General features: G+C 44.1%; 5 protein-coding genes, 2 long non-coding RNA genes, 3 other non-coding genes and 3 pseudogenes across 44 annotated transcripts; 7 read left to right on the forward strand and 6 right to left on the reverse strand.

Annotated features, from left to right (window-relative positions):
• The first annotated feature begins 28,874 nt into the window (after positions 1-28,874).
• On the forward strand, positions 28,875-30,927 carry LOC102146189 (cysteine and histidine-rich domain-containing protein 1-like; annotated as a pseudogene).
• A 15,404-nt stretch (positions 30,928-46,331) lies between these two features.
• LOC141408352 (uncharacterized) lies at positions 46,332-56,734 on the forward strand. 2 transcript variants are annotated; one of them, XR_012422443.1, is made up of 2 exons: positions 46,332-47,391; positions 55,880-56,734. It is a non-coding gene; the product is annotated as an uncharacterized lncRNA (long non-coding RNA). The 2 variants fall into 2 exon arrangements; XR_012422442.1 differs by having other exon boundaries at positions 46,332-47,039.
• Positions 47,032-47,124, reverse strand: TRNAI-UAU (transfer RNA isoleucine (anticodon UAU)). The gene is given in 2 exon segments: positions 47,032-47,067; positions 47,087-47,124. It is a non-coding gene; the product is annotated as a tRNA-Ile (tRNA).
• A 4,478-nt stretch (positions 56,735-61,212) lies between the features above and the next one.
• LOC123568393 (uncharacterized) lies at positions 61,213-66,490 on the reverse strand. 2 transcript variants are annotated; one of them, XR_012422444.1, is made up of 5 exons: positions 66,415-66,490; positions 65,908-66,075; positions 63,560-63,728; positions 63,109-63,230; positions 61,213-62,143 (listed from the first exon to the last, which is right to left on the reverse strand). It is a non-coding gene; the product is annotated as an uncharacterized lncRNA (long non-coding RNA). The 2 variants fall into 2 exon arrangements; XR_010580486.2 differs by lacking the exon at positions 63,560-63,728.
• Positions 65,701-89,190, forward strand: HAAO (3-hydroxyanthranilate 3,4-dioxygenase). 10 transcript variants are annotated; one of them, XM_065527142.1, is made up of 11 exons: positions 65,701-65,839; positions 69,329-69,449; positions 74,058-74,141; positions 74,516-74,622; positions 85,698-85,787; positions 86,093-86,136; positions 86,428-86,573; positions 88,347-88,415; positions 88,598-88,680; positions 88,761-88,869; positions 89,003-89,190. In XM_065527142.1, the coding sequence occupies exons 1-10, from the start codon at positions 65,718-65,720 to the stop codon at positions 88,837-88,839; spliced, it is 945 nt and encodes a 314-aa protein (XP_065383214.1). In that variant the 5' UTR covers positions 65,701-65,717; the 3' UTR covers positions 88,840-88,869; positions 89,003-89,190. The 10 variants fall into 10 exon arrangements, with proteins under 10 accessions (XP_065383214.1, XP_005576069.2, XP_065383213.1 ...); XM_005576012.4 differs by having other exon boundaries at positions 69,371-69,449; XM_065527141.1 differs by having other exon boundaries at positions 88,761-89,190.
• A 2,690-nt stretch (positions 89,191-91,880) lies between these two features.
• Positions 91,881-93,526, forward strand: OXER1 (oxoeicosanoid receptor 1). Its single transcript, XM_005576013.5, has one exon. The coding sequence runs from the start codon at positions 91,944-91,946 to the stop codon at positions 93,096-93,098; it is 1,155 nt and encodes a 384-aa protein (XP_005576070.3). The 5' UTR covers positions 91,881-91,943; the 3' UTR covers positions 93,099-93,526.
• Positions 93,527-99,040: 5,514 nt separating this feature from the next.
• On the reverse strand, positions 99,041-366,829 carry MTA3 (metastasis associated 1 family member 3). 17 transcript variants are annotated; one of them, XM_074011899.1, is made up of 18 exons: positions 286,619-286,676; positions 285,965-286,085; positions 284,883-284,950; positions 276,038-276,131; positions 247,206-247,332; positions 215,130-215,193; positions 210,661-210,778; positions 198,065-198,167; positions 194,509-194,608; positions 171,672-171,860; positions 157,382-157,456; positions 155,418-155,476; positions 149,287-149,408; positions 145,734-145,885; positions 144,682-144,904; positions 134,071-134,157; positions 129,846-129,992; positions 99,041-102,617 (listed from the first exon to the last, which is right to left on the reverse strand). In XM_074011899.1, the coding sequence occupies exons 4-18, from the start codon at positions 276,057-276,059 to the stop codon at positions 102,592-102,594; spliced, it is 1,614 nt and encodes a 537-aa protein (XP_073868000.1). In that variant the 5' UTR covers positions 276,060-276,131; positions 284,883-284,950; positions 285,965-286,085; positions 286,619-286,676; the 3' UTR covers positions 99,041-102,591. The 17 variants fall into 17 exon arrangements, 16 of the variants coding, with proteins under 16 accessions (XP_073868000.1, XP_065383209.1, XP_073867999.1 ...); XM_065527137.1 differs by having other exon boundaries at positions 149,287-149,411; XR_012422441.1 differs by lacking the exon at positions 285,965-286,085 and having other exon boundaries at positions 149,287-149,972.
• LOC123568467 (U6 spliceosomal RNA) lies at positions 140,868-140,975 on the reverse strand. Its single transcript, XR_006691844.2, has one exon. It is a non-coding gene; the product is annotated as a U6 spliceosomal RNA (small nuclear RNA).
• A 132-nt stretch (positions 366,830-366,961) lies between the features above and the next one.
• On the forward strand, positions 366,962-423,929 carry KCNG3 (potassium voltage-gated channel modifier subfamily G member 3). 2 transcript variants are annotated; one of them, XM_005576014.5, is made up of 2 exons: positions 366,962-368,112; positions 421,359-423,929. In XM_005576014.5, the coding sequence occupies exons 1-2, from the start codon at positions 367,448-367,450 to the stop codon at positions 422,002-422,004; spliced, it is 1,311 nt and encodes a 436-aa protein (XP_005576071.1). In that variant the 5' UTR covers positions 366,962-367,447; the 3' UTR covers positions 422,005-423,929. The 2 variants fall into 2 exon arrangements, with proteins under 2 accessions (XP_005576071.1, XP_005576072.1); XM_005576015.5 differs by having other exon boundaries at positions 366,962-368,079.
• Positions 394,530-395,109, reverse strand: LOC102116272 (small ribosomal subunit protein uS15-like; annotated as a pseudogene).
• On the forward strand, positions 400,906-402,140 carry LOC141408351 (non-selective voltage-gated ion channel VDAC1-like; annotated as a pseudogene).
• A 1,497-nt stretch (positions 423,930-425,426) lies between the features above and the next one.
• On the reverse strand, positions 425,427-425,486 carry LOC123568519 (small nucleolar RNA SNORD75). Its single transcript, XR_006691891.1, has one exon. It is a non-coding gene; the product is annotated as a small nucleolar RNA SNORD75 (small nucleolar RNA).
• An 81,224-nt stretch (positions 425,487-506,710) lies between these two features.
• On the forward strand, positions 506,711-535,894 carry COX7A2L (cytochrome c oxidase subunit 7A2 like). 7 transcript variants are annotated; one of them, XR_010580488.2, is made up of 4 exons: positions 506,711-506,943; positions 516,999-517,130; positions 529,453-529,626; positions 534,496-535,894. XR_010580488.2 is itself a non-coding variant. In XM_045369436.2 (3 exons), exons 1-3 carry the CDS (start codon positions 506,767-506,769, stop codon positions 519,126-519,128), a joined length of 450 nt encoding a protein of 149 aa, XP_045225371.1. In that variant the 5' UTR covers positions 506,711-506,766; the 3' UTR covers positions 519,129-519,848. The 7 variants fall into 7 exon arrangements, 2 of the variants coding, with proteins under 2 accessions (XP_045225371.1, XP_005576078.1); XR_012422453.1 differs by having other exon boundaries at positions 506,711-506,838; XR_010580487.2 differs by lacking the exon at positions 534,496-535,894 and adding an exon at positions 531,419-534,180.
• Positions 535,895-537,970: the final 2,076 nt, after the last annotated feature.

The raw sequence follows: 537,970 nt of genomic DNA on the forward strand, positions 1-537,970 counted from the left end.
GAAAGATTTCACAAAGTTAGCAGCAAATCAAAGTCCTGGGAGCCCTGAAACTGACATAGTAGAGATGTAGGGCACCTGCCCTTTGCAATTCTGGGAGCATTGGCTGCATTCCAATCACTTACACACTTTTCCAACATGTCTTTGCCTCTGAGCACTAGTTCCTACTGCATTTGTTCAGTGGGCAGAAAGTGTCCCTGCCCTATGTTTACAGCCTAGAATCTACCCCTTTCCTTCACTCCTCTGCCACGAGACCACTCACACAAGGCCGGTGTGTGGCCAGGCCAGAGGGCTTTGCCACAGGCCTAACCAGTGTCTCCCCACTGAGGAAGGCCAGGCAGCCCTCCCCAGTGGATGCAGGCCTTTGTGAGGAGTTTCCGTGGGCTGGGCTGCCAATCTGGGGGGCCTTGAGCTGTGTCCACGTTCACATTTCTTCACTCAACAATCATAGGCCCCACTCCGTGCCAGGCTCCGGGCCCAGCCAGGCCAGGCTATGTGCACACACACACCACACTGTCACACACCCAGGCTGAACAGGGTCCCCCACTCTCTTGCAAGAACTGGACAGAACTCACACTTGTGTTCACACCCAGCTGGGCCACACTGGCATTCACACGCTCGCCTGGACTGGCTAAGTTCCTGCGCAAGGGGTTTCTGCCTCTGCCCACAGGATGACCCCCACACCAGCGACAGATGCCACTTTTTGTGTCAGGGAAGAAGATACCCCGAGGTCCACTGGAGAGGCCGGGCCACTCTGGGTAGGGTGTGAATGGGGGCTGGGACCCAGGCTAGCATAGGGCCTGGCTTCTGTCCCCCAGGTCCCTCTGGGCCAGTTGGCCTGTGGGCAGGGAGCTGTCTTAGGCTGACACAGCTCCCTGCCCACAGGTCAGGGAAATCCAAACAGAGAAAGGAGGCCTCAAGAATGTCCCAAATGAGAAATGGATTCAGTTCTGCCTGCTTTCCTCCCCAGGCCTCAGCCATTTCCCCACTCAAAGCCTCTCCCAGCCAACACCCCTCCTCCAGCCTCTTCCGCTCTCATGGCCTCTGTCCCACCTGCCATGATCCCACCTGATCATGTGGCCAGCCTCTCATCCTAAACGCCTACTTCATCAGGTAACTCCTCTTTCAAGAACCTTTGAGAGCTCCCCTTACCCCCGCCCCAGCGCCCCATTGCCTAAGGATGACCTCTGGCTGGCACTCAAACCCCTCAGGATGACCTGGAGCTGACTTTCCCGCCTTAGCCGCCTCTTTTCCCTTCCCAAGCTCCCTCTGGACCTGGGTCCACACCGTCATTCCATAGAGGCATTGCTCTTTTCCAGCTCTGCATCTTTAGCAAAACTTTCCTGAACCTCCTCTCCTCTTCCTTCTCCCGGAATGTCCTCTTTTCCTCCAGATCCTCCCCATCTGGCAGGGCCCAGCTAAACCTCCACCTCTTCCAAGAAGCCTTCCCTGATGACACAGCCCCCATGGAACGCTCCTCGATGCCTCCTCTCTGTACTCTGCTTTTCCTCCCACGACACCTCATCTCCTGCCGGGGACTTTGCTCTCCGCTGCCTGGGCCGTCTCCTCTTCCCTGCTTGTCCTCCCCTGAGCACAGAGCTGGACACACAGGCCCCAGCTCCCAGAGGAAGGTACGGTGGGCCTCCCTCGCCCCAGCCTACTCCAGCCACACAGTTTGTGTGATTGTCTTTCCCTGCATTCTGTAGGTCCCCAGCCAGCCCAGCTCCCACCCCCACGCCGCCCCCGGTGCAGAGGCAGCTGCTGCCCCAGGAGTACTGAGGCTCCCAGTCAGGCTGGGGCCTGCTCCGCTGGGCGGGAACCTTGCACATTCCTTCAGAATTAAACAAGGGCCCGCTCGTTCCAGGCTCCCCAGGATGAGGATCATCCGGTTTGCTTTTTCCCTCTCCAGGCAGCAAGGCCCACTTGGTTCCAAAGGAAAGTTCTCCGGGCAATGACCTCAACAGCCGCAGGGAAGGGTGAAGGGTCACATCTGTGGCCATTTGGAGACCCGGGTCAAGGCCTGAGACTCTGCCCTGGGACCCCTCATGCCTGGTGTTCATTCCGCCATCCATCTCCCATACTCACACACGTGCATAGGCACAACACACACACACGCAGACACACACACACGTAAACACACATGCACAAATGTAAGTGTGTACCCACACAGACATAAATGTGTGTATACACACAACAGACACATGTAAACACACAAAGACATGCACACAAGTGTAAATACAGACACACGCAGACACACATGCAAAGCACACACATACATACACAAGCACACTTGCAAACACACGCATGCACACACATTCCCCCCTGCTGCCCTTGACTGACCCTGAGGTGGGCTGGGTGGCCTGGCCACAGTGACAGGGCTGAGTCTCTGACAAGAAGCCCCCCCTCCTCTCCCCAGAGCAGTTCGGGAAGAGGGCAGAGCTGTGATTTGAAGCATGGCAGATCGTTTTTCACAGTTCACCTTCAAACAACCTCGGCCCAAGAGACAGAGTACTTTTTAGCAAAGACAAAAAAAAAAAAGATTTCCCATCACACTGCCCCCAGCCCACGGCTGTGTGTAGTGAGAGAAACAGCCAAGTGGAGTGGGAGGGAGGGTGCAAGGTCAGGCTGAGCTGCCACATACCCCTGGGCTTCTGGAATAGGCCACAGCGGCCATGTCTGCTGGGTGGATAGCAATGTGGGAGGGCTTCAAAGCATCTCCCAAAAAAATGTGCTCAACGCTTGGCTCCAGTGGCACCCCCTAAATCTCTCCTTGCTCTGCGGATCCCTCTCCCTCTGCCTCCACTTCTCCTAACCTCCCTTGCAGTAGCTGGCCCATGAGTGTGAGGACATCAGGGACCCAGGCGGTCCCGTGCACAGGACAATGAGACAGGCAATGAGATAGCGCTCTCCAGCAGACAGAGATGGGGCCTCGTGGGACAGTCTCAGGTGGTCACGCCATATCTAGAGGTCCACAGGGCTCCCAGTTCCTGGATGGTGGGAACAGAGATGGTTTAAGACCACTCCCATATTTCCTCCAGAGACTGGGCAGGCTTTGAGAGTAGATTCTAGCAATGTTTGAAGAAACAAGAGAAGCCATAGTCCCATGCTCCAGCCCAGTCTACGAGGTTGTTGCAGTCACCTTCCTAAGACTTGGTCCACGAAACTAAGTCACATGATCCTGGTCAGATTCACTGAGCGTGGCAAAATGCATCACATGGCCTGCTCCACACCAGCCCAAGCCCTGGACAGTCACGTGGCCTGGCCATGGCCAGTCCAATAACATGGCACAGAAAAAGATGCTGCCTTTCCAAGGTACTTTATTTCCATTGGTCGGGAAGTTATAATATACTGACAGTGTTAGAATAAGTACTTCACTGCCATCTGCAGAAAATATGACATAAGAGATACAGAAATTGCCCACCTTTGGAGACAATGAAATCATGTTAAAAAAAATGAAGATTTCCAAATAATAAAGCATCCATGATCCAAGCAGCGCCCCCTCGCCGTGCCCTTGTGCTGTCTGCGGCAGCCTTGCATGAGGCCTCCATCATCCCTGCTCTGGGCTGAACCATGTCCCCCTAAGAGCCATATTGTTGAAGTCCTAATCCCAGCACATCAGAATGAAACTGTATTTGGAAATAGGGCCATTAAAAAGGTATTAAGTTAAAATGGGGTTGTTAGGGGCTGGGCACACTAACTCACACCTGTAATCCCAGCACTCTGGGAGGCCAAAGTAGGATGATCACTTAAGCCCAAGAGTTCAAGACTAGCCTGAGCAACATAGCAAGACCCCTGTCTCTACAAAAATAAATAAATAGCCGGGTGTGGTGATGCACACACACCTGTGGTCCCAGCTACTCGAGAAACTAACATGAAGGGATCGCTTGAACCCAGGAGTTCAAGGCTGCAGTGAGCCATGCTTGTGCCACTGTACTCCAGCCTGGGCAACAGAGTGAGACCCTGTCTCAAAAAAAAAAAAAAAAAAAGGGTGGGGGGCTTGTTAGGGTGGACCCTAATCCAGTCTGCTTGGTATCCTTATAAGGGGAGCAGCTCAGGACACACAGAGAGACAACAGGGGCATGCCTGCACAAGCTGTGAAGAGGCAATGAGAGGGTGGCTATCCGCAAGCCGAGGAGAGATGCCTCTGAGAAAACAGAGCCTGCTGGCACCTTGATCTTGGACGTCCAGCCTCCAGGACTGTGAGAAAATAAATGTGTGTTGCAGTACTCGCTCTGGCAGACCAAGCTGGCTAACACAGCCCTTCCCCAGCCAGCTACTATACTGGTCCCATGCCCCCATACCCAGGACAGGCCTTTGCCTCCCTCAAAATAAAACTCAGTGTCGGCTGGGTGCGGTGGCTCACGCCTGTAATCCCAGGGAGGGTGAGGCAGGCAGACAACCTGAGGTCAGGAGTTTGAGACCAGCCTGGCCAACATGGTGAAACCCTGTCTCTACCAAAAATACAAAAAAATTAGCTGGGTGTGGTGGCATGCACCTGTAGTCCCAGCTACTCAGGAGGCTGAGGAAGGAGAATCCCTTGAACTTGGGAGGTGAAAGTTGCAGTGAGCCAAGATCACACCAGTGTACTCCAGCCTGGGTGACAGAGTGAGGCTCCATCTAGAACAAAAAAAAAAAAAAAAAAAAAAAAAAACTATAACAAAAACAAAACAAAACTCCGTGCAATGGGGACTGTCAGATGGCCTTGAAAATGCAGACCAGTGGTTCCTGCCCTATACACATGAATGTCACCTCTTCAATTCAGGCGAGCACTAGGGCAGGGTTCAGCACCCCCAGGCCACAGTCCCCCAACACCCCTCACCCAGGTCCCTCCTGGGCAATGCTGCATCCCCCACCCAACACCAGACAAAGCCCCATGAAGGAGCTGTTCTGTGGCTCACAGATGGGCCGTGTGGAGCAACGCTGGCTGCCCTCTGCCTCCGCCAGGCAGGCCATGCACACCAAGCCCTCTGCATGAACCATCCAAGCCCCCACGACAGGTAGAAGGAGAGCCCTGGAGAGGCTGGGGCTGAGGAAAGCCATGTCCTCCCTCCCCTCCATTCAAACAGGGAAGACATCCCGGAGCAGAGGGGGGTCAGAGTTTCCATAAAGGGAGGGTGTTAGGGGCTCGGCAGGCACCGTCAGGGCTGACTTCTCCACTGGCCCAGCAGGCACAGCACCCAAGTCCATGAGTCTGTCAGGGGCCCATGACAATATTTTCATATGCAAAAAAATCAGAAGAAAAAAAGAATATTATAATGATGAATATGTAATAAAGAATCCAGCCTGGCTTATACCCACCTTTATGCCCACACAGTCGTGAAGTATGATTTTTCATATTTTTCTTGGATAGGGGGATGGGGGTGGAAGCGCTTGGGGCCAGGAAAGTCACAGTGTGCCCTGGGAGCTGTGGGTGTTGTGGGTATCGAGGGCTGGGCTCACCTGGCGTGGGGGCTCACTGCCTCTCTCCTTCCCAGGGTTCTAAAACCGAAGCCTCTCAGGATGGCCGCCAGCAAGTCCCAGAACCTCATTCTTCCCTTCTCAAAGCTGCTACAACAACCACCTTACATCCATGTGACAAACTCATCCTGGAGGCCACTGGATGAAACAAGGGGCTCAGAGCAGAGAGGAAGAGGGACCCCTTGAGCCCGGATGAGTGCAGGGGCTGGAGCTGGGCAGAGTGTCCCTGCTTTGTGCTAGAGATGGGCTGAGCAGTGCCTCTTCCTCAGACCTGTGTCCATTCCCAGCTCACAAAGCCTTCCACCCAGGCCAGGTTCAAATTAGCCTGCCTGTCCTCACTCAGCTGGTTGTAATTGCAGTCCCTTGTGCTAGGGTTTCACTTTCAATGTTGATTTATGGGAAACACAAGGTTGCCTGAAATCCACTTGAATTCCTCCTCAGTGAAGCAATGGTCCTGGGAGGGTGGGAAGGGCCCTTGCATCCCAAAGGGGATGGGGGAGGAGGAGCAGGGCTCATCCACACAACTGGAGCTGTCTCCGCAGAAGGGAATGCGCCCAGTGACCTGAGCCACTCTCTGGTGGGCTACGAGGAGCTCTCCTTGGAGAAAGGTTATGTTCACCCAGTGGAATTCTATGCAACGTTGAAAACAAGTGAGCCAGACTTACACACGTCAACACACATGGATCTCACCAACATGTTGAAAGAAAAAAAAACTTAATTGCAGAAGAATACATACTAGAATGCCACTTATTTATACAGTTTCAAAGCATAGAAAACAGCCCTGTAAATATTTCAAGAAAACTTGCATATGTGGTTAAAAAAAATTAAAGAAATTCATAAGAAATACCAAATATAGGATAGTGGCTCCTTCTTTGGGGCGCAGGGTGCACAGTGGAAGGGAGGTGTATTAGGGAGCTGCACCCAGGGGTTCCACCTGGATTTGCTGGTTTTGTTTCTGAAACTAATTTGTGGTTTCATGGGTGTTCATTAGATCACTATGTGTTTTGGCATGTCTGCTTTTTATTTATTTTGTTTTTAGTTATTTTGGTTTTGTCTTGTTTGGTTGGTTGTTTTTTGATTTTTGTTTTGGTCGCATGTTAATCAGGGGCAGAGCTGGAACTCTGAGCTCCTTCCATGCCACTGGGAGCCCCAGTGACCCTGGGACCTACGTAACTGCCCCTGTGTGACCTGGGCCTGGTGATCACTGCCAGGTTGGCCTTGCAGAGCTAGACTGAGCCTTAGAACACCTTCTGGGGCACAGCTGGGGGAGTAGGCCCTGCACCCCCCTCCACCTGGAAGCTAGACATTGGAGAGAAGCTGAAGCCACCGTCACAATGCTGAGTCTCAGGCCAAAGACTGCGCTCCCCCTCCACCCAACCTGGGAAAATGAGGCAAAACTGGAGACTTCAAGATCATCCCCCGCCAAACCCAATGATTTTGCAGTATTCCCTCTCACTGGCAGAGGCACCCCAGCCCTCCACTGGTTCATACCAGAACCCCTGAAGCCACCCTTGACACTCCCTCTCCCTCATCCACACATTCAATCCCATCACCCACCTGAGAGAAAGCACCTGGCTGGGATGCCCACTGCCTCCCTTTCCCGCCCCTACATCCCAGAGGCCAGGCTCACAAGGGCCTTGATAGGACACGCCCAGTGAAAACACTGGGGTCTGTGTCCCTCCCTGGAGAAAAAGCAGGAAATGAAAACATTTTTCAACCTTTCACCACAGGGTGTGAGTCCTCACAGCACCTGATACATGGATTCCGAAGTCAGTTCAGGGCTGAGGGCCGGAAGTCACAATGCACATCTCCAAATATCAAGTATAACAGCTCGACCAGCAGTGGTGGCTCACGCCTATCATCCCAACGCTTTGGGAGTCCAAGGCGGGAGGATTGCTTGAGCCAGGAGTTAGAGACCAGCCTGTGCAACATGGTGAAACCCTGTCTCTACAAAAAATAAAATAATTAGCCAGATGTGGTGGTGTGCGCCTGTAGCCCCAGCTACTGAAGGAGGCTGAGTAGGGATGATCATATGAGCCCAGGAGGTTGAGCCTATAATGGCATCATTGCACTCCAGGCTGGGTGACAGAACAGGACCATCTCTCAAAAAAAAAAAAAAAAAAAAAAAAAGGAAAGAATGACAGCTATATCACCGCTCCCAGCAGCAGAGGGACAAGGTGGCCACAGCTAGCCAACAGGCATGTTTTGCTTGGCCCATGCCGTGCTTGAAATTGGAATTTGCTGCCAACATGTAACATTAGGAGGGTTCACATAAAAATCCAGAATTGAAAACAGACAAACTGACTTCACCAGCCGGCATTCTCCCACTGCACCTCCCTTCCAGCAACAAAGGGAGACCCTCCCCAAGACTCCCCGCCCTGTGACTCAGCGCCATTTGGTGTCTTTCCTCAGTCCTACCTCTCTTACTACACTGCCACCCTGGTCCCTGTAGGCACTGAAGTTTGTGAGTCCTCATTTTATTTAGTTATTGAGGGACAGGGTCTCAGTCTGTCCCCCAGGCTGGAGCACAGTGGTACAATCACAGCTCACTGCAGCTTTGAACTCCCAGGCTCAAATGATCCTCCTGCCTCAGTCTCCCAAATAACTGAGACTACAAGCTCATACCACCATGCCCAGCTACATTTTTTACTTTTGTAGAGACAGGGTCTCGCCATGTTGCCCAGGCTAGTCTCAAACTCCTGGACTCAAGTTATCTTCCTGCTTCGGCCTCCCAAAGTGATGGGATTATAGGCGTGAGCCACTGTGCCTGGTCCGACTCCTCATTTTGGAAGCTGAGGAACAGTTTTGCTAGTGGAAAATATGGTTCCATGCTCTGTGTGTTCAGCAGGACCACGCTTTCCCAGCCTACAGTAGACAAGGTGGGAGATAAGGGCCAAGAATTAGGAAAGAGGGCTGGAGTGCGGCAGCCAACCAAGGCTGCGGCAGGAGCAGATGGCCATGTGCTGGGACTTACTGTCAAGTGGGTGGGAGAGGCCAGGTCAGAATCGCCCTAGAGCTGAGCTGGTGAAGATGTGGAGGTGATAGCTGAGCCCGGTGGGGGCTGTGGGTGGGATTCAATCCTTGCAGTGTGAGGGCTCAGCTTGTTTCTCTTTAGATTCTAAAGTAAGATACTTCTCAGAGCACATGGTCACCCCCCTCGGTCCTTCTTCCCCCACCCACAGACACTGAGCTTTCCAAACGTCTGGGCCTTCCAACCCACACCAGGGGTCTAAGCCTGCCCCCAAAGATTTCCAACACAGAAGTGGCTGCGAGGCTCACTCACTGCAGGGAAGGCCACCGGCCTGGAGACAACTTCATTTGCAAGGAAGAGTTTAAAATCCCAGGATGCCAGGAAAGAAGGAAGAAACTGGAAGCAGAAGGAAGGGAGGGTTCTGGAGGCAGGGGCCAAGGAAACACACCCCCTGGGGCCCTGAAGGCAGGGCAGGGAGGCCTGTCTTACGGACCAGGCATTCCAAGTCGATGATCAAGAGGACAAATCCTGACTTTTCAGAGGCCTCCCGCCACTGCCCAGCTTGAATGTCCTTATCTGGAAACTAGAGCACAGAACTGATTGACATCCTTCAGCTCCCCCGGCCCCATATACACACAGCCAAGCCAGCACATCAACAAGCCCTTAAGTCCAGTTCACTCAGTCACAGGGAGACAGGAAGATAACCATGAATGTCACCTGGCCAGAGAAACCATGAGCCAGATGGACGGCTCCCCTCAGCCTCTCAGCATCATAGCCAGGCTATGGATGTCAGACAAAATCACTGTCACGACAGCCCAGGTCCATGAAAAAAAGCTTTCAGATAAAACACAATTGTCTGTTTCTGTATGTGTACGCAAATATCGACATACTTATCATTTGGCAGTCACCAAAGATTTAATGAAATCTTACTGGAGAAAAACTCGAGATTGAGAAAGCTTAACATTTTCCTGCAAACTGGGACAAGGCAGCCATGATCTGGTCTGAGCTGTGAGATGACGCCACGTCTCAGTATAAGTGCCGAGTTCTCTCAGGCATGTGGCTGGGAACCACTGTCCTAAGATGCCATTACTCCTGCTGGGCCATTTAGGTGTAACAAGAAAGACATCTGTCATCAAGGCTGGCACCTCCACATCAGTTGGACTCAGGCATGCAGGAGCTGCTGTTCCCACAGTGGGAGGGGTCTGCATGGAGCCTCTGACCCTCCTGCCCAGCCCAGGTTGGGTCAGTGACTGGTCAGAGTCACAGTGACAATCTATGGGAAGAGGTGGAGGCCCTTCCCCAGCGTAAGTGGGTGCCATCTTTTCCTTCTGGCTGACCCCAAGCACCCAGCCTGACTCCTGATCCCCGCTACATGGCCACCATCTCCCCACCTCACCCCACTTCTCGGTTCCTTTTCCCTGAAACCCAGGTGTGCAGCAGGAGATGACCTCTATAGCTGCCTCCTTTCTCACTGCCCGAACAAGCCACAGTCCATCCTGTGCACAACAAAGATGCACTGCCAATACTGGAAAAGGAAAACAGAGTGAGTAGGAGAAAATTCACCAATGTGGGGAGGGCCTGGGTTGTAGACAGTCTGCCTCCAGTTTTATAGTTTTTGTCCTTGACCACAAGAGCTGATGCTCCTTTGGCCCTGAAGCCAAGTATCCTTCCTTTTCACCTTTACACTCGCCCTCCTCCTCCCTTCATCCCTCCTCCAGACTCTTTCCTGCCAACAACCCCCTCTCCCAACTTTGATTTATCTCAACCAGAGGGAGTGCAAAGTTAGATCTAGCCCAGCTCTCAACACCCTCTTAAAATATGAGCCACACACACCCTGGTAGATTCTTACATTCAGAGGCAAACACTCAAAACCACACAGTCCAGGACAGACTGATGGACATGCAAAGACACACATTCACATACTCAGAGACAACAGCAGACATGCTGCCAGACACCTCAACACACACTCTCACACTCAGGACAAAGGGACCCATGCCAGAAGCACGGGCAGGCACACATCCCAAAAGCCTGCCCTGCTCCCTGAGCTGCTTGGAGCTTCTTTTGAGGAGAAACACCCTGCCCTAAAGAGAAGGTCCCTGACAGGGCTGGTTTTTTTTTTTTTTTTTTTTTTTCAGCGCACTGGATAAATTGCTTTTGTGCAAAAATAAACACAAGTGAACTGCATTAGCTGAGCGAGTGACACATTAGTTACAGATGCAGGGCCTGTCAGAACATTGAGGAAACAGCTTTTATTGGGGAAGGGCTGAGAGACTCATAAATAACCGGCTGGCAATCTCACATAAACATTTGTGCATTCACATAAACACCGCCTACCACAAATGCTGGCCTGACCGCCAGCACGGACCAGAAGAGCCCTTCCTGCCTGTCCTCAGACAATAACAAGGCAGGCAGGCCAGGGTCACAAGCCCCTTTTCTCCCAGAGTTCCCAACTCCTTGGACTCACGCTCTGTGCTCGGTGGGGTGGAGGGAGAGATCCAAGTTCTAAATCCTAAACATCTGCCAGAGAAAGAGGGTTGATGCCAAGCCTCGATGGGACAACTGGTCTGTTTTCCTCCCACTACAGAGAACTCACATTTACCCGACCCAGAGAGAAAGAACAGGAAATGTCACTGCACGGGGGGCTGGGCTGTCAAATAAAGCCAAGAAAAGATTTGCAAAGAGCTTGGAAATGCCTCCTTGATGCAGCTCCAGGGGTTCCCATCAGAATCATAGGAAAGTGGGGTGAGCACAGCATCACCCTCAGCGCCCAGGACAAAGACTATGAAAGGTGGTTCCAGCCCTGTCTACCCATTCAGGCACAGAGGACCTGGGCTTCCTCCCATCGGCTCCTGAAGATGCCTTTGCCCTGAGTCCTGGCGTTCTCTCCTCTGAGTTGAACACTTCAGAGCCACGTCCAGCTCATCTCTCAAAGAAGGGTAAAGCAGGCCGGGTGCAGTGGCTCACTCCTATAATCCCAGCACTTTCAGAGGCCAAGGTGGGAGGATCGCTTGAGCCCAGGAGGTGGAGGCTGCAGTGAGCCACGTTTGCACCACTGCACTCCAGCCTGGGTGACAGAGCGAGACTCTATCTCTAAAAGAAGTGGGGCATGCCCACAATTGTGTCCTTGCTACATTTTTTTCCTGGGGTGCCTGCCAACCCAACAAGCGCCCTGGCACCCTCACACTCCACCTCTCCCAAGCAAAGCCCACCCTTCAGAAAAGTTCCGACGCACTTGCGTGCCCTGAGGTCTGAGTAATAGAGAAACGACCACACGTGTTTCATTCTTCTCCCATGCCCTCCTCTATTACAAATGCATCATCCCAAAGGACAAGGTATGACATGGTAGGATTTAAAGCAAATGGCTAACACTCAAGGGTTTTGTGGGATTTTTGAATCAATCTTTTTAGGGAAGAGAGTGTAGAAAGGGGAATGTTCCCTGGGCCCAAGATCCCACTACAAGGATTAACTCCTAAACCAGCTCTGTCCGCTTTCAGCTCAGTAACTGTCAGCTGATCCTCCCCTTTCCCCCATAAAAGACCCAAATCCCTAGACTGAATGGCTCTTCCTTTTACTCATCACATTCCCCGAGCCCGTCCCACCCATCCTCCAGCCTGATTTCCCTCACTGCTCCTTATGTACCTGAGGGTGACCCATGTGTTACAGTTCCATGCTTTCCCTTAAGCGATCCCTTTTCTGAGAAGACCTTTTCCTCCTGCAGGTCCAGATCCAAGCCATCCTTCCAAGTTCCATTCTAAAGCCACTTTCTCCAGCAAGACTCATCTCTCCCTCTTTGGAACTTGGGGAGAACTTTTCAGTACCTAACTGATGACTTTCCTTCTTGTTCTAAGTTATCCGTATTTATTTGTTTATCTGGCCTATATCCCCTTTGAGATTCCAAACCCTCAGGTCTGTGGTCCTATGACTCTTTCAAGTTTCTCTTCCTCCCAAACGTTTCTTCAAGGCCTGGGCGATGGTAGGTACGTGGAATAAGTGGAGGATGTTGGTGGTGGTGTCTGGATCCATGCCTGTGATCGTGGTGGGATGTGGTGGTGGGGTTGAATTGCAAGGAGGAAGATGGTGGTAGTAATGGAAACTGGCCAACGAATCTTCCCCTAGACAATCTCCCTTTGGCTACACTTTGCAGTTGAACAACTTTGCTTTGGAAAAGAAATTAAGATGCCAGTCATGGACAGCCAGCCAAGCACCACAGCTCTATTGGATCACCCTCAGCCGTCTAGGCCCTTTCTTCCCATCCACAAATGGAATGCTTTCTGAGGAAACACACAACACAGTGCTAGATAGAAATATTGAAGGCTCTTTTGCCAGGGCGCCCCTCTGGAGAGAACACAGTGTAGCCATAATTTATTGTGTTCACTATTTTCACTTCTAATCTTACTTTTATGGACGTTATTTCATGGGCTGCAGCTTAAACGCAGATGGAAAAGATTCTGGCTTTGTAACAAGAGATGGTTTCTGGTGGGCCAGCCCACGACTGCTTGTGTGAGCAAACACACATCATCATGTCCTTAGGTGGGGCTGGGAGATGCCTTTATTATGTGTTGGGACTTTGATCCAACAATTCTGGCTTCATCTTTCCCCAAGGCTAGGGCCCCAGATACTCCCAGGGGAGGAAGTGACAAACGCCATAGTGGGCGAGGGGGAGGAGGGACAGGCCAGCCTTTGAAATGCATTTCTGCTTTGGGCTGGATCTGCCATTCTTGAGACTTCAGAGGGCTTTGACCCAGGGACTTGGACCTTGACCCCAAAGGGCAAAATTGAAAGGAAGAAGATACTATTATACATGTGAGATAGATATATATATATATATATATATATATATATATATATATATATATGTGTGTGTGTGTGTGTGTGTGTGTGTATAGTTAATGACTCTGTGCTGTATGATTTGCATTGTCTTTTTTGGGGAGCAAGGGCAAGAGCTAGTTAGAAAACTGAGCTCACCCTGTCTCTAATGTCTTGTGAGCTGCTCTCCTCTCTCTACAATATATCACGGTAGTTTCATGTCAACACACATTCTTAAGAACATGATTGAGGCCAGGTGCGGTGGCTCGCATCTACAATCCTAGCACTTTGGGAGGCCGAGGTGTGAAGATCATTTGAGGCCAGGAGTTCAAGACCCCCATCGCTACAAAAAAGTAAAAAATTAGCCAGGCATGGTGGTGTGCACCTGTAGTCCCAGCTACTTAGGAGGTCAAGGCTGGAGGATTGCTTGAACCCGCAAGTTCAAGGCTGCAGTGAGCTACGATCACACCACTGCACTCCAGCCTGAATGACAGAGCAAGATCCTATCTCGAAAAAAAAAGGGAACATGATCAGACTTATGGTGTTCAGAGTCTGGTGTGTCAAGGTTTGTCTAACGGACCTCATTTAGGCTGGGGAGAAAGAGAGCACAGGAGGGAGAGAAGGGGAAAGAGATATGGAGGGAAAGGGAGAGAGGGAGAGACAGAGGAGGTTGAGCCTCATAGGAAAGGCCCCAGCCCACCAGGTATCTCTTGGCCCCAGGTGTGACCCACACACATCCCTAGGCTCCACGGACCCTGAGCCAAGGCCAGCCTCACGCGGACAGCCAGCCAGGCCTCCAGGAGCTGCAGCCAGCAGCCTTCCCAGCCCCTCCTCCCTTTCCTCCCAGGGTTGGTTTCCAGCTGACTCTAAGAAGCCTTGGGAGGGTAGATCGGGAAACACGGGCAGACTCTGGGCTGCAAGGAGCAGCGGCCATCTTCAGCTAGGAGGGTCCGTGGAAAGTGAGTGGGGGGAGGGGAGCACCCAGGAGGGGACTCTGTGGGGACTTGCGGAGGGTAATCTGTCCTGCATGTCCAGCTTCCAGGGATTCCACATGGAGGAGCTGCTGTGTGAAGCGAAATGTCTATGAGAGGCTGGCCTTGGGGGTCTCCGCCACTGTGAGCCTGGCAGCAGAGCTCCATGGGAGAAAGAGGACCCTCCCGGTTGCTTGGCAGAGGTGGTTTCTTTGGTTTTTTTATTTTTTTATTTTTTTATTTTTATTTTTTTTTTTTTTGAGACGGAGTCTCACTCTGTCACCCAGGCTGGAGTGCAGTGGCCGGATCTCAGCTCACTGCAAGCTCCGCCTCCCGGGTTCACGCCATTCTCCTGCCTCAGCCTCCCGAGTAGTTCGGACTACAGGCGCCCGCCACCGCGCCTGGCTAGTTTTTTGTATTTTTTAGTAGAGACGGGGTTTCACCGTGTTAGCCAGGATGGTCTCGATCTCCTGACCTTGTGATCCGCCCGTCTCGGCCTCCCAAAGTGCTGGGATTACAGGCTTGAGCCACCGCGCCCGGCCGGTTTTTATTTTTATTTTGCACCGTTGCAGTGGTAAGATCCCAGGGGAGCCATCCTTGGGGGGTCCTTGAGAATTTAAATAGACCCAAGGAAGTGGTCTTCTATTCCCAGAAAGCCTTCTGCCCTTACCAGGCTCTACTGGTGAGATGTGACACTCAACGCTGGGGGCGGAGAGAGGGATTGAGAGCTCTGAAACATGAGTGGGGGCAGGGGGGGTCTGCTCCAGGCTGCTGACGCTTCAGGAAGATCGTGTCCAGCACCTGAGCTGCTTGAGAAATCCGGCACAGGCACCCAGCACAATAGACTCAGGAACTACATTTCAGAAAAGGTGATAACCAGGCCTGGAGGACACACTCTTGTCTGGCTGTCCCCAGTCCTTGAGGGGATTACACACATACACAACCCCCCACCCCCCTGCAGGAGTCCTGTTGGAGCCATCTGTCAATCCCAGGGCTCCCCAGCTCCCACCCCTGAAAACAAGTTTGAGCCCTGGATCTCTGCCCTAGGCCTTCCCAGCTGTGGAAGCCAATATAGTCCCTTTTTGTGCAAGCCTGTTTGATTTGGTCTTCTGTCACTTGCAGCTGAAAATGTCCCATCTAATATACCAGGCTAATAACTAACTACGAAATAGGCTCCAAACCAAGGAACAAAGTCAGAGTGAAAATGTGTTTTCCAAGGGTCAGAATTCCATAGTTCTCTGAAAGAGAAACATAAAAGACCTCTGCCAGATCTGGACAGGCCGGCTAGAAGCAGTACTGCCCTTAGACATAGGCAGGAGAGGCCTCTGCACACACACACACACACACACACACATTAAAGAACACATGGAAATCTCTGTCCTTGTCCCTCAAGATCCAGCACTCAGCACTAGTGCAGTGTGATCTCTAACCCCAAAACATCCACTCTCATGAGCAACACCATTCAGGCCCCAGGGAAACGCCTTACATCTTTTGTGTTATGTCCTTGATAAAAAAAGACTGTATCTACACGCTGTGAAAATGTGTGGGCTATGCTGCTGTTCACGCCAGAGACAGACACTGCCCTGGCTCTGGAGTACAGCGAGGAGTGGATGGTGTGCGCACTAAGGTAAGAGAAAAGGCATTGACCAAACCCTTCCTCTCACACAGCAAGACTGCAAGAGAAGTGGCAGATCCCAGTGGTGGCAAGCATGCACTTTCTTGCTTTTCTTTGTGGTTGCAGAGGTACTCACACGTTAGCACAGTATTTGCTATAGTTGCACATGGCAGCTGAGGGGCATTTTCCAATATGAATAATTCATAATTCGCCTACATTTGCACATATGTAGGTCAAGATATAACATGCATGAAGCATGACACTGATGCTTTACATTGGCAACTAGACAGACATGGAACAATGCTACAATTGTAAATGAGTTTATTTTTGTAAAAATGTTTAGTAAGACTTCATTACATTTTCAAGACTTCAATTTAAAGTTTAGCTTTACTTAAACTTCTCATTTAAATGTTGCATGTATTAGATAAAGTTGATCAGTTATACTATTAGTTATGTTTGCCTTTTAATTTTAATAGATAATTTTGAAGATTTTAAGAAAAAATAATTTTTAAAACTTACAAGAGGAGTAATTTTAAGCTTTGATCTTTTACAATTTAATTTACATTTTTATTAAAATAAGTGCAATGTTGTACTATTTTGGTTATCTATTGTTGCATAACAAACCCCAAAACTTAGTGCTTTAAAATCAATTGGCCAGGCATGGTGGCTCACTCCTATAATCCCAGCACTTTGGGAGGCTGAGGCAGGAGGATCACTTGAGGCCAGGAGTTCAAGACCAGCCTGGGCAACATACAGAGACTCCCATCTCCACACAAAAGAAGCTCTTAATTAAAAACAATTATTTTTAATAAAATAAAATATTTTTAGCCCTCAGGCAGGGTTACCTGGACTTAGTGGTCATTTATGGAAACAGGTCTCTCATGTGGTCACAGTCAAATGACAGCAGGGTCTAGAGCAAGCTTGTTCAACCTGTGGCCTGTGGGCTGCATGAGACCCTGGACGGCTTTGAATGCAGGCCAACACAAATTCATAAACTTCCTTTTTTTTTTTTTTGAGATGGAGCTTCGCTCTTGTTGCCCAGGCTGGAATGCAATGGCGCGATCTCGGCTCTCCTCAACCTCTGCCTCCCGGGTTCAAGTGATTCTCCTGTCTAAGCCTCCCAAGTAGCTAGGATTATAGGCACCCGTCACCACCCCCAGCTAATTTTTGTATTTGTAGTAGAGACAGGGTTTCACCATGTTGGCCAGGCTGGTCTTGAACTCCTGACCTCAGGTCATCCACCCGCCTCAGCCTCTCACAATGCTGGAGTTACAGGAATGAGCCACCATGCCAGGCCTGTAAATTTTCTAAAAACATTATGAGATTGTGTGTGTGCGTGTGATTCTTGTTTTTAGCTCATCGGCTATTGTTAGTATATTTTATGTGTGGCCCAAGACAGTCCTTCTTCTTCCAATGTGGCCCAGGGAAGCCAAAAGACTGGACACCCTTGGTCTAGAGTCAAACGTTGGCTCAACTGGACTGCACATCCAAGATGGCAGCACCTTCTTTCACCTATCTCGGGCCTCAGCTGGGATGGCTGGAACGAGTGGAATCTGGCTGAATCTATTGCTTTCTCCATGTGGCCTTTCCATGTGGCTATCTTGGCTTCCTTATAGTATGACAGTCTCAGAGGAATCGGATTTCTAAGATGATAGCTGGCTTACCCCAAAGCAAGCTTTCTTTTTTTTTTTTTTTTTTTTTTGAGACGGAGTCTCGCTCTGTCGCCCAGGCTGGAGTGCAGTGGCGCAATCTCGGCTCACTGCAAGCTCCGCCTCCCGGGTTCACGCCATTCTCCTGCCTCAGCCTCCCGAGTAGCTGGGACTACAGGCGCCCGCCCCTGCGCCCGGCTAATTTTTTCTATTTTTAGTAGAGACGGGGTTTCACCATGGTCTCGATCTCCTGACCTTGTGATCCGCCCACCTCGGCCTCCCAAAGTGCTGGGATTACAGGCGTGAGCCACCACGCCCGGCCCCCAAAGCAAGCTTTCTAAGAGACCCGGCTGAAAGTCAAAAAGCTTCCCAGGACCTATCCTCAGAAGTCATGCAGCCTCACTGTCACTGCTTTCTGTTGGTCAAAAGCGAGTCACAGAGACAACCCGGATTTAAGAGAGGGGACTACACAAGGTTGGGCATACCAGGGGGGTGAACACGGTGGGGCTATCTTGGAAGACTAGCTGCCACAATGTCTGCCGTCTGAATGAATCACATACCTCCCATGAGCAAAATACACTCACCTTCCAAGACCATTAAGGTATCAACCATGAAGCCTTTAGGTTCAGGCTCCAAATCCAGGACCTCAACCTCTAACTTCGGTCCAGGTGCAAATAAGGCCCTCAGGTGTGGTTCTTTAGAGAGGGTTCCTTTTGCCCTGAAGATCTGTGAGCTAAAGAGACAAGTTATCTTCCCCCATAGCCAACATACAGCAACAAGGTGGGCACAGGATAATGGCAACAGACACTCCCATTCAAAAAGGAGTAGAAATTTGCACAGCGCAATTCCGAAATCAAGTCAAGCACATGTCACCAGTGGCTTTATTAGACCTGGTTCTGCTCTCAGGGAGGGGCTGTCCCTAGCTGTTGGCTTCACACTCAATTATCCTTCCTTCTCCATAAGAAATGACCAGGGCAGCTGGGCACAGTGGCTCATGCCTGTAATCCCAGCACTTTGGGAGGGTGAGGTGGGTGGATCACTTGAGGTCAGGAGTTCGAGACCAGCCTAGCCAACATGGTGAAACCCCGTCTCTACTAAAAATACAAAAATTAGCCAGGTGTGACTGCATACATATGTAATCCCAGCTACTCAGGAGGCTGAGGCAGGAGAATCACTTGAACCCAGGAGGTGGAGGTTGCAGTGAGCCAAAATCGTGAGACTCCGTCTCAAAAAAACAACAACAAAAAAGAAAGAAATGACCAGGGTCTGCTGCATTTTGAACTGTCTCTGACCCTTTCCACCCAACTTGATACAATTCTTTCAAAAACTTGTGGGTTTCTTAAATATCAAATGATAATTTACTCCTTTAGACAATAGCCACACCCCCATTGCTCCCCCAGGAGGCCTTTCTCTACTTTAAGCCACTTGTGAGGTTACTGTGGGATTCTTAGAAGTCCTGTTGTCTAGTAAAGAGGATCTAAGATGTATACCCTGAAGATTCGTTGCTGGGCGTGGCGGTGTGTACTTGTGGTCCGAGCTGCTCAAGAGGACTCTTTGTACCTGAGAGTCGGAGGCCAGCCTGAACAACATTGCAAGACCCTGTCTCAAGGGGGGAAAAAAATTCTCAGAAGCCCTATTGTCTATCCAAAGGGTCTGCAGAAATAATGCCCTTAAATTTTTCTGAGGTTTTAGTAAAGGGTTTTACAGCCACACCCTTGATTTCACATTTAACCAAGGCCACAATTTACGGGTAGTACCCTAAATTTTATCTTTGCTCTGAGACCATTTCTTATTTTGAGAGCCTTTTACTGGCTGGAACAACAGTCCTGGGCTCTTTGTATTTCCACAATTATGCCCAAAACCTAAATAGTTCCTTCTTTAGTTCATCTCTATCTCTTCCTACTTTATTGACTTATTCATTTATTTTGAGACAGAGCCTCCCTCTGTCACCCAGGCTGGAGTGCAGTTGTGCGATCTCAGCTCACTGCAACCTCCACCTCCTGGGTTCAAGTGATTTTCCTGCCTCAGTCTCCTGAGTAGCTGGGATTATAGGCGCGTGCCACCACACCCAGCTAATTTTTTATATTTTTGCTAGGGATGGGGTTTCACCATGTTGGCCAGGCTGGTCTCCAACTCCTGACCTCAAGTGATCTGCCCACCTCAGCCTCTCAAAGTGCTGGGATTACAGGCGTGAGCCACCACACCCAGCCTCTTCCTATTTTATCAGAGTCAGGTGAAAGAAGCTAATTATTAAATATCACTTTCAAAAGCTCCACCTGGAAATCGCCCTCGCCAGATCCCCAAGTTCATTGGGTGCCCTTTTCTACGTCCACATCATTGCAGGTGAGGGACTCACTCAACCCTTCTGCCAGTGCCTCTCCCAGGCCTTTTGTTCTCCAGCCTCCAATACATTTCCTCACTCTGTCTCAAGATTTCAGTACACCACAGGTTTTAGGTTTTTCTTACAACACACCACTTCCAGCACTGTGGTCCTAGCCTTCCAAAGAAGGCCCCAGTGAACAAGACCTCCTGGTATTTATGCCTTGTGTGGTCCTCCCACAGCAAATCTGGGCTGGCCTGTGACTCATCTAACAAATACAATGCAGTGGAAGTAGTTGCATAACTTTTGGATGGACCCTTTAGGAGGGCTGGCAGCTTTCTCTTCCTCCCTTTTAAATGACTCATTTCTGTGAGTCCTGAGCACCAGCCATGTAAGAAGTCCAGCTACCCCCTTGGAGTGACCAGAAACTCTACTGGAGAGAGAAGGCCAGAAATTACATACAGAGGGAGAAAGGAGCAGATGTCCCTGCCTCCCAGCTGAGCCTCCTAATGATCCAGGCCTCATCCACCACTCAACCACAGCCGCACGAGAATTCCCAAGCACGGGCAGCAGAAAAGCTGCTCAGCTAAACCCAGCCAAGCCACAGAAACACGCGATAATCAAATGTTGGTGGTTCTCAGCCCCTAAGTTTTGGGGCAGTTTGTTATGTAGCACAGATGACTGAAACAACTCTGACACAAGCTCATTTTCTCTTTTACCCTGTAGGTCAGCACTGTCACTGGAATACAAATGATGAGTTTGCTATTATAAAAACATGATTACTAATTTTGCTGAAGTTAAGGCAAAGAAATGAATTCTAGAGAGTAAATATACACTAACTTATGAACTGTAATAAATGTCTATTCCTCACCTAAACATCACTGGCTTATCCACAGAATTTAAGAGGGGGACCATACAAGGTTGGGCATACTAGGGGTGTGAACACGGGGGGTCTATCTTGAAAGACTAGCTGCCATAATGTCTGCCCTCTGCTTCCCGTGAATCACATACCTCCCACGTGCAAAATACACTCACCGTCCAAGACCATTAAGGTATCAGCCATGAAGCCTTCAGGCTCAGAATCCAAATCCAGGACCTCAACCTCTAACTTAGGTCCAGGTGCAAATAAGGCCCCTCAGGTGTGGTTCTTTAGAGAGGGTTCCTTTTGCCCTGAAGATCTGTGACCTAGAGAGACAAGTTATCTTCCCCCATAGCCAACATACAGCAACAAGGCAGGCACAGGATAACGGCAACAGACACTCCCATTCTATTGGGAATCCCCTGAGGGGCTTCATTATAACTACATTCAGTTGTCTTCAATATTGTGCAGACTTGCAGTCATATAAAAATTATAATTCGGCCAGGCGCGGTGGCTCACACCCATAATCCCAACACTTTGGGAGGCCGAGGCGGGCAGATCACGAGGTCAAGAGGTCGAGACCATCCTGGCCAACATGGTGAAACCCCATTTCTACTAAAAATACAAAAATTAGCTGGATGTGGGGGTGCACGTCTGTAATCCAGCTACTCAGGAGGCTGAGGCAGGAGAATCACTTGAACTTGGGAGGCGGAAGTTGCAGTGAGCCAAGATGGTGCCACTGCACTCCAGCCTGGGCAACAAAGCAAGACTCCATCTCAAAAAAAAAAAAATTATAACTCATGTTCATGTGTATTTTCAACATGCTCATTTTGAAGGTGAATTTGTCAAGGTTGAAGGATAGAACATATTTTATTTAAGTTTGTCAGCTTGATTTATAACTTTAACTCTCCATACATACAGCCTGTGGGCCTCCATTTAGACTCCTCTTTAGGGGTGGATGTCAGTAGAATGAGTGTCTGACCAAGACAAGGGCTGGAAGAACTGCAGCAGCCAGAAGAGAAGATGGGCACTTACCAGGACCAGAAGGAACACCTGGGCAAGCACATCAGCGACGCGCAGAGGAGCAGGGCTGGGGCGGGGTACTGGGAGTCCCGCCCGTCATCTGTGGGGCAGCTCACTCTAGCTTCTCCCGGTGCTCCCTAAGCCTGGCCTCAGGTCAAAGTCCACATGCAGCCCAGTGTCCACTCAGCCAGAGGCCATCGTAAGCCATCAAGGTGACCCCCGGGGCTGCAAGCTTTGGCTGCACCTCCTTGCCCTCTCCTTTGTGCACAGACCTGTCCCCCAGGCCCCAGGAAGCCCAGAGGACTTCCCAGTTGGGCCCACCTCAAAGCCTCCAGCGAGGGACACCTGGCCCTGGGATTAAGGTGAGGAACAACAACTAGAATTAGGAAAGCACAAAGAAATTAAGATGAACCATCCACAGGCACTGGCACAGTGGCTCACACCAGTAATGCCAGTACTTTAGGGAACCGAGATAAGGCGATTACTTGAGCCTAAGGAGTTCAAGACCAGCCTGGGCAACATAGTGAGACTCCCCATCTCTATTTAAAAAAAATTTTTTTTTTTAGAGAGTCTCACTCTGTCACCCAGGCTGGAGTGCAGTGGCACAATCTCTGCTCCCTGCAACCTCTGCCTCCAGGTTCAAGAGATTCTCCTGCCTCAGCCTCCTAAATAGCTGGTATTACAGGCACGCACCATCATACCTGGCTAATTTTTGTATTTTTAGTAGAGAGAGGGTTTCACCATGTTGGTCAGGCTGGTCTCGAACTCCTGACCTTGTGATCCGCCCGCCTCGGCCTCCCAAAGTGCTGGGGTTACAGGCGTGAGCCTCCACACCCCATCAAAAAAATTTTTTTAAGCCAGTTGAGGTGGTGCACATCTGTGGTTCCAGCTACTTGGGAGGTTGAAGCAGGAGGATGGCTCAAGCCCAGAAGATCCAGGCTACAGTAACCAGTGATCATGCCACCGTAGTCCAGCCTGGGCAACAGAGCAAGACCTTTTCTCAAAAAAATAATAATAATAATAAAAATAAAAATAAATCCATCCACAGGCACTATCCAGCACTCACAGAGAACAAGCAGGTGGGGAAATGACCAGGGGTCCTGAAACCCTCAGACAAGGCCAAAACTTGATTTAGCCACTAGCGGTAAAGACAGAGCTGGCCTCCCCCACAAGTCCTTCAAAAGAGTGGGGGCTATTAACCTGACACCTGGACAGGTACAGAATCAGAGCTGTTTGGAAGCCCACTCACCAAGAGAAAACACTATCACATTCGACCAGTTAATCTGAACGCTAGGAGTTTCTGCAGGGCTCAGACAGAGCCTCTGGCTCCGCATGGGTGTGCAAGGATCCCATGTCAGTCTTGTGACCATGGAAGTGCATCTGCTTATAGGTGGGAGATTTCTTTATGCCTGGGTGAAGGTCTGTGACTGAGCCTGTGTGGAAGGCAGTGGGTGTCTGTGAGCAGAATCGCCACTGGTTGCATGTGCAGGCTCCCAGGCCTGACTGCCTGGCCTTGAATCCCAAGTCTACCAATCACTAGCTTTGTGACCTTGAGTTGACCTCTATGTGACTCAATTGACCTCTATGTGGTGGTAAATAACCATACCTGTCTCATGCAGTTGTGGCAAGGATGAAATTACATAATCCTTTCTATAGTGTTAGAACAATGCCCGTGACATAGTAAATTTCCAATAGGTGTTAGCTATAATTATGATGTGTGACTGTGTATATCTGCATCTGCAAGTGTAAATTCAAGTGTATCTAGTAAAGGTTTAGGGGTGTCTTTGTCTTTGTTTATGAAGATACACTCATCTAGGTATCTGTGTCTGTTTCTGTGTGTCCAGTGATAAGAACAACTGGCATCTACTGAGTGCCTTCTATGTCAGGCAGTAAGTTCTACAGGTATTCACATGGAAACATACACATACGTGGATATAAATGGCAAGCACACATCCAGCCTGATTTACTATATCATAGGCATTGTTCTAACACTATAAATAGGATTAAGTTTGGGAGGCCGAGGTGGACATGTTACCGGGGGGTCCTTGCTCCCAGAGCTCCCAAGATGGTGGCGGGCCGCTTCCAAAATGTCTGCGGGCTGCTTCCAAGATGGCGGCAAGCCTCACGTTCTCTGACCTGGGGTTCTTGGCCTCACGGATTCCAAGGAATGGAATCTTGGGCCATGCAGTGAGTGTTATAGCTCTATTAGAAGCCATGGGTTACGGAAGAGAACCGTGGAACCCAGTGAGGAGTGTTCAGCTCGATTAGGACGAACCGAGGCACTTAGCCCTGCAGGAACAATGGCAAGCCTTTAGCCCAATCGGGAGCGGCAATGGGCGCCTCACTGGATCAGGAGCACAGCGGACACCCTGCCAGATCTGGAGGGATGGAAGTCAATGGCGGGTCTGCGACAGTGGCAAACAGCAGTGGTGGACGCTGAGCAAAAGCTCAACTTGTGCCATAACAAACACCGACCAGAAGAGAGTGCAGTTGCAAGATTTAATAGAGTGAAAACAGAGCTCCTATACAAAGGGAGGGGACCCAAAGAGGATAGCCTGCTGCCTGCTCCAGTGCCTGGGTTTATATCCTGATCACTATCCCTCCCGCTGTGCTCTCAGATGATAGATGATTGACTATTTCTTTATCTCCTGTTTTTCCCTAATTAGCATTTTAGTGAGCTCTCTTTACTACCTGATTGGTCAGTGTGAGCTAAGTTGCAAGCCCTGAGTGTAAAGGTGGATGCGGTCACCTTCCCAGCTGGGCTTAGGATTCTTAGTCGGCCTAGGAAATCCAGCTAGTCCTGTCTCTCAGACAGATCACCTGAGGTCAGGGGTTCGAGACCAGCCTGGCCAACACGGCGAAACCCTGTCTCTACTAAAAATACAAAAATTAGCTGGACATGGTGGCAGGCATCTATAATCCCAGCTACTTGGGAAGCTGAGGCAGGAGAATTACTTGAACCAGGGAGACGGAGGTTGCAGTGAGCCGAGATCGTGCCACTGCACTCCAGCGTGGGTGACAGAGCCTAACTTCGTCTCAGAAAAAATGATTAAGTAATTTCATCCTTGCAACAACTACATGAGGTAGGTATGGTTATTTACCCCACATGGTATGAGGTAGGTATGGATATTTACCCCACCCCACCCCCATATCCAGACGCATGTGCCAGTGAGTACCTGTAAGTCTGGTCATCTGCCTCAGCCCTGCCCAGTAAGACTCCCTTCCTGAGGGAGTAACGTGAGGGAAAGCAGTGAATGAAACCCACCACCAGCCCCTTGCTGGTTCCCTATTGGCTTGAATTGCCCATGTTACATTTCCTCCCGTAGGAAAGAACAAATGAGGAGCCTGGACAAAAGCCCACCAATGACAGCCTTCCTTTCATCCTATGACTTGGTCTTGCCTTGGCCCTGGGCTAAGAGCCTCCTTTTGAGAGTCCTTGAGCTCTGCAGGGGTTCCTACTAGGCCAGGCCATTACATAGGGGTGTTATTTTTTTTCTTCTCTTTTTTTTTTTTTTTTTTTTTTTTGCTGAGTGGCATCTGCTTCTGACTCATGGCATATCCTCTCTGGGAAGGACAGAGCCTAACATCAGCAAGATAGTGAGTTCTCCTTGTGGATGAACCCCCCATGTTTTATGTGTTATGTCTTCTCTGGTTGCATTAGCCAATGTTGGTAACATTTGAAGCTTAAAAGGATGATATTTGAAAAATTTTGGGCCAGGCACGATGACTCACACCTGTAATCCCGGCACTTTGGGAAGCTGAGGCAAGGGGATTGCTTGAGGAGTTCAAGACCAGCCTGGGCAGCACAGCAAGACCCCATCTATTAAAAAAAAATTAGGCCGGGCACGGTGGCTCAAGCCTGTAATCCCAGCACTTTGGGAGGCCGAGACGGGCGAATCACGAGGTCAGGAGATCGAGACCATCCTGGCTAACACGGTGAAACCCCGTCTCTACTAAAAATACAAAAAAAACTAGCCGGGTGCGGTGGCGGGCGCCTGTAGTCCCAGCTACTCAGGAGGGTGAGGCAGGAGAATGGCGTGAACCCGGGAGGCGGAGCTTGCAGTGAGCCAAGATCCGGCCACCGCACTCCAGCCTGGGTGACAGAGCAAGACTCCACCTCAAAAAAAAAAAAATTAGAAAAGTTAGCCAGGTGTGGTGGCACACACCTGTAGTCCCAGCAACTCAGAGGCTGAGGTAGGAGGAGCACTTGAGTCCACGCATTCGAGGTTACAGTGAGCTATGATCGCACCCCTGTACTCCAGCCTGGGCAATAGAATGATACCCTGTCTCTTAAAAAATAATAATAATTCTGTTGCCCGGCTGGAGTGTAGTGCTTTTCTCTTTTGCCTTGATGGGTACATGATCTTCATCTTCATTGGCCTGAGGCATGCATCTCTGCTTAAAGAGAAACCGGGATTAATGTTTGATATAGACAGAATGCACAGAAGAAAAAATGTGGTGATGTTTGGCATTTGACATGCAAAATAGGATTATGCTGCAGATCAAAAGTCTTCTAAAGCAGGCTCTTCTCTTGAGAGCATGTTTCCTGGATTCTCTCATCCCTCTCCTTGGGTGTGGCCCTGGAGTTTTATGTAATGGATGACTGAGCAAGAAGAGGAAGAGTGTTGGTCCCCTCCTTCCTGCCCAGGGGATGGTACGAAGGGGATTAGAAGGATAACAAACAAGCAGAGCCAAGCACTGGCCCACTCACCCCTCCCCGAGAGAAAGAAGCCCTTGTCCCCAACTCACACTGGAACTCTGGGAAGAAGTGGCATCCCAGGCAGCTGCAAACTAACCCGGCCTCTGCCTCCAGCACCAGGGCTCCCCGGTAAGGGAGAGGCACCACTGAAGGTCAGCTTTCAAAGCCAACTTCCATTCCTGTGAGCCCGCAGCCCTGCCGGGGCCACGGTGGCACAGCTAGGAGGAGGGGCCCAGGTGCCGGAGGGCGGGCCAGCCAGGGGCGCCACAGGGGCTCTAGTCAGATCAGGAGGGACTGCAGCATGAGTTTCATAAACTCAGCTTCTAGTATGATCAGTGTCCCCAGAAGGGGACCTTGCTGGGTCCAGAGGACACCACAGCCCAGGATCCCAACTCATGCCTCCTACCAGATGCCAGACAAGCTGCCCTTGTCTGTCTACAACACCCCAACAGCACCACACTGGGAGAAGCTGGGGAAAGCAGTCTGAGAACTAAGCATTTTATCCAAGAGAAATTAATAAGATCACTTAACAAGACCGGCTAAACTCTCTGGCCCCAGGTGGTTTAAATCAAGTTGAAAATTTCATTGCTTTTCTCACTTATCATCAGGCAGGGGTTGGAAGAAAAGCCAGATTCATTATAGACTCATAAATAAGGAAATTACCTTTTTTCTGCACAAATAAATTACAGAGTGAATTAAGTTTTCAACCCTGTTGCACACACAAAAATAGAGGAGTTCCTGCTGTCCCACTGCAATGCCGGCTGACTTTTCCAACCAAAGACAAGGGCCCAAGCCTTCTGGATCCCCAGTTCCCTCCTCCAGGTGGTGGGGAACACAGCTGTGGCAGAGAGAGGTAAGGTCCCCCTTGAGCCTGAGTGGTCACATTAGCCCTCTTGGGCTCACGCTCCAGGTCCTGCCCTCCTGGCTTACCTGTGTGTTTTGTTTTTTTTTTTTTTTGAGGGGAGGAATGAGGTTTTCATTCTCTTTCCAGGCCCTTCCCATTCAGGGCATTTCAGATCCCTCCTTCTCCTGACCCCTGAATTGAATTGGGTGAAGAATGGTCCCCTGCCCTACACGCTGCATGTCTGGGAGAGGCCGGAGGTGGAGCCGGCACATGCAAAAGCAATGCTGCCACCTGCTGGCGCCACGAAGAGACACAGCCCAGGTGGGCAACCAAACCCCATTAGGCCTGGAGGAACTGCACCAGGATGTCTTGCAGCTGAATGGTTTCTTTTTCCAATGCAGCTTCTCACCTCTTCCTTCATTTAGTCATCCAGTATGCTGGCTGGAACAAGAACATCATCCCATTTTATGGACGAGACAACTGACACCCACGAAAGGGCAGAATGCTGATGAGCTCACATGTGTGGGGATGGCTTGAAGGCAACCCTTAGTCTCCTGCCTCCCAGCCAACAGCTGTGTCCCCTCCTCAGTGCTCAGATGAGGTGTCCCAAAAGTCGAGGGACCCCTATGAACAAGGTTTACAGGGCCATCCCCAACATCCAGGGAGGCAGAGTGAGGGAGGAGGGCACCAGGCAGTAATGCCCACTCTGCAGCTGGCTCAAGGCCTGATACACGTGTACAGCAACTCCGTTTCCCAAGGGTTCACATACCTTCCGCACAGATTTTGTATTTTTTGTAGAGAAGTGGGTTTGTCCTGTTGCCCAGGCTGGTCTCGAACCCCTCGGCACAAGTGTGATGTTGCTTTTCGATAAGGATCTGGAAGAGCCGAGTCCTGGCCTAGGCCCGTAAATGAGTCGTAACCTACAAAACAGACGGTGAAAGAGGCAAGAATCATTTTCCCAAATGGCAACTGCAGGCGGAGTATGTGGGGGGACCTCACAGAGATGTGTGGTCAGCAGGTGTGTGATGACCGGGACGCATCCTCTCCCGCTGGGTGCTCAGCACCCAACTCTCTCATTTGCTCCTGGCTCTTCCAGCCCAGGCCTTCACTTGGCAGAAACAGCCTGGAGGACAGAAAAAGTGTCTCCTCTCTGCCCGAGACCCCTCCCACCCGCACAGACCATGGGGGAGCAGCTCTTCCCTTTTCCCGGCGTAGGAGATGACTGGGCGGGTGGGATATCCCATTATTCCTCGGCAGCGGTCCATGTCCCTCCTGACAGCGGTCAGCGGTCACCCTCACTATCAGGACTCTGCATTGTCCCAAGCCTCCTCCTCTCCAGACCTCCTTCGCACCTCTCCCCTCTCTTCTTGTCCTGGTAGGGTCCAGGAAAGGCTGAAAGCTACAGATAGGCCCCACGATGCCCCGCAGGCTGCGGATGAAATCGCCGTCGGAGGCTGGTCCTCTGGCCGGCCCTGCCTGGCTCTGGAGCAAAGTGAGACTTCTATGGCAGAGCCGCAGCGCCACCGTGTGGTAGAAATCCGTCTGCAGGGCCAGAAACGGCGGCTCAGAGCGGGCCCACAGAAATCCTTACAATAAATAGTTCATGTCGAGGCCGGTGCCAGCGACACGGTTTGGGTCTTGCCTGTGACGGTGGGAAAAGAAAATGGCCTTGCTGTGCTACAACCGGGGCTGCGGTCAGCCCTTCGATCCTGGACCAATTCCGATGACGCTTGCACATGCCACCCAGGTGTTCCAATCTTTCACGATGCATTAAAGGGTTGGTCTTGATGTAAGAGAAGAACAACTGATTTGTCTGATTTCTTAAGCATTGTAGGCTGTGCAAAAGGTAGACATAATAGTGAGAAGCCGCCTGAGCCAGTCAAACCTGAAGTCAAGACTACTGAAAAGAAAGAACTACTTGAACTGAAACCCAAATTTCAGGAACACATCATTCAAGCCCCAAAGCCAATAGAAGCAATAAAAAGGCCAAGCCCAGATGAACCAATGACAAATTTGGAATTAAAAATACCTGCCTCCCCAAAACAAGCACCTGATAAACTTAAACTGTCATCAGGAAACGAAGAAGATAAGAAAAGGCCGGGCGCGGTGGCTCACACCTGTAATCCCAGCACTTTGGGAGGCCGAGGAGGGCAGATCACGAGGTCAAGAGATCGAGACCATTCTGGCCAACATGGTGAAACCCCGTCTCTACTAAAAGTACAAAAATTAGCCGGGCGAGGTGGCGGGCGCCTGTAGTCCCAGCTACTCAAGAGGCTGAGGCAGGAGAATGGCGTGAACCCAGGAGGCGGAGGTTGCAATGAGCCGAGAGGGCGCCACTGCACTCCAGCCTGGCAACAGAGCAGACTCCGTCTGAAAAGGAAGAAAGAAGGAGAAGGAGAAGCGGCTGGGTGCGGTGGCTCACGCCTGTAATCCCAGCATAATCCCAGCTCTTTGGGAGGCAGAGGCAGGCAGATCACGAGGTCAGGAGATCCAGAATCTCCTGGCCAACATGGTGAAACCCCATCTCTATTAAAAATACAAAATATTTGCCGGGCATGGTGGTGCACACCAGTAGTCCCAGCTACTTGGGAGGCTGAGGCAGGGGAATTGCTTGAACCTGGGAGGCAGAGGTTGCAGTGAGCCAAGATTGCACCACTGCACTCCAGCCTGGCGACAGAGTAAGACTCCGTCAAAAAAAAAAGAAAGAACGAAAGAAAAGAAAGAAGAAGACTGATGAAATTAAGATTGGGATTTCATGTAAGAATGGAGGGTGTTCAAAGATATATCGGGGTCTAGAGAGTCTAGAAGAAGTCTGTGTGTATCATTCTGGAGTACCTATTTTCCACGAGGGAATGAAATACTGGAGCTGTTGTAGAAGAAAAACTTCTGATTTTAATACATTCTTAGCCCAAGAGGGCTGTACAACAGGGAAACATATGTGGGCTAAAAAGGATGCTGGGGAAAATGTTGTTCCATGTAGACATGACTGGCATCAGACTGAAGGTGAAGTTACCATTTCAGTATATGCTAAAAATTCACTTCCAGAACTTAGTCGAGTAGAAGTACATAGCACATTGTTAAATGTGCACATTGGATTTGAAGGAGAGAAGGAATTTCATCAAAATGTGAAATTACGGGATGTGACTGATGTGAAGCGAATTTATGTAACTATGACTGCAACAAAGATTGAGATCACTATAAGAAAAGCTGAACCTATGCAGTGGGCAAGCCTTGAACTGCCTGCAGTCAAAAAGCAGCAAAAACAAAAAGACAACACAACAGATTGGGCGGGACATGGGAGGAAGGCTATTACGTATTTCAGAAATCTTAATACTGTGTGAAGTGGTGGCTTGCTGCTGTCATCTTTTGTTTTGTTGTTGTGTTACTCAATCTGGCATTTCAGGGTTAACATTAGGTTCTTAAAAATGCCAAAGTCAGTTTATCTTTTTGAACCTCTCATCTTTCTTTTGTGTTATGTAAGATTGATTATTCATTTCTCCTTACTGGTAGGAACCATAGTTGTGTCCCGTACTTGAAGAAGCTAGAAAATAGCCCACAACCATAATTGCAGTATTTCTTCATATTTCTCTGTTAAGCAGAGAAATATTAAGGAACATGATTTTTACGTCTTTCTATTATTCCATAATTAGTAAAGGAAGATGAAATGTCAATTTTTAATCAGTTTTTTCATGGATTTGTGTTTTTACATTATTTGAAAATATTTAAGAAAGAGGAAGTTCTGCAGTTTTTTCTATGTGGGATGATTACTTTTTTAAGGAGGATTAATTTTGAGGCAGTGTAGTTAGTAAAGGGGAATATATAAATTGTTTAACAAATTAGAATTTGTTTACAATAATTGAATTTTTAAATTATGTCAAAACTTACATTACTTGCCAAGCAGTATGATGTAAGAGTATAGGAAACATAAATAAGAATACAGAGGTATCAATTTGGTTAAAATTCACCATTTTATAAGACTAAGCAATAATCTTAAAAATCTCTTTCCTGAATATTTAAATGTGTTTGTATGGTGTTATGACTAAATTGTTACTGATTTAGAGATTAAACCCTCTTAAAAACCTTTAATTAGTTACATATAGAAAGAAATTATAGGCCGGGCATGGTGGCTCATGCCTGTAATCCCAGCACTTTGTGAGGCCAAGGTGGGTGGATCACGAGTTCAGGAGTTCGAGACCATCCTGACCAACATGGTGAAACCCCATGTCTATTAAAAATACAAAATTTAGCCAGGCGTGGTGGCATGTGCATGTAGTCCCAGCTACTCGAGAGGATGAGGCAGGGGAATTGTTTGAACCTGGGAGGAAGAGCTTGCACTGAGCCGAGATCGCGCCACTGCACTCCAGCCTGGGTGACAGATCGAGACTCCATCTTAAAAAAAAAAAAAAAAAGAGAAATTACATATATCTTGCCTCCTTGATGAAAAACTATATAAAATTATAGACTTAAAAGGTTTGTGGAAATACATTAGGATATCAGAAAACTAAATGCATGGACTTGCTTTATGACTATCTATGACATGTTAAATAAAATAGTTTAATTCTTTTTTTAAAAAAAAGGTAGTTCACTGTCTAGTCACTGGGGTCTTCCCTAGATCCCAAGAGAGCCCCATCCCCCTGGACTGAGGGACATCTGTCAAGATAAGGTCCCAGCCACATCTCTGCCCCCCATCCTCCGCCTCAGCAAAACACATAGAAAGGGCCGGGTTTCTGAGTCAGGTGGATTTTGTTGCTCCCATCTCCTCCGTTTTGCAGATGTCTGAGCTTGGGCAAGTACAGAACCATTATCCAGCCTCAGTGGCTTGTCTCTAAAATGGGAGTCAAAAAAGGCTTCTGAGGAATAAATTAGGTAATAAAAAATGTAGAGCAGCAGACAGTTCATTGCAGGTGTCTAAGAAACAATGGTTTCCTTACCCTTCTATCTGGGCTTAGAGGCTGAGAAACCTAGACTGGCTCAAAGGCAAGGCCAAGAAGGCAGCCAAAAACCAATGCCTAGGATAAGAAACCCCCTCAGCTCCTGCAAAAAACCATTCTTCACTACTTCATCAGCTACCCCTTGCCTCTCTGAACATCTTCCATTAGAGCAACAAACCAACCTGGTTTGCCAGGCACTGAGGAATGTTCTGGAAGTTGAGGCCTTCAGGGCTAAAACTGGACAAAATGGTCACCCAGTCCTTGTGTTGCCTCACAGTCTAGCTCCAGGACTTCATCAGTAGAGTTGATAGAATCTCTAGGGCCGTAACCCAGGAACGTGCTTTGTAACAAGCTCCCCAGATGATTCTTATAAACACCAATGTCTGCGAGCCACGGCTCCAACACTCTCAGGCTGTGGTTTCTCATTGGCATGTAGTGAGAGCATTACTCTTCAGCCCATCAGGATGCCACCTGAGGCAGGGCACGCACGTGCTTGGGGATGAGACCTTGGAAAGACTGAAAAGAATTTTCTAAACACCAGGCTTCAGCCCTGAATCTGCAAAGCACACCCGAAGCACCTGGACACGTGCCCTCTTCTCAGCTTTAGAGTATGTGCCTGTGTGCTGCTTCTCCACTTTCTGCCATTCATTCATTAAATATTTGTTGAGTACCTACTAGCTTGGCCCAGTAGGAACTGATATCCTAATGATGCAAGATAAGCAATTAACACTTGTATAAAAGTGTAATAAATTTAGATCATAGTAAATATAATGAGAAAGAGACAAACAGAATAATTTGGTAGGGAGAGACTATGTTCAAAGGCATCTCTAAGAAGGTGATATTTGACTGAGCCCTGATGGTTGAGCAGCTAGCCATCCTAAGATGCCGGGGAAACTGTTCCTGGGGAAGGAATGGCCATTGCAGAAGCCCCAAGGCAGAAACAAGAACTAGGAAGACAAGAGCCGCTGGAGCATAGCAAGCTGGGACAGAGTGAGGGGAGCTGAAGCTGACGAGGTGGGCAGCAGCCAGTGCAGACACGTGGGGCCATCTGGACCACTGTAGGCCTTTGTATTTTATTCTGCATGCAGTGGAAAGCCATAGATGGAGTGGAAAGCCATAGGTGGCATTAAGCAAGGAAATGACAGAGTCTGACTTGTGTCATTAAAGGTTAATTTGGGCTTCCGTATGGGGAAAGGATTGAAGAGGGACAAGAAGTGGAAGTTGGAAGCCAGTTAAGAGGCTCCTGCAATCGTCTAAGTGGGACATAACAGAAACTGCAGATGGGGAGAAGGGCAAGGATTCAGGAAACAGATTGGAGGAAGACACAGGGCTTGCTGATGGATTAGATGTAGGAGGAGTTAGAAGGGTACAATCAAAGCTGTCTCCCAAGTTTTTCAGTTAGAATTGGGTGAATGGATGAAAGGACCATTTTGTGGAATGGGAAGGACTAGGGGAAGCGCATGTTTGGAAGAGGAAAAAAGCCAAAGTTGTGTTTTGAATATGTTAACTTTGAGTCCTCATAGTGGAAATGGCAGGTGTGCTGATGGAGGGGCCAGGCTTTGTACAAAAGCACAGGGAAGGACATGCTGACTTTATCCCTGGGCCAGTTTAACAGATTGAAAGATTACAATAATTTTTGGTTTAGCCTCTTCCTTCTAAAGAAAATTCTCATCAAGAAATTTGAAAATTACCACAAAAAATAAGAAGCAAGAAACTCATTCATATCACCAGAGAAAATCACTTCACTAGAGGAAGATATGAATGAAAGAAAGAAGAAAGGAAAGACCACAAAACAACCAGAAAACAAATAAGAAAATGGCAGAGGTAGGTCCTTATGAAGAATAACATTGAATGTAAATAAACTAAACTCTCCAGTCAAAAGACACAGACTGGCTGAACGGGTAAAAAAAAACAAGACCCATTGATCTGTTGCCTACAAGAAACATACTTCACCTGTAAAGACATATGGAGACTGAAAATAAAGGGATGGAAAAAGGTATTTCATGCCAATGGAAACAAAAAAGAGCAGGAGTCACTGTAGTTATATCAGACAAAATAGATTTCAAGACAAAAACTGTAAGAAGAGGCAAAGAAGGTCATTATATAATGAGAAAGGGGTCAATTCAGCAAAAGGATATAGCAATTTTAAACATATATGTACCCAACACTGGGGCACCCAGATATATAAAAGAAATATTATTAGAGCTAAAGAGAGAGATAGGACCCAATACAATAATAGTTGGAGACTTCAACACACAACTTTTAGCATTAAACAGATCTTCCAAACAAAACCTCAACAAAGAAACATCAAACTTTATCTGTACTATAGACCTAATGGCTCTAAAAGATATTTACACTACATTTCATCCAAGAGCCACAGAATACACATTATTTTCCTCGGCACATGAATCATTGTCAAGGATAGACTATATGCTAAGTCACAAAACAAGTCTTAAAACATTCAAAAAATTGAAATAACATCAAGCATCTTCTCTGACCACAATAGAATAAAACTAGAAATTAATAACAAGAGGAATTTTGGAAACTATACAAATACATGGAAATTAAACAATATGCTCCTGAATGACCAGTGGGTCAATGAAGAAATTAAAAAGAAAATTGAAAAATTTCTTGAAACAAATGATAATGTAAACACAGTATATCAAAACCTATGGGATACAGCAAAAGCAGTACTAGCAGGGAAGTTTATAGCTGTAAGTGCCCACATCAAAAAAGAGGAAAAAATTCAAATCAACAATCTAATAATGCATCTTAAAGAACTAGGAAAGCAAGAGTAAACAAACCAAAAATTATTACATAGAAAGAAATCATCAAGATTAGAGCAGAAATAAATTAAATTGAAATTTAAAAAATACAAAAGATCAATGAAACAGAAAGTTTGTTTTTTTGAAAAGTTAAACAAAATTGACAAACCTTTAGCCAGACTATGAAAAAAAGAGAGATGATCCAAATAAATAAAATCAGAAATTAAAAAGAGACATTACTACTGTTTTTGTGATACCACAAAAACTCAAAGGGTCATTAGTGGCTACTATGAGCAACTATATGCCAATAAATTGGAAAATTTAGAAGAAATAGACAAATTCCTAGATGTGTACAACCTACCAAGATTGAACCAGGAAGAAATCAAAAACCTGAACAGACCAGTAACAACTAATGAGATTGAAGCCATAATAAAAAGTCTCCCAGAAAAGAAAAGCACAGGACTTGATGGCTTCACTGCTGAATTCTAACAAACATTTAAAAGACTACTACCAATCCTACCCAAACTATTCCAAAAAACAGAGGAGGAGGGAATACTTCCAAACTCATTCTGTGAGGCAAGAATTACCCTGATACCAAACCCAGACAAAGACATATCAAAAAGAGAAAACTACAGGGCAGTACCTCTGATGAATATTGATGCAAAAATCCTCGACAAAATACTAGCAAACCAAATTCAACAATATATTAGAAAGATAATTCTTCGCAACTAGTGGGATTTATCCCTGGGAAGCAAGGATGGTTCAACACAAAACATCAATCAATGTGATACATCATATCAACAGAAGGAAAGACAAAAACCATATGATTATTTCAACTGATGCTGAAAAAGCATTGGATAAAATTCAACATCCCTTCATAATAAAAACCCTCAAAAAAACGGGATAGGCCGGGCGCGGTGGCTCACGCCTGTAATCCCAGCACTTTCGGAGGCCGAGACGGGTGGATCACGAGGTCAAGAGATCGATACCATCCTGGCTAACACAGTGAAACCCCATCTCTACTAAAAATATAAAAACAATTAGCCAGGTGTGGTGGTGGGCCCCTGTGGTCCCAGCTACTCGGGAGGCTGAGGCAGGAGGATGGCGTGAACCTGGGTGGCAGAGCTTGCAGTGAGCCAAGATCAAGCCACTGCACTCCAACCTGGGGGACAGAGTGAGACTCCATCTCAAAAAAAAAAAAACAAAAAAAAAAAAACTGGGGATAGAATGAACACACCTCAACATAATAAAAGCCATGTATGATAGACACATGGCTAGTACCATACTGAATGTGGGAAAACCGAAAGTCTTTTCTCTAAGATCTGGAACATGGCAAGGATGCCCACTGTTACCACTGTTATTCAACATATTACTGGAGGTCCTAGCTAGAGAAATCAGGCAAGAGAAAGAAATAAAGGGCATCCAAAATGGAAAGGAAGAAGTCAAATTATCCTTTTTTGCAGATGATATGATCTTAGATTTGGGAAAACCTAAAGATTCCACAAGAAAACTATTAGAACTGATAAAAAAAATTCAGTACATTTGCAGAATACAAAATCAACATACAAAATTCAGTAGCATTTCTGTATGTCAACAGTGAACAATGTGAAAAAGAAATTGTTAAAGTAATCCCATTTACAATAGCCACACATAACATTAAATACCTAGGAATTAACCAAAGGAATGAAAGATCTCTATAATGAAACTATAAAACACTAATGAAAGAAATTGAAGAGGACACCAGAAATGGAAAAATATTCCATGTTCACGGATTGGAAGGATTAATATTGTTAAATGTCCATACTACCCAAAGCAATCTCCCAGCCAATGCAAGACTCTCTTCTCCCAGCTTCTGCTCCATCACTTTTTTCTTGGTAGAGATGGGGTCTCACTATGTTGCCCAGGCTGGTCTTGAGCTGGTCTTGAGCTCCTGGGCTGAAGCAATCCTCCAACTTCAGCCTCCCAAAGTGCTGGTACCACAGGCATGAGCCTCAATCACTCAGCCTCAATCACTTTTAAATCTGGGAAATGCACTCCATTGGTCAACCCATCCTATTTCTCAACAGTGCTAATTACTTTAAAAATAAGTTTGCCTCCTTGTGGTCATCACCCACGGGCTCTAGTTCTAAGCTCATATTCTTTTCTCTTTTTTTTTTTTTTTTTTTTTGAGACTGAGTCTCACTCTGTTGCCCAGGCTGTAGTGCAATGGCATGATCTCAGCTCACTGCAACCTCCACCTCCCAGGTTCAAGCAATTCTCCTGCCTCAGCCTCCTGAGTAGCTGGGATTATAGGTGCGCACCACCACACCCAGCTAATTTTTGTATTTTTAGTAGAGACGGGGTTTCACCGTGTTGGCCAGGCTGGTCTCAAACTCCTGACCTCCTGATCCACCTGCCTCGGCCTCCCAAAGTGCTGGGATTACAGGCATGAGCCACCGTGCCTGGCCTCATGTTCTTTTCTCTAGGGCAACACTGTCTGTGACTATTTCTTCTTTCACAAATATTTGAAAGCAGCTCAGAAATCCATCCTCAGTCCTCTCTTTTCCAGGATCCATGTTCCTTGGAGTTTCAACCGCAGTCACCATGGATGACCTATTGTTATAAGAAACGGAGGGGCATCTAGTCCCCTAGATCACTAAGGTCAAAAGTTGTTGTGCCAAAGATTTACTGGGGAAAGACCGAGAACCAAAATAAGGAAGCAAAGCTCCTTACCCCACCAGGCTTTCCCAGAGCTTAGACTCTACCCCAACTGCCTGCCTGTACCCCCTGGGGGGGACTCAACCAGCAGGGAGAATCCAGGCAATTAAAGGTAATTCAGTTTTACAGTTCAAGTTAAAAAGAAGAAGAAAATAGATAAGATAAAAATAAATGTAAAGAAAAAAAGAAGATTAAAAGGAAATGAGTGAAAAGACCTTAGTCTTAGACAGAGGAATAGGCAGAATGAAATTTTCAAAGGGAAAGAATATACTCATTAACAAAAGAGTTTTTATCAGCACCATAGGAAAAGTAAAACTAAAATCTCAAAAAAATAAAAATGAAAAAATTGTAAAAAGAGGTTTTTGGTTTTTGTTTGTTTGTTTGTTTTGAGAGCCTCACTCTGTCACCCAGGCTGGAGTGCAGTGGTGCACCTCCCAAGTGGCTAGGATTACAGGCACCCACCCACTAGCTAATTTTTTTGTATTTTTAGTAGAGATGGGGTTTCACCATGTTGGCCAGGCTGGTCTCAAACTCCTGACCTCAAGTGATCCACCCACCTCAGCCTCCCAAAGTGGCATGAGCCACCATGCCCAGCCAAAAGCTAATTCTTTGAGAAGATAAATGAAAGTAAAAAACCCCTAACCAAACTGATTTTTTTAAAAAGAGAGAGCGAGAGAGAAAAGACGCAAATTACCTATATTAGGAATTAGAGAAGGGACATCACTACAGATCTTACAGATAATTTAGAAAGATAAGGAGAGGGACTATTGTGAAAATTTTATGCCAATAAATGTAAGAAATCAAATGAAATAGACTTTTTGAAAGACACAAAGTACTTAAGTATACTCAAGAATTAATAGATAACCTCAATAGCTTTACACATATTAAACTCTTAAACTTACAGGATTTTCAAAACAAAAAACCTTCTCACAAGGAAAACTGTAGGCCCACAGAACTTCACCGTGAATTCACAAAATATTTAATAAAGAAATAGGGCCAGGCCTTGTGGCTCACCCTTGTAATCCCAGCACTTTGGGAGGCCAAGGAGGGAGGATCATTTGAGCCCAGGAGTTTGAGAACAGCCTGGGCAACATGGCAAAACCCTGCCTCTGCAAAAATTACAAAAAATAACCAGGCGTGGTGGCATGTGCCTGTAGTCCCAGCTACTTGGAAGGCTGACATGGGAGGATCACTTGAGTCCAGGAAGTTGAGGCTGCAGTGGGCCATAATTGCACCACTGCACTACAGCCTGGACAACAGAGTGAGACCCTGTCTCAAAAAAAAAAAAAAAACAAAAACAAAAAACTACAAAACATTGCTTAAAGAAATTGAAGGCCTAAATAAATTGAGAGGTATGCTGTGTTTATGGAATCAGAAGACACACTTTTAAGAAGGTAATTCTGAAATCGTTGAATGTATTGATCAATACATTGAACACATACATTTACATTTTTTGAGACCTGTCTTAAAAAGAAAAAACTATGAAACATTGCTTAAAGAAATGGAAGGCCTAAATAAATGGAGAGATATTCTGTGTTTATGGAATCAGAAGACTTTTTTTTTTTTTTTGGAGACAGAGTCTCACTCTATCCCCCAGGCTGGAGTGCAGTGGTGTGATTTCAGCTCACTGCAACCTCTGCTGCCTCCCAGGTTCAAGCAATTCTCATGCTTCAGCCTCCCAAGTAGCTGGGATTACAAGCATCCGCCACCACACCCAGCTAATTTTTGTATTTTTAGTAGAGATGGGGTTTCACCATGTTGGCCAGGCTGGTCTCGAACTCCTGACCTCAGGTGATCTGCAGAAGACATATTTTGAAGAAGGTAATTCTCAAATTGTTGAATGTATTGATCAATACATTTAACAGAATTTCTATCAAATCCAAGCAGACTTTTTCATAGAAATTGGTAAACTGAATCTAAAATTTATATGAAAATGTAAAGGACCTGTAATGGCCAAAACCATTTTGAAAGAGAAGAACAAAACTGGAGAATTTATAGGCCAGGCACGGTGGCTCACGCCTGTAATCCCAGCACTTTGGGAGGCTGAGGCGGGAGGATCATGAGGTCAGCAGATCGAGACCATCCTGGCTAACACGGTGAAACCCTGTCTCTATTAAAATACAAAAAATTAGCCGGTTGTGGTGGTGGGCGCCTGTAGTCCCAGCTACTTGGGAGGTTGAGGCAGGAGAATGACGTGAACCCAGGAGGTGGAGCTTGCAGTGAGCCAAGATTGCACCACTGCACTCCAGCATGGGTGACAGAGCAAGGCTCTGTCTCAAAAAAAAAAAAAAAAAAATTGGAGAATTTATAATACCTAGTTTCCAAACTTACTCTAAATGTACAGTAATCAGCACAGTGTAGTGTTGGCATGACACTATACTGACAGGTCAATAGAACAGAATGAAAGTACAGCAACAGAGCAACACATTTATGGACAGCTTATTTTTGATAAGATACCAAGGCAATTCAATCAGGAAAGAATAAGCTTTTCAACAAATTGTGCCATAATTTAGATACCCACATATCCCACCCCCTCTCAAAATAAGACCCTTACCTCACACCATACACAAAAATTAAGTCAACTCAAAATGGAGCATAAACCTAAATGTAAGAACTAAGTCATGGACTAAAATCTTGGTGACCTTGAGTTAGACAAAGGTTACTTAGATGTAGCACCAAAAGTACAATCAAGCACCAAAAGTACAATCAATAATGGGTAAAGAAATCAATGAATTGAACTTCATCAAAATGTTAAGATTTTGCTCTTTAATAGACATTAAAAAATGAAAACCCAAGCCACAAACTGGAAGAAATTACAAATTATATATCCACAGGCCAAGCACAGTGGCTCACACCTGAAATCCCAGCACTTTGGGAGGCCGAGGTGGATGGATCACCTGAGGTCAGGAGTTGAAGACCAGTCTGGCCAACATGGTGAACCTTGTCTCTACTAAAAATACAAAAATTAGCTGGGCATGATGGTGTGCACCTGTAGTCTCAGCTACTCAGGGGGCTGAGGCAGGAGAATCAGTTGAACCTGGGAGGCGGAGATTGCAGTGAGCTGAGATTGCACCACTGCACTCCAGCCTGGGTGACAGAGCAAGACTCTGTCTCAAAAAATATACATATTATATATCCAACAAGGGAACTATATCTAGATTATACAGAAAAGCTCTACAACCCAATAATGAAAAGAGAAGCAACTCAATAAAAAGCAGACAGAAGCCCAGAGTGGTGGCTCGCACCTATGGTCCCAGCTACTGGGGAGGCTGTGACAAGAGGATTGCTTGAATCCAGGAGTTTGAGGCTGTGATATCACGCCACCGCACTCTAGGCTGGGGGACAGAACAAGACCCCATCTCAAAAACAAAACAAAACAAAAACAAAAAAATACTTCACCAAAGAGGATATATTAATGTCTAATAAGCATATGAAAAGCTATTCAACATTATTAATGCAGTTCATTGTACATAAACTATAACTCAAAAAAAGCTTTAAAATGTAAAACTTATTGGTTATCTTTAGAAATTATTAGGGAATCAAAAAGAGAAAGAATCAAGCAATTATCTAGTCTTTCTTATGTGAATTGTGCTTCCATAGTCATAAATGCAGAAGGAATAATAGAAAAGCGCCATTGGGGAATCCTCAATAAAAATAATAGGTTTAGACCAAGATAATCAATGGCTGCTAAAACATTAGGTTAGAGGCTGGTGAAGGATTTTTTAATGGATGGATTCAGCCGACCATGCTGATGAAGGATTAGAGGCTGATGAAGGATTTTATAATGGATGGATTTTGCTGACCATGCTGAAATCATCAATCAAAAGTAATATTTCTAAATGTGGGACAACCAGACATTATGTACTTTCTTTTGTAATGCAATAGCACACAGTACCATCTAGAATATATTTTAGGGGGAAAATAATCTGAATACTGTAAAGCTTCTAGATATAATTGCCTTGAGGGATTGAAGAACATGGGGCTGAAGAAAACCTTGAGCACATAATTAGCCAAAATCTGTGGGAAATTCTAAAGGTCAACAAAGAAATGTCATAAAAGGGGGTGGAAAGAGAGGGAGTTGGAATAGATTAAAAGAGACTTAAAGGATACACCAATCAAATGCCAAGTACGCCCCATGTTTGGATCTTGATTCAAACAAACCAACTGTAAAAATATTTTTGAGAGATATGGGTAGCAATTTGAATGCAGATGATATATGAGATGAAGCTAAGTAATTATTATTACTCTTGTTGGGTGTAATAATCATACTGTGGTTATGCTTTTTTAAAAAAGTGATTAGCTGTTGGGTATATATGCTGAAGTGTTGACAGGTTAAATTAAACCATATCTAGGATTTCCTTCAAAATATTCCAGGGGTAAGGGGTGAATGTTGTGGGAAGGATATAGATGAAACAATGTTGACAATTCTTTAAAGCGGAAACATGGGGGTTAACTATACTGTTCTCTCTACTTTTGTGTATGTTTGAAATTTTCCATAATAAAGAATTGGGCTTTGGTTTTGTTTTGTTGAATTTAAATGAGCTTGTTTCTACAGATCACAGCCCTCTGGCTGTGTTCTGACCTACTGAGAGTTCAACAGGACCCCCTCCTTTTACCCATATGGAGGCCACACACTCAATATCTGTAGGTTACAAATGACTGAAATGAGTCTGGGATAAAGAAAACAGCAAAGCAAGCCAGTAAATCATGGCAGCTGGCACCTACCTCTGTGTTGGAGACTAATAGAGAGTGACAGGGACCGTGGCAAACCAAAAGCCACATACACATCCAAGTTGGGCAGTCAGTCTTGCTATGTAGGAATAAAGGCCCCAGATGGCTGGGCTTCTGACTTGTTTTTTTTTTTTTTTTTTTTTTGAGACAAGGTCTCACTCTGTCTCCCAGGCTGGAATACAGTGGTGTGATCTCGGCTCACTGCAACCTCCGCCTCCCAGGTTCAAGAGATTCTCCTGCCTCAGCTCCCCCCAGTAGCTGGGACTACAGGCACGGCTAATTTTTGTATTTTTAGTAGAGATGGGGTTTCGCCATGTTGGCCAGGCTGGTCTTGAACTCCTGACCTCAGGTGATCCACCCACCTCCATCTCCCAAAGTGCTGGGATTACAGGCGTGAGGCACCGCACCCAGCCCTGACTTTTCATTAGAAACTGAAAATCTCAGCATTTCTGTGAAATCTCCGAATATGTAGGCAAATGATTTTTTTTTAATGTCAGTACTTTGCAAGTTAGTGCTGGAAGGCCAAACAAAATCTGTCTGCAGGCTAGATTTGTTCCACAGATGGCTGTTTTGTGATCCCTGACACTACACCATGTAATGCATTATATAGTAATGCATTAATAATCGGTTGACATTCTTAGCAGTTGGGTCACACTGCTGGCACGACCAAGGTTGCACACATCCGAGATCCCCAGATCTTTTACATGCAAACAGCTGTCAAGCCAGGCATCCTCACACATGGCACTTTGAACTGAACATAGACTTACAATTATCTCTATGAAAATTGCATCTTGTCATTTGTCAGAAACATTTGTCTCTGGATTGGCTCCACTCTTCTTCCAAATTCTACTGAATGTGCACTCCTTTCAGGCTGTGTCACCCCTAGCTCTGATGAGCTTGTCTTCATCCAAGCATTCTACAAAGCCAAGGTCAGCCTGGGTTACATCAGGTTTCTCTCCTGCTGGGGCCTGGGGCTGTTCAGTTGTCACTTCAAGCTTCCTTCCCAGTTTGGTCACTTCGTACTTACCCACTTCCTTCTTGAAGCCACTACACAGTATAGTCAGGCCTAAGCCAGTGATCTGATGCTAATCAAAATGTCATAATACTTTGTGGTTTTTAAAGCATTTTCCTGTATTCTGACTTGATTTTTTTTTTAATTGAGACAGAATCACTCAGGCTGGAGTGCAGTGGTGTAATCTCAGCTCACTGCAGCCTCTACCTCTTGGGCTCAGGTGAGCCTCCCACCTCAGCCTCCCAAGTAGCTGAGACTACAGGTGTGCCTCACCACACTGGGTTAATTTATGTATTTTTTGTAGAGACAGGGTTCCCCATGTTACCCAGGCTGGTCTTGAACTCCTGGGCTCAAGCAATCCTTCTGCCTCAGCCTTCCAAAGTGTTGGAATTACGGTGTGAGCCACCATGCCCTGCTGACTTGATTTTTATCACCCACCACAACCTTAAAAAATTCTATCAACATCACTTTAAGACATTGGACCAGGCCAGGCGCGGTGGCTCAAGCCTGTAATCCCAGCACTTTGGGAGGCCGAGACGGGTGGATCACGAGGTCAGGAGATCGAGACCATCCTGGCTAACATGGTGAAACCCCGTCTCTACTAAAAAATACAAAAAACTAGCCGGGCGATGTGGCGGACACCTGTAGTCCCAGCTACTCGGGAGGCTGAGGCAGGAGAATGGCATGAACCCGGGAGGTGGAGCTTGCAGTGAGCTGAGATGTGGCCACTGCACTCCAGCCTGGGCGACAGAGCGAGACTCCATCTCAAAAAAAAAAAAAAAAAGACATTGGACCACAAATAGGTTCACAGTATGTTTGTTGTTTATGGCCTAATCAATTTCTTAGCTGAAGATTTCTAAATTAAGGAAAGAACAACTAGTTTAGCTTCCTTCCAACTCTACCATCTTAACAGAGGAACAGTTGCCAAAGCCACTGCCATTCCAGCAGTAACCAGCAGGGACAGAAACAATATTGAAGAATGTTCTAACCATAACAGTTGTTGGAAAATGGAATAGGTTGCCTTGAGAGGAACTGAAATTGTGATGCTTGTAGTTTTCAAATAGGAGCTGGGGTTTTGTGGAAGGAATTTCTCTGTGATAGGAGGTTGACAGAATGATCTCTCATTCATTTATTGTTGTCTGTTTGGGATCTTGCTTTGAGCTGAGCTCTGAGAAGTACCTAAGAGACTCCTGGTGGTCAGTGAGTTACCTGTGAAGGTTAGAAACCTGCACTTACCGAGTCTGATCACTTTTCTGCTTTGTGCATTTTAAAATTAATCACCTCTTACAAAGCAGTTTTTGGCAAATTTCCTTTTGAAAATGCCAACCCTTTCTCCATTATTAAAAAATGGAAAGAATCGATACGATGGACTATTAGTCACAAAAAGACATGAAGCAGTGATATATGGTACAATATGGATGAATCTTGAAAACATTATAAAGTGAAAAAGCCAATTACAAAAGACCACATGCTGTATAATTCCATTCGTAGGAAAGTCCAGACTAGGGAAATCTACAGAGACAAAAGGTGGCTTTGTGATTGCTTAGGGCTGGTAGGGGAACAGGATGGAAGGTGGGAGGGTGAGAACTAGTCTTGAGGTGATGAAAATGTTTGAAAATGTTTGAAAATTGACTGTGGTGATGATTGTACTTACCTGTGAACATACTAAAATCCATTGAACTGTACACTCTAAAATGGACGAGTTGTATGGTACAGGAATTATATCCCATTAAAGCTATTGGGTTGTTTTGTTTTTGTTTTTGTTTGTTTAAGAAAGTAAGCAATTTGTTGGTTTTTGTTTTTTTTTGTTTTTTGTTTTTTTTTTTTGAAACGGAGTCTCGCTCTGTCGCCCAGACTGGAGTGCAGTGGCACGATCTCGGCTCACAGAAACCTCCGCCTCCCGGGTTCAAGCAATTCTCCTGCCTGAGCCTCCCAAGTAGCTGGGATTACAGGCACACGCCGCCACGCCTGGCTAATTTTTTGTATTTTTAGTAGAGGCGGGATTTCACAGTGTTAGCCAGGATGGTCTCCTGACCTCGTGATCCGCCTACCTTGGCCTCCCAGAGTGCTGGGATTACAGGCGTGAGCCACTGCGCGAGGCCGCAAGGTGTTTTTGTTGTTGTTTTTGTTTTTAGACAGGTCTGGCCCAGGCTGGAGTGCAGGGGTGCCATCTCAGCTCACCACAACCTCCGTCTCTCGAATTCAAGAGATCTTCCCACCTCAGCCTCCCGAGTAGCTGGGATTACAGGTATGTGCCACCATACCCGGCTAATTCTTCTATTTTTAGTAGATACGGGGTTTCACCCTGATGGCCAGGCTGGTCTTAAACTCCTGGGTCATAACAACAACAACAAAAAATTCCGCCCACCTTGGCCTCCCAAAGAGCCAGGATTACAGGCGTGAGCCACCGCACCTATATTATTATTATTATTATTATTATTATTATTATTATTATCAAATGGATAGAGATTTTATTTGTTTCCAAGCTGGGCTGCATTTCTACAGGGCACCCACCCCATGCCTCTGAGGATGTCTGTGAGCCAGAGGCGACCTCCCCGGGGTTGGCGAGGAACCCGGCGCCAGGACGAGTGGAAGTGGGCGGCCCTTCCCACATTCCAGTTGGCACAAGGTTCCTGTTCTGCATCTGGGGGCTGGGTGGGTGAGAGCAACCGAAGCCTGGGCTAGCGGAGGAGATAGACGAGAGCTCCCTCCTCCATCCACTTCTCTGAACGTTTTAGGTCTTGCTTTTTACCACTCGCGGGGTAATATTTGCATCCAAAATCTAGCAACGATCCCGTCCATGAAAACAGCTGAAAATCTCCCCTTTGAAAGAACACGTCCGGGAGTCTTTCCAACCCTTAACTAAGCTTGTGCCCGCTTTGCCCACCCCCCTGGGGATGTGGAGCAGGGCGCATCCGCCCACAACTTGGCCTATTTCCCGGCCCCCGGGAGGACTTCTGAACCAGGATCTGTGACGTGCCACTAGGAGAAGGGGCACAGGATGGGTAGGGGAACTCTCCGAGCACATTCCCCAAACTGCAAATCTGCCCAGGGACGGCCGGGCGCCTGGGTTGAGAAGGGCCCGCAGTCTATTGGTCTCTGCAGACAGAAGCGAGGGGGAAGAACTCATCACGAGTTACAAGGGCGGAAAACAGCCGCCCCAGATCTCTCCACAGCTCCACGGACGCCCCGCGCTGGGCCTCTGGCCCTAACTCCTGGGAGTGGTCGGCGGTGCTTGGGGCCCGCCAGGGGGCGAGAGGCAGGGGCCCAGCCCTGGGCCTCATCTCGGCACCGAGAGCTCCGGCTCGCACTGTAGAGTGAAGTGCCCAGAATATTCGATCCCCACGGCCAGCTAGGGACCCCGCCACAATGGAGCGCCTCGCCACCTCCATCCGCCCTCCCGTGGTCCGGGACTAGGTGCAGTTGCAGGACCCGCCTAAGAAGTGCACTAGAAGGACGCAGTCGGTGGATGTCCGGGTTCGAGCGGCTGGATGTCGCGCGTTGGCAACAAGTAGCTCGGAAAACAGGCATTGAGAGTCCACTGCGAGCTGCTTTCTGCTTGCGGCCAATGGAGACGTGCGACACAGCAATTAGAGACAAGAAGGAAAAAGTCTAAAGAAAGACTAACTCCTTCCTTCTGGCAAGGAGATACACAAAAGGGGTTGCAGACATCCAAAAGGGTCGTGCTCCAGGTGAGGCTCGAACTCACAACCTCGGCATTGCTCTGCATGTACTGCTATATAAGTACCGCGCGCTAACCGATTGCGCCACTGGAGCTCCGCTGAGCGGGCCTCGCGATGGCTCTATCAGGGCGCACTGGCGCCCGCGGCGGGCCTCGACGGAGCATGCGCGTTCGCGGCGCGAGCCCAGGCCCGAGCCTTCTGCGACTTCGCGCCGAACTCCCGGCTGTACCCCGGCGGAGCAAGCAGGGGAAGCCTGCGAGTGTTGCCCTCGGGACAGGAGCCGCCTAGCCTGGCCGTGACGGGAGGGCCACGGGGGCCCTGCAAAGAGCGCGGCGCGCAGCCCCGGGCCTCGCCGTAGGAGGTGCGGCCCCAGCGCCTGCGGCCGGAAAACCCCCTCTATGGGCTTCGCGTCCCAGAGCCGGCCCGCGAGGGGCAGGGCCCAGGCCCGGGGAGCGGCAGGCGGTCCTCGCCGCGGTGGTGACGCGAGCCGGGGGTGGGGCTGGGGATGTGGATGAGCCGGGCGACTTTGCTCCCGCGCCCCGGGGAGGCCCGACCCGACTCCCCGCGGGGCCCCCGGAAGGAGCGCGTCCGGAGCCCCCCGGTGGCGGCTGTCAGGGGGCGCCCCGGCTGGGCGAGGCCAGGGGCCGGGGACGGCGCGCGGCTGTGGCTTGGCGCCTGGTCTGACTCGCCAGGTTCCCGCGGCCCTTGGGCCCTCCAGGCAGGAGGCGGGGACCCGAAACCTGGCCAGGCCACCCCAAGCGGAGGACGCGGACATAGCTCGGGCTTTGGAGAAGTTGCAGCCCAAACCCTGCGTGTTTTGTTGGGCCACAAAATGATGTTAAAACTAATTTCCAGTATTTAAAGTGAGGAGATCTCATACAAATATCTAGATATCCATTTAAAAGCAAAATCTAACCATTTCACCCAAGGCTGAGTTGTGACTGTTCTGGGCCGTAGGCACTTTTGTCTTCGTAAGCTCCTGTTCTCCATTTAAAAAAAAAAGTTTTGAAAAATTATATTTTACCACTGTGATGATATAAAAATGAATGTAATTCAAACTGAATTTATTGCTATATTATTACTATTTTTTCATTTATTACTATATTTGTTTTCTTCTCATTTCAAAAGAAATTAACATTTAAATGTTTTTTTCTGGTCTAGGCACTGTGCCTGTTGTACCTAATTGATAAGCCTGCCAGGAACCTGGTCCTCTGGGGAAGGTAGCAGGCACCTCCCGAGTGCCAGCAGCCTCCCGAGTGCCCACCACCCCCCGTCTCTTCCTTCAGGCTTGTCTCACTCATCTTGATGGTCTCTGAGCACCTGTTGGCATGTTGATCACCTGTTTGGTGACTTCCGCTCTCCTAGGAGAGCGCCGAGCAAACAACAGAATGATTATTGCAATAATGGGGGAAACTGCATGAGCAAGCGATGGACAGAATGAAGGTCATTTGTGTAGTCAAATGACTTGGCCACAGTAACAGGTTGTGTTAGGGCCACAAATGTCAAGCAGTGGGATGGTACTGGACTGTAGAAGGCCTTGAAACTCAAGCAGAAGAGTTAAAGTGATCAGCTAGACCGGGAGGAGGTAGCAAGAGATTCTGTGTAAGGCAGGGGGCCTCCCGAAGGAGTTTTTAGGAAGGTCTCCCTAGAAAGAAGCCAGGGGAGGCTGTTTCCAGATAGTATTGTAAGCTGGGAGACACGCATGGAGACTCAGGAACTCAGAACAGGGATGGTCATCTCCGCAAGATCCCATCCCGCACCAGGCAGGTGGTGGGATGCTGGGCTCTTTACAGCATGCCAGGATTGGGCTCCTTGGAGCTTTTGTGGGTGAGGCCAGGGTAAATCAAGGCCACAGAGAGTGATCTGTTAAATAAGTTCTTCCTGACAGCTGGAACAGGATGAAAAGGTAAATGCATGGTTTGTGCAGGGTGGGGATGATTTTTTCCCCTCTAAACTGAAAGGGGTTAATTCTTGGTAAACAAGTAAATTGTGGACCCATACACAGCGTCTTCTCAAATCCCGTAGCGTTTGCACAATCTGCCCTTCCTCCGGAGTCTCTCAGGCAGAGCCCACCTGGTGAACCACGAGCAGCAGAGTTGACTCTCGGTGGTCCAGCGTCCCTTCCCACTAGCCCCATTCATGTATCTACTCCTTTACTGGTTCCGCAGAAACTGATTCCCCAACAGTATGTAAGGGGAAAGCAGCATCTCATAAAGGGAACCTAAATTGCTTAGCCCCCAAGAATATTGGTTTTCTAATGAGGAGCCTAGTGCGGGTAAGGCTGCACCTGGTGAAGGGGGCAGGGTCAGAAACTCCGCTGCTGGAAATCCTTTCCAGCAAGGAAAAGTCTCCTGGGACCTGAAAGGCACTTAACCTGACCCGGACTGCCTCTAAAGAACAATGAACTAGGAGTCTTCGCTGTGGTCCTCTTAAGTTTGTAAGAGACTGTAATAAGTCTCTTACTCTCTCCGGGCCTCAATTTGCTCATCTATGAATTGAAGAATGTAGACTAGATAAGAGCTCTCCAGCCTGGCTTGACTGGTAGAGGACCCCTTTTACCATGTATACTCTTGCCAACACCTAGAAATTATTTTATCATGCAATGATTTGTGTATGATGTGTAATAGAGAAGGGATTGTTAAATAAAACTTATTTTAGATCCATGTATAACTTTAAAACAGTAATATCGGCTGGGCGCTTTGGCTCACGCCTGTAATCCCAGCCCTTTGGGAGGCTGAGGCAGGTGAATCACTTGAGGCCAGGAATTTGAGACCAGCCTGGCCAACATGGCGAAACTTCGTGTGGGTTGCAGTAAGCTGAGATCACACCACTGCACTTCAGCCTGGGCGACAGAGAGAGACCCTGTCTCAGTAAATAAATAAATACAGCAGTAATATCTATATTATTAACAGACGAGTTTCAACCTTTTCACATTTTCCAAGTAATGCAGAATGTTTAAAGTAATTATGTAAGGGGAAAGCATGCTTTGTTAACAAATATCTTTTAAAATAACATATATCTGGTATTGGGACAAATGTATATTAAAATGTATGAAACTTAATGACTCATTGTAGCATCAAAAATAGACAAAAACTGCTTTCCTAAATGAATGTTTGGAATTTATGCCTTTTGCATTTTTTTAAAAAAACTGGTTTATTTTTATTTCATTTTTTGTGTCTAAATGATGAGATAAAACAGAAGGGTTCAGACTGCTGTATGCAAGTGACATTCTGCAAATAGCATGATGTGGGTATGGCTGGTCTTTATTTCTAATAATGAGAGGCCAAATCAGATCTAATGGTCACTATATTTTCTCTTTATGACTTTGGTTTCAGATATACAAGAGACACTGTGAGGAGCCATATAAACAGTTTGATGAGCTGAATGCAATGTGTAGGTCTAGTGAATGAAAATCGTCTTGGTTCAAAATTGTAGAATTCTCATTTGATGGTCCTCATTTACTTTATTCCATCAAACGTTTTATATTTTCTATTTTTAGCCAGCATTTCATTATGGATATATATTAAGCAGCATATGACTTTTAAAAATATTGCTGTAGAGTAGTCAAAGCCCACATGAGAAGCCACCCAAGCAGCTGCCGTATGAACGCATATCTGGTGTTCAAGGAATGAATGCTTCATGTACCGGTGAGCACGCATTCGGAGGCTTCCAAAGTGATTCCATTTTAATGGGTAGCAGGGGATCTTAAAGGATTATTTTAATTGTTATTTTTCCAAATGGAAAAGTAAAAGACGCCACTGCCACATGCAGCACTGTGGACCTTTCTGAATGCCTTTCAGAACCCCCTCCATTTGTCAGTGTCTGATGTCCCGTCCTGTCCTGATAGTCCATGATGCTCAACAGCACCCCGTGGGAAAATGACCCCTTATTTTCCCTTAGGAGGAGAAAGAGGTGTAGGTCTCAAGGCCCACACTCTAGGGAAGTATGATGCAGATTTGAACCAATTACACATAGAGTGGAACATACGATAATTTGAGGGATCCCATCAAATTACCCTGATTGACACCAAAATGAAGAAGTGGTGACAGCCTGTCAGATGAGAAAAATTTTAAAGATTGGTAATGTCCAGTGTTGATGAGAGTGTGGGGAAATGGATACTCTATAGTTGGTTTTGTTTTAAGATAGTTCATCAGAATCTGTCAGTGTTTTAAATGGATGTATCTTTTGACCTAGCAGTTTCTATAGGATTCTCTCTTACAGATACACCCATACTTGTGAACAAATATGCCATATTTCATCAAATCTAAAACACCCTAAATTGTAACATGTGCTATTATTTTATGTACCATTAAGAAAACAAAACCTACCGTTTTAACTATGACACAGTCCTTTCATATCACTTAGAATTGCATTTTATACTCATTAAGATCGCTCCTAGCCGGGCGCAGTGGCTCACGCCCCTAATTCCAGCAGTTTGGGAGGCCAAGGCAGGCAGATCACGAGGTCAGGAGATCGAGACCATCCTGCCTAACATGGTGAAACCCCGTCTCTACTAAAAATACAAAAAATTAGCTGGACGTGATGGTGGGTGCCTATAATCCCAGCTACTCAGGAGGCTGATTGAATGGTGTGAACCTGGGAGGCAGAGGTTGCAGTGAGCCAAGATCGTGCCACTGCACTCCAGCCTGGGAGACAGAGCGAGATTCCATCTCAAAGAAAATATATATATATATCTCCTATGACTCAATGTATTTTCAATCATATTTTCCTCTGGAGAGCCATTGCTTTCTGCCCACCTTTTCAGCCTCATAGTTTCTGTCACTGACAAACACTTCAAGGAGGACAGCAGCTCAGGGTGCTGAGCTCACCTGAATGCACTTCTCCATGAAATTTTGGCCCCTTAGCCCTTAGACTGTTGCCTTGGTGGCTCATTGCTGCATTCAGACAGATTGGGGGTAGGGTGGGGTATTTACAGAATTTCTAGCTACTAGCAGTGGGAAGGTTAGTTTGATGGAAGCTGATGCATCTATAGATAATGTGACCACATAATTTATCCTCCAAACAGGGACATTTCTGAGAGTCAAAAGGAGCACTATTAATAATACTGGACCAACAAGCATGAATTGTGCTGTCCCGGACAATCTGGAACATATGGTCACCCTAATCCTAGCTCCCTTTTGTATTCCTATAAATATATAAACCATAATTAGGAAAAACTCCTTGTTAAATGTCTCTATAAGAACACGGATGGGGTGTGTACCAGTCCATTTCATACCGCTCTGCTCCCAATTCGCCCTTCTTGGCCCTGCCTTGTGATCCTGGAGCTGGACCCTGAAAGTATTTGTCTTGTCAGCTGGTGCCACTGTTGGGTCTTGTCAGTAGAAAGTGCTAGAGGAACACTAGAAGGTACTTCTCTTCCTAGCTCAGTGCTTTTCTTCTGGCTCCTACAGCACAGCTGTCAGTGGGCGGCTTCCCGGTGAGATTTTGCCAACACCCAACAGTGTCTCCTGCTTGCCATCCTCAGCCTGCAGCACCTCAGCAAACTCCTCCAGCATCCACAGGCCCCGTTGCCACCCTCACCAGTGAGCCCTGAATCTCAGCCTTGGATGGGAGGGAGAGTTTGTTGCTTCCTTGGGTTCCCTATGTCAGCCCTAAAGGTAGTGGCTGCTCCTTTTGTTATTCCTGAATTAACTAGAGTTCCATTTACCCTTCTTAGTAATTAATCCTCCTTTACTAGTTAATAATTTTTTACATTAATATTTCCCTATTCAAACTACTGGTGTGTCTGAATCCTGACTGATACAGGATGCATTAATTATTTCTTTTCACTTGTTGGAGAACAACAGCCTTCAAAGAACATGGAGAACATGGTGGTTGGTGGGTAAAAAAATACACTTACATAGTGCTTATCATATGCTAGGCACCACTCCAAGAACTTGACACCCTATGAAGCAATTTCATCTTCACAGCAACCCTATGAAGGAAGTAGCATTCTCGTTTCCTTTCACTGATGAGGAACGTGCAGCACAGTGAGGCTGTGCAATTTACCAAAACAAGTGGTAAAGCTAAGATTCAAATACAGATTGTGCAACTGAAGAGTCCATGCCCTCAAACGGTATGGAGTAGATGGCTCATTTTGCCACCTGGAGAACAGTGAGCATGTCTGGCCTTGACAACTCTGTGCCTCTCGGGGTGACCCTCAAGAGAGGCACAGAGCTCTTGTCAGGCTCACAGAAGCCTGCGTGATGGTGGCCAAAGCATTCCAACTTGAAATATGGGAAAGACGAGTTAGAACTCTGACCCCTAGAGAGGTGAAAACCACGACCCAGGCATGCTGGGCGCCGCTGTGCCTAGATTCCCCGCTGCTGAGGAATGGGGAGGGTTCCTCTCTCAATCCTGGCAAGGGATGGACCCAAACCTATTGGACCAGATAGAGGTCTTGGAGGCCACAGCACAGATTATGATGGAGACTTTCCTGTGAGAGGAGAAAGGAAGAGTTTCAACAGAGCCCGCCAGGGAGCTCTGGGGTTTCAGTAACACTCAACGTGTTCCTTAGGTCAAAATTTTTGGGCAAGTAGGAAAGTCCACCTTGTGGGAAAGAGGAAAGACAAGAAACTGGAGTAAAACAACCTAAGTCCATGTTTCTGCTCAACCAACTGGTTGAGTGACTTCAATAGTTGTCCATTGATCATATATACCACAGTTGACTGAGCCATTCTCCTACTGATGGACATCCTAGGCTCTTTCCTGTGTGGGACTTTTACAAGCTTCTAGGAGCATATGTGTACAAGTATTTTTATTTTTATTTATCTTGGATAAATACAGAAATGGAATTGCTGGGTCATAATGTATGTTTATGTATAGTTTCTTTGTTTTTAGCATTTTTATTGTGGTAAATTACACATAACATAAAATTTACCATTTTAACTATTTTTACATTGTACAATCCAGTGGCACTTAGTACATTACCACGCCCGGCTAATTTTTGTATATCTCCTGACCTCAAGTGATGATTCACCCACTTCAGCCTCCTAAAGTGCTGGGATTACAGGCGTAAGCCACTGCGCCTGGCTTTTTTTTTTTTTTTTTTTTTTTTGTGGTAAAATATACAGAACATAAAATTTACCATTTTAACCCTTTTTAAGTGTGTGATTCAGTGGCATTAAATACATTTACATTGTTGTACAACCATCTCTACGATTGATCCCGCAACTTTTTTCTCATCTCAACCGAAACCCCATACCGGTTGAACAGTAACTCTCCATTCCCTCCTCCCTTGAGCCCAATGACCACTATTTTACCTTCTAGCTCTACAAATTTGACTACTCTAAATATTCATAAAAGTGGAATCATACAATATTTGTCCTTTTGTGTATGGTTTATTTCACTTAGCGTAATATTTTTAAGGTTTATTTGTGTTGTAACGTCTATCAAAACATTTCGTCTTAAAGCTGAATAATATTTCATTATATGCGATACTACGTTTGCTTTATACATTCATCTGTCAATAGACGCTGGTTGTTTTCATCTTTTAGTTATTGTGAATAATGTTGCTACTAACATCAGTGTACAAATATGTGTTTGAGTCCCTGCTTTCAGTTCTCTTGGGTGTATATCTAAAAGTGGAATTCCTGGAAGATATAGTTAATTCTATGTTCAATTTTTTGATAAGCCACCATACTGTTTTCCACAGCAGCTGTGCCATTTTTACATTCTCACTAGCAATACACAAGAGTTCCACATCTTCACCACCACTTGCCATTTTATGTTTTGGTTTGTTGTTGTTGCTGCTGTTTTTATAATAGCCATCCTAATGAAATGAAGCACTCTGTCACTGTAGTTTTGATGTGCGCTTCCCTAATCATGAGTGATGTGAGCATCTTTTTATGGGTTTATCAGCCATTTATATATCTCCTTTGGAGGAATGTCTATCAGGTCCTTTGCCTATTTTTAAAATCCTGTTGCTTGTTTTTTTGTTGTTGAGTTTGGGGAGTTGTTTTATATTCTGGATATTAACCCATTATCAGATACATGGTTTGCAAATATTTTCTCCCATTTTGTAGCTTGCCTTTTCACTCTCTTGATGGTGTCCTTTGATGCACAAACGTTTTTAATTTTGATAAAGGTCCTATGTTTGGTGGTTGTTTGGGGCTATGTTTTTGAGACAGGGTCTATCTCTGTTGCCCAGATTGGAGTGCAATGATGCGATCATAGCTCACTGCAACCTCAGGCTCTTGGGCTCATGCAATCCTCCTGTCTCAGCCTCCCCAGTAGATGGGACTATAGGCACACGCCACCACTGTCAGCTAATTTTTTTTTTTTTAATTAGAAATGAGGTCTTGCCTGTTTCCCAGGCTTGTCATGAACTACTGACCTCAAGGGATCTTCCCACCTCAACCTCCCAAAACACCGGGATTACAGACATGAGCCCCAGAACCCGGTCCCTATGTTTAGTTTTATAAGAAACTACGGAACTGTTTTTCCAAATTAGTTGTGCCACTTTATATTCCCACCAGTAATGTTGAGAATTCCAGTAGCTTTACATCCTCACCAATGCTTCATATTGTCAGTCTTTAATTTTAGCCATTCTACCGGGTGTGTAATAGTATCTCATTGTGTATTTAATTTGCATGTTAATTTGCATTGTATATTTAATTTGAGCATGTCATTAATTGCCAAACTAATGATGTTGAGCAATGTTTTGTGTGTGCTTATTGGTCATCTGTGTATCTTTATAAAATGGTTGTTCAAACCTTTTGCCCATTGTTTTGTTGTTTTTTGTTTGTCTTCTTTTTTGTTTTTGAGTTTTGGTCTTTTTTAAAAATTAGGTAGTAGGAGTGGCTAAAGGCCTTTGGTAAGTCATTGATTTTCTGTTTCTTTATCTGTAGGTAGCAAGTATGAGTTCCTCCATGACATGTGGGCTACAAAAAATGCCAAGCTTGGCCACTGCTCACAGTACCTGGGACTGGTAAGAATCCATGCATGCCTTCTCCCATCTAAGACATGCGGGATCCATGCCAGGAAGAATGAGGCACATGCCAGAGGATATGGGGGCTGGGAGGAGGGCATTAACACAGAGTGATTTGAAATGAGGTAGCATTCAATGGCCCCTGGCAAAAAGGAGAAAGAAGACGAGGGAGCTGAAAAATGTCTTCATGGGGAAGGAGGGAGGGAAGACAGGGAGGGAAGGGGAAGGGTGGTCCAACTAGCCCTGGAGCAGGGGAAAATGGAAATGTAGCAGATCTATAAGCTAAACTGAAGTCTCAGCACAGAGCTGGTCTATGAATTTCTCCCAGAGGGACCTTCTCTCTGTAGGGTAAAAGGGAGCATAAACTTCCAGTTCTGTTTGCAGAGAGCCCTGAGGAACTGACACTGACCACACCCAGATGAGAGGCCTTCTCCTCAGCTGCCAAATTCTGCCCAGTGCTGCCTAGCAGGGTCTTAGCTAGGGTAGCTGGCTCCATCCCAGGGCCAACAGCCAATTTCGATTACATTAAGGAGGTAGCGTATTGGAGGACCAACAAGTTTTCTTATTTGATACCCTGATCTTAGAACCTAACCCTCCCAGAGATGCAAATCACAACCATGAACAAATGTATTATGACAGAGAATTAAGCTTATAAAGATATATCAGTCAGGGGACAGAAACTATACCAATTATTTAACAGAGACAATGTAATACAGAGAACTGTTAACTAGGTTTACGGTTATTAACTAGATAACTGAAAAGTCAAAAAAACAAATCTGCCGTATCACGTAAGTGAGCAACTGCAAGAAGCAGCTACCCACTGTTGGGCTGAGAGAACAAAGGAAGAAGTTGAACCACGAAAGCTTAGAAGTTGGAGGAAGAGCCCTCTGCATAACTGAAACTCAGACTTCTGAGGAAGGGCTCCAGCATCTGCACTGGCATCTCTGCTGTGGTCACTTTAAAGCTGGTTCTGCAGGTGTTGGGAAAACTGCAGGGTGGATTTGGAAACTGCTAAGGAAGGCAGGGCTCAGCAGCTCACGCCTGTAATCCCAACACTCTGAGAGGCCAAGGTAGGAAGATCGCTTGAGCCTAGGATTTTGAGACCTGCTTGGGCAGCATATTGAGGCCCTATCTCTACAAAAAATTTAAAAATGAGTCCAGTGTGGTGGTGTGCACCTGTAGTCCCAGCTGCTTGGGAAGCTGAGGCAGGAGGATCGCTTGAGCTCAGGAGTTCAAGGTTGCAGTGAGCTGTCATCACACCACTGCACTCCAGCCTGGAGCAACAGAGTGAGACAGCTCCAGAGTGAGACCCCCATCCCTACTACTACTACTATTGCTACTACTACTACTACTAATAATAATAATAGTGCCAAGCTTGTGAAACCTAGTCCAAATGGAAAGTGATAGGTACTCAACTCTATCCCTCAGTGGGTGTGAATAAGGACACTTCCAGCCTCATTCCTTGGCCACTCAAGGAACCAGCCTCGGGATGAAGCTGACGCTATGGGTAGCAGATGGGAGGGATGGAAAGAACCAGGGTCCATGATGGCGCTGCTGAGTCACAGACTCACTCTCCTCTGGGTGTCCAGTTGTGTAAGCCTTCTGTCTTTCTGTTGATTACAGCATTGTTTAACTAAGGCCTCTGCTACTTTGCAGCCAAGAGCATCTTGATAGATTAGGAAAGCAAAAAAGAGGATTAAAAAAGAAACCAGGAAAAGGGATGTGTGGTAGATTAAATAATCCTTCTTGGTTCTTTCCAAAAATCTCCTGTCCTAATTCCTGGAATCTGTGAGTATGTCTCCTTACAAAACCAAAGGGGATGTTGCAGATGTGATTAAGTAGTTCAATGAAAATATTATCCTGGATTATCTGGGTGGGCCCGATGTAATCACAAGGATTAGTTACAGAGGAAATGTGACAACAAAAACAGAGGATGAAATGATGTGTCTCAATGAAGAAGGAAGGCACCCTGTGAGCCAAGAAATGCAGGTGGCTTCTAGAAGGTGGAAAAGGCAAGAGAACAGATTTTCTTCTAGAGTTCTCAGAAATAATGCAACTCCGACAACACCTTGATTTAGCCCATAAGACTCATTCAGACTTCTGACCTTCAAAACTATAAGACAATACATTTGTGTTGTTTTAAGGCACTAAGTTTGTGATTTTTTCAATTTATTTTATTTTATTTTATTTTATTTGTAGAGACAGTATCTGGCTATATAGCCCAGGCTGGTCTCAAACTCCAGGCCTCAAATCATCCTTCCTCCCTGGCCTCCCGAAGTGCTGGGATTATAGGTTCGAGCCACTGTGCTGGGCCTGTGGTAATTTATTATAGCAGCTACAGGAAACTAACACAGCATGGTAATTAGAAAACCCAAAAGAAGATGCCAAGAATAAGTACAAATGTAGCAATAATTAAATAGATATGAAAGAGTTGAATCCAATGACTACTAAACATGTAACATACAGATTAGATTTTTCTAAACTCCAGGTAGGTGCCCTTCATGAAAGGTATATCTAAAACAAAATGATGCAGGGAAACTATACACCTGTTGTCTGTTATCTATTGCAGTGTAGCAAACCACCCTCAAAACTTAATGACTTAGGGCCAGCCGCGGTGGCTCACGCCTATAATCCCAGCACTTTGGGAGGCCAAGGCGGGTGGATCATTTGAGGTCAGGCGTTTGAGACCAGCCTGGCCAACATGGTGACATCCTGTCTCTACTAAAAATACAAAATTAGCCGGGCGTGGTGTCATGCGCCTGTAATCCCAGTTACTCAGGAGGCTGAGGCAGGAGAATCACTTGAACCCAGGAGGTAGAGGTTGCAGTGAGCCAAGATTGTGCCCACTGCACTTCAGCCTGGGTGACAGAGTGAGTCTGTCTCAAAAAAACAAAATCTTAATGACTTAGGAAGGTGGCTTTAGTGGCCGCATGAACTGCCAGCACGAACCTGACTGCCAAGGAACAAGAGTGCAAAGCTAAGAAACTGAGGCATTTTGAAGAGTTTGAAGACACCTGTCTTCCTTATCTGACCCCCAAAGACGATGAATTCTATCAGCAGTGGCAGATGAAATATCCTAAACTAGGCTGGGCGTGGTGGCTCACGCCTGTAATCCCAGCACTTTGGGAGGCCGAAGCAGGTGGATCACCTGAGGTCAGGTGTTCGAGATCAGCTTGGCCAACATGGTGAAACCTCGTCTCTACTAAAAATGCAAAAATTAGCCAGGTGTAGTGGTAGGCACCTGTAATCCCAGCTACTTGGGAGGCTGAGGCAGGAGAATTGCTTGAACCTGGGAGGCGGAGGTTGCAATGAGCCGAGATAGCACCACTGCACTCCAGCCAGGGCAACGGAGCAAGACTGTCTCAAAAAAAGAGAAAAATATCCTAAACTAATTCTCCAAGAAGCCGGCAGTGTATCTGGGGAGCTCCATAAAGAGGCTCAAGAGGCCGGCCATGGTGGCTCACTCCTGTAATCCCGGCACTTTGGGAGGCCAAGGCGGGCGGATCACGAGGTCAGGAGATCAAGACCATCCTGGCTAACACAGTGAAACCCCGTCTCTACTAAAAATGTTTTTCAAAAAAATAGCCGGGCGTGGTGGCGGGCGCCTGTAGTCCCAGCTACTCGGGAGGCTGAGGCTGGAGAATGGCATGAACCCGGGAGGCAGAGCTTGCAGTGAGCTGAGATCGCGCCACTGCACTCCAGCCTGGGTGACAGAGCGAGACTCTGTCTCAAAAAAAAAAAAAAAAAAAAAAGAGGCTCAAGAAGCTTTTCTCACCCTGCACAAGCATGGCTGCTTATTTTGGGACCTGGTTAGGATCCGAGGCAAAGATTCGCTCATTCCAGTATCTGCCATCCTCATTGGTAATCCAGGCTGCACCTACAAGTACCTGAACACTAGGTTCTTTATGGTACCATGGCCAGTGAAAGGGTCTAATATAAAATACACCAAGGGTCGGGTGCAGTAACTCATGCCCTGTAATCCCAGCACTTTGGGAGACTGAGGTGGGCAGATCACTTGAGGCCAGGAGTTCCAGACCAGCCTGGCCAACATGGTGAAACCCTGTCTCCACTAAAAAAAAAAAAAAAAAAAAAAAATACAAAAATTAGAAATTAGCGTGATAGCATGCACCTGCAGTCCCAGCTACTCGGGAGGCTGAGGCAGGAGGATCGCTTGAACCCAGGAGGCAGAGGCTGCAGTGAGCCAAGATCGTGCCACTGCACTCCAGCCTGGGCAACAAAATGAGACTCTGTCTCAAAAAATAAAATAAAATACACCGAGGCTGAAATAGCTGCTGCTTGTCAGACCTCCCTCAGGGTCGATGACTACCTGCAGATAGAAATAATCTAGGCTTTGGAAGGACTTGCTGCCAAAGAGAAAGCTAATGAGGATGCTGTGCCAGTGTGTTTGGCTGCAGATTTCCCCAGTGGTGGCGTGGGGTCATCCTGTGATGGACAAGATGAAGTGGACATAAAGAGCAGAGCAGCATACGACGTAACTTTGCTGAATTGATGGATCCTCTGAAAATCCCACACCTGAAAGAGAAACCTTATTCTGGCATGCGGAAAATGGCAGTGAGCTGGCATCATGCTGAAAATCTGGTGGGGAGGCCCCGAAGAGGAAAGTGAGGACGGCTCTCATCTTGAAGGCGGAGATCCTGATACTTGGCATGTTGGTGTTAAGATCTCATGGGATGTAGAGACACCTGGTTTGGCAACACCCCAAGGAGATTGCTACTTCATGCTTGGTAATCTTTGGAGAACCAAAATTATATTGCTGCTCTAGTGTCTACATTTAGATTATTGGGTATATATTTTGAATATGTCTTATGAACTAAACTTTTGGAGCATTTTATATTAATAGTGAAACTTCTTTATGAGAACATGTAACTAGGTTTTTCATTTTTGAGATACTGCTAAATTTTAAAAAGTTGCTTTTCTTTTTATTCTAAGTAGTTGTGGAGTTCCTCAAATATGCTACACAATTTTCAGCATTCTTCATGAAAGCTATTAAAGCATCCAAGTCAACTTATTAGTATAACTTGAAAAAATGCTTCCCTGTCTATATACGTTTTTAGTAGTGAGAGAGTTTTGTCTAGTTTTGAATTTAGTTTCTTCTCAAGAACAGCTGACCTGACAACGGGGCCTGTCTCTCAACTTGTCATTTAGTTCTTTGAGAAGCAGTATCTCAGCTGTGGTTAGGCTAACTTAAGCTGTAGAGTTTGTGGGGCTTTGTTTTTTTCTTCTTGCTGTAAGTTTTTATTTTGTTTTTGGACTTTCTACTTGTTTTCCAATATGCAATGTGCAAATAGTATCCTTTTTTACTCAAAGTTTCTTGGGGTTTATTCTTTACTTAGCTCTAGTTCCTGATTCTTTGGGGTTTACTTCACTCCTATCTACCTGGAGAAATCTACTCATATGTTAGTTCTGGAGCCCGGAAGAACCAGGGCTGACGCCCAGTGTTTATAGTAAGAGTTAATTCCCAATTTGGTATTTGTAGAGAGTCCATTGTGTTCCAGGTACTGTGTAAGGTTCCAGGGGAGATATCAGAGGTGGGTAAATATTGGTCCTTGCCTTTGGGGAATTCAGAGTACCGAATAGCTCTTTAGGCCATTCTCTCATTAAGCATTTTCCAAATTTTAGCTCACTGCACATCAGCTTCAAGGTTTTGGTCAAATCCACGTACTACTTGTATAATTATTTACATACTATTTCTGCCTAGATAAACTAACTTTTTTATCTTAGAAAAAACTGAATGGCTTAAAGTAACAAGTAAGACAGCTGGACACGTCTCTGCATGTCTCCCCTGGGGTCACTCATGCAGCTACAGTCATCTCAGATGGTCTTACATGGCTGGTGCAGGCTGTTGGTCAACCTTGCCCTCCACATGGTCTCTCATCCTCCAGGACACTAACCCAGGCTTCTGCACATGGTGGGAGCAGCGTTCCAGGTGATGAGATCAGCAGCTGGGAGACCTGGTGAGGACTAGACTCAGATGTCCCATAGCATTAGTTCTGCTGCCTTCTGTATTCACAAGTCACAATGCCAACCATGATTCAACATATGAGGAAGTGGAATTCACATCTTATTAGAACAGTGGCAAAGTCACATGGCAAGGGGTATGGATTCAGGAAGGGAAGGAGTTATTGTGTCATCTTTTTGGTCAACTTACTATATCTGGAAAATACTAACACAAAGTGGGTATAGGAATATTAGTATCAAACTTGAAGTCAAGGTGAAAAGAAACTAAGAGGAAATATTTCTTAGAGGTAAAAGAAACACTACAACAAGAAGATAAAATACTCGTGAGCATGTTTTCATCTAATGACATACATTCAGAATATGTAAAGCAAAAGCTGTTAAAGAATAAGGAGAGGCTAGGCACAGTGGCTCGCAACTGTGATCCCAGCACTTTGTGATTACAGGGAGGATTGCTTGAGCCCAGGAGTCCGAGACCAGCCTGGGCAACACGGTGAAACCCCATCTCTACCAAAAAAAAAAAAAAAAAAATACAAAAAGTAGCCAGGTGTGGTGATGTGAGCCTGTAGTCCCAGCTATAGTGAGGACAGGCAGGAGGATCACATGAGCCCAGAGAGGTTGAGGCTAAGATCGCACCACTGCACTCCAGCCTAGGCACAGAGTAGACCCAGTCTCAAAAAAAAAGGAGAAATTAACCCAAAAAAAATCACAGCGTTACACTTTAACATATCTCTCTTGGAAACTAAAATATTAAGCACTTTTAAAAATAAAGATCAAGACTATTTGAGTAAATAAAGATCAGTAAATTTGAGTAAATAAAAAATAAAGATCAACACAATAGCTTGACCTAATATAAATATTCAGAACTACATTCTAAGCAGAATATACACATTCACAAAAATTGACCATAAGCTAAGCTGCAAAGGAAATCTTAACACATCTCCCCACCCAAAAATAATACAACACAGACCATCTTCTCTTACCACAATGCAATACAATTAGAAATGAAAAACAAAAGCCAGGCACGGTGGCTCACGCCTGTAATCCCAGCACTTTGTGGGAGGCCGAGGCGGGTGGATCACGAGGTCAGGAGATCGAGACCATCCTGGCTAACACAGTGAAACCCCGTCTCTACTAAAAATACAAAAATTAGCCGGGTGTGGTGGTGGGTACCTGTAGTCCCAGCTACTCAGGAGGTTGAGACAGGAGAATGGCCTGAACCTGGGAGGCAGATCTTACAGTGAGCCGAGTTCGCACCACTGCACTCCAGCCTGGACCACAGAGCGAGACTCGGTCTGAAAAAAAAAAAAAAGAAATGAAAAACAAAATAATAGCCAAACAAAAAACAAACCAGTCTAGATACTTTTAAACAGACTTGTAAATAACTCAAGTTAAAGGGGTAGCAGGACCAGAACCTAGATTTCCAAATAACCAGTGCAGTTCATGATCTAGCCCTTTTGTTCATATAAAGCTATTTGTTTTAAAATAGTTGCTGAATTCTATGAAAGGGTGAGAAAGTGGGAAAGACAGAAAGGCAGAAACAAAACAAGGTGGGCCAGGAAAGGGATTCACTGGAGCAACTAGTTCAGTGTATGGAAGAATTGAAGGGTCAGGTCATTATTACCAGCCAGGTTCAGCAAAGCCTGGAAGGATCTGCTGGTCTCAGTGACCTGGGCAGGCAAACACCACCCAGGGGAGGCCAGGGCAAGACACCAGCAAGCAGGCCAGATCCTTTGAGCTTGGATCCCAGGGTAGATTCTATTTGCTTCTGATCCTTTAGTGCAGATGAACTCCTGTGTGCAGAGGAGAGAGGTGGATCCTAGAGGCAGGTAAATTCCAGAAACTACAAGGGGTCCAACAGTCAGTATTCAGAAGGATTCCAGATGGTTCCAATTCAACAATGCCAGAATACTCACAACATGGCAACTGTCCGTTTTCTGAACATTGGAGTCCAATGGTGCCTGAGCCAAGAGGCCTGCCAATTCGGTAGACCGGCCATGGTATTTGCACTACACAGCACAAATCAGAGGGCATATTTGATAGTGATAACATAGCAGTCATTTAGCTTGTGTAGAGGGTTACTCGGGATATTTCAGACCCCCAAAATTCTACTTGTGGCATTAATTATTCACATTATTTGATCACATCAGTTAAAATACAGAGTACCTATCATTCTTTCCTTTGCACTATGGTAACAGAACAGCTGTTGGGCTGAAATCAATTTTTCTCCTTTTTGTGTGAATTCGTTGATGCCTTCATCCACCCACTCACCCCATCCCTCCATTTAACTAACACTCAAAGCAAACTTAACACATCTCAGATCCTCAGTGCTTCATGTGTCATTGTTTACGTCTCCTCTGATTACTTATAGGTGAGAAAAATAAAGAAGGTGGTGTGAGTTATTTGGGTGCAAAACGATATTCTAGAAGGAAATGCTCAGCTAAAACTGTGCTAGATAAATAACTTTTAAAAAAGAGAGAGAAAAATGAAAGAAAAAACAAAAAAAGAGCGGCAGAGAGGAAATGAGAAGGTCTCAGGGGGAAATTCGGCTTCCTATCTGTCTGGGTTTTGATTTTGAGTTGCACCAGAGGAGTCTTTATGTCTGGGATGCTGAGAAAGCCAGCCCACGCCAGGCGGGCTGTGAGGGCAGGATTTGGAGGCGTTTCGTTTCTTAAACTCTATAGTCTGGATTCTGGTGTCAGGGGCCTGAGCCCTTTTCCTCCTCCCCTACCTCCCAGCTCCCACTCTACTTCCTCCAATCTTCCTAAGAATTCTGAGTCCTGCAGAAAGGCAGGCTTCTCCATCCTCCACACCCGCGCAGGTTTCTCTTTCCTCACACCTGCACGTCCACGCCCAGCGCCCTAGCCCCTCACACCCAGGATAACTGTTAGAGTCTCTCATACAGGGACATCATTAACACCTCCAGATTCCCGAGGGCTAGGACACTGAGGCCAGTGTCCACATCTGCCAAATTCCTCCCATAGCTGCGTGCGAGCTGAGTATATTCCTAAGACACCTAAGGAATTCAGCACGGGGCTCGGGGTCCACTGCGACACTGAACGGAGGACAGCGGCCGCTCTGCTGGGCCTCGGGTGGGGAGGGGTCGCGGTCCTGCCCTGAGCCTGGACTCCGCAGCTCGGCGCCTGCACCGCTCCCCTCGCCGAGCCCGCGGCGGAGTCTGCCGGCCCCAGGCAGCGGGTCTGGGGCTCACCCTGAATCGGGGCCTGCGGGGACCACCGTGCGGCTTCCCGCTGGGTGCGCGCGGCAGCCCTGAGTGGCCGGGCAGTCATTCCCCTTTTCCAGATGGGAAAGCCAAATCTTGAGCCCAGAGCCAGCACCGTGTTCTCAGGCGCTGGGACTTCCAACCCGCGATCTCCCCACTGTAGTATTTCTGGGGACCTTCCCTGGGGTTCCCCCCGGGGCGTAGAGGGAAGGAACGTCTGGGGACAAGCGCCCAGGAAGGGTCTGGATTCTGTGTCCTCCGCCGGGAGCAGGCCCCACCGCAGGCGCGAGTGTGTGGGGCGCCCCCGGGACGGTGGCGGAGACCGAGCCCCTGCCCCGCGGAGAAGCAGGGGGCACGGGCCGCCGTTCCCCCAGCGCTGCGGCCGCCGCACTCGCCAGGGTCTGGGGTGGCGCGGAGGGCGGCGGGCTCACACCAAAGTCCACCAGGGGCCAAAGTCTGCCGGCCCCAAGCTCCCACCGCGGGGTCGCGGGGGTTTGCTCCGCCTCGTGAGCTTGGGATTCTGGTTAAAAAAGCGACTGGGCGGAGCCAGGGGCCTCCGATGGCGGGAGGACAGTGCTGCGAGGAGGCGCCCGGGACAGTCATGGAGCGCCGCGTGGGAGTGAGGGCCTGGGTGGAGGAGAACCGGGGCTCCTTCCAGCCCCCCGTCTGCAACAAGCTCATGTGAGTCCGGCACCCCCATGGCCTCCCGCTGCCCTTGCTTCCTCCCCCTCCTCCATCTGCGCCCTCACCTTGCAGCTCCGAGTTCCTGGACCCAAAAGCCTGCAGAAGTGCGGCTTCAATCTCTTGGTTCTTGGGGGAAGATGGAGACAGGCTGTTCCGGTTCCACCACATCAGTCTGTTCCTCTTTCTGGTGACTGTGGTCTTGACTTCTGAAGAAGGCTGAGCTGGGTCTGAGGCTGTGGGAGATGAGATGACAAGGTGCACCCCTCCTTCCGGGGCTGAGAAACAATACTCCAACCCAAGTAACACTGTGCATTTTGGGAAAACTCAAAAGTGTGGGGAGGGTGGTTTTCAAGGCCCCAGAATTGCACTAGAATGTAGGCCTGGGGGCAGCCAAATCATACACCCCAACCCTGTGCCAGAAGCCACAGGCAAAGGGGAAGGCAGAGAATCCGCTCCTTTGGGAAGATCTTGATTTCTTGCTCTTTCCAGAGCCCCTCTTTGCAGGTGTGCACGAATACACACACACACACACACACACACATACACACCACAGCAGACCCTCCCTAGGCTACCTCTGCCAGTAGCCTCTGCCTGCAGCACCCAACAGGGTTGGCCGTCCAGCTGCCATCTTTTTCAGGCAGACCTCTCAGGCCCTCCCCTGTGGCACGGTCACCTCCCTCACCCCCCCAGTTCCATGGCAGGGCCTCATATGCCGGCTAGATCAAGGTTCACATTCCTCATTTTTGCTGTGTCCACACGACATGGTCAGTAGGGTGGCACCTCAAACCAAACAGCAGGCCCAGGACTATGCCGAGTGTTTTTACATCATCTCATCTCATTCTCACGGTAGCGCCATGAGGGGGGATTTTCGTAAGTAATTTTCTAGTGTCACAGAGCACCTGTGGGATAGGCTCCAGACAACCCATGGAGCAGTTCGACTCCAGAGTCCACGCTCACTCTTGGTTACCATGCGATACCACATGGCCAACAGTCAATAGCTCCCCAAAGATCTCTTCGACCACTGTTGTTGCCCACCCCAATCAAAGATGTAGCATCGTCTTTGCCTCCTTCCACCACTTCATCCCCGTCTGTGGTCGCTCCCTCTCCGTCCTCCCATCGCTCCCTGAGGTCTCACGTCCATCTGCCCAGGACTCTCGCTAGCATTCGGTGGTTTGATGGCCTCATTGGTATTCTTGCTTCTGCTGCACCACACCCACCTCCACCTTCGTCTTCACAAGGCGATCTCCTCTTGTGTGTGTCTGTGTCCAAATTTTCGTCTTTTAAAAGAACACCAGACATATTGCATCAGGGGCTCACCCTACTCCAGGATGACCTCATCCTAACCTAACTACATCTCAAGGACCCTATTTCCAAATAAGGTCACATTCTGCAGTACTGGGTGTTAGGACTTCAACATATAAATTTGACCGGGGGGGTTCCTATTCAGCCCATAATACCCCTAAGCAAGGTGAGAAGCTGCTTGAGGGTTCTGGGCAGAGGAGGGGCAGGTCTGGTTTGTGCATCCTGACTGATGGGTTGAAAGAGTTCTTGAGTGGAGTTGTTTAAGAATTGTCTGTGTATATCTAAATTACACCTCAGTGAAGTTGATTTTAAAAAACAACTTTCCAGGTTCCCCAGCACCCCTTAGACCAAGACCAGACTCCACGGCTGGTCCACCCTCCTGGTCCAGCCTTCTCAACATCGTTTCCCAAGGTCACCCCCAGTGCTTCTAGTCTCAGAGCCTCTGCACCCAGCTCTCCCATGCATACCCTTCCCCAGTCAAGTTCCTTGTAGCTTCTCTCCCTTCCTTGAAGCTCTATGCAGCTTTAAGTTCTTTAAGCATGGACTGTTCATGACAGCCTCCTCCTGCCCTGCGACCTCATCCACCTTTTCAAACATCAGGTCGACACGTGTGTTTCTGGCTTATTGGGCCCGGCCTCCCAAAAGGGAAGCAAAAGGAAAGAGACTGGCCCTTCCGTCTTGTCTCCATGCCTCCCAGCTGGGCTGGAAAGCAGCCCACAGGAGAGGACACTCAGAAAGGACCTGCCAGTCTAGTCTGGGGGCTCAGACCTCCCCCATAGCCCCTCCCCTGCCATCCACACCATTATCATCCATGCAGGCAGCCTCTAGAATGCTGTGCCCTGTGTGTACAAATGGTCCCAGACCCGGCACCTCCCCTCCCAGAGGAAAGCCCTCACCCCTGCCCTCTGTGGCAGGGCCACCTAAGAAAACCCGGAAGCCGCACCCAGACACATTCTGCTGCTGATTCATCCACCTGCTGTGCAGGTGGGGCGGGCTGTTCTCAGGAGGTGCTGAGGTATTTTTCCCACAAAAAGGTAACACCACACCAACAGCAGAAAGACTGAGGAGTTTGGGCACCCTTTTGTTCTAAACAGCTGACTAGATGCCCCACAGACCCAGTGCCCGCGTGGGAGTCAAGGAGCCTGGGACCTGGCTCGGGTTCGGTCGTCCCCTGGCTATGTGACCCTCTCTTGGCGGGCTAAATTGGCTGTAAAATGAGAGGGCTGTATTGAGTTTATTTATTTATTTATTTATTTATTTATTTAAGACAGAGTCTCCCTCTGTTACCCAGGCTGGAGTGCAGTAGCGCGATCTCAGCTCACTGCAACCTCCACCTCTCAGGTTCAAGCGATTCTCGTGCCTCAGCCTCCCAGGTAGCTGGGATTACAGGTGCCCACTGCCAGCCCTGGCTAATTTTTGTATTTGTAGTAGAGACGGGGTTTCACCATTTTGGCCAGGCTAGTGGCCTCAAGCAATCCACCCACCTCTGCCTCTCAAAGTGCTGGGATTATAGGCATGAGCCACCATGCCCGGCCGGGTTTCTTTATTTTATCAAATACTTAAATAGTGCTTACTACATGCTAAGCATCATTCTGAGAGCTTCCAAATATTCATGTATTCTGTTTAAACTCTGTGAGGTAAGAACTGTTCCTCTATTTTACAGATAAGGTTAGTAATGTGCCCCAGGGCCTATACTTGTAAATACATGCCACACTGACTTGACACTGCCTGAGGCCCCTGCTAGACGTTATAGTCTCCTGCACCCACGAAGCCATGCCTCCAGCCAGGGCAGAGTGCAGGATCCCGTAGTCAGACAGCACGGGTGAGTGGCAGGTCAAGGTCGTTTTGCCCCTACACTGCCTCATCCTGGGAAGGGGCCTCCAATTTGCTACTCTCCTGTAATTTGAGATCTTGATCACAGCCCAGGATCCTGGTTGATAAAGCCATAGATTCACCACCATGTCATTCCCCTTGTTGGGTCAGAGGATGTGGGGGGACACACAAACAGGGACAGTCACACAGACACCATCCCAGACACATAGACGCTTAGATGCACGCAGGCATGAACTGGGGATGAGAGTTGGGGGACAGGGACAGTGAGGCCAAAACAGTCCTGCTCCTTCTCCCAGGGGCCCTCAGGCTCCCTCCTGGCCCCCAAAGGACCCCTGCTCTCTTCACTCGTAGGAGATGGTTTAGAACGTCTCCCCTACTTTGCGCGCATTGCAGGCACCAGGAGCAGCTCAAAGTCATGTTCGTTGGAGGCCCCAATACCAGGAAGGACTATCACATCGAAGAGGGTGAAGAGGTAGGTTTAACTGGTCTCCCTAGATCTAGGCCTGTGTGCAAGGAGCCTGGCCCTGGGGGGAGGGGGCGCTTCCCACTCGAGGCCCAGAGATGATGGACTGGAGAGGGGTGGACATGTGGCTGATGAGTGGAGGGGGCACAGCTGAAATCATAGGGCATGACTGCTCCCTCCAAGCTGGTGGGCAGGCAGTGACACCTCCACAGCCAGCACCTTTGCTGGGGGAACCCCGGGAAACAGCCCACACCCTGCGGGTGACAGAGGCTTTAGCTGTGGGGCATCCTCCCCTTGGATATAGGGTCTGGCCATGTTCGGGGGGATGTCCTGGTCCCCTCCCCACAAACTTGACAGATTCAATTGGTCTCCAAAATAAGATCCTCCCCTGCAGACAGGGGCAAAGTGCAAAAATAGCGTGAGTGAGGCCTGGGCTGAGTGGGTGGCGGAGGGAGTGGGAGGGGCTGAGGGAGGAGGAGCTAGTGGCTAAGGGGTAGGCATGGTAGGGTGTGTCTGGAGCTGAAGGAGGAGTTGGGGCTGGGTGGCCCTCCCTTAACTAGAGGTTGCAAAACCCATTCGTGGCTTGTGGCTGGGGCAGGTGGGAGGGGGAATTTGCCTTGAATCACCTTTTGCACCTTGAAGTTTGGACTGTGCTTCTCTACTACCTACCCCAAAATAAATAAACAAAAGCAAAATTTAAAGAGAAAGGTGTGTCCCCTTCAGAAGAGACACAGAATCTCCTCTGGTGGGAAAGGATCAGTAGAGGGCTCCCCGTCCTCTCAGGGAGCCTGATTCTGGGGGTTCAAGATCCAGAGTCCAGCTTGATCAACAGCCTCTGTCCCCACTGAGGGCATCCAGGCCACAGCCAGGGACTGTAGTGAGCATGGGAGAATCACTTGTTCAACAAATATTTGTTGAGCACCTCATGTGTGCACTGGGACACGCAAGGCTGTGCGGAGGAATGATGGGCCCCGGGCCAGCAGAACCAGCCAACCCTTCACCTCTCACGCTCCAGGGGCCCTGCACCTCTCCTGGCCACCCCCTTCTCACAAACACACCTCACTGGAGACCGTTTCCTTGGTGGAAAAAGTCAATAGGAAAATCTAAAACTATACTGAGGAGGTGGGTAGACCTGGCGTGGCTATGGTATGGGAGGCACAGCTGACTGTGGAGTCTTCCAGAGACTTCGGCCTTCTCTGTCAGCCCTGTTCACAGCACCCACCTCTCCTGTCTCCCTCTGTCTTTGCTTCCCTTCTCCCCCCCTGCTGCCTCTGCCCCATGCCCATCCCATGGTTTCTCCAAGCTCAGTTGGCTGGGTGTCCCCTGAGGGGCCTGGCCAGCAGCGCATTCCCTGACTCAGATGGCAGCTGAGCGATGAGGAGGCCTGGCCAGCACAGGTGTCCTCACTCTGAAGGGACACCCAGGTGTCTGGGAGGAATCTGGCTGGAGGTGGGCTTGTGACAGGGCTTGGTCCCACCCTGCTGAGGTTTTGGTGGCAGGGTGGTGCAGCACTTGCGCAGCCTCAGGGCTAAGGGTCAGCCTCCTCTCTGTCCCTGCTTATCCTCACCCAGCTGGAGCCTGGGAAAACTCCAGGCTGTGCTATGGAAGCAGTGTAACTCAGGGTCCGGGCTCCTCCTGAATAGTGAGAAAAGGGGAGTCGCTCAGACCTAGGTTCAAATCACACCTCTTACCAAACCCCATTTTCCTCCTCGCCGAGCTCTGCCTCTGCAATAGCGGTCAGGGTACCTCCAGCTCCCTGACCCAGCTCCCCAGTCCCCAGCGCGACCTACCACCTATACTCCACCTACCTCACTCCTGTCTTGGAGTGTGCAGGTGCAGGGGGGCCAGAAGCAGATGAACTTGCATTGGGGGAATTCTCTGCTGCTTACTAACCCCGGGATCTTGGACAGAGCACATCACATCACCAATCCAAGCCTGTTTCCATAAGCATATGGGGACAATGGCCCCTGTCTGATGGAAGAATTCAATGTGCATAGAGTATGAGCACAGAGCCTGGTGCAGAGTTGGTGCTTGATATGCATGGTTCCTCTACACCTCTCGCCTGGCCTGCCTGAAAGGCCTTTCCAGGTCAGAAAGCCAGATTCTATTCATTAGCTGCCTGAGCCAGTACAGTTAATCTTCTAGCCTGCCCCAGGCCCCCAAACATCATTTACTTCCAAACTGAGCATAATTCCTTTAGGATTGCCCACAGCTGTTCGGGATTTTCTGCTGTTCAGTGATCTGTACCTCTGCTCCAGGCCAGGCCTGCCCCTCATCACAGGGAAGGCCTCTGAGCAGGGAACAAGAGCAAGAAAATAGAGAAAATACCGTGTAGCCTGCCTTGTAAGGGTTTATATCTGGCCCAGAGGGTCACTCCAGACTCCCCTCTCCCAACTTTTCCTGCCAACTTTTCCTTTGCCCCTCCTCCCCTCCCTCACTGTGAAAGGACCCTAGACACACACACACACACACACACACACACACACACACACTCTCACACTCTCACACAGGCTTCCTCCCAGCTTGGAGAGTGAGGGAGGAGAGCATACTGAAATGCTCCCTAGAAGAGAACCTGGTAGGTTTCTTATTATTTGTATGAAATAATGTGTATGGGATTTCTGTTTGTTCGTGTTTGTTTTTGTTTTTTAGAGATGGGGTCTCACTCTGTCACCCAGGCTGGAGTACAGTGGTGCAGTCATAGCTCACTGCAGCCACGACTTCGGGGAAGCAATCCTCCCACCTCAGCCTCCCAAGTCCCTGGGACTACAGGCAGACATCACCATACTTAGCTAATTTTTTCTAGTTTTTGTAGAGATGGGGTGTCACCATGTTGCCCAGAATGGTCTCCACTCCTGGCCTCAAGTGATCCTCCCATCTCCCAAAGTGCTGGGATTACAGGCATAAGCCACCACATCCGGCCTAAGGGTTGTTTTTAATAAGGAAAGTAAATATTGTTCCTTGTAGAAAATATGAGAAATATAGACAGAAAAATCCTTACCTCATTCATAATCCCACCACGCAGAGGGCCGCTGTGAACAGGCTGCCTCTGTTATATGTGTATTGCTACAAACTAAAACCCTGCTGGGTATAGTTTTGAATCTTTAACATAACTTTAGCATTTTCCATTTTCCCTTTTTATTAACAGCTATTCAAAAACATAGTTTTTAATGGCTGCATAATGTTCCATATTTTGAATCTACCATCAAATATTTACATTTCCCCATAATTATATTAGCATTACTTTTGTCATTCTTACCATCGTCAATACTAATAGCTAGAGGCTCATTGAGCACTTACTATGTGCTGAGCACATATGTGTAAAGCATCCCTGGCATCTTCACACCTCCATTTTGAGTAGATAACTGTCATTTTGTAGATGAGGAAACCAAGGTACAGAAAGGCTAACTGAATTGACCAAGGGCACAGAGCACCCTGGCAGAGCTGAGGGCTTTTAACTATGCACTGCATTAAAAACAGCCTTGAACGTACACCACTAGGCAGGTATGTCTCTGATGAACTGAGGTCTCATTCCTGAGGTGGAATTACTGAGGTCAAGGTTGTACGGTAACCAGCTATCTGGATTCACCCAGAACTTTCCCAGTTTTAGCACTGAGGGTCCTGCATCCCAAGAAACCCCACAGTCCCTCCAGGGGTGTAAACTGCCAAGGCACTTCACGCCCATGGCCAAGTTGCCCTTCAGAAGGGTGGTGACTATTTGTGCCTAGTGGCAGACTGCAGAGCCACATCTCTCTAGGTCCCTCCAGGTCAGCTTGGTTTCTCTGAGTAGACGCTGTTGATAACATTCCTTCAGCTATTTGGCTGGGGCTTTTAACACTAGGCAATGTGTGACGGGTGGGGAGAAAACCGGTCTGCCTCCTCCTCTTCCTCCCAATTCCATGGGGTGATCTCAGTAAATTAGGGACTTAGGATGAAATCGGAAAAATGCAGTAGGAGCCCCCGCCCCCCCGGCCCGGGAGCGTACAAGAGGCACATACTCCCATCCCCCACAGCACCTAACTCATCCCAGGCTGCCAGCAACCTCCACAGCCCCACCTGCTGCCAAGGCGTCACCCTGGCCAGAGGCTCCAGAGCCACATACAGCCTTGGGTCCAAGCTGCGGCTCCGGCTGGAGAGTAACCAGCTATGTGACCTTAGGCCAGCTGCTTTACCCTCTGAGCCTTGGTTTTCTTTCTTTGTTTTCTGCTGAATGGGGTTAATGATACCTTTGGAGGCTTTGCTGTGAGGTTTCTGGTGGGAAAGTGCCTGGCACAGCTCCTGGCACACAGTAAATGGGTGGGTCCCCTACCTGACTGCTGTCTCATTCACTTCCCCAGTGAGCATTTCATCCAGCTCCTGCCCGCCAGCCAGGTAACCACCGTTGCATCCTGGGTACTCTGATCATCACTTGCATGTCCAAGACATGATCCCGTGTGTCCCCAGCACTCCATGGTATGCACCGGGGAGACGGGCCTCGGGACAGAAGTGACAGAGCTGCCCATCAACTCCGAGGCCTTCAGAAAGTTCTCAGGTTTCCCAGTCAGAATTCAGGGCCTGGGCAGTGGCCAAGGACCTGGAAGAGAAAGTGGGGAGGGTCCAAGCCTCTCTCCTGTCCCACAGGTATTTTACCAGCTGGAGGGAGACATGGTTCTCCGAGTCCTGGAGCAAGGCAAACACCGGGATGTGGTCATTCGGCAGGGAGAGGTGAGGCCAGATCCCAGCAGGGTGGGGAAGAGAAAGGCAGCCACAGCTGGAATCCTGGCCCTGGCTGAGGTCTTATCTTCCCTACCTTTTCCTGCTCTCCCACACCCCAGCTGCCAACCTGCCCCTTCCCTTCCCCATCCTCCCTCTTCCAGGCCACCCCATCCTCCCTCTTCCAGGCTGCTCCATCCTCAGCACAGTCCAACATTCCCTCTGGTTCCCAGGTGTAGAGGCTGGGCAGAGAAGAGGGCCCAGGGTGGACAAGCAGTACCACTCTGCTGCCCAGGGGTCAGCTGCGGGTGCCCAGGATGTTGGGGGCGCTAAGGTCTCCGTGAGGGACAGTGGCCTCACTGCGCACCTTATCTCTACCACTGCAGATATTCCTCCTGCCTGCCAGGGTGCCCCACTCACCACAGAGGTTTGCCAACACCGTGGGGCTGGTGGTTGAGCGAAGGCGGCTGGAGACCGAGCTAGATGGTCTTAGGTAAATTCTGTCTGGGGGGCTGGGGCAGAGAAAGGGCAAACAGCAAAGGAGCACAGCTCCAAACTGCAGCTGAAAGGATCCTAGATAGACTCAAGAAAGCATGTCCTGGCCACTGAGTGGGCAGGAGGGCTTCACAGCAGAGGCAGTGGAGATCCTGTCTTTGTTGGCTGATGGTGGAGAGATAGGGTGGGGTGGATTCTGTTCTCTGTGACCCCCTGGAAGCCCACTCAGCCTGATGACCTTTGGCTGGAATCAGAATCTGTGCTTTCTGCATGAGGTTGTGAACCCTGAAAATTCGAGACAGGTCTCAGTTAATTTAAAAGTTTATTCTGCCAAGGTTGAGGACATGTGCCCATGACACAGCCTCAGGAGGTCCTGACAACATGTACCCAAAGTGGTCAGAGCACAGCTTGGTTTTATACATTTTAGGGAGACATGAGACACCAATCAACATATGTAAGATAAACATTGGTTCCATCTGGAAAGGTGAGACAACTGGAAGCAAAGGTGAGAAGACTGAAAGTGGGAAGGGGGCTTCCAGGTCACAGGTAGATAAGAGACAAATGGTTACATTATTTTGAGTTTCTGATTAGCCTCTTCAAAGAAGGCAATCAGATATGCATTTGTGAGCAGAGGGGTGATTTTGTGTAGAATGGGGGGCCGGTTTGTCCTAAGCAGTTCCTACCTTGACATTTCCCTTTACCTAGTGATTTTGGGGGCCCAAGATATTTTCCTTTCACATTTCCCCCTTTTCTTTTTAAAAATCTTTTGGAGAAAGCATTTTAGAAGAAATTGAGTCTCTGGTCCCAGGTTTTGTCTGATCTCTCATGGCTAGGATGGTTTATTCCTAGACGGGTAGATCCCAAGTTATTAGGGAAGTTCAGTTTTAGAAAGTTGTTAAGTCTCATGTCTTACAAGGAGAAAATATGGGGAGGAAGGAAGAAAAACAACAACCAACGAAAGAGCAATCCTGGAAAATCGATATAGGCCACATTGCTCTGAAGTTCACACATCAGTAGGCAGGTATGAGAGTGGTTTAGGTATGTAAATAGGTTGCTGATATTTTCTTCTGAAGTTTAAGTTGTCTGGCTTCAGTTTTCAGGGCTTTAAGAAAGCACAACTCACCTTTCAGTGACTCCAAGTTAGGAAAAACAAACAAAAAAAGAGTAAAAAAATTGAAAACATTATTTTGAAAACTTGTAGTCAAGAAAAATTAGAATTCAGTCCAAATCGTAGAAAAATAATAAAAATTGAGAAACATTAGGCAAGACTAGAATCTAACAACAGGTATACTATAGTTTTCAAAACATAATTTTTCTCTCTCCAGTTTCCCATTTTAAAGACAAATCATGGTAGGACTGATTTGCTTTATTATACTTGGCCTAATTATTTGTATACAGTGCAGCAAGAATAATTTTTTTTTTTGAGACAGAGTTTTGCTCTTGTTGCCCAGGCTAGAGTGCAATGGCACGATCTCAGCTCACTGCAACCCCTACCCCCTGAATTCAAGTGATTCTCCTGCCTTAGCCTCCTGAGTAGCTGGGATTACAGGCACCCGCCACCACACTTGGCTAATGTTTTGTATTTTTAGTAGTGATGGGGTTTCACCATGTTGGCCAGGCTGGTCTTGAACTCCTGACCTCAGGTGACCCATCTGCCTCGGCCTCCCAAAGTACTAGGATTACAGGCTTGAGCCACCACACCTGGCCAAGAATAATTATTTTTTACATAGGCTTTTAAATTGACTTTGATGGAACTTTTTTCCATAGAAGGAATCTCAGATAAGAGCTATTTTTAAAGCCAAGCCTAGCCATGGATATGTGCTATTAAATACCTATGAGTTGGGTGATCTTCTTGAGGTTCCAAGGTAAACTTGGGGCTTTTGGGCCTGTCACCAGAGACAGGGCCTTTACTTATCAGAGGTCAGGAACCCTATACAGGGAAGGTATGAGGCCAGTTTCCCTAAGGGGTCTTTATTGGTTCCATAAACCAAGCTTCATTCCTTAAAGGAAAGCACACCATTCCAGTCAAAGCCTTAATAAAATAACCAGTTTCTCCAATTACGTCCTGTTGCAAAATGAAAACAGATTCTTACTGCACTTATGCACATAACTGTATTGCCGTAAGTTAAGAATACTCACAAATAGCTTCCAAATTCTGGAGAAATCAGGTAGAGAGAAAAAAATATGCTCCAAATTTTGTTCATGGGAGTATAATAAATTGTTTAAAACTGTCAATAGCTCAAAAAAAAAGTTTCCTTGACTCTGAAAAAACAAAACAAAGGATCAGCAACATTTAAAGCAAAAGTAAAAAAGATTGCTTTAGTCTTCTATGAGTTCAGTTTACATAGTTTACTCCTGTTATGCTTGATATTCATGAACATTTCAGCCCTCCATAAGAGTCCTGAAAGTTTTTCTTCTCTATTCTAATGTCACTATCTCCAAAGTTATCAGAAACCTGCATTTAAGAACACCTGTGTTCTCTGGACACGGGGGCTCACGCCTGTAATCCCAGCACTTTGGGAGTCCGAGGCAGGCGGATAACAAGGTCAAGAGATCAATACCATTCTGGCCAACATGTTGAAAACCCGTCTCTACTAAAAGTACAAAAATTAGCTGGGTGTGGTGGTGTGCACCTGTACTCCCAGCTACTCGGGAGGCTGAGGCAGGAGAATTGCTTGAACCCAGGAGGCAGAGGTTGCAGTGAGCCGAGATTGTGCCACTGCACTCCAGTCTGGCAACAGAGTGAGACTCCATCAAAAAACAAAAACAAAAACAAAAAAACGAGCACCTGAGTTCTAGAGCTGATTTTAAAGCCACCTCCTAAAGAGAACCAAAACAGGACCATTGTCTGTGAATGACAAAAAGTTTTAAGGCAGCCATAGTCAAAGACACAGTTGGCAAGGAAATTTGTTACTTCTGTGGCACACAATAATTTAATACAATTATGATTATTACTGATTATGTGCACTAAGTTTTATCAGGATTATAGGAGTTTCCCATAATTTTGGAATGCATACCAATAATATATTTATACAAATACAGCCCAAAGAAAACCAAACACCATTTCATATTTGACAATGCTTTTTTATACCAAATAACTATGTCAGTTTTGGACATTAGGGAACCCAATATCTTAACAGATTAATTAGGTCAGAAAAAGATATAATTTATCATTTGATTTTGGAAAGTTTGTCAAATATCAAAGGTTTAAAACTCTTGATATCACAATATAGGATCATTCATTTAACCAAAGTAATAACTCGAGGATTTCAAAGAAATGAAAACCTTCATTCTTTGAGAAGAGACTTACTGTTCCAAACAATAAGCTCTAATAAAAATAGCATGAAGCCAGGCATGGTGGCTCACACTTGTAATCCCAGCACTTTGGGAGGCTGAGGCAGGGGGATCACAAGGTCAGGAGTTCGAGACCAGGCTGACCAACATGGTGAAATCCTGTCTCTACCAAAAATACAAAAATTAGCTGGGCATGGTGGTGTGCACCTGTAATCTCAGCTACTTAGGAGGCTGAGGCAGGAGAACTACTTGAACCCAGGAGACGGAGTTTGCAGTGAGCCAAGGTCGCGCCACTGCACTCCAGCCTGGGCGACAGTGAGACTGTGTCTCAAAACAAACAAACAAAAAAATAGCATGAACCCAATTAACTATAGTTTTAAAAATTATATCTTGACGGTAAGATATAATTTCCATAAACCTTTCATAACCTTTACTTAGGAGTCAGTTAATGCTTCAAGAAAACTTTTTAAATCTGACACAGGGGCCCATATGCTGGTCTTGCATCAGTGTACCTTTGACATTAATGACTAATTTATAGATAAACTGAACTTATTTATTTATTTATTTGAGATGGAATTTGCTATTGTTGCCCAGGCTAGAGTGCAATGGTGTGATCTTGGCTAACTGCAACCTCCACCTCCTAGGTTAAAGTGATTCTCCTGCCTCAGTCTCCCAAGTAGCTGGGATTACAGACATGTGCCACCATGCCTGGCTAATTTTGTATTTTTAGTAGAGACGAGCTGTCACCATGTTGGTCAAGCTGGTCTCAAACTCCTGACCTCACTTGATCCACCCACCCTGGCCTCCCAAAGTGCTGGAATTACAGGCATGAGCCACCACCGCACCTGGCAAGAAACTGAACTTATTTTATCTCTCAAAATTGGTCCTTACAATCTCCCATGCCCATCTCTTCCATGATAGTCCCTGGGCCTTAAGGAGTTGAATAGTTTTAATTTCTGTCCCTGTGTTTCAGGAATGCAGTTTATTTTGATTGGCATCTTCTACTGGGCCTGAAGATGGGGCTTTAATTGATGTCAGTGTCTAAAATTTAGCAGGACTTGGTCGGGCACGGTGACTCACACCTGTAATCCCAGCACTTTGGGAGGCTGAGGTGGGCGAATCATGAGGTCAGGAGTTTGAGACCAGCCTGGCCAACATGGCAAAATGCCATCTCTACTAAAACTACAAAAAATTAGCTGGGCATGGTGACAGGCACCTGTAATCCCAGCTACTCAGGAGGCTGAGGCAGAAGAATTGCTTGAACCCAGGAGGTGGAGGGTTGCAGTAAGCCAAGATCACGCCACTGTACTCTAGCCTGGGCAACAGTGCGAGACTCCGGTCAAAAAAAAAAAAAAATTAGCAGGACCTGGTGTCCTTTTTAGACCCAGGAGTCAAAGCCCTGTAACTTAATGTCACAAGGACATTAAAAGCACGTACAGAGAGATACACAAATGTAATAACCTTAACTTTTGAAAAAATTTAATCTCATTTTTTTTTCCTAAGCAACCCAAACTTAATAATAATGTGACAACTTGATCATATAAAAGTTTTTGGGTTTTTTAAAAAAATAAGTCCTCTTATTGTGACTTACACAGACCATTCATGCTATGCTTGGACTTTCTGGTTTGTCCTGAACATCCCTCCTTCTTCAACAACCAGTCATTTTACTCTACAACTAAATTTACTGTACGAGAGTCTTTCTCATATGAAATTATTTCTCTTTAAGCTTTCTTACCACAAAAAAACTTCTTTGTTTTTATAACTTTCTTTACATCTCTTTTATTTCCTGGTTCCTTTTCTCTTGTTTTATACATGACCTATAAATAAGCCTTAAATTAGACAAAATGGTTCACTTTTTTTTAAAAGGACGCACCTTTTTTTAGAAAGAATGTTTTCCTAAAAATATATTTTTATTGGAAAGTACCCAAATAATGAAATGTCTACTATTTAATTTAACTTTAGATTCTAAATTATGACAAGGTTGTCTACAAGTATTTATCCTATTGCATTTACATAATTATTTTATTTTAATCATTTACTTAGATTATTTGTAAAAATTGTGATAGTCATTATTTAAAGTTATAGAACCACCATTGCAAAATTAGAACTGAGACAGTGAAAATGATTTGACCTAAATGATTCCATCTTGCTTCTAACCTCCAAGCTCTCCTTGTTCATTTCTGGGTATAGGCTGAACTAACTTTGAGAGGAATTTAGTTTAGTTAATTAGAGCCCCTTTTTATATTTTCAGCAGTGAAACATTGTGTATACAACACATACATAGATGTTTTAGGCATGCTAATAGAAGTACATCTTATAGATTCATAACAACTTTTTTTTTCTATCTTAGACTTTCAGATTCTTTTTTCTTTTTTCTTTTTTTTTGTTTTTTTGTGATAGAGACTTGCGCTATCACCCGACCTGGAGTGCAGTGGCACAATCTTGGCTCACCGCGACCTCCGCCTCTCAAGTTCAAGTGATACGCCTGCTTCAGCCTCCCAAGTAGCTGGGATTACAGGTGCCCACAACCACGCCCAGCTAATTTTTTGTATTTTTAGTAGAGACAGGATTTCACCATATTGGCCAGGCTGGTATCAAACCCCTGACCTTAGGTGATCAACCCACCTCGGCCTCCCAAAGCGCTAGGATTAAGGTGTGAGCCACCATGCCCAGCCAGACTTTCAGATTCTTGATAACCTGTTTTACAACCACAGGCAGTTGTCAGCTAAATAGCCTTAAAGTTGCATATTAAAGGAAACAACTCACCAGATGCAGTGGCTCACGCCTGTAATCCCAACACTTTGGGAAGCCGAGGTGGGTGGATCACGAGGTCAGGAGTTCAATACCAACCTGGCCAAGATGGTGAAACCCCATCTCTACTAAAAATACAAAAAAATTATCCGGGCATGGTGGAGAATGCCTGCAATCCCAGCTATTCAGGAGGCTGAGGCAGAGAATTGCTTGAACCCAAGAGGCAGAGGCTGCAGTGAGCCAAGATCACGCCACTGCACGCCAGCCTGGGTGACAGAGTGAGAATCCGTTTCAATTAAAAAAAAAAAAAAGGAAACAACTCAGGTGAAAAATCAAATAGCAAAATTTACATCATAAGGTACAGAGAGAATAAGTCTGATAGTGCTAGAGGGAGATTAAAGATGGATGCTGGCTGGGCATGGTGGTTCATGCCTATAACCCCAGCACTTTGGGAGGCAGAGGCAGGCAGATCATCTGAGGTCGGGAGTTTGAGACCAGCCTGACCAACACGGAGAAACCCCATCTCTACTAAAAATACAAAATTAGCCAGGCATGGTGGCACATACCTGTAATCCCAGCTACTAGGGAAGCTGAGCAGGAGAATCGCTTGAACCCGGGAGGCAGAGGTTGCAGTGAGCCGAGATCATGCCATTGTATTCCAGCCTGGGCAACAAGAGCGAAACTCTGTCAAAAAAAAAAAAAAGATGGATGCCAAGTCAAACATAAAATTATAGAAATCTATCATAGGATTGTATAAGGAGACCAATTTTATTTAGATTGGGACTACCTATCTTTTAACTGGATCTCTGAGCTCTGAGCAAAGCCCACACTGAATCCTGGGTCTCCAAAAAGGGAGAATTATTATGAGCTTAGACCACATGATGCTTTTACAGTGCACTTAAAAAAAGGTTTTTTTAAACAAAGACATTTCTAAGTGTCTAAACCACACTCTTCCACACTTGATCTTAGTCAAAGGCCCAGAAGCAATAAAACCACACTCTTCCTTAAAAACTCAAGAGTAAGAGTAACCTGAGTTACAATAACTATTTTAGTAAAAAAAAAAAAAAAAAAAAAAAAATCCAGATAACAATATAAAAGTAAGCAGTTTAAGAGTTGAGACCAATATATCTTTTTACATTCTTGATAAGGAAAAACAGGTTTCTCCCCTAAAAGGAGTCTAGTGCCTTCTTCATTTTCTTTAAGAAACCGCAGGCTACTATAAACTATTTTAGGTCCCTCATGCAGCAGAGGGTGCAAGAGAAAGGAGAGACAGCAGAAGTAAATGAAGAAAACAGAATTCGGTCAACTAGAAGAAAAAAACTTTTGCTCAAGAAAAAAGACAAAGTCCTAGGAGAAAAACAAAAACAAAAACATGAAGGTTAAAACACACACACACACACACACACACACCCCTTGGATGTTAGCTTTTAATTAAGCTGATTTTTAACCATTGAGCTCTTTTAAAAAAATCTTTTTAAATCTCATTACTGTATTTCAGCAGGAAAACAAATGCTGCTGTTTCAGAAGTACAGCCATTGCTCTTTCAGTTTTGCCTGGTTAGCAAAAGGTGGCCTTGTTATGTAAATCAAGCCCCTTAGCAGTCAAAATAAAAAATCTTTCATCTTTTTTTTTCTCCTTTTGCTGGCCTTTTTTCTCCCCCCACCAGACCAGCTTTTTTTTTTTTTTTTTTTTTTTTCCATGACACAGTCTTGCTCTATCACCCAGGCTGAAGTGCAGTGGTGCAATCTCGGCTCACTGCAACCTCCACCTCCCGGGTTCAAGCAATTCTCCTGCCTCAGCCTCCTGAATAGCTGGGATTACAGGTGCGTGCCACTGCGCCCAGCTAATTTTTGTATTATTAGTAAAGACGGGGTTTCACCATGCTGGCCAGGCTGGTCTGGAATTCCTGACTTCATATTCTGCCTGCCTCTGCCTCCCAAAGTGCTGGGATCACAGGTGTGAGCCACTGTGCCCGGCTCTTTGTGTGTGTGTGTGTTGGGGGTGAGCCAAGATCACGCCACTGCATTCCAGCCTGGGCGACAGAGCGACACTCCGTCTCAAAAAAAAAAAAGTATGGGGGGCAGGTTTGCCCTAAGCAGTTCTCAGCTTGACATTTCCCTTTAGTTTAGTGATTTCAGGGACCCAAGATATTTTCCTTTCACACGGTCTTCTGGGAGGGGTGGGATGTGGAAAGCGGGCCAGAGGGGTTCCAAAGTCACACCCACCTCCCCCAGTGCAGCCAGAACTGCTGCTTCCCCCCAGAGTTTAGAGTCACGGCCAGTGCCTCCCTCAGCTAGTTTCTCTACCCCAGCTCATTCCACAACACACACTGACATCTGGATGGCACTTGCTATGTGCCAGATGCCTGGCTAAGGACTTTGCATGTATTTATTCATTGAGTCTTCCCAACGATCCTATGGGGGAGGTGCTGTTATCATTACAAAGAAGTTAAAGTTGTTAACGCGTTACTTGCTAGATCTGGCATTATAGAGAAATACAGAGTTAGGGCCAGGACAGTATAAAGAGAAGTGGGAGTCAACACCAAAGAGGGGAAGAACACAGGCCCTGCTGTCGACATTCTGATTCCACAGCCAGGGTTCTCATTTGGTTCTGACCAGTCATCCAGTTCCTTTCCTCTGAAAGGAGGAAGTAACCTATTGCTCAGGGAAATAGAGATTTTCCAGAAGCTCAACAGTGTTTTGTTTGGTTGGTTTTGTTTCTCTCTTTTTTTTTTTTTTTTTTTTTTGATAAGGGGACTCACTCTGTCACCCACGCTGGAATGCAGTGGTGTTATCATTGTTTGTTGTATTTTTTAACTAAAAAAAATTTCAAGTTTCCCGTCAGGTTACCAGGATCAGGATACTATGGCCCACATGTCTTGTATAATAGGCATTTTAAAAATACTTGTTGTTTTTCTGATTATCAAAGTCATACACATTCATTCTCAAAATCTGGAAAAGTACAGGAATGTGAAGTGAACAAAATTAAAATTACTTGTTACTAAAAGGATAAATTTGATGGTATGTGAATTATATCTCAAGAAAACAAAATAATAAAAAAGGGAAAACAAAAAAATTGTCATGTCACCAATGAAACCTAAACTTCTGTCTTGTCTTATTTCTATGCATAGCTATATCTTTTTTTACCTAAAAGAAACTCATGAGTATTTCTTTTTTTTTTTGGAGATGGAGACTCACTCTGTCGCCAGACTGGAGTGCAATGGCACAATCTCGGCTCATTGCAACCTCCGCCTCCCGGGTTCAAGCAATTCTCCTGCCTCAGCCTCCTGAGTAGCTGGGATTACAAACATGCACCACCACGTCTGGCTAATTTTTGTATTTTTAGTAGAGACGAGGTTTCACTGTGTTGGTCAGGCTGGTCTCGAACTGCCAACCTCAGGTGATCCACCCACCTCGGCCTCCCAAAGTGCTGGGATTACAGTTGTGAGCCACCACATTCAGCCAAGTATTTCTTACACTATTAAATCTTTTCAAAAAACACAATGGCTACATAATCATTCACTGTGTAACAGTCTGTTGTAGAGACAGACATGGTCTTATCTTCTAGAAAAAATCTGTCCCAAGGGACTTTAATATAGGGAGTCTGATGGAGAGGATGGTGTCCTCAATATCATTTTATAGCAAATTCAATAACACATTTCATCTGGCTGCTTTTGACCTTTAATAAAAGCCAGGGATTCAACATTAAAATGCCACTCCAAAGGCAGTTCCCGGAGGGCACTACCATCCAGTTATGAAGCTTTCCGGGGCCAGGATAGGATTTAGGCTGCCAGGTGGGTGGATGCACTGTGTGTCTGTAAAGCATCTCCCATCAGCAGGACCACATCCCTTTTAAGAGCAGACAGAGCTGGCCTGGGCCCAGGAGCTGGGTTTGGGCATTAGGCATTCAGTCAACAGGCGTTCCTGGCACCCACCATGTGCAGCACACACAGGGACCTGGGGCCCATCCCAGCCTGCCAGGCGCTCCTCAGGCCAGGGGAGGAGCTCACTGAGCCAGGCTGGGGGCTGGGGTGGGCTGTAGGGGTCTACTGAAGGCTATACATACATGTATGTGGGCCTTACCCCAGAAAAGAGTTCAAAGCTTTGCTCCAACTCTCAAAGGCAATCATGACGCTGACAGGAGAAGAACCCCTTAACTGGGGGACATCTTCTGCGTGTTGGCTTCTTCTTTTTTTTTTTTTTTTTTTACTTATTTACTTTTGAGACAGAGTCTTGTTCTGTCACCCAGGCTGGAATGCAGCAGTGCAATCTCAGCTCACTGCAACCTCCGCTTCCCGGTTCAAGTAATTCTCCTGCCTCGGCCTCCCAAGTAGCTGGGATTACAGGCCCCTGCCACCATGCCTGGCTATTTTTTGTATTTATTTATTTATTTATTTATTTATTTATTTATTTATTTTAAAGTAGAGACAGGGTTTCACCATGTTGGCCAGGCTGGTCTTGAACTCCTGACCTCAAGTGATCTACCCATCTCAGCCTCCCAAAGTGCTGGGATTACAGGCATGAGCCACTGCGCTCAGCCATGTTGGTTTCTTAAGTGTCCGTGCACTCTGGCCTACAGCACTGCAGGCCAGCAGAGTGTCCAGCCACTGGCCCTGGTTTCAGGCTCAGCCTTAGCTTCCTCTTTGGGAAAAAAGAAAGCACTGCGATTAGAAGCTCTCTAAGTTTCTAAGATTGTCTTGAGACTGGCCTGCTTCCACCACTTACAGGCTGTGTAATCCTTGCCAGATTGCTCAGCTTCTCTGAGCCTCAGACTTCTATCTGCTTTGTCGAGTTTCGGGAACTAGTTTGGGTCTAGTTTTGGGAACCGGACAGAGCCGTGTGAATTCTGGGGATAGTACCCCTCTCGGGGCGCACGTGTGCTTCTGAAGAGCAAGGTGTTAAGTGACCAATGACCACTAGGGTGTGCTAACACGGGTGGAGCAGACAGCAGCAGAGCCAGGCCTGAGTGGGGCTGCCCTGAAGCCACCCAGATGGGGACAGCAGGGTTGCCTGTCCTCTGCCCTGGCAGGTACTATGTGGGCGACACCATGGACGTTCTGTTTGAGAAGTGGTTCTACTGCAAGGACCTCGGCACGCAGTTGGCCCCCATCATCCAGGAGTGAGCGCCCAGCCCAGCCCCTGCCTCTTGCTTTCCTGGGGCTCTGCATCAGCACCTGATGGCCTGGGAGAAAGTCTCCCCTCCCAGGGTGGGGAGCCTGGCCCAGAGAGCCCAGTGCCGCTGGGGGGAGGGAGGAGCAGCAGCACGGGGCTGGGAGGGAAAGGATGGCAAACACACAGCTGTGTGAGGGCCCTATGAGTGTGTGTGGCTCCTGCACCTGACCGTGAGTATGGTGTACGTGTGTGTCGCTGGTCACTCCAATGGGAGTGCTCGCCACTCCTGCTCCTCCCTGTTCGTCCCTGCAGGTTCTTCAGCTCTGAGCAGTACAGAACAGGAAAGCCCATCCCTGGTGAGGCCGCTGGGAACTGCCCTTCTCCTTCCCTCCCTCCTCTTCCAAAATAGGATGGGTTTTGGTCCAGGGGACCGGGGAGTCTCTTTGTGAATATTCTGCCCAGTTCTCAAGGTACTGAGAAGACGGCAGCCAATGGTACCCCCTATATGGCTGCTTGATCACTGAGCCGGATCCAGAGCCTGTTCCGGCAATTGAGACCTGGGGCCCCTGGGAACTCAGCCCACTGGGGCTGGGTGGGCTGGGTCCTGGGTCCTGAGGACACCGACTGTAGTCATGCTGTGGGTGCAGACCAGCTTCTCAAGGAGCCACCATTCCCTCTGAGCACACGATCCATCATGGAGCCCATGTCCCTGGAGGCCTGGCTGGACAGCCACCGCAGGGACCTGCAGGCAGGCGCGCCACTCAGCCTGTTTGGGGACACCTATGAGACCCAGGTAATGCAGTCCTGGGACATCCGGGGCATCCTCCCAGCAGCCCTGGAAAATGGGAACCAGTCTCTCACTGCCTCTCTCTCTCTTTCACACACACACTCACACACACACACACACACACACGCCACATTTCAGAGGTTGTAGACATGAGCATAGGCCTTTGTGCTCCCACCCTGACGCAGAGGGCGATGGCTTTGCTGCGGGCGAAGTCTGTGGAGGCTATATGGTCCCAAGCAATTTTAAGAACTGAATTCACTTTCAGAGTTGGAGGCTCCCGCACTCACTGGCAGCTTCCTGGGGGTCTGCAGTTTTCCCCTCGCTAGGAATTCCTGAGCCTTCAGCCAGTCACAGCCTTGGAAGCCAAAAGGGAGAGAGTTGTTTGGGAGTGAGGGTTGGGTGGAGAGAGGGATTCAAACAAGGCTGACTTTCTTTCATTCCGCATTTATTAAATGCCTGTTATGTTTCAGGCTTTAGTGGGAGAGTAGGATAGACGTGCTACCTTAAAGAATGTATAGTTTGTTAAAGAGATGGACAAGTTAATCAACAATTGCCACAATCACGTGATAAAGTATCTGATAGAAAAGCTATAGGAAGCTATAGAAGGATAAAGGAGGAATCTAGGCTGAAAGGGAAGTCAAGGAAGGCTTCCCGGAGGAGGTGATGTGCACATTGCATTTTAAAGCTAGTGTAGGAGTTTGTAAAAGAAAGAAAGGGAGGTGGAGAGAGCATTGTAGGTGAGGGAGAAGCATGAGCATGAGCTGTTTGAGGCTTGAAACAGCCTGGCACTGGGAGTAGCTGAAGTTAGCCAGAGGCAGGGCTGGGGAGTGGGGGTACAAGTGTGACTGGTGGACTGTGGAGCAGCAGGCAGGGCCCAGGTCCTGGTAGGTCTGCTGCGTTAGGCAAGGTGGGAGGACTTGTCCTAAAGACAACAGCGCTCCATCCAAGTATTGAAGCAGGGAGTGACAGGCCAGAGTGGTGTTTCTGTACCATGTGTGGGGACGAGGCTGGGAGGGCAAGAGTGGTGCAGGGAGACCTGTGTTCACCTGTGCTTTACGGCTTGCCACTGGCACGTCCCGTGGGCTTTGAATGAGTCAGTCTGTGCAGGGATGCTCATGGCCACAGGCTTCCTGTAGAGGCCCGGCCTGCTGCTCCTGGGTACCAGGGACGTCCTGAGCTTACACAGGGCTGCGAGAACATGCGCACATGTCACAGCAGTGCCACTCAGCCCTGCACCCCACCTCTGCCATACGCTGCTCTTACCTGCTTCAGTTTACATTAATGAATATGCGCCCTCTCCGGGGCAGCAGGAGCATGGCCCTGCACAGCAGCTGCGTGCTTCCAGGCTGGTGCATGTCAGAGAGGCCTCAGCCTCACCCTCCTGGTCCCTCCCGCCTCCTGAGGCCAAACTCAAAACCTCTCTCGGAGAAAGGGAGGTCGCACCCTCTGGGAAGCTGATGTAAATGTGTCTCTGGTGTGCCCTGGTGGGCATGCCTTCGCATGAGCACACATCAGAGGGACCATGGGTGCACTGCACGTGAAAGGCAGGCATGTTTGATCCCAAATACATGCCTGCCTTTGGCAGTGGCGGGCACAGGGAGGCCTGCAGCCCAGGCAGCCCTCCTCTCCAAGTCCTGGTCTCTGCTCAGCACATGGTGATGGGGCTGTTTTATGGGCCTCAACCCTGCTCCAAGCAAGCCTGGTGTCTGGGGGCAGGTTCAAGACCATCTCCCATGTGGGGGAAGAGGCACCAGAAGTTTCTGTTTCACCTCCCACCAGGTGACCGCCTATGGGCAAGGCAGCAGCGAAGACCTGAGACAGAATGTGGACGTGTGGCTGTGGCAGCTGGCAAGTGGGGCCCAGGGACAGGGTCACAGAACCCCCTGCCGGAGGGCATCAGCCCACTTCTGGGACTGGGACTCCCACACGGGGCCCACTCTTGGGGCCTTGGTGCCCAGGCAGACTCAGACATTCACCCAGGTGTTGAGGCCCAACAGTCTCCATTTGATTCTCCTGCTCCTCTTCTCCAGGAGGGCTCCTCGGTGGTGACAATGGGGGGACGGCACCTGAGCCTGGCCCCTGATGACAGCCTCCTGGTGCTAGCTGGGACCTCGTGAGTACACGGGGAGGCTTTTCCCTGGGATCCTCAGGGTCCAGCTCTGTGTGAGCCCTGCTCATCTGTGTTGTCCACAGGTATGCCTGGGAGCGAACACAAGGCTCTGTGGCCCTGTCTGTGACCCAGGACCCTGCCTGCAAGAAGCCCCTGTGGTGACCCTGTTGCCATGGCCTGAAGCAGCCACAGGTGTGCCCTGCAAGCACCCTCGAGTGCCATCCCTGCCAAACAACTCTCCCAGCCCCACTGCTTCCCTGTGTACTGCTGCTGTGTCCCCCACAGACCTGGACATTGTCGTCACCCACCCTCCTGCCTTTCTCAGCCCAGATGCCACGCCCCTGAGCGGGCAGCAACTCCCCGTCTTCTCCGGCAGCCTCAGCCTACTGCCTTGCCAGTCTTGCCAGGTGGTCTACTCCTGGCCCAGCTCCTGACCATTCCTCTGTCCCTGCAGACTCAGTGCAGCACTTCCCCGCCAAGAAGGCCCTCAATAAAGGCTTCCTGGTGAACGCACACCTGTGGGTCTGCTGCTGGCAGTCATCGCTGGCGTTCCCATGTGGCCCCCAGGACCATGTGGTGTGTCTGGGGCATCAGGGCACCAGGTGACCATGGACGTGTTGGAGGGTCTGTTACTGGGCATCCTGTTTGTGGATGGGCATTCCTCACTGTGTGTGTGACTTGATCCACGCATGTCCATGCCTGGTCCTGGGAGCACAGCCAATGTCATCTCTCCACTTCCTTCTCTGTTCTCATTAATTCTTTTTACCTTTTTTTTTTTTTTTTTTTTTTTTTTTTTTGGAGATAGGATCTCACTCTGTCACCCAGGCTGGAGTGCAGTGGTGCGATCACAGCTCACTGCAGCCTTGACCCTCCTGGCTCAAGTGGTTCTCCCACCTCAGCCTTCTGAGTAGCTGGGACTACAGGCATGCGCCACCACACCCTGCTAATTTTTTTTAGTTTTTCTTTTTTGTAGAGATGGGGGTTTCGCCATGTTGCCCAGGCTGTCTTTTTACATAACTTTAAAACACTAGCATCTGCTGAGTTTTTTTCCAATAACAGAAGTCATCTGTGCTAACTATAGAAAACCCAGAAATACACAAAACCCCCCACCCAGAACTAACCACTGTTAATACCTAAAGACTGTGAGCAGCCTGGGGAGGGGCAGGTAGTTGTACCAAGAGCTCAGCAGTGTCGGTGGGGGGTCTGGCCTTGTGCCCCCTGCCCTCCCCTGTCATGCACAGGTGCCATGTTCAAAGACTCCAGAGGGCCCCCTGAGCCTGCTGTGGGCGTCTAGGGATGCTGGAGGCCTCAGAGGCACCAGTGGGCAGAGACAAGAACGTGGAACCTGCAGCGGGCACAGTTCAGTTTCCTGGGACTTCCGTGAGAAGTCAATGAGGGCATGCACATGAGAGTGACAGATCTGGACAGAACGGGTCCCTGTGTGGACTCAAAGCTTCCTCTAGAAAAGAACACTTGAGCCCTGTCTCCCGCAGCCCCAGCCCAGTGGCTCACTGCCTTCCTACACTCCACTGGGAGCAGAGAAAGACCTGCCTTGGCTGAAAAGGCTACTGGCCCTGAGAGACATCGGGACCTTCACCCACCTCTTCACCCCTAAGGGCTTTCCTCTCCCGCAAGCAAAGAAAAAACACCATCAGCCTCCTCCAAACACAAATGGTCCAGGACAGGTGCGGGCAGAGGCTCCGCGCGGCTCGTTCCTGGCCTGTAGCAATGCACTGCTCCGTGCAGGACCTGAGAAGAGGACACAGAATGTTCCAGGGAGGCCCCAGGTCAGAACACAGGTAGCCATGAGGAGAACAGTTTACTCTCGTACACAGGGCAAGCCTAATCTAGAGAGAAAGTCAGGAAAATTAGATCTGTTTTTGTGAACACTTGCTCTGTCCCAAGGAATCCCCTGGAAGTTTTTACATAAACGATATCATTTTATCCTCACAACTCTCCAAGAAGGTGGTAGAGCCTGATTTTACAGATCAGGCTCAGAGAGGTTTGGAAGTAGGGCAACTCTGTTTCTAACCCAGGCCTGTTTGCATATGAAGCTTAGGCTGGGCCTCACCACCCTGCTTCTCCCAGGGATGTCTGTCCTCAGCCTCGACCAAATTGGAGCCCAGGACAGCCAAGAGAGGCCAGGGGCCACTGTGTCTAAGACACAGAGGCCAGGCTACACATGGCAGACTGCTGACCCCAGCCAGTTAGCAGTGATGTGGTCAGGCGCTGGAGCCTAGAACCACCGCCTCCCTTGGCCCTGCTGTCCCGGGTAATCAGGAGCCTGAAGCCCTCATCTCCACCCACAGGACCAGCCCGTGGGTTCATGAGAATACTTCACCATGGGACAGCTGGACTTGTACCTTGTATGGAGCTAGCGCCAGCCTCCCACTCCCCATTCCACAGTCAATGCTAATGGGGGCAGGGAGAGGGGTGGACAAGGAGCCATGGGGAGGCACAGAGAGGGGAAATCAAGATTGTTCTGTTTGCGGGAGATGCCCCCAGGTCCCCATGCCATGGCAGTAGAAATTTGGCAGGGGCATCCCCTATGGGGCTTACTTCACCATGTACCCAGACTTGGAACCATCACAGACTTCGGAACCATCAGGAATCTGGGAGCAACTGAAAGCTGAACTGCAGTGGGCTTTCAGACACACAGCAGGCGGGCAGAGCACAAGTAAGACTGGCTCCCTCCAGGCCACCAGCAGGGCGGTGGAAGTCTTCACTGACTCCCTGCCCACCTCTCCCGGGACAATGTCCTGTTGGCTCCACGGTCCCTGAAGCCAGAGCTGGTGGGGGCAGGGAGGCAGCCACCAGCCTCTATATGTAGTGGAGGAGGGGGCGTTCAGGGAGGGCTGTATGATCCTGAGAGCCACAGAACACAGGGCTGCAAATACTCTCCCGCACCTCACCCGACTGGACTTTCCTCCCACTTCAGGGTGTCTCTGGGCTTCCATCTTGCCCCTGCTGAGCCCTGCTTCTTCCTCTACCAGCAGCACAACCCGCAGGCTGGGCTCAGAGACCTCGTGTGGTCACTCAGTGCCCCGAGGGGGAGGGAAGGAGGGAGGGCTGCAGGGTTCCCCTTGGCCTACACACAGGAACACAGGGTGTTTCTCAGTGGCTGAGAGAATACTGATGAAACCCCCCGGATGTTGTGTCACCGTGGTGGCCGGCTGATAGTGCCAATCATCCCACTTTGTCCTGGCCACTCCTGCAGGGGTAGAAGACTCTAGAACCTTCTCTCAGGTCCTTGGCTCAAGCAGCCCATGGAACTTCATAACCTGAGTTCTCCCTCTCCCTCTCCCTCCTCCTCTGTCCTCCCTCCCTCCTTCCCTCCCTCACCCTCCTCCGCTCCCTCTGCCTTTACCACTGTGGGGGGGTCCTCTGGAGGGCCCTGCCACCCCACCTCTTCCTCGCTGGTGTCTGCTTTCCTGGCACCGATCCTGGCCCTGGAGTTTGTCCTGGGCCTGGTGGGGAACAGCTTGGCCTTCTTCATCTTCTGTGTCCACACGCGGCCCTGGACCTCCAACACGGTGTTCCTGGTCAGCCTGGTGGCCGCTGACTTCCTCCTGATCAGCAACCTGCCCCTCCGCGTGGACTACTACCTCCTCCATGAGAACTGGCGCTTTGGGGCTCCTGCCTGCAAAATCAACCTTTTCATGCTGTCCACCAACCGCACGGCCAGCGTCGTCTTCCTCACAGCCATCGCGCTCAACCGCTACCTGAAGGTGGTGCAGCCCCACCACGCGCTGAGCCGTGCTTCCGTGGGGGCAGCTGCCCGGGTGGCCGGGGGACTCTGGGTGGGCATCCTGCTCCTTAACGGGCACCTGCTCCTGAGCACCTTCTCTGGCCCCTCCTGCCTCAGCTACAGGGTGGGCACAAAGCCCTCGGCTTCACTCCGCTGGCACCAGGCGCTGTACCTGCTGGAGTTCTTCCTGCCACTAACGCTCATCCTCTTCGCCATCGTGAGCATCGGGCTCACCATCCGGAGTCGTGGCCTGGGCGGGCAGGCAGGTCCGCAGAGGGCCATGCGCGTGCTGGCCGTGGTGGTGGCCGTCTACACCATCTGCTTCTTGCCCAGCATCATCTTTGGCATGGCTTCCATGGTGGCCTTCTGGCTGTCTGCCTGCCGCTCCCTGGACGTCTGCACACAGCTCTTCCACGGCTCCCTGGCCTTCACCTACCTCAACAGCGTCCTGGACCCTGTGCTCTACTGCTTCTCTAGCCCCAACTTCCTCCACCAGAGCCGGGCCTTGCTGGGCCTCACGAGGGGCCGGCAGGGCCCAGTGAGTGACGAGAGCTCCTACCAACCCTCCAGGCAGTGGCGCCACCGGGAGGCCTCTAGGAAGGCGGAGGCCATAGGGAAGCTGGAAGTGCAGGCCGAGGTCTCTCTGGAAAAGGAAGGCTCCTCCCAGGGCTGAGGGCCAGCTGCAGGACTGCAGTGCTGTGGGGGTAAGGGCTGCCGCACTCTGGCCTGGAGGGACAAGGCCAGCACACGGTGCCTCAAGCAACTGGACAAGGGATGGCAGCAGGCCAGGGTCCAGGCCAAAGCACTGGCAGGACTCAGGTGGGTGACAGGCAGAGAAACCCGCCTGGGCCTCTCAGTTGTGTCCAGGATGGCGTTCCCAGAATGCAGGGGAGAGCAGGATGCCAGGTGGAGGAGACAGGCAGGGCGCTGTGGGCATGCCAGCTCAGACAGGGGCCTGTGCAGCTGCAGGGGCCAGAGGCCAATCACTGTCACAGCAGAGTCGCCTTAGAAATTGGACAGCTGCATGTTCTGTGCTCTCCAGTTTGTCCCTTCCAATATGAATAAACTTCCCTTCTAAATATATTTATTTGCAAGACCAAATACATGTCTTTAATTCTAACCTGGGACTGTCAGTAGGCGTCAAAGTGAGTGCCCCAAGGCGAAGGGAAACTTGGGAGAGAGTGGGGAAGCCATCCCGCAGCCCCGTCCCAGGGGGCTCTGTCCTTCCCAGAACTTCTGGGATGCCCTGGCATGCCCTGAAAAGCAGAACTGCTTTCCTGGGTGAGGGCCTCAGGCCACCAGGGCTCCAGGCCCTCAGGTACAGTTTGATGCTGAGGACCTAACATCCCTCCCCAGTTCCCTTAATCCACTTAGCCCAACCCTCTCATATCATGGACAGGATGCACCCCAGCTACTAAAGTCGTCAGGAATAGAAGTGAAAGCCCCGGAGTGTTGCACACAGACCAGGAGGGTGGTGTCAAGGGTCCGTGTGGATGCTGGGGAGGGAGCCAGAGAAAAAGTATCAGGCAGAGGGAGGCGGGTCTGGGAAGGATGGGCAGGTGAGTACCGGACCCCACCTCCACCGTGTATCTCCAGCCCACTCCCCTGTTCTGAAAATCTACCTGCTGCACTCAGAAACCTACCGAGGTACTGGGGTGCCACCTGGGCCCCCTCCAGGGTTGCTCTTCTGTCTCTCGGCTCCCCATGGGGCCCCTCTTGCCCCCTCAACTCCTATTGCTCCCTTTTACTCCCTGGAGCCACGCCTAGGGGCTTCTCCACGCCCTCTGTGAGCCGCCTCAGCCTGAGTCAGGTCTTTTAAGAAAGGCCCGCACACTCCTGGAGGGGTGGGGACTGAGCGGTTCCTTTGGGCAGATCCCCACCTGGGGTGCCAACACTTGCTGCCAGCTCAACACCAGGCACCTTTCCTCTGGTACCATCTCTGCCTCCGAATGTGCCCACCTGGGCTCAGGGCAGCTCCACGGGCCATTTCCTCAATCTCCTCTTCCCTGGACCCTTCTCCTACCAACTCCTCCGTCAAGTCCTCCCACCTCCCCCAGCACCTGCACTCACTTCTTCATGACCTGATGGAAGGGAAATGGGCAGATACTCCCATGGTTCACAGGCATGTCTGTAGTCCTGTCTTTTCCCATCAAGGGAGGGAGCAGAGGCCGCCCTTGAGGAGTTTCTGGGTAGATGCTGGTCGCAGGGTTCAGGCCCGCACTCCTAACCTGCCCTGGATTCTCCTTGCCCCCCATCTTGACCCTGAGGACTGCTCCTCTGCTGATGTTGGGGCACACCACCCTTCCCTGCCTCTCCATCCTTTGCAAGGCCTTCTGTAAAGGGGGCTGGGTGCTCCCTCATGAAGCAGGCTTCAGGCTGCCCCCATATGGAGGTAGGACTGACTCCCTGGTCCTAACCATGGCCGCAGCCCACTGTACCCTTCTCTGGACTTAGTTCTCCATCTGTGAATAGGAATAGTGATCCTGGCCCTTGCCCAGCTCCAGGGGCTGGGGATGGGAGTAACTATATGCCCAGAGCACTTGGTGAGGAAGGCAGTTATGTGGAGCAGGGAGGGCAGAAGGAAGAGGAGTGGGAAGAGAAAGAAAACTGTGTTTAAGTGCAGGGTTTCCTAGAGATGTAGTAGTACCTGTGGTGGTATAACGGGAGCTGGGGACAGGCTGAGACCCCATTTCCTACATTTGGGTTCTAAATGGCATTTTGGTCTCAGGGACAGGCTGCACTATCCAGTGTGAATTTTGGGCAGCGTCTTCCACCTTTTTTTCTGTTCTTTCTCCTAACATAAACTGCCACGCTAACAGAGGATCAGATGGCATGCATTACATTCCTCCAGGGACTCCTGAGCAGGGGGGCAAGCAGGCAGGGCTAGGTGATGGGCAAGCAGGCAGGGCTGGGTCACAGGCCAGCAGTCACTAACTTGCCAGTGTTTACTGGGCACCTGCTATGGGCCAGACACTAAGCTACAAAAGCAGACAATTGTACTCTCACCTTGAGCCTCCCAGGCTAAGCCGGGGAGAGACGGACCTGCAAATGGAACCAGTGCAATGCAACCCAGGGAAGGTCAGGGTCTTTTAGGTGGTGATGCACCCTGAGAGCAGAGGCTTGAAGAGCTGACTCTGCCTGGGCTGTCAGGTAAGTGATGCACATAAGCTGGATCTTAGAGGATGAGGAAGGAGAGAAGAGAAAGGCGTCCCTGGTACTGGAAGAGCATGGCCAGGGCATGCAGCTGTGAGAAGACTCAGTGTGCAGGGGCGTGGGGAGGAGATCACTGAGGCAAGAGAGGAGGAGGCCTACCACAGAGCTAGAGGACAGGCAGGAAAGGGAGAGGACCAGACCCAGAAGGGCCCTGGTGCCAAGTCCGGGAGTCTGGGTTGATCCTGCAGACAGTATGGCAGGAGAGGGGTGTTAAGTGGAAGATGATGATTGGTTTGCATTTTCTTCAGTTACTCTTGGCAATAACATGAGAGTAGGGGATGTGGGAGATGACGTATGTAGGAAATGTCTGTATTCCAAGCAAAGGCCTGAAGAAAGGCAGCAGCAGAGACCACAGAGGGTCCGGATGGGGAGGCTGTGTGGGTGACACACTGAGAATGCAGGTGGTGGAGCAGGTTTGGAGGTAAAACAAGTTGTAGGGGCTTGGAAGACACCCAGGCAAACATGTACAGTAGCACCCTTCGGACTGGAGATAGGAGCAAGGATCTTCCACTCACCAGGGCTCTGGGAAAGAATGTGGTCATCTGTTGAGAATGAAGAGAATCAAGAACCATCCTTTAAAAAATCCCTGCAAGTAAGGGAAGCATGTAGGAAAACCCAGTGAAATGCTCAGAAAACAAACAAACACACAAAAAACCTTTAAGCAGGAAAAAAAACAGGACTGCAGAAGAAAAGAAGTCAAGGCAATCTTCACCCAAGTAAAGAGATTGCCCACTAAAAAGAACAGAATCAAGCCATCTTTTATGAAGGTAAAAGCCAAACATAAAATACCCAGACAGTCTGCAAAGTGCCTCCTGCAAGAACAGAGCATCATGCAGGAACAGAGCATTTTCAAAAGTGTTTCCTAATTACATATTGAAGAGAGTTGATCTGAAAACCAGTGTCCATGTCTGACACTGTCTGGTCAATTAACACTGGATGGACAACCTGGATTAACAATGCACTGTCTGGGTCTGTTTTTTAAAAGCTTTTCAAAAAGTGATAGGTTGTCATTGTATGAAATTTAATCATATGCAAAACATGTTCTCTATCATTTATGGATTCATACATATGCATTAATGGTATAAAATCATGTATGGGATGATAAACACTAAATTAAAGAGAGTACTTACTTCTGAGATGGAGGAAAATGGGAAGGGGCACACAGGTGACTTACTACTAGATCTGAAATTATCTTTGTAAAAACTGAAAAACGACGATGAGTGACATCTGCATGTTACTTAGCATTGCTTTGGGTAGAGAATAAAGGGATCAGTGTTAACGAAGGAAGAAAATTCATATGGCTACAACAGTTTCAAATGCTCAAGAAAGCTCAAAGAGGATGACTTAAGAATAGCACTGGATTTAACAATTAGAAGGTCGTTAAATGTGACTTTATTGAGAGCAATTTCAGTGAGTGGATGGGGGTGGGGGCAGAATGGAAGCCATAAAGTGCTATAATGGGTTGAGGAATTAATGAGATTTGAAGTAATGGAGACAACTCTTCCCCTTTCAACAAATGTGCCAGTAAAAGGAGAGAAGATAATAGCTTTAGATGAAACTAAGCAGAGGACAGATGTTTTGGTGGTTTGACTGTTCTGTTATTTGGTGGATTGGATGAAGAGATTTTAAATACAGGAGGAGAAGGGAGAAAAGAAAAATATTGGGGAGGAGGGGAATGATGTTGGGGACTGGTATGTACCAGGCCTTCTTCTAAGCATTTTACACATATTAATTTTTTTAGTCCTGATGAAGGAGATTGCATTATTATCCAATTTTACAGATGGAAACACTGAGGCACAAAGAGGTTGAATAATTTGCCCAAGGTCATCCAGCTAGTAAGTGGCAGTCTGGCCTGAGTCAGGACACTATTGCAAGGCCCTAAGGGGGCAGAAGGATGAATCCAGCTCATGGGTGGCAGGAGGGTCTGTCCCCAGAAGATAGAAGGCTGCCTCCTTGAGCTGGAGCAATGGCACTATTTCAGTAGGTCTTGGGACAGAGGGAATAAAGCTGAAGAGATTCTTAGAAGCTGCAGCTCTCAGGGGATAAGAGCTTAAAAAGTGGCAAAGGATTGGAAGAGTTGGTTCTGGAAAGAAGAAAACAAGCTCCCAAAGAACATAGAAAAGGGTCACTAAGCAAGTGGATCAAAGGGGCCTGGTGAGTTGAGCACCCTGACGAGTTAAGCTGTGAGGTCGTGAATAGGTGGTGTGGTTCCTCCAGCAACCTCTGCACCCAGGAGCAGAATCAGAAGAAACCGAGGGTAAAACTTATCCAGGGAGGGGCAGAAGAAACCTTCTAGGAAGGCTGATGATAAAAACCCAGTCCTGGTATGGAGCTTAAGGTCAGCCCCCTTGAGAGATATGGCATGCAACACTCCAAGCTACAGAGGAGCTTCCAGAAAAAGGGAGGTGATATTTGATTTTGCATTAAAAGCCTTAATTAAACAAACAAACAAACACTAAGAAGGCCAGGCGCAGTGGCTCATGCCTGTAATCCCAGCACCTTGGGAGGCCAAGGAGGGCAAATCACCTGAGGTCAGGAGTTCGAGACCAGCCTGGCTAACATGGTGAAACCCCCATCTCCACTAAAAATACAAAAATTAGCCGGGCATGGTGGCACGTGCCTATAGCCCCAGTTACTTGGGAGGCTGAGACACGAGAATCGCTTAAACCCAGAAGGTGGAGGTTGCAGTGAGTTGAGATCACATCATTGCACTCCAGTCTGGGTGACAGAGCAAGACCATGTCTGAAAAAAAGAAAAAGAAAAAAATAAGCTTAGTGTCTCCTTTTAAGAAAATACTTCAGAAAGCCCAGTAAACAAGAGTCACAAATATATGCACTTCACAAACACAGGCTGGAGGGGTCCCAAGGGAGCCAAGCTTCACCCCCCCACCCCCATAATGACCTTGGCACAGCAGCTGAGACAGTCTACACAGCCAGCCAGCCAAAGAGCAAACCCTCTGCTGGGGCACAGCGGCCTTCCTCAGCGCACCACCCGAACACCCCAGCACCCAGCCGCACAACCCAGCACTGGCCACAGCAGGGCACGAGTCACACTGCAGGGTAGTTCACAAGAAAAAGGCTGCCTATTGCACCTCATACCTCCAGGCCTGGGGGCACAGGATCAAAGGCCTCCTACTGGGATGACCTGGCCTCCTGAAACTTCCATGTCCCTAGGATGTGGCTTATGAGACAGCAGAAGAAGATGCAGACCCTGGGGAAAGGCCTCTGAGAGTCTCAGTGCAGCCGGGGCACAGCAGACCAACTGGCCTGGCCTGTTACCTCCCGGGGGCCCTCGGAGCTCAAGGTTCTGAAACAAGGACCACCTGATGCTGGGCCTAGGGGTACACACACACAGTCTTACACCTGAGTCACCATCCTAGTAAAGAACAGCGTAAAACCAGGCAAAATTTCCAGGAATTTATTGGAAACACAATACAAATTAGTTAGTAGATGGCATCTTCTTACAGACAGACAGTCCACACTGCGATATCATGCTCAGAATGAATTATCCTGGGGAAACACTCATGAGCATGGGTGTGTGCTCTGGGTTAGCTTCCGTGGCAGGGAAAATCAGAGACACGGTGCAGAGGAACAGGAGGGGTGGACAGAAAACTGGGACATGGCCTTCCTGGGGGGAATGGTGAGGAGGGGCTGCTAACTGGGTAAATTCCCCCAAAGGAAAACAGGGACAACAGTAAAGAATAAAGGCTTCCCCCTCCCTCCCCAAAACCGTTTCCTCCATGGCAGAGTAAAACAGAATCTCCAAACACCCACGGGGCAGCTACTCCGCCTCCCCTCGCCAGGGACTTAGGACAGCAGTGGGGCACGAACACCAGGCTCAGACATGACACCGAGTGCACCGAGGCCACGCACAGCCCCACCTGCTTGCCCTCAGTCCGCTGTTCTGCTCTGCTCTGAGTGGCAGGGGACTGACCTGGTGGGTTGCCTGTCCCAGGCTCCCGGGGCAGCTGCTTCCAACTGGGCTTCACTATTGTGAGGCACTTGCAGGACTCTGGAGGCCAAGAGGAGGGGAGAGGCCGGGGCCCCCTCTCTCCGCCTGGGGAAATGTTTCTGACAAGAACCATGGCTTCTCAAGGCTCCAGCTCCCACCAGACAGGTCCGCGGTATGGCAGGTCCCCCAGTGGCCTTGGCCCCAGGATCTGGTGACGCGTCCTCCCATGGCGCCCAGCCAGTTTCAGGATGGGGGCAGCTTGCTGTTGCTGTTCCCACCTCTGGGTTGCCCCTCACTCCCCTGTTTTGCCTCTCAGCTTTTCTTGTTTTGTGTTAAACAAATCTCTGGATGAAAACCCCCATTTGAAATCCATTTTCCTGGGTGGGCCCTGAGCGATGGAAACTGGGCTGTGCACAAGGGGAATTGTGAAGGGCAGGCTGAAACCTTCCGACAACACCCTCCAGCCGGCCCTCCTCTCTTGTGCACCTTTAAGAAGTGAAGGGTGGGCAGGCGATGACTGAGCCAGAGGGGGAGATGCCCTGCAGAGCCTGTGTCCTCACCCCAGGGGCATGTCTGCTGGGGGCTGAGCAGACAGTCTCTGCACGTCCACCCATGTGCTCACTGAACCACAGTGACATGCCACTGACACACAGCAGCGACACCGTGGCCCCAGAAAGGGAGGGGGTGGTTGGGAAACCCTCTCAGCACCAAATGCTGAGCAAAGGCATGGACTAGAGGCGCCTCGGCATCTTTCCTCCACTGCCTGGGGGAGTCTGTCAGAACGAGGGGGCAGTTTCCAGAGACAAAGGGAGAGCTTGAAGTCTCAGTCAATATAACCCTCCTAGGATGATGGGACTGCAGAACCATGAACTTTACTTACAAGAGGAAGGAAAAGCCTGCTTGGCACATGTAGCTCGAACAAGCTGTGCTCTTCCCAAAGCCAAATTTCAACTGGGTAGACAGGAGGGGCCTCCCTTCTCCTGCTTCAGACCTGGCTGACTCCTGTCTCCAAATCTCTTGGGCCTGGGTGAGAGGGCCTCTCCCAAAAGGCAGAGAAAATGAAGCTGACAGCTGAGTCATGGGTAGCTAATTGTTTCCAGAATCTGCAGTCATCACTTAACAGGGGTTCAGAAAGAAAGTGAAAGGGTGAGGGAAGCATTTCCCTTTCTGGGTCCAAGTACAACAATAAATCCAGAGCAGGGCACAGACAGACAACTTTCCTGTGTCTTTTTCTTTAGGGAAGAAACATCCCACATGATGCGGCACTTGGAGAGCAAAGACCTCCTCCCAGGTCTCTGGTGAAGGGACCCGTCAGTGGGAACCCTGAGAACACCTGCCTGCCACCTCCACCCATCTCACCAAACGCTTCTGACACAGGGCCCACCCTCGGGGCCCCAAGCCAAGACCCAGTACAGCTCCAAGAGTGGGTGGTGGTAGAAACATCCCATGATCGCCCTTGCAGAAGCCTGAGATGAGAACCAACTCCTCCTCAGAAAAGAAGCTGAGATGTCTGCAAAACCGCCCTCCACCTCAAACACCACGCTCTCTCTGCCAAGCGGAGCCCAGCCTCCGAGGACACAGACATCTAGAGCATCATTACCCTTACTGTGTTACCTCGTTCTTCCCAGGGAGTCAATTCAATTGTAGCCACTGTGTCTTGCAACAACTTGGCTATGTGGGCCTCTCATACCTGCTATCCAGCTGTCTCCCAGTCACCCCAGAGATGGCTGGGAGGTCAGACTCCAGTTGTCTTTCATAGGACTGTGACCCTGTGCCCCATGGCCTATGCCTGCAAACAGAGGGCAGGGGAGTTGCCAGCCTCACATCTGCCCAGGGAGCTCATCGGGCGCTGCGCTGTTCCTATCCTTGCAGTTGCCAGCACAGAGCAGCTGAGTGGCCAACTGTGATGCCACCGAGGGCTGGTGCTGAGGGCAGGTGGGAAACGCCAAGAGCTCAAGCCAGAGGAGCAGACAGGTCCCTGGGGCCTAGGTCACATGTGCTCACAGGATTTGGGCTGGAGGGGTGGGGTCATGGGGTTGGCCATACAGACTCATACCCACAGTTCTCTCACTCCACGCCCCTGGGCCAAACAGAGTCTGTCTGCTTAAAATGAAACTAGGTCATTTGTGGCCTGCTGAAGGACCCACCTGGCAGCAGTTCTTCATCAGCTGGTGTGGCTGCAAGGGAACAGGGCAGTAAGCAAACGGCTCGTCACAGTGATACACACGCTTGGCACTTTTAACACCTGCTCTTGCTGGAGCTGTCTGGGACCAAGCAGAGCCGGGCAGAACACCAGCTTCTCTCCAACTACAAAACACAGATGATGAGTTTACAGGCTTATCTTTTGTCAGAACCTCAGGCAACTCTGTTCCTTGGAGGAGTAGGAGGGAGGGTCACATATAGGAATGCTGGGGGCAAACAGCAGATTCCCCCATTTCAAAAAAAAAAAAAAAGTATGAAGCCTATGGAGAAAAAGCTGAGTGACGGTAACAGCAAGGACAGGGAAATGCCATGAACCTCATAAACACTGGCACATTTCTTAAGAAAAATCCACTCAGAAAGATGCCATGGCCCTCCTGTACATATTTAGTAACTATACAGCATAAGACCGAGCTGAGCGGACACATGCAGGGTGACAGCGGCTCTGAGCTCGCAGCAGCCCCACTGCCAAGTGACCGCTGTTGCTGGGAGGGGTGCAGGGCGCTGCAGAAGGGAGGAGGTGGAGGGGTTCCCTCAGCCCCTCACTTCTCAGCAGGTCTCGCTCTGTAACAGCGAGGTCTCTGACAAGAAAGCGAAGTGCTGCTGATCCACACGTGGAGACACAGGATTTGGAACGTGCACTCCCACAGTTCCTTCCCCGCCCCATTGCGTCTCCATGGATGCACGCAGAGGTCTCCCACTGAAATGTACTGGGAGTGGGGCTGCCTCCTTCCCAGGCACGACTGTGAACATCAGCAGGACAGTGCAGCAAGTCTTGGATTGTAGAATGAATCAGGGAAAGCTCAGTCTGACACACAGCACGTGAGTTCTAGAAAAGGGAAGAAACAGGGTGAAGGTTAAACAAGTCCTGATGGTGGAGGCAAGATGAAAGGGAGGATGGACTCAGCCCTCCCAACATCACAACCTTCAGGGAAAGGAGGTTCAGCAGTAGGTCAAAGAAAATCTCATGACTAGGCCAGGTGTGGTGGCTCACACCCATAATCCCAGCACTTTGGGAGGCCGAGGCCGGTGGATGGCTTGAGGCCAGAAGTTCAAGACAGTCTGGACAACATAGCAACGCTCTGTCTCTACAAAAATAAAAATAAAAAATTAGCTGGGTGTGGTGGTGCATGCCAGCTACTCAGGAGGTCAGCTACTGACCAGTAGTCCCAGCTACTCCAGAGGCTGAGGTGGGAGGAATGCTTGAGCTCACAAAGCCAAGGCTGCAGTGAGCTGTGATCGCACCACTGCACTCCAGCCCAGGTGACAGAGCAAGACCCTGTCTGGGAAAAAAAAAAAAAAAAAAAAAAAAAGGCTCACAATGTAGTTTAACGCTGGATCAAAGGGAAAGTTTAATTAAAGCCAATAAAATATATAATTGATACTGAAGGATGGAAAGATCTTAAAAGCTGGGTTTTGAATAGGCGGGTTTAGTGGTCACTGGAAAGGTGCTACAGTACACCAGGCAAGAGAAGAGACTCATGGAACTTCCCTGACGGATACTAAGGAATGGGGAACAGAGTTGGCTGGGAGGAGGCACGATCTCATCTGAGCTCATCATAATTAATCATAATGATGTGGGCACCCAGAGGCTATGAACACATTTCTTGTAGGAGGGGAGTGAACCTCACTCTCCCACAGTGTCAGGAACTATTCCTATGCCCCTCACTCCCACCCCCTCCACTTCCCCGAAAACCTTCAACTCTGACCATCTGGAGACTACAGTAGAAACAAGTAAATGAAAAAGCAGAAGTGGCCTGCAAACCACATCACCACTGTGTTGTATTACTCAGAAAGTTGTGAAAGCTTTTACTTAGTTATTAGGAAAGTGGCTAGGAGGGGTTGTTTGCTGAGAAGAGGTAAGATGCTCAGATATTCTCTGCCCCAGGCACACCACCCTGCAGCCAGGAAATGACCCAGCAATGCTCACCTTCACAGCCTCAGGGCATGCCGAGGAAGGGCTGCAGGATGCAGCAGAGCTGTGCTTTCACTTCATGAGCTTTTCTAGGATAGGGAAGATATATGTACCCAACTTGGTATTTGATATGAGCTCAGCAAATATGTGTTAAATAAAGGCCCAGATAAATTCAGTTTAGGAATCAGGCTAACCTTGCTTTATTGAACACACTGTAGGTTATGTAACTGTCTTATTTAACCTTCAGCAGAATCTTGGGAGTGTCAGAGACGTTAAGAACTTGCTCAAGGTCATAGTAAGTAAGCTGAGGAGTCAAGGTTTGACTTTATATCTTAATATGGGTCAAGTTTTTCCTACTACACCAAGCTGCTCATTCTCCATCCAGCCTAGTGTTCTGCTAACAGCCCAGTAAGAGCATCCTGACCTCCTCAGTGTCTAAATGGAAGGTTATGTATGTGTCAGCGTCTCCTAGGAGCTACTCTCTCTTTTTGTATTTAGTGGAGCAGGAGCTCTGTCATTCATCTGTCTAAACCCTTATGGAATTAAATCACCTATCAAAAGAGCTGCTTTTAATAGTTTCCCAAGTTTCTAGCCCGCCATGGAAAATTGTGCTTTTATTTGTGCCAATCTTGCCTGCTGCAGTTTCAGAGACAACCCTCTTCTCCTAGCGTCTCAGGTTCTGGTGCCCAGGCTCCAATCTGCCTTCTCCACCCTGGCTGTGTTTTCAGTTGAGACAGGCCACCTCTCTGTATTCTAGGCTGAAGAATCCCAGTACTCACCACCTGCCCTTATAAGGTTATCACTTCACTCTCCTCTGCTCAGAGCTTCCCCAGATCCTCTGCATTTCCTTGAAGCAGGAACAAGAGCCAGATACAGAGACTCAGCACAGTAGCACAGGCAGAGAGCCCCAGGAAAGGTCTGTATCAATTCTCAGTCTCCTTCCTAGACCATGATGTAGCCCAAATCATTTCTCTTTTTGTTTATTTATTCTCAAATGTGTTAACCTATATTTGCCACTGTGGTATGTACTCACCCTGACTGACAGGCACTTATTTGGTTTTTTGGGGTTTTTTTTTTTGCAAAATTTTCCCTAATGGTTTGACTACTCAGAAGTACTTGAAGTCCATGGACTTGGAGATTCTGCACTTGAATCAACCAGTCCAATGAAAACAGCCTAGCCAGCTAGTTGCTGCCTTCTGAGTTAGTTTCCTTCCCTTCTGAAAATCAGAGAAGAAACCATCATCAGAATTTTAGAGGCTAGAAAGCAGATAAATGAGTGAAAACAGACTATGCACTCAAGACAGACAGACTTGAAGTTTCAGTGTGGAAGGCTGAGGACCCAATTTGTCCAGAGAACCCCAAAGGGCTCATGAAATGATACCGGGTACCTCTGGAAGTGGGGGAGGGGACTGAAGCAAGGAAGAGGAGTTAAAGGCTCTTTGAGAAGCAGCTGGATCGCAAGAAGCTCTCCCGACTCCGCACCACCAGGCAACTGGCTATGTCCCACCAGTAGGGACATTTATTCTCTGAAGAGGACAAAAACAAGTTTCAGGCCTAGGGGGCACTAGGTACCATGCACAGCTAAGGACAAGGCTACAACTCTAACATAGAGAGATCAAGTGAACCTATATCCACTGAATGGTGAGCCTCCAGCCTTCTTCCCATGAAGCTCTCAGAATGCAGGTGACAAACCTTTATCCTCTGGGGAACAGATAGGAAGAAACTCCTCTGGGGAATCTGACAAGCCCATGATAAAATACGTAAAGAAACTGACATTTATGGTCCAAACACCAGGCCAACCTGATCACCCTACAGTGAACTGCACTACAGGTTCTGCCAAGAACAGGCACAGAGGTTTCACTCTGATTTTTAGTCTCCTACTTTTAAACATTATTTGACAACAAAGGTCACCAGGGGAAAAGAAAAAAAAAAAAAAAACCCTCTAACACAAGTGTTGGAGACCAAATAACAAATAATCAACAGAAGAATACAAATTGGAAGAAACAGAGAGAAGAAATAGAGAAGAAAACTTAAAAAACAAAAAACACAGCCGGGCGCGGTGGCTCACGCCTGTAATCCCAGCACTTTGGGAGGCCAAGGCAGGCAGACCACGAGGTCAAGAAATCAAGACCAGCCTGGCCAACATAGTGAAACCTCGTCTCTACTAAAAATACAAAAATTAGCTAGGTGTGGTGGCACATGCCTGTAATCCCAGCTACTCAGGAGGCTGAGGCCGGGGAATCACTTGAACCCAGGAGGCGGAGGTTGCAGTGAGCCAAGATTGTGCCACTGCACTCCAGCCTGGTGACAGAGTGAGACTCTATCTCAAAATAAATAAATAAATAAATAAAATAAAAATAAAAAGCCACTATCATTAATATCCTCAGAGAAGAAAAGATCTGTGAAAGATATGTATCTATGAAACATAAATAGTATGTTATTTTTTCTTAACTGAGAGAAACAGGAGGGGGAAGCACATAGAAGGATTGAGGAGTTCTGCTTCCTATCATGGTAGGCTAATTTGCCTAATCCTCCAGCCAGTAACAGTGTTAAACTCTGGACAAAATATAAGGAACAACTGTTTGAGGCCAGGTGTGGTGACTCATGCCTGTAATCCCAGCACTTTGGGAGGCTGAGGTGGGAGGATCACTTGAGGTCAGGAGTTCAAGACCAGCCTGGCTAACACGACGAAACCCCGTCTCTACTAAAAGTACAAAAATCAGCCAGGCATGGTGATGGCCACCCAAAATTCTAGCTACTTGGGAGGCTGAGGCAGGAGAATTGTTTGAACCCAGGAGGCGGAGGTTGCAGTGAGCCGAGATCATGCCACTGCACTCCAGCACGGGTGACAGCGCGAGACTCTGTCTCAAAAATACAATACAATAAATTTTAAAAAAAAGAACAACTGTTTGAAAGTACTAGAGAGCAACCAAAATCAGGTAAAAATTGGAGGGGCTCTGAACCTAGAAAAAAGTGAGACATGGTAAGAAAAAGTGAGACAAGGTGAAAGCCACTCTTAAGTGTCTTTGCCTGTGAGCATGTTCGTGCAGTACGAGATGAATATATTTCAGGCAGAAAGCTACAGTCTACTGGGCTGAGGAACCAGAAGTCAGAGTTTCAAGCAGCCAATACAGCTGGAAACCGAGGGAAGAGATCTTACAGAGGAAGGAGACACAGAAGGGGGAGCCCTCAAATCTACATACAAACTCCCCTCACATTACTTGCTTATTTCTGAACTATGCAAGTGCAGGGTGAGATTCCCAGGAGTCCAATGGAAAACATCAGCTGGAAGGCTCAAAGAGCCGAGCAGTGACTTCAGGAGCTGTCCAGTGCTGCGAAGACAGAATTTGGAGTTCAAATTCTGTGAAGTTAAAGGGGCCTGGTAAACAACTTGGTCGTTCCACTGAAATTCCATGGGAATAAGGACAAAATTGAAATAGGTGAGGCTTAATAAAGCTTTAAACCAAACCTCCAATGTAAGTCCTTTCTACAACAAAATTTACCACTCTGCAAAGGAAAATAACAGAATCCTGAGTCTTTATAACTTATCATTCACACTGACCCAGTATGCATTTAAAAATGATTGGACATAGCCAAGTGCAGTGGCTCATGCCTGTAATCCCAGCACTTTGGGAGGCCGAGGTGGGTGGATCACCTGAGGTCAAGAGTTCGAGACCAGCCTGGCCAACATGGTGAGACCCCCATCTCTACTAAAAACACAAAATTAGCCGGGCATGGTGGCACATGCCTGTAATCCCAGCTACTCAGGAGGCAAGGCTGGAAAATCGCTTGAACCTCGGAGGCAGAGGCTGCAGTGAGCTGAGATTGCGCTATTGCACTCCAGCCTGGGCAACAAGAACGAAACTCTGTCTCAATTAAAAAAAAAAACAGATTAGACATGAGAAACAAGAAAATGCAACCCATAATCAAAAGAGAAAACAGTCCCTAGATTAATGGATAATTCAGATGTTAGAATTCGTAGCTATGGACTTAAAATATTTACTATAAATATGCTAAAGAATCTATAGAAAAAGACAGGCATAACAGGTGACAAGGTAGGGAATTTTAGAAGTATAAAATAACTAAATGGAAATCTGAAAACTGAAAAATACAAAATCTAAAATGAAAAATGTGTTGGATGGGACTAATAGCAGCTTTGATACTGTAGAAGAAGTAATCAGTCAACTTGATGACAGAACTCTAAAAATCATCCAAAATGACAGAGTACACACTGTATGACTGCATTTATATATAATTCTAGAAAACAGGCCAGGCACGGTGGCTCACGCCTGTAATCCCAGCACTTTGGGAGACCAAGGCAGGTAGATCACGAGGTCAGGAGATGGAGACCATCCTGGTCAATACGGTGAAACCTTGTCTCTACTAAAATACAAAAAAAAAAAAAATTAACTGGGTGTGGTGGCACATGCCTGTAGTTCCAGATGCTTGAGAGGCCGAGGCTGGGGAATCGCTTGAACCTGGGAGGCAGAGTTTGCAGTGAGCTGAGATCGCGCCACTTCACTCCAGCCTGGCGACAGATGGAAACTCCGTCTCAACAAAACAAAACCTAATTCTAGAAAATGTAAATGAACCTATAGTGGCAAAAAACACATCAGTGGTCACCTGGGGGTGAGGTGGGGGAGATGGGGAGGGCAGGTGGGAGGATTATAATGGGGTGCAAGAAAACTGTTGAGGGTGATGATTAAGTTTATTATTTTGATTGTGGTGATGGTTTCCTGCTGTATACGTTTCAAAACTTATTGTTTATTTTAATAATATACAGTTTACCAAATGACAATGATATCTTAATAAAGCTATTAAAATGGTAATGAAAAATGGCTTTGTAGGTAGGATATAAACAAGCTCTGTGGGAGTTACATAATAACTGGTTACATGTTGGTCAAAGAGAGAGATTCTGTTTTCTGAGGCCTGCTCTTGAGGCTTTAAGTGCCCCAACAGTGTAACAAGCACTATGGGAGTTATCAGTCAGGAATTTCCCTTGTGCTTGTTAGACTGTTGGGGCCCCTCAGAGCTTCAAGAGCAGGCCTCAGAAAGCAGAATCTCTCTCCCTGACCTTCTCCTGCCCCCCTTTCACCTGCTCCTTTTTCTCCCCAAGGCAGACCTTAGAAACCAAAAACATATGCTAGTCTTCCACACCCCCACCCCCGTGCCTTTCTGTCTTGGAGCTCTGACCTACCTTGTCTTATGTTGGCCAAAAGACCCTCATTTCAGAAGGGATCCTGCCCCCCAGAGGAAGGAATGCTATACAGAGAGGTCAAGAAGAATTTGAATAGAAGGCCAGGTGCAGTGGCTCATGCCTGTAATCCCAGCCCTTTGGGAGGCTGACGCAGGCAGATCACCTGAGGTCAGGAGTTTCAGACCAGCCTGGCCAACACGGTGAGATCCCGTCTCTACTAAAAATACAAAAATTAGCTGGGCATGATGGCACACACCTGTGGTCCTAGCTACACGGGAGGCTGACAGGAGAATCGCTTGAACCTGGGAGACAGAGGTTGCAGTCACCTGAGATCATGCCACTGCACTCCAGCCTAGGTGAGAGAGTGAGACTCCATCTCAAAAAAAAAAAAAAGAAGAACCTGAACAGACAAGACTTGCTGCGTGTCCCCCCTCAGTCCATTTGTATTAGATCATACCATTTTTGTCCAATCGCATTTCTACATGGTTGTTAATCGTGTCTACCCAATGAAGGCCCAAGTGGGCAGAGTTTGGAGAACTGCTGGAGAGCTGAATGTGTGGAGATTCTGGGAGGGTGGTGTGCCTGGAGAGGGCATGGAAGGTGCATACCTCTTCTCACATGCCTTACCCTATGCATCTCTGCATCTGTATTTGTCATAATATCCTTCATAATAGATGGGTAAACATATTTCTCCTGTTCTAGGATCTACTCTAGCACATTAATTGAACCCAAGGAGGGGGTTGTAGAATTCCTGATCTGTAGCCAGCCGGTCAGAATCACAGGAAAAACAGCCTGGGGCTTGTGACCGGCACTGGAAGTCAGGTGGCAGTCTTATGGAACTGGGGGAGCCCTCAGTCTATAGGTTCTGACACTCTCCAGGTAGACAGTGTCAGAATTGAATTGAAGGACACCTAGCTTATGTCTGCTGCAAAACTGATTGCTTGCTTGGTGTGTGGGGGAAAATCCCCACACATTTGGTCACAGAAGTCTTCTGTGTCAATTGTTGTTCAGTGAGAGGACAGAAAATAAGCAACTGCTCTGAGTGTGTTTTTCCCCTTAATAGGATTTTTAAAATCTGTGCTCTAACAACATCTGCTGGCTTTAGAGATGCTGTAAGAATCATTCTATTTCAAGTTTAATAAAACCAGAAAAAAGTTTGTTAAAAAACCTAAAAGCCACGGAAAAATAGAGAAAACTGGTGTCACCATATTAAAATCAGACAAAGATTTCAAGACAAGGAGTATTAACAGAGATAAAGAGGACCATTTCAAAAGGACATAAAAATCCTAAATATAAATATACCCAATAACAGAATTTTTCAATACCTGAAGCAGGAGTTGACAAACTAAAGGGATAAACAGATACATCTGGTTGGCATATAAAGTTAAGAAAGTCTCAGCTGGGTGCAGTGGCTCACGTCTGTAATCCCAGTACTTTGGGAGGCCAAGGCAGGAGAATGGCTTAAGTCTGGGAAATCGAGACCAGCTTGGGCAACACAGCGAGATCCCCTACCCCCATCTCTGTAAAAATAAATTTTAAAAACTATTTTTAAAAAAGGTTGAGAAAGTCTCCTAGAAAGTAGAATAAAAAGACAGAGATGATAGGCTAGAGAGAAACAATAAGAAAATCAGAGGGCCAGTCCAGGAGATCCAAAAAATATCCTACCCTTTTTTTCCTGCTGAATGTTCAGTGCCAGATGACTTAAATGTGGTCAGCCCTATTTTCCCAAACACTTCCTCTTGGTCTTGCTCACTGGCTGTCCTAGAGGGGCTCACTCAGTTAAGCTGGAATCAGTACATTACAGAAAGGGTCTTCTTAGGTCTCTTCTTTGGGAATCTCCATCTAACAAAGTTAACTTCAAGTCTGCACCTTGGTTTCACATTAATCACTTTTCATACTCATTTATATGTCATCACTTTTCATATTCACTTATATGTAAATAGTTGCTGATAAAAATAAATATCTGGCTGATAGAGGAAAAATGCATAGATTATAACTCAGATGTTTTCTGAGCTTAAAGAGTGCTCAGTCATTTGAAAGGGAAAAGAGAAAACAGTGAAATAAAATAACAGTGAGCAGGGCTGAGAAGCTTTAAATGAACCCAGTGGAGGTTTCCAAATCAACTAGACTGTGACAAATTCTTCCATTTCCATTGCCCTGGGGGCTCTGCAGATTCACAAGGCTTCTCCTCACTTCTTCAAGAGGACCTGAACAGATTGCTCAGGGGGATGCCTAAATCAATCGGTTTCTGGGATTGTTCTTTACTTCCCTAGGGTGTCAAGAGACATTACCGTACTGATATCCCAATGGCTTTCTCAGACAGTTGTGCCCGATCTTTTGATGGATGAGTCAAACCTTTTCTAAGTCAAGTCCTCTTCTCAGATACCTAATCCCCTCCCTCTGCTGTCTCCTTCCCTTTCTTTTCGCAAACCTCTACTCCTCCTCCCAAAACATGTGAGACCTAGCTCTCAAGTCAGAGCTACACTTTCCTTCTCAGAGGTCACCTTCTATGGGTCACTGAGAATGGGGGAAGGGGAACAGAGGGTCAGGTTAGTTAGTTTACCTGCAGGTAAACAGAGACAATTATTGAGGAGGCAGTGAACCATGGACTGCTGTCACTCTTCTAGGACCTCCATACTGCTGAGAGGGTCTCAAGTCTAAGCCTCTTAGGGAGTCACACACTAGTGCTTCCCTCAGAGACATGATAGAAGTACTCTCTGGGAGAAGCTGTGATATTAGTAAACCCAGGAATGGTCCCAGGGGTGGCTAATTTGGCATCCTTCTAGAATATTCTAAAACACCAAGTTGTTGACTACTTATGCCTAATGCAATTGGATCTGTCTTCCTCATGGCTTCAGAGGTGGAGTGATCGTCTGCTGCCCTCAGACAATGTTTCAGTAGTCCCAAAACCCTCTCAATACATAAGGTACTCCGCTATATTGCTTCCCATTCAGTAACCCTGGGGGCATAATCGTCCTTTATGAAATATTTTTTTGAATCTTAAAGGTTTTAAAAATATATTTAACCAGGTTATGACACTACCCTTTGAGACAAGGAGAGCAGAGATTAGTCTAGGGACACTTGAGTTCTTCCAGAGACAATGTTTTAAAAGATTTTTTAAAAACTGCAGTCTTTTGAAATGGCATGAGTTTTTGACAGAAGGCAGCCTGGGCCTAAGCATGCCTAAGAGTGCCATCAGCTGTCCCTGGCAGTCTATTTTTATTGGAATTTGTGAAGACAGCAGATGCATTCCCAGAGCTCACTCACTGGTACAATGGCTCTCACCACCACCCATTTCCCAGGGTTGGGATGCCAACAGTTAGAATTGTTGAATCACTGATTTCAGACTCAAGTTGTCAGAAGGACAATCTTCACACTCCAGATCATAATATTGTACTTACAGAGGCATCTACATTAGATACCCTCTTCATGGAAGTCTCAAAAATTATATACTCAATGCAGAAAATAAATAAGAAATATAAACAGATCTACAGTGTACTCACGTGCCCTAGGGGAAATAAGCCAGAGGACAGCAAATTCAGAAGGGCTTTATTGTACAATTCATCACTTTCCTTGGCTCAGATGCCTTGACTCTGTCACACTGAAAACTCACCTCTCTTCTGAGCCTGTTGCTGACATGCTGAGTCCTGCTTCAGTACCCCTGGAACCAAAATCTATGTCATCTTGGAAAAAGGTTAAGAACACCTCCAACCGATGGTCTCTATCACTTCAGAAGAAGTCTTTCTCAAGGTCCCCATCTGATAAAGACTGAGATAGCAGGCAGTCGCCTTGTCCCTGTGCATTGGAATGGAAGATCTGCAGACTGAACAAAGCTCAAGTAGCTGTCACTGTGGGAAGAACCAAGGGTATCTTCTTAAGGGTCAGGAGAGGATGAGAGGCCTGTACAGCCATCCGCCTTTCTTCTCTCCAGGATTCTTTCTGATTCAGCCTTCACTCTGAATAAGATTCTACTGTCTCAAGGTCAGGATGTTCTATCTCCTCTGCTATAGGGTCTCTGATAGAGGAGCCCACAGGGAGCTAAGTGAGTCTTTCCTATAAACCTACATTCCTGCCTTTAATGCTCCTCAAAATAACTTAATCCAAGGGCAGTTCTTCTTTATAGATACTGGGGCCCTCTAATGTACAAATATCCATTGGAATATAACCATCTACCTTCAAGCAAATCCGTAAGTCATATTTTGAAAATCATACTTTTAGGTAAGAAATAAATATAGTTATAAGGAAGGTACTGAAACATTATTTATATACAGCTCTCAGGACTATAAAAATGGTTGATATCTTAGAAATTTTCTAAATAAAACTTTAATAGAAGCTATTCTTTAAGGCAGAGATAGAATCTTAACACTTGATGAATACCTACTATGAGTCAGAGACTATGCTGGGAAGAGGATATAATTTGATTTAAATACATTTCACCTTTAGGTGATTCTGTGAATTTTCTCTTCTTTCTTTTTTTCCCTTCTCTCTCTAACATTAATAATACAGCCCCTATGCCCCAACTTCCAGAAAAATATAGTTCCTATACCCCCCAACTTTCATATTTGGTATATCAGCAGACGAGCTTTACACAGGCAGAAAATGACGGTGAAGGGGTTTTATTAAAAAGTGATGGCTTCAGCCAGGTACGGTGACTCATGCCTGTAATCCTAGCACTTTGGGAGGCTCAGGCGGGCAGATCACCTAAGGTCAGGAATTTGAGACACACCTGGCCAACATGGTGAAAGGCCATCTCTACTAAAAATACAAAAATTAGCTGGGTGTGGTGACGGATGCCTGTAATCCCAGCTACTCTGGAGGCTGAGGCAGGAGAATCGCTTGAAACCGGAGGCAAAGGTTGCAGTGAGCTGAGATCGCACCACTGCACTCCAGCCTGGGAAACAGGGCGAGTCTCCATATCAAAAAAAAAGAAAGAAAGTGATGGCTTTATGGTCTGAGCAAAGAAAAATACCCCACTGTATTTCTCTATACATTCACAAACATATACCCATTTCCTATATAAAGAAAATATGAACATCTCCTATGTACAGGAATATGTAGTTTTATTAAGCTTTGCTTTACTGAACTTTACAGATTCTGTGCTTTTTTAAAAATTGAAGCTTTGTGGCAACTCTGCATTGAACAAGTCTACTGATACCATTTTTCCAGCAGCACATGCTTACTTAATGTCTCTGTGTCACATTTTGGTAATTCTTACAATACTTCAAGCTTTTTCTTTATTATATCTGTTATGTTGATCTGTAATCAGTGATCTTTGATGTCACTATTGTAATTGTTTTGGGCCACAAGCCACGTCCATATAAGATAGTAAACTTAATCAATAAATGTGTGTGTGCTTTCTTGAGGGGAGCTCTGAAAAAACTTTTTTAAAATAAAAAAGTAAATGCTGTGTGTCCTCTGACTGCTCCAGCGACTGTCCTTTCCCTGTCTTTTTCCCTCTCCTTGAGCATCTCTATTCTCTGAGACACGACAATATTGAAATTAGGCCAATAAATAACCCTACAATGGCTTGTAAGTGTTCAAGCGAAAAGAAGGGTCGCACATCTCTCAATTTAAATCAAAAGCCAGAAATGATGAGCCTTCATGAGGAAGGCGTATTGAAAGCCAAGAGAGGTTGCAAGCCAGGCCTCTTGCACCAAACAGTTAACCAAGTAGTGAACGCAACCTGGAAAAGTTCTTGAAGGAAATTAAGAGTGCTACTCCAGTGAACACATTAATGATACCAAAGTGAAACAATCTTACTGCTGATAAGGAGAAAGTGGCCTGAATAGAAGAACAACAGAAGGAACAACATTCCCTTAACCCAAAGCCTAATCCAGAGCAGGACCCTAACTCTCTTCAATTCTATGAAGACTGAGAGAGGTGAGGAAGCTGGAGAAAAAAAGTTTGAAGCTAGCAGAGGTTGGTACATGGGGTTTAAGGAAAAAAGCCATCACCATAAACATAAAAGTGCAAGTAAAGCAGCAAGTGCTGATGTAGAAGCTGCAGCAAGTTATCCAGATCTAGCTAAGATCACTGATGAAGGCAGCTACGCTAAACAACAGATTTTCAATGTAGACAAAACAGCCTTATACTGAATATGCCATCTAGGACTTTCATAGCTAGAGAGGAGAAGCCAATGCCTTCAAAGCTTCAAAGGAACTACTGACTCTCTCGTTAGAGGCTAATGCAGCTGATGACTTTATAAGCTGAAGCCAGTGCTCATTTACTATTCCAAAAGTCATAGAGCCCTTAAGAATTATGCTTAATCTATTCTGCCTATGCTTTATAAATAGAACAACAAAGCCTAAATGATAGCACCTCTGTTTACAGCATGGTTTACTGAATATTTTAACCTTGCTGTTGAGACCTACTGCTTAGGAAAAAAAAATCAAAATATGGCTGCTCATTAACAAGGCACCTGGTCACCCAAGAGCTCTGATGGAGATGTACAAGGAGATGAATGTTGTTTTCATGTCTGCTAGCACAACATCTATCATCCATTCTGGGATGGATGAACAGATGGATGAATGAATGGATTCATTCCTTCATCCATTCATTCAAGATAGAGTCCTGCTTTGTCATCCAGGCTGGAGTGCAGTGACATGGCTCACTGTAGCCTCGATCTCCTGGGCTCAAGTGATCTTCCCACCTCAGCCTCCCGAGTAGCTGGCATTACAGCCCATGTGCTACCATGACTGGCAAATTTTTGTATTTTTTGTAGAGACAGGGTTTCCCTATGTTGTCCCAGCTGGTCTTGAACTCCTGGACTCAAGCAATCCACCTGTCTTGGCCTCCCAAAGTGCTGGGACTACAGGTGTAAGCCACCACACCCAGCCAAGGAGTAAGTTTAACTTTCAAGTCTTATTTAGGAAATACCTTTTGTAAGGCTATGCCTGCCATAGTGATTCCTCTGATGGATCTGGGCAAAGTCAACTGAAAACCTGCTAGAAAGGACTCGCCTTTATACATGCCATTAGAACATCAGAAATTCATGGGAGGAGGCCAAAATATCAATACTAACAGGAGTTTAGAAGAAATTGATTCCAACCCTCATGGATAACTTTGAAAGGTTCAGGACTTCAGTGGAGGATGTAACTGCAGATATGGTGGACATAGCAGGAGAATTAGAATGAGAAGTGGCACCTGAAGATGTGGCTGAATTGCTACAATCTCATGATCAAACTTGAACAGATGAGTAGTTGCTTCTTAGGGATGAACAATGAAAGTTGTTTCTTGAGATGGAAACTACTCCTGGTGAACATGCTGTGAACATTGTTGAGATGAAAATAAAGGATTTAGAATATTACATAAACTTAGTTGGTAAAGCAGTAGCAGAGTTTGAGAGAATTGACTCTAATTTTGAAAGAAGTTCTATTGTGGGTAAAATACTATCAAAGAGCATCACATGCCACAAAGAAATCTTTCGTGAAAGGAAGAGTCCATTTGATGTGGCAACTGTCAATGTGGTCTTATTTTAAGAAATTGTCACAGCCACCCTAAGCTTCAGCAACCACCATCCTGATCAACAGTGGCGATCAACATTGAGGCAAGACCTCCCAGCAGCAAAAAGATTACGACTCACGAAGGCTCAGATGATCATTAGCTTTTTTTTTTTTAGCAACAAAGTATTTTTTAAATTAAGGTATATACATTGTTATTTTATACATAATGCTATTGCAGACTTAGTAGACTATAGTACAGTGTAAATACAACCATTGTTTGTTTGTTTGTTTGTTTTGAGACAAGGTCTCACTCTGTTGCCCAGGCTTAGGTACAGTGGTGTGATCTTGGCTCACTGCAGCTCTGACCTTCCAGTCTCAATCGACCCTCCCACCTCAGCCTCCCGAGTAGCTGGGACTACGGGCACATGCCACCATGATTGGCTAATTTTTGTATTTTTTGTAGGGAAAAGGTTTCAGCATGTTGCCCAGGCTGATCTCAAACTCCTGGGCTCAAGCAATCTGCCATCTTGGCCTCCCAAAGTGTTGGTATTAGAGATATGTGCCATCACACCCAGCCAACATAACTTTATATGCACATGTGACTTGCTTTATTGTGATATTAGCTTTATTGCAGTGGTCTTGAACTGAACTCACAGTATCTCTGAGGTATGCCTGTAAATGCTGTACTCGATATACAAATCTGGGCCTGTATTCATCTAGTGGAAAAAACACTACATTTGGAGTTTAGATCCCATCTCTGCTACTTTCTAGCAATGTGACTTTGGGCAATTTCTTTAACCTTCTTGAGCTTCTACTTTTTCCACTCCTAAAATGTAGGTTGTAACATTTACCTCATAAAGTGTTTGGAAAATCAAGTGATATAAAGTACATGAAAAGAGGGAGGTAGAACAAGATGATCAAACAGAAGCCTTCAGCAATTGTCCCTGCTGAAGGAACACCAAATTGAAGAACTACACAAAAACGCACCTTCATAAGAGCCAAAAATCAGGTAAGTGATCACAGTACCTGATTTTAACATCATATTAAGAAAACAGGCACTGAAGAGGGAAGGGAAGAGGGAGGGAGAACACAGTGATTGTGAAGCTTTGCATTGGAACTCAGTGCTGCCCTGACACACTGGAAAGCAATACGAGGCAGAACTCAGCTGGTGCCCACAGAAGGAGCATTTAGGCCAGCCCTAGCCAGAGGGGAATAGCTCATCCCAGCAGTCGGAACCTGAGTTCTGGCAAGCCCTTCCACTGTAGGTTACAGTGCTCTGGGTTCCTAAATAAACTTGAAAGGCAGTCTAGGCCACAGGGACTGCAATTCCTGGGCAAATCCTGGTGCTGTGCTGGTTTTGGAGCCAGTGGACTTGGGGAGCATACCATCTAGTGAGATACCAGGCAGGGCTGTTAAGGGAATGCTTGCACCACACTTCCCCCAACCTCAGGCAGCACAGCTCGCAGCTCTTGCAGAGACTCCTTCCTCCTGCTTAGGAGAGAAAAGGATAGAGTGAAGAGGACTTTCTCTTGCAACTTGGATACCGGCTCAGCCACAGTAGTATGGGGCACCAGACACAGCCGTGAGGCCCCCATTGTAGGCCCTATCTCCCAGATGACATTTGAAAACACACTCCAAGCAGGAAGAAAACCCACTGCCTTGAAGAGAAGGACCTAGTCCTGGCAGGATTCACCAGCTGCTGACTAAAAAGCCCTTGGGCCCTGAATAATCAGCAGTGGTATCCAGGCAGTACTTGCTGTGTGCTTGGATGAGACTCAGAGACATGCTGGCTTCAGATGTGACCCAGCACATTCCCAGCTGGATGGCTATGAGGAGAGACTCTTTCTGCTTGAGGAAAGAAGAGAGAGGAATAAGAAGACTTTGTTTTACAACTTGGGTATCAGCTTGGCCCACTGGGGTAGAATACCAGGTATTCTAACCTTAGATTCCTAAGGTTCCTGACTCCAGGCCCTGGCTCCCAGTTGGCATCTCTGGACCTACTTGGGGCCACAGTGAACTCACTGCCCTGAAGGAAAGACGTCTGGCTGGATTTGCCACCTGCTGATTGGAGAGTCCTTGGGCCTTGAGTGAACACAGGTGGTAGCCAGGCAGTGATCACCATAGGCCTTGGGTGAGCCCCAGTGCTGTATTGGCTTCAGGTCTGACACAGAGCAGTCCCAGTGATAGGGGCCACAGGGGTGCTTGTGTCATCATCCTTTCTCCAGCTCCAGGCAGCTCAGCACAGAGACAGAGTGTCCATTTGCTTGAGTGAAAGTAAAAGAAGAGTCTCCACTTAGTAATCCAGGGAATTCTCCCAGATCTTACCCAAGACAACCAAGGCAAGAGACACAGCATCACTGGGCTGGAGGTGCCCCCTAATGCAGGTGTGGCTGCAATGACCAAAGACTTAGATCGCAACACCCAAATCCCTTCTAATAGTTGGAAAGCCTTCTCAAGAAGGATGGGGACAAACAAGCCCAAACTGTGAAGACTACAACAAATACCTAACTCTTCAATGCCCAGACACTGAAGTATATCCACAAACATCAAGACCACCCATGAAAACGTGACCTCACCAAACAAACAAACTAAGACACCAGTGACCAATCCCAGAGAGACAGAGATATGTGTCCTTTCAGACAGAGAATTCAAAATAGCTGTTTTGAGGAGGCACAACAGAATTCAATAATAGAATAAAATTAAGAAAGATGTTGAAATAATTTAAAAGAATCCCATCAGATAAAATTAAGAAAGAGATTGAAATAATTAAAAAGAATCAAGCAGAAATTCTGGAGCGAAAAATGCAATTGACATACTGAAGAATACATCTGAGTCTCTTAATGAATTGATCAAGCAGAAGAAAGAATTAGTGAGCTTGAAGACAGGCTATTTGAAATACACAGTCAGAGGAGACAAGAGAAAAAAGAATAAAAAGCAATGAAGCACACTTAAAAGATCTAGAAAATAGCCTCAAAGGGGCAAATCTAGAAGTTATTGTTCTTAAAGAGGAAGTAGAGGGACAGACTGAAGTAGAAAGATTATTCAAAGGGATAACAGAAAACTTCTCAAACCTAGAGAAAGATATTAATATTTAAGTACAAGGAGGTTATAGGACATCAAGCACATTTAACCCAAAGAAGACTACCTCAAGACATTTAATAATCAAACTCCAAAGGTCAAGGATTTTAAAAAGATGCTAAAAGTAGCAAGAGAAAAGGAACAAATATCATACAAAGGAGATCCAATATATCTGGCAGCAGACTTCTTAGTGTAAACCTTACAGGCCAGAAGAAAGTGTCACAATATGTTTAAAGTGCTAAAAGAAAAAAAAACCTTTTATTTTAGAAGAGTATATCCAGCAAAAATATCCTTCAAGCATGAAGGAGAAATAAATATTTTTCCCAGACAAACAAAAGCTAAAGAATTTCATCAACACTAGACCTGTCCTACAAGAAACGCTAAAGGGAGTTCTTCAATCTGAAAGAAAAAGACATTAATGGCCGGGCGCGGTGGCTCAAGCCTGTAATCCCAGCACTTTGGGAGGCCGAGACGGGCGGATCACGAGGTCAGGAGATCGAGACCATCCTGGCTAACATGGTGAAACCCTGTCTCTACTAAAAAAAATACAAAAAACTAGCCGGGCGAGGTGGCGGGCGCCTGTAGTCCCAGCTACTTGGGAGGCTGAGGCAGGAGAATGGCGCAAACCCGGGAGGCGGAGCTTGCAGTGAGCTGAGATCCGGCCACTGCACTCCAGCCTGGGCAACAGAGCGAGACTCCGTCTCAAAAAAAAAAAAAAAAAAAAAGACATTAATGAGCAATAAGAAATGATCTGAAGGTACAAAGCTTACTGGTAATAGTAAGCACACAGAAAAACATACAATATTGTAACAGTGTAATTGTCTGTAAACTACTCATATCTTGACTAGAAAGACTAAAATATGAAGCTATCAAAAACAATAACTACAACAACTTTTCAAGAGACAGGCAGTATAAGATATAAATAGAAACAACAAAAAGTTAAAAAGCAGGGGATGAAGTTAAAGTGCAGAGAGTTTCCATTAGTTTTCTCTTTGCCTAATTGTTTGTTTGTTTATACAATCAGTGTCAAGTTGGCATCAGTTTAAAATAACAGGTTATAAGATATTTTTTGCAAGCCTTATGGTAACCAGAAATCAAAAAACATACAACAGATACACAAAAAATAAAAAGCAGAAAATTAAAATATAACACCAGAGGAAAAAAAAACATACAACAGATACACAAAAAATAAAAAGCAGGAAATTAAAATATAACACCAGAGAAAATCACCTTCACTAAAAGGAAGACAGGAAGGAAGAAGGAAGAGAAGACCACAAAATAACCAGAAAACAAATAACAAAATGGCAGGATTAAGTCATTGCTTATCAACAATAACACTGAATGTAAATGGATTAAACTCTCCAACCAAAAGACACAGAGTGGTTGGATTAAAAACAACAATAACAAAAAAATAAAAATAAAAATAAAAACAAGGTCCCATGATCTGTTGCCTACAAGAAACACACTTTACCTATAAAGACACACAAAGAATCAAAGTAAAGGGATGGAAAAATATATATATTCCATGTAAATGGACACCAAAAAAGAGCAGGAGTAGCTATACCTACATCAGACAAAATAGATTTAAAGACAAAAATTATAAAAAGAGACAAAGAAGGTCATTTTTATAATGATAAATGGGTCAATTCAGTAAGAGGGAATAATTATAAATATATAGGCACCAAGCACTGGAGCACCCAGATATATACAGCAAATATTATTTGCACTACAGAGAGAGAGAGAGAGAGAGACCACAAAACAATAATAGCTGGAGACTTCAACACCTCACTTTCAGCAATGAACACATCATCCAGACAGAAAGTCAGTAAAGAAACCTAGGACTTAATCTGCACTGTAGACCAAACAAACCTAATAAATATTTACAGAACATTTCATCCAAAGGCTAAAGGATACATATTCTTATCCTTAGCACATGGATCATAGGACAGACCATATGTTAGGCCACAAAAACAATCTTTAAAAATTTATATAAAATAAAATTATATCAAGTATCTTCTCTGATCACAATAAAATAAAAGTAGAACTCAGTAATGACAGGAATTTTGGAAACTATACAAACACATGGAAATTAAACAATATGCTCCTGGGCCAGGTGCAGTGACTCATACCTGTAGTCCCAGTACTTTGGAAAACCTGAGTCAGGAGGATTGCTTCAGCCCAGGAGTTCAAGAGCAGCCTGGGCAACATAGTGAGACCCTGTCTCTACAAAACAACAACAATAACAAAAACAAACAAGCAAAAACACAATATGCTCCTGAATGACCAGTGGGTCAATGAAAACATTAAGAAGGGAATTTTAAAATTTCTCAAAACAAATGATAATGGAAATACAACATACCAAAACCGATGGGATATAGCAAAGGTAAACTAAGAGGAAAGTTTATAGCAAAAAGAGCCTTGATATGGTTTGGCTGTGTCCCCACCCAAATCTCAACTTGAATTGTATCTCCCAGAATTCCCACGTGTTGTGGGAGTGACCCAGAGAGAGGTAATTGAATCATGGGGGCCAGTCTTTCCTGTACTATTCTCATGATAGTGAATAAGTCTCATAAGATCTGATGGGTTTATTAGGGGTTTCTGCTTTTGCTTCTTCCTCATTTTCTCTTGCTGCCACCATGTAAGAAGTGCCTTTGGCCTCCTGCCATGATTCTGAGACGTCCCCAGCCATATGGAACTGTAAGTCCAATTAAACCTCTTTTCCTTCCCAGTCTCGGATATGTCTTTATCAGCAGTGTGAAAACAGACTAATACAAGCCTACATCAAAAAAGTAGAAACACTTCATATAACCTAACCAGTGCATCTTAAAGAACTAGGAAAGCAAGAGCAAACTAAACCCAAAATTAGTAGAAGAAAGGAAATAATAAAGATCAGAGCAGAAATAAGTTAAATCAAAATGAACAAAACAATACAAAAGGTCAATTGAACAAAAAGGTGATTTTTTGAAATTATAAATAAAATCAATAAACCTTTAGCCAGACTAAGAGAAAAAGAGAGAAGACACAAATAAAATCAGAGATGAAAAAGGAGACATTACAGCTGATACCACAGAAATTCAGAGGATCATTAGAGACTATCATAAGCAATTAAATGCCAACAAATTGGAGAAATGGACACATTTCTAGACACATACAACCTACCAAGACTGAATCATCAAGAAATCTAAAACCTGAACAGACCAATAACAAGTAATGAGATCAAGGCCATAATAAAAAGTCTCCCAGCAAAGAAAAAAAGGCCAGGACCCTATGGCTTCACTGCTAAATTTTATAAAACATTTAAAGAAGAACTAAACCCTATCCCACTGAAACTACTCCACAAAATAAAGGAGAAAGTAATATTTCCAAATTCATTCTGCAAGGCCAGTACTACCCTGATAGCAAAACCAGAAAAAGACATATCAAAAAAAGCTACAAGTCAATGTCCTGATGAACACTGATGCAAAAAGTCTCAACAAAATACTAGCAAATTGAATTCAACAATACATTTAACAAGTTTATCCATCATGACGAAGTGGGATTTATCCCAGGAATGCAAGCATGCAAATCAATCACAAATCAATCAGTGTAACATATCACATCAACTGAAAGACAAAAACCATATGATTATTTTAATTGAGGCTGGAAAGCATTTGATAAAATTCAACATCCCTTCATGATAAAAATCCTCAAAAAACCAGGAATACAAGGAACATACTTCAACACAATAAAAGCCATATATAACAGATCCATAGCTAGTGTCATACTGAACAGGGAAAAACTGAAACCTTTCCTCTAAGATTTAAAACAAGACAAGGATGCCCCCTTCCACCACTGTTATTTAACATAGTACTGGAAGTCCTAGCTACAGCAATAAAACAAGAAAAAAAATAAAGTCATCCAAATTGGAAAATAAGGAGTCAAATTATCCTTGTTTGCAGATGATATGATCTTATATTTGGAAAAACCTAAAGACTCCACAAGAAAGCTACTAGAACAGACAAATTGAGTAAAGTTGCAGGATACAAAATCAACATACAAAAATCAGTAGTATTTCTATATGACAACAGTAAACTATCTGAAAAAGAAGTGAAAGATCTCTACAATGAAAACTATAAAACACTGATGCAAGAAATTGAAGAGGGCACCAAAAAATGCAAAGATATCCCATATTCATGGATTGGAAGAATTGATATTGTTAAAACGTCCATACTAACTCAAAGCAATCTACGGATTCAATGCAATGCCTATCAAAATACCAATGATGTTCTTTGCAAAAATAGAAACAACAGTCCTAAAATGTATATGGAATCACAAAGGACCCAGTATAGCCAAAGCCATCCTGAACAAAAAGAACAAAACTGGAAAAATCACTTTATCTGACTTCCAATTATACTACAGAGCTATGGTAACCAAAACAGCATAGTACTGGCATAAAAACAGACACACAGACCAATGGAACAGAATAGAGAACCCAGAAACAAATCTATACATCTACAGTAGAAACTCATTTTAAACTCATTTAAAACAATGGTGCCAAGAACATACATTGGAGAAAACATAGTCTCTTCAATAAATGGCACTGGGAAAATTGGATAGCCATATGCAGAAGAATAAAACTAGACTCCTCTTTCTTGCCATATACAAAAATCAAATCAAAATAAATTATGTACTTCAATCTAAGACCTCAAACTGTGAAACTAATAAAAGAAAACACTGGGGAAACTTTCTAGGACATTGATCTGGGCAAATATGTATTAAGTAATATCCACAGGCACAGGCAACCAAAGCAAAAATAAACAAATGAGATCATATCAAGTTAAAAAGCTTTTGCACAACAAAGGAAACAGTCAACAAAGTGAAGACACAATGCACGGAATGGGAGAAAATATCTGCTATCCATCTGACAAGGGATTAATAACTAGAATATACAAGGAGCTCAAACAACTCAATAGGAAAACAATCAAATAATCTGATTAAAAATGGGCAAAAGATGTAAAAAGATATTTCTCAAAAGAAGACATACAAATGGCAAACAGACATTTGCAAAGGTGTTCAACATCACCGATCATCAAAGAAATGCAAATCAAAACTACAATGAGATATCATTTAGCCCCAGTTAAAATAGCTCTTATCCAAAAGACACGCAATAACGAATGCTGGCAAAGATGTGGAGAAAAGTGAACCCTTATACACTGTTGGTAGGAACCCTCATACATTGTTGGTGGGAATGTAAATTAGTACAACTACTATGAGAACAGTTTGGAGGATCCTCAAAAAACTAAAAATAGAACTACCATATGATCCAGCAATCCTGCTGTTATATACCAAAAGAAAAGAAATCAGCATATGGAAGAGATATCTGCACTCCCGTGTTTACAGAAGTACTATTCACAGTAGCCAAGATTTGGAAGCAACCTAAGTGTCCATCAACAGACAAATTGATAAAGAAACTGTGGTACATATACACAATGGAGTACTATTCAGACAAAAAAGAATGAAATCCTGTCATTTGCAACAACACGGATGAAGCTGGAGGACGTTACATTAAGTGAAATAAGACATGCACAGAAAGACAAACTGTGCATTCTCACTTACTTGTACTAAAAATTAAAATAATTGAACTCATGGAGATAGACAGTAGAATGGTGGTTATCAGAAGCTAGCAAGGATAGTGGTGGGGGGTATGATAATGGGTACGAAAATATAGTTAGAATGAATAAGATGTATTTGATAGCTAACAGGGTGACTACAGCAACAATAATTTATTGTACATTTAAAAATAACTAAAAGAGTAAAATTGCACTGTCTGAGACACAAAGAAAGAATAACTGCTTTAGGTGATGGATAACCCATTTACCCTCATGTGATTATTAAGCATTACATGCCTGTATCAAAATATTTCATGTATCCCATAAATACACACATCTACTATGTATCCACAAAAAATTAAAAATAAAAAAATAAAGTACATGAAAATTTTCAATCATAAGATCAATTCTGTAAGGCAAATGTCATCTGTATTCTACAGATCTATAGAGGAGAAAACTCATACAAAAAAAACCATGTGAATCACCCAAGGTCACACAAGAAGCAATCAGAGGAGTAAGGAATTAATCCTATCTGATTCCAAACACTCAGATTCCCCTTTTTCCCCCCATGGCACAGACAAGTTCTGTCTCCCCTGCTGCCCTCTCTTCGGGGTTTTCTGACATGGAAAGGTTTTCCAGTAATGGCTCTTCTATCCCTGCTGGCCTAGGCCCTCACCTACTCACAGCCACTTGGAGTTAACCAAGTAGGGCAAACATAGTAGGTGATACCTGGTTTGCTAGCAGTAAAAATGTCCACAGTGGAGGAAATGGAGGAGATGGGACTGGAAACCACAATGACAGCATACGGCACACTGCTGGACCAACATCCTACGGAGAAAGGTTGAAGTATAGAGAGACTGGCAAGGCACCGTGCAGATCTCTAATTTTGAACCTTTATTCTTTCTATCATTACTGACTCCCTGCACTGAGCACTGAGGCTTCTTGTGTATGCAGATTTCTTTCTTTCTTTCCTTTTTTTTTTTTTTTTTAAGAGACAGGATCTCACTCTGTAACCCAGGCTGGAGTGCAGTGATACAATCATAGCTCACTGCAGCCTCGACCTCCGGGCTCAAGCAATCCTTCTGCCTCAGCCCTGCCCGCAAGTAGCTAGAACTGTAGATGCATGCCACTACACCCAGCTAATTTAAAACAAAATTTTTTTTAGAGTTGGGGTCTCACTATGTTGCCTAGGCTGGTCTCAAATTCTGGGCTCAAGTGAGCCTCCCGCTTCGGCCTCCAGAGTAGCTGGGATTACCAGTGCGAGCCACCACTCCCCCTATGTATATATATTTCATCTTCACCTTTGGAGTTTAGGTTCTATTAGATTGGTCACAGGGCCTGTGTGTGGCCCTGGAGTTTCCTTAATAGAGCATACAGAGTTCTGACTATCTGCACCCAGTCCATACCAAGGCCTTTCTTTAAAAGGTCTCTATCAGGGCCAGGAAAGACAGTGATTTTCGGAGAGGAAATAAGAAGCTGTCCCTCTTTTTTTTTTTAATGCCAAGCAAAATCCTTTCTGCTAGCCCAAATTCACAGACTCCTTTCCCATCATCAAGAACCTGCAATGCAAAGGTAGAGGGTGAGTGGAGGAGGCAAGCCACTGAAGTGGGCAGGCAGCCCTAAAACTAAGAGGCCTAAACATCTCAGCAGCCCCAGGTTTTGTTTCCAATTCAATTTCTTCTGCCCATAACATTCTGTTTGGTATGCTCATCTGTCTGACACGCTGATAATTAAGTAGCAATGCTAATTGATTTTATTATTGGATCACACAGAACAAGGCTTTCCCATGAGTTTGTATCTATCTATTTCAGTATATGATGGTAATAACTATCTCATGAAAATTATTAGTAGAACATTATTTCCAGTACTTTGAGTTCATCTTGGAAACTCTGATTAATCAGGATCCTATACCCTGTGGAAATAGGAAACAGGCCCATTATCCCAATGAAAAGGTCCATTTGTAAGCAAGAACTTTCTAACACGTGTGCCTCTGTTACACCCTGGTTTCTCAGCTCCATGCTGCTGGGGCTGGGGGGTACTCTACAAGCACACTTCTCCTTTGCTGTCTGGCTCTGTGTCACACCAGCAGGGCGCTAGAGGGATCCTGCAATGCTGGAGCAGGGAGGTAGGACCTGCTCAGTCCTGTTCCTGTCAGTGTGCCTCCAGGTAGGTGCAGCAGCTTGTCCCAGAACCACCTCATCCCACCTCCTGAGAGGTACCTGCACTGGCAGGGCAGTGCCCTCTCCTCCAGGTTGGGTTCTGGCTCTGAGGCCCTCCTTGTGCTTCTGGGTTGTGATAAGCCCAGCTTCTTCCTTGTGCTCTCCCAACCCTGAGAATGGTGGCTGTTTCCTCTGCCCCCGCCCCATGTTCTCTGTTGATTTATTCTGCCCTCCAATATCCATCATATTGATTTCTTTTAGGAAATTAGCTGTTGAAATAACTTACGTAGTTTCTACTTTGCTGATAGAACCTAATACAGCACATTTGAGAGCCACGATTTCATTCATAACAGTGGTTAAACGGGAAGATTCTGAAATCAGTCACATCTGAGTGGGAATCTCAATTCGTCTCTGTAGTGCCTGGTAACTTTGGAAAATTTAATTCACTTCTCTAGGTCTCATTTTTCTCAATCATTTCCATTTATACAATTAATAAATATTGAGAATCTACTAAGTACCAGGTACTATGCTAAGCACAGAGATACAATGATGTACAAAACAAATTCCCTAACCTCCCAGAACTTCCTGTCATGTGAGTTAAATGAGAGAACTCAGTAAGGGAGTTAACACAGTGCCAGGCACATGTCATCAGCCTTCCTCTCCATCCCATGACAAGAGAGCAAATACAAATGGGTCTTAAAAAAGGAAGTGTTTCAGCAGCTAAGTCTCTTCAGAAGATAAGATGGGTCTTTCCCCCAAAAGGGCTGAAGGTCCCTGTGAAACCAAGGATTCATTGTGTGCCCTGCTATTCTGTTCAGAGCAGAGAAGTAATGACTCTGTGGCAGCACTCTTTCAGAGGGAAATGAAACAAAGCAGCCCTAGAGAGGGAACACTACAACGTAACATTTTAAATAAATTCCAGAAAAACAGGTGTGTGATACTGAGGAAAGGGCAACAGAAGAGGTATTGCAGGCCAGGACTGGGATCCAGAATGACCACAGAGTGTGAGTGAAAGAAGACACCAGAAACCTGCTATGCTAACGTCGGTCACAGTGACAGTCGTGTGTGTGTGTGTGTGTGTGTGTGTGTGTGTGTGTGTGTGTGTGTGCGCGCGCGCGTGTATGTGTGTGTTTGTGTGATGGGGTCTCTGTCATCCTGGCTGGAGTGCAGTGGCATGATCAGAGCTCACTGTAGCCTCGACCTCCTGGGCTCAAGCGATCCTCCTAGTAGCTGGGACTACAGACATGCGCCACTAGATAATTTTTAAACTTTTTGTAGAGACCAGCCTGGACAACACAGAGAGACCCTGTCTCTACAAAAAGGATCCTCCTGCCTCAGCCTCCCAACGTGTTGGGATTACAGACATAAGCCACCGGACCTGGCCCACAATGACAGTCTTTTTACCGAAAAGAATATATACGTGTGTGTGTGTGTGTGTGTGTTTCAGGACTTACTTTATACTTTCTATAGCAAGATTATATGCCTAGAAAGGCCAGGGAGGTGGTATAATGGAAAAGAGAGATTCTAGATTACATTCAAGCCTGAATCTAAAGGTTGTGGGCAAGAAAAGGCTGAAAAGAAATACATCCAATCTTCACATTTTGACACACTCCTTCCGCTGTCTAGACATCAGGCATATTGTGTCAAGGATGGCCAATGTTCTCATTAGCAAGGAAGTGTTTCTGTAAGACTTCTGGGTAGTTAAATTATTGAAAACCGTATCTTAACACATTGATAACCTATAAATGCAAACTCAATTCCTCGCCCTCACTGTTTTACACATTTTTGACATTATTATGAACATCAAAAGTCAAAACGGAGAAAAACAACCATAGGAAATTATTATTAGAAGGTTTATTCCACATCCTTGCTCTGGGGCCTCATAAATAATTTACTGTCACATAAGGAATTTAGAGTTCCAGAGGCATGAAAAGCCTGGAGAGAGTTTTATTCATAAATAAATGCCAACATTTAAACAATAAAGACAGTTTCAAAGTCCAGAACTACTGAAATGAACAATATATACTGCCTGGATGATTTATTATGGTTGTGTTTATAGTCCAAATGGGAAGATAATTCAATTCCACCTGGAGAGTCATTATATGGCCAAGCCCAAGAGAAGTACTTTGGATAAGAGGTGATATTTCTATTTTCCATTTCAAGCAAATTATTATTTCTGTATTTAGGACATCACCCAGGCAATTCCTTTCATGACATGTAGCACTCTTGAGCAATTAAAAACATTTATAAGGTAAAAGAAGTGACAAATGCCAAATTCAGAATGACCCATGGAACACTGAAGAACCCCCAGAGAACACTGATGTCTCAGACATAAGGCAAAATAATCCCTTCTGCTCAAGAAAACTTAAATGAGCAGTGAGTACGCATCACAACAAGAACATTATTACCCAGCAGAAGCAATCTGCTAAATACAGATTTCATCTCCAAAAACGCCTTCTAACAGGAGATGGGAGCAAATAGGTACCTCCTGATGGGATGGAGAACAATCCCTTGGCAAAATGTGGCATATGGTCATATTCCCCCTTATTCCTCAACCACATACTTCAATCATGGAGCACAAGAACATGTTTATAATATATTCTTGGATGTGGCAGACACATGCCTGAGTGTGGAGGCACTCTGTCAGAACAGCCTCCAGAATTCCTGGGCTTACATACCATCCAGACCATTGTGATGACTATAGTTTCTTTTCCCCAGAATGCTCAGAGATGTGTGATTTGGAGTTGTTAGCATCCGCTTGGTAGTTGGGGTTTGCAGGCTTGGTGTAGATCGAATTACATTAGGTTTCTTTGCAGGATGGATCTCTGTGGGGGGAAAAAGGTTTCTCAATTCAGAACATGATACTAAAAATCTATGTGCACTTACATTGGCTAATAGGCACACATCTTATTACTTAATGAGCTGAGAGTCAGTTCCTCCTGAGCCAGCCAAGGACTTGCATAATGAGTCAGCTTCAAGTGGTGTTGCCATGGCTTTGCTTATCAAGTAAGCTGGTTTTTCCCCTGCTGGCTGGAGCTCTGAGCCTCGGGTTGTGAATACAAGCAAAAACAAAACAAAAAGCCACTTCAGAAGGTCACATACAACATGTGATTTACTAAGGGAATAAGGCATCTGACTCCTCAAGATATTAGACATCAAAAGGCTATCTGGAGAGGTAGCCTTGGGGCGAGGAGGGTAAAAAACCTCTGTGCTCTGTCAAACCAGTCACCATGTCAGGTATGTGAGCTTTCTGAAAAACAGGATTCCTCCTCTGGCTCTGTAACCAGACAGAGTATGGGACCAGGATCAATTACTCGCAGCCTAGAACATTTTGATATAGATGAAACTTGAAACCAAAGTCCAATAGTCAAGAGGTAGATGAAATGCTTTATCTAAGGATATATCACAAAACTGGCATATGCACATTTAACAAAAGTATATTGTTGTTAGCCATACAGCCCAGAACTACTTGCTCTTATTGTGGATGGACAGAAACCGTAACACTGTAGGAACTGGATTTAAGAACCTCAGTTTACTACTAAAGCTGGGCAGCCTTTTTCTAAAGCTTAACCAGCTCACCGATTCTCAGAGTCATCATGCAGCTGGCCAACTACACACAAGCCATCCTGTCTTCTCACCCTTTCACTGAAGGTAAGGGCTGAGATATCGCCCTTATTTACTGGAATTTAGGAAAAGCCGTTGGAATTGTTAGACTTACTACATCTCTGGTCAAAGTCCCCACATTTGCCAAAATTTAGAAATGGCTTGAATACTGCCACCCAAAAAAGTGATTTTTTTTTTCTCCAACATGACATGACAAGTTTGCCAGCCTTGCGTTTCATTTAACCTCCACAGCCTATGCTCCATCCACACCAGACAAGCTGCTTTCAAGTCCTTGGACTCACTGAAACCTTTGTTCATCTGGTTCTCTTGGCCTTATGAGGGAAGAGAATATGCTTTTCCTATTTTTCTTTTCTTTTTTTTTTTTTGAGACGGAGTCTCGCTCTGTCGCCCAGGCTGGAGTGCAGTGGCGCAATCTCAGCTCACTGCAAGCTCCGCCTCCCGGGTTCACGCCATTCTCCTGCCTCAGCCTCCCGAGTAGCTGGGACTACAGGCGCCCGCCACATCGCCCAGCTAGTTTTTTGTATTTTTTAGTAGAGACGGGGTTTCCATCTCTTCTCGTCTCGAGACCATCGAGATAGATGGTCTCGATCTCCTGACCTCCTGATCTGCCCGTCTCGGCCTCCCAAAGTGCTAGGATTACAGGCTTGAGCCACCGCGCCCGGCCTTTTCCTATTTTTCTATTTGAATTCTAAGTATCTTTTAAGTCTGAAATTAACTATTACTTTCTTCAGGTAGGCTGCCCTAACACTCATTAGAAAAAATTCCCTGGTTGGCCAGGTGCAGTGGCTCACTCTGGTAATCCCAGTACTTTGGGAGGCCAAGGTAGGCAGACTGCATGAGTCCAGAGGTTCGAGACCAGCCTGAGCAACATGGTGAAACCCCATCTCTACAAAAATTTTTAAAAATTAGCGAGGTGTGGTGGTGCACACCTGTAGTCCCAGTCATTCAGGAGGCTGAAGTGGGAGGATCACCTGAGCCTGAGAGGTGGACGTTGCAGTGAGCCGAGATGGAGACATTGTACTTCAGCCTGGGTGACAGAGTGAGACTCTATCTCAAATAAAAAAAAAAAAAGAAAAAAGAAAAAAAGAAAAAAACAGTCCTTCCTCCAAGTGCCCAACACATATTACCTGTAATTCTTTTATAGGATCTAATCCTTTGTTTTATTCTTCTTACCTGCTTGCTTTCCCCACTACACTAAGAATTTTGAGGGCAAGGTCTTACCCATCTTGGTGTTTCCCAAATCACTTAGTACAGTGTTTTCAACATATAAATACTCATAAATATATTGTGTAGGGATGTGGTTCAGCTAGTAAGAACAGCACAGTGTGGGCCTATCTGGCAGATATAGAGACCAATTTACCCACAGTAGGAGCACACAATTATTCATGGAAAGGCTAATAATGTTATATTCTTTTTTCTTTTGTTTTTTTTTTTTTTTTGAGACAGGGTCTCAACTGGTCGCTTGGGCTGGAGTGTGGTGGCACAATCTCAACTCACTGTAACCTCTGCCTCCTGGGCTCAAGCGATTGATCCTCCCACCTCAGCCTCCTGAGTAGTTGGGACCACAGGCATGCACCACCATGCCTGCCTAATATTTGTATTTTTGGTAGAGACAGGGTTTTGCTATGTTGCCCAGGCTCAAACTCTTGGAATCAAGCAATCTGCCTGCCTCTCAAAGTGCTGAGATTACAGGCATGAGCCACCATGCCTGGCCTATTCTATTTTTTTGTGATCAGAAACTTTCCCATGCAAGGTGGGAAGGGGCATCTAGGAGTCAGTTCTGCCAGGGAATACAGACAGCACTCTTCAAGGACATTACCACCATTACCTAGGTCATGCCTACAATAACCATGTGACATTTTCAGGGGATATCAAAACAACTCTTTAACCCCTGAAAAATAAAGCAAGAAATGGCTGGGTGCGGTGGCTCATGCCTGTAATCCCAGCACATTGGGAGGCTGAGGCAGGTGGATCATGAGGTCAGGAGATCAAGACCATCCTAACAAGGTGAAACCTCGTCTCTACTAAAAATACAAAAATTAGCTGGGTGTGGTGGTGGGTGCCTGTAGTCCCAGCTATTCAGGAGGCTGAGGCAGCAGAATGGTGTGAACCCAGGAGGTGGAGCTTGCAGTGACCGAGATTGCACCACTGCACTCCAGCCTGGGCAACAGAGTGAGATTCCGTCTCAAAAAAAAAAAAAAAAAAGAAAGAAAGAAAGAAGGAAAGAAAGAAAGCAAGAAATAAGATAGTAGAGTAATATCAAAGAAGAAGCTTTGAGCCTCTGACTCCTGGAACATTCGGGTAAGGACTAGATAATATACCAAATTCAATTGATTTTTAAAAGAGTTGATGTCTGCAGTCTGAACATTTCTTAATTATAAATCTTTCTGTCAAAGCAACTCTGAGTACATATTTCACTTTACTGAAAAAGAACTATAAGCAGCACAAAAACAAGCCATTCTTGCTTCTAGGTATGTGGAAAACCATTATTTTGTAAGTTCTCTTAAAACTTTGTTTAAACAAAAAGATTATTGCATAGTAATTTTTTATACTATTCTTAATTGTGATATTTCAACATAAAAATGGAGCCATCATCTTTGGAGATTGCCAAGTCAGACGGCATGATAAAAACCAGAAAGCAATACAAATGCCTCCTCTTCAAAGTCGCCTTAAGCACACCAAACTATAAATATTTTAGGCTTGGCACAGTGGCTCACATCTGTAATCCCAGCACTTTGGGAAGTCAAGGCAGGAAGATTGCTTGAGGCCAGGAGTTTGAGACTAGCTTGGGCAACATAGCGAGACCCTGTCTCTACAAAAAACAAATAAAATAAAAAATTAAAACCAATAATTATTTTAAGTTATAAACCAGTTTGATCTCATTTTAATAAGTAAATAAATTCTCTATTTAAAAAGAGGTGAGGTGAGTTAGAAACAGGGGAAGGATCTGAAGAAGAATCTTAAGACTATTCATCGTAAGTACTAATTGAATGCTTTTTATTTTCTTTTTCACTTATTTATGAATGAATATACATTACATTTTTATTTGATGGCTTTTTGGAAAAAGTAAACATATACCATAACTCTGTGTGTGTGTGTGTTGTGTGTGTTGGTAATAAAAGTTTCTGAAACAAAATAAACTGACTATATAGATAAAGGTATCCAATTCCAGCTATTTGAAGGGCCTGAATTAGTTTAGGTATGTCATTTAGAACGGCCAAATACCTATAATATTCAGAAATTGCTCTTTGAAATTTTCCTCTATTAGAAAATACCCACCTAAATACCCAATGATACATGCCAAAGGTTTCCTAGTGCTTTTGCTTTTCAGTGGACTTCCGGATAGTTCAGCATGTCTGTCTGCATCTGAGGAGAGAAAGAAACATGGAGATAACCAATGAAACAGATTTCTCTAGCCAGACTACACGCACCACAGAAATAAAGGTACAAGTAGAAAACAATACAAAATAGCCACCAGATTCCCACATAATTTCCTTTTGGGCCTGAGAAAATGGTTTCTAGTTCTGGTTCCCAATTTCTAAATGGGATTTATATAAAATAACATGTAATTTTTAGTAGTAGTATTTTGAGACGGAGTCTCGCTCTGCCACCCAGGCTGGAGTGCAACAGCGTGGTCTCAGCTCACTGCAACCTCCACCTCCCGGGTTCAAGCAATTCTCCTGCCTCAGCCTTTTGAGTAGCTGGGATTACAGGTAAGCATCACCATGAGGGGCTAATTTTTGTGTTTTTAGTAGAGACAGGGTTTCACCATGTTGGTCAGGCTGGTCTCGAACTTCTAACCTTGTGATCTGCCCACCTGCTCACGCCTGTAATCCCAGCACTTTGGGAGGCCAAGGTGGGTGGATCACTTGAGGTTGGGAGTTCGAGACCAGCCTGACTAACATGGAGAAACCCCGTCTCTACTAAAACACAAAATTAGCTGGGCATGGTGGCACATGCCTGTAATCCCAGCTACTTGGGAGGCTGAGGCAGGAGAATTGCTTGAACCCAGGAGGTGGACGTTGCGGTGAGCCAAGATCGCGCCACTGCACTCCAGCCTGGGCAACAAGAGCGAAACTCCATCTCAATAATAATAATAATAACAATTTACAAGCAAGAGATACAGACAGCACTCTTCAACGACATTACCACCATTATCTAGGTCATGCCTACAATAACCATGTGATGTTTTCATGGGCTACCAAAACAACTCATTAACCCCTGAGAAATAAAGCAAAAGAAAAAAAAGGTACCAGAGCAATATAGAAAACACGCACTTTAAAGCCCCACATGGGTATAGCTAATGCACATCCAACACACTCACGCTTTTTTATTGCGTGTGCCCATCTCAGAAATATGCTTCATTTCTAGCCATGGCATTTCTGTATTATAGCAGAAATAATGGCTGTAAAGTGCAAGGTGGAATCAGTCTTAATGTAAGATTGATTTGACATGGAAGATAAATGACAGCTGCTAAAGGCAACAAACTTGGCCATCTCTGACCTAGGTGGGCCATACTTGGCCATCCCATCCCCACGTGAAGGCTTAACTCATCTTGGCGAAACTCAATTGTTAGACTAGGAATTTGCAAGAGTAATAATGGGCCATTTGGTTTTATCACTGGTTTTCTACCCCTGATCAAGCTATGTCATTGGTGCTGAGATTTAAAAGGCTACCTGTGTGCAGAGTATTTCATCCAATAGTCAGAATAATAAGAAACTGTGAGGATGGGTATTAGCTAATCAAAGTTTTCATGATGCTCATTATACCCTATTGTAAGACACTTTCAGACAAAGAAAATTAAAGCATACAATACAAACATTCTGTGTTTTAATTAGTTGTCATTTGGAAGAGCAGATGTGCAAGACAAAGGGACAAAACGTGTACTGAAATACTTTAATATTGTCATAAATATTAACAGAATCACTTAAACTTGTTTGATTCTACTGTTTATGCCTTTTCCCCACCTTCAAATATTTGACAAAAATGTCCTACAGGTTTTCTGATTTACTGAAGAATTTTTCCTTTTGCAAACGGAGACATTTCTGGGCATACACATACGGAATTTCCTTTGATATCCATAGGAATTATTTGCTCTACTAGAGTTAAAATGTGCAAGTCTGGAACTTCAAATAATTTTAAATAAAAATTAAGTTTTTATGAGCTCTAGCCCTTTCACAAAACAAACTGTCTGGAAAATTATTAAACAGAAGATGGCAAAAGAGCATTAAAAAAAAATTCTCGTTGTGGTTAAAAAAAAACACAATGAGATACCATCTCACACTAGTGAGAATGGCTATCATTAAAAAGTCAAAAAATAACAGATGATGGCAGAGAAAACAGAGGTTGCGGAGAAAAAGAAATGCTATACACAGTTGATGGGAGTGTAAATTAGTTCAACCATGTGGAAAACAGTGTGGTGATTCCTCAAAGAGCTGAAAACAGAACTATCACCCAACCCAAAGGAATATAAATCATTCTATCATAAAGACACATGCATCTATATGTTCATTGCAACACTACTCACAATAGTGAAGACATGGAATCAACCTAAATATCCATCAATGATAGACTGAATAAAGAAAATGTGGTACATGTACACCATGGAACACTATGCAGCCAGAAAAAAAGAATGATATCATGTCCTTTGCAGGAACATGGATGGAGCTGGAGGTCACTATCCTTAGCAAACTAATACAGTAACAGAAAACCAAATACTGCATGTTCGTACTTATAAGTCGGAGCTAAATGATGAGAACTTCTGGACGCACAGAGGGGAGCAACAGACACTGGGGCCTATTGGAGGGTGGAGGGTGAGAGGAGGAAGAGGATCAGGAAGAATAACTAATGGGTACTAGGCTTAATAATTGGATGACGAAATAATCTGTACAACAAACTCCCTTGACACAAGTTTACCTATATAACAAACCTGCACATGTACCCCTGAACTTAAACGTTAAAAAATAAGTTCAAAAACATTAAAATAGACAAAGCACATACTGCAGAGAGCCTAAAACAATCAGGAATCTGAATATATAGCCCCTAGATATCGGCTAATTATTATGCAACCACTGACAAGTATAAATGATCCAATTTCTTTTCTTCCTATTCAGTTGATTTCCATGAGAAAAAATAAATTACTAAGCTATGAAGCTTTTCACCTAATGTAGAATAATAGTGAAGATACAGGTGGAAATATAATGAACATATTGTGGAAGAGTAATCTAAATAAACACTAGAAAGCAACCCAAACCCTGTAAGGATCAAATGCCTGCCAAACCACTGAGTTAACACTACATAATTTCTTGCTAATACTACTGATTCACCTGAAATTCAAGCTATATTTGGGATGAGGACAAGACAAATTTTTCTTTCTTCTCTATTAATAAAATAAAGCTGGAATGAGTCATCTTGGTTATTTCCTCAATGTCTTGACAAAGGCAATCACCGTATTACTAGTAATAAGATTTGCTTTTTATTCCAGTCTATACGGCCCAAAGGAAAACTGCCAGTATGGCAGCAATTGATAGACATTGATGGCTCTTATCAACAAATCCATCAGAGAGGTCATCAACACAATTCCCAAAGACGTTTCATTTTAAACTATATTTGCTTCTAATTTCTCATTAAAAATAGTAGGATTAATTATGTGATGTTCCAAGTGACAATTTGCATTACAGGGTATCTCTGAGCGGGAGATCAAAGCTTTTTAGAAAGATCCATATTTCACTAATCCTCATTATATTTTATAGAAAGTTCCAGCTACTCAAGAGGAGGAGGAGGGAGGATCCCTTGAGTTAAGAGGCTATAGTGAGCCATGATCACACCACTGCACTCCAGGCTGGGTGACAGAACAAGACCCTGTCTCAAAAGAAAAAAAAAAAAGTAGTTGGTGGCAAGAATTATGTCTCAACTGTGAAAAAATTACAGTGAAAAGATTCTAGGACTGCCTTAGTCACTCTTCAACATAAGAAAAGTTGTAGCCATTCAGTAGGAAAAATACGGTTGGCCCTGAGGAAATAGCCATAAGCAGGATTGTCTGACCCACACTTAAGTTGGTTAGAAGGAATGCCGGGCTGCACTCAATGCCAGGCCAACAGTGGTGCCACTTGTCAGCCAGTCCTTGCTCCCAAACTACTCACCTAACTCCACTTCAACATGGAGATACACATTTGAACTGCACAGATAATGAAAGCAATCTGAGAAATGCCCAAAGAACCCAGAAGGAATCAAAACCTGTCCAGAGAGAACATCTGTATCTCACTCAGGTCACTTGACTGGTCACAAGGAATACGTCTTTAGTTTCCTAGAGCAGGGGTCCCCAAGCCCCAGGCCTCAGACCAGTACTAGTGGTAGCAAGTCAGCAACCGGTTGGGACAACAGGTGAGCAATACTGCCTGAGCTCCGCCTCCTGTCAGGTCAGCAGCATTAGATTCTCACAGGAGCGCAAACCCTATTGTGAACCACCACTCGAGGGATCTAGGTTGCCTTCTCCTTATGAGATTCTAACTAATGCCTGATGATCGAAGTCGGAACAGTTTCATCCCAAAACCATCCCCGCCCCCACCACCCAGTTTGTGAAAAAATTGTCTTCCATGAAACCGGTCCCTGGTGCCAAAAAGGTTGGGGACCACTGTCCTAGAGGATCATCTATATTTCCTTGGGGTTAACCTAGAAATACATTATTATGCTGGGTGCGGTGGCTCATGCCTGTAATCCCAGCAGTTTGGGAGGCCAAGGTGGGCGGATCACCTGAGGTTGGGAGTTCGAGACCAGCCTGACCAACATAGAGAAACCTTGTCTCTACTAAAAATACAGAAGTAGCTGGCCATTGTGGCGCAGGGCATGCCTGTAATCCCAGCTACTTGGGAGGCTGAGGCAGGAGAATGGCTTGAACCTGGGAGCAGGAGTCTGAGGGGAGCGGAGATCTTGCCATTGCACTCCAACCTGGGCCACAAGAGCAAAACTCCGTCTCAAAAAAAGAAAAGAAAAGAAATACACTATTACTTTTGTTGAAAATCATGCTTATTTTTCTGTAATGTTTTGGAAATACTGGGGGCAGTGAGATAGAAACCCTGCAATATACACACAGAATTCACAAAAATATCCCACATGTGCATTCAAGACCCCTGTCAAGATAAAACTATCAGTAGAGTTTGCTTCTAGAACTGGAAAGGTATTTTTAAAGAAGCCACAAAACCGATTAATTTTTTTTATAAATTCAAGTATTAATATGTCTTTTTTTAAAAAAAATCTGCTTGGCAAATACATCATAAACAAAGTCAAAGAGAAAACGGGGAACTATTTGTATCACATATCACAGATTAAAAACTAACTTTGTTAAAATATAAAAAGTTCCCACAAGTCAGTAATACCACCAATAGAAAACTGGCCAGGGGAAAAACAGTTGACAGAAAAGGAGATAAATGGTTTTCAAATACAAGCAAAGATTTCTATCTCATCCAAAACGAGAAATGCAAGCTAACATAACATGTCATCTGTCAACTAGTCACGGGTTTCAAAGATGGGTAACACTGCCAGCAAAGTTCTAGAGAAATAGGAATTGTCTAGACGTTGTGAGTGGGACTGTGAATTGCAGTTTTTCTAACGGCAATAAAACTACACCAAAATTCAAAATGTATGCTCCTTGGTCCCAACTTTAACTTTTAGGGAGCTATCTTGTAAGGCACATTCCCATTTTATCCATCAGTATGAAATGATATCTGCATAAGGACATTTGTTGCAACATTATTATTATTATTTTTTTTTTTTTTTGAGACGGAGTCTCGCTTAGTCGCCCAGGCTGGAGTGCAGTGGCCGGATCTCAGCTCACTGCAAGCTCCGCCTCCCGGGTTCACGCCATTCTCCTGCCTCAGCCTCCCGAGTAGCTGGGACTACAGGCGCCCGCCGCCTCGCCCGGCTAATTTTTTGCATTTTTTTTAGTAGAGACGGGGTTTCACCGTGTTAGCCAGGATGGTCTCGATCTCCTGACCTCGTGATCCGCCCGCCTCGGCCTCCCAAAGTGCTGGGATTACAGGCGTGAGCCACCGCGCCCGGCTGTTGCAACATTATTTATGATAGAAAATGACTGAAAATAACTTAAAAGCTTTTAATAGGGAACTAGGTATAGTACAACAAAATAGATTATGCAGCTGACACAAAAAGGAGGCAGTTCTTAATGCAGTGGCATGGTATGTTAAGTAAAAAGCAAGGGACAGAGCAGTATAGACAGTATGTTAACATACAGAAACAAAGAATAAACCTACTTAGATTCTTAATAGATGCACAGAATACTTCTGGATGCTTAAGGCAACAATGATAATGGTTATCACTGAATGGGGTAAAACAGGAATGAGAAACGTGATGAGATTTGTAACCACTTTTGTACCTTTCAAAAAAAATGTTCAGTATCCATTCAAAACCAAATTTTTATTAAAAATAAACTCGTCTTACACCACAAGGCACAGACTAAAAAAAATTTTAAACTCTCTACCAAAAATACCAAAAGAAGCAAACCAACTATTCTCTCAAGTTTCAAGCTTAAAATTTCAGGAATGCTTATACAATCATTAACTTTAGCTGAGAAATCTCTAGAAAAATCTCATAAAACAAATTTTTCATGAAATGGGGTCTTCAGATACCCCCAAAGTCGAATTAGCATCTTCAAACAGAAAAATAGCTTCAGGCTCCTCCCAAATAACCTCATGCGGGGGAACACTGTGGCCCATTCAAGTCTGGTGTGTTATCAGCCCAAACCACTTCACTCTCTCTGCAAGCCACCAAGGTGCCAGGCAAATCATCCAGATTTACTTTTCCAGGCACTTTAGTTTCATCTTTGGAATGTTGCTAGTTAACCTACTTCTATTTAACCTCAGTCTGTGAGGATCCTGAGTCTCAAGTGGCGATAATCCTATGCCTATCAGGTGTTTGGATAATTCTGTAGATCTTTGGTGAAGTCTCTGAAATAATGTCTGATGGCAATAGCAGAGGAACGTCATTCTCCCACACATAGCTTTTTTACTAGAGGGAAGGTTCTCAAGGGGGAAAAAAATAGAATATAGCTTTTTTTTTTTAAATAAAATATGGAACACTTCACTAATTTGTGTGGTCATCCATGCTCAGGGCCATGATAATCTTCTCTGTATCATTCCAATTTTTAGTATATATGCTGCTGAAGTGAGCACGATGTCCAAACTTGGTATTTTATACCCTTGCTGTTGGGCCACAAATCTTAAGAACACAGTAGGTTTCTTTATGCAATGAAGGATTTTGGTCTACCAATCCATTTTTAATAAGCACTATCTACATGGTAGAACTGGCTCAAGTATTTTACTAATGTTAGTAACTTTTGGCATGGATTTATATATTCACATATAAAGATCTATTATTAAAATAATATTTAGGTATTTGGGGAAATTGGTTTAAAAAATACATTTTTCATAGTGAGGCCCCATCTCTAAAAAAAAAAAAATTAATTAACCAGGTATGGTGGGCCACACTAGTCCCACCTACTCAGAAGGCAAGAGGATCACTTGGGCCCCAGAGTTCAAGGCTGCACTGAGCTATGATGGTGCCACTGCACTCCAGAGCCTGGGCAACAGAGCAAGACCCTGTCTCTTAAAAAAAAAAAAAAAAATCCTATGTATGGATGAGGAGTGGTAAATCTTCCCACCCCTTTCCCTCAGCCTCCCAGTTTCCCTTCCCTCAGATGTCATTACTATTTACATATTCTTTGAGATATTTTATGAATCTGCAAAGCCCTTTTCTGTTTTTACTGTATGCTTTAATCCAGGTTTAAAAAGCTCCCATTTCTTCACTTTTATGCAGTGTCATCCCATAAACTGACTATGACACTGGCTGTGATGGTGCTGCCATGGCCAGAGACAATTGAAGAGCTCAACATCTACAGTGCTTGGAAGAGTCTCAAGCCCACAGGGAAGAATTACTTTCCCAAAATAATAAATTATTCTAAAATGCATTAATGAGAACTCTTGATCCATCAATATTTTGAGAATAACAATCTTCTGCCTTATCTGAAAGTACATTCACACTGCATCACAGTGATTCTTAACTTCCTGCAGGGTGGAGGAGAGCCTAACACTGCCTTTGAGAAACTAAGGAAAACTTACTGGAAAACACACACACACACACACACACACACACACACAGTCCTATACACTCCCAGTAGACACACACACACACACACACACACACACACACACACACACACACTGTCCTATACACTCCCAGTAGACCACAGACATGGTTGCCTACGGACATCAGGTTATTAATACCTAATCACCCTAACAAGCCAAGATCAAGACATCTGCTGAAGAGGTTGTAACAAGGTAAGTACAAGAACAGAAGAGATGATAGCATAATCAATTAGATGTTAGGAAAAGTTCATTAATTGCTTGTCTGAAAAAAAAAAATGAGTAGATGGCTGCTGAAACACTCATTTTAAATCTTAAGGTAAAACTATTTGAGAATCTGATTATGTAAAACTCAATGACTGGTGAAGCTAAATACAAAACAAAATAACATATGCTCTCTGAATTTCATCCAGATAAATGACTGCTCTTTTATTATTACTATAATCTATATGCTTATAGAAATAAAATACAGATAACTTAATTATGATCCCTTTTAGCAGCATGGCCCATCAGTTGAGAAAAAAATTAGAATGAGATAAAAGAAAAATATACTTCATTGAAGAATAAGCAAAACAAAGATAATGTGCAAATTAACTGAAAATTAACACACGAGCCCTGGGGAAACAGAGCTTCCTCAGCAGCCAACTGAGTTGGTGATGGTTTCTCTTCTACTCCTAGGACAAAGATGATACTGGATCCCTACCCATTTTAATGGAAAAGTCTCATTCATTTTCATTCTTAAATGTTTCACTTTTTAATTATTTTTTTATGCAGAGTCTCACTGCGTCTCCCAGGCTGAAGTGGTGGCGTGATCTCGGCTCACTGCAACATCTGCCTCCCAGGTTCAAGTGATTATCTTGCCTCAGCCTTCCAAGCAGCTGGGATTACAGGCACGTGCCACCATGCCTGGCTAATTTTTGAATTTTTAGTAGAGATGGGGTTTCACCATGTTGGCCAGGCTGGTCTCGAACTCCTGACCTCAGGTGATCTGCCCACTTAGGCCTCCCAAAGTGCTGGGATTACAGGCGCGAGCCACCATGCCTGGCCTTCACCATTCTTTTTATTTAAAAAATTATATAAAAATGTGTTTTAAATGAGCTGAACAATTTAGAATATAAATATTTCCAATTCCCCAAATGGGAAAGTGTTAACGTAAGTCCATGAGGTCTCAAATGTTAGCACAAAACGTAAATAAGCCTAAACTCTCAAATATACATGAATCTAATATAGTAGTTTCCCCTCCGTGGGACTCTGACATTGTTACCATTTTTTCTTTTTTTTTTTTTTTTTTTGAGACGAAGTTTCGCTCTTGTTGCCCAGGCTGGAGTGCAATGGTGCTATATCAGCTCACTGCAACCTCTACCTCCTGGTTTCAAGCAATTATCCTGCCTCAGCCTCCCAAGTAGCTGGGATTACAGGCGCCCGCTACCACGCCTGGCTAATTTTTGTATATTTAGTAGAGACAGAGTTTCACCATGTTGACCAGGCTGGTCTTGAACTCCTGACCTCAGGTGATCCACCCGCCTTGGCCTCCCAAAGTACTGGGATCACAAGCATGAGCCACCGCACCCAGCCCTCAATTCCCTTTACAAAGCATTTTTCTTCTTATAGAGCTATTACTTAAGTTTTAAAGCCTTTCAACTATTCTGCTAAAAATTACCTTTAGGAACAAAAAATGATTTTTTTAGTCATCGTTCCTTTTATTGATATCCTCTTTAAATCAAAGGGGAGCTTTTCATAATAAGAGATTTCTTAGAATAGCTTTAAGATTTCCTAACTGTTAAGCCAAACAGCAAGTTTTCTCATCTCTTAAGGAACAAAAGCTACACAGCTCTAACATGCTAGCCTGGAATGTGACTCCAGAGCGAACATATTAATTATACACATATTGTCAGAGACATGGTAATGACAAAACAATCTACAATTCATGGATACATAGGATCTCTGTGCTAACAAAAATAAAAATAAAAAAGATAAGCAAGACCAAATGTGTTGAAAATAAAAGTTATGTAAATGTTATGTGGTGATATATATGATACACGATCATGAAATGGAAACCAAACTGGACAAACAGCCTGCTCAACCATATGTTTAGATGCTAGCTTAAGAAAACGAAATGTGTAATTTCAGAAAATTCACGCAAAAATCAGTTTAAAGTTTACTTATAATTTGCTAGACCTTCTAATAAATATAGTATTTGTTATGAAGCACTGGTGAATTTCCATAATGTTGTATGACAATTGTAAAAGGTTCATGGGAAAAACAAGATTTACAAAGACATACGGTCTCTAATTAGTGTAAATTGGCAAATTTTATTTAAACCTAATGAATCCATAAGACTGGACTGTACTGTCTCAATTATGGAGTCTCATTATAACAGCATCCTTAGGGGTTACATTGTGGCACTACCTAAGAGGTAAAAGTGCTTCAACAGGGCTCTGTAGGCAACTCCATCACAAAACCCCACCGAATAGGATCACCTCCCACCAATCTTTTGCTAAGCACTACTCTCTGGTAAAGAGTACAGAAGTTTCAATGTTTTGATTTTTTTTTTCAGGTTGGCATGATACAAATGGCAGCACACAAAAACAATGTTAAAAAAATAAACCAAATAAAAGGCTGTACACAAGAACTTATGTTTATTGCAAACAAACAAACAAAAAAAAAAGGAAAGAGAAGAAAAGAGAAAATGGTCAGAAGCACAACATATAAGGTTAAGAATTTAAAAGCATCTTACATTCTGCCCTAATGGCAGCATAATTAATAGCAACAAACGGCCGTCTTGCTGCCTGCCGTAGCCGGAGGGTATTTTTGCAGACCTGGCGAGCAAATTTTGTGAAATATGTAGTATGAAGGAAGAAAGCTTGGCGGGTCTTCACTGCAGACTTTGGACTCCCAGTATTTCTAACTGGCATTCCCTGCATGGCCTGGCGGGATACGTGACTTCTAACACGAGGGTCCTGCAAAATCAGAAAACAACAAACACTCAAAGAAATGAACTTGCCCAAACGCATTACTGTTTGCATCACGCTCAAAAGAAAAGTGCAACTTTTAAATCTTTCATGAAGCATCTATAATATCACTTGGTGCACTACCTCTAAAAGAATTAAAGTGTGCACTTTTGGGAAAGAGGTGGGGAATAGAGAAGGGAACTGTGGAGAACACTGTACTATTGTACAGGAATCCATAATAACATTAACAATAGGTAGTAAGAAACTGCCAAGGGGGTTAACTACACTTTTTTTTTTTTTTTTTTTAAATTAAGGAGTCCTGAAAGCCTGTCAGCACTGAAAAAGAGTCGTCACCCACTGGTAAACACAGATGGTTGGCATCTTCAATCTATGAGGATTTTACCAAAATCACATTTAAACTGTTGTTCACCTCAAGATTCAGTCCATACTTCTTATCCCTCCAAAATAGTCACAGGGAGAAAAAATGCTCAATTTGCATTTATGACTTTATGTAGTAAGACATGCCTTCAACAGAATGTAAAGGTTACACAAACTGTTTTCAAAAGCAATTAAACATTTAATTTGTAAGCTCTCTACTTATGCTAACATCTCCCACATTCATTGTTTTTTTTGTCTGAGACCATTATTCTGAATACCTGATAAAATTTAATTTCTCCCTGCTTCTCTCCACACCTACCCTGAATATTGTAGTGCTATGTTTACCTACAAAGGTAGCTTTCTTCATTTTTAAATTATCCTATACTGTACTTCTGTTTCCAAGGAATAATCAAGCCACTTAAAAACATGACATTTTTCAACACTAAAAAGACTACTGTACCTCTGTAGTTGGGCTAGGAGATAACTTCTCTTCTTCTGACTGGGTGGGCATTTTCAAGCCTCCATATTTTTTCCAATAAAGCCAACAAATTGCACATAATCTACACTGCATATTAGGTGGGCCCCAGGAATACCACTGGTGAGACTGTGTAGCTAAAGCAGAAGAAAAACAAGAAAAATAAGAAAAATGCTATTTAATTTGTAACATCAACACAAAATAATCAAATATTTAAAAAATACTTGTCATGCTTAGTTTACAATGTTATTGTTCCCAGCTTACAAGTCAAACATAATAGTATATTTGTGTTTTTTTTAATACTCAGAATTCATTAAACCAACTTATTTCTATCATTATATAAAGTGCTTGTGGCCCTGTTAAAGCTATTAAGTGAAGTATCCTGTATTATGCATTTTGCTGCCGAGGGAGTTTTTGTTTTACTGATTAAAAATACTCTATTGTGTATGTTTCTGGAAATAGGTTCTCAAAAATATACTATTAGTAGTATTTTAAAAATCTGGGGCTGGGTGTGGTGGCTCTCGCCTGTAATCCCAGCACTTTGGGAGGCTGAGGCAGGTGGACCACGAGGTCAGGAGATCAAGACTATCCTGGCTAACATGGAAAACCCGTCTCTACTGAAAATCCAAAAAAAATTAGCCGGGCGTGGTGGCACGCACCTGTAGTCCTAGTTACTCAGGAGGCTGAGGCAGGAGAACTGCCTGAACCTGGGAGGCAGAGGTTGCAGTGAGCTGAGATCATGCCACTGCACTCCAGCCTGGGCAACAGAGTGAGGCTCCATCTCAAAAGAAAAAAAGAAAAGAAAAAAAAAGAAAAAATATATATATAAAAATATAAATCCAGGTTTCCAAACCCAGGGTTGAGACACCACTCCAGGGATTATTTAAGGTACTCAGGGAGGTCCCATTGATAAAGTCAGGAATCTAATAAAAACAGGTATCTGTCAGCCAGGTGTGGTGGTGAACTCCTGTAGTCCCAGCCACTACAGAGGCTGAGGCAGCAGGACTGCTTGAGCCTGGGAGGTTGAGGCCACTGTGATTCCACCACTGCATTCCAGCCTGGGTGACAGAGGGAAGTGGGGAGGAGGAGGGGTTTGGGGAGGGGGAGACAGAGGGAGAAGGGGAGGAGAGAAGAAAGAAACAGGTATCTGTTTCACACTACTTTATTTTAATCAATAGGCAAATCCTTATTTTAAAATCTCCATTTATGGACAGAATCCCTTTCAAGACTCTAAATCCATATGAAGCGAGCATGGGCAGCTGACATCACAGCATGCTTGAGGCCTAAAACTCAGATGATTTAACAGCTAGCTGAACACTGCAAGCTTGTGTTAGTTTTTGTTTTGTAGTTTAAATTACTGACATGTGACATTTAAAATATACACATGATAGATCTGAAGTTTAAGAGAAAACACTGAGGTTGAGATATTAACTGGGTGCATAAAAAATTGCAATTCTGTAGGTCTGCCTTGAAATATTATTTCTCTGACCTGTAAGTTACCTTTATCAGACTGTTCAAATGTTCAAACAGCACATCAAGATATCAACTAACACTTCACAAACCAATGTGAAAAAGAGAAAATACAGAGACCATTATATTCATGTTTATTGGGAATAACACTGTACACCCATCATGTATTATTTTTGGAGGATTATTATTTTAGGCTTTTATTTGTGTAAATATTTTAGGCCTGTTTTAGGCTTTTATTTATACAAATAAATATTTTATACAAATGAAAGCCTAAAAGCCTTTCCTCCTATAATTTAGAACTAATAAGTCATTAAGACACAAATTTTAAAAATCTTAAAACATTAAGCTATGAATCTATTTTGAATTCTAAATATAAAATTTCACTTAAAACATATGTTTTACGTAAACTAATCAATCCATGCACATCATTTTAATAACTGTCAATAAATGCCTTTCTCCTTAAATAACTCAAATTCAATTGGAAAGTAGGTATCATTTAATAAATAGAAAACATCAAGTTCTACCTCTCTATAAGGATAAATCTTATATTAAGATACATTTTATCATGGAGATTAGTAATACATGAGTCTAAAGTAAGTATTATAAAATAAAAATAGCTTACTCATCATGCACACACAAAAATAACAGAATAATCATTTAAGGGGATATACGTGAGTGTGAAAGGGGTTTGCAAGTTATTTATTTATTTATTTATTTATTTATTTTTCTGGAGACGAAGTTTCACTCTGTCACCCAGGTTGGAGTGCAATGGCGCAATCTCAGCTCACTGCAACCTCTGCCTCCCGGGTTCAAGCTATTCTCCTGTCTCAGCCTCCTGAGTAGCTGGGATTACAGGTGCACACCACCATGCCCGGCTAATTTTTTGTATTTTTAGTAGAGATGGGGTTTCATCACATTGGCCAGGCTGGTCTCGAACTCCTGACCTCAGGTGAATCATCTGCCTTGGCTTCGCAAAGTGCTGGGAGCCACAGCGCCCTGCCTGCAAGTTAAAATTAAGCCACTACCATTTGTCTGTAGGATTCTTTTTATTTTCATTTAAATATACACGAACTTCGAAATCCAAGAAATCCCAATTCAAGGTATTTATGATGCTATCCATGTAAAAGCCTGACTAAAGAATTTTTTTCCACAAATTGTTTCCCTTTGTGCTCCCATGGTCAAAAAAATTGTTAAACACATCCCTATGTACCATTTCTATGAATTCAGCAACTTGGCTCACACCTTCCTTGGGATCAGTGGACGTAACTGTACTCATAGCTGTCCCTCATTTCTATGTCCTTCCTGGAGACAGTAGGCTACATGTACTCTCAAAGAGCTACTAAGAACCCAAAATGGGGCACCAAGTAGGTTTTCAGTAAACATTAGTTTCCTTCCCTCTCCCATCCCAGGCTACCTTAACTGGAAGGAAACAGATGATAATATCACCAATGCCCCATTAAGGTATCGTATCCTTGCTTGAGATTTAAAAGAAACACATAAAGTCTATCAACTACCTAACAGTTCACTTCACCAACCCCATTTAACACCATGGGCAAATAAAATACTGCCAGCATAGATAAATACAGTGGGATCCTGAGGTCAAAAGCAAGTATCATAGAATAGCATTTCCCAAACTGGTGCGCTGAGGGAACAGCAGCTTATCCACACAGAGGCCTTTCCTACAGAATTACTTGGAGCTTTAATGTGTCAGAGTATACGGAGAAACTCCAAAAGGGGATTTGGTATGCATCGTGGGACCACAGCTTCTGCAAAGCTGATATGACTCTAAACACAACTCAGCAAACACTGCTATGAAATAATCAACAAACCATAAGAGTACATCAAAGGAACTCCAATGCCTAACTTGAGTGTGTGGTATGTAATAAGGATTCAACAAACAGTCCCTCTGTTCCAAGCCAAAGGTAAGGAGGGGCATCTGCTCATTTGGAGGAGACACACTTCTGCTTTCCAAGGTGCACTGTACTGACCTCAGGCAAATCCCAGACGCTCACACCCCATGAGTCGTAACAGTTCCTGATGCTTAACTGACCTGCTGGAGAAAACTTACCATAGCAGCTCTCACAGGCTCTCCCTAAAAGAGGATTCTGAGGCTGGAACGTGGTCCCCACAGCTCCATTCACAGCACCAGGCTTCCCATTACTAGTGGATATTTGGTTGGGATTTGGTTTGCTGCTTTCAATGAAATTAAAATAAGGTGATAAAATGATTTGTACAATAAGGCAAAAAGCTCTATATCATTACTGATTTACCTTCACTACTTAATAAACATAAACAAACATTTTAAAATGTGTGGTGAAGAAGAAATAAACTGGTAAAAGCAAGGTGTTAAAATGAACTCACACTACTCATCTTTATAAAACAAGTCTATGTAAAAAGGAATCGCTTACGCCTGACATTCATGAAGTAAATACTGTCCCATCTCTTTTCTGATCCGAATACAATTTTCTTAAAACATCCTCTGACACTTTTGAAAGAGACAAGTTACCGTTTATAAAGTCTCCCAAGAAAATAATTATTTGGATCAAACAAATTAACTGAAAGGCAACATGGCTGTTGTCACTGTCCAGTTTCTGCTGCTGGTGTGGGGGCTGCTGGCTACTGCACTCCAGCTCTCCAGGGAGATGCACAAAAGCCACACGCTTAGCAGATGCTGCGGGGTCAACAGGGTCCATCTCCAGGTTACTTAGGACTTCAGGAGCTTCTGGCCACTCATGATGACCACTCTTATTACATCTGAAATTTTATAAGGAATATTACATAGCATTTGAAATTTTAAAAACCAGTAAAGGTATTTGGAGGTTTTCCTTTTTAAGAGAGTATTTTTTTAAGAGGAGAAGAGAGAGACGGGAGGATGACTTGAAGCCAGGAGTTCGGAGACCAGCCTGGGCAACACAGTGAGACTCTGTCTCTACAAAAACAAAAACAAACATTACCCAGGCATAGTGGCATGTGCCTGCAGTCCCAGCTATTCAGAAGGCTGGCGTGGGAGCATCAATCACTTGAGCCCAGGAGTTAGAGGCTACAATGAGCCATGATCATGCCACTGTACTCCACTGCAGCCTGGGCAACAGAGGAAGACCCTTTCTTTTGGGGAGCAGGGAGGGGAAGAGACATCTACCATAAGTCGATATGCAAATTTCACAAAGACCAAGTCAACAGAACCATTAATTCCTTAGAAACACGTAGCCCAGATTATCTTGGTATTTCCCAGGCAAACAAGGCTAACTTTTCCCCATGTACGGTAGGCTAACTCTCCCACTGCTTATAAGCTGTGCCCAAGAACACTGCACAGATATACATAGTACGTTCTCAATAAATTCATAATTCCTTTAACGTATTCAGTGCCTAATAAATAAAAGTCTCTGACCTCAAGGTGCTTTCATTCTAAATGACTTTTTGTGTTTATTTGCTAGACAGAAAATAAGCAAAATGAATTAGTAAATTATTTATCGAAAATGAATGCTGAATGGCTAAATGCAGATTATATGCTGTCTTCCCGTATCTACTGACGCAACGAGACCTCACAACTATCAAGACAGCTGAAGTCAAAGTTGACTCAAGGTTTCCCACTTTCCACAATTCCATTCACCTGTTAAAGCCTGGTTTGTAAAGCTGGTCTGGCCTGACAGCAAAGACCCTAAGATTTCCTTTTGGTATTGTTATTACAACTATCAGGTGACACTCCCACCACTGCTACCAGAAGAAATCAGTTAACCACTGTGTGCACTGAGGTCTCTATTCTATAAAATAGGACTATTATTTACACTTCTAACCTGTGTCAGCAATGTATGTTAAAGACAAATTGGTTTGTTTGTTTGTTTGTTTGAGACGAAGTCTCGCTCTTGTCACCCAGACTGGAGTGCAATGGTGTGATCCTGGCTCACTGCAGCCTCCACCCCCAGGTTCAAGCGATTCTCCTGCCTCAGCCTCCTGAGTAGCTGGGACTACAGGCACCTGCCACCAATCCTGGCTAATTTTTATATTTTTAGTAGAGACGGTGTTTCACCATGTTGGCCAGGCTGGTCTCAAACTCCTGGCCTCAGGTGATCCGCCCGCCTCAGCCTCCCAAAGTGCTGGGATTACAGGCATGAGCCACCATGCCTGGCCTATTTATTTTTTTTGAGATGGCGTTTTACTCTTTCACCCAGGCTGGAATGAAGTGGCACGATCTCGGCTCACTGCAACCTCCGCCCCCCACAGGTTCAAGCAATTCTCCTGCCTCAGCCTCCCAAGTAGTTGGAATTACGGGCTCCCGCCACCATGCTCAGCTAATTTTTGTATTTTTAGTAGAGACGGGGTTTCACCTTGTTGGCCAGGCTGGTCTCAAACTCCTGACCTCAGGTGATCCACCCACCTCGGTCTCTCAAAGTGCTGGGATTACAGGTGTGAGTCACTGTGCCCAGCCAACAAATTGGTTTTTAAAAGACATTTTTCTTTTTTTTGAGGCAGGGTCTCACTTTGTCACCCAGGCTGGTATGTAGTGGTGTGATCACCACTTACTGCAGTGTTGACCTCCTGGGCTCAGGTGATACTCCCACCTCACCCTCCCAAGTAGCTGGGACTGCAGGTGTGTGCCACCATGCCTGGCTCTTTTCTTTTTTTTTTTTTTTTTTTGGTAGATACAGGGACTCTATGTTGCTCAGGCTGGTCTTGAATTTCTGGGTTCAAGGGATCACCCCACCTCAACAGGTGTGAGCCACCATGCCTGACCTTTATTTTATTTTATTTTTGAGGCAGGGTCACCCAGGCTGGAGTGCAGTGACATTACCATGGCTCACTGCAGCCTCAACCTCTCAGGCTCAGGTGATCCTCCCACCTTAGCCTCCCAAGTAGCTGGGACTACTGTCACACACCACCATGCCTGGTTATAAAATACATTTTTAAAAATGTATTATTTATTATCTGTCTATCTACTTAATTTTTTTAGAGACAGGATCTCACTCTGTTGCCCAGACTACAGTGACATGATCACAACTCACTGCAGCATCAAACCCCTGGGCTCAAACAATCCCCCCACCTCAGCCTTCCAAGTAACTGGGCCTACAGGCATTTGCCTCCATGTCTGGGTAATTTTAAAATTTTTTTGTAGAGATGAGGTCTCACTACTTTGTGGAGACTGATCTCAAACTCGTGGCCTCAAGCGATCTTCCTGCCTTAGCCTCCCAACCTGTTGGGTTTACAGGCATGAGCCATTGTACCTGGCCCTAAAACATATTAACATATTTTAAATCAGATAGAAGGTGTTTCTCTTCTTATAGTTTTCAGGTGAAACTACACTAAGTGAAAAGTGGCGATTTAGAATGACTAGCATTTTCAATAATATACAATATTCCTTTTTTTAAAAATCTACTATATATAGATAGAACTGATTTCCCCTTAGGGTCAAATGACTGGACAGAGGTTTCCCAGAAATATGAAAATTTCTGATATTTAACCCAGGGCTAAATATGTGTGTTGAAAAAGAGCTAACACAAATGTACAGTTAAGCTGCCTTAAAAAAGAATGAGAGCAAAGTTCATTGCTCAACTGAATCTAGAACGTTATTTGATTGAATACATCACTTGTCTTAATGATAATCACAAAAGGAAAACAAGGTGCCAAGACTGCATACAGACATGTGAATCACAAAAAATATGTTCTGCAAAACCAGGTACCTACAGATTAATTCCCAGGGGACAAATGATTGAGGTCATTGTGACAATCTGTGACTGTAAGCAAACATTTTTAACATTTTAAAAGACACATTATATGAAATTGCCCTTTCTTTTATCTAATGCTCAAATCTCCCCTCACTCCCCTCATCTGTGTTCCAGATTCCAGCCCTCCTGCCCTCTAGAGAACACTGTACACTCGCTCTCTCATCTGCTTGTACCTCCTTGGCTCATATGCAGCAGTGCTCACCATGCCAATAAGATCACCAATGATCTCCATGTTATTAAATTCCTTGGCTATTTCCCACCAGCATCCAACACTGTTAAATCTCTTTCCCCCTCCTTGAAACATACTCCTCTTTTAGCTTCTGTGATACCATACTCACCTAGCTATCCTTGTTTAGCTTATCATATTCTATCTGATCTATAAATACTGGATTTATTCAAGGCTAAGTCAAGGCCCTTTTCTTATTGCTCTCCCTCAGAAATCTTATCTATGGTTTCAAATATAATTATTGTATGCTGATGAAGCTCAAATATGTATCTCTAGTCCAGACTTTTCCACACTGAGTTTAAGACCAATACATCCAGTATTTGGTGACAGCATATTGAACAACTCTTTTCCGATAAACTCAGAATAACCTAACCTGATTCTCTGCCAGTTTCTGAGCTTAACAAATAGCATGGTAACCCACTTTACTGTGCCAGAAACCTAGGATTCACACTAGACACCCCCTACCTGCCATAAAAGTCAGCCACCTCCAAATATCACACCATTTCCAGAGCTACTACTCCAGGTCAAGCTAGTGTTATCTTTCCTCTCCAAGAACTTCATAACTAGTCCCCCTGCATCTACTCTTAGTCCTCTTCTTCAAACCATTTCCCAACATATAGCAGGTGATCTTAAAGTGCTAACCTGACCATGACTCTTCATTGTTTAAAATCAATTTCCACTATTCATGAGAACTCCCAGGTAACATAGGGAGACACTGTCTCTACAAAAAAATCAATTAGTCGGGTGTGGTGGTGCATGCCTGTAGTCCCAGCTACTTGGGGGTGCTGAGGTGGGAGGATCACTTGAGCCTGGGAGGTTGATGCTGCCGTGAGCCATGATTGCACCGTTGCACTTAAACCAAGGTGACAGAGCAAGACGACCCCATCTCACAAAACAAAACAAAAATAAAGCAAAATTTTATTCACAAAAACAAGCAGTAGGTCAGATTTGGCTTGAGACTATAGTTTATTGATCCCTGACTTAGATTACATTGACTCCAAGGTCAAAGTAAAGCCAAATGGAAACAATTATCTGGGTTACTTGGTCAAAACTAGTTAAATGTATTATTTCAAGGTGGCAGCACTTTGAAGTATAAGAAAGCTGGTATGCTTGCTTTTGAAAATCTAAGACACACGAGTATTTTATTTGAGGAGTGGCTCTTTTATAAATTCATCATATAAAATATATGATTTAGAAGGAATTAGAAAACCACTCTGCAGATGGGCTATTACAATTCTTAATAAAAATTACAGACTCTAAAAATTACATGTTCTTAAAATCAAACCAGAGTTATCTGCCTTGAGGTAAAAGATCAATATGAAAGATCACCACTCATTGTCTATGAGGCCTCCTATATGTATATAAAAACATGTATTATACAAAATATCAAAATTCCGGAAACAAAAGGCTAGTTATTAAGCAACTGTAAATAGGTTGAAGAGGGAGAAAAGGCTTGGAGCAGCACATAGAATTGTGCAATAAATTTCATTTTAATCCTAAAAGAATCTAGGATAGAACAATATACACGTGGTGCTTCATAAACCAATTCTTCCTGAACAAATGAATAAGCAAACTGAAAATCTCAACAGAAGAATACAGCAATTTATATTTCTTTTAAATTTTTTGCAGAAACAAGGTCCCCCAAAGTGGTGGGATTATAGGCATGAGCTACCACGCCCAGCCTCATTTAAAACAAAGCAAATGGAAAAAAAAATGGCATTCATTTTGGGACGACAATGATTTCTGAATTCAAAGTATAATAATGATAGAACACTAGACACACAAAAAAATAAAAACCTCTCCATTATTTATCATACATTTACCAAGTATGGTTCTAATTGCCATTAGAACCAAGAAAACAATGTAAAAATCCTCAAATAAACAACAAACCTCCGAAGAGCAGTATGCATTACCCAAACAAAATCTATAGTTTGAAAAGCTGCTAGCTTTCTGAAACACATTTGCTTCAAATAATACAGCGTTTCATAGGTTTTCTGACACTTTCCCTGCAGCTTTGATTTGATAAAGGTATAGTATATAGTACATTTCTTCCTCTATTCTTTAGGTTAGACTATTTCAGGTTTCTCTCACTGGTTCCTTTTTATTGTACTGGTATAATAGTAAGTCTCATGCTTTGTAGAAGAAGGAAGATACACAAAAGTTCAAATTTTGCTGAAATTGAACAAAATGACATATTCTGCAATGACAAAATTAAGACCATAACAAATATTTTAAAAGATTTCAATTACTTACTAAGTTGGGATATATACTTGTTTCAGTTTACTCTCAGCTTCTGCTGCTTTTAGACGTTTCTAATTCAAAAGATGAATAAAACATTTTACATGCAATGCCTAATTATTACTATTGTTCATTGTCTTAAAAATTCACAAGAAAATATGTATTAAAGTGTAATTCAAAAATTACAATTTTAAGATAAGCTTTTCTTTCATATGCATATTCTTAAACTGCAATAATGTCTAAGAAAAGTCACTAGGTTCTGTGGTACAATACCATTTTAGGCATAGATTTTAAAAAATAAAGCAATGAGCAACTCCATTTTCCATTCCTCTATGAGTGAATAAACAGGAACTTTAAAAAGTAACCATTTTTACTTTTCAAATTTAGTTTCTACTTTACTACTTATCTGCCTTTCTAGAAGAAAACACACACACATACTCTCTCTCTCTCTCTGCTTTTAGAAAAATATTCAGAGATTATTTGTTTTCAAAATCCAGGCAAGAGGAGTGACTGTGGCTATTCTAAGTAGAACTAAATAAACATTTATTCTCAAATGTTGGGAGATACGCATTAAACTTTAAACCTCAGCTGAACTTATTTTACTGGAAACAATTAGGAGCCACATGTAGGGAAAGGAATGGGAAGGAGATTATATAATCAAATCCAGACACTGACCAACATGATAGTGTAGGCAAATAGAGAAGCAAAATAACATATGGTTGATGTCCAAAAATTAGACAAACCAGAATATAAGGCTATCTTCTATTTTCCCAATGAGGAGAAAACAGAAATACTTAGGGGGACAACTTGAAACTTTTAGAACAGGGTTGAAATTTTTGGAAAGAATATTATCTACTTTTCAACCATCCTTGATACCATCATCTCCATCTTTAGAGACTCTTTTTTCATTTAATAACACAGGTTTCCAGACTACATGGTCTTGATCTATACCTAAGTTGTTCATAATAAGCACTTTCTGAATTATATTATATTTTTCAACAAGCCTTGGGTATCTATTCACTATTCGTGACCTCAACAATTCACCATGGTACTTTTTGTTTTCAATTTTTCATTTATTTTTAGAGACGGGGTCTTGTTATGTTGCCCAGGCTGGACATGAACTCCTGGGCTGAGCAATCCTCCTGTCTTGGTCTCCCAAAATGCTGGGAATATAGGTGCACACCACCACACCCAGCTCACTATGATATTTTAAAAGTGAGTCATAAAATTTTTTTATAGCATCTAATACTTGCCACTATATAACCTACATATATAGGAAAAATAATGTCTGTGTTAAATATATTTGCTTCTTTATCAGTTCTAATATGTGCCTATACAAATATAACACAAGTATTGGCTGATGTCACTTTGGGAAAATGTACCATTCCCCAGAGGTAATATTATTTTAAAAATAAGTAACTGAGAGTTACCTGAATTTAGGATATTTGAGAAGGACTCAAAAATTAAATTAAAGAAAAAGTTTATGTACAGTACCAAAACACCACACTAGTAAGACTACTACAGTTATGGTCAAGGATTTCGGGGGTATAGCCACACAAATGTCATGTAAAGAAGTTTCAGAAGATCTTTAAAAATATATCTAATTATATGGCTGATGACATTGGTCTAAATTCTCAATTCTTCATAAAAATAACTTGTTCAAGAGGTTTGTGTTAGCATCACATCTTTGATCAGTGCCATGAACTACAAAGAGATGAAGTACCAGTCAAATGCAAGAAAAATAATGCCCCTCTAGTGGTATCTCTCCAAAATATTTATCGTAATTCATGCTGAAATCAAGGAAATATTAAGATTAAAATCTTAAATAATATCCTAAAGATATGAAATCGTATAGTTTAAAGTAGTCTGGAAAAAGTAAGGTAAACAAATTTAAAATTAGTACATTGCTAAAAAATATTAAAATATAAACAAAGTTAATTTTAATGCAACCACATTGGTAGCAATAGGAAAAAAATTACCTGTTGCACATATCTGTCAGTAGTTTTCCACATGTAATAATATTCAATGATGCTAGTCAATGATTTCCAAGGAAGCTGAAAAAAAAAATCAATATATCATCTATGTTAACATGCAATAAAATGAGATGAAAATAAGCTACTATAGAAAGTACTTTCCTTTAAAAACCACTTTTTTTTTTTTTTTTTTTTTGAGACAGACTGTCACTTTGTTGCCCAGGTAGTGCAGTGGCCCAATCTCAGCTCACAGCAACCTCCGCTTCCTGGGTTCAGGCAATTCTGCCTCAGCCTCCCAAGTAGCTGGGATTAGAAAGAAGCACATGCCACCATGCCCGGCTAATTTTTTGTATTTTTAGTAGAGACAAGGTTTCACCATGTTGGCCAGGCTGGTCTCCAACTCCTAACCTCAGGTGATCTGCCTACCTCGGCCTCCCAAAGTGCTGGGATTACAGGTGCGAGCCATCACACCTGATCCTTAAAAACCACTTCTTTAAAATAATGAAGCAAATATCCATATGGAAGATTCATTCTAGAATATTTGAGAAATTTAAAATTAATCCTTAGGAAACGGTACCCCAAACAAGTCATATTCAGTAAGAGACTCTAACACAATACATTCCATTTCTCATTCCATTTATAAATTTTACTAAAAAATATAAACATCATAACTGATAACATTTCTTTCTCTTTTTATTTAAGAGACAGGGTCACCCAGGCTGCAGTGCAGTGGCATGATCATAGCTCATTGCAGTCTCAACCTCCCAGGGTCTAGTGGTCCTCCTGCCTCAGCCTCCTCAGCTGGGACTATAGGTGTGACACCATGCCCGGCTAATTTTTTATTATTTTCTGTAGAGTTGGGGGTCTCCCTGTGTTGCCCAGGCTGGTCTCGAACTCCTAGGCTCAAGCAATCCTTCCATCTCAGCCTCCCAAAGTCCTAGGATCACAGATGAGCCACCGTGACCAGCCCTAATAACATTTCATGACTTACTCAGGAAAGTTCTCAAGCTACAGGTGAGGCTGCAGCACTATTTTAGAAACGGTATTTAAATAGCTTTAGCCTGAGTTACTTCAGCTTCCAAAGATGGCAGCTACGACTGTGTGTCATTTGGTCTCTGCATATCCTTGAAAGAAGCATTGAGGAGGGTAGGAGAGACAGTCTTTCTTTTTTTTTTTTGGCGTTTCACTTTGTCGCCCAGGCTGGAGTACAGGGGCACGATATCGGCTCACTGCAAGCTCTGCCTCCCAGGTTCACACCATTCTCCTGCCTCAGCCTCCCAAGCAGCTGGGACTACAGGCGCCCGCCAACCCGCCCCGCTAATTTTTTTGTTTTTTAGTAGAGACAGGGTTTCACCATGTTAGCCAGGATGGTCTCGATCTCCTGACCTCGTGATCTGCCCGCCTCGGCCTCCCAAAGTGCTGGGATTACAGGCATGAGTCACTGCACCCTGCTGAAAGAAGTGATGAGGAGGGCAGGACAGACAGTCTTGAATCGCTGATGCCACCCCCCTCCCATCCCCTGGCAGAGGCCTTGCAGTGCCAGAGTCTGTGCATATGGGGGAAGAACATCACAGTGACTAGGGGACTTTACATTGAACTTAGTGCTGCCCTGTGACAGCAGAGAATAAACCCATGCTGGGGTCAGCCAGTACCTGTGCAAGGAGGGAGAATCTGTACCAGACCTAGCCAGAAGATAATCACCCATCCCATAGGTTGGAACTTGAGTTTCTCAACAAGCCTGGTGACCATGGGCTGAAGTGCTCTGAGGACCTAGGTAAACTTGGAAGACAGTCTAGCTACACAAGGACTTCAACTCCTAAACAATTCCTAGGGCTGGGCTGGACTCAGAGCCAGAGGACTTAGGGTGGCACGTGACCTAGGGAGACACCCAGGGTGGCTAAAGGAGTGATTGCACCACCTCTCCCCCAAACCCAGGCAGTACAGCTCAGGGGCAAAAACATCTCCTTCCTTCTGCTTAAGCGATGGAAAGTGAAGAGTAAAGAGGACTTTGTCTTGCATCTTGGATACCTGCTCAGCCGCAGCAGGATAGGGCCCCAGGCAGAGTCGTGAGGCCTCCATTGCAGGTCCTAGCTCCTAGACACGTTTCTAGACACCATCTGGACAAAACGGAACCTGCCACCTTAAAGGAAGGACCCAGTCCCTGCAAGATTCATCAGCTGCTGACTAAAGAGCCCATGGGCCCCGAGTAACCAGCAGCAATGCCCAGGTAGTACACCATGGGCCTTGGGCTCTGAGATGTGCTGACTACAGGTGTGACCCAGCACATTCCCAGCTATAGGTGGCTATGGTAAAAGGCTTCTTCTGTTTAAGAAGATAGACAAGTAAAGGGATGTTGTTGTTTTGCACCTTAGGTACCGCTCAGCCACAGTGGGGTAGAGGAATAAGCAGGCTCTTGGGGTCCCCGGAGAAATGAGGTTCAGGCCTCAGCTCCTGAACCGCATTTCTGGACCTGTCTTGGGCCAGAGAGAAGCCCAGTTCCCTGAAGGGTGATCCCAGGCCAGGCAGCATTCCCCACCAGCTGACTGAAATGAAGAGCCCTTGGGCTTTAAGTGTACACTGGAGGTGGCCTGGCAGAACTACCCCCCACCCCCAATCGTGGCTGGGTGGTGGTATCCACAGGGAGGCCCCTCTGCCTGTGGAAAGGGGAAGGAAAAGCAGGATTGATTTTATATTGTGGTTTGAGTCCCAGCTTAGTCACAGTAGAACAGAACATCAGATAAATTTCTAAGGTTTCTGACTCCAATCTCTGGTTCTCAGACAGCATCTCTGGACTCACCGGGGCTTGGAGGAACTCACTGTCCTGAAGGGAAGGACACAAACCTGTCTCACTTTGGCACCTGCTGATAGTAGAGCCCTAGGGCCTTGAGTTAGCATAGGTGGTAGCAAGTGAGCAGTTATGGCAGGCATGACCCAGCTCAGTCCCAGTGGTGGTAGCCACAAGAGTGCCTGCATCACCACACCCCAGTTCCAGGTAGCTCAGGGGAGCGGGGGGGAGGGGGAGTGGGGGAGTGGGGGAGGGGAGGGGATGGGGGAGTGGGGGAGGGGAGGGGATGGAGGAGTGGGGGAGGGGAGGGGATGGGCGAGTGGGGGAGGGGGAGAGGGAGAGGGAGAGACACTGTTTCTTTGAGAGAAAGGGAAAAGAACAAGAGTCTGTATGGTAATCCAGAGAATTCTGGATCTAATCCGAGACCACCAAGCGAGTACTTTGCGTCTGCAAAAACCACAGTGATATTGGGCTTGGGGCCCAAGTCCTTTAGAAAGTCTTTTTAAGAAGGATGGACACAAACAAGCCCAGACTGTGAAGACTACAATAAATACCTAACTTTTCAATGCTCAAACACTAACGAACATCTACAAGCATCAAGATCATCCGGGAAAACATGACCTCACCAAACAAACTAAATAAGTCAGGAGGGACCAGTGCTGGAAAAACAGAGACATGTGACCTTTCAGATAGAGAATTCAAAATAGCTGGCTGGGCACAGTGGCTCATGCCTGTAATCCCAGCACTTTGGGAGGCCACGGCAGGAGGATCACATAAGGCCAGGAGTTCGAGACCAGCCTGGTCAACGTGGCGAAACCCTGTCTCTACTAAAAATACAAAAAAAATTAGCCAGGCATAGTGATGCATGTCTATAATCGCAGCTACTTGGGGGGCTGAGGCACGAGAATTGCTTGAACCCGGGAGGCAGAGGTTGCAGTGAGCCAAGATCATGCCATTGCACTCCAGCCTGGGTAACAGAACAGGACTCTCTCTGTCTCCAAAAAAAAAAAAGAATTCAAGATAGCCGTTTTGAGGAAACTCAAAGAAATTCAAGATAACAGAGAGAAGGAATTCAGAATTCTGTCAGACAAATTTAACAAAGAGATTGAAATAAAAAGAATCAAGCAGAAATTCTTGAGTTAAAAATGCAATTAACATGCTGAAAAAATGCATCAGAGTCATTTAATAGTGGAACTAATTAAGCAGAAGAAAGAATTATTGAGCCTGAAGACAGGTTATTTGAAAATACCCACTCAGAGGAGAGAAAAAAGCAAAGAATAAAACCAATGAAGCCCGCCTACAGGATCTAGAAAATAGCCTTGAAAGAGCAAATCTAAGAGTTACTGGCCTTAAAGAAGAGGTAGAGAAAGAGAGGCAAGAAGATTATTCAAAGGGATAATATCAGAGAACTTCCCAAACCTGGAGAAAAATATCAACATCAATATTCAATAAGGTTATAATCAAACTCCCAAAGGTCAAAGATAAGGAAAGAACCTCAAAAGCAACAAGACAGCAAAAACAAGTAACTTATAACGGAGCTCCTATACATTTGGCAGCAGACTTCTCAATGGAAACCTTACAGGCCAGGAGAGAGTGGCATGACATATTTAAAGTGCGGAAGGAAAAGACCTTTACCCAAGAATAGTATATCCAGTGAAAATATCCTTCAAACGTGATGGAGAAATAAAGACTTCCTAACAAACAAAAGCTGAAGGATTTCATCAACACTAGACCTGTCCAATTAGAAATGCTAAAGGGAGTTCTTTCATCAGAAAAAAAACCAGATGTCGGTGAGCAAAAGGAAATCATCTGACGGTACAAAACCCACTGGTAATAGTAAGTACACAGAAAAACACATCGAGTATTGTAACACTGTAATTGTGGTATGTAAACTACACTTAAGTCTTAAGTAGAAAGCCTGAATGATGAACCAATCAAAAATAATAACTACAACTTTCCAAGACATAGTACAATAAGACACAGAATCAACAAAAAGTTAAAAAGAGGAATGAAGTTAAAATGCAGTTTTCTAACTATTAGGTTTCAGTGCGTGTGTGTGTGTGTGTGTGTGTGTGTGTGTGTGTGTGTGTGAGATGTTCCAAGAGGTGATTATTACATATTGCACACCTGTATCAAAATATTTCATAGGCTGTGGTGTCGTGGCTCATGCCTGTAATCCTAGCACTTTGGGAGGCTGAGGCAGGCAGATCACAAGGTCAGGAGATCGAGCCCATCCTGGCCAACATGGTGAAACCCGGTCTCTACTAAAAATACAAAAATTAGCTGGGGCTGGTGGCGGTCGCCTATAATCCCAGCACTTTGGGAGCCCAAGACGGGCGGGCTGCTTGAAGCCAGGAGTTTAAGACCAGCCTGGCCAACAGTGAAACCCCGTCTCTATTGAAAATAAAAAAATTAGCTGGGCATGGTGGCGCGTGCCTGTAGTCCCAGCTACTCGGGAGGCTGAGGCAGGAGAATCACCTGAACCCGGGAGGTGGAGGTTGCGGTGAGCAGAGATTGCACCACTGCACTCCAGCCTGGGTAACAGAGTGAGACTTTGTCTCAAAAAAAGAAAATAAACTAATTAAATTAAATAAAAATACAAAAATTAGCTGGGGCTGGTGGCGTGTGCCTCTAGTCTCAGCTACTCGGGAGGCTGAGGCAGGAGAATCGCCTGAACCCGGGAGTCAGAGGTTGCAGTGAGCCAAGACTGCGCCACTGCATTCCAGCTTGGCAACAGAGAGAGACTCCGTCTCCAAAAAAAAATTTTAATTAAAAAATTTCATGTACCCCATAATTACACACACCTACTATGAGCCAGCAAAAACTAAAAATAAAAATTTTTAAAAGAAAAGAAAAATGTTTAAAAAGAAAATGGCTAAGAATTATTCAAACTTAATGGAAAACAAAAAAAACAGTTCTAGGATGCTCAGAGAATTATAAATAGAATAATTACAAAGAAAAACACACTCAGGCACATTGTGGAAGTAAAAATGCTAAAAACCAAAAGTAGACAGAAAATTTTGAAGACAAAGAAAAAGAAACATCACATCATAGGAACTTCTCATCAGAAACTAGGTACATCAGATAGAGAGACAACTTTACAGCACTGAAAAAGAAAAGGAAAAAAGTGAATTATATAAAATGTGAAATATGTTTTAAGGAACAGCAGAGTTTTTCAAGCAAAGCTGAATTCACCGTTGTACTGCCATTAAGTGCTTATATTGGAGGAAAGGTTTCAAATAAATGATGTAAGCTTCAATCTTTTTTTTTATTTGTTTGTTTGTTTAATTGAGATAGGGTAGTGCTATCCTGTTCAGGCTGGAGTGCAGTAGCTATTCACAGGCATGATCACAGCATGCTGCAGCCTCAAAATCCCAGGCTCGAGTGATCCTCTTGCTTCAGCTTCCCAAGGCCCAAGTAGCTGGGACTACAGGGTGTGTTACCACATCTGTAGCCCTAAGCTTCAATCATAAGATACTAGGAAAAGAAAAAGCAATTAAGTCCAAAGCAATATAAAGGAAAGAAGTAATAAAGATACAAGCAGAAATCAATGAAATAGAAAATAGAGCAAAGTCAATCAAACCAAAAGCTGGGTTTTCTTTGTTTGTTTGTTCGTTTTTTGCAAAGTTCAACAACACTGATAAACTCCTAGCCAGACTGATCAGGAAAAAAGATTAAAAAAACACACAAATTATCAGTATCAGGAACGAGACAGTAGATGTAACTACAAATCCATGCTACAGACCATAAAAGCATAACATGAGAATACTCTAAACTCCTATTATAAACATCTTTATAATAGTAAACTAGACAACTTAAGATAAAAGGGAGAAATACTTTGGAAGACAAACTACCAAAATCACTCAAGAAGAAAGAGGTAACAATACAAGACCTGTATCTATTAAAGAAAATGACTTCACAGTTTTAAAACCTTCCAAAAGGAGATGACTTCACTAGTGAACTCAACCAAACATTTAAGGAATAAGTTTACACAAACACTTCCAGAAAACAGAAAAGAGAATACTTCCCAACTCATGCTAAGTAGCCATCATTAGCCTGAAATAAAACCAAAAATATTACAATAAAAGGAAATGAAAAGTTCTGTATTAATCATTAACATAGATTCAAAACAACATGCTCCACATAATAAACATATATTAAGTCTTAGTTTGTCAATTCAAAAAGATAAATTTCAAAAACACAGATGCAAACATGCTTAACAAAATACTGGGAAATCAAATTCAGCATTTTATTAAAACAATGTCTCATGACCAAGTGGAACTGATAGCCAGGAACACTGGTTGTTTTCAACAATCATAAGTTAATCTATGTTATTCACCATTATCAAAAGAGATAAACATCCTATAATCACAACTGATGCATAAAACACATCTTACAAAATTTGACATCATTCATGATTTTTTAAAAAAACTCTCAGAAAATAAGAATAGAAAGGAATTTGCTCGTCATTAAAAGACACATACAAAAATAAAACAAATTACAGTTGATCTCACATGTAATAGTGAAAAAATGAATGAATTTCCCCTAAGATCCCCTAACATCAGAAAAGGATGTTGCTCTTACCATTTCTTTTGAACACTACATTGGAAATACTAGCCAGTGCAATAAGGCAAAAATAAATAAAAATAAAAGGCATACAGATGGGAAATAAAAACAAAAACTGCCCTTTATGTGCAGATAGCATAACTATCTATGTAGAAAGTCTCAAAGAATCTACCAAAAAAAAACCGACTATAACTACTGCAAGAGATTCACAAGGCTGCAGAGTACAAGGTGAATATATAAAAGCTGCATATTAGGACAGAATGTTACAAAAAAAAAACTTGAATTCAAAATACATAACAAACTCTCAAAATCAACAAACAAAAAAAGCCCTCTTTTAAAATAAGCAGAAGATTTTGAAAACCATTTCACATCAAGGACATATGATGGGCAATGATACACATGAAAAGATGCTTATCATTAGTCTTCACGGAAAACACAAATTAAAACCAAAATGAAATGCTACTACAAACCTATTATAATGGCTTTTTAAAAAATGACAATAATGTGTCAGGTGCAGTGGCTCATGCCTGTAATCCCAGCAACTTGGGAGGTCAAGGAAAGAGGATCACTTGAGCCCAGGAGTTGGAGACCAGCCTGGGCAGCATGGTGAGACCGCATCTATATAAAAAAATAATAATTTAAAAAAAGTTAGCTAGACATGGTAGTACAACATGCCTGTAGTCCCAGTTATGTGCAAGGTTGAGGCCAGGAGGATCACTTGGGCCCAGGAGTTTGAGGCTGCAGTGAGCTATGATCATGCCACATCTGTTTTAGTGGTCCTGTTTCTCTAACTAAATCCTGACTGATAAGCGAACTGTTTTCCAAAGTGGCTGTATCAATTGCATTCAAACTAGCAAAATATGACAGCACAACCTGGAGCCTACAAGGATGGGAAAAACCCTTGTAAGTAGTGACTGCCTTTGACCCTGATGGTATGCATGCTCTGCAGAAACTAAGGCTTTCTTCATGGTGCTAAACACACACACACCTTGCCCTGGAGTCAGAGATGACGAAGGGGGATTCTAGGGAAGACAGAGCAACTGCAGTCCCAACATTGCCTCATGCCAACAAAGTGGGCCAGCAGATAAACGAGAACACATATGAGCTACAAAAATGGCTGGTGCTTCACTTCTGTTCTCCAAATCCTGCACTAGAATTTCTCATGGCCCACCCTAAAGGGCAACATACCGGGAAGGGAATTCTGGAAAACGTGGTTCAGTCTGGCTACACTGATATGTTATAAAGCTAACAAAGGTAATTTCTTATAAAGTTAGACATACAGTTATCATGTAAGACCCAGCAACCCCATGGCTCATATTTCCCAAGAGAAACAAAAACTTACATTCACTAAAACTAGCATACAAAATGTTTACAGCAACTTTATCCATAATCATCAAAAATCAGAAACAATTCAAATGCCCTTCAACAGGTGAATGAATAAACTGATTGTGGTACATTCACACAATGGAATAGGTAATGAAAATGAACTACTGATATATGCAGCAACACTGATGAATACCAGATGCATTATGTTAAGTAAAATAAACCAAATTAAAACGTTACATACTACTAAATGATTCTACTTACACAGTGTTCAGAAAAAGGCAAAACTATAGGGATGGAGCATACATCAGTGGTTGCCAGGGTTAGGGCTAGGGTATCGTTGACTATAAAAGGGGAGACTTGACGGAAGAGGTGATGGAACTGTATTGTGTCTTGATTGTGGTGATGAGTTTTGTTCGTTTGTGGAGACAGAGTCTCACTCTATCACCCAGGCTGGAGTGCAGTGGCACGATCTTGGCTCACTGCAACCTCTGCCTCCCGGGTTTAAGCAATTCTTGTGCCTCAGCCTCCCAAGTAGCTGGGACTACAGGCATGTGCCACCAGGCCCGGCTAATTTTTGTATTTTTTTGTAGAGATGGGGTTTTGCCATATTAGCCAGCCTGGTCTCAAACTCCTGGCCTCAAGTGATCTGCCCATCTCAGCCTCCCTAAGTGCTTAGATTACAGGTGTGAGCCACCATGCCCAGCCTTTTTTTTTTTTTTTTTTTTTTTTTTGAGATGAAGTTTTGCTCTATCACCCAGGCTGGAGTGCAGTGGCGTGATCTCAGCTCACTGCAACCTTCACCTCCTGGGTTCAAGTGATTCTCCTGCCTCAGACTATCGAGTAGCTGGCATTACAGGCCTGCACTACCATGCCCAGCTAATTTTTTTGTATTTTTAGTAGAGATGGGGTTTCACCATGTTGGCCAGGCTGGTCTCGAACTCATGACCTCAGGTGATCCAACCACCTCGGCCTCCCAAAGTGTTGGGATTAGAGGCATGAGCCACTGCGCCCAGACTATTCTTTTTTTTTTTAAGAGACAGAGTCTCACTATGTTGCCCAGGCTGGTCTTGAGCTCCTGGGCTCAAGCGATCTTCCTGCCTCAGACTCCCAAAGTGCTGAGATTTCAGGTGTGACCCACCACACCCAGCCTGTGGTGATGGTTATGGGAGTATGCATTAATAAAAACTCACAGAACTTTAACTGTAAAAAACTGTAAAGGAGTGAATTTTACTGCGTATAAATTTTGAAATAAGTTAAATTAAGCTTTGGAATAAAGCTATCACTAAACACTAAATATAAAAATATCTATACCCAAATATGTGCCTTCTACACAATTTGTTCTTAAATGTACAAATACACAATAATATATTCATTCGGCCGGGCGCGGTGGCTCAAGTCTGTAATCCCAGCACTTTGGGAGGCCGAGGTGGGCGGATCACGAGGTCAGGAGATCGAGACCATCCTGGCTAACCCAGTGAAACGCCGTCTCTACTAAAAAATACAAAAAACTAGCCGGGCGAGGTGGCAGGCGCCTGTAGTCCCAGCTGCTCGGGAGGCTGAGGTAGGAGAATGGCATAAACCCAGGAGACGGAGCTTGCAGTGAACTGAGATCCGGCCACTGCAATCCAGCCTAGGCGACAGAGCGAGGCTCCATCTCAAAAAAAAAAAAAAAAAAAATTAAAAAATTAAATAATATATTCATTCACTTGGGAAAACTAAGACACTGGAAGCAGAAAATAATCAATGATCACTTTTGGGTAGTGGGATGAAATCACTTTAAAAAACTCACCATTATGACACAGTTGCTCAGTGCTCAGGTAAAGGTCTAGTATTTAAGCAGAGGAGGCCCAGGAGACTTTTTGTTGCATACACTACCTGACATTTTCTAAAAGGACACTTCTTAAAACTTCATGTCATAAGAAATACATTGCCCCAACAACATCATGTACCTGTGATGGCATTATAGGAAATAACATTATTTGCATTTTATTTTCTACTAAGTTTATATATTACTTTTTTAAGTATGGAGAAAAAGAGGGGATGATAAGTTTAAAAACACTACCTACCACAAAAAGCACAAAACCCTTTGAGCAGTTTAACACTCTGACATTCTATCCTGTTTCTTTTACTTGACACAAGTAACCAATTCCAGTCTCCAAAATACAAGAAATCTAATCCGGACTGGCCCTCCAACAACCACCACCTAGGGGGCAGTCTCCAGGGTTAAAATCCACATTTCCCAGACTCCCTTGCATCTAAGATTCTGGGTATAATTTAGGTTGCACCATAGATGCACTGGCAAGACAGACAGATTTGGTACTAAAGGCACCCTGCTGGTGGGGTTTGAGGGAGAGACAGCACATTGGAGCCACAGGCAGAATGGTAGCTTCCTACTACCTAATGGTTTCTCATCACAGCAGGGATGGCAGTATCCTTAGCTGGCCCATTCTAAAGTGTGACTGTCAAAGTCATAATCTTGGAGGCCCAATCTGATGTGTATTTCTTCATCTTCCCTAGTACTTAATGTTTCAATAAGCTTTCTATTCAAACAAGCTAGGGTAAAACGAAAGAAAAACTAATATATACCATGCTACAAATCTGTAATTTTGTTAGACCATAAAGGCAACAAAAAAATCATCTAACAGTATTATTACTGTTATACTCATTTTCATTGTTAATTTTATCTGATACTGATGCCAGCCTCTATGTTCAAGTATACTGCACTAACCTATGGTTCACAGAGTTATCTTCTAGTCCTGTGTTAAGTGCCTAGGAGTGCTGTAAGTTTCACAGCTCAGTGTTTACCTTGCTATCTGCTCTTTTCTCTCTTTACCTATTAGAGACCCAGAGGAAATGCCAGTTAACTCCATCAAGCCTCTCCCACTTTGGCACACTGAATCCTTTTTAATATTCCTATATACTTGTTTATGTACTGACAGAAATAATTAATTATATTTTACTTGGGGGTATATTTCAATCTCTTGATTTTAACTATGAATTAATTCCTTGAAGCAAGGACCACATTCAATTTTTGTTGCATGCCTAGTGCCTTTTTGCAGGCCTGGCATGTTACTCGTACTCAGTAAATACCACTAGAACATAGAATAAGGTATTACATTCGGCGCAGGGAAAAGTATTTTCACTTTCGGTGTTTCTCACCTCCAACTCCTTTATCAGATCTGCAGGTTTTATTTATCTTTTTTTTCATTATTATACTTTAAGTTCTAGGGTACATGTGCACAACATGCAGGTTTGTTACATACGTATACATGTGCCACGTTGGTGTGCTGCACCCATTAACTTGTCATTTACATTAGGTATATCTCCTAATGCTATCCCTCCCCCCTCCCCCCACCCCACAACAGGCCCCGATGTGTGATGTTCCCCTTCCTGTGTCCAAGGGATCTCATTGTTCAATTCCCACCTATGAGTGAGAACATGCGGTGTTTGGTTTTCTGTTCTTGAGATAGTTTGCTGAGAATGATGGTTTCCAGCTGCATCCATATCCCTACAAAGGACAAGAACTCATCCTTTTTTATGGCTGCTTTATCTTTTTTGAATTTTCATTCAGCCTCACAGTGTAGACTTGATTCACTAGGTTTTATTCTTTGTAATTTCTATGTAGCTGTAGCTCTATTATAACTGTTATATTAATAACATTGCACTATTATGTTATTCTGACCATCTGAAGCTAAAAACCAATGCATTTTAAATTTTCAGCTGCGCATCCTACAAATTTAAATCATGGCATGTAACAAGTTAAGTATGAGTGAAGTTTTGCCAGAAGAACAAATTATCAGTGACACTAACAGTTTTAATTACCATGTCTGGGATTTAATTTATCAACCCATATTGGTAAGTAATAACTTTGTGTCAAACAATTCAGTAAAGATGCAGCAACATAAAAGGCAGGCTACTGACTCACATCAAAAATGTAATAGTCTATAAAGATTCTATTTTTTGTAATTTAAAATAAAGGATGACTTCATAGAAAGCTATTTATGAAAATCTCAAATGGAAATTTCACCATTTCAAAGAAACCGTAAGTTTAATTAAAGACAATAAGTCCATAAACACAAAGACAAAACACAGTACATACTATAGTAGACAAGATGACCTGGTATTTACCCCACTGCATGGGGTAAATAAGTGAGGTGATAAATGTGTTAATTGTGGTAATCATTTCACAACGTATATGTATATCAAATCATCATACTGTATACCTTGAAAATATGTATTTTCTACTTGTCAATTATACCTCAGTAAAGCTGAGAGAAAAAAAATTTTAATAATAAAAAATATGCATAGGATACTCAGGGGTCCCCAATCCCTGGGCCACGAACTGGTTAGGAATTGGGCTGCACAGGAGGTGAGTGGAAAAGCCAGCGAAGCTTCATCTGTATTTATAGCCACTCCCCATTACTCCTATTGGCCCCTGAGCTCTGCCCCATCAGATCAGCAGCGGCATTAGATTCTCATAGGAGTGCAAACCCTATTGTGAACTGTGCATGCGAGGGATCTAGGTAGCATACTTCTTATGAGAATCTAATACCTGATGATCTGTCACTGTCTCCCATCACCCCCAGATGGGACTGTCTAGTTGCAGGAAAACAAGCTCAGAGGTCTCACTGATTCTCCATTATGGTGAGTCATATAATTATTTCATTATATATGACAATGTAATAATAATAGAAATGTGCACTTGCACAATAAACGTAATGGACCTGAATCATCCTGAAAGCTCCCTCCACTCCCAGTCCATGGAAAAACCGTCTTCCACAAAACTGGTCCTTGGTGCGAAAAATGTTGGGGATCATTGCTCTGTATCATTAAGAATCAAAGATCAAAAGCCCATAAAATAAATTCTCCTACTGTGCTTGGCAGAGGTCATTTCATTAAGGGTCCGCATCAAATTCAGGCTCAACAATTAGTAAGACAACTAGAAAAATACAGAAAGCTTAAAGCAGAACAACTAGTCTAAAAGCAGATATCAGATTGTTTAGTGCAAATGGTGAGAAGAGCTGACCATATTTTAACTCGGAACTCAGAGAGAGGTAAATAGTATAAATTAATATTGCCAAGGTTTACACCAAGAACACAGGACTTGCTGAGAGTGTGGGGATTTTTTTGTTTTGTTTTGTTTTTGAGATGGAGTCTTGCTCTGTCACCCAGGCTGCAGTGTAGTGGTACAATCTCGGCTCACTGAAACCTCCACCTCCCTGGTTCAAGAGATTCTCCTTTCTCAGCCTCTTGAGTAGCTCGGGCTACAGGCGTGCGCCACCACGCCTGGTGAATTTTTTATATTTTCAGTAGAGATGGGGTTTCACCATATTGGCCAGGTTGGTCTCGAACTCCTGACCTCGTGATCCACCCACCTCGGCCTCCCAAAGTCCTGGGATTACAGACGTGAGCCACCATACTCGGCCTGATATTGTGGGTCTTAATACAACTAGTCCTCCGAATAATTATCAATTTCTCCCTTTACAAGACTAGCCTTCATTTTACTTTGAGCAGATAAAAGTTACAAACTTGCTAAATGAATACTGTAAGGTTTACCAGATTTCTAAAACAGAATATTCCCATCTCAACATTTTATTTTACTCATAATTTTCTACTTACAAAATCTTGCCGTATGTCATTGAAGTCTTTGCCATATTTTTCCAGTGCCTCTTCAAATAAGCTAGCTTCAGAGGCTGACCATTCCTCCATTTCATCTCTGCATAAAACAGGTCCTCCGAGTGGTACTAAGACACTAATGGCACTGCTCAAATCATAGCTGTGTCTATACAATGTATCCATAGCGTGAAACTAAAGAAACAAAATGAACAGAAAATATCAACCAGAAATGCAAACATGCTACATTATGTAAGAATAGAAACACTAAAATATATGATGTACTTAATTAACGATATACTTATTTTTAACAAATTTTAAACAGATTACTAAATAATTATTTAAGATATCATTTATTGCTTTAGAAAATGCAGACTTGTACCCTTATTTGGGGGGAGGGGAGCACCGGGTCTCCCTCTATTCTCAGGCTAGAGTGCGGCAGCAGCCTCCACCTTCTGGGCTCAAGCAATCCTCCTGCCTCAGCCTCCTGAGTAACTAGGACCACAGGCATATGCCACTACGCCTGGTTAGTTTTTTATTTTATATAGAGACGGGGGTCTCGCTATGTTGCCCAGGCTAGTCTTGAACTCCTGGGCTCAAGTGATCCTCCCACTATAGCCTCCCAAAACGCTAGGATTAAGTCTCTTTTATTTTTATTTATTTACCTTTTTTTTTTTTTTTTTTTTTTTTTTTGAGATAGGCTCTTGCTCTGTCACCCATGCTGGAGTGCAGTGGCATGGTCATGGCTCACTGTAACCTTGAAAGTCTAGCCGGTCCACACATGGTGGCTCACACCTGTAATCCCAGCACTTCAAGAAGCCAAGGTGGGAGGATCACTTGAGCCCCCAAGTTTTAAGACCAGTGTGGGCAACATAGTGAGACCCTGTCTCTACAAAAATAAACATTTAGCCAAGCCTGGTTGTGCATGCCTATAGTCCCAACTACTCGGGAGGCTGGGGTGGGAGGATTGCTTAAGCCCAGGAGGTTGAGGCTGCAGTGAGCTGTGACTTATGCCACTGCACTCCAGCCTGGACAACAGAGTGACAGCCTACTTCAAAAAATAAAAATTAATAAAAATATCAAAGTCACTTCAGCTCTTGTGCAAGGTATACAGCACAGCCATCCTTGACCAGGGAAACATATACAGATTATGTATCAGAGAGTGAGAAAAAAATATTCTCAGGTTGGATTAAGGAATCATGTACTAAGATGGAAAGAAAACAATGGAACACAGTATGATGTTTAAGACAAAATTATAAACATGCTGCACAGAAAAAGCAAAACAAAACAAAGTTACATATTCATGTTAATATGGTAACTTGGTTGAGGTTGTAGAAGACAAAGAATAGATGGCCAGGCTTGCTTGGAACAGCAAGGCCACTGTGGGTTTCTTATATATTTCAAGGGAGAGTGATTTGAAGCACAATTTGAAAGGAGAAAAGATAGAAGACACAATCACTGTAACGTTGAACTCCTGGGCTCAAGGTTACTTTTGCAAAAGTAACTTAGGTCTAGCTTACTTAAAAAGCATTTTCTGGCCAGACACAGTGGCTCACGCCTATAATCCCAACACTTTGGGAGGCCAAGGTGGGCAGAACGCTGGCACCCAGGACTTCAAGACCAGCCTGGGCAGCACAGTGAAACCCCATCACAAAAAAAAAAAAAAAAAGAAAAAACAGGCATGGTGGCACATTGCCTGTAATCCCAGCTACTCAGGAGTCAGAGATGAGAAAATCACTTGAGCCCAGGAAGGTCGAGGCTGCAATGAGCTGAGATCGTGCCACTGCACCCCAGCTGGGCAACAGAATGATGCCCTATTTTTTAAAAAAGAAGGCATTTTCCTCCAATCAGAACAATAACTAGGTTCTAAAACTTCAAGTTTTGAAAAACCTTTTATTTTCCTACTGGAAAGAGAGTCATTCATAGCATGTACATACATGTACTTATATGTATAACAGGAAAACTGAAAACCAGCACAATCAGCTCTGCCTATGTTGCAGATTAGCACATAGGTGCTGCAAAGTGATCTAATTCTTGCCCAAATGAGAACTAGTTCTGTTTTTCTCCCCACCTCTCAACCCCACCCAGACCTTCTAACACATGAACTTCAAGTCTTGCACCTTTTACACAATGTATCTCTTGCTATTTATTAAAAATTTCACAAATGGGGATAGCTTCACTTCTATGCAACAATAGAACTCTTAAAAATTTAGCTTTTGGCATAAGTTGTGCATCTCCAAGCCCGCTACCAGTCAAGGTCTCAGTGCCAGCTATGCCACTGCAGCTGTCACTATGGCCCATGAGAACACTGCTAACTCCAAGATCAAGCAGTTCTGGAGGTGCTTAGGGCTCCGGGATGCTGAATGAAGGTGCTCGTAGCCTTAGAAAAGAACCAGAGAAACCTAATACTGCTTTGGTTTTTTAAAGCATCACTTAGGAGTTGCTACCCCAGAAAATCCAGAAATAGAACTGCTTTCCCTAGAATTGACAGAAATGAAAGATAAATATGAACCACCTCAGGTGAAGTGTGCAGGACAGAATTCTTCTCAGTTGAAAAGACACTAAAAACTGGTTTTGTATAACTTGAATAGTTTGTATACTATATAATCTTTTCTAGATAGATGCTACAGAATTCTTTTAATATGTTACATTCACCTATCACACTTTACTATTATAAACACACTTAGAATCATCTATAAATACTCAATATAAATTGTTTTGAATCTTAAAGCAGAAGAATCCAAAGTGAGAAAAAAAAAAAAAAAAAACTAAACACATCCATCTAATTCATTACCCTAAAAGATATTCTGTTTATTAGTCTGATGAGGAATTATGGTGCTGTTTGTATTTTTGCCAATGAAGTTTAGCACAGAGGTAATCCTTGGTGTAGCTTAAAAAATGAGCACAGGTACAGTCATTCTTTAAAATGAAGAGGGCACTGTTGTTTATATTTTCTGTAGGCAGCTGGAGAGATCTGTGTGTCACAAGATGCTTCTGCATGGGTTCCCATTAATTTTCTGTTCCTGTTTATATAATGTGGAACAAATAACTCTGATTTGCCACCATTGTGCCTTAGGTAACTGTGTGTGCCAGTCAGAAATCTGACACCACGTTTTCCTTCTAGGCTATCATGCCCTATCCGATCATCTTTCCTTGCTTCGCTCTATGCTTTAGTGAAGCCTAGTTGCACATTGGCCTTTCTGTGCTGTTTTCAATTCGCTTAATGACAGCAGTTACACCAATTGTAACTTATATAACTTTAAACAGAATCACACTGTTCCCTGCCTTACTTAGTTGCTTAGTTGAGCACAGAACAAAGGCAACATAAAATCTGGGGTTCACACACAAGTTGGGATGAGAAGGGGAGTGAGCCATAATATCATAGAAAATTATACTTTCTAAGTATAATCGCAGTGATGTTTCTCTCAAAGTAGTTTTCTAGCCTTGAATTCATTTTACCTTCATTATTCCTGTGAAGTAGGTAGGGCAAGTACAAGGGGAAGTTGGGTGCTGAATTTTTAGGTCAAAGACTGATATTAATACAACGTATTTGCTAACTGTAGAACCTGGGGCAACACATCAGTTAACTGCTGAGACTCACTTTCCTTGTTTGTTAAATGAGAAAAATATCCATGCTGCCTACCTCAGAGGCCTATGAGGGTCAAATGAGAATGTATGTGAAAGATCTTTTCTTATTTGTATTTTTTTAAAAATACCTTTTAAGTGATCCCTCATTATCTGGTAGGAGACTGTAGGAGAGCTCAAATATCAACTAATATCTATTAAAGTGAAAACATTATTAGCAAAAGTATGCACTAATATGTATATATATGTACGTATACACACACACACAGTGATGTTATTAACCAAGATAATAATAAGTATATAGATTATGAATTTGTTCACAGAGTAACAGCAGTATTTAGAACATGTAAACATGTTTAGGTACAGTAAATAAATGCTTTAACAAGGGTTGACATCTCACTTAAAATCAATCATTGGTGCTGGATGCAGTGGCTCACACCTGTAATCCCAGCACTTTGGGAGGTCAATGCAGGCAGATCACCTGAGGTCAGGAGTTTGAGACCAGCCTGGCCAATAGGGTGAAACTCCGTCTCTACAAAAATTAGCTGGGTGTGGTGGCAGTCACCTGTCATCCCAGCTACTAAGGCCGCCCCTGAGGCAGGGGAATCACTTGAACCCAGGAGGCAGAAGTAGCAGTGAGCTGAGATCATGCACTCCAGTCTGGGCGACAGAGTGAGACTCCGTCAAAAAGAAAAAAAAAAAAAAATCATTGGATTCCACAAAATAAAACTAGGGATTTCATGATCAATTTCCTAGTTATAATCACAGCAAAGGCCACTGGCCACACGTAGTCTTTTGTTGCAAGTGTCACAACCATGGAACAACTGACTTCCAACTTTCAAGTGAACTTCCTCTCACTCTTCTGCAGCAGAGGTTGGGGAAAAAAAAAAAAGAATTGAACTTGGTTCTTCAGCTTTTGCTCTGCAAATTTCAGAATCAGCTAAATTCTGTAGCTAACCTCACTAGACAGACTGTGCAGTTTAGCTGTAGTATGTACTTTTACACACTTCTACATCAACTCTGAAAATAATGTAGTAGACCCCATTATTCATGATTTTACTTTCCAAGGTTTCAGTTACCCATAGTCAAGTACAGTCTGAAAATAGATGAATATAGTACAATAAGATGTTTGTGTGTGTGAAAGAGAGACAGAGAGGGAGCACACTGTATTAGTCTGTTTTCACACTGCTGATCAAGACATACCTGAGACTGGGCAATTTACAAAATAAAGAGGTTTAATGGACTTACAGTTCCACACGGCTGGGGAGGCCTCACAATCGTGGTGGAAGGCAAGGAGGAGCAAGTCACATCTTATGTGGATGGCAGCAGGCAAAAAGCAAGAGGTTGTGCAGGGAAACTCCCATTTTTAAAACCATCAGGACCAAGTACGGTGGCTCACACCTGTAATCTCAGCACTTTGGCAGGCCAAGGTAGGTGGATTGCCTGAGCTCAGGAGTTTGAGACCACCCTGGACAACATGGTGAAGCCCCGTCTCTACTAAAATACAAAAAATTAGCCAGGGATGGTGGCACGTGCCTGTAATCCCAGCTACTCAGGAGGCTGAGGCAGGAGAATCACTTGAACCTGGGAGGCGGAGGTTGCAATGGGTTGAGATTGCGCCACTGCACTCCAGTCTGGGCGACAGAGCAAGACTCCATCTCAAAAAAAATAAAATAGCCAGGCACAGTAGCTCACGCCTGTAATCCCAGCACTTTGGAAGGCCGAGGCAGGCAGATCACGAGGTCACGAGATCGAGACCATCCTGGCTAACATGGTGAAACCCTGTCTCTACTAAAAATACAAAAAATTAGCCAGGTGTGGTGGTGGGCACCTGTAGTCCCAGCTACTCTGGAGGCTGAGGCAGGAGAATGGCGTGAACTCGGGAGGTGGAGTTTGCAGTGAGCCGAGATGGCGCCACTGCACTCCAGTCTGGGTGACAGAGCAAGACTCCGTTTCAAAAAAAAAAAAAAAAAAATGACAAAACTGAAAGATTAAAAGATATTTAAAAATGCTAACATTCCTCAAAATGAAAATAATGTATCTTTTTCTTTTGAGACAGGGCCTCACTCTGTTGCTCAGGTTGGAGTGCAGTGGCATGATCTCAGCTCACCGTAACATCTGCCTCCTGGGCTCAGGTGATCCTCCCACCTCAACTTCCCAAATAGCTGGGACTACAGGTACATGCCACAATGCCCAGCTAATTTTTGTATTTTCAGTAGAGACAGAGTTTTGCCCTGTTGCCCAGGCTGGTCTCTAACTCTTGGGCTCAAGCGATCTGCCTGCCTTGGCCTCCCAAAATGCTGGGATTACAAGCATGAGCCACCGCACCCAGCCAAAAGAAATTTTTATAATTAACAGGGGCCCTGAAACCAGTCACAGAATTAAGTGCATTTTTCTCAGGTGATACTACACCAACCACTCAAATCGTGAATGGATTTTCAGTTTTGTGTTCATGTTAAATGAATGAAATTGCTTTTCTTACGAGTACTTTTTAAAATGATGATGGGCTGTTACCTAATAAGGCTTCAAAGAACCGAAGTAGTATATTAGCCTTCACCAAGTGATTACGACAAAAAGTGATTATATTCGTTGTTTCAAAGATTCTACTCTTTAGTGTTCAGTTTGTGTTCCTGAACACTGAAGGAACCATTTGCTTTCAGAGGAGGAGCTCCTGTACTGTCTCAAATCAAATGAGAAAGAATACATTAGAATTACTGCTGACCAGAAGCTATGAAACCTCCAAAGCGCACATTTATACCACAGACCAAAGGAGAGTACAGTAAAGGTCACAATGTGTAGAAAGTAAACACTCATCAGGTGTGTACACTCTGGAGTTACTAGGAAATAATTCCTTTGAAACTGATCAACTTCATAAAGGAAACCAGAGGATCATATTATGTGCCAGAAGTCCACACAAACCCCATCTTTCTGATACACACAGAAGTTTCTTTTGAATGGACTTTATGTAGTCTAATCTTACCCTTAAGAGCTTTACATGAATACAGTTTCTGTAACAGAAGAGACAAAATCCAGTAGAAAAGATGTAGGGTAAATAAAGAAAACAAGCTAAGAAAAGACACAGTCACATAACACAGGACCAAAGACTTGTGGTTATATTATCAGTAAGGTAATACAAATTTGAAATGCCAGAGAAGTTTGAAAAAATGAACAATAAATTGATTGTGAGAGAAGGCGGAATAATGATTTCCTAACTGGAGAAGAGCAGAAGGGAAGCTGTTGAGACACTGGTAATGTTCTTTACCATCTAGTGATGGTTATACGAATATATACACAGGTAAAAATGTTTAAGCTGTGTAACAAACTGTAGGGCACTCTATATATGTTACCATATGTACACCTCAATTTAAAATAAGAAAAAGAATTTTGAGGCTGGGTGTGGTGGCTCACACCTGTTAATCCCTGCACTTTAGGAGGCCAAGGCAGGCGGATCACGAGGTCAGGAGTTTGAGATCAGCCTGGCCAACAGAGTGAAAGTCCATCTCTACTAAAAATACAAAAATTAGCCGGGTGTGGTGGCACGCACCTGCAGTCCCAGCTGCTCAGGAGGCTGAGGCAGGAGACTCGCTTGAACTCGGGAGGCGGAGGTTGCAGCGAGCAGAGACCATGCCATTGCACTCCCGTCTGGGTGACAGAGTGAGACTTTGTCTCCAAAAAAACAGAAAAGAAAAGAAAAGAAATAGTTGGCCAGGTACATTAGCTCAGGCATGTAATCCCAGAGCTTTTGAGAGGCCTTGGGAAGCCAAGGCAGGAGCTCAAGACCAGTCTCAGCATTAATTTTTTAATTTTAAAATTTAATTAATTAAAAAATTTTAATTAGCTGAGCACAGAGTTGAGTGCCTATATTTAAAAAAAAAAAGAAAAAGAAAACTAGGCCAGGTGCAGTAGCTCACGCCTCTAATCCCAGCACTTTGGGAGGCCAAGGCAGGCAGATCATGAAGAGATCAAGACCATCCTGGCCAACATGGTGAAACCACGTGTCTACTAAAAATACAAAAATTAGCTGGGTGTGAAGGCGCGTGCCTGTAGTCCCAGCTACTCGGGAGGCTGAGGCAGGAGAATTGCCTGAAACCAGGAAGTAGAGGTTGCAGTGAGCTGAGATCGGGCCACTGCACTCCAGCCTGGTGACAGAGTGAGACTCCATCTCAAACAAACAAACAAACAACAAAAAAAAAAACAAGCAGAAGAAAACTAAACTAAAAGTCTTCCCTCCAGATTAAATACTTTGCAAAGATACCATGTTTTCAATAGAGATACCAATACACATTGCACGATCCATTCAAATCTAAATTGTAAAAATCATAAGAAACCCAGCACAAGCTGTTCTCTCTGCCAAAAAGCAGTGAAGGTGTTGTCACATTTCATCTCATTCATAACAGATGGAGATGACAAAAAGCAGTATTTTAGGAGGAAGACTGACAAGGAAATCTTGGCAGTGGAATTCTCATCTTTTGTTAAGCAGAACCACACGATGGGTAGATTGGACTATTGTTCAGCAAACATTCACTCCCTACCCCACACCGCCACAGGAGAGTATTCTTCCATTCCACTGAGGTTGGGCTTGGCCATGTGACTTGCTTGGCAAACAGGATGTTAGGATATGTGACATAACCGAGCCTTGACAAGTGTTTGCACATTTGGCCTTGCCCCCTTGTGCTACTGAGTTTTGTCCATGGAGGATGAGAAATACGTGGAGCAGATCTGGACCCAACCTATAGCTTGGCACCTACATCAGAGCCCAGTCTAGCTCAGCAGAATCCCAGACAATCTGCAGATGAGTGTATCAGAAATTAATGCTTGTTGTTATAAGCCACCGAAATTTGGGCAGTGTAATAGATGTGTTTTCCTCTTTGAGAATAAAGAACTTAATTCACCCAGTTGCCAGAAGTGTTGTGAACAAGACAGTCCTCAGCTGCTGATCTTTTTTGGAATTATTTCAATTCAAGAACAATTCATCGTGAAAGCCCACCCACCCTTCCTGGAGCAACCTGCATCCAATAATGCAGGGCTGTAAAGGCCCAGCTTTTCACCCTGATTTGGGATGCCACAAATTAGCTGGAGTCAGCTGAGGCTGAAGTGGACTGTATCCACCTCCTCCCACTAGCCAATCCTGCCTCCTTCCCTCTTATTCCACAAGTGTTGATCCCAACGGTAATCCCTAATAAATTTCCCGCATAAAAACTGCTATCAGAATCTGCTTCCAGAGAACCCAACTGTAAATGTTAAAGAACCAACTTTAATACTGTAAAATGCAGTATTATGACAACAGCTAACTGATACACATATACTATATTCAATACTAACTACAAATGCTCTGCAACTTACGGCTATGTCCCAACAAACTCATCATAGGTTGAAAATATCGTAAGTCAAAAATGCATTTAATACCCTGAAAAACTCATTGTAAAAAACAAAACAAAACAAAACAAAAATTGTTAAGTTGAACATCCTAAGTCAAGGACCATTTGTATTGATTTGTTCAGTTACAATTTCACAAAAACTTCACATATATACCTCCTACAGGAATTACAACATTCAGAATATCACATCTATTTAAAAATTAACGACCACATGGTTTTTTTCCAAGCAGAGGAAGATTATAATAAACTCTCATGAGTAAGTTTTTCATATGCAGGTCTGGTGCAGGGGCCCACACTTGTAATCCCAGCACTTTGGGAGGTCAAGCGGGGGGTGGATCACTTGAGGCAGGAGTTCAAGCCCAGCCTGGCCAACATGGCAAAACACCATTTCTGCTAAAAATACAAAAATTAGTTGGGCATGATGGTGTGTGCCTGTAATCCCAGCTACTTGGGAGGCTGAGGCAGGAGAATCGCTTGAACCCGGGAGGCAGAGGTTGCAGTGAGCTGAGATTGCACCACTGCACTCCAGCCTGGGTGACAGGGCCAAACTCCGTCTCAAAAAAAAAAAAAAAAAAAAAGTTTTTTATATGTAAAAAAGTGTGCCATCCACTTTCAATTTTTGCTTTAATGCATAGATGTAACAAAATCTTCATCCAACAAACTTGCTAAGACTTAGCTGGCATTCACTCAAATCAACCTGACACCCTGAGTCATGTTCTTGTGTGTACCTTTTGATCACTTTTTTTTTTTTTTTTTTTTTTTTTTGGAGATGGAGTCTTGCTCTGTGGCCCAGCTAGAGTTCAGTGGCGCAATCTCAGCCCACTTCAATCTCCACCTCCCAGGCTCAAGAGATTCTCGTGCCTCAGCCTCCTAAGTAGCTGGGATTACAGGCACCCACCACCATACCCGGCTAATTTTTTGTATTTTTAGTGGAGACAGGGTTTCACCATGTTAGCCAGGCTGGTTTCGAACTCATAGCCTCAAGTGATCCACCTGCCTCGGCCTCCCAAAGTTCTAGGATTACAGGCGTGAGCCACCGCACCTGGCCTACTTTTTTTTTTTTTTAAATAGAGAGGAGGACTTACTATGTTGACTCAGGCTGGTCTCAAACTCCTGGCCTCAAGCTTTTAAGTGATCGTCCCACCTCAGCCTCCCATGTACCTGTGATTACAGGTGTACACCAACATACCTGGCTCTTATTATTATCACAAGAAAGCTATAGGCGACAATAGGTCACAGTGACCCCATGTCTCTAGATGTCATTTCCAAACTTACTATGAGCGTAATAAAAAGTTATTGCCACCTGGCTGTGATTCTTGGCACAAACCAGACAAATATATGAAAACAACTGTGTGAAGACACTGGAGAACCAATACAGGCAAGGAGAGGTGACGATCCCTCTGAAAAGTGTAATAGTTGAGCTTCCACACTGACCTTGGCCTTTATCATGAGGATACTATCTAGACTGCTATATGGTGAAATACAGCCAAACAGCAAGTTTCCTTTTTCACTAGTCTGATGTGACAAGAATCAGAACTTGATGTTGCCAGAGTCAGTAAGGCCCAGGGACAAAATACTGGGGAGGATCCTATTCCAGGCCCTAATGGAAATCTCAAGACATGGAAAAAATTGGTAGCACACATGTTCTCTGACCATATTCTCAAAGGCAATTAAAATAGGTGGATGAGCCACACTTCCTTCTAAATTAACTCACAAGTTAAATTAAAAATTACAAGGCAAATTAGCAAATATTTAGAACCAAATGATAATAAAAATACTACATACTAAAAGATATATGCTACAGCCAAGGTGATAACTAGAGGGACATTTACAATCTTATATGTTTATCATGAAAAGTAATGAATTTTAAAAAGGTCTTTAAAGGGCTAGCAAAAGAATATCAGAGTAAACCTAAAGAAAAGCAGAAGAAAATAAGAGTAAAAATAAATAGAATATGTACCATGTTTTTAAATTAACAAAATTAAGTTCCCTTTTAGATAACTAATAAAGAAACATCAGGCAATACAATCAAGAAAAAAAAGGGGATGTGATATGTATAAACGATAACAAGAATAAAAGTCTATTTGTAACTACAAATATAGCAAACTTTTAAAATATTATAAAAATTATGTTAACAAATTTGAAAATTTAGGGGGAAATATATAATCTCCTAGATGGACATAACTGACCAAAATGGACTTAAGTAGAACAAAAATTTATTCTAATTATAAATCAAATTATAAACATAACCCACAATGAAGGACATTCTACAAAATAAGCGGCCTGCGTTCTTCAAAATACCATGGTCGTAAAACACAAAGACTAAAGAGTCGTTCAGGAATGAAGGAGACTACGAAGATACAACAACTAAATGTCATAAGTGATTCACAAGGAGATCTTGGGCCAGAATTTTTTTTTCTTTTGCCATAAAGAACATTACTGGGACAACTAACAAATCCGAATAAAGTCTCTAGATTAGACAATAGTATTGTAACAAGGTTAATTTCCTAAGTCTGATTATTATACTGAACTAATATATGAGAATATCCTTGGTTTTTATTTTTAGGAAATACTCTCCCAAATATTTAGCAGTAGAGGGACATCTATTCTGAAATTTTACTTTCAAACTCTAACACTATATATATATTATTAGTTCTTGAGTTTATGGGAGGCCATTATTTTGTTCTGAGCTCCTGCACTAGGCCCCAGCAGATCAGACTAAAAGGCAGTCACTTGTGCTAAGTGCCAAGATTCACAGCAACCAATCAGAAGGGGCCAGTTTACCTGAGTAGGCATAAGGAAGTCCCCTCTATTTTAAGGAAAGCAACTTTGAAATAACCAATCTGCTTCTTGTTCCCTGTTTCTGCTTTTCTTCAGCCCTTTTCTGTCTATAAAGCCAACCACCTCTGCTAAGCTCATCAGAATGCTCGTTCTACTTTATAGATAGAATACATGAAAGCCAATTAGATGCTTACACTAAATTCTATAATTTGTGTCTTTTGACAATAATAATAATAATAAAGGAAATGTGGTAAAGATGGTAACAACTGGGGAATCTGGATGATGTGAATACAGGAAGTCTTTGCACTATTTTTGTATTATCACAAAATACCAAGTTTTAAGATTATTTTTTCTTTGTGTTTTTTTTTTGAGACGGAGTTTCGCTCTTGTTGCTGGCATGCAATGGCACAATCTCAGCTCACTGCAACCTCTACCTGGGTTCAAGCAATTCTCCTGCCTCAGCCTCCCAAGTCGCTGGGATTACAGGCATGTGCCACCACGCCCAGCTAATTCTTTGTGTTTACCAGAGATGGGGTTTCACCATGTTGGTTTCACCATGTTGGTCAGGCTGGTCTCGAACTCCTGACCTCAGCTGATCTACTTGCCTTGATCTCACGCCTGGATTACAGGCATGAGCCACCATGTCCAGCCATGCCCCACCATGCCCAGCCAGTTTTAGGAAATTATAACCACAAGACTTCCACTAACTCATGCTTGTAAATACAAATCTTTCCACCAATTATCCTAGACAAAGTTGCTAAAACAATTCTCTATTTCTCCCAAGTTCAAATCTACAGTGCTTTCCTGATGTTTCCTATATTCATGTGAAATTTGTAGGAGAAAAAGTAAAGTAAAAGGCTGTATTTACCCCAAAAAAGAAAAAAAACTCATTAAAGCTTAAATTTAAAAGGAAAAGATGGATTTAATAGACCATAACACACACAAACAATTCTCCTAGGATAGTCTGCAGCGTCTCCACACTCATCTGTAATAGATCATCAACAAAAAGACATGTGTGTAATGTAGAATATTATTGCCTTAATGATGTATTTAGCAGGAAGAAAAATTTCATGTTTCCTATTTTTTAATGCAGTGCTAGTCCATTAGTACTAATTCTAATTTTATAGCCTTGGAAACATGAACAGTACCCATCATAAGTTTTTCATGAGTTTTTAAAAGTTATATGGATCCCCATCAATTTTATGTCCATTTTGAAGTCTAGACTTCTAACATAAGTTGATACCTAAAATGCTAATCAAAAGATTTATATTTTCTGGCCGGGCGCAGTGGCTCATGCTTGTAATCCCAGCACTTTCGGAGGCTAACGTGGGCAGATCACTTTGAGGTCAGGAGTTTGAGACCAGCCTGGCAAACATGGTGAACACCCCATCTCTGCTAAAAACACAAAAATTAGCTGGGGGCAGGGGTGCTTGTAATCCCAGATACTCAGGAGGCTGAGGCAGGAGAATCACTTGAACCCAGAAGGCAGAAGTTGCAGTGAGCCAAGAACTAACCACTGCACTCCATTCTGGGTGACAGAGCGAGACTCCCTCCCAAAAAAAAAAAAAGGAAAAAAGTCTGTATTTTCTGCTGTGGCTTCTAAACTATCCTCAATTCCCAGTACCCACAGGCCCTAAATGAAACAAGACTCACAAACAAACAGAATGAAGTACATGATTGATGACTGATGGCTAGCATTTTTATAAAGCGTTAATATCTGAAGAATAATAATACTGTTAAGTCAACTTTCCCTCATCCAAAAAATAAACCATTTTTTCTAAGTTATTCTTGATGGTAAAATTTTTATTGAAAAAAATTATAGCTTGTTTTAAGGGGAAGGTTATATGAAAGATTATGTTAACAGCCTTCGTTCACCACTTTTACAGTGACTTCTTGTAATAATTATATGAAATGGTATGGTTGGTTAATCATAGCCTAATGACCATATTCAAACTTGATAATCTACTAAAATAATAAATACGGCATGATAAAATACCTATCAGACAATCAATAAAGCTATAAAATCAGAAGTAAATGAGGTTCAACAAAGACTGTGGGTGAAAAAGACAAAAGCATCATTGTCATCTTCTCAACAATAACAACTAATATTTATTGAGCTCTAACACCGTGCCAGATACTGCTCTGAACACTTTACAAGTAATTATCTCAATTCATCCTCAAGTTGATGTCACCTGGGAACTCAGTCAGAGGCAGCCTTTTTCCGAGGCTGGAAGGTCACAGGGGTCTTATTCAGGACCCTGAGGCACTGCCTGCTTTCACTCCCAGTAAGGGCAGGGCCTCTATGCGGCCTCAAGAGCCAGAAGGGCCCAATGTTTGCAAACATTACCTAAAATGAAGGTACATAAACTGCTGAATCAATCAGTCAGTTGTCTTCCAGCCAACCTGGGCAGCTAATGTTGTAGAGAGCTCTAAGTCCTCCACAGAATCCAGGGCCCCCCAAAAAAGAGCCCCAGAAGATCCCCAACTGCCTCTACTTTGAGGAGTCACTGCAGTTCCATTGAGTGCTGAATCCTTGGTTACACCTATCAGCAACTCATAGAGTGTGGCTGCACTCCCTCTTCCTGCCCATCCATAACCCTCCTGAAGCAGAGCAAGTAGGTTTTATTATTACTACCACTGCTGACGAGGAAACTCAGACAAAGGTAGGTTAAGTAACTTGCACAGGGCTGCATGGATTATTCATGAGCTACAGATTGAGGGGGGAAAAGAAAGAATCACAAAAATGTCTCAATTTGTACACCCTTGTTCATAGCAGGGTTATTCACAACAGCCAAAAGATAGAGGCAACTCAAGTGTCCACTGATAAAGTAACATAATGTGGTATATACACACAATGGATTATTACTTAGCATTAATAGCTGGGAGTGGTAGCACATGCCTGTAGTTCTAGCTATTAATACTTGGTAGGCTGAAGTAGGAAGATCACTTGAGCCCAGGAGTTTGAGGCTGCAATAAGCTATGATCACGCCACTGCATTCCAGGCTGAGTAACAGAGCAAGACTCTCTCTCCCTCTCTCTCTCTCTCCATATCTCCACACACACACACACACACACACACACACACACACACACACACACAAATTTTTGAATGATGAAAATTCTGACACATGGTACAACATTAATGAACCTTGAAGACATGCTAAGTGAAAATAAGCCAGTAACGAAAAACTTATACAAGATACTGAGAGCAGTAAAATTCATAGAGACAGAAAGTAGAAGGGTAGTAGCTAGGGGGCAGAGAGGATGGAGAGTTAAGAGTTTAATGGGGATGAGGTTTCTATTTGGGAAAATGAAAAAGTTCTAGAGATGTATGGTGATAATAGTTACCAACAATGTGAATCTACGTAATGCCAGAGTGAATCTACTTAATACATTTAAAAACGATGAAATTGAGTTTTGAAATTGTGGTAAAATACATATAACACAAAATTTAAGTGCATCACAGCTAGGCATGGTGGCACACACCTATAATCCTAGCTACTCTTCAGGAGGCTGATGCAAGACGATTGCTTGATCCCAGAAGTTCAAATCTAGCCTGGGCAACATAGCATGACCCCATCTCTTAAAAAGAGTGAGGGGTGTGTGGCAGTATGCATGGTATGCTTAAAACTTTCTACAGTTCATAGTGTTCAGACTGTGTGTGTACAGCTCTGGATATAATAAAATTAGAATTCTAATACACAAATATACATCACTCTTAGTGATGAGACACTCTCTATAAAACATTAAAATGCTTAAACAAAGGAACAGAAAACAACATATTGCAATGACCTATTTCAATAAGAACCTATGTCCCAGAGAAAGAAGCTACTTTACTCATTCTCAAACATTTAGTGAACACCTGACATACATATCAGGCACTATGCTTGGTGCTGGAAATTCAATGGTGAGGAAAAACAGATGCAGTAACCACACTAAGGGATATAACAAGCTGGTATGTAGGGAATGGGAAGGAGAGAAAGAGACACAAAATAATCACAAAAATGAGTTTTTAATTGTAGACCTGGCTCTCTACATAAGCACATCACAAAGCAACCTGCCCTAAACTGATGGATTAGCCAAGATTTGGAGTTAACTATGTGGGGATATGAGAGCATCAGGGAAAGGGACCTGAACATGCGAGTCCTGTGGCAAGACACAAAACCAAAGGAAGGACACAGCCTGGCTGGAGTCCAGAGGATGGAGGACTGTGTGGGCAAAGGGGCTATAGACAGAGGCCAGGCAAAACTCAATAGTTTTGTTGACTATAGTAACAGTAACGATCTAAGTTTTTACCCTACATGCAATTAAAAGCCACTAAAAGGGTATAAGGTAGGAGACAGCAAAATAAAATAACAGTTACACTTTGTTTTGTTTTGTTGTTTTGAGATGGAGTCTCGCTGTCGCCCAGGCTGGAGTGCAATGGCGCGATCTTGGCTCACTGCAACCTCCCCCTCCCGGGTTCAAGCAATTCTGCCTCAGCCTCCCGAGTAGCTGGCACTACAGGCGCCCGCCACCACACCCGGCTAATTTTTTGTATTTTTAGTAGAGACGGGGTTTCACCATGTTAACCAGGATGGTCTCGATCTCCTGATCTCGTGATCCGCCCGCCTCGGCCTCCCAAAGTGCTGGGATTACAGGTGTGAGCCACCGTGCCCGGCCAATAGTTACACTTTTAAAAGATCAGATATAACACGGAAATCAGAGGTGTTCCAGGACGCAATTTCCTCCCTCCTAAATCAACACAGCTTGGCCTTTCTCAGAACCAGACAGACCTGGCATCAGGCAACCTAAATTTCTAGTCCTGATTCTGTCACCAATTAAATGTGAGTCTTTATACAATTTATTGTTTTGTCCCTTGGGCTCATCACCTGTAAAACAGTCTTCCCTAGAAGGTGTATCAAGCTCCAAACTAACTCAAAAACTTCTTTTTTCTTTTATTCTTACCCCTCCTCCCCCAAATTATTTAGTCTTCAAAATCCAGGCGAAAGTGATGAACCAGTACCTCCACTCTGCCAGGTCTAAGGCTTCGTTCCAGTAATAGCTCCCACACAATGCTCGTGACATTCTGCTCTTCAAGCTAGGGGGGTGCAGACCTTGCTCTGGCCAACACCACCAAACAGGGAGTCAGAGACTGGAACTTCTATCGACTAACTCACTGCCACTTACTAATCAATTCAGGATTTCCTTGGTTCTAAGAAATTTTGTTCCCATGGGGGTGACGGTGGAAGGGATCAATGTAAGTACTGTAAACCTACTTTTTCTTTTTGAGAGGAGTCTTGCTCTGTCGCCCAGGCTAGAGTGCAGGGGCACAATCTCGAATCACTGCAACCTCCACCTCCCTGGTTCAAGCGATTCTCCTGCCTTAGCCTCCCGAGTAGCTGGGACTACAGGCACGTGCCACCACATCCAGCTAACTTTTGTATTTTTATAGAGATGGGGTTTCACCGTGTTGACCAGGCTGGTCTCAAACTCCTGACCTCCGCTGACCCACCTACCTCGGCCTCCCAAAGTGCTGGGATTACAGGTGTGAGCCACCATGCCTGGCCCGATATTCTTCTTTGTATACCGTATAAAATACATCTCATATTTTAACAAAACGAGTGAAATCTATAAAGCCCCATGGCTTTAATGTTTTTAACAATTATGAATCTTATATATTTTAGATTAGCAGTGTTTGAAATTCACAGTTCAACTATATTCATAACAAATTTCAAAATGAGGAAGTGAGAATTACTGATGTGCAAGCAGTTTAATTACCTGCTCCCAATACATTATTGGTGATTTGACAAGCAGCATAAATTGTTTTGGATAAATCGATGTCAGATTAGGAATGTTGATAGCCTATCGAAGTCCTCAGAAGAAAAGTCACAAAGAAAATCACTTAGGAAGGGCTATCAGGTTTCAGCAGTTCCACAACCCTGCCCTCTCTGCAGGCCTCTGAAGGAGGCCTTCAGACCATGGTTTAATCACCTAATAGAAAAAGGTGCTAAAGCGATCAGAATACGACCATAATTAGTCGGGAGTGGTGGCAGGCACCTGTAATCTCAGCTACTGGCTGAGGCAGGAGAAACACTTGAACCCAGGAAGCAGAGGTTGCAGTGAGCCAAGATCATGCCACTGCACTCCACTCCAGCCTGGGCAACAGAGCAAAACTCTGTCTCCAAAAAAAAAAAGGTCGGGGTGGGGACCAGGACCATAAATACTCAAAGGAAAGATTTTGACTCCCCAAATTCAACTGAATGATGAATCCATTTTCATTTAACGGTACAAAACAACCTATGAACCTTTCAAATTTTTTTTTTGGGAAACAATCTGCAAAGCTCATTATCAACATACTAATAATTAATTTTTAACCATACTACTCATTTTTATAAATGCCTCAGGATCTTAGAGTCTAAGTAAAGCTGAACCTAGAGCAGTATGAGGAGGAAACCACGGTATTTAAACGTTGCAAACAAAAGAACACATCTTCAGTGCCACCTTAAAGAAAGACAATAATGACACTTAAATCCAAGTCATTCTAACAAAAATGAGGTGAAAGGGTGGATAGAAGAGGTAATCTGATAGAGGAGAGATAACCACTCAGGAGGAATCAAGTGCAGATCCAAACCCTCTCTCGGAAACCAGCTACACAAACATGACAAAACACCACGTCCTCAGCCTCTGAGCCTAATTCTGCTTTAGAAAATAATTACAGTCATAAATAACTAGAAAGAATATACGTGATACAAAAGTAACGAGACCTCAAAATTACTAAGCTTCAGAATGGAAACAAAACAGGAGAGATAAAAAATATTGAAGGGTATGAAGGTAACTTCCTAGAAGGAGCATAAGAGGCAAGTATTGCAGAAAATACACATAAAATGATTACTTATGAAACACAGTCTTACTCTGTTGCCCAGATTGGGATGATCATAGCTCACTGCAGCCTCAAGCTCCCTTCTGGGCTCAAGGGATCCCTCCACCTCAGCCTCATGAATAGTTGGAACTACAAGCAGTCACCACCATGCCTGGCTAATTTGTTTTGTTTTGTTTTGTAGAGACAGAGTCTAGTCATGTTGCCTAGGCCTGTCTCGAACGCCTGGACTCAAGTGATCATCCCGCCTCAGCCTCCCAGAGTATTGAGATTACAGGTATAAGCCAGTGTACTTGGCCATAAAATGATGTTTAAACGAATTAAGGTACATAGGTAGAATCCTCTTTAAAATGCTTTTTTAAAATATCACCTTCACTGACAACAAATCTCAAACCTCTAAAACTGCCCTCTCCCAAAAGAAATTCACCTGCTGTCCTGCACACTCACCAGCAGTGGGAAGCAGAGAGCTGCTGCAGCTGTGAGCCAAGAGCCCACACAGGCCCTCTGTACCTCAGGCAAGTCAGCCCACCTGCCATGAGAACTCTCCACCATCTCAGGAACAAGCTTTCCCACTGGCACTCAAGCAGGGACCACATCCCCAGTTATAATCTGAGAAGCAGTACCTCATAAGAATAGTGTTAAACTACAAGGGACTGGTTACATAAATAATAGTTTACCTATATAAGATCATGCAACATTAGTAAAAAACTGCTTACAATGATTTTTAAAAAGGTATTTATATCCGGCCCGGCACAGTGGCTCACACCCATAATCCCAGCTCTCTGGGAGGCCAAGGTGGGCGGATCACAAGGTCAGGAATTCTAGACCAGCCTGACCAACATGGTGAAACCCCATCTCTACTAAAAATACAAAAATTAGCCAGGCGTGGTGACGTGCGCCTGTAATCCCAGCTACTTGGGAGGCTGAGGCAGGAGAATCACTTGAACCCGGGAAGCGGAGGTTGCAGTGAGCTGAGATCTCACTACTGCACTCCAGCCTGAGCAACAGGGTGAGATTCTGTCTCCAAAAAAAAAGGATTTATATCATATAGTTAGGGAAAATATGGGGGCGGTGGAGGTCATTTAAAACAGAGTTAAAAAGAAAGTTCACATAAGACTTAATTATCAAAATGTACTAAAATGTGGTGCTTGCACAAGGAAAAATAGATCAACAAAACAAAAGAGAATAGATTAAAAGTCTATAAACAGGCCTAAGTGTATCTAGGAACTTGAAATATGATAAAGGGGCATTACAAATCATGAAGAAACAAATTCAATAAATGGTATTGGGACAATTAATTTAATATATGGGAAAAATTAGATCCCTACCTCACTCTATTCACAAAATTAAACTCGATATAGATTTACAGTCCTAAATATGAAGAAAACTTTAAACCCATTAGAAAAAACAGGACACAAGAAATATATAAATGCATATATATAAATGTAATTCTAGTTATAGTCTAAAAACTCACATACATGCTCACAAAGGGATATGTGTGAAATTTTCAACATAGCATTATGAGTAACACAGCAAAAGAAAAATGTTTTGAAAGCACTCCAGATGTTCACTGGTAACAGAATACATAAATAATGTTGTGTAGTATTATATGAAAGAATATTAGAAATAATACAAAGCAGTTAAAATGAATAAACTGTGTTTATATTTATTAACATCGCTAGATCTCAATAATGGGCAAATGGCAAGTGTTACACAATAAATTTAAGCATAAGCAAAAGAATATTTATGTTGTTTTGGATAAATACACAATAGAACTATAAAAACACAGACTACATACATAGCAGATCTGTTATAGTGGCTGGCTCTTGAATGGAGGCAGAGGTAAAGGGAAGTAGGACTCAGAAGGGAATATTAGATCCCAGAACTTTGGGAGGCCGAGGCGGGCGGATCACGAGGTCAGGAGATGGAGACCATCCTGGCTAACATGGTGAAACCCCGTCTCTACTAAAAAATACAAAAAACTAGCCGGGTGAGGTGGCGGGCGCCTGTGGTCCCATCTACTCGGGAGGCTGAGGCAGGAGAATGGCGTAAACCCAGGAGGCGGAGCTTGCAGTGAGCCGAGATCTGGCCACTGCACTCCAGCCTGGGCGACAGAGCAAGACTCTGTCTCAAAAAAAAAAAAAAAAAAGAAGGGAATATTAGAGACTTCAACATTAACTATAATGGTTGAAGAAAAGTTTTTTAATCTGAAGAACTAAAATATTAACATTTGCTTTAGGTGGCCTTATGTGGAGTTTTATTACATTATCCTCTATATTATTCTATAATTTGCTATTATGATGTATAATGCATAAAAAAGGGCTTAAAGAAAACAAAACAGTAAGAACATTCTACTCTGGGTAATGAAAACAAAGCTTTTTTTGGCTGCTGCTGTACTATTTTTCAATTTTTCATAACAGATATACATTAATTTTTAAATTGAGCAAAAATCACTTTCACCAGGAAAAACATATACAGGTAGTGATTAGATTCCACATAGTTCTGGTTCACATAAATATCTAGTTTTTTTTGTTTTTTTGTGTTTTTTTTTGAGACAGGGTTTCACTCTGTCACCCAGGCTAGAGGGCAAGTGGCATGAGCATGATCTCAGCTCACTGCAACCTCTCCCCTCCAGGCTCAAGCAATCTCCCCAACTCAGCCTCCCAAGTAGCTGGGACGACAGGTGCATGCCACCACACCCAGCTAATTTTTGTATTTTTTTGTAGAGATGGGGGTTTCACTATGTTGCCCACCCTGGTATCAAACTCCTGAGCTCAAGCAATCCAGCAGCCTCAGCCTTCCAAATTGAAGTATCCGATTTTTAAAGTTCTTGCAAACATGATATCTGCACTCTTGCTTCTCTGATAAAATATTCTTAAAGCTCTAAACAACTAAAATACAAACCCATTTTGGAGATCCTAAAATTTGGGGTAAAATATAAATGTCCCAATGGAGAAAACAAAACTTTCTTCTATAAACGATTCTAGTCTTTGAGAAAGGAAAAGGCAAGGGGTTCCACAGCTTTAGTCACAATCTATAATTGTACAGAAGTACACAGAATGCGTAAGAAGCAAGGCTAGGAGCAGTGGCTCACACCAGTAATCTCAGCACTTTGGGACATCAAGGCAGAGGACTGCTTGAAGCCAGGAGGAGTTCAAGACCAGCCAGGGCAACAACCTAGTAAGACCCTGTCTTTATTTTTTAAAAATAGATTAAATTTTTTAAAAAAGAAAGCATAAAAAACAAATCTGATGTGCATTCCTCTATGAGTTCTTATATCATCAAAATAAATATTTTATGAAAAGCATTTCAAATTGGCATTATAATGAGAAAGTTAAAAACCTAAATTGTATTCCGTTTCATTAGAAAACAATATTGAAATTTTTGTTATATGTAATGAATACTGGTCAAATAACCTCACCAAAGCTCAGTTTTCTCATCTGTAAAATGAGCATCCTACCAAGCCTATCACAAGGGGTAATAGGAAATCAAATACAATAAGTAACTTCAATCAGCAAAAAACTCACAGGTCCACTTTTTTGGAGTGCAGAGAAAGCAGTAAGTGCCAGGTCCTATGCCTAGCCATGGCTGCCATTAGTGGTAAAATTAAACTGAATATAGGAAGCTTCATTTGATCACCAAAAGAAAAAAGTAAATAGATTTAAAAGATAGCAACTATAATATAATAAAATTATATAAGAAAATAGCCCCTCTGGCCGGGCGTGGTGGCTCACGCCTGTAATCCCAGCACTTTGGAAGGCTGAGGCAGGCAGATCACAAGGTCAGAAGTTTGAGCCCAGCCTGGCCAACATGGTGAAACCCCATCTCTACTAAAAATACAAAAATTAGCTGGGTGTGGTGGCACGTGCCTGTAATCCCAGCTACTAGGGAGGCTGAGGCACGAGAATCACTTGAACCCAGGAGGCAGAGGTTGCAGTGAGCTGAGATTGTGCCACTGCACTCCAGCCTGGCAAAAGAACAAGACTCCATCTCCAAATATAGAAAGAAAGGAAAACAAAAAAAACCAGCCCCTCTTTCTAATGAACAGACACAAAAAACTCTCAATGCACAGACGAGTGTTATCAGAACCCAGTTAACCAAGTAACCAAGCCAAATAAACCTAGCAGTCAGGAAGGCTAAGAGCCCAAAAGCTCCCGGTCTACAGGATTGCCACAATGGCTTTAAAATTAAACAAGTAACAGAAGGATAAATACCCACAAAATTTCAAACCATGTCTTACCAAGGTGATGTCTCGGGAAGCTGCAGCAGCACTCATATGCAAACTAGGCTGCCTCACAGAACTGCTGCAATCCAGGGCTCTAGCGAATGTCCCAACAGCACTGAATAAACCACAAACACAATAAGGAAGAATTAAGTATCTAGTTTTTTTTTTCTTTTAATGTTTTAAAAAACACATTTGGATCATGAATAAAAAACCATAAAAGAAAAAGCAAAAACAAGTTTCTGAATGTTTGAGATTCAAACATCAAATAAAAAGAATTTTCACTCTATAAGATATTATAATTGACAAGCCAATTTACTATAAATAGGTCATTATCATGAAATCAAGAAAAAATAGCCTGTGCAGGGGGGGGGAAGAAGGAAAGGGAAGCTCTATTATAAAATGTCATGGAGTAAAACATTTGGTATTCAAATTGGCTCAAAAAATAGAAAGTCAGCTGCAGAGTTTGACTATTACAGCAAAGCAAGTTTTGACCATTTTTTAGCCCAAATTGTGAAACTCAGTAACATTTTTTTCCCCAATATATCACTAACTGTAGCAACCCTTTCCTGTGAGGGTTCAACATGAAACATATTTCTACTAATAACTCATTTAAAAAGAAATTGCCATAATGCTGATTTTAATGATTTAGAAGTCCTTCCAATATGTAAGAAACCTTAACTTTAAGACATACAGCATAAAATGAAGACTCACTACTTTTCCTGCCTGTGTTTTAAACATGTTTGCTATGGAAGAGATTTTTTATTTTTATTATTTTTATTTTTTGAGACAGGGTCTCACTCTGTCACCCAGGCTAGAGTGCAGTAGTGTGATCATAGCTCACTGTAGCCTCAACTTCCTGGGCTCAAACAATCTTCCCACCTCAGCCTCCCAAGTAGCTGGAACTACAGGCATGCACCACCATGCCCAACTTTTTTTTTTTTTTTTGGCTAATTAAAAAAATTTTTTTGTAGTCAAGGCCTCCCTATGTTGGCCAGGCTGGTCTCAAACTCCTGGGCTCAAGTGATCCTCCTGTCTTGGCCTCCCAAAGTTTTGGGATTATAGGCATGAGCCATTGTGGTTGACCCCAAGGAAGATATTTTATAAATATTTTAACTAAAACACAACATTCATGTTGAAAAGTACACAATGTACAGATAGTTACTGTAAAGTGAACACATGCATGCCACCAACATACAGTTCAAGAAAGAACATGACCACAAACCAGAGGCTCCTTAAGCTCCTCTCCACAGGGAACCACCACCCTGGATTGTAGCACCACAGATTAGTTTTGCTCAAACAGAATCACACAGCTGGACTTTATGTCCAGCTTCTTTCGATTAAAACTATGTTTGTGGATTCATCCATGTTGCTAGCTACAGCTGTATTCACTCATTTTCCCTGCTATGCAACATTCTGTTGTATGATGTCTCATCCCCACCTCCACTCTACTGCTGACAGACATTCTGTGTTGTTTCCAGTTTGGGGTTACTATGAATAGCGCCATAAATCCATTTGTATACGTGATCTTTTGGTGCAAAGGTGTATGCATTTCTGCTGCATAGATATTTAGGAGTGAAACTTAAGAGATATGTGTGTTAGATGACAGCAAACAATATTCCAAAGGACCTGTACCAACGTACACCCCCACCAGCAGGATACGAGAGTATTGGTTCTAAATCTTGATCAATGCTTAGCACTGTCAGTCTTTCAAATCTGAACCATTCTGGGTTGGCAGTGGTACTTGACTGTGGTCTTAATTTGTATTTAGAAGATCTTTTTTTTTTTTTCTTTTGACACAAAGTCTTGCTCTGTTGCCCAGGGTGGAGTGCAATGGTGCTATCTCGGCTCACTGCAACCTCTGCCTCGCAGGTTCAAGCGATTCTCCCACCTCCATCTCCCAAGTAGCTGGGATTACAGGCACCCACCATCATGCCCAGCTAATTTTTTTTCTATTTTTGTGGAGATGAGGTTTCACCATGTTGGCCAGGCTAGTCTTGAACTCCTGACCTAAGGTGATCCACCTGCCTTGGCCTCCCAAAGTAGTGAGATTACAGGCGGCATGAGCCACTGTGCCCAGCCTTTTTTTTTTTTTTTTTTTTTTTTTAAAGAGAAGAGGTCTTACTATATTGCCCAGGTCGGTCTCAAACTCCTGGACTCAAACAATCCTCCTGCCTTGGCCTCCCGAAGTGCTGGGGTTACATGCATGAGCCACCATTCCCAGCCTAGAAGATTATTTTTTAAAACAAATATTGAAAACAAAAACATACTAGGAACCAACTCCTTAGTGTCCTTCATGCTGGCTTTGGGGGGAAACATATGGCCCTTGGCAATCAGAAAAATGAAAAAACAGAATACAAATCAAATTTGAAAACAGCAATGTCTCCTAACCAATCCCCAATCTAGACAGCCTGTCTGGAGACTCTAGACCAGTATTGTGTACTCTACAAGGGGCCACAAGATTGGCCCCCTTCGCAATGCACATCAAGTGTCTCCATCCAATCGCTTAGTAGTTAGGTGGTGGGCTCTGGACTCCAAATGCCTGGCCACCAATAAAAAGTGTGACCGTCCATGGTGACTGGCTCTATGAACAGTGAAGTCTAAGGATGAGCCAAGACTATTTTTCCCTCTGTATTGTGAAATAAGTTCAAAACAAAATCAGACAATAACATAATGAAGACCCTTGCATCCACTGTCCAGATCTAACTCTTATTAATATTTTGCCATATTTCTTCATTCTTTTAAAAAATAATTATAAATTTGTTAGAGTTCCCTATATATACTCCCAGATCAAATATATATAATATATATATACCCATTTAATGTATTTAAAAATCCACTAATAAAGCATTGTTTTGTACACAGCAAACATTTTATAAATAATTACTCTGTATGCACATAAATGATCACATGGTATATACCCTCATCATTATTTGTGATGTTTACCGCTTTGCTACATATAGCTTTAATTCATTCAATTGCCATAAAGTAATATTTCACTATATAAGTATACCTCAGTTCATTCACCAATTGCTTGGTAATGTACTTTTACTGTTATCATTTTTAAAATAAAAACAAAATTCTGTCCCATTCATTCTCTTAAGAAAAGGGAAAGAAGGAAGGAAGCAAGCCAGCCAGGCAGCCAGGCTGAAAGCTCTCAAGGGAAAGCGCTATGCTTAGCAACAGACCCTACTCACACATGGATGCGGTGAGCGAATTCCAGGTGCACATTCTTATTGATACCTGAATAATCCATGTCCAGAGTAAAGCCATGTCAAGTAAAAAGGATGACTCTTTTCATTAAGGATATGGGACTTCAGGTATTTTCTTCAGGTATAAAGAATCTTTTTATACTTTTCTGTTTTCTTAATCAGTAAAAATTAATACAACTATTTTCACTTAAAACAGAAACTAATAAATTTAGGAAGCAGTATAATTAAGCTTTCTTACATAACTAAAAAATAATTCAATCAGTGGGGGGAAACCAGAATACAAAGAAATAAAAATACATATACCTATAAATTCTTTTATATAAAGAAATTTCTTGACTTGATAATGCCATACTTGTACTCACCGTGCTACAACTAAAAACTGGTCAATCTGTCGATCCGTAAGTGGGCTATTTGGATCCCAAACTTTAACTTCCAATTTTGACTGTTCCCTCTCATCTGATTCTCCTGTCCAAAAATAAATAAAACGGAGTCTTGTTACTGACAAGGCGCACTGTCTCATACCACTGATGACAACGGTCACCACAGCATTAGAAATGTTTACATGTAAGGTAAGTGCCCATAGTTTTGGCACATTCTTTCAGACGCAGATGTACAACACCTCATTAAAGTGAACACTGACGATAATAACACCAAACCAACCGAATGGTATCTTCATTTAGTCCTTAACGTCTGTTTCTGGAGTACCTGTATGCGAGAGGCAGTAAGCGCCATGCTAAGAGACATAAAGATGAAAAAGCAACAGGCTGGGTGCGGTGGCTTGCACCTGTAATCGCGGCTCTTTGGGAGGCCGAGGCGGCCAGATCACCTGAGGCCAGAAGTTTGAAACAAGCCTGGTCAATATGGAGAAATCCTGTATCTACTAAAAATATAAAAACTAGCTGGGAGTGGTAGCAGGTGCCTGTAATCCCAGCTACTCGGGAGGTTGAGGCACAAGAATCGCTTGAACCCGGAAGGCAGAGGTTGCAGTGAGCTGAGACTGCGCCACTGTACTCCAGCCTGGGCGACAGAGTAAGACTCTGTCTCCAAAAAAAAAAGGAAAAAAGAAAGAAAGAAAGCATCACTTCCACAAGATGCTTAAGCTATGCATAAATACCTGTGATATAAACCAAATAAATAGCATAAGAGTGACATATTAATAGTTAATAGCATAAGAATCTGAAGAATAGAGAAATCATTTCAAGCTAGGTAAGAAACAATGTCATGAAGGAGATGGCATTTCACCTAAGAACTAAAGGGTATGAATGCACCAGCAGGGGAAGATTTTTTAAAAAAGAAATGAGAACATGAACAAAGTCATGGGGCATTAAAATGTCACAGAAAAGTAGTTCATAATGTCTGGAGTACTTTATGGAATGAGAGAAGATAGCTAAGAGAAGTGGGTTATGAACACATTACTGGAGATCCTACATAGATGTTTTTTGAAGAGATTTTATATTAGAAGCCCTTGATTTTTCTGGTAAGGGAGTGACAAGAGCAGAACCAAACTTCCACTTTCAAAGCACAATTTCCTCTGCAGAGATACCTGATAAAGACAGAGAGACATATCAGCCTCCTTCAAGAGTTCCCTCACAAGTAGTGAGGGGTTTTGGTTATGAGACTGGTAATAGAGCACAAAGAGAGGAGATTTGGGAATATCAGTGACAGACTGGATGTAGAGTGCAGATTTCAAGTTTTGTGAGCTGTACTCATAGCGTTGGCAATAGCAGAAAGAAGGAGGCTGGGCATGGTGGCTCACACCTATAATCCCAGCACTTTGGGAAGCTGGGGAGGGAGGATTACTTGAGCCCAAAAGTTCAAGACCAACCTTAGCAACACAGTGAGACCCCATCTCTACAAAAAATAAATAAAATTAGCCATGCGTCGTGGCACACGCCTATAGTCCTAGCTACTTAGGAAGCTAAGGTGGAAAGGCTGCTTCAGCCCAGGAGGTCAAAGCTGTAGTGAGCCATAATCACACCACTGCATTCCAGCCTGGGTGTCTCAAAACAAAACAAAACAAAACAAAAAAAGATACATAAACAGGAGGTTAGGGCCAAGAGAAGACTGACAATAATGCCGAATGCTTTGCTTTAGAATATCTCACAAACAGATAACTATTGAACAAGAGTCAATGTTAGGACAAATGATTGTAATGAAAAGTAGACTTGGGAGCCAATGGAATTTTTATTTATAGCTATGGATTCTTACTAGAATAAGAGCTCTTTAATGATAGCGACTGCTTTTGCCTTTGTTTTGCTTTTAATCACTGCATCTATAACATTAGGCCTTGCAGCGGCTAACATAATACTCTGAAGCCAAACATTCCCCAGTGACTGACAAACTCAGGCTATGGGCCACCTAGTATAGGAGCAAGCAGATATCAATGGAAAGGACAGGACAGAAGCAGGCGTTCCATCTGCAGCCTCTTAAGTCAGGCCACTGCTGTTAGGTTGAAGACCTGCCCATTTGTCTCTGGTCAAAAGGCAGGTAACCAGAGAGCCAACTGCCAACCCCAATATAAAATGACATAAACAGAGCAGAGCAGAGCTAGTACTAGGTCAAAAACATCTAAGGTTTGAAAGGACTTCATTCTTTGTTTTGTTTACAATTCTTAGCATGCTAAGACAAGACACTCAACATTAGGGTCATTTTCAAAGACCAGTTAAAGATCAAAAAGTTGCAGGCCGGGCACAGTGGCTCACGCCTGTAATCCCAGCACTTTGGGAGGCCGAGGCGGGAGGATCACGAGGTCAGGAGATCGAGACCACCCTGGCTAACACGGTGAAACCCCGTCTCTACTAAAAATACAAAAAATTAGCCGGGTGTGGTGGCGGGCGCCTGTAGTCCCCAGCTACTCGGGAGGCTGAGGCAGGAGAATGGCGTGAACCCAGGAGGCGGAGCTTGCAGTGAGCCGAGATTGCACCTCTGCACTCCAGTCTGGGTGACAGAGCGAGACTTCCGTCCCCCGTCCCAAAAAAAAAAAAAAAAAAAATCAAAAAGTTGCAAGCCACATGAAACTTGAGAATGGAGAATGACACAATTAACCTGCCCATGTCTTTTAAAAAATAATTTAAATAAGGATAGATAGTAGTGGTAAAACATTTGACATCTACATCTTAAATAACACACAAGAAATGATGTTGCTATTCAGTTTTAAGCCCCTTCTGTTGTATACTCCCGAACGTAAGACTAAAATTGATGTTTATTTTTCAAATTCAAGTCAGTCAAATTGATAAATTTTAATTCCACCCATACAGTCTGCAGCATACAGCAAAAGTAAGACTTAGAAGAATTCTAAATAAATTCACTGTAAACAATAAAACTCTCTTGAAAGCATTTATACTAACACCAAAAACATAAAACCATGGGCTGAGAAAAAAAATAGCAAGAAGAACAAAAAATAAATACAGAAATTCTCTATATCAAACGATCATTTCAAACTAAGAGGAGATTCCCATTTTGAATAGACCAAATAATTACATTCATATCAGTTTGATCACTTCTTCACATGGAAAAAACTTTTTAAAAGCTCTTGAATTAACTTATTTAGAATTTTATAATTAAATTTTTTTCAGCTATGCTAGCAGCAGCCTTTGGAATGGCCCTGGTTACAATGGAATGAGCCAAAAACTGAACTAAGATTAATTCCATGTTAATGCTCATTCCAGTCTTTATAATAATCTCCCCTTCCTCCTCCACGTATGATAATCTGGGCAATTCCAATCTGCTCACGTGTCATATCATCAAAAAACACAGACCATGACGATCTCCCCTAACCTCTAAATTCCTACAACTGTATTTCCCAACTAAATGTGTGATTGTATACAGCTTCCTATTTTTGCTTCATTTAATTTTGAAGAAATGTAGACCCAGCAACTATTTTAAATGTTAGCCCTAACCTTCCAGTTATATTTTTAAATCTCTAGAAAATACTGACAAAGTACTTCTTAAGAATTTTGAGGCCGGGCGCGGTGGCTCACGCCTGTAATCCCAGCACTTTGGGAGGCCGAGGTGGGCAGATCACAAGGTCAGGAGATCGAGACCATCCTGGCTAACATGGTGAAACCCCGTTTCTACTAAAAAATACGAAAAACTAGCCGGGCGAGGTGGCGGGCGCCTGTAGTCCCAGCTACTCCGAAGGCTGAGGCAGAAGAATGGCATGAACCCGGGAAGCAGAGCTTGCCGTGAGCCGAGATCGCGCCACGGTACTCCAGCCTGTGCGACAGAGTGAGACTCCATCTCAAAAAAAAAAAAAGAATTTTGAGCACAGAGTGTTGTTCAAATACTCTGAAGAACTAAGGATTCCGAAAGGTCCTTTCCTAGGCAATTTGAAACATTCTTTGTTCCAAATACAGTGCGTTTTCTTTGCACCAGCCATCAGAGTACTGTGCTTTTTATATGTAATTCAGAAACACTCAAGGATGTCTTTTATCACCATTTTTGCTCAATCTTGTTCTGAAAGTTCTGGGCAACATATTAAGTTATGAATCAAAAGAATAAGTTACTATAACTTTTAAAAATTATAACTTTTAAAAATTATATTGACAATAAATTGTTAAAACATTCATTTTGACAATAAAAATATAAAACACTGAGAAATAAAATTGGAGATTTTATATAAAGAAATTTCAAAATTTTCAAAAGAAGATGAGATGATTGAGTAAATAAAAAAGCAAGGCCAGGGTGCAGTGGCTCACATCTGTAATCCCAGCACTTTGGGAGGCCAAGGTAGGAGGACCATTTGAGGCCAGGAGTTTAAGAGCACACTGGTCAATATAGGGAGTCCCAGTTTCTACTTCTAAAATAAAAATCAAGAAGTGAGGTGAAACCAGAATATTTCACCTCAAAATATACTTCTTCGGCATATTTCTAGATGGCTATTCTGAGATCAATAAACACAACAAGAGTAGCCAGCCCTGAAAGGCTGCCTTTTATGGGGGGAGATCTGCATACGTAGAGGAAATCTACATTAGTGAAGTAAACCGCAAATGCAAACAGGATTTCTCTGAGGCCCCTTTAAATGAATCTAAGACAGACTAACTTACAGGAAAAAGAGACCAAAGGTCTGACATAGACACTTCACCCCAAGCTACACCTTTCTGAGAGCAGCTTGGAGATTACCTCGGAGGTTCATCTACATAACAAGGCAGCCATGCAGCCTTTGCTAGCCCTGCTCTCCCGTAACCTGTGTCACTACCTCCCCTCACTCTATTCTGTTTTTTTTTTCTTCTTGTTGCCCACACTGGAGTGCAATGCTGCGATCTCGGCTCACTGCAACCTCCACCTCTCGGGTTCAAGCCACTCTCCTGCCTCAGTCTCCCGAAGTAGCTGGGATTACAGGTGCCCACCACCACGACCAGCTAAATTTTTTGTATTTTCAGTTGAGACAGGGTTTCACCATGTTGGCCAGGCTGGTCTTGAACTCCTGACCTCGGGTGATCCACCTGCCTCAGCCTCCCAAAGTGCTGGGATTACAGGAGTGAGCCACCGCGCCCCGGCCCCTTTTTTTTTTTTTTTTTTTTTTTTTTTTTTTTTTTTTGAGACAAGGTCTCGCTCTGTCACCCAGGCTGGAGTACAGTGGCACACAACCACAGCTCACTGCAGTCTCCACCACCTGGGCTTATGCGATTCTCCAGCCTCAGCCTTCTGAAGTAGCTAGGGCTACAGGCGTGCACCACCACGCCCAGCTAATTTTTTGTACTTTTAGTAGAGACGGGGTTTCACCATGTTGGTCAGGCTAGTCTTGAATTCCTGACCTCAAGTGATCTGCCAGCCTCAGCCTTTCAATTCCAAAGTGCTGGGATTACAAGCGTGAGCCACCATGCCCAGCACCAATTCCCTATTCTTTTGGTAACCTCAGGATGGCGGTATTAAAAACTTACGTCATCTGGCTCTTCTTTGAGTCTCATAGTGTTTATATTTAAGTGTTATGATAGAAGAGTCAAAAAGTTAAAAAAAAAAATAAACTTTCAGTAAGCTAAAGTTAATTTATTACTGAAGATAATTTTTAAATAAAATTAGTATAGCCTAAGTGTACATTGTTTATAAAGTCTACAGTAATGTCCTAGTCCTTCACATCCACGTGCCACTCACTCACTGACTCACCCAAAGCAACTTCCAGTGCTCCAAGCTCCATTCACGGGAAGTACCCTACACAGTGGGTGCACCACTTATTATCTTTTTACTGTATTTTTACAATGCCTCTTCTATACTTAGCTATATTTAGACACATAATACTTACTATTGTGTAATAATTCCCTACAGTATTCAGTATAGTAACATGCTGTACAGGTTTGTAGCCTGGGAGCAATAGGCTATACCATATAGCCTGGGTGTTTAGTAAGCTGTACCAATCTAGGTTTGTGGAAGTGCGCTCTATGATGTTGGCACAGCAATGAAATTGCCTAATGACACATTTATCAGAATGTATTGCTGTCATTAGGTGATGCACGGCCATAAAAGAATTTAGTTTTGGAAGCAGATATAAAATGTTTTGAATATCCACAAATGAAATAGTTCTAAAATAAGGGAAAGGATTAACTCATCTGGATAAGATTATAATATATGGCAACAGTAATCAAAATAATACTGTACGTACTACCATAAAAACAAACACAATCAAACGTACAGAAATAGACCAGACCACATAGTCATTTATATTTGAAAATTTACGTAGTATTATAATTATGTAAATATTAACTAACATTTATTGAATGGTTACTATATCCCTATAAATTTTTCATACCTGGCCTCTCCCCACTAAGTGCCCCTTCCTACCTCCACCCCCCCTACCAGACGTGACAACTAAAATGTCTACGTATTGTTTAATTCTCCTGAGGACAAAATTGCCCTATGGCTGAAAATTGCTGTTTTATATGACGGCAATCAATACCTGCTTAAACAATTCTTACAGGTCAGTATTTCTAAGTTGACAACTATCCACTACGTTGTTAAGACGTTCATATTCTGCAAAACTACCAATTGAAGGTAATAGCGTTTATGAAAAAATAGGATAAAACTCTCAAAACCTAAGAAAGTTAGTGACCAGAGCATTCCAAAAAAACTAACAATCATAATAAAACAATTAAATCTCTATTGCCATTTGCACCAAGCATAAAGGTCCACTTGATCTTTTATCTCCTTAAACCCTGGATTCATGCTTCTTCCACTGAGCTGTAGGTCCCTTTTTATAGCTTCAAATAAATTAAAAATTGAATCTAGAATGCAATTTTTCCCCCAAACACTGGAGGAAATATCTTCAGAGTCTCTTTATCTGTAACTCAAAGCTTCCCCATATAGTTTTAACATAGTGGAAAGTGCCTCAGATTTTCAGGCCACAAAAATCAGCCACTGCTTAAATCAAAGGAAGGCACTTTTGTAAAAATTTCCACTTGCTCTTTCTTAAACTCTCCTTATCTGTGAAAACACTTGTTTCCCTTATTGCTGGGGAAAGTCACATATGAACTGACACATTTTTACTCTATACTAACATTTTCCTATTTGCCAACAGAATATGAGTTAATACAAGTTTTAAGTGCATACAATGTAACAAAAGATACACTAATTTAATTCTTTAACACACTGGAGTATGACTGGTATAACAGCTTTTTTTTTTTTTTTTTGGAGAGGGAGTCTGTCTCTGTCACCCATGCTGGAGTGCAGTGGCGCGATATCAGCTCACTGCAACCTCTGCTCACTGCAACCTCCGCCTTCTGGGTTCAAGCAATTCTCCTGCCTCAGCCTACCAAGTAGCTGAGATTACAGGCACCCGCCACCACACTCGGCTAAATTTTGTATTTTTTAGTAGAGATGGGGTTTCACCAAGGTGGGTCAAGCTGGTCTCAAACTCCTAACCTCAAATGATCTGCCCGCCTCAGCCTCCCAAAGTGCTGGGATTACAGGCGTGAGCCACCGCACCCAGCAGGTAACAGCTATTAAATGAGTATTACTAGAGGCCAGGGGAGAGGACTGTAACAGCTGGGCATGTGCTAACTGCATGACAAGAATTACCTCATTTGCTCATCACAATGATAGAATGTACTACCTACGCTATCATTCCCTGTTTAAAGAGAAACGGGAACTTGGAGGGGTTAATCATTTCCCCAAGGTTACTCAATTAAAACACAGTATAGTCAGGATTTACCCAAACTTGTGAACCTAGAGTCATTTTCATTTAATAATTTAATGTTGTTATAACATACTTTAACAGTTGAAATTTAAATTTAATATGTAAAACAAATTTTTTCTTAAAACTCCAATGTTATAATACATTTAAATAATGACTCAAAACTTCTCATCTCTTTTATGGAAAATTTTCTAGGTGATTTATTCAAACTCAGTGAAAGACGTAAAAGCTAAAAGACGCCTTTACTTTCATTTGTAAACTTCATACTCTTCTTTTCAGATCTCTAGAGTTTGTTAGGTGATGGGTAGCCATAAATGAATTTAAAAATCGAAAAGCCACAAAAAGATTTATTCCCTAGCAAGGCTAATGCCACAACAATCTCTTAGTATCCATCAAGACATGTTCACAAAGAAAGCAAGCCTGTAACATATCCTGGCAGAGTGCTGCTGCTGCCACCTACCCAAGATATTAATTCCAGTTCTACATTCCATGCCAATGCAAATTAGAATCTGGCCACTGGTGGAAATGTACCCACTCAGGAGTACTAAAAGGATTAGGAAGAATGGATTCCAGCAAATCCTAAACATCTGTTCTTGAATATGATATGTCCTACTATTTAACTTCCCTGCAATCAGGTACTAGCTACAGATGGAAGTTTCTGTGATGGCAATGACCATTTCAAGTGTGGTTAATTACTGGTATACCTATTGGTATCCCCACTCCTTCTCCCCCAAAAATACAGTCATTAGAAAAAAGAAGGGTGGCCAGGCGCAGAGGCTCATGCCTGTAATCCCAGCACCTTGGGAGGCTGAGGCTGGTGGATCACCTGAGGTCAGGAGTTCGAGACCAGCCTGGCCAACATGACAAAACCCTGTCTCTGCTAAAAATACAAAAATTAGCTGGGTGTGTGGTGGCGGGCACAGGTAATCCCAGCTACTCAGGAGGCTGACGCAGGAGAATCGCTTGAACCTGAGAGGCAGAGGTTGCAGTGAGCCAAGATCACGCCACTGCACTCCAGACCGGGCAACAAGAGCGAAACTCCATTTCCAAAAAAAAAAGAAGGGTTCTTTAAACCTTGCATCTACTCAGTTGCCGGATTACAAGTGAAAAGAAACATTCTGGATATGCTTTAAAGCTTCAGGCTGAAATAAGAGTCCAAAATGGCTTCTACATTTATGGTGAAAAATATGGTATTTTTCAATAAAATCTATAAATCTGTTGTTTTTGTTAGAGATGAATACTTAACAAAGAAAACTACCAAGTTATAAAATGTAAAAATAAATACCCAGAAGTAGCCTTGAAGAAAGGGAAAGGCATTCCTTGTTTCTGGTTAAAACATTCCAAGATTGCTAGCAGTGGGGGGCTGGGTGGGAGGCAGGTGGGGTGGGGGGATGGCTCACACCTGTAATCCTAGCACTTTGGGTGGCCAAGGTGGACAGATGGTTTGAAGTCAGGAGTTCAAGACCAGCCTGGCCAACATGGCAAAACCCCATCTCTACTAAAAATACAAAAAAAGCCGGGCGTGGTGGCACATGCCTGTAATCCCAGTTACTCGAGAGGTTGAGGCACAAGAATCGTTTGAACCCAGGAGGCAGAAGCTGCAGTGAGCCAAGATTGTGCCACTGTACTTCAGCCTGGGCGACAGAGTGAGACTCTGTCTCAAAAAAGGTTTTTCTCTGTAGCATGTGATGCTCGATAGGATTTTACCTACAGTAGACTTCCTTCTTTTGAGTCTCACTCTGTCGCCCAGGATGGAGTGCAGTGGCGTGATCTGGCTCACTGCAACCTCTGCCTCCCGAGTTCCACACCATTCTCCTGCCTCAGCCTCCCCAGTAGCTGGGACTACAAGCACCCACCACCACGCCCAGCTAACTTTTTGTATTTTTAGTAGAGACAGGGTTTCACCATGTTAGCCAGGATGGTCTCGATCTCCTGACCTCATGATTCGCCTGCCTCCGCCTCCCAAAGTGCTGGGATTACAGGCGTGAGCCACCGCGCCGGCCAGTAGACTTCTTTCAAAAACAGGGACAACCCTCTCAAACCCTGCCACTGCTTTGCCAACTAAGTTTATATCATATTCCAAATCCTTCATTGCCATCTCAACAGTGTTCACAGCATCTTCACCCGGAGTAGATTCCATCTCAAGAATCCACTTTCTTTGCTCATCCATAAGAATCAACTACTCACCCATCCAAGTTTTACCATGAGATTGCAGCAATTCAGTCAGTCATATCTTCAGGGCCCACTCTCATTGTAGTTTTCTTACATATTATATCCAACATATTTGCAGTTACTTCTGCCACTGAAGTTGTAAACCCTTCAAAGTTATCCACGACTGTTGGAATCAACTTCTTCTAAACTCCTATTAATGTTTATATTTTGACCTCCTCCTATCAATTACAATTGTTACTGGCATCTAGAATGGAGAATACTTTCCAGAAGGTTTTCGATTGCCTACTCAGATCCATCAGAGGAATCATTATCTATGGGAAGTATAGCCTTAGGTGATGTTATTTCTTAATAATAAAATGTGAAAGTCAAAATGTCTCCTTGATCCATAGGTTCCAGAATGGATGTTGTGTCAGCAGTCATGTAAACAATATGCACCTCCTTGTACATCCCCATCAGAGCTCTTGGATGATGAGGAGCATTATCAATGAGCAGTTTTTGAAAGGAATCCTTTTTCCTAAGCAGTAGGTCTCAACAGCGAGCTTAAAATATTCAGTAAACCATGCTGTAAACAGAGGTGCTGTCATTTAGGCTTTGTTGTTCTATTTACGGAGCACAGGCAGAGCAGATTTAGCATAATGCTTAAGGGGTCTGGGATTTTTGGAATGGTAAATGAAGACTGGCTTCAAGTTACTAGCTGCATTCGTCACTAATGAGAGAGTCAGCCTGTCCCTTGGAGCTTCTAGCTATGAAAGTCCTAGATGGCATCTTCTTCCAATAGAAAGCTGTCTTACCTACATTGAAAATCTGTTGTTTAACGTAGCAGTCTTCATCAGTAATCTTAGCTAGACTTGGATAACTTGCTGCAGCTTCTACATCAGCACTTGCTGCTTTACTTGCACTTTTATGTTATGGTGAAGAATTTTTTCCAGCTTCCTCACCTCTCAGTCTTCACAAAATTGAAGAGAGTTAGGGCCCTGCTCTGGATGAGGCTTTGGCTTAAAGGAATGTTGTTGGTGATTTGATCTTCTATCTAGGCCACTAAGACTTTCTCCACGGTATCAGCAGGAAAGCAGTAAGGCTATTGTTTTCTTTTTTTCCTTTTTTTTTTTTTTTTTTTTTTTTGAGACGGAGTCTCGCTCTGCCGCCCAGGCTGGAGTACAGTGGCTCCGCCTCCCGGTTTACGCCACTCTCCTGCCTCAGCCTCCCGAGTAGCTGGGACTACAGGCACCCGCCACCTCGCCCGGCTAGTTTTTTGTATTTTTAGTAGAGACGGGGTTTCACCGTGTTAGCCAGGATGGTCTCGATCTCCTGACCTCGTGATCCGCCCGTCTCGGCCTCCCAAAGTGCTGGGATTACAGGCTTGAGCCACCACGCCCAGCCTGTTTTCGTTTTTAGAGAAAGTCTCACTCTGTTGCCCAAGCTGGAGTGCAGTGGCACAATCTTGGCTCACTCCAACCTCTGCCTCCCAGGTTCAAGGGATTCTCCTGCCTCAGCCTCCCGAGTAGTTGGGAATACAGGCACACACCATCACACTTGGCTAGTTTTTGTATTTTTAGTAGAGACGGTGTTTCACCATGTTGGCCAGGCTGGTCTCGAACTCCTGGTCCCAAGTAATCCACCTGCTGCGGCATCCCAAAGTGCTGGGATTAAAGGCGCGAGCCACTGCGCCCAGCCTGTTTTGCTTTCTTATCATTCATGTGTTCAGTGGTGGAGCTTTTTTGTTGTTGTTGTTTCTTTTTTGAGACAGAGTCTTGCTCTGTCGCCCAGGCTGGAGTGTGGAGTAGCACTTTTAATTTCCTTCAAGAACTTTTCCTTTGCATTCACAACTTGACTAACTGGGGGAAGAGGCCTGGCTTTTGGCCTGTCTTGGCTTCTGACACGCCTTCCTCACTAGCTTCATTTCTTGCTTTTGATTTAAAGTGAGAGATATGCTACTCTTCCTTTCACTTGAACACTTACAGGCCACTGCAGGGTTGTTAACTGGCTTAAGTTCAATATTGCTGTGACTCATAAAATAGGGAGACCCCAGGAGAGAGAAAGAGGCAGGGAAGGGACAGTTGGTGGAGCACTCAGAATACACAGCATTTATCAGTTCAGTTTGTCCTCTCATATGGATACAGTTCATGGCCCCAAAACAATTACAACAGTTACATCAAAGATCATTGATCACAGATCACCATAACAGATAATAATGAAAAGGTTTGAAATGTTGCAAGAATTACCAAAATTTGACACAGAGACACTGTCCTGTTGGAAAAATGGCACCAAAGGACTTGCTCAACAGGGTTGCCACAAACCTTCAGTTTCTTAAAAAGCTAGATATATATGAAGCATAGCAAAAACAAAGTACATTAAAATGAGCTAATTTTGTGCTTCTAAAATTGGAAGTGCTGGCCAGGCCACACCTATAATAGCATCCCTTTTGAGAGGCCGAGGTGGGAGGATTGTTTGAGGCCAGGAGATCAAGACCAGCCTGGGCAACATAGAAAGGCCTCATCTCTATTTATTTATTCATTATTTTTCACAAAGAACAGTAAAATTGCAAGTGCTTATAACTTTTAGACTTTGCCCTGAACATTGCTTCTTCCACATGAGGACATGTATATTTGAGTTTCAAGATACATTTGTTTCACAGAACTGCAAACATGCAGAAAAACATACCTTCTAACAGCATTTCTGGAATGTCTGCCTGATATCTAGGTCCCACTCTGATTTCACCTTTGTCAGCTAATAGCGTTTTCAATGAGGGGTCATAGACCAATGAGTAGAAGAAGGTATCCTGAAAAATATGACAAAATATGTAGGTATACTTAATTCCTTCTACTTTTTATAAAGCATTAAAATCAATGTCACTATAATGAACACATAAATCCCAGAGAGTATATAAAATTTCATTTTGGTGAATAAACTCATAAATCTTTAAGGAGAGCATGGTGTTACTGTCATCATGTAAAACAGTACAAAATTAAATCGAGCCAAAAGAAACAGCTTGAAACAAAGTAGATTATAAAGTTCTATTATTTGTTTTAGTCTAAAAGAAAACCATTTGCTCTCTAAAGCAGAGTTTCAAAAGCTAGCAAAATTAAACCATAACTCCAAGGTAAGACACCTAAAGTCAAATCATCTTATAAACTTCTGAAGTCCACACCAAACAGAAGGGAAGACTTCACAGATACCAGGTACTCTTTTGTAATGTCCATCCCAATTTTTAGTCAAAAGATTAAAAGGTATACATATCTCACATTAAACTATACAGGAGTTGAACTTGTGTGTGGTTTACTGTTATAATAATATCACTTTGTAAATATTTAATTAAACATGTATTAACTATAATTCTGCAGTTCTTTAAGTACTGAGGCATGTGTATGTATATATAGACAGATATACAAACATAGCTATATACATGCTCACCAGCAGCATACACACCAAAATTTCCGGTCCTCCCTTACAAAGCTCATATGTCCTTGTTTCTGAGCCTAATGGGCAAAATGACCTGGCACCAGTCCTTTGCTGAATTCCATATAACCACTAGAGATTATCTGAACCAGCAAAGTCCCGTCTTCTGCTTCCCACTACGATCCCAAAGATCATCTGCTGCCCAATTCTCTGTATTATATCCTGGAAGGACCTGTCCCTACTACCAGAAATTTACCAAGCCCCAGCCAAGGAAACTGCAAATAAAAGATAATCTGTCAGACAGTAAAAGTCTCTCCTGTGGGACCTCTTACATACTGTGATGAGGGGAAAGGGAAAAAAACAGAGTTATTCCATCCACTGAGAAATTCTGTGCTGTATTTTATTCATTGCTCACTGTCAGGAAAAAAGATTTAAACAAAAAAACTGTTAAAAAAAAAGAGGGGGGGGGGACACCAATACGTGACAATTTATGCATATTGTTAAAGTGCTATCTAAGGAAAAGAAAAAATCTGCAGGAATAGATAAAACAACCAGCTTAGGCCAGGCGCGGTGGCTCATGCCTATAATCCCAGCACTTTGGGAGGCTGAGGCAGGCAGATCACCTGAGGTCAGGAGTTCAAGACTAGCCTGGCCAACATGGTGAAACCCTGTCTCTACTAAAAATAGAAAAATTAGCTGGGCATGGTGGCAGGCACCTGTAATCCCAGCTACTTAGGAGGCTGAGGCAGGAGAATCGCTTGAACACAGGAGGCAGAGGTTGCAGAGAGCCGAGATTGCACCATTGCACTCCAGCCTGGGGGACGAGAGTGAGACTTCGTCTCAAAAAACAACAACAACAACAAAAAAACTTAACAAAGCTACAGGGGATGATCACTATGTAATCAGAAGTGTTTTATTTTTTGTTTCGCTTTAAAGACATGAGTAATAAATATTACTCAGTAACTGAAGTTATTGCCACTGGCTCACCATCAGATTTTTTTTTTCTATTTCATTAATAGAGATGAGCACTCACTATGTTGTCCAGGCTGGTCTCAAACTCCTGGGCTCAAGCAATCCTCCTGCCTCAGCCTCCCAAAGTGCTGGGATCACAGACATGAGCACCCACACGCAGCCACCATCAGATTTAAAAGCAGAGATATGCCGGGCGTGGTGGCTCACACCTGTAAACCCAGCACTTTAGGAGGCTAAGGCGGGCAGATGACCTGAGGTTGGGAGTTCAAGACCACCCTGACCAACATGGAGAAACCCCATCTCTACTAAAAATACAAAATTAGACGGGTTTGGTGGCACATGCCTGTAATCCCAGCTACTCAGGAGGCTGAGGCAGGAGAACGGCTTGAACCTGGGAGGCGAAGGTTGTGGTGAGCCGGAGATTGCACCATTGCACTCCGGCCTAGGCAACAAGAGCAAAACTCCGTCTCAAAAATAAATAAATAAATAAAAGCAGAGATACTTCAGGTCACTTGTTATCTGTAAAACCTATTAGCATGCTACTCCAATAAAAACAAGAGCTTGCCATACTCTACAATATAATAAGATGAAATGATTATTTGGGTCATATAAGTTGCTTAAAATCCTTAGATTTGTATGTCCTGATATGGGAAAATATTCAAAATATGTTTGGTTTATAATAGAAGTTGTAAAAAAAAAAAAAAAAAAAAAAGAAGAAGAAACGGTTCCAGACAGGCCAATTTCAAGAACACAGAGTTAAAAGTAAAGGATGATAAAGTTATTCTTTGGGTTACCATCTTCAACTATGCCAATCTCAATATTTTATTTTTAAGAGTTTATATATTTAGGGGGTAAAAGTACAGAGTTCTTATATGCATACATTGTGTCATGGTAAAGTCTGGGCTTTTACTGTACCCATCAATAGTGAACATTGTACCCAATAGGTAATTTTTCAATCCTCACCCTTCTCCAATGTCTATTTTTAATTTTTTTTTATATAGGGTCTCACTCTGTCACCCAGACTGGAGGTGCAGTAGCGCGATCTCGGCTCACCGCAACTTCCACATCCCAGGCTCAAGCAATTCTCTTGCCTCAGCCTTGCGAGTAGCTGGGATTACAGGAATGTGCCACTACCTCCTGACTAATTTTTGTATGTTTAGTAGAGACGGGGTTTTGCCGTGTTGGCCAGGCTGGTCTTGAACTCCTGACCTCAAATGATCCACCCGCTTGGCCTCTCAAAGTGCTGGGATTCCAGGCATGTGTCACCACGCCCGGTTAATTTTTGTATGGCCTGGCTAATTTTTGTATTTTTAGTAGAGACAGGGTTTCACCATGTTGGTCAGGCTGGTCTCAAACTCCTGCTCTCATGATCTGCCTGCCTCGGCCTCCCAAAGTGCTGGGATTACATGTGTGAGCCTCCGCGTCCGGCCAAAAAAAAAAAATTTAATACAATGAAATGCATTGAATGTTTTGCCTTTTTCTTTCTGCTTCTGTGAAATAATGCTAATTTCTGGGCACTATCATTATCCATACTATAATCCATTCTGTTGGACAGACTAACGACAAGTCTATCATCTAAATTTTACAGAGGTAAGTTATAAAGTCTGTAAGCCTTTTTTCCGCTTTGAATATGTATTTTCCTGTTAGTTTTCTTATTTCCTATTAGGTTTTCTAATGTATAGTGGGTTCTGCATGATTGTATCAAACTTTTTCTGTTACATTTTCTTCATTTGAAATAAATGAGCAACATTTGAGTTTAAGATTTAAAAAGAAAAAAAAAAACAGGCCAGGCACAGTGGCTTATGCCTCTGATCCCAGCACTTTGGGAGGCTGAGGAAGGTAGATCACCTGAGGCCAGGAGTTTAAGACCAGCCTAGCAAACATGGCAAAACTCTATCTCTACCAAAAACACAAAAATCAGCCGGCTATGACAGCAGGCACCTGTGATCCCAGCTACTTAGGAGGCTGAAGCATAAGAATTGCTTGAACCTGAGAGGCGGAGGTTGCAGTGGGCCAAGATCACATCACTGCATTCCAGACTGGGGGACAGAGCGAGACTCTTGTCTCCAAAAAATAAAACATACACATATGTAATAAAGCTTTTGGGGGAGAGGAAAAAAATCAGAAAGATTAAATACTGAAGCATCACTGACACTAAAATATGTTTCCCACCATACAAATAACATTGCTTTAAATGTCACCTAAAACTATGCATACCATGAAATATTCTGCTTATAAGAATTTCCTCCTTTCAATGAAGCGTCTGCCTTATCTCAACTTGTTAACTACATTTCTTGTTAAAGTTTAGTAAAAAATATTTTTAACTGACAACATTTATTAGGATTCCAGAAAGCAGACCACCAATGGTAAAATCTCATCTGGAAATAGTCTAAAAGAAAAACCATTTATTCAAGAAATAAAAACAAAAACAAAACATAAAGGGGAGCTAAGCACACTAAAGCATTAATTTCATAAAGTCAAAAATATTCATCCACTATCAACTAAATCCATGTACCATTCTCTATAATGTCTTTCATTACCAACTGAAAAACAGACACAGAAGTTTTTGCTAACCCTTATCTCAGATAACCAGAAAAATCACATTTACCCAAATGCATTCTAGTCATTACAGTTTTACCATAATACTGCTATTTATATGATGGTAGAATAATACTTTTGTACAAAAAGAAATAAATTCCAAGGAAAGAGCTTCATGTGAAATAAAGGGGAAAAAAAACAAAACAAGTATGATTGTGAATTACCTCTTTATCAAGATATGACAATACTGATTCTGTCTCATTCAGAAGGGCAACACTGCACTTTCCCCTGTTGAAAGAGAAAAAAAGAATAAATGTAACAAAGGCCACCTCACCTTCTCAGTGATGAGAAATACAAAGTTAAGAATGTGAGATTGGTATTAAGAAACTACATGGCAGTTAGGAATATATATTTTTTCAAACTATTTAAATCCACTTTACAATCCTATAAAAAAAGGCCATCTTTATAGGAATTTCTTGAGAGGCTATCCTGCTGGAGTAATTGTGTTAGGCAATAAATCCTAATAATATACAACACTTTATAGGTAGCTTCTGTTTATTCAAGAAAAAAGAGTACAATGAGACCTTCAGACTCAGAGTCAGTTTCTGAACCTGTAAATAGATATTATGAGGTAATTTTATACAGGGCTGTGCAGACAAAGCCACCACCACACAAATCAATGCCTAAATAATATTCAGATTTTTATGAGCAGCCACTAACTACATTTAAGAACCTAAAAATAATACACATTCATATCAGGATACAACTAATTCATCTTTATTGAGATGACTCTAAAAACTAGTTCAAATTTCAACACATGGAGCTTTCTATAGAGCAAGGGGCAAAATAAACATCGACAGATCCACGGACCTTGCGGTCTGACAGCACTTACATTTGATCTGAGTTTGGAAACTAATGTCTATCTTTATAAGGCTTGTCTAGACTCTGAGAAAAATTGAGGTTATGTAGGTAGAGGCATTTATTACAAGCACTTTCAAAATGATCCTAACCAGCCTAAAAAAATCAGTATAGCTAATACAAATCTGACAGGAGCATTTTGAAGATTATTCCAGTTACAAATACTGGTCAGGGCTCACAATGTTTCTTTAAAATATCATAAGATCATTTGATTTTCTACAACAAAAATTAAGACATCTCCAAAAGCCAATATGCAAAAACAAAGATATCACATATATATTAAGTGAGACGTTAGAAATTAGCAGGGCATAGTGGCACACGCTCATAATCCCAGCTATTCAGGGGGCTGAGGCAGGAGAATCGCTTAAACCCAAGAGGCAGAGGTTGCAGTGAGCCGAGATCGTGCCATTGCACTCCAGCCCAGGTGACAGAGTAAGACTCCATCTCAAAAATAAAAAAAAGAAAAAAGAAAAAGAAAGAAAAAAAGAGCTAGAAAAGCTTGCTGTTGGATCACCAGAGTGAAATACAATTCAAAGAAAAAAATAACCAAAAGCAAAATAAAATACTGAAAGTGCTAACACATTGGTCAAAAGTTACAGTTTGCGAAAACATTTTGCAACTATATACTCTTTAAACTTAAAAAAAAAAAAATCCCCTTATAAAAATGTCTTTTTCTGGTAATCACTGAAGATTAGAAAGCTCTCTTTGAGAGCATGTCAAATCTCTAACATGGTTACTAGAAGTGTTTATAAAGGTTTTCTTTTTTTTCTAACATTTTATTCAAGTAGATTAGTGAAGCAAAAAAAATTAACATCACTTTAGCACACATAGCAACACTGAAAAGACAACAATTGGGCCTGGCTCCCACCTGTAATCTCCACACTTTGGGAGGCCGAGAATCACTTGAAGCCCAGGAGTTTGAGACCAGGCTAGAAAACACAGCAAGATCTCGATCCTACTAAAAACTAAAAAAAAATCAGCAGGGCATAGTCCCAGCTACCGGGGTTGGGGGACTGCTTGAGCACAGGAGGTCTAGGGTGCAGCGAGCTGTATTTGCACCACCGAACTCCAGCCTGGCCAAAAGAGCAAGACCCCATCTCAAAAAAGAAGAAAAGGCAACAATTACCTGATAATGTTCTCATAATAGACAGAATTGCAACTAGGGAAATTGCTCTGCTGCCATTAGCACATCTACAACTGCCACAGAATATCTATGACCTGTGAATATGTGCTCACACATGCAATATGCTTAATAAATGGTGTTTCTAAAAATAGTTTTTGCTTACTTTTTTCCCCTCATTAACAACTGACAAAGCAGTATTTCTAACATTTGATACTTAATCACCTAGAAAAAAACAAAGCCCCCTTTTAAACAAAAATAAGTTCTCTAAAGTCACTTTTGTTTGTTTTAATGGGGAGGAGTAAAACCTGCTCAATTTTATTTTAATAGGTACTTTTTTTTAAGGCTAGTCAAGTGAAACAGTGATAGTGGAGAAGAAACAAAGAAATCTGTAACTGGTTATAAACACTACTGCACTGGGCCCAGCCAATACCACTGTCTTTAATAGTCACTTGACTTTTAAGGGTTAACAGACACTGAAAATTCAAACAAACAATATAGCACACTTTAAAAGTCTCTTCCATATGGTCTGAAATAACAAAATATTTTAAATTATAAAACCTTTATTTTCATAATTATATTAGGAAATAAGGAAACATGGGTTATAATGAAATATAAATTCTTTTTGGAAATGTAGTTTTTATACAAAGATGAAAGGATAGTAAGTGATCTAAGTTACAAATTTTTCTTTAATATAGCTATATTGTACATCTCCCCAAATTAAAAATGAAAATCTAACATTTAAAATTTTCATGTACATATATTAACAGCTAACAAAGTAAGAGGTTGAGTCAGAATTATTTTATGAAGTAAATATGAATATATAATTAACACATATATTACCATGCCAAGAGTTGTTGATAAAAGTGGTTTAAAAAGAGATTTAAAGCGTTAGTTTCCTTTATGCCAAACAAATCTTGGCTCATAGATAAAAACATGGTAAATTTTAAGCTAACCCCAACCTAAAGGAACTATTATCAAATTCTGTATACAGATACCACAATTTATACTGAGTCTCAAGCAATGAATATAATCATGTGTCATGTATGATATTTTAATCCTTAAATAATAAAGATACCCAAGCATGATATGAAGTATATCAAAGACTACAACACAAAGACCACTCCAGGCCCATATAATCACCCGTACGACTTTTCTACACAGAACCACAAAGGAGTACAGAATTGCTATAAAGAAAACCTACTTTCGGCCGGGCGCGGTGGCTCAAGCCTGTAATCCCAGCACTTTGGGAGGCCGAGGCGGGCAGATCACAAGGTCAGGAGATGGAGACCACAGTGAAACCCCGTCTCTACTAAAAATACAAAAAATTAGCCGGGCGCGGTGGCGGGCGCCTGTAGTCCCAGCTACTCAGGAGGCTGAGGCAGGAGAATGGCGGGAACCCGGGAGGCGGAGCTTGCAGTGAGCCGAGATCGCGCCACTGCACTCCAGCCTGGGCAACAGCGTGAGACTCCGTCTCAAAAAAAAAAAAAAAAAAAAAAAAAAGATAACCTACTTTCCCACAGATCATTCAAAAGGGTTTTCAAAGTATAATCTGTTTGAGAGACTGTGCAGGGTGCTGGGACACAAAGACATGTGAATAAATAATTATGACAAAACACAGTCACACGCTTAACATCAGGTGCTGATCAGCCTGGCATCTGCTACTTGCTTAAGGGTATGTCCCATATAATCCTACAGACTGAAAAATATATGTAAAAATGTACACACAGGTTATATATTTCTTTCATCTAAAGCTAGTACATATCTGTATAAATGAAAGAGGAGGGCCAGGCGCGGTGGCTCATGTCTGCAATCCCAGCACTTTGGAAGGTCGATGCGGGTGGGTCATGAGATCAGGAGTTCGAGACCAGCCTGGCCAACATGGTAAAACCTTGTCTCTACTAAAAACACAAAAATTAGCTGGGAGTGGTAGCACACGCCTGTAGTCCCAGCTACTGGAGGCTGAGGCAGGAGAATCACTTGAACCTGGGAGCCAGAGGTTCCAGTGAGCCAAGATCGCGCCACTGCACTCCAGCCTGGTGACAAGGCAAAACTCCATCTCAAAAAAAAAAAAAAAAGGAAAGAAAGAGAAGGAAGTTTAAATTAGTGGTCATTTCCCGTCTGTAGACTTTCTTATTTTATTTTGTTTTGAGAAAGGATCTAGTTCTGTCGCCCAGGCTGGAGTGCAGAGGCATAATCACAGCTACTACAGCCTCAACTTTCTGGACTCAATCAATCCTCCCACCTCAGCCTCCCCAGTAGCTGGGACTACAGGTGTGTGCCACCATGCAGAGCTAATTTTTTTTATTCTTTGTAGAGACCGAGTTTTGCTATGTTGCCCGGGCTGTTCTCAAACTCCCTGGCTCAAGCGATCCTCCCACCTTGGCCTCCTAAAGGCTGGGATTAATGACATGAGCCACCACACCCGGCCCAAACTTTCTTTTACCTTGATACAACTGAAGTGGTGACTACCAACTTACAAAAGTGCAGATATCTTAGTGCCATACCAGACTTACTGAATTTCAATACCTTGGGATGGGTCCAGGAATCTACATGATTAACAAACATCACCAGGTGGTCTTTAGGTTCACTAAACTTAAAAAACCATTCCTGGTCAGGTGCCGTGGCTCACGCCTGTAATCCTAGCATTCTATGAGGCCGAGGCCGGTAGACTGCCTGAGCTCAGGTGTAGTTCGAGACCAGCCTGGGTAACATGGTGAAACTCCGTTTCTACCAAAATATAAAAAATTAGCTGGGTGTGGTGGTACATGCCTGTAATCCCAGTTACTGGGGAGGCTGAGGCACAAGAATTGCTTGAACCTGGGAGGAGGAGGTGCAGTGAGCCAAAATCATGCCACTGCACTTCAGCCTGGGTGACAGAGTGAGGCTCTGTCTTGGAAAAAAAAAAAAAGAAATATTCCTATAGATGCAGACTTTGACATTAAACTTGCCTTGTTCAACAAACGATATTATTGCTTTATTAAAGAAAGGCATTTTTCTCATTGGCTTTACAAGTCTTACATTTGCCACAAACTCTAGATTCTTTTTTTTTGAGACAGAGTCTCACTCTGTTGCCCAGGCTGGAGTGCAAGTGGCGTGATCTCACCCTCACTGCAACCTCCACCTCCTGGGTTCAAGCAATTCTCCTGACTCAGCCTCCCAAGTAGCTGGGATTACAGATGCCCACCATCACACCCAGCTCATTTTTGTATTTTTAGTAAAGACGAGGTTTCACCATGTTGGCCAGGCTAGTCTCGAACTCCTGATTTCAGGTGATCCACCCACCTCGGCCTCCCAAAGCGCTGGGATTACAGACGTAAGCCACCTTGCCCGGCCCAAACTACAGATTCTTAACATTTCTTCGTATAAAGAACAATGGCAAAATATTAGGTTCTGGGATTGGTAAATCAGTGAGTAGACAGTTTTTACAGCACTTAATACAATGAACACAATGAACAACCAAATAAAAAGATCAAAGATGCAAAATGCTTTCAGAAGATTAGATTTCTCAACAGTAACCGCATAAAACAGAATAGCACAGATTCAAAATTCTGAGAGAAGTGATTTCCAAACCAGAATTCTATGTCTAAAATCATTGGCCAAGTGTGAGAAATATTTTTAGATATGAGAACAAAAACTTTTACATTTTTAGAAGACTTAATCAAAAGACAAAGGTAAAACAATGATAAACTCCATGGAAAACAAAAGTTTATACAAGAAAGAATACATAATACTGACATGTTCATAAAACACGAAGATTGTTTACTAAGTTAAATAAAAGTTGTAATAATATTAAAAACAGAAGGCAAAGGGAATAGGGAAGAGAGAAGTAAAGGTAAATTCCTAAAACTGAAAAATTAATAGTAGGACTATAAGAACAGTATAAATGCAGAAGCCACCATTGAGAAGAGTTGAAAATGACTACAGAGTGGGAACCAAGCAAATGACTGCCCTGGATATTATTAGACAGCCATATCCATATACTTTTAAAAAGTACGAAAATTTAAATTTAAAATGAAAGGGGGTGATATGGTTTGGCTCTGTGTCCCCACCCAAATCTCATCTTGAATTGTGATCCCCATAATCCTCATGCGTCGAGGGAGGGACCCAGTGGGTGGTGATTGGATCATGGGGGCAGTTTCCCCCATGCTGTTCATGACAGTGAGTTCTCAACATGATCTGATGGTTTTATACGTGTTTGACAGTTCCTCCTTCTCCTCTCGCTTCTCTCTCTTTCTCGCCTGCCACCAAGTATAAGACATGCCTGCTTCCCCTTCCACCATGAATGTAAGTTGCCTGAGACTTCCACAGTCATGCAGAACTGTGAGTCAATTAAAACTCTTGTCCTTATAAATTACCCAGTTTCGGGCAGTTCTATAGCAGTGTTGAGAACAGACTAATAAAGAGAAAATCCTAATTAAAATACATAAATTTGCATGAATACAACACCAAGGGAGTAAGGATTATATACAATAACTCTTTGTATCAGGTTTTCTCAACCTTGGCACCAATGGTAGACATTTTGGGTCAGATAATTTTTTGTTGTGGAAGCTGTCTCATGCACTGTAGGATGTTTAGCAGCATCCCTGGCCTCTATGCAGTGGATGACAGTAGCACCCCCTCATCCATTTGTTAGAGCCAAAACTGTCGAAATTGTCAAATGTCCCTGGGATACAGTATCACTCCTGGTTGAGAATCACTGCTCTACATTAAGAAAACTATGGTTTTCTTAATTATATCTTGGTAACAAACATTTAAGATCGCATATATTAAGTGAAAGAATATGATTTTTTATGGACTTTTTTTTGAGACAGGATCTTGCTGTCACCCTGGCCAGAGTGCAGTGGCGTGATCTCGGCTCACTGCAGCCTCCACCTCCTGGGCTCAAGTGATCCTCCCACCTCAGTCTTCCGAGTAATTGGGACTACAGGCATGAGCCACCAGGCCCTGCTAACTTTTGTATTTTTTGTAGAGACAGGGTTTCACCATGTTGCCCAGACTAGTCTAAAACTCCTAGGATCAAGTGATCCTCCTTGGCCCCGCAAGTGCTGGGATTATAGGCGTGAGCCATCAAACCTGACCCTGGACCTCTGCTTTTTTTTTTTTTTTTTTTTTTTTTGAGACAGAGTCTCACTCCCTCTCCAGGCTGGAATGCAGTAGTGCAACCTTGGCTCACTGCAACCTGTGACTTTTGGGTACAAGCGATTCTCCTGCCTCAGCCTCCCAAGTAGCTTGGGACTACAGGTGCGCACCACCATACTCAGCTAATTTTTGTATTTTTAGTAGAGATGGGGTTTCACCATGTTGGCCAAGATGGTCTCAATCTCTTGACCTTGTGATCCACCCACCTCAGCCTCCCAAAGGGCTGGGATTACAGGCATGAGCCACTGCGCCCGGCTGTATTATTAAAAAAAAAAAAAAAAAAAGAGGAGGACAAAGAGAAATAAATCTGGAAATCTTTAAATATTTCTGTTCAAAGATATATGATCTGTTATTAATACTGCTTTAACAGATGCTCACAAATAAAAATTAAAAGAAGCCACACACACAACCCTGAAACATCTGTTTGTGTAGATAAAGTAGAAGAATGAAAAGCCAAAATGAGAAGTTTGGGCTCAATAAAATCAATTAATCGATTTCTGAAGAAAAATGATTGACAAATTGTGTTGTGAGATGCCCATTCCATCCATGGGATGCGCAGCATAGCAAAGACACCATAATTCTGAATATTTGACGACAAATATGAAAGAAACTTTTAAGAAGGAATCAAGGAGGAAAAATATCCGTCTCTTGATACCACTCTTCCCTCTTATAGGAGGAAGTGAAATGAGAAAGTGAAATGTTCCAAAAAGGCAATACCTATTGGAAAGATCCTCCTCTCCAGGACAAGTTGGCAAATGAATCGCTCTAACCACCAGGAAAATCCCTCAAAGGTTCTACAACATGTGGAACACAAGTACTTGAGGGGGAGGTTGGGGATGGTTAATGGGTACAAAACAGCAGCCTGGGTCACTAAGGGAGACTCCATCTCAAAAAATAATAATAAAATAATAATATAAAATAACTAAAAGAGTATAACTGGATTGTTTGTAACACAAAGTATGAACGCTTGAGGGGACAGATATCCCATATTTCAAGATGTGATTATTATGCATCACATGCCTGTGTCAAAATATCTCATGTACCACATATATACACCTATGTAGCCACAAAAATTGAAAATCAAAAAAACACACACACAAGTACTTGAGACAATACATAGGATATACTTTGCATCTAACCCAAATGCTCTTGTGCATTGTGATTCTGGTTGAAGAAAACTACTTCAGCCCTTAAAGTGGTTAAGCGGTTAATTCAAATAGTATAAATATACATTTTTCAAAAAGAGCATGCTAAACATGTAGACTTTATGTTAAGCTGTGATAGGATTTTTCCTCCTACTAGCAATTTTTTTTTTTTTTTTTTTTTTTTTTTTTTTTTTGAGACAGAGTCTAGCTCTGTCGCCCAGGCTGGAGTGCAGTGGCCGGATCTCAGCTCACTGCAAGCTCCGCCTCCCGGGTTCAGGCCATTCTCCTGCCTCAGCCTCCCGAGTAGCTGGGACTACAGGCGCCTGCCACCTCGCCCGGCTAGTTTTTTGTATTTTTTAGTAGAAACGGGGTTTCACCGTGTTAGCCAGGATGGTCTCGATCTCCTGACCTCATGATCCGCCCGTCTCGGCCTCCCAACTACTAGCAATCTTATAAGCCTAAGCACACTAACTTTCTCATGTTAACTTCATTTATTAAGGAGCACTACTTATAGGCATCAATAGTACCTTTCTGGCTAATTCAAATTTTATGTATAGATTGCCAAAAATATTACAAAAGCCTAATACTTTAAAATGCTGTCATAATGAAATGAGCAGGAAGAAAACCAATTATTTTAAAGATTCCAAATAAGTTTTTAATATTCACAGCCAAACTGAAGACAGACTAATAATCCACAGTGGAGTTCTATTTTATTACTTACATACTTAAAAGTTAGCACTACTATGTATTTTTCAATAAACATATCTGTAAAAAATTGTTTGTTTTCTCTGAAAGTAGCAAAAAGGTCTCAATAGACATAAATTAAATTTACAAATCGTTTCAGCTGAACCTCCCTACTTTGACCAATAGAGAAATATGAAGAAATAAATACAAAATAAAAATTAAGATACTTTCAACTATTTTACTTGGTATAATTTTGCAGCTACACTCACAATCACACAAGTAAAATGTCCTAGGCACAAGTTTAGTCATTATAGTATTATTTTTAACAGCAAAAGACTAGAAAAAACAAAAATCCATTAGTTAGGATTAAACAAATTAGATATATAATACGGCCATAAAAAAGAATGAGGCAGATCTTTACGATCCAATATGGACCTATCACCAAGATACTTCAAAAGCACAACATAAAAGCATCATAATTTACTCCACAATTTACTTAGACATACAAACATATATACCTCATTGCTTCTATACGCATAGAATATTTCTAGAAGTCCACCTAAGACTCTAAAAACACTGAAGACCTGGGGGGACTGTGCAGGAGTAAGACATTTTATTGTATACTTCATGTTTGTATATTTTGGTTTCTGAATCATATATTACAAATCCACCTCCACTGAAACTGTCCCACAAGGTTGACAAGAATTGCATGCAGGTTCTGGCCAGAAATGTAGTTACAATTAAGTATTAATCAGGCTGCACTTTGGCCCACTTCTCTGCTATTGAAAGTCATGTAGCACAAGATACTGACAAAAGCCTTGATTCTAATATCAGAGATCAAGTGTATGGGGAGCCCACTGTTCCCATAGTCAGGATCTCTGACATTAGAATCATAAGGCTTTTATTTAAGGATCACTTAAATTGTTTTTCGTTGGGCGTGGTGGCTCATGCCTGTAATCCTAGCACTTGGGGAGGTCAAGGCAAGCAGATCACTTGAGGTCAGGAGTTAAAGACCACCCTGGCCAACATGGTGAAACCCCATCTCTACTAAAAATACAAAAAAGTTAGCCAGGCGTGGTGACAGGCCCCTGTAATCCCAGCTACTCCGGAGGCTGAGGCACGAGAATTGCTTGAACCCGGGAGGCAAAGGTTGCAGAGAGCCGAGATCATGCCACTGCACTCCAGCCTGCGAGACAGAGCAAGACTACGTCTCAAAAAAAAAAAAGAGGTTTTTCAGGCCCCGTGAATTCCAGCAACCAGTTTAAAGGCCCCCACAGAGGAACGAGATCAGAAGAATTCAGCTTCTTTATCCCCCACTTCATGACTTCACCATACAACTCTTCGAGATCTCCAAACTTTGGCCCACTCCAAAAGCCTTAAAAGCCCCAACTCCAAACTCCCTGGGGAGACAGATTAGAGGTTTCCTCCCACCTCCTTGTTCGGGGACCCTACAATTAAACCTCCTTCTTTGCTGCAACCTGGTGTCTCAGAGTACTGACTGGCTGTGCTCAGTGGGCAGCTAACCTATCACAATTACACTACCAAAAAAAATTTAAATTTTAAAAGCAAGAGGGCATGTCATCAGTTTTGTGATCCTGACAACAAAGAAAGGCTGCTCTATTGACTGGGCACAGTGGTTCATGCCTGTAATCCCAGCACTTTGGGAGGCCGAGGCAGGCGAATCATGAGGTCAGGAATTCGAGATCAGCCTGGCCAACACGGTGAAACCCTGTCTCTACTAAAAATACAAAAAGTTACCCGGGCATAGTGGCATGCGCCTGTAACCCCAGCTACTCGGGAGGCTGTGGCAGGAGAATTGCTTGAACCCAGGAGACAGAGGTTGCAGTGAGCCAAGATCACACTACTACACTCCAGCCTGGGCCACAGAGCAAGACTCCGTCTCAAAAAAAAAAAGATTGTTCTATCATCCACCACTTTTGGATCCCAGGTTGCATCGAGCATTTACCCAAACTGGACATACCATCCCTAACCACAGCAATACATAAATTCACTCTCAGCAATCTATTCCAATCTACTCCCATCTACCGACTATTGCTTTACCAAGTATTTGAAATATTTTTTGTTTAAAAATAAAATTCTGCTTATACATAAAATATTTTATGTTCATTTATTTATTTGTTTCTGACATACAGGACAACCTGAGGAAAAACTTTCCTTCAAACACTAATTGCTCTAGGTAAAACATAAACCAAAAAAAAAGAAAGAAAGAAATTCTAATTACAGTCTTTGAAAAAGGATGGAAATGTTTTGTCAATACTCAATAACTCAGTTTTAAAAAGAGACATGAAGAGATAAATCCCAGAATTGTAAGGTATTTTTATTCAGTGAGCTAACTGAAAGAAGTTTCACAGCATCTCAATGCAGGGAGGAGAGTGGAGTAATATTTTCAGTCTCAACAGAATAATGAATTAAATGACAGGCAAAGTCAATGTGTTTATCTCTTTTCTGAGATGCCTTTTAAATAAGAAGATGGCCTGGTTGGTGGCTCTTCTTCTTATTTAAATAAGAAGATGGCCTGCTTGGTGGCTCTTCTTATTATTACATGGCCTGTAATCCCAGCACTTTGGGAGGTCGAGGCAGGCGGATCACCTGAGGTCACCAGTTTGATACCAGCCTAGCCAGCATGGCAAAACCCCATCTCTACTAAAAATACCAAAAAAATTAGCTGAGCATGGTGGTGGGTGCCTGTAATTCCAGCTACTTGGGAGGCTGAGGCAGGAGAATCACTTGAACCCAGGAGGTGGAGGTTACAGTGAGCCAAGATCGCACCACTGCACTCCAGTCTGGGTGACAAGAGCAAAACTCCATCTCATAAATAAATAAATAAATAGATAGATAGATAAATACATAAATAAAGTGATAAGAAGAAAATTAAAAGAACCGCCAGGCACGATGGCTCACACCTATAATCCCAACACTTTGGAAGGCCGAGACAGATGGATCACAAAGTCAGGAGTTCAAGACCAGCCTGGCCAACATGGTGAAACCTTGTCTTACCAAAAATACAAAAATTAGCTGGGCACGGTGGTGCTCGCCTGTAATCCCACCTACTTAGGAGGCTGAGGCAGGAGAATCACTTGAACCCAGGAGTCGGAGGTTGCAGTAAGCCGAGATAGCGCCACTGCACTCCAGCCTGAGCAACAGAGTGAGACTCTGTCTCAAAACAAAACGAAACGAAACAAAAGAACCTGGCAGGGAATGGTGGCTCACACCTGTAATCCCAGCACTTTGGAAGGCCCAGGCGAGCAGATCATCTGAGGTCAGGAGTTTGAGACCAGCCTGACCAACACAGCAAAACCATGTCTCTACCAAAAATACAAAAAAAAAAAAAAAAAAAAAGCCAGGCTTGGTGGCACACACACTCCCAGCTACTTGGGAGGCTGAGGCGCGAGGATCACTTGAACCCTTGAGATGGAGGTTGCGATGAGCCAAGATGACACCACTGCACTCCAACCTGGGAGACATAGTGAGACTCCGTTTCAAATTTTAAAAAAAGAAAAAAAGAATCTAAACCATAATAAAGAGAATCTGAGGGGGCCGTTAGCAGAATAAAGATTTTCAGAAAATTTTGGAAGACAAAAAGGAAAGACTAAGAAGAGCACGAATGGCCACTTTCTACAATACTACTAAACACAGCATTGCTGGTTTTCCCTAATATAATTAGGACAAGAAAAACAATTAAGAAACAAAGCTCAGGCCTGGCACAGTGGCTTGGAAGGCCACGGCAGGAGGATCACTTGAGGCCAGGAGTTAGAGACCACCCTGGACAACACAGGGAGACCTGTTGCTCCAAAAAAAGTTTAAATTAGCTGGGCGCAGTGGTCAGCACCTGCAGTCCCAGTTACTCAGGAGGCTGAGGTGAGAGGACTGCTTGAGCCCAGGAGTTCAAGGCTGCAGTGAGCCATGAATTGTGCCACTGCAGCCTAGAAAATAGAGAAAAGATCCTGTTGCTAAAGGAAAAAAAAAAGAAAAAAGAAACAAAGCCCAAAATATGTATACAGGGAGCTGGCTGGGTGCAGGGGCTCACACCTGTAATCCCAGCACTTTGGGAGGCCAAGACAGGCGGATCAACTGAGGTCAGGAGTCTGAAGCCAGCCTGGCCAACATGGTGAAACCCAGTCTCTACTACAAATATAAAAATTAGATGGGTGTGGTGGTGTAGGCTTGTAATCCCAGCTACTTGGAAGGCTGAAGCACAAGAACTGCTTGAACCTGGGAGATGGAGGTTGCAGTGAGCCGAGGTGGTACCATTACACTACATCCTGGGTGACAAAGCAAGACTCTGTCTAAAAAAAAAAGAGCTAATACTAGGGAAAATGGAACTGACCTATCCAGGATAGTCCTGAAGAATTTTCTAGTCTAAGAGGGTAAGACTTAGAATTTCTAAGTCAAGGCCGGGCGCGGTGGCTCAAGCCTGTAATCCCAGCACTTTGGGAGGCCGAGACGGGTGGATCACGAGGTCAGGAGATCGAGACCATCCTGGCTAACACAGTGAAACCCCGTCTCTACTAAAAAATACAAAAAAACTAGCCGGGCGAGGTGGCGGGCGCCTGTAGTCCCAGCTACTCGGGAGGCTGAGGCAGGAGAATGGCCTGAACCCGGGAGGCGGAGCTTGCAGTGAGCTGAGATCCGGCCACTGCACTCCAGCAAGGGGGACAGAGTGAGACTCCGTCTCAAAAAAAAAAAAAAAAAAAAAAAGAATTTCTAAGTCAACTTCACAACTGCCTGAAGACAAAGTCAGCCCATAAAACTGAAGCTCCTAGGCCAGGCACGGTGGCTCATGCCTGTAATCCCAGCACTTCGGGAGGCCGAGGCGGGTGGATCATGAGGTCAGGAGTTTGAGACCAGCCTAGCCAACATGGTGAAACCCCGTCTCTACTAAAAATGCAAAAATTAGCTGGGCATGGTGGTGGGTGCCTTTAATGCCAGCTACTCAGAAGGCTGAGGCAGGAGAATCACTTGAGCCCAGGAAGCAGAGGTTGCAGTGAGTCGAGATTGCACCACTGCACTCCAGCCTGGGTGACAAGAGTTAGACTCCATCTACAAAAAAAAAAAAAAAAAAAAATGAAGCTCCTGTTCAGCCTTACTACCTTGGTTTTTAATAACAATAGATAACTATTAATCATCTAATACTTGAGAACAGACTACAGCACAAAGATAAATACAAAAATTCTGGCCGGGTGCGGTGGCTCAAGCCTGTAATCCCAGCACTTTGGGAGGCCGAGACAGGCGGATCACGAGGTCAGGAGATCGAGACCATCCTGGCTAACACGGTGAAACCCCGTCTCTACTAAAAAATACAAAAAACTAGCCAGGCGCGGTGGCGGGCGCCTGCAGTCCCAGCTACTCGGGAGGCTGAGGCAGGAGAATGGCGTGAACCCGGGAGGCGGAGCTTGCAGTGAGCTGAGATCCGGCCACTGCACTCCAGCCTGGGCAACAGAGCCAGACTCCGTCTCAAAAAAAAAAAAAATACAAAAAATCAACAACTGAACTTGAAGAAACAATTTAGGCAACAACACAGTGCAGATCTCTGCTCACTGTAAGCTCCGCCTCCCGGGTTCACACCATTCTCCTACCTCGGCCTCCCGAGTAGCTGGGCGCTCGCCACCATACCCAGCTAATTTTTTTGTATTTTTAGTAGAGACGAGGTTTCATCATGTTAGCCAGGATGGTCTCGATCTCCTGACCTCATGATCCGCCCGCCTCAGCCTCCCAAAGTCTTGGGATTACAGGCATGAGTCACCGTGTCCGGCCCATAAAACAAATTTTAAAACATGATTGACAAAATTAAAATATCACTAGATGTGCTAGAAAAATCAAAGATTTAGCTCAGGGACCTCCACCTCCAAAAAAAGGAAAGAAAGAAAAATGGAAAATATGAGAAAACGGGCCGGGAACAGTGGATCACACCTGTAATCCCAAAGCTTTGGGAGGCTGAGGCGGGCGGATCACCTGAGGTCAGGAGTTCGAGACCAGCCTGGCCAACATGGTGAAATCCCGCCTCTACTAACTATACAAAAATTAGACAGGCATGGTGGCGGGTGCCTGTAATCCCAACTACTCGGGAGGCTGAGGCAGGAGAATCACTTGAATCTGGGAAGCAAAAGTTGCAGTGAGTCAAGATGGCACCACTGCACTCCAGCCTCGGTAACAAAGCGAGACTCCGTCTCAAAAAAATAAATAAATAAATAAATAAAGCAAAACAGATCTTCAAATTATAATGGTGTACCAAATATCCTTACCATTGATGCATCACTGTAAAATTTTAGGATGCAACAAATAAGAAAATTCTAAAAAGATTTCACAGAGGAAACAGGTAACATGCAAAGAATGGAGAACTGATGTGGTATAAAACTCACATTCAATGACAATGGATGTCTGATAACAATGGGGTAAACATCTTCAAAGTTTTGAGGGAAAATAATTTTCAACCCAAAATTCAATGCAAAGAAAGATCATGTATCAAGTGTCTACTATTAAATTATGAATTTCATAGCAGAATAGTATAGGAGGTTACAAAATATTTAAAAGGTTGAGTCTGACAAAGTTGAGAAGCTCTGCTATAAGTTAATATACATTAAAAACAAAAAAAGAAATAAAAGTGAATATATATTAAGATACAAAATGAAAATTAATAAAAATCCAAAAATAATATTAAAAATTGTATTTTATAATAAAAGTAATTCAGTTTTGTTGAAATAAAAATAAAATCAAATACTAAAAAGAGAAGTCTGAATTACGGATTGCTAGGCAATAATCGACTTCCAGCAACATCCCAAAAAGCAACAAGCAAATTATACTCTTCCCGTTAGACACCACTACCTTTCTGTCTCTTGCATTTGCTCCTTCCTTTTACCTCTCCAACCGTACCTTTAAATCTGAACTACCAGGCTGGGCAAAGTGGCTCAGCCTGTAATCCCAGCACTTTGGAGGCCAAGGTGGGTGGATCACACCTAAGGTCAGGAGTTCGAGACCAGCCTGGCCACCATGGTGAAACCCCATCTCTACTAAAAATACAAAAAAATTAGCCGCGTGTAGTGGCGCACACCTGTAGTCCTAGGTACTTGGGAGGCTGAGCCAGGAAAACGGCTTGACCTGGGAGGCAGAGGTTGCCATGAGCAGAGATTGCGCCACTGCTCCTGCCTGGACGACAGAGCAAGACTCTGTCTCAAAAAAAAAAAAAAAAAAAAAAAAAATCTGAACTACTAACACAAGAACTCAAGGAGCATGGTAAAACACCATGGGGATACAATCAGCAAAATCCAAACAGTGAAAAGGAAACAAAACCCCAGTTTCTTCAACAAAAACTAGCAAAGGAAAAAGAAAGAGAAGAAAAAGGGAAGTCCTAACTTTTCCCCTGCTATGGCCACCTGTTGTGCTGGATTCCCAAGCTTGCAAGCTGGGAGAGTATTGCCTCTAGAAGACTGAAGAAAAGACCCAAAGACAGCAGCATGACATAAGCTTGATTCAGGAAACTTATGTCCAGGGAGTTCAGGAGGGGAAGGCTGGACAGGAAAAACCATTCCCTTTTATAAAAAGCATGCAGGTTTTATAGTAAGTACCCTTCGCATAGCAACCACCACTTAGCAGCCTCCACCTAGCTCAAAACAATGGGCCTCAGTTCCTGGTACCACCTGCATTCCAAGGCACACGCCAGGATCCAGGTGTCCTTCATAGGTATGGCATAAACATCAGGGTTGACCATTATTGGAACACTCAACAAACATTCACCAAGGAACACAGGATCATTCTCAAGGTATGTTTGAGTTATTGCTGTCTGGCAAGACACGCCTACCATATACCATCCAACTGACTTGGTACCATTTACTAAAACAACTACCTTTTCCTCATTATATTACCATGGAGACTTTGTCATAAACAAAGTTGTATTATACACGTGAATCTCTTCTGGGTTTTGTATTGTTTCATCCGCTTATTTTTCAATCCACTTACTAATATACCCTATCTTAATTATTCTAACTTTACAAGTGTCTTCCTATCTAATGATATAAGCAACATAAGTCCTCCAGCACTTTTGTTTGTCAAGATTCCTTTACATGGAGGCCAGGTGTGGCAGCTCACACCTACAATCCCAGCACTTTGAGAGACTAAGGTGGGAAGATTACTTGAGGCCAGGAGTTCAAGATCAGCCTTGGCAACAAAGCAAGATCCCATTTCAAAAAAAAAAAAAAAAAATAGTCAAAAAATTGTTTAAAGATTCCTTTACGTTCATAAAAACTATTGAGGAACTCAAAGATCTTATGTTGGATATTTATCAACATCTACCATGTTGAAATTAAAACTGAGAAGAAACTTAACATTTACTAATTTAAAATAAAAACGTGTTACAAATTAGCAGTATTTGTTATAATTACTATTTTCCAAAACAAATATAAAACTCTAATAAGAGTGACGCTGTTTCACATTTTTGCAAATTGCTTCAATGTCTACCTTAATAGCTTTACTGAGGTATAACTGACAAAAATTGTATATTTACAGTGTACAACATGTTTTGATGTATGTATACATTGTGAATGGCTGACAACTAGTTTCACATGAATATCTATGAAATAACCATGACTTTTCAAAAAAAGCCAATAAAATACCCATGTCTAAATAAACATAGTTTAGCTTTCAGTGATGACCTTCAAGTAAAAATGGTATTCCATGAAAAACGCAGCTAGTTCAGCTCACGATTCAAACAATCCCATGTTTTCTCAAGATAACCAGCTGGGCCCAGTGGCTCATCCCTGTAATCCCAACACTTTGGGAGGCCAAGATAGGAGGATTGTTTGAACCCAGAAGTTTAAGACCAACCTAGGCAACATAGCTAGACTCTGTCTCTACAAAAAATTTAAAAATTAGCCAGTCATGGTGCCGTGCACCTGGGGTCCAAGCTAATTGGGAGGCTGGGGTGGCAGGATTGCTTAGGCTGAGAAGGTCAAAGCTGCAGTGAGCTGTGATGACACCACTATACTCTAGCCTGAGCAACAGAGCGAGACCCTCTCTCTCAAAAAGAAAAGAAAACCATTACACATCAATATGCAACAGAAGCGGGTTTAGGTGTACTTCTGAGTTCACAGGTCAAGATGTGTGATGTTGGCCGGGCACAGTGGCTCATGCCTGTAATTCCAGTACTTTTGGAGGCCAAGGCAGGTGGATCACCTGAGGCCAGGAGTTCGAGATCAGCCTGGCCAACATGGTAAAACACTGTCTCTATTAAAAATATAAAAATAAGCCAGGTGGGGCAGTGCACATCTGTAATTCCAGTTACTCGGGAGGCTGAGGCAGGAGAATCACTTGAACCTGGGTGGCAGAGGTTGCAGTGAGCCGAGATCACGCCATTGCACTCCAGGCGACAGAGCAAGACTCTGTCAAAAAAAAAAAAAAAAGATGTGTGATGTCTTGAAACAATACAGAGGTGATGGTTGCAAACACTGTCAATGTGCTAAATGCCACTGTATATGGTTAATGGTTAATCTGATGTTATATGAATTTCACCTCAATTATAAAGAAGGGCCAAAATTTATTAAAGCTAATAAATTATACTACTTTGCCAAGAACATTCTTAAGTAGAACTTGCCTTTTTTTTTTTTCTTAAACTGTGAATGCACAGCGTTCTAGAACACAACTACTAACTAGCTCGGCCCCGTACTACTGATTTGTGCTATGGAACCAGCAGAGCAAAATCAACACAGAAAAAAGGTAGGTAACATCTTCCTGTTATGAAAATAGTCTTGATTTCATAAACTCTTGGAAAAAGTCTTGGGGGACATCTGGGCATAAAGAAATAATAATTTGAAAAACCCTTGTTATTAGTCCTTCCCTTTTTTTTGAATCAAATTCTCAATTTATACATACACACACAATCCCGCTGAGATTTTATTTGGACCTATATTGAATCACTAGATCAATTTGGGGGAAACTCAAATATTGTAATGATATATCCCACATTTACTTAAATTTTCTTTAATTCTTTCAGCAATACTTTAGTTTCTATGTAAAGGTTTTACAGATGTTTCTTTAGATTCATTTGATGTTTCTGGATGATAATATAAACATCACTTTAAATTGCGTTTCCTAACTGACCCAGCCTCACACCATATACACATCGAGTAAAATTGACTAAGATACAAAAAGTGGAGCAGTAAAGCATCTAGATGAATATATTTGAGAATATCTTCACAATCTTAATAAATCTTTGCTTATTCCAAAACAGTGGTACTGGATTAGTTTTTTCATGAGTGCTCTTTCTGCGTTACCACTCTTCTTACTCAACTTCCATTCTGCTCCTTTATCTGTATCAAACTTATCAGTCATATCTATCAACTACTGAACGATGGAATTTTCCCAGCTTTTAACTGTTCTCTCTCCTCTTGCTGTTCCATTGTTCATTTTGCAATCATTATTTCTCACATATTTAAAAACCAACCAACCAAGCTAGAACAAGCAAAAATGACAACAGCTGCACTGAAGAATAAACATTACTTAACATGAGAGGCAGCTACCAACGCCAAGTAATGAGGCTTCTGTGTCAGTCAGATGTGGCCAAAATCCAGCAGTGAGCACACATACAATTATTACAGAAAAGAAAAATTAAGGCGGGGCACGGTGGATCACACCTGTAATCCCAGCACTTTGGGAGGCCGAGGTGGGTGGATCACAAGGTCAGGAGATTGAGACCATCCTGGCTAACACAGTGAAACCCCGTCTCTACTAAAAATGTAAAAAATTAGCCAGGTGTGGCGGCAGGCGCCTGTAGTCCCAGCTACTAGGGAGGCTGAGGCAGGAGAATGGTGTGAATTCGGGAGGTGGAGCTTGCAGTGAGCCGAGATTGCGCCACCGCACTCCAGCCTGGGCGACTGAGCAAGACTCTCAGTCTCAAAAAAAAAAAAAAAGAAAAGAAAAGAAAAATGGGCCAGGCTCAGTGGCTCACACCTGTAATCCCAACACTTTGGGAGGTCGAGGCAAGAGGATCAGTTGAGCACAGGAGTTTGAGGCCAGTCTGGACAATAACATTAGACCCAAGCTCTACCAAAAAAATTATTTTAATAAGCCAGGCACAGTGGTACATGCCTGTGGTCCCAGATACTCAAGAGGATGAGGCAGGAGGATCACCTGAGCCCATGATGTGGAGGACACAGTGAGCTATGTTCACGCCACTGCACTCCAGCCTGGGCAACAAAGCAAGACTCTGTTTCAAAAAAGAATAGGAAAAAAATGCATTAAAGATATACCAAAATGTCAGTAGTATTTCTGCGCAATGGAATTACAGATAAGGGGAGGAGTAGTGTCTTTTTCCATATTTTCTATATGTCAACAATAAATTATGTTTTTATGACCAGAAAGTAAACACAAGTTTATTTAAAATTTTTAACATACAGCTAATGCTGAAGTAACAGCAAAATGAACATATTCATAATACATTACCAGGGGAAAATCGACAGAATTCTTGAAGGATTAGCATTCTGTAACAAAAATATTTGAAATATGTTCCCCTAAGTTAGAAAAAGGTCTGTTCTCAAATGATAATGACAGTTAACATGACTACCTTTCTACTACTAGGAAAGGGAAGATTAAGAGTTGTTTTCAGGCAGAGCATAGAGGTTCACTCATGGTGGGAGGCCAAGGTGGAAGGACTACATGAGGCCAAGTGTTCAAGACCAGCCTGGGCAACACAGTGAGACCTTCTAACAAAAATTTTTTTACATTACGCAGATATGGTAGTGTGCACCTGCAGTCCCAGCTACTTGGAAGGCTGAGGTGGGAGGATCACTTGAGCTCAGAAGTTTGAGGCTACAGTGAGCTATGATCACTCCATTGCACAACAGCCTGGGCAACAGAGCAAAACTACATCTCTATTTAATTTTTTTTTTTTTTTTAAAAGGAGTTGTTTACAGCAGATTTCCATCAATGCTCCCTTCATCAGAACCAGTCATACTGTCAAGCAAGGAAGGGAATAAAAATAAATGTAAAGTGGCATTTTCTCTATCTGATGTCTAAATGTGCAAATCTTATTTTATTTTATGTATTTATGTATTTACTTATTTATTTTGAGGCAGAGTTTCACTGTTGTTGCCCAGGCTGGAGTGCAATGGTACAATCTCAGCTCACTGCAACATCAGCCTCCCGGGTTCAAGCGATTCTCCTGCCACAGCCTCCCTAGTAGCTGAGATTATAGGCATGCACCACAAGGCCTGGCTAATTTTGTATTTTTAGTAGAGACGGGGTTTCACCATGTTGGTCAGGCTGGTCTTGAACTCCTCATTTCAAGTGATCCACCCACCTCGGCCTCCCAAAGTGCTGGGATTAAAGGTTTGAGCCACCATATCCAGCCTCAAACGTGCAAATTTTAAAATAATACCTTTTCCCATTATATATCTATCTACTCATTTCAGGAAAACTAGAAGTATAGAAAAGTATAAAGATAAAATTTGCTTGCATTTTGTGATATTAAAACATTTTTTGATATTAAAACAATTCTGTTTCCTAGCAAGAAAACTCAGAGAAAAAATAAATCTACAATGAACACATCAGTATGTATATTTCTACAAAGTTGTGTGAGAAGTTCTGTAAGATCAAGTCCTAAAAGCAGAATTGCTGGCTCAAAGGGTATGTATGCCTTGCAATTTGACGGATCTTTCTGGTTATACTAATATTCTGACAAGAAGAATATCTGTTTCTCCATCCAATACTGGATATTAAGATAAGAACTATAGTATTCTCTCCCCTAAATAATTCTTATAGGCTAGAACCTTTCCTATTTATCCCTTTCTCATGGTTGCTGCAAACTGCTCTTAAATTGGTTTTGTTTCAAGACAAATAATGAGTATACAAAAAAGCTTTCCTATTCTCTGTCTAGTATTCCATTTTAAAGTCCGAGGTTGACTCAGAACAAACCACACTTGCTCAGAGTGTGAGCAAAAAAAAGAAAAAGCACAAAATCTAAAATTACATTTAAAGTTAATTGCAATTGAGAAGATATTACTCAGCTGGGCACGATGGCTCACACCTGTAATCCCAACACTTTGGGAGACGAAGGCAGGAGGATCGCTTGAGGCCAGCAGTTTGAGACCAGCCTGGTCAACATGACAAAACCTCGTCTCTACAAAACATACAAAAATTAGCCAGGCATGGTGGTGTGAGCTTATAATCCTAGGTATTCAGGAGGCTAAGGTGGGAGTATCATCTGAGCCAGGGAGGTCGAAGCTGCAGTAAGCCATGATTGTGCCACTACACTCCAGACTGGGTGACAGAGTGAGATCCTGTCTCAAAAAAAAAGAAGAAATTATTCAAATATCTGTGGATGACTTATTTCCTTAAAGAATAAAAGTAAAATTAAATGTAAACTCTATACAAGGTTCAAATCCTGAATGGCTATTGGATACAATGTTCCACAGTAAACATCAAAAAAAAAAAAAAAAAAAAAAAAGAGACGAGATCTTCAAGAATCTTATAATCTGAAATGAAGTCTAAATAAAACCACCTAGGCCAGGCGTGCAGTGGCACATGCCTGTAATCCCAGCACTTTGGGAGGCCGAGGCAGACAAATCACCTGAGGTCAGGAGTTCGAGACCAGCCTGGCCAACATGGTGAAACCGCGTCTCAACTAAAAATACAAAAATATTAGCCAGGCATAGTGGCACATGCCTATAATCCCAGCTACTCAGAAGGCTGAGGCAGGAGAATCACTTGAACCCAGGAGGCGGACTTGCAGTTAGCCGAGATCACATCACTGCACTCCAGCCTGGGTGACAAGAGTGAAACTATGTCTCAAAAACAAAAACAAAGAAGAGATTATTCAAATATCTGTGGATGACTTATTCCCTTAAAGAACAAAAGTAAAATTAAATGTAAACTCTATACAACATTCAAATCCTGAATGGCTATTGGATACAGTGTTCCACAGTAAACATTAAAAAAAAAAAAAAAACAGGCCAGGCGCGGTGGCTCAAGCCTGTAATCCCAGCACTTTGGGAGGCCGAGACGAGCGGATCACTAGGTCAGGAGATCGAGACCATCCTGGCTAACACGGTGAAACCCCGTCTCTACTAAAAAAATACAAAAAACTAGCCGGGCGAGGTGGCGGGCGCCTGTAGTCCCAGCTACTCAGGAGGCTGAGACAGGAGAATGGCCCGAACCCGGGAGGCGGAGCTTGCAGTGAGCTGAGATCCGGCCACTGCACTCCAGCCTGGGCGACAGAGCGAGACTCCGTCTCAAAAAAAAAAAAAAAAAAAAAAAAAAAAAACCAGACAATAGATCTTCAAGAATCTTATAATCTAAGATGAAGTATAAATAGAACCACCTAGGCCAGGTGCAGCAGCCCACACCTGTAATCCCAGCAATTTGGGAGGCGGAAGCAGGCAGATCACCTGAGGTCAGGAGCTCAAGACCAGCGTGGCCATTAGTGAAATCCTGTCTCTACTAAAAATACAAAAATTAGCCAGGCATGGTGGTGCGTGCCTGTAATCTTAGCTACTCTGGAGGCTGAGGCAGAAGAACCCGGAAGGCAGAGGTTGCAATGAGCCAAGATTGCACTGCTGCACTGCAGCCTGGGCAACAGAGCAAGACTGTCTAAAAATAAATAAATTAAAATAAAATAAATAAATAGAACCACCTAGGCAAATTTTACATAAGATCCAAGATTCTTACAAGCTGCTCATGACACTTTCACAACTGAACTAAGGCAACGCCTCATTTTGGAGGACAGAAAATCATGCAGAAGTGATATGGCATGGTTTAAACCAGGAAAAGTTCACTAGAAATTGTGGTTATAGCCACCCTTCTAAATAATGATGGTGACAGCATCTCTATTCTAGGATCCTAACCTAACAACTGTTTGGGTTTTTTTGTTTGTTTGAATCTCGCTCTGTCACCCAGGCTGGAGTGCAATGGCGTGATCTCGGCTCACTGCAACCTCTGCCTCCTGTATTCAGGCAATTCTCCTGCCTCAGCCTCCCAAGTAGCTGGGATTAAAGATGCCCGCCACCACGCCCAGGTAATTTTTGTATTTTTAGTAGAGACGGGGTTTCATCATGTTGGCCAGGCTGATCTCGAACTCTCCTGACCTCAGGTGATTCACCCGCTTCCGCCTCCCAAAGAGCTAGGATTACAGGTGTGAGCCACCACGCCTGGCCTCTAACCTAACAACTGTTAAAAGGAAAAGAGGCAGGGCTCACGCCTGTAATCCCAGCACTTTGGGAGGCTGAGGCAGATGGATTACTTGAGGCCAGGAGTTTGAGAGCAGCCTGGCCAACATGGCAAAACCCCGTCTCTATTGAAAATACAAAAATTAGCTGAGTGCAGTGGCACGCATCTCTAGTCCCAGTTACTCAAGTGGCTGATGCACGAGAATCGCTTGGACCCAGGAGGCAGAGGTTGCAATGAGCTAAGATCACAGCACTGCACTCCAGCCTGGGTGACAGTTTCAAAAAACACAGAGAAAAGGAAAAAGATGCAAGGCTTTCTCTGAAGCACTCTAGAGATTGCTCGAACACTAGACACACCTGTATCTTTAAGAGCTATCCTATTGCTGCCGCCAAATTAAGGATCCTGATAGCTTCTCTGGCCTTTCTTAAAAAGTATAGTCAGCTGGACACAATGGGTCACGCTCGTTATCCCAACACTTTGGGAGGTCAAGGCAGGAGGATGGCTTAAGGCCAGGAGTTCGAGACCAGCCTGGGCAATATAGGGAGACCTTGTCTCTACAAAACAAATTTAAAAATTAAATTAGCCATGTGTGGTGGTAAAGCTCTGGTCGCAGCTGCTCAGGAGGCTGAGGCGGGAGGACTGCTTGGGCCCAGGAGGTCAAGGCTGCAGTGAGCTGTGCATGCCACTGCACTCCAACCTGGGCAACAGAGTCAGACCCTGCCTGTCTCAAAATAAATAAATACATATTGATATAAAAATAAAAAGTATATCATGGTTCAGCAATGAGGTAAACAGAGTTCTCAATAGTGATACTCTGAACCAGGTCCAGGTCTACCAAAGTGGGTATAACGGGCTTCTCTACCACCACTCACTCCTTGTAGCAAGATAAACTTGGAGTACAAGTAATCATGTCCAAAAATTCTTACAGTAGGACAAACTGAATCCAAGAATTAGCAGGTACCTATGGAAGACACACTGAAGCATAACTTCAAAGGCTGCAGTCCAGGTCACAAGGTTGGCAGGCAGAAAAGAACCGGCTCTTTTTAAAGATGCCTAACTTGTTGCACCACCAACTGGGAAATAGGTATTAATCATTACAAGTACCAATGTTCTAATTAGCAGCTTTTTAAAAATCCAGAGTTCCTGTATTTGACATGTGGAAAAACTGATGTTGGACCAGATAAAGTACACATCCATAAACACAGGCAGCAACCAACCAGTCAAGTATTTCCTAGTTCCTAATATACACCCAGCACTGTAACATTATCTATTAGTAAAATAGTATAGTTATGCTTAAATAGGTTTTTTACGTAATTCTATCCATTTGACTCGAGCGTCCAAATAGAAAAATTATGTGAAAAAACAGAAAAAGAGCCTACCTAATTAACAGAAAATCAAAGAATCTACCTAATTAACAAATTACTGAGGAGTTTTCTATCTCTGATGCTTTTTAACACTTACAGTTATGTACTCATGATAATACCGTATTTCTGGTACTTGCACAGTGGCTCATGCCTATAATCCCAGCACTTTGGGAGGCTGAGGCAGGAGAATCACCTGAGGTCAGGAGTTGGAGACCAGCCTGACCAACATGGTGAAACCCTGTCTCCACTAAAAATACAAAACTTAGCTGGGCATGGAGGCATGTGCTGGTAATCCCAGCTACTGCGGAGGCTGAGGCAAGAGAACCGCTTGACCCTGAGAGGGAGAGGCTGCAGTGAGCCAAGATCACACCACTCCACTCCAGTTTGGGTGACAGAGTAATACTCTGTCTCAAAAAAACCCAAAAATACTGTATATCTGCAACCAAGCAGTCTGGATTCAATTTCTGAATATGCCATTTATGAGCTGTGAGCCTTTAAAAAGTTACCTAATCATTGTGTGTTTCAGTCTCCTAGTCTGTAAAATGGGGATAATAACGGGATCTACTTCACAGACACATGCACAACAATCTGAATAGTGCCTAGCAATCATAACCAGTTCACCAAATTTTAGCTTTTGTTTTGTTTTGTTTTTTGAGACGGGGTTTCGCTCTTGTCACCTAGCCTGGAGTACAATGGTGCGATCTTAGCTCACTGCAACCTCCACCTACCAGATTCAAGCAATTCTCCCGCCTCAGCCTCCAGAGGAGCTAGGATTACAGGCATGCACCACCATGCCCAGCTAATTTTTGTATTTTTAGTAGAGATGGGGTTTTGCCATGTTGGCCAGGCTGGTCTTGAACTCCTGACCTCAGGTGATCCACCCGCCCCTGACTCCCGAAGTATCGGGATTACAGGCATGAGCCACTGCGCCCAGCCTAGAGTGTTTCTTTTTTTTTTTTTTTTTTTTTTTTTAGACAGAGTCTTGCTGTGTCACCCAGGCTAAAGTACGGTGTCACAATCATGGCTGACTATAGCCTTGAACTCCTGGGCTCAAGCAATCCTCCTACCTCAGCTTCCCAAGTACGTCTAGGACCACAGACATACGCTACCATGCCATGCTAATTTTTTCATTATTTATAGAGACAGGGTGTCCCAGTGTTGCCCAGGCTGGTCTTTAACTACTAGGCTCATGTAATCCTCCCACCTCAGCCTCTCAAAGTGCTAGGATTAGAGGCATGAGTCACTGTACCCAGCTGAATATTAGAATATTTTAAAGCCAAATTCACCATATTACACATGAGCTATATATAAGACTGGGTTATATATTAATATAATGAGTACAACAGCCCAAGCATCACAAAGCAGATAATGGAAGGGTAGGTTTCGAGATGAGATCAAAGAAATAGCTACATAACCAGCCTATCAGCCACTGCCAATTGTGAGGAGTTGTGTTGCTCATCTCAAATTTACAAATTTTCAGTCTACTTATGAATGAATGTACAATGAAGAGATATTTGTAAATCAGATGATACAAATTTAAAGTTATTGAATATTTGTGGTAAGAAAATCTATCAGGCTGGGCGCAGTGGCTCACGTCTGTAATCCCAGCACTTTGGGAGGCTGAGGCGGGCAGATCACCTGAGGTTGGGGGTTCGAGACCAGCCTGACCAACATGGAGAAACCCCATCTCTACTAAAAATACAAAATTAGCCAGGTGTGCTGGCGCATGCCTGTAATCCCAGCCACTCGAGAGGCTGAGGCAAGAGAATCACCTGAACCCGGAAGGCAGAGGTTTCGGTGAGCCAAAGTCATGTCACTGCAATCCAGCTTGGGCAACAAGAGCAAAACTCCGTCTCAAAAAAAAACAAAAAAGAAAATCTGTTAATGAAGATATTAGTCATACACACATATTGAAACTGAATACAGTAAAATATATACATATGACATATAGCAGCTGACATACAAGGTTTATAGTGCTTAATGTTTACAACACATAATCTATTATTCAATGACCTCAATCACTGTGTATAAAAATGAAGCACGCTGCCTCTCACTTTCCCTCAAAAAAATGTCCCAAAGGGATACTCACTACTCAAGCCCTATCTATCTCACAAACGAGATGAATCATTAACTCTACTCCAAAAAGTCCTAGTCCTCTCCACTCTCTTCCAGTGGAATCAGAAGAAACAAAGAGTTTCCTCCCTGTCACTTTGGGAAGCGTAAGCATCTCATGAATATTATAGTTCACACACCACAAAGGAATTCAAGAATGCCTCAGTCAGTTTTTCTTCTATGTTCCAAAGAGCACCAAGGAAATTCTGGGCACTTGATAGTGTCCCTGAGAGTAAAACACCAGTATTCACCAAATTACCCTCTTTGCTGCCAAAGAACAATGGGGCTTTGGTAATTTTCTCCTTTTAGAGCCAAAAAGATAAGGCATGACTTCAACATTAGCAAAATGTCAAGACCACTCCAATGTGCACTTGTTCTACATCAGCATGTGGGCTGGTTAGCACAGCTCCATGCCTTGGCCAGGGACTGCCCCAACCCCACTCAGCTGTTTAAAAATGATGGCCACAAATGAGAAAACGTGGCTCTGCCCTATTCCTTCTCAATTTGGAAAAAAACAAAAAGCCCCAAATGTCTATGTCTCTTCATCATAATTCAAAGGAATTACCACCCGGTAAATTCACTGAGTTTCTAAGTCAGGTCCCTTGTCTCAATTATCAAGCACTTATTAAGCTCCCTAAGCTAGAATATAATCAGGCAATGTGTTCAACAGTAACTAAATGATCATGTAGACTATGTAATTTCTATGTTCAACAAAGAAGTGTCTTGATAATTATATTTTAATATACTCTGTCAGTCCTTATGGAAGATAAAAAATACATCACTAGTTTTTCCATTCCAGGCAATCTGTTAAAAGAAACCAACGTTACTTATAAACAGATTCCAAGCTATCAGGAGAGTAAATTAAAAATATACTTGCGTCTTTTAGATACATTTTTAAAACCATTTGTCAGATTCTTATTCTGGCAAGAGTCTTAAGACTGGCCACATAACTTCTTTTTTATTTATTTACTTATTTAAAAATTTTTTTTTTTTTGAGACAAGCGTCTCACTTGTTGCCCAGGCTGGAGTACAGTAGTGCGATCTTGGCTCACTGCAACCTTCACCTCCCAGGCTCAAACAATTCTCCTGCCTCAGCCTCCAGAGTAGCTGTGCCTCCATGCTCAGCTAATTTTTACACTTTTAGTAGAGATGAAGTTTTGCCATGTTGGCTAGGCTGGTCTCAGACTCCTGACCTAAAGTGATCCGCCTGCCTTGGCTTCCAAAGTGCTGGGATTACAGGCGTGAGCCACTACGCCCAGCCCCACATAACTTCTTAAACTTAAAATTAATCTTTATATTCTAGTGTCTTCCAAATAAATAAATGGAGGCCATGCTCGTGACTCACACCTGTAATCCCAGCACTTTGGGAGGCAGATCACTTTAGGTCAAGAGTTCAAGACCAGTCTGGTCACCACGGCAAGACACCATCTCTACAAAAAATATAAAAAATTAGCCAGGCATGGTAGCACATGCCTGTAGTCTCAGCTACTCAGGAGGCTGAGGTGGGAGGATCACTTGAGCCCAGGAGTTCAAGGCTGCAGTGAGCTATGATCATGCCACTACACTCCAGCCTAGGCAACAAAGCAGGTCCTGCACAATCAGTCAATCAATAAAAAGCGCATATGGCTCTTTAGCATCATTAGTTACACACAACCTTAAGAAAATCTCAAAATATGTTTTTATGTTCCATCTCTTTGAACAAAAATTATTCACCTACTATTTTTATTTCTTGAAAAAGCATTATTGGTCGATAAAAAGACTATTCCCATTATTACCTGGCCTAACTGTCTTTTCCAGCAAATGACTTAAGTCGTACAGAATATACTAACCCTAGCAAAACTAACCATAGTGCCCCCTAACAAAAATCCTAAATAGCAGGCCATAGCAGAATGCACTTGTAGTCCCAGCCATTCAGGAGACTGAGGCAAGAGGATTGCTGGAGCTCATGACCAGCCTGGGCAACACAGCCAGCTCTATATCTCTCTATCTATCTACTATTTATCTATCTCACCTATTTATTATTTATTTCACATTGGGTCTCACTCTGTCCCCCAGGCTAGGGTGCGGTGGTATAACTGTGGCTCACAGCAGCCTCAAACTCCTGGGCTTAAGCAATCCTCCCACCTCAGCCTCCCAATTAGCTGGGACCACAGGCACACACCACCATACTTGGCTAATTTTTATATTTTTGGTAGAGACAAGGTCTTGCTCTATTGACCAGGCTGGGCTCAAACTCCCAGCATCATGCAATCCTCCTCCCACCTAGGCCTCCCAAAGACTGCATCTCAATGTAGAAAACAAAAACAAACAAAACCAAATAAAAACAATGATATGAGGTTTTCGATGTGGGTGAGTGAGTGGCTCATGTTATTTCTGAAAAGATCTGGAGAAAAATAAATTCTATATCTTTATCACACACTTCCTGCCATAGAAGATCTCTGGGTTCATTTCTATAAAAAAGGAGTTGTGCACAAAGGTACCAGGAATTGGTGTGTGTGGGTGTGTGTGTACATGTATATGTATGTGTAAGTACCAGAGCTTTAGAAAGTCTACAAACCTCAGCTGAGCACGGTGGCTCACGCCTGTAATCCCAGCACTTTGGAAGGCCTAGGTGGGTGGATAACGAGGTCAGGAGTTCGAGACCAGCCTGGACAACATGGTGAAACCCTGTCTCTACTAAAAAAAAAATACAAAAAATTAGCTGGGCATGGTGGCATGTGCCTGTAATCCCAGCTATCTGGGAGGCTGAGGCAGGAGAACTGCTTGAACCCAGAAGGTGGAGGTTGCAGTGAGCCAAGATCACGCCACTGCATTCCAGCCTGGCGACAGAACAAGACTCCGCCTCAAAAAAAAAAAAAAAAAGTCTACAAACCTGTCTGAACCCAAAAAGACAGACTCAGATTCAATCACAATATTGGGGGATAAAGAGGAAAAAGCAATTATTGAAATAATGCATTTTGGCTGGGCATGGTGGCTCACGCCTGTAATTCCAGCACTTTGGGAGGCTGAGGTGGACAGGTCACAAGGTCAGGAGATCGAGACCATCCGGGCAAACATGGTGAAACCCTGTCTCTACTAAAAATACAAAAAAAAAAATTAGCCAGGCGTGGTGGTGGGCACCTGTACTCCCAGCTACTCAGGAGGCTGAGGCAGAAGAATGGCGTGAACCCAGGAGGCAGAGGTTGCAGTGAGCTGAGATCGTATCACTGCACTCCAGCCTGGGCGGGACAGCAAGACTCGTCTCAAAAAAAAAAAAAAGAAAAAAAAAGAAATACTGCATTTTATTTCTATGTATATAGTTTTTTTAGGACCACTATGACCAGCAGAGCTGGATAAAAGAAATAGAAATACAGATTATGAACAAAAGTTGAAGGCATTTCTTTAACCTAAGAGAGTGAAACACCACACTTGCTCACACATCCTCACCCTGGTCACATGCTGTTGCTTTCATACACCCTATGCTCACCTGTGCCCTCTATTTGTGCCTCACACCCTCTGGAAGGCTGAGTAAGTAGCAATTACTCCTGAAGCTTTCCTGATCGAGGGTCAGAATCTTTTGAGCTCAAACATTTTGTGATACCTCTAAGATGCACTGATTATAGATGACAATGAAAAACAGCTCAACAATATCTTAAATTTAATCACCACCAGTAGATCATAGAAAACCACCATTTTTCCTCAACAATTGCCAAAACAACAAACAAGGGGCTGGGTTTTTTCACTTTTTGCTTTTTCTGCAGTAGAAGAAGAATTTAATTAACGGAAGGGTGGTCCATGTTAGAGAACCAGAGATATTGCCCAAATCAGTCACCTATTTTCTTCACATTTGTATGCTATCAATGTATACATCAGGTGTTATTAAGGAATAATAAAGAATATAAAGTTTTCATCCCAGTGATTCTCAAAAGAAAACAAAAAGCCATACATCCTATAAGGTCAAGAGTCAACTGCCTGGGAAGCAGACTTTAGGTTCTAACCTTTGGCTTCTAATGGCTATATAATTTTCTTAGAACCTGGCAGACCAGCATTTCCCAAAATGATGTCTGCTGGACGCTCTTCTGTACCGTTCTGAAAAGATACTCAAATCAATCAGGAAAGGCCTTTTGTTGTTGTTGTTGTTTGTTTTTAAAGACAGAGCGTCACTCTGTCGTCCAGGCTGGAGTGCAGTGGCACGATGTCAGCACACAGCAACCTCTGCTTCCTAGATTCAAGCAATTCTCCTGCTTCAGCCTCCTGAGTAGCTGGGATTACAGGCACGTACCACCACACCCAGCTAATTTTTTGTATTTTTAGTAGAGATGGGGTTTCACCGTGTTGGCCAGGCTGGTCTCGAATTCCTAACCTCAAATGATATACATCCGCCTCGGCCTCCCAAAGTGCTGGGATTACAGGCATGAGCCACTGCACCTGGCCAGGAAAGTCTGTATTAAAACAAAGTTAAAATGGTTACTTTACTGGAGAACTTTTGTGGGGCTTTAATATGCTAATATACATTATAAATTTCCAACCTAAAATTTCATTATGAAGCCTTTAGCAAAGTAGTTTAAGCAAGATCCTGAGAAGAGTCTGGAAAACGCTTCAAATAAGTCTTTTGTTTTTTGGTCACTGTAGTACTGAGTACTTTAGTTCCTAAAAAGTTCTTACCTGATATGTGTTGCGGGCAGAGATTCATACTGGCGTGACAAAAAGAGTTCCCTATGTTTCAACTGATGTTTCTGCTTATCAGTCAAGTCAGCCTCAACTGTTGTTTCAGATTCTTCCTCAATTTCTTCTACACAAATAAAATTCAAAGAATTTATTAGTACAAAGCACATTATCTGTTTGGATATTGAAACAGATCAAATCAACATTTCATTCAGTATTTTCTTCAAACTAATCAATTTTAAATTTAAACATTTGCTGGGTGCAGTGGCTCACGCTTGTAATCCTAAGCAGTTTGGGAAGCTGAGGCGGATGGATCACCTGAGGTCAGGAGTTCGAGACCAGCCTGGCCAACAAGGCAAAACCCCATCTCTACTAAAAATACAAAAATTAGCCGGGCATGATGGCGGGCGCCTGTAATCCCAGCTGCTCGGGAAGCTGAAGCAGAATTGCTTGAACCCAGGGGGTGGAGGTTGCAGCCAAGATTGTACCACTACACACAAGCCTGGGTGAAAGAGCAAGATTCCGTCTCAAAAAATAATAATAATAATTAAACATTTATCTTGTCAGTTCAACTATAACCATAAAATTATCAGGGCCTCAAAGGAACAAAAACTCCAACTTAAAAATGGCAGATGGTATCCCAAAAATATACACAAGTATTACATATCAATTTAAAAATTAATTCACTTTTTTTTGGAGATAGAGTTTGCTCTGTCGCCCAGGCTGGAGGGCAGTGGTATAATCTCAGCTCACTGCAACCTCCACCACACAGGTTCAAGCAATTCTTATGCCTTAGCCTCAAGAGTAGCTGCGATTACAGGCGTACATCACCACACCTGGTTAATTTTATGTATTTTTAGTAGAGACGCGGTTACACCATGTTGGTCTTGAACTTCTGGGCTCAAGTAATCTGCTCACTTTGGCCTCTCAAAGTGCCAGGACTACAGGCATGAGCCACCACGCCCAGCCTCACAGAAGGGACTTTATCAAATATAATGCCCTTGCTGAAGCAGTTCTTTATGAATAGCATGAGGGTAATGAATGGAGTATCAGATCTTTTCTACTTTCAAACTTTTAAAACTGAATTGAAAATGAACCTTAAACAGTAACTTAGAAAAAGACTCACCTAGCTCAAAGCAAGAATAAAGCAATTTAAAATTCTGTGGATGTTCTTTTTAATGAACTACTCAGAGAAATATAGCACTAAAAGGGCCATTTACTTGCAGGTCTAATAACATTTCACCAGTGAAGATCAATAAAGTTACTGCTGCATTGGCACTATTAGCACTAGAAAATATCACATACAAATTTATACTCTTTACCTAATTAGGATTTGACAAATTGTTGTTGTATAAGACACAGCTAACTGAATTCTAATGCACACCCTACAGAGCTAAAACAGCAACCAGCTCTGCAACAGTAACAGTAAATCTTACATTTTTTTTTTTTTTTTTTTTTTTTGAGACGGAGTCTTGCTCTGTCCCCCAGGCTGGAGTGCAGTGGCCGGATCTCAGCTCACTGCAAGCTCCTTCTCTCGGGTTCACGCCATTCTCCTGCCTCAGCCTCCCGAGTAGCTGGGACTACAGGCACCCGCCACTTCGCCCGGCTAGTTTTTTGTATTTTTTAGTAGAGACGGGGTTTCACCGTGTTAGCCAGGATGGTCTCGATCTCCTGACCTCATGATCCGCCCGTCTCGGCCTCCCAAAGTGCTGGGATTACAGGCTTGAGCCACCGCGCCCGGCCAATCTTACATTCTTATATGATCCCTTGGTTCACCGTAAAAAGGACCAAAATCACTGAAATCCAACCTAACCAAAGACAAAAATCACCACAATGGCATCTCTCATGTAGATCACTAATGAAAACCACTTTTTAAAATTTACCAGTTAAATTTTAAATTTCATTCCATGTATTTGTATAATTATTTTTTAGACGGAGTCTCGCTCTGTCACCCAGGCTGGAGTGCAGTGGCACAATCTCGGCTCACTGCAACCTCCATCTCCTGGGTTCAAGTGATTCTCCTGCCTCAGCCTTCTGAGTAGCTGGGATTACAGGCATGTGCCAACACACCTGGCTAATTTTTGTATTTTTAGTAGAGACAGGGTTTCACCATGTTGCCCAGGCTGATCTCGAACTCCTGAGCTCAAGTAATCTGTAAACCTTAGCGTGAGATAAATCGACTATTAGTGTGGATGAAGAGTAAAGAGAATTCAGAAGATAAATTTAAAGTTGGACGGGCCAGGTATGATGGCTTATGCCTGCAATCCCAGCACTTTGGGAGGCTAAGGCAAGCGGATCGCTTGAGCACAGGAGTTCAAGACCAACCTGGGCAACGTCTCTACAAAAAATACAAAAAGTAGCCAAGCCCGTGGTCCCAGCTACTTAGAGACTGATGTAAGAGGATCACTTGAGCCCAGGAGGCGGAGGGTGCTGAGCCGAGATCGCACCATTGCACTCCAGCCTGGGCAATACAGCAAGACTCTATCTCGAAATAAATAAATAAATAAGGTTGAACAATGCCTCTGAGCCAGAGTCTGATCCATGAGACTCTCGCTCATCTCCAGGGGGAGACTCCTCTTTGCTACAAAGCAGCACCCATATATGCTTAAGGTACTTCACAATAGGCCTTGCTCTACTCTACAGTTATCTGATTTCACTGCATCCCTTGAGAACAATGACAGGTCACTTATCTTTGTATCCACCCTATTTTACTTGTGGGGTAAAAGTGAACCTCAAGAAACATTCAGAGCAGACCAAGTAAGAATTATCAAGCAACACTAACTTCAGCAGCTGCAAGGATAGACTCAAAAAGTTACAGCATAAAACACAGCACAACATAAACAACAAGTTACTGTAAAAGGGGCTTTATTTTTCACATTTCATTCTAGTGCTTTTCAAAATTCTTCTTTCAAGATTTAACACAAAGTGGAAGAGAGACTAAACTTAAGAGTCACACTTGAGGCCGGGCGCAGTGGCTCGCTCATGCCTGTAATCCCAGCACTTTGGGAGGCCGAGAAGGGCAGATCACCTGAGGTCAGGAGTTTGAGACCAGCCTGGCCAACATGGTGAAACCCCGTCTCTACTAAAAGTACAAAATATTAGCTGGGCGTAGTGGCAGGTGCCTGTAATCTCAGCTACTCTGGAGGCTGAGGCAGGAGAATTGCTTGAACCCAGGAGACAGAGGCTGCAGTAAGCCAAGATCATGCCATTGCACTCCAGCCTGGGCGACAAGAGTGAAACTCTGTTTCAAAAAAAAAAGAAAAAAAGAAAATTGTGCTGACCTCAAAGACGCCCTGGAAAGGATTTTAGGAACTGCTGAGCTAAATGCAAAAGAAATCTTACCTAAAAGTATATATTAAATGAAAACCAAAAACTGGCTAAGGAAGAGTTTTTTACTTTATTGACTTTAAGAAATTTATCACAGAAATTTTATTTTCACAGTGTTGAGATACAAGGACTCATAAGTTATTCGATAGCAAATCAGGATCCCATCAGAAATTTAAGCTATTTCTGCTTTACATTTATTCAAAGAACACTGCATCTGGCAAAAGCTGCCCAATACTATAATAAATTTCAAGTCCATCTGGAATTTTATATGGTCTCAACATGCCACTGTACTATTTTTCACTTGCTATTAATTTTAAAACAAAGAATCAGAACCAAGTTATCTAGCAGCAACAGAGCACCATCCATCCTCTAATTCATTAACACCCCAGCAAGCAGCTTCCTAAAACACAATTTATATTTCTCCAGTTTTGATAAAAAGGCCTCAATAACTTCCAACCAACCACCATTAGGGTAAAAACTAAACTTTCATGGCTTATACATCTAACAATCTGCCTTGCCACATGTTTCAACAAGGATCTGTGTCCTCCCTTCCACCCTACCTCCAGCCAAAAAAAAAAAAAAAGGAAATTTATTGATGTGCCGACCAACGTGTTCTGGGGCTATCTATGAGGAAGACATAAAAGTCCTACCCTGAATTACAGTCCACCCCGGATTCCAGGCAAGAATATATACCTTTAGATGTAGTGAGTACCATAAAATTATGCGGCATACTCTGGAAGCACGACGGAGGAAATTCACGTAGCTTGATGAGCCAGCAGAGGCTTCTCCAAAGAAATCAGTTTGCACGGACACCAGAAGGGAAAGGGAGTGGATGGCCGGGCCCCTGTCTTTGGTAATTAGAGAACACATCTCTGGATAAGGATAGCCTAGGTATCTGTACTTGGGCTTGGTTTGACTGTGGGAATTTACTGCTTTTCCCTTCACATCCTGCTAACTCACCTAAAAACCTCATTAGGGAGTGTCTCCCGGTTTTAAGGCTCAAAGTCCCTCATTTAGAGAACCCCTCAGTCCCCAGCAAATGAGGACAGTTGATCACCCTAGCCTTCATACTACCCAAATGAAGCATTAAACTTAAGGTACCATAATAGCTAAAATTTAAAAGACTGAAAGAACACAGACCAACTGGAGTTCTCATACATTAACAGAGGAAGTGAAAAATCGGTCCAACCACTTTGGGAATCTGTTCGGCAAAATCTACTCAAGTAAAATTTCTGTGACAAGTTTCTTCCCCCACATGAACCAACGATGTTTCTCCTAGGTAATTACCCAAGAGAAATGAGAGCTTAAGTACACCAAAAGACCTATACATGAATGTTCATAGCAGCTTTATTTGCAGCAGCCAAAAACTGGAAATAAGCCAAATGTTCAGTAATAGGAAAACAACAACTAAGGCTGGGTACAGTGGCTCACGCCTGTAATCCCAGCACTTTGGGAGGCCGAGGCAGGCGGACAGCTTGAGCCCAAGAGATCCAGACCAGCCTAGACAACAGGACGAAACCCCATCTCTACAAAAAGATACAAAAATTAGGACTGGGCACAGTGGCTCACACCTGTAATCCCAACACTTTGGGGGGGCGAGGTGGGTGGATCACCTGAGGTCAGGAGTTCGAGACCAGCCTGGCCAACATGGCAAGACCCCATCTCTACCAAAAATATAAAAATTAGCTGGGCAAGGTGGCAGGTGGCTGTAATCTCAGCTACTCAGGAGGCTGAGGTGGGAGAATTGCTTGAACCCGGGAGGTGGAGGTTGCAGTGAGCCAAGATCGTGCCACTGCACTCCAGCCTGGGCAACAGAGCAAGCCTCCATGGGGTCGGACAAAAATAGCTGGCAGTGGTGGTGCACACCTGAAATCCTAGCTACTCCAGAGGCTGATGCAGGAGAATTACTTGAACCTGAGAGGTGGAAGTTGCAGTGAGCTGAGATTGCAACACTGCACTCCAGCCTGGGCAACACTGCGAGACTCTGTTTCAAAAAAAAATTACGTGGGCTTGGTGGCATGCACCTATAGTCCCAGCTACTCAGGAGGCCAAGGTGGGAGAATCCTTCGAACCTGGAAGTTCAAAACTGACCCAAGCAATATAGTAACACCTCGTCTCTAAACAAAACTTAGAAAGTTAGTCGTGTGGTGGCACGCACCAGCGAGAGGATCAATTGATAGAGACCCTGCCTCAGAACAATAACAACAACAACAAAACAGACAAGACAGTGCTCAGTGTTTACACAGTGTTGTGGGCAGTATTAATTTACAAACAGTCACGCTGGAAAAACTTACAGTTCATGGTGTATTGGGTAGACTACACAGAACAGTCTTGCCTCTGCAAGAGGGAATAATTAAGCCCCAGGCTGGGTACTGCTCCACACTCAACATATCATAGATGCGACAACCAAACATCAGGCTGTTTCCAAGTAACTTAAATGCATCCCAGAACAAAGTTCAAGTTGATTTATAAGAACAAAAAATGGGTCGGGCACAGTGACTCACACCTTAATCCCAGCACTTTGGGAGGCCAAGGCAGGTGGATTGTGAGGTCAAGAGATGGAGACCATCCTGGACAACATAGTGAAACCCCATCTCCACTAAAAATACAAAAATTAGCCGGGTGTGGTGGCGTGTGCCTGTAATCCCAGCTACTCGGGAGGCTGAGGCAGAAGAAACACCTGAAGCCGGGAGGCGGAGGTTTCAGTGAGCCAAGATTGTGCTACTAACCTCAAGCCTAAGCGACAGAGCATGACTCAATCTCAAAAAAAAAAAAAAATCCAGAGACAAACCCTACTCAGCAAATAAAAGTTGTAAAAGAAATGAATCATTGAGCTGATCACAGTGGCTCACGTCTGTAATCCCAGCACTTTGGGAGGCTGAGGCAAATGGATCACTTGAGGTCAGGAGTGAGACCAGCCTGGTCAATATGGCGCAACCCCATCTCTATCAAAAATACAAAAATTAGCCAGGCGTGGTGGCACGTCCCTGTAATCCCAGCTACTAGGAGACTGAGGCAGGAGAATCGCTTGAACCCAGGAGGCAGACGTTGCAGTGAGCCAAGATCACACCATTGCACTCCTGCCTGGACAACACAGCAAGACTGTTTCAAAAAAAAAAAAAAAGAGAAATGAAATGAATCACTGAGTTATACACTGAATGAACCATTAACAGATACACTGTGTTCGTAGACAATACTTTATATTGTTAAGATATAAATTCTCTCCGATTTCATTGATGTATTCAACAAAGTTTTGGCCAGGCACAGTGGCTTACGCTGTAATCCTAGCACTTTGGGAGGCCGAGGCAGGCAGATCACCTGAGGTCAGGAGTTCGAGACCACCCGGCCAACATGGTAAAACCTGATCTCCACTAAAAATACAAAAATTAGGCCGGGCGCGGTGGCTCAAGCCTGTAATCCCAGCACTTTGGGAGGCCGAGACGGGCGGATCACGAGGTCAGGAGATCGAGACCATCCTGGCTAACACGGTGAAACCCCGTCTCTACTTAAAAATACAGAAAACTAGCCGGGCGCGGTGGCGGGCGCCTGTAGTCCCAACTACTCGGGAGGCTGAGGCAGGAGAATGGCGTGAACCCGGGAGGCGGAGCTTGCAATGAGCTGAGATCTGGCCACTGCACTCCAGCCTGGGCAGCAGAGCGAGACTCCGTCTCTAAAAAAAAAAAAAAAAAAAAAAAAAAAATACAAAAATTAGCCAGGAATGGTGGCGCACGCCTGTAGCCCCAGCTACTCGGGAGGCTGAGGCAGGAGAATTACTTGAACCCGGGAGACAGATGTGGCAGTGAGCCAAGATCACACCACTGCACTCCAGCCTGGGCGACAGAGCAAGACTCGGTCTCAAAACAAAACAAACACGGGCCTGAATGGGAAAGGGAATGCAAAAAAAATAATAATTAGTTAATGAAAAGAAACATGGGCCATATATACCATAGGATGTAACCTTTTTCAAACCTTTAACCAGTTTGGAAACCAAAAGTCAGAAAATTTATAGTCTACCATGGACAAAATGGAAACAAGAATCAGCTGGAGGGTAAAGGATTATAACTTCACTTCCTGCAACCATCTGCTATAGTACATTTCATTCTGGGAGCCCTTCACTAACAAATTTCTTATAATCCTGTTGCCCTTCCCCATTTACAGTTGTTTATATGAAAAGACAGACAACCATAAACAAGTTTTTTAAAAAGTCTTGAAATGGAAAACATTTCCGTAACTGTATAGACAACACAGTAGTCTGAAAACCACCTAAACAAAAGAAGAAATGAAACTCCTTAAGCTACAAAAACTCACCAAATGAGTCAACCATATTACACCTTAATGACAAAAAGAATTAAGCAAAAACAGGAAATAAAATCTTTTATTTTGTTATCTTTAGGGATACTTTTACAACATCTTAACCTTGAATAATTTTCTAGCACGGTGAAATTAATTCCTGTCAGGAGCTGCAGTTTCACCCACATGAATTACCGCTACTCTTAAATGTAAAGCAAGTTTGGCTAGTCAACTATTTTTTTTTTTTTTTTTTTTTTTTGAGGCGGAGTCTCGCTCTGTCGCCCAGCCTGGAGTGCAGTGGCCGGATCTCAGCTCACTGCAAGCTCCGCCTCCCGGGTTTACGCCATTCTCCTGCCTCAGCCTCCCGAGTAGCTGGGACTACAGACGCTCGCCACCTCGCCCGGCTATTTTTTTGTATTTTTTTTACTAGAGACGGGGTTTCACCGGGTTAGCCAGGATGGTCTCGATCTCCTGACCTCGTGATCCGCCTGTCTCGGCCTCCCAAAGTGCTGGGATTACAGGCTTGAGCCACCGCGCCCGGCCTAGTCAACTATTTTTATAATGTTGCTAGAAAGACTCACAAATCCCCATAATATGAAAATATGTGTGCGGCTTTGAAGACTCACAGAAGTCTTACAAACATGGACACGATGCAACACTGGCTCAGGAAAAACTTGCAGAAAGGAACTGGCATGAGGTGCACTGAAAGGATATGGGACATCAGCCACAGTCCTGAGCCCTGAGTTGTCACTACTAGCAAACGAAGTTGAAAAGGAGAGCAGCCACGACCAGTCTCCACATTCCTAGGTATCAAGAAAAGGGGCAGAGTGAACTGAGGCTTCAGGTGACCATTTTCCAACTTCCTGGCTGCAAGGGACAACTGAAAATGGATGCCACTAGCACAACTCTAGAGAAGCCTCCAGTGGCACCCACTTCCCTTGTATGTCAAGACTTCTGTGTTAATGTGAAAGTCCTCCAGGGGACCCAGTCAAAGCTACTGTTTTCTGCGTATCTTATGATCTGTATGGGCTGTTACTCATTTAATCACTACAAAAACCCTCAACACAGGAAGGGTAATAAGGTAGAAAGTATTAATGAGTCCCTTGTAAAGATGAAGTCTCAACAAGGTTAATTTATCTGCCCCATAATGCCAAATTATACAAACATATAACAAAATGCAGTATAATATTTATCTTATCCAAAATAAATGTTAAGTAGATAAACAAAACATACAAAAGAATCATTTAGAGGACAGGATACTAATCCAGTTAGGTGACCTTAGACCTAACCAAGGACTCAACCAAAAAAGAGAGAGGGTTTAAACAGATTACATATAAGGTCCTCACAGGTCTAAAATTCTGTGATTTGGAATGCTAAATGAAAAATACTTGGGACTACCTAAATATAGAGGCAATATATTAAGTTAAAAGCACTAGTTAGAAATAGAAGTAGTGGAGGCCGGGTGTGGTGGCTCATGCCTGTAATCCCAGCACTTTGGGAGGTGAAGGCGGGTGGATCACGAGGTCAGGAGATGGAGACCATTCTAACACACTGAAACCCTGTCTCTAATAAAAATACAAAAAATTAGCCAGGTGTGGTGGCAATAGTCGCAGCTACTCAGGAGGCTAAGGCAGGAGAATCGCTTGAACCTGGAGGAAGGTGGGGGTTGCAGTGAGCCAAGATCACGCCACTGCACTCCAGCCTGGGCAAGAGAGCAAGACTCCGTCTCAAAAAAAAAAAGAAAGAAAGAAATAGAAGTGTAGCAAAAAGATCCGGAATTCAGTGCATGTACACTATACTTCAATAAAAATATATTTTTTAAAAAAGATAACTTGGCCAGCCACAGTAGTTCATGCCTGTAATCCTAACACTTTGGGAGGCTAAAGTGGGCAGATTGCTTCACCCCAGGAGTTCAAGACCAGCCTGGGCAACATGGCAAAACCCTGTCTCTACAAAAGGATACAAAAATTAACCAGACACGATGGCACGCAACTGTAGTCCCAGCTACTCAGGAGGCTGAAGCAGGAGGATCAGTTGAGCCTGGGAGACAGAGGTTGCAGTAAGCTGAGATGGTGCCACTGCACTCCAGCCTGAGTAACAGAGCAAGATCCCATCTCAAAAAAAAAAAAAAAAAAAGTAACAGCCGGGTGAGGTGGCTCACGCCTGTAATCCCAGCACTTTGGGAGGCTAAGGTGGGTGGAGACCAGCCTGGCCAACATGGTAAAACCCATCTCTACTAAAAATACAAAAATTAGCCAGGCGTGGTAGTGCACGCCTGTAATCCCAGTAACTCAGGAGGCTGAGGCAGGAGAATCGCTTGAACCGAAGAGGCAGGGATTGCAGTGAGCCAAGATCATGCCACTGCACTCCAGCCTGGCCAACAGAGCAAGACTCTGTCTCAAAAAAAAAAAAGGATAACTTGTCGGCCAGGTGCAGTGTAATCCCAACACCTTGGGAGGCTTAGGCAGCAGGATCATGTGAAACCAGACTTTGAGACCAGCCTGGGCAACACGGTGAGACCCCATTTCTATAAAAAATAATAATAGTAAATTTTTAAAAAGATGGCCGGGTGTGGTGGCTGACGCTTGTAATCCCAATTCTTTGGGAGGCCGAGGCGGGTGGATTGCCTGAGCACAGGAGTTCTAAACCAGCCTGGGCAACAAGGTGAAACCCCGTCTCTACTAAAATACAAAAAAAATAATTTGCCAGGTAATGCGGCGTGCGCCTGTTGTCCCAGCTACTCAGGAGGCTGAGGGAGGAGAATTGCTTGAACCCGGGAGGCAGAGGTTACAGTGAGGCAAGATCACACCACTGCACTCCAGTCTGGGCAACAAAGCAAGACTCTGTCTCCAAAAAAAAAAGATAACTTGTGGAAAATTTTAGATTAGCTACTTCAACTATAAAAATGATTTTCATTCTATAAGTCCACAGACAGCAAAAAAAAAAAAAAAAAAAAAAAAAAAAATTAGGATTTTCAATCAACTAGTCACACGAAAATATACGTGAGCCTGTATTCTTCCAGACCGCAAATTAAGACACACAATTACAGAAGTAAAGCAAACACAAAGGCTTTCTAAAAAGCTTAAGAACATCTAATTGCTGGATTGCCTCATTTAATGATCAATAAGCAATGTGACATCAATTTTAAAGTAGTAATATAGTACTTGCTTTGTTTACAAAAAATATAAACCATTAACATTCAGAAGACCAGATCAATAAGAAAAGGTATATCATAAAACATAATTAACTTGTCAAATAATAAACCTTTGTAATATTTACAGTTGATAATAATCTGGTTAATGCGACACAAACTTGCCATAATTGCCAATTACAAAGTGTCACTTACAAAAATAAAAACTCTATAAAATATCAAGAGAAAAATGTCCTTTTAAATGAAAGTTGATTACTTTAATGCTGTGATAAAAAAATAGATTTTATGCCAACTCCAATCAAGGGGTAACAGCTGGCTAGAAAGGACCAAGTGTGCCCAAGGGCAGAGTAAGGACTCAGTATCTTGGTTGGGCCCTGGCTGCAAAAGGAGAGTAGCAGGCTGACTGAGGTCTATGTGCCTACACACTTCATAGACTAAGAAACAAAAAGCCATGGGCTATGTTCTCAAAATGTAAAATGTTATTAAAAAATACAACACACATCTTAAAAATCAACTATGTTTAGCTTTATTCCTAATAAAATTTGGACTGAAGTACAAAATTAGAAACAAGAAAAAGTTTTTCAAATGTCAGGATGACCTTTTATTGTTCTGTTCTTTTCCCTCCTCTCTTTAGTATTTCTCTTGGAAGTATTAAGATTTCAAAAAATGGGCAGAATGAATCACAGACAGATGCTTTCAGAAACTTGGATGAAGACATATATAATGTAAGATGGACTTCACTTACATGTAGAGTAAAATGGACTTACATGTAAAAGCATTTAGAGTAAGTGTCTGGTATTATTAGCTCCTACTATTAGCTCCTACTATTATTGTTAAATCATTATTATAACTTTTTACTAAGTTATAAGTTACTAAGTAAAAAGTTACAATAATAATTTTTAAAGTTTTTTCCTGTCCTATGTGATCTGAAAAAATATATATACACACCAATACCATTTACTTAAACACGGGAAGGTAGAGGACAAGGAAAGAAGAAAATCTAAGTGAAATGTATTTCCTTGTTCTAATAGGAGAAGTAGCCATGGAAAAATGTAAGGTTAAACACGTCAGTTTACAATTAGGAATATCTGCTTTACTTCCTTTATTGGAGTAACTAAAGGTTTCTTTTACTTTTTCCCCCCACAAATTAATTTAGCAAAAGTTAAACTCAAAATAGGCAAAGAATATAAACAGTTCACAGAAAAGGACATACATATGGCCTTTTAAAAATATAAAAAGATGTTCCACTTCACTCATAAGAAATTTAAGATACAATCCCACCAAGGAACCATTTTTAATCTGTAAGATTAATAAAGATTTAAAAACTTAATCCTAGACCTCGTGTGGTGGCTCATGCCTGTAATCCCCGCACTTTGGGAGTCTGAGTTGGGTGGATCACCTGAGGTCAGGAGTTTGAGAGCAGCCTGGCCAACATGGTGAAACCCTGTCTCTACTAAAAACACAAAAAATTAGCCAGGCATGGTAGTGCACACCTGTAATTCCAGCTATTCAGGAGACTGAGGCATAAGAATCGCTTGAGCCCGGGAGGCAGAGGTTGCTATGAGCTGAGATCATGTCATTGCACTCCAGCCTGGGGACTCTGTCTTTTTAAAAAAAAAAAAAAAAAAAAAAAAGGCGGGGGTGGGCCTGGCACTGTGGCTCCCTCCTAGCACTTTGGGAGGCTGAGGCAGGTGGATTATCTGAAGTCAGGAGTTCAAGACCAGCCTGGCTAACATGGTGAAACCCCATCTCTACTAAAAATACAAAAATTAGCCAGGCGTGGTAGTGTGCACCTGTAATCCCAGCTACTTGGGAGACTGAGGCAGGAGAATCGCTTGAACCTGGGAGGCAGAAGTTGCAGTGAGCCAAGATCATGCCACTGCACTCCAGCCTGGGCAACAAAGGGAGACTCCATCTCAAAAAAAAAAAAAAAAAAACTTAATCCTATACTGGTAAGAGTCAAAGGAGGGAATGGGCACTCATTCATTGCTGGTAGGTGTAAACTGGAACAATATCTGAGGCAATTAATTTGGTAATATCTGTCAAAATCACAATGCATAAAACCATTTATTTTTTATAGAGAAAAATAAACGGGGTCTTGCTATGTTGCCCAGGCTGCTGAAATGTAGTGGCTATTCACAGGTTCCACTGTAGTGTACAGAGCAAAACTCCATCTCAATAAATAAAGAAATAAAGACTCCATCTCAATAAATAAATAGATGCCATAGTCCTCCGAGTACTAAATGACATATATACTCACCCACCACATGACATTTAAGTCAACAGCAAACCACAAATATGAACAACAGTCCCATAAGGTTATAATGAAGCTGAAAAACTCCAACTGCCCAGTGACACTATAGTGGTAATGTCATGGCACAAAGCATGACTCCCATGTCTGTGATGATACTGGTATAAACAAACCTACTGTATTGCCCATCAAATAAATGTACAGTACATACAATTATGTACAGTACTAACACTTGACATAGATAATTACTATGTTACTGATTTATGTATTTATTATACTATACTTTTTTTTTTTTTTTTTTTTTGACACAGAGTCTTGCTCTGTCACCCAGGCTGGAGTGCAGTAGCACGATGTTGGTCAGGCTGGTCTCAACTTCCTGACCTCAAGTGATCCACCTGCCTCGGCCTCCCACAGTGCTGAGATTACAGGTATGAGCCACTGCATCTGGCCAATATACTATACTTTTTATTGTTGTTTTAATTTTTTTTTTTTTTTTTTGAGACGGAGTCTCACGCTGTTGCCCAGGCTGGAGTGCAGTGGCGCGATCTCGGCTCACTGCAAGCTCCGCCTCCCGGGTTCCCGCCATTCTCCTGCCTCAGCCTCCTGAGTAGCTGGGACTACAGGCGCCCGCCACCGCGCCCGGCTAATTTTTTGTATTTTTAGTAGAGACGGGGTTTCACTGTGGTCTCGATCTCCTGACCTTGTGATCCGCCCGCCTCGGCCTCCCAAAGTGCTGGGATTACAGGCTTGAGCCACCGCGCCCGGCCTGTTGTTTTAATTTTATTTAATTTTATTTTGAGATAGAGTCTCACTCTGTTGCCAAGGCTGGAGTGCAGTGACATGATCTCGGCTCACTGCAACCACCACCTCCTGGGTTCAAGCAATTCTCTTGCCTCAGTCTCCCAAGTAGCTGGGATTACAGGTCCATGCCACCCCACCCAGCTAACTTTTGTATTTTTTAGTAGAGACAGGGTTTCACCATGCTGGCCAGGCTGGTCTTGAACTCCTGACCTCAACTGATCTCTCCACCTCAGCCTCCCAAAGTGGTAGGATTACAGACGTGAGCCACCACACCTGTCCTATTGTTGTCTTAGGGTGTATTTTTTCTACTTACTAAGGAAAAAAGGTTAACTGTAAAACAGCCCCAGACAGGTCCTTCAGAAGGTATTCCAAAAGAAGGAATTGTTATCAAAGATGACAGCTCCATGTGTGTGAGTGTTCCTGAAGACCTTCCAGGGGGACAAGATGTGGACTAAGAAGACAGTGATACTGATGATCCTGACCCTGTGTAGACCTAAGCTAACATATGTTTATGTTTGCATTGTCAATAAAAAAGTTTAAAAAGTGAAAATGACTTTTTTTGACACAGGGTCTCCATCTGTACACCAGGCTTGAGTGCACTGGTGCAAACACAGCTCACTGCAGCCTCAAACTCTCAGGCTCAAGCAATACTCCTGCCTAAACCTCCCGAGCAGCTGGGACCACAGGTGCATGCCGCCACACCCAGCTAATTTTTAAATATTTTGTAGAGACGGAGTCTTGTTATGTTGCTTAAGCTGGTCTTAAACTCCTGAGCTCAAGTGATCCTCCCATCTCAACCTCCCAAAGTGCTGGGATTACAGGTACGAGCTGCTATGCCCAGCCATAAATGAATTCTTTTTTGTTTGTTTGTTTTTTGAGATAGAGTCTCACTCTGTCTCCCAGTCTAGAGTGCAGAGGCCTGATCTCAGCTCACTGCAACCTCTGCCTCCTGGGCTCAACCAATCCTCCTGCCTCAGTCTCCCTAGTAGCTGGGACTACAGGTATATACCACCAAACCTGGCTAATTTTTATATTTTTAGTAGAAACAGGGTTTCACAATGTTGCCCAGGCTGGTCTCCAACTCCTGGGCTCAAGCAATCTGCCTGCCTCAGCCTCCCAAAGTGCTGGGATTACAGGCGTGAGCCACTGCACCTGGCCAAATGATTTTTTCTTAATAGGAAAAAAGCTTAAGGCCGGGCGCGATGGCTCATGCCTGTAACCCCAGCACTTTGGGAGGTCGAGGTGGGTGGATCACAAGGTCAGGAGATAGAGACCATCCTGGCCAACATGGTAAAACCCCATCTCTACTAAAAATACAAAAACTAGCTGGGCATGGTGGTGTGCACCTGTAATCCCAGCTGCATGGGAGGCTGAGGCAGGAGAATTGCTTGAACCTGGAAGGCGGAGATTGCAGTGAGTCGAGATTGTGCCACTGCCCTCCAGCCTGGGCTACTGAGCGAGACTCCGTTTAAAAAAATAAAAATAAAAAATAAATAAAAGAAAAGAAAAAGAAAAAAGCTTATAGAATAAGGATATAATGAAAGAAAATATTTTTGTACAGCTGTTCAATGTGTTTGTGTTTTAAGTTGTTATTACAAGAGTCAAAAAGCTAAACAAAATTAAAAGGTTTATGAAGTTAAAAACTTACAATAAATTGGGTTAATTTATTATTGAAGGAAAACTTTTCCAAAAATTTAGTATTGCCTAAGTGTACAGTGTTTACAAAGCCTACAGTGGTGTACAGTATGTACTAGGCCTTCACTTCCTACCACCACTCAGTCACTGACTCACTTCAAGGCCTGGAATCTCCATTCATGGTAAGTGTCCTACACAGGTGTATCACTTTTTTTTTTTTGACACGGAGTCTCGCTCTGTCGCCCAGGCTGGAGTGCAGTGGCCGGATCTCAGCTCACTGCAAGCTCCGCCTCCCGGGTTCACGCCATTCTCCTGCCTCAGCCTCCCGAGTAGCTGGGACTACAGGCGCCCGCCACCTCGCCCGGCTAGTTTTGTTTGTATTTTTTTTTAGTAGAGACGGGGTTTCACCGTGTTAGCCAGGATGGTCTCGATCTCCTGACCTCGTGATCCGCCCGTCTCGGCCTCCCAAAGTGCTGGGATTACAGGCTTGAGCCACCGCGCCCGGCCAGGTGTATCACTTTTTATCCTTTCTACTGTATTTTTCTGTACTCGTTCTATGTTTAAATATGTTTAGATACACAAATACCCAGCCGGGCGCGGTGGCTCAAGCCTGTAATCCCAGCACTTTGGGAGGCCAAGGCAGGCGGATCACGAGGTCAGGAGATCGAGACCATCCTGGCTAACACGGTGAAACCCCGTCTCTACTAAAAAATACAAAAAACTAGCCGGGCGAGGTGGCGGGCGCCTGTAGTCCCAGCTACTCGGGAGGCTGAGGCAGGAGAATGGCGTGAACCCGGGAGGCGGAGCTTGCAGTGAGCTGAGATCCGGCCACTGCACTCCAGCCTGGGCGACAGAGCGAGACTCCGTCTCAAAAAAAAAAAATACCCAAAATTGGGTAACAACTGCATACAGTATTCAATACAGTAATAAACGTACAGATGTGCACCCTAAGAACAATAGGCTACACCACATAGCCTAGGTGTGTAATAGGCTATACCATCTAGGTTTGTGTAAGTACACTCTATGATGTCCACACATAGACAAAAATCGCCTAACAACGCATCTCTCAGAAACATATCCTTGTCACAAGGCAATGATGGCCATGCTCTGCAGACTGCTAGATAGCAAATGATGAAAAATACCCTAATCCTCTACCAGTACACTGTGGTCAAATTACAGTACATCAAAGTGTGGAATAACATGCAGTCATGAAAACTGTAACACAGTTTAAAAAAGAGCAAACATGCGGGCAGATCACTTGAGGTCAGGAGTTCAAGAGCAGTCTGGCCAATGTGGTGAAACCCCGTCTCTATTAAAAATACAAAAATTAGCCAGGTGTAGTGGTGCACACCTGTAGTCCCAGCTACTCAGGAGGCTGAGGTCGGAGAAGTGCTTCAACTGGGGAGGCGAAGGTTGCAGTGAGCCGAGATTACGCCATTGCACTCTAGTCTGGGCGACAGAGATAGCGAGACTCCGTCTCAAAAAAAAAAAAAAAGCAAACGTGAAAAAAAGCAAGCCCAGTTTCTTAGTCCATTTTGTGTTGCTGAAAAGGAATACTTGAAGCTGGGTAATCTACAAAGCAAAAAGGTTTATTTGCCTCACAATTCTCATGGCTGTAAAGTTCATGACTGGGTATCTGCATCTGATGAGGGAATCAGGCTGCTTTCAGTCATGGTAGAAGGTGAAGGGGAACCAATATGCGGCGATCACATGGCAAGAAAGGAAGCAAGGTTGGAGGTGTGCTGGTTCTTTTTAAAAACCAGCTCTCTAGGGAACTAACAAAGTGAAAAGTCACGTCGACTCCAGGGAGGGCATTAATTTAATCCATTCAAGAAGAATCTGGCCGGGCGCGGTGGCTCAAGCCTGTAATCCCAGCACTTCGGGAGGCCGAGACAGGCGGATCACGAGGTCAGGAGATCGAGACCATCCTGGCTAACACGGTGAAACCCCGTCTTTACTAAAAAATACAAAAAACTAGCCGGGCGAGGTGGCGGGCGCCTGTAGTCCCAGCTACTCGGGAGGCTGAGGCAGGAGAATGGCCTGAACCCGGGAGGCGGAGCTTGCAGTGAGCTGAGATCCGGCCACTGCACCCCAGCCTGGGCGACAGAGCGAGATTCTGTCTCAAAAAAAAAAAAAAAAAAGAGGAATCTACTCCCATGACCCAACCATCTCCCATTAGGCCCCACCTCCAACACTGGGGATCAGATCTCAACATGAGTTTGGAGGGCACAGCATCCAAACCACAGCACGCAGGAAAAGGGCTATAGTGTACCGAAAGTCTTCCAAACATGAACCTGTCTCCTGGGTGTATAAGACATTCTAAGAGGTACACAGAAACACAGGTTTCAGATCAACACCCGCATGCTCCTACTGATCTGCCTGAGAACTAGCACAAGGTCAAGGCATCAGACTGATCTCTTGTCATCTCCACTTCTCACAACTGCCATTCTCTTATATACAGGCATCTCCTCTCAACCACCCTAAATCTTACTGCAGAACTTGCGTGGAACATGGGGAGTAAAAACCTCCAAGATACCAAACAAAGGGACCATTGGTGACAAAAGAGAAATACAATACAAGTCTCTGAGAGGCCTCTAACCCAGACATCAAAAAGTTCCACAGTAGGGTTTTGTGTCCTATACATGCTTCAGCCTGGGCAACATGGTGAAACTTGTCTCTACTAAAAATACAAAATTTAGCCAGGCATGGTGGCACACACCTATAATCCTAACTACTCCAGAAGCTGAAGCAGGAGAATCGCCTGAACCTGGGAGGCAGAGGTTGCAGTGAGCCTAGATGGCACCACTGCACTCCAGCCTGGGTGAAAGAGCAAGACTCCGTCTCACAAAAACAAAAATCCAAAAAGAAGTGGTTACCTTACAGATGTATGCTACTCATTTATTAAAATTGGAAAAAAGGAGTCAGACTTTCTGGCAGAAAGTCAGTGTTATTTATTTAGCTGCCTAGTTTGTCAGTGAAGACTGGCTTTGCCATTAAGGTTACTGGTGTTAATTTTCCACAACTGAACAAATTAAATCCACAGTTCCAACAATTAGATGAAAATATATTTAAATAGTTTATAATTATATTAAAATTTGCATCATGTATTTAAATACATATTTAAGTATGTACATGATCTAAGAGTTAAACATTTACCAGACACAAATTTAAAATACAAAGGTATATTTAAATGAACATTACTTCATTACTTCAACTTTCCCAAACCTTTGAGTATACTGGTTGAAATAAGGTGCCTATATTGTTTTATGTGTCAAACTATCTAAACTATAGTACCTAGTTATTCAATCAAAATCTAACTTAGATATTGTTATGAAAATATTTTGTAGATATGAGTAACATCAGCTGACTTGAAGTTAAGAAGACTGGCCTCCATAATCAGGGTGGGCCTCATCCAATCAGTAAAAGGCCCTAAGTGCAAAACTAAGGCTTCCCTGAAGAAGAAACGTCCACCTGACAGACAGCCCCCCTGTGGATATCAGACTTGCCTGGCCAGCCCCAGCAATTATGTAAGCCAGTTCCTTGCAAAAAAAAAATCTCTTTATATGTATATAAACCCGTTGAAAATTTTATGTAGTGTATATAAATGTATTTATACTACATATATTATAATACATACAATATTCATGTGTATACATGCATACATATGTGTCTGTATATTTATACACATACATAAACTCCATCTGGTTCTTTTTCTCTGGTAAAACCCTAATTGATTCAGAGTCCCTATAGGTGAATGGTAAGAAGTATAATTAATAATCTTTTGTTAGGTCTCAGTAAAACCTTTTTACTTTGCTTCTCAGAAAATGAGAATGCAAAGGGCCCTAATGACTTGTTAAAAAACCTAAACCTCTTCCATGTCTGCTGGTTTCAAATTATCTGCTTCTAGCAAAACTAAAAGAGGACCTAATTGAATTGACAGCTGCTAAATCATTAAAAATCCTTTATTGTCAATGACTGCTATATGCTTTTTCAAACACAGTTGAGAAGAACAAAGAACTGAGACCCTTATAAGCTCTAAGGGCAGAGATTTCGGTAGCTTTGTTCACCACTCATCACCAGTACTTAGTAGAATGTCCAGTACGCAGCAGGAACTCAAAATACATTTGGTAAATGAATACATAAGCAAAACTCCACAATTCTGATCTACCTACTTACATGTAAAAATTGTGTTACAATCTACATGAATATAAATCAAACATGAAGAACAGAATGAAAGCTAAACCTGTCTCATTCTAGCAATGATGTATATTATTTCAAGGATTCATTAAGCTAATTGGAAAGGAAGTCCACTAAGCTTAAGATTTCCTATGAAAATGTCACACTTTTAGTTTTACTAATTATCAAAAATTTTACAATGTATACTGTAATTATAAAAATCCAAAGAAAAATGTTAAGACTCTGAGTCTTATGAACTCAGAAAATGTAAATAGTTTTTACATTTTAATTTACATATGCATTTCTGTTGCAGTGATTCACAAGATGATTAATACAATTTGCAAGCATTAAAAACATTAGGTTAGTACACCAGGCACACCTGTAACCCCAGCACCTTAGGAAGCCGAGGTGGGCAGATCACTTGAGGCCAGGAGTTCAAGACCAATCTATCCAACATGGCAAAAATCCGTCTCTACAAAAAATGCAAAAATTAGCTGGGTGTGGTGGCACACACATGTGATCCCAGCTACTCAGGTGGCTAAAGCAGGAGAATAACTTGAATCCCTACGTCGAGAGGCAGAGGTTGCAGCGAGCTGAGATTGTGCCACTGCACTTCAACCTGAGTGACAGCCAAACTCTGTCTCAAAAAAACAAACAAACAAATAAATGAATAAATAAAGGAAGGGAAAATCAAGAGAAAAAAAGAGAAAACATTCTAATCCGCTATCATTTTTGAAAAAACCTGGGCCGGGCACGGTGGCTCATGCCTGTAATCTCAGCACTTTGGGAGGCCAAGGCAGGTGGATCACGAGGTCAGGAGATCGAGATCATCCTGGCTAACATGGTGAAACCCCGTCTCTACTAAAATACAAAAAATTAGCTGGGTGTGGTGGTGCACACCTGTAGTCCCACCTACTTGGGAGACTGAGGCAGGGGAATTGCTTGAACCCGGGAGGTGGAGGTTGCAGTGAGCCGTTATCACGCCACTGCACTCCAGCCTGGAGACAGTGAGACTCTGTCTTTAAAAAAAAAAAAAAAAAAACTTTAAGAAAAAACCTGTTGCAGAGTAAAGAACGTGTATATACACTTTTGTATGTATTTTCTTTCATACACAAGAATTCTCATTGGAAAAGACACCAGAAGCTAGTAATAATAATGACTTGTCAGGGAGAACTGGGTTTTGGGGGGTCCTGATATAGGGAGCTTTTGCACTGAATACATTTTTGTATCTTTTAAATGTTTACTCATTCAAACGTTAACTTATATTTTGGGAGGCAGGGTCTTGTTCTGTCACTCAGGCTGGAGTGAGTGGCGCAATCACAGCTTACTGCAGCCTCAACCTTCAGAGATCTGTATTAATGTTTTATTTTTTATTTTACTTTAATTTTTTTTTTTTTTTTTTTTTTTTTTTCTGAGACTGAGTCTCACTCTGTCGCCCAGGCTGGAATGCAGTGGCGAGATCTTGGCTCACTGCAAGCTTTGCCTCCCGGGTTCAGGCCATTCTCCTGCCTCAGCCTCCCGAGTAGCTGGGACTACAGGCGCCAGCCACGATGCCCGGCTAATTTTTTTTGTATTTTTAGTAGAGTCGGGGTTTCACCGTGTTAGCCAGGAAGGTCTCGATCTCCTGACCTTGTGATCCACCCACCTCGGCCTCCCAAAGTGCTGGGATTACAGGCGTGAGCCACTGCACCCGGCCTATTTTGCTTTAATTTTTTTGAGATAGAGTCTCACTGTGTCACCCAGGCTGGAGTGCAGTGACACGATCTTGGCTCACTGCAACCTCTGCCTCCCGGGTTCAAGGCATTGTCCTGCCTCAGCCTCCTGAGTAGCTAGGATTACAGGTGCCTGCCACCACACCCGACTAATTTTTGCATTTTACCTTTTTTTGAGATGGAGTCTTGCTGCGTCGCCAGGCTGGAGTACAGTGGCACAATCTCAGCTCACTGCAACCTCTGCCTTCCGGGTTCAAGTGATTCTCTTGCCTCAGCCTCCCAAGTAGCTGGGACTATAGGCACGTGCCACCATACCCAGCTAATTTTTGTATTTTTAGTAGAGACAGGGTTTCACCATGTTGGCCAGGATGGTCTCGAACTTCTGACCTCGTGATCCGCCTGCCTCAGTCTCCCAAAGTGCTGGGATTACCAGCGTGAGCCACCGTGCCCAGCCAATTTTTGTATTTTTCCTAGAGATGGGTTTTTGCCATGTTGGTCCTGGCCTCAAGTGATCTACCTGCCTCGGCCCCCCAAAGTGCTAGGAGCCACCATGCCCAACCAATGATCTCTGTGTGTGAGTGTGTGTGTGTGTGTGTGTGTGTGTGTGTGTTTTCCTTCCTTGTACCGGTTTTTTGAAATTTCTTTTTTTTTTCTTGCTTTTAGATATGAGGTCTTGCTGTGTTGCCCAGGCTAGTCTCCAACTCCTGGACTCAAGTGGTCCTCCTGCCTTGGCCTCCAAAAGTGCTTGGATTACAGGCGTGAGCCACTGTCCCCGGCCTAAATTTTCTTTCTTTTCTTTTTTTTTTTTTTTTTTTTTGAGACGGAGTTTTGCTCCTGTTGCCCAGGCTGGAGTGCAACGGTACGATCTCAGCTCACTACAACCTCCACCTCCTGGGTTCAAGCAATTCTGCCTCAGCCTCCCAAGCAGCTGGGATTACAGGTGTGTGCCACCATGCCCATCTAATTTTGTATTCTTTTTTTTTTTTTTGAGACGGAGTCTCGCTCTCGCCCAGGCTGGAGTGCAGTGGCGCGATCTCGGCTCACTGCAAGCTCCGCCTCCCGGGTTCACGCCATTCTCCTGCCTCAGCCTCCCGAGTAGCTGGGACTACAGGCGCCCACAACCGCGCCCGGCTAATTTTTTGTATTTTTAGTAGAGACGGGGTTTCACCGTGGTCTCGATCTCCTGACCTTGTGATCTGCCCGCCTCGGCCTCCCAAAGTGCTGGGATTACAGGCGTGAGCCACCGCGCCCGGCCTAATTTTGTATTCTTAATAAAGACAGGGTTTCACCATGTTGGTCAGGCTGATCTTGAACTCCTGACCTCAAGTGATCCACCCACCTCGGCTCCCAAAGTGCCGGGATTAGAGGCGTGAGCCACTGCGCCCAGCCCTAAATTTTCTTTTTGTCAGGAAGTTATTCATCGTTTGTAATTTTTTTTTTTTAAGAGACACAGGTGTCACTCTATTGCCCAGGCTGGAATGCAATTGCTCAGTCATAGCTCATTCCAACCTTGAAATACTGGACTCAAGTGATTCTCCTATCTCACTCTCCTCTGTAGGTAGAACTGTAATTACATATAACTAAATAAATAAAATAAAATACAAGATGGGGCCATGCAAAGTGGCTCATGCCTCTAATCCGAGCATTTTGGGAGGCCAAGGCAGGTGGATCACTTGAGGTGAGAAGTTCGAGACCATGCTGGCCAACACGGCAAAACCCAGTCTCTACAAAAATACAAAAATTAGCCAGGAGTGGTGGCGTGCACCTGTTGTTCCAGCTACTCAGAAGGCTGAGGCAGGCGAATCACTTGAACCCACAAGGTGGAGGTTGCAGGGAGCCGAGACTGCACCACTGCACTCCAGCCTAGGTGACAGAGTGAAACTCTGTCTCAAAAAGAAAGAAAAAAAGAATCTTCATTTGGTCTTTCATAATGTTACTAAACTCAACTTACAATGTTTTTATTTTTAATAATCTCCCCTTTTCTCATTTTTTTGTTTCTTATTTTTGGCTCTGAACTGACACCATTTATTTTTATATCTTAACTCTTATGAGGCTGGGCATGGTGGCTCACACCTGTAATCCCAGCACTTTGGGAAGCCAAGGAGAGCAGATCACCTGAGGTCAAGACCAGCCTGGCCAACATGGCGAAACCCAATCTCTACTAAAAATACAAAAATTAGCCAGGCATGGTGGTGCACGCCTATAATCCCAGCTACTCGGGAGGCTGAGACAGGAGAATTGCTTTAACCCAGGAGGTGGAGATTGCAGTGAGCCACTCAAGCCTGGGCAACAGCGAGACTCCGTCTCAAAAAAAAAAAAAAAAAAAACTTATGGCTTCTGGACTTATTTTCTAGGTCTCTTAATCCATTTTTCCCTGCCAAGAGAAAAGGTCTCCCTTTGTCACCCAGGGTGGAGTGCAGTGGTGTGAACACACAGCTCACTGCAGCCTCAATCGCCTGGGCTCAAGCAATCCTCCTGCCTCAGTCTCCTGAGTAGCTGGGACCAGAGCTGTGTGCTATCACACACAACTAATCTTTTCTTTTTGTTGTTGTTGAAATGGGATCTTCCTGTGCTGTCCAGGCTGGTATCTAATTGCTGGGTTCATGTAATCATCCTGCCTCAGCCTCCCAAAGTGTTGGGTTTATGTAATTTTTTATTCAACTATGGGCAACAGCTAGACTCCATCTCAAAAAAAAAAAAAAAAAATACACTGAAGTCTCCAACTTACTCTTAAATGGTTCAGAAAATAATATATGTATGTTTGCATTATATATAGCATGATATGGCCGGGCGCGGTGGCTCAAGCCTGTAATCCCAGCACTTTGGGAGGCCGAGACGGGCGGATCACGAGGTCAGGAGATCAAGACCATCCTGGCTAACACGGTGAAACCCCATCTCTACCAAAAAAGACAAAAAACTAGCCGGGCGAGGTGGCGGGCGCCTGTAGTCCCAGCTACTCGGGAGGCTGAGGCAGGAGAATGGCGGGAACCCGGGAGGCGGAGCTTGCAGTGAGCTGAGATCCGGCCACTGCACTCTAGCCTTGGCGACAGAGCGAGACTCCGTCTCAAAAAAAAATACATATATATATATATATAGCATGATAAAGCCAATAGGGCAAAATGTTAACAACTGTTGAATCTGAGTAAACGGCATGAGAGTTCCTTACACACTTGGACACTTTAAGACTGAAAGACGTTATGACCTTTTACAAGTAAGTACTGAAATATTTACAGATAAAAAGGTAAGGCTTCTTTGATGTGCTTCAAAATAACGGGCTAGCGAGTAGGGGTCTAGATGAATAAAAATTGATCATGTATGGATCACTGTTAATACACAGTGATGGAAACGCCAGGCATATTGTATTCTTCTCTGCTTGTACATGATGAAAGTTTTCTGTAATAATAAGTTTGTTTTTTTTTTTTAGAGTCTGTAAGCCGGGCGCAGTGGCTCACACCTGTAATCCAGCACTTTGGGAGGCAGAGGTGGGCAGATTACCTGAGGTCGGGAGTTCGAGATCAGCCTGACCAATATGGAGAAACCCCGTCTCTACTAAAACTACAAAATTAGTCAGGCGTGGTGGCGCATGCCTATACTTCCAGCTACTCAGGAGGCTCAGGCAGGAGAATCGCTTGAACCTGGGAGGTAGAGGTTACGGTAAGCCGAGATCACGTGGCACTGCACTCCAGCCTGGGCAACAAGAGAGAAACTCTTGTCTCAAAAAATAAAAAAAAAGAAAAAGAGTCCATAATGGCCAGGCGCAGTGGCTCTCACAGCACTTTGGGAGTATAAGGCAGGAGGATCACTTGAGATCCCAGGAGTTGGAGACCAGCCTGGCCAACATGGTAAAACCCCATCTCTACTAAAAATACAAAAATTAGCCAGGCGTGGTGGCATGCGCCGGTACTCTCAGCTACCTGGGAGGCTGAGGTATCAGAATTGCTTGAACCAGGGAGGCTGCAGTGAGACAAGATTGTGCCACTGCACTCCAGTCTGGGCAACAGAGCGAGACTCTCTATCTCAAAAAATAAAAAAAGAGTCCATAATCAGAAGTTTTTTAAATGGAAAAACTAAAGTTCAGGAAAATTAAGTGGCATCCACACTCAGGACTCCAGTTTTGAACTCATTCTAATAACACTTTCTCCATTAACCCTCCCTAAAAAACTCCTCATAAAACATGAACTCTTCAGACAACTTTATGTGCTTTCTGCACCTGATGTTTTAGTCAATACGACAGAAATACAGTAAGATACATCTAACTCCACCATTCCTAGATATATAGTTGCCTTTGAAAGTAAATCCCAGCTACTTGGGAGGCTGAGGCAGGAGAACTGCTTGAACATGGGAGGTGGAAGTTGCAGTGAGCCGAGATCATGCCATTCCATTCTAGCCTGGGCAACAAGAGTGAAACTCTGTCTCTAAATAAATAAATAGATAATAAAATAAAATATTTTTTAAAATCTCATTTATATTCATATACTTTGGATTTAATCATGCTCATAATCTAGGTTCTAAGGTTGTTGCTGGTTGGATGTGGTGCCTCACACCTGTAATCTCAACATTTTGGGAGGCCGAGATGGGAGGATTGCTTGAGGCCAAGAGTTTGAGACCTACCCTGGCAACATAACAAGACCCCATTTCTACCAAAAAAATGTTTTTTAATTAGCTAGGCATGGTGGGATGCACCTGTACTCCCAGCTACTCTAAAGGCTGAGGCAGGAAGATCCTTTGTGCCAAGGCTTGATTCAAGGCTGCTGTGAGCTATGATCCTGCCACTGCACTCCAGCCTGGGCAACAGAGCCAGACCCTGTCTCCAAAAAAAAAAAAAAAAGCATAAAGGGGGACAAAAAAAGCAATCTGGGACCAGCCATGGTGACTCACACCTGTAATCCCAGCACTCTGTGAGGATCCCTTGAGGCTAGGAGCCTGGTGCTTTTAAAGCAATATTTTGTTCTCATTATCAGTAGCAAATGTGAAGCCCTGATATGTTGAATATATAATTTGTAAACATGACAGAACATCATAATGAACACTTTTTTCTTTTACATGTCAGCAATTAATTGAAATAATGAACACTTTCTATACAGAAGCAGAAAAACACTATGAACTACAGAAGAAAATACAGTAAGAATTTAACTTATGAGACAACTAACTTGACTGGCTAAATCTACAACACAGTGGGGCAACGACCCTCAAGCAAACTCAGAACAAACCTTTGCAAATAGCAGCCTTCCTTATACCCATACCAGAACATTTCAAAAGCTTCAGGGTCCTCAAGACCATAGTGATTACAAATCAAAGCATCAAACTGGCCGGGTGTGGTGGCTCACAACTGTAATCCCAGCACTCCCAAGGTGGGCGGATCACTTGAGGTCAGGAGTTCAACACCAGCCTGGCCAACATGGTGAAACCCCGTCTCCACTAAAAATACAAAACTTAGCGGGACTTGGTGGTGCACGCCTATAATACCAGCTACTTGGGAGGCTGAGGCAGGAGAATCACTTGAAGCTGGGAAGCAGAGGTTACAATGAGCAGAGATCATGTCATTGCACTCCAGCCTGGGTGACAGAGCCAGACTCCATCTCAAAAAAAAAAAAAAGAAACAAAGTATCAAACTGCAAAATCCACCTACATAAGTTCCTAGAGTCTCACTACATTTTTGTAGAGAAAAAAAATAGCTTTCAACATAATGTACTTTCTGTCTTGAAATTTAAATCACTTCAGTGTGTTTATTGTTCTTTTGAAAATTCAAACTGGCTAAAATTTTCTTTAAACTTAAGGTCGGGCGTGGTGGCTCATGCCTGTAATCCCAGCACTTTGGGAGGCCAAGGTGGGCGGATCCCCTGAGGTCGGGAGTTCAAGACTAGCCTGACCAACATGGAGAAACCTCACCTCACTAAAAATACAAAATTAGCCAGGCATGGTGGCACATGCCTGTAATCCCAGCTACTAGGGAGGCTAAGGCAGGAGAATCGCCTGAACCCGGGAGGTGGAGGTTGTGGTGAGCCTAGATCACGCCATTGCACTCCAGCCTGGGCAACAAGAGTGAAACTCCGTCTCAAAAAATAATAATAATAATCAAAATAATAGGCCAGGAGTGGTGGCTCATGTCTATAATCCCAGCACTTTGGGAGGCCAAGGCAGGTAGATCACCTGAGATCAGGAATTTGAGACCAGCCTGGCCAACGTGGTGAAACCCTGTCTCTGCTAAAAATACATAAATTAGCCAGTAATCCCAGCTACTTGGGAGGCTGAGGCAGGAAAATGACTTGAACCCAGGAGACAGAGGTTGCAGTAAGCCGAGATAGTGCCACTGCACTCCAGCCTGGGTGATAGAGCGAGACTCCGTCTCAAAATAAATAATAAATAAAATTAATAAATAAAATAATGAAACCTGCATATCCTGCACATGTACCCCTGAACTTAAAAGATGGGGGAAAAAAAAAATCTGACTGGGCATGGTAGCTCACACCAATAATCCCAGCACTTTGGAAAGCCAAGGCAGGAGGATCACTTGAGCCCAAGAGTTCCAGACCAGCCTGAGAAACATAGGGAGACTATCTCTGTAACACGCGTTTTTTTTTTTAATTAGCCTGGTGTTGTGGTACACACCTGTGGACCCAGCTACTCTGGAGGCTGAGGTAGGGGTATTGCTTAAGCCTGGGAGGTCGAGGCTACAGTGAGCCATGATTGTGCCACTGCACTTTCCAGCCTGGGCAACAGAGCAAGACCTAGTTCCCTCGCCAAAAACACTAAGTATTATTCAGCTATTCTAGCGGAGAGAAAACATCCTCCAGAACAGTGAAGTATAAATTTCCTCCTATTTGTATCCTTACAAAACCACCAGTGGGCCAGGCCCAGCAGTTCATGCATGTAATCCCAGCACTTTGAGAGGCCAAGGTGAGAGATTACTTGAGGCCTAGAGTTCAAGACCAGCCTGGGCAACATAGCAAGACTCCATCTCTATTCAAAAGAAAAATCCACCACTGAAAACAGGAGATGGCAAGACACTGCCCAGATCATTTGCTAAAGCCTGTTTACAAAGGTTTCTATGTCAACATTTTCACCAATTAACAAATGTGATGCAACCTAAAAAACTATATACTAGGCCAGGCCTGATAGCTCACACCTGTAATCCCAGCCCTTTGCAAGGATGAGGCAGGAGGCTCACTTGAGCCCGTGATTTTGAGGCTGCAGTGAGCCATGATCACACCACTGCACTCCAGCCTGGGTGGCAAAGCAAACTTTGTCTCCAAAAAAAAAAAAAAAAAAAAAAGTTTTATACACACACACACACACACACACACACACATATATACACTAAAACCAAACACCAGTGTTTGGTTTCAGTTAGTATCACTTATTTTACTCCCATCAAAACTACAAGATAAATGGACAAGCAAAAGGCTTCAGGTAAGAAAAAGCATGTCTGCACCTCATTATGAAAAACACAAGACTTAAACATTTTTTTAATCAGAGAAAAACAACTTACTAGCATGCTTATCTGCGAGCATTATAAGTGTGTTGGAAATATCACGTCGTCTATAAAAGCATACTACTTTTGCTTCCACGTTGCCACTTGCAGTCTAAGAGATAAGAAAAATAAAAGTCATTTGTACTGAATATTAGAGTCAAATAATTTATAAAACAAAACAAGATACAGCACAATTATATGATCATGCTCATTAATACTGGTGCCAACTACAACTGCAGGATAACCACAGAGCTAAAAAATTCAAATAAGGATGAGCAACATTTGTTCTGCTTCCAAGCACAACTGGAATGTCAAACATATAATAATACTGGCATTAACTAAACTAAACTGATTAGACCCTTTAATGATTAAAGCCAGACACAGTTAACACTGATTAGCTTTAAGAAACTAATCCCCCCCACTGCTTCAATTAACTAGCCTTAAAAAAAAAAAAAAAGAAAAAGAAACTAATCCCCCCAGTTTTTAAAGCCACAACTGACGGAAATAATTTATTTCAGTCATGTAAACATACCTTGTCCAAACCCATTCCCAGAAAGCACAAGCTAAGTGTAAAATCACCAAGCCCTCCCCTAAGTATCCCATGTTCCATGGACAGTGAAGCTCTGCAGGTGGGAAGCAGCCATAATACCGAATAGACCAGGTGACCTGGAAAGGCATTCTCTAGCCCAAGGAAGTCTACGAATCTCTTAAGAGTCAATATTCTAAAGCAGTACTTAGTTTACCTCCACAACTAAACATATTAAAAACCCTGAGTTATGAACACTGAAACTCTCATTTCTTTTTGGCTAGTCTACAATGCAATCAATATTCAGTTAGGTTCTTCCAAAGTATGATGGCTTCAAAAAAAATTCAGTTATGCTGTCATTTACTGCAGCTGGGGCCCAGGCTCCTGCTCTCCTATTCTCTAGAATTCTGAGAGCTCTCAAGAAGGTCAATCATTCATTACAAAGTTCCCTGTAAAAACACACAGATTATAATAAAATGCTATTGTGATTTCCATTTTCAAATAAATGTGAGAACAAATTTTCAGAAATTTATCTGGTCTTACAGATATACTCAAATACAAAGAAGAATATATAAGTTCTGCAGTAAATGTGTCAATTTTATGAAGTTCAGCAGCAGTATTTTAGATTAAAAAACAGTCCTGTGGAAACAGTGCCCCTTAAAATTGAAATCATATTAAATTTCTAACCAAAGTGCTTCTATATTTCATAACACTGTGATCAAATACATTCTCCAGAAATAATGATCCAGCAGTCTGCTAAATGAACAGGCCAGGATTTCCATGTAAATAAAATAAAATCTATCAGTGACTTCAAATATAAGCTCTTAGTCATTTCTGTCTTCTTGAGATTTTGTCTTTTTGAGATATGCCTTGAAACTGTTGCTTTGGATTTTCAATGTGATTTTTGTCTCTTCTTGAGATATTAAAAATCCAGGCTGGGCGCGGTGGCTTACGCCTGTAATCCCAACACTTTGGGAGGCCAAGGCAGGGGGATCACGAGGTCAGGAGTTCTAGACCAGCCTGGCCAACATAGTAAAACCCCGTCTCTACTAAAAATACAAAAATTAGCCAGGTGTGGTGGCACACACCTGTAGTCCCAGCTACTCAGGAGGCTGAGGCAGAAGAATTGCTTGAACCTGGGAAGTGGAGGTTGCAGTGAGCCAAGACCACACCATTGCACTCCAGCATGGGTGACAGAGTGACACTCCACCTCAAAAAAATAAAATAAAAAATCCAAATCAACAGTTTCTAGGCATATTTTTTTCTGCCTCACTAGTGAGTTCCTCCAATAGGGATGCTATACAAAGCTAATTAAATTATTATTTAAACTTGCTTAGGGGGCGGGGAGCATAGTTCAAAATAGTCTCTTTTTTTTTTTTTTTTGAGACGGAGTCTTGCTCTGTCACCCAGGCTGAAGTGCAGTGGCGCGATCTCGGCTCACTGCCAGCTCCGCCTCCCGGGTTCACGCCCTTCTCCTGCCTCAGTCTCCTGAGTAGCTAGGAGTATAGGCGCCCGCCACCATGCCCAGCTAATTTTTTGTATTTTTAGTAGAGACGAGGTTTCACCGTGTTAGCCAGGATGGTCTTGATCTCCTGACCTCCTGATCCACTCGCCTCAGCCTCCTAAAGTGCTAGGATTACAGGCGTGAGCCACTGCCCCGGCCATAAATAGTCTCTTCTTGACCATGCACTCACTTGGCTACTAGGTAGCTTATGGCTACCATATTCCTCTTCCCCTCTACAAACACACCCTCTCCAGCATTCTTCTGAAGCATTGTTACTCATGGGTCTACAGCCCAGTGCCAGTCTGCAACTGTTAACGGCATTTAATGAAATAAGTACAAGGTTTGAGGCTAAGTGCATTACAGCAATTAAGAGTTCATTTACATATATATATATATATTTTTTTTTTTTTTTTTTGGATGGAGTCTCGTTCTGTTGCCAGGCTGGAGTGCAGTGGCGTGATCTCGGCTCACTGCAACTTCCAACTCCCTGGTTCAAGCGATCCTCCTGCCTCAGCCTCCCAAGTAGCCTTTTTTTCCTAGCTTATCAATCAGAACAGAGTAAGTATTTTCAGTTCAGAGGTGGTTTTGTTTTGGTTTTTTTGTTTGTTGAGAGGGAGTTTCACTCTGTTGCCCAGGCTGCAGTGCAATGGCGCGATCTCAGCTCACTGCAACTTCCGCCTCTTGGGTTCAAGCAATTCTCCTGCCTCAGCCTCCCAAGTAGCTGGGATTACAGGCATGTGCCACCACGCCCAGCTAATTTTGTATTTCTAGTAGAGACAGGGTTTCACCACATTGGCCAGGCTGGTCTCAAACTCCTCTCAGGTGATCCACCCACCTCAGCCTCCAAAAGTCCTGGGATTACAGGCGTGAGCCACCGCATCCTGCCTTGTTTTGGTTTTTTTAAGACATGGGGGGTCTTGTTATGTTGCACAGGCTGGTCTCAAACCCCCAGTCTCAAGCAATCCTCCTGCCTCAGCCTCTTGAGCAGCTGGGACTACAGGCCTGAGCCACCATGCCTGTCTTCAAGTATTTTTAAATCATTATTTGGATTTTCCCATCATGTTTTAACTTTCCGTACCTAGCCAATTTCACCTCTGATCTTCCCAGGGCCTTTATCTAGAATACTCCTTTGGCTTCTCTTGCCATGGTTCCCTCTTCCTCATCCTTTAGGCCTCAACTTCAATGTCCTCTCCCACCCTACCTAAAGGAAATGACCTGTCATTCTCTATGTCGAGGCACTTGCCTTCTTGCAAGTTAACACAATGCATTACTATTACTATTTTCTTTATGCCCGTCAACTTGTCCTTCCGGGTGTCTCCCTCATGAGAATGTAGACCATGTATGGGTAGAGACCATGTCCATCTTGTTCACAGTTCTGTCTCTCAGCCTAGCATAGTGGCTGGTACATAACAGGTACTCAATAGTATTTGCTTAATGAATTGCCTAAAATAAGATATCTTTTTCACATCCCTTCAGAAATAAAGATCCTATGTAAATATTTCAATTAGCCATTCAAACTACCATTTTGTGAAATTACAAAGAATCCCATCTCTCACAACACAGTCATCCCCCAGCCCCAGAGACTCGCTATTACATGGATTCACAATACAGTCATCCCCCAGCCCCAGAGACTCGCTATTACATGGATGACTCTGTGCTGACAACAGGTAGGGGGAGGGAGGAGATGAGGATGGAGGACGGGGGCATTTTGGAAGTAAATGGCAATGAAATGATAAAGGAGTGTGAAATAATCCATGTTCACCTAGATGTGCAACCCAATCATTTAGCTACTGTGTGCCTCAAGACAACAACGCATGATCTAGGTACCTTAAGGTGTAAGGTTATGTGAGGCTCAAAAGGGTAACAAATGTGAATCCCAGGTTAGGTTTCCAGGGCACCATGCTGTGACATTTCTAAACTTAGCACAGCTGCAATTTTACTTTTACTTGTGGGACTATATGGTTGATGTCTGTCTGCACTAGACCTGTTTATCATCCTTGCATTCTCACTGTCTAAAAGTACCTGGCTGGTAGAAGGTCCTCAAAATTACTTGTAAAATGAATGAACTGAAGCAGTTGGTAAATAGTAAAGCTATGTATGTATAAGCATTAACATCAGACATTTCAGAAATTAATTCAACAAGTATTTAGTGAATGCCTTTAACTATGTGCCAACAACTATTCTAAGGCATTCAGAATGCATAACTGGACAAAACAGAGAAGATCACTATAGCTGACACTCTAGGAAGACAGGTAATGAAAACAAACACAGTAAGTATATTTGGAAGTGATAAATGATATGGAAAAAAGAGCAAGGGGTGAGGGGTAGGGTGGATACAAATAAATGGTCCTCCTAAGGTGGTTGCAGGGAGAAACAACCAAGAGCCCACTGTACTTTGTGCCAAGTAAGCAAGGCAGAGCTCCCACCTGCTTTCAGCAAAAGTGGAGGTCAGAGAGGGGCAGTGACCGCCAAAGAATACAGGCTCTCATAGGTCAAGATTTCTATTTCAATCTAATTAACTTTCTAATTAAACTGATACAGTAAATAGTTTGGAGTTGCCTCAATTCTTTTTTTTTTTTTTTTTTTGAGACGGAGTCTTGCTCTGTCACCCAGGCTGGAGTGCAGTGGCCACATCTCGGCTCACTGCAAGCTCTGCCTCCCGGGTTCACGCCATTCTCCTGCCTCAGCCTCCCGAGTAGCTGGGACTACAGGCACCCGCCACCTCGCCCGGCTAGTTTTTTGTAATTTTTAGTAGAGACGGGGTTTCACCGTGTTAGCCAGGATGGTCTCCATCTCCTGACCTCATGATCCGCCCGTCTCGGCCTCCCAAAGTGCTGGGATTACAGGCTTGAGCCACCGCGCCCGGCCGAGTTGCCTCAATTCTTATACATCAAGAACATAAAAGATCAGAATCACATGCCAACAGTTCCCACCCACAGACTGATCTAAACTTGAGGCCATTCTCTTCATTTGGTGGTCTCAAAGACTAAATTTTTTTTTTTTTAATGTAAAATCTCTCAGTGCTTTCAGAGACCAAGATGGGGGTCTGCTTGAGGACAGGAGTTCTAGATTAGCCTGGGCAACATAGTGAGATGCCATCTCTACAAAAAATTTACGGCCGGGCGCGGTGGCTCAAGCCTGTAATCCCAGCACTTTGGGAGGCCGAGACGGGCGGATCACGAGGTCGGGAGATCGAGACCATCCTGGCTAACATGGTGAAACCCCGTCTCTACTAAAAAATACAAAAAACTAGCCGGGCGAGGTGGCGGGCGCCTGTAGTCCCAGCTACTCGGGAGGCTGAGGCAGGAGAATGGCATAAACCCGGGAGGCGGAGCTTGCAGTGAGCTGAGATCCGGCCACTGCACTCCAGCCTGGGCGGCAGAGCGAGACTCCGTCTAAAAAAAAAAAAAAAAAAATTTAAAAATTAGGCTGGGTGTGGTGGTTCACATCTGTAATCCCAGCACTTTGGGAGGCCAAGGTGGGTGGATCACTTGACGTCAGGAGTTCGAGACCAGCTTGGCCAACATGGTGAAACCCTGTCTTCACTAAAACACAAAAAAATTAGCTGGGCCTGGTGGCGGGCGCCTGTAATCCCAGCTACTTGGGAGGCTGAGGGAGATCACTTGAACCCGGGAGGAGGAGGTTGCAGTAAGCCGGGATCTATGCTACTGCACTCCAGCCTGGGTGACAACTAACACAGGCAAATGCAGTAGCACAGTCGTTTTGAGAAAAGGAAGCCGGGCACAGTAGCTCATGCCTGTAATCCCAGCACTTTGGGAGGCCAAGGCGGTGGATCACCTGAGGTCAGGAGTTAGAGACCAGCCTGATCAACATGGAGAAATCCCGTCTCTGCTAAAAATTAGCCGGACATGGTGGAGTATGCCTGTAAACTCAGCTACTTGGGAGGCTGAGGCAGGAGGATTGCTTTGAGTCCAGGAGTTCAAGGTTACAGCGAGTTATAATCATACCACTGAACTCTAGCCTGGATGACAGAGTCAGACCCTGTCTCCCTGTCTCTGGAATAAAATAAAAATAATGCAAATTCCCTGAGATATTCCCAAAACAAACCAAGGTCTCAAGGCTCTTTAAAGTAGGAACGTCCTAGGTCAGGCTTGCCTTCCCAGGACAAAACTGAACAAGTAACCAGATGGCATTTTGAGGGAAAGGTATTAGCTAGACAGACTCAAAGATTTTAACACTATGAAGTCTCATAAGCCACACAACCCTCAAAGCAGTCTGAAGGAAAACAAAGCATCATTAGAAAATCTATGGTCCATGTAGCTTACGACTGCTTTCTGGTGCCTCCATTATATAAACGCTGGTCAGGCGCAGTGGCTCACACCTGTAATCCCAGCACTTTGGGAGGCTGGGGTGGGTGGATTACCTGAGGTAAGGAGTTCAAGGCAAGCCCAACCAACATAGTAAAACCCTGTCTCTAATAAACACACACACAAAAAATAGCCAGGCGTGCTAGTGCCTGCCTGTAACCCCAGCTACTTGGGAGGCTGAGACAGGAGAATCGTTTGAACCTGAGAGGAAGAGGTTGCAGTGAGCTAAGATTGCGCCACTGCACTCCAATCTGGGCTAAAAGAGTGAAAACTCCATCTCAAAAAACAAAACAAAACGAAAAAAGGTTCTTCTCCTGCAATCATAAGGCTTCTGTTTTCCTAATAATCTACGATCACAGACAAACCTTAATGTAAACATTTTAACTGGGCCAAAGGTACAAAGCTACTTTATATTTATTATACCAAAACCATATTCTTTTTTTTGAGACAGTCTCTGTTACCCAGGCTGGAACGCAGTGATGCAATCACAGCTCACTGCAGCCTTGACCTCCTGGGCCCAAGCAATCTTCCTCAGGCTCCCAAGTAACTGGGACTACAGGCATGTGCCATCATACCCGGCTATTTTTTTTGGTAGAGATAGGGTTTCCCTGTGTTACCCAGGCTAGTCTTGAACTCCTGGACTCAAAGGATCCTGAGGTCTCAGCTTTCCAAAACGTTGGGATTACAGGTATGAGCTACCACAGACAATTTAGCCTAGTCCAGAATTTTACAAATTCCCTTCAAATTTTTTTTTTTTTAAGGAGTTTCACTCTTGTTGCCCAGGCTGGAGGGCAATGGTGTGATCTTGGCCTACCGCAACCTACACCTCCCAGGTTCAAGCAATTCTCCTGCCTCAGCCTCCCGAGTAGCTGGGATTACAGGCAGGCACCAACACACTAGGCTAATTTTGTATTTTTAGTAGAGATGGGGTTTCTCCAAGTTGGTCAGGCTGGTCTCGAACTCCCGACCTCAGGTGATCCACCCGCCTCGGTCTCTCAAAGTGGCTGGGATTACAGGTGTGAGCCACTGCACCCGCCAGCCAATTCCTTTCAATATTATGTTCCCTAGCTTCCTCTTTCTCAACCTGGAAGAGGAAAATATTAATTCACTAAAAAGAGAAAAATATACATTATGACTCTAAACATAAAAAGGGTCTGAGTTACATAAGTCAACTGCTCTTTCAGAGGCTCTAAGCAATTTGAAAATATCTGCAGACTTTTAAATATTCAGTAACTAAAAAGCAAAAGAATAGTCGGAATTCAGAATCCTGCATAACTCTCTAAAATCTCAACTTTCTTTTTTTTTTTTTTTTTTGGAGACAGTGTTTCGCTCTGTCACCCAGGCTGGAGTGCAATGGGGTGATCTCGGCTTACTGCAACCTCTGCCTCCCAGGTCCAAGCGATTCTCCTGCCTCAGCCTCCTGAGTAGCTGGGATTACAGGTGCATGCTACCATGCCTAGCTAATTTTTTTGTACTTTTTTGGTAGAAACGGGGTTTCACCATGTTGGCCAGGCTGGTCTTGAACTCCTGACCTCAAGTGATCCACCTGCCTTGGCCTCCCAAATTGCTGGGATTACAGGCGTTAGCCACCATGCCCGGCCTAAAATCTCAACTTTCAAAGAGTCTGGGACTGAAAGTAAAACCATCTCTTATGCCCTTTACCCCATTCATTTTTATTTATTATTATTATTTCTTTTTTTTGGGATGGAATTTCACTCGTTGCCCAGGCTCGAGTGCAATGGTACGATCTTGGCTTACCACAACCTCCGCCTCCTGGGTTCAAGCGATTCTCCTGCCTCAGCCTCCCAAGTGGCTGGGATTATAGGCATGTGCCACCATGCCCGGCTAATTTTTTTGTATTTTTAGCAGAGACGGGGTTTCTCCATGTTGGTCAGGCTGTTCTCGAACTCCTGACCTCCGGTGATCCTACCACCTCGGCCTCCCAAAGTGCTGAGATTACAGGCATGAGCCACCGTGCCCAGCCCTATTTTTATTTTTTATATTAATTAAAAAAAAAAAATAGGCCGGGCGCGGTGGCTCAAGCCTGTAATCCCAGCACTTTGGGAGGCCGAGACGGGCGGATCACGAGGTCAGGAGATCGAGACCATCCTGGCTAACATGGTGAAACCCCGTCTCTATTAAGAAATACAAAAAAAAAAAACTAGCCGGGCGAGGTGGCGGGCGCCTGTAGTCCCAGCTACTCGGGAAGCTGAGGCCGGATAATGGCGTGAACCCGGGAAGCGGAGCTTGCAGTGAGCTGAGATCCGGCCACTGCACTCCAGCCTGGGTGACAGAGCGAGACTCCGTCTCAAAAAAAAAAAAAAAAAAAAATAGAGATGGGGTCTCACTATGTTGCACAGGCTGGTCTCAAACCACCCACCAGGCCTCCCAATTTACTGGGATTGCAGGCATGAGCCTCTGCACCAGGCCACCCTTTACCTAATTACCCGTTAAGGGAAAATAAATATTTTTTAAATTAAAATTAAGAACACTCAGTGTATATACCTTGTTGAGTTCTTCTATCCTTCTTATTAGGTATGGGTTGCTGGAGGAATTCTCAAAGTAGACATAATCTGTAATTAAAGGAAGTACAGAACTTAATATTTTCAACAGAAAGTTCAGATTTGTCAATCCAAGACTTTTTATGTTAGGCAATTCACGTTTGAAATTAAGCTCATAATTCATTCACTGGTAAAAGCAAACATAATAATGCAGCCTTAATATATTCTCTCATGTGCCTACTATTCACGGACCTTTATTTTCTTGGCATTTTCATTTCAATTAATGTTTCATCAGTTTCTCCTAGACTTCTGTCCCAATATGTCATTTCTTTAATAATAAACAAAAAAGACACCTCTTATCACTGGGTAGTCAGGGCACACTAAACATGTGTCCTCTGTACTATAACTACTTCCACATCTTTTTCCTCCAATACAATTTGCCCTGGAGGCTGCTTCTCACATAAAACTATTGACCTAAGACACATTCAGAGCATGGAGAAAGGCTTCACAGTCCAACCTACATTTCAATCGCTACTTAAATTTTAAAAAAAAAAAAAAAAAAAAAAAATCAGATGAGCAAAACAGGTAAGAGGAAGAACACTAACAAACTTTTCCACAGCTCTACCTGGGAAGATGAGGAAAAAAGCGGGTCAGGGGGATCAATTATAAGAGGCAAAGTGCCCTGGGGGTGATATCACCATCTTTTTTACCCTTTTACCATATTTAATCCAGATCCATTTAATGTCTTGTGATTAAGAAATTGCTGCAGGCTTTCAACTAAAAAGATAACATTTTTCAAGTGTGGCTTTTCCTCTCATCTGATAGGCTCGCTGGAAACTTCCCACTGTGTGTTTATCTCAAAGGCAGCTGCATTGTTATTGTCTATCTTAGTGGCTCTTTCGCCGCTGTCTTCTGCAAAGTGGCCTCATTTAGCCAGGCCATTCCCACCACCATCCATCAGAAGCTCAGCTAATGAGCGGAGAAGGAAGAGCCAGTCTCTCATACAAACACGCCACTTATCTGAATTATTATTTTACCAGGAAAGAGGGAGGAGGGCGTCGTGAGTAGGGAGAAAGTTTGTTTGACCTTATTTCTCTCTTCCGCAGACTGGGAAGGAGGCAGGCAGCAGAGCAAACGTCCAGGCAGAGCTCAACTCCCCACCTCCGGCTGAGGTTCCCAGGTCCCACGAAGCCCCATTCGTGGGGGGCTGGACCAGAAACGAAAGGAGGGGGGCCGAGGAAGGCGAGGTGCAGGGCCCCGGCCCCGCAAACAGGCCTGTCCAGCTGGGCCCCTGGCTGGGCCCCCACCGCCCCCACCCCCACCCCAGGCTCCCACTGAGTGGGGAAGAAGCAGGGGAGGGGATGTCCCCTCATCCTCTCCAGCGCCTAGAAGCCACGCGAGAAGGCCACCTTCTCAGGGGGCTCGACGGGCCCCACCACCATGAGGGTTTCGTGGAGGGAGGTGTCTGGTAATTCGTACCCCCAAGTAGAGGCCTGGCCCTAAACACCTGGCGGGGTGCGAGGGTGAAGGTGGCCCCGGCCCCTCGCGAGCCCCCGTGGGGGGAGGGGAGGGGTGGGGTGGGGGTGGGGAGTCCTGGCCCCTCTGCGGGCCCCGGCGCCCCCGCCCCCTGCGACCTCAGCCCCGGCGCCAGTGGCTCCCGGCAGTTGGCGTGCGCTCGCCCCGGCCCCCCGGTCCCGGAGCCCGCTCCCACACGGGCCGGGTCGGGCTGAGCCTGCCTACCTCCGACCCGGTACATGTTGGCCGCCATGTCCGCCCGCCCGCCCGCGGAGCCCGAGCCGAGCCCCGCCCGCCGCCGCCGCCGCCGCCTCCTCAGCCTCAGCCTCGACCGCCGCTGCCGCCGCCGCCTCCGCTGCTGCCTCGCCACGGGGGGGAAGGGAGGGAAGGGAGGGGACAGGGGGAGGGGGAAGTGAAGGGGAGGGGACGCCGAGGGGTGGGGGCTGGTGCCCGCCCCCAGCGCCAGGCTAGCGAAGCCTAGTGGGCCGGGCCGGGGGAGGCCCGGGGAGGCCCGAGCGCTGCGGGACCAGCGGGAATTGGGGGGGAGGGGGAGGGGTAGGGGGAGGGGAAGGAGAGTGGGAGGGAGGGTGGGGGGCCTCGCTGGAAGTGGAGGGCCCTGGAGCCAGGGTCCTGGCCGAGGCAGAGGCCTGCGCTCAAATGCGGACCAGGGGCAGTTAGAGAATTAGAGTGGGGGCTGGGGCTCAGCCTCTCCCCAGCACCTCTTGCCCCACCCAGTGTACCCCGTCACCTGTCCACCCCGAGACAGGTCCTCCTTTCCTACCTCTGTCCCTGGGGACCCCCCCTGGGGCTGACCTGGTAGGCGAGCGCCAATCTCAATGCAAACTCTTGGACGCAAATAAGTACAGGCAGCAGGGTGCCTTCCTCGTGGTGAGATCCAAGGGGCCGGCCTGGAACCTGCAGGCTCTAGGGCCAGGAAGACCCTGGGTGCTTCCCGCCTCGCCAGAGACCCAGCTGGGGACAGAGGTTGAAAAACTCCCTTCCTAGGCTACCCTAACTGCATCATCGTTCACCCCAAAACTGGGCTGAGCAGAACCAACTCTCCAACACCCAGATGGAGGCCCTGGCTCTAGACAGGCCCTATATATGCAGGGCCTGTTCTGCTGGGACCTTTAGGAGTGGGGGGCTTCCTTTGTCCATGGGGGAACAGGGCCCTACAGTTCACAATCACCACCCCCAAAAAGAGGAGATTCTGTTCAATCAGCTTGATATGGATGGACACTTAGCTGGTTATGTGCCTAAAGCTTCTAAATGATTATTGTCCCAAGCCAATTCTCTAAACAACCTCTGTTTTCACGGCCTTCCTACTCTCACAGAAACAAAACAAAAAAAAAAACAACAACGTTGAATCTTAGCTGGCTATCCCCCAAACGAACACAAATAACTTTCTTTAGAGAAGCCAGTCCATTCCAAAGTACTCCCAGACATTGGTGCATAATAAACACGAAGAGGATTTCTTGGTGTGGTGGCTTGTTTGGAATGTCTGGTGATACACAGCTGTGTGCTGTCGACTCTGGGTTTGACATCTGTGCGGGGCTAAGAGGTGCCCCCAGAAAAGAAGGTTGTGTTTCGGTTGTTTGGTGATAACATTTGTGATGGTCCCTTATCACAGAGTATTGAGGTGAAAAAAAAGTTATGCGTAGCTGAGGCAAAATATAAAAATAAAAAAGAAAGCACCATTGAATTACATTGACTCTATGACCTGTTTCCTCGTCTATAAAATGGGAACGCGAATTCCCCCTTCACAGGTGTGGTAAGGATCAGTTGTGATGATATCTGAAAGTGCTTTTTAAACCAGGGAACACAGAGCACCGTGCAAATAACAGGTGTCTCTTGCTTTCTTTTTAACCCCAGGAAACCACAGATTCCCAAGGGTTCTCTGCTGTGTGTCAAATTCTGAGCCATGTGTCAAATTCTGACCCAGAGAAGAAAGCAAAAGTGTTCTGTTCTGCACATTGCATAGCTGTCATTCAACATTTACCAGAGATCCCACCAAAAACATTCTGACAAAACTGACATCACTCCATTTCTGAGCTGACACATAAATAGGTTGAATAATTCACCTGGAATCACACAGTAAACTGGCAGCAATATTGGGATTATAAATCAGCCCTTTTCTCTGGCCTAGAATGTTCTGAACCACAGTCTTTCTCCAAGTGTAAAGACCATCTAGAAACCATAAAGTGCATAGAAGTGGATCACAAGCTTTAGGGTGTTTTCCCATTAATTTTTCATAAGCAATTTCTCCTCCTTCAAAATCTTGCCCTGTTTTTGTTATTTCATTGTGTGCCTGTCTCATTTCCCCAGCTTAGTGCTCTTGCCAGGTGTTTCTGATGACTGTGCTAACCACAATAAATGGTGAAAGATGCCAAGAAAACTCCCTACGTCCCCTTAGGAACAGCCTTATCCAGCAGCACCCCATGAAAGACCTCAAAGACTTGAAGGGGACTAGCAGGAGGTAATGATGGTAGCAGTACTTGGAACTGTTTTTTACTCTAGATTCTCTATGTTAGTCTCTTCCATCTCCAGCTCCTAGACCAATGTCCTCTACATTTCTGAGCTGACATAGTAGATGCTCAGTATCTGAAGAATAAATACCAACGAATCATGGACTCAGAGAATCAGAAGAGCTGAATATAGGACTTTGCCTATGAAACTTTTCTATGTCCTAATTCCAGAGAGGTTCACACATAAAGGAGCTCAGCAAATGTTTGTAGATTGAAAGAAACGTTTCAAGCAAAGAAGGGTGGAAAGCCTGCACCTTTAAAAAAGCAAAGGCACGTCTCCCTTCTTAGCTACATGGTTTAGACCACAAACTTGTCATCAACCAGCCCTAACATCACTCCTAGTTTGGGAGTTTAACTATAAAGACCTTGAGCAAGTTACTTAACCTCTCTGAGCCTCAAGAGGGATTACAAAATATTACTACTGGTTGATACCTACCTCAAAGGCTTATGGTAAAAAAAAAAAAAAAAAAAAAAAAAAAAAAATTGAGACGGAGTTTTGCTCTCATCGCCCAGGCTGGAGTGCAATGGCACAATTCAACTCACTGCAAGCTCCACCTCCGAGGCTCAAGCAATTCTCCTGCCTCAGCCTCCCAAGCAGCTGGGACTACAGGTGCCCGTCACCATATCTGGCTAGTTTTGGTATTTTTAGTAGAGTCAGGGTTTCACCATATTGGCTAGACTGGTCTGGAACTCTGGACCTCAGGTGAACTGCCTGCTCGGCCGCCCAAAGTGCTGGGATTACAGGCATGAACCACCATGCCCAGCCTGGTAAAATTTAAATATAGAAGGTGTTGGCACTTGTTGAGAGCTTCATATGTGTTAAGTTCCCTTCTCTCTATTCCAGTTATTCTCATCACTAAGGAAGAACTGTCTCTCAGGCCATGCCAGAAATCCCAGGGCAAATCCAGCCCTTACACGGATGAAATTTCCTTGCACGGTTGTTGCAATTAAAGAACCACATATAAGATAGTTCTTCACCATTTAGTTGAAGAGAAGTGGATGCAGCAAGAAAGCTATAGGTGGCTAGGCATGGTGGCTCATGCCTGTAATCCCAGCACTTTGAGAGTCCAAGGCAGGAGGATCATTTGAGCCTGGACAACATGGCAAGACCCCACCTCTACCAAAAAAAAAAAAAAAGTTAGCCAGTTGATGCACACCTATGGTCCTGGCTACTCTGGAAAAGGCTGAGGCAGGAAAATCGCTTGAGCCCAGGAGGTCGAGGCTGTGAGCCATGTTTGTGCCACTACACTCTAGCATGGGCAATAGAGCAAGACTCTGTCTCAAAAAAATAAAGAAAAGAAAAAAAAGAAAGCTTTAGGTGAAGAGGTGAAATGGAGAGTTGGTTTTTGTCTGAACGTAGGGATGGAGTTTTTATATGTGCGAAAAAATAAAAAGAGATTGGTGCTGGTTGACTGGGCTCGGTGGTTCACGCCTGTAATCCCAGCACTTTGGGAGGCCGAGGCAGGCAGATCATAAGGTCAGGAGTTCGAGACCAATCTGGTCAACATAGTGAAACCCCATCTCTACGGAAAATGCAAAATCTTAGCCGGGCGTGGTGGCACGCGCGCCTGTAGTCCCAGATACTCAGGAGGCTGAGGCAGAAGAATCGCTTGAACCTGGGAGGTGGAGATTGCAGTGAGCCAAGATCAAGCTACTGCACTCCAGTCTGGGCAACAGAGCAAGACTTCGTCTCAAAAAAATAAATAAATAGACCGGGCACTGTGACTCACGCCTGTAATCCCAGTACTTTGGGAGGCCGAGGCGGACGGATCACCTGAGGCTGGGAGTTCGAGACCAGCCTGACTAACATGGAGAAACCTCGGCTCTACTAAAAATACAAAATTAGCTGGGTGCAGTGACACATGCCTGTCATCCCAGCTACTAGGGAGGCTGAGGCAGGAGAATCGCTTGAACCTGGGAGGTGGAGGTTGTGATAAGCTGAGATCGTGCCATTGCACTCCAGCCTGGGCAACAAGAGCAAAACTCCATCTCAAAAAAAATTTAAAAATAAAATAAATAAATAAATAAATAAAAAGAAATTGATGCTGGCCACAGTCTGGGAGTTCTGTAATACTGAACCCAGGAAAGGAGCCTGGAGGTCTAAAATGTAATTAATCTGAAACCAGAAGCCAGGCTTCAGAAAACGGACTTTGTCTTGTTGGTTTGTGTTTTCCATGATTTATTTCTGTCTTCTTTTTCCTTTCATTAGCTTCTTCTCTTATTTAGTAAAATTCTTTTGGAAAAGGCCAGCCTGTCTCCTATTCTAAGGAGGGCCTGGGTTTTAAAGGCAGAGGAACATATCCCAAGAGAAATGTAGGCATGTGATGGCAAGAATCAAAGCAGAAGAACCTCGAAGAGAAAGGAAACCAGAATTGGGAGTTCTGTAGCTTCTCTAGTCGTAGAGCTGGTGCTTCCATAGATCCTCTGTGCTAAAAACATGAAATCCAGGACCAATCCCTAACGGTGTTGGTTTCGGGCAGTATGTGTTTTCGAATCACACAGTTCCCTCATGCCCTCACAGGGGAGCTAGCTCAGCCATTTGGCTGGTTCCACAAGAAGGTTCCTTCTCTAGTAACATTATCTGTAGATAATAGAAAGGAGACTAAGTCATAATGGGGACAGAAATGAGCCCCTGGGTGGTTAACTTAATTGACCCTACTGTTTCTCTTTTTTAACTACTGTAGATTTGAATAAGAAATGGTTGATCTGTGTGGTGGCTCACGCTCAACACTTTGGGATGCCGAGGCAGGCAAATCATCTGAGGTCAGTAGTTTGAGACCAGCCTGGCCAGCATGGCAAAACCCCATCTCTACTAAAAATACAAAAATTAGCCGGGCATGGTGATGCGTACCTGTAATCCCAGCTACTTGGGAGGCTGAGGCAGGAGAATCGCTTAAACCTGGGAGGTGGAGGTTGTAGGGTCAAGAAAAAGAATGCTAAGGGGCAATGGGAAGTGTTGAAGGAATGTGACAGGGAGTGAGGTGTTTATATAGATGATTCCGACTGCAGTACAGACAGTGGATTAGAAAGGGCAGAGAGTCCAGACCAGATCAGTTGCGAGGTTGGTGAGAAGGGGTGATGGTCTGGCCTAGGGTAGAGGCAGTAGGTTATGGTAAGTAGATGGTTTTAGAGAGATACAGGAGGCAAGAGGTGTCAGATCTGGTGACTCTAGGGAGGCATGAGGTGAAAGGGTGGTAACAAGGCTTATGGGGAACTGGTAGAGAGAGGTTAAGTAGAGATCAGTGAGCAAAGCATACAGGAGGAAAGGCAAGTCGGGGAAGAGGATAGTGGACAGGTTCTGTGCTGGAAGGGTTGTGTTCAAGGTGCCTTTGGAAATATCCAGGTAGATGTCTTCTCTTTGGGAAACAGTTGGATGAAAAGGCCTGGTGTTTAGGAGAGAGATCTGAGCTGGAAATAGCCATTTCTGGTGTTACCATCAGCCCAGAGCCCAGCCAGTCTAAGGAATAAGCCAAACCCTGGCCCCAGGGAAGGAAGCAGGTTCCCTGAGTCCTTCAGGTTGGGTGGAAACAGGTTTGGCAGGTCAGGTTCAGGAGATCAGAGTCCAGGTGCAAATGTGCAAATAGGCAGAGCGTGGGCAGAGCCACATAAGCCACTGCCCAAGGCAGACCAGGAAGCCAAGGGGGAATGGCCCGGGCTGACCATCTCACTAGGACTAGCTAGCAAAATAGTCAGCATCCACAGAAGGTTCTGCCTCAACCCTCACTCCTTCTTACCAGCCCTGAAAAGCAGCTGGGGTGGGGACGGGGAGGGAAGATGGAAAGAACAGAAGGACTGAAAAAGCAAATCTGACTCATTCCTACCTCACCCTCTTGCCTCTAAGATGATGTAGTGGGTTGAATGGTGGCCCCCCAAAAGACATGCCCACCCAGAACCAGTGAATATGACCTTATTTGGGAAAAGGGTGTTTGCAGATATAATTAAGCTAAAGATCTCAGGATGAGATTATCTTGAGATTAGGATGGACCCTAAGTCTAATGACATGCGTCCTTATAAGAGACAGAAGAAGAAAGACACAGAGAAAAGGGGGCAGCCCTGTGAAGGGAGAGGCAAAGATGGGACTTATGCAGCTACAAACCAAGGAGTGCCAGGGGTTGCCAGCAACCACTGGCATGGAATGGATTTTCCCCCAGAGCCTTCAGAAGGACTAACCCTACTGACACCTTGCTTTCAAGCTTCTGGCCTGTAGAACTGTGAGAGAATGAATTGTTTGAAGCTACCCAGTTGGTAGTAATTTGTTACAGGAGCCTTAGCAAACTCCTACAGATGGTATCCACCCCTCAATTTTAAGTAAACATAGATTCAGCCAGAAAACACTTAGAGCAGTATAAAGTATACACAGATCAAGGGACACAGAAACAGAATAAGATAATAAAGAGAAATACACAGAGAAAGAAGGGGACCCCTCACCACTTTATCTAAGTCCTACTCAATCACTTGAAACAGCTCAATGTGTTTAACTCACCTTGGTTTGTCTCTCCTCCTAGCTGACATGGTTGGCTTAGTGCTAACAGAAAAGGACACCTGGGGCCTGGCGCAGTGGCTCACACCTGTAATCCCAGCACTTTGGGAGGCCGAGGTGGGTGAATCACAAGGTCAGGAGTTTGAGACCAACCTGGCCAACATGGTGAAACCCCGTCTCTACTAAAAATACAAAAATTAGTCAGGCGTGGTGGCGGGTGCCTGTAATCTCAGCTACTCAGAAGACTGAGGCAGGAGAATCGCTCGAACCCGGGAGGCGGAGGTTGCAGTGAGCCAAGATCATGCCACTGTACTCCAGCCTGGGCAACAGAGCAAGACCCCATCTCAAAAAAATAAATAAATAAATAGATATGCTAGTATAGAATGATAAATGTTATAGGGAGAGTAAATCAAGATCAGAGAACAAAAAGTGATGATGGTGGTAAGGGAAGGCCTTTTGTATATGCTAAGAACTAAAAAGAAACTAAAATAATGAAATAGAGTGAACACTTGGGACATCTGGAGAGCAACATTCCAGACAGAGGGAAAAAGTACAAATTCCCCACATCAGGAAGCAGCCTGACCTGATCATGACATGGAAAGGCCAGTGTGGAGAGCAGATGGGGTCAGGGAGGTGAATAGGGTCAGGATCCCATAGGGACCAGTGGGCCATGGTAAAGAGTTTGAATTTTATTCTGAATATAGTGGGAAGCCTTTAGAAGGTTTTAAACATGGAGTAATGGAGACTTAATTTGGTTTTTGTTTTGTTTTTGAGATGGAGTCTCCGTCACCCAGGCTGAAGTTCAGTGGCCCGATCTTGGCTCACTGCAACCTCCACCTCCCAGGTTCAGATGATTCTCTTCCCTCAGCCTCCTGAGTAGTTGGTATCACAGGCATGTGCCACCACACCCCGCTAATTTCTTTTTCTTTTTTTTTTTTTTTTAGTAGAGATGGGGTTTTACCATGTTGGCCAGGCTGGTCTCAAACTCCTGACCTCAGTGGATCCACCCACCTCAGCCTTCCAAAGCGCTGGGATTACAGGTGTGAGCCACTGCGCCCAGCCCTGGGTGTGTGTGTGTGTGTGTGTGTGTGTGTATGTGTTTTGTTTTGTTTTTGAGACGGAGTCTCACTGTGTTGCCCAGGCTGGAGTGCAGTGACACCATCTCACCTCACTGCAACCTCCACCTCCCAGGTTCAAGCATTTCTCCCGCCTCAGCCTCTCTAGTAGCTGGGATTACAGGCATCCACCACTACGCCCGGCTAATTTTTGAATTTTTAGTAGAGATGGGGTTTCACTTTGTTGGCCAGGCTGGTCTTGAACTCCTGACCTCAAGTGATCCACTTGCCTTGACCTCCCAGAGTGCTGAGATTATAGGCATCCACCACCAACCACAGCTTGATTTGTTTTTAAAAGCTCACTTGCTTGCCAGTGATGCAGTTCAAAAAAAAATCAGCCAGGCACAGTGGCTCACGTTTGTAATCCCAGCACCTTGGGAGGCTGACGCAGGCAGATCACCTGAGGCCAGGAGTTCAAGACTAGCCTGGCCAAAATGGTGAAACCCCATCTCTACTAAAAATACAAAATTAGTGGGGCATGGTGGCGTGTGCCTGTAATCCCAGCTGCTCAGAAGTCTGAGGTGGGAGAATCGCTTGCACCCGGGAGGCGGAGGTTACAGAATAAAACTCCATCTCAAAAAATAAAAATAGAAACTAAAAATTTGGCCGGGCGCGGTGGCTCAAGCCTGTAATCCCAGCACTTTGGGAGGCCGAGACGGGCGGATCACGAGGTTAGGAGATCGAGACCATCCTGGCTAACAAGGTGAAACCCCATCTCAACTAAAAAATACAAAAAAATGGCCGGGCGCGGTGGCTCAAGCCTGTAATCCCAGCACTTTGGGAGGCCGAGACGGGCGGATCACGAGGTCGGGAGATCGAGACCATCCTGGCTAACACGGTGAAACCCCGTCTCTATTAAAAATACAAAAAAACTAGCCGGGCGAGGTGGCGGGCGCCTGTAGTCCCAGCTACTCGGGAGGCTGAGGCAGGAGAATGGCATAAACCTGGGAGACGGAGCTTGCAGTGAGCTGAGATCCGGCCACTGTACTCCAGCCTGGGCGACAGAGCGAGACTCCGTCTCAAAAAAAAATAAAAATAAAAAATAACTAGCCGGGGGAGGTGGCGGGCGCCTGTAGTCCCAGCTACTCGGGAGGCTGAGGCAGGAGAATGGCGTAAACCCAGGAGGCGGAGCTTGCAGTGAGCTGAGATCCGGCCACTGCATCCCAGCCTGGGCGACAGAGCGAGACTCCCTCTCAAAAAAAAAAAAAAAAAAAAACTAAAAATTAAAAAAAAAATCACTTGGGCTGCTGTGCAGAGTACAAACCCTGAGGAAGACAAACAGGAAGACTTGATAGGAGACTGACATAGTTCAAGGAAGAGAGAAGTAACAAAGACTTGGAGTAGAATGGTAGCTGTTATGGCCAATGGAGTGTTTTTTTTGTTTTTTTTTTTTGTTTTTTGTTTTTTGTTTTTGAGACGGAGTTTCGCTCTTGTTGCCCAGGTTGGAGTGCAGTGGCTCAACCTCGGCTTACCGCAACCTCCACCACACCCCCTTGCCCCCCACCTGTCCCGGGTTCAAGCGATTCTTCTGCCTCAGCCTCCCGAGTAGCTGGGATTACAGGCATGCACTACCACGCCCGGCTAATTTTGTATTTAGTAGAGATGGGGTTTCCCCATGTTGGTCAGGCTGGTCTCAAACTCCCGACCTCAGGTGATCTGCCTGCCTTAGCCTCCCAAAGTGCTGGGATTACAGGCATGAGCCACTGCGCCGGGCCAGAGATATATTTTTTAAGGCAGAGCCAACAGCTCTTACTGAAGGATTGAATATAAGAGATGAAACGGGAAAACAAACTTTTTTTTTTTTTTTTTTGAGACAAGGTCTCGCTCTGTTGCCTAGGCTGGAGTGCAGTGGCGTGATCTCGGCTTACTGTGGCCTCCACCTCCCAGGTTCAAGCAATTCTCCCATCTCAGCCTCCAGAGTAGCTGGTATTACAGGCACACACCACCACGCCGGGCTAATTTTTGTATTTTTAGTAGAGACAAGGTTTCACCATGTTAGCCAGGCTGGTCTCCAACTCCTGACCTCAGGTGATCCATCTTCCTCGACCTCCCAAAGTGCTGGGATTACAGGTGTGAGCCACTGCGCTCAGCCCAAAGCAAACTTGTTAGGACTCCCAGGTGCTTATAGACATCTGTTTGGAAGTATTAGATAGACAACTGGATCTGGGCTCTGGAACTTAGCAAAGAGGCTTAGACTAGAGATGCAAATCTGGATGTCGCCACCACATACACAGTGGAGGAAGCTAGAAACTGATGAGATTACCTGCCAGGAGAGGGAGTGTGGGTGGAGAGGAGGGCAGAGGCCTGAACCCTGGGGCAAGCCAACATTGAGAGCAAAGGTTGGTTCTCTACTCTAGCTGCTCCAGGGGAACTACGGAGACTAGGCTGAGCTCCACCCCCAAAAATCCTGATTTAATTAGTTTGGAGTAGGCCATGGGTTTTAGTTTAAAAAAAAAAAAAAGGCCGGGCGTGGTGGCTCATGCTTGTAATCCTAGCACTTTGGGAGGCTGAGGCAGGCGGATTGCATGAGCTCAGGAGTTTGAGACCATCCTGGGCAATATGGTGAAACCCTGTCTCTACTAAAATACGGAAAAAAAAAAAAAAAAAAAAAAAGCCAAAAAATAGCCGGGCGTGGCAGAATGTGCCTGTAGTCCCAGCTACTTGGGAGGAAGGAGAATTGCTTGAACCCGGGAGTCGGAGGTTGCAGTGAGCTGAGATGATGCCACTGCATTCCAGCCTGGTGACAGAGTGAGACTCTGTCTCAAAAAAAAAAATTTTTTTTTAAAAAGCCTGGGCACGGTGACTGATGCCTGTAATCCCAGCATTTTGGGAGGCCGAGGCAGGCAGATGGCCTGAGGTCGGGACTTCAAGACCAGCCTGACCAACATGGAGAAACCCCGTCTCTAATGAAAATACAAAATTAGCCGGGCATCGTGGCACGTGCCTTTAGTCCCAGCTAGTTCTAGCTACTGAGGGGGCTGAGGCAGGAGAATCGCTTGAACCCAGGAGGCAAAGGTTGCAGTGAGCCGAGATCGCATCATTGCACTCCAGCCTGGGCAACGAGCAAAACTCTATCTCAAAAAAAAAAAAAAAAAAAAAAAGTCCTCAGGTGATTCCACTGTGTAGCCAAGATTGAGAACTATGAAGGTAGTGATCAAGAGGAGAGCCATAAAGAGAGACTAGGGAACATTGAGCGAGGTATGAAAAATGTCGGAGAAATAGCAGTCCCAAAAGCCAAGTGAAAAAGGGAGTGGTCCAACCCACAAACTGGAGCAAGAGCAATAAATCAACACTGGATTTGGCAAAGTAGTGGCCAAAAAATACCAACTCCCCTGCCATCTTTCCTTGGTGGTTCTTGATTCTTCAGGTGCTAGGCAGCTCAAAATAAATTGGTAGGGTTAGCCTGAGATACCCAATGGTGTAGATGACTCCAAGGACAGGGAGAGGGGACTCATGAATCCCTCACATCCCCTGCCAGACTGAGGAATGGAGACTAGAATTTGCTCTTTTTATCAGCTCCTTTTATCTTTACCTGTACATTTGTAGCTACTGCCCTTTCTATAAGAAACAGAGGGAAGTTTATTTGCACTCTTGATTTCAAAAAGGACCAAAAATGTTGGGGAGCTCAAAGCTAAACTTGTACTCCTGGATAAATAAATCATGGTTTATGTCTCCTTTCATCTCTGTAAACTTTCGGAGGAAAAAAGCATGAGTATTACAGAGCCGCTTCAAGGAGCTGCTTTTACAAAGCCAGGTCAGGACTATATTATTAGTGGCAACTAATGCAATGTTTCACGTTTAATTGCACAGATCAGAGCACTGAGCAGGGCACCTGGAGGCAGTTTGACCTTTTCGAGGCTTTGGTAAAGGACACCCAGAACCCATCCAGCCAAATCCTGTCATTGGTTCCTTTCTGTAAGAGGAGACAAAGTGTCCATCTTCTGGAAGCCCTGACTCCTCCACCCCACCCCACCCACTCCAGGCTTCTAGAATAATGAAGTAAAATCTGGACAGTGTTTTTTTTTCTCAATTTTTAAATTTTTATATATTTATGTTGAGACAAAGTCTCTCTCTGTCGCCCAGGCTGGAGTGCAGTGGCATGATCTCAGCTCCGCCCAGGCTGAAGTGCAGTGGTACGATACCTGCTCACTGCAATCTCCACCTCCTGGGTTCAAGCAATTCTCCTGCCTCAACCTCCTGAGTAGCTGGGATTACAGGAGTGAGCCACTGCACCCGGCCTTTTCTTTTAAATTTTGTGGGTACAAAGTAGGTATATATATTTTGGACTATGTTCTTGAAATGAAGGGTGGAGTACATGTTAGAAGCTAGAATTCTGGAGGCAGAAGGAGGAAAGAAGTTTCCAGCATTTCACAGGGCCTCCTTCCTCTGCCCTTGATCTTGGCTGTCTCCTGAAATCTGGAAATTGGGTGCCCTTGTCCTCTGCTCCATACTCACATAGAGCCTAAATCGGACCTTTTCTAAGGGGCCCTGAAGTCTCCCCATGAGGTCAGAGCAATGCTGAAGGCAGAATTTGGAACATTCTGCGGCCTTGGTGCTTCTACGTCTTCCCATTCCCCCACCAATATAGCCCCTCGAAGGCCCCTCAGATCTGGACTGGCGTGTGGACCACTTGCTTGTCACACTGACTCCCTCCAGGAGTGGCTTTCTGGCTGAAGGTTGCAGGGCTTAAGACTGACTTCTCCATCTTGGCCTAGCTTCACACAAAGCGTCTGCAGCAGCGGGCAGGCTGGGAGACTTGAGGGATGGAGTGACTCCTGGCCAGTGGCATGTTGCTGGGATTGGATGCATTATTTATGATGCTGGTGTCAGCATGGCTCCCAGGCACCAAGGGAAATGGAAAAGGCACTTGGGCCAGTGCTGATTAAACTAAATATTTAAACAGGACTGAGGAATTGAGGCAAAATCCATTTTTCTTCAGTAAGGCAGAGAGCGTCACAATGACTTCAAGGCTGGGTATTTGGTAAACACTGTCCGGAGCATAAGGGAAAGCTGGGAGTCCCGATCTAGGGCTCTCCTCCAGAATCAGCTCCCAGCTTCCTCTCTGGAGCAGATCTATAGGCTCTCGGGAAACTCTGGAGTAGGAGTACGGGAGGGGAGATAGAGAAGCAGAAGAATGAGACTAGGAGACACCCAAACAGTCAGGCTGGCTGCATGCCTCAGGCTGCTTTTTGTTTCCCCAGGGAGCTCCATCTCCTTTTCTCTCTCTCTCTCTTTTTTTTTTTTTTTTAAGATGGAGTCTTGCTCTGTCTCCCAGGCTGGAATGCAGTGGCACTGTGTCGGCTCACTTCAACCTCCATCTCCTGGGTTCTAGCAATTCTCCTGCCTCAGCCTCCTGAGTAGCTGGGATTACAGGAGCCCACCACCACGTCGGGCTAGTTTTTATATTTTTAGTAGAGACGGGGTTTCATTATGTTGGCCAGGCTGGTCTCAAACTCCTGACCTCAGGTGATCCACCCATCTTGGCCTCCCAAAGTGCTGGGATTACAGGCATGAGCCACAGCGCCTGCCTGCCTGCCTGCCTGCCTGCCTGCCTGCCTGCCTGCCTGCCTGCCTGCCTTCCTTCCTTCCTTCCTTCCTTCCTTCCTTCCTTCCTTCCTTCCTTCCTTCCTTTCAAGATGGAGTCTCGCTCTGTTGCCCAGGCTGGAATGCAGTGGCACCGTGTTGGCTCACTGCAAGCTCTGCCTCCCGGGTTCATGCCATTCTCCTGCCTCAGCCTCCCAAGTAGCTGGGACTACAGGCACCCATCACCACGCCTGGCTAATTTTTTGGGTTTTGGTGGGTTTTTTTGTATTTTTTTAATAGAGACAGGGTTTCACCATGTTAGCCAGGATGGTGTCGATCTCCTGACCTCGTGATCTGCCCGTCTTAGCCTCCCAAAGTGCTAGGATTACAGGTGTGAGCCACCATGCCTGGCTCTTTTTTTTTTTTTTTTTTTTTGAGATGGAGTTTCGCTCTTGTTGCCCAGGCTGGAGTGCAATGGTGCAATCATGGCTCACCACAACCTCCGCCTCCTGGGTTCAAGCAATTCTCCTGTCTCAGCCTCCCTAGTAGCTGGGATTACAGGTACGCATCACCATGCCCGGCTAATTTTTAGCAGAGACGGGGTTTCTCCATGTTGGTCAGACTGTTCTCAAACTCCCGACCTCAGGTGATCCACCACCTTGGCCTCCCAAAGTGCTGGGATTACAAGCGTGAGCCACCATGCCCAGCCTCCTTTTCTCAAAATAACTGTGCTACTGCATTTGCCTATGTTAGTTGTCACCCAGGCTGGAGTGCAGTAGCATAGATCCTGGTTCACTGCAACCTCCTCCTCCTGGGTTTAAGTGATCGCCTCCCTCAGCCTCCCGAGTAGCTGGGATTACAGGCACCTGCTACCAGGCCCAGCTAATTTTTTTTTATTTTTAGTGAAGACGGGGTTTCACCACGTTGGCCAAGCTGGTCTCGAACTCCTGACATCAAGTGATCCACAAGCTTCGGCCTCCCAAACCATTATCCTTTTAATCAGCTTGAAGAAGGGTAGTAGGGTGTCAGGCAGCCATGAATCCACCCTCCTATAGTGATTCTTCCCATCCCACCTGATACAGGTCCCAATCAGGAGGCTGACCTCCACTTGCTGCACACAAACACAGGGGACCACCATACTCCAGATTTGAGGAAAGAGGAGATCTCAAAAGGAGATTTTCAGGTGGAAGGAAACAGCTGTCATTCGGACTGGCTTTCCCTGTTGTTTTTCTCCCTCCCTGTGGGGGTCCCTCACTTGCATCTCAACAGCAGTCACTATCCCTGGCCCCCAAGGATGTGATTTTCTCAGTCTCTGCATGAATAAGTGCCCTTTTCCTTCTTTCCTCTAAGAACAGCTGAGACAGGCTGACATTTTCCAAATTAACTTTTATCAGAATTTAGGAAAGAAAAGGAAATAGCTGCAGAAAATACAAATGCATCAGTTCAATTCAGTTCAACACTTATTATGATTCTTACATTGAGCGCCATAGTCTAGGTTACCTTGATAAATGAAACAGAGTTCAGGGACTCAAGGAGTTCACCATCTAATGGAAGAGGCAGGCATGAATAGATAACTAGTTTGTTGTTGTTGTTGTTGTTTGTTTGTTTGAGATACAGTCTTGCTCTCTCGCCCAGGCTGGAGCGCAATGGTGCGATCTCAGCTCACTGCAACCTCTGTCTCGTGCGTTCAAGCGATTCTCCTGCCTCAGCCTCCCGAGTAGCTGAGATTACAGGCATGCGCCACCACATCTGGCTAATTTTCGTATTTTTGGTAGAGACGGGGTTTCTCCATGTTGGTCAGGCTGGTCTCAAACTCCTGACCTCGTGATCCACCCACCTTAGCCTCCCAAAGTGCTGGGATTACAGGCGTGAGTCACTGCACCCGGCCAATAAAAGGACCTTTTTTTACATTCCAGATAGAAGGAACAGCACATAGGAAGTACATGCATGACATGAAAACCAATTGGACAAATGGGTCAAGACCAGATATAAAGGCTTGAATGGCAATGTGGTAAATAAGAAATATATATATTTATATTTATATTTGATCTTTGTCCTAGGTTCCTGGCACAGAGTTCCTAAAACTTTTGGAATTTTCTGAGTGATAGGTATGTTTTTTGTTATTCATCAAGAACCCCTTTCATACCTTGGTTTATGCTAATGAGGTGCTAAGGCCCCTGGTACTCTCAGGATGGGGCTGCTCACCAGAAGGACCAAGGGTTAAGAGATGTGAAATACTCAGCTTCATTCACCAATCTCTGAGAAGGGCAGGGGGGTGAGGCTGGAGGTTAAGCTATACAAAAACTATATATGTGTGTGTGTGTGTGTGTGTGTGTGTGTGTGTGTGTGTGTGTGTGTATATATATATATTTTTTTTTTTTTTTTTGAGACAAGGTCTCCCTCTATCACCCAGAGTCTCCCACTATCACCCACTGGAGCACAGTGGCAAGATCACAGCTTACTGTAGCCTCTACCTCCAAGGCTCCAGCCATCCTCCCACCTCAGCCTCTCAAGTAGCTGAGACTACAGGAGTGCACCACACACCCGACTAATTTTTAAATTTTCTATAGAGATAGCATTTCTCTATGTTGCCCAAGCTGGTCTCTAATACCTGGACTCAAGTGATCCTCCCACTTCAGCCTCCCAAAGTGCTGGGATTACAGGCCTAAGTCAATGCACCTGGCCTGAAGCCACAAGACTTGATGAACTCCCAGACTGCTGAAGACGTGGGGATGCTGAGAGGAAGGTGTGCCTTGGAGAGGATGTGGAAGTTCCACACCCCTTCCCCCATACCTTGCCATGTACATTACTTCATCTGGCTGTTTACCTGTGTCTTTTATTATATTCTTTATAATAAACTGGTAAACATTTCCCTGGGTTCTGTGAGCCATCTTAGCAGATTATCAAACCCAAGGAGGGGGTTATGAGAACCTCAGTTTATAGCTAGTCAATCAGAAGGATAAGTCACAGTCTAAGTGCAGTGGCTCACACCTATAATCCCAGCACTTTGGGAGGCTAAGGTGGGTGGATGGCTTGAGCCCAGAAGTTCAAGACCAACCTAGGCAACATATCAAAATCCTTTCTCTACAAAAAATACAAAACTTAGCTGAGCATCGTAGCACACACCTGTGGTCCCAGCTACTCAGGAGGCTAAGTTGGGAGGATCACCTGAGCCAGGCGGTTGAGGCTGTAGTGAGTCATGATGGTGCCACTGCACTCCAGTCTGGGCAACAGAGTGAGATGTTGTCTCAAAAGAAAAATAAAAGAAGGTCGGGCGTGGTGGCTCACGCTGAGGTGGGCAGATCACGAGGTCAGTAGTTCAAGACCAGCTGGGCCAACATGGTGAAACCCTGCCTCTACTAAAAATACAAAAATTAGCTGGGCATGGTGGTGCACGCCTGTGATCCCAGCTACTCGGGAGGCTGAGGCAGGAGAATCACTTGAGCCCGGGAGGCAGAGGTTGCAGTGAGATGAGATCATGCCACTGCACTCTAGCCTGGGGAACAGAGCAAGACTCCATCTAAAAAAAATAAGAAAAGAAAAGAAAACGATTTCAGATTCACCAAAGAGAAGCATTCAAGAAGACAAGGGGTAAAATAGGGCTCATTGCTTAAGTTCCATTTTCCTTTATCTTGGGAAAGGCAGAAATGACCCAAATATTGGTACAGACTGGAGACAGTGAAATACTGGGTTGAAGACGGCAGTTCCCCAGCAAAGTCCCCACCCTCAAGCCTAGATACTCGTGGCCCTAAGTGAGAATGAGCATTCTTGTTTTCGTGCCCAAAAAGTTGCCTTTTGGTGCACCATGCCTCCTATCCTGTACCCATATAAACCCTAAACCCCAGGCTCCAGAAGCAGCAGACAAGGAAACAAGCAGATGAACGGCAGAACAGCACGGCAGAGAGAGAAGAGAAGGAGTGTCTGAATGCTGAGAAGAGTTCAGCTGGGGGTGGTCAAAGAGGAGTTCAACCACTGGATGGCCAAACTCCAGGGGAAGATCATTTTCCCACTCCATCCTCCTTCCAGCTCCCCATCTATCCCACTGAGATCCCCTTCCACCACTCAATAAAACCCCGCATTCACCCTTCAAGTCTGTGTGTGACCTGATTCTTCTGGAACGCTGGACAAGAGCTGGGGATACAGAAAGCTGTCACACTGGGCCGGGCGCGGTGGCTCAAGCCTGTAATCCCAGCACTTTGGGAGGCTGAGACGGGCGGATCACGAGGTCAGGAGATCGAGACCATCCTGGCTAACATGGTGAAACCCCGTCTCTACTAAAAAATACAAAAAACTAGCCGGGCGCGGTGGAGGGCGCCTGTAGTCCCAACTACTCGGGAGGCTGAGGCAGGAGAATGGCGTGAACCCGGGAGGCGGAGCTTGCAGTGAGCTGAGATCCGGCCACTGCACTCCAGCCTGGGCGGCAGAGCGAGACTCCGTCTCAAAAAAAAAAAAAAAAAAAAAAAAAAGCTGTCACACTGGCCCTCTGCCCTTGCAAAAAGTAGAGGGTCCACTGAGCTGGCTAACACTTAAGCCCTCTGTGGATGGCAAAGCTGGAAGAGTGCACTGCAACACACTCGGCAATGGGAGTCACAGACACCCACCCCTAGATACTACTGGTGGGGTAGAGGGGTGGGCCAGAGCCCAAAGGGCTTGCTCTAGGCTCCTGCACATGTCTTTCTCTGTGCTCCCCTCCCATAAGCAGTTTGAGCAGTGGCGGTGACTGAACAGAGGAGCCGTATCTCTGTCACATGTTCTGCAAGAGGGGGATCAGGGTACTCTCCTGTCTCACTATGAGGAAGGGCAGTTTTTTTTGTTGTTTTTTTGAGACAGAGTCTTGCTCTGTTGTCCAGGCTGGACTGCAGTGGTGCGATCTCCGCTCACTGCAAGCTCCACCTCCCAAGTTCACGCCATTCTCCTGCTTCAGCCTCTGGAGTAGCTGGGAGTACAGGTGCCCACCACCATGCCCGGCTAATTTTTTGTTTTTTTGTTTTTTTTTGTTTTTTTTTTTTTGAGACGGAGTCTCACTCTGTCGCCCAGGCTGGAGTGCAGTGGCCGGATCTCAGCTCACTGCAAGCTCTGCCTCCTGGGTTCACGCCATTCTCCTGCCTCAGCCTCCCGAGTAGCTGGACTACAGGCGCCCGCCACCTCGCCCAGCTAGTTTTTTGTATTTTTTTTAGTAGAGACAGGGTTTCACCGTGTTAGCCAGGATGGTCTCGATCTCCTGACCTCGTGATCCGCCCGTCTCGGCCTCCCAAAGTGCTGGGATTACAGGCTTGAGCCACCGCGCCCAGCCAATTTTTTGTATTTTTAGTAGAGACAGGGTTTCACTGTGTTAGCCAGGATGGTCTTGATCTCCTGACCTCGTGATCCATCTGCCTCAGCCTCCCAGAGTGCTGGGATTACAGGCATGAGCCACTGCACCCGGCCATATTATTGCCTCAGGCCCTGATATGGTTTGGCTGTGTCCCCACCCAAATCTCATCTTGAATTCCCACATGTGAGAGGGATCCAGTGGGAGGTAATTGAATCATGGGGGCATGTCTTTCCTGTGCTGTTCTTGTGCTAATGAATAAGTCTCATGAGATGATGATTTTAAAAAGAGGAGTTCTCTTACAAAAATTAGCCAGGCGTGGTGGTACATGCCTGTAGTCCCAGCTACTCGGGAGGCTGAGGCATGAGAATTGCTTGAACCCAGGAGGCAGAGGTTGCAGTGAGCTGATATTGTGCTCCTGCACTCCAGCCTGGGTGACAGAGCAAGCCTCTGTCTCAAAAAAAAAAAAAAAAAAAAAAAGAGAGGAGTTCTCCTGCACAAGCTCTCTCTGTCTCTGCCTGCTGCCATCCATGTATGATGTGACTTGCTCCTCCTTGCCTTCTACCATAATTGTGAGGCTTCCCCAGCCACGTTGTACTGTAAGTCCAATTAAACGTCTTTCTTTTGTAAATCGCCTAGCCTTGGGTATATCTTTATCAGCAGCATGAAAACGGACTGATTCAGGCCCCCTCCTGTGTCTTGGCCATGTGCAGAGGATATGGTACTTCAGAAATGCCAGTTGTCTTAGCCAGGCATAGTGGCATGCCCCCGTACTCACAGCCACTCCAGAGGCTGAGGTGGGAGGATTGCTTGAGTTCAGGAGATTGAGGCTGCAGTGAAGTATGATCATGCCACTGCACCCCAGCCTGGGCAACAGAGTGAGACACTATCTCTAAATAAATATATAAATAAATAAAAGAAATCCCAGCTGTCTGAAGCCTCTCAGGCTCTGGAGGATGCAGTCTCCCAGATTCCAGATAATTCTTGCCAGGAAGAAACATATGAACATTTTGGGGCTCCTAAGAGAGACTCCATCTAAAAAAAGAGGGGCAATTACTTAGGCTTAATTAACAACTTGAGAGAGGTATTTATTCAGGCCTGTGAGACATCCATATTATGCGAAGTTAGAAATTTTTAGGAAAGGAAACTGAGATCAACCAAACTTGAGAAATTTGAGGGCTGAAATTGCCTGAGCCTTTGAAAAACTAACCAAAGAGACACAGACGGCAAACCATAACAATTTTTTAAAACGAATAAAAATCAATTAATACACAAATATTAAGTAACGAGAAGACATGCTGGATAAGCATAGATCAAAATTGCTAATAGTCCCAAGGATATTGCCCTATGTCCCTTCTGTCAGCTCTTTCTGGTCTCTAAAAATGGATTAGTTTGCAACTTCAAATAGAGGAACCCTGCTCCTCTCTCCTGAATCAAGTATAGAAGCACATATTTAAAAAATTTATTTGGCCGGGCACGGTGGCTCAAGCCTGTAATCCCAGCACTTTGGGAGGCCGAGACGGGCGGATCACGAGGTCAGGAGATCAAGACCATCCTGGCTAACACGGTGAAACCCCGTCTCTACTAAAAAATACAAAAAACTAGCCGGGCAAAGTGGCGGGCGCCTGTAGTCCCAGCTACTTGGGAGGCTGAGGCAGGAGAATGGCGTGTACCGGGGAGGCGGAGCTTGCAGTGAGCTGAGATCCGGCCACTGCACTCCAGCCTGGGCGACAGAGCATGACTCCGTCTCAAAAAAAAAAAAAAAAAAAAATTTATTTCTTCAAAGTGACAAAGTTGGACATTTCCAAAAGTATTTAAGTTTCTGGCCATGTGTGGTGGCTCACACCTGTAATCCCAGTACTTTGGGAGGTTGAGGCTGGAGGTTGGCTTGATATCCGGAGTTCCAGACCAGATTGGACAACATAGTTAGACCCCATCTCCACAAAACATTTAAAAATTAGCTGGGTGTGGTGGCACTTGCCTGTGGTTCTAGCTACTTGCAGGCTGAGGCAGGAAAATCACTTGACCCAAGGAGTTCAAGGCTCCAGTGAACCCTGATCACATTGCTACCCTCCAGCCAGGGCAACAGAGCCAGACTCTGTTTCTAAAAATAAATCTCTCTCTGTCTCTCCCTTTTTTTTTTTTTTTTCACATGTACCTGTTTATTATAAAGACTATTACAAAGGGCCAGGAATGGTGGCCCTTTGTAATCCCAGCACTTCAGGAGGCCAGGGTGGGAGGATCCCTTGAGCTCAGGAATTCAAGACCAGCCTGGGCAGCATAGTGAGACCTTGTCTCTTAGGAAAAAAAAAGAATATTACAAAGTATACAGATGAAGAGATACTTAGGGCAAGATATAGGGGAAAGTGTGCAGAGCTTCCATCCATGTCCTTCCTGGGTGCACCACCCTCCAAGAACCTCTACATGTTCAGCTATCCAGAAGCTCCCAAAAGAAGCTAAATTTCTTTCTTTCTTTTTTTTTTTTGAGACGGAGTCTCGCTCTGTCGCCCAGGCTGGAGTGCAGTGGCCAGATCTCGGCTCACTGCAAGCTCCGCCTCCCGGGTTTACGCCATTCTCCTGCCTCAGCCTCCTGAGTAGCTGGGATTACAGGCGCCCGCCACCTCGCCCGGCTAGTTTTTGTGTTTTTTAGTAGAGACAGGGTTTCACCGTGTTAGCCAGGATGGTCTCAATCTCCTGACCTTGTGATCTGCCCGCCTCGGCCTCCCAACGTGCTGGGATTACAGGCTTGAGCCACCGTGCCCGGCCCAAGAAGCTAAATTTCTACAAAAATTTAGGAAAACACTAACCAAATGAATAGCTGCAATATTTATTATTATTATTTTTTTATTTTTATTTATTTTTATTTTTTTTTTGAGACGGAGTCTCGCTCTGTCACCCAGGCTGGAATGCAATGGCGCGATCTCGGCTCACTGCAAGCTGTGCCTCCGGGGTTCACGCCGTTCTCCTGCCTCAGCCTCCTGAGTAGCTGGAACTACAGGCGTCCGCCACTAGGTCAGGCTAATTTTTTGTATTTTTAGTAGAGACGGGGTTTCACTGTGTTAGGCAGGATGGTCTCGATCTCCTGACCTCGTGATCCGCCTGCCTCAGCCTCCCAAAGTGCTGGGATTACAGGCATGAGCTACTGCACCTGGCCAAGATATATTATTATATAATTAAAAAAAGCAAGCTGGCTGGCCAGGCAAGGTGGTTCACACCTATAATCCCAGCACTTTGGGACGCTGAGGCAGGTGGATCACATGAGGCCAGGAGTTTGAGACCAGCCTGGCCAACATAGTGAAACCCTGTCTCTACTAAAAATACAAAAATTAGCTAGGAGTGGTGGCAGGCGCCTGTAATCCTAGCTACTCTGGAGGCTGAGGCAGGAGAATGACTTGAACCCAGGAGGCAGAGGTTACAGTGAGCCAGATCGTGTTACTGCACCCTAGCCTGGGTGACAGAGCAAGACTCCATCTCAAAAAAAAAAAAAAAAAAAAAAAAAAAAAAAAAAAGCCGGGTGCAGTGGCTCATGCCTGTAATCCCAGCACTTTGGGAGGCCAAGGCATGTAGATCACAATGTCAAGTGATCGAGACCATCCTGGCTAACATGGTGATCCCCATCTCTACTAAAAATACAAAAATTAGCTAGGCATGGTGGCGCGCGCCTATAGTCCCAGCTACTCTGGAGGCTGAGGCAGGAGAATGAGAATCGCTTGAACCCAGGAGGCAGAGGTTGCAGTGAGCTGAGATCATGCCACTGCACTCCAGCCTGGCAACTGAGAGAGACTCCGTCAAAAAAAACAAAAAAAAAACAAAAAAAAAAGCAAGTGGATTAAAATACTTATGGTACAATTGCATTTAGGAAAAAACAAAACTTAAGATATTTGTTGGCCAGGCGCAGTGGCTCAAGCCTGTAATCTCAGCACTTTGGGAGGCCGAGACGGGTGGATCACGAGGTCAGGAGATCGAGATCATCCTGGCTAACCCAATGAAACCCCGTCTCTACTAAAAAATACAAAAAACTAGCCGGGCGAGGTGGCGGGCGCCTGTAGTCCCAGCTACTCGGGAGGCTGAGGCAGGAGAACGGCGTAAACCTGGGAGTCAGAGCTTGCAGTGAGCTGAGATCCGGCCACTGCACTCCAGCCTGGGCGACAGAGCGAGACTCCGTCTCAAAAAAAAAAAAAAAAAAAAAAAAGATATTTGTTGTGTAAGTATACAGATGTATAAATAGATGCCTGCAAGATTGGCTAGGAATCGCTGCACCCATAGTTAACCTCTGGGGGAGGGAAGGAGTGGTCAGTGAAAAATAACTCAATTTTCTTCTGTGTGCTTCCATATTGTTTGAAGTTGTTAGTAATAAAAATGTATTACATTTCATTAAAATCGAAGACATAGACACAAAATTACAGAGTAGAAATTTTATTTATTTATTTGTTTATTACTTATTTTTTTTTTAGAGAGTTTCATTCTTGTTGCCCAGGTTGGAGTGCAATGGCACAATCTCAGCTCACTGCAACCTCTGCCTCCCGGGTTCAAGCGATTCTTCTGCCTCAACCTACTGAGTAGCTGGGATTATAGGCACCTGCCACCATACCTGGCTAATTTTTGTATTTTCAGTATAGACTGGGTTTCACCATGTTGGCCAGGCTGGTCTCCGAAAGTGCTGGAATTACAGGCATAAGCCACTATACCCAGTCCAAAACTTTTATTATTATTATTATTATTTTTTTTTTTTTTTTGAGACAGGGTTTCACTCTGTTGCCCAGGCTGGAGTGCAGTGGCTCAATCATAGCTCACTCCAACCTTGACCTCCTGGGCTCAAGTGATCCTCTCAACTCAGCCTTCCTAGTAGATGGAACTACAGGTATAGGCCACCACTCCTAGTTAATTTAAAAAAAATTTTTTTTTTTCCTTTAGACAGAGTCTCGCTCTGTTACCCAGGCTAAAGTGCAGTGGGCATGATCTCAGCTCACTGCAACCTCTGCCTCCCGAGTTCAAGAGATTCTCCTGCCTCAGCCTCCCAAGTAGCTGGTATTACAAGTACCCAACACCATGGCCAGCTAATTTTTGTATTTGTGGTAGAGATGGGGTTTCCCCATGTTGGCCAGGCTGGTCTCGGACTCCTGACCTTAAGTGATCCACCCGCCTCAGCCTCCCAAAGTGCTGGAATTACAAGTGTGAGCCATCGCGCCCAGCCAAATTTTTTTTTTTTTTTTTTTTTTTTTTTAGGTGGAGTTTCACTCTTGTTGCCCAGGCTGGAGTACAATGGCGCGATCTCGGCTCACTGCAACCTCCGCCTCCCAGGTTCAAGGGATTCTCCTGCCTCAGCCTCCCGAGTAGCTGGGATTACAGGCATGCGCCACCACGCTCGGCTAATTTTGTACTTTTAGTAGAGATGGGGTTTCTCCATGTTGGCCATGCTGGTCTCGAACTCCTGACCTCAGGTGATACGCCCGCCTCGGCCTTCCAAAGTGCTGGGATTACATGCATAAGCCACTGTGCCCGGCCCAATGCCCAGCCCAATTAAAAAAATATTTTTGGTAGAGACAGGGTCTCCCTATGTTGCCCAGGCTGATCTCAAACTCCTGGCCTCAAGCAATCCTCCTGCCTCGGTCTTCCAAGGCCGGGATTCCAGTCCTCGGCTGGGATTACAGGTGTGAGCCATCATACTCAGCCTCAGAGTAGAACTTTTATTTATTTATTCTTTTTTTTTTTTTTGAGACACAGTCTTGCTTTGTCGCCCAGGCTGGAGTGCAGTGGCGGGATCTCGGCTCACTGCAACCTCCGCCTCCCAGGTTCAAGGGATTCTCCTGCCTCAGCCTCCCGAGTAGCTGGGATTACAGGCATGCGCCACCACGCTCGGCTAATTTTGTACTTTTAGTAGAGATGGGGTTTCTCCATGTTGGCCATGCTGGTCTCGAACTCCTGACCTCAGGTGATACGCCCGCCTCGGCCTTCCAAAGTGCTGGGATTACATGCATAAGCCACTGTGCCCGGCCCAATGCCCAGCCCAATTAAAAAAATATTTTTGGTAGAGACAGGGTCTCCCTATGTTGCCCAGGCTGATCTCAAACTCCTGGCCTCAAGCAATCCTCCTGCCTCGGTCTTCCAAGGCCGGGATTCCAGTCCTCGGCTGGGATTACAGGTGTGAGCCATCATACTCAGCCTCAGAGTAGAACTTTTATTTATTTATTCTTTTTTTTTTTTTTTGAGACACAGTCTTGCTTTGTCGCCCAGGCTGGAGTGCAGTGGCGGGATCTCGGCTCACTGCAGCCTCCACCTCCTGGGTTCAAGCAATTCTCCTGCCTCAGCCTCCCAAGCAGCTGGGACTACAGTCATGTGCCGCCACACCTGGCTAATTTTTGTATTTTTAGTAGAGACGGGGTTTCACCATGTTGGCTAGGATGTCCTCTATCTCTTGACCTCATGATCTGCCCACCTCGGCCTCCCGAAGTGCTGGAATTACAGGCATGAGCCACCATATTTTTTTTTTGACAAAGAGTGTCTTCCATCGCCCAGGTGGTAGTGCAGTGGTGCCATCAGGGCGCTTATTGCAGCCTCAAACTCCTGGGCTCAAGGGATCCTCTAACCTCACTTCCCAAAGTGTTGGGATTACAGGCTTTAGCCACCACACCCTGCGGCTAGAAGTCTAGTTTTTAAAAGCCTTTTCAATAGTCCAAGGGAGAGAAAGTTTTAAGACAATCATCTTCATAGTCTGCTCTACATTTGCTGATGAACTCAGATTCACTTGTATTATTCATTAATTTATCTAAGACAGGGCAGGAAGGAATAACCAAATCCCATCTGATTCATACATCTATCCTTGCTTCTCGGCTGTGGCCTTTATCTCTCTTCTACCGGCTCACTGCTGCTCAACCACACTGGTCTGATCATTCCCCAGACATGCTAGGCACACACCTGCCTCAGGGCTTTGCAATTCTGTTACACCCCAAACCTCCCTCACCGGCTTGACAGCTCAAATACACTTCCCACTTTGGGAGGCAGAGGTGGGAGGATTGCTTGAGCCCAGGAATTTGAGACCAGTCTGGGCAACATAGGGAGACCTCATCTCTATTAAAAAACAAACAAATAGCCTGGGCATGGCGGCTCACGCTTGTAATCCCAGCACTTTGGGAGGCTGAGGCGTGTGGATCAAGAGGTCAAGAGATCGAGACCATCTTGGCCAACATGGTGAAACCCCCTCTCTACTAAAAATACAAAAAATTAGCCAGGCATGGTGGCAGGTGCCGGTAATCTCAGCTACTCGGGAGGCTGAGGCAGAGAGTTGCTTGAACCTGGGAGGTGGAGGTTGCAGTCAGCCGAGATGGCGCCACTGCACTCCAGCCTCAGCAACAGAGCGAAACTCCGTCTCAAAAAGAGAAAAAAAAAATCACCTCCTCAGTGCAGTCTTTCCTTCCCATCCTATTTAACATTGTAATTTCTGCCCAACTCCCCAGCACTCTGTCACTCTCTCCCACTTTATTCCTCTCCATAACACAGCTGACATACTGTATATTGTACTTACAATCTGTTTTTCCCACTAAAATGTAAGCTCTTTGAGAAGAGGCGTGTCTGTTTTATTTACTGCAGTCTCGTCAAGGGCGCACCTGGCAGATAGAAGATCCATAAGAAATAAGGCTGGCGTGGTGGCTCGGGCCTGTAATCCCAGCACTTTGGGAGGCTGAGGCAGGTGGATTACCTCAGGTCAGGAGTTTGAGACCAGACTGGCCAACATGGCGAAACCCCATTTCTACTAAAAATATAAAACTTGGCCAGGCATGGTAGTGCGCGCCTGTAATCCCAGCTATTCGGGAGGCTGAAACTGGAGAATTGCTTGAACCCAGAAGACAGAGGTTGCAGTGAGCCAAGATTGTACCAGTGCACTCCAGCCTGGGGGAAAGAGCAAGACTCCATCTCAAAAAAAAAAAAAATAAATAAATAAATACATATTCATTGATCAAATGAATGACCTGAGCTCAAAGCTGTTTTGGAGAGAAAGTCTTCTTCATCTACTATTCTATCATAAACTTTATTTTACTTATTTATTTATGTATTTAGTCAGAGTCTGGTTCTGTCGCCCAGGCTGGAGTGCAGTGGTACGATCTCTGCTCACTGCAACCTCCCCTCCTGGATTCAAGCTATTCTCCTGTCTCAGCCTCTCAAGTAGTTGGGATAGCTGGGACTACAGGTGCGCACCACCATGCCTGGCTAATTTTTGTATTTTTAGTAGAGACGGGGTTTCGACATGTTGGCCAGGCTGGTCTTGAACTCCTGACCTCAGTTGATCCATCTACCTTGGCTTCCCAAAGTGCTAGGATGACAGGCGTGAGCCACTGTGCCTGGCCCTCTATCATGAATTTTAAAATCTTCATTGCTTCACCAGTACTTCCACCATCAAGTCCACATTTCTTAGCACAATATTTAAGGATAGCCCTTTACAATCTGTCCCCTAGTTCCCCTTCCCAGTCTCTTGTCCCAGCACCTTTCTCCCCACGTACTCTGCCAGATCTGAGCCACCCTTAGCTCCTTGAGCAGGATGTGAGCTTTCCTTGGCCTCAGCCTTGCACCCACATTTCTACAACCTGGCCTCCTTCCTTCTGCTGCTCCACTGGGTGAACCCCTCAGCTTATACAAAACCTTCTCCCCAGAGCACTAACACCCCCATTACACTACTGCATTGTACAATAATCCCACCTTATCTTCGGAGATGCTTTCTAAGACCCCCAGTGGATGCTGAAACCAAGGATAGTACTGAACGTGACTGCTAGCAATCAGAACACATTTGTGTTAATGCCTTCCACCCACAAATTTAATGCTTTTTCCATCTTAACCAAGCAATTATCAGGCACTGTGGCCATAATTTTTGCAGGTTGAGGTGTGACAGCAAAACTAGCACGAATTTATTTTTCCTTCTTAACAATTTCATAGCTATAAGATTTGTTCTTATAGTAGATCTTAGCAACCTCAGCATGCAGTTTTTTTCTTTCCTTAGTAAGCTGAGAACTTTCACCTTTTCACTTAAAGGAAACAGTTTATGGCTGTTCTTTGGCATATCTGAATTGCCAGCACCATTATTCTTGTGCTTTGGAGCCAATATGAGGTAAAATAAGGGTTCCTTGAACACAAGTGCTATGATACAGCAACAATCAATCTGATCAGCAAGAAGGCTACTAAGTGACTAATGAGCAGGTACAGCCTGGATACACTGAAGGAAGGGAGGATTCATGTGCCAGGTGGGATGGAGTTGGGTGGCACAAGATTTCTTATTACTCAGAGCTACACACAATTTAAAACTTCTGAATTATTTATTTTTGGAATTTCCCATTATATACATATGTAATATATAATTCACATATATACATGTTATATATTATATACATATATTATATATATATATGTATTTTAAGATGGAGTTTCGCTCTTGTTGCCCAGGCTGGAGTGCAATGGCACGATCTCAGCTCACTGCAACCTCCGCCCCCCAGGTTCAAGCAATTCTCTTGCCTCAGCCTCTAAGTAGCTGGGATTACAGGCATGCACCACCACGTCCTGCTAATTTTGTATTTTTAGTAGAGATGGGGTTTCTCCATGTTGGTCAGGCTGGTCTCGAACTCCCGACCTCAGGTGATCTGCCTGCCTCGGCCTCCCAAAGTTCTGGGATTATAGGCGTGAGCCACTGCGACCGCCAAAAAAAAATTTTTTTTTTTTTTTGAGATGGAGTCTCGCTCTATCGCCCAGGCTGGAGTGCAGTGGCACGATGTCGGCTCACTGCAAACTCCGCCTCCCGGGTTCACGCCATTCTCCTGGCTCAATTTTTGTATTTTTAGTAGAGACGGGGTTTCACCGTGTTAGCCAGGATGGTCTCGATCTCCTGACCTTGTGATCCGCCCGCCTCAGCCTCCCAAAGTGCTGGGATTACAGGCGTGAGCCAGCGCGCCCGGCCTTTTTTATTTAGTTATTTGAGACAGGGTCTCACTCTGTCACCCAGGCTGGAGTGCCATGGGGCAATCACCGCTCACTGCAGCCTCAACCTCCCCAGCTCAGGTGATCCTCCCATCTCCGCCTCCTGGGTAGCTGGAACCCCAGGTGTGTGCCACCACGCCCGGCTTAATTTTTGTGGAGGTGGAGTTTTCTGTAGAGATGGGGTTTCACCATGTTGCCTAGGCTGGTCTGGAACTCCTGGGCTCAAGCAATCCTTTCGCCTCAGCCTTCCAAAGTGCTGGAATTACAGGCGTGAGCCACCATGCCCAGCCCATTTAATGTTTGCATTTTAATTTTATGTATTTATGTATATTTTGAAACGGAGTCTTGCTTTGTTGCCGAGGCTGGAGTGCAGTGGAGCAATTTTGGCTCACTGCAACCTCTGCCTCCCAGGCTCAAGCAATTCTTGTGCCTCAGCCTCCTGAGTAGCTGGGATCACAGGTGAGTACCGCCACACTCCGCTACTTTCTGTATTTTTTGTAGAGACAGGGTTTTGCCATGTTTGCCAGGCTGGTCTCGAATTCCTGACCTCAAGCCATGCTGCCCGTCTCAGCCTCCCAAAGTGCTGGGATTCCAGGCGTGAGCCACCGCGCCCTGCCCCCTTTAATATTTTTAGACCTCGGGTTAACTAAAACCTCAGAAAACAAAACCACGGATAAGAGGGGATGATTACAATGTCACAGGTTATTTGGGGTTGCCTCTCTACTGTATCGGTGGCCTCCAAACTGGACTGACCATCAGGCCACAGGGCAGTTTATCTTTAATTTTTCTTAGTAGCCTTAAAGCGAACTAAATATGGCCTTAGAAGGACTCCGTACTTCTTAATTTGAGTCCTCGTGGACGAATAGCAACCTAGTTTAATAGGTAGACAAGATTGAAAACCTAATTTAGGAGTATGTGCCTGTAAGAATAGCTAAGTCTTGGCCAATCCCAGAAGCCATGCTTCAACTGCTGAGTGTTCAAATATGGCAAATGCCGCCGGGCGCGGGGGTTCACGCCTGTAATCCCAGCACCTTGGGAGGCCTTGGCGGGCGAATCACTTGAGGTCAGGAGTTCAAGACCAGCCTGGCCAACATGGTGAAACCCGGTCTCTACTAAAAATACAAAAATTAGCCGGGCGCGGTGGTGGGTGCCTATAATCCCATCTACTTGGGAAGATGAGGCACGAGAATTGCTTAAACCCAGGAGTTGGAGGTTGCAGTGAGCTGAGATTGCGCTACTGCACTCCAGCCTGGGCGACAGAGCAAGACTCAGTCTTAATAATAATAATAATAATAATAGGTCAGGCGTGGTGGCTCACTCCTTGTATCCCAGCACTTTGGGAGGCCGAAGCGGAAGGATCACGAGGTCGGGAGATCGAGACCATCCTGGCTAACAAAGTGAAACCCTGTCTCTACTGAAAATACAAAAATTAGCCAGTCATGGTGGCTGTCGCCTGTAGTCCCAGTTACTCGGGAGGCTGAGGCAGGAGAATGGCGTGAACCGGAGAGGCAGAGCTTGCAGTGAGCCGAGATTGTGCCACTGCACTCCAGCCTGGGCGACAGAGCGAGACTCTGTCTCAAAAAAAAAAAAAAAATAATAATAATAATAATGATAAGGCAAACGCAGAGCTGTAACCAATCCAGCTGTTCTGTACATCACTTCCTATTTCTGTTTATCACTTCCCTTTTTTTGTAAATTTTCCACCATGTAACTGGAGTCTCTGAATCTGCTGTGATTCTACGGGCTGCCCAATTTGCGAATTGTTCATTGCTCAATTTAACTCCTTTAAATTTAATTCAGCTGAGGTTTTTATCAGTAGAATTCCAAACCCCATCCTAGACCTACAAAAATCTGTCTCTGGGGGAGGGGCCAGGGAATCTGTATTTTATAAAGTTCCTCCATAGACTGTAGTCATCAGAGAGTAGTGGGGGGAACCTCTGCAGTTCAAAGACCACATCCTCCTGAAGCCTGGCAGATTAGTCCCTGCTAGCTTCCTAAGCAGTTTGTTCCCACCTCTGTAAAGCTCTTGCTATAAGATCCTTGTGGCAAGTGTCTCATTCTGCCACATTGTATCGTTATTTGCCTGCATGTCCCACCCTGATCACATTCATCCTCCTGTCTGCCCACATGTCCTATTTCCTACCAAAATGTGAGACATTGAGAATAGAGACCCCTTCTGTTACCACCACAGATTCTATGAACACGGATGCTGGGTGAAGTCTTGCAACATGCGTAAGGAATAAAACCAGGAAATGCCTCTAAATAGAGTGCATGTAGGAAACTATAAGGAATCTTTTTCAGTTCTTTTTGGTTTGACTAGGAAAAAGGATGACCAAAGTTGCCAGGTTAGATGACAGGGGATGGCCACCCCCTGGATTCGATTATACACATTTTACTGAAAGAAACAGGTCCAGGGACACTCAGGGTCAGAAAACCAAGTAGAGCAGACAAGGACATCCTAATTCTGGAACCGAGATTGTCAGCATCCTACACAGGCTTCTTACCCAGTGTGGGGCCAGGCCACACCCTCCACTAATTTCTCCTGGGGCCTTTGTTTGAGTGGAGCCACTTCATTAGCATGTAACAATGGAGAAATCCAAGGTGCCCTGTGTTTTCCATTTACATTTTAAGTGCCAGCAGTCACCAGGCGCCTCCATTGTTATTGCTATTAGCTGAAGTTAATGGTTTTTTATTAAAAATCTAAGGTCCTCCCCTCCCTCCTTCCCTTCCCTACCAAGTTATGTAAAGAGTGAATTCCCGGATCAGCCAATTGCCCTTTCAGAAGTGGCTCAGGGAAGCTTCTTTTAAATAGTACCATTATCATTGTGATTAGTGTTACACGGAACCTGTCTTTCATTTCTTGAAATCTTTCTGGGAAGGCACGTTCCAGATACCCATCTTAAAAGAATTTCAATAACCAGAATTTCCAGTCCGAAGGCCTTCCAACTGCAGCGAGGCACACTGGGAGGTATGGAGGTCTCAGGTCAGGGCTTAATCGGGAATCTTAACCTGAATCTCAGTCTGAAATCCATGAGCCTCAATGTCCATCCATGTATGTAAGCTATCTGCTTTTATATCCCAAGCTTCTTTAAGGAACATATCATGCTATCTATTGAAAATGATGTGTCAACTTTAAACCCTCTTGAAAACCTGCCATGTGCCAGGCACTAAGCTAGAAGCTTTACACATTTTATCTAATGAGGTAGGCCTTATACCCTTATTTTACACATAAGAAACCAGATTCCTCTGCTGTCCCACCCCCGAAACACTCACACATTTTTAACTCCAACTCATTGATTCTATCTGGGAACCTCCCACTCTCCCTTCCATCCCTCAAACATAGCCTTCTTTGCCCTAGTTCTTACCCAGAGCATTTCTCTCCCGAGTTACTGACAATGCCTTGTGTTTTCTTAGGTTCCTTTTTTTATTTTTTTAATTTTATTTTTGAGACAAGGTCTCTGTTGCCCAGGCTGGAATGCAGTGGTATGATCATGGCTCATTGCAGCCTCAGCCTCCCAGGCTGAAGCAATCCTCTCATCCCAGCCTCCCAAGTAGCTGCAAGTACAGGCATGTGCCACCATACCTGGCTACTTTTTGTACTTTTGGTAGAGACAGGGTCTCACTATGTTGCCCAGGCTGGCCTCAAACTCCTGGGCTCAAGCAATCCTACTGCCTTGGCCTCCTAAAGTGCTGAGATTACAAGTGTAAGCAACCACACCTGGTTGGGATTCAAAATCTTTTTTTTTTTTTTTTTTTGAGACGGAGTCTCACGCTGTTGCCCAGGCTGGAGTGCAGTGGCGCGATCTCGGCTCACTGCAAGCTCTGCCTCCTGGGTTCACGCCATTCTCCTGCCTCAGCCTCCTGAGTAGCTGGGACTACAGGCGCCCGCCACCGCGCCCGGCTAATTTTTTTGTATTTTTAGTAGAGACGGGGTTTCACTGTGGTCTCGATCTCCTGACCTTGTGATCCGCCTGCCTCGGCCTCCCAAAGTGCTGGGATTACAGGCTTGAGCCACCGCGCCCGGCCTGGGATTCAAAATCTTAATGGTCTTATGACCAAGCTGTTTTCTGCAGCTCTCATCACCTGGACTTGGAATGCTGGAGCCACTAAACTTTGTGAGTCCTAAACAAACCATTATGTTGTTCAAAGAATGGGCTGTTTAAGGTCAGATATTAGCTGGTTGTCAAAATGCCAGCTGTGAAGTTGTCCTTACAGGGTTAACAAAAATTCTAGACATAAATATAGTTAAAATTAAGCATTAATCAGGCTGTACTTGACCCACTTCCTTGTAACTGAAAGCCATATAGCATGAGATACTGACCATTTGCATCCTCATTGTTACTATAGAATTTCTGATGTCAGAATTGTAAGGTTTTTGTTTAATAATTGCTTAAATTAGCAAGGAATATCACTGTTTTGTTTTTTTGTTTTTTGTTTTTTGTTTTTTTTTTGAGACGGAGTCTCGCTCTGTCACCCAGGCTGGAGTGCAGTGGCCGGATCTCAGCTCACTGCAAGCTCCGCCTCCCGGGTTCACGCCATTCTCCAGCCTCAGCCTCCCGAGTAGCTGGGACTACAGGCGCCCGCCGCCTCGCCCGGCTAGTTTTTTGTATTTCTTAATAGAGACGGGGTTTCACCGTGTTGGCCAGGATGGTCTCGATCTCCTGACCTCGTGATCCGCCTGTCTCGGCCTCCCAAAGTGCTGGGATTACAGGCTTGAGCCACCGCGCCCGGCCGGAATATCACTGTTTTTAAAAAAATTGCTGGGCAAAGTGGCTCATAATTGTAATCCCAGCACTTTGGGAGGTCGAGGTGGCAATCGCCTGAGGTCAGGAGTTTGAGACCAGCCTGGCCAACATGGTGAAACCCCATCTCTACTAAAAATACAAAAATTAGCCAGGCATGGTGGCACATGCCTGTAGTCCCAGCTATCTGTGAGGCTGAGGCGTGAAAATTGCTTGAATCCGGGAGGCGGAGGTTGTGGTGAGCTGAGATTGTACCACTGCGCTCCAGCCTGAGTGACAGAGTGAGACCCTGTCTCCAAAAAAAAAAAAAAGAAAGTTATTTTTGGCATTTTAGTGCCTAAGTACATCAAAGCATGACTTTTTTTTTTTTTTTTTTTTTTTTTTTTTTTGAGACGGAGTCTTGCTGTGTCACCCAGGCTGGAGTGCAATGGCCAGATCTCGGTTCACTGCAAGCTCCGCCTCCCGGGTTCACGCCATTCTCCTGCCTCAGCCTCCCGAGTAGCTGGGACTACAGGCACCCGCCACCTCGCCCGGCTAGTTTTTTTTTTGTATTTTTTATTAGAGACGGGGTTTCACCGTGTTAGCCAGGATGGTCTCGATCTCCTGACCTCGTGATCCGCCCGTCTCGGCCTCCCAAAGTGCTGGGATTACAGGCTTGAGCCACCGCGCCCGGCCCAAAGCATGACTTTAACTATGTTTTTTTGTTTGTTTTTGAGATAGAGTCTTGCTCTGTTGCCCAAGCTGGAGTACAGTGGCACAATCTCGGCTCACCACAACCTCTGCCTCCCAGGTTCAAGCAATTCTCCTGCCTCAGCCTCCTGAGTAGCTGGGACTAGAGGCACACGCCACCATGACAGGTTAACTTTTGTATTTTTAGTAGAGACGAGGTTTCACAGTGTCGGCCAGGCTGGTCTCGAACTCCTGACCTCGTGATCTGCCTGCCTCGGCCTCCCAAACTGCTGGGATTACAGGTGTGAGTCACCGTGCCAGGCCAGACTATAACTATCTTAGAAGCATATATTGTTATGTGATAGCAGGAGACATCTGGACATTCTGCTGTCATAGGAGTTTGCCCTTGCAGGCAAACTAAACTGCTTCCTTAGTCATGGGGAGTGACTGGCAAGGAATGTGCCTTGCTAGTTTGAAGATGGTGTCACCTTGGATCTGCTATGTTCCTGTTTCTATAACAGGAGGACCACTTGAGCCCAAGAGTTTGAGACAAGCTTGGGCAATATAGTAAGACCCCTGTCTCTAATTAAAAACAAATGAACAAACTATATATCTATATCTATATCTATAAAATATATGTTTATATAATTATGTATATATATGTTAGATACATAATTTTTAATGTGTTGCTTAAAGGCCAGGCACAGTGGCTCATGCGTGTTATCCCAGCACTATGGGAGGCCAAGGAGGGAGGATTGCTTGAGGCCAGATGTTTGAAACCAGCCTGGGCAACAGAGTAAGACCCTGTCTCTACAAAAAAAAAATTAGTCGGGTGTAGTGGCATGTAGCCTCCCGAGTGACTATAGTCCCAGTCACTTGGGAGGATGAGGTGGGAGGATTGCTTGAGTCCAGGAGTTCCAGGCTGTTGTAATGAGGTATAATTGTCACTGCTCTCCAGTCTGAGTGACACAGTGAGACCCTGTCTCAAACAAACAAACAAACATAAAAGGAATTCTTGGCCAGGCGCCGTGGCTCACACCTGTAATCCCAGCACTTTGGGAGGCTGAGGTAGGTGGATCACAAGGTCAGGAGTTTGAGACCACCCTGACCAATATAAAGAAACTCCATCTCTACTAAAAATACAAAAATTAGCTGGGTGTGGTGACACACACCTGTAATCCCAGCTACTCAGGAGGCTGAAACAGGAGCATCACTTGAACCAGGGAGGCAGAGGTTGCAATGAGCTGAGGAGCCGCCACGCACTCCAGCCTGGGCCACAGAGCGAGACTCAATCTCAAAAAAAAAAAGTTTAAGATGTTTTTCAGATCCTGAATTCCCACAAAACAGTTGATGCCACCCAGTTTGAAGACTCCCACAGAGAAATGGAATCAGCATGAGAATACAGTTTCTTCATCTCCCTGTCCTAAGAATTTGTCCTGAGCTCTTGGATCAAGCAACAATCTCCACATTTCTGGCCTACTCCAAAACTCTTAAAAACCCCAGCCCCAAGCTCCTTGGGGAGAGGTAATAGTTTGGATTGGGGATTGGTGCGTTTCTGGTTGTACGAAGGATAGTTGTATCATGTTAGGCGTAAATATGACCTTATTATTGTCTTTATTTCAAGATTATGGGCTGGGTGCAGTGGCTCATGCATGTAATCCCAGCACTTTGGGAGGCTGAGGGGGGAAGGTCACTTAAGGTCAGGTGTTTGAGACCAGCCTGGCCAACATGGTGAAACCCTGTCTCTACTAAAAATACAAAAAAATTAGCTGGGTGAGATGGTGGGCACCTGTAATAACAACTACTCAGGAGGCTGAGGTGGGAGGATCACTTGAACCCAGGAGGCAGAGGTTGCAGTGAGCTGAGATCATGCCACTACACTCTTACCTGGGCAACAGAGTGAGACTCTGTCTCAAAATAAATAAATAAATAAATAAATAAATAAATAAATAAACAAACAAACAAACAAACAAACAAAATAAATGATTATGTATGATTTCAGGAGATGTGTATGGGTTTAAGTTGACAAGGGGTGGACCTGTGATGGTTAATACTGAGTGTCAACTCGATTGAATATATATATTCCATTAGTTCTGTCCCTCTAAAGAACCCTGACTTATACATCCTTGGTATTCAGTACCAGTCTTTTCTTCACACATATGGGTATCTATAACAAGAAGTTCTCCATACGATTCCAACATAACAGAAAGCCCACGACTTGCATTGTCTGATAACTCACCCACATTCCTATCCCCTTTGCAGAGATGGGCTCAGGGCCATGTTTATTATTTGGGACCCTGCTCCCCTGTCCCTAGCTGACTAGAGTAGGGAAAGACCCTTGACTCATATGGGTCAGTTACTCAAGAATCTGGGAATGGGGAGGAGACTTGTGAGTCTACACGTGATCTAGGAATACAGCAAACCCATTTGCAAAGAAAGCAGAATAAAGCAGGGATTATCAGTGTAGTTCCAGCACACACACTGGAGAGTACACACTGGAGAGTACACACTGGAGAGTACACACAGTAGAGACAGCACACACACTGAAAAGCCCAGAAAACTGCTGCCTTGGCTCCTCACAACCCTCTAGTTCTAGATTTCAATCCCTCCCAAGGCTGGTTTTTGGGCCTATGGGTTCAGTATTCCTGGCCTGAGCAAGCTTTCATTGTTTACAACCGCGGAGCCCTCTCTAATTGACAGTAGCCATCTGGACAAGGGACTGAAGGGGAGAAGTGGTTTGAATAGGTATTACTGAGACTTGGGAAATAACTTAAATCCTAGCAAGAGGCTGGAGCATATCCTTAGGACTGAAAGGGCTATAGTGACAGCTATAACCTAATCAATTACTATTGTGACTGAAACAAGGTTAGTGACAGAAACAGCAGTCTACAGGTGCCCTTCAACTGATGATGGGGTACCACCGGGTAAATCCGTGGTAAGTCAAAAACGCACTTAATATACCTCATCTACCCAGTGTCACAGCTGAGCCTAGCCTACCTTAAACATGTTCAGAACACATAATAGTCTACAGTTGGGCAAAATCATCTGACACAAAGCCTATTTTTTATTTATTTTTATTTTTATTTTTATTTTTTTGAGACGGAGTCTCGCTCTGTCGCCCAGGCTGGAGTGCAGTGGCCGGATCTCAGCTCACTGCAAGCTCCGCCTCCCGGGTTTACGCCATTCTCCTGCCTCAGCCTCCGGAGTAGCTGGGACTACAGGCGCCCACCACCGCGCCCGGCTAAGTTTTTTTTGTATTTTTTAGTAGAGACGGGGTTTCACCGTGTCAGCCAGGATGGTCTCGATCTCCTGACCTCGTGATCCGCCCGTCTCGGCCTCCCAAAGTGCTGGGATTACAGGCTTGAGCCACCGCGCCCGGCCACAAAGCCTATTTTTTAATAAAGTGATGAATATCTCATGTATTGAGAACAGTACACTGTAGAGTACAGTACAGGCTGTGTATCCTTGTGATTGTGTGGCTGACCAGGAGCTGTGGCTTCCTGCCACTGCCCATCATCACAAAGGAATATCATAATAAGCCTGGGAAAAGACCAAAATTCAAAATTTGAAGTAAGGTTTCCACTGAATGTGTATGGCTTTTGAACCATCATGAAGGTGAAAAATCTTAAGTTGAACCATCATAAGTCAGGGACCATGTGTAGTACAAAATTGGTGCATTGAACTGTTTACTGAATGGCTAACATTAAAAGGCAAATAATCATTTTAGGAAAAAACTGTTTTGTTTTGTTTTGTTTTGTTTTTGAGATAGGGTCTTGCTCTGCCTCCCAGGCTGGAGTGCAATAAATAGCATGTTCACAGCTCACTGCAACCACAAACTCTTGGGATCAAGTGATTCTCCCACCTCAGCCTCCCAAGTAGGTAGGACTACAGGCATGCACTACCATTCCTGGCTAATTTTTAAATTTTTTGTAGAGACAAGGTCTTACTATGTTGCCCAGGCTGGTCTTGAACTCCAGGCCTCAAGCGATCCTCCTGCCTTGGCCTTCCAAAGTCCTGGGATTAGAGGTGTGAGCTACTGTGCCCAGTTGGGGAAAGAATACTAATGACAAAGGGAAAATACTTTTTCAAAATATAGATATATCATTTTCCACTCTCAAGGGTATTTACAGCCTGGGTATGTCTAATCCCAACACTTTGGGAGGCCAAGGCAGGAGGATTGCTTGAGACCAGGAGTTCAAGACCAGCTTGGGCAACATAGTAAGACCCCATCTCTACAAAAAATGTTTTAAATTAGCTGGGTATGGTGGCATGTGCCTGTAGTTCTACCTACTCAGGAAGCTAAGGCAGGAGGGTCACTTGAGCTTAAAAGTTTGAGGCTGCAGTGAGCTATGATCCTGCCATTGCACCATACCTTGAGTGACAGAGTGAGACCCTGTCTCCAAAAAAAAAAAAAAAAAAAAATCTACAAAGTTAATGCCCACTATTGGCTGTAATGGGCCCCCACCTCCTTCATCCGACTCAACTCCTGGTGTTTGGACAGGGCCTGTGATGAACACTGGATCCATTGGATCCCTCCCCTATTATTTAAACATTTCCAGCCAGAGAGAGGGAGGAAGGTGCAGCTTCTTTCTGGTGGCAGAGGAGTTTCCAGCTGAGCAGAAGCAGCCATTCCACAGCGGGAAGCGAGAGATGTTCTCGGGAAACCACAGGCCATTTCCTTAAGGAATTTAGAGTGTAGCTTATCAAGAGCTTTAAAATGCTATCCAGGAGTGGTGGCTCATGTCTATAACCCTAGCACCTTGTGAGGTCAAGGAGGCAGAATCTCTTGAGTCCAGGAGTTCAAGACCAGCCTGGGAAACATAATGAGACTTTGTCTCTACAAAAATTAGCTGGGCATGGTGGAACATGCCTGTAGTCCCAGTTACTCAGGAGGCTGAGGTGGGAGGATCACTTGAGTCCAGGCAGTTGAGGCTGCAGTGAGCTGAGATCACCACTGCACTTTAGCCTGGGAGACAGAGCAAGCCGCTGTCTCAAAAAAAAAAAAAAGAAAAGAAAAGAAAAAAAGAGCTTTACAATTAATAATGGTTTTGCTGTGTCCCCCCCTAAATCTCATCTTAAATTGTAGGTCCCATAATCCCCGCATGTGGTGAGAGGGACCTGGTGGGAGGTGATGTAATCGTGGGGGCTGTTTCGCCCCATGCTATTCTCGTGATAGTAAATTCTCATGAAATCTGATGATTTTATAAGGGGCTTCCCCCTTTGCTCAGCTCTCATTCTTCTCTCTCCTGCTGACCTGTGAAGAAGGACATGTTTTCTTCCTCTTCCATGACTGTAAGTTTCCTGAAGCCTCCCCAGCCCTGCGGAACTGTGAGTCAATTAAACCTCTTTCCTTTATAAATTATCCAGTCTCGGCTATGTCCTTATAGCAGTATGAGAACAGACTAATACACAATATTCTTTTACCCAGTAATTCTACTCCTAACAAACTAAGGAACTAACCTAAAGAAATAATTCTAGGCACAGAGAGGGAAAAAAGCTTCATGCATTAAAACACTTCTAACATTTTTTAATTTTAATTTTTATTTTTTAGAAAGAGTTGTCTCATTCTTTCACCCAGGCTGGAATGCAGTGGCACAATCTGGGCTCACTGCAATCTCCATCTCTCAGGTTCAAGTGAGTCTCCTGCCTCAGTCTCCTGAGTAGCAGGGATTACAAGTGCCCACTGCCATGCCTGGCTAATTTTTGTATTTTTAGTAGAGATAAGATTTCACCATGTTGGCCAAGCTGGTCTTAAATGTCTGGCCTCAAGAGATCCATCTGCCTCAGCCTCCCAAAGTGTTGGGATTACAGGCATGAGCCACCACAGCGGGACATACTTAGTACTTCTTTTTTTTTTTTTGAGATGGAGTCTCACTTTGTCACCAAGGCTTTAGCCTTGGTGCAATGGTGTGATCTTGGCTCACCGCAACCTCTGCCTCCTGGATTCAAGTGATTCTCCTGCCTCAGCCTCCTGAGTAGCTGGGATTACAGGCATGCGCCACCATGCCTGGGAAGTTTTTGTATTTTTAGTAGAGACTGGGTTTCACCATGTTGGTTATGCTAGTCTTGAACTCCTGACCTTGTGATCCGCCCGCCTCACCCTTCCAAAGTGCTGGGATTACAGGCATGAGCCACTCCACCCTGACTTTTTTTTTTTTTTTTTGACAGAGTTTCACTTTTTGGACTTTGTCAGAAAGTGTCTTCAGCCTCCTGAGTAGCTGGGACTACAGGGGTGAACCACCACACCCAGCTAATTTTTTTTGTATCTTTAGTAGAGACAGGGTTTTACCATGTTGGAGAGGCTGGTCTCCAACTGCTGACCTCAGGTGATTTGCCTGCCTCGGCCTCCCAAATTGCTGGGATTACAGGCGTGAGCCACTGCGCCCAGCCAACTTTTTTTTTTTTTTTTTTTTGAGACAGTTTCACTTCTCTCGCCCAGCTGGAGTGCAATGGTACAATCTTGGTTCACTGCAACCTCTGCCTTCCAGATTCAAGCAATTCTTCTGCCTCAGACTCCCAGGTAGCTGAGATTACAGGCACCCGCCACCACACCCAGCTAATTTTTGTGTTTTTAGTAGATATGACGTTTCACCATGTTGGTCAGGCTGGTTTCGAACTCCTGACCTCAGGCGATCTGCTTGCCTTGGCCTCCCAAAGTGCTGGGATTACAGGCGTGAGCCACCACACCCAGCCTAACACTTACTACATTTTTGCAAAACTTTTTATCCTAAAAAAGCTCAAATCTACAGAAAAGTTACAAGAACAAGATAATGAACACCCATATATCTATCACCCAAACTTACCAATTGGCCAGTATCCTCATCTTTCTATTTATTGATATCTACACATTTATTATTGTCAAATTATTTTATTTATTTATTTTTATTTATTTATTTTTGAGACAGAGTCTCGCTCTTTTGCTCAGGCTGGAGTGCAGTGGCGCAATCTCAGCTCACTGCAAGCTCCGCCTCCCAGGTTCATGCCATTATTCTACCTCAGCCTCCCAAGTAGCTGGGACTACAAGTGCCCGCCACCACGCCCGGCTAATTTTTTGTATTTTTTAGTAGAGACGGGGTTTCACTGTGTTAGCCAGGATGGTCTTGATCTCCTGACCTCGTGATCTGCCCACCTCAGCCTCCCAAAGTGCTGGGATTACAGGCGTGAGCCACTGCGCCCGGCCTATTGTCAAAATTATTACTGTTATTTGCTGAACTACCTGGAAGTCAGGTACAGATATCATGACACTCCACCCCCTTGTACCTCAACATATATCTCCTAAGAAGAAAGACACTTTCCTACAAACTCCAAAAAGAATGACCACATCCAGGAATTTCAACATTCCATAGTTTCATCCAACATATAACCCCCATTAAAATGCTTCAGTTTCCCAAATAATGTCCCCGATAGGTGATACTTATTCTTTTTGATTTACGATCAATAAAGGATTACACAATGCATTTTGTTGTCATAGCTCCTCAGCCTCTTCTAATCCAGAACCATTCCCCAGCACTTCCCTGTCTTTAATATTGATACTATTTTATTTTATTTTATTTATTTAGTTTTTTGAGATGGAGTTTCACTCTTGTCTTCCAGGCTGGAGTGCAATGGCATGATCTCAGCTCACTGCAACCTCTGCTTCCTGGGTTCAAGCAATTCTCTTGTCTCAGCCTCCTGAGTAGTGGGGATTACAGGCGCCCACCACCATGCCCAGCAAATTTTTGTATTTTTAGTAGAGATGAAATTTCACCATGTTTGGCCAGGCTGGTCTCGAACTCCTGACCTCAGGTGATCTGCCCGCCTTGGCCTACCAAAATGCTGGGATTACAGGCGTGAGCCACTGTACCCGGCCAACGTTGATACCTTTTAAAGAGTTCAGGTAGCTTGTTCCCCAACTTGGACTTGACTGGTTGTTTTTAGTGGCCACACTCAGGCCAATATCTTTGGAAGAAACATGACAGAGGTGTGTCTATGCTGGGATGAGTTTACAGAGTCCTAACAGGTGTAGAATGTGGAGGAGATCGGCTGTACAAGGATGGGCATAACCTGGGGCTTGCACTAAAGGTTAGGGCTGTGTCACTGTGACAATGTTCTAGCCACATACTACAATATATTGAAGACCTTGAATGTGCTTTACAGAGAATTTGGGATCCACTGTATTCCCTTTTAGAGAACCTTTTTCCCTTGCACCCAGGTGATCCGGCATACCTGTGTTGGGGTCAAACATGGGACATGAGGGACCACCATATACTCTTTTTTTTTTTTTTTTTTTTCCTGAGATGGAGTCTCGCTCTGTCGCCCAGGCTGGAGTACAGTGACACAATCTTGGCTCACTGCAAGCTCTGCCTCCTGGGTTCACACCATTTTCCTGCCTCAGCCTCCCGAGTAGCTGGGACTGCAGGCGCCCGCCACCACGCCCGGCAAATTTTTTGTATTTTTAGTAGAGACGGGGTTTCACCATGTTAGCCAGGATAGTCTCGATCTCCTGACCTCGTGATCCGCCTGCCTTAGCCTCCCAAAGTACTGGGATTACAGGCGTGAGCCACTGTGCCCGGCCTTTTTTTTGTTTTCTTTGGTTTTTTTTTGAGATGGAGTTTCGATCTTGTTGCCCAGGCTGGAGTGCAATGGCAAGATCTCGGCTCACTGCAACCTCCGCCTCCCAGGTTCAAGCAATTCTCCTGCCTCAGTCTCCCAAGTAGCTAGAATTACAGGCATGTGCCACCATGCCCAGCTAATTATTTTATTTTTAGTAGAGATGGGGTTTTTTCATGTTGGCCAGGCTGGTCTGGAACTCCTAACCTCAGGTGATCCACCCGCCTCAGCCTCCCAAAGTGCTGGGATTACAGGTGTGAGCAACTAACTGCCCCTGGCCTAACCCCTTGATTTTCTTTTTTTTTTTTTTTTGAGACGGAGTCTTGCTCTGTCGCCCGGGCTGGAGTGCAGTGGCGGGATCTCAGCTCACTGCAAGCTCCGCCTCCCGGGTTTACGCCATTCTCCTGCCTCAGCCTCCGGAGTAGCTGGGACTACAGGCGCCCGCCACCTCGCCCGGCTAGTTTTTTGTATTTTTTTAGTAGAGACGGGGTTTCACCATATTAGCCAGGATGGTCTTGATCTCCTGACCTCGTGATCCGCCCGTCTCGGCCTCCCAGAGTGCTGGGATTACAGGCTTGAGCCACCGCGCCTGGCCTCCTCTTCCTTCTTAACGACACAACCCTGATTTTATTTAAGGCAGCTATTTAGCTAAAAGGCACTTCCCACCCTCTGTAGAAGCTAGGTATACCATCTGACCAAGTTCTAGCCAATGAAATGCAAGTAGAAGTATCACATGGTACTTCTGGGTAGTCTCCTTAAAAGGAAGGGAGCTGGGTGCAGTGGCTCAGGCCTGTGATTCCAACACTGGGAGGACGAGAGTTCGGAGACCAGCCTGTGCAACGTGGTGAGATCCCATCTCCACACACACACAAACATTTAATAGAAAAAAAAAAGAAAAAAAAATTTTTTTTTTTTTTGACAAAGTCTTGCTCTGTTGCCCAGGCTGGAGTGCAATGGCACCATCTTGGCTCACTGCAACCTCCGCCTCCAAGGTTCAAATGATCCTCCTGCCTCAGCCTCCTGAGTAGCTGGGATTACAGGCATGCACCACCATGCCTGGCTAATGTTTGTATTTTTAGTAGAGATGGAGGTTCACCATGTTGGCCAGGCTGGTCTCGAACTCCTGACCTCAGGTGATTCACTCGCCTCTGCCTCCCAAAGTGCTGGGATTACAGGCGTGAGCCACAGCGCCCAGCCTGTAATGGGTCTTATTCCTTGCCCTTTCTCCTTTCTACTGCTTGAAATATGGGATTCTAATAGATAACAAGCCAATGACAGCTCCATTGTCATCCAGGATCTAGATTCCTTCAATCTTGCTTGTCTGCTTTCATTCACTCATTGTCTCAGGTCCAAGGCGGCTGTTAGAAATCCATGCAACAGGCCAGGTGCAGAGGCTCATGCCGGTAACACTAGCACTTTGGGAAGCCAAGGCTAGCGGATCACTTGAGCTCAGGATTCAAGACCAGCCTAGGCAACATAGTGAGACCCCATTTCTAAAAAATGAAATTCACACAACACTAATAGTTAGGTTCAGTGGCATATAATCGATGAAGTCCAAAATAACAGTAGAATAAACAAGACAGAAGTTTATTTCCCTTAAAACTGCTTTTTTCCTTAGGAGAGAAATAAAGTTCTTACTTGTTTATGCCAGTGTTATTTTGGGCTTTGTCCATTTTATACAATTTTTTTTTTTTTTTTTGAGACAGAGTTTCACTCTTGTTGCCTAGGCTGGAATGCAGTGGCGCAATCTCAGCTCACTGTAACCTCTACCTCCTGGGTTCAAGCAATTTTCCTGCCTCAGCTTCCCGATTAGCTGGAACCACAGGTGCCCACCACCACTACTGGCTAATTTTTTGTATTTTTAGTAGAGACGGGGTTTCACCGTGTTGGCCAGGCTGGTCTTGAACTTTTGACCTCAGGTGATCCACCCGCCTCGGCCTCCCAAAGTGCTGGGATTATAGCCTTGAGCCACGGCACCCAGCCTCATTTTATACAATTAAAGCTAATCTTCCATCAAACAACCTACGGTGGGCACTGAAGTATATTGGAGAAATCAATGATGGGGCCAGTTCCAGGCAGGCTGTAGTGAAGGTTGCTGCTCCATGGAAATCTGCTCCCTACCTTTAGAATCCTACCAAACATGTTAGGATCTTCCACCAAGAAAAGTGGGTAGAGAGACTCCATTTCAGCTGCTTCTGAGAGAAGGAGGGTTGAGTGGGTGTTTTTAACCTCTGCCTCATCCAAGGGGAAGGTTTCGGGTTTTCTAAGAAAAAGTCCCTCCTTCTTGATTTTCCAGCCTCAGGAGATTTCTCTAGGGCCCAGTCTAAACCACCATGCCCAATAATGTGAACGAGATGCAACTTAAACTTTTCTGGTAGCCACAACAAAAAAAGTAAAAAGAAATAGAGAAAATTGGCTGCTCTGTCTATGGAATAGCCATTCTTTTTTTTCTTTTCTTTTTTTTTTTTTTTTTGAGACGGAGTCTCGCTGTGTCTCCCAGGCTGGGGTGCAGTGGCGTGATCTCGGCTCACTGCAAGCTCCACCTCCCGGGTTCACGCCATTCTCCCGCCTCAGCCTCCCAAGTAGCTGGAACTACAGGCGCCCGCCACCTCGCCCGGCTAGTTTTTTGTATTTTTAGTAGAGACGGGGTTTCACCATGTTAGCCAGGATAGTCTCGATCTCCTGACCTCGTGATCCACCCGCCTCGGCCTCCCAAAGTGCTGGGATTACAGGCTTGAGCCACCGCGCCCGGCCTCTTTTGTTTCTCTATTTTCCTTTTTTTTTCTTTTTTCTTTTTTTTTTTTCCAAGACGGAGTCTCACTCTGTCGCCCAGGCTGGAGTGCAGTGGCGTGATCTCGGCTCACTGCCAGCTCCACCTCCTGGGTTCACGCCATTCTCCTGCCTCAGCCTCCGGAGTAGCTGGGACTACAGGTGCCCGCCATCACGCCTGGCTAATTTGTGTATTTTCAGTAGAGATGTGGTTTCACCGTGTTAGCCAGGATGGTCTCGATCTCCTCACTTCGTGATCCACCCTCCTTGGCCTTCCAAAGTGCTGGGATTACAGGCGTGAGCCACTGCGCCTGGCCTTTTCTTTATTTTTCAAAAAAAAAAGAAAAAGAAAGAAAAGAAACAGAGAAAGAAAGAAAGAAAGAAAGGAAGGAAGGAAGGAAGAGAGAGGAAGGAACGAAGCAAGGAAGGGAGGGAGGGAGGGAAGGGGGGAAGGAAGGAAGACAAAATAAAAAATAGAATCTTCCTTTCAGCCGGAACCGCCATCCTCCAGTAACTCGCCAAAATGACAAGCACCCAAAATGTATTCTCCAGGCCTTTTAGAAAATGTGGAGTTGGCCAGGTGCTTTTGCTCACACCTGTAACCCCAGCACTTTGGGAGGCCGAGGCAGGCGGATCTCCTGAGGTCAGGAGTTCGAGACTAGCCTGACCAACATGGTAAAACCCCATCTCTACTAAAAATACAAAAATTAGCCGGGCATGATGGCGGGCGCAGTAGCAGGTGCCTGTAATCCCAGCAACTCAGGAGGCTGAGGGAGGAGAATCACCTGAACCCGGGAGGTGGAAGTTGCAGTGAGCCAAGATTGCGCCACTGCACTCCAGCCTGGGTGACAACAGCGAGACTCCATCTCAAAAAAAAAAAAAAAAAAAAGAATGCCCACAAGCGTTACCATAGCAAAACTGGAAGTCTACAATGCCACCCAGCATGCTGTTGGCATTGTTGTAAACAAATAAGGGCAAGCTTCTTGCTAAGAGAATGTCCATATTGAGCACATTAAGCACTCTCTGAGCTGAGACAGCTTCCTGAAGCGCGTGAAGGAAAATGATCAGAAAAAAAGAAGCCAGGCCGGGCGCGGTGGCTCAAGCCTGTAATCCCAGCACTTTGGGAGGCCGAGACGGGCGGATCACGAGGTCAGGAGATCGAGACCATCCTGGCGAACACGGTGAAACCCCGTCTCTACTAAAAAATACAAAAAAAACTAGCCGGGCGAGGTGGCGGGCGCCTGTAGTCCCAGCTACTCCGGAGGCTGAGGCAGGAGAATGGCGTAAACCCGGGAGGCGGAGCTTGCAGTGAGCTGAGATCCGGCCACTGCACTCCAGCCTGGGCGACAGAGCCAGACTCCATCTCAAAAAAAAAAAAAAAAAAAAAAAGAAAAGAAAAAAAGAAAAAAAGAAGCCAAAGAGAAAGGTGCCTGGGTTCAACTGAAGCTCCACCCAGAGAAGCACACTGTGAGAGAACCAATGGGAAGGAGCCTGAGCTGCTGCAACCCATTCCCTATGAATTCATGCATAATATATATATTATATATATATTATATATAATATATATTATGCATATATATTTTATATATATATATATAAAAGAAAAACCTCTGGACTGTAAAAATGTTTCTCTTCATTGAGTAGAAGTGTGGTGTCCTCTCCCCGAAAGATATATGCAAATTTTAATTGTATCCTAATTTATTGTGTAATGTCTTTACTATTCAAATTTAGTTTATGTCTTGCTGAAAGATGTGAGGTGGCTTATTGTGCAACAAATTACTGAATTGGTTAGAAAACAGCCAGATAGGCCGGGCGCGGTGGCTCACGCCTGTAATCCCAGCACTTTGGGAGGCCGAGGCGGGCGGATCACAAGGTCAGGAGATCGAGACCACGGTGAAACCCCGTCTCTACTAAAAATACAAAAAATTAGCCGGGCGCGGTTGTGGGCGCCTGTAGTCCCAGCTACTCGGGAGGCTGAGGCAGGAGAATGGTGTGAACCCGGGAGGCGGAGCTTGCAGTGAGCCGAGATCGCGCCACTGCACTCCAGCCTGGGCGACAGAGCGAGACTCCGTCTCAAAAAAAAAAAAAAAAAAAAAAAAAAAAGAAAACAGCCAGATATACTTTTTTTCTTTTTTTTTTTTATTGAGATGGAGTCTCACTGTGTTGCCCAGGCTGGAGTGCAGTGGTGCAATCTTGGCTTACTGCAACCTCTGCCTTCTGGGTAGAATGGCTTCTCCTGCCTCAGCCTCCCAGGTAGTTGGGATTACAGGCATCAACCACCACACCTCGCTAATTTTTGTATTTTTAGTAGAGATAGGGTTCCCCATGTTGATTAGGCTGGTCTTGAACTCCTGACCTCAAGTGATCCACCCGTCTCAACCTCTCAAAGTGCTGCAATTACAGGTATGAGCCACTGCACCCAGCATAGGCCAGATATTATTTATGAAATATTTGTACTTGTTTGAAGATAGTCCTTCTAAATCATCATGGAAGAAATAAAATAATTTACAAAAAGAAGTGGAACGTTATCTATTGGATTATAGCTAAGCTCAGGAAAAGTTTAATACTCATAATTGTAGCATTAAAAAGCTGGATTTTGGCCGGGTCCAGTGGCTCGTGCCTGTAATCCTAGCACTTTGGGAGGCTGAGGAGGACAGATCACAAGATCAGGAGTTTAAGACCAGCCTCGCCAATATGGTGAAACTTCGTCTCTGCTAAAAATACAAAAATTAGCCGTGTGTGGTGGCACACTCCTGTAGTCCCACCTACTCGGAAGGCTGAGGCAGGAGAATTGCTTGAACCTGGGAGGTGGAGGTTGTGGTGAGCCAAGATTGGGCCACTGCACTCTAGCCTGGGTGACAGAGAAAGACTCCGTCTCAAAAAAAAAAGAGTTTGCTTTTGAATCCTACTAAAAAAAATAGATTGTTTAAAGCATCCATTCTTTGTATGTTACATACTAGTTTGGAATTGCTTTGACCGTGCATGAAAAAGGGCGCAGAAAATAATAGTGGTGATAGCATTTGTCTTAGGCCATTGTCTGGCAATAACAATATACCAAAGACCTGGGTAAACAGTAGAAGCTTATGTGGGATTCTGGAGGCTGTGAGGTCCCAAGGTAAAGGTGCTGGCAGGTTTGGTGTCTTATGAGAGTCTGGTTTACTTACCAACAGGCTCCACCTCTTAATACTGCCACATGGGGCCGGGCATGGTGGCTCACACATGTAATCCCAATGCTTTTGGAGGCCGAGGTGGGCAGATCACCTGAGGTCAGGAGTTCAAGACCAGCCTGGCCAACATGATGAGATGCCGTCTCTACTAAAAATACAAAAATTAGCCAGGTGTGGTGGTGCGCACCTGTGGTCCCAGATACTCGGGGGGCTGAGGCAGGAGAATTGCTTGAACCTGGGAGGTGGAGGTTATAGTGAGCTGAGATTGCACCATTGCACTCTAGCCTGGGTGATGAAGTGAGACTCTGTCTCAAACAAACAAACAAACAAACAAACAAAAAATACTGCCACAATGGGGATTAAGTTTCTTTTTTCTTTTTCTTTCTCTTTTTTTCAGATAGAGTTTCACTCTTATCGCCCAGGCTGGAGTGCAATGGTGTGATCTTGGCTCATCGCAACCTCCGCCTCCCAGGTTCAAATGATTCTCCTGCCTCAGCCTCCCAAGTAGCTGGGATTACAGGCATGCGCCAACATGCCTGGCTAATGTTTGTATTTTTAGTAGAGACGGGCTTTCACCACGTTGGCCAGACTGGTCTCGATCTCCTGACCTCCTGATCTGCCCTCCTTGGCCTCCTGAAGTGCTGGGATTACAGGCATGAGCCACTGTGCCCAGCCTAGCTCTATTTGAAATTTATGTCATTAGCCCATTGGAATCCATCCTGAAGGATAGGCTCTTTCAGGTTCACTTTTATTCACCCTGGTGTTTCAGATGCTAGAACAGTGCCTAACTACATACCAATTTCTCAGTAAATGTTGTTGACTGGAAGGAAAGACTATTTCCTTTTTAACGTTAATAGTCCTTAAGGGAGATGATAACGTTAAAAAATAAATACGGAAATAAATCATGGTCCCAAAATAGGGGATCACAGAAGCAAATAATGTCACAAGCCATCTGCCAGGATGCCCAGAGATGATGGTGGATGTTGACATCTGAGTGCCTGTGATGTATCTGGGTTCACACTGAGTGTTGGTAGGGCCCATAGATATTCCAAGGAATGTGTTAATCATCTTGGCAGGACCCCGGGGGCTTCTGGAGAAGTGTGAGACACAGGGAGAGCCAGGAATATTAGTCTCACCCAGAAGGCCAATTGGCCACGGTGGCATGCACCTGTAATCCCAGTTACCCAGGAGGCTGAGATGGGAGTCTTGCTTGAGTACAGGAGTTTGAGATCAGCTTGGGCAACATAGTGAGACCCTGTCTCAAAAACAAAAGCTAAACAAAACCCAGCAGCCCAAACAACCAGCTATAAGGGAAGGCAGCCACCCCTGCACTGGCCTTTCTCTGGGGTTTTGTCTGGGTGATGGAACTCTTGGGATTAGAGCGTTGTTACTGTTGGTTCTGGGCAATTATTTCTAGGTCAAGGTGGGGTTGCCTGGCTGTGGGTTTCTTCAGGTGGCATTTGAAGTTCCTGGGTACTCTGGGTTCCAAGTAAGGCATTAACAAGTGGGTTCTTTCTTTCTGGAAAAGGATAGGTTGAAACTGAAGTGCTAGGCTGGGCGTGGTGGCTCACGTCTGTAATCCCAGCACTTGGGGAGGCTGAGGCAGGTGGATCGCCTGAGCTCAGGAGTTTGAGACCAGCCTGGGCAACATAGTGAAACCCCGTCTCTACCAAAAAATACAAAAAATTAGCCAGGCATGGTGGCATGCACCTGTGGTCCCAACTTCTTGAGAGGCTGAGGTGGGAGGATCATTTGAGCCTGGGAGGCAGAGGTTACAGTGAGCCGAGATTGTGCCACTGTACTCCTAGCTGGGTGACAGAGTGAGACCTCATCTACAAATTAAATAAATAAATAAATAAATTGATCCCAGCACTTTAGGAGGCTGAGACGGGCAGACTGCCTGAGCTCAGGAGTGTGAGGCCAACTCGGGCAACACGGTGAAATCCCATCTCTACTAAAATACAAAAAATCGGCCAGGCATGGTGGTGAGCGCCCGTAATCCCAGCTACTCAGGAGGCTGAGGCACGAGAATTGCTTGAATCTGGGAGGTGGAGGTTGCAGTGAGCTGAGATTGTGCCACTGTGCCCCAGCCTGGGCAACAAAGCAAAACCCAAAACTCAAAATTCAAAAAAAAAAAAAGAAGAAGAAGAAGAAAAATAAATTGAAGTGCTGAAGGAACAAACTTGCTGTACCTACCACGCCTCTCAACTCTCAAGAGACCCACAGGTACTTCACCTTTGGTAATTCAACTGTGTGGTCATGGAGTATTGGGTCCCTGCCAGAATGGCCTTCAGGCCTGGAAGATGGCCTTACTGCAGGTGCCTCTTTTTTTCTTTTTTTTTGGGGATGCCAGATAGGTTTCTGTTCTCTTCCACCAGCGTCAAAACACAAAGTTTTAGAGCCCTAGTGTTTTCAGGTTCTGAGACAAAGAAGCATCACCCCAAGATTAAGAGCTTCTGTCTTTGGCATGAATCTTGGGCCAGGGTATGTGAAGAGCAACACAGGGATGAAGATGGTCTTACACTTCCCCCAAATAATGGTTGCAACTGGTGGGGTGTGGTGGCTCAAGCCTGTAATCCCAGCACTTTGAGACTGAGACGGGTGGATCACGAGGTCAGGAGATCAAGACCCTCCTGGCTAACACGGTGAAACCCCATCTCTACTAAAAAATACAAAAACAAAAAAACTAACCGGGCATGGTGGCGGGTGACTGTAGTCCCAGCTACTCAAGAGGCTGAGGCAGGAGAATGGTGTGAACCTGAGAGGCGGAGCTTGCAGCGAGCTCAGATCACGCCACTGCACTCCAGCCTAGGTCACAGAGTGAGACTCCGTCTCAAAAAAAAAAAAAAAAAATGGTTGCAACCATTGAAGCTGAACATACGCTCTTTTTCAGGAGGTCAGTCAAAGGCAGTGGTGTGGAAAGAGAGGAATTATACCAGGGGAATAGTGTACAAAGCCCAGGAACTACTTTGTGTCTTCAATGGCTTGAGGAGTTTCCAATCTAGAACCATGGTCCCCTTTGTTAGGATCAGCATACCCTGGCTGAAGATGTTTGCTAGGATGGCCCCCCAGGTCATGACAACACATTGTCTGTTTCTGGAGAGGCAATTATATTAGTTGTTTGGGAGAGAGGGTTTGTTAAGTTACTGTTTTTTTTTTCTTTTTAAAAAATATTCTATTCCAGTCTGTTGCTTGCTTTATTTATTTATTTATTTATTTATTTATTTATTTTAGAAAGAGGGTCTGGCTCTTTCACCCAGGTTGGAGTGCAATGGTGCGATCATGGCTTACTGCAGCCTTGACAACCCAGGCTCAAGTGATCCTCCCACCTCAGCACCCTAAGTAGCTGGGGCTATAGGTATGCACCACCACACCCAGCTCTTTGTTCTGTTTTTGTTTTGTTAGAGACGAGGTTTCGCCACATTGCCCAAACTGGTCTCAAACTCCTGGGCTGACGTGATCCTACCTCCTCGGCCTCTCAAAGTGCTGGGGTTACAAGCATGCGCCACTGCACCCAGCCATGTTACTGTTTCAAAGAGAATTTCAGAATGTGGTGGCTTAAAGAACAAAAGCTGATTTCTCTCTCACACAGCAACTGAGATGCGCGTCTAGGTCGGCAGGTAGCTCTGCTCTTGAAGTCATTGAGGGGTCAGGTTTCTTCTTCTTGTAGCTCTTTCTTCTTCATCTTCCTGGTTGAGCCTGGATCGTTGCCTTATTCAGGTTCCCACAGCAGGGAAGATACCCTGACGAGAACATGCAGTTCAGTTAAGGGCCTCGTCTCACTGCCACTCTCTTGCCAATCGTGAGGACTTAGTACTTGGCCATACCTTACCCAAAGATTGCCCAGGACATGCAGCCTTGCTATCACTGCTTCCTTACTCAGGAAGAAAGGGAGAGTGGATTTGGGAGGCATCTAGATATCCAACCTCACGGTGGCAGTGAAGTCAACTGACATTCAGAACTGTGAGGCTAAGTTCAAGGAATATACATTGAACTAAAAGCCCCTTTAGGATAAACACTGATGAAAAGTTCATCTTTAGGCTGGGTGTGATGGCCCATTCCTGTATTCCAGCACTCTGGGAGGCCTGAGATGGGAGGATCTCTTGAGCCCAGGAGTTCGAGACCAACCTGGGCAATACAGTGAGACCCTGTTTCCAAAAAGAAAAAAAAAAAATTAGCTGAGCGTGGTGACGAGTGCCTGTAGTCCCAGCTACTTGGGAGGCTGAGGCAGGAGAATGGCGTGAACCCATTGGGAGGCGGAGCTTGCAGTAAGCCGAGATTGCGACACTGCACTCCAGCTTTCTGTGACAGAGCAAGACTCCCTCTCAAAAAAAAAAAAAAAAAAAAAAAAAAAAAAAAGAGAAAGATTCAGGGGCAATTATCTGGACACTATCCAGCCTAGATTAGCCAGTCTGACAAAGGGCTTCTCAAACTGGCTTGAATTAACGAGAGAAAAGGTTTCTGCCTATCTTGAGAGCCACCCATTCCTTTCTGTTTGCCCCTGGGCCCATGGCTCTGTGTAATAATATGGAAATCCATGTGTAACATTGTGCTACACCCAGTTTGAGTTGCCCATGAAGGTTGTACAACGGTTTTGGAGGTATTAGTTATCTAATGTGATAAATTACCCCAAAACTTAATGACTTAAGACAACAGTTACTGTCTTAGTTTCTGTGGTCAGGAATCTGGGTGCAGCTTAGCTGGTTGCCCCTGGCTCAGGGTCTCTCACAAGGCTGCAATCATCACTAGGCTGATGGGGCGGGGTCTGCCTCCAAGCTCACTCACGTGGCTGTTGGCAGGCCTCAGGTCCACCCTGATTGCTGGCCAGAGATGTCAGTTCCTTTCTGCATAGGCCTCTCTAAAAAGCAGCTCACGACATGGCAGCTGGCTCCCCTCAGAGTAAGCCAAGAAGAGAGCAACAGATATGCCCAAGATGGAAGCCACAGGCTTTTGTAACCAAATCCTGGAAGTGATATCCCATCCCTTTTGCTGTATTTTATTCGTTAGAAGTGAGCCACAAGGTCCAGTCCCCACTCAAGGGGAGGTGATTACACAAGAAGTCACTGGGGTCACCTTACAGGCTGCCTACCACAGGAAGCCCCAGAGATGTGATGCCAACAAGGGGTTTGCCATTTGTTAGTTCTAAGAGATGCCAGGAGAGAGGAAAGAGAAATTTATCAAAGTCAAGAACTTGAGGCCAGCGGTAAGGAGCTCCACTGGGGTGGAGAGGCTAGATGGAAAAGGAACCAGGCTGGGTGTGGTGGCTCACACCTGTAATCCCAGCACTTTGGGAGGACAAGGCAGGAGAATCACTTGAGGCTAGGAGTTTGAGACCAGCCCGGGCAACATAGGGAGACCCTGTCTCTACAAAAAATACAAAAATTAGCTGGGTGTGGTAGTGCGCAACTATAGTCCCAGCTACTCGGGAGGTTGAGGTGGGAGGATCACCTGAACCTAGCAGGTTCATGATCAGGCCACTGGACTCCAGCCTGGACAACAGAGTGAGACCCTGTCTCAAAAAGAAAAAAAAAAAAAAAGAAAAAGAGGAGGAACAAAAGAATGAGTGAGAGCCAGTAATGGATGACCTGAGATGGGAAAAGGTATAAATGATTCATAAGGGGCACCACGGAAGCAATCCTGGGAAGCCTGCTCATTATACCCCACTGCTCTCTTATGCTTATGGGGGCAGCATCTTGAAGCATGAAGCTGGGCACAACCGAAGCAGGTGGATGGTGGTATAGTTCAACAAGACAGGAAATAAAGAGGGCCATTGGTTTGCTCTGGGAGAAATTGATTTTGTGGTGCCTGTGGAATGTTCAGGTGGAGAGGTCCTCTGGGCAATTGGAAAAGGATGGGAGATCTAGAGAGGACCTACAGGTGCAGGGTTTGGAACACAAACACTTAGACTGCAGCACAGAGGCAGGAGCAGAGCATTAAGGGAGACTGAGGCACACTCAGTTCCATAGGGCAACTACAGCTGAAAATGGCTCTAGGACATTTACCGTTCTTCTTTAAGACCTGTCATGAGCCTGCTACCCTAAATTGTGTTTAAGTTTTCCTTGAACTCAATCGCTTTATTTATTTACTTTTTTTGAGACAAAGTCTGGCTCTTATCACCCAGGCTGGAGTACAGCAGCGTGATCTCAGCTCACTGCAACCTCCACCTCCTCGGCGCAAGCCATCCTCCCACCTCAGTCTCCTGAGTAGCTGGGATTACAGGCATTCACCACCACGCCTGGCTAATTGTTTAGTTGAGACAGGGTTTCACCACGTTGCACAGGATGGTCTTGAACTCCTGAGCTCAGGAGTTCACCTGCCTCGGCCTCCCAAAGTGCGGAGATTACAGGTGTGAGCCACCATACCCGGCCCTGGTTAATTTTTAAAAGAATTTTTATTTGTACAGATGAAGGTATCATTATGTTGCCCAGGCTGGTCTCAAATTCCTGGGCTCAAGCGATCCTCAGCATCTGAGTAGCTGGGACTAAGATGCATTCCACCATGTCTGGCTCTTTCCTTGTTTTTTTTTTTTTTTTTTTTTAAGACAGAGTCTCACTCGTCACCCAGGCTGGAGTGGTGCCATCTGGGCTCACTGCAACCTCTGTCTCCCAGGTTCAAGCGATTCTCCTGCTTCGGTCTCCCAAGTAGCTGGGATTACAGGCATGTGCCATCACGCCCAGCTACTTTTTGTATTTTTGGTAGAGAGGGGGTTTCACCATGTTGGCCAGGCTGGTCTTGAACTCCTGACCCCAGGTGATCTGCCCACCTAAGCCTCCCAAAGTGCTGGCATCACAGTTGTGAGCCACTGCGCCTGGCTCTTTCCTTGTTTTTTTTTTTTTTTAATAACCTTGACAGTTTTGAGGAGTACTGATCAAGTATTTTGTAGAATGTCCCTCTATTGGGATTTGTCTGATGTTTTTCTCATAACCAGACTGGGGTTGTGAGATTTTAGGGGGAAGATCACAGAGGTAAAGTGCCATTCTTATCACATCATATCAAGGGGTACATGTGATCAACATGACTGATTATTGGTGATGATGACCTTGATCAACTGACTGGGGTAGTTGCCCAGGTTTCTCCACTGTAAAGTTACTCCTCCTACCTTTCCATACTATATTCGTGTATGTGTGTGTGTGTGTGTGTGTGTGTGTTTTGAGAGAGGGTCTCACTCTGTCACTCAGGCTAGAGTGCAGTGACACAGTCATGGCTCACTGCAGCTTCAACCTCGAAGGCTCAGGTGATCCTCCTGCCTCAGCCTCCCAAGTAGCTTGGGCGACAGGCTCGTCCCACCATGCCTGGCTAATTTTTAAATTATTTGTAAGGATGAGGTCTCCCTATGTTGCCCATGTTGGTCTTGAACTCCTGGGCTCCTGTCTCGGCCTCCCAAAGTGTCGGGATTTCAGGAGTAAGCCATAAGGAATCCTCCCGCTTCAGCCTCCCAAAGTGTTGGGATTACAGGAGTAAGCCACTACACCTGGCCTATACTGTATTCTTCAGAAGGAAGTCATTAGGAGCAATCTACACTTCAGGAGTATGGAGTTATGATCCTTCATAACCTCCTTCAGGGTGGAATATCTACATCAATGATTTGGAATTATTCTGCATGGAGATTTGTCTTCTCTTCCCATTTATTTATTTAGTCTTTCTTTTTTCTGTAAGTATAGACTTCTGGATATTTACTTTCTACTTTGGCTTACAACGCAAGACTACTTTGTTATTCAGATTGCTCTAGCTTTGGCCATGGGAAGCTTTTTTGGTTGGTTCCTCTGTGGCTTTGACATTTCCCAATCATTGTTTTATTTGTCTGTCTGTTTGAGCATTTCCTTACTTTTGGGCACTATAAGACACTCTAAGTTCATCTTGTATATTTCCTACTCTAGTCCTAGATTTAGTTTATTTCTCCAAGGAGCCCTGGTTCCTTTTATTGGAGGATTGTATTAAAGCCAAGATCCAGGTGCTCAGTGCATGCAACTCAACTGTATTTTCTTTTCTTTTTTTTTTTTTGAGATGGAGTTTCACTTTGTCTCCCAGGCTGGAGTGCAGTGGTGCGATCTCAGCTCACTGCAACCTCTGCTTCCCGGGTTCAAGCGATACTCCTCCCTTAGCCTCCCAAGTATCTGGGAGGCACCCGCCACCAAGTCTGGCTAAGTTTTTGTATTTCGGTAGAGGAGGAGTTTCACCATGTTGGTCAAGCTGGTCTGAATTCCTGACCTCAGGTGATCCGCCCACGTAAGCCTCCCAAAGTGCTGGGATTACAGGCATGAGCCACCGTTTCCAGCCTCAACTGTATTTTCTTTTATTTTTTTCTTTTTTGTTTTTGAGACAGAGTCTCACTCTGTTGCCCAGGCTGGAGTGCAGTGGCATGATCTCAGCTCACTGCAACCTCTGACTCCTGGGTTCAAGCAATTCTTCTGCCTCAGTCTCCTAGAGTAGCTGGAATTACAGGTGCCCGCCACTACGCATGGCTAATTTTTATATTTTTAGTAGAGACAGGATTTCACCATGTTGGCCAAGCTGGTCTCAAACTCTTGACCTCAGGTGATCCACCTGCCTTGGCCTCCCAAAGTGCTAGGATATCACAGGCATGAGCCACCATGCCTGGCCTAATTTTTTTTTTTTTTATTTTTTTTGAGGTGGAATTTTGCTCTTGTTCCCAAGGCTGGAGTGCAATGGCGCGATCTCAGCTCACTGCAACCTCCACCTTCCGGATTGAAGTGATTCTCCTGCCTCAGCCTCCTGAGTAGCTGGGATTACAGGCATGTGCCACCACACTCAGCTAATTTTTTGTATTTTTAGTAGAGATGGAGTTTCACCATGTTGGCCTGGCCAATCTTGACTTCCTGACTTTAGGTGACCCACCTGCCATGGCCTCCCAAAGTGCTGGGATTACAGGCGTGAGCACTGCACCCAGCCTAATTATTTATTTATTTATTTAATTTTTTGAGATGGAAGTTCACTCGTCCCCAAGGCTGGAGTACAATGGTGTGATCTTGGCTCACTGCAACCTCCACCTCCCGGGTTCAAGCGATTCTCCTGCCTCAGCCTCCTGAGTACCTGTAATTACAGGCATGCACCACCATGCCTGGCTTATTTTTGTATTTTTAGTAGAGACAGGGTTTCTCCACGTTGGTCAGGCTGGTCTCAAACTCCTGACCTCAGGTGATCTGCCTCCCTCGGCCTCCCAAAGTGCTGGGTTTACAGGCGTGAGCCACCACACCTGGCCAAATTTTTTATTTTTTATAGAGATAGGGTCTCGCTATGTTGCCCAGGCTGGTCTTGAACTCCTGGGCTTAAGTATTCCTCCCTTCATGGCCTTTCAAAGTGCTGTGATGACAGGCGTGAGCCACCACAGCTGGCAGACACTGCATTTTCATGCTTATTTCCTGACCTAAGGTAAAGTATACTATACTTTTGCACACGCCTACTTTTGTTTCTATTTTGGTTTGCTAACTTCTTTGCATACTTTAATAGTCATTCATCTGTAGGGATGAGGTCTCCCTACGTTGCCCAGGTCTTTGCTTTCTCTTTTTTTTTTTTTTTTTTTTTTTGAGGCGGAGTTTCGCTCTGTCTCCCAGGCTGGAGTGCAGTGGCCGGATCTCAGCTCACTGCAAGCTCCGCCTCCCGGGTTCACGCCATTCTCCTGCCTCAGCCTCCCGAGTAGCTGGGACTACAGACGCCCGCCACCTCGCCCGGCTAGTTTTTTTTGTGTTTTTTAGTAGAGACGGGGTTTCACCATGTTAGCCAGGATGGTCTCCATCTCCTGACCTCGTGATCCGCCCGTCTCGGCCTCCCAAAGTGCTGGGATTACAGGCTTGAGCCACCGCGCCCGGCCTCTTTGCTTTCTCTATATATTCAAAGCTGCTTAAACAGGCTTTGGCTGAACCGTGTGCAGGGCTTGTCACCACTAGATTCCTCAGTAGTTCCAAGTCTAGACCTAAGTTCCTGTCGGTGAGCCTAATGCAGGGTATTGCCATTTTGTACAATAGAACTATATAACAGTTGCCTTGGGTTTATAAGCCTGTGAACATTAGAATTCTGTAAAACCATTGCTGGGGAAGGAGAAAAGGAGTAACCTGGACACCTGTGGGACTGAGATGGGTTGGGACCTTTAGCAGAAGAGCTTGAGTTTCGTGAAGATGTATCCATTTTCTGCGCTTAATAAAAAGCCTAGATCCAAGGAAAACGGAGCAGTATTTCTGGTATTTTTTTATAATTTATCTCTACTCTTGCCAACCTAAAATCCAAGTGTGGTCAAAAATCCCTTTCCCTTTACTTTAACAAATATAGACTGAGCTTTTACAGAAACAGCTTTTAAAATAAACACTGGGCTGGGAGTGGCGGCTCATGCCGGTAATCCCAGCACTTTGGGAGGCCGAGGTGGGCGGATCACGAGGTCAGGAGACTGAAACCATCCTGGCTAACACGGTGAAATCCCATCTCTACTAAAAATACAAAAAATTAGCTGGGCGTGGTGGAGGGCGCCTGTAGTCCCAGCTACTCGGGAGGCTGAGGCAGGAGAATGGCGTGGACCCGGGAGGCAGAGTTTGCAGTGAGCCGAGATCACGCCACTGCACTCCAGCCTGGGCGACATGACAAGACTTTGTCTCAAATAACATAACATAACATAACATAACATAACATAACATAACATAACATAAACACTGAAGTGGCTGGGCACGGTGGTTCACACCTGTAATCCAGCACTTTGGGAGGCCGAGGTGGGTAAATCACGAGGTCAGGACCAGTTGAGACCAGTCTGACCAACATGGTGAAACCTCAGCTCAACTAAAATTACAAAAATTAGCCAAGCGTGGTGGTGCACACCTGTAATCCCAGCTATTCAGAAGGCTGAGGCAGGAGAATCGCTTGAACCCAGGAGGTAGAGGTTGCAGTGAGCCAAGATCATACCACTGCACTCCAGCCTGGGAGACAGAGCGAGACTCCATCTCAAAAAAATAAAAAATAAAATACAAAAATAAACTCAGAAGTTGCATGCAGTGGCACATGCCTACAATCCCACCTACTTGGGAAGCTGAGGTGGGAGGATTGTTTGAGCCCAGGAGTTCAAGACCAGCTTGGACAACATAGACACCATCTCAAAAAATAAAATAGGCCGGGCACACTGGCTCATGCCTGTATTCCCAGCACTTTGGGAGGCTGAGGTGGGTAGATCACCTGAGGTCAGGAGTTTGAGACCAGCCTGGCTAACATGGGGAAATCCCGTCTCTACTGAAAATACAAAAATTAGCCAGGTGTGGTGGCAGGCACCTGTAATCCCAGTTACTCAGGAGGCTGAGGCAGGAGAATTGCTTGAACCCAGGATGCAGAAGTTGCAGTGAGCAGAGATCGCACCATTGCACTCCACCCTGGGCACGACAGAGTAAGACTCTGTCTCAAAAAATAAAATAAAATAAAATAAAATAAAATAAAATAAAATAAAATAAACACAGGCACACATATCCAAAGAAAAATATAAAAGTTTAGGCCAGGCATAGTGGGTCATGCCTGTAATCCCAGCACTTTGGGAGGTCAAGGCAAGATGATCACTTGAGACTAGGAGCTTGATACAAGCCTGGGCAACATAGTGGGAACCTCATCTCTATAAAAAATAAAAATAAATTAACCAGGCATGGTGGTGCATGCCTGTAGTCCCAGCTACTCAGGAGGCTGAGGTGCGAGGATCACTTGATCCCAGAAGTCTGAGGATGCAGTGATTTAAGATTGCACTGCTGTACTCCAGTCTGGGCAACAGTGAGACCCTGTTTCAAAAAAAAAAAAAAAAAAAAAAGAGGCTGGGCTTATGCCTGTAATCCCAGCACTTTCGGAGGAGGCTGAGGCAGGCAGATCACTTAAGGTCAAGAGTTTGAGACCAGCTTGGGCAACATGGCGAAACCCCATCTCTATTAAAAATACAAAAATTAGCTGGACATGGTGGTGGGTGCCTATAATCCCAGCTACTCAGGAGGCTGAGGCAGAATAATTGCTTGAATCCTGGAGGTGTAGGTTGCAGTGAGTCTCCAGCTCATGCCCCTGCACTCTAGCCTGGGTGATGAAGTGAGACTCTATCTCAAAATAAACAAACAAAAAACCGCACACACATAAAAAGAAAGAAAAATATTTTAAAAGTATATATATTTTTTATAAGCGTCATATAAATAGTGAGCTAACAAAGCACAATTTTCTTGTCCTTAGATTACTCTGATTTGCCCAGTTTTCATATTGCAGACTTGGGATTCTTCTTTTTTTTTTTTTTTTGAGACAGAGTCTCACTCCATCACCCAGGTTGGAGTGCAGTGGTGCGATCTCGGCTCACTGCAACTTCTGCCTCCCAAGTTCAAGGGATTCTCCTGCCTCAGCCTCCCAAGTAGGTGGGACCACAGGTGCACACCAGCATGCCTAATTTTTATATTTTTAGTAAAGATGGGGTTTCACTATGTTGACCAGGCTGGTCTTGAACTCCTGACCTCAGGTGATCCACCCACCTTGGCCTCCCAGAGTGCTAGGATTACAGGCATGAGCCACCGCGCCCAGCCTAGACTTGGGATTCTTTAAGCTCTCATGTCTGTCTCAATTTGAGGTGGCACAGGGGGCCAGCATTGCTGGGTTTCATGGGAGTCTGAAATCCTTCCAGGGCTTTCCTAGGTGTTAGCCCGCTTGCCCCTCAGGCCAGCCTGGGAGGCGTGGCAGTCCTGCACTTCCCTGGCCCTTTCGGTTCTCCCTCATTCCTGGCTCACTGACGCCAGCACTCTGGGCTTCAGGACAAGTGGGTCTAGTTTCCCAAATGTTCTTCCTGGTGTTTGTCTCTCTCTGTCCTGGAGGTTCTATCCTTTTCTCTGTTCTATGTGGCTGGCCAAAGCCTACTTCTGAGGGTCTTGATAAGCCTGGTTATACTATTCCATGGAGCTGGGTCTCTTGCTAGGTTTAGATGTAGCCTCACTATTGGCCAGGAGGCTTTAACAGGGAGTCTGTCCCTTCTTCACTTGGAGTCTATCCCTTTTCCTGGGTGAAGTCGTTGCCCTTTCTTCCCAGCACCTCCTAGTGGTCCTCTCTGGAAGTTTTTTGTTTTGTTTAAGTTCCAAGGATATTTGCCAAACTGAAAAGGCTGACCTACCCACCCCAATGATTGTTGAATCCTTTCTCAGTCCCAACCTGAACAGGGACCAGGTATCCCAAGTAATGCTCATTTCATTCCCCTCACACTCCCTCCAACCACAACAGGTTTTGCAGAATAAATCACTACAGTTTAATATCCAAAAAGTACCTTAAACATGTAACAAGGGGCTTGCCAACACAAAGATGAAATGGGGTTTCCCCTGCATGGGTAACCAGAAACACTAGCCTCTCCTATGCCCAGCTGGTTATTTAGCAAGTTAGCAAGTTAAGGCAGAGTGAACTTTTTTTTTTTTTTTTTTTTTTTGAGACGGAGTCTCGCTCTGTCGCCCAGGCTGGAGTGCAGTGGCTGGATCTCAGCTCACTGCAAGCTCCGCTTCCCGGGTTTACGCCATTCTCCTGCCTCAGCCTCCCGAGTAGCTGGTACTACAGGCGCCCGCCACCTCGCCCGGCTAGTTTTTTGTATTTTTAGTAGAGACGGGGTTTCATCATGTTAGCCAGGATGGTCTCGATCTCCTGACCTTGTGATCCGCCCATCTCGGCCTCCCAAAGTGCTGGGATTACAGGCTTGAGCCACCGCGCCCGGCCAGAGTGAACATTTTTATAGGGGATGCCATGGGGACTGATTTAAATTAAGTGGCGATATTACTTGTAGACCTTGCATTTTCACAGTCTGGGAGAATTGATGGATGGTTTGACTGGTGCCATTAAAACTGGAGTTTTCTCAAGGGTCCTATAAGTAGAGGATGTCTCATAATGTTTATATAGAACATAAATGTCATTCTTGAGTTGGTGACTAGGGTGAAAGCACAAAGCACTATAAATTGAAAGTCTTAACTAATGCTGAGTCAATAGAAGTTATATACAATTTCTCCCTTTCCATAAGTATCTGTTGCTATTGAGGTAGACCACTGGTACAGTGGTTGAGTGTTTTCTAATCCCTTGACATGGTCTAAATTAAATACACACTGTTATCTAGAGGAGAAAATGTCTTCTTGGCATCATCAAAGGAAACTTGGTAAGCTTATTTTCTTCTTTCTTTGGAGATTTACACTGACATTTGCTCTAATTGTCCTTGCAGTTTCATCCATCACAACAGAAGCTAGTGAAAGGGGATAAAAAGCTTCTCAGTGTCCTTTGCTATAAAGATTTTTGTTTGTGATTACTTTCCTCTGGAAAGGAAAAATCCTACTTGGAAGACATAGAGTACTAGCAAATGTTACGCAGAGGGTAACATTCCTGCAGTCAGAGGAAGGTTCTCTTCTGGGGAGAGGACCTGCTGTTGCTTGGCCACACGGCAGCATGGAGTTACAGCACTGGAAGTGGAATCTCGAAAAACTGGGAAAGCTCCAGTGGGCACTCATCTCATCATTTTTGGCTGAGCCATAGGTTCTTTTTTCAAACTCAGGCCTGAGACAGGCTTACACCAACCTAATTGCATCTTCTCCAAACCACTTTCAAAAACTGCCAATCATCAAGTTGAGGTTGATCTCTAGTACAAAAACAAAAACAAAGAAAAAAGAAAAAAAAAAAACCCTCCCAATCTTCCAGATTGCTATACGTCTTAAGTTTCCACAGAAAATATGATTATAATTATTATTTATTTTATTTATTTATTTTTGAGACGGAGTTTCACTCTTGTTGCCCAGGCTGGAGTGCAGTGGTGTGATCTCAGCTCACTGTAACCTCTGCCTCCCGGGTTCAAGCGATTCTCCTGCCTCAGCCTCCCAAGTAGCTGGGATTACAGGCACGCATCACCATGCCCAGCTAATTTTGTATTTTTAGTAGAGACGGGGTTTCACCATGTTGCTGCAGCTGGTCTCAAACTCCTGACCTCAAGTGATCCACCCACCTTGGCCTCCCAAAATGCTGGGGTTACAAGGCGTGAACCACCGTGCCCGGCATAAATACTATTTTTTGCAACCTGTGAGAACATGTATCTCAGAGTAAACTGAGGCAAATGCCTGAGGTTTTTTGTTGTTTTTTTTTTTTACATAGGTAATAAGATCACACACACCAGAAATGGATCATTTTATCTCCAGTTAAGAACTGGAGAAAAAAAGTATTTTAAATCCTGCACTTTGGAGAAAAATGCAATTACTGTTGAAGAGTATATCAATTATTAAGTGTGGAGTCAATGCTATTTTGGTTGCATCTACAATGAGAAGATCATTTCCAGGAATGCCATATACTTCACTTCAGTCAAACCCAGTCCCAGTCTTTCCTCTAAGGCATAAATAGCAGCACCGAACATAGTGGGAGGAGGGCTAGCATTGCGGGGTTGGGAAATAGATTGTTAGAGGGACAGAAGGGTAGGAACAGCAGGTGTTTTTGAAAGTTAGCTCCTAAACTAGTTAATTTTGGTTCATTAATGTTGGTAAAGGGAGCTCTCCTCCTTGTAGAATGGATAGAACACAGTGGGGAACGTTCATTCAGTTTCAAAGTGTCTTTGATTTTTCTTCCCAGCAGAATCCTTGCCCAGCTGTTTGAATTTGTCCTGTGATGTGATAAGGGTCAGAGTGGGGGCATCCCCCTCTCTCTGCCTGGCTCTCCCACTTCCTTCCTGTCTGGGCTCAAGGCTTGCTTTGCTGGAAAGCTTCTTCCCCTGATCTCCAGCACCCAATCAAACAGTTGGGTATGAGAGATGTCAATCTACCCTCAGGGCAACAGCCTTCTACATTTTTTTTCCCCCATATTTTCTATAGTTCCTAAGCCAAGACACTACAGGAAAGCAGCAGTTATTTTGTTCCGTGACAGCGTCATTGAGATAAAATTCACAATCTGCCCATTTGCAGTGTTCAATTCAATAGTGGACAGTTCTCTCCTTGTAGGTCCTGGTCTGCTTTCACATTTTCTCCTTCCTCCAGGGACAGAATGGGTGAAGGCGGGGACCCAGACATGATGGAGCTGATCTCAAGAACTTTTCTGACTAAAGCATCTGCTAGGTAAGGAATAATAGGGGTACTCACTGACCCAGGATTGGGGCCTGCTAAATGAGGATTTCTGCTGTGCTTTCTTTTTTATTTTTCTGAGACAGAGTCTCACTCTGTCGCCCAGGCTGGAGACCAGTGGTGCAATTTCAGCTTACTGCAACCTCTGCCTTCTGGGTTCAAGCAATTCTCCTGCCTCACCCTCCCGAGTAGCTGGGATTATAGGCCTGTGCCACCATGCTCAGCTAATTTTTGTATTTTTAGTAGAGATGGGGTTTCATCATGTTGGCCAGGCTGGTCTCGAACTCCTGGCCTCAAGTGATCCAACCCCCTTGGCCCTCTAAAGTGCTGGGATTACAGGCATGAGCCACTGTGCCCAGTTCTGCAGTGCTTTTAAACACGGGAAGCTGGCAGACATGGCAGGTATGGGGGAAAAGCAGTGCCAAGACCTTCTCTACCAGAATGCTAACCATTTAAGAAAACTGGGCCGGGCGCAGTGGCTCACGTCTGTAATCCCAGCACTTTGGGAGGCTGAGGCGGGTGGATCACAAGGTCAGGAGATCGAGACCATCCTGGCTAAAACGGTGAAACCCCGTCTCTACTAAAAATACAAAAAATTAGCCGGGCGCAGCTACTCGGGAGGCTGAGGCAGGAGAATGGCGTCAGCCCAGGAGGCGGAGCTTGCAGTGAGCCGAGATCGCGCCACTGCACTCCAGCCTGGGCGACAGATCGAGACTCCGTCTCAAAAAAAAAAAAAAGAAAACTGAAGTGGTTTTTCAGAAAAAGCCTAGATTTCCTAAGTTGGTCAATTCCAGCCTCATTACATAATGTATACATTAATACAGCCAGTTCAGCAGTCAGAGAACAGCATTTAAATCAGCAGTAGTATTTATTTATTCCTTTGTTTGACTTTTTTTTTTTTTTTTGCGACAGTCTAACTGTGTTGTCCAGACTAAAGTGCAGTGGTATGATCACGGCTCATTGCAGTCTCAACCTCCCGGGTTTAATTGAACCTTCCACCTCAGCCTCCCAAGTAGCCAGGATTACAGGCTCATGCCATCACGCCTGGCTAATTTTTGCATTTTTTAGTAGAAACAGGGTTTTGCCATGTTGCCTATACTGGTCTCAAACACCTGGGTTCAAGCAAGCCACCAACCTTGGCCTCCCAAAGTGCTGAGATTACAGGTGTGAGCCACCATAACCAGCCAACAAATAGGTACTGAACTTCTACAAGGAGCCACGCACCATTCTAGGAACTAGGAGTATTGGTGTGAACTGACCCCAGAGTCCTTGCTCTCAAAGGAAGTGAACAGTATTTTGTGGGAGACAGATGACAAATAACAGGTGAGGCCAGGTGCAGTGGCTCGAACCTGTAATCCCAGCACTTTGGGAGGCTGAGAGAGGCGGATCTCTTGAGGTCAGGAGTTCAAGACCAGCCTGGTGAAACCTCGTTTCTACTAAAAATACAAAAATTCACTGGGCTTGGTGGCAGACGCCTGTAGTCTCAGCTACTTGAGGGAGGCTGAGGCAAGGGAGTTGCTTGAACCCGGGAGGTGGAGGTAGAAGTGAGCCAAGATGGTGCCACTGCACTCCATCCTGGGCAACAGAGCGAGACTCCATCTCAACAACAACAACAACAACAAAAACAAGTAACAGGTGAATAAGCAAGGTGATTTTAAAAAATAGACTTTATTTTTTAGAGCAGTTTTAGGTTCACAGCAAAATCAAAAGGAAGGTACAGAGATGTATAACCCCTTTCCCCCAACATATAAATGTTGTATAGTATATATGTTGCATATATATAATATATACAACATAAATATATAATATACATTCAATTTATAATTATAATTTATAATATAATACATAATTATATGTAATATGTATATAATATATACAACATACAAGATAAAAAAAATTAGCAGGGCATAGTGTCACATGCCTGTAGTCCCAGATGCTCAGGGGGCGGAGGTGGGAGGATCGCTTGAGCCCAGGAGGTCGAGGCTGCAGTGAGCTGAGATGGGCCACTGCACTCCAGCCTGGGTGGCAAAGCAAGACTGTCTCAAAGAAAAAGAAAAAAATAAGTCTATAGTTCATATATAGGGTTCACTTTTGGTGTTGGAGATTCTATGGGTTTGGACAAGTCAGATTTTTAAAAATAGGGTAAGGGAAAGAAAAAAATAGGTTTATATGCTAGAAGTGTGTGGCTGGAGAAAGACTCTCTGAGGAAGTGACATTTGAACTGAGACTTGACTGACAAGAAGGAATGAGCCACCTAATGCTCTGGGACAATGTGTTCGTGCTCTAGGCAGAGGGAACAGCAGATGCCAAGCCTGGCCCAGGTGTAACTCAGAAGACGGGATGCAGGAACCAGCAAGAATAGGCCTCAGGAAAAAGAGGTAATCTGGTAGAATGCTACATGCTCAGACGTTTTCTCAGCTAGGTTTCTTTCTTTCTTTTTTTTTTTTTTTGAGACAGACTCTCACACCGTTGCTCAGGCTGGAATGCAGCATCGAGATCTCGCCTCACTGCAACCTCTGTCACTGCAACTTCTGCCTCCCAGGCTCAAGTCATCACCCCACCTCAGCCTCTGGAGTAGCTGGGACTACAGGTGCGCGCCCCCATGCTTGGCTAATTTTTTAAGGTTTCTGTAGAAATGGGGTCTCACTATATTGCTCAGGCTGGTCTTGAACTTCTGGGCTCAAGCGATCCTCCCACCTCAGCCTCCCAAAGTGTTGGGATTACAGGTGTGACCCACGGCACCTGACCTAGTTTTTCTTTCTTTCTTTTTTTTTTCAATTGAAAACATAACCTTTTCACACAGTTAAAAAAAGAGAAAGCTTTATAATAACCAACAAAAGATAGGTCTCATGTCTAACCTAATATTCCTAATCCCTCGACCAAGAAATAACCACTCATAACTATTTTATGTATCTTTTTCAGAAATCTTATTCTCAGCCAAGCACAGTGGCTCATGCCTGTAATCCCAACACTTTGGGAGGCTGAGGTGGGAGGACTGCATGAGGCCATGAGTTTGAGACCAGCCTGGGCAACATAGTGAGATCCTATCTCTATAAAAAAAAAAAAAAAGACATTAGCTGGATGTGGTCATGCATGCCTATAGTCTCAGCTACTTGGGAGGCTGAGGAGGGAGGATTGCTTGAGCTTAGGAGGTCAAGGCCACAGTAAGCTGTGATTGTGCCACTGTACTATAGCCTGGGAGACAGAGCAAGACCATCAGCAGTGGCTCACGCCTGCAATCCCAGCACTGGGAGGTTGAGGTGGGAAGATTGCTTGAGCCCAGGAGCTGGGGACTAACCTGAGCAACATAGTGAGACCTTCTCTCTACAAAAAATTAAAAAATTAGCCAGGCGTGATCATGCATGCTACTCCAGCTACTCAGGAGGCTGAAGAGAGAGGAAGCCACTTGAGCCTAGGAGTTCGAGGTTACAGTGAGCTATAATTGCACCACTGTACTCCAGTTCAGGAGATGGAGTGAGACCCTGTCTCAAAAAAATAAAACAGGCCAGGCGCAGTGGCTCACACCTGTAATCCCAGCACTTCGGGAGGCCAAGACGGCCGGATCACCCGAGGTCAGGAGTTTCAGACCAGCCTGGCCAACATGGTGAAACCCATCTCTACTAAATTTACAAAAATTAGCTGGGTATGGTGGTCTGTGCCTGTAGTCCCAGCTACTTGGGAGGCTAAGGCACAAGAATCACTTGAACCCGGGAGATAGAGGTTGCAGTAAGCCAAGATCATGCCACTGTACTCCAGCCTGGAAAACAGAGCAAGACTCCGTATCAAAAAAGAATACTAAATAAATAAATAAACAAAAATAAGTAAATTAGTCTCCAATCCCTTACTCCCCACCTACATGTCTCTATTTTCAGATCCAATCTGAAGGAACTATGGAATCACAATCGGCATTCGAAAATAAGCTTAAATGAAGTCCAAGGTGCTAAAAGTTTATTTTTACTTAAAAAAATATATTATATATAATATTTGAGACAGGGTCTCACTCTGTTGCCCACGCTGGAGTGCAGTGACATGACCATGGCTCACTGCAGCCTCGACCTCCTGGGCTCAAGTGATCCTCCCACCTCAGCATCCTGAGTGGCTGGGATCACAAGCATTGAGTACCACCACACGCAGATAATTTTTTAAAAATTATTTTTAGTAGAGACAGGGTCTCACTATGTTGCCCAGGCTGGTCTTGAACTCCTGGGTTCAAACAATTCTCCTGCCTCAGCCTCCCAAAGATCTAGGATTACAGGCGTGAGCCACTGTACTGGGCTTTACTTTTTTATTATGGACAATTTCAAATATACACAAAAGTGGAGAGATTAATAAAATGAACCCCATCATCCAGCTTGAATAATTATCAATTTGAGGGGGCTGTGTGCAATGGCTCATGCCTGTAATCCTAGCACTTTGGGAGGCCGAGACAGACAGATCATTTGAGGAGAGGAGTTCGAGGCACCTGTAATCCCAGCTACTCGGGATGCTAAGGCAGGAGAATCACTTGAACCTGGGAGATGGAAGCTGCAGTGAGCTGAGATCGTGCCATTGTACTCCAACCTGGGCAACAGAGCAAGATTCCATCTCAAAAAAAAAAATTATTAATTTGTGGCCAATCTCGTTTCATCTATATTCCCACCCACTTGCCCTTGCTCTTGGTTGTTCTGAAGTACGTATCAGACATTATATGATCTTCTCTTAAATATTTCATGATATGAAAGTGGCTTTTGGAAGACTAATTATCTTGTATAATGATCTGCATTCTAGATTTATCTGCTTCCTCTGGCATCACCTAACTGGTTCCTCCCTCCAGGGAGGTGCTTAGTGCTTGGTAGAGAGGAGAGGTGGTGCTGAGGCAGCATGGGAGGCAAGACAGCCTGCACAGTCTGTGGGTTTCAGTATTGGTTCTGGCACTTACTAGTTAGCTTTGGGACCTTAGGCGAGTCATCTCATCTCTTTTTATTTTTTTTGAGGTGGAGTCTCGCTCTTTCGCCCAGGCTGGAGTGCAGTGGCGCGATCTCGGCTCACTGCAAGCTCCGCCTCCCAGCTTCAAGCGATTCTCCTGCCTCAGCCTCCCGAGTAGCCGGGACTACAGGAGCCCACCACCACGCTGGGCTAATGTTTTCTATTTTTAGTAGAGATGGGGTTTCACCGTGTTAGCCAGGATGGTCTTGATCTCCTGACCTCGTGATCCACCCACCTCAGCCTCCCAAAGTGTAGGGATTACAGGTGTGAGTCACTACGCCCAGGCCCAACTCTTCTCTTGAAGCCTCATTTCTTCATCTGTACAATGGGATTAATAATAACAGTGTTTTTGTGGGCAGCAGAGTGCATGGTGCCTCCTAGAAGGGCTTAGCCATCGTATGGAGCAAGGTCCTCAGAGTGGTGATGGGGAGAAGGGTCATCCCAATTCAACAGGGCAGCATGACTGGAGTGACGCTGGGGTGAAGATTACAAAGAGGGGCTGTTCCTATAATGGCACCACAAATGTTTTTGCTGTTAATGGTTATATAGCGAGCTTCGCAAAGCTGGAAATTTAAGGAAGAGAGTGTTTCTTTTGCTTGAATAAGAGCAGAAAGGGGCCAATTGTGGTAGCTCACACCTGTAATCCTAGCACTTTAGGAAGATGAGGTTGGAGAACTGCTTGAACCCAGGAGTTCAAGACCAGCCTGGGCAACATAGGGAGATCATGTCTCTACCAAAAAAAAAGAAAAGAAAAAAAAAAATGCTTAAAGGGTCCTGGAGCAGAAGAGAAGAAAAAGCAAGGACATTGATGTGAGATGGTGTCATAAGTGTGACATAGGAGTGACATGTCCCTCTGGTGGCTTCTCATTTTTAAGAATGTAGTTTATGGGGCTGGGTGTGGTAGCTCACCCTGTGATTCCAGCACTTTGGGAGGCCGAGGCAGCTGGATCACCTGAGGTCAGGAGTTTGAGACCAGCATGACCAACATGGCGAAATGCCATCTCTATTAAAAATACAAAATATTAGCCAGGCATGGTGGTGCACACCTGTAATCCCAGTTACTCGGGAGGCTGAGGCAGGAGAATCACCTGAACCTGAGAGGTGGAGGTTGTAGTGAGCCAAGATCATACCACTACACTCCAGCCTGGGCGACAGAGTGAAGTCTTTTGATAGACTCAAAAACAAAAAAGAATGTGGTTCATGGGCAGGCGTAGTGGCTCATGCCTGTAATCCCAGCACTTTGGGAGGCCGAGGCAGGTGGATCACTTGAGGTCAGGAGTTCGAGATCAGCCTGCCCAACATGGCGAAACCCCATCTCTACTAAAAATACAAAAAGTTAGCTGGGCGTGGTGACAAGCACCTGTAATCCCAGCTGCTCAGAAGGCTGAGGCAGGAGAATTGCTTGAACCCAGGAGGTGGAGGTTGCAGTGAGCCGAGATCACACCACTACACAGCAGCCTGGGTGACAAGAAGGAAACTCTGTCTCAAAAAAAAAAAAAAAAAAAAAAAGAGCAATGTGGTTCCTGGGGTGCAATGGGTCTGAGGGCAGTTTATTTATTTATTTATTTTCCTTTTTTCATTTTGTTTAAATGATGGGGCCTCGCTATGTTTCCCAGGCTGGTCTCGAACTCCTGGGCCAAATGGATGCTCTTGCATGAGCCTCCTGAGCAGCGGAGACTACAGGTATACACTAGAACACCCAGCTTTGAGGGCATGAGAAGGAACAGGAGCCCCTCTTAGGGGCCTGCTGGGCACCCTCCACCTCAAAGCATAGAAATAAAATGAAATTCTTGAACTCCTTCAAGGTAAATTCCAGTCACCTAGCTAGCCCTGAGAAGTAAATAAACAACCTGAGAAACAAGAAGGTATAGCAGTTTAAAATGTCAGAGGTGTTTGAACCAGAGCAACTCCATCTTGAATAAATAGGAGCTAAGTAAAATAAGACTGAGATCTAGTGGGCTACCTTCCCAGATAGTTAGGCATTCTTAGTCACAGGTTGAGATAGGAAGTCAGCACAAGATACAGGTCATAAAGACCTTGCTGATAAAACAGCTTGCAGTAAAGAAGCTGGCCAAATCCCACCAAAACTAAGATGGTGACGAGGTGATCTCTGGTAGTCCTCAGTGCTACACTCCCACCAGCACCATGACAGTTTGCAAATGCCATGGCAATGTCAGAAAGTTACCCTATATGGTCTAAAAAGGGGAGTCATGAATAATCCACCCCTTGTTTAGCATATCATCAAGAAATAACCATAAAAATGGGCAACCAGCAGCCCTTGGGAGCAGCTGCTCTGTCTAAGGAGTAGCCATTCTTTAATCCTTTACTTCTCTAACAAACTTGCTTTCATTTTACTCTATGGACTTGCCTCCAATTCTTTCTTGCGTGAGATCCAAGAACCTTCTCTTGGGGTCTGGATTGGGATCCCTTTCCTTTTTTAAAAGTTATTTATTTATTTATTTATTTATTTATTTGAGACAGAGTCTTGCCCCGTCTCCCAGGCTGGAGTGCAGTGGTGCGATCTCAGCTCACTGCAACCTCTGCCTCCCGGTTCAAGTGATTCTCCTGCCTCAGCCTCCCAAGTAGCTGGGATTACAGGCGACTGCCACCACACCTGGCTAATTTTTGTATTTTTTTTTTTTTTTTGGAGACGGAGTTTTGTTCTTGTTGCCCAGGCTGGAGAGCAATGACGCGATCTCAGCTCACCACAACCTCTGCCTCCAGAGTTCAAGTGATTCTCCTGCCTCAGCCTCCTGAGTAGCTGGGATTACGGGCATGTGCCACCACACTGGCTAATTTTGTATTTTTAGTAGAGACGGGGTTTTGCCATGTTGGCCAGTCTAGTCTCAAACTCCTGAACTCAGGTGATCCAGCTGCCTCGGCCTCCCAAAGTGCTGGGATTACAGGCGTGAGCCACCACACTCGGCAGGATTGGGACCCCTTTCCAATAACAATAATAGCTAAGGAAGTTAGAATCACAGCATGTTTGTTTCCCTATAGAAAGTAAAGATAACATCTGCACATATGTCCCTGAGTTGTTTTTCAGAAACCCGTACCTCGACCGAACAGATCCACTGGCACACAGACCTCAGATGGGGGACTAACAACTGAACTCAGACTGCCATTCTTTGTTCTAAAATTCTTCCTGAGGGTCCTAGAGGAGGCCACACCTGCAGGCCAGAGCCAACATTCTTTTCTGCTGATCCCAAATTTTTAGACAAAGCTTCAACTCCTTACTCAATTGCAAATCAGGAAATCTTCGAATCCATCTATGACCTGTTGGCCACTCCCCCACCCCCACTTTGAGATGTCCCCCCTTTTCAGGTCAAACCAATGTATGGCCTCGATGTACTGATTTATGACTTTGCCTGTAACCTCTGCCTTCCTGCCTTTAAAAACTCTTGCCTGTAAGCCATCGGGGCACTTGGGTCTTTTTTAAATTTAAATTTAAATTTGTATTTTTGAGATAGAGTCTCACTCTATTGCCCAGCCTGGAGTGCAGTGGCACGATCTCGGCTCACCACAACCTCTGTCTCCCAGGTTCAAGTGATTCTCTTGCCTCAGCCTCCCGAGTAGCTGGGATTACAAGCATACGCCACCAGGCCCGGCTAATTTTTGTATTTTTAATAGAGACAGGGTTTCACCATGTTGCCCAGGCTGGTCTCAAACTCCTGACCTCAAGTGATCCACATGCCTTGGCCTCTCAAAGTGGTGGGATTACAGGCATAAGCCACCACAACCGGCCGGGAATTCAGGTCTTAAGCATGGGCTGTCCGATTTTCCTTTCTTGGCCCTCTGCAATAAATGCCTCACTTTCTCTCGCTGCAATCCCGATGCGAGGGTTTGACTTTGCTGCATTGGGTAGGTGGGCTCAAGTTCAGTTAGGTAACTTTAATGTTATCTAAATGTTAAGTTTAATGAAGCCACAGTGTTAGGAGTGGGTTGGCTGACAATACAATAATGGCCTCCATGCCATATGTAGGGGATCAGAATATGCCTCCCAAAATATGCCATTTTGACATAAGGATTATTTTGAGCTAAAGGCATTTGAGAAGAATTAGACATAAGAAAAAAAATTATGCCCTCCTCTTCTCTACTAGGAAGGCAGAAAGATTCTTAACCACTGGAGATCCTAGCCTCTTATCAGCCTAGAGATAGCACCAGAGGAATCTACGTAATGCATAATGCATCTTATAAAACAACACTTATCTTCTGTTAGTTTCCTGATATGTTTACTTTTCCATAGTTTGCCACCCCTAAAAGCCTAAACCCCTTTTCCTTTAGCTGGTTGCTGCTTAGCAAATTTATTATTCTTTGTTAAGATGCTATATAGGCCGGGCACGGTGGCTCACACCTGTAATCCTAGCACTTTGGGAGGCTGAGGCAGGCGGATCATGAGGTCAGGAGATTGAGACCATCCTGGCTAACATGGTGAAACCCCATCTCTACTAAAAATACAAAAAATTAGCCGGGTGTGGTGGTAGGCGCCTGTAGGCCCGGCTACTCTGGAGGCTGAGGCAGGAGAATGACGTGAACCCGGGAGGCAGAGCTTGCAGTGAGCCAAGATCCCGCCACTGCACTCCAGCCTGGGCGACAGAGTGAGACTCCGTCTGAAAAAAAAAAAAAAAAAAAAAAAAAAGCCGGGCGCGGTGGCTCAAGCCTGTAATCCCAGCACTTTGGAGGCTGAGACGGGCGGATCACGAGGTCAGGAGATCGAGACCATCCTGGCTAACACGGTGAAACCCCGTCTCTACTAAAAAAATACAAAAAAAACTAGCCAGGCGAGGTAGTGGGCGCCTGTAGTCCCAGCTACTCGGGAGGCTGAGGCAGGAGAATGGCGTAAACCCGGGAGGCAGAGCTTGCAGTGAGCTGAGATCCGGCCACTACACTTCAGCCTAGGCGACAGAGCGAGACTCCGTCTCAAAAAAAAAAAAAAAAAGCTTCATAAAGCCCCTTGATTTTGATACTAACCACCCTTTGATTTTAACTTTTGTCAGTTTAATTTGTAGGACCATAGGCCAAGAACCTAGGAAAGTAGAGGAAAAAAATTTTTCCCCTCCCCTACACATATTTCCTGCCTCAGCCTTAGACATCTGAGAACTTTTACGTCTTTTCTCGTATCTCTCATTTTTGTTTGTCTGTTTGTTTTTGAGATAAGAGTCTCTGTCACCAGGCTGGAGTGCACTGGCATCCAACTCCTGGGTTCAAGCAATTCTCCTGCCTCAGTCTCCTGAGTAGCAGGGATTACAGGCACATGCCACCACACCCAGCTAATTTTTTTTTTTTTTTTTTTTTTTTTTTTGAGATGGAGTCTCACTCTGTCACCCAAGCTAGAGCATAGTGGCATGATCTCGGCTCACTGTAACCTCCACCTCCCAGGTTCAAGCGATTCTCCCACCTCAGCCTCCCAAGTAGCTGGTATTACAGGCGCCCACCACCACGTCCAGCTAATTTTTGTATTTTGAGTACAGATGGGGTTTCACTATGTTGGTCAGGCTGGTCTTGAACTCCTGACCTCAGGTGATCCGCCTGCCTCAGCCTCACAAAGTGCTGGGATTATAGGCATGAGCCACCATGCCCGGCCAAATTTTTCTAGTTTTACTTATACTTCCCTGTATTAGAGCTCTGTAAACAAGACCACCATCTGAATCTTGGGATAACCTCATAGTGCTACTGTGTTACAGCTCTACCTTTCTAATCTGAGAGACCAAAATATACGCCCCTTAATAAACTAAGACAGACCCTAAGATAAGGAAACCAAGTTACTGATGGGTCGAGGGCTCAGGGCTTGACTGGCAAATTTCTAAATTACTGTGGCTAAACTCCCTAAAAATAGGAGCTTTCAATTCTGTTATACAACCCAGATGACAACAACTCTGTCTGGATAGACAGCCATTACAAACATTCGTTTCTGATGAGCTGCTGCAGACCTCAAATCAGTTTCAGCCAGCTTACAGACACAGCACACAAGCTGTCTTTGTGGCCTGTAGTTCACCTGTTGACATAAAGAGCCAAATTCCAACTCATTTTAATGCTAAAGCCCTATCACAAAGTGATCCCGATGTATGTTATATATATGTGTACCCATTACACATGTGTGCGCCTCCCCCATAAGTATGTATAGCCTTTCCTCCAAGCCTGCTGATTATGTATGATACAGGCCCTGTGAGGCCTAAAACTCAACCTGTTATTCCCCTCTTTGAAGACAGAGCACCTTCAGTCCACACCAGAGACTTTCTCTTCCTGGCTTGCAAACTGATAACACCAATAAAGCTCTCCTTTCTACCATTCAGCCATCCTGGTGGTCTTTTGAACACCTTCTACAGTGGTCATTGTGCATAGTGGGCTAAGTCATAGTCTTTTATTTATTAAAATGAGAGAAATTAGAAGGCTACATTTCCATTCAAAAAGCTGACTTTTAAAAGTCCCAACTGATTCGGCAGAGGCTGAGAAATAAACTGATGTAAACGCAAACATTGAAAATATGAATTACCAGCAGGGCAAGGGCTTTTTAAAGCAGACAGAGTTGATAAGTAAGCTGCATGGAACAGTAGTGCCCACAGGGTATTTCAATTTCTAAAGCTTTGGGGCAGACAGGGTGTTCAGAGTCCTTGAACACATCCAGTTATGCAATGCAAACTGATGGAGGAATCTGTGTTCAAGCCAGAGTCAGCAGTATAAGGGTCACAACATTTTACTGAATTTTTTGTTTCAGGTTACTTTGTTATTGGTCACATGTTTAGACAAATCAATTCACTTATCCAATCTGTGTTTATTTAGAACCCTGGAATGAGAAATAAGCATGGCTTATTTGGGCTAAAGGAAGCAAAAATGAAGTGAGATTTTTCCAGTGAGATTGTTCCAGTGTCATGCACTGAGCTACATACCACCTTCACATCAGCTTGTGTCTTTTCATTACCCCTTTGGATGTAGGTATTCATTCTATGGAGGAGAAAAACTGAGGATCAATGAGGTTTAAGGAACTGGCTCCAGGTGGCTTAGCAAATGAGTTATACAGCCAGGATTTGAGTCTAGAGAGAGCCCTATAGACAATTTGGACTTTTTTTTTTTTTTGAGATGGAGTCTTACTCCATCACCCAGGCTCAAGTGCAGTGGTGAGAACTTGGCTCACTGCAACTTCAGCCTCCCAGATTCAAGCGATTCTCCTGCCTCAGCGTCCTGAGTAGCTGGGATTACAGGCGCCTGCCACCCTGCCCGGCTAACTTTTGTATTTTTAGTAGGGATAGGGTTTCATCATCTTGGCCAGGCTAGTCTTGAACTCCTGACTTCATGATCCACCTGCCTCGGCCTCCCAAAGTGCTGATTACAGGCGTGAGCCACCGCGCCCAGCTAATTTGGACTTTATTATATAGACAATTTCTAATTATGTACTTTTATGTACTCATTTTAGGTTTTTCTGTTTTTTTTTCTTTTTTCTTTTTTCTTTTTTTTTTTTAACCTCTAGTTTCAAGAGGAGTTTTGCTCTTGTAGCCCAGGCTGGAGTGCAATGGCATGATCTTGGCTCACTACAACATCTGCCTCCCAGGTTCAAGCAATCTCAATCTCCTGCCTCAGCCTCCCCAGTAGCTGGGATTACAGGCACCTGCTACCATGCCTGGCTAATTTTTTGAATTTTTAGTAGAGACGGGTTTCACCATGTTGGCCAAGCTGGTCTTGAACTCCTGAACTTGGGTGATCTGTCTGCCTTGGCCTTCCAAAGTGCTGGGATTACAGGCGTGAGCCACCACACCCAGTCACCTTTCAGGTTTTTGAACTCGGGAATGCCCTGATGAAAATGGATGGAACTAAGAGCTCTCTGGTGGTCTTACTCAGAATTCATAGAGACAGGAAAGAACTGGAGTGCAAAGAGATGAGGCAGAAGGTTGTGGCAGCAATCCAGGCCCTGGAAACAGAGTGAGCAGAGTTCGACATTAGAAAACCTGATTCTAGCCTCTGCCAGGATGCTGCTGCTGGAGAAGCTCGGGCAAGTTACAGCCACATCTCTGAAGCTTTGTAACTTCGGAGGGGAGAAAAAAATGGGAGTAATTATTTGCTTTTTTTTTTTTTTTTTCCTAGTTTCTGAAACTAGAAAACCTCTAGGTTCTTTCAACCTCTAAAATTCTACCTTTAAATTGTAATGCATTCCAAAGGTTTAGATATGAAGAGCCTAAATATCATCCTGAGTCTAGGAGAGAATTTAGATGTAATAATTCACAACATTATCTTCTCAAAGTACAAGGGAATAGAATTGGCTTTAAGAACGCTCTCTAAACCAGATTATATTGAGACAAGCCTATCATTTCTGCATCACTGTTTTCTTTGTTTAAGAAAATGATTTGGGTATTACTGCTGCAGCAGTGGTTGATGATATTAAAATCAAATAAAAATATTACTCTTGAAACAAATGAAATGATTTAAACCTATCTAAGAAATCTTATGAAAATATACCTAGGAGGCACACATTGTATTGTCATCAAATTAATTTGTTTTCTAAGCTCAAATTTAATTTAAAATGAGATATTTCTTCCACTGGTACAATCAACAGACAGTAGAGGGATTCTACAGAGAGAACACAGGAAATAAACCCTATAATAACGTTGGAGCAAACAACTGACACTATAGTTCTGTCTTCTATTGCTTGTGATGCTTCTAGAAAGTATTTTTTAACAGCTTCCTGATGAATTGGCTCTTGGTGTGAAGCCAGGCTCATCTCTGGCTCACATCTGCAAACTTTTCCCCATCCTCACGTCCTACAACAAATCCATCTTCAAGACCTGAAAAGTTCTTGGTCTCAGTGTTTCTCAGAACAGACCCTTCTTCATCCTCACAGACATGGGGTTGGGGATCCCATTCCTGGGTTACTGAAATGACCTTCTCCTTAGAATGACCCAAAGTGCAAAGGCATCTGCCTGTAATAAAGCTTTCATCAGGCAATTTCTGCTATTAAAACCTCCAGGGATTCCATAGATTATAGGATTCAATCTAAATGCTGCAGTTGAGATCTCCATTGTTTCAGTGGGCAAGTGCATTATACTTTTCATAGACTTTAAACCTCCACATTCGAGATTTTGCTACCAGGAATATTTTGTCCTTTCTCTGTGCCAACTCATGGCCATCAGCACCTCCAGTTCTGTCTTGAAACTCACTTTCTTACGGATATTTTTCTTGTTTAGTATCTACTTAGATACTAAATAGCAAAGTAGCAGTATCTACCTAGTAGATACTAAATAGCAAAATAGATACTAAATAGCAAAGTATTTAGTAGATACTAAAGTAGCAAATAACTCGTTTTTGAGCTTTTAATCACGTTAAGTGCTCTTAAAATAAATTATCCAAGTCTGGGGATAAACAACTCACAGAGATTTTCATTCTTTAAGAAGCTACCCAGAGTGATTTTATTTTATGTGAGACAGCACTCACATTTTCAGTTGTCTGCCTTTTCACTAGGAATCCACTTAACCAGCGCAAAAGGACTCCGTTTGGTGACCTCTAGCGGGCACCGGACAATCTTACAAAATTATGAAAAGCGGAGGAGGGCAAAGAATAACCCTTCCCTTTAACCAGCCAGGTTACCCTGTGGTCAGATGACCGCATCTCACCCTACCCCACCCTTATTTTTTTTCTTCTAATATTTGTTTTGCATCTAACACGGTTCGCCTTACAACTCACCTGTCTCGCCTCCGGTGGGCTGGACTGCTGGTGTCGGGTGTCAGGTGAATGAATTGCTGGTAGCAGTTTCAAATCATCCCTGCCAAGTGGAACCCACTCTCTGGGCACGGACAAGAGCGCGGGATAGATCGCTCTGCGGAGCCTTCAGGGGGCTCTTCTCACTCGGAGGGCCGGTGCTGCAGCCGGGTCAGGGGTCCGCGGGGGAAATCAAGATATTTTGAAAAGGAGGATGCAGACGAAGACCACGTGAAAGGCTGTTTTTGCCGGTGACAAGGGGTTCCTCCCCAGACTTTCATCCCACACTAAGGGCAGCATCTCGAGAGGGTCCAGACGTGCCACATGTAGGCGCCTTCTCAGGACACGCGCCCCAGAACGTGGGGGCCGGGTCAGGGGCCGCTCCCCTCCGCGGGCTGGCAGGCGGCACCAAGGCTGGGGGCTGGGGCGTGTAGCCGCCCTCGGAGCACGCGGTACGTGGGTCGCCCCGCGCGGCGGGAGGAAGAGCAAAGTCGGCAGGAAAAGCCGTGGCTGGGATGCCTTCCCTGAGAAATCCTTAGGGGCGATCTCAGAACGCGAGCTGGGCTCCGGACAGTTTCTGGAAAAAGCTCTCCAAACGCCGTCTGTCCCCGCACCCGAGTCCACACTGGGCTTTGAACCAGGGCTGTTAAAAGGGCCCTTAGGGACTGTCCAAGTCATCCCGATGGCCCGGGGCGGGACGCGGGAGCAGGCATCCCGGCCGCTGGGCTCCCCGCTCCCCCACCCTGCGGACCCCTCCCCGCCACTACGGGCGGGAGCGGAGGGGGAGGACGGCGTCACGAGGCCGGGAGCCCGAGGTCCAGGGCGGGGCGCCCGGGAATCCCAGCCCAAGCGAGCCGGGGAGGTGCGGGTGCGGGCGCGGGCGGGAAGCGGAGGGCGGCGCGGAGGGAGGTGAGCCGCGCGCGCGGAGCCGGCGGGCGAGGAGGAGGACGGCACAGAGGCCCCGCCCCCGCCGCCGCGAGCCGGCTCCTCGCCGCCTCCGAACCCGCTCACTTTGCCTCTTGCCTCTGGACGGCGGCGGGGCGGCCGCCGGATCCGCGGCCGCAGGGAGCGCGGGAGACGGGGAGCTATCCCGCCCCGGCGCCTCCATTCGGCGCCCGCACCCCTCAGGGGGTCGGCGCCGCGGCCTGGGAGAGGGCACCGGGGCCTCGGAGTGGGTAGCCCTCGGGCGCGAGGGGCGGCGGCGCGGACACAGCCGCGTTTCCAGCCGGTGGGGCGCAGCGCTGGCGCCGGCGGGGACTCCCCGGCCACCCGCAGGTACCGCGGGGCGGAGGGCGCGCCGCTAGCAGCGCCGCCTGCGCTGCCAGAGAGACTCGAGCCCAGGGATTCCCGGGCCAGCGGAAGGCAGGAGCGGAGCCCCGAGGGAGCGCGGGCCCCGACGGCGGGCTCCCCCGTCGGCCACGGGCAGGCAGGTCCCGCGTGGCGGCTGTGGGGGGAGCTGCAGCGGGGCCCTCGGGCCGAAGGTCCCCCGGGCGGCCAGCCATGACCTTCGGGCGCAGCGGGGCGGCCTCGGTGGTGCTGAACGTGGGCGGCGCCCGGTACTCGCTGTCTCGGGAGCTGCTGAAGGACTTCCCGCTGCGCCGCGTGAGCCGGCTGCACGGCTGCCGCTCCGAGCGCGACGTGCTCGAGGTGTGCGACGACTACGACCGCGAGCGCAACGAATACTTCTTCGACCGGCACTCGGAGGCCTTCGGCTTCATCCTGCTCTACGTGCGCGGCCACGGCAAGTTGCGGTTCGCGCCACGGATGTGCGAGCTCTCCTTCTACAACGAGATGATCTACTGGGGCCTAGAGGGCGCGCACCTCGAGTACTGCTGCCAGCGCCGCCTCGACGACCGCATGTCCGACACCTACACCTTCTACTCAGCGGACGAGCCGGGCGTGCTGGGCCGCGACGAGGCGCGCCCCGGCGGGGCCGAGGCGGCTCCCTCCAGGCGCTGGCTGGAGCGCATGCGGCGGACCTTCGAGGAGCCCACGTCGTCGCTGGCCGCGCAGATCCTGGCCAGCGTATCGGTGGTGTTCGTGATAGTGTCCATGGTTGTGCTGTGCGCCAGCACGTTGCCCGACTGGCGCAACGCAGCAGCCGACAACCGCAGCCTGGATGACCGGAGCAGGTACTCCGCCGGCCCTGGGAGGGAGCCCTCCGGGTAGGACGCACTGCTTCTCTGCCCGTCCCGTCCGTCCTGTCGCGTCTGTCCGTGCCGTCCGTCAGTCCCGTCTCCGTTCTGTCCGCCTCCGGGCGACCGAGCCAGCGGGGTGCGCGACCCAGCGAGGCCCCAGGCGTGGCCAACTACGGGACGGGTCGGTCCCCACTCCCACCGCGTTGTCCGGGGCATCAGCGGGTTCTGGCCCTTGCACTAGACGCACCTCTTGAGGGCGAAATCCCCAGGCATGGGGAGGGGCGTGTAGAGATAGACAAACGTCCCCTCTTTGTAGTTTACTTTTGAGCAGAGAGCAACCTGCTAATTAGATTTTTCTGAACTTTTATTGTTAGGGTTCAACAATTAAGCCTTGAACTAAGCGCAGTTTTAATTATTTGCCAATTTTTGGTAGTGTTTGGAAAGATGAATTCTTGTTATGGTGAAATGTGCACTCTCCACACATTCTATACACTCTGCCCCTGGCGTAGTATGTGCTGTAATGGAATTGTTATAAAGGAGGTTAATTTACCGATAGACCCTCAATAATGAATGTCTGTGCCCTTTTCTCCCCCGCTTTCCTACAAAGTGTGGAGTTAGCAAAGCTCTTGTCCACCGTTTGGTATCAAAGATTCACACTGCGACTTTCAGAGGGTCTGTAGTATGGGAAGGGAAAAAACCATGACCTTGAGAGCAGAGAAAACTCTAAACTGTCCTAAATCCAGAAAACAGTATTTGGGTGATTTTTTTTTTTTTTTTTTTTTCACTTTACTAGGATGAATGGGAAAATATTGCAGTCTTTTCTTAGACTGTCTTACCTTTCAGTGGTTATAGCACTGTCCTGTTTTTAGTACAAGTGAGCATATTCGGTGGGAGGAATAAGCAGACTAAGGGTGGACTTTCAAAGAAGACAGCCTTTTGGGGCACAGAACCCAAACTGCATATTATAGTTTATCTGTTTGACACTGTCTTAAGATCCTCCTTCCATTCTCTTTAAATTTAAGGTTGTGCTCTGTCATCTTTTCCTGATGGGCAGGTACATGTTCGGAATGGCGGTCTTGCTATTGCAGTGAATTACTTCTACATGATATTTTTCCCGTAGGGAGTAAGGATTTTTATACAAATCTAAGAAGTAAATAAAATTGTCTAGTACCACGGAGTCTATTATTTCTTCTTGACTTGAAATCCAAGATACATGCTTTGAAAGGAAATTCATTAGGAAACTCATTTTGTTTAGTGAATTAGGTTCTAACAGTTTTGAATTTACAGATAAGAATTACTTATTTGGTACTCCAACAATACAATGAAATTAATTTATTTACCTAAATAAATGCCCTTTTTTTTTTTTTTTTTTTTTTTTTTTTTAAGGAGGGCGTTGGGAAAATGGACTTGAAATTTTTATTCTCTAGTAACTGTAGAATTCTAAGGTTAGTGAAGGTTTGAGCTACATTAGCAAAGGAAACAGGAGAATTGAATTATTATTAGTACAGATAAAGAGGGAGTTGACTGAGCTACTATATGAGCAAAACCAGTAAAATACCTCAAATATAATCTTAGGGGGAGGGAAGGTGTTTTAGGAGAGGGAAAGGGCCATATGGAGATCATTAATGTAAAGCATTTGTAAAGAAATGAGAGAAATGGATAGTAATTTTAGGGAGAGAAACACAAGAAACAAAAAAGGGAAGACACAGAGATGGAAAAGAGGGAGACTGCAAAATAAGTGAAGGGAGAAAGGAAAAGTAATGCTTATTTGTGTATATGTATTTTATGTATGTGTATAATTATTCAAGTCAGAGCTGTTTCCTAGATACTTAGATATTTCAAGCAAAAGCATGTTTTTCTTGGCTTAATGGCCCAGTTTTAGCTTCTCTGAGTGTAGGTATATGAAAACCAATATCTGCAATCCCAAACAGATAAACTGCAGAATGGCTGAATGAGGATGCTGCTTATTACAGAGGAAGCTCCCTCTGCCCTCCAACAGAGAGGGCCCTTAAGCTGTCACTTTACATATAGTCGCTAAAACCCTGCTTGCTTGTGGTTGCTGAGATTAGTCTTTCCAAAACATCATTCTCATTATTTGACTATATTTCGCATCTGCCAAATAAAGCCAAAACTTCTTTCTTGGCCTTCAAAGCTCTTTACAGTTTGATGACAACCTGCCGTTCTTGACTTACTCCATCATAGTTTGCAAACATCTTTTGAGTATCTGCTATGTTCAAGGTACTGCTGGTGTTCCAAATATTGTAACTTTCTGTTGTAAAGAAAAGCTGGTGTCAAGTTGGTGATGTAGGAATCAGAGGCACATTGATTTCTGAGAGTTCAGTTGTTTGGAGAAGGCCTTTAAGGTGATGGAGGATGGAAACAAACCATGGTTGGAAGGTTGCAGAGGTTGTGCACTGCCCAAACTAGCAGGGAGTGTCATTTATTTTATTTTATTTTATTTTTTGCATTTTTGGTAGAGATGGGCTTTCTCCATGTTGGTCAGGCTGGTCTCAAACTCCTGACCTCAGGTGATCCGCCTGGGTCGGCCTTCCAAAGTGCTGGGATTACAGGTGTGAGCCACCACACCTGGCCAGGGAGTGTCATTTATATAAATTCTAGTTAATGCAACCTGCACAACCATGTGCGCCCTGCCTCGGAACAAAATAAAGAGATTTTTTAGGATAAAAGGAACATCATGGGCATGAAACTTGTATATGATGTTTGTGGAAGCTTGAGTCCAGTGATGGAGTGAGAGGTGGATAGAGAGCAGATGATAGAAGGCCTTGAATTCCAGGGAGAATAATTTTATTTTACTGGCAGTGGCTAGCCCTTGGCCAGTTTTGTGTTTGGGGTAAATGGGTTATGCATATAAAGTAGTGCATGAGGTGCATGTGTTCCGTGATTTGGAGAGAGGGAAGATTGTACACAAGAAGATGAGTTGGAAATCTTCCCAGAGTGAGGGGATGAGAGCTTGGATGGCTTTGTGGTGGTGGAGAAATGGAGAAACAACAACTCTGGAAAATACAAGGAGAGTCAAAGTTAATCCAGGGCATTGGAAGGACACAGGCATCAGGGACTGATGAAGTGGACTTCCCAGGAGTTAAGAGTATCGCCTGCCTCTTGCAGTCTTCATTTGTCCAGCCTGGCCTGCTTACTTGTTCCTGAGCCACACAAATGTCCCTTACTGTGCAATGCCTAGCTGCTGAAATTGGATTATTCATCGAGCCCAGTTCAGATTCTATTCCTCTCTTGAAGCATTTACTGATTACCCTAGTAGATGTGATGTTTCCTCCTGAACTCCTTAAGTAATTGCTTATTTGTACTATTTATTTGGCAATTATGATATCCTTCTTAGCATGGTGGTTATACTTTCATATAAACATGTCCTAGCTCTTAAGCTAGATTAGATAAAAAGCCCTAGAAGGCCGGTAAATTCTCTTGTACTGTTTCTCATTAAAACATCTTTTATTTTGTATTTTTGTTGATTGATTGAGAAGAGATCTAACTCTGTCACCCAGGCCAGAGTGCAGTGGTGCGATCATAGCCCACTGCAGCCTAGAACTCCTGGACTCAGGTGATTCTCCCACCTCAGCCTCAGAGTAGCTGGGACCACAGGCATGAGCCACCATGCCCCGTGAATTAAGAACATTTTTTGTAGAGATGGGGTCTTACAGGCCAGGCGCGGTGACTCACTCCTGTAATCCCAGCACTTTGGGAGGCCGAGGTGGGTGGATCACAAGGTCAGGCCTTCGAGATGGGGTCTTACTGTGTTGCCCAGACCTGTCTTGAACTCCTGGCTTCAAGCAATCCTGCCACCTTGGCCTCCCAAAATGTTGGGATTACAGGTGTGAGCCACTGTGCCTAGCTGAAATACTAGGAAATAATTCTTAGTACTTGCCAGAGTTGTCATTTCTCCTCCATTTCTCCACTACCACAAAAATTGCTATTCAGGAACCATAAGTGTCTATTGTGTATATAACATTTCAAAACAGAACTTTCCAGAACTGTATCTTCTATTGTGTAGTTTAAAATGCTGTTTGGTATCTGGGTGTGGTAGTTCACGCTTGTAATCCCAGCACTTTGGGAGGCCGAGGCAGGTGGATCACCTGAGGTCGGGCGTTCAAGACCAGCCTGACCAACATGGAGAAACCCCGTGTCTACTAAAAATACAAAATTAGCTGGGGTGGTGGCACATGCCTGTAATCCCAGTTATCCAGGAGGCTGCGGCAGGAGGATTGCTTGAACTAGGGAGGCGGAGATTGTGGTGAGCTGAGATTGCACCATTGCACTCCAGCCTGGGCAAAAAGAGTGAAACTCCATCTCAAAAATAAAATAAAATGAAATAGAATAAAATAGAATATAGAATAGAATAGAATAGAATAGAATAGAGTAGAATAGAGTAGAATAGAGTAGAATAGAGTAGAATACAATACAATACAATACAATACAATACAATACAATACAATACAATACAATACAATACAATACAATACAATACAATACAATACAATACAATACTGTTTGGGGCCGGGCATGGTGGCTCACGCCTGTAATCCCAGCATTTTGGGAGGCCGAGGCAGGTGGATCACCTGAGGTCAGGAGTTCAAGGCCAACCTGGCCAACGTGGTGAAACCCCGTCTCTACAAAAATACAAAAATTAGCTGGGCGTGATGGCGGGTGTCTGTAATCCCAGCTACTTGGGAGGCTGAGGTGGGAGAATCGCTTGAACCTGGGAGGGGGAAGTTACAGTAAGCCGAGATGGCACCATTGCACTCCATCCTGGGTGACAGAGAGACTCTGTCTCCAAAAAAAAAAAAAAAAGCTGTTTGGGGTCAAGCAGTGGGCTTTAGTTGCCAGAACTCTCAGTTGAAGCAGACAGAATCCTGTGCTAGAGTAAGAAAAAGGTCTATCAGGCCGAGCTCAGTGGCTCACCTGTGTAATTCCAGCTCTTTGGGAGGCCGAGCTTGGCAGGTGGATCACCTAAGGTCAGGAGTTCAAGACCAACCTGGCCAACATGGTGAAACCCCGTCTCTACTAAAAATACAAAAATTAGCCAAGTGTGGTGGTGTCTGCCTGTAATCGCAGCTACTCGGGAGACTGAGGGAGGAGAATCGCTTGCATCAGGGAGGGAGAGGTTGCAGCGAGCCGAGATCGCACCACTGCACTCCAGCCTGGGCGATAAAGTGAGACTCAGTCTCAAAAAAAAAAAGAAAAGAAAAAGAAAAAGGTCTATCAGGAAACAGCCTATAGTCCCAGCTACTCCAGAGACTGAGGTGGGAGGATCACCTGAGCCCAGGAGTTGAAGGCTGCAGTGAACTATGGTTGTACAACTGCACTCCAGCCTAGGCAGCAGGGAGACCCTGTCTCAAAACAAAACAACAATAAAAAAATCAAGAAACTTAATGGTACTTAATGGTATCAAGTACTTAATGGTACAAAAGGAATAAAGATAAGAAGATGGTTTACTTTTATGAACCTCTGAAATTTTGGCACAGTGCACAATCTGAAGTTTGGAAGAAATCTTAGGTCTTCCAAATCAATAATTTATAACTTTTTATGTATGAGGATAATCCTTTTAAATTGATCTGTCTAGATCGTTAATAATCATATAAGAATGGTTCAAAATCTAAAAGCTACAAAGCTAAGCCTTTCTCAATTTTCCCAGCCATTCAGTTCTTTTCCCTAGATGTAACCAAAGTTACTAGTTTTTGGTTTGTCATTTTTGTATCTTTACATATATTGAGGAGTCATTTATCTTGCTTTTAAAAATAAGATATCTATACCTTTTTCTCATTTTGTCAATGACTTTCTTAGTTTGAAGATTAAAAAAAATATTAAGGTTGCAGTGAGGTGAGCTAATGCCACTGCACTCCAGCCTTAGTGACAGCGCAAGACTCCATCTCAAAAAAAAAAAAAAACAAAAAAAAAGAAATTAGCTCTTTTTATGATGTGAGTTGCAAATACTTTGTTTTCTAATTTAGGACCCCATTAAAAGAAAACTGCAATTGCCTAAAACATAGTAGCTGCACTTTTACTATCTATTTGTTGAGAAAAAATACATAATGATTAAAAAAAAAATTGTGAGCCGGGCGTGGTGGCTCATGCCTATAATCCCAGCACTTTGGGAGGCCGAGGCAGGTGGATCATGAGGTCAGGAGATCGAGACCATCCTGGCTAACACGGTGAAACCCCATCTCTATAAAAAATATAAAAAATTAGCCAGGCATGGTGGCGGGCACCTGTAGTCCTATTTACTCGGGAGGCTGAGGCAGGAGAATAGTGTGAACCCGGGAAGCGGAGCTTGCAGTGAGCAGAGATCACGCCACTGCACTCCAACCCGGGCAACAGAGCGAGACTCTGTCAAAAAAAAAAAAAAGCCTGCACTCAGGCTGGAATGCAGTGGCACGATCTCAGCTCACTGCAACCTCTGCCTCCTGGGTTCAAGTGATTCTCCTGCCTCAGCCTCCCAACTAGCTGGGATTACAGGCGTCCACCACCACGCCTGGCTAATTTTTGTGTTTTTAGTAGAGACGGGGTTTCACCATATTGGCCAGGCCGGTCTCAAACTCCTGACCTCGTGATCCACCTGCCTCAGCCTCCCAGAAGTGCTGGGATTACAGGAGTGAGCCACCATGCCCGACCAATAATTGTGAATTCTAACCATTCATCAACTCTTGAGCTCCTGTGATCGTGCCAGGTGCTGTGCCAGACACTATGGGCACAGAGGTTCCTACAAAGGATTCCTGCTATCATGGAGCTGGGTAGTTAGTGGTGATAGTAGCAGACAGCACAGTAAGCAAATAAGAAGAATTTCAGATTGTGAAAGGTGATGTGAGTTGAGTCCTGAGTGTAAGAAAGAGGCAGCCTTGGGAAGAGGGAAGGGAGTGTTCTGGGAAGAGGGAGCAGCTAATGCAAAGATGCCACTGAGATGGCAATGGACTGGGCTTGTCTACTGGACAGAAGGAAGGCCCATGTGGGCTATAGTTTGTTCTAAGGGTAGATGAAGTTGGAAGGCAATGGGGCCTATCAGGCAGGGCCTATGTGCCATGGGAAGGAGTTTGGATTTTCTTCCAAGTGTGACAGGGAGGCCTTTGGAAGGTTTTAAGCAGAGAAAAACTATGATATGTGTTTTAAAAACACCACTGGGTAGAGAATGAAGGGAGGGTCAACAGCAGATGTGGAGAGACCTGGCAGCTGAGAGCAAGTGGACCTTGATCTAAGGGAATAGCAGTGGATACAGTGAGAAGTGACTGGATTCAGGTGAATTATGTGGGTGTTATTGTCATTAATGACAGCTCACCTACCAGGACTAGGAGAGTGTGTGAGATATTTATTGTGTGAAGCTGTGCTAGGGCCTATAGGCATTGGGGTCCCTCTCGCTTGACTACTTTGACTCACACACAATAAGCCTGAATCCAGTTCTTTTTCTACAGGATCTGCTTCCCATTTGGGGATATTGTGGGGAGGAGACTCTGGAAGAGGAATCTCCAGCATGTTGGTGGGAGAAGGATCGTAGACGTCTTTCCTTACTTTACAACTGAGTTTAGTCCTCATTGAGAGGACTGTCTCAGCTGTTAAAGATAATAGTGAACTCATTGACAATCTCCCTTGATAAACAACTTTAGTAACTAATTAATCTTAGAATGGTGATGTTCTTAATGTTTTACCTGATTATTAAGATAAACTAGATTTTTCAGGCAGTTTGCCTTCTAGTAACATCTGAGTATTATTCTGACACTGCCAAGGAGATTAATGTACTTTTTGGCATTTTAACATATAGACAAGTTGTTTTTTAAAATGACTAAGCATTTGCTGGGCATGGTGGCTCATGCCTGTAATCCCAGCACTCTGGGAGGCCGAGGTGGGTGGATCACGAGGTCAGGAGATCGAGACCATCCTGGCTAACACGGTGAAACCCCATCTCTGCTAAAAATACAAAAACAAAATTTGGCGGGTGCCTGTAGTCCCAGCTTCTCGGGAGGCTGAGGCGGGAGAATGGTGTGAACCCAGGAGGCGGAGCTTGCAGTGAGCCGAGATTGCACCACTGCACTCCAGCCTGGGTGACAGATCGAGACTCCGAGACTCCGTCTCAAAACAAACAAACAAACAAAAAGATGCTCTTTGCTGGCTGGCTTTGAGAAGTTGTGACTTCTGAAAGGTCAGTTATAAAGTAGTGGTCCCTTTTATTTTTGGGTCCCTTTTGCCTAGACTTTGGCCCCTCAGTCAGTCTCAGCTGAAGTGTTCTTGTTTGAGATTTAAAGCTCTTTAGCAGGCAAAGTCTTGCTGTAATTTTGATCTGCTCTTTAGAAATTTTTTTCTAAAAGTTGCTTCATGTTGGAATTTGATCTTTAATTGGTATTGCTTTGTGTTGTGGTGGTGAGAATTTGAGGAGATTTTAAAAATGTTAAAATTTCTTGTAGTGTTATTTTAATCCTCAGTTAAAAAAAATTAAATGATCAAAGTGAAACTCCAGGTGATGGAAATTTAAATTTCAATTATATTATTTCGATCGCCTTTCAGTTCAATACTGTATAAATCCAATAGGTTTTAAGTATTTAAAAATAAAAAGTAATATTTGAAACTGAAGATGAAAGTCTTAGTGCTTTTACTGTGCAGATAAGGTGGATATTTTCAGAAGTCAGTAATTACTAGATCTCTGATAGGATTCAACATAACGCAGAACCTAAGTTAAATTCTGTTCTTTCACAGTAGACTGTTTCTTTTAATGTGTATAGGCTGCTGCCAATTTTAGAATTCAGTGGAAACTTTCTTTTGTCAGTGCCCTTTCTGTAACCACAGTGCTTTTTTTTTTCCTACTTTTTGGTAAGCAAGTTATTTTCAACATTATTCTTTTTATATTTGTAAAATTAAAACTTTCTTCACTGGAAAAAAAAGTGTTAAAATGTGAAAAGTTAACTTGCCCCGTCTCTTCAATCCCATCACCCAGTTTCTGGGTATTCTTTGAGAAACTTTCCATTAACATATTAACATATATACACATGTGCATGTACACACACACACACACAAACACATGCAAGTATATACAATTACATATATGTACACATATAGATTTTCTCTTTTATTATTTATTTATTCAGATGGAGTCTCGCTCTGTTGCCAGGCTGGAGTGCAGTGGCACGACCTCGGCTCACTGCAACCTCTCCCTCCTGGGTTCAAGCAATTCTCCTGCCTCAGCCTCCCGAGTAGCTGGGACTATAGGCGTGCACCACCATGTCCAGCTAATTTTTGTATTTTTAGTAGAGATGGAGTTTCACCATGTTGGCCAGGCTGGTCTCAAACTCCTGACCTCAGGTGATCCACCTGCCTTGGCCTCCCAAAATGCTAGGATTACAGGCGTGAGCGACAGCGCCCAGATTTTCTCTTTTAAATATATAATTGGGATTGTTCTATGATCTTGTTCAGCAATTGGCCTTTTTTACTTAATGATACATTTTGAAACTCTTTTCATGCCAGGGGCGGAGGCTTAGGCCTGTAGTCCTAGCACTTTGGGACGCCTGAGGCGAGAGGATCACTTGAGCTCAGGGGTTCGAGACCAGCCTGGGCAACATGGCAAAATCCCGTCTCTACAAAGTTTAGCCAGGTGTGGTGACATGCTCCTGTAATCCCAGCTACTCAGGAGTCTGAGGTAGGAGGCTCACTTGAGTCCAGAAGGTTGAGGCTGCAGTGAGCCGTGATAACAGCAGTGCTCTTCAGCTTGGGTGACAGAGCAAGACCCTGTCTCAAAAAGAAAGAAAGAAAAGAAACTATTTTCATATTAGTTCTTATCGATCTCCCCCATTCTTTAAATATTTGTATGGGACTCCATTGCATGGATGGGCCATAATTCATTTAATAAATGTCTCTTCTGATGATAATAGTAATGATTGTAACAGTCAATATTTATTGACTACTGACATGTGTTTTGTCATCTAAGTCTCATTACAGTCCTATGAAGTAGTGCTGTTACCCAGTTTTATGCCTGAGATTAGGTAGTTTATCCAAAATGTCCAGACTCACATAGTGGGTCAGTGGCGCCCTGGGCTCTGATTCCCATGCCCCCACCTATTCTGCTGAGAAATGTTTAGTTTGATACTAATTTTTCAAAAGGGCAAACATTGGCGCAGAGCACAATCTTTTCCATATATCCTTGCAAATTGGTGTGAGTATATATTTAGGCTAAATTCCAAAGTGGAAAATAGCTGAGTTAAAAGGATTGTGCTTTGAACATTTTTTGATAGATACTGCCAAGTTTCCCTCTAAAATATGAAAGTCAGAACTATTCTTTATTAATAATAATAACCATCATCATATGCAGTTAGTAATGAATAGGATTCTATATTAATTAATAACACATTTAATAGCACATTTAATAGCAAACATCTGGAAATAACATAATTAAAAAATAGAACAGCTGTTTTTTTATTTTTATTTTTTTCGAGACAGGGTCTTGCTCTGTCACCCAGGCTGGAGTGCAGTGGTACGATCTCCTCTCACTGCAATCTCTGCCTCCCTGGCTCTGGTGATCCTCCCACCTTAGCCTCCCAAGTAGCTGGGACTACAGGCACACAACACCATGCCCGGCTAATTTTTGTATTTTTTGTAGAGATGGGAGCTTGCTGTGTTGTGCGGGCTGGTCTTGAACTCCTGGACTTGGGAGTGATCCATGTACCTCCATCTCCCAAAGTGTTGGGATTACAGGTGTGAGCCACTGTGCCTGGCCTAGAATAGCTTTATTGAGATACAATTCACATACCATAACATTCAGTGGTTTTTGGGATATTTTTACCAGATTGTGCAACCATCACCACGCACAGTGTTTTTTTTCTTTTTTTTTTTTTGAGATGGAGTCTCGCTCAGTTGCCCAGGCTAGAGTGCAATGGTGTAATCTTGGCTCACTGCAACCTCAGCCTCCTGGGTTCAAGCGATTCTTGTGCCTCAGCCTCCCGAGTAGCTGGGATTACAGGCGTGTACCACCATGCCCAGACCCAGCTAATTTTTGTATTTTCAGTAGAGACAGGATTTCACCATGTTGCCTAGGCTGGTCTCGACCTCCTGACCTCGTGATCCACCTACCTTGGCCTCCCAAAGTGCTGGGATTACAGGTGTGAACCACTGCACATGGCCTACTGCCTGGCTAATTTTTACATTTTTTTTGTAGAGACAGGGTCTCTCTGTGTTTCCATTCTGGTCTTGAACTCCTGGCCTCAAGCAGTTCTCCTGCCTTGGCCTCCCAAAGTGTTGGGATTATAGGCCTGAACCACTAAGCCCGATCTGTAGGTTCTATTATTAAAAATCAATTGCAAGTTGGTTTTATGGCTCCCTATTCATGTATTCATTAAATTCAACAAACATTTATTGAGCAACAACTATGTATTTAGGACTGTTCTAGGTGTTGGGGATATAGCAGTGAATAAAACAAAGTGCTTGCTTTCAATGACCACCTATTCTAATATGTCTGTAACACTGTAGTCCCAGCTGTTTGGGAGGCTGAGGCAGGAAGTTTGTTTGAGTCCAGGAGTTTGAAGCCAGCCTGGGCAACATAGTGAGATCCCATCTCAAAAGAAAAAACACAATGTAATTTATCTTTCATGGGATTAGAAAAAAACAACAACAACAAGAAAAACCAAGGGTGATAAGTGTTATGAAGTAATAGGTCAGAATAAGGGGTGTGCAGAGTGTAAGTGTGTGCCATGATTAGGAAAGGCCTCTGTCATAGGTGATGCCTGAATAAGGTCCTGGAGGGATGCAGGAGGCACCTGGGAAGATAGCTGGGTGAGAGAGTTTTAAGCATAGAGAAGAGGAAGCACAAACCAATCCCCAAGGCGGACATGTCTTTGGTCAACTGGAGCAACAGGAAGGAAACCGAGAGAGGTGAGAATGGTGGGGAATTGGCGGGGAAGGCAGGGGTTTGTAGCTCATGAAGCGCCTTATAGATGCACCGACTAAAAGGATTTAGGTTTGTTTTCTTTTTGCTATTTGGTAAGGATTTTAGATTTACATCTGAATGTGGGTTTTGAGGAGAAGAGAGAATTTGGCTTAATTTTAAAAGATCACTTTGGTCTGCGTGTGGAGTGTAGACTCCAGGGTCCTGCAAGGGCGGAGCCAGTGAGGCCAGTTAGGACTGCAGTAAGAGATGCAGGTGGGTTTCCTGGCTAGCTCACAAAGCCTCTGGTACTGGTATTTGGTTACTCCTGGATGGTCAAGGACTTCCTTGAGTCCTGGGTTCGGGCAGCTAAAGGTCCTGTTGGTTCAGGCTGTGGTGTCAGGGTTTCCCTTTTTCTGGGTAAAGATATTGTTAAAATCAGCCAAGTGAGCCTCAGCCTCATGGTATGACAAGGGTCTCTACTCATCCCCCACACACTTTGTTGCAGGACTAGTGGGAGTCTGGAGCTGGGGTGGGCAGACTATAACCTGCGGACGAACTCACGCCTACTGCCTGTTTTTTGTGCAGCCCCTGAAGTATGAAATAATAGATTTTGGAGGGGCGCGGTGGCTCATGCCTGAAATCCCAGCACTTTGGGAGGCTGAGGCAGGCCGATCACCTGAGGTCAGGAGTTCGAGACCAGCCTGGCCAACATGGCAAAACCCTGTCTCTACTAAAACTACAAAACTTAGCCAGGCGTGGTGGTGCATGCCTGTAATCCCAGCTACTAGGGAGACTGAGGCACAAGAATTGCTTGAACCCAGGCGGAAGCTGCAGTGGGCCAAGATCACGCCACTGCACTCTAGCCTGGGGAACAGAGCAAGACTCCATCTCAAAGAAAAAAAAGAGGATTTTACTTTTTTTTTTTTTTTTTTTTTAAGACGGGGTCTCAATATGCTGCCTAGGCTCGTCTTGAACTCGAGCTTAAAGGCTCTTCCTGTCTCAGCCTTACGAGTAGTTATGGTTCTTACATTTTGTAACTGTTGAAAAAAAATTGAAAGACTATTTTGTGACTTGTGAACATTACATGACATTCAAATTTTAGTGTCCATAAATAAAGTTTTATTGGAACACAGCCATACTCATTCTTTTACATATTGTTTATGGCAGCTTTCCTACTACTTTGGCAGAGGTGGGTAGTTGCAATAGAAACTGTATGGCCTGAAAAGTCTAAAACATTTACTATCTGGCCCTTTATAGGAAACATTTGCCAACCCCTGGTTTAGAATGGTGGTGCCGCCCAGGCCTGGACTTACACTTTACCACCGTCTAGCTGCAGGACCTCAGGCATGCTCCTTCCCTAAGGCTGAGTTTGCTTGTCTGTAACATGGGGCGAACGAGAGTACCTGTGTTATTTGGTGGCTTCCAGGTTCAGGAAGTGATGCCTGATTCTTGTCTTCTAACCACCCATGCTAAATGCGCTTGGATCCCACTGAGGACCACCCTGACTTACAGAGTGTTCTGTGTCCCCAAAGTACTAAACAATAGTTAGAACTTATTATTTGATCATGATAGTTCTGGTAGAACAGGGGCTTTTATGGTTGGTGTGGGAAATCAAGTATTTAGAAGTTAAGGACTATCTGTATGTGTTTTTGTTTGTTTGTTTTTGTTTTTTAAATTTGAGACAGAGTCTTGCTCTGTCACCCAGGCTGGAGTGCAATGGTGCAATCTTGGCTCACTGCAACCTCCACCTCCTGGGTTCAAGCGATTCTTGTGCTTCAGCCTCCCGAGTAGGTGGGGTTACAGACATGTGCCAACACGCCTGACTAATTTTTGTTATTTTTAGTAGAGACAGGGTTTCGCCATGTTGCCCAGGCAGGTCTCAAAGTCCTGGCCTCAAGTGATTTGCCCGCCTTGGCCTCCCAAAAGTGCTGGGACTACAGGCGTGAGTCACCCCACCTGGCTGATTTGTGTTAATTTCAGAGATGCTTAACCCTGATTTATACCACTCCCTTTTCTTTTCTTTTCTTTTTTCTTTTCTTTTCTTTTCTTTTCTTTTCTTTCCTTCTCCTTTCTTTCTTTTCTCTCCTTCCTTCCTTCCTTCCTTCCTTCCTTCCTTCCTTCCTTCCTTCCTTCCTTCCTTCTTTCCTCTCTCTCTCTTTTTTTTTTTTGAGACAGGGTCTCATTTTGTCACCCAGACTGAAGTGCAGTGGTGCTATCTTGGCTCACTGCAGCCTCAACCTACCAAGCTGAAGCAACCCTCTCGCCTCAGCCCTCCAAGTAGCTGGGACTGCAAACATGCACCACCATGCCCAGCTAATTTTTTTGAATTTTTGTAGAGATGGGGTTTTGCTCAGTTGTCCAGAACTGGTCTTGAACTCCCGAGCTCAAAGGATTTGCCCACCTTGGCCTCCCAAAGTGTTGGGATTACAGGTGTGAGTCACTGAGCCTGGCTATTCCACTCATATGATGATATGCCTGAGCTCCACCTTAGATAATACCAGGATTCACTACTTGGAGGTGATTGTGAGATGACAAGGTACTTCTGGGTTCTAGTAAGTGCTTTATTCTTTGTATCTATCCTAGAGAAAGAAAGTTTAGCTATCCTTGACTCTGACTTAGTAAATCTGGTGGCTGGTGAGGCAATGGGTGATCAAAAGTGGGATTCAGGAGATAGGTCCTACAGATTGAGCATCCCAAATCTGAAACCCAAAACATGCCGAAATCTGAAACTTTTTTAGTGCTGACATGATACTCAAAGGAAATGCTCATTGGAGCATTTTGGATTTCGAATTTGGGATACCCAAGTGGTATCATGCAAATATTCCAAAATCCAAAAAATAATTCAAACTCTGAAATACTTCTAGTCCCAAACATGTTAGAAGAAATACTCAACCTGCATTAAATCAGGAACAGCTGTTTTAGTAATATATTAAAAGTTTATGATTTTATATGAAAGAAACTGGGATGTACACTTTAAGAAAGGAAGCGAGTTATATGTGTTAATATTACCCAGTAACTCGTGAGGCATAACCAAGATGGGACCCTTGCCCTCAAGCAGCCATAGAGCCATCCATGAGAGAAGGTGAGATGGTGCCACTGTGGAAGGGAGTGCAGGTGGGGGACAGAACTAACACAGCCTGGGGTGTCCCAGAAGGGCTTCTGAGGTCATGTCATTTGAGTGACACCAAATTGTTAGTTTTTATATCCTCCACTACCATGTACTCAATTTTTTTTTTTTTTTAAGGCTTTACCTAAGAATGCCTTTGACAGGCTACGTATGGTGACTCAGACCTGTAATCCCAGCACTTTGGGAGGCCCAGGTGGGAGGATCACTTGAACCCAGGAGTTCAAGACCAGCCTGGGCAATATGATGAGACCTCTTCTCTACAAATTAAGAAGATTAGCTAGGCATGGTGATGTGCTCTTGTAGTCCTAGCTACCCAGGAGGCTGAAGTGGGAGAATTGCTTGAGCCTGGGAGGTCGAGGCTGCAGTGAGCCATGAAGGTGCCATTGCACTCTAGCCTGGGCAACGTAGTGAGACCCCATCTAAAACAAAATTCTAGTTTAATATATAATATGATAAATATTGACAGATGTAATTTACATAAAGCAAAAGCTCCTTTAGATCCTTAGGAATTGAGTGTAAAGGGGTCCTGAGACCCCAAAATTTGAGAACCGTTTTTTTTTTGGACAGAGTATTACTCTGTCGCCTAGGCTGGATGGAGTGCAGTGGTACGATCTCAGCTCACTGCGACCTCTGCCTCCTGGGTTCACGCCATTCTCCTGCCTCAGTCTCCCGAGTAGCTGGGACTACAAGCACCCGCCACCATGCCCGGCTAATTTTTTTTTGTATTTTCAGTAGAGATGGGGTTTCACCATGTTAACCAGGATGGTCTCGATCTCCTGACCTTTTGATCTGCCCACCTTGGCCTCCCAAAATGCTGGAATTATAGGTGTGAGCCACTGTGCCTGGCCTAAGAACCATGGTTTTAAAGGCACCAGTTTCCAAGTCCTCAGCTTCAATATGGACACCTATAAAACAAGTAGGCTTCAGAACGTGCCTGTGGTAAAGGCTCCAGGTTCTCCTTTCATAATTCCAACTCTCACTTTACAAACGAAAAGCACTCCTCTCACTCATCCAGAACCTTACTGAGGTACGTTGTCTCAGGGTATAAAACCCTGTGGGATGTGCGTGAAAGAGATGACTCAAAATATATATAGATGTATTTTTTGAGACGGGGTCTTGCTTTGTTACCCAGGCTGGAGTGCAGTGGCGCGATCTCGGCTCACTGCAACTTTCGCCTCCCGGGTTCAAATGATTCTCTGGCCTCAGCCTCCCTGGTAGCTGGGATTACAGACAGGTGCTACCATGCTCGGCTAATTTTTATATTTTTAGTAGAGACAGAGTTTTGCCATGTTGGCCAGGCTAGTCTCGAACTCCTGACCTCAGGTGATCCGCCAACCTCGGCCTCCCAAAGTGCTGAGATTACAGGCCTGAGCCACCGTGCCCAGCCCTGACACAAATATTTAATAAAAATGTTGTATTGACCAGCTGCTCAGGAGGCTGAGGCAGGAGAATGGTGTGAACTTGGGAGGCAGAGGTTGCAGTGAGCCGAGATTGCGCCTCTACGCCACTGCACTCCAGCCTGGGTGACAGAGCAAGACTCCATCTAAAAAAAAAAAAAAATATATATATATATATATATATACACACACACACACACACACACACACATACATACATACACACACACACATATATATATAGTATTGAAAGATTTGTATTGAAATATTTTAACGTATCATCCCTTTCTGCCTTTAGCAGAAGAGTAACTAGTGTATTTAGAAGTCACTGGAAACCTTTTGATCTAAGTATTTTTTTTTAAGCAGTACTTTTGAAGAAGTATGAAAGCGAATGACTCTAATAATGGGCAACAAATTCTTTTGCAAAGTTATATGATTATCAGTTCTTTGCTTTTTAAAAATGTTTTATTTTGTCCAGGCATGGTGGCTCACACCTATAATCCCAGCGCTTTGGGAGGCTGAGGCTGGCAGATCACTTGGGGCCAGGAGTTCGAGACCAGCCTGGCCAACATGGTGAAACCCTGTCTCTACTAAAAATACAAAAAAAATTAGCCAGGCATGGTGGTGTGTGCCCCTATAACCCCAGCTACTTGGGAGGCTTAGGCATGAGAATCTCTTGAACCCAGGAGGTAGAGGTTACAGTGAGCTGAGATCGTGCCACTGCACTCCAGCCTAGGTGACAGAGCAAGATTCTGTCTCAAAAATTTTTGTTTTTTTAAATTTTTATTGAGAAGGATCTTGCTCTGTCATCCAGGATGGAGTACAGTGCTATGATCTCAGCCTAAGGCAGCCTCAACCTCCTGGTCTCAGGCAATCCTCCCACCTCAGCCTCTCAAGTAGCTGAGATTCCAGGCCTGTGCCACTGTACCTGGCTAAGTTTTTGTATTTTTTTTTTGTAGAGACTGGGTTTCTCTTTGTTGCCCAGGCTGGTCTCGAACTCCTGAGTTCAAGTGATCGTCCTACCTTGGCTTCTGAAAGTGCTGGGATAACAGGTTTGAGTCACTGCCCGGCCTGGTTGTAAAATTTGTAATGGATGAAGAGATATGAATAATTGCAAATTAAAAAAAAAACTGTACTTATTTTATTTAAAAATGATTTCAATAGAATTTTACTGTTTTATTTATTATTATTATTATTATATGAGACGGAGTTTTACTCTTATTGCCCAGGCTGGGATGCAATGGCACGATCTCAGCTTACTGCAACCTCCACCTCCTGGGTTCAAGTGATTCTTCTGCCTCAGCCTCCCAAGTAGCTGGGATTACAGGCATGTGCCACCACACCTGGCTAATTTTGTATTTTTAGTAGAGATGGGGTTTCACCATGTTGGTCAGGCTAGTCTCAGAAACTCCTGACCTCAGGTGATCCACCCACCTTGGCCTCCTTAAGTGCTGGGATTATAGGCTGAGCCAGTGCACTTGACCCTATTTTATTAATTTTATACTGAATTTTGTAATGTTCATGTTTTGATCAATTACATCCTATTAATACTTGGAGTGGTAACTTAATGAAAAAATTTGACACAGTTTACAGCCACAGGAATTTTTTTTTTTTTTTAAGGGACAGAGTCTCAGACTGGGCGCAGCAGCTCATGTCTGTAATCCCAGATCTTTGGGAGGCTGAGGTGGGCAGATCACTTGAGGCCAGGAGTTCGAGACCAGCCTGGCCAACTGGCGAAAACCCATGTCTGCAAAAAAATGAAAAAATTAGCGAAGTATAATGGTGTGCACCTCTTATCCCAGCTACCCAGGAGGCTGAGGCACGAGAATCACTTGAACCTGGGAGAGGGAGGTTGCAGTGAGCTGAGATCGCACCACTGCACTCCTCCAGCCTGGGTGACAGAGCAAGACTCCATCTCAAAAAAAAAAAAAAAAAAAAGAAAGAAAGAAAAAAAAGAAAAAAAGACACAGAGGCTTGCTCTGTCACTCAGGCTGGAGTACAGTGGTGTGATCATAACTCACTGCATCACCAAACTCCTGGCCCAAGCTATCCTCCTGCCTCAGCCTCTCAAGTAGCTGGGACTACACTGCACCCAGTAGCACAGGAAATTTTAAACAGTTAAATTGTAAGCCTATTTTTTTGTTGTTGTTCAGAGAAAGGTAATGGGGTATTTACAAAATTTCAAGTATAAAAATATATTATAGTAGGTCCTTTTAAACCTTGGTTATAGAAGTTTGTTCAGCAAATATACTGAACACCTGTGTACTGTGTGCTAAGGACACAATGATGAGAAGAGAGAAAATAAGGTGGCTTCCTTTCCCTTGTGTAGCCTGGTCTAATTATGATTAGTTTGCAGAAATTGTGTACATTAGGTCAGCTGCCACTGGAGTAAGGCAGGCTGGCTCCTCCCAAACCTATTGCTTTCAAAGGATTCATCAGAACAAAAGAATTCCACTTTATGTGTTCTCTTTAATTTGTCCATATTTTATTCTCTTTTTGTTTCACAACAAAAATTTTTAGGTGAAAATTACATGTAGTGTATAAAACTTAAGTGTGAGATTTGATAAAATTTGACAAATGTTTAAAAAATGTATCAGGGCAAAATTAAGTGGGGGAAGCAGAATGGAAATACAAAGTATATGAGAAAAAGTAGCAATGTAAATTTTCTGTTAAAGATTAGTATATATTTTTAAAAATTAGAGTTGGTAGGTATATCAAAACATAATATTTGGATTCAAAACAGTTTTTAAAATATATTTATTTATTTTTTCTTTTGAGATGGAGTCTTGCTCTGTTGCTAGGCTGGAGTGCAGTGGCGCCCTCTTGGTTCACTGCAACTTCTGCCTCCTGGGTTCAAGTGATTCTTGTGCCTCAGCCTCCCGAGTAGCTGGGATTACAGGCATGCACCACAACACCCAGCTAATTTTTGTATTTTTAGTAGAGACGGGTTTCACCACGTTGGCCAGGCTGGTCTCGAACTCCTGATCTCAGGTGATTTGCCCACCTCAGCCTCCCAGAGTACTGGGATTACAGGCATGAGCCACCATGCCTGGCCAAACAGTTTTTTTTCCCCCCCGAGATGAAGTCTTGCTCTGTTGCCCAGAGCTGGAGTGCAATGGCACAATCTCGGCTTACTGCAATCTCTGCCTCCTGGGTTCAAGCAATTCTCCTGCCTCAGCCTCCCCAGTAGCTGGGATTACAGGTGCATGCCACTACACCCGACTAATTTTTGTATTTTTAGCAGAGATGGGGTTTCACCATATTGGCCAGGCTGGTCTCGAATTCCTGACCTCATGATCTGCTCTCCTCGGCCTCCCAAAGTGCTGGGATTACAGGCATGAGCCACCGCACCCAGCAAGTTTTATTTATTTATTTGTTTATTTTTTGAGACGGAGTCTTGCTCTGTTGCCCAGGCTGGAGTGCAGTGGCGCGATCTTGGCTCACTGCAAGCTCCGCCTCCCAGATTCATGCCATTCTCCTGCCTCAGCCTCCCAAGTAGCTAGGACTACAGGCGCCCACCACCATGCCCGGCTAATTTTTTGTATTTTTAGTAGAGATGGGGTTTCATGGTGTTAGCCAGGATGGTCTTGATCTCCTGACCTCATGATCCTCCTGCCTCGGCCTTCCAAAGTCCTGAGATTACAGGCATGAGCCACTGCACCCAGCTGCAGTTTGATTTTTTAAATGTTGCATTTGTCAGAATTTGCATCCTTTGCAACTATACAGAATAAAAATGTACAGGATACATAGTTTTTCTGAATTCCTTTCAGGGATCAGCAGAAAGTTTGGAGACCACTGTACCTTTAGTGTGCTATAGCTCTGGCATAGCACACTAAAGGGCTGTGGGATCCCACTACTATAGGTCACTAAGTCAAAATAGTGTCACCAAGAGTCAGAAGATAAGGATGGTCAGCAAGGGGGCATCAGGTTGGACAGCAGCTCCCCAATTGACATGTTAAGTAACTCTAGTTTTTATAGGTGGGGACAGTATACCAAGGAAGCATTTAAACCCTAGATCATAGGCCGGGCGCGGTGACTCAAGCCTGTAATCCCAGCACTTTGGGAGGCCGAGACGGGCGGATCACGAGGTCAGGAGATCGAGACCATCCTGGCTAACACAGTGAAACCCCATCTCTACTAAAAAAAATACAAAAAACTAGCCGGGCGAGGTGGCGGGCGCCTGTAGTCCCAGCTACTCGGGAGGCTGAGGCAGGAGAATGGCGTAAACCCGGAAGGCGGAGCTTGCAGTGAGCTGAGATCCGGCCACTGCACTCCAGCCTGGGTGACAGAGCGAGACTCCGTCTCAAAAAAAAAAAACCAAAAAAAAAACAAAACAAAAAAACCCCTAGATCATAATATTGAAAAGCCTGGGGATAACATTAAGCTTTTTTTTTTTTTTTTGAGACAGGGTCTTGCTTTGTCGCCCAGGCTGGAGTGCTGTGGCGCAGTCTTGGCTCACTTCTACCTCCACCTCCTGGGTTCAAGCGATTCTTGTGCCTCAGCCTCCCGAGTAGCTGGGACTACAGGTGCGTGCCACCACACCTGGCTAATTTTTGTATTTTTAATAGAGACAAGGTTTTGCCACATTAGCCAGAGTGGTCTCAAAGTCCTGACCTCAAGTGATCCACCCACCTCAGCCTCCCAAAGTGCTGGGATTACAGGTGTGAGCCACTGTGCCCAGCCAGCATTAAGATTTTGACTTTTATGAAATTATTCTTATAAGAGACTGCATGGCAGAATTTTATCCACCCCTTTATTTGTTTACTTATTATGAGTCATTATTTGTGATCCCTAAGGATATGTTTGCATAATATGATGTCATAATGCATTTGGAAGAAAAATGGAAACACCTCCATTTTTTTCCATTTAAATGAAACTCTCTGAAACAGTAAGACCACAGTCTGCATGCCATCTCGTGAGCACCTTTGTGTTGTGCACAGTTCCTTATGTGTGTTAGATGGGAGTAGGTAAAATAAATATTTTGGCACTCCTCACTCATGCACACCTGTGACATAAACTGCCTGATTCATACAAAACCCTCTTAGGTTATTAGTATCTTAGGTTACAGGCAAGGTGATAGAGAAGTCCAGTGACTGAGTGACTGACTTAATGTGGCCAAGGGGAATTGGCCCAGGTCAGATCACAGAGCTTGTGTGTTTGGCGGAAACTCCATTTCTTTTTTTCTTTTTTGTTTTTTTTTTTAGATGGAGTGTCGCTGGGTCGACCAGGCTGGAGTGCAGTGGTGTGATCTTGGTTCATTGCAACCTCTGCCTTCTGGGTTGAAGCGATTCTCCTGCCTCAGCCTCCTGAGTAGCTGGGACTACAGGTGTGCACCACCATGCCCAGCTAATTTTTGTATTTTCAGTAGAGACAGGGTTTCACTATATTGGCCAGGCTCGTCTCTAACTTCTGACCTCATGATCCGCCCACTTTGGCTCTGCAAAGTGCTAGGATTACAGGTGTGAGCCACTGCACCCAGCCTTTTTTTTTTTTTTCAGACAGAATTTCGCTCTTGTTGCCCAGGCTGGAATGTAATGGTGTGATCTTGGCTCGCTGCAATCTCTGCCTTCAGGGTTTATGTGATTCTCCTGCCTTAGCCTCCCAAGTAGCTGGGATTACAGGTGCACGCCACCATGCCTGGCTAATTTTTTTTTTTTTGTATTTTTAGTAGAGATGGGATTTTGTCCTGTTGGTCAGGCTGGTCTTGAGCTTCTGATCTCTGGTCATCCACCAATCTTGGCCTCCCAAAGTGCTGGGATTACAGGTGTGAGCCACCATGCCCAGCAGAAACTCCATTTCTTCTTTTTTTTTTTGAGATGGAGTCTTGCCCTGTCGCCCAGGCTGGAGTGCAATGGCATGATCTCAACTCACTGCAACCTCCACCTCCCGGGTTTAAGCGATTCTCCTGCCTCAGCCTCCCAAGTATCTGGATTACAGGCATGGGTCTCCACACGCAGCTAATCTTTGTATTTTTAGTAGAGATGGAGTTTCACTATGTTGGCCAGGCTGGTCTCAAACTCCCGACCTCATGATCCACCCACGTCGGCCTCCCAAAGTGCTGGGATTACAGGCATGAGCCACCACGCCCAGCCCAGAAACTCCATTTCTTTTTGTGCAGCAGCAGCTCCATCTTTGTAATGATGTATGGGGAACTTTGAGTCACATCTCAAGCATCAAATTAAGGGCCAAATTGGCTTCAATTGATATTTATTGTTATATATGTCATTTTGGAACCAAGTAAGTGAAAAAGCATAGTTTTTCAGCCCTTAGAAAGATAAAAATTAAGTTTTATTAACTGACAGTACAATATACAGTGGTCTTTTAAAACAAATTGTCCCTATTCCTCAATCAACCTGTATAATTTTTTTTTTTTTCAGACAGAGTCTCGCTCTGTCCCCCAGGCTGGAGTACAGTGGTGCGATCTTGGCTCACTGCAACCTCTGCCTCCCGGGTTCAAGTGATTCTCCTTTCTCAGCCTCCCAAATAGCTGGGACTGCAGGTGTGTGCCACCACACCCAGCTAATTTTTGTATTTTTAGTAGAGATGGGATTTCACCATGTTGGCCAGACTGGTCTCGAACTCCTGACCTCAAGTGATCCAGCCGCCTCTGCCTGCCAAAGTGGTGGGATTACAGGTATGAGCCACCGCGCCTGGCCTAACCTGAATAATTTATTTAAATGTTGGTGCTAAGCCATTACAGCAAATGCTCTGAAGATTTTTTTTCTAATATAAGTGTTGAAAATAAAGCAAAATTTAAACATTTAAAAACTGAATTCCTTATGCCAATCAAAATGTGTTTTTCTTGACTACATCTATCAAAAACCTAAGAAGCAGAACAAATCAATCTGTGAAATAAAGGAAACATATGCTTTATAGCCAGGCATGCTGGCTTACTCCTGTAATCCCAGCACTTTGGGAGGCTGAGGCAGGCAGATCACTTGAGGTCAGGAGTTAGAGACCAGCCTGGCCAACACGGTGAAAACCTATCTTTACTAAAAATACAAAAATTAGTCAGGCATGGTGGTGCGTGCCTGTAGTCCCAGCTACTCAAGAGGCTGAGGCAGGAGAATCACTTGAACCTGGGAGGCCGGGGTTGCGGTGAGCTGAAGTCGCGCCATTGAACTCCAGCCTGGGAGACAGAGTGAGACACAGAGTAAGACTCTGTCTCAAAACAACAACAACAACAAAAAAAAAAAACCAAAAAAAACCCAACACATGCTTTACAAAGGTAGAAGAGGAAATTACACATAAAAGTCATTATAAAGTCAGGCATATAAAAAACAATAGATGATAACACAATGAACACCTGTTTACCCACTACCCAATTCAAGAAACAGAACATTACAAATATCACTGAGGGCCGGGCGTGGTGGCTCACACCTGTAATCAAGCACTTTGGGAGGCCGAGGTGGGCAGATCAAGAGGTCAGGAGATGGAGACCATCCTGGCTAACACGGTGAAACCCTGTCTCTACTAAAAAATACAAAAAAATTAGCTAGGCGTAGTGGTGGGCGCCTGTAGTCCCAGCTACTCGGGAGGCTGAGGCAGGAGAATGGAGTGAACCCAGGAAGCAAAGCTTGCAGTGAGCCGAGATTGCGCCACTCCACTCCATCCTCGGCGACAGAGCAAGACTCCGTCTCAAAAAATATCTTTGAGTCTGTAATCCCAGCACTTTGGGAGGCCGAGGCGGGTGGATCACCTGAGGTCAATAGTTTGAGACCAGCCTGGGCAACATGGTAAAACTCTGTCTTTACCAAAAAATACAAAAATTAGCTGGGCGTTTTGGCACATGCCTGTAGTCCCAGCTACTGGGGAGGCTGAGGTGGGAGAATCGCGGGAACCCAAGAGGCAGAGGTTGCAGTAGGCCGAGATCGTGCCAGTGCACTCCAGCCTGGGCGACAGCATGAGTCCTTGTCTCAAAAGGACTCCTGGTACTCAGGGTACTGAGTACCTCTTTCCCAGTGAAATCCCTTCATTTTCCACAGAAAGTGGCACTCTCCTGACTTTGATGTTATTCCCATATACTTAAAAATACATTTAATATATGATTATGTACTCAAAATATAGCATTGTTTTACATAAACTGTTTTTATAAATGGTGTAATCAATGGAGTCCGCAGCTTGCCTTTTTAGTTCAACTTCATGTTCATGTTTGATTTCTATGGCTGTAGCCCTTGCATTTTAACTGTAATATAGTAGGCATTGATTTATTTGTTCTTTTGTTCATAGAAATTTTGCTATTACTGTAGTGCTGCAATGGATAGTTTTGTTCGTGTCTCAGTGCACATGTAGGAGACTTTCTTTAATGCATCTACCTAGGATTGGAGTTGCTGTATTGAAAAGTATGCACATCTCTCCTCGATGTTGCTAAATAGCTCTCCAGAGTAGTTCTACTGAATTATATTCTTAACAGTAGTGAGTAGAAGTCCTGTTGCTCAATATCCTTGCCATTTCTACATGTCGTCAGACTTTAACACTTTGCTAATCTGGTAGATATGAAATCTATCTTGCTTTTTTCTTTTTTCTTTTTCTTTTTTTTTTTGAGATACAGGGTCTTGCTGTGTCACTTAGGCTGGAGTGCAGTGGTGCAGTCATGGCTTACTGCAGTCTCAACCTCCTGGACTAAAGCAATTCACCCACCTCAGTCTCCCAAAGTGCTAGGATTACAGGCATGAGCCACTGCAGCCAGCCTCATGTCTGGCTTCATTTGATCAACATAATGTTTAAAAACATTTGTCTGCATGTTGTTTGTATTGTCTATTCCTTTTTTAAAATTCGAGATATAATTCACATAACAAAATTTACCATTTCAAGTATGCAATTTGGTGGCTTTTATGATTGCACTACATTGTACAACTATCATCAGTATTCCAGAACATTTTCATCACCCCAAAAAGAAACCTACTTGTTAGTAGTCATACCCTGTTCCCCCTCCTCGCATACCCTGACAACCATCTGCTCTCTATCTCCATGGCTTTGCCTATTCTGGACATTTCATATGAATACAGTTATACAACATGGATCCTTTTGTGTCTGGCTACTTTCACTTAGTTTATTATCAAGATTCATCCATGTGGTATTTCATTCATTTTATGATTGGATAGTAATTTATTATATGGTTATACAACATTTTGTTTACCCATTCATCAGTTGAATATTTGTATTGTTTTTACTTTTTGATTATTATGACTGCTATAAACATTTGTGTCCAAATTTGTGTGTTAATGTGTTTGTGTGTGTGTATATATATACGTATATATATATACATTTTTTTGAGACAGTCTCACTCTGTTGCCCAGACTGAAGTGCAGTGGCATGATCATAGCTCATTGCAGCCTTGAAGCCCTGGGCTCAAGTGATCCTCTAGCCTCAGCTTTCCAAGTAGCTGGTGCTACAGGCATTTACCACCACTCCTGGCTAATTTAAACATTTTTTGTAGAGTTAGGATCTCACTGTGTTGCCCAGGCTGGTCTCGATCCTCAAGCGATCCTTCCACTTTTGCCTCCCAAAGCGCTGGGATTACAGGTGTGAGAGCCACCCTACCTGGCCCCCTCCCACTTTTTTTTTTTTTGTTTTGAGACAAGGTCTTGTTCTGTTGCCCAGCCTGGAGTGCAGTGATGTGACCATGGCTCACTGCAGCCTCGGCCTCCCACGTCAGCCTCCTGAGTACCTGGGACTACAGACATACGCAACCACGCCTGGCTAATTTTTGTATTTTTTTTGTAGAGACAGGGTCCCACTATGTTGCCCAGGCTGGTTTCAAACTCCTGGGCTCAAGCCATCTGCCTGCCTCAGCCTCCCAAAGTGCTGGGATTACAGTTGTGAGCCACCGCGCCTGATCCTGACTTTCCTTTTTCTTAATGGTTGATTATACATCCTAGGTACTGATTGTACATTGCAGATATCTTCTTTTATTTATTTATTTTAAAATATCTGTAGAAACAGGGTCTTACTGTGTTGCCCAGGCTGGTCTCGAACTCCTGTAGTCCTCCTGTACTGACCTCGAAGTGTCTGGATTACAGGCATGAGCTACCATGCCTGACTGCAAGTATCTTTCTGACTGTGGCTGGTATTTTTACTTTGTTTATGGTGTTTTGAGGCTTATAGAATCTGTACATTTTAAAAAAATTTAAACAGTTATTTTATTGCTTGAGTACATAGACAAATTTATGCGACGAGGACAGAGGCTGTAGATGACTCATATTTCCAATTGGGAGGGAGGACTCGCTTTGTCTTATAATATCAAGCCAAATGGTGAATCAAACTCAGAATCAGAATTTAGCATCCTTATCCTTTCTGTTCCTCTCAAGATGCTTTTGAACAGTGACTGCTTTCTTAATTAAATGGTAGAGATCTTCAGGGAGATGAGGAGCAAGTCCTTTGGACTTAAGAATTCTTAAGATTTTATTGCCTGTCACAAAACGTACTTGTGCGACACCATGTGAGTCCCTCCGGATCACACTGATTTGTGAAGGAGTCAGGCCTTGTTGGCCAGTTTGTAAGTCTCCTTCATTTCATCAGATGTCAGCTTCAGCCAAGTGGTGATGCTGCAGAGATAGGGCAGAGCCAACTGGGACAGGCCCTTCCTGGGAGCATGCATGCGACCCATGATGGCAGCAGTCAGGCAGCTAAAGGAAGAAGCTGTACATTTTAACAGACAAATTTATCAATTGTTTTCTTTATGATTGGTGTGATTTTTAACTTATCTGAGAAAACATCCGATATCGTCTCCAAGATCATAAAGATTCTTTCATGTTTTCTTTAAAGTTTTAAATATATTTATAAATAATTAACTTTTACATTTCAAATTGAGTCTTTAGTCCACCTATAATTATTATGTGAGGAATTTAATTTTATTCATGTGGATAACACTTTCCTCAGCACTACAGAATAGTCCAGTATGTACTTCACTAATCTGAAGAGCCTCATTTACCATATATCTTGTTTCTTTGGGCATGCGGATCTACTTCTAGGTCCACTATCCTGTTTTTTGTTTTTTTTTTTTTTTTTGAGACAGAGTCTTGCTTTGTTACCCAGGCTGGAGTGCAATGGCGCGATCTTGGCTCACTGCAACCTCTGCCTCCTGGGTTCAAGTGATTCTTCTGCCTCAGCCTCCTGAGTGAGTGGGATTACAGGTGCGCACCACCACGCCTGGCTAATTTTTGTATTTTTAGTAGAGACGGGGTTTCCCCATGTTGGTCAGGCTGGTCTCCAACTCCTGACCTCAGGTCATCCAGCCGGCTCGGCTTGCCAGGGTGCTGGGATTACAGGTGTGAGCCACCGGGCCCAGCCCACCATCTTATTAATTCCAGCATCAACACTATACTGTCTTAATTACTGAAATAAAATCAGCTTATTAATTTCCATGAAAACCCTTCTTGGGAATTTTGATCACATTACACTAAAATTTTTTGCATTAAATTTATGGATTAATTTGGAGAGTTGGCTTTTTTGTTTTTTTGAGATGGGTCTCGCTCTGTCGCCCAGGCTGTAGTGCAGTGGCACAATGTTGGCTCACTGAAACCTCCACCTCCCAGGTTCAAGCAATTCTCTGCCTCAGCCTCCCAAGTAGTTGAGATTACAGGCATCTGCTACCACGCCCAGCTTTTTTTTTTTTTTTTTTTTTTTTTTTTGAGACGGAGTCTGGCTCGGTCACCCAGGCTGGAGTGCAGTGGCGCGATCTCGGCTCACTGCAAACTCCGCCTCCCGGGTTCACGCCATTCTCCTGCCTCAGCCTCCCGAGTAGCTGGGACTACAGGTGCCCGCCACCTCGCCCCGCTAGTTTTTTGTATTTTTTAGTAGAGACGGGGTTTCACCATCTTGGCCAGGTTGGTCTTGAACTCCTGACCTCGTGATCCACCCACCTCAGCCTCCCAACGTGCTGATATTACAGGCGTGAGACACTGTGCCCAGCCTGAGAGTTGGCATTTTTACATTATTTAGTTTTATTCTCCATGAACATAGTATATAATTCCACTTACTCTACTATTCTTTAATGTCTTTCAATAAAGTTTTATTATTTTCATCTAAAAATTATCTTATATCTTTTGTTAGATTTATATCTAGGTGCCTTATAACTTGTGTTGCTATTGCTAATTATATCCTTTATAAAAATTACAATTTCTGCCTTTTGCTGATATAGCTGTATAGTTGATTTTGTACCTTCATCTTACTTGTAGCAGTATAGACTGTTCCTAATTTATGATGGTTCAATTTAAGATTTTTTGATTTTATGATGAGTTTATTGGAATTTAACTTCATTGTATGTCAAAGAGCACCTGTACTTTTCATTTATTCTAATAATTCAAAGGGTCTGTTTCTGTTGTAATGTAAACAGTGATACTATCTGGAAATAAAGACGGTCTTTGCAACCTTTATAATACTTTTGTCTTGCTGCAGTGGTTAAACCCTCTAGAGTTGTACTGATGAGAAATGGTGACAGCTGGCATTCTTGTCTTTTTATTTTTATTTTAAAATGCATTTTTGGATCACATTTGCTAATTTATGTAGAATTTTTGCATCTGTGTTTCTAAGTGAGATTGGCCTACAGTTTTTCTCTCTTATACTGTTTGGGTTTGGTATCAAGATTTCAGTAACTTATTTATTTATTTATTTATTTTTTGAGACAGGGTCTCATTCTGTCACCCAGGCTGGTGTGCAGTGGCATGATAATGGCTCACTGCAGCATCAACCTCTCTAGGCTCAGGTGATCCTCCCACCTTAGCTCCCCAGTAGCTAGGACTACAGGTGCATGCTACCATGCCTGGCTAATTTTTATATTTTTTGAAGAGACAAGAGTTTAGCTATGTTGTCCAGGCTGGTCTTGAACTCCTGGGCTCAAGCAGTCTGCCTGCCTTGGCCTCCCAAAGTGCTGAGATTACAGCCATCACACCTGGCCATGATTTCGCTAACTTTTTTTTTTTTTTTTTTGAGACAGAGTCTCACTCTGTCACCCAGGCTGGAGTGCAGTGGTACGATTTCAGTTCACTGTAACCTCCACCTCCTGGATTCAAGTAATTCTTCTGCCTTAGCCTCCCGAGTAGCTGGGATTACAGGCATGCGCCACCATGCCTGGCTCATTTTTGTATTTTTAGTAGAGACTGGTTTTCACCATGTTGGCCAGGCTGGTCTTGCACTCCTGACCTCAAGTTTTCCGCCCACCTTGGCCTCCCAAAGTGCTGGGATTACAGGTGTGAGCTGCTGTGCCTGGCCTTTCACTGACTTTTTAAAATGAGCTGGTGACTGCTTTTTTAATTATTTGGGATAGTGTTATATAAAATAGGGGTTATGCATGCTTAGTATTTGATAAAACTTGCCTGTAAAATCATCTGGACCTGGTGTGCATCTTTTGGTGAATAGATGTCAAAGTGTAGATTCAATTTTTTTCATGATTTTAGGACCATTCAGTTTTTCCAGTTATTCAAAAACTGCAAATTTTGGTCTGATTCATTTTTCTGGGAAATTTTCCATTTCACCTAAATTTTCGCATTTATCTTCACAGAGTGGTTTAATGTATTTTTATGTTTTTATAAAAGGTCTGTTTTTGGCTGGGCGTAGTGGCTTATGCCTGTAATCTCAGCACCTTAGGAGGCCGAGGCAGGCGGATCACCTGAGGTCAGGAGTTGGAGACCAGCCCGGCCAACATGTTGAAACTCTGTCTCTACTAAAAATACAAAAATTAGCCAGACGTGGTGGTGGGTGCCTGTAATCCCAGCTACTAGGGAGGCTGAGGCAGGAGAATCACTTGAACCCAGGTGGCGGAGGTTGCAGTGAGCAGAGATCGCACCACTGCACTCCAGCCTGGGTGACAGAGTGAGACTCCGCCTCAGAAAAAAAGGGAAAAGTATTTGCGGTTTTTGCTACTAATCCTCATGGCAAAAACCACAATTAACTTTTGTACCAATCTACCATTCTGTACTCCCACCAAGAGTATACAGTCGCGTAACGTCGGGAGATGCTTAGGAGATTTCCTTGCTCTGTGAACATCGTAGAGCATCCTCACACAAACCTAGATGGTACTGCCTGCTATATACCTCACCACTTAGGTTGTATGATGTAGCCTGTTGCTCCTAGGCCACGCACTTATGCAGAATCTACTGAATACTGTAGGCAGTTATAACACAGTGGTAAATACTTGTGTATTGTATTTCTTTTTTTTTTTTGAAACAGAGTCTCTGTCACTGAGGCTGGAGTGCAGTGACACATGATCTTGGCTTACTGCAACCTTTGCCTCCTGATTTCAAATGATTCTTCTGCCTCAGCTTCCCGAGTAGCTGGGATTACAGGCAGGCACCACCACGCCTGACTAATTTTTGTATTTTTGTTAGAGACAGGGTTTCACCATGTTGACCAGGCTGGTCTCGAACTCCTGACCTCAGATGATCTGCCTATCTCGGCCTCCCAAGGTGTTGGGATTACAGGTGTGAGCCATTGTGCCTGGCCTATTTGTGTATTTAAACATACCTAAACAGAGAAAAGGTATAGTAAAAATGCAGTATTATAATCTCATGGAACTACTGTCATACATACGATCCATTGTTGACAGAAATGTCTTTATGTGGTGTATGACTATATACGGTTTCAGTTACTTCGCAAACTCGGTGTTACTGGTTTTGCAAATTTTAGTTATTCTGTCTGGAGTGTAGTAATATCTCATTGTGGTTTTAATTTCTCTGATGGCAAAGAGTTGATCATCGTTTTCATTAGCTTATTGGCTTTTTACATAATTTATTATGTGAAATGTTTGTCCACATAGCCTATTTTTTTAAAAAATGGATTATTTTTGCTATTGAGTTTTAGGAGTTCGTTGTACAATCTGGATACTAGTCCTTTGTCAGATAAATATGTTGTGAATATTTTCCTCTAATTTCTGGTTTGCCTGTTCATTTTCTTAGTGGTGTCTTTTACTATACTAAAGTTTTAAATTTTGGTGAAGTCTAATTTATCAATATTTTCCTTCATGATTACTACTTTTTGTGCTGTATATAAAAAAGTTTGCCTACTTTCTTAGTCACAAACATTACTCCTATGTTTTCTTCTAAAATCTTTATAGGTTGAGCACAATGGCTCACTCCTGTAATCCCAGCACTTTGGGAGGCTGAGGTGGGTGGATCATCTAAGCCCAGGAGTTCAAGACCACCCTGGGCAACATGGCGAAATCCCATCTCCACTAAAAATACAAAAACTAATTGGGTGTGGTGGTGCACACCTGTATTCCCAGCTACTTGGGAGACTGAGGTGGGAGGATCACCTGAGCCTGGGAGGTAGAGGCTGCAGTGAGCCGTGATCGTGCCACTGCACTCCAGCCTGAGCAACAGAGCCAAACCCTGTTTCAAAAAAAAGAAAGAAAGAAAGAAAGAAGGAAGGAAGGAACGAAGAAAGGAAGGAAGAAAGGAAGGAAGGAGGGAAGGAAGGAAAAAGGAAAGAAATTAAATACTCTTAAAAAAATAAAATCTTAAAGTTTTCACTTTTACATTTAGTACTACACTCATTCTCATTAATTTTTGTGTGTGGTATGAAGTAAGGATAGTAATGCGTTATCTCTAATTGTTATTTTTTAAATCAATACACCAAATATATCATTTTGTCCTAAATATTCCATTAGACTGATAAAACAGTTGAACTCTCTAACGATAAAATTTATTGTACCATTAATTTAGTCCAACAACATATTTTCTGAGTACCTCTTAAGTGCCATGATTAGGCAATATAGTGTTTTGTTGTTGTTTTGTTTTGTTTTTGTTTTTTTAAAGACACACAGCCCCACTTGCTTCCTAGCTGGAGAGACAGACAGCTAAATGTACAACCACTACATGATGTGCTATGTGCACTGCTAGAGATAAGCACTGGCTGCTGTAGGAACACCAGGGAGAAACTCAGCCATGCTAGTGGACCTAAGATAAGGATTCCCTGGGGTGGTGATGCTTGAGCTCAGACTTGAAAGCCTGGTTGATGTTGGCCAAGAAGGGAGGGTAGATGTGCAAAGGCAAGAGGCGTGAGAAGACTGGGGACTGTGTTAGTTTCCATTAGTTGGAGCAGATGGTACAAGGCGGAGAGTGGCAGATCTGAAGCCTTGGATGATAACTCATGAATTTTAGCTCTTATCTGTGGAGAGTTAGGAGTCAGCAATACCTCAGTACTCGGATTATTTGAGTATTGCTCTTTTTAGTACTGCGAATGTTTTTGTATTCATGGCTGTAGATTAAAACACTTAGCTTATTGTTTCAGGAAGACCTTATAGGCTAGATACTTTGAAATATCCCTGCTTTGATTAAATCTTTTGTTTTGGCTGGGCTCAGTGGCTCATGGTCTGTAATCCGAGCACTTTGGGAGGCCAAGGCAGGTGGATCACTTGAGGCCAGCAGTTCTAGACCAACCTGGGCAACTTGTTTTAATGTACATATTGGAAACTTTTTGAGCGTAGAAGTATCATTGTCCTGATGTTTGCAGTGAGTACCTAGTTAAGTAAAAATAATCTGAGTTGAGCACTGGACAAATTAGTTACCTGTGGTTAGGAAATAGCAAATAATGATATCAGCATGAACTACTTTACTTTTCAAAAATGTCATTTGTTGAGGCAGCCCCCGCTGCAGCCACCACCGAGCCCGCCGCCACCACTGAGCCCGCTGCCACCGCCTCTGAGCAGAAGATGGTTATGCCTCCCACGTACGCTGAACTTGGCAAATCTGCCAGGGATGTGTTCACCAAGGGCTATGGATTTGGCTTAATAAAACTTGATTTGAAAACAAAATCTGAGAATGGATTGGAATTTACAAACTCAGGCTCAGCCCAACACTGAGGCCACCAAGGTGACTGGCAGCCTGTGAACCAAGTACAGATGGACCAGATATGACCTGACGATTATGGAGAAATGAAACACCACACACTGGGCACCGAGATTGCATGGAGGATCAGCTTGCATGTGGACTGAAGCTGACCTTCGATTCATCACTTCTCACCTAACGCTGGGGGGAGAAAAATGCTAAAATCGAAACCCGCTATAGGCAGGAGCATATCAACCTGGGTTGCACTGTGGATTTTGACATCGCTGGACCTTCAATCTGGGGTGCTCTAGTGCTGGGTTATGAGGGCTGACTGGCTGGCTACTGGATGAATTTTGAGACTGCAGAGTTTTAAGAGACCCAGAGGAACTTTACTCTTGGCTACAAGACTGATGAATTCCAGCTTCATACTTATGTGAATGACAGGGCAGATTTTGGCACCTCTATTTCCCAGAGGTGAATAAGAAGTTGGAGACTACGGTTAAGCTTGCCTGGACATCAGGAAACAGTAACACTCACTTCAGAACAGCAGGCAAGTATCAGATGGACCCTGATGCCTGCTTCTTGGCTAAAGTGTACAACCCTAGCCTGACAGGTTTAGGATAGACTCAGATCATAAAGCCAAGTATGAAGCTGATGCTGTCAGCTCAACTGGATGGCAAGAACGTCCATGCTGGTGGCCATGAGCTTGGTTTAGGACTAGAATTTCAAGCACAAATGAATACTGTACAGTTGTTTAATTTTAACTAGTTTGCAGTATAGCTACCTTCAGAATTTAATGTATCTTTTAACATATATCTGAGATGCAAGTACTGCTAAATTTCATGCTAGACCTCCAGGTTAAAGATGATTCAAAAAGAGTGCTACCTTTTCAGAGATACAGAAGAAACCCAATTCCAAAAAAAGTCCTTTTAGCTGTAGACTTGGGGGGAATTTGGTAGCCCTTGTAGAGATGCCAGGTTTTAAAAAAATCTAGAAACGGCTGCAAGTGGAAGCTGATTATGTATAGGCACTTTGTAAATTTGTATTGAATAAATGAATGAAACTGTAACTTTCTGATAATTGAACCTTGGTTTCCTAACCCCAGTAGATGAGAGGCTCATTGCATCATGGTGTGTACAAATTCACCTGACGAAGACTTTTTTATTTTATTTATTTATTTATTTATTTTTGAGACAGAGTCTCACTCTGTCACCCAGGCTGGAGTGCAGTGCTGTGCTCTCAACTCACTGCAACCTCCGCCTCCTGGGTTCAAGTGATTCTTGTGCCTCAGCCTCTCCAGTAGCTAGGATTACAGGCATATGCCACCATGCCCTGCTAATTTTTGTATTTTTAGTAGAGACGGGGTTTAAACATGTTGACCAGGCTATTCTCCAACTCCTGACCTCAAGTGATCCAAAGTGCTGGGATTACAGGCGTGAGCCACCGCACCCGGTTAAGGGACCTTTTTAGACAGATCTTCATGACCTGTTTCCATCCCAGTCCTTCATCACCTCTCTTATACCAAAAGGTCTGCAGGGCGTGACAGCTGCTTCTGTTGTACCATTTTGGGGTGGAGAGGGTGGATCTGATGAAGCCAGTAATTCAGTACTGAATTCCTTCTTGTGTTGTGCTTTTTTGCCCTTGCACCAGAGTATGAAATAGCTTCCAGGAGCTCTAGCTATAAGCTGGGGAGAGGTTGTGTGATTGTAATCACATGGTGACAACACTTAGAATCTAAATTGGACTTCTGTTGCATTCTCACCACTCAATTTATTTTTCAGCAGTTTAATGGGTACATTTTAGAGTCATATTGTGTGGAATTAGATCCTCCCCTTCAAGTGCTGTAATTAATATCACTTAAAATAAAACTTGAATAAAATATTGAAACCTCAAAAAATTAAAAATATCATTTGTTGATATTCATCTTCCCAAGTTGTTCTGTAGATAAAAACTATCTTGAAGCAAAAATGGTAAAATACTCTTAAATAAAAGAATTGTTATCACTTTTTGTCAGATGATCTTATTTGAAGAGGTAGATCTTGATATCCTTTCCAGTCTCATAATTCTTTTACTAATGAATTGCCAGTTAAATAAAAAAGGAATAGAACCCACATGGTAGTCATATATGGAATAGGAACAGATTATTGAGATTGATCTTCCTGTAGCATTATTTAAGCAAATACATGTACGCTGGGGTAGTGGTGAAGGTGCAGGAAGGGATTGTGGCACCTGAAGATTAAGGGGGTCCACCCAGAGTGGAGAGTGTGGGGCTGGGGACCACAGGTGATGTCAGGCCTGAGTTTCTGCTGCTGTCATCTCTGGAAAGTTTTTAGCAGTGAGTGTCAGAACCACAGATTTTTGATCCCTTTGCCTGTATGTATATGTCCCCTACAGCAGGGCAGTCTTCTGAAAACACACTCCCTGGCTCTGGTGGAGAGAAGCGCATCCTGATTTCTGGGTCAGTCAGAAAGAGATGATGTCTGACTCTCAAGAGCCTCAGGCAAGGCACACACAGAAATACCTCTGGTTTGTCCACGGAGTGGGTTTGGAGCTAAGGGAAAAGCAGCCCACGCCCTCCATTAGAGGGTAATGAACACGAACACTGATACATGGGATTGGATGAAATTCTTTGTGTAAATTAGCTCCTAGAAGATGATGTCTACCTTTTTATCAGTTAAGAAAATCAAAGGAACAGTCAGAGGGGCCATTTTTTGTAGTAAGATATTTCGAGGTGCCTTTTATTTTCTTCACTTGCCGTTCCATTTAGGGGAAGCCTAAAACACTGGGCAGTGGCCCAGTGTCGCGCACCTGTTTAATCTATGTAGGGCATCTGCTCGCATCCGTGTTTTGTTTTGTTAACTTTTTAAATGTAATTGCTTTCACTTCATCAGGTATCTGGCACTTTCCTGATTTTGCTTGTGCTGGTCTTTCCATGCCAAATTAAATTGCCACTTTCTCAAAGAAGCCTTCCGTCATCTCCCAGATGAAGAAAAACTTTTCTTCTTCTGAACTTAACACACATCAATTATAGCTTTTATTACTTTCTACATTCTATTTTTGAGTTTTTAAGGATAGGTTTGTTGTTAGGGAGGGTATATCTTACCCTTTGCTGGGTTGCAAATTTTCAGTCTGTTTTATCTTCTTTTTAAAATCCTTTTATTTTGAAATGATTTAACAATTATTAATTAATTAATTTACCTATTTATATTTAGAGACAGAGTCTTGCTTTGTTGCCCAGGCTGGAATGCAGTGGTACAATCATGACTCACTGCAGCCTGAAACTCCTGGGTACAGGCAATTCTCCCACCTCCTGAGTAGCTAGGGCTACAGGCATGCACTATCATGCCTGCTATTTTTTTTTGTAGAGATGGGGGTCTCGCTATGTTGTCCATGCTGGTCTCGTACTCCTGGCTTCAAGAAGTCCTCCCATCTCAGCCTCCCAAAGTGCTGGGATTACAGATGTGAGCCACTTTGCCTGGCTTGAAATAGTTTTACACTCACAAGAAGTTGCAAAAACAGCACAGAGAGTTCGGTTTTACCCTTCATCTGGTTTCCCCAGTGATAACATCTTTTTTTTTTGAAATGGGGTCTTGCTCTGTTGCCCAGGCTGGAGTGCAGTGGTGCGATCTCGGCTCACTGCAAGCTCTGCCTCCCAGCTTCACACCATTCTCCCACCTCAGCCTCCTGAGTAGCTGGGACTACAGGTGTCTGCCACTATGCCTGGCTAATTTTTTGTATTTTTAGTAGAGACAGGGTTTCACCATGTTAGCCAGGATGGTCTCCATCTCCTGACCTCTTGATCTGCCTGCCTCGTCCTCCCAAAGTGCTGGGATTACAGGTGTGAGACACTGCACCCAGCTGATAACATCTTGCATAACTATGCTTAAGTTCTATCTTTAATTTATCTTTATACACCTCTCTGTGGCCTGACATACAGTAGGCACTCACTCATGAGCTTTGTTGCATGATGAATGAATTAATGGGCTCCATGGGCTTACAGCCACATCCAAGTTAATATGTCATCCCATCCTGACTCCAGGACATTGCATCATCCTGGCTACAAGTGACCTGTCTCAGGAGACTCAGACTGAAGCCATGCACATTTCGTGCCTCCTTTGTGCACATTAGTTGACTTGCCAGGCAGGGCGGGTGAGAAAGGACTCTGGGATAAATGCACAATCTGAGATTTATTTCAAAATAGGACATGAGGGAAGTAGATGAGGGTGTGGAGTGGGGCGGAACTGGCTTTGGGCCGATGGTGAATGGGCCTGGGTATTTGGGGGGTCATAATACCATAATACCATTCTGTCTTGTCTCTCTCTTTTTTTTTTTTTTTTGAGACGGAGTTCTGCTCTTGTTGCCCAGTCTGGAGTGCAGTGGCGCCATCTTGGCTCACTGTAACCTCCACATTCCGGGTTCAAGCGATTCTCCTGCCTAAGCCCCCCGAGTATCTGGGATTACAGGCACGTGCCACCACGCCCAGCTAATTTTGTATTTTTAGTAGAGTCGGGGTTTCACCATGTTAGTCGGGCTTGTCTCGAACTCCTGACCTCAGGTAATCCACCCACCTTGGCCTCCCAAAGTGCTGGGATTTTAGGCATCCGGCCATTCTGTCTTCTCTTGTGTGTTGAATGGTCTCAGTTCTTCATCTCTAAAGGTTTAAGAAACAGAAGCCTACCACAATGACATAATATCAAAACTGTTTCTTCCTGAGGTTCTTATGTTTGTTTTTTTTTAAGTAATGGGGTCTCCTATGTTGCTTCTTTCTGAGGTTTTAGAGTCTGTCTCTACAAACTCACACTAGCGGGACAGAGCTCCTTGCAAGACAGTACCTCAGGCTACACTGCAGACACTACAATGCACTTAAGTCATGTATTTGGGTTGAATATTGAATTATGCCAAAAGGAGTTGAAGAAGATAAGGGTTATTTGTAGTAATTGCCTGTAATTTTTCACAGAAACACACTTTGGTGGAGATTTATGTATGATGGATAGCGTGTCTTAGCAGGACAGGTATTGTTGTCTTTGCATTTGCAGTCAGAAACTTGGTTGTTTCTTTGTAGACAGTCATCAGTCCCTGTTTCCCAATAAAGAGAGAACGTGGATCTGGTACCTCTGTTGCCAAAACAGAGGACAGAGGAACCACAGAGGGTAAACTGTGTTTAGGAGGCAGAAGCCAGATTCCTCAGGCAAGGGTGATAGCCCCGTGTTCCTGTGTGCTAAGGGAAAGTGAGAAAAGCAAAGGTGGAGGCGATTGCAGGAAGAAAAGAGATCCGGTAGAATAATAGCAGCCCCTTAAAAACTGTGGGAGGGGCTGGGCGCGGTGGCTCAAGCCTGTAATCCCAGCACTTTGGGAGGCCGAGATGGGCGGATCACGAGGTTAGGAGATCGAGACCATCCTGGCTAACACGGTGAAACCCCGTCTCTACTAAAAAATACAAAAAACTAGCCGGGCGAGGTGGCGGGCGCCTGTTGTTCCAGCTACTCGGGAGGCTGAGGCAGGAGAATGGCGTAAACCCGGGAGGCGGAGCTTGCAGTGAGCTGAGATCCGGCCACTGCACTCCAGCCTGGGCGACAGAGCGAGACTCCGTCTCAAAAAAAAACAAAAACAAAAACAAAAACAAAAACAAACAAAAAAAAAAACTGTGGGAGGAACCCAGCTCTCTGTGGCCAATCTCAATGACTTTGAGAGAGTGAACTTTTCATTTATCATTATCCTCGTCCTGCCACATGTCCTAATGAAATGGCCATCCAAACGTGAGCATAAGGAAACAAAATGGTATCAAGTGAGGAACGTAAAAATTAACACACACTTTGACTGTAGCTGTATAGGGACATCCATGCATCCCAGGCGTGATTCAAGGTATGACTTAGTCAGTGAGTACATATGTTTTGTTTGTTGAAAATTTATTTATTTATATATTAAGATGAGGGGTTTCACTATATTGCTCAGGCCGGTTTTGAAGCCTGAGCTCAAGTGATCTTCCTTCCTCAGCCTCTCAGGTAGCTGGGAGACTACAGGTGCGTGCCACCACACCTAGCTTTGTACATTTTTTTTTTCTTTTTTTTTTTTAGAGATAGAGTCTCACTCTGTTGCCCAGGCTGGAGTGCAGTGGTGTGATCATAGCTCACTGCAGCCTCGAACTCCTGGGCCCAAGTGATCCTCCTGCCTTGGCCTCCCAAAGTATTGGGATCACAGGCATGAGCCACTGTGCCCAGCCTTTCGTGTGTGTGTGTGTGATCTGCTTGCCTCGGCCTCCCCAAGTGCTAGGATTATAGGCATGAGCCACTGTGCCTGGCCAGCCTTGTAAATATTATTAACCTGTCATTTATTATCTGTGTGACATGATTTAGTTACTTCTCTCTTTTTTTTTGAGACAAAGTCTCTGTGTCGCCCAGCTGGAGTGCAGTGGCACAATCACAGCTCACTTTAGCTTCAACCTTCCCGGGCTCAAGGAACCCTTTTACCTCGGCCTCCCAGGTTGCTGGGAGTACAGGCGCGTGCCCCCATGCTTGGCTAATTTTTTTTTTTTTCTGTGTTTTGCAGAGATGGAGTTTCGTCACATTGCCCAGGCTGGTCTTGAACTCAGGGCTCAGGCAGTCTGCCTGAGCAGTCTGCCGTTGTTGGCCTCCCAAAGTGCTGGGATTACAGGCATGAGCTACTGCACTTGGCCACTAGTTACTTCTCTTTGGCTTAGTTTCTTCATTTGTAGGTGGGGATCATAACAAAACCTATTGCATACAGTTGTGAGAATTAAATGAATTAGTATGTAAATTTATAGAAAGATGTTTGGAACTTGAATAAGTGTTCAATTATGTGTTTTCATTTATTATTGATCTAGGTTGGAAGATAAAGAGGTACGAATGGTATAGATTTTTTCTCTGTAAGATAATTAAAGTGTGTAAAAAAAATCATGTTTTTTTCTTTCAAAAAACCCTACTTTTTTTTTTTTCCCCCATTTAACCAATTGTTGTTGAGAAAAACTCTTATAAGGACATGAAAGACTCTAGGTAATGAAGTGGCTGTTGATGTGCAGTTTGTTGGAAATTTTTATTGTGCTTCGTGTTATTACATTGTACATGCCTGTTAGAAATGTGATTGGAAATGCTTTGTACATTTAAATCCAAAGGCTTCAAGTAAGAAGGGTAACTTTTCCTTTTGTGGCACTCCTGGGGTTGTTAAGGCTGATTTAAGCTGCTGCTGACTCGATTGTGGTGATTGCTCTTCTAGTTGGGCATACTTTTTACTTTCTTTTAGAATGTTTTTAAATTGGACTTGAACTGAACTTTTGTAAATGGAAGGCTCTGAGCTCAGATATGGTTTGTAGTAATAATAATAATGGTCACAATCTTTTTTGTTGTTGTTGTTTTTTGAGACTGGTCTTACTCTTGCTTAGGCTGGAATATAGTGGTGCGATCATGGCTCACTGCAGCCCTGGGCTCAGGTGCGCCTCCTCAGCCTCCCAAGTAACTGGGACTGCAGGCACGCACCATCATGCCTGGCTAATTTTTGTATTTTTTGTAGAGATAGGGTTTTGACATGTTGCCCAGACTGATCTCGAACTACTAAGCTCAAGTGATCCTCCTGCCTTGGCCTCCTAAAGTGCTGGGCTTAACAGGTGTGAGCCACTGCACCGGGCCGTATTATTTTTGGAGGACTTAAAAAGTGATTGCAGTCTATGCCTTTCATCTTATACTGATGTGTCAATATTTATGGCTTCAAAGAAGTTATAAATACGTTTCATTTTTTCCCTGCCAAAACTGTTAAGTTTTATCTTAAAATTCTATTCCAGTGTAAATATAATTACTAAGTAACAAAATTATTGGGGTTTGGATTCATATAACATTTCCTTATTTTATATCCTTACACATTGTGATATTGTACTGTATTTAAAATATACTATATATTATTTTAAATGTATTATAATTATATATGCACATAATATAGGTATATAATAAATACACGTGTATTACTTTAGGTGGTTTTCTGTGTTGGCCTATTGCTTGTGTAATTCATTTAGCTTTTTCCAGTCAGCTATTCAGACTCAGCTTTCAGCTGTGCATGTACATATATATACACACATATAATTTTTTTATTTTTGTTTTTTTCAAGAGACAGGATTTTGGTCTGTTGCCTAGTCTGGATTATAATGGTACAGTCATAGCTCACTGCAGCCTCAAGCTGCTGGGCCCAAGTGATCCTCCCACCTCAGCCTCCCAAGTAACTGGACTACAGGCACATGCCCCACGCTGGCTAATTTTTTGAAAATTTTTAGTAGAGATGAGATCTGACTATATTGTGAGATCTCACCATATTCCAAGATCTCCTGGGCTCAAGCAATTCTCCTGCCTTGGCCTCCCAAAATGTTAGGATTACAGACATGAACCATTGGGGCCAGCCACAACTGTTTTGTGTATTAATTTTCATAGTTGTCCTTGTAATATTAAATTTTAATCAGGTTCTGTTTGGTATTAATGACAGGAACAGTCTCCTTTAATTCTTCTGAGGTTAAGCAGAATGTAAGTCAAAAATTAATTAATGTCAAAGCACTGTCTTTGTTTTTGTTTTTCCATTGACCCCATGGGTGGTGTGGCTGAGCAGTCTAACTTGCTGGGTGTGGTGGCTCACGTGTGTAGCCTCTAGCACTTTGGGAGGCCAGGAGTTTAAGACCAGCCTGAGCAACATAGCGAGACCTCAGCTCTACAAAATATAAAGAACATAAAAAATAAAAACGTTGTGTATTAAGGCTTTAGCCTCCTTGGGGGCATAGATTTGAATTCCACCACTGCTCATATGTTTGCTCTTTAAAATTGTAGTAAAATACACATAATATAAAATTTGCCATCTTAACCATTTTTAAGTATACCGTTTAGTGGTGTTAAGTATAATATATTCATATTGTTATGAAACAGATCTTCAGAGCTTTTTCATCTTGCAAATCTGAAGCTTTGTACCCATCAAACCACTCTTCTCTTTTACCTTTTTCCAACTGCCTGTAACTACCATCTTACTTTCCGTTTCTGTGAATTTGAGTACTTTAGATACCTCATATAAGTGGAATCACATAGTATTTGTCTTTTTGTGACTGGCGTATTTCACTTAACGTAATGTCTTCAAGGTTCATCCATGTAACAGGATTTCCTTTTTTTTGTTTTTTTGTTTTTTTTTGAGATGGAGTCTTGCTCTTTCGTCCAGGCTGGAGTACAATGGCACGATTTCGGCTCACTGCAACCTCTGCCTCCCCAGTTCAAGTGATTCTCCTGCCTCAGCCTCCCGAGTAGCTTGGATTATAGACACCCACCACCACACCTGGCTAATTTTTGTACTTTTAGTAGAGACGAGGTTTCGCCATGTTGGCCAGACTGGTCTCGAACTCCTTACCTCAGGTGATCTGCCCACCTCAGCCTCCCAAAGTGCTAGGATTACAGGCATGAGCCACCGCACCCAGATTGATTTTCTTTCTTTTTTTTTTTTTTGAGTTGGAGTTGTCGCTCTGTCGCCCAGGCTGGAATGCAGTGGTGCGATCTCTGCTCACTGCAAGCTCTGCCTCCTGGGTTGACGCCATTCTCCTGCCTCAGCCTCCCAAGTACCTGGGACTACAGCCGCCCGCCACCACACCCGGCTACTTTTTTTTTTTTTTTTTGTATTTTTAGTAGAGACGGGGTTTCCCCATTGTTAACCAGGATGATCTCGATCTCCTGACCTCATGATCCACCCGCCTTGGCCTCCCAAAGTGCTGGGATTACAGGTGTGAGCCACCGCACCCAGCCAATTTTCTCTCTTTTTAAGGCTGAATAATATTCCACTGTATATATATATTTCTGTGTTGTTTTTGTGTGTGTGTGTGTGACAGAGTTTTGCTCTGTCACCCAGGCCTGGAGTGCAGGGGTGCAATGTTGGCTCACTGCAACCTCTGCCTCCCGATTCAAGCAATTCTCTTGCCTCAGCCTCCCAAGTAGCTGGAATTACAAGTGCATGCCACCATGCCCAGCGAATTCTGTATGTATTTTATATATATATATTTTTAGTAGAGATGGGGTTTTGCCATGTTGTCCAGGCTGGTCTTGAACTCCGTGACCTCAGGTGATCCACCCACCTCAGCCTCCCGAAGTGCTGGGAAATGAGCCACCACGCCCAGCTATATTCCAATTTTCTTTATTCTTTTGTCAGTGGACATTTAGATTGCTTCCACATCTTAACTATTGTCAGTAATGCTTCCTTTGTATTTGTGAACGTGGGTGTGCAAATATTTCTTTAACACCCTGCTTTCAGTTGTTTTGGATATGTACCCAGAAGAGTGATTACTGCAGCATGTGATATTTCTATTTTTAATTTTTTGAGGAACCTCCATACTGTTTTGCATAGTGGATGCACCCTTTTACAATCCTACCAACAGTGCTGTAGACACTCGTGCTTTTCTGGTGTGATTTTTTTTTTTTTTTTTTTTTGTATAATAGTCATCCTGTAGGTATAAGGTGATACCTCATTGTGGTTCTGATTTGCATTTCTCTGATGATTAATAATGTTGAGCATCTTTTCATATGCTCATCAGCCTTATTAACTTTTGAGAATATCAAATCCTTTGTCCAGGACAGTCTCTTAAATAAATGGTGCTGGGAAAACTGGACATCCATATGCAAAAGAAACTAGACCCTTTATCTCACTATATAAAAAAAACAAATCAAACTGGATTAATGACATAAATCTAAGACCTCAAACTATGAAACTACTACACAAAAACATTGGGGAAAATCTCTGGGACATTGGAGTAGGCAAAGATTTCTTGAGCAATATCCCACCAACATAGGCAACCAAAGCAAAAGTGAACAAATGGGATCATACCTAATTAAGAAGCTTCTTCACAGCAAAGGAAAGAATCAACAAAGTGAAGATACAACCCACAGAATGGGAGAAAATATTTGCAAACTACCCATCTGACAAGGGATTAAAAACCAGAACATATAAGGAGCTCAGACAACTCTATAGGAAAAATATCTAATAAATTGATTTAAAAATGGGCAAAAAATCTGAATAGATATTTCTCAAAAGAAGACATACAAATGGCAAACAGGTATATGGAAAAGGTGCTCAGCATCATTGATCATCAGAGAAGTGCAAATCAAAACTACAATGAAATATCATCTTACTCTAGTTAAAATGGCTTTCATCCAAAAGACAGACAATAACAAATGCTGGCGAGGATGTGGAGAAAAGGGATCCCTCGTATACTGTTAGTGGAAATGTAAATTAGTACAACCACTATGGAGAACAGTTTGGAGGTTCCTTAAAAAACTGAAAATAGAGCTACCATATGATCCAGCAATCCCACTGTTGAGTGGGTGTTTACCCAACAGAAAGGAAATCAGCATATCAGAAAGATGCGTGCACTCCCATGTTTGTTGCAGCACTATTCATGTTAGCCAAGATTTGGAAGCAACCTAAGTGCCATCAACAAATGAATGCGGCTGGGCACGGTGGCCCATGCCTGTAATCCCAGCATTTTGGGAGGCTGAGGCAGGCAGATCGCTTGAGGTCAGGAGTTCGAGACCAGCTTGGCCAACATGGGGAAATCCCATCTCTACTAAAAATACAAAAATTAACCAGGCATGGTGGCATGCACCTGTAGTCCCAGCTACTCAGGAGGCTGAGGCAAGAGAATCACTTGAACCCTGGAGGCGCAGGTTGCAGCGAGTCTTGATCATACCACTGCACTCCAGCCTGGATGACAGAGCAAGACCCCATCTCAAAACAAAACACACACACACACACACACACACACACACACACCACACACACACACACCCCCAGATGAATGTATAAAGAAAATGTGGTACATATACACAATGGAGTACTATGCAGCCGTAAAAAAGAATGAGGTCCTGCCATGTGCAACAATATGGATGGAACTGGAGGTCATTTTGTTAAGTGAAATAAATCAGGCACAGAAAGACAAACTTCTTGTGTTCTCACTTATTTGTGGGAGCTAAAAATGAAAACAATTGAACTCATGAATGTAGAGAGTAGAAGGATGGTTACCAGAGGCTTAGACGGGTAGCAGTGGTGGTGGGGAAGTGGGTATGGTTAATGGTTATAAAAAAATAGTTAGAAAGAATGAGTAAGACCTGGTATTTGCTAGCATGACAGGGTGACTGTAGTAAAAAATAATTTAATCTTATGTTTCAAAATAACTAAGAAAGTATAACTGGATTGTTTGTAACACAAAGGATAAATGCCGGAGGTGAATTTGAGGCTGCAGGGAGCTATGACTGCACCACTATGCGCTAGCATGGGTGACAGAGCAAAATTCTGTCTCTTAAAAAAAATATATATATATATTTTTTATATATTATATATATTTTATATATTATATATATATATTTTTTTTTCACCACCCTATTTACCCTGATGTGATTATTATGCATTGCATGCCTGTATCAAGATATTTCATGTAACCCATAAATATATACACCTACTATGTACCCATGAAAATTTAAAAAATTAATCTAAAAAATCCTTTGCCCATTTTTTAATTGGGTTGATTTTTTTTGTTGTTACTGAGTTGCAGGAATTCTTTGTATATCCTGTACGTTAACTCTTAATCAGACACATGACTTGCAAATATCTTCTCCCATTCTATAGGTTGCCCTTTCACTCTTGATTGTATCTCTGTTGTTGTTGTTGTTGTTGTTGTTGTTGTTTTTGAGGTAGGGTCTCACTCTGTTGCCCAGGCTAGAGTGTAGTGGCAAGATCATGGCTCAATACAGCCTTGACCTCCTGGGCTCAGGGGATCCTCCCACCTCAGCTTCCCAAGTAGCTAGGACTACAGGCACACACCACCACTCCCTGCTAATTTTAATTAATTAATTAATTAATTTTGAGGCAAAGTCTTGCTCTGTCGTCCAGGTTGGAGTGCAGTGGCACGGACTCAGCTCACTGCAACTTCCACCTCCTGGGTTCAAGCAGATACTCCTATTTCAGCCTCCTGAGTAGCTGGGATTAGAGGCGTGCACCACCACGCCCAGCTAATTTTTTATATTTTTAGTAGAGATGGGGTTTTACCATGTTGGCCAGGCTGCTCTCGAACTCCTGATCAAGTGATCCACCTGCCTCAGCCTCCCAAAGTGCTGGGATTACAGGCATGAGCCACTGTGCCTGGCCCCCTGCTAATTTTAAAACATTATTTGTAGTAGAGACGGGGTCTTGCTTTGTTGTCCAGGCTGGTCTTAAACTCCTGGGCTCAAGCAGTCCTCCCACTTCAGCCTCCCAAAGTGCTGAGATTACAGGTGTGTGTCACTGCCCCTGGCATACACACAAAAAAATTCGGTTCTAATGTAAACCCTGGAGACCAAATGATTGACATATAATATCATTTAATCTTTTTTTTTGTTTTGTTTTGTTTTGTTTTTTGAGTTGGAGTCTTGCTCTGTCACCCAGATTGGAGTGCAGCTGTACTATCTCAGCTCACTGTGACCTCTGCCTTCTAGGTTCAAGCAATTCACCTGCCTCAGTCTCCCGAGTAGCTGGGATTACAGGCGTCCACCACCACGCCCAGCTAATTTTTGTATTTTTGGTAGAGACAGTGTTTCACCATGTTGGCCAGGCTGGTCTGGAACTTCTGACCTCAAGTGATCCGCCCACCTTGGCCTCCCAAAGTGCTGGGATTACAGGTGTGAACCACTGTGCCAGGTCCCATTTAATCTTAACAATGGACATTGTCATAAAATCATTTGCATTTCCAAATGCTCCTTGTAGCTTTAAAACCTTATAGATGGGGGTTTCGTTACCTGTGTAATTGCAGCTTCTTAGTTGTGTGACCTTGGAAAAGTGCTTAACCTTTCAGTGTCAACACTGTCATCTGTAAAGTGTAGGTACTAGGGGAAATGCCTATTTCATAGACTTCTTGAAAGGGATCAGACGAGATGATATCTGTAAAGTGTTTGGCATAGTGGCATAGTGCTCAACTGAAAGGCATCAGTCAGTGGTGAATATTTTTATTAGGCATACATTCATGAACATCTAGATGTTTGAACCTCAGAAGAAATCAGAATGGGCTTCAAAGGAATGTGATGTCTCAGTATCTTTAGTTTTTTTTTTCCTGTTTAATTTTACAGAAGTAACCTCCGGGAGTACCCAGTTGTTTGCTCTTGTGTTCAGTGAACAGTACTCAGTTTTTCAGCAGTTGTCAGTGGTGGCATTGGTGAGAGTGCCATTTGGAAACATGAGGAGTTTTGGCAGGCTTGGTGGTGTTTGTTGCTAGAGACTGCCTTGGTGTAATTGAAGGTGAAAGTGATGCCTGGGGTTTCTCACTGATTCATCCCTTTGGTGTGGAATTCTGAATAAACTGCATCTGACCTAGGGTGTGGGCAGGCAGAACCCTGAGGACCTCGTTACAGACGAGCTTACTTCTTTGAAATTCCCTTACTGAGTGATTATTCCACACCATTTGGATTTCCTCCTTCTTAGTCTTAACAACTTTGGCTGCTGCTGGAAATAATTAGACAGAAAATGTTCTGGTATTTTTGGCACAATTGACATTTTTACTCTTCTGAAATTAATAGAATCTTAGGATTTTGGAACTGAGAAGGTCCTTAGAAGATCTGTATAAATCTGCCTCTTGATGGTGAGGCTTGTCCTTCAGAACGGAAAGAGCACAGAGCCTTTGACGTCAAGCCCAGTGCCCTTGCTTGTGTCTGGCTAGAGAAGAGACAGAGTATGTTAGCTGGAGAACTGGTACATCTTACCCACAAGCCAATCTAAGGAAACTATTATTATCACTGCTGTGTGCTCCTGCAATCCCTTTTAAGTGCACATCTTACTACTACCTACTATATTTACCAGTTTACTACCTAGGATAGCAACCAATTGAGAAATCCCAGACTGGGTGCGGTGACTCAGGCCTTTAATTCCGGCACTTTGGGAGGCCAAGGCAGGTGGATAAGTTGAGGCCGGGGGTTCAAGACTAGCCTGGCCAACATGATGAAACGTCATCTCTCCTAAAAATACAAAACTTAGCCAGGTGTGGTGGTGCGCACTTGTAATCCCAGCTACTTGGAAAGCTGAGGCAGGAGAATTGCTTGAGTCCAGGAGGTGGAGGTTGCAGTGAGCCGACATCACACCACTGTGCTCCAGCCTGGGCGACAGTAAGACCCTGTCTCAAAAAAAAAAAAAAAAAAAAAAATCTCAGTGGCTTAACACAATAGCAGACTTTTTTTTTTTTTTTTCCAATGATAGTAAGTACTTTAGGTTTTGCAGAGCTATATGGTCTCTGTCATGACTACTCAACTTTGCCGTGAAAACTGCCATCGATAGTGTGTAAATGAGTGAGCATGGCTGTGTTCCAATCAAACTTTATTTATGGCCACTGAAATTCAAATTTTATATAATTTGTACACGTCATAAAAAATGTTATTTTTTAGATTTCTTTTCTTCCCCCAATCATTAAAAAATATGAAAAAATAAAATTCATGTTGGAGGAGCAAGTGCTTATGAATAACCAGGACAATCTTGAAAAGGAAGAACACAAGTGGATACATTCAACTGGATATCAAAACAAAGTACACTCATTTCTCGGTACTCATAGGATGTTGGTTCCAGGACCCCCCACATATACCAAAATGTGTACATACTCAAGTCCCTCAGTGGGCCGTGGGAAACCCAAGTATATGAAAAATTGGCCGTCTGTATAAGCGTGTTTTACTTCCTGCGAATACTGTATTTTTGGTCACATTTAGTTGAAAAACTGCCTATAAGTGGATCCTTGTGATCAAACCCCTGTTATTCAGGGGTCAACTGTAATGAAAATTGACAGTAGCATAGTATAAGATAGAATGGATTGATCAGATATACCTGAGTGAAGTTCTAAACTTTCCACTCTGGAAAGTGGAAAATCCAGAATTTTACTTAGGTATGATTGGTAATTTAATGTATGATAAAAACCACCATTTCAAACCAGTGGGGGAAAAAAATTAGGAACCATTCTTAGGTTGCGTGCCATACCAAAAAAAAAAAAAAAAAAAAAGTAGGAAGCGGGCAGGATTTAGACCCCAGGCTATAGTTTGTCAAACCCTGTTACCAAGAAATTTATAGGCAAAGGCTCTGGAATCATTTTCCAAAACTGGTATTTCAAGGAACAGTAGTCCTGGCCTGATACTCTTAAGGATATTCCTACTGTTTCTAAGCAGATTAAAGCCTTTGTGAGCAAAGGATACAGACAGGTCACAGAGCAGGCCCTTAAACATGTGCCAAGATGCTCAACATCCCTCAAAATAAGTTAGCACTTTTCATCTCTCAGAGTGGCAGAGACCTCCAAGTTCAACAATCTTTACATTAGTGAGGCCATGGGGAATAGACACTCCTATGCATTGCCTGTGGGTGGGTAATTTAGTACAACCTCTGTAGGGGTAACTTGGCAAGATCTATCAAAATTACAAACACATATGTGTCTTCTTTGATCCAGTAATTTCAAGTCTCAGATTTATATATCTGCTGTTGATATACATGATATACAAATAAAATGATATACAAATAAAAGTATTCATTGCATTGGCTGGGCTTATGCCTGTAATTCCAGTGCTTTGGAAGGCCAAGGTGGGCAGATCGCTTGAGCCCAGGAGTTCAAGACCATTCCAGGCAACATAGCAAGACCCCATCTTTACAAAAAGTAAAAAATAAAATAAAATAAAATAAAAAGTAAATTAGCCAGGTGTGGTGGTACTTGCCTTAGTCCCAGCTACTTGGGAGGCTGAGGTGGGAAGATCACTTGAGCCTAGGCGTTCGAGGCTGCAGTGAGCTGTGATGGTGCCCCTGAACTCCAGCATGGTTGACAGGAATAAGACCCTGTTTCAAAAAAAAAAAAAAAAAAAAAAAAAGAATATTCATTGCATCATTGTTAATGTTCATCTGGTGGACTGGTTAAATAAATCACAGTACATTCAGTGTAACACTGTGTCACCATGTTTAAGAAATGAGGGAGCTCTCTATTTATTGATTTGGAATGATCTCCATGATATATTAACCAAACGAGGCGGGACAATTAGTGTAACATGCTACTATTTGTGTAAGAGGAGATACATACATATATATGTGTATATATATGTATCTGTATATCTATACATGTATATACATACATATACACACATAAGTAAAAAATTTTGTTTGTTTGTACATACATCAAATAGCTCTGAAAAGATGCATAAGAAAGTGATGATATTTGTTGACTCCAGGGCGGGGAACTGGGTGGCTGAAATAGGGTGAGACGTGAGACTTTTCCCTTCCCCTTCCTTTTTTTTTTTTTTTTTTTTTTTTTTGAGGAAGGTGTGCTGTCTGTCACACAGGTGGGAGTGCAGTGGTTTGGTCATGACTCACTGCAGCCTCAACCTCCTGGGCTCAAGCAATCCTCCTGCCTCATTTTTTTGTAGAGAGGAGGCCTCACTATGTTTCCCAGGCTGGTCTTGAACTCCTGGGCTCAAGCAATTCTCCTACCTCGGCCTCCCAAAGTGCTGGGATTACAAGCATGAGCCACTATGCCTGGCCTGAGACTTTTCTTTCTATATTCTTTTTTCTTGTTTAATCATGTGATTAATTAATTAATTAATTTATTTATTTTTTGAGACGGAATCTCGCTCTGTCACTGGAGTGCAGTGGCGCAATCTCGGCTGAATGCAAGCTCCCCCTCCTGGGTTCACACCATTCTCCTGCCTCAGCCTCCCCAGTAGCTGGGACTACAGGCGCCCGCCACCACGCCCAGCTAATTTTTTGTATTTTTAGTAGAGATGGGGTTTCACCATGTTAGCCAGGATGGTCTCGATCTCCTGACCTTGTGATCCTCCCACCTCGGCCTCCCAAAGTGCTGGGATTACAGGTGTGAGCCACTGCACCTGGCCAAAATCATGTGATTTAAACCATGTGAATGTGGATACCTATTCAGAAAATAAAAGTTAATAAATAAAGTTAATCTTTACAGCCCTGTAAAGCCCTACAATAGGGAAACATGGTTAATTGTATTTATTCATTTCTGTGAGTAACATCAAGTACCACTTGTGTTCTGTGGAATGCACTTTGAGTACTTCTTTTCAAAATGTTGCCCCACCTGCTCTCCTCCCACTTACTCCAGTTTCTTCTCTCTCCATTGTACTTCTAATGTTTGGGTTTAAGTTAGTGGTGAGAAAGAATTATGTGGAGAAAAACAAGTGATGGTATAATAATTATAACTTTTAATTCAGAATTGAAAAAATTTTGGGTTGGGCATAGTGGCTCATGCCTGTAATTCCAGCACTTTGGGAGGCCGAGGTGGGCGGATCACTTGAGGTCAGAAGTCCAAGACCAGCCTGGCCAACATGGTGAAACCCCATCTCTACTAAAAATATAAAAAAATTAGCTGGGGTTGGTGGCATGTGCCTGTAGTCCTAGCTACTTGGGAGGCTGAGGCACAAGAATTGCTTGAACCCAGGTGGCAGAGGTTGCAGTGAGCCGAGATCGTGCCACTGCACTGCAGCCTGGGTGACAGAGTGAGACTCCATCTCAATTAAAAAAATAAAAAATTTTAAAATGTTAATTAAATTTAAAATTACCTTCAAGTTACCACTCACAGGGCCAGAGGTGTTGAAACTTGATTTTCTCAGCTTTGGGGTGTGTGGGCTGAGGGCCGGGGGTCTAGAGCTCCCAGGATGCTGGCTTCTTCAAGAATCCTACCCATTGGCTGGGTGTGGTGGCTCGTGGCTGTAATCCTGGCACTTTGGGAGGCTGAGGTGGGCGGATCACCTTAGGTAGGGAGTTCGAGACCAGCCTGGCCAACATGGTGAAACTCCATCTTTACTACAAATACAAAAATTAGCCGGCCATGGTGGCAGACGCCTGTAGTCCCAGCTACTGGAGAGGCTGAGGCAGGAGAATTGCTTGAACCTGGGAGGCAGAGGTTGCAGTGAGCTGAGATGGCGTCACTACACTCCAGCCTGGGCGACAGCGTGAGACTTCGTCTCAAAAAAAAAAGGAATCCTACCCCTTAACTTCAGTGTGCTGTATACATGCAATTATTTTCAGTGCATGCAGTAATGCAGAAAGGCTGGTAAATATTGCTCTAGGTAAAATGTAGTCTTTTTAAAATATGTGCTGTGTAAAAATGATGATGGAAGACAAAGTAGTTGTGGTCTTTGGGAAAATCCTAGTGGCCATTTTACTCCAATGTGGGAGTACTTGGCCTTGTTTCTGCTGGGAGCCTTTTTAGAATGGTTGTGACCTAGTGTGTTCTTGGTGAGGGCACTCACCCAGTACCCCATAAACTTGCTCACTGCCAGTGTCTCCCATACAAGCCTATTGGAAGGGAAGGAAGATTCACATTTTAGGAAATGATCTTGCATTGACTGTAAGTTACCAAGAAATAGCCCATCAAAAAACTTAGATATGTTCATATTCTGTGGGAATAATGCCCTTCCAATCCACCTCAGAACTGGTATCACAGCTGAGAACCACTGTCCTACAAGAGTAAGTTAAATTTCATGTTGTGGCCAACTGAGGATAAGTTAATTTCAAACTACCAAATAAGAGAGATCTTTTTTATAAGTATTAGTGGCAAGTAAAAAAATAATTTTAATAGTATTGCAGCATAGAAGTAAGAACTTTATCAAGTTCAATTTTTTTTTTTTTTTTTTAATTTTTGAGACAGGGTCTCTTTCTGTCACCCTGGCTGGAGTACAGTGGCACAGTCATGGCTCACTCTGGCCTTGACTTTCCCAGGCTCAGGTGATCCTCCCACGTCAGCCTCCCAAGTTGTGTGTCACCACACCCGGCTGGTTTTTGTATTTTTTTTTGTAGAGATGAGGTTTTGCTGTGGTGCCCAGGTTGGTCTCGAACTCTTGGGCACAAGCGATTCACCCACCTCAGCCTTCCAAAGACCTGGGATCACACACGTGAGCCACTGCACCTGGCCTTAATTTTCATCTGAATTGATTTGTTGTTCTGTTGCGTGCGTCCTGGTGATCTGATGATGTTGGTAACATTGTCCTTTATGTTTTCTGGAAAAGTAACTGAATTAGTATGTCAGTGTAGTACTATCTGAAGAAATCTAAGAGCTATTAAAATGCTTAAAAATAAAATGATCAATTCTTCTTTTGTTCTCTTGACAGGATAATTGAAGCTATCTGCATAGGTTGGTTCACTGCAGAGTGCATCGTGAGGTTCATTGTCTCCAAAAACAAGTGTGAGTTTGTCAAGAGACCCCTGAACATCATAGATTTACTGGCAATCACACCGTATTACATCTCCGTGTTGATGACAGTGTTTACAGGCGAGAACTCTCAACTCCAGAGGGCTGGAGTCACCTTGAGGGTACTTAGAATGATGAGGATTTTTTGGGTGATTAAGCTTGCCCGTCACTTCATTGGTCTTCAGACACTCGGTTTGACTCTCAAACGTTGCTACCGAGAGATGGTTATGTTACTTGTCTTCATTTGTGTTGCCATGGCAATCTTTAGTGCACTTTCTCAGCTTCTTGAACATGGGCTGGACCTGGAAACATCCAACAAGGACTTCACCAGCATTCCCGCTGCCTGCTGGTGGGTGATTATCTCTATGACTACAGTTGGCTATGGAGATATGTATCCTATCACAGTGCCTGGAAGAATTCTTGGAGGAGTTTGTGTTGTCAGTGGAATTGTTCTATTAGCATTACCTATCACTTTTATCTACCATAGCTTTGTGCAGTGTTATCATGAGCTCAAGTTTAGATCTGCTAGGTATAGTAGGAGCCTCTCTGCTGAATTCCTGAATTAATGCACTGCAAATCAATTCTTGCATACACTTCATAGAAAGACCTGATGCTACTTCATATTTATGTGTTTCTTGCTGGGTGAGCACTGCAGTGGCATTGTCATCATCTTGGTAGGGTAAAAATTATCCTTCCCAGCCGAAGGGATAAAACAGTTTACTTATTATGGAGTAAATAGAATTGAGACTGCAAAGGAAGAATAATGACTCCTAGAGTAAACTTTTAGGACCTGGTTTTATTTGGACTTGTTTTCCCATTTCCTTGAATTATTACACATTTTTTAAAAATACCTTATTTGAACATTTTAAAACAGAAAGGTACAATTTTCCAAGTGTTTTTCCATCTTATGAATTCAGAAGCTTGGAACTTATAATGTTTTTTGTTTGAGAGTAACATTTTCATTTCTAAATGTTTTATAATTTCTCATATCAATGTCAGAAGTATCCTGGAAACATATGTCACATGCAGGAACTGTTTAACAAATACTTAAAAAATTTGGCCAAAATTTAAACTGTATAATAGAGCTAGATACAAGCAAGAATAGTATTTGAAAGACTTTTCCAGCATACTTCTCAATTCTTTGCTTTATTTTTGTGCCAATTATTCACCTTATTGTGCAGCTTCATGGAAGCTTGAGTATGTTCTCCCTTTTCCATTTTGGATTTATCTCTTTACTGAAATGACTCAAAAGGTATTTAAGAATTGATGAGAGCTTGTGTTGTTTAGCATCTTACTGGATAATATTTGAATTCATTGCTGTTCCTAGGTGATAACTGTCCTAATATTTAGATGTCCAAACAAGAATACTTCCAACATAAAAATTATAATAGGAATAATTTGATATGACTCAATATTACAATCTCTTCTTCTCTTAACCTCTTCCCCCAAACACTAGAGGTTTAATAAGACTTATCAGATGAAAGGATATTTATATAGCCTTTTAGTACCAAAGTCATACTTATGTGTTGTCACTGGATTGTCATAAAAGGAAGAAATTAAATATTACTGTACTCTTAGTTGCTGTGTAGCTAAGTCAATTTTAAGCCAGTAAAAGCAATGGATACATAATTATTTGATCTGATCTTTAACCATTGTGAATCACAGCTACAGCAAAACTCTTCTTGTAAGAATATTGACTAATACGCCATGTTAATCTGGCTAGATTATTAGGACTAGGTAATGTAAAAGTGATGATTGTTTAGTAACTAAATTTTAGCAATAGGAGTTAGAATTTCGCTTTTTCAACCAGTTACCATAAAGAAGTTAGTGTATATATAAACACAAATAATTAGTGACAGATTCATAAAAAATGGAATGTTGTACACAGTAATTTTGTCAGGGGTAGAGAAGACAGGGATTGGGAAGTGGTGGGTAGGATGAAGGACCTGGATATATTTATCAAATAAAGGGTTACCAGAAGTGTTCATTAAAGGAATTGTAGCCATCATCTAGTTCAAACCTCAACTATTACAGATAGAAAATCAGGGCAGGAGAGGATATAATTGTGAAGGAGTCAGGGCTAACACCTGGATCTCCGGAAACCTAGCCTAGCAGTTTAATCTTCACACACCTCTGGGTTCTGAGAAAAGCCTGGAAAAATCACACTTCTTTGTCATTGTCATGCTGAGGTAATAATAGCAAAACTGTTTTCTTTTCCTTAATTTCCTTTCCTAAGCTTATGTAATACTTTGGCCATTAAATATCTTGCCTTATCTTCCCTACTACTGCTGGTATGCTATTTCTTACATACTCAAAAGAAATTCGATTATTTATTGTATATTTATTGTATTCTAATATAATTGAAATAAATGGCATGGATTTATTTTTTCTTACCTATTTGGATTAAAGCTTTGTGGTTCATGCAAACAATGTGCAGATGACAGCACCTCCATATTACTAATAAAAATATGATATCCATCAATTTTACTGGTACTGGGACCGCTTTATGTGAATATGTCCTATCTTCCCAAGTAAATTTTAACTGTCTTGAGAGCTGGGATCCTCTCTCATGCATACACCTTTATATCCCCGACAGTGTCTGTTACAGACTCGGGCACAAACAGTTGACTGATTTGAGGGGAGAAACTTCTGTGTGAAGAGACAAGGAGAAGCATACATCTATAGTTATATATATATATGTGTGTGTGTGTGTGTATATATATATATATGGCATGTACATATGCAAATATACACACAGATTTCATACTACCCTTAGGTAACAAGTGTGAAATCTCTTGTTGGTGATTCCAGACTTTCCACAGGACCAATTTTCATAAAGAAGCATGTTGGATAAATGCTAGTGGCAGTTAAGCTACCCATTTATAAGGAGACGATGAGATGTGATAGAGTAGTTCATTCATAAATGAAAAAATATGTATTAGGGTTTTGTCTTCATGGATGTTATTTTTTTTAGGAACAGCATTTTCTTGTAACTTTCCCAGAGTGTTACTACTTTTATCATTATTTATTTATTTTTTTCTAGAGACAGAGTTCTGCTTGGTTGACCAGGCTGGAGTGCACTGGTGTGATCATAGCTCACTGCAGTCTCCAACTCCTAGGCTTAAGCAGTCCTCCCACCCCAGCCTCCCAAGTTGCTAGGACTATAGGTGTGCATCACCATGCTGGTTAATTTTTTTATTTTTATTTTTTTTGTGGAGATAGGGGTCTCACTATGTTGCCCAGGCTGGCCTCAAACTCCTGGCCTCAAGCATTCCACCCACCTCAGCCTCCCAAAGCTCTGGAATTATGGGCATGAGACACTGTGCCTGGCCTGTTGCTGCTTTTTAAAAAAAACCCATTAAGTATCACTTCTTTCTTAGCTATACTTACAGACATCTCTTATAACTCAGTCTTCGTGGCAGAAATGTTTTCATTAATATCTATAGTGGTACCAGTAAGTCAGACATTATCCTAAATTAAAATACCCAAAGAGGAAAAAAGCCCTCATCTCTGAATCTTTAATCTGATTTTACCACACCTGAATTTACATGACTTGATCTAATCTGTAACTTGTTTTGTATTCTCTAAAATGGGATTTTTAGGATTACAAAAACAAAATTAGGGAATACATTAGAAAGTGAACAAATTCAAGACTTTTATTACTGTATTGTCATTGTTGCTAATTGAAACAGTTGCATTTGTTCTTGGGTTTTTTAGTTACTTATAACTACCCATTTGTAAGTTCGTACTTTCTGAAAAGTTATTTCCACAATGGCTGTCAATAAGTCAAAATAATTTTTCTCTTTTTAAACCTTTGTCCAGATGTCCTGTGATCTGGAAGAGGTGGAGATGGGGTTAATTTGGATGTTGGTGTTGGGAGAATTTTCCCTGTTGGCTTGGTATTTGCTAATAGCAGCTTATTTTCCTCTTTTTTTTTCTTTTTAAAGAAAATAGACAAAAAGATGCAAAACAATATTTGAAATATTAAAGCCTCAGGATAGAATTTCAGACATCCCTTCTGTCCACTTCACCTCTTTTCCATAGAAATGAAAAATAAAACATTGAAAGCTCCTAGCCCTGTATTACTATTCAGCTGTGTAACTCCAAACTTAATGCATAGTGTCATAGACTATTTCGAGTCCTCTGACTCTTCATAAATGTACATTCCCTTATGGTGTGCAATATACAATTCAATCAAACATAGTCTAATCATTTTATAGGGTCATAGGAAGTTGGAACTAAGGGGGTTGTGGAAACCTTCTGGTCTATTTTGGCCCAGTTGTATGCCTTTTGTCCGATCCAAATGTTAGCAACCAGGGAACTCTGCTCCCAGTGGGTTGTAATTTAGCCATGGTCACTCTAGTGTCAGGTTAGGTCCCAGAAGCTTGATTTCCAGACTTTTGGCTTAGTACTCTGGATATACTTCCTTTAAGAATTTTGTAACTTCGGAATGCATGAAGGATTTCTTTTAAAAATATTTTCTCGGCCGGGCATGGTGACTCACGCCTGTAATTCCACCACTTTGGGAGGCTGAGGCAGGTAGATCACCTGAGGTCAGGAGTTCGAGACCAGCCTGGCCAACATGGTGAAAACCCATCTCTACTAAAAATACAAAAACTAGTTGGGCATCGTGGTGCCTGTAATCCCAGCTACTTGGGAGGCTGAGGCAGAAGAATCACTTGAACCAGGGAGGCAGAGGTTGCAGTGAGCCGAGATAGCACCTTTGTACTCCACCCTGGGTGACAAAAGTGAAACTCCATCTCAAAAAAAAAAAAAAAGAAAAATTTTTCTTTAGGGCTTTGGCGTTCCCCATGTGTTTTCTTTTTCTTTCTTTCTTTTCTTTCTTTTTTTTTTTTAAGTTTGAATTAAGAAGCAATTATTGCCGGGCATGGTGGCTCATGCCTGTAATCCCAGCAGTTTGGGAGGCCAAGGTGGGTGGATCACTTGAGGTCAGGAGTTCAAAACCAGCCTGGCCAACATAGCAAAACCCTGTCTCTACTAAAAATACAAAAAATTAGCCAGGCTTGGTGACACATGAATGTAATCCCAGCTACGCAGAAGGTTGAGGCATGAGAATCACTTGAACCTGGGAGGTGGAGGTTCCAGTGAGCTGAGATCCACTGTACTCCAGCATGGGTGACAGAGGGAAACTCTCTCTCAAAAAAAAATTATATATGTACAATAATATATAATCGACAGAGTTTATTTTTATGATAAAAATATAAAAGAGATATATATTGCTTTTAGAAGCCTTAGATGTCAAGAAGGAGGGCTTGAGACAAATGCATAAGGAACTCAGGTTTTCTGTAGAATTTTTAAAATTACCATATAGTTGTGCACCCATCCACATGTATACAAATAAGTACAGGTATTTGATAGTTGTCACTGCATTATTTAGGACATTCTCAGAACCAGGCTGAGAAATGAGAAATGTCAAGTAACATGGGTTGAAGCTTTAATGGAATGTTCTGGAAAGTTCCATTTTGGTCAGGAAAGGTTGCATCCATTTACTTCTCTGTTTGTTCAGCGTTTTTTCATATGGTGTTTCACTTCCTGGTTTTCCAGAGCCCATCTGCACTCAGAGGCCTGGGCATATCAGTTCTGCCTCTGAAAGTAGACTAATGATTTACTGCCTCATTTGCAGTGAGGCCTTCCATAAATTTGTGAAATGTCATCCAGAAGCATGATTATATTGTCCCATTCTGTGGTTAACGTATGCCCAAACTTTCAGATTTTTCTGGATCTTCCAAATATTCTCAATAAGTACTGGAGCTTTTGACTATTAGCATAAGCTCAATTGTCAGTTTACTGTTATTTGCTTAGAAAATTGAACTTGATAATCTGCATTTATGCTGTAATTTAAACAAATACATTTTAAGTAGCTTTGGTGGGAATTCTTTGGTTTATCTTTTAAAATATCAACAAGACTGTACCAAATGTAATAATAACATTTAGTACATGAAAGTGAAGGGAGAATGTTATTTGGCTTTTACCTACCAAGAGTAAGTGATTCTATGTTATTTATATCTGAAGTAGTGCTTTGGTGTACTTATTTATGCAGCACTGTATTAAAACTAAAACTAAAATTTCCTATAATTTTATATTAGATAGGATCACCCCCACTTCAGTTATTTGTGTTATTTGGAAATAATTCTATAGTTCTGCCCATGACAGAGTGGAGGCAGTTTGTAGTGTGTATTGGTTTGTTTTTGTTTTGTAGTAGAGACGGGGTCTCCCTATGTTACCGAGGCTGGTCTCAAACTCCTGGGCTCAAGCAATGACATTTGCTGTAGTAATATATGATGATTTGTTCAACTTAGGTATTGTTTTTCATCTGCATATTACAACCTCGATCTTATAACTCTGATAGAATTCCATGCTGTCTTTCTCTACAATATAGAGGACAAGATAATTTTACTTTCTTAGTAGAGAGTAATATTTATAGTTACAAATTCTAAGCTGTGATAAAAGTGGAACGTTTATTATGTGATTGAAGTGATACACTTTTTTGTTTTTTTTTTGGAGACAGAGTTTCACTCTTGTTGCTCAGGCTGGAGTGCAATGGCGCAATCTCAGCTCACTACAACCTCCACCTCCTGGGTTCAAACAATTCTCCTGCCTCAGCCTCCCAAGTAGCTGGGATTATAGGCGCCCACCATCACGCCCTGCTAATTTTTGTATTTTTAGTAGAGACGGGGTTTTGCCATGTTGGCCAGGCTTGTCTCGATCTCCTGACCTCAGGTGGTCTCTACCTCAGCCTCCCAAAGTGCTGGGATTACAGGAGTGAGTCAGCGCACCTGGCCCACATATTTATTTTTTAAAACCATACCTATGTCAGTGCTGTTTGGTAAAATAAAATAAAAAATTAAACCATACCCACGCTTTTATACTATATACTCTGAAGTAAAATGGAAATCATAAAATCTGTGTAAGGCTTAGCTTTCAGATCTATGTGAAGGTTGTTTATTTTTGTTCCTAGGACAGAGGTGGAAACTTCAGATGTTTTGCTTTGAGATAAACTGCTTAATCTTGTACCTATATTTTTTATTCAGTAATTCTTACCATTTGGAAGGCTCTTAAAAACAATAAATAATACAAATCATATACATATTCTAGTTTTAAAGTTAGAATGATGGGTCATGGTTGCTTTCTTTCTAAGATTTGACTTATATTAATTTAATGAAAACCACTTTTTATTAGATTCCTAGTTAACCCTGTTTGAAAAGATCAGAAACTGGGCACACATATATTTGTGTGTCTTTTTCTTAAATATATTTTTTAATGTATGCATCCTTTTGTGCTGTAGTACGAGGTAGAGATAGGAACAGTATGGCATGTAAGAAATAATTAGGTACACCCCACTTCATGTAATAGGTGAGTTTCTAGACATTCGTATGGGAAAAAAGGGTTGTAAATGTCTCCATATTTTATACAATGATAGATATGTACAGGAACTCAATTGGGAAATCTAACCTGTTTGTCACCCTTCTGTTGTGTTATCAATCATCCCCTAAAGGAAATTTTAAAAAATATTTCATTTTTCATGCATGTATCAAAGAGCAAGTTCTTTTGAGAAGGGCATTCTTGTATAAGGGTCAAAACAGAATCAGATTTTATTAAAAAGCCAGTATGTGTAAAATCAGATTTGAGGAATTATAATGTTTGACCTAAGGATGAGGAATTTTGTCAACTGAGAAAGTGTGGTTTTTATGGTCCTCACAAAAGTTTTCTGAGGGGTAGCTGGGATGATAGATGGATACCTTCTTTTTATTCCCTGTTCTAGCTCTTTTCTGCTTTGCCCTTTCTCAGTTCAGCGACTCACACTCTATTCTGTTTAATCCCACACAAGTGAGTGTTAAGCATGTCTTCACCGTGCCAAGAGGCAACTGAGTGGCCAGAGAAGGAAATGAGGGTAGTTCCTGGGTACATGACTACCTTGACCAGTCAGTGTTGTTGGCACTGTGGCTCTGTAGACAAGCTTTAGTCTATCTAGGAAGAGTTTTTAGGGAAGTTTAAAAATGGAACTAAATAAATATGGGGTGGTCCTAACAATGCGTTTTTTTTAAAAAAATGAGATATAATTCATATGCCATAAAATTTGTTATCTTAAAATGTACAGTTCTATGGTTTTTAATATATTTATAGAGCTATATAACCATCACCACTATCTAACCCCAGAACATTGTTATGTACCCTGTGCCCATTAGCAGTCACTACCCATTTCCACTCCACCCATCCCCTGGCAACCACTAATCTACTTTCTGTCTCTGTGGATTTGCCTGTTCTGGACATTTCATATAAATGGAGTCATATGATATGTGGCCGACCTTTTGTGTCTGCCTTCTTTCACCTCGTGTCATGTTTTCAAGGTTCATCCATGTTGTAGCATGTATCAGTACATCATTCCTTTTTATGACTGAATAATATTTCCTTGTATGGGTAGATTGCATTTTGTTTATCCATGCCTAAGTTGATGGACACTTGTCTTGTTTCTACTTTTTGAGTGTTATGAATAATGCTGCTATGACATTCATGTACAAATTATCATGTGGACATAGGGTTTCTTTTTCTCTTGGATATAAACCTAGGAATGGAATTGCCAGGTTAGATGCTAATGTTTAACTTTTTGAGGAGCTGCCAAACTGTTTTCCAAAGCAGCTGAGCAATTTGATTCCCACCAGCAATGTGTGAGGGTTCCAGTTTCTCCACATCCTCCCCAACTCTTGTTGTTTTCCTTTTTAAAAATAATAGCCATCACAGTGGGTATGACATGGTTATCTCCCTGTGGTTATGACTTGCATTTGCCTAATGACTAATGCTGGTCATCTTTTCATCTATTCTTTGGAGAAATGTCTACGTTTAAACCCTTTGCCTTTAAAAAAATAGGTTTTTAAAAAATTTGTTGGATTTTAAGAGTTGTTTATTCTGGATACTAGATCCTTATCAAATGTACGATTTGCAAATATTTTCTTTTATTCTGAGGGTTGTCTTTTCACTTTCTTAGTGGTATGTATCATTTGCAGCACACGTTTTAAATTTTGATGTAGCCCAATTTATCTGTTTTTTTCTCTTGTCTCTTGCTTCTGGTGTCATGTCTAATAAACTAAAGGTCATGAAGATTTACTCCTATGTGTTTTCTTAAGAATTTTATTTTATTTTATTTTTTGAGATGAAGTTTCGCTCTTGTCGCCCAGGCTGGAGTGCAGTGCAATGGTGCGATCTCGGCTTACTGCAAACTCCGCCTCCCAGGTTCAAGCGATTCTCCTGCCACAGCCTCCTGAGTAGCTGGGATTACAGGCACGTGCCACCATGCCTGGCTAATTTTTGTATTTTTAGTAGAGACAGGGTTTCACTATGTTGGCCAGGGTGGTCTCAAACTCCTGACCTCAGGTGATCCACCCGCCTTGGCCTCCCAAAGTACTGGGATTACAGGTGTGAGCCACTGTGCCCGGCCCTGTTTTCTTTTAAGAGTTTTATAGTGTTAATGCCTGTCTTTAGGTCTCTGATACATTTTGAGTTAATTTTTGCATATGTTATGAAGTAGGAGTCCAGTTTTATTTATTTATTTTTTGCATGTAGATATCCAGTTGTTGAAAAGATCAGTCTTTCCCCATGTAATGGTATTGGCACTTTTGTCAAAAATCAATTGACCATAGATGTGTGGGTTTATTTCTAGACTCTCAATTCTATTCTAGTGATCTGTGTGTCGATTTTTATGCCAGAACAACACAAAAGATTGTGTCTTTGTAGTAAGTTTGGAAATCAGGAAGTATGAGTCTCTCTTCCTTTTTTTTTTTTTGAGATGGAGTTTCACTCTTGTTGCCTAGGCTGGAGTGCTGCGGTGTGATCTCGGCTCACTGCAACCTCTGTCTCCCAGGTTCAAGCAATTCCATTTTTAAAATTATTTTGGCTATTCCGGGTCCCTTGTGTTTCTTTGTTTCTTTTTTATTATCTTTTTTTCTTTCTCTCTCTCTCTCTTTTTTTTTTTTTTTTTTTTTTTTTTGAGACAGTGTCTCACTCCAGCTCAGGCTGGAGTGCAGTGCTGCGATCATAGCTCACCACAACCTTAACCTCTTCCTGGGCTCAAAGGATCTTCCCATCTCAGCCTCCTGAGCAGCTGGAAGCACAAGCATGTACCACCATGTCTAGCTAATTAAAAAAAATTTTTTTTTGTAGAGATAGGGTCTCCCTGTGTTGCTCGGGCTGGTTTTGAAATCCTGGGCTCAAGCAATCCTTCCACCTTAGCATCTCAAAGTATTGAGATTGCAGGTGTAGGCTATAGTGCCTGGCCATTCCTTGTATTACTCTAGGAATTTTAGGATTGGTGTGTCCATTTCTGCAAAAAAATTTAGTTGGAATTTTGATAGTGAATACATTGAATCTGTAGATAAATTAGAGGAGTAGCATCTTATTCATATTGTCTTCTAATCTATGAGTATGAGGTGCCTTTCGATTCACTTAGGTCTTCTTTAATTTCTTTCAACAATGTTTTGTAGTTTTCAGTGTACAAGCCTTGCATTTGTTTGGTTTAACTTACTCCCAAGTATTTTATTTTTGTGACTGCAGTCCAAAGGCCAGAGAGCCTGGAATTCTGATGTGCAAGGGTAGGAGAAGAGTGTCCCCAGCTCTAAGGGAAAGAGAAGAAATTACCTTTTCTTTGTCTTTTTTGTTCTGTCTGGTCCTTCAGCCAATTTTTTTTTTGTTTTGCTTTGTTTTGTTTTGTTTTGAGATGGAGTTCTGCTCTGTCACCCAGGCTGGAGTACAGCGGCACCATCACAGCTCACTGCAACCCCACCTCTCGGGTTCAAGCGATTCTCCTGCCTCAGCCTCTCAAGTAGCTGGGATTACAGGGGTGTGCTACCATGCCTGGCTAACTTGTATTTTTAGTAGAGACAGAGTTTCACCATGTTGGCCAGGCTGGTCTTGAACTCCTGACCTCAAGTGATATGCCCGCCTTGGCCTCCCAAAATGCTGAAATTACAGACATTAGCCACCACCCCGGCCCTTCAACCAACTGGATGGTGCCTGCCCACATTGATGGTAGATCTTCCCCACTCAGCCCACTGACTCACACACCAATCTCTGGAAACACCCTCACAGATATACCCAGCAGTAATAATTTACCTGTTCTCTAGCTATTCCTTAATCTAGTCAAGTTGACACCTAAAATTAACCATCATACTTGTTGAATGCTTTATTAGCTCTAATAGTTATTTAAGGATTCTTTAGGGTTTTCTATATATAAGATCATGCCATCTGCAACTGGAGATAATTTTCTTTCTTTCTTTTCAATCTGGGTATCTTACTTCTTTCTCTTCTAATTGCCCCAGTTAGAACTTACAGTACAATGTCAAATAGAAGTGGACATCTTGGCCTTTTTCCTGATCTTGGGGGGAAAATTCCAGTCCTTCATTGCTAAGTATGATGTTAGTTGTGGGTTTTTCCATAGATTCCCTTTACTTGGTTGAGGAAGTATCCTTCTATCCCTGGTTTGTTGAGTGTTTTTATCATAAAAGCGTATTGGATTCTGAGTTTTAATGAAAAAATGGACAGACTTCGTGAGTTGAGTTATTGTACTGTCTATATCAGGAAATACATTTTGTTGAAGTGAGTTTTAAAATCTCTACAATAGATTTACCAAGTCAAAGCCATAGAAGTACTTGTTGATGGTTTTTAAACAGTTCTTCAATTGGTATATATTTAATGGTTTCTAAGTTCATTAAACTGTTTCTCTTCATTAACCCAAGTTAATTTCAGTTTGCGTTCACTTGCCTAAAGATACAGAGACACAGAGACATGAGAGAGAAAAGATTACTTGCTTCTGTTGGTTGGTTTGTTGTAATGCCTGTTTATTACCTGACCTCATGCTTCTCAAACTCAGTTATTTGAGGTTCCTTGGAGAATGCTGGAGGTTGTGGATACAAGGTGCCTCTGTGTCCTTGAATTGTCAATGTTAGAGTTCTTTCAGTTCTCTTCCTTTACCTATCTTGTGAATATTTTGGTAGAAGAGCTGACAAACAGCTCTGAATTTCTGGGAACTGGATTTCCTAACAGTGTTTAATCCTATCTTTCCATAGTACTTACAGTAAGCACAAGTACCACTGAATTACTGGGATGGAGGAGGTATTCCAAACACAAGACTTGATGGTTCATTAACCTTCAGCATTGCCCTAGGAAAAGTTTTGGGTTTTCTTGTTGCTGTTGTTGTTGTTGAATTTTAATCTTTTGTGTGCACAAAGCAGGAGCATTTGCCTAACAAGTGTCACTTCTGTGCTGGGCACTGTGGGGTATACAGAGATGACTATCAACTGGCTTCGCCCTGACAAATACGCTCTGAGAGATCCTTGTACCTGCAAAAAGCCCTTGAAAGACCCATTCTGAGGGTCCTTTACACTAATACTAAGCCCAGATTTTTTTTTTTTTTTTTTTTTGGACAGAGTCTTGCTCTGTCACCCAGGCTAAAGTGCAATGGCATTATCTTGGCTCACTGTAACCTCTGCCTCTCGGGTTCCAGTGATTCTCCTGCCTCAGCCTCCCGAGTAGCTGGGATTACAGGCATGCGCCACCACACCTGGCTAATTTTCTGTATTTTTATTAGTGATGGGGTTTTGCCGTGTTGACCAGGCTGGTCTCGAACTCATGACCTCAGGTGATCCGCCCACCTTGGCCTCCCAAAGTGTTGGGGTTAAAGGCAGAAACCACTATGCCCAGCCCTAAGCCCAGATTTTTAAATGTAATTCATCATGATGAGTGTAATCATTGTGAAATTCCTTTAGGGAATTATGTTACTAAAATCAGTGGAGGAAAAGCTTAATATTATCTGCAAGCAACATTTCCTCAAATGGTTGGAAGCTCACTTGTGAGTTTTCCGGTTTTGACTAACTTTTCATAGATAGAGCCCCACTGGCATTTTTTCATGAGTAATATTTCTAATGTAGTTTTTGACTGAATACTTACAATTCTCTAATTTTGTACATATGCCCCAAAGGCCTTTGGTTAATGGCCACATTTTAAATAAATCTTGTGAATGTTCTAGGCAAATATTAATCTTCAATGCAAATGTGTATATCAAACCTAATGGAGTTATGATCTAAGATTTTGGGCACACTACATTTTTAATGTTACATATTTATTTAAAATGTTCAGGGAAAAAAAGGCTTTCAAAGAGAGATGTACTTTGTCATAACTGTAAAATAAATGTATTCAGTGCTATTCATAACAACTATTCTTAGGAATAGCAGGATCCCCAATTATTAGTCATTGGCTGCTTGAGTAATGGCTACAACTCCTAAAATTTATAGAGTAATGAAAATTATAGCAACTTTTTCATTAAAAATGTACTAATGTTTTATAATTCTTTCTTTCTTTTTTTTTTTTTTTTTGAGACAGGGTTTCGCTTTGTCTGCCCAGGCTGGAGTACAGTGGCACGGTCTTGGCTCACGGCAACCTCTGCCTCCCAGCTCAAGTGATTTTCATGTCTTAGCCTCCCGAGCAGTTGGGATTACAGGTGTGTGTACACCCAGCTAATTTTTGTAATTTTAGTAGAGATGGGGTTTCACCATGTTGGTCAGGCTAGTCTCAAACTCCTGGCTTCAAGCGATCCGCCCACCTCAGCCTCCCAAAGTTCTGGGATTACATGTGTGAGCCACCACTCCTGGCCTAAAAATCAGTCTTTTATTTTTGCTTAATACTTTTTTTGGTTTGGTTTTTTTGTTTGTTTTGTTTTTTTGAAACAGAATCTCACATGGTGGCCCAGGCTAGAGTGCAGCAGCATGATGATGACTCACTGCAGCCTCGACCATCTGGGCTCAAGTGATCCTCCCACCTCAACCTCCCAGGTAGCTGGGACTACAGGTGCGTACCACCACACCTGGCTAATTTTTAATTTTTTTTGTACAGACAAGGGCTAACTATGTTGCCCAGGCTGGTCTTAAACTCCTGGGCCCAAGTGATCTTCCTGCCTTGGCCTCTCAAAGTGCTGGGATTACGGGCATGAGCCACCATACCTGGCCTGCTTAATATGCTTAATATTTTTAAGTATTTTGAAAATAAACCTCTGATCCTAGTTGGTTAGCTTATTTATTTATTTAATTTTAAGACAGTCTCTGTTGCCCAGCCTGGAGTGCAGTGGCACGATCACAGCTCATTGTAGCCTCGACCTCCTGGGCTCAAGCAATCCTCCCACCTCAGCCTCCCAAGCAGCTAGGACTACAGGCGTGCACCATGACGCTCAGCTAATTTTTTAAAATTTTTGTAAAGATGAGGTCTCACTGTGTTGCCCAGGCTGGTCTTGAACTCCTGAACTCAAGTGATCTGCCTGCCTTGGCCACCCAAAGTGCTGGAATTACAGGCATGAGCTACTGTGTCCGCCCCCCTAGTTGGTTATCTTAATAAAATTTGCTTAGAGAAAAAAAATTATAGCCAGCAGTCTCTCAAAAATGTATCTTTCTCTCTGTATTTATAGACTCATTAGTTACAGGAAAACACGGGTCACTGGAGGTAATGGAGTGATTATTGTAAGGACACAAGAGCAGCTGCCTGGCTGAGTCTGGTGGTTCTGTTCTCTTTCCTCCTCCCTCTCAGGGTCTGGCATCACTCTCACCTGCATTGTATCTCTTCTTTTCCCATATCTTCTCTACTTGAGGTCCACTGGTTGATTCTCTTTGTACTTTCCATCTTCAGATTCCAGAGTAGCATTAGCTGAGTCTTACCATCACCTGGGTTGGGGAGAGGTTTTACAAGCTAGGCTCCCTGCCCTGGGGGAAGCAGTTTTTTTGGGTGAGGTGATTGCTGTGGGCAGAGCAGTTTCTTTTAGAAGGAAGTGTTGGAAGTACCATCCTATGGTCCACAAAGACTGTGCAGAGTCACATCCTGGCCCACCATGTTAATGAAATTTTGCTGATTCGACATGATGAGAAGGAAGTAGCAAGTACTTAGATGTCACAGTGATTGACCTGTCTGGTATACTCAAGAGGAGAAAATGAATTTTACTGTAAGCTCAAATTGCTGTTGGGATTAGCCACAGTTATAACAAAAATGAATCGTTCTGTGGGCAGAGGCCATGGCTGATTTGTGGCAGTCTCTAGAAGGGTGAGTGTTTGAATTGAAGTCATTGGCATGTTCAGCTAATTACTAAATAAGCAGATTTCTAGATCTCTTCAAATAAAGGAGCATCTATCTTGGTATTTACATTTAGAGTTCTTCTCCCCTTATACCACATTCTTCCCCCAACTGTTAGGACATTTTTGCAAAGGAGCAACTCTGTGAGATTGGCACACGAGGGTGCTTCTTGCCTGTTTTTTTTTTTTTTTTTTTTTTTTTTCTTTTTGAGATGGAGTCTTATTCTGTCGCCTAGGCTGGAGTATAGTGGCATGATCTTGGCTCACTGCCACCTCCCCATCCTGGGTTCAAGTGATCCTCCTCCCTCAGCCTCCCAAGTAGCTGGGATTACAAGAGTGCACCACTACACCTGGCTGATTTTTGTATTTTTAGTAGAGATGGGGTTTCACCATGTTGGCCAGGCAGGTTTTGAACTCCTGACCTCAAGTGATCTGCCCACCTTAGCTTCCCAAAGTGCTGGGATTACAGGCACAAGCCACCACACCTAGCCTCGTGCTTGTTTCTGCAGGAATCAGCAGGAGACCCCATAACCAGGTGACACCTGACATCACTGTGGAAGTGGTATTTGAGTTGTGGATCTTTCTGGTTACTTTGTATGCAGCTGTTTTAATGTTTATTGTTATGATTTATTAAGCTAGCTAGTCTTTTTGAATCCCCTTTTGTTTCCCTTCTTTTGATCTAATTTGGAAATGGAATAAGCAATTCCTACCAAACTTCCCATTAGAAGAACATTTTCCTAGAGTACTTGATTCAATTATTAGGTGAAAATAATTAGAGTTTTTTTCTCTTAATGTCACTGAGAGTTTGGTAGAGGAAATGAGTGCAGTAATTGTCAAACTTTTTCTTTTTTTTTTTTTTCGAGACAGGGTCTCTTTCACCCAAACTGGAGGGCAGTGGCACCATCTTGGCTCACCGCAACCTCTGCCTCCCAGGCTCAGGCGATTCTCCTGCCTCAGCCTCCTGAGTAGCTGAGATAATAGGCGTGCGCCACTATCGTCTGTCTAATTTTTGTATTTTTAATAGAGATGGGGTTTCACCATGTTGGCCAGGCCGGTCTCGAACTCCTGACCTCAAATGAGCCACCTGCCTCGGCCTCCCAAAATGCTGGGATTACAGACGTGAACCACCATGCCTGGGCTAAACTTAAAAACAAAATCTACCTTGTTAATAGTTCATATATGGGATGATGAATACTTTCTATTTTCATTTTAAGGAAAATATTTTGAACATGAATTCAGTTAGCACTGAATGTCATTGCATCAGACAATTCAATAATTAAAAATACATAGACACTGTAAGTCTTTGGACTAGAGCATAAATCTGGAGTACATTTTTTCTACTTTTTGTAGTAGTTAATTATTTTTTCCTTTTAGGGCCCCAAACTGATGGCTTACATGTTAATGTACCAAATGGTCTATGACTTAGATTTGTATTATCCTTCATTTTAGAAAGCCATTGACTTGAAATCTCCAAAGATAAACTTTTAGGCCATTTTTAACTTGAAAGTGAAGAACAGATTTACTTTTGTAAAGGTAACAGAATGTAGATTTTTAACATATATTATGAATACCAAGTAATGGATTATATTCTATTTATTGATGTAAAGAATAATGTATGTCTGTTTTGCACTAAAAAGTATCTTATGCATTCAACCATTTTTATACAACGATAGTTCAGTTTTATGTTGAAATAATTTTTTTTTTTTTTTTTTTTGAGACAGGATCTCACTCTGACACCAGGCTTGAGTCCAGTGGCTAGATAATGGCTCACTGCAGCCTCAACCTCCTGGGCTCAAGTGATCCTCCCACCTCAGCCTCCCAAGTAGCTGGGACTACAGGCACATGCCATGACACCCAGCTAATTTTTGCATTTTTTTATAGAGTCGGGGTTTCGCCATGTTGCCCAGGGTGGTCTCAAACTCCTGGGCTCAAGCAAATCCACCTGCCCCAAACTCCCGAAGTGCTAGGATTACAGGCATGAGCCACCACTCCCTGTCAGGAAACGTTTTTATTTGATGCATTTTAAATTTGATTTTTAGCTTAAGTTTGATCAATAAACTAACCACGTGACTATCCCTCGCGAGACCAAGATCTTGTTCTTTAGTTTCAGAATACCTTGAATTTTGGTGCACATTTTTGCTATTTTCAGAAAATACGTCGAAGTAGCCTTATATCAAAGGTAGCCTTATATGGAGAGCCTTATGCAAAGATATTAGAGTATTTAATTTCTAGTATTTTTTCTAGAATTGAGAATCTTGGTTATTTCTGAGCATATAAGAACTTTGAGAAGAGTTCTCTAGTTATGGGTAAAATATATTAAGTACATTGAGAATGTCTTTACATTTTCTGACATTTGTACTTATATTGAGTAAAGTTATACCTCAGTTTCTTGGTTGATACTGTCATATGATAAAATTAATCAATGGATAAATTGCTGTGTATGTGTGTGATAAAGATACTTGCCTTAAAATAGAACACTTCTGTCTTGCAAACAGTTTATGGTCAAATTGCGTTTTCAGTTACTGCTCTTTCTGTGCACCTGGTGAATGCAAGTCTGATAAAGTCCCTGGATGTAAGAAAGAAGATGAAATGTCTTTTCATTGTTAATTATCTGCACCTGGATTAAAAAGTGTTTTCAACATGTAAAGATTTTATGGAAAAAATTAATACGTGTGTGTTGTTTGACCTTTACTGCTAAAGACAGCAAGTGATTGAACAGATAAAATATGTATTGGTTTTAACCACTATTTTTATTGACCCTATCCTCAATGACAGTAGTTATTTAATTGTGTGTCAGTTTTAGTATTTTCATTGTATATACATAACTACTGTTAACTGTCATCCTTAATGGCCATTGTATATGTCATGGAAGGATCAGATGTACTGTATCAACCAATGGGAAAGATAATGTGGATAGAAAAGATTGTATTATCATTTGGGATTTACGGTAATAATTATATTGTTTGGTAGCTGTTTTAGGAATGATGGTTTAAATGGACATAGCTTTTATTTTCTAATAAAAAGATGTCAAATCAGCTCAATTTATGTGACGTTTTCTATTTTAATATGGGATTATTAAAGTATGCAGTCATTTGGGTCATAACTTTCCTCATTCAGCTGTGTTACTTAGTATTTGTCAGACCTTTAATAGTATCTTTAAATGGGCATCAAATATTTTATTAATTTGTGATTGGAGCTTTTTACCATCTTCAGTTCTTAAGGAAATAATATTTTATAAAAATTAACTTTGTTATAAGTATGTTGTATGCACATCTGAAAAAAGTCTGTACAGCTTGAACATTTGAATAGTTAATAAATTTTGACTTTGAGAACCACCTACAGCTGATACATGATACATGCTACTATCTGTTGCATCAACTTCGTTAATCTGTGTACAGTAGTTCATTCTTAGTGGACTTACTTCCCTTTTGTTCTGAACCAAAACTTCACTTTGCAATAAATTACTGGTGAATGAAGCACAAAGATGTCTCCTGGAGGTGACAATGTCTCTGTTGGTCAGGTGGCCTTGAATCAGTCATTTGATCTTCTTTGACCTGCTTTCGTATTCTATTTTACCTCCCTTTTAATTATTCTTCTTCTCCGTGGTAAGAATATAATTAATCAACGCGAGGCAAGTTTCCAGGTGATGATGATGGGTACCCATAGGCACGTAGTACATGTTGAGTTGAATAAAAATCTTGGAAATTATACCTTCTATACTGCTGCTTGTTTATAGTATATTCTCAGTTACAAAGATACCTGCCAGCCCCTTTCAGTTCTCCTAGTAAAAAGACGACATGATCCTCCTCCCACTCCCCATTATCCCTCTATTTCTCTTCTGCCCGAACTCTACACCCCAAATCCCCACTTCCTGGAGGAAGTAATTCCTGATTTGATTTTTTTTTTTTTTAGACGGAGTCTCGCTCTGTCGCCCAGGTTGGAGTGCAGTGGCGGGACCTTGGCTCACTGCAGCCTCTTTCTCCCGGGTTCAAGTGATTCTCGTGCCTCAGCCTCTCCAGTAGCTGGGACTACAGACGCGCCACCACGCCCGGCTAATTTTTTTTTTCAGTAGAGTCAGGTTTTCGCCATGTTGGCCGGGCTGGCTGATTTGATATTCTTGCGTGACAGTGGCCCAGCGGTGGAGCAGCTGCCTTCAGACCCCTTGACCCGGTGGCGCTTCCGCCCTGCCGGAAGCACCTTGTGTGGCCCTACCAACAGCATGGCGGCTGCATCCCCAGGAAGCAGGCCCACAGCGCCAGGAGGGGGTTTCCTGAGGACAGAGGCCCTTGTCCTGATTGTCGCAGCAGGCCCTGTCGATGGAGTTAACTGTGAAATTCACCCTTTCAGAGATGGATGCAAGGACTTCTGAGGGCGGAGAAGTAGGTACCTTCCTGGATAGCTGTGGAGCCAGGGCCCTGCATTTCCCTTTGGCGTCTCTGCTGACTGAGATGTGAAGCAGTCGGCCCAGGTACCGAGAAGAGGTTTCCTTTGATTTATTGCTATTAAAGTTGTTGCTTTGAGAGCTGGGCATAAACCATAAAAACAGTGGGGAATCACAAGAAATTTGTGATAATTGCATTTAAGACAGGAACCCATTCGTCAGGTAACACTTATGTGCTGTTAATCAGAGCAATGGTTTCTAAGCCACAGGGTTTGCTTCTCATCTGAGTTCTTCTTTATATTTTATTTTTGGAACTAATCAGATTTTTGTTTTCTTTTAGGGAAAAATAATAGCAAATGTCAGACTGAACATTATGTGGTTGGATTATTTTCACAAATGTAAAAGAATTAAAAGCCAGCGTGCATGGTTGAACTTTTGGATACCTGAGAAGATAATTAATGTTTTGGGTATTTTTTTTTTAAAGGGATGGAGGGGGAATTTTCATAGTCTTTCCCCAACCCCCATCTTTCATTGATGTCTTAAGCTGACAAGGTGATGGATATATCAGTCAGAAGTCCCATCATCTCTGTCCCCTATAAATCTGTGGCAAGGTTGTTGGAGCACCTCATTTTTTTGTGTTCAGGCTGTGAATACAGTGAGGTTCTGACGAATGTTTGGCCAAAAATGAGTTTTGGCACTCATCTACAAGAGCAATGTAACCTTTTCAAGGCCAAGGAATTTTTTGGTGTGTGGGTGGTCCTTCTGTCTGCAGAAAATGTTGAAATAAGCCTTTTTACTTTGCAGAAAGTAGAATCCTGAAGGATTTGGGGAAAGTAGAATCCTGGATTTGTAAAGCTCGAGGTGGGGGTCTTGAGCCTAAAGGCTCTGAGGAAAGAGGATCTTGAAGTTGACTTTACATGGGCAGTAAGTTATTTCATTGGAGCTAGCTTGGAGAGATTGGACATATCTTCAAAGTGAATTTGTTTTTAAAAATGTATCAAAATAGTATAATCCACATACTAGACAATATGGAAAACAGGGAGAGGAAAAAATAAGCACATACTTCCCTGTCATTGTAATAAGTTACCGTCATCATCTGCTTTTTTTTTTTCTTTTACCTCACTTCCCACTGTGCGAGGCTCTAGCCGCACATGTGGAAGGTACACTCCCCATTCATAAAGAGCTCTTGGGAGAAAGTGACCAGTAATAAAACATTGAAGACATTTACAGGTAGGGTAAAGGTTGTGAAATAGATGCTGTGAGATTGCAGAAGACAGTTCAGGAGTCAAGGAAGGCTTCCTAGAGGAGTGATTCTTAAATTCAGTTTAGGGAGACAGACCCTTGACGATCTGTGACACTTACAGGGTTCAGCATGTACCAAAGCAAGAGAAAGTGGCATGTTTTGGCAGTTGCACTTGGTTGGGTAAGTGCAGAGACAAGAGAGTGTGAGAGGGGTGCTGTTGGGTGGGCAGAGGTCAGATTAGGAAAAATCTCATGTACCAGCCAAGAAGGTGGGCTTCACCCTGCAGGCAGAGAGCCATTGAAGGACCTAAGTCAGGAATGACAGGGTTTGTGCTTAAGGAAGATTACTCTGTCAACTGTGTCAGGGGTGGAGAGAGACTGGGGACAGTGCGACCTATTAGGGAATTGCTGTGGTTATCATTCAAGTAAGAGGAAGCGATGGGAGTGGTTTCAGTAGCAATGATGAGAGAGAGATAGAAAGAGAGCAGCTTTTGGTGGGAAAGAGTTCCATTGTAGATTTGATGATTTGAGGAGCCTGGGAAGTATCCAAATGGAAATATCAAGCCGACTGGTGGCTCTGTGCGCTGGGGAGAGGTTCTGTCTAGAGTGGTCCAAATGGTCAGGATTTTGGAATCCTTTGCTTGTAAATGGAAGTGGAAGCTAGTTTGGAAAAAGATATGAAAAATCCCTCTGTAAGAGTGTTGAGGGAATGGAGGAAGTAACCTAGGCTTTGTCCCTGGAGACCACCAAACTGGATAAGAGGAGGAAAGGGGGTTGAGGGACCCAACAAGGAGGTGGGGCGTTAAATGCCTCCTCACAGTCAGATGTTCACTGGATTCAGCAACTAGGCGCTTATGGGGGCTTTGGAGAAAGCCATTCTGGTGGCTTAGGGTGCAGATGCAGGTTACAGGCTTCTTCATAACATGGCTATAAATATGTTGGAAATGTAAACATCATCCATATTAAACTCTGAGCTCTTTCCTCCTACTGTAGAGTCCCCATAGCCATTACTTTTAATTGTCTGCCTTTAGATACACCAGAAGTTATCTATTTCTTTAGGATAAGAGTCACATAAATGTACCAAAGAGTCCTATCATTTTTATGGCTTTTGAAATACATTACCACACTGGTTTTAAGTTGGGATGTACTGATTCGGAGTATTGTCAGTGTCTTAGTTCGTTCGTTCTTGCTATAACAGAATACCACAGACAGGGTAATCTGTGAACAATAGAAGCTTATTTGCCTTACCGCTCTGGAGGCTGAGAAGTCCAAGATTGAAGGCCCTCAAGCCCTCTGGTGAGGGCCTTCTAGCTGTATCATAACCTGGCAGAAGGCATGGGCAAGAGAGAGAGAGAGGGAAGAGAAGCCAAGCTCATCCTTTTATTAGAAAACCACTGTCAAGATAACAGCATTAATCGATGCATGAGGGCAGATCCCTCATGTCCTAATCACCCCTTAAAGGTCCCACCTCTCAACACTGTTACACTGAGGATTAACTTTCCAGCACATGTACTTCGGGGGACAAATTCAAGCCGTAGCAATTGGTCATGTCTGATACTGTCGGTTTTACCACACCTTCATAAACATTGGCTTTTACCTCATTAAATTATTTTCTTAATGCAACAGATGAACAATGGCTTCTCACTGTGTCTTTTGTAATAGCATCTTGGTTACCAATGACTATATGTTAAAATCACTTTTACTTACTAACCAACCAGCTTAAAAAAAAACACATATTGGATTGGTAGTTTAAGGAGGAAACAGAAAACAAACTTGTTAAAGCATTTGACCATTGTGTGGGGCTGACTGCTCTTGTGCTGTGGTCCTGGATAAAATGCTTCGTCTCTCTGGGTCTGTTTCTTGACTAAGATAATTTGTTGATGTTTTCTCTGGGTTTTTCCCCCAATTCTAAAATTCTGAGATATTTTGCTCTGTTCTCCATTTGCACCTCCTAGTGGCTAGGAGGGTATGGAGCCCACAGCTGGCCCCAAATAAACACTGAGAAATTGACTGAAACCTTTGGTACGATCAGAAAACATATTAGGCCTTAGAGTAGGAAGATATTACCAAAAGAACAGTAAGAACTCTTGTTCGTTAAGAAAAAATAAATAAATTATAGATAATCAAAAAGAAGAAAATAAAAGTAATCTGTCATGCTATTCCCACAATCCTGCTCTGCTGTTTGACTCACTCCTGCTTATCCTTTAGGTCTTAGTTTAAATGTTCCTTTCTTGGGGCCTTGTTGACTGAACCCTGTAATAGATTAGGTTCATCTTCTCTCATCCTATTGATCATTCTTTATTATTGTCACTTCTGAATTATAAATGCTTTACTAGAACAGCAGCCGTATATGTGTGATTAATTACTGTGTCCCCAATACTTAGCACAGAGGCCAGCACATAATTGTTGCTCAGTAAATGTTGAATGAACACATAAATTCAAGTAATCATTTTTATCATTTTGGCATATTTCCTTTTGTACTTTTCTCTGTGAATATGTCTGTGTATCAAGATGAAACATCTCAAAAATGAGATCAGTTTATACTACTGTTTCATGATTTGTGTTCTACTCCCATTGAGTCATTTTTGTGTGGTAGCCTATCGTTTTATGGTGATTCATTCTTACTCATAAAGCTGCCCTTTTTGTTTCTAACAACATACAGTTGAGCGGTGGGTGGTCTAGGCTAAGGATACAACCTGGAACTTAGATTGAAAAAATTGGTCAATTCAATTTTTTTAAATGGTCAAAATGTCTAAACCGATAGGTTGTTGGAGAGGTCGGAATGATTTATCACTGTGAGTATTGGCCCTGTTGGTGTCTTTTTTTTCTTTTATTCTTTTTATTCTTTTTTTTTGAGACAGAGTTTTGCTCTTGTTACCCAGGCTGGAGTGCAATGGCACAATCTCAGCTCACTGCAACCTCCGCCTCCTGGGTTCAAGTGATTCTCCCTGCCTCAGCCTCCCAAGTAGCTGGGATTACAGGCGTGTGCCACCACGCCTGGCTAATTTTGTATTTTTAGTAGAGATGGGGTTTCATCATGTTGGTCAGGCTGGTCTCAAAATCCTGACTTCAGGTGATCCACCTGCTTCGGCCTCCCTAAGTGGTGGGATTACAGGGGTGAGCCACCTGTTGGAATCTGAATCAGGTGCCAAGGAGGTTGAGGAAGGGCAATGATGACTAGCCTCTCTAGTGCACTTCCACTCACATGATACTGCATAGTCTTTGCATTAATTCTGTACTGTAGTTATTATTAACCCCCTCTTACAGATGAAGAAACTGTCTCAGGTTAGTTAAGTAACTTCTCCAAAAGCATACTAGCTCTTTGTAGCACAGCTGCAATTCAAACATAGATATTCTAACACTGAGTCCTCTTTTATTTATTTTTTTTTTTGAGACAGAGTTTCGCTCTTTTCACTCTTGTCACCTAGACTGGAGTTCAATGGTGTGATCTCGTCTCATTGCAACCTCCGCCTCCCAGGTTCAAGCAATTCTCCTGCCTCAGCCTCCCGAGTAGCTGGGATTATAGGCGCCCGCCACCACGCCCGGCTAATTTTTATATTTTTAGTAGAGATGGGGTTTCACCATGTTGGCCAGGCTGGCCTGGAGCTCCTGACCTCAGGTGATCCGCCCGCCTTGGCCTCCCAAAGTGCTGGGATTACAGGCATGAGCCCCTGCGCCCAGCCGAGTCCTCATTTTATGTAGACTATGCAGATAGTAGTGTGGAAATCTCTGGTTACAGACTGACCGGCAGTCTCTGCTCTCTTGCTAGTAGTGCTGGCCTTGAAATCAGTTCTGCAATTTAACCCTGATGCGCATGACCTGTTTTCTCCTCATTGCTGCTGTTTGTCAGTCTTGGATAGTTATTTTATTCTGTCGAAGTTATGTCTGCAGAGCCAGAACATGAAATAAGTAGGTGATCTTACTTTTAATCAGAAGGCTGAAAATTCAAGCTGTATTGAGTAGCTGAGTGCTAAGGTTGGGCTTTCCAGCCCTGGTTTAGCAAACCTTTGATTCAAAGTTTCCACTTCCTTAAGTCTAGCCTTTTGCAAGGATATTAAGAAATACCATTTGAGGGCCGGGCATGGTGGCTCACGCCTGTAATCCCAGCACTTTGGGAGGCCAAGGCCAGCAGATCACCTGAGGTCGGGAGTTCAAGACCAGCCTGACCAACACGGCGAAACCGCATCTCTTTAACAAAAAATACAGAAAATTAGCCGGGCGTGGTGGCAGGTGCCTGTAATCCCAGCTACTCGGGAGACTGAGACGGGAGAATCACTTGAACCCAGGAGGCAGAGGTTGCAGTGAGCCGAGATTGCACCACTGCACTCCAGCCTGGGCGCGACAGAGTAAGACTCTATCTCAAAAAAAAAAAAAAAGAAATACCATCTGAGCTTTATTCTAACCACCTGGGAAAGAGCAGCACATGAGAACTTCCACAGGCCTGTCAGGAACATTACACAGTTTGAACAGCTAAAACACACAGTAGCATTTTCAGTTAAAAACTAAGAGCAGTTACGCAAGGGTAGCATTTTACTACTGAAAGGAGGCTGAAATTTAGTACATTCTTAATCATATTTAGACTCAGAGAATGCACTGCTGGGATAAGCTTCAGCTTCGTTCAAAAAGGACTGTTATTACTAATAATCATTAATCACTATGAGCCATAAAATCTGATGCGGAAGACTAAGGTAATTAAAGGAAGAAAAAGTGAATATTATGTGCAAGAGTCTCATTTGGTCATATGCAGCTTCCTGTGGTGTGATTTTAATTTTTAATAACTGCTCTTCATTTATGGTGATTCTGTGGCTGGCTTACTACCAGTGGAGCCTCCCCAGGTTTTTCCTAATAATTTTAAAAAACACATTTGTGTGCACACTTCAAAATAGTTAAGATGGTTAAGTTTATGATACATGTTTTTAACCACAAAAAACCCTAAACCCACACATTTGCGGTGATTCATTATCTCTCTTGAGCATCTCTCTTATCAAAAGAAAGCATTTATTTTAAAAGCTCTTTACTAGTTTTAAAAATTACATAAAAATTGTTGTAACAAATTTAAATAATAAAGAAACATACAAAATGAAGAGTAAAAGTTTTCCTCATTCCAGATTGAACTCAACAGGCACCCACTGGTTGTGGTTTATTGTGCAGTATTTTTTTTCTAATAGTATGTTTTTGGCTACTTCGAGATCAAGAAAAGCACAGTGACAGTAGCTGAAATGTGGAAACAACCCAAATGTCCATAAACAGATGAATGGATAAACAAAATGTGGTCTATATATACAATGGAATATTAGCCTTAAAATGGAATGAAATTCTACATGCTTTATTTATTTATTTATTTATTTTGAGATGGAGTCTTGCTCTGTCACCCAGGCTGGAGTGCAGTGGCGTAATCTCGGCTCACTGCCACCTCCACCTCCTGGATTCAAGTGATTCTCCTGCCTCAGCCTCCCAAATAGCTGGGACTACAGGTGCACGCCACCATGCCTGGTTAATTTTTGTATTTTTTAGTAGAGACAGGGTTTCACCATGCTGGCCACGCTGGTCTCAAACTCTTGACCTCATGATCTGCCTGCCTCCACCTCCCAAAGTGCTGATTACAGGTGTGAGCCACCATGCCTGACTTGGTGTCAGGATATTTTACTATGAGCATGTAATTTTCTATACTATTCTATAAACACAAATGGTGGCTCACGCCTGTAGTCCCAGCACTTTGGGAGGCTGAGATGGGCAGATCACTTGAGCCCAGGATTTCGAGACCAGCCTGGGCAGCATAGCGACACCCCTATCTCCAGAAAAAATACAAAAATTAGCCAGGTGTGTTAGCGCATGCCTGTGGTCCCAGCAACTTGGGAGGCTGAGGCAGGAGAATCACTTGAGCCTGGGAGGTCAAGTCCCCAGTAAGCCATAATCATGCTACTGCACTCCAGCCCAGGTGACAGAATGACACCCTGTCTCCAAACCTTTCCCCAACCACATACTTACAAATGATAAATACTATGATAAAAATGCAAATATTTTTTAAACGCAAAAAAAAATTTTTTTTTTAAATTTTTTGAGATAGAGTCTTGCTGTGTCACCCAGGCTGGAGAGCAGTGACGCAACCTCGGCTCACTGCAACCGCTACTGCCCAGGTTCAAACGATTCTCCTGCCTCAGCCTCCCAGGCAGCCTGGATTACAGGCACCCACCACCATGCCCGGCTAATTTTTGTATTTTTAGTAGAGATTGGGTTTCACCATATTGGCCAGGCTGCTCTCTAACTCCTGACTGCAAGTGATCTGCCCACCTCTGCATCCCAAAGTGCTGGGATTACAGGCGTGAGCCACCATGCCAGGACCCCACTCAGCTGGGATTACAGATGCATGCCACCACACCCAGCTAATTTTTGTACTTTTAGTAGAGACAAGGTTTCACCATGTTGGCCAGCCTAACCTTGAACTCCTGACCTCAAGTGATTCACCCACATCGACTTCCCAAAGTACTCAGATTGCAGCCATGAGCCACTGTGCCTGGCCTCTACTCTCTACTTCTATGAGGACAGTGTTATAGATTCTATAGTCAGTAAGATCATGTAATATTTGCCTTTCCATGCATGGCTTATTTCACTTAACATAATGTCTTTCAGGTTTATCCACATTGCTGTGAATTTTTTATGGCCAAGCAGGGTGTTTTTTTTTTTTTTTCTGAGACAAAGTCTACTCTGTCACCCAGGCTGGAGTGCCTAAATTGTATTTTTATATAGATGGCTTAAAGTTTATGTCAGACTTTGGACTAAGTTATGCAGCAGTAACTAACAACTTCCAAGTCTTAATGCCTTACAACTACAAAGGTCTATTTCTGGTTCATGTTACATGTCTTTTACAGGTTGGCCACAATTCTGTGCCACATCCTCTTCATTTTAGGATCCAGGATGAAGGATATGCCCTTGTCTGGTATGTTGCTGTTCTGTGTCAGAGGAAAAAATCATGGAAGCATGAGACTCCTAAAGCTAGTCATATAACCTAGCCTGATGTTATTGGGATGAGAAAATACAGTCCTCCTATAGGAAGGGGCAGTGATTATTTGGGAGCAATAATACAGTTACTATAGGGTTGTAACCAGAAATAAGACACTTGTCTATGACTACGGAGGAAGGAAAACATCTATACATATGAGACCTCACTATAAGGTAGTGCATGATCTGGAATCATGCTATCTAAATGGGGCAACACCTCTGAGCCCTAATGTGGGGCCCAGCTCAGATCCCTGTACCTGCTTAGGATGGAACACAGCACCACAGAAATCACTTAATAGGAAAGAGCACAAGGAAAAAACTCCCAAGATAAGCTCTCAAACATAAATTACAAAGTATTTGAGGAGGTTCAGCCCTATCAAGGAAAATCTACAAATCCAACAACTAGGAGAATTTATATCAAGAAATATAAATAATAGGCCCATCCAAAAGACATTAAAATAAAAAGTATACTTAAAATGTTTAAAGATAACAGATGAACTGGTATCAGTGAAGTAAGATCAGGAGGCAGTGAAACAAGAACAGGTAGATGTGAAAAAGATAGTCGTTGATATTTAAAACTTCTAGGCTGGACATATTTGAAGAGAGAATAAGCTGGAAGATGGAACTGAAGACAGCTCTTAGAGTACAGAACAAAAAGGTAATCAGTTGATGTCATGGAGGATAGATTGAGACATTTTAGCCTACATAAACGAGGGTTTTCTAGAAGGAAATAATAGAGTGAAGACAGCAATATTTGAAGATAGAATAGCTAAGAATTGTTCAGCATTTAAAAAGGGCACAAATTATCAGGTTGAAACCACTAAATGCTGAGACAGATTGCACAAAAAGAAAAAGAAAAGAAACTACATTTAGAATATTGCAGTGAAATGACAAAATATTGGAAATAAAGAGAATCCTCTTAAAAGCTACCAGGAGGTAAAGACAGATTATCTACAAAGGAATGACAATCGGAATAACAGTATGCTTATTTTTAGCACAAATCATTGCCAAAAAACAATGAAATAACACCTTCAGAGTACTGAGAAAAAATAATTTGAACTTTGAATTTCATACTCAGCTAAACTGTCAATAGTGTATGCATAATAGAGATATTTTAACACACACAAGGACCAAAAGAACTTACTACCAACAGACCTTCACTGAAAGGACAACTAAAAACTGCTTCAGCTAGAAGAAAAATGAATCCAAAAGGAAAGAGCATGATGCCACAAGAAAAGGTGAAAAAGAGAAATTGGTAAAACATACTGACAAACCTTAAATAAAATAATAATTATAATAACAACAACAACAACAACAGTTTTTGTGTGTGTATTTAAAGGCAAGCTGATAATTACATTCTAGGCCAAAAACAAGGAGATATTTCAGAAGAAAGCTAAAGAATGTTAAGATCATTGTTCAGAACACTTGAAATACTGGTTAGCTTTAGACTTTGCTGGAAAAATACTGATATGGTTTGGCTGTGTCCCCACCCAACTCTCATCTTGAATTATAGTTCCCATAATCCCCATGTGTCATGGGAGGGACCCAGTGGGAGGTAATTTAATCATGGGCGTGGTTACCTTCATGCTGTTTTCACGATAGTGAGTTCTCATGAAATCTGATGATTTTATAAGGGGCTTTCCCTCCTTTTGCTGGACACTTCTCCTTGCTGCTGCCATGTGAAGAAGGACATGTTTGTTTCCCCTTCCGCATGATTGTAAGTTTCCTGAGGCCTCCCTCCTATGGAACTGTGAGTCAAACCTCTTTCCTTTCTAAATCACCCAGTCTTGGGTAGTTCTTTATAACAGTGTGAGAATAGACTAATACAAATACAAAATAAAATTTTAAAATGTAAGTGATATGATTAGAAGACTAGAAATAGAATATATAACTTCTTAATCATTAGAAGAAGAAAAATGGAATAAAGGAAATTTTATCAATCTGGTAGAATGCAAGAGAGAAAGAAAAATACAATAAAAAAAGAACAGTAAATAGAAAAAACAAGATGGAAAATCTATATCCAAGTATATCTGTGATCACTATTAGTATATGGATATTAAATTCCTCTATTAAAAGCGGAGACTCTGACTGGATTTTAAAACTACTATTTATGAGAAACACTCCTTGGCTATAATCTCAGCTACTCAGGAGGCTGAGGAGGGAGGATTGCTTCAGCTCAGGAGTTTGAGACCAGCCTAGGCAATGTAGTGAGACCCTGTCTCTAAAAATTAAAATTAAAATAAATTACCCAGGCATGGTGGCACACACCTGTAGTCTTAGCTACTTGGGAGGTTAAGGTAGGAGCCCAGGAGTTAAAGGCCACAGTGAGCTATGCAGGAGTCGAGCCCTGGGGTTAAAAGCTGCAGTGAACTATGATTGTGCCACTGCACTCCAGCATGAGTGCATTCCAGCATGCATGCACTCTAGCATGGGTGACAGAGTGAGACTTCATCTCTAAAATAAATAAAAATAAATAAAAAAGGAAGAAACACTTCTAAAAAAATGTGACATAGTAATGAAAGGTAAAGGAATGGAAAAAGGTGTTTCAGATGCCAGTAGGGAAGAAAACTGAGTAGCTGAGAGTGACGTGTGAGAGGAAAACATCACTGAGTACCCTTTTAAATTTTGAACCATGTGAACGTATCTCTTTCTCAACAAACAAAATTCTCAATTACTAGTATAAAGAAAGTTGGTGTAACAATATAATAGTATAAATGATAAAATAATGTGATCAGGCCAAATAACATGTAAGCAGAAATATGCACAGAAGTTATTTTATCTCACAGGAAGATAAACAGTCTACCAAGAAATAAGAATCATGTATTTCTTTATATCTAGTAAAGCTTTAAAATATATAAAACAAACCTAATAGAATTTGACAAATTTACAATCATAATAGGAGATTTTAACACACTATCTAAAAATTGATGTCTGTTTTTACACACACAAACATAAGGTATAATGACAGAAGGTGACCCTAGTAGTGTAATAGTGACACTAAAGAATCTTGAATCAGTTTAAGGAAACCAAAGTCACTCCAAGAATTTCAAGTACAAAAGAAGATGGGGAATTAGCTGCTTCCAATATCATTAGGCCTGGAATTAGTTTAAGTCTTCACATATATAATTTTGAAAAATTGCTTATAACAGTTTCTGGCAGCTAGTATGTATTATATGAGTGTTAGATAAAATTTTAGAAGATACATAAAGTTGAGGACTGTCGTGGGATTCATGATTTCAAAGTCGTATCATCATAGCTGTAATTCAGATGTCAGGAAGCTGTCACTGCTGCTGCTACCACAATCTTCTCATATCCACAAAGGTAGTGACTAGACACTGGAATATTGAGTCCAGGGGCAGTCAATTCAACCTGGCTTGCCAGCCATCACAGCAGGAGGACAAGGAGCTGCACGTCTTTTCCACCTTCCGGCTCTTGTATGTATGTGTTTGATTCATCAAAGCTAAAACATACCTAGAATTCACTGTCACATAGTCTGGGAAAGGTGATTATTATTATTATTATTATTATTATTATTATTATTATTATTTTGCCTTTCAGCCTTGTATTTTAGTAGGAAACAGAGAAGTAGATGAGAATGAAGGTCGAGCACCACTTGATGGTAGTAAGTACAAATAACTAGGAATCAGTTTAATGAAAAATGTGTAAGACCTGGTTGGGCACAGTGGCTCATGCCTGTAATTCCAGCACTTTGGGAGACCGAGGCAGGCAGATTACTTGATACCAGGAGTTCGAGACCGGCCTAGCCAACATGGGAAAACCCTATCTCTACTAAATATACAAAAATTAGCTGGGAGTGGTGGTACACACCTGTAATCCCAGCTACTAGGGAGGCTGAGGCACGAGAATTGCCTGAACCCTAGAGGTGGAGGTTGCAGTGAGCTGAGATCATGCCACTGCACTCCAGCCTGGGTGGCAGAGTAAGGCTGTCTCTCTCTCTCAAAAAAAAAAAAAAAAAAAAAGGATAAGATCTTTATGAAGAAAACTTAAAAAATAGCACTGAGGGACACTAAAGGAGACCTGAACAAATGGAAAAACTTTGCATGTGCTTGGATCAGAAGGCTAAGCCTCATAAAGACTTCAATTCCCTAACTTAATTTATAAATGTAATGTAGGAGCAATAAAAATGCTGATACTTGTTTAGAACTAGATGTGCTGAGTCTAATATTCCTATGGAAAAATAAACAAGAATGGCGAGGATAAAATTGAAAAAAGTAAATCAATGAAGGGGAACTGGACCTACCAGATCTTAAAACACTCAGCCCTCAATTGAACATTGATCAATGAACAGACATATCAATAAAACAGAATAGAAAATCAAAAAGATTAAAACGCATGAGAAAATATCTATATATGTTAAGAAGACTATCTCAGATCAGTGAATAAAAGATAGACTCCTCAATAAAATGTATTGAAACAATCAGGAAGTTACCTGGAAAAAGAAATTGGCTCCTGCAAAGCATACACCAGAAAAACTCCTAGTGGTTAAAAGTGAAAGATAAATGTACAACATAAAACTGTAAAAGTACTAGAAGGAAACGTAGGAGAATTCCTTCTTTATTTGGCATAAAGAAGTAGTCTTTCCAACCTTGCCTGTGCAGTTTTGCATTGCAGAAAGAAAGAAAGAAGCAAAGTCAAAAGACAAATGAAAAGCTTAGGAAAAAAAACAACAACTTGGAACTACATCCTAAAGCACCAGGCCCCCTAATTTATATAAAAGCTTAAATTTTTTTTTTGAAAAATGAAAGAGCTTATGATCAATAATCAATAAAACAAGAATCAACAACCAAATAGAAAAATGAGCAAAGCATATGAACAGACAGTTTTACATAGAAAATATAAAGTCCCTTAAGTACATGAAAATATACTCAGCATCTTTTCAGAATAAGAGAAAAGCAATTTCAATCTAGACTGAGGTACCATTTTTCACCTATCAAATTTTCAAAAATTCAAAAGTTTAATAATATACTCCATAGGTAGAGCTTTGGGGAAAACAGTGGATGGGAGTATAAATTGTTTCAACCTCTCTAGAATTCAATTTGGCAATTTTTGTCAGAATTATAAATGCATGTATCCCTTGATCAAGCAATACCACTTCTGATAATTTATACCACAGATATACCCACACATGTGTGAATTGACATACGTATGAGGTTATTCATTGCGCATTGTATATAACAGAAAAGATTGTAAATAATCTGATTGCCCCTGAAATATGACCAAGTGAATAACATCTGAGACATCCAACAATGGAATACTAGGTAACCACAATAAAGAAGTAGGAAGCTCTTATCTACCCATGGCAAGATCTCCAAGAAATATTATTGAATGGAGAAAGCTAGGTACACATCAGTATATATAGTATGCCACCTTTTGTGTGGGAGGGTGTGGGAAAATAAATATAGATTCTTATTTGATTATGAAACCCACAAGTTCTAAGTGGGGCCCAAAAATTGAGTAGTGTAAATTATGTGATCACATTACTGTAAGCTTCATGAAGTGACTGCAATGAGTGTAGGCAGCTGGCTGGCTAGGAGACCAAAAGTCAGTTGCCAATCACATTATAGCCAAATAAGCATTACTAGGGCAGAGTAGAGGTTACCTGGGAGTGGGATGCATTGGGTTTAAGGAGACAGGGTGGGAGCAAGCTTTTTCACTGTATAATTTAAAAAAATTTTTTTTTTTTTTTTTTTTTTTTTTTTTTTTGAGACCGGAACTCTGTCACCCAGGCTGAAGTGCAGTGGCACAATCACGGCTCACTGCAACCTCTGCCTCCTGGACTCAAACAATCCTTCCACCTCAGCCTCCCAAGTAGCTGGGACTACAGGTGCACACCACCATGCCTGGCTAATTTTTGTACATTTTTGTAGAGACAGGTTTCACCGTGTTGCCCGTGCTGGTCTCGAACTCCTGAGCTCAAGCAATCCTCATGCCTCAGCCTCTCAAAGTGCTGGGAATATAGGCGTAAGCCAACTCGCCCAGCCTTAAAAAATGCTTTGAATGGATTATCTATTAAAAATATTTGAAAAACAATTTTTAATTAAAAAAAGGTCACCAGGCATGGTGGCTCATGCCTGTATTTCCAGCACAGAGGGAGACTGATTTGGGTGGTGGCAATTATAGGATATTTGGGGTGTCATTTTTCTGGCAGGAAACCTCTGTGGCCGGTGGTACCTTTCCCCAAGTTTTGCTCAGGCCTGCTGGATTCATTTTACCCACTTGGCCTGGCAGGCTGCGTTTGGTTCATGCTACCAGCCTGGGTCCCACACCTGCCAAGAGCAAGCCAGACATGGAATGACAAGGCACGTGTGAGTGACTGTGGGATCTGGCCACTGCACACAGTCAGACATGCTGGCTGCTGCAGCGGGGTGGGCAGCTCAGGTGCTGGCACAGGCACTGGCTCTCTGTGAGGCTGTGGCTGGACCAGGTGCACCGTAAGCAGCTTCCATGGCTTGCATCGGGGAACAAGCATTCAGAAGCTTGGAGATGCCAGAAACAGCAGGGCCTCAAAGAGGGAGTCACATCCCTGGCTCAGGGAGCTCCCAGATCTGGGCTCCTCAAAAGGCTGCAGCTCTTCTCTCCTTCTGTTCACCAGCAACATGGTGAGCGAGGGGCATGCTTCAGCCCTGTTTGTGTTATAGCTCTTTTAGCCCACCATTCCATGGTCCCGAGTTCTTGTCCTGCAACCAGGAAGAATAAGGTACGCAGACAAGTGGAGGGTGAGCAAGATGAAGAGGAGCTTTATTGAGCACTAGAACAGCTTAGTCTACCACAGGGGGCAGCTTCTTTCTGCAGCCAGGGTGTCCCAACAAGTGTTCAGCTCCTAGCAAAGAGGAGACCTGGGGTGGGAAGCTCCTCTCTGCAGCTAGGTTGTCCTAAAATCTCTGCAGCTGTCAGCAGAAGGGAGGCCCTGGAGTGGGTAGCTCCTCTCTGCAGCTGGTCATCCTGAGGTCTGTCCAGCTCTAAGCTGAACCTGGGCTTTTATGGGCCTCCGAGAGGAGGAAGTGCACACCAATTGCTCCATGAGCGGCCATGAGTAGGCCCAGAAAAGGCACCACAAGTTTCCACTCCGGTCTGCAGGACAGGCAGCCCTGCCCCTAGCCTTCAGGCCCTACATGGACTGAAGGTGGGGCCTCACCCGGGACTCGCCCTCTTCCACCCAGGAGCCCGTCTTGCCTCCTGCTGCTGTTCATGGCGCGCAGGCTGTTCCTGCCAAGGGGCTTCTGCAAGCCAGTGCTGAGCTGTCCTCAGCCCCCATTTGGCTTCCCTCCCGTGCTCATAGGCACCCAAAGTCCAGAGGGGGCCAAGGTGGCAGGGGACTGGCATGTCAGCACTGCCCTGGGCATGTGCACACCTGGCTGTTTTTGCCCCAGCTTTGCTCTGAGATTGGCGTGGACAGCAACAGCAGGGAGAAGTCAGGCAGTGGGAGCAGGCATTTCCGAGCCTGCATGGTCAGGTGGGGCTTTCTGGGCCCCCAAGAGTGCAGGGATGCCTTGGTCCGCAGCCACGGTTTGGGTGGCTGCAGCTGCCCAAGTTGAGGGGGGATGGGGTTCCTGCCTGCTCCATGGAGGCCCGGGTCTGAAGCTGCACCAGGGAGGGCAGGGCTCCTGCTTGCTTCTGGCCCCCACAAGAGCACAGGGAGGCCCGGGTGTGCAGCTGCTCCCCAAGCGGGGCTCCCTGGAGGAGCAGGAGGCCTGGGTCCATAGCCATGACTTGGATGGCTGTGGCTGCACCTAGGGAGCTCCCACCCCACCAATTCAGAAAAGGTGGGGCTCCCACTTGTCGCTGGCTCCACAGAGTGAGCAGCCCTGGCCACGCCTCCCTACTGCAGCCAGCATGATGGCAGTGGACTCAAGCGTTACTTGAGTCCAAGAGTTCGAGACCAGCCTGAGCAACATGGTGAAGCCCCATCTCTAAAATATTAGCTGGGTGTGGTGGTGCTCCTCTGTAGTTCAAGTTACTCAGGAGGCTGAGGTGGGAGGATTGCTTGAATTCAAGAGGTTGAAGCTGCAGTGAGCCACGAGCACGACTGCACTCCAGCCTGGGCGACAGAGCAAGACTCCGTCTCAAAAAAATAAAAAAGATCAAGCAGATAAAAACAATGATATTAATGACTTGAAAAGATGACTGACAAATGTATTCTGGTAGATTTGTATAGAAGCATGTACCCAACAAACAGAGAATATGAATTATTATTAAGCATGATGTGAAGTGTTTTTTGTTTTTCTTTTTAAACAGTGGACCACTCTCTGATGCAAGTTAGATAATTTTTTTTAAAAAGTGTTGACTACAAATATTAAAGAAATTTTATCACATAGAATGTTTCTTATCACAATGCCATAAAATTAGGAACCAACAATAAAATGAAAGCCCAGAAATCACACTATGTTTGTAAACCAAAAGCCTCCTTCTTTTTTTTTTTTTTTTTTTTTTTTGTTGTTGTTGAGACAGAGTCTCACTCTGTCACCCAGGCTGGAGTGCAGTGGTATGATCTCAGCTCACTGCCATCTCTGCCTCATGGGTTCAAGCAATTCTCCTACCTCAGCCCCCTGAGTATCTGGGATTACAGGCATGTGCTACCACACCCGGCTTACTTTTTTTTTATTTTTAGTAGAGACGGGGTTTCACCATATTGGTCTCGAACTCCTGACCTTGTGATCCACCGCCTTGGCCTCCCAAAGTGCTGAGATTACAGGCGTGAGCCACCATGCCCAGGCTGCCTCATTTCTTAATAATTAATGCATTAGGCCTAGTGCGGTGACTAGGAGGCAGAGGTTGCAGTGACCCGAGATCACTTCATTGCACTCCAGACTGGGCAACAAGAGTGAAACTCTGTCTCAAAAAAAAAAAAAAAAAAAAAAAAAAGCATTAAAAAAGGACAGTGAAAGGTACCAAATATCTGGAACTGAATGACAATGAAACCCTGTAAAATACACTAACAAACTATCAAACATTGTGGGATGCAGATAAAGCAGTGTCGTTACTAGTAAACAACAATGTTGAAAACATGTCATTTAGTGCTCAACCTAAGGCTAGAGAATGAGCCGGGCATGGTGGCTCACGCCTGTAATTATAGCACTTTGGGAGGCTGAGGCAGGTGGATCACCTGAGGTCAGGAGTTCAAGACCAGCGTGGCCAACATGATGAAACCCTGTCTCTACTAAAAAATACAAAAATTAGGCTGGGCACAGTGGCTCACGTCTGTAATCCCAGCACTTTGGGAGGTCGAGGCAGGCGGATCACGAAGTCAGGAGATCGAGACCATCCTGGCTAACATGGTGAAACCCTGTCACTACTAAAAATACAAAAAATCAGCTGGGTGTGGGGGTGGGTGCTTGTAATCCCAGCTACTCCGGAGGCTGAGGCAGGAGAATGGCGTGAACCCAGGAGGCAGAGCTTGCAGTGAGCTGAGATTGCACCAGTGCACTCCAGCCTGGGTGACAGATTGAGACTCCGCCTCAAAAAAAAAAAAAGAAAGAAAGAAAAGAAAAAATTAGCCAGATGTGGTGGCGGGCACCTGTAATCCCAGCTACTCAGGGGGCTGAGGCAGGAGAATAGATTGAAACTGGGAGGCAGAGGCTGCAGTGAGCTGAGATCATGCCACTGCACTCCAACCTGGGAGTCAGAGTGAGACTCTGTCTCAGAAAAAAAAAAAAAAAAAAGGGCTACAAAATGAACAAAAAGCTGAACCCAATGAATACAGATAAAATCACAAATTGATGAAACAGAAAACAAACACAAAGGAGAAATCAACAAAACCAAAAGCAAGTCTTTTGAAAAGACAAAATAGACATCTACCAAAAGTGAGAAAAAGAGAGGAAGCAAAAATAGACAATATTAGGTCAAGAGAGTGCACATAACTGCATGTATGGTAGAGATTTATAAAATGTGATTCCAGACGTATTAGATATAGTTGATTGGCACTGGATAGTTATTTCTACCTCCTTCGATGGTTTTTGCCTAACTACAGAGATTACAAAGCTGAAAACAGCTTTTCAATTAGGTTTCTAGATGAGAATCAGATTTTGCTAGTTAGCTGCAGCTGTGTGACATTTGGTTGGAAGAAGGGAAGCAATGGCCATAATCCTAAAACTTTGGACTGACTTTTTTTGCTGCCAAACTCACCCAGGATCCGGCTTTGAGGGTCTGGGGAGTTGTTTGTAGCAGCCTCAACAGCAGCTGGAATCAGCAGTGCCATATCTAGTTACAGTTCTTAAAAGTCAGCGGTGCTTTTAACCATGGCTTTGTGACCCTGGATTGCAGTTGTGGCCGTGTATACTTGAACTCAGTTGTCCCAATGGCAGCATCTGGTTCCCTACTTTCCGTTGTTTGTTTGTTTGTTTTGGTGAGATGGGGTCTTCCTCTGTCGCCCAGGCTGGAGTGCAGTGGCACAATCTCAGCTCACTGCAGCCTCCGCTTCCCGGGCTCAAGCGATCCTCCCACTTCAGCCTCCTAAGTAGCTGGGACTAAGGTGTGTGCCACTGCACCTGGCTAATTTTTGTATTTTTAGTAGAGATGGGGTTTCGCCATGTTGCCCAGGCTGGTCTCAAACCCTTGAGCTCACACAATCTGCCCGCCTCGGCCTCCCAAAGTGCTGGGATTACAGGTGAGAGCCATCGCACCTGGCTCCACTTTACTAATGGTGCCATACTTGGCAGCTCTTCTAGACAGCTCTAGACTGTTCTGGGAGTCATTTCTAGAGCTCACTTCTCTAGCCTTGTCAACAATTTTGTAAGCTCCCTGTTCCCTTCATTGAAACAGGAGTTCTTGTTCCTTCTATCAGGCACAACTGATGAAAAGAATGCTATCAACAATTCTATGCCAAGAAATTTGAAAACTTAGGGGAATGGATAATTTCCTAGAAAATATAAATTGGGCCGGGCGCGGTGGCTCAAGCCTGTAATCCCAGCACTTTGGGAGGCCGAGACGAGCGGATCACGAGGTCAGGAGATCGAGACCATCCTGGCTAACACAGTGAAACCCTGTCTCTACTAAAAAATACAAAAAAACTAGCCGGGCGAGGTGGTGGGCGCCTGTAGTCCCAGCTACTCGGGAGGCTGAGGCAGGAGAATGGCGTAAACCCGGGAGGCGGAGCTTGCAGTGAGCTGAGATCCGGCCACAGCACTCCAGCCTGGGCGACAGAGCTAGACTCCGTCTCCAAAAAAAAAAAAAAAAAAGAAAATATAAATTACCAAAATGGACCCAACTAACATTGAAAACCAGAATAGACTAATAAAATTAACTGACTAGGTATTCAAAACTGCCTCCCAAATGCCCATGCAAAGGTTACTAGGCCTGGACTGTTTTATGGGCCGGTTTTCCCCGAAAAAAAGGTAACCTTTGTATCATGCAGATTGTTCCAGAGAAAAGAAAAAGAGAAACAGTTACTCAGCTTATTTTGTGTGAAGATAGTGTAATTTTAATATCAAAACTAGATAAAGAGAGTATAACAAAAGAAAGTTAAAGTACAATCTTAAGAACATAAATGCAGCTGGGGCCAGGGTAGCTCATGCCTGTAATCCCAGCACTTTGGGAAGCCTAGATGGGAGGATCACTTGAGGTCAGGAGTGCAAGACCAGCGTAGGCAACATAGTGAGACCTCATCTGTACAAAAAATTAAAAATTAGGCCAGGTATGGTGGCTCACACCTATAATCCTAGCACTTTGGGAGGCCGAGGCAGGCAGATCACTTGAGATCAGGAGTTCAAAACCAGCCTGGTCAACATGGTGAAACCCCGTCTCTACTAAAAATACAAAAAAAAAAAAAAAAAAAAAAGTCTCATAGAGAGACTGAAGCAGGAGAATCACTTGAACCCAGGAGGCAGAGGTTGCAGTGAGCTGAGATTGTGCCACTGCACTCCAGCCTGGGTGACAGAGTGAGACTCTGTCTCAAAAAAAAAAAAAAAAAAAAAAGAAAGAAATAGCCTGTAATCCTAGAACTTTGGGAGGCCAAGGTGGGAGGAACCCTTGAGTCCAGGAGTTCGAGACCAGCCTGGACAACATGGTGAAATCTTGTCTCCAGAAAAAAGATACAAAAATTAGCCAGGTGTAGTGGTGTGTGCCTGTAGTCCCAGCTACTCAGAAGGCTGAGGTGGGAGGATCACCTGGGCCTGGGAAGGTTGAGGCTGCAGTGAGCCATGATCGTGCCACTGCACTCCAGCCTAGGTGACAGAGTGAGACCCTGTCTCAAAAAGAAAAAGGAACATAAACAATAAGAGATCATTCACATTAACAAGACAAATAAGATATGTAGAAATCAAAGGCAAACTCCCATTTTAAAAACCTATAAAAATACATTTAAAGTCACATAAGAAAAACCAAATAAACCACGTTTATGAAAGGAAAGATTCAGTAATCTCAAAATGGCGATTCTGCCCAAATTGATCTATAAATTCAATGTGATCCTAACAAAAATTCCCAATAAATATTTTTCGTAGCCCTTTGACAAACATTTCTTACATTCATATAGAAGATGAACAGCTGTGACAATTCAAACCTAATTCTGAAAAGGAAGAATTAGTACCAGAAATCAAGGCATTATAAGTCTAGAGTAATTTAAATGGTAGATATTGATGTAGAATAAACAAATAGATCAGCGGAACAGAACAAAGAGCCCCAAAACAGAGCCCAAATATTGGAGATCTTGTTATATGATAGGCGTGCTCTGTCAGATCAGTGGGAAAGGGTGGATGTTCAATAAATGGCAATAGGAAAATTGATTTTCTATAAAAAGATAAAAATAAATCTCTATCCCATACTATATACAAAAAAGCAAATTCCAGCTGAATTAAACATCTGTGCATGAAAAAAACAAAACTTTAAAACTTTTATTTTTAGAGGTGGGTTCTTACTATGTTGCCCAGGCTGGTCTTGAACTAGTGGGCTCAAGCAATCCTCCCACCTTGGCCTCCCAAAGTGCTGGGATTACAGGCATGAGCCACCGCACCTGGCCCAAAACTTTAAAACCATTAAAAGGAAAGTATTTGTATTATTCAGAGTTCTCCAGAAAAGCAAACCAATAGGATTGATTTACTTATTTAGGGAATTGGCTTGTATGATATTGGAGTCCAAGAAGCCCCATGATATGCTGTTTGCAAACTGGAGAACCTAGAAACCCAGTGGTATAATTCAGTCTGGACTGAAGGTCTGAGAACCAGGGGTTCTGCTGTCCAAGGGCAGGTAGATGTCCAGCTCACATAGAGACAGCAAATTTTCCCTTCCTCTGCTTTCATGTTCTATTCAGTTTCTCAACAGATTAGATGATGCCCATCCCCATGAGAGAGGATGATCTTTACTCAGTCTGCTGATTCAGATACGAGTATCTCCATAAACACCTCCATAAACACCCACAAAGATAATGTTTTACCAGCTATCTGGGCATCCTTTAGCCCAGCCATGTTGACACAGAAAATTAACCATCACAGTATTTCTCTGTTTTTTTGTTTGTTTGTTTTTTGTTTTTGTTTTTTGAGACGGAGTCTCGCTGCGTCACCCAGGCTGGAGTACAGTGGCACAAGCTTGGCTCACTGCAACCTCCACCTTCTGGGTTCAAGCAATCATCCTGCCTCAGCCTCCCAAGTGTCACAGTATTTCTTTTAAAATATTTTTAATAGGAGGCTGGGCACAGTGGCTCATATCTGTAATCCCAGCACTTTGGGAGGTAGGAGGATTGTTTGTGTCCAGGAGTTCAAGATCAGCCTGGGCAACATAGTGAGACCCTCTAACTACAAAAAACTTAAAAATATTAGTTAGGCGCAGTCGTGTGCACTTGTGGCCCCAGCTACTGAGAAGGCTGAGGTAGGAGTATCACTTGAGCCCAGGAGGTTGAGCCTGCAGTGAGCTTTGATTGCACCGCTGCACTCCAGCCTGGGAGACAGAGAGAGAACCTGTCTCCAAAAATACATATATGTATATATAAATATATTTTGTCTCTATATAATTCATCTATTATAAATATTTTACCTCCTTTCTCTTAGTCTGTTGTCTTTTAATTTATGGATGGTGGCTTTTGTTAAAACAAGCTTTATATTTCGATACTAAATGTATTGTTTTCTTTTTAAAATATGTGTATGGGTGTATACACACATACATACATATATTTTCATGTGTATATATTATAGATACATATATTTTTCTGTGTGTGTATACATATAAACATGTATAAACATGTATACACACAGAAAAATGTATGTATCTATAATATATACACATACATTTATATATACATATAGACAAATGTATAATATATACATATACATTTTAAATATAAATATATGTATGGATATTTTCTCACATATTTTTAAAAGGAGAAAACAATACATTTAATATTAAAATATAGAGCTTATTTTGACAAAAGTCACCATTCATAAGTTAAAAGACGACAGACTAAGATAGAGGAGAGGTGAAATATTTATAATAGATGAATTTTAGTATTTTGGACAAGCATCACTGGTGAATAACCAAAACACAACTTCTTCTCTTTTTTTGTTTCCAACTTCCTTTAAAAATTTCAGTGGGTTGCTGTAACAAAAATACCATAGGGAAAAAAAAAAAACATTTTTTCCAGTGGGATAATCTTTTTTTGCTCCTGGATAAAAACTCTGGCAGGTCCAAGACTTTTCTATTCATTCTTAGATAATAAATCTTAGAGTCACTTTAAGACATAAGCCTAGTCTCAATTTATAAATTGAATTATCCATCCAAGATCTTAATAAAAACTATGAACTTCCTTTGCTGTCTAAATTTCTTTCCTCCTCCAACTTAGGTCTGCTTCAGGTGGGTGGCAGGGAGGGGTGCTTGGTGTTTTTCTTTAGTTCATTCTTGTGGGTTCTCTCAACTCCTCCAACTTTGAGCCTGCTGCCCAGTTTTTATCTTTCCAAGGCCCAGATGTAGGAACAGAGGGAAGGCAAATGGGATAGAAAAGTCCTCTCATAACCTGGCTTTGAATTCTGGGCTTGGTAGAGTTTAAAGCATGTTTTGTTGTTTCATGGGCATTGTCATGATCTCTTAGGAAATTCTCTTCCTAGGGACCTCCTTCCTGCGGTTCCCTTGACCCTGACAGATGGGTTTTATTGTGGGTGGTTGTTTGTGTTTCCTTCCAACTGGGCTTCATCTCTAGTTTCTTTCTACTGGGTTCTCTTTGCTCCTTCAAGTGGACCTGTTGGACAGGACTAAGACCACCCATGCCAGCCCTCTCCCACACTGCCCATATTTTTATTTTTTGAGACAGGGTCCTGTCTGGTTGCCCACACTTGAGTGCAGTGGTGTGATCATGGCTCACTGAAGCCGCGACCTTCCAGGCTCAAGTGATGCTCTCCTCTCGGCCTCCTGAATAGCTGGGACCACAGGCACTGCGCCCAGCCTGCTCACGTGTTGTCCATAGACACACTGATGCCTCCTATGTCCTGGTACATCAGCAGTCTCTGCCACCTCAGCAATTCATTTTCCTGCCGGTTCTCTGAGTTTCTAAGGCAGGAGTCAGACCCTGGTCCATGGTGACCCCCAACTGTAGGGACAGACATATCAAACTTCCTGAGTAGTGTCACAGAAGCCCATTCTCCCTAGGATTCAGGCAAAGGAGAAAGCAACCCCGTCCACCTAAGCTGAGAGGGGATGGGAACTGCTCTTAGCGCAGCAACACGTTTCTTTCCATCAAAATCTCTTCAGAAATGTCTCTTCTTGCTCCACACTCTTACCCTTTCATTATTCTTGATCTGACTGAGGAGTCTAAGAATTACTGAACTAGTGTGTTTCTGAAATTTCCTTTGTAAATTCTGCGTGTGTTTCCTGGTCAAAAGGCAAAATAAATAAATAAATGCTGCATGGGAGAGCCAGCCTCACTCTCACTTTGGTATTTGGTACATAACATATCAGTAGCTCTGACTGAAGATTAGAATTGAAGCTGAAAGAGCCCTATTTTAACATCATGTTACACAGAGGAATAATATCTACAACAGAGAACTTCTACAAATAAGAAAAGGACAGGCCGGGCGCAGTGGCTCACGCTTATAATCCCAGCACTTTGGGAGGCTGAGGCAGGGCAGATCACTTGAGTCCAGGAGTTCGAGACCAGCCTGGGCAACAGGCCGAGATCCTGTCTCTGTAAAAAGCACAAAAGTTAGCCAGGTTTGGTGACATATGCCTATGGTCCCAGTTACTCGGAAACCTAAGGTGGGAGGATCACTTGAGCCCAGGAGGTCAAGGCTGCAGTGAGCTGTGATCCGGTCACTGCACTCCAGCCTGGGTGACAGAGTGAGATCCTGTCACAAAAAAAAAAAAAAAAAGAAAGAAAGAAGAGAAAAGAAAAGAAAAAAAAAAGGGCAACCCAATATTAAAAAATGGGCCAGGGATATGAACAGGCAATTCACAAAACATGAACCTTACAAGGCAATGAACATTGAAAAGATGCTGAGGGTGAGGCAATTCCTGCCCAGGCAGAGCTCCCAGAGGTTGAGGCACTCTTGGTCTCTCTCTTCAAATCAGTAGTGTTCACAGTGCTGACATGTCAAAAATTCCTTTTCCATTTCTCCCCGGAGCTCTGGGACCCTACTGTAAGCAGGTTTTGTGAAGGTCTGTCCTCTTATCCCTCAGTTCCCAGAATGAGCCCGGCTCCTGTCCCTCGGACATGTGAGAACATTTCCCCTTGCCTCTCCCATCTTTGTGTGCGTGTTCACAGCTTGTTGACATTTTGTGGATCCCATCACTTGCAGAGTAAAAGGCATGAACCTTCTACTGTTGCAGATTGTATTTGCTCCTGGGCCATTTCAGAATTAATAACCAGATTCGTGTGTCAAAAATGCCCAGTGCTTTAAATTGTAATGAGGTTTCCTTTGGATCCAGCAGCTACATTTCTTGGGCTACTTCTGTGCTCTTTGTTTCTCAAAGATTGGTTTCTGTTGGAAGACGGTTTATTTAATCTGGAAGGTTATAATGCTTATCAAAGCCATTCTGAGTCTTCCATAATGCATGTGTCTCAAAACTCACCTGCTTAGATTTTTCATGGGATTCTCAGGGCTCTTCCTGGGACACTGTCATCTTACCTCTGGCCAGAGGAAGAGACTGGATGCTCCGAAGTTGAGCAAAACAAAGGTCACCAAAATGATGGAAGCAACCATGGCAAAAAGCACGGATCTCAGAGTCCAATTCTCGAGTATTATTCTTTCTTCTTGATTTTTTTTTTTTTTTTTTGAGGCAGAGTCTCGCTCTATTGCCCAGGCTGGAGTGCAGTGGCGCAATCTCGGCTCACTGCAAGCTCTGCCTCCCGGGTTCACGCCATTCTCCTGCCTCAGCCTCCTGAGTAGCTGGGACTGCAGGCGCCCGCCACCACGCCCGGCTAATTTTTTTTTGTATTTTTAGTAGAGAAGGGGTTTCACCATGTTAGCCAGGATGGTGTTGATCTCTTGTCCTCGTGATCCGCCCGCCTCGGCCTCCCAAAGTGCTGGGATTGCAAGTGTGAGCCACTGCGCCCGGCCTCTTTCTTCTTGATTTTAAAGACAATGTCTGCCTGTTAGAATTGTGAGAATTAAGTGGCTGGTTACATATAAGAGTGAACAGACTCTAAAAGGGCCGTACAAATGCAAGATTTTCTCATGCATAACACAACCATGTCTTCTTAAAAACACATTCTTATTTTTCACCATTATTAAGTGAACTCAGACTCATGAAAGATAATTTTGAAAATATAAGCAAGTAGAAAGAAGAGGAAAACCCAGTCCCATTCTTCAAAGCAACCACAGAGCATTGTAATGTACATCTTCCCAGTCATTATTCCATGCAAAGGCTTCAACATAAGATGTTGTGTGTCACCTTTATACCTACCATCACAATACTTTCTTACATTATTTCAGTCCTTATAAGCCTGTTTTTTCTTTTCATTTAATTTTCTAATATGTAAACCATAATTCCGAAGTTGAAACTATAATATATAATAGACATATGTGTAGGTAAGTTTCAATTTCTTTCCTCTCTCAGTCTCTTTCTCCTCCTGTAAGTAATCGTGCTTATTTTTCTATGGTTTCTCTTCCAGGTACTTACATATATTTCCCCTTCCTTCCCACATGAAAAGTAACATATACTATACCTTCCTTTTTTCTGCCAGTATATCCTAGAAACCATCCCATTTCAGGGATTAGAGTTTTTTTTTCATTGCTTTTTTTTTTTTCTTCTTTTTTTTGGAGACAGAGTTTTGCTGTTATTGCCCAGGCTAGAGTGCAATGGTGTGATCTTGGCTCACTGCAACCTCCACCTCCTGGGTTTAAGCTATTTTCCTGCCTCAGCCCCCTGAGTAGCTGGAATTGCAGGCACCTGCCACCATGCCTGGCTAATTTTTGTATTTTTAGTAGAGACAGGGTTTCGCCATGTTGACCAAGCTGGTCTCAAACTGCTGACCTCAGGTGATCCACCCACTTTGGCCTCCCAAAGTGCTGAGATTACAGGTGTTGAGCCACCGTGCCCAACCTCTCATTGCTTTTTATGGTCACCTAGTACTCCATTGTGTGGCTGTATTTTAGTTTATTCAACTAGTTCCCTAAACAACATTCTTTTAAATTTTTTACTATAACAAATCATGCCCCACTGAGTGACTTGTGTGAACATAATTTTTAGTGGTTACAGCATGTGCCTGACCTCGCCTACACACCCATCAGTTTTCAAAGCAATTTCCTGAAACTCCATCCTTGGCTTTGAATTCCCACTGCCAAGCTCTGAACCATGCTCTGTGACCCCCAACTTCAGTCTGTCCTGCCCTAAACTTGAAGTTTGGGTATGAACTTTCCAGGATTAGAATCTTGACTTTCCCAGGGGTCTTGAACTGGTTCTCCCCGGCTCTCACTGGCCCTTGTGGACGCAGGTAGAAACGACTGCAGGAACCACCAAACTGCCCTCTTCTTGCCTCCTCTTCTTCTGGTGGAATTTGGAGAAGTTACATCACAGTTTATTTTGTCATTCCCTGACTGGTTTTGGTTGGTTGGACTTTTTATTATGAAAAGGAAAAACTAGAAAAGAGAAGAAATAGGACAATGAAATCCCAATACTTCCCCTCACCTAGATTAAAAAAATTCTTAACATTTTATCACTGATTCATATATTTTTCCTGAGATTTTTAGAAAAATAGACAAAATTTTAAAGAAATTTATGGACATTAGATGCTTTACATATAAATACAGATGGTCCCTGGCTTACATGGTTCAACTTAATGATTTTTTTGAATTTGCAATGATGCAAAACTGATATACATGCAGTAGAAACTATACTTGGAGTACCCATATGACTATTCAATTTTTTACTTTCAGTATGGTATTTGATAAATTACATGAGACATTCAATACTTTATTATAAAATAGGCTTTGTATTAGATGGTTTTGCCCAACTGTTGGCTAATTCAAGTGTTCTGAGCATGTTTAAAGTAGGCTATGCTAAGCTGTGACATTCTGTGAGTTAGGGGTATTAAGTGCATATTCTTTTTTTTTTTTTTTTGAGACAAGGTCTTCCTCAACATATTGCCCAGGCTGGAGTGCAGTGGCTTGATCACAGCTCAGTTCAGCCTCAACCTCCTGGGCTCAAGTGTTCCACCTCAGCTTCCCAAGTAGCTGGGACTACAAGTGTGTGCCACCACACCTGGCTAATTTTAAAATTTTTTATAAAGATGGGGCCTTGCTATGTTGCTCAGGCTGATCTTGAACTCCTGGCCTCAAACAATCCTCCCACCTCAGTCTCCCAAGTGTTGGGGTTACAGGCGTGAGCTAACATGGCTGGCTTAAATGTATTTTCAATTTACAATGTTTTCAATTTATGATGGATTTACTGAAATGTAATCCTGTTTTAAGTCAAGGAGCATCAGTACTTATGCATACAATCCAATAAATAAGGACATTGTCCAACACAGACATCATTATTACATCTAGCAAAGTAAACAATACAGTAAAACTGCACACCTGTAGTCCCAGCTCCTGCTGCGTGTCTGTAGTCCCAACGTGCTGGGATTACAGGCGTGAGCCACTGCGCCTGGCTCCAGCTCCTTCTTAAACTATCTTTCCACCAATCTTCCTGCTTCTGGCTCCCTGTTCACTGCTACTACCCAATCCTGCCTTTGTGAGTGTGCTGTAAAAGGGAGTGCTGTGCTGTGTTTTGTTTTGTTTTGTTTTTCCACCTGCTGGCTTATCATTCATCTTTCTTGGAACTGCCTAAATCATGGACCCCTTCTCCATGTGCTTTCCAGTTTCCGGAACATTGCTATTGTCTCCTGTCCAGTTCGTTCTTTGTCCCTATGGGCTTGTATTCTTTATAAATCTATAACCAGTGCTTCAGAGGAGTTGGAGAGGGGGCAGGAGTAAATACCTGTATTCAATCCACCATCTTCAGCTATTTTTTGATTCAGAAAAATGCTTTGGTTGCTCTGACAAGCATTTTGGTTGAGAAAGATTTGTCCCAGCCATCGCAGGACCCCTTGGCATTCAGATACAGATCAGGGCAGTGTCAAGAGGAAGCTGAATTGCTCAGTACTACACCAAGGAGAATTTGGAGTTTCTGAAGTGTTCCGAGACTAGAAAGTGTGAACCCCAGATATCTGAGATAGGTCTCAGTTAATTTAGAAGTTTATCTTGCCAAGGTTGAGGACATGTGCCCGTAACAGGAGGTCCTGACGATATGTGCCAAAGGTGGTCACAGTACAGCTTGGTTTTATACATTTTAGGGAGACCTGAGACATCATTCATCACATGTAGGATGAACACTGGTTCGGTTTGGAAAGGCGGGACAACTCAAACAGGGAGGGGCTTCCAGGTCATAGGTAGATAAGAGTTAGCCTCTCCGAAGGAGGCAGTCAGATATACATTTATCTCAGTGGGCAGTGGGCTGACTTTGAATAGAATGGGAAGCAAGTTTGTCCTGAGCAGTTCCCAGCTTGACTTTTCCCTTTAGTTTAGTGATTTGGGGACCCCGAGATTTATTTTCCTTTCTCAGAAAAAAAGAGGAAGATTTGAGAAGGGTGTAGGTATGACAAGGGTCTAGAGAAGGCCTGAGCTGAGTGATATAGGTAAGTTAGAGCAGAAGGAGAGAATGGTAGCTGATGAAAACTGCCCTGTGGGAGGGAATGCCTGAGGAGCTTTGGAAAAGAGAAGCCTGATATCCACCCTTAGGCTGTTTGCTGTGCTGTGGTGTCATGGCAGACTGTGTCTCCCTATGTCTACTCTTCTCTGCCTTTTTAGCAGTTTTAGCTGAGTCCCTTTTCACTTGGAATAAAGAGGTTCCCAGCTCCCCTTGCAGCATGTCATGGTCATGTGACCCCGTTCTGTTCAATAAAATTTAAGAAGTGTGATCAAGTTCTGGGCAATAAATGTAAGCAGAAGTGTTATGTCAGAATCCCAGGAAGACTAATTAAAGGGAGTTTACGGCCTGGCACAGTGGCTCACGCCTGTAATCCCAGCACTTTGGGAGGCTGAGACAAGTGGATCACCTGAGGTCAGGAGTTCGAGACCAGTCTGGCCAACATAATGAAATCCCATCTCTACTAAAAACACAAAAATTAGTTGGGTGTGGTGGCAGGCACCTGTAATCTCAGCTACTCAGGAGGCTGAGGCAGGAGAATCACTTGAACCTGGGAGGTGGAGGTTGCAGTGAGCCAAGATTGCACCATTGCACTCCAGCCTGGGCGACAGACCAAGCTCTGTCTCGGAAAAAAAAAAAGAGGGGGGGGAGTTTATTCAGTCAAGATAACCTATTTTGGCCCATCTGCCTTTCCTCCTTCTAGACTGCAATTTGGATGCAATGACTGGAGCTCCAGCACTTATTTTGTGTTATGAGGTAATCTTGAAGAAGCAACAGAAAGATAGGAGTCTAAGTCTAACAGTACTATGAAGCTGCTGTACCAGCTCTGAACTTCTTACCTTTGGACTGTTTGTTTGTTTTTTTGTTTGTTTGTTTTTGAGACAGAGTCTCACTCTATTGCCGAGGCTGGAGTACAGTGGTGCAATTTCAGCTTACTGTAACCTCTGCCTCCCAGGTTCAAGTGATTCTCCTGCCTCAGTCTCCAGAATAGCTGGGATTACAGGTGCCCACCACCATGCCCAGCTAATTTTTATATTTTTAGCGGAGACAGGGTTTCACCATGTTGGCCAGGTTGGTCTCAAACTCCTGACCTCAAGTGATCTGCCCACCTCGACCTTTCAAAGTTCTGGGATTACAGGCCTGAGCCACTGTGCCCGGCCTTTTTTTTTGTAAGAGACAAAATTCTTTGTTTTTTTTTTTTTTCCTGTTTTATCCTAATAATCACTTACTACATGTCAAGTACTGTTTTAAGTGCTTGGGTTATGTACTAATTTAATTCTCTTACTACCAACTCTATGAAGTAGGTACTATTATTATCCCTATTTTACAGATAAAGAATGAGGCACAGAGAGATTAGCTATTTTGCTCAAAGTCAATTAATTTGGGCTTAATATGATAACAATCTGGGTTTGTAAACTTTGTGCTAGACTGACTGACTTAAACTGCATCAACATGGCTGAACCCCATCCTAACTGATACGGCTGTGAAATCAACCCAATAGTCCCACAGACAGTTTTGTTTTGTTTTGATAAACATAGAAACTGACCCTTCTGGTCTTAAAGCTTGAAACTCACATTGTTTTATGTGAGTTCTTTCCTCAGGAAAGGACCCCCAGGTCTCTCAAAAGTATCAAAGAAGTGAAGCTCACTAGATCATTGCGTCCGGACAGTGAGATGCCAGGCTCCTCATTCATCGAGATTACTTCCTTACCCCTCCTGAGTTCCTATTTTCCCATACATGGTTACATTTCTCCCCAGGTTTATAAAGCCCTAATTTTAGTCAGTCAAGGAGATGGATTTGAGACCAAGCTCCCATCTCTTTTGCTGTAGCACCCAACTAAAGCCTTCTCTTTGGCCATAATTATTGTCTCAGTGATTGGCTTTCTGTGCTGCCAGCAGTAGGACTTAGACTGAACCCTGGTGTTTCAATAACAATTGTGTAGTACCACCCCTGAATCTGCCACCACCACAGTCTTGTATTATAGAATCAGCAGGTGGCGGACACCCATCCTCCCCTGGCATTACCCACTCCCTGACACCCAGGATATGAAGGAAGGAGATCCCAAAGTTTCAGGTTGTAACTAGTAGTGGCACAAGCAAAGGACCAAGGAGAAGCAGAGACTAGAGGAAGGGACCAGGTGACCTGGCAGGGCAGGGAGTTGTGGGCTGCAGCATGGACTAAGAGCAGGTGGGAGACAAGCTCCCTTTCCCTAAATGCATTAGAGGAAGGTGGCAGGGAGAACCTCTTAAGTTCATGCCTATAAGGCATTTCCAACATTTAGCATAATTTTCTTAGGCATAGGCTTTGGCACATCTTGACTTCATTTGAATTGAACTGATGAAATACTTATTTAGCCAATTTCAGATGCTCTAATTGTTATGAATAAAGAGATCTCTAAGATTTTGCTATATCTATGGTAGGAAAAATTGGGGGCCAAATTTTAAGATACTGATATGAGTGCCTGGCACCGTAAAAGCATCTTTATTGATGGAATTCATCAAAGACAAGAGATACAAAAATGTTTAAAAGAGAGACAAGTGTATGCTAGACATCTACTCTTGGTTAATGAGAAGGCTGGGAAGGGCCGCTTTCTCAGGAAGCTGCAGAGAGAAATTTGGTCTGTTTCTGTTGCCACTTTGTTTCAATCCTTAGTCCCCAAACTGGCTGTAAAAAAGCCAGTAAGGATGCTGTGGCAAGCTAGAAGGTGCTGGAAGCAGAATTTGAGCTCACGCTAATAAGCTGTGAGTTATGGGGGTTGAACCAGGTGGGTCACTTTGCCCTGGGTCTCTAGGCAACAATTAGGGGCTTGTCTTCTGGTCACAGAAGTGAGGACAATGTGGAATGCTCCATGAGGAGGAGATGGCTTGCTGGGGGATTTCAATAGCGCCGTGTTAGAAATGTTCTTCTCCTCTAATTTCCCCTCATTCTTAATAAAGACACAAAACATAATGAGGCAAATGGGCCCTGTATTTGGAATGCAAATCTGGCCTGCAGAGCCACATCCTGGCAGAGCTGTCTGGGAGGAAAATAGTCACAGCAGCGCTCTCCAGAAGAGTCCTTCCGGAAGATTCCCCAGCTGAACCTGTGAGCTCAGCCCGCAGTTGGTGGCAGCCTGGGGGAAATCCTAAGGCAAAGCTGGACTGCCCGGAGAAACAAATAGGTGTCCCCAAGGAACCTTGCTGAAAAGAGTCCAAATTGGACTCTCAGAGAAAATGAGGGGAAATGAAAATATAAGTGAATCAATCATGGTTTCAGACAGATTTGGAGCTAGGAAGATAACAGCCTGTGAATGCTGGTAGGAGAGCTGTTCTAATAGCTCACTGATTATTTGTTAAGTTTTCGAGTCACCTAAGAGAAACAGGCCTCTCTAAGGAAAGAACAAAGACTTTTTCAGTTTGACAGTTCTGAGAAAGGTGAGGAATAACTCCGCAAGATCAAAATGACCTTATTCAGAGGAATCTGATAAACAACTCAGCAGCCTTGTTTCCCTGGGTTTAAAAGTTTTTTCTTCCTCCCGATCATTCACGTATATCATTTCTCATCCCTTCGTCACTTTTGCCACTGGGGATTGGGTCATGCAGCAATCAGGAATACATCCAGGAACAAAATATTAAAGGCACCATCCTTGTTCTACATTAAAGAGTGAACATTGTAGAGCTACGGAAAATGAAGCCAATCCTTCACCCAGGATGGCTCAGAATAGATCATTCCCTGGGCTCTGCATCCACCATTCACAAATGAATCCAGAGCTTTTCTAAAGGAGCTTAAAAGGTTTTATTCCTAATCCATTCTTTTTCTTAGAGCTTTGGAAATATGGCTGTGTAATTTAATGATTACAGGAGATGAGCAAAAGAATGAACTAAATAAGATAGCATCAGCTTGCTTTGTAATGAAGGGCCAAATTTTCCAAATATAGAGCAAAATCCAATTTTGGTGCTGTTGTTTATAAATGTATCCTGCATGACATTCGCATGGGAGATGCAGTAGGAACACACATATGTCCTTTCCCACATAGAGAGCCTTCCCCTTGGCTCTTTACAAAGTTAGGGTGGGGGAAGTAAGCCACCATGGTCAGTTTCTCTAAATCACCGGCACTGTCCTTTACAACAGTAAACTATGCTGATGGAACAAGTATAGGCAGAAACAAGACATACCCCGAAGCAATGAATAACCACTAGTTAGCATTAGAGATAGCAATCCCCCAAAGCACCAGGGACTTTCCTGCAGTTGATAACAAATAAGATTTAAAAAGTGATGCCACACAAAATACGGTGTGGTGTCCTGGACTGGATACTGGAACAGTAAAAGAACCTTAGCAGAAAAAACTGGTGAAATGTGAATAAAGTCTGCAGTTTAGTTAATTATGATGTACCAATTTAAATTTCTTAGTTTTGACAAATGCACGATGGTCAGGTAATATATCAACGAACGTTAGGATAAACTGGGTGAAGTGTTTTCAGAAACTCCTCATGCTATAATTACAACTTTTCTGTAGATACAAATATATTCCAAAATAAAAAGTTTATTCTTGAAAAAGTGAAGTCACATTTTTGTTTGTTACTACTGGGAGCATAAATGGGTACAGATGTTCTGACACTGCTCATTACAATCTTTAGAAATGTGTGTGACCACTGACCCATAATTTCATTCCCAGGAAATAGTCAAGGGCCTTTCTTTCAGCACTCTAAGTAAAGTTGGTAACAAACCAGAAGTCCAAATTTAGGGACCATAGGAGCAATAGTATAGCCACACCAAAGAATTTACAAAGTTACTAAGAGCAATGTTGGAGAAATGTTTGATGATGTGGAAAGACTATGACCATATACTGTTGAGTGAAAAAAGCAGGTTACAAAGTAATCTACATGGGGCCGGCAAGGTGGCTCACTACTATAATCCTAGCACTTTGGGAGGCTGAAGGGGGAGGATCACTTGAGGTCAGGGGTTTGAGACCAGCCTGGCCAACATGGTGAAACCCCGTCTCTACTAAAAATACAAAAATTAGCTGGGTGTGTTGGCAGGTGCCTGTAATCCCAGCTACTCGGGAGGCTGAGGCAGGAGTATTGTGTGAACCTGGGAGGTAGGAGTTACAGTGAGCCGAGATCCTGCCACTGCACTCCAGCCTGGGTGACAGAACGAGACTCCCTCTCAAATAAAAAACAAAACAGAAACTAAAACAAAGTAATTTGCATAGTATGATCTCATTTAAAAAAAACAAGTGTGTGCTTAGAAGAAGGAGATAAGATATACCAAGGTATAAATAGTGGTTTTCTCTAGGTGGATGAGACTATTGGGTGCCATAGACTGAATTGTATCCCCCACCCCCAAATTCATATGTTGAACCCCTAACTCCTGGTGTGACTATATTTGAGGGTAGGGCTCTTAGAAAGTAATTAAGGTTAAATGCAATCATAGGGTTCTACTCTAATAGGACTGGTGGCCTTATAAGAAGAGGAAAGAAGAAAGCTCTCTCTGTGCACACACACCAAGGAAAAGCCATGTGAGCACAAAGCGAAGAGGCAGCCGAGCCTGCAAGCCAGGAAGAGAGCCCTGCCCCCCAGAACCCAACTGTGAGAACATACATTCCTGTTGTTGAAGCCACCAGTCTGTGGTATTTTATGGCAGCCCAAGCTAAGACAGTGAGTATGTACGTTTTCTTGTTTTTGCTCTCTGTTATTTGCTGTAGTGAATCTCAATTGCTTTATTATTTAAAGAACAATAAATGTGAAACATTTATTCTTAGGGCTCCACATCATTATTGACAGAAAGGAACACAACTCTCCGGGTCTCTTTCAGGAATAGTATTGAGTGGGAATGGTGAGATCACTCAAAGATCATGTCCTTGCGGTGTCCACCTGCTGTCAGGCTCCTTATCCCAGGTGCTCAGGGAGGGGGCACTGACCCCCACATCCCTGGCATTGCCAATAATTTCTAGCTGAGCTTGCACAGTGATTTAGAGTTTAAAACACACATCTGTATATGTTAACTTAGTTGACTGCCACAAGCAGTAAGCAAGGCAGGTAGTATCGCTTCTCACAAGCAAGGCTTAGGGAGGTTAGGTGGCTTACCCAACATCACATGGCTAGTGGCACTGGACCCAGGGCCAGGAACTAGGCCTCTTGGCTCCAAGACCAGTGCCCAACTCTGCTACCAGTTACCGCCTGTCTTGTTCTTTCTTTTGCATTAGTCCTGGTTCATCTTGTGAGTAAGATTCAGAGAGCAGTCTCAATCCTCCAGAGTCCCACTCCAGGTATAAATTTCATATTGGAAATAGAAAGGTGTCACATTCTCTGACTTCCTTGCCAACCATGAGCTATTTCTGGGCCATATGTTTTCCAGTACCCCAGGGGGTGTGCAGGCTATGGTAGAGGCTTGAGCAGCCAGCCTTGATTTATTCCTGTGCATCCACCTGGCGGCAAGGGGAAGCCTGGGAGCCGGGCTCCAGAAAGAAGGTGGTGCTTGTGACAATGGCTTTGCTGCAAAAGCTAGAATCTGTCAGTGTTGAACACCAGCTTCAGACCTATCTATTTATGAATTTGTTCTGCATTGACAAGTATGAGCTTGGATAAGCATCTTTAAATCCTCTGAGGGATTTTGCTGTTTTTGCATTAGCTATTAAGAACTGTTGCAGATATCGGCACTCTTTGCTAGATATCTTAGTGTTCTAGGAGTTAAGTAAAATTTAAGGTGACTAAGTGGAAGAACTGGGAAGAGTTTGTACTGGCATGAGGATTGCTACTGCTCTCTTTGACTATGGAATTTAAAAATAATGTTTACATATAAAGTAGAAAAATAAAGAGTATTGTTGGCCGGAAGCAGTGGCTCACGCCTGTAATCATAGCACTTTGGGAGGCCAAGGTGGATCACCTGAAGTCAGGAGTTCAAGACCAGCCTGACAAACATGGCGAAACCCCATCTCTACTAAAAATACAAAAATTAGCCATGCGTGGTGGTGAGCGCCTGTAATCCCAGCTACTCTGGAGGCTGAGGCTGGAGAATCTCTTGAACTCAGGAGGTGGAGGTTGTCGTGAGCCGAGATCGTGCCATTTCACTCCAGACTGGGCGACAAGAGCAAAACTTCATCTCAAAAAAAAAAAAGTAGTGTAATATATGCACTCAACAAACATATGTCAGTGCTCAAACTGCACAAGATATCATGCTAAACTTGAAGACATGCAAAGCTGAAGACCAAAATAACACCTGCTGTTAAGGCAAGGACTGTCCACTAGGGGAGATAGACATGCACACACATTATCATTACCCAAAGTGGGTGGAAATGTGGAGGATTATTTTAATTGTTATAATCTCTAGGGGCCATCCCTGGCATTTGACCAGAGGAGAACTGTCCTGGTGTCACAAAGCGGGGCAATGTGATCAGAGTCAGGACCAACCCAGATGTACAAACCCTCAGCCATAATTCCCTTGAACTTTAACTCCATAGAGGAGAGTGCCGGAGGCTGGCCTGGCGCTTCTTCCTCTCTACTTCACCCCTTACACCTGGAAGGCAAGAAGACCCACAGCAAGAATGGGAGGCAGGCTTCTGTCAGAGGAAGAAAAGTGATCTGATAGAGGCCTTCCCCACTCCCTAACTCCCAATCACTGCCTGATGAGGCAGAGTCAGGGCCAGACTCTTCAACATGGTCTCCAAGACCCTCCCCGAGTGGCCCAGGCTGTGGACACCAAGGATCAAGGATCCCATCTCTCCTTGATCTTTTCCACCATCCTTGCTGACTTTCCTTCATGGGAGACCAGAATATGCTGCCCCCAAATATGAAGGATTGATGAGCTGAAGATAAGAAGCAGCAGATGCAGGAAAGCTCTCTGCCCTTCCTGTATTTGCCTAAAAGCATGACACAGATTTACAGGGACAAAAGGTATCCTGGCCCCCTCTTCTTTTTTTGTTTTTGTTTTTGTTTTTGTTTTTTGAGACCAAATTTCGCTCTTGTTGCCCATGCTGGAGTGCAATTGTGCAATCTCGGCTCACTGCAACCTCCGCCTCGCGGGTTCAAGCGATTCTCCTGCCTCAGCCTCCTGAGTAGCTGGGATTACAGGCACCTGCCACCACGCCCGACTAATTTTTGTATATTTAGTAGAAACGGGGTTTCACCATGTTGACCAGTCTGGTCTTGAGCATCTGACCTCAGGTGATCCACCCGCCTAGGCCTCCCAAAGTGCTGGGATTACAGGCGTGAGCCACCACATCCGGTCCCTGGCTCCCTCTTCTACTAGGGAGGACAAAGGTTAACCACTGAAGACAACTTTAGACCCTTATCGACATGGAGATGGTACCAGAAGAATCTAGATTAATGAGCCTTGGTAACTTGCCTTTATCTACATGTATTTGCTGCCCCCCAAAGTGCTCCCCCTAGAGACCCAAAGTCCTTTTCCCTTGTCTTGTCACTTATCTGAAAATGTACTGTTCTTTGTTGAGAATAAGCTGGAATTCAAGGCTGCTTCCTTGAGAACTAATCATTGCCTGGGTGTCTCCCATGCATATGTGAACTATACATGTTAATAAGCTTCTGTTCATTTTTCTCTTGTGAATCTGTGTTTTGTTACCGGGGTCTGATGGGGGTTATTCTTTCCTGACACCTTGAAACCCTCCTGCATTTTGCTGACACTGTGACTTCCTGCATCACGTTCTCATGTCACCTTCTTTCTTCTGCTGAAATCTTTTTTTTTTTTTTTTTTTTTAGATGGAGTCTTGCTGTGTCGCCCAGGCTGGAGTGCAGTGGCCGGATCTCAGCTCATTGCAAGCTCCGCCTCCCGGGTTTTTACGCCATTCTCCTGCCTCAGCCTCCCGAGTAGCTGGGACTACAGGCGCCCACCACCTCGCCCGGCTAGTTTTTTGTATTTTTTTTTAGTAGAGACGGGGTTTCACCGTGTTAGCCAGGATGGTCTCGAACTCCTGACGTCGTGATCCGCCCGTCTCGGCCTCCCAAAGTGCTGGGATTACAGGCTTGAGCCACCGCGCCCGGCCTCTGCTGAAATCTTAGGCATCATAGTCCAGCTCAGATGCTTCCGCCTCCCTCTTTCCACAGTCCCTGCCTTTGGAAGGGCTCCCTCTGCTGCTCCCAGTGCTTGGCTCGGCCTGCTGTCACAGCAGGTTGGTGGTGGCCTCCCATCAGTCTCTGAGGCTGTGTGTTCCTTGAGGGTAAGGACTTGGTCTTCCATCAGCATCTCAAAGGCAGCGCTGGCAACATTCATTTTGGCATCTTTAGGGCCAGCCTCAGCCTTGCACATCCTCAGTGATGATAAATTTTGTATTTCTTCACTGGGATTGCATTTCTCTCTGTCACTGTTTGACGCTTAGTAACTGGCCAACAAATCTTTGTTGAATTGATTTGAGGAAGGCATGAAGTAAGACTAGCACTGGGGAGAGGCACTTGTTCCCCAATTATTTACAAGAAATAGCAGAAGCCTGAGGTTTTAAATGACAACTGGCAGCCCAGCTGATGGCCTGTGTGTCCCAGCTTCCTTGCAGCAGCAACAGCCTTGCTGATGACCACACTCCAGAAACTGGCAAGGCTGGCACCTTGCAGAGCTGGGGGAAGGCAGGTGGGCAGGAGAGGGAAAAGGAGGCTGGGAGAGGCACCCAGCTGCTGTATATTTGGAAGGAAAGCGAGCATTTCAGCTTGAATGTTACAGTGTACTTCTCTTCCAACATTTCCTCTCACAAAGCCAGTAACAGAATCATTAATGATGTTTTTTAAATGTAGACAGTCCATTCACCTGAGCAATTGTGAGGTTTAATGACCAGTAAGCTGATGGCTTAGGAGGCTGCTCTATTAACTCTATTTTTGCAAAATGAAAGAAAACTGCCCTAAAGAACTAGGTGGTTTTTAGAGAACTGCACAGTAAATTCAATCACACCAGCACTGGAGATCCAATGGACTCCCAGTTAAAGTAAACCCACACAGCTGCTCCAGTCTGGAGAGCTAAAAGTTGTTGTTCATATATGCAAGCACTAAGAAGTGCTGCAGTGTGCGTTGTGCCAAATTCTCAGGCCTTTGCCCTTCACTGGGGCTGTCCCCAGAGAGTCCCTGAGGAGGAAAGGGACTAGGAGGATGGCTTACTGACCTGCAGTGGAACACTGTGTGTGGTCCTTACACCCAGTGTCAGGCCTGCAAACACTTGGGTGGCTTTTCCATCAGTGTGGAAGCATTGTCCATTCACAGCCCTAAGACCCTTTAGACCACCAGCATAGCCAGTCGGGGATTCTGGGTTTATGAAACCAAAGGAAGCTAACCAAGGATGAGTGGTTTCAGGCTCTATTTTTCTGACTGATTGGCTCCATACTGGTGGTAGAGGAGTTTTAGGCCACCAGGAACTGATTTATGTCACCAAGAGGTGACCAGAGACCAAGGGAAGAAGGAGCTTGAGGCTGGGCAGGGAACCTGGGGTGTGATTTCTAGTCTTCCTTCTCTAAGGACAGACACAGTCACATGCTCATCAAAGTTGGCCTTAAAACACCACCACTTGATATCTGGGCCACACTGGCCTCTTCCCCTAGCAAAGCATGCCATGCTGCAGCTGCTTACCTCAAAGCTGTTGAAAAAAGTTATTTGTCCTAAAATAAAAATCATTTTTTTTTAAAGACTGCAGTGTGTCCCACCACCCAGGGTGTATGTCATGGAACAAATACATTGTTTGGGTTCTGTTTCAGGCCATTTACTTAATGGCTCTGGTTCTTGGAAACTGCTGCGGACAAGAGTTCCCCCCCTACATAAACATATTCATCTGGCTGAAACATGTGTTACTGTTTTCTGAGTAATGGTCATTTAAAGTAATGTGTGTGTTTTGCCCCTTCTGATCATTGTGAATATTTAGGCCCTTTGGGAAAATGGTAACAGCCCCAAGAAGCTCAAAGAACTGCAGAATTTCCTTTTCCTCTTAATCAGATTGGGTATTATAATCATTTTGCACAAGTTGAAGACTGGTACCAGGCCGTCACTGCTGAGAAGATAATTAGGAGATAATGTCAGTGGCAGAGAAAGTTGTCAGAGCAGAGTGGTCTCCCGCCGTTCTCAGAGTGCTCAGAGTGGATGTGGGAAGGGTGCGGGGAGTGAATTCTTTACTGGAGATGAATGTGGAGAAGAGCCAGCTATTCTTTTGCCGCTAAGGAGATGATCATCTTGCAGCCATATTCTGCCAACAGTGTATCCTACCTAATACCCATCTCACTCTGCCTCCAACTTCCTTATCTAGAGATCAGGTGGAGGTGCTGCTTATTATTTATAATGCACAGCTAAGATAAGGAGGCAGCTCACTGCATTTAATTCGCTGAGGTGGCAATCAATTTTGTGCCAAAGCTTAATTTCCAGTTGGTTAATATTTTGCACTTGGGCAGGGCGCGGTGGCTCACGCCTGTAATCCTAGCATTTTCGGAGGCCAAGGCGGGTGGATCACGAGGTCAAGAGATCAAGACCATCCTGGCCAACATGGTGAAACTCTGCCTCTATAAAAAATACAAAAAAATTAGCTGGGCATGGTGGCGCGCACCAGTAGTCCCAGCTGCTCGGGAGGCTGAGTCAGGAGAATTGCTTGAACCTGGGAGGCGGAGGTTGCAGTGAGCCGAGATTGGGCCACTGCACTCCAGCCTGGCAACAGAGCAAGACTCTGTCTAAAAAAAAAAAAAAAAAATTTTCACTTGGTGCTCATCCCCTGAAAATGGAACGCCAACTGTTGTTGCAAGACAGATTGTACAGTTGAAGGGCAGAATGGTGGGCAGTCAGGGAACAGCTGGCAGGGGACCCCAGGCCTGAGGTCCGGCCCACCTTAGTGGGCTGGCCTCCCTCCACTCTGCCCCTGCTGCATTAGGGACATATGCGTGACAGGGCCCAGTGTCTGCGAGGCAGGCCTTGTGATGAGATTCTAGATTCAAATTTAGATTTTCCAAAGTAAACAAAAATCCACTGTATGTGGTAAGCTAGCAGAGCATTCCGGACTGTGAGTGTGTGTGTGTGTGTGTGTATGTGTGTGTGCGTGTGTGATGCTTATTTATGGAAACACTGTGTTCCTGAAGGTTTTTGATGGAATGAGATGCCATGTGCTTCCAACTTTGTCAGTTCACCACTGGTCAGCCAGCTGGCTATGGGCTGTGGCCCCAGTGTTTCTCATGGGTGGGAATTATCTGCTCCCTCTTCCCTTTTCTCTCTGTTTCCTCCTCACCTCTTACTTGTTCCATTTCTGGGCTGACCAGATAGCATCGCAGGCATCATGCATTTTATTCCTTTGGGGGAAAATAATTCACATGTAATCTCTGATTGGCACTTAGCAGAGTGCCTGCCCATAATAGATCCTTAGCAAGAATCTGTGAGGTAAATGAGTGAAGAGAAATTTTCCATATTCTTTCTCTTTCGCATCAAGAAACTAGACAGGTGACTCCAATGCCTCTGAGTAGCAGTCTTTCTGGTTTAATCCACCAACCCATATCCTCCCAAACTGGGATGTCTTGGGAGGACTGCTATTCTGGATTTGCACCTGGGAGCAGCCCTAGGGATGGCTGGCAGGGACCAGCGATCTTGTCATCATGGACCCCAAGGTGAAGCCTGGTAGCCCACTTGAGCTCTTCACACTCAGAAGGGTCTTGTCACCTATGACAGCTTTCTATGGCCCTTTCTCCCTTTGTGATCCCAGCTCAAGAACCAAAGAATGAAGGCAGATATGGGATACACGTGGTCTGAAAACAGCCAAAGAACACAAAATTCATTGAAACAAGAACATAAAGGGAAACAAAAGTTCATCCTAACAGAATGAACTTGATGAATTTATAATAAGGGAGATTTATTTTCTTTTGAGAGGAGACCATTAATGATCAGAGATGGACCCTGATGTATATTGTGACTGGAAACTGATAACTGGTTAAAGATAATGACAAGCAGGCGGGCATGGTGGCTCACACCTGTAATCCCAGCACTTTGGGAGGCCGAAGCAGTCGGATTACCTGAGGTCAGGAGCTCAAGACCAGCCTGGCCAACATGGTGAAACCCCATCTCTAATAAAAATACAAAAAATTAGCCGGGTGTGGTGACACACGCCTGTAAACCCAGCTACTCAGGAGGCTGAGGCAGGACAGTTGCTTGAGCCTCGGAGATAGAGGTTGCAGGGAGCCGAGATCGTGCCACTGCACTCCAGCCTGGTCGACAGAGCAAGACTCTGTCTCAAAAAACAAAAAACAAAACAAAACAAAAAGATCATGACAAGGAAAGGGGTGGGGAAAGAGGATAATTTTAGTGAACCCAAATCAGAAATGCCAATGGGTATTTTCTGGACATGTATTAGATTAGGAGAGTCAAGGTGGCAGCTGTACTGGAGGCTGAAAAGCAATCTTTCTTGAGAAGCCCAGTCACAGCACTGGACTTTGAATGGTGAGGCATGAGTATTTCCTAAAATTATCTATATATTTTTTTACAAAACAGAAGTATTGTTTTTTGCAAAATTTAAAAATGTTACAAAATAAGGTTAAGGTATACATCATTGCAATTCACCTCCTAGTAATAGCTATGTTGAGCAGATAATGTTGGTATCCCACCATATCCCCCTGGCTCCCCACTCCAGTCACCTGTAAACAGGTCTGCTCCCTCACTGAGCTTCCTGGGATCATCTCTCAAAATGCTTACACCCAAATCCTTGCCTTGAGGTGTGCTACTCTCATAACCACCTCCTAAATGTACGCTGTCTGCACCTAGGACCCAGGGAGGGGTCACAGTTTGGGGTGCTCCTCTCCTTCTGCCTCATTCTTTTCTCTCCTACCTCCACCTCTCTGATCATGGTGTTCCATTTGCTGCTCAGCTGTCTGGTCCTGACCCCATCTGTCTTCCCAAGTCCACATTCCCAACCAATACACTCTCTCTTGTTCACTTCCATAATATAAATATGTGGTTACAGGCACACCCTAATCTGCAGTTTAATATTAATTCAATCATCATTGGCTCAGGAGCCTACTGTGTGTCAAGCACAGGGCAGACTGAGATAAATGAGTCAGGAGACAGAGACAGAGGGATGTAAAATAGTCACAATAGAATATGCCAAGTGCTATTATACAGATAGAGGAAGAAAGTTGGTGTTGGAGTTTAGAACTCAGAATGCTTTTTGCAATAGAAGCAATATAATGTATGAAGGTTACCAGGCAGGTGTGGTAGGCTGAATAATGGTCCCCTAAAGATGTCTGTGTCCTAATCTTCAGAACCTGTGAATAGACTTTACCTGGTAAAAGGGACTTTGGACTGGGCGTGGTGGCTCACACCTATAATCCCAACACTTTGGGAGGCACAGGTGGGCGGATCACTTGAGGTCAGGAGTTCGAGACCAGCCTGGCCAACATGGCAAAATCCCATCTCTACTAAAATACATAATTTTAGCTGGGCATGGTGGTGCGCACCTGTAATCCCAGCTACTCAGAAGGCTGAGGCAGGAGAATGGCTTGAACCCAGGAGGCGAAGGTTACAGTGAGCCGAGATCGTGCCACTGCACTCCAGCCTGGGTGACAGAGCAAGACTACACCTCAAAATAATAATAATAATAATAATAATAATAATAATAATAATAATAATAAAATAAATAAATAAAAGGGACTTTGCAGGTGCGATTAAGGATCATGAGATGGGGACAGTCTCCTGGATTACCTGGGTGGGCTCAATATAATCACGGGGCCCTCATGAGAGGGAGGTAGAAGTGTCAGACTCAGAGAGAGACAGAGAAAGATTTGAAGATGCAACACTGCTTTGAAGTTTTGAAGACGGAAGAAGGAGCCATAAGCCAAGGAATGAAGGCATCCTCTAAAATCTGGAAAAGACAAGGAAACAGGTTCTCCCCTGGAGCCTCCAGAAAGAACTAGCCATGCCTTCATCTTGACTTTAGTCCAGTGAAACTGATTTGGGACTTCTGGCCTCCAGAACTATAAGAGAGTAGGTCGGTACTGTTTCAAGTCACTATATTTGTGGTAATCTGTTACAGCAGCAATAGAGAGGTAATACAGCAGATTAATAAAAAACCTAAAGTAGCTGGTAGCTAGGGCTACCAGATAAAATACAGCACACCCAGTTAAATTCGAATTCAGATAATGAATACTTTTAAAATAATTTCTTTAGTATAAGCATATCCCATCTAATATTGCTATCCTTGTTTATCTGATTTCAATTTCTTATTTTTTTTAGAGGTGAGTGGGGAGGGGTCTCACTATGTTACCCAGGCTGGCCTCATACTCCCCGGCTCAAGCAATCCCCCCACCTCAGCCTCCCGAGTCGCTGGGACTGCAGGTATGCGTCACTATGCCTGACTCTGAACTTCAAATTTAACAGAGTATCCCATATTACTGTTTGCTAAGTCTGGCAACTCTACCATAGGTGACTTGAGCAGTGGTCCCATCAAGGGTAGGTGTGAGTCTCTAGGCCTCCTGAGACCCTCCCTCGGGTTCCCAGTGTCTTGGAAAACTAAGCCTTTCTGATCTCAGCTACCTCAAGCATCCCTGCTGTTTCTTTCTTTCCTTTTTTTTTTTTTTGAGACGGAGTTTCACTCGGTCATCAGGCTGGAGTGCAATGGTGCGATCGTGGCTCACTGAACCCTCCGTCTCCTGGGTTCAAGCGATTCTCCTGCATCAGCCTCCCGAGTAGTTGGGACTACAGGTGTGCACCACCACACCCAGCTAATTTTTGTATTTTTAGTAGAGATGGGGTTTCACTATGTTGGCCAGGATGGTCTCGATCTGTTGACTTCATGATCTGCCCGCCTCGGCTTCCCAAAGTATTGGGATTACAGGAATGAGCCACCGCGCCTGGCCGTGTCCCTGCCCTTTAAAGTCCAGCCACAGTGTGGCCTTGAGAGTGAAGGAGAGGGGATCTGGACAGTGAGGCAGGCCCCCTGGAGGTGCAGCTGTGGCTAATAAGGGTCTATTCTAGGTCAGTCTGGGGCACAGGCCTGTATGATGAGGCTCTGCAGAGCACTGTAATGAGATTGGCATGTTGGCCAAATACATAATACATTGTGGGGAAGCCAGCAACACTCTCAGGAGAAGTTGCCATAATCATTTTAGTGATTCCAGAAATGCAAATTAAAACAACAATAAAATATGACTTTTTTGCTTATCAGATTAGCTAAAATTTAAAAGATAATAATGGCAGCTGACTTTGTGAGGCGACTACTATATTCTGGGCACTGTGGTAACATCTTTGAGATGTATCCTTCTTTTTTTTTTTTTTATTATTTTTTCTTTCAGTTCTATGGTACATGTGCACAACGTGCAGGTTTGTTACATATATATACATGTGCCATGTTGGTGTGCTGCACTCGTTAACTCATCATTTACATTAGGTATATCTCCTAATGCTATCCCTCCCCCCTCAAACCACCCCCACTAGGCCCCTGTGTGTAATGTTCCCCACTCTGCATCCATGTGTTCTCATTGTTCAATTCCCACCTATGAGTGAGAACATGCAGTGTCTGGTTTTCTGTCCTTGCAATAATTTGCTTAGAATGATGGTTTCCAGCTTCATCCATGTCCCTATAAAGGACATGAACTCATCCCTTTTTATGGCTGCATAGTATTCCATGGTGTATATGTGCCACCTTTTCTCAATCCAGTCTATCATTGATGGACATTTGGGTTGGTTCCAAGTCTTTGCTATTGTGAATAGTGCCGCAATAAACATATGTGTGCATGTGTCTTTATAGCAGCATGATTTATAATCCTTTGGGTATATGTCCAGTAATGGGATGGCTGGGTCAAATGGTAATTCTAGTTCTAGATCCTTAAGGAATCGCCACACTGTCTTCCACAATGGTTGAACTAGTTTACAGTCCCACCAACAGTGTAAAAGTGTTCCTGTTTCTCCACATCCTTCCCAGCACCTATTGTTTCCTGACTTTTTAATGACCACCATTCTAACTGGTTGTGAGATGGTATCTCATTGTGGTTTTGATTTGCATTTCTCTGATGGTCAGGATGTTGAGCATTTTTTCATGTGTCTATTGACTGCATAAATGTCTTCTTTTGAGAAGTGTCTGTTCATATCCTTTGCCCACTTTTTGATGGGGTTGTTTGATTTTTTCTTGTAAATGTGTTTATTTGTAGATTCTGGATATTAGCCCTTTGTCAGATGAGTAGATTGTAAAAATTTTCTCCCATTCTGTATGTTTCCTGTTCACTCTGATGGTAGTTTCTTTTGCTGTGCAGAAGCTCTTTAGTTTAATTAGATCCCATTTGTCAATTTTGGCTTTTGTTGCCATTGCTTTTGGTGTTTTAGTCATGAAGTCCTTGCCCATGCCTATGGTCTGAATGGTATTGCCTAGGTTTTCTTCTAGGGTTTTTATGGTTTTAGGTCTAACATTTAAGTCTTTAATCCATCTTGAATTAATTTTTGTATAAGGTGTAAGGAAGGGACCCAGTTTCAGCTTTCTACATATGGCTAGCCAGTTTTCCCATCACCATTTATTAAATAGGGAATCCTTTCCCCATTTCTTGTTTTTGTCAAGTTTGTCAAAGATCAGATGGTTGTAGATGTGTGGTATTATTTCCGAGGGCTCTATTCTGTTCCATTGGTCTATATCTCTGTTTTGGTACCAGTACCATGCTGTTTTGGTTACTGTAGCCTTGTAGTATAGTTTGAAGTCAGGTACTGTGATGCCTCCAGCTTTGTTCTTTTGGCTTAGGATTGTCTTGGCAATGCAGGCTCTTTTTTGGTTCCATATGAACTTTAGTTTTTTCCAATTCTGTGAAGAAAGTCATTGGTAGCTTGATGGGGATGAATCGATAAATTACTTTGGGCAGTATGGCCATTTTCAGAATATGGATTCTTCTTATCCATGAGCATGGAATGTTCTTCCATTTGTTTGTGTCCTCTTTTATTTCACTGAGCAGTGGTTTGTAGTTCTCTTTGAAGAGGTCCTTCACATCCCTTGTAAGTTGGATTCCTAGGTATTTTATTCTCTTTGAAGCAATTGTGAATGGGAATTCATTCATGATTTGGCTCTCTGTTTGTCTGTTATTGGTGTATAGGAATGCTTGTGATTTTTGCACATTGATTTTGTATCCTGAGACTTTGCTGAAGTTGCTTATCAGCTTAAGGAGATTTTGGACTGAGACAATGGGGTTTTCTAAATATACAATCATGTCATCTGCAAACAGGGGCAATTTGACTTCCTCTTTCCCTAATTGAATACCCTTTATTTCTTTCTCTTGCCTGATTGCCCTGGCCAGAACTTCCAACACTATGTTGAATATGAGTGATGAGAGAGGGCATCCCTGTCTTGTGCCAGTTTTCAAAGGGAATGATTCCAGTTTTTGCCCATTCAGTATGATACTGGTTGTGGGTTCGTCATAAATAGCTCTTATTATTTTGATATACATCCCATCAATACCTAGTTTATTGAGAGTTTTTAGCATGAAGGACTGTTGAATTTTGTCAAAGGCCTTTTCTGCATCTATTGAGATAATCATGTGGTTTTTGTCTTTGATTCTGTTTATGTGATGGATTATATTCATTGATTTGTGTATGTTGAACCAGCCTTGCATCCCAGGGATGAAGCCCACTTGATCATGGTGGATATGCTTTTTGATGTCCTGCTAGATTTGGTTTGCCAGTATTTTATTGAGGATTTTTGCATCGATGTTCATCAAGGATATTGGTCTAAAATTCTCTTTTTTTGTTGTGTCTCTGCCAGGCTTTGGCATCAGGATGATGTTGGCCTCATAAAATGAATTAGGGAGGATTCCCTCCTTTTCTATTGATTGGAATAGTTTCAGAAGGAATGGAACGAGTTCCTCTTTGTACCTCTGGTAGAATTCGGCTGTGAATCTGTTTGGTCCTGGACGTTTTTTGGTTGGTAGGCTATTAATTATTGCCTCAATTTCAAAACCTGTTATTGGTCTATTCAGGGATTCAACTTCTTCCTGGTTTTGTCTTGGAAGGGTGTATTTGTCCAGGAATTTATCCATTTCTTCTAGATTTTCTAGTTTATTTGCGTAGAGGTGTTTACAGTATTCTCCGATGGTAGTTTGTATTTCTGTGGGATCGGTGGTGATATTCCCTTCATCATTGAGATGGATCCTTCTATGTCCTACTCATAGCACTTTTGCTGTAGGTTCTAGCCTCCTCATTCCTGACTGTGAAATAAGGCTTAGGCTAAGGTGATGGCCTAGACACGGGGATGGTACTGGGGACTGGGACTCCTCACTGCAGCCTACAGCCTGCCCACAAGGGGGGCTGGGAAAATGGCTGTAGCCTTTTTGGAAGATAATTTGACAGTATCTAACAACATTTAAATGCACATCTTTACCATTCCAGCAATCTCACTTCTAGTATAAGAATGTAAAGGCATATGTGCAAAGGCATATGTATACACAAACACACACACACACACACACACACATTTTTTTAGAGATAGCGTTTCAGTTGGTTGTCCAGGCCGGAGTTCAGTGGTGCTATCATAGCTCACTGCATCCTTGAACTCCTGAGCCCAAGCAGTTCTCCTGCCTCAGCCTCTTTAGTAGCTAGGATTACAGGTGCTCACCATGCTCAGCTAACTTAAAAAAACATTTGTAGAGATGAGGTCTCACTATGTTGCCCAGGCTGATCTCAAACTTCTGGTCTCAAGTGATCCCCCTGCCTTAGCCTCCCAAAGCACCGGGATTACAGGCATGAGCCACCATGCCTGGCCCAAAGGTATTTATTATAACACTGGTTATAGTAATAGAGTGGAAAACAATTGTTGATAAGTAGGAACCTGTTTAAAATAAATTATGTCACATAAAAATGGGATATATTGATAAGGTGGGTGTGTTCATGCACATGTGCATTAGAATGTGTGTGTGTGTGTGTAAAGAGAGCAAGACCTTGAGACATACAAATATCATTGAGAAAATGGAAAATTGTAGAACAGCATAACAACATTTTATTTTGGAAAAAAATAGTACTTAATATGTCTATATATAGACATAGATACTATATGGATGCTATAGATATGAATATGGAAAGATACTACATTTAGTATAACTATAGAAACAAAAACCTCGCCATGTTTGTTCCAAATCATTTACTCACAGAGTTTAGCTCTGGGATGGTGGGAGGATCTCTCCTATTCCTACTTTACTTTACATGTTTCATGAGAAGGGAGGATAAGGGGGTGGAAGGATAGGTGTTTTGCTTTTATTTTTGTATTTTTCTGTATTTTTCAATATTCCTATAGTGTGTTGCTTTTGTAAAAAAAAAAAAAAGATATTTTTAAAAAGCAACCTTGGTAACATTTGTAACTATGTTTAACTTTATAGGTTAATAGGTTCAAGGAACACAGACCAAGATATGTAACCCATAAGTAGCTGAACTGAAACCCTTCTACTGTTCCATTGCATAGTCTTTGACAGAGGCAAGCCAGAAATAACAGTCTGTGGCTCAGAAACAGCAGCACCTGGCCCCAGGGTCAGCTGGGGAGACAGTGGGAAGATCACAGCAGTGTAAGGTAGCCACCTGCCTTCCAGGCGCTTCCAGTCTTGGGGCTTACATAAGACACCATGGTGGTGGGTGGAGGTGGACTGCAGAGGGCTTAACAAAGGTACGAAAGTGTGTATGTGGATGTGATGTGGTTACTTTTTTTTTTTTTTGAGACGGAATTTTGCCCTTGTTGCCCAGGCTGGAGTGCAATCTCGGCTCACTGCAAGCTCTGCCTCCCGGGTTCAAGTGATTCTCCTGCCTCAGCCTCCTGAGTAGCTAGGGTTACAGGCATATGCCAGCACGCCTGGCTAATTCTGTATTTTTAGTAGAGACAGAGTTTCTCCATGTGGGTTAGGCTGGTCCCGCCTTGGCCTCCCACAGTGCTGGGATTACAGGCATGAGCCACTGCACCCAGCTGATGTGGTTACTTTTGAGGCAAGACTGCCCAGAGCCTGTGACAGTTGGGGAATTTCTCCTGGAGAAGCAAGAGTGCAGATGGATGGATCTTGAACTGATCTTGAAGGAGGAGAACTGAATGGGGATGCTGGGGGAGGGGGTCAGGCAGCGCTCGGGGCCCTAGGGACAGCATGATTAAAAGACTCTGAGGCCAAATGAGCCAGGGCTGTGCTGGCACTGTAAAGACCCTGGCCTGGCAGGAAATGAAGCAGAAGTGCAGGGAGACTGGAATAATTAAACAGGAAATATGGTAACGTTTTTTGCCTTGACTTCAAAGGTAGTACATGTTCATTAGAGTATTTGTACAGAAAAGCATAAACCAAACATAAAAATCACCATTTAGAGATGATCACTGCTGAAAATTTTTGGCATATGTCCGACTGTACATGCGCCGTTTACCGTCTGCTGTGGAAGAGGCTGCTTGTTATTCTCCGGGCCACTCAACCTTCATAATCAAAGATCTTTACTCTCACTGGGCATAGCATCCACCTTCTCATCTCCCTTGCAGTGAGGTATGGCTGTGTGATTAACTTCTGGCTAATGGATGTGAGCAGAAGGGATGTGTACAAATTCTGGCTCATGCCCTTAAAGGATGGGGGCTTGCCCCCTATGCCCACTTCTCTCCTCCCCTGACAGCTGTGATGACAGGAGCTGGAGCAGCCATTGGAGACCATGAGGCAGATGACAGAGGGACAGGAGGGGAGGAGCCTGGGTCCCTGACCCTGTGGAGACTCATCAGCCCTACACTCCATTAACTTCTATCTTGTTTAAACTACTATCATTTTGACTTTCGATTTAGCATTTGAAACTGTATCTTAACTAATACTCCTGTTTAGATAAATATGTATCAGTATGTTAATAAAATTTTCCAATAGCAAGAATTCTACTACAGCATAACTTTGTAATGGGTTCAAAATACTCATTTGCAAATGTATCATAATTTATCAATTGCCTATTTTTGATCAGATAGTTTATTTGTACCTTTAAAAATTTTTACCACAATGCATATCCTTGAAGATACATCTTTGGATATAATTATGATTATCTCTTAGCACGAAGTCATGGAATTTCTGGGTGAAAGGGTTTACATTTTTTTTTTTTTTGAGACGGAGTCTCGCTCTGTCGCCAGGTTGGAGTGCAGTGGGGTGATCTCGGCTCACTGCAACCTCCGCCTCCCGGGTTCAAGTGATTCTCTTGTCTCAGCCTCCTGAGTAGCTGGGACTACAGGCATGTGCCACCATACCCAGCTAATTTTTGTATTTTTAGTAGAGACAGGGTTTCATCATGTTGGCCAGGATGGTCTCTATCTGTTGACCTCGTGATCCGCCCACCTCGGCCTCCCAAAGTGCTGGGATTACAGGTGTGAGCCACTGCACCTGGCCAGGTTTACACATTTTTAAGGTTTTAAATTCCAGAAGGAATATCAGAACTATATAAAGTGAGTACAGATTCCTCCGGACCCTCAATAAATGTGAGTGTCAGAGTTAACATTTTTAAAACCCTGTAAATCTACATTTTTCTTAGGACTTAGAGAATTAGGCCAAAAAAAATTTAGACTTGATAGGCATTGGGGAGCAGATTCTTTTATTTGTTTTTTGTTTTTCTTGACATAGGGTCTCATTCTGTCTCCCAGGCTGGAGTGCAGTGGCACAATCATAGCTCACTATAGCCTCGACCTCCAGGGCTCAAGTAATCTTTCCACCTCAGCTTCCTGAGTAGTTGGGACCACAGGCATCTGTCATCATGCCTGGCTAATTAAAAAAAAAATTTTTTTTTGTAGAGACAGGGTTTCACTGTGTTGACCAGTCTGGACTCAAACTCTGGGGTTCAAGGGATCCTCCCATGTTGGCCTCCCAAAGTGTTGGGATGACAGGCATGAACCACCACGTCCAGCGGGGAACAGATTCTTAATGGGGGAAACTGTGGGGAAAGAAGAAGGTTAGGAGAGACATTTCTGTGAAAAAAGTAGGAAACAGACAGGATAAAGGTAGAGAAAAGAGATAAGTCAGAGGTGGAGTCTGGGCCTATGTCTGGGAGAAGACATGTGGAGGAAGAACTAAGCCCTTCAAGTGGAAATGCAGAGTTGCAATTCATCCATTTGCTTAACAAATATTTACTGAGCTCCTGCTCTGTACCAGGCAAGAGAGACACAGTCCCTCCTTTCATGAGCTAACCCTCCAGAGGGGGAGACAAATAATTAAAAGGTAAGCAGGCCAGGTGCGGTGGCTCGTGCCTGTAATCCCAACACTTTGGGAGGCCAAGGTGGGAGGATCACCTGACCCCAGGAGTTCAAGACCAGCCTGGGCAACATGGTGAATCCCTGTCTCTACAGATAATACAAAAATTAGCCCAGCCTGGTGACAGATGCCTGTAGTCCCTGCTGCTTGGGAGGCTGAGGCAGGCAGGGGAATTGCTTGAACCGGGGAGGTGGAGGTTGCAGTGAGCCGAGACTGCACCACTGCACTCCAGCCTGGGCAACAGAGTGAGACTCTGTCTCAACAACAACAACAAAAAAAAATCCTAAGTAGTAAATTCATAGATACAGAAAGTAAAATGGTGGTTGCCAGGGGCTGGGAGGAGGGGGAAATAAAGAATTGGTGTTTATGAGTACAGAGTTTCAGTTGGGGAAGAAAAAAAGTTCTGGAAATGGATAGTGGTGATGGTTGTACAATAATATTCTTAAGGCCACTGACCTGTATACTTAAAAATGGCTAAAATGGTTATATGTATTTTCGTACAAACACACACACACACGCACACACAGCTTTGTGAAGAAGTCAAGGGTGGATAAGCCAAGCATGGTGGCTCACACCTGTAATCCAAAAAATACAAAAATTAGCTGGGCGTGGTGGCACACACCCATAATTCTAGCTACTCAGGAGGCTGAGGCATGAGAATCATTTGAACCTGGGAGGTGGAGGTTGTGCTGAGCGGAGATCATGCCATGGCACTCCAGCCTGGGCAACAGAGCAAGACTCTGCCTCAAAAAAAACAAAAAACAAAAAACAAAAAAATAACCCAGAAAAAAAGAAGTCAAGGGTGGTGTTCTATTCCACAAAGAAGTGCAACTCTTCTTGTAATAAAGTCTATCATTTTTGAGTCTTCAATATGTGCCAGGTAAGCAATTTATTAATATATTATTTTCTTTTCTTTTCGCAATAACCCTGAGGTAGGTACTATCATCTGCATTATACACAGAAGGCAACTGAGGCCCAAAAAGGTTAAGTTCCTTGTTCAAAGTCTTGAGCTGATAAGGTGCAGTCAGGGATGGAATCTGGCTGGTTGGCTTCAGAGTGTAACCTTTAGCCCTCTTGCTGCATCCTCTTTCTAGTAAAAGGGACACAGTAGCTGAGTAGGCAGCAACTCTTGGTAAGGAGCTAAATGCAGGTTCTGGGAAATGTGGGCACCAGCAGTCTTGCATTCATGGGACTTGGATAAGTCAAAAACATTTTTTGCTGAGTTCTGGATTTCTGCACCCTCCACAGGGATTTTTTTTGAGCAGGGACGGTGGTTCCCTGCACTTTCCACAGCACGCTATAACACACTGTCACTTCTCCCCTGCAGCCCCCCTCCCTTTTCTTAGAACCCACTGCCTTTTTGACATGAAAAATGTACTATAACGAGTCTACTGGCTAATTAATTAAAAGGGAAAGAAATCCCAATCTTCACATATGAAATGATTAATTACATAAGCATTAACGCCTCTGCACACTCAGAATGGCACGTCTTCAATTTAAACTTTTGCAGCACATTATTTTCTGCTGATGTGTGTGTTTTATGCCCATACAAGGCCAATTTCTCATACACCCCAGCCCATTTCACAGCAAATGGCCCCAAATGGTGTTTATCCTGCTCATTAGGAGCCTATATCAATGAAGCAGGCCTGGCTGAGCTGCCTGTCCAGGCCTGCAGAGCCTGGTCTGGTACATCTGCTCTCTGCACCCTTTAGCTGCCTGGGACATACCAGCCCCCACCCCACTATTTAGGGCCTGGCTGCTGCAGGGTGAGTCCTTGGTGCTTTTCACAAGGCCAGGGCAGAACTCTGACATCAAAGAGTGCTGTAATGCAGTGCTTGCCCTTTATGGATTTTTAAAAGCTTATTGTTTGGCCCAGACACGTGGCTCCCAGCTGCCTGCTTACTGAATCTTTCCCTTGTTTGTTCTTAACCTGAAAAGTCTCATCTCCCTCTTCCTGCCCTGCTTCCCAGAGCTTGGTCTGCTGCTGCCCACCTATGTCCTGCTTAAGAACCCTTTGCTTCCCCTTACCTGTGACATCTTGGCTTGACCTTTGCCCCTTTCAAGGGGTGAAGCCAGGGCTTCAGGGCCTGCTCCATGGGGCTTGCTGGGGGATTGGGCTGTGGGTGGGCAGTCAGAAAGACTTGTGTACTGCTCCTTCGCTCGTGCCCACTGTCTGAGGACAGAGGCCACTTTATCTTCAGGGGATTCACCCGGGCCCAGGGGTGGCACTCAGATCTGCGGATATGAACTGGTTGCTGAACAAGCAGCAGCACATGAAACATTTCTCAGAGAAATAAGTCGCCACGTCACAAATCAGAAATGTTGAAATGCAGTGAGCTGCTGGATAGAGTGGTTGCCTAAATTAGGGTGAGAAACCTGACCTGTCATTAGCGATAGAAGAACTTGCCTATGCCTCTGGCTATAAAAACTGTAATATGCCGGGCGTGGTGGCTCACGCCTGTAATCCCAGCACTTTGGGAGGCCAAAGTGAGCGGATCGTGAGGTCAGGAGATCGAGACCATCCTGGCTAACATGGTGAAACCCCGTCTCTACTAAAAATACAAAAAATTAGCCAGGTGTGGTGGCGGCCACCTGTAGTCCCAGCTACTTGGGAGGCTAAGGCAGGAGAAAGTCGTGAATCTGGGAGGTGGAGCTTGCAGTGAGCCGGGATTGTACCACTGCACTCCAGCCTGGGCAACAGAGCGAGACTTCGTCTCAAAAAAAAAAAAAGAAAAAAGAAAAAACAAAGCCGTAAGATGATGTTAGAAGCCTACAGAGGCAAAAACCCTATGTGGCTAAAAGATGAAGCTATTAATGGTGAGCACATGCTGAGGATGGCACTTCCAATCTCCAGAAGCATATAATGGCATTTTTCCCACTGAAATTATAAAAAAGAAAAGCTATTATGGTTCAACATTTAGTCAGGAAATAAAGCACTTTTCAAAACAAATTGAAATTATTATTTTACTCCTGTAGTCTGAACTTATTAGCAAATAAGGTGGACTTCCTTCTTCTGTTCTTATTGTTTTTTTTTTGGCTTTTGTTTTTTTTTTTTTTGAGACAGGGTCTTGCTGTGTTCCCCAGGCTGGAGTGCAGTGGTGTGATCTTGGCTTACTGCAACTTCTGCCTCCCAGGCTCAAGTAATCCTCTCACTTCAGCCTCCCAAGTAGCTGAGACTACAGGCACGTGCCACCACACTTGACTACTTTTTTAAGGTTTTTGCAGAGACGAGATCTTGCTATGTTGCCCAGGCTGGTCTCAAACTCCTGGGCTTAAGCAATCCTCCTGCCTCAGCCTCCCAAAGTGCTGGGATTACAGGTGTGAGCCACTGCGCCCAGCCTGGATCTCCTTCTTTTGAGACTTGGACAAATAGGAAGGTTGCTCTTACGTTGGCTTTCTCTTTCAAACCTTAATCTCCTTACACATGTGTTAGCCAATATAGCCACTAGCTGTATGTGGCTATGTTTAAATTAAAAATTAAGTTCTTCAGTTGCACTAGCCACATTCCAAAATCTCAGTAGCCACAGGTGGATGGTGGCCACCATACCGGCCAGCACAGACACAGAACATGACCATCATCAGAGAACATACTATTGGACAGCACTGCTCATCTACTTTATTGTTGAATTTAACTCTGCATTTGTGGTAAAACTTACTGAACAGCATTTTTGCATCCTGTAAGGAATTTAACACCAATGAATCTTCTACAGGGTTAAATGATGTTGTTTCTTTATTTCATGGCCTTTCTTAGAAATGAAAAGCTCCCCATGGTTTTCTTTTACTTTTTATTTTTATTTTTTGAGATGGAGTCTCACTCTGTTGCCAGGCTGGAGGGCAGTGGCGTGATCTCGGCTCACTGCAACCTCCGCCTCCTGGGTTCAAGTGATTCTCCCGCCTCAGCCTCCTGAGTAGCTGGAACTACAGGCGCGCGCCACCACATGCAGCTAATTTTTTGTATTTTTAGTAGAAATGGGGTTTCACTATGTTAGCCAGGATGGTCTCTATCTCCTGATCTCGTGATCCACCCGCCTCATCCTCCCAAAGTACTGGGATTACAGGCATGAACCACCGCGCCCGGCCTCCCGATGATTTTGTAAATCAGAGGTCTGCAAGGCCAGGAGATGGTATAAATGTCTGATGGCAGCAGATCAGCCTCTGGCCTCCTTCCGCCAACCGCCTCACTGTTCCAGGGCCACTGCTGCTGTCCCCTCCTAACTGCCCCAGTTCCATTCACCCCAGCACCCTTTCACCTGACTCTACCCATTTTCCCTGGGGACCATCCCCTTATGGGCAGGACAGTGTCAAAACTGAGCAGCCTGCAGAGGCCCGGCCCCATAAGGGCGTGGTAGCAAAGTTCCATTTGTGCCCATGATGGGTGCTGAACAGCTGCAGGCCTCCAGTGGCTGTCAACTCAGGTGACATGTGATGTCAGCAAGGGAATTTAACGGAAATAGATTGGAAAAGAAATTCCTTCCTACAATATTTGCAATCAATATAAACATAGGTTTGGTCTTTTTTGCTTTGTTTTTAATTCTGAGGTGCAAAATCCTCACCAAGAATTATTCTTCTTGCATCATTTAACTTAGAATCCTACCGGGCTACTCACTCTGAAGCTTGCAGGATACATGGCAATTTTACAACCCACCGGAAAGGAAGTGCTAGTTGACTGACAGCATTACAGCTCTCTTAGAAGAGTCTATACCACCCCTCCCCCAGCTCTCTAATTTGATCAGCTCCTAGAGTGTACTTAGCTGGAGATGGACAGCCCCTGGCAGTCCCAGAGCCTGAAGAAAGTAGGCCTGGTAACCTGGTTTGGATTGCTATGGTTAAGACCTTGTCCTCCACACTAAGTGTTGGCTGGGCAGGCTTTCAGAACAAAAGGCAAAGTGCCTCTTGTTGAGACCTGCAAGACCCTCCTGGGGAAGGCATGATTTGAAGGCCCATGGCATCCACTGGGTCTCCTAGGTCTTCTGCAGGACCAGCTCTGTCCTTGCTGGGGAAGTTTCCTTGGTGCCTGTTTGTGTTGGGGGGTAAAGCCTGAAAAGCACTATGTACAGGCAGTCTCATTAGCCTACTGAAAAGCAATAATACTCCATTGTTTGTGGAAGAATCCTTTGCAATTAGAGCAAGCAGAGGAGAAATTATTAGGGAGCTAAGTTATTAAATCTGTTCCATGGAACATTAAAAAAACAAAAAAACAAAAAAACCCCCAAGCTCATTTTCCTGAGAGAAAATTTAATGCAATCTCTCCCTCTTTTAAAGCCACCTGATGCCACCATGTTAGGCCTGTAGCAGCAAGCTGATGCCCAAAACAGGAGGACATCACGGTGCTATGCCACAGAGAACAAGGCCGGGGCGTGTGCCAAGCAGGACAATGCAGGGAAGCCAAACACAGTGGGAGAAAACACAATAAAGTGAGACCCACCCGGATGGTAAACACAGCAGCAGAGCTACACACACACTTCCCTTCTGGGAGCAGTGGGGAAAGCAGCCAGCGAGGTCAGGAGATGGATGGAAACTGCTGGGGATGTGGGAAGCCTGGGGCACTAACTGGAGTTGTTATTGCCTTGGTAAGTCTAAGAGCTACCATTTACTGGGTGCTTGCTATGTGCCAAGGTTGGGGTCTACTGGAGAAGAGGACTGAAAGATTTGGCCAAATCCTACTCCATCCAGTCTGCCCAGTTGCTACAACTACTAGTAATAACAGTAACTGCTGCAGTTTAATGAGTGCTATTACGTCCTAGGCATTCATATGAATAAACTCAATCCTCACAAAGTAGATATTATTCCCATTTTATAGATAAAGAAACTGAGGCTCAGTGAAGAATCTTGTGGCAGATACATAAGCCACTAATTAAATACTGCTGATAATTGGCATCACAAGAACTTTCAATTCACTGGGTTAACAAGGTCCTCATTGCACAATGGTGGAAAAAGGAAAGTGATTTTTATGATTAGGGAACAGTTGTTGTGAGCTTTTTAAACAATACACACTGTTCATATTCAACTGTTACCTGTGTTATTCATATTACTAAATCATTTATTTTGACTAAGTGGAATTGCTTTAGAGAGACACTTAATGTAACCCATTCTTTAAATTTACAGAGATTTTTGTAATGCTCTCAACGTTTCTTTTTAGTGGGTGTGGGAGAGCTGGGGACAGGAAGGAAGGTGGGGTGTTAAAAGGCAAACATAGAAAAGATTCTTCATAAAAAAAGAAAACACATCTAGAAATGATTGCTCCATAAACAAAACATGAGTGCACACAGCAATTTCATGTTCTTGTTCCACCCACTCGGTTGTTCTTAATGATTCAAGAACAGAACTGCCTGGGCAGATTTACAGGCTCTGCGTTCCTGACATCTGTGCCGAAACAAGGCTATGTGTGTTACAGAGTGCTCGCTTCTTCCCAGGGGGAGAAAACACAAACACCTTGATTTGATTTTTACCTTTGCCATGGTTTAAATTAAAATAGATGTGGTTGTTCTCCAATATGCATCTGTGGGCTGTTAGGGTATAGGAGTGGTGCCAGGGAAGAGGACAGGGTAGCCTTGCAGTTTGGGGGTGGAAGAGATGTGAGGATCATACAATGAAACGCCAGCAATCCTGTCTGCATTGGGCTCTCCCTGCTGTCAGAAAGCTGAGCTTCAGCATAAGTCTTTTGCTGGAAACCTTTGGGTCATTTGGAATTGCTTTTCAGCAAATTTCTCCCCTGGCTCAGAGTGCCAATCGGTGATCACTGGAGGGCACAGCCATGCTAAGGGCAGGCGTGTGGCTGGAAGTTCCAGGCCCAGGGCCAGTGCCCCTTGACTTGGGCTTTCCAAGTTTCTCAGTTGTGCTTTTGGGAATGTCATACCCTCTCCACTTCCCTTTCTTTTAAGGAGGAGATTTGCCTTCCATTAGATACTTTTCACTGATTGATAACTTCCTCCTAGCTTTTTTTTTTTCTTTATAGGTTTTGTTTCCTAGACTACAGACCTGTCCATTTCTCGGAAGAAGACCCAGGCTGACTTCCCCAGCCCTCCTCCCCAAGTTAGCCATTTTGGAATCACTTGGCAGGCTGTGCCCAGGCACTAGTGGACACACGCTGGTACCTTTGCTACATGGTAATATGTGGCCAATCCTCTGATTTAGAACATCATTTCACCTCTGAGACTCAGAAGGGGGAAGTAACTTATTCAAGGTAACTGAGCTTATCAGTAGGAAGATCTGGGATCCAGACCCAGGTTAGTCAGGTACAGCCTGTGTTCTCGTCACCCTCTTCAGAAGGTGATCTTAGGGCTATGACTTTCAGTTTCTATGGAGCAGAAACTAAAGAAATGCCAAATCTCCACCATCTGAGAATCTGAGGAGAAAGGGGAAGCAAGTGAAATTATGTATTTGGCATTTGGAAGTGATCTGATTTTTAAATTTAATGCAATGCTAAAAGATTGGCTGGTATTTTAGTGGGATACCCAACTCCTCTCTTTGGTCTTCAAGTTTTACACAGATTCCTTATCTTTGGTGGCTGTTTTCATACCAGGATCCACCTGACAGCTCTAGTCTGACTGTCTCACAGCCTTAACTAATAGTTACTACTTCTGGGGGAAAGGAGACTGAAGAGGAAAGAGCAAGAGAGAGAGAAAGGGAAGGGGGCTGGGGAAATGGAAAGATTTGTAGATTACAATTTTGATTATAACTAGCTAACTTTATACAAACATAAACTAGACTCAAAACTCTAATGCTTTACATCATGCTAAATTAAATTTTGGCCTATATCAGTGACTAGAGATCCAGTTTTACTATTTTTACAAAATGTATTTCCTATATAGACTTCCAGGTATTTACATATTTTCTTTAAGCTTTTTCAGTACACACCATCTTATTTAATCCTTGCAATCACCCTGTAAACTGAAAATTTTATCTTGTGGCTAAGAGAGGTTAAGGAACTAGCCAAAGGTCATAAATCTAGTGCAGGGTTGGAATCTGGACATCCTGACCTTCAATGGCTAGCAGAGCACCCTATGTTTTTGTTGTTTGGAGACAGGCTCTTATTCTGTCACCCAGGCTGCAGTGCAATGGCACGATCTGGGCTCACTGCAGCCTCAACCTCCTGGGTTCAGGTGATCCTCCCACATTAGCCTCCCAAGTAGCTGGGACTGCAGGTGTGTGATCACGCCCGACTAATTTTTGTATTTTTTTCTTAGAGACAGGGTTTCACCATGTTGCCCAGGCTGGTCTCGAACTGCTGGATTCAAGTGATCCACTGGTCTTGGCCTCCGAAAGTGCTGGAATTACAGGTGTGAGCCACCACACCCAGCCCACCCCTTGCTTTGATACTGAATAGATTCAGTAGCTTTTCTATGGACAAAAAATTCTACTCCCTCAAAAGAAAATGATCCATTGACATTAGCCTCCTTAAGACCCAGGTGTGGTTCTTAATCTTCTTTCCCACTTGATCACTAATTTCCACGGCTGTCTGGGCACTGATGTAAGTAACTACCCAGAGTGGTTGCTCATTTCTCACAGCAATGTGTGGAGGTGATGTGTTTGTTCTTATTCATTTGTTCATTCATTCATTTTTTTTCTCCAACAGCCCTAGGAAGAAGAACCACTATAGTGTTAACTGTAATGGGCAGAATGGCCCTTGAGTCACCCTTCCTGTGGCCTAACACTTGGGCACTGTCACTTAAGAGGCCCCTCATATCTACTCAGGGGGTGATTAAAGAACATTCTAAATTACCTGGTAATTTGGGGGTGTAAATACATGAAAGCATGTTTAAAATTCTAATTTGTATGTTTTTGGTGGGCTTTGTGTAATTTCTTTTTTTTGGGTGACGAAGTTTTGTTCTTGTCAGCCAGGCTGAAGTGCAGTGGCATGATCGGGGCTCACTGCAACCTCTAACTCTTGGGTTCAAGCAATTCTTCTGACTCAGCCTCCCCTGTAGCTGGAATTACAGATGCATGCCACCATGTCCGGCTAATTTTTGTATTTGTAGTAGAGATGGGGTTTCGCCATGTTTGTTAGGTTGGTCTCGAACTCCTGATGTCAGGTGATCCACCCGCCTTGGCCTCCCAAAGTGCTGGGATTACAGGTGTGAGCCACCATTCCCAGCCGACTTTGTGTTATTTCTGTGTGTGTATGTGGGCTTACAGAACTCATGTATGCTCACTGTGAAATATTTCAACACTGCAGATGTATGTGAGGTAGAGAGTGGGAATCCTCAATGATGAGAAACCACCACCCATCCCCCAAACTGGAGGCCACTGCTAATCCTTTCATTCTATGCATAAGACAACACTGTGTGTACTGTAATTTTACAGATGATGTCAATGTAAAATAGCATGAATCTGGCTCTGGATCTCAACTTTTTTCTATGCATAATTAAGTGTATTTAAAATGATTTAAAATAAATTATGAGTCATACCTCAGCCTTTCTTAACCAGTGAGATGAAATGTGATGTGTCAAAATTGAGTTAAATCCATATTCTCCGTGGATGTGCTTTTGACTTGCACATAAGGAAAAGCAGGCAGGCAAAAGTGAGGCAGTTTCACACACTGTATTGACATTCAACAACGAGAAGGTCAGAGTAGGGAGTTGATGTCAATATGTTCATCCCGTACTGCAATAAAGCTGTCCCGGCAACTGCAATCCCAGCTGCCATTTTCCCTCCTTTGGGTGAGAAATGAGCCATTCAGACCCTCAGCTCTTTAGCTATGAAAACACCATGCTTTAAGAAAGATTTGGTTTTCAATATCAATATAATCTAGGTTTCAGGTTTGGAAGATGAAATTTCCACACCAGATACGGCTTTATTTGACAAAAAACAGTAAGAGATGACAGCTGAGATTTCTGCCACATGAAAATTACCGAATTGCATGGCAGGTGTCATCATTCTGAATATCATAAAGTGAGTTTAGCACTCCATTTTGCTTTCCAGTATTTTGCTGGGGATGCTTTTCTTAGGGTTATCACTAGCAGTTTTAAATGTTGGGAAAAATGTAAAAACACAGTAAACATAAACAACAATCGAAAAGGTAACACTTCACGATAACATTGCCCTATGTATGTTCCATTTTCTCTCAGGGAAACTACCCTAGAATGGGCAGAATCCTTCCAAAACAGGAGCCCGCCATGACCTCAACTCCTACAGGCCGACATGTTTTAATTCTGCCAGACCCACTAAGTGTCAATTTTTTAAAAGTCGGGTTTGGAAAAAATGAGAGAATTTTAAAAATTAACAACTATTTCACAGTTGGTTCCTATCTCTCCTCAGTATTACCCAATTTATATTTTATGTTGGATTTCCATTCATTCCCCAAGCGCTTTCACAGAGCGGCCTGCCAGAGGCCGTTAGCACACACCCTTCACAAATGGAGAAGCAGCGGTATTCAGATTCACCAGGAGCTGGACTGGCATTTGCACTCACTCAGTTCACTTGGTGGCTGGCAAGCTTCTCTGCACTCTGAGTCGTGGTCACTTCCCTTCAGAATAGAATGTGGGGAACGACCTGAAGGGATTGTGATAAAAAAAGATTGTCTTTGATGTTGGGTGGGATATGCAAATCTGAATGAGAATAGGGTGCCTCAGTACTGTCAGAGTGTGCTGTGTTTTATTTGGGAAATGAGACAAAATCTTCCCATGATCAGCCATTCCATGTGACATCCCAACCCACACTCCGCTACTGACATTTTATCTCCCACTGAACAGCCCGGCTGTTGTAACATTTTCAGGATTCTTAATTTATGTCTTGCAGGATCTAAAATCAGATGGCAGGAACTTTAAGAAAATAACCAGTGTTGACAGGCACCTTATAAAAGAAGCTGGTACACCTTAGTGCTGCTAAAAGTTCGAGAATATTCTTTAGTTTCTTCTTCCAAAATATGTCCAGAAGTCAGTGGGATGGAGACAGTGGCTGTCTGAAATCATTTAATTTCTCTTTTCAATCTAAACTCTACAAAAGACTTTTCTTTCACTCAGTATTTGCTAGCACCTGGGACTCAAGAAGGCTAATATCAATGGATCATTTTCTTTTGAGGTAGTCAAACTTTTTGTCTGTAGAAAAATCTTCCTGAATCTATTCAGTATCAAAACATGGGATGGGCCTGGCATGGTGGCTCACGCCTGTAATCCCAGCACTTTGGGAGTCTGAGTTCGGCAGATCACTTGAGCCCAGAGAGTTTGAGACCAGCCTGGGAAACATGGTGAAACCCCAGCTCTACTAAAATACAAAAAATTAGCCAGGCATGGTGGCACGCACCTGTGGTTCCCGCTACCCTGGAGACTGAGGTAGGAGAATCACCTGAGCCTGGGAAGTCAAAGCTGCAATGAGCCGAGATCACAACCCTGCACTCCAGCCTGGATGACAGAGTGAGACCCTCTTTCAAAATAAAAATAAAAAAATAAATAAATAGGAAATCACTAGTCCCAAACCACTTATCCTTGGAGAAATAAGGACATAAACCCAAATCGCATGTTCTTTCCATTATATCACAATGCTGCTTTGTAAAAGTGGCAACTTTGGGCTGGCTTACATGAATCCGCTGAAACCTTTACAACGTATTGGCAGTGCTGCATACTTGGGGCTCTTGAACTTAGGCCTGCAACCAGGATGCTGGTGTACACCCTCACCTGGAGTGCTCAGCTTTGATCCTCCTTTTTTCAGAATGGCTTCATATCTATTTATTTGTAGCATAGTGCTTAACAGTAGGAAGTCTTGAGCCAAATGCCTAGCTTTGCCACTTAACCCTGACCTGAGCAAGTTACTTAGCTTCTTCAGGAGTCATTTTCCTGTATTGTAAATGGAGATGAGAATAGCACTTACCTTATAGGATTGTTGTGAAGATTAAATGAGTTTGGGAAAATACTCTATATAGGTCTGTTAGTATCATCCATTAATTTGCAACATGATTTCATAAATGCATCTAGAATATGCCTGTGTAAACCTATGGTTAGATGATGAAGCTAAGAAAAGCCCTGGTCCGGGCCGGGCGCGGTGGCTCAAGCCTGTAATCCCAGCACTTTGGGAGGCCGAGACGGGCGGATCACAAGGTCAGGAGATCGAGACCATCCTGGCTAACATGGTGAAACCCCGTCTCTACTAAAAATACAAAAAACTAGCCGGGCGAGGTGGCGGGGGCCTGTAGTCCCAGCTACTTGGGAGGCTGAGGCAGGAGAATGGCGTGAACCCGGGAGGCGGAGCTTGCAGTGAGCTGAGATCCGGCCACTGCACTCCAGCCTGGGCGACAGAGCGAGACTCTGTCTCAAAAAAAAAAAAAAAAAAAAAAAAAAAAAGAAAAGCCCTGGTCCATCCCTGGAGAGTAAGAAACTAGTATACTCCTTTTACACGGTACCTTGCACACAGCACAGACTTAACAGACATATTTAAATTGAACTGAGGCGAATGCTACTAGAACTAAAAGCGGTAGTTCCAGATCTTTCAGGCTCAAGGTCCAGATTTTACAAGTGTTTCTGATCACCCTCCCCCTACCTCATTTATCGCAAAGAGCGGAGGCCAGGAAAAGGATGAATAACCAATGACCTTAAAACCCAGGTGAGAGTAAAAACCAGTTCTGATAAACTGTGTGACATTTACATCCTGGTACCTGAGCTTTAGGTCACTCTGCATGTGTAATTCCTCTGCACAAAGCCCAGGAGGCTACTTTTATATTATTGGGGCAAATCTCCCAACAGCCCTCGGTACTAAACAGCCTTCAGCAGGTGCTTCCAAATTTTCTCATTTGCTTCAACTCCCAGGTTGCCAGGGGAAGCTTGGCGACAGGTCTATACTCCTGGGCAGACTGAGTAACAGCAGGATACTTCAAGAGGTGCTCTAGGTCGGAAGGAAATAAATGAGACTACGATCAAGTAAAGTTTGGTAAAGGAAGAGACGCCTTCACCCCGACGACCAGGCGGTGGCTTCGCAGCACAGACTCTCTCCGCTGGTGGAGTTCCCACCCGGCCTCGATATAGTCCCGCCCCTACCCAGACCACGCCCACCAATCACCGCCCTCTCCCTCCCAGGCCCCGCCTAGAGCCGGCCCCTTTTAGAGCCTGCCCCTCACCTGACTCCGACACTGCCGGGATTAGTCCGCCGGGCTTAGTGCGCGAGGCGCTTGCGCATTTCTTGAGTTGTCGTGGCACTGCCCAAATCTAAATGGGGTAAAGAGGGAACTTCATATTTCCTACAGACACAGCGGCTTTTCGTGCTCTCTTAGAGCTAGTTTTGCCTTTCGTGATCCTGAGAACCCTGGCTTTTGGTTCCCCAGTGCGGCTTAAGAGAGCAGGTTTTAAGTTAGGCGATCTTCGGGCAGCCCTAGTCCCGGCACCGGGTCCTTGCGCTGACTCTTGGGACCACAGCCTGGGAGGCGGGGTCCTTCTCTGGGGCGGTCGCGTTGGCAGCGCATGCAGGAAGCCGGACTCTGGGCGTCATGTACTACAAATTTAGTGGCTTCACGCAGAAGTTGGCGGGAGCGTGGGCTTCGGAGGCCTATAGCCCGCAGGTACGAGTGGCGCCTAGCCAGCTCGGACATGAGAAGTGGCAGCCCGAGCCTCGGCGACAAGCAGTCGCGGCGTTGGAGCCAGGAGAGGCTTCTGCCCGCTGTCGAGTTCGTTTCTGTTCTCCTTGCACCTTCCGGGGCCTCTCCACACCAGCGTACGGTGGTCACTGAGGCTTCTCTTTGTGTACCTGCTCACCTGGTGGGGCTGGCCTGGCGTGGAAGTTTGGTCTGGCACACTGCAGGGGTCAAGGTGACCCCTGGGGTCACTTGTCTAAAAGGGATGGTTTGGGGGAGTCCCCAGTGTGACCCGAGTCAGAGGTTCGGCCTTCTCCCTCTCTTTGAAGACATCTGGCTTTCGGCCTCCCTGTCGTTTCTTTGTCACCTCCTGCCACAGCCCCATAGGCAGCCTAACTTGAGCACGAGATTAGAGAGCGGGGATAAAGGCTTTTAGGGAAACCGTGGGGCAGGGGGTTGGGGGGCTGTGATCTGGATTAGGAGATTTAACAGGTTACTTAACACGTTCAGGGATGGAAGTTGCATGCAGCGAGGTTACACTTTCCCGATTGTAAAATGTTTGACAGATGCTCATTGTTTGGGTAGTCTGAAAAGTATTCCATTTCACGCAGGTTCTGCCAATTGGAGTTTGAGTCTCCATGTGTTGTGGGTAAACGAGGGATTTTAGAGCCCCAGACGTGCCTTTTCAAATCATGGCGTTTTCCGCTTAAATTGTGTGACCTTGGCCAAGTTACTTAATTTATTGTGAACTCAGCTTCATCCAGGGCGGCGTTAGTACACTTTAAAATGAGGTGTGTCAAGTGACCAACAGTTTGGGCAGGTGGTTGGTTCTGAATAAGTGTGAACCGTTCATCAGAAGCTGTCTGAGACAGTATATTCCCTCCTCATCCTCCTAGAGAAGTGTGGGAAGGGTCGGTGAGATACGCAGTCAGACTGCAGTAGTAAGGGACCCAGGTGGGGTGTAAAGGATACTCCTTTACTGTTGCTTCATTCTCCTTTTTCTGTGGGACACTACAACTTGCCCCAGAAGGCAGATGTTTAAGAAAGATGTCAGACCTGGTACTATAGCTCACGCCTGTAAATCACAGCACTTTGGGAGGCTGAGACGGCAGGGTCGCTTGAGCCCAGGAGTTTGAGATCACCTGGGGCAACATAGTGAGACCCTGTCTTTAAAAACAAAAACTAAAAAGCAGAATGATTCTAATCTAGGATAGGAAGGGTAAGTTGTTGTTGTTGTTGTTGTTGTTGTTTTGCGGGAGTTAATGGGGGAGTTGCGGTGGGAACGGAAAGGAAGAGTTTAGGGTTTATAAATGTTGAGCTTGTGATATGTCATGCTTGGTAGCAGCTAGATTTTTGAATATGGAGTTTAATAAAGTTAGATGTCTTTAGCCCATAGGTGGTAGAATCTGGTGGGTAAATTACCCAGGAAGTTTGTAGGGAAGAAAGGTTGGATCATAGTTAAGAGTACAGAAGCATGAAGGGAGGGTGGAGAAGGAAAATGTGTTTAAAGAATAGACCGGGTGAGAAGGGAAACCAGTGTGGTGTCACCGAAATCAAATTGGTAATGACTTGTAAGGAAGGAACAGTCAGCAGTGTTACACTTCTTTTACAGATTATGTGGGGAAATGACCATTTCTATCATCTGCTCCTATAAAGCGTATTCTTCAGTGTATGGATCTTAAATGTTACAGTTTGATGAGTTTGGACAAACCCACGCGCTGTATAACCACACCTCCCTCAATATACAGAATGTTACATCATCCCAGGAAGTTCCCTTTTACCCTCTGTCAATCCCTGCCACCTTCCTATTCTGACTTTTATCATCATAAATAGATAGTTTTCCTTTTTTTTGGACTTCATGTAAATGGAAGCAGCTCTCACTCAGGCTGGAGTGTAATGGCACAGTCATAGTTCACTGTAGACTTTCATTCCTGGGCTCAAGTAATAGTCCTCCTTTCGTCTCTGAAAATGCTGGGATTACAGATGTGAGCCACCATGTCTGGCTGCTAGCCTATTTAAATATTTTTGAGGTTAGTCCCTGTTGTACGTATCAGTAGTTAATCCTTTTATCGTCTTATTCTTCTGTAGGGTTTCATTTTATAAATATATCACAGTTTATTCTGTTGGTGGTAGTAGATGTTCTTTTATTTTTTAAAAATATTTTTTGAGGCAGGCTCTTGCTGTGTTGCAGTCTGATCTTGAACTTTTGGGCTCAGGCAGTCCTCTCACCTCAGCCCCCTGAGTGACTGGGGTTACAGATGTGTACCACCACACCTGGTTTATGTTCTTTTAATATATCTTTAGCCTAATCTAGGTTTTGTTGCTTAGTAAGAAAAAAGTAAATTTTTTGACTAAAAACTGGCGTATTGTAATAAAATGGGCACTCAGCAGAGATGACCTTGAGATGAGTTTGATATAGATAGGGCTTTCAGATTTCTAGTACCTCTCCTCGTGAATCGTGTTTCTCTTGAGAATTTGAACTTCTTTAGTTACTTAAAGATGCCTCAAACTATGTTGAAAAGAAGTGATATTGTGTAGGCTTTATATGAATTGTAAATTTCTGAGTGATTGTGACAGGTGCCCTCCCAACTAGGTGCTCTGAGTTTGGTAATTAGGAGTATTTCAGCTTTTTCCTTTCCTGGAAATATATAATGAAGATGTTTGTAGCTTTTAGTAGTAAGTAAAGTGAATAATTTACCATGCATTAAATAACATAACATGGAAAAGGTGGTTCAGTAACAATTGCACAGATAGAGATTTGTAAGTCAGCTTGACAGCGAGTGGTTGGTGGGATAGCGTTTTCCGTTGGTTGAAAAGCGTCTTCCTTATCTTTCTCTGAACTGCGTCAACAATAAATTGAGACCAATAAGCACATGAACATGTTTAACGTCTTTAGTTATTAGAGAAGAGCAAATCACAACCACAGTGAGATACCATTTAATATCCACCAGAATGCCTAGAATCAAAAAGACAGACGATAACAACTATTGGTGAGGATGTAGAGAAACGAAACCTATTACATTTGTGGTGGGATGGTGGGAATGGTAAAATGACGCAGCCACTTTGGAAAACAGTTTGGCAGTTTGTTAAAAAGGAAATATAATTTTACTATGTGATCTAGGAATTCCTCTCCCAGTTAAGATGGCAGAATGGTATTCTAGATAAAGGGAACTGTGAGAGTAACGGAAGGGAGGGGGTCTGGAGGAGAAGTGTTGAGTAGGTAAGTTTGACTGTGGAGGATGGAGGTAAATCATGAAGGGCCTAGGATGGTAGGACTTAATTTTGTGAGGCACGAGTAGGAAGTTACAGAGCAACTTGATGCAGAGTTGTGGTAGAGTTTGTCCTTTCAGATGAGACAGATGTTGGGGATGAGGAGGGAGGGCTTCAGGATGATTGGTGAATTGGTGCTTTTCACAGTGACAGGGAGTTCCTGAATGGGCTTATGAGTGAATTTTGGACATGATGAGTGTGCGGTGTCAGAAGGACACGGAGGTAGGTGGTGATGTCTAGCTTACAATTAGAAATAAATAGAGGTCAGGTGTGGTGGCTCACCCTGGTAATCCCAGTGTTTTGGGAGGTGAGGGCAGGAGAATAGCTTGAGGCCAGTCGTTTGAGACCAGCCTCGGCAACACAGTGAGAACCCATCTCTACAAAAAAAAGAAAAATTAGCTGGGCATGGTGACACATACTTGTAGTCCTAGCTACTCAGGAGGCTGAGGTGGGAGGATCACTTGAGCCCAGGAGTTTGAGGCTGCAGTGAGCTGTGATCAATGCATTGCACTCCAACCTGGGTGACAGTGTGAGATCCTGTCTATAAACAGAACAAAACAAAAAGCCAAATGAATTGAGTCATTGCAGATTGAAACTGGTTTCCAGTCCTAAATTACAGTGAAAAGGTTCGTACATTTCTGTCATTTAAAAATTAAAATTATGAGGAGTAATCCTCTTTTCTCTCCACCCTCGTCCCCAAACCTAAGAGGTAGAAGAAAAGGAAAATGTTACAACCAACTTTTAGAGGGAAAATAATTTTTACTTTTCTTTTTTTTTTTTTTTGAGACGGAGTCTGGCTTTGTGTTCCAGGCTGGAGTGCAGTGGTGCAATCTCAGCTCACTGCAAGCTCTGCCCCCTGGGTTCACACCATTCTCCTGCCTCAGCCTCCTCAGTAGCTGGGACTACAGGTGCTCGCCACCACACCTGGCTAATTTTTTGTATTTTTATTAGAGACGAGGTTTCACCGTGTTAGCCAGGATGGTCTTGATCTCCTGACCTTGTGATCTGCCTGCCTTGGCCTCCCAAAGTGCTGGGATTACAGGCGTGAGCCACTGGGCCCGGCATGTTTACTTTTCTCTTTAAAAATTTGGAGCAATTGAAATAAACCAGGAAAAACTCAATTACTAAATGTGGTTAAGGTTGAATGGTTCTTAATTTTGGAGGTGGGCTTATTTAAGCAGCTAAGAGATTCAGTATTGAAAAGTAAAGTATGTGATTTTTCTTGATCTATGGTCCACTTATTTTTAATTTTATTTTGATACAGGGTTTCTGTCGCCCAGGCTGGAGTATAGTGGTATGATCATGGTTCACTACAGCCTCAACCACCTGGGCTCAAGTCATCTTCCCACCTCAGCTTCCTAAGTAGCTGGGACCACAGGTGTGCACCACTGTACCTGGCTAATTTTTTGATATTTTGTAGAAACAAAGTCTCAATATGTTGCCCAGGCTGATCTCAAACTCCTGAGTGAAGTGATTCTCCCACCTCAGCCTCTCAAAGCGGTGGGACCACAGGCATGAGCCATCACACCCGGCCTGTCCACTTATTGTAAGAACAGCTTTCAGTTATTATTGCTGTGGGAATTGTGGATGCCCTGCCATCAAATACCAATTTATCAGACTTTGTTTTTGAGATACTGAAACCTACATTGTGGTGAAGCTATAGCTTTCTTTAGTTTATTTAAACATTCTGCATGTATTTAGTGAATGCACTTTCTCTGCCAGTTGCTTTTCTAAGTCTTGGAATATAGGAGCAGTGAGCAAGATGTGCCTAAATCCTGTGCTCATGGAGCTTCCGTTGTAGTGGGGGAGACACAGTAAGCAAAGTAAAATGTAGTATGTTAGGTGGTGATAAGTGCTGTGGAGAAAAATAAAGAGGGTAAGTTGTTAGTAGGGCAAGGGGGAGGACATGCGGTTTTTGAAAGGCTGGTCAGAAAGATCTCACTGAGAAGGTGGCTTATGGGGATGGGTAAAGACCTGAAGAACGTGAGGGTATAAGCCACGTGGATGCCTGGGGAAGAGCATTCTAGGCAGAGAGAACATGGCTGTGCTTGGGAGGTTTCAGGAGCTAGATCGGTGGGCTAGGGAGGAGGAGGGGAATGATAGAAGTGGGGCTAGGCTGGGGCGCAGTGGCTCGTGCCTGTAATCCCAGCTCTTCGGGTGGCTGAGGCTGGAGGATCTGCTTGAGCTAAGGAGTTTGAGACTAGCCAACATAGAGGAACTCTGTGTCTACAAAAAAAATTTTTTTTTTTTTAATACAGTTTTGCTTTTGTTGCCCAGGCTGGAATGCAATGGTGCAATCTCTGCTCACCGCAACCTCTGCCCCCTGGATTCAAGCAATTCTCCTGGCTCAGCCTCCTGAGTAGCTGGGATGACAGGCATGTGCCACCAAGCCCAGCTAATTTAGTATTTTTAGTAGAGATAGTGTTTCTCCATGTTGGTCAGGCTGGTCTTGAACTCCCAACCTCAGGTGATTCCCCCTGCCTTGGCTTCCCAAAGTGCTGGGATTACAGATATGAGCCACCGCGCCCGGCCTACAATTTTTTAAAAAATTAGCTGGATGTGGTGGTGCACGCCTGACATCTCAGCTACTCAGGAGGTTGAAGTGGGTGGGTTCCTTAAGCCCAGGAGGCTGAGGCTACAGTGAGCTGTGATTGTACCACTACACTCCAGCCTGAATGACAGAGCAAGACCCTGTCTCAAAAAATAAAAAATAAGAGGGGCTAAGAAAGGGATGCACTTTGTAGAGCTCAGAAAGTCATTGTGAGAACTTTAGGGGTCACTCAGTGAGATAGGAGGCCTTTTGGAGGGTTTGAGCTGACTAGTGACATCCTGTGTTTTAATGAAATCATTGGTTGCTGTAATAAGAGTAGACTTCATGGCAGCAAACGAGTGGAAGCCGAGAGACCAATTGGGAGGCTGTTGTGGAAATCCAGGGGCTTAGACTCGAGTGTGAATTGGTGGAGGTAGGTGAGAAGTGGTCAGATTCTGAATATATTTTGAAGGTAGAGCCTCATACATTTACAGTGTATGAGGGAGAGGTGTCAATAATATTTCCAAGGTTTTGGCCAGGTGCGGAGGCTCACGCCTGTAATCCCAGCACTTTGCGAGGCCAAGGTGGGCAGATCACCTGAGGTGAGGAGTTCAAGACCAGCCTGACCAGTATGGTGAAACCCTGTCTCTACTAAAAATATAAAAATTAGCCGGGCGTGGTGGTACACACCTGTGGTCCCAGCTACATGGGAGGCTGAGGCAGGAGAATCGCTTGAACCCGGGAGGTGGAGGTTGCACTGAGCCAAGATGCGCTACTGCACTCTAGCTTGGAAGATAGAGTGAGACTTCGTCTCAAAAAAATAAAAAGAGTATTTCCAAGGTTTTGGCCTGAGTGCCTGGAAGTTTGGCACTGTCGTTGTTGTGATGAGGAGGGACATGTTTGAGACTGACAGTTCTTGCAGTCTTGGAGTAGGCAGAGGTGAAGAGATTTACGCCGAATCCTCTCCTGTAGATAAAGCTTCCTGGTCATTTCCAATCTTGAGAAGCCTAGTGCTAGTGATCCAGCTGCCTTGAAACATTAGGAATGTTCACTACCTTTTCCTGTGGTACCAGAACAGCTAAGTTACCGATAGTACGGTGTAATAAAAACGTGAGTTTGAATCCCATCTTCCTTATGGGATCTCTGAGCATTGTTTTAATCAGCTGTAACATGGGCTAATCATAACTTATTTATAGGGTTGTTCTGAAGATTAAATTCAACAGAGTGAGACCCTGACTCAAAAATAAATAAATAAATAAATAAGTAAATAAATAAATAAAATGAATTTGATAGTTACAAAGACTGTGGAAAGTTGAAAAACTTATTATTATAAACAAAAACAGAATGAGGCTGGGCTTGATGGCTCACACCTGTAATCCCAGCACTTTGAAGGCTCAGGTGGGAGGATCGCTGGAGCTCAGGAGTTCAAGACCGGCCTGGGCAACATAGCCAGACCCTGTCTACAAAAAATTAAAAATTTAGCCAAGTGTGGTGACATTTTCCTGTAGTCCCAGATACTCAGGGGGCTGAGGCAGGAAGATCGCTTGAGCCTGGGAATTGGAGGCTGCAGTGAGTCAGGATCATGCCACCGCACTCTAGCCTGAGTGACAAAGCAAGAGCCTGGCTCAAAAAGGAAGAAAGGCAGAATGGGCCGGGTGTGGTGGCTCACGCCTGTAATCCCAGCACTTTGGGAGGCCAAGGTTGGTGGATCACCTGAGGTCAGGAGTTCGAGACCAGCCTGGCCAACATGGCAAAACCCCATCTCTATGAAAAATACAAAAATTAGCTGGGCGTGGTGGCACATACCTGTAGTCCCAGCTACTCAGGAGGCTGAGACAGGAGAATGGCTTGAACGTGAGAGGTGGAGGTTGTTGTGAGCCGAGATTGCACCACTGCACTCCAGCCAGGGCAACAGAGCGAGACTTCGTCTCAAAAAAAAAAAAAAAAAGCAGAATGTAGGACTTTACACTGACTATTAAGTTATTAAACCTGAATAAACACTGGAGGCAAATTTACAATTTATGACAATTAATGGGATAAGATAATGAGATTATAGGTAACTTCAATTCTATACATTTTTACAATATTATAAAGGGAAATACGGAATTAATTTAAAATTGCGATGGTTGATATTCCTGTTTTCAGATGATACTGTTCAAAAACCTTGCTGTAGTTTTGAATCACTGCATGGTTGGACAAACAAATATAATCCCTTCAAAAATACTCTCACATTAGTCCTGTTGAAACATGAATTTACTTTCAAACCATTTTTGTAGATCCTTGGTAGAAAGGGTTTTTACATTTTTGCGTTCAAGAAGAAATGGTTATTTCAAGGAGAAAATATGGTGAGCTCACAGAATGATATAAAGGAGTATCTGACATTCTGTATCCAGTTCAAACCACGATCCTTGTTAGCCTTTTGATCTCGATCGCAGAGCCTCTGTTTGCCTCTCTGACTCCTCTGATGCTCTGTTTTGAGTGTGTTACATTTCTGAATGTAGGCTGACATCTTACTGACCAAACTTTCTCTTTAAATGGGCTGTTGTTTTTAAGCAACAGTTGATGGGGGAGGGTGGGGTGTGAGTTGTGGAATACTTAAAAGCCAGGGCTCTGGACTTGAAAAAGGCGTGAGTTTGAAAACTTGACTCGCTTTTCACTATTTGATCTAAGGCAAGTTATTCTCTCTCCACTGTTTTCCTCTGAAAAATGGGAATAGTAATATCTTCATAGGGTTGCTGTCAGAATTAAGTGAGGTAATGCATATGAAATGTTTAACATAATACTGACACTTCACAAGGGTTAAATAGATACTAGCTGCTGTTGGTTTATAACGTTAATATCCGTGGTGGCTGAGATTGTGGCGATCTTATTTATTGTAGTGTAGAGTTAGTGATCAGTAATAAATGTTGAATGAATGAATACATTATTCTAGTGCAGAGTTAGTGATCAGTAATAAATGTTGAATGAATGAATACATTACAGAAAACAGGCCATGGTTCATTCCCATTTATTGTACTGTGTCAGAAGAAATAGAAGCCAAGTTTACTTTAATGCTTTTTTTATTGACCTGTTCATCTAATGCTTGCCTGGTGGGAGTAGCATTGAGGTTTTCAATATCTAATCTTTATAATAGGCCCTGTCAATTATAGGTAAATTCAGATTTCTTTGAGACAAGAATCAGTGGACTGATGACTGTATTTGGGCAAGAGGTTTCCTTCTTTGTGAAAGGAAAAGGCTGGGTTTGAATTCTGCTTTCTGACTTTAAATTTTTATTTTTCTTAGAATTTAAATAAAAAGATGATTTTTATTGGCTTATAACTCTTAGCTCCTTATTTTAATTTACAGGTTATTTTGGATTACTCTATGTATTTGTCACTGTAGGTTTACTCCTTTAAGATAAAAAAAACCAGAGCTCCCTCCCTTTTTTTAAAGCAGCTTTATTGAGATATAATTTGCATAGCATACAATATGCCCATTTAAAGGGTACAATTTAGGGGTTTTTAGTGTATTCACAGATATATGCAACTACCACCACAGTTAATTTTAGAGCGTTTTTTATCACCTCAAAAGGATACCAATATACCTTTTAACTGTTACCTCCCTTGCTCCCAAGCCCCCACCTGAAGCATCCATTAACCTACCTTCTGTCTCTACGGTTCCCTCTTCTAGACTTTCCTATGAATGGCATCATACAGTATGTGGTCTTTGGGACTGGTTTCTTTGACCCAGCATAATGTTTTAGAGGCTTATCCATGTTGTAGCATGTATCAGTACTTCCTCCCCCTTCACCTTGTTTAAATTTTTACTATATGTGTTTTCAGTTATGGGTTTATGCTGAAAAGTTCATTTCAAAAAATTTTTTGTTTTGATTTTGTGTTCTGGTCCTTGAAGGCAAGTATTGTTTGTTTGTTTAGTTTTGTTTTAAACCAGTAAGGCTGTTCCACGTTGAATATTTCTTTATTGTGTGTTGGGAAAAGTTTCTGAAGTTCGCTCTGGGGTTAGACATTCCATGTTACTAGATTAGCTCATTTGGAAGAAAAAAGGGGCAGACAGATTCCCCATAAAAGCTAATGACAAGTTCATAACAGATTATAGATGTTTTACTGGTTTGCTAAGAAGATAAGACACACCAGGTATTTCTGGAAGCTCAGACTGTGCCTTCGTTGTCGTCCCCCTGACCCTCACCGTCTCCCTGCAATCATAATGGCAAGGGGTTCTTGACAGGGTTTGCTCTGGGAAAGCTGGAGAGATTTTCTTTCTGTCTCATGGTTGAATGGCTGCCTCCACTATTCCAGACAGTCTCCTCAGACATACTTTCAACTTGCCATTTTCCTTTTTTTCTCTACAGGGATTAAAGCCTGTGGTTTCCACAGAAGCACCACCTATCATATTTGCCACACCAACTAAACTGACCTCCGATTCCACAGTGTATGACTATGCTGGGAAAAACAGAGTTCCAGAGCTACAGAAGTTTTTCCAGGTGAGGGAAGATACTCTACAGCAGAGAAGCCTGTGAAATACATAGGCTTAAAAAATCCCTTATGAAACTAAATCTTAATCTAGTGTACTATCCAACCTCCTTCTTTTTTCTTTAAGTAGTATTCTCTTGATTTTAGTTTGAGCCATAAACGAATAGAACTTTATATAGGTAGATACTGATAAAAGAGGGGAGGGTGGTTAATTTCCTCATTAGTATTTAAGGGTATGAGGGTTTTGAAATGGCATGAATAGCTCTTGATCATTTATTGCATGGAAGAAGGAATAGCCTCTATAACTGAATAGCCTGTATAACTGAATAACCCAATATATATATTTGACTTTGTGACACATGTAGTGACTTGGCAGTGAGTTTTTTTCTAATTGTTCTTTGCTTGCTTGATATTAAAAATCACTGAGCTATTGCTGAAAGTAGAGGAGGTGCTTATGGGTTTGCGTATCAACAGAGAAGCCAGCATTGGAATTGAAAATATTATTAGAGTGAAACTACCTGCAAATGATTGAGAAGTTAGTGACCTGACCAACTCTTTGGTGCCATGGCAGTGCTTGCTACTGCTGTTGCTGTAAGGTAGCTTCTCCTCCTCAGAAGTAGTCCAGGTCCAGACCCATCTTGAGGATAGAGCACTTTTGTTTTGATCAGTTTAATCTCTTTTTATCTGATCAGTAAGGTTTGAGAGAGCATTTAGAATCTCAAGGTGCAGTGGGGAGGGATTTTGGACACTGCAAAATATGAGTTAAACAGGCCAGGTGCGGTGGCTCACTTCTGCAGCCCCAACACTTTGGGAGGCCAGGGTAGGAGGATTGCTTGATCAGCCTGGGCAGCATAACGAGACCCTGTCTCTACAAGAAAAGTTAGCTGTGTGTGTTGGCACGCATCTGTAACCCCAGCTACTCCAGAGGCCGAGGCGGGAGGATCATTTTAGCCCAGGATTTTGAGGCTGCAGTGAGCTATGATTGAGCCACTGCATTCCAGCCCGGGTAACAGAGTGAGACCCAGTCTCTAAGATGATGATGATGATGATGATTTAAATATCTCATGGAATTTGATTATTAAATGTGTTTAACAGTGTGACGGAAAGAGGGCAGTCGAATCCCAAATGGACTTGAACCTTTTTATTGACATGAAGTACTCCAATCCCATCCACTTATAATCAGAATCCAAACTAAATAGAGAACGTTTCTCGTGCCAGCACCTCTTTTTATCTGTTTTAACACAGAGCCTTACTCTGTCACCCAGGCTGGAGTGTAGTGGCACACTCACGGCCCACTCACGGCCCACTGCATCCTTGACCTCTTGGGCTCAAGTGATCCTCCTACCTCAGCTTCCCTAATAGCTGAGACTACAGGCACACACCACCACACCTGACTAATTTTAGTTATTCTGTAGAGACAGGGTTTTGCCGTGTTGCCCAGGCTGGTCTTGAACTCCTGGGCTCAAGCCATCTGCCTGCCTCGGCCTCCCAAAGTGCTGGGATTACAGGTGTGAGCCACTGTGCCCAGCCTCTCCTGCCTGCACTTCTTTTAACTACTGGTTACCTTTGCCTTTTAAAAAATGCACCAATGCTCCAGTTAAGCAATATATGATAAATGTCTTAGACATTTGGAATCTTTTGCATGCATGTTCCCTGAGGCAGCATTTTGGAGAATGACTTTGGATTTACAAGCTTTAGCTACATTTATAGGAACATCTACTAGCATTCCATGGATTAGGGCTTTTCCCACTGTCACATTTTGATGAATTACTTACAGAGTAGACAAAGTTTTTTTTTTTTAATTTAAAGAATAAAATTGTAAAATATTTTTCTTCTCAACCATGCCCTTGTTAATTCTTGCTTTCAAGAAAGCTGATGGTGTGCCCATCTACCTGAAACGAGGCCTGCCTGACCAAATGCTTTACCGGACCACCATGGCGCTGACTCTGGGAGGGACCATCTACTGCCTGATTGCCCTCTACATGGCTTCGCAGCCTAAAAACAAATGAGTTAGGCTGCAGAGGACTGGTTTGTTTTTTGGCATAAACCCTTTGAATTTCCTTTTTCATTGTTAAATTAAAATTTTTTTTTTACTTGGATGGCTTAATATTTTTGCAAGAAAAATAGGAAGATATGAAGATGATGTTTTGGTTTGTTTATGAAATGCATATGACTTGTCAGAGCTCATTCGACAGTTAAAGCCATTGTTTAAAGAAATGGTGCTTTGCTCTGTGTGCTCCTGATTTCCCTGGAGGTTCTGGATGAAGGCTGCACACAGGCTTGTTAACGTCAGTCTGTGCTGAGGACCTCAGGGACTTGAGGTGGCATTTTTGAGCACGGGGTGCAGAAGACTTTCTGGATTTGGATGTGGCTGTGGAAAGAACACAGAAGCCAAGGTCATGTGCATGAAATGAGGGGTTTGAGTTAGTCGCCTCGGGGATTTTTTCCATTTTGCAGTAAAATGTTAAATTAATGTAGCCTGCCTCTATTCGTTGGACAGTTAATTTCAAAGGGTTATTTGCCTCATCTCCTATCGTCAGTGAAATCTTATGTGTAACTGTGTGTATTTATTCCACCATGGGAACAGAGAACACCTGTTTAGTGTTGCACTTTAGACTGGTGTCTGTTTTGTTAATGCAGCTGTGCCACAAATTCTCCTTTATCTTTTAAAAATGTTATAGCTTTAAATTATGATTTATTTTGACTGTGGAATAAATACATGAATGAAACATTTTAAGTTTGAAGTTCTTCAAATGACCTTTCAGAGTAATTTCAGAACACCAGCAGCATCTTAAACCTGAGTCTAATTTCTTTCTTGTTAATTAGGCACCAGATAATCTTTACAAAATGATTCCTAAAAGTCTCATAATAGGAGTCTTAGTGGCATATTGATGATTACCGTATGGTTTTTTATAAAAATCTGCCTGCCCCTTAGTGAAATGTGCCTGTAACTCACAGTTCATTTAGACACTAATTTCCTTTGCTGTCATGATTGGTAGACTTCACTTACCCTATATTAATTTTGAAAAAAGGTGGAGTTTTATTATATATAAAGGAATGGTTTGTATCTTACCATAGCACAGAACAGTGACCTCTTGCTCAGGATAAAATATGGTGATTTGAAAATACTCAGTAGTAGCTATGCAGTGATATATATATGTGTGTGTGTGTGTGTGTGTATATATATCTATCTGCAAATCTAAATTTTATTCCCTGGTATTTCCCCCAAGTTTTTATTTTGAAAATTTTCAGACTACAGAAAGACTAAGCATAGTACAATATATACCTGTATATCCTTCACTTAGATCACCAGTTACCAATATATTCGCACCTTTGCTTTTTCTTGTTCTCTCACACAGGCACACACAATGCATACGTGCACACACACATAGATCTGGTTTTTGTTGAATCACTTAAGATTGTTATGGAATTATAAATCAGCCATAAATACTTTAGCAAGTATCTCCTAAGGACATGTGTTCCTTTATAACCAGAATCCAGTTGTCAGACTCAATAAAGTTAACATTTATCACAATACTATCATCTAATATATAGTTTACTTTCAAATTTCCCCAGTTGTTCTAATAATGAGTTCTTTATAGTTGTGTTTTAAAAAAAATAACAGCTTTATTGGAATATAATTTATATACTGTACAGTTCACCTAAAGTATACAATTCATTGGTTTTTACTGTATTTGGAGTTTTATAGCCACCACGAGAATCAATTTTAGAACACTTCTATCACCCTAAAAAGAAACCCTGTACCGATTAGCAATCACTTGCCTTCCCTCCCCAACTCCCACCTCCCAGCCCAAAGCAAGCACTCATCTATTTTCAGTCTCTATGGATTTGTCTTTCCTGGATATTTCATATAAATATAATCATATGATGTGTGATGTATGTGACTGGCTTCTCTCAGTGTCATGTTTTTAAGGCTTATCCATGTTGTGGCATGAATTGATACTTTATTCTTTTTTATGGCTGAATAGTATTCAGTTGAATGGATATACCGCATTTTGTTTATCTACTCATCTATGGATGGACATTTGAGTTCTTTCCACTTTGGGGATGTTATGAATAATGCTGCTGTGAGCAATAGTGAACAAATTTTTACGTGGACATACGTTTTCATTTCTCCTGGGTATCTACCTAGGAGTGGAATTCCTGCATCATATGATAACTCTGTTTAACATTTTGAGGAACTGCCAGACTGTTTCCAACTCAGTTGTACCATTTAACATTCTCACCAGCAGATGCAGTTCATTTTTGTTTTTGTTTTGGGTCCAGGATCCAGCCAAGGATCATACATTGCATTTAGTTATTGTGACTTTTTTTGTTTGTTTGAGATGGAGTCTCACTCTGTCTCCAGGCTGGAGAGCAGTGGCATGACCTCGGCTCACTGCAATCTCTGCCTCCCGCGTTCAAGCAATTCTCTTGAGTCAGCCTCCCAAGTAACTAGGACTACAGGTGCACATCACCATGTCCTGCTGATTGTTTGTATTTTTAGTAGAGATGGGGTTTCACCATGTTGGCCAGGATGGTCTCGATATTCTGACCTTGTGATCCTCCCGCCTCAGCCTCCCAAAGTGCTGGGATTACAGGCGTGGGCCACCGCGCCTGGCATGTTGTGACTCTTCAGTCTCTTTTTATCCAGAATAGTCAGTCCCCAGTGCCCTTCCTAATAGTGACCTATTTGAAGAGTCCAGGTCAGTTGTTTTGTAGGACATTCCTCAACTTGGATTTGTCGGATTGTCTCATTGTGGCTTCAGGTTAAACATTTTTGTCAGGAGTTCTTTATAGGTGATACGGTGTCCTCATTATGTCAAGTGGTACTTGATACCAGCTTGTCCCATTATTGGTGATTTGAAGTTGTGTCTGCCAGATTTCTCCCTTGTCAAGTTGATACCCTTTCCCCTTTGCAATTAATAAGTAGCCTGAGGGGTGATATTTGAGACTGGGAATATCGTCTCCTCAGCAGTTTGCATTCTGTGTTCACTGGTCATTCTTGACTGAATTATTACTAAGGTGGTTGTAAAGTGATTTTTTCTGTTGTCATTCCTTCTACATTTTTGATATTTCTTCTTTGAAGATGAGCCTTTAAAGAAATATGACTGAATTTCCTAATTTGATGTATAATAAGCATCTCTGCCATTATTCATTTCGATGCTGAAATGTGGCTTCTGTGTTCTATGAGCATCTCCTATTAGTCTTTGATCACCTCCCTACTTTGTGACAGACAAGATGGCTTCCATGCTGACCTTGTGTTTTCCTTACCTCAGTTTCCTCTGTTTATTATCAGGTATATTCTATGAATATATATACATGCTTTTTCTTTCTTTTTTTTGAGATGGAGTTTTGCTCTTGTTGCCAGGCTGGAGTGTAATGGCATCATCTCAGCTCAACACAACTTCTGCTTCCTGGGTTCAAGCAATTCTTCTGCCTCAGCCTCCCGAGTAGCTGGGATTACTGGCATGCGCCACCGCAACCGGCTAATTTTGTATTTTTAGTAGAGACGGGGTTTCTCTGGGTTGGTCAGGCTGGTCTTGAACTCCTGACCTCAGGTGGTCCACCTGCCTTGGCGTCCCAAAGTGTTGGGATGACAGGTGTGAGCTGCCATGCCCGGCGACGCATTTTCTTCGCCTGTTTTATTTTTGCCTCAATGGTAGTTCGTATACCTTCCAAATCTCACTTGTAGCTTAGAGATTGTTCTGTTTCATTTTTCTACATTGGATTTTATTTTATGAATGTACCATAGTTTAGTCTCTTTTTGAAGGGTATTCAGTTTCACATTTTTTGCTTTTATAAATCTGACTTGAATGCATCATCTTGAGCTGTCATTTAACACAATGTTGGCTATACTTCTAGGACCATTTCTAGACGTGAGATTTAGTGGGTGAGGGGGATGTGCGTTTTCCAATTTCAGTAGTGCTAATTACTAAAAAAATTTGGTGCTGGTTGACATTCCTGTCTAGCAGCGTTGAGTGCCTGTTTCTCTTCACCTTTGTCTACATAAAATATTACCAGACTTTGTGATCTTTGCCAGTCCTCTAAGTGATAACATTTCTTTGTGGTTTAAATTGCCTCACTAGGCGGGGCGCCATGACTCACACCTGTAATCCCAGCATGCTGGGAGGCTGGGGCGGCAGACCGCTTCAGCTCAGGAGTTCAAGACCAGCCTGGGCGACACGATGAAACGTCTCTACAAAAATACAAAAAGGGCTGAGGCAGGAGAATCGCCTGAGCCGAGGAGGTCAAGGCTGCAGTGAGCTGAGATTGTGCCCCTGCATTTCAGCCTGGGTGACAGGGCAAGAACCAGTCTCTAAAGAATTAAAAAAAAAAAGGTATTCTAGAGATAAATGGGCAAAGTACATGAATAGATAGCTCATAAAAAAAGGAAATACAACTTACCTTTAAAAAGAATAAAACATTTTTTAAAAAAAGATACTCAGCATCACTCATTATAATAAAAAGGTAATTTCATTTTTCTTTTTTTGAGACAGGGTCTCACTCTGTCACCCAGACTGGAGTGCAGTGGCTCGGTATTGGCTCACTGTAGTCTTGACTCCCTGGGCTCAAGTGATCCACCTCACCCTCCTACGTAGTGGGTCTGTAGGCGCTGCTGCAACATGCTTTTGGTAGAGACGAGGTCTTGTTGCTGTGTTGCCCAGGCTGGTCTTGAACTCCTGGCCTCAAGCCGTCCTCCTGCCCTAGCCTCCCAAAGTGTTGGGATTACAGATGTGAGCCACTTGCCTGGCCCAGAGTACTCACTGATAATGCTGAATGTATTGGTCTATTGGGCTGACTTCCTCAGGGATAGTCTCTAGTGACTCCTGTCTGAGCCAAACCTCTTCTGATTGCAAGTTCCAGAAGTTCATTAAATCCAGCTGATACAGAAAGGGAGATTTTTCAGAACCTGAGTGAAGCTGGGCCTCACAAGGACTGCCTTTGGGTCCAAGGCAGCTGTCCTTTCTGTCACTCTCTTGATTATGCAGCTGTTTAATTCTGTTTCTGCAGACCAGCTTTCTCTATTTCTCACTGGATTTGGAAGGAAATGGTTGTCCAGCTGCTGGCAACATGCCCTAAATTCCAGGAGAGAGAGAATGTTATTGTCCCATTTGGGTGAGGTGTCCCCCACTGGGCCAGTCAGCTGTTTGGTGCCAGGCTGTGGGGGCAGATGCAGGCAAGAAGTCTGGGCTGTCCTATTCTTGGATGTTAATTGACAGTGCAGAACCTTTCGCTGTATTCTCAGAGTTAGGATTATGCCTTCTAAGCACATTACCCTGAACCCTTGCCAGGTTGGTTTGTTTACTCAGAGGCAGAGCCTCCTCCCTCTCACCAGCTCGTCTCTTCTCAGTGCTGTCTAGATGAGATGCTGTTAATGCAGGGTCTTCCCTCTACTCACCTCCTCCAGGCCATGCAGTTAGGCTGCGATGCTGAGTAAATGCAGTCCTACTCTTCACAACAGTGCTCTGGGTTCACATGACCCTGGAGGTAGGAAGACTTCCTGGGGTACCCACACAAGGATAGTTTAAGGGAATTATTTTAAGTCATCCTCTATTACACCTCCTAAAATTAAGCTGCTGCAGAGCACACCTGGCTTAAGGGGGTCCTGTATGATGATCTTTCACTCTGAACGGAAGGCAGACCCTCAGCCATTCTTGTCCCACCAAGGGGTGTTGCCCTGGAGAGTGAAAACCATCCCTGGGGCAACGTGGGAATAAGTGCAAATATTGGTAACATTGAGGAAGTGTGTGACTCTAATGACTGACAATTTTTTTTTCGCAATTTAGAGGTTTTTAACAAAACTGAAGGAGGAGCCAACTAAGTTGTCATTTGATCATTACAAATAATTTTGTTTTTGTTTTTGTTTTCGTTTTGAGACAGAGCTTCGCTTTTGTCACCCAGGCTGAAGTGCAGTGGTGCGTTCTCATCTCACTGCAACCTCCGCCTCCCTGCAACCTCCGCCTCCCAGGTTCAAGCGATTCTCCTGCTTCAGCCTCCCGAGTAGCTGGGATTACAGGTGTGTGCCACTATACCTGTTTAATTTTTGTATTTTTAGTAGAGACAGGGTTTCTCCATGTTGGTCAGGCTGGTCTCGAACGCCTGACCTCAGGTGATATGCCTGTCTCAGCCTCCCAAAGTGCTAGGACTACAAGTGTGAGCCACCATGCCCGACCTAAAAATAATTTTGATAATAGATCACCACATGACTTTCAGTTATAACTCAGGAGAAACTTCATTCCCTTCTGTTTATGAAAACAAGGTTTTTGAGTGCTTATATCTGTAAAAATAAAAATGGGAATGGAATTTCTGTTGAAATTATCTTATTTTAATAGTAAGCAAGATTTATCCATTTAAATCTGAACCAGCTCGCTCCCTCTAATTGTGACGCATTCTTTTTGTTTTGAGACGGAGCCTTGCTCTGTCGCCCAGGCTGGAGTGCAGTGGTGCAATCTTGGCTCACTGCAAGCTTCGCCTCCTGGGTTCAGGCCATTCTCCTGCCTCAGCCTCCCGAGTAGCTGGGACTACGGGTGTCCGCCACCGCGCGGCTAAGTTTTTGTATTTTTAGTCGAGATAGGGTTTCACCACCTTAGCCGGGATGGTCTCCATCTCCTGACCTCGTGATCCGCCCACCTTGGCCTTCCAAAGTGGGAGGGGCCTGCAGTACATTCTAAGACAGATTTTCTCATACTTTGTTTTGGTCAAATATGTACTAACAGTAATTGTAATAATTCAATCTAGAATAAAAATATTTCTAACACTTAGAGTTTATGGTCACAGGAAATTTAAACAAATTTCAATTTTAGAGTGTTACAGAGAATTATGCATGAGCAAAAGGAGACTTTCATTCCTAAAGCTGTATGAGGGTAAATTTTAGGGGTAATGTTGTGGGTATGGGAGTGGAATGGAAATATGCGTAGAAGCAGAGGTATCTGACTGTTGTATAGATGTGTATTTTTAACCAGATGAAGGTGGGTGTCCAACTGACTGGAATTTACATCCCATTGGATACCTTTAGAAGTGATTTAATAATTTAGCTAATATTTTTAACAATAGAAACCATACTTTTTGCAACTACTTAAATTTAAGATGAAAAATGTTAGGTATTAAGCTTAGATATGCATCGATGTAAATTTTTTTTAGGTACACAAGGGTAAGAAGGGTTGAACCTGGCTACTTTACACTTGTCCTTGTGAAGCAGTGCCTACTTATCCCTCGCTTTGCTCTGTCAGCCAGGTTCCCTTTTGGGGTCTGACTAGCTTTCCCTCTCCTCCTCGGCCCCTTCATCCAGGGTGACTTTGCTGTGAAGCTGCTGGGTGAGGTGAAGGTTGCTGTGGCTTTGATAACACTGGCCAGCTTTGGTTTATTTATCTGCTTTTTTCTTCCCTTCATGTGTGTGGCCTTGGGCAGGCTCCCCTGCTTGTCTGACTCTGAGGTCTGTTCATCCCCACATCTTCCTTCTGATTTTCCTCATAGTCAAAAGCTTTGTAAACTTCTCACTTTCTGTCGCATTCGTCTTCAATAGCTAGAGGTTATACCTGGGGCTATAAAAATTGGTTGCTGAGAAATTCTGATACTGGCTGGTCCCAGTGATTTAATACATCCATTTGACATTTTAACTCCACACCTCCTAAGTTGGGTCACTATTTAGTACCACAAACTGCCTATGTCGGGTTGGCTGAGAAGCGGTGCTCCGTCCTTAGCGCTCCTCTTGTTGGGTTCATTGGCCGGTATCTTTGGCTCCTCAAGGACTCCCTAACCCACCGTCTTCAAGGAGTCGCATTAATTCTCTGTTATTCTGGACATTTAATTAGTGTGCAGAAGCACACACTATTCGGTGCTGGATCCTCAGAGATGAATCATGCTTAGGGTCATGTTCAGGGTGTCTCTCCACTTCTTAGGGTTGATAGACCACGTGGCTAGCAAATGACCTTGTTATTGAGGAATTCTGCAGTTATCCTTCACCGGTTCTGATCTGGAAGCTCTGTGTGACTGGCGGGGTTTGGTGGCTTTAGAGGAGGCTGCCCGGGTGTGTGTGGTGGAGGGAAGCCTGGCTGTGGCTGCTGTTCTGGGAACCCATGTCATCCCTTGGTGGTAGCAGGTCAGGCCCTGTAGCCTGGAGGGCAGCAGCAGCTGAATCTCGCTCTCATGACGTGAACAAGAGCAGTGAAGGTGGCTCAGCACCTCCAGAGGTAGGAGGGGCGTGGGACAATCACTTGCAGTCTCCTCTGCCATCAGCCACTGTCACTTGCATAAGCTGGAATCAGGCCTCCTGACCTCTGGGGCTCCACGGTGCCCGGGTGTGGTGCTGCTGCAGGATGTGTTGGGATGGGCAGGTGGGGACCTGGGTGCTGCCTGCTCAGGGTCCCAAGGCTGCTGGAGCTGACTTCCCGGGGGAGTCTGCTGCAAAACCCGAAACGGGGCCCGGTGAATGGTCAGGAAGAGCATTCTTTAGGTCGTATTTTTTTCCTTGAGTTCTGACACAGCCCTCCTGGGACATCCTGCCTTCTCTTGTTCCAACTTCATCTATGACATAGATTAGTCATGGTCACATGGCTGTACCTCAGGGCCAAAGCACAGGTCTCTACGATGCCTAACATGTACTAGCCAGATTGGAATCTTTGCTGACTCCAAATATCACATTCCAAGCTGCCCCAGGCTGTGAGAAATGGTGGTGTTGCCTCCCAGTTGGTAGAGAAGGTTTTAGGAAGAAGCCTTGGAAGGGCTGTACAGTAAAGCAGACGGAGTTAGGGACCTGGGTTTTCCAAGGCAGGGAAGGAGAGGCTGAGGCTGTGTGGGCTGTACCTGGTGCCTGCCTGAAGGGCCAAGGAAGTAAGTGGGTACACAAATTGGGGTGGTTTCTGAGGGCATCTTGCCAGGCAGAGAGCTCAAGTCCCTCATCTCAGCTCTCCTAGGGAGAGGGGGAGAGCAGGGAAGGGCAGCTAGGCTAGGGTGGAAGAGGCAGGCTCTCCTGGTCCAGGATTCCAGCTGTACCAGGCTTAGGCTTCAGTTGTGAGTGTGCAGCCCTGAGCTCAAGCATGGAGGCGGCGTGGTTGCTCAGCTCAGCCTCTCGTCGGAAGGCCTGGCACCAGTTCCGGAAGTGCCTCACCACTAGAGAGGGTGGGGAAGGTCAGATGCTCCAGAATCAGTTCATACCTGGGAGGCTCTAAGCCCATCTTCCCCTCCCGCATGCCCCCTGCTTAGGCCACAAAGCCTCTACGTTATGCGGCAGATTAATTTGAAAATTGAATTGCAGCTGAATGAGTTGATGTCTTCAAAGTTCAGTGGTGTTTGATTAGAGCCATCCAGAGACTAGATGTGCTCCCAGGAAATGGTTCTGACCAAATAATTAAAGTGAATAAAGGTTAGATTTGTGTTTCTGGCCAAATCTGTGTTGCATTCAGCATCTCCAAAACATGAATTTCATTAACGGTTCATGAACTAGCATTAAATTACTTTCAATTAGTTGTCATTCTAATTAAAGTTGAGTTACACAGAGCAGCCTTTGTTTATACTTGGTGGCTGTTCCCTTGCCTTCTCTGGAACTAAGTCCTCTTGATCAAATGGTCATTTGGAAAGTTGGTTTTATAACTTTGTGTCCCCCCACCCATCACTCTGAGTCAGGACCTGTTCCTCGAGCTGAAGGATGTGGGTGCTCACTGCATCAGGAAGGCTTAGGGAGCACTACTGGCTAGATTGAACCATGTGACTTGCAAAAAGCAATCTCATGGCTGTGGGAGAGGAAGTTAAGGAGTGTTTAAGGTTGGCCCCCCAGCCCAGGCAAGCTTGGGCAGGCCTTGGGGTGCCAAGTGAGGCATGGTCTGCCCAGGTGGGACTTGGGCAGGTTGGGAGGGAAGTGTACTGCCCCTGCGACGTCATGACCTAGCTTATTCTGAGTCTTTATGCCTTGGGTATGGGTGGCCTTGCTCCTGCCAAGGGGTAGATCTGAGTCCTCATCAGGGCCTGTCTGCAGCCTCAGTCTCCTGAGAGCCAGCATTCCACCCTCCTGTCTAGTGGCCACAGCAGGAGGGGCTGAGGAAGGACTGAAATCAACCACTGTGTCCCCCTGCAGGACTCACCCATAACTTGTCATCCAGCATATTTTTTCTGTTTTCTCCATTGATTATGGATGTGACACGTTATAACCAAGACAGAATCTCTATGCCAGTGTGGGATTCTGCAGGGTGGGGTACTTCAGGCCCTTCAAACCCAGGATGCCAGAGGTGAGCTCGCTTTCTTTGGCTCTAGGTCTGAACAGAGGTCAGAGGTGCCAACCACTTGTCCCACCTTTGCCATCAGTAGCCCCTGAAGCACAAATCATTCCTTCTGCAGTGTGCTGCGCAGTGGAGACACGGAGAAAGGCGACACTGCTCCTGGCCTCCTGTGCTTGCAGAATGATGAGCAGTCAGAGGGCAGCAGAGCGGCCCAGTGCAGGGCCAGGCCCTGGGAAGGCGAGAGGAGTGGCAGGGAAGCTCCCGCCGGGGCGCTGTTGAACGTGCACCTCACGTGAGTAGGTGGTTTCCACCAGAGGACATGGGGAAGGCACGCACTGAGGTGTGAGGGCATCTCGGGTACGCCTGGGGGGTTGGGGAGAAGAGAGGAAAGGCAGGATCCAGGATGAGAGTAAGAGGCTTAGGCCTTCTGGAGCACCTTCCTGGGGCTGGGCCTGAGAGCCGGACTCTGACTGGTGAGCAGGGGTGTGTCGGGGCTAACCACCCGATCCAGCAGGGATGTTTTTGTGTTGGTTTGGTGCTTTTGAACCTAATGGAGAGGAAGAAGACTCACAACAATTGATAATTAAGAGTTGTTATGAGAGCTGATGGGGGCCGAGGACACGAGAGGAAGGAATGGATCCCAAGGGTGCGAGGAAGGCAGAGTGAACCCAGCGTGACAACTGCCCATCCCAGTAGAGGGGAGGAGGCCTCTGGGGTACCCCCAGGATGGTGCAGCTTGGCTTCTGGGTGAGTGGGGAGGGGAGTACAGAACCTAGGGGTAGACAAGCAGGCATGTTTCTGTGGAGAACGTGGGTTGCCTGCGGGTCCTCTAGGTGAGGAATCCCATAGATTCGGTCTGGGGGAGAAGGTGAGGGATCTGGACTGGAGTTAAAACTCGAGACCGAATATACAAGTGGCTGCGGAAACCAGGGGATGTCTGCGACATTGTTCAGAGGGTTGTGTGGACGTGAGGAAATAGAAGGGGGGATAACCAAGACTGAACAAGGTGGGTGGAGAGGAAGAGAGCAGCGAGGCTCATGGAGTGTGTGAACAGAGGAAGGCGGACACGACAGAGAGCACACTTCGCGTTCTGTTCTTGTAAAAGCCAAAACCGAACCAAAGTCTTCGGTGGTGACAGGAGGTCAGAATCGAGGCCGCCCTGTGGGAGTCCCTGACAGGAGCAGGTCCCAGGCCGACTTCTGAGTGCTGGCAGCATCCCAGGTCTTCCTCCAGGGGTGGCTGTGTGGGTGTATACGTGTGCACGATGCACTGAGATTTTGCACTTTATTGGAAGTAATAAATTTTAAAAGTGTTAAAAATAAGAAAGGAGGAAAGCAAGGAAGGAGGGAGGGATAAAGGGAGGGAGGAAGGGCAGGAGGGAAGAAAGAAACCAGGAGGAATGGTGGCAGGAGAGGAGGTGGTTTCGAGGACGAGGATGACGGCCAGTGTCGCTCACACGCCTGGAGCTGAAGCCACTGCGCCGGCTCTGGAGAGGCCTGTGGCCTTGGAGGCTGCCCCGCAGTCCTCTGGGTTCACCACTGGTGTGTGTCCCTCACGCTTTGAGTGAGTGGTGTGGAATGGACCCTAGCGTTAAATCAGGACATGGAGGAGCAAGAGCCGCTGGGGGATCCCGTGCCCGAGAAACCCCTCAGCTCCTGGCGGTGCCAACGGCCGCGTCTGTGCTTTCCTGAGTGCCCTCCCTGGCAAATCTTTGTGTTTAAACCTGATAATGTTTAATAAAAAAAATGTAATTACTAACATTTGATTAAAAAAAACTTCCTTCTATTTTAATGTGAGAGTTTCCCATGGAAACCACTTCAGCTTTGGCGTGGCGAACGGCAGCTTTATTAACGGAGCCATCTGCAGGCTTTCCTCACAATCTGTCGCGTTGCCCATGGCTTCCAGTGCAAACACCGGTGATTGTGATGCAGGCTCCAGCCAGTGCTCAGAGGGGACGGCCTTAACGGCGCTCTGATGCGGGGACAGCTCATCTCTCGTTCTCTTATGTGCAGAGCTCGCCAGGATGTCTCTTCCCTTTGGACTGGGTGTGGGCAAGGCCTTCATCTTCTCCTTTTCCTTTCTAGACCTAGGAGATGGTGCGTCTTCTGCACAGAGAGCACCTAAACTCACCTCCACTCACTGGAAAATGCTTTCAGGAGGCAGTAATTCTCCCCCGTGAGTGAAAACTGTTTCCTGAGGCCTTCTGCACCGTAGCCAGAGGTTAGAGCCCTGCTGTCAGATTCCTCACTGGCCCTCCGACAGGCTGCCTGCCCGGTGGGGATGGAGTTGGATCACACCAAGGCTCCAGGGTCTTGGGGAGGGCTGAGTCCTGTCTGGGGGATTCTTGGCTCCGCTCAGAGTTAATCATCTTCTCCATGGAAATGTCCAAGCCTGGCAAACATTTCTGCTAGTGATTCTGGTGAGGAGATGTTCACGGGCAGCACAGGGCAGGCCACATTAACACAGATCTTGCCGACAGAGCCAGGACCTGTCGCTCTCGGAGAAAGCCTGGTCACCTCATCTCAGTTCGGGAGCAGTCTTGAGAGGGTTCTGCTGAAGAAAGTGAAATTCTGCTCTTCCTTTCCATTTGATTAATTCTGAATAAGGGAAGCTGATTCAGCCCAGACACCCGAGGAAAGGCGGAGGCTGGATGGCTTCAGGAGAGGGCATCTGAGGAGGAGTGAGTACCAACGATACATCAACCAGAAGCAAAACAAGGAGGGAGAAGGGGTGCTGTGGCCCCCGCGGTCGGGGGAGAAACACGGAAAGGCTGTCTCCGCCTTGCATGCGTGCCAGGAGCATGGGGAGCAGCGTTATGGATCAACCAACCGTCATCAGAGGGGCAGACCAGAAGATGAATTCTTAGTGCTCCCTGGTCTTCTTATCCCTGTGGTCCCAGACGCTGAGCTTCACAGTCATACCCCAGACTGACCCTCCCTTGCCTAGGCTTCCCTCATGGCCACACCGTGCTAGGAGTTCTCCCGCAGGGACCTGTGATAGCAAAGTGGGCGCTAGAAAGCCTGTGGGCACCCCGCGGTCCCACGGTCCGCACTGCCCCCTCTGACCTGTTGGGGGAGCACTGCAGGTGCACAGGTGCAGGGAGAGTTTCAAAAGGCTTTGTGGTAGTAGGGCTTATTTTCTTCTCCATATTGCCTTCAAAAGCATAAAAAGAAGGTAAAGTTTCTACATCATTATGTAAATTTTTTGAGACAGGAAGTTGCAAAAATAGTAGAGTCCCATGAACCCTTCCCTCTGCTTCCCCCAGTGGTGACATCTTATGTAACTATAATGAGACCAGGAAAGTGACATTGGAAGGACACAGCAGTCCAGACCACAGGCTTCCTTGTTTCCCGCAGTTCGGTGAACACTCTGGAATCCGACCCCACATGTAGACTCATGTGGCGGCCGCCCTACCCATCGCTACCGCAGAGGAATCCCCTTGTGCCGCCCCTTTGTAGTTGCCTCCTCTCCCTTCCAGCCCTGTCCCCTGAAGTCACTAGTGTGTTCTCTGTCTCTGTAGTTTTGTCATTTCAAGAGTGGTGTATCAATGGGATGCAGTTTGTAAACTTTTGAGATGGGCTGTTTGTCACTGGTGCTCCTGCCCGTGAGCACCATCGCGTGTGCGTGTGTCCACAGCCCTTTTCTTGCTAAGTAGTATTCCACTGTGTGGGCTGCACGTCACTTGGTTTTTCTGTGAAGATTCCAAGTGGCAACATCACTTTTTAAATATTGAGATTCAGCCTTTTGGAGTGTTGATTCTAGAATTTAAGCAATGGGTAGATGGTTTCAGTAGGTGACCAATCCAAGATTCCTTAGGAATAATTTACTTTGTACATTTTCCATTATACATTATAGCATCTAGTTACAATTTTCTAATTTTGAGGGAACGTGACTTTGCTCTAAACCAGTTCCAAAATATACAAAGTTTGTTTTTACAACCTTTCTAGAGTGTATGCTCTGTGAGGGCAGGGGCTACTCTTTCTCATTTTGGGATTCCTTGCTGAGCCCCACACAGTTCCTTGCCCTAGACAGGTTCTTAATATATATATCTGATGAATGGGTGCCTCCTTTAGATCCTCAGTTCCACACAAACTCCCCAGGATTCACACTGGCTGCCACTTTGAAGGTGGTAGCAACACAATGCGTGTTTCTTGCAGAGAGACTAAATTCCGTAGAAGAGGAGCTGCTGTAAGGCATCTGACTTATATTTGTCAACTGAAACAGAGCTCTATGGTGACGGCTCCAGCTTCTGGTTTCCCTGCTTCTAACCAGGTTATCAAGTCATTCCAACCCAGTGTCGGCCAAACGGGCATCACTGTTGACAGTGGCAGGCTCCGGAGTCTCCTGTCATCTTTCCTAGGAGGCACAAGGGCTTGGTTACTGTGATCAGTCAAGCATGGGATGGGATGACCAGGCTTTGCATATTAGGAAATTCCTTTTCCTCCCTGAGGCCCTTTCCCTTTCGTCGGGCACTCACTTTCTTCTCAGTGCTTTCAGTGAGATCTGATGAAAGGACACCCTGTCAGGAGTCGATGTCGGCCTCTGGAATCGATTTTGTTGAATCCCACTGAGATAGTCATCATCAGCAGTGGTCCATATTCATTTGTCAGTGGATGGCTCCTCAGGAAAATCTATTTTCAGGCCTACAGGATTATGTTGCTAAAAGGGAGAAGAGACGGAAGATCAAAGTTCTATGGCTGAGCATGGAGTTGGCCCAACCTCCCAACACTTGCAAGTGAGCGATGGGGAATGAGGACGAAGTGGAAAAAGCACTTGGCCAATGATGGAGAGAAGCTGCCATGCTGAGCTCAGTGAAATGGAAATTGCCCAAAGCCTGGAAAATAAGGTAGTGGTGTCTTCACACCAATAGGTTTAAATTGAACATTGGGGAGTAAGGACTTGTGTGCCCAAGGTCAGAGAAGGCAAGAAGAGCAGGCATTTGCTGGCAGCAGGTGCCACAGTGAACCAGCCTGGCGGCTCCTCTGCCCCATGCTATGGTTGTAGGGATAGCAGGGAAGGATTTGTGCATAAGCCCCCCTTCAACTCTGACACGATTCAGAGTCCAAAGCCTCATCATCACCTTCTCTTCTGCCAGTCTTAAATTCTTCTATTGGAAGTTTAACCGATTTCATTCTTACTAACAACCATTGTTATTTTACAGTGCATATAACCTACAGCAGATGAGCATGGCAGCTGGCTGCGCGGACTCTGGAGGTGGGAGTACCTGGCTTCAACTCATAGCTCAGCCAATCGGCTTCTCTGTACCTCAAGTTTCTTCATCTGTGAAATGGAGATAATGGAATTTAGTATTTTGAAAAGATTGAGTTAATACATGTTAAACACATGAAGTGTTAACTATTTTCATTGAATAGCATTTAGTCATGGGGCTGGACCATATTTTAATCATTGAGCACCTTGCTTTTATTTCAGCCTACTTCTTCATGTTTTTGTCCTTTGAGACATAGAAGTGGTGCCCTATAGGTTTTCTACCAGATTTCTGAATTGTTAAGTTGTTTATTTTCAAGTTAAGGATGCTTTTTGAAAAACTGCATTCTGGCCAGGTGCAGTGGCTCACGCCTGTAATCCCAGCACTTTGGGAGGCCGAGGCGGGCGGATCACGAGGTCAGATCGAGACCATCCTGACTAACACAGTGAAACCCCATCTCTACTAAAAATACAAACAAAACAAAACAAAACTGCATTCTATTATCACATTTTAAATTTTTTTACTTATTTTTTTTTTTTGAGACACAGTCTGGCTGTGTTGCCCAGGCTGATGTGCAGTGGTGTGATCTCAGTTCACTGCAACCTCCCACCTCCCAGGTTCAAGCGATTCTCATGCCTCAGCCTCCCAAGTAGCTGGGACTACAGGTGTGCGCCATGAGGTCTAGCTAATTTTTGTATTTTTAGTAGAGATGAGGTTTCACCATTTTGGCCAGGCTGGTCTGGAACTCCTGATGTCAAGTGATCTGCCTGCCTCTATCTCCCAAGTTGCTGAGATTACAGGCATGAGCCACCGCGCCTGGCCTATTATCACACTTTAAAAATTAAAATAATTGCTTATGAAATATCTAGTCGTCACAATTCCCCAATTGTCTTAATGTTTTCTACCATTCGTTTGAATCAGAATCCAACAAGGCTCATGGTGGATGTTTAAATACTGATGCTTTGTGATATGCAGGGGAGAGGATGTGGGAACAACTGTTTGACCTTTAAGAGCGTACATCAGGCCTGGAGCGGTGGCTCACACCCGTAATCCAGCACTTTGAGAGGCCGAGGCAGGCGGATCACCTGAGGTTGGGAGTTCAAGACTAGCTTGGCCAATAAAGTGAAACCCTCTCTCTACTAAAAATACAAATAAAATTAGTCGGGCATGGTGGCGCACAGCCGTAATCCCAGCTAGCTACTTGGGAGGCTGATGCAGGAGAATTACTTGAACCCAGGAGGCAGACGTTGCAATGAGCTAAAATTGTGTCATTGCACTCCAGCCTGGACAACAGAGCGAGACTCTGTCTCTAAATAAATAAATAAAAATAAAAGCATACATCAGCATCTAGTAATGAATGTGGTCCTGTTTGGATTGGCAAATTCTTTAAAAGTGGTCAGTTCAGGCCGGGCGTGGTGGCTCAAGCCTGTAATCCCAGCACTTTGGGAGGCCGAGACGGGTGGATCACGAGGTCAGGAGATCGAGACCATCCTGGCTAACACGGTGAAACCCCGTCTCTACTAAAAAAAGTACAAAAAACTAGCCGGGCGTGGTGGCGGCGCCTGTAGTCCCAGCTACTCGGGAGGCTGAGGCAGGAGAATGGCGAAAACCCGGGAGGCGGAGCTTGCAGTGAGCTGAGATCCGGCCATTGTACTCCAGCCTGGGCGACAGAGCGAGACTCCCTCTCAAAAAAAAAAAAAAAAAAAAAAAAAGTGGTCAGTTCAGTAAGCCATGGTCTCCTGAGGATATCACCCATGAAGAGATAGTGGATAAAGAAATGAAACAGGCTGACCTTCCCAGGAGACAAACTTTTCTATTTGTTCTTCCTTTTCCTTTGTCTAGGAAGTTTTATTTTTGAGATAGTGTCTCCTCTGTTGCCCAGGCTGGAGTGCAGTGGCACGATCTCTACTCACTGCAACCTCACCTCCTGGGTTCAAGCGATTTTCCCACCTCAGCCTCCCTAGTAACTGGGACTACAGGTGCACACCACACCTGGAATTTGTGTGTGTGTGTGTGTTTTTGGTAGAGACGAGGTTTCACCATGTTGCCCAGGCTGGTCTTGAACTCCTGGGCTCCAGTGATCCACCTGCCTCAGCCTCCCAAAGTGCTGGGATTACAGGTGTCAGCTGCTGCGCCTAGCTGGAAATGTCTTCTTTACATCAAAGCTTTTAAGGCTATTATCAGGATCTATTAATGAAGGGAAGGTAGAGCAGAAATTCAAGTTTCTTTTGGAAAGGTGAACCAATCACCACAAAATGACTAACATTACATGAGTCCCTGTGAGGAGAGGAGCTGCCCCTTCACAAGGAGATGCACGTGTTTTTTGTTTGGGAAACATACCTACAGACCATTCTGTTTCTGTGGCTGCTGGAGACTCCGGTCGTGGGCATCTTTGACAAAGGGACTTTTCCAGCACGGTGGGCGGCAGTGCTGGTGATGCAGATGTGCAGCATTGCTGTGCTGTGGACTCACCTGCTCCCAGACTGAGGACCGAGACTGACAGACTCTCTTCTGTTTCCCTTATCTCCTTTCCAAAGTCTATGAATCTACCCTGGTCCTTTCCTTCTGTGTCTAATGAATGTCTTTCTCCTACTGTGGTGGAGGAAGTACAGATTTTGAAGTTCTAGAACACAAAGTCTCAGCATGGCTATGATCTAAACGAACATGGGCTGGTTACTAAACCTCCCAAACTCATTTCCTCATCTATAGTCACCTCCCCTGTATCCCTGAGCACCTGGGTGTTGGGGGATGTTGGGTCCACAGTAGGTGTTCCTCCAGAAGCAGCTCTTCTTGGTCCATATCCTGCCCATCTGCTCTTCAGCCTTCTTGGTCCTAAAAACATGTACTTGTCCTTTGTCCTTTATTTCCAGCTTTAAGCTTCTAGAAGTTACACTGATACGATACCTCACTGTGCCCAAAATCTAATTCATCATTTCTCCATAGGTAAGTTTTGGATTTTCTTTCTTTTAAAGAAAAATCACATTGTTGAGTGGGTTTGTTTTGGTGCCCACCAGCCATTCTGTCTCAGAATCAGTGAAAATGGAACTCCTACCCCAGGATAGCCTCTCGTGGGTTAGTATATGTAAGTGGCTGTGGATATTCAGTCAACCAGGGGCAAGTAAGGCAATAATGAAAACCTCATCATGTCTATGATTGTAAAACTGGGGAATGTTTGGAATACTATCAACCTATTCTTCATAAAGAAAAATTTGTAGTGGCCAATTTGTGACTGTGGTATACAGAAGATCTGCGTTACTAAGCAATATGGGAGAGATGGGAGAGATGGGAGAAAGCGGAGAATGCCATGGCCTACTGAGTTCAAGTACTTCACAAAGGCTAACACTGCAAGGCAGCCTCGTTGGACGGGTAACCAAGATCATCAGGATTATCCAATATTAAACATGAGAGAAAGTGTTGACATGAAATAAAT

Source organism: Macaca fascicularis, chromosome 13 (genome assembly GCF_037993035.2).
Source record: "Macaca fascicularis isolate 582-1 chromosome 13, T2T-MFA8v1.1".
NCBI classification, from domain to species: Eukaryota; Metazoa; Chordata; class Mammalia; order Primates; family Cercopithecidae; genus Macaca; species Macaca fascicularis.

Bases quoted from the DNA above. Each gene is read 5' to 3' on its own strand.
- HAAO (XM_065527141.1), top strand. From the start codon at position 65,718: ATGGCGGGAGGACAGTGCTGCGAGGAGGCGCCCGGGACAGTCATGGAG. The intron at 88,416-88,597 runs GCAAGTGGGGCC...CCTCTTCTCCAG, and splicing joins ACGTGTGGCTGTGGCAGCTG to GAGGGCTCCTCGGTGGTGAC. The intron at 88,681-88,760 runs GTGAGTACACGG...TGTTGTCCACAG, and splicing joins CTGGTGCTAGCTGGGACCTC to GTATGCCTGGGAGCGAACAC.
- OXER1 (XM_005576013.5), top strand. From the start codon at position 91,944: ATGGAACTTCATAACCTGAGTTCTCCCTCTCCCTCTCCCTCCTCCTCT.
- MTA3 (XM_065527135.1), bottom strand. From the start codon at position 286,646: ATGGCGGCCAACATGTACCGGGTCGGAG. The intron at 198,168-210,660 runs GTATGTTTTTCT...ATTTTTGGACAG, and splicing joins TCCAGAAATGCTGTTAGAAG to GAGAATCAGATGAGAGGGAA. The intron at 194,609-198,064 runs GTGAGTACAAGT...TGGTTTATTCAG, and splicing joins CAGTTTTTAGTTGTAGCACG to TGCTGTTGGGACATTCGCTA.
- KCNG3 (XM_005576014.5), top strand. From the start codon at position 367,448: ATGACCTTCGGGCGCAGCGGGGCGGCCTCGGTGGTGCTGAACGTGGGC. The intron at 368,113-421,358 runs GTAGGACGCACT...TTCTCTTGACAG, and splicing joins CCTGGGAGGGAGCCCTCCGG to GATAATTGAAGCTATCTGCA.
- COX7A2L (XM_045369436.2), top strand. From the start codon at position 506,767: ATGTACTACAAATTTAGTGGCTTCACGCAGAAGTTGGCGGGAGCGTGG. The intron at 506,944-516,998 runs GTTCGTTTCTGT...TTTTCTCTACAG, and splicing joins AGGCTTCTGCCCGCTGTCGA to GGATTAAAGCCTGTGGTTTC. The intron at 517,131-518,987 runs GTGAGGGAAGAT...CTTGCTTTCAAG, and splicing joins AGCTACAGAAGTTTTTCCAG to AAAGCTGATGGTGTGCCCAT.